The 450648-nt window shown below is 46.4% G+C and overlaps 16 protein-coding genes and 1 long non-coding RNA gene across 122 annotated transcripts; 4 read left to right on the top strand and 13 right to left on the bottom strand.

Moving 5' to 3' along the window:
* Positions 1–5457: 5457 nt before the first annotated feature.
* On the bottom strand, positions 5458–43980 carry CNTFR (ciliary neurotrophic factor receptor). 18 transcript variants are annotated; one of them, XM_077965108.1, is made up of 11 exons: positions 43822–43972; positions 34844–34954; positions 30863–31106; positions 22812–22896; positions 18528–18761; positions 11766–11883; positions 11425–11591; positions 10148–10311; positions 6736–6916; positions 6186–6354; positions 5458–6096 (listed from the first exon to the last, which is right to left on the bottom strand). In XM_077965108.1, coding segments are annotated over exons 3-11 (1347 nt in total). In that variant the 5' UTR covers positions 31091–31106; positions 34844–34954; positions 43822–43972; the 3' UTR covers positions 5458–6095.
* Positions 43981–64589: 20609 nt separating this feature from the next.
* RPP25L (ribonuclease P/MRP subunit p25 like) lies at positions 64590–66193 on the bottom strand. Of its 2 annotated transcripts, none has more exons than XM_015117361.3 (2): positions 65894–66193; positions 64590–65424 (listed from the first exon to the last, which is right to left on the bottom strand). In XM_015117361.3, exon 2 carries the CDS (start codon positions 65386–65388, stop codon positions 64897–64899), a length of 492 nt encoding a protein of 163 aa, XP_014972847.1. In that variant the 5' UTR covers positions 65389–65424; positions 65894–66193; the 3' UTR covers positions 64590–64896. The 2 variants fall into 2 exon arrangements, with proteins under 2 accessions (XP_014972847.1, NP_001248676.1); NM_001261747.2 differs by having other exon boundaries at positions 64619–65424; positions 66142–66171.
* A 1415-nt stretch (positions 66194–67608) lies between these two features.
* Positions 67609–74579, bottom strand: DCTN3 (dynactin subunit 3). 5 transcript variants are annotated; one of them, XM_015117359.3, is made up of 7 exons: positions 74453–74579; positions 72755–72839; positions 71964–72050; positions 70107–70190; positions 68780–68838; positions 68107–68263; positions 67609–67936 (listed from the first exon to the last, which is right to left on the bottom strand). In XM_015117359.3, exons 1-6 carry the CDS (start codon positions 74546–74548, stop codon positions 68144–68146), a joined length of 531 nt encoding a protein of 176 aa, XP_014972845.1. In that variant the 5' UTR covers positions 74549–74579; the 3' UTR covers positions 67609–67936; positions 68107–68143. The 5 variants fall into 5 exon arrangements, with proteins under 5 accessions (XP_014972845.1, XP_077821225.1, XP_077821226.1 ...); NM_001265650.1 differs by having other exon boundaries at positions 67625–67936; positions 68107–68166; positions 74453–74574; XM_077965099.1 differs by lacking the exon at positions 68107–68263 and having other exon boundaries at positions 67609–67966.
* Positions 74580–75131: 552 nt separating this feature from the next.
* ARID3C (AT-rich interaction domain 3C) lies at positions 75132–85304 on the bottom strand. Its single transcript, XM_001096190.4, has 9 exons — positions 84875–85304; positions 83024–83325; positions 81803–82189; positions 79862–79934; positions 77942–78125; positions 77502–77791; positions 76431–76613; positions 76104–76193; positions 75132–75642 (listed from the first exon to the last, which is right to left on the bottom strand). Exons 1-9 carry the CDS (start codon positions 85086–85088, stop codon positions 75542–75544), a joined length of 1824 nt encoding a protein of 607 aa, XP_001096190.3. The 5' UTR covers positions 85089–85304; the 3' UTR covers positions 75132–75541.
* A 3739-nt stretch (positions 85305–89043) lies between these two features.
* Positions 89044–91766, bottom strand: SIGMAR1 (sigma non-opioid intracellular receptor 1). 9 transcript variants are annotated; one of them, XR_013404588.1, is made up of 4 exons: positions 91526–91766; positions 91186–91399; positions 90977–91091; positions 89044–90165 (listed from the first exon to the last, which is right to left on the bottom strand). XR_013404588.1 is itself a non-coding variant. In XM_077965084.1 (4 exons), exons 1-4 carry the CDS (start codon positions 91674–91676, stop codon positions 90154–90156), a joined length of 483 nt encoding a protein of 160 aa, XP_077821210.1. In that variant the 5' UTR covers positions 91677–91766; the 3' UTR covers positions 89044–90153.
* Positions 91767–99507: 7741 nt separating this feature from the next.
* GALT (galactose-1-phosphate uridylyltransferase) lies at positions 99508–104428 on the top strand. Of its 6 annotated transcripts, none has more exons than XM_077965937.1 (11): positions 99508–99618; positions 99915–100084; positions 100318–100393; positions 100483–100531; positions 100657–100786; positions 100940–100996; positions 101159–101281; positions 101589–101721; positions 101825–101908; positions 102234–102388; positions 104253–104428. In XM_077965937.1, the coding sequence occupies exons 1-11, from the start codon at positions 99537–99539 to the stop codon at positions 104298–104300; spliced, it is 1107 nt and encodes a 368-aa protein (XP_077822063.1). In that variant the 5' UTR covers positions 99508–99536; the 3' UTR covers positions 104301–104428. The 6 variants fall into 6 exon arrangements, with proteins under 6 accessions (XP_077822063.1, XP_028690927.1, XP_014973013.1 ...); XM_028835094.2 differs by lacking the exon at positions 104253–104428 and adding an exon at positions 103205–103426; XM_015117527.3 differs by lacking the exon at positions 104253–104428 and adding an exon at positions 103205–103426 and having other exon boundaries at positions 99508–99696.
* On the top strand, positions 103967–114736 carry IL11RA (interleukin 11 receptor subunit alpha). Of its 27 annotated transcripts, none has more exons than XM_077965901.1 (13): positions 103969–104056; positions 108049–108148; positions 108436–108496; positions 109573–109742; positions 109869–109983; positions 110137–110169; positions 110255–110421; positions 111367–111530; positions 112611–112752; positions 113126–113245; positions 113356–113452; positions 113706–113788; positions 114327–114736. In XM_077965901.1, the coding sequence occupies exons 2-13, from the start codon at positions 108049–108051 to the stop codon at positions 114341–114343; spliced, it is 1269 nt and encodes a 422-aa protein (XP_077822027.1). In that variant the 5' UTR covers positions 103969–104056; the 3' UTR covers positions 114344–114736. The 27 variants fall into 27 exon arrangements, with proteins under 27 accessions (XP_077822012.1, XP_077822027.1, XP_077822025.1 ...); XM_077965899.1 differs by having other exon boundaries at positions 111367–111542; XM_077965903.1 differs by lacking the exon at positions 103969–104056 and adding an exon at positions 104253–104428.
* CCL27 (C-C motif chemokine ligand 27) lies at positions 114734–117593 on the bottom strand. 2 transcript variants are annotated; one of them, XM_077964973.1, is made up of 4 exons: positions 116325–117593; positions 115385–115672; positions 115104–115236; positions 114734–114917 (listed from the first exon to the last, which is right to left on the bottom strand). In XM_077964973.1, the coding sequence occupies exons 2-4, from the start codon at positions 115452–115454 to the stop codon at positions 114782–114784; spliced, it is 339 nt and encodes a 112-aa protein (XP_077821099.1). In that variant the 5' UTR covers positions 115455–115672; positions 116325–117593; the 3' UTR covers positions 114734–114781.
* A 19-nt stretch (positions 117594–117612) lies between these two features.
* Positions 117613–118872, bottom strand: LOC699778 (uncharacterized). Its single transcript, XM_077965955.1, has 4 exons — positions 118805–118872; positions 118440–118507; positions 118145–118204; positions 117613–118021 (listed from the first exon to the last, which is right to left on the bottom strand). The coding sequence occupies exons 2-4, from the start codon at positions 118484–118486 to the stop codon at positions 117865–117867; spliced, it is 264 nt and encodes an 87-aa protein (XP_077822081.1). The 5' UTR covers positions 118487–118507; positions 118805–118872; the 3' UTR covers positions 117613–117864.
* PHF24 (PHD finger protein 24) lies at positions 118434–411645 on the top strand. 30 transcript variants are annotated; one of them, XM_077965917.1, is made up of 14 exons: positions 118434–118594; positions 121896–122203; positions 127850–127957; positions 128331–128526; positions 134594–135001; positions 135868–136017; positions 330548–330623; positions 400056–400437; positions 401159–401344; positions 405004–405082; positions 405388–405593; positions 405936–406096; positions 406397–406492; positions 406812–411645. In XM_077965917.1, the coding sequence occupies exons 7-14, from the start codon at positions 330613–330615 to the stop codon at positions 406906–406908; spliced, it is 1218 nt and encodes a 405-aa protein (XP_077822043.1). In that variant the 5' UTR covers positions 118434–118594; positions 121896–122203; positions 127850–127957; positions 128331–128526; positions 134594–135001; positions 135868–136017; positions 330548–330612; the 3' UTR covers positions 406909–411645. The 30 variants fall into 30 exon arrangements, 28 of the variants coding, with proteins under 28 accessions (XP_077822043.1, XP_077822051.1, XP_077822046.1 ...); XR_013404750.1 differs by lacking the exons at positions 121896–122203; positions 127850–127957; positions 128331–128526; positions 134594–135001 and adding an exon at positions 370708–370826 and having other exon boundaries at positions 406397–406551; positions 406732–407530; XM_077965925.1 differs by lacking the exons at positions 121896–122203; positions 127850–127957; positions 128331–128526; positions 134594–135001 and adding an exon at positions 370708–370826.
* CCL19 (C-C motif chemokine ligand 19) lies at positions 143779–145088 on the bottom strand. The gene is made up of 4 exons (NM_001032959.1): positions 145040–145088; positions 144169–144301; positions 143889–143982; positions 143779–143799 (listed from the first exon to the last, which is right to left on the bottom strand). Exons 1-4 carry the CDS (start codon positions 145086–145088, stop codon positions 143779–143781), a joined length of 297 nt encoding a protein of 98 aa, NP_001028131.1.
* Positions 169298–169963, bottom strand: CCL21 (C-C motif chemokine ligand 21). Its single transcript, NM_001032855.1, has 4 exons — positions 169897–169963; positions 169674–169794; positions 169405–169578; positions 169298–169331 (listed from the first exon to the last, which is right to left on the bottom strand). The coding sequence occupies exons 1-4, from the start codon at positions 169961–169963 to the stop codon at positions 169298–169300; spliced, it is 396 nt and encodes a 131-aa protein (NP_001028027.1).
* SPATA31F1 (SPATA31 subfamily F member 1) lies at positions 182962–258308 on the bottom strand. 2 transcript variants are annotated; one of them, XM_001092661.5, is made up of 4 exons: positions 189177–189424; positions 188508–188553; positions 187921–187981; positions 182962–186892 (listed from the first exon to the last, which is right to left on the bottom strand). In XM_001092661.5, the coding sequence occupies exons 1-4, from the start codon at positions 189318–189320 to the stop codon at positions 183142–183144; spliced, it is 4002 nt and encodes a 1333-aa protein (XP_001092661.4). In that variant the 5' UTR covers positions 189321–189424; the 3' UTR covers positions 182962–183141. The 2 variants fall into 2 exon arrangements, with proteins under 2 accessions (XP_001092661.4, XP_077821937.1); XM_077965811.1 differs by lacking the exons at positions 188508–188553; positions 189177–189424 and adding an exon at positions 258085–258308.
* Positions 280543–286747, bottom strand: LOC699468 (protein SPATA31F1-like). Its single transcript, XM_001092547.5, has 4 exons — positions 286604–286747; positions 285910–285955; positions 285314–285374; positions 280543–284299 (listed from the first exon to the last, which is right to left on the bottom strand). Exons 1-4 carry the CDS (start codon positions 286745–286747, stop codon positions 280543–280545), a joined length of 4008 nt encoding a protein of 1335 aa, XP_001092547.2.
* On the bottom strand, positions 329366–337118 carry FAM205C (family with sequence similarity 205 member C). Of its 3 annotated transcripts, none has more exons than XM_001087499.5 (5): positions 336878–337118; positions 336341–336386; positions 335743–335803; positions 333956–334449; positions 329366–330604 (listed from the first exon to the last, which is right to left on the bottom strand). In XM_001087499.5, exons 1-5 carry the CDS (start codon positions 337019–337021, stop codon positions 330318–330320), a joined length of 1032 nt encoding a protein of 343 aa, XP_001087499.3. In that variant the 5' UTR covers positions 337022–337118; the 3' UTR covers positions 329366–330317. The 3 variants fall into 3 exon arrangements, with proteins under 3 accessions (XP_001087499.3, XP_014973006.1, XP_077822068.1); XM_015117520.3 differs by having other exon boundaries at positions 330033–330604; positions 334343–334449; XM_077965942.1 differs by having other exon boundaries at positions 330033–330601; positions 334343–334449.
* LOC114672767 (uncharacterized) lies at positions 396762–426445 on the bottom strand. The gene is made up of 5 exons (XR_013404756.1): positions 426321–426445; positions 423991–424147; positions 422172–422307; positions 420576–420651; positions 396762–397441 (listed from the first exon to the last, which is right to left on the bottom strand). It is a non-coding gene; the product is annotated as an uncharacterized LOC114672767 (long non-coding RNA).
* On the top strand, positions 419095–427765 carry DNAJB5 (DnaJ heat shock protein family (Hsp40) member B5). Of its 12 annotated transcripts, none has more exons than XM_015117514.3 (5): positions 419095–419181; positions 420026–420167; positions 422545–422789; positions 425603–426204; positions 426363–427765. In XM_015117514.3, the coding sequence occupies exons 2-5, from the start codon at positions 420100–420102 to the stop codon at positions 426594–426596; spliced, it is 1149 nt and encodes a 382-aa protein (XP_014973000.2). In that variant the 5' UTR covers positions 419095–419181; positions 420026–420099; the 3' UTR covers positions 426597–427765. The 12 variants fall into 12 exon arrangements, with proteins under 12 accessions (XP_014973000.2, XP_077822037.1, XP_014972999.2 ...); XM_077965911.1 differs by having other exon boundaries at positions 422545–422833; positions 425571–426204; XM_015117513.3 differs by having other exon boundaries at positions 420023–420167.
* The last annotated feature ends 22883 nt before the right edge of the window (positions 427766–450648 follow it).

Genomic DNA, 450648 nt, shown 5'->3' with positions numbered 1-450648 from the left:
TCAACCACTCTGTTGGTTATGGTTTAGGGTGACACTTTTTAACCCTCAGAACTCTGTAGATATTGTCTTCACTTGTCAAATGCTACCTTGGAGAAGTCTGAGACCAGACTGAATATTCCCCCTCGTAAATAAATGACTTGCTTCTTCTGTCTAGGTGCCTTAAGTATTCTTACTTTAGCCCTAAAGTTTGGTAACTAAATCAATGTGTCTTTTTTCTTTTTTAGAGGGAAGGGTCTCACTATGTTGCCCAGGCTGGCCTCAAACTCCTGGGCTCAACTGATCCTCCTGCCTGAGTCTCCCAAAGTGGTGGCATTACAGGTGTGAGCCACCTCACCCAGCCAAATCAATGTGTCTTCATGTCAATTATTCTGTGTCAACTTTTCTGGTATACAGTACGCCCCTTTCGATCTGAATATTCAGTTCTTTCATTTCAGGGGATTCTGTGATGGTGTTTCTTTGTCTCATTAACTCAGAGGTCCCCACCTTGCTTTGTCCATACCTCTCCCCTTGGACTGCCCTCTCTGGCATCTCCAGCCCCCAGCACTTTCAAGTTCCTGGGATGAGACAAGGGCCCATAGAATTAGGTCTCAGCACACAGTGGGTTTCAGTCCAAGGAAGAGAGGGAATGAGCAGGAAGCATTTCATGGAGACAGAGTTAGAGGGAACTCAGATGCTTCTCAGGAGGGCATCTGGGCACAAGCACAGCATGAACCAAAGCATGGATGTAGGAGAGGATGGGAACAATTACTGGGGAACAGGAGGAGTCCAGCTGGAGGAGTGCCAGCTGGAGAAGCAGGGGAGAGGCTGGAGCAGTGGGGCAGGCAGGGTCCAGGCAGGGGCTGCCTTTGTTGTAAACAAAGCACCTAGCTCTTGGGTCTGGAATCTCAGGGATACTAATGGTGGGCGGGGCAGGTGCAGCAGGGAAGCCTGGTTCCCGTTTCTCCTCCCCATCCTCAGCCCCTCCCAGAGACCTTCCTCTGAGTGCTTCTCTCCCAGTGCCCCCTTGTCCTGGTAATGCCCAAGGTGTTCCTGCTGTTGTCCTGACAGCTGCAGGTAAAGCCTCAGCCTTGGCCACACCAGGCACACGCCATCACACACGAATGTAGCAGAGATGCATCCCTGGTCACCTAGCCACACTAAAACAAACATGGTACACAGCTGCATACCATCACTGCCATGTGCATGTGATGGCACAGTAACACATGCTGTTGCGGGCATACTTTGCACACAGCCCCACAGTCTGGCTCCTTCTCTGGGTCGGTTGCTTCTAAATTTCCTGAGAACCTGTCCTGCCCCCTGGTGGCCATTCCCCAAGCCACTGCCCCTCTGGAAGGACCCCTTCTACCTCCTTGCCTTCTGGCCTAGAGCAGGGTCTTCCCTCAAACTGCAACTGTGAGACCAGGCCCCTCAGACATCCTCCACACCAGTCTCCCCCATCAGACATCCTCCAGACCACCCTCCCACCTCAGACGTCCTTCAGACCAGCCTCCCCCCTCAGACTGGTGCTGTCAGGCAAGGCCTTCTCAAACAGGGTGATCGACGTCCCAGTTTGCCTGGGACTGAGGGGTTTCCTGAGACTTGAGATACTCAGTGCTAAAACTGGGAAAGTTCAGGCAGACTAGAATTAGTTGGCGATTCTAGTCTTCGGATCCGTGTGCCTTCAGCTCGGTCTCCCCTCAGACTGGACCCATCAGACCAGGCCCTTTCAGACACCCCTGGGTCAGCCTACCCCTCAGGCTGGGCCTTTCAAACGAAAGCTCTTTTGATGCGTTCCCAGACAAGCCCTGGCTCAGGCTCACCCTGTCGCATGCGCCCTCTCAGACCCACTCACCCTCAGATTGGCTTCCCCATCAGAGTGGCACTGTCAGGTCCCTTCCAGCCTCTCCCCAAACTGGCTCCATCCGACGCCCTTCCTCAGACCTCCTTCCTCTCCCCCTCCTCTGAGAAGAGGCAAGGTGGAGAGATTACATCCCAATCACTCCTGCCCCGAGGACCTTAGCCCTCCATCTCCAGGCAGGCATTGCCTTCCCAGCGTCTGGCCACTCTGGGCTGTGGGCCTCAGGACCTGAAGACAGGCAGGTGCAGGATGCAGGACTGGGACTGGAGCCGGGGATTCTGTTCTCTCCACGTGAGAATGAACTTTCTCGGGTGAGCTCACAGGCTCCAGGGAGTTCTCAGGGCCCGAGGCTGCCCAGGAAGGATTCCTGCCTGATGTCGCCCTCTTTCCTGGCTGGCTGCTGGGAACGCACACCAGACGTGGGATGTCTGTGCTGAGAGCTGCCAGCCTAGGAGCAGGAATGAAGGGTAGGCGGGTGGCCGAGAGGGGGCAGCAGAAGCCAGGACAGTCCCTGGTGCAGGCCGGAGAGGAGCGGCGGCCACAGGCTGGGGTCTGGATAGGTATGGGAACACAGAGGGAGGCAAAAAAAAGAAGGACTGACAGAGTCAGGGAAGAGGGAGACAGAGGTGGAGACACGGATAGAGATATATACAGAGAGACACAGAGATGGGGATGGAGACACATGAGACAGAGTGAGAGGGAGAAGGCAGAAAAAGGGAAGACGGACAAGGAAGAAGAGATGCGAAGACAAGCATGGAGAGGGATAGATATAGAGACAAGGAGGGAAGAAGAGACAGGAGAAGAGACACAAGATGGAGACATAGAGAGAGACAGGGATGGAACAGAAACATACAGAAAGAAACGCAGATAGGAAACAGGACAAAGACAGATTCAGAGATAGGAATGCGACAGGAGACAAATATAGGCTGGGTGCAGTGGCTCATGCCTGTAATCCCAGCACTTTGGGAGGCCAAGGCAGGCAGATCACCTGAGGTCAGGAGTTTGACACCAGTCTGGCCAACATGGCAAAACCCCGTCTCTACTAAAAATACAAAAATTAGCCAGGCATTGTGGTGGGCACCTGTAAACCCAGCTACCCAGGAGGTTGAGGCAGGAGAATCGCTTGAATCCGGGAAGTGGAAGTTGCAGTGAGCCTAGATCGCACCGTTGCACTCCAGCCTTGGTGAGAGTGAGACTCCGTCTCAAAAAAAAAAAAAAAAAAAAAAGAAGAGACAAACATAGAAATGAAAATGGGTTCAGCAAGAAGAGAGGGGCGGGGGTGCACAGAGGCAGGTCTAGAGTTGTAAGAATGGAGTAGAGCCACACTGGAAGAGAGATCAAGTGGGCAGGGGGCTGATAGGCCAGGACACAGAGCGGGGCCCAGCCACAGTGTATCGTGGGGGCGCAAAGAGAAGTAGGGGGCTGGAAGGCTGGGACCCTGTGCAATGCACCTGAGGTCTGGGATCCCAGCCTCCCCTTTCCCCCATGCCTCAGGGTTGTTTTAATTCTCCAGATTCTGTTTTAGCTCCAAGAGCTGATGTCTGCAATTATGCCTGGCTCCCCAGAACCACCGTGGGAACTAGATGTGGAGGGACAGTACTAGAGAGAGGTGACAGTCAGCAACTGAGACCCTCCAAGGCGAACAGCCTCTGTGAGGCCAAGGGCCCAGGACCCACAAGGAGGGTGACCACCCGCAGGCCCAGGGCAGTTGTCTAGTCAGAGGCAATGATGCTGCCCCTCCAGCCACCCTGGGCTTGAGGCAGAGCAGGGTCTCTCTCTTAGAGCTGGGGGAAGAGATAGAGGCCCCAGTCCTCCCCTCCATTGGCCTCTGAGGCTCTGGCAGGCCCCCTCCCCTACTTCTGCCCCCTCCTCCCGAGGCCCCACATAATTACTTTCCCATGTTGCTAATGGAGGCCAGATTGCTGATGCCCAAGCTCTGGGTGGGCGGTGGGTAGGTCAGGGCTGACCAGGGCTCTCAAGGCAGAAAGGCAGCTCAGGCCAGAGACTCCTCACTTCATCCCACCCACCCCAAAGATGAAGGGTGGAAGTTCTGACACATCCCAGGAATGTTCTGGGGGAGACTGTTGGTGACCCCGTTACCTCTACTCATGCTGGAGCCTAGGTTCAGGCTGAGCCACACCTCACAGGGACCAGACCCCCAGGCAGAACTCGGGGTTCAGGGTACAGAGCAGGTCCACAGCCACCTCTCAGGATGTCCATCCTGGGAGCCTCTTCCTGTGAATGAAGAGCCTTGCATTTCCATAGCTGGGCGTGTTCAGCTTGAAAAGCCACAGGCTTCACCTTGATGCCAGGCCTTTGCTTTCATGGGTCTCCCACCTAGAACACCCCTCTCTCTTCTAACCTGGAGAAGAGACGGCCACTTTACTCTGGAGCCCCTCACCAGGCCTCACCTCTGGGACTATGTCTTGTCCAGGCCGGACTCATCAGTGCTTGAGGCACTGTCAATCCCCTTCCCAGGGCATGTTCCCGGGGGGCCTGGATCCCAGGAAGGGGTATCCATTGCTGGAGCCTAGTCTGAGGGGAAAGGTTTGAACTGGGAGAAAGTGTGTGATGGCATCAGGGTGGCTGGTGGCTCTGTGCACACATCTGTGCACAGGTGGGTGTGGGTATGGACCTGACTTTGACTCCACCCCCCTCTTCTTACTCCAGGCACCCAGAGCAAGGCCAAAACCTGGCTCCCCAGGTCAGAGCTCCGGCCTCTCCTTTTACCCCTGCCCCCAGGTCACAGGGCCTGCCTACTTGGCCCCAGCCCTGGACATTCCCAGCTGAGAATGCCTGCTTACGCTCAGTAAGGCGGCTTCTATAAGTGGGGTCTGGACTAAGCAGGCCTGGGACAGCCAAGTGTCCTCCTCTGAGGAGAAGTCAGAGGGACCCCGGAGCCCCAGTTTGGGGACTGAAAGGGTGTGGGCAGGATCTGAGGTTGGACCAAAGACTGACCATCCTATAAAGCCAAAGCCCCACCCTCTCCAGCTCCACAGAGTCCTGACTATAACCCAGCCCTGGGAGTAAGCCTTGTACTCTGTCATTCCAGTTCTGAAGCCCAGGTCCTGTCCCTGGTCATACTCCAAGCAACCTCCTCCTTCAGGCAGCCGCCCTGCCTGCCCAGGCCCAGGACACTCTGTGCTCTGAGCCCTTGTGGCCTGGCTGAGCCCTAGGCCTGACCTTCTGGCACTCCTGGACTGTCTCTTGGATGGCAGGGATCAGGCACACCCCCTGGCCCCAAGGATGAAGCCTGCCCCTCCCCTTCTGCCATCTCTAGCCCTGTGCACTGGGCTCAGGCCTGGGCACTCATGGAAGGCAGTTCTAGAGGTGACCCTTGAAAGGCTTCTGCCCCAGCCAAGACTTGGGCAGCCTCCAGGACTGACTGGATACCCTATGGGATCCCTCATTTCCCGCAGTTTTTCCCTGGCTGCAACCCTGTGCTCCAGGGAAGCCCTACCCGCCAAGAAGTAGACAACACTGTTACCAGATACACTGGCCTGAAAGCTGAACGCCTCTCCCCACCTTCCCCAACCACAATTTCTTTCCTCCACCAGCCCTGGAAGGGGCAGGGTCCTTAGAAGAGGGGTACCCTCCCAAAGCGGATCTGTTCCAAGGACTCATGAAATGGTGACGTTTAATGAGAACCCCCCACCCCCCCACCCTGTATATACATCTATAAAAAATTCAAATACAGCAAGTTACCATTGAGTCAGACTAGAAGGGACTGACAGGGCATTAAATACTGTGGGATAGGAGCAGGGTCAGGGGAGGGGTGTACAAAACAGGGCAGAGGGGAGGGGACTGAAAAGTGTGGGTGCTGGGGGGAGGGGGATGGCTGGGCCCCCCCAGCATCAGGAGCTTATAATCTGACGGTGGCAACAGAGACCCTGGGATAGACAGGAGGCTGGGGCAGGAGGAGAAATCGGATGTGAGAGGCTCCCCTCACGTCCCCCAAGGGCTCCTGGGAGTCGCTGGCATTGGAGGGTCCAGCCCAAGGGGCCAGGGTGAGGGGGTCTTTGGTGGGTGGGTTAGCTGCATAGCCCACCTCCCACGAGGGAGGAAGGAGGGCCAGCTTGGTGCAGCAGGGCTGGGGGGCGGCAGGCCCGGGCCCGCCGGGGGTCTCCACAAATTGTGTCTGAAGAGAATGCAAAAGGTCCTCCTGCCCGTGTGCAAAATAGAAACCGGGGTCTGCAGGCTCAGCTCCGGCCTCTTGCTCCTCTGCAGGTGCTCTGCATGTCCTCATGGGGTGCCCGGCTCTGCAGAGACAGGCAGGGGCCTGTCAGGGAGGGGGCTGCAGTGTGGGTTCCCTCAGGCTCCCTCTGCCACCCAGCCTCACTCAACCTACCAGATCATGAGACTGCTGGCAGTGGTGGCAGCGGCAGCCAGGGCCAGAGTGACAGGGACGCTGACCAAGAAGGGTGCCGAGGGTCCCCCGCCGCTGCCCAGCTCCCCAGGGTCACAGATCTTCGTGGTAGGTGGGGGTGCCAGGGAGCTGGTGGTGCTGGTCGTGGTCTCTGGGGAACATGGGGGAAACTCAGGGCAAGGCCAGGGCTGGGGTCCCATCCAGATCTGGGGGCTCATGAGACATACCGTTCTGCTTCCTGCATCAGACTGGTACTGCCTCCCCCATCAGGCAGCCCTGCCTCCCCCATCAGGCAGATCCTGCTTCCCAAGGCTCACAGATAACCCCTCCACCCAATGACCCCTACCAAGGATGTCCAGATAGCAAGGACCAGGAATGGCAGGGGTTGGACAGACAGGCAGAAGTGTGGCTGCCACAGAGTGTGGCTACCCCGGGAGCAGAGGCTGGAGGCAGCAGGGTAGAACCAGGCCACAGGTTCTACCACAGGCCTCCAGGACAGCAGAGCCAGGAGGGAGGGCAGGAGCAAGCTCACCCGCAGCCTGGGCCTCTGTAGTGAGGTGTCGCGGTTCCTCAGTCCAGGGCGTAGCATGGGCAGCCACGCTCCAGTCACTCCATGTCCCAATTTCATTGTCCTTGGCTGCCACTTGGATAATGTACTCCTTCCCGGCGTAGGCATCTGTGATGGTGTGTGCTGTGCCATCAGACAGCTCCACCTGCAGCCAGACCATGGGGTGGGGGTAAGGACACACCTGGGGGCCAGGATTGTGAGGTCCCTCCAGAGGAAGTGAGCATGCCTCTGGGGAGAGGCGAGTGAAGTGCTCTGGGGACAGTGAGGACTTCCCTGGAGGAGAAGGAGGACATGGAGAATATTCTTGCCAGAGATTGGGGACATCTTAGGGAGGAGACCCCACGGGAGAGCAGTTGTCCCTGAAGGAGAGTAATGACATCTTCAAGGAGACCAGAAACACCCCAGGGGATAATAAGGAGGTCTTTGCCCTGTGCCTACGACTCTGCTGTTGCCCCTGCTCTCTCACAGTCCCCAGCCTGGCTGAATCCTGACCACAGTCCCAGCCTGGAGGTGGCAAGGGCAGGGGGTGAAAGGAGATGGTAGTGCCACCCTCTTCTCCCACCAGGAAGCCACTGAGGGGAGGTTCCACACACTGACTGGAGCTAGGCTGCCTGAGTTTCAAATTTGGCCCCATCCCTTAGTAGTGAGGTGACCAAGTTACTTAACATCCTCACGCCTTGCCATCCTCATCTGTAAAACGGCATTCATGAGAGTATCCATCTCTTAGGGTTACAACGAGGACCAAGGCATGAGGACAGCATCAAACGCACTTCAGCCAGCGCTGTCATTACCATGGCTTCTGGTCAGAGCCCGGGTTCCCAGATGCCTAAGGCACCTACCAGCCTGGCCCCAGCTGAGCCTCCCCTCAGGAAGGCCTCAGTGTGGTTATCACCCTGCTGGGGCAGAAAGGGGTGGAGGACAGCCCCTGGGGCTGCAGGGCACAGAACAGCTGCTCCATTTCCTCCTGGAGGCATCGCGACCCCACTCCTGCCCCGCTGGCCCCATCCTGCTGGTCTCCCCCAACCCTCCAGGCCAGGCTGCCTGTCCGGCGCCCCTTCCAGGCCCAGGCTGGGCTCTGGTTCATCTCAGCGGCACCCGCTGCCTCATTAAGCCGCCTCGTAAACAGGGGCAGCCGGCGGGGGCGGAGGAGGGGGCCGCTCTGGGCCACGTCTGGCTTCAGGGCTTTTTTGGTCCCTGTTCCAATCTTCCCCCAGAAAACTGGGGTCTGGGCTATCTGACCTGACAGGCTGTGAGCGCATGCACACATGCATGTATGTGTGTCTGGGCATGTGCTCAGCCTGTGGCCCTGATAACGGTGGTAAAGGTCAGGGTCATGGTGAGACACCTTTTAGGCCCAGACCCTGGGCTCAGTAAATCCTAATCTCAGCCCTGGAAGATTGGAGGGTCCCAAAGACCCTCTTCTCCTGGAGCCAGGGTCCCAGTTCTACCTCTGGTACCCCAGTCCCTTTCTGCTCGGCTCCTTCAGCTCTGTCTCCCTCCTGCCAGGATTAGACCGCAGACCTCCATGTCAGTCTCTCCCCACAGGGAGGGAGCCACAGGGAACAGATCAAATTGCCGCTTCATTGTGGGCTCATGGTGGGCACCATACCTCTGGGAATGTGGCCCCCAGGAGGTCAGTGCTCTCCTGGGGACCACATATCCTAGACCAGGATCCTTCTTGCGAGGTTATCAGTGATCCCTTCATCCTTCCTCTCAAGAAAAAGGCTTCTCAACTGGCAGGAACTCCCTAGTCACTGACATTGGCCTCCCCTGGGAGTCCTCCATGGTCTGCTGGAGCAGATGCCCGACACGCCTTCCAAGCCTCCCTGTCCACTTAGGGCCAGGGCAGGAGCTGCAGGGAACCCATGCTGGGTCCCCGTACTTGCCTCTCTCTTGTCCATGCTGAGACAGCCCCTGCCCAGGGCCCATTCTTTTGCAATTCCTGGTCTGGATTTTCCTCCTGAAAATCCAGGTGATGTTTTTCTCTGTTCTGCCCTTCTTGCCCCCTCCCAGTCATACACCTGCCTCTCCCCAAGGTCAAGGATTGGGGAGAATAGACTCTGTTCAGAGCAAAACTTCAGATGAAAAGAACCATAAATCTAACCAGCCCCAGTGCCACTGAGACACAGAATGGGGCTAGGATGAGCTACAGGCCATGCGTATTCTCACCATGGAGCCTGCACACTTTGCTCTTCCCACCTCAGTGTGGGGGTCAGTTTTGCGCACGGTCTTGGCATGTTAGTTGCATACACGTATGGCGTATGATTCCTGCTGGGAGCCGCGCGTGTGTGCATGTTCCCGTGTGTGTGGTGGGCAGTGTGCCAGGTCCACTGCAAGGCGTGTGCGCCGCGACGCGCGGGGCTGCTGCCTGTAGCTCGTTAGCGGGGGAGGGGGGGCTTGTGAAACTAGACCCTGGTTATTAGCAATGCATTAGGCGCGGGCAGCTGGCCAGGCGGGAGGGACTCCGGACTCTGTCAGGGAACATGTGAGTGCATGAGCAGGCTTTGTGGGGGACAGGCACCCAGGAATCGAATTACACGCTTTAAAGGCCAGACAGGATAGGGGCACGAGGAGCTGGAGTTGGAGCCTGGTAGATGAGGTGGGGGTACAAGTTGACCCCCAGGAACCAGCCTGGGTTGTCCCATGGAGCACCCTCCCAACCCCAGTCCTAGCCTACAGGCCTCATGGGCCACACAGAGTGCCCACAACCCTATGGGCCCAGGGTGCTCAAAGCAAGAGAACTCCAAGTCTGCCTCAAACCTCTGGCTGTTCCCCAGAGCTCTCTATTGTAGCTTGATCCAGACCATAGTCCGACCCCATACTGACTCTTGTCCACTGCTTGGTTCCCAGCCAGGCTACCTTCCAACTCATAGCCTCAAGCTGACCCCTAAGCTGGGTCTGACTTTGGAGTCCTGATGCCAGTCAGGGCCTAAACTCGCACCCTGGACCAGGCTTGATCCCACTGCCTGATCCTGACCCCTTGGGGCCAGCACAGGCCCAGAGCCTGGGCCAGAGTATAAAGAGGGAGATGTCTTTGAGGGCTGAAAGAGGGAGATGTCTGGTCAGGCTGAGGTAAGGAAAGGGAGCCTTGCCTGTCCTGCCCGCTATCTCCCTTCCTGCATTTCTCTCCACTACCCGGGGGAGCCACAAAAAGACATATGTGTTCCCAGTGCACTAACAGGGGTCACTGGGAACCCCTAAGGACACCTGCCTCAGCTCCATCCATTCTCCCAGGCCCACCTGGTCCCTTTTCCCCACAGAGAGCCTGACTCATCAGGTCTCACACTGGAGCTGCTGCCACGTGGGATATGGGTGCCACTCACTCCACATGATTCTAACTCAGGCACCCAGGATCTTGACAGGGCAGGGCACTCACATGCTGCCACTGGTCCAGGATGAGGGGTCGGTAGCGCAGAAAGAACTTGAGAGGAAAAGACTCAGGGTCAGGCCAGGTCGAGGGGATCTGCCATGTCACCTCCAGCCGGCGAGGGTTGCTGGGCACTGGCCGGGCTACCACATTTTCTGGAGGATCAGGCTTCACTGTTCAGGAGACATAGCTTCATTACTACACTCATCTCTGGCAACAACCCACTTTGTCAACTCCAGCCACCATGTTGACCCTCTCATATTGCCAACCATTGTCATCAATATCATAGTCACCATGCCTCTTCTCTATTGTCAATTCTGGTAGCTACCGTAGAAAACTATCTCATTACTTCCAAGTCTGACATCCCCATCATCACCAATGGCTGTCACTACAGTCACTGTCACCAACTCTTCATATCAACATCCCAAATTTCATCTCATCATCCCATCATCCCAACTCTATCCTCATACTGACCTGCATCCCAGTAACTAAGCCAATACGATGCCTCCATAGTTACCACTGTCACCCCCACTGTCACCTGGATTACCCCCTCCTACCCCAGCATCACACACTCCCCCAAGCCTGGTTTTTCACTTCAACTTTTCCAGTTCCAAACTAAGACCTGGGTCAAGAGTAAAAGAGTCCACAGGTGTTGCAGATCTGGAGGTAGGCTGGGGATCTGATGGGAGTGCCTAAGGGCCCAGCTTATGTAGAAATACTCTGGCTAGGGATCCAGTCATGGGGTCTGGGGAGAAGACAGGGGCAGGCAGAAGATCTGGCTGGGGCGGAGGAATAGCAGGCAGAAAGCCTGCCTGGAATAGGGCAGGGGCAGGTAGAGGGACTAGCTGGGATGGGGGCGTCAGGGGGAGGACGGTATCTGTCCCAGTCCTGTCTCCTGTTCTGACACCTCATTCATCACAGGCCGTAAGGAAGCCATTAGAGTTGGGCGGGGGTGGAGGCTGCAGCTGCACAAGGGTCTGGCCCAGCCTGCCCCCGCTTCCCCCTGCTGCATGTTCTGGGAGCCAGAAAAATGATCAGAAGAGCTGCTGTACAAGTCTCTCAGCCCTTCAGGTAAAGGACATTCACTTACACATTCACAGGTATATATGTCATGCATATATGTGCACATATATGCGCACTGCACATACTTGTGCAGAGGCATGTACATGCCATGTATACATATGCATGCATGTGGACATCCCCACCAATGTTCATGTGCCTCTGGCACATATCCACTTACATTCCCACTGGAGTAGGCAGCAGGTTCCCCCAACCACCACACTTACCAATGGTGAACTCGTCAAAGGTGATAGCTGTGGCATTGTGGCCCAGGGCATTGCTGACACTTATGGAGACCTTGTACTTGATGGTGGAGAACAGGTGCATGTAGCGAATGTGGCAGCGGTTTTTGAGGGCTGGGTCCTTCTCACAGACCATAATTTTGGAGCCATGCCTGGGGAGAGGTGAGGCCCAGGTACTGTTACCAACATCAAGGGTCAGATGGGGTAGAGGTTGAGGGAAGGTCAAGCCCAAGGCAGGGCTGGGGTATGGACGGAGGGCATGGTGGTGGGATGGGGGAGAGGTCAGAGGTCAGGGCTGGACCCGGGTCACAGGCACAGCTACTCACAGCACAGTCACATTGAAGGTGTTGGGAATGTAGGTGGGGGTGGGCAGATGCCAGCTGCAGTAGAAGCCCTTGGGGTAAGTGTTGGAGCGGCAGCTGAGCACAGGCTCCCGCGGCGGCACTGGGGGTGAGGATAGTATGGTCAGGGCATTCTTGGAGCTCCCAGTCCCCTGCACTGTATGGGGACAGGTGGGCCCCAGAGCCCCAGCTCTCCCCCCTCAACCCATCATCGATGCCAAAGTTGTGGGGGGGAGGCTGTCAGCGAGGGTCTGAGGCTTCCCAGGCCACAGAGAGCCAGATGTTTAATTAAAGAAAAACAAGGGCTGTGCGGACAGGGAACCCCCCCTCCACCTGCTCAATGGAGGCAGGAACCGTGGGGATCAGGGGGCTGCGGGCCTCAACTCATCAATCACAGGCTGGAGGTGATGTCTGGGGGAATCGGCCCCAGCCCCACACCTCCTGCCACTTTGTGTCCACTCCCAGAGGAAGACTGTGCTGCGGAGACGAGGGGAGTCTTGAATGGGTCCTCCGACTGCTGGAGTATCGGGTGCACTTCCTGGAGAAGAGACACCCCAGACTTCCCTCAGTAGAGATGGAGACACAAGGACAGGCCTGGTGGCTACACATGAATGGCACTGGGCAGCTGTTTGTATGCATATCTGTGTTTGTAGATGTCTGCATGCAGGGGTATATATGCTACATACATGTCTCTATGTGACATGAATGAGTGACCAAGGATCCATAGGAGCAGCTATGTGGATGTGTGTGAATCTGCGTGTCTGTGTGATTGTGTGTACAAGTGCCTGTTGAAAGGAAGCTGCTGTTCCCTTTGTGTGTACCTCATCCCAGTGCCAGCCCCCAGCATCTTCATCGCAGACCCTTTAAGAAGCCCTTTACATGGTAAGCAGCTGCCCTCACTCTGGAATAGGAAGGCCCAGAGAGGGATAGGGACCTCTTAAGGTCAGACAGTAAGCCAGAGCTGGGACTAAACCCCAGGACAGGGGTAACCCTATATACACACACTTGGGAAGTCCTTTCTGCAGTCTAGCCCGCACTCTTTTTTGCTGCCGTGAGCACTTAGCCCAGCTGTCCCACCCTCAGGCATTGGGTAAGGCGTGAGGACAGGCGGCTCAGGTTCCTGGAAGGAGGCAGCTTATGTGATCTGACCCAAGCAAGGAATGTCCGTCTGCGGCTCCAGGGACACTGACACCTCCCTCCTGTGCCTCCCCCCTCCTCCGCCCCCGGCCTGACAGGTGGACAGGAAATGGGAGGGGGGCAGCTCAATAAGCCAGGGACAGTGAAGGGGAGTGCATGTCTATGCTTGTAGAGTGGCCATGGTGACACAGGGGAACAGTGGGCTTCCATCCACAGTGTGCACGTGACTGTGAGTGACTCTGTGTGATTGCATGTGCGTGTCTAGTATGTGTGATGCTGGGAGGGGCCTGGGGCAGAACCCCCAGGATCCAGATCTCGCTTTGCAGCAGAAGAGATGAGGGGACAGAGAGGCATCAGGAGAACTCCAGGTGGAGGGGGCAATGCTGTGGGCGGAGGCAGCTCCATTCCCCAGGCCTGTCGGGGAAAGCAGGGCCCAGTTGAGACCCCACAGGGCCAACCTGCGTTCTGCCCTCCACTGTCCTCCTCCCTTGGGAAGCCTTCCAGGCCCTGTGTCCATCTCGTGTCATTCCATGTTCATCCTGTGTGCCTTTAGTGTCTCTTCCCTGTCTGCCCACGGGTGCAGAACTCTGCCTGGGGGTGGGGTGGGGGGCGGCCAAGGACACAGGAAGTGCCTTCTGGGGGCCTGTTGGCCAGGCCAGAGTTGGCAGGCACCCCAGGAGGAAAGGACATTCCGAGGTCGGCCGAGAAGCCTCCACTCCCCGCTCCTGCCACCGCCCCCCTTACCCCCAGGAAGGGGAAGGGCGCTGGGGGTGGGGTGGGGATCGGAGCCTGCAGAGTCAGCTCCCTGCTGCCCGGGACTCCTCGGAGGGCAGAGCGGGCCACAGCACTGGACTCACAGGCCCCCACCCCCGGCCGGCCTCCCCACTGACCAGGCTCCTCCACTCCCCAACTGTCCTCCCCCCTCAGACCAGCCTCCCCTTCCAACCTCCCCCTCACGCCAGTTCCTCTCCCTGACTGGGAAGGTCACGGTGGGGTGGGGGTTGGGGGGCCGACTGGGGGCTTTGTCTGTCATCTGGCTACTCCTGCCTGGCCCTGGGCCCTGAGCAGGGAAGGGCTTGGGTTTCCTGACAGGGACCAGGTTTCTCAGAGGGAAAAGGAGGAAAGAAAAACAAAAGGAAGAAAAGGAGTGACTTGCTGCAGCTGGAGCCCAGCTGAGGGGCCGGGTGGGTGGAGGTGGGGGTGCTGTGAGATTGTAGGACAGTGTGGGATCAGGATGCCTGTTGTGAGTGTGTTGTGAGTTGGAGGAAAAGCTGTTTTTAAGAAGCTGTGATTGCAAGGCTGTGTGTAACTGTGAGAGGCTCCGTGTGTGTGACTGTGAGGACTCTGGGCAGTTGTGTAACTGTATGATGGGAGGCTGTGTGGGACTGGATGACTGTGTTTGCACATGACTCAGGGTGAGGCTGTTCAATTTTGAGACCGTCCCTATGTGCAAGGCTGTGTGGCCAAGGTACTCTGTAAGAGTGCCTGCAAATGTGCCATTGTGTCTCAACACAGAGACAGCTAGAGCTCATACATGAGGCAGCGCATATGTGATGGAGCAAAGTGAGGCTGAATGTATTTTGCAAACTGTGCGTGTGGAAGGTGCCCAGAATTCCCAGCATGTTCACACGTATGAACTGAACACCGTGTGAGTGCATGTTAGAGTGTGTGAGCAAACGCTCCTATGCACACAGGTCACAGTATCAGGCTCTGGGCATACAGGGCATCTGGGTTGCCCCTTGGGGGTCTCTTGAGATACCCAAGTGACTGTGTCAGCCTGTGGCAGGGTGTCGCTAGGTCCCATGCGGGGCCGTGTGCGCGTGTGCATGCGTGCGTGTGCCCCCGCTGGCCCAGGGTTTGTTTGTTTTCCTCCTAATTGACTTGTTTTTCCATGTCCAGCCCACCAAACCGCATGTTTTTCCTCTCATCTCGCCAGCCCGCCTGGGCTGGAGCCCCCGGCACGCATGAGGCCTGCCCGCCGGCCCAGAGAGGAGGAGGGGCAAGCTGCCCACACCCCAGGCCAGACCCGATCAGGCAGGGTGGGGCAGGGTGACCCTTCCACTCCAGCCCTACCCACGCCCCACCCGCATGCTGCCTCCTGCCTGGCATTCGAGGCTCAGGCCTGGTTCAACCTTATCTCGTGGCATCCCTTGAGGCATTCCAACTTCTGGACTCCCAAATGCCCCGCCGACCTCCCACTTGTGATTTCTCCCCAGACATTTTCTTTGACCATAGCCTTCTCCCCACTCTTTCCTTTCCAGCCAAACAGGGCTACAGGGAAAGGAGTGCTGAACCAGGGGATCCAGAGCTTCCATCCTAACCAATCAAATAAAAGTTTTAAAAAACTGGACAAAGAACTGTCCATTTAAAAATCATTTTAATCTCTGGTTTGTTTTAGTTTAAGATCAGAATGATACAGAATCAGCAGTGTCTTGTAAATAAAATGATGCTACTGAAAGGAACACTGTGATCCTGCTTCCTAATGTGGGGGGTCGTTCCGTCATCCTAGGGAGGAGAGGAGTCCTTAGGGCTCTGCTCGTGAGGATCCACTTGAGAGCAAGAAGGCAGATCAGGAGAAAGCAGTTCAGGGATTAGCCTGGTTAAGGAGACTTCCAACAGAATACTGTTAAGACCAAGTTCCCTTGTAAATAGAGACATAAAAATTGCACATGTTTAGGATAAATATTAAATAATTTTTGGTTTGAATGACCCACAAATCAGGGGTAACTCTGTCCTGTTCTCTGATAGCTGGCAGGAAGGATAATTTGATATTGAGTGTTGCCAAAGCCAGTCTCTTGTTACTAATATAAAGTGACTGAGACAATAATGATTAATATCCCCTGTTCCTCTGACCAGGTCTTTAGAAGGAAATAATGCAATGAGAGATAAGTACCTGAAACTAATGCTACAGCCAACTCATGGCCAGCCTTCCTCTGGCAGCAGGGCCTGGAGGGCAGCGAGCACTCTATATAAAAGGTCTGGGCCCTGGTTACAACAGGGCAGCTATGGGCATGTCCTGTGGGTATAGACTACGGACATTACTTCAAGACCTAATTCTCCTCCAACGACCTCTCAAAGAAGATCATATCATCAGCAACAGGGGTCCAGGGCCACCAAGGCCCAGCCATCACAGCTAGCCTTGTCCATCCTGAGGACTTCTGGGACCCAAACTGAGAAGACAGGGATGTGGGTGACCAGTGCCAAGCTGGGTTCATCCTTTTTCCACAGCACTCAGTAAATGGCCCTTTTCCCTCTGTAAGGGCCTGGGGCTAGACTGAGTGCTCCACTTCTGATGGACCCCATAGTGGGCCAAGGAGAATTATTAGGCTGGTCCTGCATTTCTCAAGCTGGCCAACAGGGGTCACTCCACCCGTGGCTTGCAACTAAAATGTTGGGTTTTGACTGCCATCTCTTCAGTTTAGACACATTAAAGAATAACCAAAAAAAGGCCTTCCCATGGGGAAAGGTACATTCCCACCAAAATACATTTTCACACCTCTTTAAGCCCCACAGGTGGGTCAGTGTTTTTGTGGAAGACCCTGAACAACCCTTCAGCCTAACATTTTGCATGGTGGTCTATGCTAGTCTTCTGACAACAAGGCAAGTGTCTGCTCCCAGATCCCTTAAACATCTCTTAGGTAGCTTCTAGGGAATTAGGAGATGATTTTTGGGCAGTGGGGTGAACCATACCCAAATAAAATGAGGCCAGAGGAGCTTGAATCATTGGCTCATGAGAAAAGAAATGAAGAAATGGAACTATGTTCAGAGTATTCACTCTGTTGGTGGGTACCTGTAGCTGGGATCTGGATGCCTGCCCACCTCACCCTCAGCAATGGTGATGGCCTTGTCATTCTGACTTCTCCAGATCCCTCTTCCAAATCACACTCACCTGGTCTTCCCTCTACCTTCTTGCTGGCTCCTTCTTATTTCTTTTTGTGGCTCATTTCCCTCCATCGACCTCTTTACATGCTGATGGTCTTTAGGGCTCAGTTCTGGGTCCTCTTCTCTCTTCACTCCACGATCTCTCCCTTGGCCATCTCACCCCCTCCCATGGCCTTAATGCTGACAACCCCCCACAAATATCCATCTCCAGCAGAGGCCTCTCCCCAAATCCCAGACGCTCAGACCCACTGGTTTCCAGCCATCTCAACTGCCGGCTGTCCTCCAAGGATACCACTGAACAGGTCTGCAGCAGATGTCTAGGGAGCCACAGATCCCTTGCCCATACTATTAATACTTCTCACTCTCAAATTCTGCAGTTATTCGCCTAAGAGCCTTCTCTTGCTTTGCCTGCTGGGACATCAGGTCAAAAGTGCTGGGGAATCAAAGCGCCTCCCTCCCACCCCAGGTGAATCTCTCAACCACTGATGGGCAGGAGCTAGTACATACACATCCCAGCTCCCTTACCCTCAAGCAGGGCAACTCAGGTGCATGTTCTGCATCTGCACCTTCAGTGGTTAATGTCAGTCGCCAAGAGGCAATGTCTGGATAACTTACTCTTTATTGACTAACTTAACTTCCTTTTTATGTGTTACCTTCCCATTCCTTTATGGTATTTCCCTCACCTGCCAAATAAACTACTTGCATAAGAATTCTCATCTTGGGATCTGATTCTAGGGAAACCCAAACTAAGACACTGTTCAAACAGCACACATTATCTCTTCCTTCTGTTTTCTTCCTGTTGCAGTCATGAATCCCTCCAGCTGTCTTGACTCCTCTCACCCTCTACTCTCCTGTCCTTCCCACCTCCAATCCATCACCAATTCCTGGAGGTCCAACTGCCCCTTCTCAGCTTCCCCAGCTCCATGCCCTGGTTCCAGGTCCTCATCCTCTCTCCTGCATCCAGTAACAGCCTCCTTCATACCTTGGTTTTTCTCCATCCAACCTGCCTCCCTCCACTCAGAGTGATCTTTTAGGAACATGACCCAGAAATTGTCACTGCCCAGCTTCCAGGATCATGATCTGCCCCCCTGTCCCTTCCTTCAGCTCTCTCTTCACATAGACACCAGCCCAAGTGGCCTTTATGTGCCCTCCCAGCTGCTAAGGCCTACAGTCACACCCAGCTCTCTGCCAGAAATGATGTTTCAATGCGTCTTCTAAATCACTATTCGCTTCCCAAGTCTCCATTCGTTTCCCACTCCAGGATGCCTTCCTCCTTCCCTGGGGCCTCCTGGAGCGCCTTGCCTATACCTGTATAACTACATATCCCAATTCCCTCCCTGAGGCCCTCTGACCAGCCCTTGTGGGAGCAGACACAGTGAGGCTCCTCCAGCTCAGATCCGTGACCTGAGGGTCTCTCCCCACTCATGTCCCAGGTAAGCCATGCCTTACCAGCTCTCTGCCCACATTGTCAGAGGGAAGAGGGTTTTAGGATACCTAAGACCTCCACGGGGGTGGGATCATGGGCAAACTGTCTAGGGGTCTGGACTCAGTGGGCAAGACTGGACTAAGAGGCCAGAAGAGTGGGCCAGGACAGAATCAGAGGGCAAGGGTCAGGCTGCAGCTCTCCCCTCTCCGTCTCCCCCTAACAGGAAGGGGACTTGATCTGGGCTAGGAGTCTGGGTCTCAAGGAAGGAGGGAGGCTGAATGAGGGGTGGGGGCAACACTTACAGCCCACATGCAGCAGGACTTGGTGGCGCAGGTGCCAGGAGTCACGGTGGAAGCAGGCGTACAGGCCACTGTGGCCCAGTTCCAGGCCACGGAGCACCAGCTGAGAGCCGTTGAGCAGGTCAGGGGCCAGGTCTGTCCCATTTACCCGCCACGTCACTGCTGCATCCCAGTTTGCTGTCCCACATGGCAGTGTCACGTCAGAGCCCAGGCGCTCGTACTGCACATGGGGTGCCTCTGTGGGGGGCGGGGACAGAGGCCAAAAGTCACAGGTCAAGGCCTGCCCAGCACTCCCAGGTGAATGTGCTCAGACAAGAGCCTGTGAGGATGTATGACTGAGGACGAGAGGCTCAGTGTCTGACTGTGTGAGTGTCTTGGGGAGATGGAGAGTGTTCAAGTGTGCAAGTGTGTGGGTATATGAGTGTCTCCAAATGTATGCGTGTGCATGTACAGGGGCTAGGTGTATGACTGGGCAATCTTCTGTGTGTGTGTGTTTGCATGTGACAGAGTTTGCATAATGCTGAGAGGGGTCAGTTCTCAGAGAAAACCCAGTTCCTCTCCAGTGCCTGGGTTTTTTAAAGTTTCCTGACCCCCATGACCCTGATCTCTTGCCACCCACAGGCTCAGCCCAGTCACTGACGTCCATTACCCAGGCAAGCTGGCACTGAGGGGCCCCACTCCTGGACTCCATTTTCTGTCTCCCTATTTCTCTTCCCCACCCCATCTTTGTCTCTTTCTGTCCTGTCTCTATCCCCACCTCCCCCATCTCTCTTCCTGTCTCTCTCCTTTTCCTCCGTCTGCCCAGCCTGCCATCCCACAACAACCTGCCCCTCAGCCATCCAGGGCTCAGGTGGCAGCAGGAGAAGGGAGAATGGGCAGCAGGGAACCCTAGGGAACTCCTAGCAGATGTCAAGTTCACAAGGCAGGAACTACTTAGGGCAGGTTGGGGTCTTGAGGGGTGCGGTGCTGCTGGGATGAAGCGAGCACTCTGACCATTCATCTCCTGCCCCCAGGAGCAGCCTGTCAGAGCCAAAATCAAACCCCAGCCCTGGCTTCAGCAACCCAGGCGTGATGAACGGAGCCCAGGAGACTGGAAATGGAAGGGTGGAGGCAAGCACCTGTCGACAGGCAGTGCGAAGTGAGGGAAGCGAGCAGGGCAGAGAGGCAGATTTAAGATGCAGGCACATAGAGACAGGGAGATGGGAATCTCAAGACACCCCCTTCTCATTCTACCCTGAGCCTGAGGGACAGACATTTTCCAGGTCTTGGCCAGATCTGTGGAGTGAAGGTGGGAGAGGAGAAGGGAAGGGGGAGGGGGTAGCAGTTTGGTGGGGGCTGCGGGATCCCTTGTTAACACTCGCTTACATCTCCCCTCCAGAGAGTCACCCTGCTGAGCTGGGGAATTTTCAGAGGCAATTCCTGTTAACGAGCCAATTAAGTTGGGCCAGTGGCCTCTTAATTAGACTTGTTAACACCACCAAGACTGCAGGGGTGTAGGGATCCCCCTTGGACCCACTGGCCACCCCCTCCCCCCATTGCAGCCCCCTCCTCAGCACTGCTTTTCTCTGCGCTGGAACATCTGTCCTGGTTTGCTGCCTCTGTTGTCCTCGCTGTGCCAGGGTCTCTCTGTGACTCTGGGTCTCTCTCCCTCGCTGCCTGTCTCTATCCTGCCCCTCTCTGAGCCTCTCTGTCCCTGTCAGAGGAGAAGGAAGCAGAAAACCCAGCCAGCCCTGACCACTCGTCTGTGGAGCCTGGGACCAGCCGAACAGAGGATGAACGGGCGGAAGGGCGGTGGCTAGGGGCCTTGGAGGCCACAGCTGTGAGGCTGGACCAGACACTAAACAGGGGCCTCCCCCTGACCAGAGGCCCAGTGTCCAAGACTCCGGCCACCAAGCCCCCCCAACAGTCCACCAGCTCCAGTCACTGAGCCCCCCTCCAGCCTCCCTTCCAAAAACCTAGAGCTTCCAGGAAACATGCCAAGCCCCTCTCTCTGCACCCCCTAGCAGAGACTTTGCATCCAGCTGCCTGAGGAGGAGGCTGAAAACTGACCTTTGGGAAGGAGGTGTGGCCATCATGGTCCCAGCAGCAACACATCAACACTGACCAGGCAGTTCAATGCTAACATGGACCCAGTGTGGCCCTTAATCCTGGGGAGCAGGTACAGTCACCACACAAGGACACAGCAACCCAACATCACATTATACAATGGCTATGGGATAACACCTCCCCACCATACCTCGTCTGCTCCACAAAAAAAGTAGAAACACAACCTGACAGTAATGACAAACTGATGATGTAAGGGCAGGGCAGGATGAAAAAATGACAACACAATGGCAGAAGACAACGATAGGCCACAATAGAGAGGTGGAGGGGCAACAGGACATAACAAGCACACAGTGTCACAACCACTACAATAACACAACAATGGCAATACACACAGCCATGCAACTGCTCCAAAGATGGCAGTGATTTAATCTTTTGTCTCTGGACAGCTCTGCTCCCGCCCCGTGGGTGCCCCTACTGATGTGCTGTCCATTTCAGAAATTAAATCAAGCAGCAGGGGGAGGATGGGGTTCTTGGCCCTGACGCGGTGACAAATGCTCCAAAGGAATCAGCTGTGAAAAGGTTGTTAGAAGCCAGGATGAGAGACAGAGACAGGATGAGGTCATGGACATGGAGAACACAGAGGGACAGAGCTGACGGCTCCCTCACACCTGCACACACAGCCTCACAGGGGGACCACATGCCAGAAACAGTCCCCCCAGGCATCCTAAAGCAACCTCACTTTGCCACATACACAGGAACAAGGGCAGTCACCCCTAAAGAAGAAGGACATGCAGGACAGTCATCCACAAGGCCACAGTCACAAGTTCACAGTCACACAGGGACACTGTCTCACTTCAGGGATGGTGACACCTGATACGAGATCACACGTACACATACAAGAAGGGCACCATCACCCGGAGGCACAGCAGTTCCCCCCGGGAACACAGGGAGACAGTTTAATACAAACACACGAAGAGAGATAGAGAGATACAATTACATGTGGAGTACAGTCTCAAACGCAAGGATACAGCCCACAAAGGGCATGCAGACAGGCAATGTGACACAGACAGACAGTGTCACACGTGAGGAACAGCCCACAAGAATACAGCCACACAGAAATGCACTCAAACAGGGACACGCTCTCACCCTCACAAGAACACAATCTCACACTCTCAGACAGGTGGCCTTATGTCCAGGACCATGGGGGCACAAGGTAGAGACCACTGGCAGGCCCTAGAGACGCCCAGTCAATGCCCCTGGGGGTGGCCAGGATCTCTCTGGGTCTCACTGTTGATCTCATAAAGAAGAGGCCATAGAAGCCTCGACTCACTACTCACAGCCTTGAGGGTGGCAGAGCCCAGCCACCAGGGTCTGCTCCATGCCTAGTTCCTGGAGAGGCCTTCACCCTCTCTGCTTTTACCCAACCCGACTGACACAGAGTATGAGGTGGGAATCATGCAGGCAGGGAGCTTAGGGAGCCTTGTTCGAGGTGAGTTTTGAGTTCAGACCCTCAGCTGATGTTGCTGTTTGAGGTGCTGCCTCAAGTGCAGCAGAAGGGCAGGAGGTCACGTTAAGAGGGCCCCTGTTTCTCCCCGCAGGGACACGGTTCCTTGTCCTGTGGGCTGTGGGCAGGCCTTGCCCCTCACTGGAGAAATAGGTAGAGGGAGGGCAGGGAGGTTGCCAATGGCTGAGCCCTGAGCTCTCCCCCGTGTGGCCATCCCAGCTGACTAACCTGTCCCTTCCTTAGTGCACTAGCTCTCTCCTGCATGTTACCCTGTCCCCTCATCTTGTTCTCAGTCAGTCCACCTTCTCTGTCCCTATCCTCCCTCTGGGATGAAGCTGAGGGTAGAAGGTAACCTGCAGTCTTGCCCACTGTCTCCAATCAGTGCCTCCAACTGCACCCCCACAAATCTCTGAGAGATCCCCTTTCACCCAGATACAATACACAGGTCCTGCCCCAGCCTCCCCTACCAATTCCCATCCCACCTGCCTGTACCCTATGCCACCCTAGTAAGAAGACAGATCACCTCAAGCCAGAGACACTGTCAGCATTCGACCACCCAGGTGTGACTGTGGAGGACTGTGCATATCAGTGTCACATGACTCCATGTCCCTCTGGGTGGTCATGTGTGACAATGCCAGTGTGTGACTCTTGAGTGCTGTCAGGATGCAGGAATGCCAGTGAGGGTTCATGTCCAGCTCTGAGACGGGAGTCAGCAGGCGGCTCCCGTGAGCACTCACCCTGTGGACTGTGTCTCTGGGTGTAGACAACTGCAGCGGCAGCAGCAAGCACAGCACAGCAGGCCCACGGGACAGGAGCAGCCATCTGTTGGGAGAAACCAGGGTGGGGGAGGAGACAGCATCAGCCCAGGCAGGACTGTCCTGGGGAGCCCCTCCTGTTCTTAGGCAAGACTGGGAAATCCCAGCCCTAGGGCAAGGGCATCTTGACCCCAAAATGCCCTTCTTAATAGGGCTCAAGATCTTCTTTCAGGCAATAGAAAGCAACATTATTGGCATCTGTAGGCAAAGGTTTGCTAAGATGGTAGAAGGCAACCTATGGTGGTTTGCTGTTCGATAAGACTGCTGGCTACACAGCGTTGTCAACCGCAAATGAGTTCTAGAATATTGGTAATGCCAGGGCCATTTTTCTAAAAAAAAAATAAATAAATAACTTTACTGGTGAGGTTAGCTAATTTGCTATAAACATCATAAACTGAAAGGGTAATGTTTTAATTTAATTGGAGGTCTATACTTCTCCAGATTGCTTTGAATGGAAGCCCCCTGTTGTGTTCCTGGGGAGATAGCCTGAAACCTGGATGCTCCAGAGCCGCTCAGATCCGTCATCTGTCCCCAACACCCCTGCGGCGAGCCTTGCCACTGGGCCCTGGGAAGCTCAGAGCAGTCGAGTCAGGGTAGCGGGACATGACCCAGGTCAGATGTGACTTTTCCGTAATTGTACACCAATGCTCAAGAGAAAATGAAAGATTTTAATATGTAAGTCCTTGTCAAGGACCCTGGCCCACCCTTGACCCCAGCCATGTGCCCCTAGGAGCCTGGGAACCCAGCCCAGTAGGTGTGCATCAGCGTCCACATGCACCCATGCAAGTACACAGGATGCACTCAGGACATGGCCCCAGAAGCCAGATGGATCTAGTGCCTCCCAACCTGATGTCCTGCTTCCTGAGATGAGTCCAACTATTCTCTTCCCCTCCCCCAGCACACATCTACACTTGATGGCAGGGAAATAATTATTTCCTGCAGAATGGGCCACAAATGTAACAACCGCCCCCCGCCCCACCTTCAGTCGAGGAGAGAGAACTATCAACCACACAGAAGCAAAGATCCAGAGAAACACTGAGGGATGCTACCAGACACTCAACCAGGGCCACCCTCTGATTCCAGCCAGCCACACAGCAAAGATGCTGGCCAGGGACACTGCCCCAAACCACCAGACAGGACCCCAAAGAAACAGCTCCACACATAGTGGAAGATACACCAGAGTCTGTTAGAAGGACCATCAGACAAAGCCAAAGAGACAGGTAGATGAAACCAGATAGCCAGCCAAAGAGGTGGTCAGAGAACAATGACTCAATCAAAGGACCCGCCAGAAACACTGGAAAGGACTCAGCTAGACCCAGGCAAACACAGTGCCGAAGGACAGGCAAGGAGCATAGGCAGTGAAGCTGTCGGCGACAAAGCCAGAGAGCTAAGACACTGTCAGAAACAGTGCCAGAGAAACCGTCTGACACACAAGCAGAGAAATACCAGAGAAACTGATAGACACAAACAGGCATACACCCAGAAAAACAGCTCAAGAAAAGAGCCAGAGCCACAGCCAGATGCTCAGTCAGGAAGTATCCACACCACTCCAAACACTGCCAGAGACACTGTCAGACACACAGTCAGACACACTGCCAGAGACACCGTTAGAAAGATGGCCAGAGAAACAGCCAGACACACAGCCAGAGAAACTGACAGAGACGCAGTGCCAGATACACCCCAAGAAAGTGCCAGAGACTCAGCTCCAGACGGTGTAGACATAGCATAGCAGAGACAAATGTGGGTATCAGCCTGAAGCAGCTGTGGAGAGTTTGGAGAGCAACAGACTTCCTGGGGCTTCCTGTGGGAGAGGGCTCCTGCCTGCCTTTTGCTACCCTTGACCTTCTCCAGGGAAGTCCCCTCCTCTGAGCCTGCTTTTCCTTTCCTCCCTGTCACAGCCACAGGTGCCCTGACTGCCCCTCCCTGGCACAGCAAATCTTCCTGTGTCCCAAGTGGCCCCAGCTACTCTCTGCACATCAGTGACTCCTGGAGCCTTAGCTACCATCTGGCCTGGCTCCTTCTGACCCTCAGCCCCTCCGCACTCTTCAGCTACTCCTCAGGCCTAGGAGGTTAAGACAATGGCCAAAGTTACAGTCAGCAAGCGGTGGAGCCAGGAAAAGAACCCAGGACTGCCTGAATTCAGAGGTGGTGTGAGAGAGAGAAAAAGAGACCAGCAGCCAGAGGCCTACCTGGTTCCCTGACCTCAGCCCTGGCCAGTCGCCCTCAGACCTTCCCCCACTGCCTCTGCCATCTGTCCATGTCTTTCTCCTCACAGCCAGGAAGATCCTCCGCCTTGGTCCCAGGCCCACTGCCCACCACATGGGAGCAGGAACCAGGGCATGGGCAGGCAGAAGAGCAGGCAGAGCGGCTGAGGTTAGATCCAAGGATGGGAGTGTTCAGTGAGAGGAGGAACGGATGGCCTCTACTCCCAGCTCCCTCCTGGTCCACACAAGCACACACTCCCACGTGCATGCGTGCACACGCACACACACTCACACACACACACTCAGGCCCCCGCAGGGGGAGGGGTGGCTTCTTCATCAAAGTCGCCTCCATCAGCCCGATGAGTTACTGTAAGGGCCGGGCCCTGGGCCAACAGGGCTGCAGCCACGGGAGACGGGCGCTGCTGAGAGTGAGTGCTGCAGAGTGGGGGTGGGGTGCCAAGACAGACACTGCAGGGTTGGGGGCACCCAGAAAAGGGAGAGACTCAGGGAGGGGAAACAAGAGGCAGGGAGAGAGAAGGAGCTCTGAGTGGAGACCCAGAGGGACAAGGAGAGGCTGAGATAGGAGAGACGCAGGGGGAAAGATGGGGCACATAGGAGATGGGCAGAGACTCAAGGGCAGAGCGACAGATCCAGAGAGAAGGGAGGAGACCCCTGGGAGGGGTCTCTGCCCACCCTAGAGCATCTCCGTGGCCTGCCCAGCTCCTCTAGCACAAAGGAGGATGGGATGGTGGTCAATGTTATGTGAGGCAAGAGCAGGGCCCTCCTGGAGGCTGGAAGGATTCTTTCTGGGGATCCAGGACCCCAGCCCCTAGGGGACAAGGGTGAAACCCCATCCATGCCCCTGCCCTGCAGATCCAGAAAGCCCCAGGCCAGTGTCACTTCCCCCTTTCCTCAGACTCCCAACTGGGCCCACTGCCCAGGTCGGAGGTTGAGGCCAGAGGCATCCAGGACACACCTCCATCCTGCCTTGGCTCATTCCAGGCCACCCATCCCAGGGTAAAGAGCATCTTTCCTGAGAATTTTCCAAGTCCACACCCTATGGCTCTGGGATAGATCTGCAGGATGAATCCCATAGAGCCCCAGATAAGGGCTATGCAAACTGGCCCAGGCTTCCTATCAGCCCCTTGAAGAGGTCAGCCCCAGAATGAGGAGGGAACAGAGGGGGTACCCCGTAAGCAAGAAAGGAGCCCAGCACCCAGAAGCCCCTGAATCCCTTGTCAGCACAAGGGTCCCTGCACCTATCCCAGCAAAGAACCCGAGTGTCATCATTACTCCCACACAGGTAACACATTAAGAGTCAAATTCTGGGGTCCCAACTTACTGCCATTGTCCTGCTGTGGCATAAAGACACCATTACACAATGATAACAACGCCCATTGAAAATGACACAGTTGTACCATTGACAATGACACACAGGGATGTTGACAGTCACCACAATGACAATAATGCAGTGAGTGACAGTCACATACATTGACACCAACACACAGGGCAATGATACCAGTTGACAATGACACAGTCACAGTGACAGTAGCCTCAGAATCAAAGATGCAATGAGACTCCGTCACATAGAGTAACACTGACGGTGACATCAACACAGTGACACAGCGATGTTGATGGACTCAGTAACAGTCTCACAGAATGATACTAGTCCACAGTAATACTGGCACCCCTGGAGTCTGACAGCCGCCATCAGTAACACTGACAGACACTATGACAGGCTCCAGGTCAGGAACCTCTATTACCCAGTTTAAGAATCTGGCTTAGGACCCAAGACCCAAGAACTGTCTTGCCAGTCCCAGCAATGTTCCAGTTGCCCTGTGCCCCTCCCCTCACCCCATGCCTAGCTCAGGGTAGAACCTGGGGAAAGGAGGTGAGTTTTGGAAAGCCTCTATTTATCCCTGCAGAATCACAGACAGCAGTTTAGATTGTAGAAGGCCAACCCTGGGGAAGTCCTGCCACCATCAGGTCAGGGTGGGGGATAATGAGCACCACTAACTGCGTTTCAGCTATAATTGTGTGTGCGTGTTGATCTGTAATAGTGTGTTATGAACTTCAGGGTTTGGGTTGCTGTGGGCATGCTGAGGGTCAGGTAGGCTCAGTCTTGCCTGGACAATGAACGATCAGGGAGGCCTCAAAACAAGTGACCTCAAAGCAAGGTTATTGTTCCATCTCTGAGGCAGGGAATTGAAATCCAGAGAAGGTCACCAGATGGACTCCCTCCATTGCCAGGGATCAGGGTGGGTTCAGAACATCCATCTGATAAGGGCATCTGGCCCAGCAAAGAGCGGAGGGGACTCCCCACAGCTTCCAGTCCCCTGACTCCCATAGCCCAGACTCCAGAATCCCACAGTGAGGGGAAAAGGCACCTTTTATCCTGGGGCCTCATCTCCTTCACCTCTCCCCACAGCAGCCTAGAGGACCTATCTCAGGAATGAGGCAAGAACACAGGACACAGCATGGACTCACTGATTCAAACGCCTGGGGACTCTAGAAGCCTCAGACCTGCAGAGGAATTACGTTGGAGCGGAGAAAGAGAGATACATAGACTTGGAGAAGGAAATGAGAGACAGAGCGGGGGCAAAGACAGGGACAAGGACATGGTAGGCAGGGAGGAACAGTACTGGCTGAGGGAGAGCCTGGAAGAGACAGTCAGGGCAGGCGGGAAGCTCCAGGATGGGGAGGAGGGGCTGAGGCTGGGAGGCCCCCAGATCCCACCAGGCCTAGGCAGCCTGGACAGCGTGGGCGGTGGGGGCGGGGGCAGAGGCCTGAGCGGCCCAGAGGCTTGGGGGGTGGGGGGACCAGGCCGAGGAGGGAGGCCTGGCCCCTGGCAGCTGGCCCAGCAAGCCCCCAGCCAGGGAGGGGCGGGCCTAGGTCAGGGGCCAGCTTGTGGGCTGGGGCTAGCTGGCCATAGGCGGGCAGGCTCCCACTCCCTATGGTGTTTCTCCCTCCTGTCTCTGAATCTCTGGTCTCTAGCCCCTTCTCTTTTCCCTCCTCTCTGAATCCAGACCTGCCTCTCCTCTCAGCTCTCTCAGAGACCCCACCCCAAGTGGCATAGGGCTCCAAGCTGTGCCTGGGTTCAGGATTCAAGATTTACCTCCTCCTGGGCTACCATGTCCCCACCCACACCAGGGGCAAGCCTCAGTCCTCAGGGGAAAGGACCCTACCCAAGCTTAGGCCCCGTCCTCCTCCTTAGAAGGGGGCAGGATAAGCCAAGCACCAGTAGGAGGGGGCCAGGAGGGAGGCAGGGGGAGCGGTCTCCCAGCTCTCAACGCTGGCTGAGGCTGTGGAAAAGGAGGCGGCCCAATTGAGTGAGTTGGGGGGGTGGGTATCCGCACCTGCTGTTGTGACCTCCACAGCCGGAGATGGAGGCCTGGGGGGGACAAGATTCCGATGGATTTTGGCAGTGGCCTGGACTCTGAGTGCTCAAAACCCCCACTCCCAGCCTTTTGCACCATAGGGACCCTGAGATCAGCATGTGCGTGCCCTGCCGCACGTGTGTGCGGGCGTGTTGTTGGGGGAGCCTGGGGCCCTCCCATGATGGGCCTGGCTGGGCAGATGGGAAGGCATCCTGGGGAGATGGGAATCTGTCACCAGCCTGTGCCCACATGTGAAGGCCCACTTGGAGCCCTGCGTGCTGCCTGGTGACCTGGGCATGGGCTCGTATATGCACATACATGCAGGCCTGTGCTTAAGTAGCCCTTTAGATGCAGAAGGCCTGGGCTTTTACCCTCAGAAGTCATCTGGTCCAGCCCCCTTCCTCTTGAATGGAGAAGAGGAAGGGGCAGATAAGTTCATATTCTCCCTTTGGATACATAGGCTCTGGAGAGCTTCACAGAACCTGAGGCACTGGTGCCAAATCCCCCAGCCCCCAACCCCAGTCCAGTCTCTTCTGGATTCCACAAGAATCAGGAGGCCCCCTCCACCCAGGAAAGGCACACACTCCAGTCAGGTTAAGTCTGTGGGGAGCGGAGTGCTGCTCTTCTTGGAGGGACAGAATGCTGCAGCATGTTAGACAGCTGGAAGAACTCCATGAAAGGCAGGGGATGGGCAGAGCAATAGGGTTGACTAAGACTTCCCTTAGCAGGGGGGATGGGGTAGGGAAAGGCCCGAAGTGGATGCCAGGGACAGGAAGGAGGCTGCAAGGCAGGGCCCCCCATGGAGACAAGGATGGATAGAATGGCTTTCCAGAGTTGGAGACTGGGACAAAGACCTATTTGCCTCAGCATCTCCTACCACACCCACCCCTGGACCCATCACTGCTATAGTACAGACACACCCTTGAATCCATACACAGAGGTCCAGGCATGCAAACTCACACACACACACACACACACACACACACACACACACACACACACACACACACACACACTGGGGGGTGGGGGCAGCAGTGCATGTGATGCATTGGCTTGTAACAAAAAAAACCTGAAGCTAGTCATTCTGACAGAGCCAGAGTTGGGTGGGGGGAAAAGAAGCTTCGAATGTCTTCTGTGTTCTGTTCTCTCTGCCCCCTAACATGCACGTGCACCATGCACGCTACTTCTGAGGAGCCTTCTGGTCTGCTGGGCAAGACCAAGCCATCCTTCCTCCCCTTTCCTCCCCTCCTCACAGTGAGGAAGCCAGAGCAATCTGTTCCTGATGGGTAAACACAGGCGTGAGTACGCGCACACACATGCTCACACACACACCAGCCACTCAGGCCACACAGCGCCCAGTGCTCACTTCATCCTAAGATAGAGCACACACTTGGGTTCTCATTACACCCGGCAGAGCTCTCAAAGCCCCTGCCTCCTCAGACACACAGGACCAGAGCTTCACGGACACACTCAGGCAGCCTTTTGCAGACACTGGCATTCAGAGCCTACCATTGTGGCCACACATCAGGGCCTCCCACATGGATACCCACTCCCACAGCCCCGTACATGCTGGTGTGCGTGCACACACACATTACAGTCACACTCACACACACAGACTCCCTCACACAGCCATGGTCTCACATATGGATACCATCACACACTCCAAACAGTCAACCTTCCACACAGACACCATTGTACACCTCCAGAAGCTCAGGGCCCCCAGTCGCCCTTGGCCCCTCACGCCCCGACACCAGCAATGGGAAACACCCACATACACACCCTGAACAGCCACACTGTGCCAGGACCTCAGGCTGCCTAGTTGTGCCTGAGGGGAGGGAGAGAAAGCCTAGGGTGGCCTAGGGCAGGAAAGAAAAGGAAAGGAAATACTTTGTTGGTCCCTAAATAGACGATTATTCCCCAGGCAGCTCCTTCTTCCCCAAACCCTGCTTTCAACAGCATTAGGGGATGAAGGGAGATCCTCTCCATATAGGAGAGGTGAAGGAAGTACCTCGGGGAGACAGATGTTGGCACTGGAATCGGCAAGAGCCAGAAAGGCCCAGAAACCAGCCAACTCCCCATGCCCTTGCTGCCTCCCCTCATGACCCTCTCTTTGCCACGATGAGGATCAGCAGCAGCTCTCAGCCTAGCTATCTGCTGTGTGATCCCAAGGCCTCTTCAAAACCTCTATATGCCCATAACTGTCTAGCGGGCACCCAGATGTCTGGCCTGGCTGCAGAAGGGGCAGGAGAGGGGAAGGAGATGGGACCTCCACTCCAGCCCCCCAGCCCCCACCAAAGCCCTGGCATCACTGGCAACCCACAGAGAGGTAGGGCAGATGCCCAGCATGGGGGGGGGGCAGCAGGCAGAGCGAGCGGGTGCTCCTCTAACTAACCACTGAGGAGGAGAGTCCTAAGGTGTCCTTGGACCCTGCAGCCCCGCCCCCATCACTGGAGGAGTAGACGCGGAGTCGCTGTCCAGGCAGAATGGAATCCAGGCTGTGCTGGCCAGGCCCCAGCCCAGGAAAGATCGGCAATGCTGCGGATATCCTTGCCACTTGCCACTCCAGGTGTAGCTGGGGCCCTGATGCCTCCATCCTAAAAGGAGCCTGACTTGACTCCATGGAAGCCAGGCAGGACCTAAAGAAACCAGGCAGGGGTAATGCCATAAAGCCAGGTGATAGGGACTTCAGGGAAGCGGGCAGTGGGGACAAAAGAAACCAGGCAGCAGGGTGTAAGGAAACCAGGTGACAGGGCCCCAAAGAAGGTAGGTGGTGGGAGCCAAATGAAACCAGGCAGTGGGGACTAAAGTTAGCTAGGAGGTGCAGACAAATGAAGCCAGGCTTTGGGGATCAAATCAAACCAGGCAAGAGGCCCACAGGATGTGAGAAAAGAAAGATATCAAGAGCTCATCCCCTCTGTCTAGATGTCACCCCCACACCCTGGGCCTCTCTCTCTATAGCCCCCCTTCCACTCAGGCGGTGGTCCCCTCCCCCAGGCCGATGGACACAGCCAGAGCCCCCTCCCCTCTCAGAGGCCTGGTCCGATTGCAGCCAATGGGCCCCGGCCCCATCCCTGGGACCTCAGGAAGTCCCAGTCCCTCCCACCGGCTGCAGAGGCAGGGGGGCTGGGGGGAGAGAAAGAGAAGAGAAGAGAGACAGCTTGGCAGGGGGAGCGCGCGGAGCAGCCGCGGGGGGCGGGGGCCGAGAAAGGAGCGGGAAGCGCCGAGGCGGGCTGGGCGGGCTGGCGGGTGGGCGCGGGGCGGGGGCGTCGCTGCGGTGGGGGTGACAAGTCCTCCGGCCCTGCGGCCACTGACCTGGGTCCCCACGCAGGCGCCCCGTCGGTGCCTCCGGCGCTCCGTGGGTCCGCCTGCCCGCCTGCGGGCATCGGGTCTGCGGGGCTGGGGCCCGGGCAGCCGCAACGACCCGGGAGGCAGGAGCAGCCCCCACAGCGGTCCCGGCGGGCGGGTGGGCGAGGGGCCGGGCCACGCGGTGAGCGACGAGGGCCGAGCCCCGAGTGAGCGACCAGGCAAGCGGGCCGGGAGGAGGGGAGGAAGGAGCGCGCTGCAAGCGAACGAGCAAGCGAGCTAGCGGAGGGAGAGTGAGGGACGGCATGCAGTGAGGTCATCCTTTGAATCTAATTGAGTCAGGAGGAGATGTGGCACTTGATGCTGGGGGAGGGGAGGCAGAAGGGACCCTCCCCGCTCCGGTCCAGGCCCCACTCCACACCCAGGGGCGGCCGGGGCCTCCCTTCCCCGGCCAAGGAGAAGTTGCCGCAGGCCAACTCGGGCAGACCACTGCCGGTCTCAGGGCTGACCTCTGCAGCCTGGGGCTATCAGCAAGCGGTGAGAGATGTGGGACCCGGCCCCAGCTCCGGGCTACCTTCCTCCTCCCGGGGTGACCGCTCCCTCCCAAGGCCCAGCTCACTTTCCCGCATTTTTTAGGGCACGGGAGGTTCCCAGCTTACCCCCAGGTCCTATTCCAGGTCCTAGTCCTGCCCTCTGAGGATAAAGCAGGAACTTCAGCCAGCCTTCCAAGTTGCTTACTTTAGAAGTATGGGGCCCCAACTCTATTCCCCAAGTTACTTCCAGTGCTGGGAATTTGGGGGAATCTGGAAACTGAACCCCAGGCTCACCATCCTGCCCTCTGGGAATGACAGTGCAATGCCACCCGTGCTCCAGTGACCTTCTGTATTTGGGATGAGGACCCCACATCCCCCTTCAGGAGGGGCAGGAGCAGGGCAACTCCTAGGGTCTCCAGGGAGGGACCAGGCTGCCCAGAGGGTGAGGGGCAGGTTGGTCGCTAGACCCTGGGCTTGTCAGGTGTGCACACCCGTACATATACACATGAGCACACGCACACGTGCACACGCACATGGGGTCGGGGGCACCAGACAGCTCGGGATGCTCACATCAAGGGCCGTACACCCCTCCCTTCGCCCCCGTGGGGGAGGGGTGATAAATATTTAAGGGGCTTTTAGCTCAAAAGGGGCTGGAATGGGGGAGGGAGGGGGATCCACGCTGCCTGATTAATGGGGTTACGGGCTTGGATCAATCCCTCCGCCCGCCGCTCCCTCCTCCCCCTCCTCCCTCCCTCTGCCTAATGCGCTTTATCAGGAGACGCTTTTCTGACTTGGCAGCGTCGGGCGTTTTAAATAGACCCATTTAGAGCTGGGGTTGGGGGAGAAGGAGGGGGTGGAGAGACAGAGATTGAGACAGGCTGGGAGACAGAGACAAATCAGGAAAGAGAGATGGGCCCTAGAAGAGAGAGACTGGGAGAGGAGAGACAGAAGGAAATGCAGAGATACCATCGAGATAAGACACTGAGGGTGAGGCTCCCACGGAGGCTGAGATGGAGAGAGAGAGGGTGATGGAGAGAGAAAGGGTGAAGGGAGGCCAAAGGAAGCTGGGGGCCTGAGGAGCAGAAACAAACAAAAAGAGAGACAGGGAGGAAAGGAACCATGGGCAGCGGGGAGAAACCCAGAGAGAGGCTCTCCACAAGGGCTGAGTGCTAGCCTGGGAGACAGCAGATACTCTTTATTTCCGAAAACAGTTTTTCATCCACTTTGTTAAATTAAAAAGCTGTTTTTAAAATGGTGCTGGAGGTGCTGGCTGGGGGAGGGTGAACAGAACTGCCAAGTCCTCCCTCTCTGGCCTCCTCCTCCTCCTTGGCCCCCACAGAAGCTGCCTCAGCCTGAGCCCCTGGGGTGTTCTCCAGCTCCCCTGCTCGCTGAGGCAATCCTCTGAGATCCCCAGGAAGAGGGTCAGGGCATCTGAGCTACTGTTCACTGGCAGGAAGTCCCTCCTGCTGTCTGGTTTCAGTTCTTCTTGCTGCAGGGAGCCCATTCTTTCCCCGACCACTATCCTTCTCTTCTCCAGCTCCCATCCCGGTTCCCTAAGGTGTTCCCAGTTTGCAGAGGATTATGTGCCCTCGCGGCCCAGTAGCCCACTTTCCATGTAAGCCATCAGACTCCTCCCAAGGTACCCCCCATAAATATTATCTTTTATTCTGTACATCCATCTCCTAGCCCCATCCTACTCTGAACTATCAGATGCATACCCCATGTCACTGGGTCCTCTGGGAACAGTGGGGTGAAAAGCTTAACTCCCTACAGCCTTCTCAGGCCTCCCTTCCTCTTCTCCTGGGCCCCAGCTCCATCTTAAGCCCCTTTTATGTGTCAGCCTGGGGTACCCCCACTCCATCCTCAACAACACCCTGGTCCTAGTTGTGAAGGGTTAGTCCCCCCTCAGCCCCCAGCCAGGAAAATGGCCAGTCTGTTTGGGAGCTGAGATGAAAAGCCCGGTCGGCCTTTGTGGGCCTCTGGCGGGTTTTGGACAATAGGCCCTTCCGTTCCGCTCCAGTGCCTTGATTCCTTGGATGCCCCCACCCCCAAGCTGCCAATCCAGGGGCCTTGCCTGGCCTGAATGAGAGACAGGGAGAGTCAGGCTCGGCCCCACAGCTGGCCTCAGAAGATTCTGGACTTTCTGACCTCCCATCCCATCTTTTTAAAGCCTACCTGCTCCTCCAATCAAGCCAGAGAGATGTTTGGAGGGGCAGAGAGGAAACCTGAGGACACTGAAACAGAAACATACTCCCATATCTGGGACTCAGCTCCCCCTTAGTATAGAACCCAGTTTCCTAACCTGGTGTTGCCCTTGCCTGTGTGACAATAGATAAGTCTCTTCCCTTTCTAGGCCTATTATGAGAGCATGAAAAGCCTCAGCCAGGCTGAGCCCAAAACCTCTGGAAAAAGAAAGGACAGGGAAGAAAGGAAGGAATCTCAGGTCCTCCTCCACTCATGTCCCCTAGACGTACAGCCCCACTACACCTGCCTGATTCCCTGAGACTGACCTACCCCACCTGGGCCCCGGCACCTACCTCTTCACCACTGGCCAAACACCAAGCACATCAATGTCCTCCTCCTCCTCCAGACCAACTCTTCAGGACTTCCAAAACCAAGGGGGCAAGATGAGGTGACAAGGCTAGAGTCTAGAAGGGCAAAGGGCATAAATCAGAGGTCACAGAGGAGCCACAGGCCTTAGTCCAACTCAGAGGCCATTCCATACTCACAGCCCCACTGTGAGAAGGGGAGACTGAGTCAGGCAGCAGCTAAAATCTGGAAGAAGAAAAGTTGAGAGTAATACAGACCCCTTCTAGCACCCCTTGCTGACTTCAGGTTCTGAACCACAGGCACAAAGGTTACCAGAAGGCAGTGGCCTGATACAACACAGAGATACACACCCGCAGACAATCCACAATTCCCATACAATCAGTTCACAGACACACAGGCACCTCCATATCACATGCATCCTCACATGCACAATCCTAGAGTCACAGGGTCACAGGCATGGTGTAAATAACCACCATTATAACACCCCCTTCCTTATCACCACTATGATTTATTGAGCATCTATTATATGCCAGGAACTGTGTTTGGCACTTTATATGCATTATCTTACTTAATCTTCATGATTTCTCCATGAGGTAGGTTTTATTGTTCTTCCCATTTGATAGCCAAGGAGACTCAGCTTCAAGGAGGTCTTGCCCTATACCACAGAGCTGATCAGTTCCAGAGCCTAGATTTGAGTCTATATCTAATTCCAAAACCTTGCTGCTATATCAACTTGCCTGTGCAGATCTCTCACCCACCTGCACAATGCCTTTCCCAATAATAATAGCAGGTATCACTTGTTCAGGGTCCTTGGTTACCTAGACACTGTGATAAGTACTTAATTTACATTTTGGTGCTGAATCATCGAAACAAGCTTCAAGGCCGGGCGTGGTGGCTCACCCCTGTAATCTCAGCACTTTGGGAGGCTGAAGCAGGTGGATCACCTGAGCTTAGGAGTTCGAGACTAGCCTGGGCAACATAGTGAAACTCCATCTCTACCAAAAATACAAAAAATTAGCCAGGCATGGTGGCACGTGCCTGTGGTTCCAGCTACTCCTGAGGCTGAGGTGGGAGGATCGCTTGAGCCTGGGAGGTGAAGGTTGCACTGAGCCAAGATTGAGCCACTGCACTCCAGCCTGGGTGATCAAGTGAAACCCTATCTCAAAAAAAAAAAAAAAAAAGCTTTGGAGGTAATACTGTTTCTGTTTTACAGATTCTGAAACTGAGGAGAAGCAGCTTGGCCAAAGTCACACAACTGGTAGTTGATAAAGGAGCTGGCCTTGAACTCAGGGATATCTTGAAAGCCACTGTTGCTTCTATGGACTCCAGCCATTCAAAAGACCCCTCACCTTCTATAAGACCTCAGGAGATCCTCGGGGTCCAACTGCTCCCCTGAAAACAGGTCCCAGATATATCTGCCAAAGGTATGATTAGGTGCCTAAACACATACCATGAGAAAGGGATTCCATGTCTTCCAATCCTGCCCAGAGATGCAGAGACATCACCAACCAGGGAGAGATAGCCAGAAACTAAAATAAGGTATTAGAGACAGGCTGGTTGATAGTGACAGATACAGCCACACCAAGACAGGCCCAAAGGGAGGGAGATTGAGGGGAAGCCAGAGACAGAGAGGGACACATTAGGCCAAAGAATGAAAGAGATAGCTGGAAAAGGAGACAATAGGAGTAGAGGAGGGTGCAGGCTGACATGAAAAAACACGGACAGATACACTCCAGTATGCAGACAGACACATATAGACCCATCTGACCTTCACAAGAAACAGACTGTGAAAGCAAGCAAGGCTCAGGCTGTGTGTGGCGTGCGTGTGTGTGTGTGTGTGTGTGTGTTGTGGGGGGAGCATGCAGAGTCTGTATTGCTACGTACATTACACCAGCTGCTTCCAGCAATTTCATCTGATTAATAATAAATGCCCCATAATTACAGCTGCTCCCCTAGCCCTTCTTCCTGTTTTTTGTCAGCTGCTGCCAGGCCAGCCCCCAATAGACCCTATGGTCCCCTCCATCCTCACCTGCTGTCCTCTAGGAGGCTGAGAGAATGTGAGCTGGTAGAGGAGGCCAGACTCCCAATTTAAGGAGGGATACCCATCTCCCTATCTTGGATTAATGCCCTTTGCTTCCAAGCAAAAAGTCATCTTACTTAGGTCTCATTCAGAACTCTTCTACTGCATAGGTATAACTTGTGACCCCTAATATGGCCTAGGGGCCCACATCTGGGATGCAGAGAGATGAAATCCCCTTGCCCACTCTTTATTACTCGCTGGCCAAGACTCCATCCACAAACTTTACCTAGCCTCAGAACCCTGTAGGCTCAGAGGAGGAAGGGACCAGGACAGGGGCCCTCACCCCATCATTCCAATCCCAGACAGCCCGAATCTTTGCCCACTTGTATACCCTAGAGCTCTGGACACTAGGTGGCTCCGCCTGCCCATTCCTGAGTACCCCCCCAACTCCACCCCCACAGGTCCAGCTCCCTCCAGGCCTCCCACCCAAGCTCTCCAAGGCAGCTCTATCAGAATCAGCTGCGGGGTTGTGCCGATCTGTTTCTAATCGTTGGGGCCTGGTTCACGCTTGCCCCCACCCCCCAATATTGATTCCATTATTTGGAAAGTCACTGACGTCAGGGGCCTGGATGGGTGCCAAAACCGCCTTCTCTCCTGGCCTGGGCCAGGGCCCAGCCCCCCATCCCGCAATTTCACGGAGGGGCCCAGAAGGGTCAGCTCATGGGCCAACGTCACATGGCATCTTCCCTCTGACTCTGGGCTCCTCTTGCCTTTTTGGGACCACTGTGGAGCTCCCTTCTGGATAGAGGGGCTATGCAAAGGCCTGGGATTTAGAAGTTGGGGGAGGCTATAAAAGGGAGTCTTAAGACCCTCATTGGGACTCTGGCTGCAAGGAGGGGCTCTGAAGAGGTAAGGAGGAGGGCAGTAGCTCAGAAAAGGGTAGTTGGGAATACTTTGTGTTTTTTGCCACACTCTTATTTTGGAACATCCTGAAGCTGGTCTTGAAATGAATCCTACAGACTACTTGGTTTTCATTTCTGATATCAGATATATCTCCAGACTCTCTTAGAAGGAAATTCTCTGCAGTGTAGGATAACAGATTACCCTAAATTTTGCCATAATTTGACTAACTGGCACCAGTAATTTTATAAATCTTTGCTCCACATAAAACAAAGGCTCTCTCTGTCGTGCATCTCTCACCTGTGCTGCCTCAGGTTCCCCATATTCACACACTCTCCCAGTCTTTCCTGGTGCTGGGTGTGTTTCTTCCTCTCTGTCTCTATCTGACCAAGATGCAGCCACTGCCACACTGGCCCACGCCAGCAACTCCTGGGCTCTGGCTGGACAGAGTATTTTTAGGATCCGAACCCCGTGTTCTCAGACAGGCATTAATAACCAATACAGACAGTCTGTGGTGCCCACAACAGCTACACAGCCTCAGAGCTCAGCCTTGGAAGGTCAGAGATGGGGTCCATTCCCTCAGTTAGAGGGTCCCTGAGGGAATGGACCCCATCTCTTCTTGTCCAAGAAACCCACACCCAGAGAGGGTAAGGGGCATGTTCACCACCACATAGGGAAAAAAGGACCTTACCTTCTGCAAAATCCTGAGGCTGGGAAGGAGCAGGGTGACCTCTGACCTCTGTCACAGAATCAGAGTGATTACCCTGCCCCAGCCTCCTCTGGTCCAGGCCTTTCCAAGGAAGGGGCCTATCCTCTGCACTCCTTCCCTGAGTGAAGGAAAGTCCTTCCTCTAGTCTAGCCTGCAAACCAGTCTTCCTTTGAGCCAAACAGGGGTGTAGGACAGGGGATGCTGGGTCTCAAACCACAAATCTCAGGAGCTTCCTTCTCCCCACGATCTGTCCCACTCAGTGATTCATGCTTCAACATTTATTGAGCACTTATTCCCTGCCAGGCACTGTACAGGGAGTCAGGCACATGGTCCTGCCCACAGGGAGCATTCGGTCCAATGAGAAAGAAAAAGATGTATTACTGTTCACACAAGAATGCCTTCCTATGGTGTACAAGGTTTGTGCCAAGAGCAGGCAGGTACAGGGTGAGCAAGGTAGACCCAGTCCTTGAGTCACACAGACCTCACAAGCAATTACTATGCAACCTTGGTGAGTGCCATGTGGGGAAAGTACAGGTAGGCTATATGGTGGGGCACACTGACTGCCCTGGGTCTGGAGAAACCTGTCCTCCTACAGGCTAAGGACTCTTCAGTTTGCTCCTAAACTCAAGACGGGCCCTCAAGCTGAATACAAGTCACTACCATAGTTTAATTTCAGTTCCTGCTACTGTAGCTCTAGTCCCAGCTTTTGGGAGCTGGCTGCCCACAGCAGCAGGGTCTAACTCTTCTTCAACATCTGCTCCAGCTCCTCCTCCCACCCCTTGACCCACAGAGTGCCTAGCTCTGGTGACCTCCAACCAGGCACAGCTCTGTGCTTTGGGACTCTCTTTGCCCTCTGCAGAGGTAAAAGGGATTGACGACCTCAGTGCTCTCCATCCCCAAGGACCACTTGCCTTCCCAGCCCCTCCCCACAGGAAGCCGAGAGCCCTTGTGGGTTTGGTCACTCAGGGCCACAGGAGTTTACAAAGCTGAGGTCTCCCCCACTACCCCCACCCAGTGGTGGGTCTAGAGGAGGGGTCAGTTCTCACTTCTCAGGCTCCTTGCTCTCTAGGACCCCCGAAACCAAGCACACATGGTCCCCCCCAACCCATCTGCATTTCAAAGAAAATCCACTCCATATGTTTCCTATTCATTTACACTTCAACTCGCCATGGGGGGGCACAGAGCAGGGATGCCTTGCCTCTAAGCCCCCCACCCCCATAGGGGGGCTGGAGAGCATGTGTCCCCTTCAGGACAGGGCGCAGTTACAGCCCAGCCGTCTCAGTATTGGGAGGGACCGCAGGGCCATGTCCCTACTGTGTGGGCTCCCATGGGGGAAGACAGCATATCTCAGGCAGCCCCACCCACTAATGTCCATAGCAGCAGAGCACGCAAAGTCCAGGGCAGGGTCTCCAGGGGAGTTGGAGTCCCAGGGCTGGCTGCAACCTAGGCCCCCCAGGGCTACTGCTCTTTTGGGGAACAGAGTGGGGAAGCCCAGGCATGCCCTGGAGCCAGGATAAGGGCTCAACAGGCAATCCCAGAGACACTGTGGGACACACACAACATAACATGGTCCCTACCCCTCCCCAGCCAGGGCAAAGAAGAGAAGAGAGCGTGGGATCCCGGATCCCGTCTCTTCCTCCAGCTACCTTCTCCTCATAGATTTGAGGCTGTTATCTCTCCTACAATCACAGATTCAATACCCTGGAGCAGTCGCAGGAGCCAAGATCTGCTCCCTCCAATCTTCACACCCCTCCCATCCTAAGAATGATTGAGATGTGTGTGTATGGGGTGGGGAAGATGTCTTGGGAGGACAGGAGTCTTATTTCCCCCACCTGGCCTTCTCTACTACAGAAGGGATGTCCAAAACTATTCAAGGGGGATGGGTGTGCATTGACATGGCACACAGAGGAATCTAAGAGTTCACTTCACTCCTGTACCAACGATCCACTCAGATTTTCCTGCCAAGTGCCTAGTCTCCTTATGGAAGGAAAGCAGGGAAATCTGACTGGGTTAGCCTTTACCACCACTCCCCTCCATTAGCCCACAACCCATGTGAGGGATGTGACCAAATGTGTATCCTCTCTCCTCCTCACCTTTGGAGAGGACAGATCCTGTAGCAGTCTCTGTTCCTCACCTCAAGTGCCCCAATACTCACCACAAACCAAAGGAAAGCATGGGCATATCTGACCATGAGTCCTAAGTTCCACTGGAATTGTGAATGGCACAATCTCAGTGTGGATCTGAATGTGAGCCCAGGATGAAAGTGTGAGTTTAAGTGTCACAGTCTAATGTCCCATCTAAGTGTGAACTCCAAGATGCAAGTATGGGTTTGAGTATGAGCCCAGGTCTCAGCACGCATCAGACTGTAAACCCCAGCGGGTCTGAATGTGAGCTCCAGGACTGAAGTGTGAGCCTGTGAGTCTCAGGATTCCTGCACAAGTCAGCATAAGCATTAGAGTTCTAGTGTAAGTCTGAGTGTGAGACCCTGGTCGTAAGGGCTTCTGAGCATGAGCTAAGGTAACTCATGGAGTCTGAGTGTGAGCACTGGTATCCCTTTTTAAGTCTGAGTGTGAGCCCCAAAGTGCCCTTGTAAGTCTAAGTGTGAACATCAGAATCCTAGTGTGAGTCTGAATGTGAGTTCTGAGATCCCAATAGGAATCTCAGTGAGTCACAGGATTTCACGTGAGTCTGATGGAGTCACCAAGATCCTGGCATGAGTCTCTGTGTGAGCCCTAGGTTACCCACGGAGGTCTGACCCCCAAAGTCCCCATATGAATCTAAGTGTGAACCCAAAGGTCCTAGTGTGAATCTGAGTAAGCTCCAGGGTCCCCGTGTGAGTCAGTGTGATCCCCAGCTTGGAAGTGTGAATCTGACTATGAACCCCAGTGTCCTCAGTGAGTCCTTGAGTTCAAATGTGAGCCCCATGTTCCCCATGCGAGTCTGACTGCAACTCGGAGTCCCAGAATGTAGGAGTGTATATGTAACACTAGTTGTTCTGCCTGTAATACTTGGTGAATTTGTGTCTGTGTCACTGACACAGTGTCACTGACACGTGAATTGTGTCTTCATGTGAGCCCCAGTGTGAGCCCGAGGACCCCAGTGAGATTCTGGGTGTGAGCTCTAGGTCTCAATGTAGATCTAAGCTAAAGGATAAGACCGTGAATCTAAGCATGAGCCTACACTCCCAGTGTGGGTCCCAGTGTGAGCAGAGTTCCAATGTGAGTCTACATGGAAACTCCAGGACTGAAGTGTATCCCTGGATATGAGCCCCACAATGTAAGTGTGAGTCCATATGAATGTAAACCCCTAGACCCTAGAAGGAGTTGAAGTGTCCCAGTGTGCATCTGAGTATGAATTCCAGAGCCCCCAGAAGTCCTGTGCATGACCTTTAAACTCCTAGTCTTTGTGTAGGCTCATGGTCTCCGTTGGAGTATCAGCCCTGACAGTGTGAACCTCAGCTCCATCTCACCAATGCTGACCAGGAGCCCCTAGCACCAGCTGAGAGGATTTGTGTGGGTTGTGACAGTGGAGACAGGGGGGCATAGTTTGAGACACCTAGGCCCTTCTAGCCCCCAAGTCATTGCTAGCCCTACATCCCTAGGAATATGCAATGGTTCAAGTCCCATTCCCACATGTGTAATGACACACCATCACACCCAGAGTTACATATACAAAAATACACCTGGTGTTGCAGACTCCTCGGACACACAGCAATTACAGATGCACAGACACACCCAGCATTTCAGACTCACCACCTCAGTGATCACAGCCACACAAACACACCCAGTGACACAGACACAAATTCACCAAGTATTACAGGCAGAACAACTAGTGTAACAGATACACTCCTACAGCGGCATGCAGACACACACCCAGTGTTGCAGACAAGCTGCCAGGCACACAGACACACACAGACGCTTCTCAAAGAGACAGACTAGACGTAAAGAGAAAGAAAATCCTGAATTTTCAACAAGGCGTGAAATAGTCCTGCCCGCCTGAAGCTACTGGAGGGGGGAGGGGGACAAGGGAGCCAGCGAGCTAACGGTGGAGGAGAGGCTCGGGAGAGAAGAGGAGCCGAGAGGGAGAGCTGTCCGTCTGGTGACCTCCCCACGGCCCAGCCCCCACGCACGCGGAGATACACTACTCGGAGCAACACAGGGACACCCAGGCTGGCTCACACTGAGCCGCACTGGAGGAGACACACACGAGCAGACTCACAAAGAGACACTTGGGGATACACCATAGGCAGACTCACACAAGCCAGGAAGACTTACAAAGAGACACACTGGAGGAGACCCACTACATGGAGATACATCCAGGCGGACTCAAGAGAAAATCATGAGGAGGCCGACCGACACACACAGACACATGCATACACACACACGCGCGCGCGCGCGGATTCACACGGACACACATGCACTGGCAGACGCGCAACCGTCCGTTCGTATCCCCGGGCGCTCTGAAGTCCAGATTTCTGCCCGAGAAAGAAGCCACCTTTGGGCATGCAGAGGCCACTACGAACCCCCGAAGCCCAGGAATTTTTCCAGACCCCGCGTGTGCAGCTGAGGGGTGGGGAGAACAGGGACACTAGGACAAACCGCCGGAGCCACCTCCCTCTAGTCGACAGTCCGGCCCCACCACCACCACCACGCCCAACCCCCGGAGCGCCCGGACGTGGGGGTTCGCTTCTCCAGCGCCCCCGCCCCCGAGTTTGCAGGCAAAGTTTCTCGTGAACTTTCCGGTCGCCCTCGGCCGTAGGCCCACGGGTGTCCCCTCACTCTTCCCGCGCGCACGGTCTGTCGGTCAGTCCGGGCTCTGAGGGTCTGGCCGCGCGCACTCCGCCGCAGGGTACTCACCGCGCCCTCGGGCTACCCAGGCTTCGCGCTGCGCCTTCCGACCGCCCCCGGCAGCGAGCGAGGCAGGGAGCGCGAAGCTACCACCGCCCGCCGGATCCCACCGCCGAGCCTCGCGCCGCGCCGGCTGGAGCCGCCGCCTCCGCTGCCGCCGCCGCCCGCTCTGCACCGGCTCTTCAGCGCTCGGCGGCTTTAACCCCCCCATCCTCCTCCCTCCCTCGCGGGCTCCCTCCCTCCTTCCCTCGCCCATGTGACCGCGGGCGCCCGCTCGGCCGCGCGCGCCCTCGCTCCCCTCCCCCTCTTGCCTTGTCTCTCCGCGGCCGCGCGCCACGACCCCTCCCCGCCACGGGCCCCGCGCGCCCCCGCCTTGGCACGCTCTCGCTCCTGGCACACGCGGCCCGCTCGCCCTGCGCGGGCCTGTGAGCCCCCACTCCCACTCGCCCGGCACTGGCACGCGCTCTGGCCCCCCGCTGGCATACTCGCCCGCACTGGCACGCGTGGCCCCCTCGCGTTCACCCTTTCTCGGGCGCGCCCTCCAGACGGCTGTGGTCCCCGTGCTTCACGCGCAGCCCCGGCCGCGGGTCTCGCAAACGCGCGCGCGCGCACACACACACCCACTCCGCCCGCTCCCCTAGGGCGGCTGGGCGCGCACCCACCCCCGGGATCGCTCCTTCACACTCACTCTCCCTCTCAGTCTTGGCCAGGTCTCTCCTGCGCACACTCCCGCACGTTCAGGCCCTGACGGCCTTGCACCGACTCCCTGGCACACCCCGGGCCAACTCTCGGGGTCCTCCCTCCGGCGTCGCCGTGAGAGGAACGCGAGCCAGAACCCCCAACCCCCACTTTGGGCAGAAGAAGCCAGCCGGCTCCGCCCCTCCCCTATTACTACTGCCCCCCGCAACGACTCCCCTCCCGGTCACCCCCTCGCGCGGGGGAAAAGGGCTTCCTTGACCGGGGACGGACCCAGCCGGGAGCCCAGGCCCATGCTTCCCATGTCTCCTATGACACCAACACCACTACTAGCATGTTCCTCGTGCTCCGAGGACACACAACCGGGGGAGAAGCCTCCACTGGAATGAAGGGGTAGGGAGGGTGCACCCTCAATGCCGGGCACAGGCACACCCCTCGATAGGAGGCTTACTCCTTTCGCAGCCTGGGCCTCTGAGGGGCCGGGGTGTTCACTGCACTCGCCCCTGGGCCTCCGGTCTGGCTGCAACATAGGAGAGTAAGGTTAGACAACCTGACCAACTTCTGAGGCCACGTGAGAGCGCAATGGAGTGGCAATGGCAGAGGCGGAGACCGAGAAGGCCACCCTCGTCTCCACCCCTTGGATTTTTCACCTGACCCTTGACCCATAATCCTGGGCCCTGCCCCTCCGGGGAGCTGCTCTAGGGCTGAGGGCGAGGAGAAGGGAGGGAAATGTCTCGCTCTTTCCTCACATCCTACCCCAGTAGGCTGCCTAGAACGCCCGGGCCCTTTCCCAACAAATGCCTCAGGGACTCCCACTGCAGAGGAAAATCCTTCTTCCCGCCACGGCCTGGGCTTTTCACTTTCACTTCCGTGGCCACAGAATCCCCTCTCTACAACTGGCAGGGGTCGGCATGGGCTGGAGCTCAGAGACGGCCAGCTAGGACTTCAGGACACACAGCAAACTAGCTGCGCCCCGCTGAGGGCCAGCGCACAGCCGCCCACCCAAGGTGTCCTATCCTCGGGCTCTCCGGGCCGCCGGCCTCCTGCTTCCCGGGCCGCAGACCAGGATTAGACTGAGGACGCGGGGAAGGAAGGGGGCGGTGCGACGGGATCTTGAGAGGAGCAGGACTTGCCCCTGCCCCTGCGGCGAAGCTCTAGGCCCTGGCAAGGTTCGGTACACCGGGGGCCGCTCCTCCCCAGGGGGCTGACCGGACTGGGCGCTCTAATCCAACAGGGGAGGGGCGAATGGGGTGAAAATTGGCGAGTGGTTTGGGGAACGGACTTGACCTCCAGATGCTCCGGTGTCCCTGGCTCAGCCTCTTTCTGCCAGGTTGGGAGCAGTCGGGAATTCTGTCCCAGTCCAACGTCCCCCTCGTCCCCCTCGGCCCTCGGGGACGCAGAGGCTGCAGTATGCAGAGCCGCAGTCCACGGCTGCGGGGACAAGATCCGCACTGGGCGTCCGGAGTCCTGGAAGTGGACGTGTGGGTGTCAGAGGATAAAGGAAGAGACGCACGTCGGACCTCTGTCCAGGCGTCAGGCCGGTCAGCAGCTCCTCCCGGCGCGGGACCCAGCGGCCTCGAGCGCTTCCCCGGGGCCGAAGCGACACCTGGCGGACGGTGCGGGACGTGCGTTCCCCTCTGGCTCCTGCTCCGCGCTGAGGCCTGGGCCACCTACTGAACACCGGGTGCTACCACCTCTCCACACCGCCGCCACCCGGCTCACAACCAATTTTCCTCCCCCCGGAGCTGGGTCAACAGACTAGTCGTGGTTTCCGCTCCTGCCGCCTCTGATGCCCTACCTAGCCAGTAGCCTTTGAGCTTGTAAGCCTCAGTGCTGAACCCTCCCCACCGCCTTGGGAGCAAAGTTGAGTTTCTTAGGTGGGGCTTCAAAGCCCTGCAGGATCTGGCCCTGCCTCCTCTCCAGCTTTATTAAGCGCCCCTATTCCCGGCCTCCCCAGCTCTGCGCCAGCCCCCTTCTGTGTCATGTCACTTATGCTTAAGCCAAACCCCACTTCACTGACATCCTCTCCCCAACCCCACCTCCAAAAATTCACTGCCTTCCCAATCTTCACTATCTACCTTGCCCATGATGCAGTGGCTGGAAGTAATACCCCCAGGCCAGATGCCTTGTGCCCTGCACCTGATGGGGATCTCACATTTGGGCCTGGGGAAATTAGGGGAAGTTCCTGAGAGGCCTGGGGAAATTAGGGGAAGTTCCTGGTTGACTTGCAGTTCCTGGAGTTCTCTACCATGAAAGGGGCTCTATGGCCAGGATTTCTGACACCACCCTCCACCCTGGCAGGTGACCTAAACTTGGACCCCCCCACACACACACCAAGGGGTCAATTGTGCCATCCCAAGCGTTTGGGCAAGCAAAGTCCCTTCTTCATTCTTACTGACATGTCCCCAAGGAAGGAGAGCTCCTTCCCCATCTCCTATGGAGGATCTACGTTTCCAGTGCTCCTTTAGGAAACAGTGCTGGTTTCTAACGTGCTATGCCATCAGAAAGTTTCTGCCTGGAGCGCACACCTGGCTCTCCAAAGTTAAAAACACACACACTCTCACACACAGGCTCTCTGTATTACAAATGCCAAATACATGGTCACATAAAGTCACACACCCAATCTCAAACAGTAAAAGGTGTATACTCAACTTCACTATGGTACACTGAGAGTCACGGTCCCCAGCTTAGACTAGGAACTAGAGATCCCAAAAGAGTAGGAGAGTCCCTGAGTCACACACACCATACCCACACGTAGACACAGTTACACAGCCATGAACTCAGTCACACTGAGTGTCACACAGGCACACACAGAGTCACACACGCTCTCAATCACACTGGGGTTTGGCGGGTTGGGGCGGGCTCCAGGAGGCAGTTATGTAAACGCCCTCAATCCCCCCCTCTCGCTCCCCTTCACCCCGCCTGCTTCCTCACACAGTGCCAGCGCCCGGGGCGGCTTGGCCGGGACCCGGGAACAGCTCGGCCTCGCGGAGGCTCCAGGCGCCGAGAAACCCGATCCCACACAGCCCCGGGCTGAGCCAGGGAGGGGGGCCCAAAACCCCCCCACTCAAGGTCCAGCCCAGGCCCCTAGGGACGACTTACCCCTGCATCCAGAGACACCTCCCAGCACCCTCCTGAGATAGTACCTGGGGCCCACTCACAACATCCCCATCCTGCACACCCCCTTTTGGAATCCTATCATCTGGATGGCTGCCTATGTGCCCTGACCCTTCCAACCTCTGGCACCAGAAAGGGCAAAGATTCTCTAAAGGTAGAGAATGAGGGAAACTAAGTATTCAACCTTGAATTACCCCCAGTTCCTGGAACTATCTCCTCTTCCCTTCTCACCAGGGCCCTCTAAATCTGCTCTGATAGAGAGGGGCTTTCATTCCTGTCCAGGTCCCCCTCAGATTTGCTGCCTATCGATTCCAATATATTCTGTCAGAATTCTAAATTATTCAGGTCCAAGTCTCCCCTCCCTCCCTTTGATATCCTTTCTTCCTCCTCCACTGGAAGTTCTAACTCCAGTCTAATCCCAGTTCCTCCTGCTTGCTAAAAAATTTTGAGAGTAACCTGAGGAGTCAGGAACAAAATCACCAAAAGGCAGAAAGATTAAGGCTCAGGAAACCCCTGGAAGTCAGGAGTCTAAGAAGAGGTGAGACAATGTCTGTTGTACACCCCCCAACATAACCCCCACCTCATTCTGCAGCCTAGTCTCAATTTTTCACAATAGCTTTTGAGTGTCTGCTTGGGCTGCCCAGGCCCAGGCAGAAAGGGAATTTCCCCCTATGTTCTCTGTTAATGAACAAAACATTTCATGTTGAAATTCCTCCTCTGCCCCCAGCCCAGTGTCTCCAGGGCCCCGCAGCCTGACCAAGCAGGGACACCATTCGGAGGGGGGTAACAGAGTAGAGGGAAGCCCCCAGGGGAAGCATAATTTACACTAGGGGGCATCTTTTTAAAAAATAAATAATTAGGGTGACTTTTTTTTCACTTTTGGCTAAAATTATCCACTCCTGTGGCAGCTTCCCAGAAAGGGCGGCGGGAGGGCGGCCGGAGCTGTCCCGAGGCCCAGGACATGGCCCCCCTCCCCTGGGCGAGGAGCCTTCCTCAAGTTGTTTTCCTGGTTTCTTCCTCTTGGATGTTTTTTGATTATTAATCACATTTTCCATCCTCAGTCTCAGACCAGACCCCCTCCCCCCAGGGTCAGGGCTGGACAGAGGGAGGAGGAGCGGGCTCCGGGAAGATGACTTGGGGACAAGATGGGCAGTGACCCCTGGCCCTGGCTGACCCGAAGGACGCTGTCAGTGGCATGTCACAGATCATACCCTCACCATCCTGGCACACAGTAGGTGGCATCCTTAATCAATACAAGTGAAGTAAATGAATGAACAGGTGTCTAGTTTTCATAGCACCCAGCTGGCACTGAAAAATAAAGTCCCTAGTGCTGGTCCCCTTGTGCTGCAGACAGAGAAACAGCCCAGAGAAAGAGAGTCACTTGCTTAGAGTCACACAGCAAGTTAGCGCCTTGGCCAGAGCAGGACCTCAAGAATGCTGATGGCTCCCCGCTTCCTCAGTCAGTCAATAAATATATATTGAGCACCTACAATATACCAGGCATTGATCTAAGTAGTGAACCAGACAAAAATCTCTGCCCCTGCAAGGACATAGAGCAACTAGAACTCCATACAATGCTAGTGCATGATAAGTTGGTACGACCACTTTGAAACACTGTGTGACACTATCTACTAAAGCTGTGCATATATTTATTCTATGGCCTAGCAAGTCTGTTCCTAGATATATACCCAAGAGGAATGATCAAATATGTTTACCAAGAATGCTCATAGCAGCTTTACTCATGATAGCCCCAAACTGGAAACAATACAAATAGATAAACAGATCGTGATGTAAGTACAGCAATGGAAAACAACCAACTACAGCTACATACAACAATGTGGATAAATCTCACAGACAAAATGTTGAGCAAAGAGGAAAAAAGACACAAAGAGTACATAATGAATGATTTCATCTATATAAAGCTCAAGAATAGGCAAAACTAATTTATGGTGACAGAAATCAGAATTGTAGTTACTGTTGTTGGAGGAGAGTGGTACAAGTGTACAGTTGTCCCTTGATATCTGTGGGGGATTAGTTCCAGGACCCCCTGAGGATACCAGCTCTGAGGATGCTTAAGTCCCTTATATAATAAATGGCATAATATTTGCATATGATCTAAGCACATCCCCATATCCACTTTAAATCAGCTCTAGATTGCTTGTAATATCTAATACAATGTAACTGTTATGAAAATAGTTGTTATACTATTTTTGTTTTTATTTGTATTGTTTTTTATTGTTGTATTTCTATTTTTATTTTTATTTTTTCCTAATGTCCTGGTTGGTTGAATCAGAGGATGCAGAACTCACAGATATGGAGGGCCAACAGTACACATGCACTAAAACTGTATACTGTAGGCCAGGTGCAGTGGCTCATGCCTGTAATCCCAGCACTTTGGGAGGACGAGGCAGGCGGATCATGAGGTCAGGAGATCGAGACCATCCTGGCTAACACGGTGAAACCCCATCTCTACTAAAAAAAAAAAAAAAAAAAAAAAAAACAGCCAGCTGTACTGGTGGGTGCCTGTAGTCCCACTTACTCAGGAGGCTGAGGCAGGAGAATGGTGTGAACCTGGGAGGCAGAGCTTGCAGTGAGCCAAGATCACGCCACTGCACTCCAGCCTGGGTGACACAGCCAGACTCCGTCTCAAAACAACAACAACAACAACAAAAAAAAAACTGTGTACTGTATATATTTGTTCATGCAAAAGTCCCAAGTCTAGTTCCCCAGCCCCCTCAGGCAAGAGGTGTCAGCCTAAATGACACCTAAGAGAGGTCTATACTAGGCCCCTTTGTCCTCTCTCACAGTGCCATCCTCTTCTTCCTTATAGTAGTTAGTTTGATGTCTAATTATCTAGTTACTTCTGTGGTGCATGTGAGCTCCAATGAGGGCAGCCCCGTGGCCTCCACCTCTAGTCACGTAGAGTTGGGTCTGGCATAGAACAGGTGCACTCAACGTTTGAAATAGATTTAAATAAATGTTGACTGAATGAATGATGCAAGCAAGTAAGTAGAACAACCTTGACCTGTGAGAAGTAAACTGAAGCTCCAGGGCACAGGGGTGGGAGCCTAGATGAATGGGTTGCAGCCTTGAGGGATGGGAAAGAGGTTTAGTGACCAGTGAGGTGGCAGAGACCGGAAGGCAGGCTGAGGCAACCTGAGTGGCTCAGACACCACAACCTGAAATGCCTTTGGGGCCAAGGCTGTCGAAGTATAGAAGGGCGTAAAGTAAGTCAGGAATATAAACACATTGGAGTTTTAGCAAGACCGTTGAGACTGCTGGGTAGAGGGTGGTGAGGATGGTGGAGGCTGGAGGTGGGCAGCCACAGAGAGGTATTTGCAGTGACCCATAAGAAAGAGATATCCAGCCTGACGTGGGGCAAGGAGAGGGAGGATAGGGTTTGGGAAAGGGGCAGGACATCAGATTCATCTGCTTCATCTGCTCCCATGACCCCCAGAGGATCTCCCATGTCACCTTATATACAGAGAACGGGCTCCCTGTACACTTAGTCCTGTGTCTGCTCTCCAAAGCACCCTCGCCCTGGGTGATCCCAAAGTTTGGGCTAAGCGAGGAAAGAGAAGCAGGTGGGGAGAGAGGGAGCAGAGTATCCAGAAGAGGGACAGGGAGTGGCAGTGGGAGGTGGGGGCAGGGATAGGAAAAATGGAAAAACTTGGAGTCAGGGGACTGTGTATCAAAGGTGGGAGCATGGGCATACATTTGCAAATTCACAGATACAATTTTTCATTTTGCAAAAATTTGCATGAACAAATTCCCTGCTCAGAAGCACAAAGTCCCTTCATGCTTCCCCACCCCAGTGGGCTCTGATCCTACCTACCCACCATTCCTCATGGAGGAGACAAAGGATTGTCCTCCCTAGTACCGACCCAGAGTTGACATTGCTCTCTGCTGCTATAGAACTGGCTCCCAGATAACAGCTGGGATTTCCAGGAAGGCCTGAGGACCATGTGTCCCTAAGATTGGATCCCTCCCTTCGCCTCCCATGGCTCTATTTCCCGCCAGCCTGTGATTCCTTGAAGTAGGGGAGAGGGAAGAAAAAAGGCCCCAACTTTCCCCCAGAAACTCAACTGTGGTGATTGCGAAGGCAGATAAAAGTCAGAGATTTGGAAACTGAATGCCAGCGTTAACATGTCTGAGGGAAACAGACAGAGGCAGAGGGAGACTCCAAGAGAAAAAACTGAAATAAATTCAGTTATCAGACATTTATTAATGCCTACTGTGTGCCAGGCCTAGAGGGAACATTGTGTACAAAACTACAGATGACTCCCATGTTTTTGGCTTGAAAGACTGGGAGATGATGGTACCATTCACCGAGCTGGGGACAGAGAAGGGACTTGACATGTTCAGTTGGAGGGTCTGTGGTGTGACAGCTAGGTATGTAGCCCCTGTTCAACAGTTCCCAGCATCCTTTATGCCCGGCATGTGCTGGAGGCTTGGGCATTTAGAGTTTCAGACTAACCTGAGCATTATGATGGTGCTAGGGGATGATGAGATAGATCAGAGAACAGGGAACGGGTGTGATAAGAAAGGAAGAGGAGAGGAAGATTGAGGTTAAAACTCTGGGAACCCATGATTAAAAGAGAGGAAAGGGGTGGTGATGCACACCTGTAATCACAGCACTTTGAGAGGCTGAGGCTGGTGGATTACCTTGAGCCTGGGAGTCTGAGACCAACCAGGGCAACATACTGAGACCCTGTCTCTACAAAAAATACAAAAATTAACTGAGTGTGGTAGTACACACCTGTAGTCCCAGCTACTCAGGAGGTTGAGGTGGCAGGATCACTTGAGCCCAGGAAGTAGAGGCTGATATGACCCATGATTGTGCCATTGCACTCCAGCCTGGGCAACAGACTGAGACTGTGTCTCAACAACAATAACAAAATTGGGGGCAGGGGGAGCAATAAAAATAAATAAATAAAACAAAAATAAATCAATAAAAATAAAAATAAAGGGCCAGGCGCGATGGCTCACCCCTGTAATCCCAGCACTTTGGGAGGCTGAGGTGGATGGATCACCTGAGGCCGGGAGTTGGAGACCAGCCTGTCCAATATGGTGAAATGCCATCTCTACTAAAAATACAAAAATTAACCAGGTGTGGTGGTGGGTTCCTGTAATGCCAGCTATTTGGGAAGCTAAGGCAGGGGAATCGCTTGAACCTGGGAGGCAGATTTGCAGGGAGCAAAGATTGCACCACTGCACTCCAGCCTGAGTGACAGAGTAAGACTCTGCCTCAAAAAAACTAAAATAAATAAAATAAAATAAAAATAAAACAGGAAAGATGAGGGACTTCCAGAAGACAGGGACGGTATAGTGGCCCTAGAGATAGAAGAATCAGGATTGCATGAGGCCAGAAAGCAGCCTGGGAGGACTAAGGAAGAACTCAGGTCTTTAGCAGCTGGGAGTGGGGTGGGGCCAAGGGGACAAAGCTAGGGGTATGGAACAGGCTGGTGTAGACTCCTCCACAGGGGCCTGTGAGTAGAGTGTAGACCCCTCCTTCCCCAGCCTTCCTGCTGTTCCCTGGAGCCCTGCTTGGGTTGGGGTCCTCTCTCAGCCAGGCAGAAGAATCAAAAAGCTCCTCCCAGGCCCCTAGACTTCCATCCCTGAGCCCCTGGTTTTTGGTCTTCCCAAGGGAGTTCTGAGCCTTCCTCAGGCTCAGGAGCATGCAGTGGTTGGGGAACCCTGGGGACCCTGGGGGTAATTGAAACCAGGGCTAAGACATTAGAAACCATAACGCTGACTCCGCGGCTCCCTCAGGATAGCTCCTGGTTTTCTTCTCACCCCAATCCTCCCTGCCGTTGACAGCTCAGCTCTCCCAGGCCCCCAGCAGCTGGACTGCTGAGCCTCCTCCTCAAACCAACTAGAAGGGGCCTCCAACCAGAAGGCACCCAAAACCAGCCCTCTGGGACCTCTTCTCTGTGCTCAGAAAAGCTTACTGTATACCAGGCTAACCTCTTCATATTGAGGCATTCCAAATTCTAGTCTTAACAATCCCTTTTTGCAGAACCTAGCAGGTTGAAGTTAGACAATGGGAACAATTTTTCAACAGTGAAAAAGAAAGGGAGGAGGTAGATGTGGGGCAGGAGTGCCCGTCAACTAGCACGTGCTCAATAAATATGTGGAGAAAAATAGATCTCAAAGCCTGAACCCCACCAGAGGGAGGTGTTGGCTGGCCAGATCTATAGCAGGGGCAGTACAGGCTACACACCAGGGTAGCAGGAAGTGAGAAGGTCAGATAAGGAATTCTGTGGCCTGGAATCTCTCTCCTTGCTTGGATGTCTCTCTTTCTCTATGTCGCAGTCCTTGTCTCTTGCCAAAAGGACCAGAAGCTGCACTTTTGTAAGACTGATGGGAAGGCCCTCCCCCTGCACACCTGTCCGGAGATTTCAGGATTCCCAGATTCCCCGAGTGCTGGTGTGGAGATTTGAGCCTGCCTCTGTCTCTATGTCTATCTCTCTCTCTGGCTTTTCAGTTAGAGACAGAGGGGTTCAAATACGTACTCTACTACCTACTGGCTTTGTGGCCTTGAAAAGTGACTTAATGTCTCAATTACCTCAGAAGTAAAATGGGATCATAACAGTGCCTATTTCCTAGGACTGTGGTGAAGATTAAGTTAAATGAGATAATCCAGTCAAGTGCTTAGCGCTAGCCCTGGCAGGTGCTAAAGCCCCCTTCATCTGCTGACTTTGGCTTCCTCCCAGTCGATGTCTATGTCTCCTCTGTCACGGCCTTTCTCCCCATCTCTCTATCAACATCATCCTCTGTCTCTGTCTTTTACTGTCTTTCTGTTGATCTCTTTGGCTCTCCCTGTATCTGGCCCTGCCTGCATGACCCTGCTCCAACCCTCTGGCACAAGTGGCCTAGGTGAGGTAGGGTAGGGGTGTCCAGGAAGATAAATTCAAATATGGCATTCATGGCAGCAGGGTCATGCCTGAGCCTGAACATAGGTGAACCACAATCGTTGGGGTGAGTACTTCTGTCTATGGACTGGGCAGGAGAGCTGGGGGCTCACTCTGGCAGCCCTCTTGGAGGAGGTGGGGCTTGTCCTGACTGCTGTAGCTGCCCCCACACCTGGACCCAGGCCAGATCCCTATAACTAGTGCCTGCCTGGAGGTGAGGCAACCTGCCCAAAGGCCAGAACTGAAAGGGGTAGCCCTCTACCTCCACACAGGGTTACTTACCCGCCCTCAAAACATTCTGGCCCACCCTTATCCCAAGTTCTGCTCTGAGCCTCCCATACCCCATCCCAAACCCTGTATGGAAGCACATTGCCTCCATAGATCTAGTTTCTCTTGTCTCTGGCTCCCCCTATGTCTGTCTCTATCTCTGTGTCTCTGTCTTCTCAATCTCAATCTATGACTTTGGCAACTGCATAAGCCTTGCACCCCTAAGCTAAGACCACCAGGGATAGGAAACTGCAGGGGTCGAAGAGTCTGTGTTCTTCACCTGGTCCAAAAAGCTCCTTCTTGGTGGTGGTGGTGGTGGGGCGAACACAAGAAATCCAGATGTCATTTCCATGTCACTGTGGACCTGTGAAGGCAGAGGGCATGGAGTAGGATAGGTGCTCATCAAATATAAACCAAATGAAGGAGGGACAAACAGAGGACTCCAAACAAAGAACTGAATGGCTGAGGCTGTAGCAGGCAGGAACATGGAGAGACTATGGAAAGGCTGCTGCTCAACTTTGTGGTTCAGCAAGGAGTCTTCTTTGGGGGTCAGGATTGGTCTCAACTAGCCCTAGATGCCACCACACGTGGGCCCTGGCCAGCCCCTTCACATCAACTCTTGGGCAGAGGGCCAGATGGGTGGGCCACTAAGACTCCCCCCTCACTTCCCTACTCCCAAGACATCATTGCCTCAAGGTGCCCACCAGCTTCAAGCAGAGTGCTAGGAATACAGAGCCAGAGAGGGAGAAACTCTGGGCAGGGGCACACGACAGGCAGAAGCTGAGGCAGGAGTCTGGTGTCCTGGTAGCCAGCCTGGGCCTGTCATGAGGATCCTACGCCAGTACTGTGATGGGGGCCAGACCCGAAACAGGATTTTATGTGGGGAGAGAAGCCAGGAATCCGCGAACATGTGGGCAGCTGGGCAAGGGGCAGAACGTTCCATCAGGTAAGGACAGAATGTGCAACTTCTTGTCCTTCTCATTAGATAAAGACAAGCATTGAGACCAAAGGTTCAGAGAGATAGAATCAGAGCAAAAGAGAGAAGAGAGAGCCTGGGAGAGAGACTGAGAAAGAGAAACTCTCAGAGACACAATCAGGCACAAAAACAAAGATGCAGAGAAAGAGATGTGAGTCAGAGACACAGACAGGGAAATGCAGAAAGGAGAGCCATGAAATTAAAGACACAGAGACCAAGATAGGGAGGGATATGAAATCAGAGAGAAACTGTCTCAGTCACAGAGCAATAATGTGCAGACAGACTCAGACAGAGAAACACAGAGACAGGGAGAAAAAAAACAATTGAGAGAGAGACAGAGAGATGGAAAAGAGAGAGAGAGGAGGACAGCGACAGCAAGGTCAAGAGAGGCAGAGAGATGGACAGAGGACAAGGCAGAAGGAAGCAAAGACAGGGTGAGGCAAAGAAAGAGATCAAAACATTAGGAGTGGGAAAAGTGGGCGAGGGACAGAGGAGTTTCCTGGCCTCAGTCTCTCTAGCCTGGTCTCCCCAGGGTGTTGGGCTCCTACTTTGCTATTCTCTGGTTTCCATAGCAACAGGGAGGGCAGAGCCAAAATTGCATACACATTTACATCCTTTCTATTTGAATAATTCAACAGGTTTCTGTGCATATTCATGAGATAATGAATGAAGGTGACTCTCAATCCCTGCTCAAAACCTGGCTATGGTATCTCATGCTTTGTAGTATATGGTATGGCTCTGAGCCTGGTTTTGTAGGCCTTGACCTCTCCCTGCCAGACCCTGCTAACAATGCCAGCCCCTGCTCCCCAAACCTCTTTTGCATTTTCCTACCTCTAGGCCTTTCCTCAGGTTATGCTCCTCTGCCTGCAGCGGATGCCCTTCCCTCAGCATCAGTCCTGCCAGTGGCCTCTGGTAAGGAGTAGCAGGAGATGACAGGGGTGAGCAGTGCTCGTCTTGGCTCCCTGGTGGAGGCGATCCTTCAGTCACATTCGTAACTGAGGGTGCTTGAAAGGATCACACTGAGAGAGGCTGGGGTGTAGGCTGAGCTGGAGTCTAACAAATCTACCAACATAGAGGAACCTAGAACACAGTGGCCTCCATATGGAAACTGACAAAGACCACGGTTCCAGCTAGAATAATCAGAGTTGCTGAGATAGCACCAAAAGGAGTCTCAGGAACAGAGGGGCTGAGTGGTTCAGATGGTGGGGGAGAGAGTTCCTAGGGCCAAGAACCCTTTTAAAGTGCCAGGAATTGAATGGCCTTGTGGGATGGGAGGAGCTTCTTCAGGGCCTGCTCTGCTTATAATTTCGGCCTCACTGACTCCCCGCTGGATCCCTACAGCAGCTTTCTCACTGCTCTTCCTGCCCTGTACCCCCAATCCACTCTCCACATTGTAGCCAGAGTTCTCTTTCTAAACACAATCTGATATTCCGCAGAGCTCCCACCTTGAAGCCTTCAGTGATGTTCCACCTCCCTCAAGATAGAGTCCAAGCACCTTTGGCCAGGCTTGCAGGCCTCCCTGTCTGACCCCCACTCACCTATGAGCCTCATGCCTTACTCTCTGCCTTGAACTTCATGCTCCAGTGATCATCTCTATGCTGCTTCTATGCCTTGGCTTATCCCTTCCCTTCACCTGGAATGTCATGCCCACGTCTCTCCTAAGCTATCCAAGATTCCACACAGGTATCACCTTCTCTTCTTTAAATCTTTGTGTGTCTCTAAAGGTTGGAATACGGGCTCTGTCTGAACTCATGCAGCAGTAAACTTGCCTAATCTGTGTACTTGTCACACCATAGGGAAACTTTTTTTTTTTTTTTTTAAATGGAGTCTCACTCTGTTACCCAGGCTGGAGTACAATGGCTGGATCTTGGCTCACTGCAACCTCTGCCTCCCCTGTTCAAGCCATTCTCCTGCCTCAGCCTCCCAAGTAGCTGAGATTACAGGCGTGCACCATCACGACTGGCTAATTTTTTTTTTTTTTTTTTGAGATGGAGTCTTGCTCTGTAGCTCAGGCTGGAATGCCGTGGAGCGATCTCGGCTCACTGCAAGCTCCGCCTCCTGGGTTCACGCCATTCTCCTGCCTCAGCCTCCCGAGTAGCTGGGACTACAGGCGCCCGCCACCACGCCTGGCTAATTTTTTGTATTTTTAATAGAGACGGGGTTTCACCGTGTTAGCCAGGATGGTCTCGATCTCCTGACCTCACGATCTGCCCGCCTCGGCCCCCTAAAGTGCTGAGATTACAGGCGTGAGCCACCACGCCCGGCCTCGACCGGCTAATTTTTGTATTTTTAGTAGAGACAGGGTTTCACCATGTTGGCCAGGCTGGTCTCTAACTCCTGACCTCAAATGATCCGCCGGCCTCAGCCTCCCAAAGTGCTGGGACCACAGGCGTGAGCCACCGCACCCAGCCTCCACAGGGAAATTACATATGTGGCTATAGCCCTCGTGGGGTTGGAGGTTCCGAGCCCAGTGATTATATTTGTCATATTGTGGATGATCATCAGCTGTTTGTTGAATAACTGAGGGGTCACTGAGCCCATTAAAGATCAAATTTCAAGTCTCTCTGTTTGGGGACTCTTGAGGCCCTCTGCACAGACTCTGGAAAGGAATGGGCCATCCCTTTGCAAATGCTGCCACCTTGTGGCCAAAGCCAGAAGTGAGTGTAGCCAGAACATCACCTATCAATGTGAGAGCTGGACTAGACTAGTATTACAGTAAGGAGTGGGGAGGTAGGCCCCAAGGGAGTGCTCAGAGGCCAGCACCAGTGTCCTTTGAACATTCTTGATGAGTTCCAAGCAGACAGAATGACAAGAACAAAGGCTCAGAGGCAGAAAATCTTGTCACTTGGGAAGTGGTCAGAGCTTGGTGAGGGTCCAAGAGGACCAGGCCAAAGATGGACTAAGCCATGGGCAGGTGCCAAACAAAGGGGTCCTTTAAAACCACCTAGTGGGCTGGACGCAGTGGCTCAGGCCTGTAATCCCAGCACTTTGCGAGGCTGAGGCAGGCAGATCACCTGAGGTCGGGAGTTCGAGACCAGCCTGACCAACATGGAGAAACCCTGTCTCTACTAAAAATACAAAATTACCCAGGTGTGGTGGTACACGCCTGTAATCCCAGCTACTCAGAGGCTGAGGCAGGAGAATCACTTGAACCTGGGAGGCAGAGGTTGCAGTGAGCCGAGATCACACCATTGCACTCCAGCCTGGGTGACAAGAGCAAAACTCCATTTCCAAAAAGAAAAAAAAAGGAAAAAAACCCACAAACACCTAGTGAATGTAGTGAATGAACCTGTATCCTGTCCTCTAATCTTGGCATGGAGGCTAAGGGAATAGAGGAATTACAAGGTCAGATCTGAGTATGGCCCCATATTGGGGTGGGGGGTGCTCAATATTCATTCATTTACTCACTAAATATTTATTGAGCACCTACTATGTGCCAAGTGATGTTCAAGATCCTTAGGTTACATAAAGGAATGAAACAAAGATTCGTGCCCTTTTGGAGCTTACATTCTCATCAGGAAAAGACAATAAATGAAAATATTATTTTAAAGACGTAAATATCATAGAGGTTAAAAAAAACTGGGGTGGGGGAAAGGCAGCATAAGGAAGATTGAAAGTGCTGGACTGCAATTTTAAATGAAGTGGCCAGAGTAGGCCTCATGAAGGTGACATTTTAGCAAAGACTTAAAGGAGGGAGGCAGATAACCATGCAAGTACAGGGGGAAGAGCATTCTAAACAAAGGAAATAGCCAGTGGCTTGGTTTGGGGGAGAGGTCTGAGGGGACTGAAGCACAGAGATCAATATGGGAACTGCCGAGCGATAATGAATGGCACAAACGAACAGAGGCTTTGGGGATGGAGACCTAGAAGGCAAAACGGGCAGAACTTAGTGCCTGCTTGGATATGGGAGGCACACAACTCCTCCAGGCATATTGTTTTCTGATGTCCCCATTCCAAGGGAACAAACACAAAGTGGCTAGACATGCCACCTCTAAGACAGGTAGTGAGAATGAGCAACACATTCCATCCTGGATGACTCCATTGCCCACCAGAATGCTCCACCTTACCTTTCCCAGCCTCAACTCACCAGCTCATCTTCCATGTCTCTTCCTCCAGACCCTCCAGCCATCCACTCTCATGCCCACAAATCCTATCAGCTCCAAAAACCCTCAACCCTATTAATACCTTCCCATCCTTTAGCTGTGGTTACGGGTTAAATTGTGCCCTCCACTCCCACCGCCCCCCCACCAAAACCATATATTGATATCTTCATCCCCAGTACCTCAGAATGTGACTTTATTTAGAAATAGGGCCTTTAGGCTGGGCGTGGTGGCTCACGCCTGTAATTCCAGCACTTTGGGAGGCGGAGGCAGGCCGATCACGAGGTCAGGAGATCGAGACCATCCTGGCTAACATGGTGAAACTCCATCTCTACTAAAAATACAAAAAATCAGCCGGGCGTGGTGGCAGGTGACTGTAGTCCCAGCTACTCAGGAGGCTGAGGCAGGAGAATGGTGTGAACCCAGGAGGCGGAGCTTGCAGTGAGCTGAGATTGCGCCACTGCAGTCCAGCCTGGGCAACAGGGCCACATTCTGTCAAGAAAGAAGAGAGAGAGAGAGACAGAGAGAGAGAGAGAGAGAAAGAGAGAGAGAGAGAGAGAGAGAGAGAGAGAGAGAGAGATTGAGAAATAGAGCCTTTATAGAGATAGTCAAATTAAAATGAGGTCATTGGGGTGGGCCCTTATCCAATGTAAGTGGTGTCCTTACAAAACGAAGAAATTTGGATACAAAGACACACAAAAAGGGAAGATGGGGTGGAGACACAGGGAAAATGCCACATGAAGATTGGCATGATGCACCTGTAAGTCAAGCATGCCAAAGGATGCTTGCAAATCACCAGGACGAGGCAAGAAAGGATTCCCCCACAGATTTCAGAGGGAGTGTGGCCCTGCCAACAACTTGATTTCAGACTTCCAGCTCCAGAACTGTGAGACAATAAATTCTGTTGTTCTAAGCCCCCCAGTTTGTGGCACTTTGTTACGGCAGCCTAGGATACAAACCATACAGCTACAACGTTCCTGTCCTAGGATAGTCCATCTCACTCCACCCCATCTTCATGGGGATCTCCAGGCCACTGACTCCTGTCCCCTTTCCCTCACTTCCCTCCTGGCCCAGTTTGGATGCCTCGGTCCTTCACTACATGTACTCTCTTGCTAGTCTCCTCATGCATTTTCCATCATTCCTACCTGTCTTAAAGTCAGTCTGGAAGAATGTAACTGTGCTTTTTCTGAGTCCTCACCTATCCTGTGGGTGCTGCTAGAGCTCACACACCCTGACCAATGACCCTACAAGTTCATGGTCAAAAGCCTACACTGGGCTTTTAGCCCTGCCTGGTCATCCTCCTGTACCTCTCCTAGTCATCTCTCCCAACTGCAACAACTATCTCACACATCCTTCCCTCTAGCTTGCTCGCCCCACTCTCAGCTATGGAGTTGGACTCCTGCTTTGAGGAGATAGAGGCCTTCTGAACTCCCTCATGTCCCATCTTCACCTCTAGACCTATCTGCATACATATCTGTCCCCTCAACTCCATCCCTCCTGTTACAGGAAGTCATCCCTCCTCTTCGCTTGGGAGGCCCTTACCTCCATGCTTCTGGATCCCATTCACTTTTACCTGCTCAGGAACCTCATGCTGTGAGTTATCCACAATCTCCTGCATCCTTCATTTCTTTCCCTACTGGCTTCTTCCGTCTATCAGCCTATAAACATGCTCAAGTCCCTGCTAGTATATTAAAAACTACAACAACCATAATAACAACAAAAACAAAACCCAACACTCTCCTCTCCTGCTGTCTATCACCCCTTTCTACCCATTCACAATCCAATTTCTTGAAAGAGCTGTCTCTACTTCCTTACCTTTTGTGCCAAGACATGACCTTATGGTGGCAGAAGCCACACTGCAGTGAATTAAGGAGAAAGTGGACAGAACTAGACACAACTCTTGTGCTCTCTTGTAAAGTTGATCAGCCTTTCTGACTCCAAAGGGCTCATGTCTCTGGTCCCCTCCCTGCCATTCCTCCTGCAGGCCCCAGCTGGGCCCTGTAGAGACCAAAGAGGGAGAGAAAATGCCCCTCCTGGGACTCCAGAGCTCGCAATGCCACCTTCAGCACAGATCACCATGATTATTCCATGTGATTCCTCCACCTTGGCCATCAGCAGATGGGATGAGATCATCAGCCAGAGGTCAATAGTCTGCAAGGTAGCCTGGCCTCAAAGCTCCGGAGATCCAATGCTACTCACAGAACTGCTGATGGCAGAAGACACACAAGTGAAGATGTTCAGAGAAAAAGCAGTATGCAGAAGCGGAGAGGGAACAAAATCCCTGAATTAGCTGAGAGGAGAATGGGGGAAGTCAGTCAGTTGCTGGCAGCAAGACACCTGAGTCACTGCCACTACAGCCATAATTCCCTTTAGGAGTGTATGAGATGCTTCATGACCCTGTGCATTTGAGAGATCTGGCTCGGCAGCCACTGAGGTTTTCTCTCCTAATCTCCTCTGAATCCTCATCACGTACCCCTTCCCCAGTGTCCTCCACATCACTCAGAGCTAACCTATCTTTGAAAGCAAAGGATGCAGTATTTAAAGTTTTGACCACTGCCTGCTGGCCCTGTGGTCACCTCACCCCTCCTCTAAGCCCTTATCAAGGCCTTCAGTCCTCCGATTCTCTCTCCCTCTCAATCCCTCCTGCCTGGTCTCAGCTAAGTGCAACATCCTTACATTGCTAGGCCCATTCTACTACACATTCTACTACAATGTGAGCCCAGAAGAACCCCAACCTTCTGCTTTCCTGACTGGACACCCAGGCTGCTGGACACATTGGAGAAAATCTCAAGATCCATGGGAGATCCAACCGATTCAATTCTTCAGAGTTCACTACTGCCCATAATCCTGCTCTAGTTCCCGCAGCACCCCCTGCTACTAATGCAACCTTCACTTCTCTTCTCATGCCCCTGACCCTGAGAGTTTAAGGCCAAGGTGAAGCAGAAAAGGAGCAGCAAAGGGAAAAAAGGCAAGGATGAGACCTGGAGAGATATGTGGGATTGAGGTGGGGGTTTTTTGTTTTGTTTTTCTTTCTGTTTTGAGACGGAGTCTCGCTCTGTCACCCAGGCTGGAGTGTAGTGGCGCAATCTCGGCTCACTGCAAGCTCCGCCTCCAGGGTTCACGCCATTCTCCCGCCTCAGCCTCCCGAGTAGCTGGGACTACAAGCGCCCACCACCACGCCTGGCTAATTTTTTATATTTTTAGTAGAGACGGGGTTTCACTGTCTTAGCCAGGATGGTCTCGATCTCCTGACCTGGTGATCCGCCTGCCTTGGCCTCCCAAAGTGCTAGGATTACAGGCATGAGCCACCGTGTCCGGCCTTTTTTGTTTTGTTTGCGGAGTCTTGCTCTGTTGCCCAGGCTGGAGTGCAGTGGTGCAATCTCACCGGCTCACTGCAACCTCTGCCTCCTGGGTTCAAGCGATTCTCCTGCCTCAGTCTCCCAAGTAGCTGGGATAACAGGCGCCCACCACCAGGTCTGGCTAATTTTTTTTGTATTTTTAGTAGAGATAGGGTTTCACCATGTTGGTCGGGGTGGTCTCGAACTCCTGACCTTGTTATCTGTCCACTGCAGCCTCCCATAGTGCTGGAATTACAGGCGTGAGCCACCGCGCCCAGTCTTGTTTTTTTTTTTTTTTTTTAAAGATGGAGTCTCACTCTATTGCCCAGGCTGGAGTGCAATGGCATGATCTCGGCTCACTGCAACCTCTGCCTCCCGGGTTCAAGCGATTCTCCTGCCTCAGCCTCCCAAGTAGCTGGGATTACAGGTGCATGCCACCATGCCCAGCTAATTTTTGTATTTTAGTAGGGAGGGGGTTTCACCATGCTGGCGAGGCTGGTCTCGAACTCCTGACCTCATGATCCACCCTCCTTGGCCTCCCAAAGTGCTGGGATTACAGGGGTGAGCCACCATGCCAGGCCTATTTTGTCTTTTCAAGACGGAGTCTTGCTCTGTCACTCAGGCGGGAGTGCAGTGGTGCAATCCCAGCTCACTGCAACCTCCGCCTCCTGGGTTCAAGCTATTCTCCTGCCTCAGCCTCCCAGGTAACTGGGATTACAGGCACGCACCACCATGCCCAGCTAATTTTTTGTATTTTAAGTAGAGATGGGGTTTCACCAAGTTGACCAGGCTGGTCTTGGCCTCCCAAAGTGCTGGGACTACAGGTGTGAGCCACTGCGCCCAGCCTATTTTCTGTTTTTGAGACAGGGTCTCACTCTGTCATCCAGGCCAAAGTGCAGTAGCACAATCATGGCTCACTGCAGCCTCAACCTCCCGGGCTCAAGCGATCCTCTCACCTCAGCCTCCCAAGTAGCTGGGACTAAAGGTGCCTAGCTAATTTTTAGATGTTTTTGTAGAGACAGGGTCTCACTACTATGTTGCCCAGGCTGGTCCCCAACTCCTGGGATCAAGCAATCCTCCTGCCTCAGCCTCCCAAAGTGCTGGGATTACAGGCATCAGCCACTGTGCCCAACCCAAAGATATGTTTCTAAGACAGGAAAAAGCATGTTTGCAAACTAGTGGAGTTGAGGATAAATGTTTATACAGATAGGTCTGTAGGTGAAGATGGAACATGAGGGAGTTCGGAAGGCCTCTATCTCTTTAAAGCAGGAATCCAGCTCCATAGCTGAGACTGGGACAAGGAAGCTGGAGGGAAGGAGGTGTGAAACAGTTGTTGCATTTGGGATAGGTAAATCATTAATAACGATAATAGCAATTAACAATAGCACTATGTGCCAAGGTGATATCTAAATGTCATATATGTATATTTCCTTATTTAATCTCATAACAACCCTATGTGATAAGCACTATTGTATTCCTGTTTTATGGATAAGACCACTAAGACACAGAGCAGTAACTTGCTAGTAAGTGGCAGACCAGAATTGAAACGCAGGCAGACTGGTACCAGAGTCCATGCTCACAACCACTATACTATACTGTAAGTTGCAGATGGAGAGAAATGTCTGACCTGGCAGTGTTCCTAAACCAGGCCAAAGCAGGATTAAATAACTACCCAGGGAATTAGATATATTTAGTACTGACTGAGGCTTCTTGTCCACACTAGATTCTCCCAGGAACATCCTGAGCCTACTCTTCCTCTGTCTTCACCGGATCAGCTCCCAGGGGGTAAGGCTAGGGACTCCCATTTCTCTAATCCCACTCCACATAGCAGGCTGAGTAGAGGCTCATCAAATAGGTAGAAACTTTATTTCCTAAATCCCTCCCTGGACCTCTTTCAGAAGGCAGTTCAGATGCATTGTAGGTAGAAGGCAGAGTAAGCCCTTATTGAGCAACGCGAAACTTGGCAGAGGCCCCACACCTGTCACTCTTCACAGCAGTCCCTTCCCACATGCTAGAGGGAAGGGAAAGCATGACAGGGAAGTCCACTTCTGTGGACTCAAACCTTGATGGGGATTTGCACAGTCACAGGGCTTCTCAGAAAAGGCACAAGCATCCCAGACATTCAGGCCTGGAGAACAGGCTGGCTCAGCAGGTCTTCACGATCGGGTGTCTCGAGCCCTTCTTCGGGAACGAGGGCCACAGCTGGAGCTGGGCATGGAACCCAGGCCAGGGGGTGCCCCTGGGGGTTGGTAGCCACACTCATTGGGGTCCAGGGGGTCCCGGCTGAGCAGTACCCACACTGCAGGCACATGGCGGCGCACTGTGAGGGGGTCTAGCCCTGTGTCAGGTGAGGCTGGGACCCAGCTGTCCTCAGTCTGCAGGAAACGTAGCTTCGTGAGCTGGTGCAGGCCTGGGACCCTCCGCTTGACAATCTCAGCGCAGCTGACAGCCTTTCCTGCAGCCCTGCCAGAACCTGAGAACACCACATGCCGTGCACTGCCGCCCTCCAACCGACCCAGAGCCAGTCCCAGAAGGTTGCGAATTTTGCTGCCATCTCGGACCCGCATCTCAAGGGTATCAGGAGGTAGCTGGGGCATTGGGGAAGGCGCTGGGAGCTCTACAGAGCCAGCTTTCCGGTAGTGCTCCATCCTGCTTGCTGTCTTGAATGTGACTCTCGCTGCCCACTGCAGGGAAGCATCAGATGAGTGCTAAGCAATATGCCCCAAGTCACTGTCCACCATCCCCTATCTCCATTCAGGATATGGCCCTGCTCCCCGTTCCAGACTTCCCAGAAACAGGATCATGTCCCCTCGTCCTTAGCATCTTGTGACAAGGGCCATGCCTGCCGCCGTCCGGGAAAGGGCTGTACCCCATACACTCCGTTCCTCTACAAGGGCCATAACACCCCCACCTCCAATCCTGGAGTCCCAGAGACACGACCAAACTCCCCAAACACTGAGCTCTTTGGGATAGTGCCAGGCCCCCTCATCCCAAACTCTCCCGGACTGGGGCCTAGCCCCCCTTATCCTGGACTCCTTGGAACAGGGCCTGGAACCCTCACCCCAGATTAATACCAATAGAGAGCGCTCCTCCCAAGGACAGGGACAAGGCCCTTAGCCCCAGGACCCCCGGGAAACAGCCAAGAACTCTTACCCAGTGCTGCCCCCAAACAGAACTGAGCCCCTCTCCCAGAGATTACCAGGGTCGATCCATATCAACCCAGGTCACTCAGAAACGGGGGCAGAGGCTCGACTCGGAGGGCTGCTCAGGCTATTCCAAGACAGCCTTGGCCGTTTCCATAGCCACGGTCGCTTCCAGGGTCCTGCCGGCCGCTGCAGCCAAGCAGCAGGCGTCCTCCCACCCTCCGAGTATCCCTCTGCCCGCCCGGTTCCGGCTCTCACCGAATCCGCCTCACGCACGATCCGGAGCCAAGATGGCGCACGGGCCCGGAGTGCGCTAAGGCCGCGGGGCCGCGCACGCCCCGAGGGGGCGGGGCATGAGGGGCGGGGCATGAGGGACTGGACCGTAGGCATCTCCGCCCCGGAAACCCGCCGGCCAGGGCGCCCCGGACCAGTCCCAGTGGATGTGGGAAAACGAGCGCAGCCTCCGCTGTTACGCCCGGAAGGAGGCAGGGTAGTTCCCTGCCGTAGAAAGGAGCGGCCGTCAGGGAACTCCTGCATCTTAAGGAGGGGGATCTGGACTTTAGAAGATGGGAGGACTGGTGTTAGCTGTTGAGCAAAGCGGGAGCAGTGGGTTTCACCGTGGGTGCGAACAAAGGCGTCAGTTTGGAGTGGCTGCTGTTGCACGGGCAAGAGCCTTAGTTACCGACTTCTGAACTTCGACCTCATCCTGTGGGCGCTGGCAGACCACGGGGGTTCTCCAGGGGCCAGTCGAACCAGATCTTGTGAAGGGAGCCCAGGAGGGAGTGATGGGGAAATCGGGCCGCAGCCCCTGACGACACCTGCCACGGAGTCTGGGGGCTGAGGGGGCGGGGGTGCCCACGGAGCCTAGTATGGTGCCTGGCGTATGACCGGCGCTCAAATATTTGTTAAATGATTTGTTACATTAATGAACCAGAGAAATCGTAGTGGGAATGGAAAAAAGATTAAGTTGGGAGATACTAGTAGGTAGGTTCAGTGACGAGCTGGCCACTGTTTGGACAGAGAAGTAGGAAATTCCGAGCTAGGATGACTCCCAGATTTCAGAGCGGTTTGGACACGCTGAATTTGAGGTGCCGGAGAGGTCGCACAGGCTGGGCGGCCAGCGGGCCGTTGGAAAAAGGGTCTGGAGCAAGAGCACTCCCTGAGACCACAAGGGGGCAGCAAACATTTGGTGGAGTACGGTGCCAATCTGTTTCTCAACATGCTTGCCGCAGCGCCCCTACTTCCCCAATTCTCCTCCCCAGGACCAAAACTTCCTGCATCCAAACTTCTTAGGCTGCCCTTCTCGGCTAGTGGTAGCAGGTAGCCTCCCAAGAGAGAAATTTAAAGGCCTTTGCACATGCTGCTCCCTTGGCTCTGAAAGTCCCTGGATATCACTCACCAGGTCCCTTCAGTCCCTTTTTTCTTCTGTGTCCACCTGATAGGACCGCCCTTTTCCTGTACTGTCTATCCTGCTAGCCTGTGCAGGGCAGGGATTAGGTGAGCCCTATCTACTCCCATCATCTGATATTTGGGGGTCTCTTCTTGGTAAATATGGGATAAACGAATATCCTATTCACACAATCAAATGAGAGCCTTCATCTTCAGAGCTCTACACCTGTCAGAAAGCCAAACCAGGATGAGTTTAGTTCCCAGTCCAACGATTAGGCAGGCTGCCACTTCTGCCCCCCACCACCCCCATCCTAGACCAAGAAGCTAGCACACTCCTCCAGTCATCTCTATGGTTTATTGTCACTGGAATAAGAACACTGATGGGGGGGAGGGTGGGTGTTGCAAACTACAAACCTCAGGTCACCTGACCTCCAACTTTAGAGCTCCACCTGAGTAGAGAGGTGGGCCTTGAATCCAATAAATACAAAGCTTCCTCTGCCTTGTAACAAAGACAGGTTGGCATAGGGCCCTGGAGCCTGACTGCCCAGGCCCACCTTGGGATGGGGAGCAGCTGTCATTCCTCTGCTGGCTTCACTTGCTTGGCGGCCTCTAGCTGGCAAAGTAGCTCATCCCACTGCACAAATTGCTTGGATAGAAGCATTGTCTGGTTGTAGGTCAAGGTGAGAATAGGAGTCTGAGTGAGGAAGTGCATGGAAAGTGGGGAACAGGCAAACATAGGTGGGTGGGATAGAATGAGAGAACGCTAGAGGTGGAACAAAAGGACAGGGCTTAGGGACAGCACCCATTAGGGTCCTAGTTGAGCAGAAAGGATACAGTCTTGTTGTATTCCTCCAGGAGAGCCTTGGACTCCTCAGTGATCTCCACACACTGGTCCTGTAGGGCCAAAGTGTAGCACAGAAAGGAGCCTGGCAAAGCCCACATCTTCCACTAAACTTCCTGCCTTATCAGGGACTCCCACTCCCCATGGAGCCTAAAAAAAGATGATGCTTAACCCCAAAGCCAAAGGAGCAAATGGCTATGGGAGCACTTGCAGGCTCCAGGATGGGTGCCCTAACAGCAGTCCAAAGGCTGATGGGAAAGGGAGTGGCCATACATTAAGTAAACATTCCCCCTAGTATATGTCTCCTCTTCTTCTGTCCTTATTTCTGAACTCTCTTTGAACTTTACACTAGGGCCTGGGAATAGTGAAAAAAGAGCTCCTCTACCCACAGTCAAGGACATACAATCCCCAGGAATTCTTGGGTACCTCCCAGCCTCAACCTTATAGTGTCTCAGTAAAGTCCTGCTCTGGGAGGCAGAAGGTTTGGACATGAACCTAGGCAAGTCCCTTTACCTCCCTGGGGCACATGCAAGATAAAGGATAAACCTCAAAGTTTCTTCTGAGCTTACAACAGAAGGGCCTGAAGCTGCTTCCCCAGGTGGCATGAGTGGGGATGAGGTGCTGTGCCACCTCTATCTTCCCTTCTAGTCCTCTCCCCTCCCATACCTGCTGCTGAATGTGGATCTGGGCCAAGTGCTGCAGGCGGGCGGCATGCTCAGGAACGGCTGTAAAACACAACGCACACTGCTGGATGATGCTTGTGCCCTCCCCCGGGACTGCTCAATAGTCTATTAGGTCTTTGGCAGGATTAGAGTATTGAGTGGAGAGGCTAAACAAACGCCAGACTTCATTGACTGCTGCAGCTGGAGGTGGCAGTGGGGGCTCCCTGCCCACTCCAGTCTTACTCCAGGACCCATAGGGAAGGGGAAGATACATGTCCTAAGGAGAAGACAAAACCTTGGGGTTCCCAGTGTTGCTCCCTACCACCACCCCAGTGCTATAAGCAGGACCAGGTAAAGAGAGCTTTGGCTATCATAGGACCTGTCCCTTTGCTCTCAGCCCAGTGGGGCCAGGTCTGCCTGGTCTAGGGAACAGGGAGCCTGAAGATGGATGCCAGGTCCCTAAGCTGGAATCCAACAGCCCGAGGGTTGGCCACCATGCTGGGCTCAAAGCTTAAGGCTGTCAGATATTTAGCAGGCAGCTGATCAGGAGTAGGGAGGGGGAGCTGGGAAAAATACCTCCAGAGACAGACAAGATGGATATCTGGATTCAATTAAAGCCACTGTCTGCTTGTCAAAGTCCAGGCCCAGGGACTGTCTCAGCAGTGCAGCAAAAAGAATTCACATACATTCACGGACCTGGCAGAGACTCTCATAGTAAAATCTGGGTTCTGCAGCACCTTGAAGGAGAGATGCTTGGGGGTAGGTAGATGGTAGAAGGAATTCTCAGAGCTGGGGACTGCTAGAACTTAGGCTAGTGTTCTCAGGCCCAAATTGTCTGAGGTCCTAAAACTGGGCTCTCTACCCTGGTAATTTTAATTCATGGATGTGGCAAGTACCTCAGGGTGAGGATAAAGATAAGGAACAGGCAGGCACAGTAGCTTACACCTATAATCCCAGCACTCTGGGAAGCCGAGGCGGTGGATCACATGGAGCCAGGAGTTTGAGACTAGCCTGGCCAACATGGTGAAACCCCATCTCTACTAAAAATAGCTGGGTGTGGTGGCACACACCTGTAATCCTAGCTACTTGGGAGGCTGAGGTGGGAGGTTTGTTTGAACCGGGAGGCAGAGGTGGCAGTGAGTCAAGATCATGCCACTGCACTCCAGCCTGGGTGACAGAGTAAGACTCTGTCCAAAAAAAAAAGAAAAAGAAAAAAAGATAAGGAACAGACCCAACCCGAATCCACATAACCTGAAACACAGGAAAGTCCTGCCCATCCATCCACCTACCTCCCCAACCAGAGTAGGGAAGCTACAACCCCAGAGAGATACCTTTGATGTGAGCACTGTCCAGCATGGGCACCAAGGCATTCACCTGCTCCAGGAGTGCAACCTGGGAGAGGATAAACTGCTCCTCTAAAGCAAAAATGGACAAGATAGTTGCAGTGAAGCAAACATTGCTACTCAGCCCATGTAAGGGCCTGAGGACCTGGCAAGGGAGATGGCTAGGCCCTAGAGCTTTGGACAGTGACTCTGTCCACTACCCCCTTCTCTAGGTGCACGTTTCCATCCTGCCCCCAACTCTCCTGGATGCCTCAGGTCTGACCCATCTGAGCCTAAGGAGCCTCTCAATTTCTCCAAATCCTACCTTTCTCCAAGGTTTAACTTTAAGGCCTCTTTTTCTAGCCTCCTATCAACAAACTCAGGGAGCACCTCTTACGCCACAGGATAGAAAGTACTTCAGACTTGGATCCCCACACCCAAGGGTCCCTGGGAAGGTCTAAAAGAGGAGATATTGGCAGACTATGCCAGGCAGGTTCTGCTCAGGGGCTCTCAGAGGCATAGACAATTATATGCTGGAGGATTGCTGGGACAGTAATGGAAGAGTCCAGTGAGGAAAGCAGGATCTGGGCTAGGCCCTATATGCACAGGGGATTTTAATGCACTGAAATCCACAGAGTGGGAAGGTTATTCAAGAGAGATGACTGTTATGTGCAAATGCTTAGAGGCAGGAATGCTTGTCAATTAGTAGATGAGAAAGAATTCCATTAGCTGAACTGGAGCAGGGAGAGCACAGGAAACAGAGTTGGATGGGAAGGTAGACCCGGCAGACTGAAAGGTTGTGAATGGCAGACTATGGAATTAGGAATTTATCCTAACAAGGCAGAAGACACTGAGGTTCCAAAGTAGGCCAAGTGACATGCTGGAAACATGTTTTTGTGAAGGTGAGACTGAACCACATGCAGGAAGGGAAAGATTAGGGTCGACAGTATGATTTAGGAGACTGTGCAACCATTCATGTGCAAGTGGATGTACAATTCCTGAGGCAGTGCCACAGGGAGGGATGGAGAGGCTGGACTCAAGAGTCAGTGCAGGAGAATATCTAAACTTGGTGCTTGAGCCATGGCAATTGATCAAGAGCCCTTTGGGAACTCTGACGGCCCTTTTAGCAGGAGTGGCCCATCCTTACCCAGTCCTCAGTGCTGCATTGCACTGATCAGTCTCCTGGGAGACTGATCTCCCATCTGGGTTATAAGCTCAGGTCCCTGAAGCAGAGACCCTGTCTCCCCTAGCTCTGGCTGTACACACGAGGGCAGGGACTTTCTGGTTCACCAGTGTATGCCTCCTCACCTAGGAAAAAACCTGGATCAGAGTAGATGATCATTATACATCTTTTGGATGAATAACAAAGCTCAGAAAACCCTAGCTTATAGAATGGCTGACTGATTAGCAGACATTGCCAAGGCAATAGTTCCTGCCTAGAACTCTGAAACTGCAGAGCTTTCTCACATGAAAGAAAGATGTTGAAACTCATGCCAGTACTCTCTCTTTTCTTTAATGGCAATGCTCTCTGCCCCTATCCTTTCCTAGAAGCTCCTCTGTCTAGTAAGCAGAAGTGAGGAAGGTTCTGAAGGAAAATCCAAGAGGCAGGCTATTGATAGAACATTGGACTAGCTCCCACTATGGCTGGCACCATGGCCTGCAGCTGGCCCAGAGGTATACTGTACTCAATGTCTACTAGAGGATCCACTGGATCCTCAACCCAGAACCAGGCCACAATTCCAGAGAGCAGCATCCAGGGGTTGTATCCATCAGAAGACTGGATGGGGAGGCCATCTCTGTGCCTCCCCATGACCTCCCCAATGACCCATATCCTCAGATGCATGTACACATGTAGTCCAGCATTACCTGCTAAGATGAATTGCAGCTTAGAAGCATCAGGTATGGCAATGCGGTCGATGTACTCCGGATCCAGGTACTTGATCAGATCTTCAACTAGAAAAGTAGCGAGATGGGAAATGGAATAGGGTTGGGCAGTAGAACACTGCCTTATGAAGGATGTTTGACAAGTGGTCAGCCTTGAGGAGAGCCTTCAATGAGGAGCTGATACCCAACAGTGCTGCTTGAGCAGGGCTCCACCAGGCTCCTTATCCCCACTTCCCTATCTCTCCACTCTCTTCTCTTGAGGTCTCTTCTGACATCAAGCTTCAGAGCTGAAAACACAATTGCCACCACCACTCTGGGCCCTCAGCATTCTCACTGACCTATCCTTATCAAGGGTAGAAGGCCTCTTTTCTCCTAGATGTCAACAAGACAAGCCAGAGCTTTGTCTAATTTCTAGTTACTAAGCAGGTTACTAGCTCTGACATAACCAGGCTCTCAGTGTCTAATTTGTTTCCTGCCTCTTAACTTTGCCTGGGAAATCCCATACCCTTTCTACCCTCCTTCACCAAGAGAAGCTTTCAGGTAGAGCTCTTACCTCATAACTAAGGACACTGTCATGGGCTTGAAGTTTAGCCACAAGGTAGAAAAGCACACCCCAATTTACCAATCGAATTGGGTGCAGGTAAATGTCCTCATAATCTTTCTATCCCCAAAGGGCTATTCCAGTGACTTAATGAACTGAAAGGCTAGGGCCAGGTCCCAGGAAGCCTAGGGATGGGATGTCAGGCAGGCAGGCACATCATGGAAGCACTTACTCTTTTTGTAGAGAATCTTCACCCTCTCCCTCTTGCTGGCAATGTTCCCCAAAGCCACCTGCACCTTGACCAGGCCGTCAGCCACCTGTAAGGGAAGTGGTGGTTAATTCCAAGATATACTACCTGGCTCAAGGCTTGGAAGAGCTAAATAACCCTCATTCTCCTAGACTGTCAAACCTGAATCCCAGTAATCTAGGTTGGCCTCCCTTCTCTAACATTAAAAGAGATGCAGCCCCACCTTCCAGGTATCCTCAAAGTGGAGACAGAGAATCATGTACTCCTTGGGGAGTTTCAAGTCTGATGGGGAAGATAATGAACTATTTTAGAGTCTATGGAATATATAGTATACACAATATATTTTCTGGTTCCTAAGCCCTGGGTTTGGGCATGAGAAATGCAAGCATCCTCATTCAAGCCTTCATGACCTCTAGATTGGCTGGCCTACTTCTAGCCCTATCCCCTCCACATCAAATTTAGTGTGAGGGATGGAAGAGTCCAAACAACTGGGATCCCAATGATGGTACAATCACTGACTTAGAGAATACAGAAGAGAATCAGGTTAGGGGAGAAAAAGAGTACAGTTAAGAGCATACAGATTGAGTTTGAGATGACTATTGGATAACCAAGTGGAAAAATCCAGTAGACAACTGGACATGAAAGTCTGGTTCTCAGAACAGAAATCTGGACCAGAGATATACATTTGAGACATATTGACATGTAAATAGTAATTGACACCATGGAAGCAAGTAAGCCTACCTAACGTTTAGGGGTAGAATGTAAAGAATCCCAATATTAAAGGGTCAAATAGAGGAGGAGACTAAGGAAGTGACTGCACTCACCCAGTTTTTAGAGTAGAGGATGAGGAATGCCAGGGAGGAGGCAAATAACACTGAGAAGCAGTAGTTAAGAGGTAGAAGGAAAACCAGGAGGGTCAGTGTCATTGATTCCAAAGGAAGAGAATGTTTGAGAAGTTAGTTCTGAAATGGGAGCACAGTCTGCGAGTGACAACTAATTCCTCATTTAGTGTACAAACAGACATCATTACCTTGGACGCACTTAGCTCCAGGACATGCCTGACACGCAATTAGAAGTTCTTCAGTAAAAGGTCTTCCCGTAGTAGAAAGGTGAGGAGAGAGCACCTGAGCTTCGTAGTTGTCAAAATTCTGTCACTGGTATAAAGCAGTGCTAGTCCACATCTGAACACCCAGTACCCAATCTCTTCCCTTCCTAATCCTGGTCCTTTCAGACCTCACCTCTCACCCTTCAGAGCTTTCCTTATCCACCTCTGCTCTGCCTCCTCATGGGTCCCATGGACCTCTTCCTGCACAATTCATTTAGCAATTAATTACGCAGGGCTCCATGACGGGACTTCCTATCGTGGACTTCAGCTTTTATTGAAACTCTCATTAGTCAGCTTCTCGAGTGTGTCAGGTCTCCCCAACTACAGCCCGCGAGGGCAAGGGTGGAGTCTCAGCCACAGTAGGTACTGAGCCCACTCTCAGGCTGGCTTAACCACCCGCCGTGCCCCCTATGACAATGGACCCCGAGGGTCCAATCAGCTCTGGGAGGTTCCAGACCTTTGTTATTTCAAAGGCCGGGCTGCGGAGAACAGGACAGGAGCGGTTGCATCCCGAGGGCCGGGACAGTGGACCGCTCTTGCTCTGTTCCAGAAAGGGACCACCGGACCAGACTACTCACCTTCCGCGAGCCGCGCGCCCCGCCCGGCCCGTACACCCAGCGTTCCAGCTCTTCCACTCGGGCCTGCAGCCGCTGCACGTCAGTCAGACCCGCCATCTCCACTAACGACCCACTTCAGCCGGGAAACGGCCAGAGGGTGGGACGTCCGTCCAAATAGGAAGGCTAGCCAATCCGAGTGCACGAGCAGACCTTTATGCAGGAAGTGACGTCATGATTCAGCCCTTCAGTACCCGAATTTACTGCTTGGAGCTGTGAAAAGCTGATTACCTTGGCAACGGCTCTGTACCAGCCCTCCCCGGCTTCCAGCGCCTGGTTGTCAAGACAACCTTTGCTTTTCGGGTGCCAAAGAGCTTTCCCCACGCCATTCCCTGAGTTTGCACGTGTTCCAGGGTAGGTCCATTCCCATAGATACATCATTAGAAGGCTCCGTGAGTTACCATAAACTTTTGGAGTCTTCTAAAGTTCAGTTGATTAAGTAACTTGCCCAAGGTCACCCAGCACTATAGGGACAGAAATGGGGCTTGAACTCAGGTTGTCTGATTCAAGAGACGGAGCTCTTCTATTCTCACGGAACTTTGCTATTCTGCCTTCCCCTCTGAAAGGCCCTGGCCCAAGGCAGCCCATGTTCCACATCATTCCTCCCCACCTCCCATACCCAAACAAGAAAGGAGGCATCAGAGAGGGAGGGATCGCAGCTTTATTGTCTAGATGTGACCTGAGGGATGTCTCTTTCACAGTACCCCAACCCAACCTTTCACTTGGCTCCTGAAGAGAAGCAAGGCTGACTCAAAGGGGTAGGGTTCTAGAGATGACATTGACAGAGGGGACACATGAGGAGATGATAGTGGTTACTGGAGGAAGAACACTTTAGTAGATGCTGCTGGAATTGGCCGGGGAGGAGGTGCCCTCCCTTTACAGTGAGGTAGGTGTAACATCAAAAGAAACTTTGGTTTTAAGTCTACATGGCATGGGAGGTATGGTCCCCTCCCAGGGCTGGGTCCCAGAGTGGGCAGCCGGAAAGAATCAAAGCAGAGGGACTCCTCCCCACTCAGCAATGGGGCTGGGACTCTTAGTTTCAAGTAGGACCTCTTAGGGGAAGGTGCTGGAAGGGGGCCCTGTAGAGGGTGGGGGTGCAGGGTTGGTTGGACCCTGGGAAGCTGGCACAGGCTGGCGGCGGGCAAAGAGGACACCTGGCAAAGGGGTGAGGAGATGGTAGAGGGCAAAAACAAGCAGGAGGGGGTAGGATATGGAAACAGAAGAGGGGAACAAAAGTAAGTGTTCTGGTTGCTAGAACACTACACACGTACCCCTGCCACAAACCAATGAGGACAAGCTCCTTGGGTCAGTAAGAGACTCCATTGCTAATGTAGATACCCTCAAACAGGTAAACAATAATATTTATGCTGATACATAGGCCCATGACAAGGCAGACATCCCCTGGTACTCAAGCCAGAGAGGTCATGCCTTGGATCCCATGCCATGTAGGCACCCCCTTTAACCCATGCCAGTCTAGCAATCCCCTGAACCCCACGTTACCCATGCAAGCTTAGATATCCCTGAACTTCATGCTAGTAGAGGAAGTCTAAAATCCCCATGCCAGCCTAAATACCCCTGACCCCATGCCAGTGTAGACAGCCTGCAGTACCCATACCAGTGTAGACCACCCCGTTGATCTCTAGGGCCATGTTGATACTGCTGATGCCACTGCCTGCCAGATTAAGAGGCCCATCCAGCCGCTCTTCTGTCCAGGAGGGGGCAGAGGAATCACATTTTGGAGAATCAGACTTCAGACTTATTAATAGAATTTCCCCCCTCCATCCCTGTAGACAGCCCCCATTCCACTTCAGCCCCACACATATACTCACACAATTGTCTATAAAGGAATCTGTCTGCCCCCTCTCTAACACCTATCAGGTGATGGGTCAATCCTCCCTCAGTGTACAGTCCCGAAGCCCCCTCACAACAAACCCCTCCTCACCCCTCAGGGGAACCTTGCCACGGGGCAGGAAACTGGGGGGCATGCCAGGTCGAGGTGGGTCCATGGGCCCCATCAGCACAGCTCTCTTTTCTGGGGGCTCCTCTGGTGCCAGTTTCTCCCGTGTAGGTCCCAATGCCAGGCCCACAGGCAGTGCCAGGCGAGGGGTTGGAATTCCACTCTCCTCTGGAAGAACAGGTTATTCAGCTCCCCTGGCCAAACCAACCCATCTCTGCATTTGGTTCTCCCCCAGGCCTGGGACCAAAAGAGGTAACTCAAGCTCATGTACCAATCTCTCATCCTTCATTCCATCTATCTTCCCATCCAGAGCCTCAGTCTGGAAGCGCTGAAGCTTTTCTCTAGAGCCCAAAGGATCAATGTACATGTCTAGAGAATTTGGGGGTTGTTTTCGACTGTTGGTTATTAAATAATCCAGGTCACAAGAGGCACAAACTATATGCAAATAGGAGCACTGGGTAGACAGGTGTGGAATGGAGCTGCTGTGATTAAAAGACCTTTTCCTGGCTGGGCGCGGTGGCTAAGCCTGTAATCCCAACACTTTGGGAGGCCGAGGCGAGCGGATCACGTGGTCAGGAGATCGAGACCATCCTGGCTAACATGGTGAAACCCCATCTCTACTAAAAATACAAAGAAAAAAAAAAAATTAGCCGGGCGTGGTGGCGGGCGCCTGTAGTCCCAGCTACTCGGGAGGCTGAGGCAGGAGAATCGTTTGAACCCGGGAGGCGGAGGTTGCGGTGAGCTGAGATCGCGCCACTGCAGCCACTGCACTCCAGCCTGGGCGACGGAACGAGACGCCGTCTCAAAAAAAAAAAAAAAAAAAAAAAAAAGGACCTTTTCCTGAACTTCGGCCCCCACACCTCAGTAACCCATACCCCAAAGCGCTCATTTGACCGCAAACCTCAGGACCCCTAAACCTTTGTGACCCCCAAACTTCAGAGGCCCGTCAGACCTTACTGCTCCCAGACCTCAGTCCCCACATTTTAATGGTTGCTATATCTTAGCGCCCACCTAAACCTCAGAGACCCTTAAACCTCCACCATTCTCCCCTCGCACCTTTCTTAATAGGGCTTGGACTCAACTGAGCGCATGCGTGCGCTGGCAGGCCGGAGGCGGAACCCTGGGCGGGGCCGGGGCTGGAAGGGGTCGCCCGAGGGGCGGGGCCGGCACCCAAGGCAGGGCCCAGAGCGCCCCGAGGCGGCGGCCCTGCCAAGCCAAAGAGTGGAGTAGCGGTGTAAGCCTGGCGACGGCCTTCGCGCCGATTGCTGTCTATGGCGGCCTGGAGCTCCCCTGGGGAGCTGAGCGCTCGAGTCTCGCACTCGTACGGGTACAAGTACTTCATGTACCTAGGGGCGGACAGTGGGCGGTGAGTGTGTGGGAGTGTCTGGGCCCAGCTGGTCAAGTCCCACACCCGGACGCCCGCCCGGGGACCCTCCCCTCCCCGCCCCAGCCCGACCCTGTGCCCACTTCCCTTCCGCTAGCGCCCCTGGCCTCACTGGGTGCGTAGAGTGAAGGCGGCCGAGGTGATGGTGGTGGGTAGGCTGAGGCCGCGCGTGACTTCCCGCCACACTTTGCGGTTGATGACTTCCACCAGGCCGCCCTTGGCGGTCACCAGACGAAACAGAGCGTACAGGTCCAGCACCTGCTTCGCCATGATGGGCACGCGGTTCACTGGCGTCCCTGGTGGGGAGCGGGCTGCAGTCAGGACACTGAGACTAAGACCCTGTCTACAGCATCCCCGGGGACTGATACGGGGCGGGAGCCCCGGGGAGGGCGGGAAAGAGGGAGACTTGGGCAGAGCCCACGGAACCCCAGGGCCTCTATTTTAGCAGGAAGGACAGGAGGCTAGCACAGGGGTGGGCAAAGTTCTGTAAAAGGCCAGATGGCTAAATGATCTCTGTCACAACTACTCAACGCTCTCATTGTAGCCTAAAGGCGGCCATAGAGAATACCTAAAGGAATGGATGCGGCTGTGTTCCAATAATATAGACTCTGAAATTCGAATTTCACCAGTCTGGAGATGTTATTCATCTTTTAATTTTGTCCCCCAACTATTTAAATAAGTAAAAACCATTCTTATCTTGCAGGCAGCTGGGTTTGGCCTGCAAACTTTAGTTTGCTGTCCCCTGGGGTAGACCGCAGGAAGCACTTCCGGACAGTGCTGAAGAGCCGGCCTCCCCTAAGCAGCAGCCCCCGGGTGGCTGCCCAAGGCTGGGGGATGACGGGCGGGAGAAGAATCAGCTCCCGCCTCGGCCCGCCGACTCCGCAGCCCGCGCCGCCCCCGCCGGCCAGTCCTGACAAAGGGGCCTGTCTGCGCTGAGCGATGGGCCCCAGTTAATTCCTTACCGATCCCGTCCCCTTCCGCCGCGCCTTTGGACCCGAACAATTAGCTGCGGCCTGATTAATGGGGGAAAATTATCGGCCCCGCGGGACCCCCTCCCCCTGCAACTGGAGCGGTGGGAGGCAGGGACCGAAGGGAGGCAGAGCTAGTGGGGAGGGGCGGGCAGGCGATGCTGAGATCGGTTCACACCCGCTACCCCAGTGGAGGGGAGGCCTCGAGGAAGGGCCAGAGAGGGGACACTGGAACCAGAATGGGCCTCCCTGGGAACCAAAAGGACTTAGGGCCCTACTGAGGGTCCCAGGGAAGCAAGGGACCCGAAACGGGTGCTGGGGCTAGGGCGAGGGCCGGGGGCGGGAGGTGGGCCAGCAGCTGCACTAAAAGGGGGGGGGGCGGACAGTGCAGCCAGTTAATTAGCGGCTTATCAGGTTGCGCTCTGAGTGAGTTAATTAGCTTTGTAGAGAGAGATAATGAGTCAGTGTTCCGTCCCATGAATCTGGGGAGAAGCTGAAGTGATGGACTGCCACCCACCCTGATGCCCTCCTAGACCCTTCTTGCGTTCTCCTCCAGCTCTGACATTCCTGGAAAGGAATTTCTCCTCCTGCACAGCCTCAACTCACATAGTGCACAGCCTCAACTCACATAGTCCCCAGCCCGCCCCTTGGGAAGTCCTTCCTCCAGTCTAATCCTAGTCCTTCCTGCTGTAGAGCACATGAGGTGCAACCTGCCTTAATCAAGGGAAAACAGGGAAGACATGACTGAAGGAAGGACCCTTGACAGAGAACCAAGGTATTTTCAGCCCTCTGATTCTGGGACCCTCCCACCCCAGGCCAGCCTCCCATCAGTTCCCCCTCCCACCCTCCCAATTGATCCCACACTCATTAACCTGCCAGTGGGCTGGCCGCTAATTAATCCTGGGGTGGAGGAGGGGGGCAGGGTCAGAGGTTAAAGACGCTATTGAGGGCCCAAAGGACAGGTGCTGCCAAGCTCAGGCCTCTGCAGGGAGAACCCAACCGGGTTTCCTCAAACGTGGTAAGGGGGCAATTCCAGGGCCCTTCCCCCACGTCATGCCACTCACCCCTCTTTTGCATGAAGCTAAACAGGTCATCCAGAAATTCCTTCCTCTTGGGGTCTGCATCGAGCTCATACAGCTGGGGAAGGATTGGGGTCATTCTACAGCTCTGCTGACCCCCCTCCCTCCCTAGACCCCAATTCAGGTTGTACCCTGAACAAGGGTCCCTAGCTGAAGGAGTCAGTAGGATCTCAATGTGGACTCCCTGGCATTAGCATTAGGCTCTCTCCGCCTAGGGGCAGGCAGGGGTGCCTTTTCTAGTACATACAGAGACTGGTACTGGTAGTGGTGCCCTAGGCCGTTCAAACCACCCATCTAGGGAGTAAGGGAAGAGAGGAACAGGATGGAGCTTGGAGGCTCAGCCTGCCCTCTGGGGCCCAGTCTTCCCCCACCCTCATGGGAAATTTAGAGTCCCAGGAAGGAAGCTAGGCTGGGGTTGTATTCCAGACTGAGGAGACAAACATATATCTGATGCTCTGATTCATTCATGCAAGGACTTCATGCTGTTCACATCCCTGTATGCCAGGGCTGGGGGTGAGTGAATGGCAGAGACGCTTCTAACCCACCCCTCAGGCAGGGTGATGCTCAGAAGCTTCTGGGTTGACACCCAGTGCCCTTCAGCTCATCTTCTGGTCTGATTTCCTTTCAGAGGCAGTTACCCTACCTACTACGGAAGCTGCTAGAGAGGCAGTGGCCCTGTGGGGTCAGAGTTTGAAGGATCCACAGACCAGCTCAACTCTTCCTGGTAATCTGGAGTCCCACCTCCTGTATCAACTCCCGAATACCAGCCAAGGGAACCAACCCTAGAGTCACTGACCCAGAGTAACAGTCCCTGAGTAACACCTATAGATAATATTCCGTCACATCATCCCCATAAGAATCCTCAGAATAAAAAACAAACAAAATACCCATGAGTAATAAGCCCCAGATCCACCTTTAGAGCCACATTCCCACAAAAACTGAGCCCTAAGTCTTAGATGGATACCCACAAATAATACATACACTCTCCAAGTAATAACCCCTAGAATTATACCTAGGAGAAACAGTCTCTAGAGCCATATATCCAGAACAGAGCCCTGAGTAACACTCAGTTTTACACCAATGCCAGAATACTACTCACAGATTAACACTTTTTGAATATACCCAGACCAACATCCTACAAGTTAACACCACCAGAATGGCACACCTGGAGTCACAGCCCTGTGTAACACCTTTGTAGTGACAGCCTTGAGTAGTGTCCTTAGAATAACACCCAGAGGGGTTCTCCAGGGAGAAAGAACCTCAGATTAAGGCCCTGTGAATGAAGTCTTGTCATTCTGAGTTGCAGAGGAGCCCTATAGTCATACTGCGGCTGTAGTGGCTATCACAGGCTGGGAACTATCATCCATGGAACTCAGGCCAGGGAGAAGATTTGCATGGGGCTGGGGTTAGGGGGATGTGACAGGAAAGAAAGGAGAGGTGTATCAACCTGCCAAGGGAGTGATAACCTCCATTCTGCTTCTGAAGACAGAGGAAGCAACTGGGACACCCCCACTGGTCCCTGGAATATGACCTTGTGACTTGATGTGTGAGAAGGTAGGTAGGGTGGTAAGTAGGAATCCCCAGCCCCCAGACTGCCTTCCCTACACCTGGCTGGGCATGGTGGCTCATGCCTGTAATCTCAGCACTTTGGGAAGCCGAGGTGGGAGGATCACTTGAGCTCAAGAGTTCAAGACCAGCCTGGGCAATACAAGGAGACCCTGTCTTTACAAAAGAAATTTAAAAAAATTAGCCAGGCATCTGTCTTTCCCTCCCTGTCACTATCCTCCAATCTTCCCTCTGTCTTTCTCTAGGTCTCCGTGTCTCTGTGTCTCTTTTCATCTTGCAGAGACTGCTATCACCTGGCTCTGCTTTCGCCAGAAGAGGGAGATAGGGGAGAGGGCCGGACATCGAGGGCGTAGGTCCTACCTGCTTGAATTGTTCCTCGTAGGTCCACTCGTGGGGATGGAGTCCAGGGGGCTGGCTAGAAGGTGAGCTGGGGCCCTGGGCCCCTGGATGGTTCTCCTCAGCTGCCTCCTCCTCTGCCCTGGCTTCCTCCCCCTCCTCCTCATCTTCGGCATCTTCCTCTTCCTCAGTCCCAACCTCCCCCAAGGCCCCCTCAGGGGCCTGTAGGGTCCGGTGGTCAGGCAGGGGAGGCCCCGGTGGCAGCAGCGAGCGTGAAGGGGCCAATGGCCCCACCCCCTGGGCCAGCCGAGCTGCCTGCTGCTTCTGCAGGGCCTCCATGACAGCTTCCAGGCGCAGTCCCCCAGCTGAGGGGGGCCCTGGTACCAGGCGGGACCCCGAGGAAAGGGCCGCCTGTAGGGGAGGGAATTATGGGTGCTGGGCCCTGCTGCCCCCATAGCCCCCAACACAGGGGGAGGTGGTCATGGATTCAGGGAAGTGCAGGAGTCACAAGGAAAGAGGCAGAAAGATGGCTTTCCCAGAGGTGAACAGAAACAGGACCAGACCCCGGGAATCAGAAATGGCCATTGACTGAGGACTGGAAGAGTGAGCAGATCAGAGAGGGTGACAGGGACCAAGAGACATCGGGAAATGGTGAAGGGAGGGAGAGAGAAAGAAAAGGAGAAGGGGGGATGTCCGACAGAGACAATGACAGGAAGATGTGAAAATAGAGATGGAACAGGGTGACAGGAGAGAAAGAAGTGGGGTGACACAGAGACTGAGAGGGACCAAGATGCAGAGAGGCAGAAATATCAGGCAGAGACAGGGTAGAGAGACAGAGATGGAGAGAGAGAGAATATTGGGTAGAGAGACAGGGAGGGTAAGAGAGGTAGAGGAGCAAGAGATAAAAGACCTAAGTGACAGGTAACTCAGAGACGGACAGAAACGGAGAGACAGAGGCGGAGATAGACAAATAGTGAGGCAGGTGTTGAGAGACAGGGAAAGACCAAGACAGCAGGAAGCAGACAGAAAAGAGAAATTAGAAAGAGATAGTGAAATAGAGAGAGACCGACTGAGACAGGACGGGGAAAACAGCCGGAGAGAGGGGCAGAGGACAGGGACCAAGGAGTCGCCGGGATGGAGGGCGGTGGGGCAGAGCCTGGGACGGGCACGGGACCGGATGGGCAGGAGGTGGCGGAGTCGCGACGCCCCGCTCTCTCGCTCCGGGGGCCCCGCGGCCGCACTCACCTGCCTGGCGTGGCCCGCTGCCCCCGGCGTCTCCACGGCGCTGCCTTTGCTCTGCCCGCCTCCCTGGCGGCCCTGGCCTCGGCTGGGTCCCCGCGGTGCGCTCCCGCCGCCCTGCGCTCCTCTGGCCGCTGTGCGCTCACTCGCCGCGCTGCTTGCGGGGGCCGCGGGGGCGGGACCCGAGCCGGACAGGGCGGGCGGGGCGCATGGGGAGAGGCCCCTGTGGGCTCTGCCGCTCTCAGCCACCCAACAGGTGTCTCCCACCTTCCTTCCAGCCAGCTTCGGGGGCAGGGGGCGCTGGAGAGCTGCAGGGGAATCGTGCGAAAGTGAGGGCTCCACCGCCACCGGACTCTGGACCAGAGCCCCGCCCAGCCTCACAAGTCGTGCCCCGACACCCACACTCAGCACTGGGCTTCCACACACAAACAGCCGCGTCCACACACCAACGCACCTTGTCACAAGTTCAGGCGCACAGCTGCCCAGTCTCACATGTTCGGTGACATGGTCACCACAGTGCCAACGGCCTGGGCAGGCTGCGATCAGGAGGGGAATCCCTCTGCAAGATGCTTGGGTGTGCGTGGAGGGTCTGGTCAGAATAGAAGCTTCTCCCCTTGCCTTGACCACCCCTGCCCTGCCCACGCGCTGTCCCCAACTGCAGCATGCTGCGGTTTTGCACACATGCATGCACACGGTGGTGGACCCCCAAGGATGCACTTACACACACTCAGAGGTCTTTAAGCTGACTGCACAACTCAATGCATGCAGATACACAGCCACACACAGGTTTTGTCTCTTTTGACATTCTATTAGGGACATTTTCTTTTCTTTTTCTTTTTTTTTTGAGACAGAGTGTTACTCTGTCACCCAGGCTGGAGTGCAGTGGCGCAATCTGGGCTCACTGCAGCCTCTGCCTCCCAGGTTCAAGTGATTCTCCTGCCTCGGCCTCCTGAATAGCTGGGATTAGCTGGGATTACAGGCACCCAACACCAGGCCCGGCTAATTTTTCTCTTTTTAGTAGAGATGGGGTTTCACCATTTTGGCTAGGCTGGTCTTGAACTCCTGACCTCAAGTGATCCACCCACCTCAGCCACCCAAAGTGCTGGGAATACAGGCGTGAGCTACCGTGCTCAGCCTGTATTATGAAAATTTTGAAACACAGACAAGTGAATAGTGTAATGAACCTCTGGTACTCATCATAGGTTTGTTTCAACAGTGAACAGCACTTCGCCCATGTTCACACACATTCTCCACCCATGTGTGCCTGACTCCCACATGTGTATCTCCAGACCCCCTCAGCCCACTGCTTTACGCCCTCCCCCAAACTATTCCCAAGATGCTGAAATGCCGTTCCTTATTTGGGGGTTCTGAGTGGCAGGCTTCTCAGAATTTCTGCTCTGAACAGCCTGAACCCCACTCCTCCCAGGCATCCTCATACTTCCTATTTCTTCCTGTGCCCAAGGGGACCACCTACCAAAGCGAGGTGAGGTGATGCCAAGTGTGTAAGTGAACAGCAGGTGTCTGTAGGGGTGACACCTGCATAGGTATGAAACTGTGGCACCAGGGACTGTCTTCTGACCTCACACCCAGAAGGCAGGAATCCTGACGCGACCTTTGTGTCCTCCCTCCTCCCTTGTCCTCCCCCAATCAGTCCACTTCTCTCAGCCTCAGCTTGCTCTGGCTCAAACCACCAGCTCTTCTGACCAGGATCCCATGGTGGGTGCCTCCTCCTTGCTCTCCCTGCCTCCAGCCACCACCCTTCTCTGCACCCTTCTATGCGCAGCTCCTACTGCAGCACTAAGTCCTGGTTCCCTATGGCCCATTCCTGGCCATGCTGAGGCTCAGCCCCATTCATACCTTTGGCTGCCCCAGTGTCCTCCACCTCAGATTTCAGACCTCTGAGCCCATCAGAACCCCCCAGCCTCCAGAAGCTCCTGTCGGTACTGATGCCTCCTCCCCCGTGGCTTTGTTTGGTGTGAGTATCCTGGGGCAGAGCCAAGCCTCCTCCTCTGCCCAACCCTCCCTGATGCTGGGAGGGGAGAATCAGTGAATGTGCCAGGCAGACAGACATGCCCCGGAAGTCTACTGGAAGACTGGAGAGCAGAGGGTAGCGATCCACAGAACCCTTGTGCCCTACTTGCTCCCTTTCCCCCACCACAGCTTCCCCTGGCTGTTCAGAGAAGGTGCATGGACAAAGGTAGGTGGTCAGAGTCTTCCTGGAAAGGTAGGAATTGGCTTGGGGAAATTCCAGTTCTGAGTGTTTGGAGAGTGCTTTGTAGGGTTTGGGTTGACGGGCAAGGGACTGGGCAGTCACTCCCACAGCTCCCAAATCAATCAAGCGAAGTTAATCCACTTTTGGGGTCTGGGCCAGGAGGGCTACAACTGGGAAGGGCTGAGGGGAAGGAATATGCTTGACTGGGACTTGGTTTATCTCTCTTCATCTGTGAAAAGGAAAGGCTGCCTCTCACACCCACAGTCTGGTCCTATACCTCACAGAGACAGAGACAGACCTAGACCTTCAGAGACCCATGCTTCATTCATCCAACACATATTTATTATTATTATTATTTTTTTTTGCCAGGCACTGTTGGACACAGGAGCAAATAAAACAAAGTCCTTATTATAATGGTACAATTCTAAGTGGGGGAAATATACAGTGTGTCAGATAGTGATAAGCACCATGCAGAAAAATGTAGCTGCGTTGGGGGGAACAGAAGGGGCGCATTAGTTACCTATTGCTGTGTGACAAATCACCCCATAATTTAGCAGCTTAAAACAAAAAACATTTATTTTCTCACAATTCTGTGGGTCTGGATGGTTCTGACTCATTATCCTCTAAGGTTCTGTAGTAAAAAGGTTGGCCAGGGCTGCAGTCATCTGAAGGTTTGACTGGGACTGGAGGATCTACTTCCAAGATGGCTCACTTGCATGGCCCTTGGCAGGGGGCCTGTTTCCCTGCAATGTGGGCCTCTCCATAGGATTGGTTGTATGTCCTCTCAACATGGCAGTTGGTTTCCCCCAGAATGATCCAAGAGAGACTCTTTAGGCAGCAATGCTTTTTATGGCCTAGTCCTAGAAGTCACACACTGTTATGTCTGCCACATTATTTGTGAAAGTACATAATTGAGTCTAGCCCACTCAAGGGGAAGGAATTTAGGCTTCACCTCTTGAAGGACAGAGCATCAAAAATTTTGTGAAGGTATTTAAAATCACCATGCAAGAGATAATATTATGTAAGTGTTGAAGAACTCAGTGAGCAGGAATTGAAGGAGGGGAGGAAGAGAGCTATGGCTATGTGGATACCTTGGGACGAGCACTGCGGTCAGAATAGCAGGTGCAAATATCCTGGGACAGAATTTTGCTTGATGTGTTGGAAGAAAAGCAAGGAGGCCACTGGGTCGGAATAGGGGGACTGAAGGGGTGAGCAGTTGGAATGTCTGATCAGAGGAAACATGGGCCTTGGAGTAGGCCCTTGTAAGGAGTGAAAGGACAGAATGAGATGGAAAGCCATTGGATATGTCTCGGCAGAGAGTGAAAGTCTGACTGGCTGCTGCAAGGAGAACCCTCCACACAGGATGCATGTGTGATCAGTTAAGGGACCATTGCAATAGTCTATAGGCAACAGATGATGGTGTCTTAGACCAGGGTGGGGGCAGTGAAGGTGAGAAGACACGGTTAGAGTCTGGATATATTCTGCAGACAAAAACAGTATTTGATGATGGATCGCATCTGGGACGTGAAACAGACGTGTCCAAAATGACTCTGGGCAGCTGGGTAAATGTAGGTGCCCTTAATTCAGAGAGTAAAGACTACAAGATGGTGGTGGTGTGGGGTTGGGAAAGAATTTGGTTTGCTTTGGATATCTCAAATCTGAGATACCTATTAGACAGTCAAGTGGAGATGTTGAGTAGAGATGAAGGCAGTAAGATTTCCAACTCCGGTGCTCAGGAAAGAGATTGAGGCTGAGACAGAAATTTAGAAGTCAAGATATATAGATGGTAAAGTCACAGAATCACCTGGGAAGGGGTGTAAACAGAGAAGAGGTTTGAGGACTAAGCCCAAGAAAGTCAGAGAATGAGGAGATAGGAATCCAGTAGCTGGGTGCAGTGGCTCACACCTGTAATCCCAGCACTTTGTAAGGCCAAGCAGGCAGATCACTTGAAGTCAGGAGTTTGAGACCAGCCTGGCCAATGTGGTGAAACTCTGTCTCTACTAAAAAAAAAAAAAAAAAAAAAAAAAAAAAAAAAAAATCCAGAAAAGAGTAGTGTCCCAGAAGCTAAGAGTGCCTTCAGAGTGATTACCTGTGTCAAATGAAAGCTGAGAATTATGAAATGACCAACAGATTTAGCAGCAGAGATTAGGAGGGGCCTGGGAGCCTAGCCCTTTGTGGACGTTTGGGAGGAATGACAGGGCAAGCTGGGTCATCCCTGACATGTGGACTCTGGGCCTAGAGGCAGAGCTGGGTTACAGAGTAGGAATCCCCCAAGGAGGCATGGCTTTGCAACCTGGGGTCAATGGAGAGGAGCCAGCCAGAGCCTACTATGCCTGACACGGTGGTAATGGGGGTGAAGAGTCCGGGTCAGGATGGCCAACTTACCTGGACTCCACATTCAGTTGTTGTTTCTAAATGCAGTTATACATATAGTCTTTCAGATTTGTGTTCATTAAAATCTTAAAATATCTAATTTTTATAACCATGTTTCTTCCATTTTTAAAACACCAGGAATCCTGAGAAGCAGGAGTGATCTATGCCTTACCCTCAGAACAGGGCCAGGATGAGGGTGAGGCATACTTGGTGTGTAGGATGCAGAAGTTAAGGCAAGAGCAGGGTCTCTGGGAATGAATGCACTTTAGGCACCTCTCTTGCCTTACCTGAATCCTGGCCCTACCTACCTCACATACTGCCAGGTAGTGTGCCTGCCTTTCACTGTGGGAGCCTCCACACTAGTGGTGGGTCCTGAAGAAGGTAGACCATAGACTGGAGGAACTCCTGTTCTGGGTGGGGGCAGACACCACGCTGGGAGCCCTGAAAAAAAGCCGAGAACAACTATGCCTTTAAGCTAAAAAGTGGATGCACACTGCCACCCTGTGGCCATCCAGGGGAAGATTCTTAGGACTGTTCCCAGGATCCCACCGGCAGAGGTAAGGCCAAGACACACTCCAGGCCACCCTGCCCTGAATTTCTCAAATTGTGGCATTCACAGCTGTGTTGGAGAGAATCATTGAACAGGCTGATCTCTGGCAATGGAGCTCAATAGTCTGAGCTACTGACTCAAAGAGTGTCTTAGGTGATTCTAAGGCACACTCAAGTATATAGTCCCTACTAGTCAAAAGCCACTGTCTTGTGAGGCACAGTGGCTTGTTTCTGTTATCCCAGTTACTCTGGAGACTAAGGGAAGATCACTTGAGGCCAGGAGCTGGAGATCAGCTGGGGCAACATAGCTAGACCCCGTCTCTAAAAAAAATTAAAAAAGCTAACCAGGCATGGTGGCATTTGCCTATAGTCCCAGCTACTCATAAGGTTAAGGCAGGAAGATTGTTTGGGACCACGAGTTCAAGGCTGCAGGGAGCTATGATCATGTCGCTGTGCCACTCTCCAGCCTGGGCAACAGAGGAGACCCCATCTCTTAAAAAAAAAAAAAAAAGGCCGGGCGCGGTGGCTCACGCCTGTAATCCCAGCACTTTGGGAGGCCGAGGCGGGCGGATCACAAGGTCAGGAGATCGAGACCACGGTGAAACCCCGTCTCTACTAAAAATACAAAAAATTAGCCGGGCGCGGTTGTGGGCGCCTGTAGTCCCAGCTACTCGGGAGGCTGAGGCAGGAGAATGGCGTGAACCCGGGAGGCGGAGCTTGCAGTGAGCCGAGATCGCGCCACTGCACTCCAGCCTGGGCGACAGAGCGAGACTCCGTCTCAAAAAAAAAAAAAAAAAAAAAAAAAAACCATGAATCACACAGCAAGAGAGAGATCTTCCTGAGGTCCCCAGGAGTCAGAGGCTTTTTCCGGCTGCTCAGACACACAAAAAGATGGAACAGATCAACAAATCTTTATTAACAGAAACAGAAAGATGGACAGAGAATGCAGCAGGGGCTGTCTGAAAACTGTGATGTGTGTGTGTGTGTTGTGTGTGTGTAAAAGGCCTTCTCCAGGCCAGGAAGGCCCCCTTGGAATCAGGCCCACCTGCCTAGATCCCCTCCTCAGTGGCGGGTCCTGGGCTGAAACCAGCTTCTGCATCATATCCCCAAAGGAAGAATGGGGGCCTTTCTGGAATGGAAGATGCTGACTTCAAGCATTCTTCACATTACTCTGGTTCCCCAGGTGAGCTTGGTTGCCGAAGGGGTTGGGGACAAGCCACAGGGGCACTTGCATAGCAGGGGAGTAGAATGGGGATAAGGCATATGGTGAGGACAGGGGAGAAGGGGAAGGGCATCATAGCTGCAGGTGAAGGGGGCCTCCAAAAGGCAGCTCCTCTTCCCCCTCATCCCCTCAAATTGCTGCTGGGTTGAGGAGTCAGACTGAGGCAGTATAATACCCTCCCCCATCCTTAACTCCAGAACCCCAGTTTGGTGGGGAGGGGGTGGGAAGCTGTGGAGCTCTGGAAAGGCCTGAGTTAGTGAGTCAAGCTTGTGATGTGTGTGTTTGAACACAACTGGCTCCCTTGGTATACCAGGGGCTCCCTATCCAGATGGGTATGAGTGCATGGTCCTACTGTACACACAGGTCTCAGTATCTATATGTGTCTCATTAGTTCCCATGGTTCTCTGTGTTTGGATACATAAGCATGGATATCCCTGCTCATACAGCAGGAACTCGGGATCTGCATGGTGTATGTCCCTGTCTGTAAACATGGGCTCCAGCAAGTGGATATGTGCGGGCCTGCCCGCTCCTGTCCATCCACAGGTCTTCCTTCAGGCCTGGCTGGTCAAGGATCCTGGCCGAAGAGGTAGGTGGTGAGCTCAAGCCGGAGGCCCCGAGCATAGGAGCGAAGAGTATAGAAGAGGGTGAGGAAGTCCTGGGTGCTGAAGACAGTGTCGGCCAGCGCGAAGGCCAGGGTGGATGGGATGACACCCCGGCCGTACTCCACCATCCATGTGTTTGGCCCCCACTCCACAGCTGTTGCCTCACCAGGCCCATGCACTACCGTCTCCCCTGGGGGACAGGGAGCACCCAAGTGAAGAGCCAGCTCTGCCTTGCCCTTCCATGGCTGCTGCTTTCCTGGCCCATGGACTAACTAGGGGTGGGGAATGGAGAGGGAGCTTCAGAAAAACAAAAGGCCCTACCTCACTGGGCTGGCCCATGCGGCTACTCCTAAATGTTCTGTGGCATCATCTGACCCATGTCCTCTCTTGGGGGAAGCCATAGACGGCTACCTTGCTTGGCCATGGGCCCACTGTATGGAAGTCTGCACTCCCAAGCCTCACTCGAAACAAGCAGAAATTTAGCTAAACCTGGGCTGGGCTTGTAGCTAGGAAAGGGGTAGTTCCAGGACTTGTGAGGCTTTATCTGAAAAGTGTAGCTGTTCAACCACCATGCCTGCGATGCATACACCCAACTTCAAATGTACTGGGAAGTCCAATGCTCTATTTCTTAAGCAAATTGTTGCACTATTAAAAAAAAAAGATAACTGTCTGTATTGTCTTTTGGAGTATTGAGAGCATTTCTGATTACCCACTGTCTCCCCAACAGTTGTTGGAATATTGTCTGGGCAAAATTGTGCCTGGGCAGATAAAAATCAGACATGTTTAACAGGAAGTTGTTATGTTTTGTTTCCCCTTGACAGAGGAAAGCAAGAGTCCCTCAGCTCTGCCCCAACCAATCACCTGTGGCTTATGGGAGGGTGGAGGAAGGGAACCATGAGGAGGGCCCCCCAACACACTCCTTTTCCATGCCATGCTCCCCGCAATTGTGGGCACCCCCCACGTGAAGGCACCCACTTCTCTGACAGAGCCTTCTTACCCACCTGGGTAGAAGACCTCACTTTTGGTGGTGCCCTCTCTCCACTGGTGGAAGGTGCCAGAGATGATGGTATCCGAGATCTCAGCCCAGTAGCGCCCTGAGTGACAATCGCATGGACACTATCAGGGTATTCGCGCCATCGCACGGCCCAGCCAAACATCAGACAGGAGGGCATGGGCCTCTCTACAACCCCAGCCTCCCAATCCGGCCCACCGCTAGCACTGACCCGAGTGGCCGCGGGAGCCTAGGGCGGTGCCGAAGAGCAGCACATACTCGGACAGCGAGGCGTGCAGAAGGCACATGGCGCCCATCCAGCCACCCGCATTCACGAACACCCACTGCAGCTCCTCGTCGGGCAGCACGTGGCCTGGGTGCAGCCGCCGCAGCTCCACGATCAGCCGAGAGAAGGCCAGCTCGTGGTCCAGCCCTGGCGGAGGCAGAGGGGCGGCGGAGTCAGGGCCGGCACCGGTCCTGGGTCCGGGGATGGCGCCTTCGGAACCCTAGGCTCCGCTCCCGGGCCGGCCGCTCCCCTCCCCGCCCTCTGCCCGCTCACCAGCGTACTGCCGCGCCAACTGCGCTATCTCTTCGCGCTGGAAGACGAAGCTCTGCGTACCCAGCCAGAGCCAGACGACCTGGGTCAGCACCGCTGCGACAGCCAGGAGCAGCGCGGCCCACGCCCACCGCCGGCCCACGGCCCACTGCATCCCGGCGGGCGGCCTAGCACGGCGCAACGCAGGAGCGAGCCGGGGTCTGAGGCTTTGCACTCACCGCCTCGGAGCCCGCCGGCTGCCCACGAAGCGCTCCCCCGCCACCGCCGTGGTACGGTTCGCCCTGACCAATAGGAGCGGCCAGTCACCTTGGCACCGCCCCTTCGGTCGAACCATTTCTTCGGGGGGGAGCACGGAAGAGTGGGGCGGTGCCGTGCAAGGGCGGTGAGGGGGCGGGGCTAAGTCGCCCAGCTGCAGATGGCAGGGTCTTCAGGCGAGGTCTGACCTAGCGCCACTCTACAAACGGATGGGGTGGGGGTAGTGAGACCCAGAATGGACTGGCTCGCCCGAGCTCACTGGCTGGTTGAAGCAGACGAACCCGGAAGTGGAGCCTTCTGGGACTCAACGATTGTTAGGGCCCTCCTTTACCAGGACTGAAGGGGAGGGGAGGCAGTTCAAGCTGGGAGCCCTAGGGTGGGCATTCCAGAGGCAGTGACACCTGAACTGTGTCTTTAAGAGCGCGCAGAGGGGGCACGCCAGTTCGCAGGGACCGGCCCCTAGAGCAAAGGCCCCCGAGGAGAGACAGCTTGGGGTCTTCAGGGGCCTACAATTCCTTCTCTGTTATGCAGCACAAAATGTGAGAGGAGGCCTTGTAAACCAGCTGAGGGGTATCAGCAGGGGAGGAAGGGGATTAGATTTTGCCACCGAGTGGCACAGGACTGCCGAGTGGAGGGGAGCAAGATGAGTCAGGGAGACCATGACCATGGGCCAGGTAAGAGGGAAGGTCTCTGTCAGTGGAGATGGAAGAAAGAAATGAGCTTAACAACTCTGGAAATGAAGTTGGTAGGGCTTGATCTCTTCTTCCTGGAATACTCTTTCCCCCTTTACCCTATCCCCACTTTCCCCTTATTTGGCTAACATCCTTTGCATGTCTAGTGGGCAGTTGAGCATCCAGGTCTGGAAGCTCAGCTCCAGTCTGGAGGTAGAGCTGGGAGTTGTCATTCATTCAGATATTTTGTTGGCACTTGTATGTGCCAAGTTCTGTAGTGACCATTAGGGATATGGGTAGAAACAATGGTCCCACTCCCCAGCTTAGGGATCTCACTGGAGAGTCTACAGAAAACCTCTAAGAATTGATAAAATCTCACAGGGAGAGATAATAGAGTAAGATAAGGCTAAAGACAGAGCCCTGGAGATCACCAAAAGCAAAGGGTAGGCAGAGGAAGAAGAAAGCAAAAAGGAAAAGAAACAAAAGAGAAAAGAGGCAGCATTGTGCAGTGATTAAGAAATAAACTCGAGCTGGACTGCCTGAGTTCAAAGCCTGGCTCCTGCTACCTACTAGTTGTCTGATCTTGGGCAGGTTACTTAAAATCTCTGTAACTTAGTTTTCTTACCGGTAAAATTGAATGGACAAAAGTACCTACCTCATAGTACATATCTTCATTTTGATGAGATTAGATGTGTTAATATTTGTAAAGCAGTTAGTGCCCCACATGGTGAGCATTTTACGTGATGGTTATATATATAAAACACAAAGGAACTGGAAAAGAGTACCCTCATACATTTTTGACCTTAAAGAAGGAAACTGAGGCTGGGCGAAGTGGTTCATACTTGTAATCCCAATGCTTTGGGAGGCTGAGGCAGACGGAACACTTGAGTCCAGGTATTCGAGACCAGCCTGGGCAACATGGTGAAACCCCATCTCTGCAAAAAGTACAAAAATTAGTCAGGAGTAGGTGCGCACACTTGTAGTCCCAGCTACTCAGGAGGCTGAAGTGCGAGGATCGCTTGAACCTGGGAAGTGGAGGTTGCAGTGAGCCAACAGAGCAATACCCTGCCTCAAAAAAAAAAAAAAAAAAAAAAAAAAAAAAGGGCTGGCCGCAGTGGCATATGCCTGTAATCCCAGCACTTTGGGAGGCTAAGGCGGGCAGCCAGATTTCCTGAGCTTAGAAGTTCGAAACTACCCTGGGCAACATGGTGAAACCTTGTCTCTACTAAAATACAAAAAATTAGCCGGGCGTGGTGGCAGGTGCCTGTAGTCCCAGCTACTCAGGAGGCTGAAGCAGGAGAATCGCTTGAACCCAGAAGGTGGAGGTTGCAATGAGCCAAGATCATGCCACTATACTCCAGCCTGGGCAACAGAGGGAGACCCTGTCTCCAGAAAGAAAAAGGGGCCCGGCACAGTGGCTCACGCCTGTAATCCCAACACTTTGGGAGGCCGAGGCAGGTGGATCACCTGAGGTCGGGGGTTTGAGACCAGCCTGACCAACATGGAGAAACCCTGTCTCTACTAAAAATACAAAATTAGCTGGGCATATGGTGGCATATGCTGGTAATCCCAGCTACTCGGGAGGCTGAGGCAGGAGAATCACTTGAACACAGGAGGTGGAGGTTGTGGTGAGCCAAGATCGCACCATTGCACTCCAACCTGGGTGTGAAAGAGCGAAACTCCGTCTCAAACAAAACAGTCTGGGCGCAGTGGCTCACGCCTGTAATCCCAGCCCTTTGGGAGGCCGAGGCAGGCGGATCACGAGGTCAGGAGTTCGAGACCAGCCTGACCAACATGGTGAAACCCCATCTCTACTAAAAAATACAAAAATTAGCCAAGCATGGTGGCGCGTGCCACTCACTTGGCCCAGATACTCGGGAGGCTGAGGCAGGAGAATCGTTTGAACCCAGGAGGTGGAGGTTGCAGTGAGCAGAGATTGTGCCATTGCATTCCTGCCTGGGCAACAGAGTGAGACTCTGTCTCAAAAGAGAAAAACAAACAAACAAAAACAACAGTGAGGAAAAAAAGAAAAAGCTGAGGCAAAATTAATATAGAGAGTTTATTTGGGCCAAGGTAGAGAGCAACTGCTCGGGACACACTTCCAGGTTGCCTTGGGGAGTGTTGATACAAGCATTTTTTATTTTTATTTTATAAGTGGTTTTTATTTTTATTTTTTATTTTCTTGGAGATGGATTCTTACTCTGTTGCCTAGGCTGGAGTGCAGTGGTGCGATCTTGGCTCACTGCAACCCCCGCCTCCCATGTTCAAGCTATCCTCCTCCTTCAGCCTCCCGAGTAGCTGGGACCACAGGTGTGCGTCACCGTGCGTGGCTAATTTTTGTATTTTTAGTGGAGACAGGTTTTTGCCATGTTGAGGCTGGTCTCTAACTCCTGACCTCAGGTGACCCACCCTCCTTGGCTTCCCAAAGTGTGGGATTACAGGTATGAGCCACTGTGCCCGGTCACTTTATTTTAACCTAATTCTTTTTTTTTTTTTTTTTTTGGGGACGGAGTCTCCACTGTTGCCCAGGCTGGAGTGCAGTGGCACAATCTCAGCTCACTGCAACCTCCGCCTCCCGGTTCAAGCAATTCTCCTGCCTCAGCCTCCCGAGTAGCTGGAACTACAGGCGCCCGCCACCACATCCAGCTAATTTTTTTGTATTTTTAGTAGAGACAGGGTTTCACCAGGTTGGCCAGGCTGGTCTTGAACTCCTGACCTCGTGATTCGCCCACCTCAACCTCCCAAATTGCTGGGATTACAGGCGTGAGCCACTGCGCCAGGCCCATGCTGTCACATTTTAATGCCTCTCTGGGCCTGATAATTAAAAGGGGCTGGCATTTCTCAGATAAAAAGTTTCTTTACTTTCTCAAGAGTGATGGAATGGGCCAAGCGCGGTGGCTCACGCCTGTAATCCCAGCCCTTTGGGAGGCTGAGGTGGCCGGATCACCTGAGGTTGGCAGTTCAAAACCAGCCTGACCAACATGGAGAAACCCCATCTGTACTAAAAACACAAAATTAGCCAGGCGTGGTGGCGCATACCTATAATCCCAGCTACTTGCGAGGCTGAGGCCAGAGAATTGCTTGAACCTGGGAGGCGGAGGTTGCAGTGAGCTGAGATCATGCCATTGCACTCCAGCCTGGGCAACGAGAGCGAAACTCCGTCTGAAAAAAAAAAAGAAAGTAATGGAATGAAGGGTTAACACAGTGAAGTATAATTGAGAGATTGAATAATATGATGGGAAATGATAATTAGACTTCTCAGTAGGGGTATGTGGCAGAGACAATGCTATACATTCACAAATCCATTTCCTCTTGCTCTTGGACCGCTAGATTAGATTCCACAGTCTACTCTGGGTCATGTGATTGCATTCTGGCCAATGAAATATAGATAGAAATAGAAATGATGTATGACATTTCCAGGGCTGGCTCCTAAAGTCTCCTCTGAAATTCTGTTTTTTTTTTTTTTTTTTCTCTCTCTCTCTCTTTTTAAGAGACGGGATTGTGCTATGTCACTCCCAGACTGGTATCAAACTCTTGGGCTCAAGTGATCTCCTACCTTGGCTTCCCAAGTAGCTGGGGGACTACAGGCACATACTACCATGCCCAGCTTGAAGTTCTTTACATTTTCTTTCTTCCCTCATCTACTACTGTAGTTATAGAGGATCTCTAGTGGAGTATTCTGAGACCCTAGGAAATGGCATAGCTACTAGATGGATGGCACCTGGATCCCTAAATCCTGCTTGGAACAGGCCTCCCTGTTATCCCCAGAATTGACTGTAGTGCTAAGCCATTGAGTTTTGGGAGTGTTTGTTACAGCAACTAAGATTACTTACCCTGACAAATATAGGGCAAAAGATGCGTTACAATATACCATGCAGCTAAGAGTAGAGGCCAGGAAGATGGCCTATGTTTTTAAGAAACTTAGCAGGCTGGGCATGGTGGCTCATGCCTGTAATCCCAGTTATTTGGGAGGCAGAGGCAGGCAGATCACCTGAGGTCAGGAGTTTGAGACCAGCCTGGCCAACATGATGAAACCCTGTCTCTACTACAAATACAAAAATTAGCCGGGTGTGGTGGTGCATGCCTGTAATCCCAGCTACTGGGGAGGCTGAGGCAGGAGAATCACTTGAATCCAGGAGGCGGTGAGCCTAGATTGCACCACTGTACTCTAGCCTGGGTGACAGAGTGAGACTCCATCTAAAAAAAAAAAAAAAGAAATAAAGAAACTTGGGAGAGAAATTAAGGATAAAGAAGGGATTATCTAGAGGAGAATGAAGGATTGAGGGAACATACTTTTGTATTGGTTCTGGCTTCTGTGGCATTTCTGACTGGACAACTCACTAAGAACCCTGAGCAGCAGGGATTAGCCCCCAAATTTGGTCTCTGCTCCCCATTCCAGGAACAGCTTTCTGGGATCATCTGGGCCTACAGCTCCCCTATCTGGTCTTTCAGAAAGCTTTTCCAGGTGTAGTGGCTTACACCTGTAATCCCAGCACTCTGGGAAGGTCGAGATGGGCAGATTACCTGAGGTCAGGTGTTCAAGACCAGCCTGGCCAACATGGGGAAATCCTGTCTCTAAAAAATACAAAAATTAGCTGAGTATGATGGTGGGTGCCTGTAATCCCAGCTACTCAGGAGGCTGAGGCAGGAGGATCACTTGAACCTGGGAGGCAGAGGTTGCGGTGAACCAAGATTAAGCCACTGCATTCCAGCCTGGGCAACAGAGTGAAACTCCGTCTCAAAAAAAAAAAAAAAAAAAGAAAGAAAAGAAAAAAAAAACACTTAAAAATTATAGAAATGGTCAACCAGCAGCCCTCAGAGGTGCTCTGTCTATGGAGTAGCCATTTTTTTATTCCTTCACTTTCCTAATAAACTTGCTTTGACTTCACACTATGGACCCACCTTGAATTCTTTCTTGCATGAGATCCAAGAATCCTCTCTTGGGGTCTGGATTGGGATCCCTTTACTGTAACAACACCTCTGGGATCTGGGAGGGAGGGAGCTGGGTAGGCCCCATCTTAGTCATTCTCCTCTTCCTCCAAAAAATGACCTTGGGGAGTCATAGAGGAGAGTTATGGAGATGCTCCTGAAAGATGTTCCTGATGGGGGTCAGGATTTAGTTAGCATGATTCAGGGTGTGGCACTGAAGCACTAGTGTTCTTGGGAAAATGGAGCTGTCTACAAACTCTAGTCACTCAAATATAACTGAGAGAACAGAAAAGCAGATCTCCTGTTCCTGTCTCACCTCTTTGGGTAATATGAACAGCCAGTGGGACAGGTAAAACCCCCATTTCTCAGTCCCCAGCTCCCTGTCTCCTACAGTCTGAGGACCTTAGGGCAGAGATCAAGTAAATGACCCATGACCTAGTTTTTGCAGCTCAATTGCAAAACACCTAGCTTGCTTTGGCCTGGACGGGGGGAAGGGACGTCCCTGCTATGGCTCAACTTCTGTCACTGGGTTTCTGTCCTACATTCCACTGAAGTCTCAGAGGCATCTCACAGCACTGGGAAGATTCTTGGAAACTCGCATTCAAATCTCAGCTTGGCCACTAATTCTCTGGGTGACCTTGAGTCCTCTGGTCCCCACTGTGAAATGGGGAAGAGGTTTAGACAATATTTAGATGGCTCTTTAAAAGTACCAGGGGGCCAGTCGTTTAGGAGGCTGAGGCGGGAGGATCACTTGAAGTCAGGAGTTCAAGACCAGCCTGGCCAACATGTGAAACCCCATCTCTACTAAAAATACAAAAATTAGCCGGGTGTGGTGGCATGAACCTGTAATCCCAGCTACTCGGGAGACTGAGGCAGGAGAATTGCTTGAACCCAGGAGGTGGAGGCTGCAGTGAGCCAAGATCACACCACTGCACTCCAGCCTGGGTGGCAAAGTGAGACTCTGTCTCAAAGGAAAAAAAAAAAAAAGTACCGGGGGGGAATTCATTTGAATTTTATCCTAGTGTTAGCCAATTGGTCCGATCCAAGGAAAATTTAGAAAAGGGAAGGGGATGTGTAAAGGAAACACTAGGCCCCACCTAGATGATGGCTGGAGCTTCTGATAGTCCTGTACTCCCCACATTTTCAGATTTCTTTTTTTTTTTTTTTTTTTTTTTTAGACAAGGTCTCGCTCTGTTGCCAGGCTGGAGTTCAGTGGCGCGATCTCGGCTCACTGCAACCTCTGCCTCCCGGGTTCAAGTGATTCTTCTGCCTCAGCCTCCTGAGTAGCTGGGACTACAGGTGTGCGCCACCACGCCCAGCTTTTTTTTTTTTTTTTTTTTTTTTTTACTAGAGACGGGATTTCACCATATTGGCCAGGATGGTCTCAATCTCTTGACCTCGTGATCCGCCCGCCTTGGTCTCCCAAAGTGTTGGGATTACAGGCGTGAGCCACCGAGCTCGGCCATTTGTAGATTTTTTATAGCTCTTTTACCCCTCCCACTTCTTGTGCTGTCTTGGTGTGTGTAGGAGAGAGAGAGAGGAAGAAGCAGAGCAAGGGTGAGAGAAAGAAAGGCAATATGGTTACTCAGCCCTTTTTCCGAAATCTGTTTTTGCTTTTAGGGATAGGATATGGATATAGTACTCCACACAGCCCCACCAAGTTTGCCTCTCCTCCACTACAGCCACTGAGCAGGTGACTGAGGCACTGTTGATCCAGGGTCATATCCTTACTCGCCCTAGAATGTAAGCTCAGGCAGGGCAGAGGCCATGCCTGACTTGCGCAGCCCAATGCTTCACACAGCCTAGGTGTCTAGCACATGGTAGATGCTCGGTAAATATTTGCTGAATGAAAGATCAAATGAATGATTGCAGCAAGCGTCTTGTAGGCGTCCTGGAGCCCAAGGATTCTGCAGTAGGCAGCTTTCACAGAGGTTCTTCCAGTGCAGTGGCTCCAGCTCTGGGTGGAGTGGGATCATCAATGTCGGCCCCCAGGGTTCACAGCTGTTCTGAACCCCGCCCCCAGGTGGCAGGGCAGCCGTCAGTCACGTGCTGGCGGCTGGCCAATCATCGGGGGCGGCGCGGGGAGGGGCGGTGTAGACGGAGAAAGTGAAGGGTGAGGCACTTCCCTGTAGATTTTCCAGCGGATCCCCGGTGGCCTCATGTCGCGCAGCGGAACGGATCCTGAGCAGCGCCAGCAGGCGTCAGAGGCGGACGCCGCAGCAGCAACCTTCCGGGCAAGCGGTAACTGCACCGCGGCAGGGACTCCCTGGGGCGCGGAGCCGAGCCCTCCCCTTTAGGAAGCTCTCGCCCCCACCTAAGGTTGGAACGCTCATCCCGAGCCAGACCGACAAGGCATACAGTCGCCTGTGTACGAGCTGCAGGCCAATTGGCGTTGGGAAGGTCCAATCCTGGGCCTCTAGCTCCTGAGCGGGACGGGGCGGAGAGGACGCTTCCGAGCTTGGGCCTGCTGGTGGGTGAGACCCAGGAGAGAGGGAGCTAGAGAGCTCTGAGGACTGATCTTAACTGTCTGCCCCTAGACCATCAGCATATACGCTACAACCCGCTGCAGGATGAGTGGGTGCTGGTGTCAGCTCACCGCATGAAGCGGCCCTGGCAGGGTCAAGTGGAGCCCCAGCTTCTGAAGACAGTGCCCCGCCATGACCCCCTCAACCCTCTGTGTCCCGGGGCCACCCGAGCCAATGGAGAGGTAAGCCTGTAGAGCCCTGCATCTGCAGGCTGGGCCACAGGGAGTAGTTCCCTCTTAGAGCTGTCCTCCACCCACAGGGGTAGTGAACCTCCTTCTGGGTCATATCCCACCAAGCTTTTTGGTCCCCTAGAGTGGGCCTTGCCTACTCACTTGTAGCCTGTCCAGTCTTTGAAGCCCATCAGGTAACTGGTGGTATGGGGCAGTGAGTGCTTCTAGCCCATCCTTGTCAGTAGGTGAATCCCCACTACGATAGCACCTTCCTGTTTGACAACGACTTCCCAGCTCTGCAGCCTGATGCCCCCAGTCCAGGTAACCTGGCTCCAACTGCTGTTGGGGAGGAGGGTGGCTAGACCTCTTGAGGGACTTCTGCTGCAGAGAGTCATACTCCTTTACCTCAGGACCCAGTGATCATCCCCTTTTCCAAGCAAAGGCTGCACGAGGAGTCTGGTAACTATGGATTTCCCCTTACAACTTTCAAACCAGGGTTGGAGACTCAGCATTGGGGCTGGGCCCTGCCCATAGCAGAGCCAAGCCCTACCTCTCAGTTATCTTTACCCCCCCCCACCACCCAGTAAGGTCATGTGCTTCCACCCCTGGTCGGATGTAACGCTGCCACTCATGTCGGTCCCTGAGATCCGGGCTGTTGTTGATGCATGGGCCTCAGTCACAGAGGAGCTGGGTGCCCAGTACCCTTGGGTGCAGGTTTGTGAGGTCGCCCCTTCCCCTGGATGGGCAGGGAGGGGGTGATGAAGCTTTGGTTCTGGGGAGTAACATTTCTGTTTCCACAGGATGTGGTCAGGAGGGAGCTGACTTGGTGTCTTTTGGGTAACAAAGCTCCCTATCCCTATCTGACAGATCTTTGAAAACAAAGGTGCCATGATGGGCTGTTCCAACCCCCATCCCCACTGCCAGGTAAGGGTGTCAGGGGCTCCAGTGGGTTTCTTGGCTGAGTCTGAGCCAGCACTGTGGACACAGGAACTGGATTAATGGATAAGACAAAGGAAATATGCCAGTGATGTGGAGGCTTGGAAGTAAAGGACCTGTCTGTTCTTCTCTGCTTTTGCCCCTTGACAGGTGTGGGCCAGCAGTTTCCTGCCAGATATTGCCCAGCGTGAGGAGCGATCTCAGCAGACCTATAAGAGTCAGCACGGAGAGCCCCTGCTAATGGAGTATAGCCGCCAGGAGCTACTCAGGAAGGTGGGAGAGAGCCAAGCCCTGTGTTCCCAAGGAGTCCCTAACTTTCTTACCCCACGAGAGGGGTGTGTAAAGGAGAAAGCTAGAGGGGAACTAGTAGAGAGAGAGACTTGCTAGGAGGCCTTAGCAATAATCCAGTAATCTAAATGAAAGATGATGGTGATTTAGACTCGGGTGGTTAGTGGTGGAGGTGGTGAGAAGGCATCAGATTCTGGGCACATTCTTTTCTTCTGCTTCCCCTGCCTATTTGCTGACCCCACCCCAGCTCTTATGTCATCTTGATGACTTCCTATCCATTCTGCCTGCCTAGGAACGTCTGGTCCTAACCAGTGAGCACTGGTTAGTACTGGTCCCCTTCTGGGCAACATGGCCCTACCAGACACTGCTGCTGCCCCGTCGGCATGTGCAGCGGCTACCTGAGCTGACCCCTGCTGAGCGTGATGGTCAGTCTCCCAAGTAGGATCCTGGGGCTAGGCACTGGATGGGGGTTGCTCCCAGTAGGGTCAGCATCTGGACCCCAGGCTGAGAGTCAGGCTCTGATTCCAGATCTAGCCTCCATCATGAAGAAGCTCTTGACCAAGTACGACAACCTCTTTGAGACGTCCTTTCCCTACTCCATGGGCTGGCATGGTGAGGCTTTTCAAGTACCTATATCTAGCCCCAACACTATTTCTGGGCCTGGGGCCCAGCCCAGTGAACTGCAACCCCAAAGGAGCAAGCCTTGAAACAGTTGCTGGGGGATGTGGCAAGAGCAGAGATGCTGGGACTGAGGGTGGAGCAGCAAACTTGGTGAAAATATGTCTCCAATATGCTTTCTAATCTCCTGCCAGCTATTCTCAGGCAGGGATCCTGGGAGATGTAGTTTTCAGACACCTGGCTGGGTTTGGGGGTAGGGGCTAAGCTGGATAACTGAAAAAGGGCTCTCTCTCCCCATTATCTCTCTTCTTTCTGTCAGGGGCTCCCACAGGATCCGAGGCCGGGGCCAACTGGGACCACTGGCAGCTGCACGCTCATTACTACCCTCCGCTCCTGCGCTCTGCCACTGTCCGGAAATTCATGGTTGGCTACGAAATGCTTGCTCAGGCTCAGAGGGACCTCACCCCTGAGCAGGTCAGGACTCAGAGCAGTCTGGCTTCTCCAGACTCTCACATGCAGTATGTGCAGGCACCTGATACTTCTGTTGCCCTTGTGCTCCAATCATTGCACAAGGCAGAAAACAGCTCTGGCAGGGAAGGCACTGCCAAAGTTAGGAGCCCTAGGGCCTGGAAGGAGAGTATGGTCCTCAGATCTCCTTTCTCTCCTGCTTCCTCCAGGGATCCCAACAGTCATGACCCTGATAGTTCCCATAACCACCTGGGCATTCCTTGGGACTCAGGAGCTGCTCAACTCTTTCATCCCCTGGAGGCTCCAGCAGTCCTTATCACCAGCCTCACAATTCCACAGGCCCACCCCCAGTGGGCCTGTGGCATTCATATTTCATATTCATATTTCAAACCACAATATCCAGCAAAGTATCTTCTGAGCACCCAGAACTCCATACCATTGGCCAGGTGTGGTGGCTCACGCCTTAATCCCAGCACTTTGGGAGGTCAAGATGGGAGGATTGCTTGAGCCCAGAAGTTCAAGACTAGCCTGGGAAACATAGGAAGACCTTGTCTCTACAAAAAAAAATTTAAAAAGTTAGCCAGGTGTGGTGGCATATACCTGTGGTCCCAGATACTTGGGAGGCTGAGATAGGATCACTTGGGCCCAGGAGTTTGAGGCTGCAGTGAGCTATGATCATGGCATGATGGCATTCCAGCCTGGATAACAGAGCGAGACCTTGTCTCAAAAAAAAGAAAAAGAAAAAGAAGAAAAGAAGTCCATACCACCATTCTTGGCAGCCCAGCCCTTATCCTCCTTAATTGCTCCCTGTCCCTTTTCCAGGCTGCGGAGAGACTAAGGGCACTTCCTGATGTTCATTACAGCCTGGGGCAGAAGGACAGGGAGACAGCAACCATCGCCTGACCATGCCGACCACAGGGCCTTGAGTCCTTTTTTTTTTTTTTTTTCCAACAGTCTTGCTGAATTAAGCAGAAAGGGCCTTGAATCCTGGCCTGGAATTTGGGCAGATATAGCATTAATAAAACTGTGCATCTCAAACTTTAATCACATACTCTAGTATCAGAGGAGTGTGAACCTCAGAGATACAGGGTTAAAAGCTAAAGGCATAGCTCTGGCTACAACTTTTCTTTGTTTACAAATGTGTAAAATCTTGATGCAAAAATTCCACCCAAATTTCTGAACAAAATTAATATTCAGTATTACATCTAGCCTATAGATTCTCTTACTCTTGGTGTAATGACAGTATCCCAGTTTAGGAAACTGTTTTAAAATCTTGTCTCTTGGTTGTGGCTGAGGCTTTGGGAAGGCCAGAGCCCCCTTTGCCACCACACCTAGGGTGTCAGCTCCAAGCCTGGGCCTGAGGGTTTGACGGGGAGCGGGTGAGCTAGATCCTGATCCCAGTGGTCAGTGGCCAGATCCTGGGCTGCCGGCCAGAACCCTGGCTTTGTGAGTGGCTGCAGCTTGGCTCTGCTCCAGCCCACAGTGGCTAAAGGGGCGGGTAGAGAGCATGTAGGGAGCGTGTACGTGGCTTTGTGTCCTTGGCTCCTCCAGACTCTCACATGTGCGGGCACCATATACTTCTGCTGCCCTTGTGCCCCAATCATTGCACAAACAGAAACAGCTCTGACAGGGAAGGGACTGCTAGAGTCAGGAACCCCAGGGCCTGGAAGGAAGGTATGGCTCTCAGAGTGACCTGGGGTCTATTCTGTCCCCTCTGGACCTGTTTCCCTGGCAATGCTGTGGGAACAACAGTCTATGCAACACAGCAGACCTGATGCCACCTGGGGTCCTCCAAATTTTAAGGTGAAGGCAGGGATTGTGAATGATGCAGGGATGGCCAGAATGGTTTTTGCCTTCATTCTTTTCCCAGGGGAACCAAGCCTGTGGGTGGGGAAATCACACTAAGGCTGGACAGTGACTGAATCCTGCCCAGGAGAACCTTGGCTGCCTGCCTTCCAGACCAGGGTCTTTCTTCCCTGAGATCCTGAAGGGGAAGTACCTGGAACTTGGGCGTGTTGCTCCGGTCTGGAAGATCTGATAGACACAGTATGCACACATTTCCCTCGAGCTTCCCGTGACTGGGGAGTAGATGAGAGCCCTGGGTGGGTGGCTGGTTTCTTGAGGTATACATATACCCGACACACCTTACATCTCTGATTTGGCTGCATTTTGGAATCATCTGGGAAGTTTTAAACAATACTGATGTCTAGGTCCAACCTCCAGAGATTATGATTTAATTGGTATGGGGTGGGGTTTTGCAGTTTTCAAACCACAATATCCAGCAAACTTTGAGAACCACTGCCCTACACAGCCCTCCTTCTTCCTTATCTGGAGTCAGGGGCACCTTCAGCTTCTCCAATCACCTGGCCAGTGGCTCTTGTTTCCAGTCCTGCTGTTCCAGGGTGGATAGGCCTTCAGGCGGAGACCCAGGAATCCAGCTCCAGACTCTGTCCCCGGCAGCCTCTTCAGTCCGGGACGGGACAGGAAGTGTCCGGCGGAGGTGGGGGTGGAGGTGATTGGCAGTTGGAGTCTCCAATGGGCCAGGAGCCCCCCTATTTCACTCCTCTCCTTCCATTGGCGTCTGGGCGGAGCCGCCCCCACTGCGGGGGCCCAGGGCGGGAGGGAGTAGAGGCCGGGGCAGAGGGCGAGGGCAGAGGGCGCTGGCGGCAGCGGCCGCGGAAGGTGAGGCCTGGTGTAGACGCCAAAGTCTTGTCACGAGTGGGCGGGGCAGGGTGATGTATGATCTGAAAGGCCGAGAGTGACTGACGACTGTCAGTGTGTGTGTGCCTGTGAGTCTGTGTCTGTGTGACAGTATCATTGTGTGCGATTCTGAGTGTCACTTGGTGCAGCTGTCAGCTAATGTGACTGCGTGTGTCAGTGTGCATGGAGCTGGGGCTGCATGTGGCTGTGCAAGTGTGGGATTATGTGTGTATCTGTCAATGCACATTTTTGGTGGGACTGGGTTGTGTGTTTTTGTGAGAGGGACTGTGACCACATTAGGGAATGTGTTTTGGGAAGGTCTCTGTGGGGTTTGAGACCATGTCTGCCAGCATGAGAGTGGGTGGCTGGCTTTGTGTGTGCCAATGTGTGACTTCAGCAGTAGCAGAGCAAAAGTGAGGTTTGTGACTATGTGTGTGTGCTGGGTCCTAACTTAAACCGTGTGGGAGTACAGCTGTATTCATGTATTGGGGGACCTACTTCAAGAGCCCATGGGACTGACCTTTCTCTTAAGTGTCCAGCATGGACGGACACACCCACAACACACGTGGCTTCCCCTCCTTCTTCCTCTGCTCAAGAATCCCCAGCATCAGGTCTACTGCTCCTTACTTTCTGTTTCCCTGCTTGACTCAGTTTCCCTTACATGCCGTTTTCTCTCCCTGTTGCTGTCTTACTAGGGATATCTCTGCGTGTTTCTTCATAGCTTTGTTCCCCTGGTCTCTGTGTGGGTGCATTTCCAGTTTTGCCTGTCCTGTCTCTTTGTTTCTCCCTGTGCCCCTATGCCTGCCTTCCCTGCTGATCTTGATCTCTTTGGCTAGTTGGGGGCCTGTAACAGTGATGAGATGCAGGTCTGCCACTGCTAAGAGCTCCCTGAGAGAGGGGGCTTAGACCATGATGAGGAGTTGCTTTTAGGCGGTGCTGTGAGCCCTGGTAGGGGGCTGTGTATGTGTGTGACTGCGTGAGTTTATGAATATGTGTAAGTGTATCTGAGTCTGAGGCTGTGTGGCTGTGCCTGTGTGACTGTGAGTGACCGCATGTGAGAGTGTGTAAGTCTGAGGGTAACTGTGGGTCTTGTGTATCTGGCACCAAGGGACCAAAGGCATTTCCTGGTGCTGGGGCCCAAAGAGTGGAGGGGGAGGTGAGAAATGGCTGGAACTTCCAGGGGAGGGGGAACTGCACTCTTTGGCCTCTCCTTATATCCCCCAACTTGGGGCCTCCTTTCCCCTGGAAGCACAGCCAGCTGTGCCCTAAGGAAACATTTGGTGAGGAGTGAAAAGAGGAGGAGTTTATATCTGATTTTTCATTTGATTGTGTCCACGTGTGTTCAAAGGCATGCCCTTTTGTTAACTGTGCGTCATGAGTCCATGTGTGAATGTGACTATGTCTGGCTGTGTGAAAACACAGGGCATCTCTCACTGACAGGGACATAAGTATTAGCCACCCTCCTTTCCCTCTTGCTGGCCTTGGCTGTGTCTGTGGCTTCCTTTCCAGACTTGGGGGAGGCCTCTTCCCTTCACAGGGCCTTGGGTGGGAGGGAAGGAGGGAGGAGGCAGAAGCGGGGAGGGGGCCTGGCTAGGGGCGGCGGAGCTCCAGGGCTTAGAGGGGGCGGGGCAGGGAAGGGGAAGGAGGGGATGGCTTTGGGGTCCCAGAACTGAGTGGAGTAGGAGACGGGGGCTGTAGCTGGTGAGAAGTCCTGGAGGCCATGGACACTCTGCCGCTGGGATCACCGAGGTAGGGTGGGGCTAAGCAGGGTAAGTGTGGCTGGGTGGCCAGGGGTGAGCCAACTGGACACACTCAGACAGACACACAGACACATGGAGGCCCTGCTCTGCTCTACTACTCCTGAAGGGTCCGTGCTCTTCCTTTTCTGGTCTTGTACCCAGAACCTTTTCCCTGCCTGCCCCTTCGTTCTCCATCCACTTCACCACTGCCTTCCTCCTTCTGCTCCCCCTCGTCCAGAATCTCTCTCTCCTAGCATCCCCCACCTGCAATATAGACACACTGTTAGCTTTTTGAGTTTCCGCCGACCTCAATCCAGTCTTTCCAACACTTCCCACACTGCCCCATCACCTCCTAGTCCTGATCTCTGAGTATCTCTTGGTGCTGTGGCCCCCATGCCTGTTCCTGCAGGCTCCCAGTTCCTCTCAGCCTCCCATCCCCTTCCCTCCCCTCCCCTTCCCTCCCCTCCCCTCCCCTCCCCGCCACCCTGTCTCCATCTCCATCTGCTGGCTCCTCACCCACCCCCAGCCTCTGGCAGCAGCCAGGGCATCTGGATCTGCTTAACTACACAGCCCCAGCCTGCACCCTAGCCCCATCCAGCTTCACAGACTGGAGACCAACGAAGTGTCAGAGCCAGGCCCAGCTGAGTGGCCCAAGTAGCCAGAGCAAGGAGCCAGGTTCAGGCGAGAAGCCTGGCAGCCAGAGCAGGGGTAGGCCTCAGGGTGAGAGTGCCAGATGGGCTCAGATCCATGATGACAGCCTTCCCCCAGGGTGATAAGGTCTGCCCAGGTTAATCAGCGGTGGTGATAAGCCCTGGACCAGGTGGGGGTAAATACCAGAATTCCCAACAGCTGGACTGGAGGGGTTAATGGGAGTGGCTGAGCTGGTGCCAGTGCTTGGTGCCAGGGGTGGGCGCCAAGGGCGGTGGAGGGGGAGTTGCTGGCACAGTCTGTTGCCTCCGGCTTTTGTTCTGGGCCCTAAGCCCAGGACTGAGATGGAGGGTGTGAGGGGGTGTGTGTGTCCGTGTGTGTGTGTGTGCGCACATGCAAAGCACTGGGTATACGGTGGGAAAGGGGACCTCAGATCAGTTCCTCCAGTGATTTCTAACAGCCTTACCCCACTTGATGCATCAGTTTTTCTCTAGGAAGGCTCAGTTTTGGAGAGGAAGAGCCAGGCTTTAGCCTCCCTTCTCAGGGGTCGGGGATTTCTGACTCTACCTCTCCCCACAGATGAGCAGCGGCTGCTCAGGGCTGAGCAGGGTCCTGGTGGCCGTGGCTACAGCCCTGGTGTCTGCCTCCTCCTCCTGCCCCCAGGCCTGGGGCCCCCCAGGTGAGAAGAACCCTGCTCTACAACCCCCCAACTCTGACTTGTGACTTGCCACCCTCACTGTGGCCCCTTCCCATGCCTAACTTGTGACACCACCGCTGCCCCTGTCATCCAACCTAGGTCCCCTCTCTACCCTGTTCTCTGACCTCTGTCTCCAGATTATAACATGATGCTTTGATCCAGTGAGCCCCCCACCACCCAGGTTTTAACAGTCTGCTTCTTATCTGCCATTCTCACAAAGTGGGGAGGGGGGTAAAGGAAGAGCCTCACCTCAGAAGTGCCCTCCACAGGGGTCCAGTATGGGCAGCCCGGCAGGTCCGTGAAGCTGTGTTGTCCTGGAGTGACTGCTGGGTAAGTGCCCCCAGCCTGTTGGTCTGACACTCATGACCCTTTCTTGACTTTGCCTAGTCCTCATGTCCCACTCCTCCCATCCTTGCCTGCTCTGTCCGTAATCCTCACCTCTCTTATCTGTCCTAACCCTCTAACCATCCTTATTCAACAGAAAATTCAGCTGGTATGTTTTGAGCACCTGCCAAGTGCCAGGTCTATTCTAGGCTCTGGGATACAGCAGTGCTAATGCCAGGCAAGGTGCCTGCCTTCACGGAGCTTACATCTTAGTGGGGAAGACAATAAGCAAAGGAGAATCTTGCCAGATAGTAATACCTGCAGGGCAGAAAAGCCAAAGAGAGGGATGTTGAAGAGGACAACTGAGTGGTTACCTTATTTATTTATTTATTTTTTTGAGACAGTCTCACTCTGTTGCCCAGGCTGGAGTGCAGTGGTGCAATCTGGGCTCACTGCAACCTCTGCCTCCTGGATTCAAGTGATTCTCCTGCCTCAGCCTCCCAAGTAGCTGGGATTGCAGGCACGCACCACCAGGTCCTGCTAATTTTTTTGTATTTTTAGTAGACACGGGATTTCACCATGTTGGTCAGGCTTCGAACTCCTGATTTAAAGTAATCCACCCGCCTCAGCCTTGCAAAGTGCTGGATTACAGGCGTGAGCCACCGCGCCTGGCCTGTGGTTACTTTTTAATTGGTAGTTAGAAAACGTCTCTCTGAGGAGGTGATGTTGAAGCTGATTTCTGAAGGTCAGGAAGGAGGCAGCCGTGCGCACATTAAGGTATAAGTGCTCCTGACAGAGGGAACAGCTAGTGCAAAATGCCCTGAGGTGGGAATGAGCTCAATACTCGCAAGGAATAGAAAGAAGACCAATGTAGCTGGAGTTTTCAGTGGGTGAGGGGGAGACAGAGAGGAGCTGAAGAAGGAAAGGAAGGCAAGGGCTGGCTCACAAGGGGCTTTGAAAGCCAGTAAAAGGAATTTGGGTTCTATTGCAAATGCAGTTAGAAGCCAATGGAGAGCTGTGGCATGGTCTGACTTACGCTTGACATCTTGTCTTTGTCCATTGTCACCTCATCTTACTTCCAGGGACCCAGTGTCCTGGTTTCGGGACGGGGAGCCAAGGCTGCTCCAGGGACCTGACTCTGGGCTAGGGCATGAACTGGTCCTGACCCAGGCAGACAGCACTGATGAGGGCACCTACATCTGCCAGACGCTGGATGGTGCACTTGGGGGCACAGTGACCCTGCAGCTGGGCTGTGAGTTGGGGAGGGTGGCAGTGATGACACAAGAGGATCCTGAGGGAGTATGGGACCTGAATAAGCCCTCTGGGACCAGGAGGACCTGAGGACTGCTCAGTCTCCAGGTGTACCCTCTGCCTCTAGACCCTCCAGCCCGCCCTGTTGTCTCCTGCCAAGCAGCTGACTATGAGAACTTCTCTTGCACTTGGAGTCCCAGCCAGATCAGCGGTTTACCCACCCGCTACCTCACCTCCTACAGGTGTGTGCGTGATCGGGTGTGGATGCCTACACATTTGGGTATGCTGGCACAACATGGGTGTGGGAAGCAGGGAGGTAGGTTCTGAGGAAAGCCTCAGAGAGGGCAAAAGGCCCTCTTTTCCTTCATGACTTCAGACGGCCCCCTCCCCACCAGGAAGAAGACAGTTCTAGGAGCTGATAGCCAGAGGTAGGACATGAGGGAGCATGTGGGGGCTCCAGCTGGGTCCCACAGTAGGCATTTTCAGAGCCCAAGACCATGTCCTCCCTTCTAGGAGGAGTCCATCCACAGGGCCCTGGCCATGCCCACAGGATCCCTTAGGTGCTGCCCGCTGTGTTGTCCACGGGGCTGAGTTCTGGAGCCAGTACCGGATTAATGTGACTGAGGTGAACCCACTGGGCGCCAGCACACGCCTGCTGGATGTGAGCTTGCAGAGCATCTGTGAGTACCCACCCCTAGACCTCCCCCAGACCCCCATCACAGAGACCCCAAATGGACTCAGATCTCTCCACTCCCAGAGATCCCAAACAGTTTCCTCCCAACATAGACGCCATTTCACACACAGAAGGCCCTGTGGAGCCTGAGAAGGCAAAGGGATCAGAGCCCAGGAGGCATGGTTATTTCAGCACACACTCTAGAGGCCGCTACTGCTACCCACACTGCCTGACTGGCTGCCTAGCCGCAGAGCAGGCCCTGCTCTGGGCCCTGTACTGAATGCAGCCATATGTCATGTCCTGCCTTGCTAGCCCCTCCTTCCTTGACCTGTGCATGGGAGTGGGACACTAAAACTCTAGCTGGAATTTGGGCCAATTCATCTTCCTTAGATGAAAATAAGAATTGCTCTTTTATTCACTCAACAAGCATTTCAAAAGCCCACCCACAGATCTCAGGTGGTTTCTTTTTTTCTTTTTCTTCCTTTTTTTGTTGATATAGGGTCTTTGTGCCCAGCCTGGATGAAGTTCAGTGGCGTGATCTTGGCTCACTGCAGCCTCCAACTCCTGGGCTCAAGCTATCCCCTTACCTCAACCTCCCAAGTAGCTGGGATTACAGGCATGTGCCACCATGTCTGGCTAATTTTTAAAATTTTTTGTGGAGACAGGGTTTTGCTATGTTGCCCACACTGGTCTCAAACTCCTGGCATCAAGTGAACCTCTCACCTTGGCCTTCGAAAGTGCTGGGATTACAGGCATGAGCCACCACACCCGGCCTCAGCCCATTTCATAATACAGATGACCGGTCTGAGTCTAATGAATGATCAAGTTTAAGATTTCCCCTCCCCTCTCAGGAGTGTCTGGCTAAGGCTCCTTTAAACACACACTTTGGAAAGTGGTAGGGAAGTGACAGGGACCCATAGCCTACCCTGACTTTGTGTCTTGACGCCCTTAGTGCGCCCTGACCCACCCCAGGGCCTGCGGGTAGAGTCGGTACCAGGTTTCCCCCGACGCCTGCGAGCCAGCTGGACATACCCTGCCTCCTGGCCGCGCCAGCCCCATTTCCTGCTCAAGTTCCGTTTGCAGTACCGTCCGGCACAGCATCCAGCCTGGTCCACGGTGAGGCCTGGAGTGCGTCCCAACCCGCGGCTGTGGGTCCTATCTCTGATTTCATGATCCTGGGTGTTCTGTGTAGCTTCCCAGCGCTGGCAGGTCACTGAAGACCCAACACTTCCCTGTGGGCCAGGCTTTGTACTGGGTGCTGGGTTGCAGTGGTGACTGACAGATGGAGTGTCTGTCCTGTGGGGCTATAACTAAGATGTGAAGCCCATCTGTGGGAAGATAGCAATGGCTTTAAAAAAAAAAATCACTCTTTTTTTTTTTTTTGAGAAGGAGTCTCGCTCTGTCACCCAGGCTGGAGTGCAGTGGCATGATCTCGGCTCACTGCAACCTCCGCTTCCTGGGTTTAAGCAATTCTCCTGCCTCAGCCTCCTGAGTAACTGGGACTACAGGTGCCTGCCACCATGCCTGGCTAATTTTTGTATTTTTAGTAGAGACGGGGTTTCACCATATTGGCCAGGCTGGTCTCAAACTCATGACCTCATGATCCGCCCACCTCGGCCTCCCAAAGTGCTGGGATTACAGGTGTGAGACATGGTGCCCAGCCTAAAAATAACTCTTAGGAAAAGGAGTGCCTTACCTAGAGGCACGTCTCCTACAAACACTCATATCCCCAGCTGAGGATAGCAGTGAATTAGAATCTCAGGAGATGTTAAAGGTTGGCTGGTATCAGGACTGGGGAGCAGCAGCATCAGATAATAACTAATATTTACTTAGTGCTGCCTTCCTGTGGGGTTCCTGGCTACACTTTTTGCATACATTGTTTTGTTTAGGTATATTCACCTCTATTTTACAAATGAAGAAACTGAGTCACAGAGAGGCCCAAAGGGTCATTCAATATGTGGTTCACCAAAGATTTGAACCCAGGCTGCCTGATGCCACAGCCTCTCTAAGTAATCACTACTGCTGTCTTACAAACACTAGGTGTAGACTCAGCCCCACCAGACACCCAACATGAGACCTGGACAGCTCTACTAGGCTTTAGGATGAGACTGGGAGCAAGGGGTGCTCTTTGCAGAAGGTGGCTGGGAAGGCCCTGCACTTACAAGCTGGGTAACAATGAGTCATGTTTACCCCCAGGTGGAGCCAGCTGGACTGGAGGAGATGATCACAGATGCTGTGGCTGGGCTGCCCCATGCCGTACGAGTCAGTGCCCGGGACTTTCTGGATGCTGGCACCTGGAGCACCTGGAGCCCGGAGGCCTGGGGAACTCCGAGCACTGGTGAGAGACAAAGCCAAAGAAAAGGGCAGAGGTCCCACCCCAAAGCATCTATCAGCTGAACCAATTCCAAAAGACAGCCAGGTGACATATGCCCTGCCCATGCAGGCACCGCAGTTACTGTCCCAGACTTCATTCTTGTTTGCCTACAGCCCTGTCTTAGCTTAAGTCCTTCCCCTTGGCCTCCACCCCTGCAGTTACAGGCTCCACTTCTACAAGCTTGGAGCTTGCGATGCTCCCTAGGAACTGGCCATGCCCTATCAGGCTCCTCCTCCTAGGAGGGTTGACTTCCAATCTAGGCCTTGGCCTTGAGCGCAGGACGTGACCCCCATCCCCACCAGTGGATGGACACTTATTGTGTCTTGCCTTCCCTTAGGGACCGTACCAAAGGAGGTACCAGCTTGGGGCCAGCTACACATGCAGCCAGAGGTGGAGCCTCAGGTGGACAGCCCTGCTCCTCCAAGCCCCTCCCTCCAACCACACCCTCGGCTACTTGGTGAGCTTGGGCAGATGGGCAAGAGTTGTAAAGGAGTGAAAACCCCAGAGAAAAGGGGACACCAAGCTTGGTCAGCCTTGCTCTCAGTAACATGTGGCCCTCCCTCTTAGATCACAGGGACTCTGTGGAGCAGGTAGCTGTGCTGGCGTCTTTGGGAATCCTTTCTTTCCTGGGACTGATGGCTGGAGCCCTGGCACTGGGGCTCTGGTAAGTGACTGCCATCGGTCCCTCAGCCTCTGATCCTCACAAATGCTCTGATGTCCATAGACCACATTCATCTCCACCCTTCATGACTGCCCACTGAACCTGTCTGATTCTGGAACTACCTCCCCACACCTCCATCCCCCATGCCCCACTTGATTTTAACTGATTCCTCTCCTGACCCTTTACTAATAAACCCTTTGGAGGAGACTGAGATACCCCACATTGTTGGAGAGACAGCTACCTTTCTATGCCCCAGGCTGAGGATGAGACGGGGCGGGAAGGATGGATCCCCAAAGCCTGGGTTCTTGGCCCCAATGATTCCAGTGGACAGGCGTCCAGGTGAGTAGGACATCCAGGAGATTTGTACTTGGATATGTGTGCCCCTATTTTGAGTGTCCAGATTAAAAGCTGGCTGCCCTAGTCATTTTTAAAATGCTGGGAATCCAAGTTGGGTCTCCTCATTTTAATGATGTCTAGGCTGAGGGCTAGGCCTTTCATTCTTGAGTCCCTGGGCTAAGAAGTGGGTCACTTCCCCTTTTCTCAGGGTACCGAGGAAGGACCCCAGATGGACTCCCCTCCAGGGTATTAGTATTAATACTCCTCCAGGGTATTATACTCAGAGCTGGATATTCATCCTTTTTTTTCCAGGTGTCTTGGATCAGTGCTGGGTCCCCTCCCTCATTCCTAATGTGCCTGGGCCCACAGCTAGGTCCACTCCCTTATCTTCAGCGTGTTGAAGAGCCTCCCTCAGAGCTGGGCTCCTCTACTCATCTTCAGAATGTTAAGCTTAGAACTGAGTCACCTCCTTCATTCTCAGGGTGTCTGGGCCAAGATCCAGTCCTACTGTCTTTCCTGATTTGCCTCCTGCTTCTTTTAGGAGCTCCAAACCTATAGAGGACCCAGGAGGGCTTCGGCAGAGTCCACCTATAATTCTGTCTTGCTGGTGTGGATGGATGGACAGTAGATCCCTATGGTTGGGTCTCAGCTGGAAGTTCTGTTTGGAGCCCATTTCTGTGAGACCCTGTATTTCAAATTTGCCAGCTGAAAGGTGCCTGTACCTCTGATTTCACCCCAGAGTTGGAGTTCTGCTCGAGGAATGTGTGTAATGTGTACATCTGTGTCCATGTGTGACCATGTGTCTGTGAGGCAGGGAACATATATTCTCTGCATGCATGTATGTAGGTGCCTGGGGAGTGTGTGTGGGTCCTTGGCTCTTGGCCTTTCCCCTTGCAGGGGTTGCGCAGTTGTGAATAAAGAGAATAAGGAAGTTCTTGGAGATTGTACTTAGAGATTATTGTCCAATGCTGCTTTATTATTTGGCTATTGGGGGCTTCAGCCCATTTTCCTTAGCATCCTAAAATTCAGGTTGGGCAGAGTCCCGTGGAGCTTTCTCTCTTGGTGCTCAAACCACTGTGACAGGCTGGGGTTCTGGGGGTGGATGCAGATGCTGCGTTGAGCCAGGTGAAGCCTGGGTAGAGAAAGGTACAAAGCTATGGCCATAGCTTGGGGATGAGATTAGGGTCCAGGGGTTAGGAGCAAGGACCAGATGAAAACCTGAGTTGGCATCAGAATTAGCAGTTAGGGCTGGGGTTGGGATCAGCATTAGGGGTTGGGACTGAGGTCAGAGTCAGGGGTATCAGGGGTGGGAGCTCACACGAAAGCCTGGAGATGACAGTCCCCATCAGCCTCCTGCAGTTCCACCCGGATGACCTTCCTCAGTAGCTTGTCTGAGAGTGGCTTTCGGTAGAGCTGAGTACAGCAGGCAGTGCTGGGTGGCAGTAGGAATGCTAGAGGGCAACAGGGCCATGTGTTCAGAGGGATCCTGACCAAGAACCTCTCTGCCAGACAGCTGGAGGTTAGGTTGGATTTCCTGGTTCTTTTCAACTTCATCCCATTCACCCAGACCCCCAGCTTTCTATACCCCCAAGTACTCACCTGCTGTAGGGTCTGGGCTCAGGAGCAATGACAGGAGCAGGAGACTGCAGAAGGTTGAGGGCCCCTTCATGTTTACTCAGCCTAGACTCTTCCTTCTCTCTCTCTCCTCCTCCCCTACCTTTTATCTGGGTGCCTTTTACCTGGGGCACTAGGTGAGTCAGAGGTGGTTGGAGATGTATTGTGTATCCTGTGACGTTCCTGGGCCCTAATTCTTGGTCTGTTGCCACAGATTCCTTCCTCATCTAGGACAGCCATTTCCCATGTGTTCCTAAGCTCTGGGCAGTGAAGCTGAGGGAAGGATTAGTGTGTGATGTAGGGACTGATAGAACAGTGAGTAAGGGCAGTCAAGCATCCACAGCAACCTCTAATGATAGACATTCACACTCAAATATGCATAGCCACACATTCGAAGTCACTCCTCAATCACTCGATCAACCTCACAAAGTCATACTCGTGATCAGACAACCATAGACAAAATTATATAGCCCCAGTTATACTCAAAGTCCCAATCCCACCCAGTTGTGTTTTCACAGTCATCCAATCACAAGCAAATTCACACTAGCACACACAGATTCTGATAGGGGAGTTCTGGGTGGGGTGGGAGCAGAGGGCAGGCGAGCACCAGCTTGCCTTCATCTTCTCCTCCCCACTTCCTGGCCTGACCTGACTGTCTTATCAGGAGAAACTGATGGGAATGCGTTCCTAGAGCAGGCTCTTCTGGCTGAGGATGGGTCTTGGCTGAGGCCAGCCACATTCAGAGAAGCTGGGGGAAGGCCCTTTTTGGTAATATTGAGGGTGCTTTGGAGATGCTGAGGTGTGGCAGCTTTCCCCAGGATGATGAGACAAGGAGGAAAGGTGGGGTAGATAAGGAGGGAAGATAAAAGCTCTTTGGTGCTAGGTTACTGTTGTCAAAACAGGTAAAAGGCCCAATGAATCTTACCTTCCTGTTTTTGTCTAGTCCTGTTCCAGGAATGCCAACCTCTTGCCAGCAGGGGCCTAGGGTCTCCAGATCCAGTCCCTGACTTGTTGAAGACATCAGACTCAAGTACTCAATTACATCTTTGTTCTACTCAAATTCCAGCCCTTTCCTGGGCCTGGAGGAACATCCCCCCTCCCTACCCAGATTCAGTCACACCCTTATGTCCAACTCCTATACCCCCCTGCATCCCACCCTCCAGCTATAGCCACTTCTCTCCTAATCCCATACCCAGCTGTTCTTTACCCCCTTCCTCAATGTAAAGCTCCTATTCATCTTTATCCAGTCCTTTCCAGGAAGCTGGGAACTGCCTAGGGTGGGGGTATGCTGCCAAGTTCAGTGCCCCTGGCTCCTTGAAGAATTTCCCACTCCTGGTCCAGGGATCTCAATCTGCAAGTCCTGCTCTATATTTGAAACATAAACTAAGTCATAAAGCAGTAATCCAGCCCTTATCTTGTTGCAGTCATCTGTTGTAGGGTCAGCCACTCTCTATGGAGTAGGCTTTCTCTTGGGATAGGGCTTAGGCCTTTCTCTTGCACTCCGAGGCTTGGGTGTAGCCACTGAGGAAATCCCAAGGAAATCTCCCAGGTTCCTCGGTCTTATCAAAGACCTTCTCCATCAGTTGGCTGTGCGATACATACTTTCTGGTCTTTCCTGGACTTGTTGGTCCAGAGGCCTTCGGAAGGCAGAAAGCAAATGCTTCTGGGTGTGCACCCACCTCTCCCCTTTAAGACCAAGTCTTCTCCCTAGCCAAAATCTGCAGTAGCAGGGGTAGCTGCAGGCTGAAAGCTTTGGCCCCAGCCAGAAACTGGGCTGTCTCTTTCTTTAACTTAATCTTGTGGTGCCCTTTCTGGTGCTGGGTCCAGTCCCTAACTGAAGGTAGGCCCACATAGCAGCCTCTGATTCTCATCACTTGAGTTAGTGGGTCCCAGACTGATTGGGTGACAGAAGGGGGCGGCAGAGAGCAGTGGCCCTTGGACTCTCCTAGGGAGGGAGCAAGAACTGCTAGGTAGGCTGATGCCAAGGATCTCTAAACTTGGGATCAGACTGGAGGAGCCAAAAGTTGGGGTATGAACTGTAGGAAAGGTCACCAACCCAAGTCCCTCCTCTGTGGCAGGCAGCTTCTAGGAATCTCCCCCTCTTCTCATTTACAGCCTGCATCCTACACCTCTGTTTAAAATGTTTTGAGATACACTCCCAGCAGAGAAGATTCTTCAGACAGTTGGCAAAGTCCTGGCTCGGAGGAAGGGAGTAACAGGCAGGATTATTTAGTTCTCTTCATATAGGCTATTCACAGTATGGGTTTTTGGGGCATGGGGTTGGGGGAGACAGTCATTGATAGTAACAGGAGGCCTGACACTGATGAGGGGCTTTGACGTGGAAGGGCACCCTTTTAGGGAGGGACGCCCTGTCAGTACGGAACAGAGCCAGTGTGGGGAGGGGCGCTCGGCTCGAATGGCGACAGCGGCGGCAGAGTCAGGAGGTCAGTACGGTGGGCTTCGGTTTAAATCTTTAATGCACTGGCTGGCTGGGCAGCGGCGGTGGGGCTGCGGCGGGGGAGGCTACGACCCGAGCGCTGGGGAGCAGGGCCCAGGCCGCTGGACAGACAGCTCATCAGGCCTCGCAGAGGCTCCAGCTTCTGCTCCCCGGGGTGCGCCGAGCTGTGGGGCGACCCGACACTGGCATGAGGCGGGGCGGGAGCTACCGGAATCCCCCCGATGGGTCCTCAGAGACTGAGTCTCGTCCATGCCCGGGGCTGGCCCGCGGTATCGCAGCCCCCTCACCTCCGCTCCCTCCGCCACATGCGCAGCCAGGGGAAAAAGTAGAAACAGCCCCAGTAGATCCTGCAGAGAGAGGGCAGAGGCGGGCGGGGCGGGGCGGGGCGGAGCTGACCCCACAGACTCCGCCCCACGGCGCCTCGCCCTCGAGGAAGGCTCCGCCCCGCCCCTAAAATCGGCACCCTTCGCAGCCCACGCCCCTCGGAGGCTCGCCCCGCCCACCCCTCGCCCCCGCAGAACTCCACCCTCCCCCACCCCGGAGCCGCCTGGTTCCTCCTCCGCAGAACCCGCCTCCACTCACTCCTCCTCCGCCTCCAGCGCCACTTCGTATCTCCTCATTCCCGACATGTCCTGGGCTCCGAACGTCTCCTGGGGAGCGGCATGATTCAATCAGGGATTCCCTAGCCCCAGGTCCCCTTCTCCGTCATGCTCAGGACGAGGCTGCCCAGTTCTCAGGTAATCTGAGGCCGATGCCCCCAGGAAGCCTCAGTTGCCACCACGGGACAGGGTGGGCTTGGAGATTTGGGAGGCACTGGAAGTTAAGGGGTGAGGAGGCCGGTCATCTCCGGGGCCTGGGGCATTTAGGGGGCCAGGGCGAGAGGTTTGGCGGTCATGGGGCTGGGAGATTTGGGGCCCTGGGTGAGGATTTTCAGGGGCTGGGGTCACCTGGAGGGGGGGCTGAGAGGGGTCAGCGCAGCCTAAACTCCCGCCCTCCCTGGCTCCACCCCGGAAACGGACCGTTACCATTACGTCACAGGGATGCCGTCGCGCACTAGATTTGCCTGTCCCCCGGAAGGGGTGGGGTCTGCATGTCTTCCAGAGGAGGCGAAGTCGAAACGTCATCTTAGGGGGTGAGGCCAGGGGCGGAGTTGGTTGTTTAAGATGCGGGCAAAGGACCCTCTTTTACAGGTGTGGAGTCAGGTTTTGGAGCTACACCTTGGGAGGCCGAGGCTTCTGCACCAGGCAGCAAGAAAAGTTTTCCCAATCCCCACGTCTCCTCTACCCGTCCCTGACTTCTGCCCTGCCAAGTGCCTCTCTTGCCTGCCGAGAGAGGTCTTGTATGACCCTGGGCTGAGGAGGAATAGGTCCTCAGAGAGAGTCCAGTCTAGAAAAGGCCAGGCTACGGAAATACCTGGTTGAGTGGCCTCAGCTAAGCCACTGAATGTCCAGAGGGTCATTGCCCTTCCTCTCTGGCCTGAGACCTATCTTCCTGTGATATGTTTTTTTCCCTACAGTCAATCAACAGATATTTGCTGAATGACCATCTGTGTGTCAGGCACTGTGCTGGGCATGAGAATGTAGTAGTAAAGAAGACAGGTGACCGGGCGCGGTGGCTCACGCCTTTAATCCCAGCACTTTGGGAGGCCGAAGTGGGTGGATCACAAGGTCAGGAGTTCAAGACCTGCCTGCCAAGATGGTGAAACCCTGTTTCTACTAAAAATACAAAAATTAGCTGGGCGTGGTGGCAGGCATCTGTAATCCCAGCTACTTGGGAGGCTGAGGCAGAGAATTGCTTGAACCTGGGAGGTGGAGGTTGCAGTGAGTTGAGAGCATGCCACTGCATTCCAGCGTGGGCCACAGAGCGAGACTCTGTCTCAAAAAAAACCAAAAAAATGGCCGGGCGCGGTGGCTCCAGCCTGTAATCCCAGCACTTTGGGAGGCCGAGGCGGGCGGATCACAAGGTCAGGAGATCGAGACCACAGTGAAACCCCGTCTCTACTAAAAATACAAAAAATTAGCCGGGCGCGGTGGCGGGCGCCTGTAGTCCTAGCTACTCAGGAGGCTGAGGCAGGAGAATGGCGTGAACCCGGGAGGCAGAGCTTGCAGTGAGCCGAGATCGCGCCACTGCACTCCAGCCTGGACAACAGCGTGAGACTCCGTCTCAAAAAAAAAAAAAAAACAAAACCAAAAAAACAAAAAAACCCCACAAACAACAAACAAGACAGGCACCACCTCTGCCCTCTGAGAGGTAGGGGTAGAGCTGGGAGGATCAAAAGAGAATAGTCAGATTCTTACAATAAATGGGGCAGACTGGCGGGAAGAAGTAGAAGGTGCCGAGAAAGGGCAATTAACCCAGTGTGGGAGGTTGGAAATAGCTGCCCCAGACCTCTAACATCCCAGCCAAGGCCTGATACTGAGCCATAGTTGGTTTGAGTAAGGGGAAAGACAGTCTTGGGGCTAGGCCGACTGTATAGGAGGGAGTGACCAGAAATAAGTGGGGTGAAAGTTTCCTCTGGTTGAAATGTGAGGAATGGATACCTGTCTTCTCTCACCCATCTCGCCCTCTTTCTCCCTCTCATACTTGACTTCCCTTACCTGAGCCACATACAGATAGCAAGACAGACAGATTCATAGGTGCTAGGTGGTTTTATTGGAAGCACTGCAGTCTGGGAGTTGTGAATCTGTGCTTTTCACAACGTTCACCCTTTCACTCACATTCACACTCACGTTCACTCCAGGCCTGGCTGGGTCAGGTCTGGTGCCGAGGAACTAGAGGCCTGGTCTTCTCTTCTGGTCCTTTGTTTCCCAGGCCAGGGCTCTCTCTGGCACTCCCATGGCCTAACTGCTGTGGCTCTTGCTCTGGGAAAGGAAGGAGAGAAAGGGCCATGGGCTGTAATCTTAGATGGGGCTCAGAGGGGGCAGACAGGACTGGGGAGGGCCAGACTTGCCTTGGCAGAGGTCTTCTGCAGTCTCCAGATGGTACAATACATCCAGGGCTGGTCTGGAGGTTGCCTCTCAGTGTGGTGAATTTGGAGTCAGAGAGAATGGAGCCATAGAACTCATCTTCCTGAAAGGCCCTGGTGTGAGGGGCAGATGCTGGGGACCACATCTGGGAACCTGTTTTAGGGGATTCCTTGTGGGAGGGATTGGGCAAGGAGAAGTGAAGGAAGTAAGATGGTGAATGGAGACCTGGATGATGGAGGAAGTGATTGGGAGGGGAGGAGACTGGACATTCTCCACCCCAACTCATAGGACAAAGTGCCCTGCAGCCATCCCTGAAGAGGAGGTAGCAGAAGGCACCAAAAATGTCCCCAGGAATTGGGTGTTGATTTGGTAAGAGGCAGAGTCCTCAGAATTGTTGGTATCACCCAGAGCTAGGGAGTGAGTATTAGCTTTAGGGCTTAAGATGGGAAGGCCATAGCCCTGACTGGAACTTGGGATATCTGTGTCCAGAGCTTTAGTGTTGCTCTCTATTCCACCCACATGCACTGTTCTCTTCTTCCTCTGGGAAGAGCAGGCTAGAGAGACAGAGCCTATAAAGAGAAGAGCAGCCAGATGGCTCCAGGACCCATCCAGGCACTGATACATACAGGAACAGCTGGGGTACAGGCACATCTATATCACACAGGTGCACACAAAGGCATACCCACACCACACAGGCACACACATAGACTGCAAAGGAATACACACAATGCACAGGTATACCCATGTCACACAGGATGTACAGTCATCACAAGGGCACATCCATTTGGCATATGTACAGTCTCAGGTTCATACTTGGACCTGGATGTTGACGTTGTGAAAGGAGAATGAATCTCAGGACCCCCAAATCATTAAGCCAAGGGGAAAGTCAAGCTAGGAATTGTGTCAGGCAAACCTGCCTCTCATTTTATTCCTAAGAGAGATAACTACAAAGATAAAAAAAAAACTACTTACCTCCCTCACAATTGGTCCACAGGGAAATTCCTTGTGGGCCTCAAGATCTTTACCTTAAGACGGTTGTGTTGAATTTCACCCTGACAATGTAAACTGATAGCTTATCTTCACAGGTGCAGTACAATGGCCAGATCGCAAAGTCATCCCTCTGCTCACCTGAGACAAATGCATATCTAATTGCTTCTTCTGCCCTATTGTTTATGCAAAAATGCAGATTCACTGAGCCAGACTAAGGCATCAGTGTGACTATTCCTTTACTCCCCACTCCATGTAAATTGTGTAGTCAGTGAAAGATTGATCAAAGACCCAAAAGAATGCAGCCTTTTGTCTCTTATCTACCTATGACCTGGAAGCCACCACTTCGAGTTGTCCCGCCTTTCCAGACTGAACCAGTGTAACATCTTACAGGTATTGATTGATGTCTCATGTCTCCGCAAAATGTATAAAATCAAGCTGTGCCTCGACCACCTTTAGCACGTGTTGTCAGAACCTCCTGAGGCTGTGTCATCTCATGAGTGTGTGCTCAACCTTGGCAAAATAAACTGTCTAAATTGATTGAGACCTGTCTCAGATACTTTTGGGTTCACAACATGAACTCAGCTTCCTTTACAGACCCCGTGAGACCTGCGTGTTGATCCCTGCTATGCCCCTCACCTTACCGTTTAACCCCTGCCCCATTTTACTCACTCCTGGCAAGAAAACCAGTATGCCGAGAAGAGGAGTGGTGCCACACAGGAGGCCATGGAGGATGAGCAGAGATGGACAATTGAGTAGAGTCCCTGAGAGCAGCAAGAGGCCTGCTTGTGTGGAGTCTGTGTGACTGTGTGAGGTTGGATGGGAAGAGCAAGCAGGAGAGGGATCATGATCATGAGGGCAAGGGAGTCCTTGGAAGACTGAGGGTCAGTGAGTGTGTGTGGATCTGCAGGGGGCTGTGGCTGTCTCCTGTTTATGGCCCCCTAAAACTTTCATTTTCTACGTTCAGAAACTTCCTCCCCTTCTGGTGTGTAATAAAGAATTTGACTGGCCTTTGTCCCTGGCTCCTGAGAGGGAGACTAAACCTGTGGAATTTCCCAAGTAATAGTGTCTTTGTTACTCATGAGCCCTTTGGAACTCACCTGGGTTTATGCTAAGAGATGAGATGACTCAGGTTAGAGGTTGGTCACCATAAAGACCAACCATGTGATTAGAGGGTTGGGCTTTGGGCCAGGCTGACCTCTGGGGTGGAAGTGGGCGCTGGAGATTGAATTCAGGTATGTGGCCAGTAATTCAGTTATGCTGTTGTAAGAAAATCTCAATAAAAACTCCGGACACCAAAACTCATAAAACTTTCTGGTTGGACCGGGCGCTGTGGCTCAAGCCTGTAATCCCTGCACTCTGGGAGGCCGAGACGGGTGGATCACTAGGTTGGGAGATCGAGACCATCCTGGCTAACACAGTGAAACCCCATCTCTACTAAAAAATACAAAAAACTAGCCGGGTGAGGTGGCGGGCGCCTGTAGTCCCACCTACTCGGGAGGCTGAGGCAGGAGAATGATGTAAACCCGGGAGGCGGAGCTTGCGTTGAGCTGAGATCCGGCCACTGTGCTCCAGCCTGGACAACAGAGCGAGACTCCGTCTCAAAAAAAACTTTCTGGTTGATGAACACTTTGATGTGCCAGGAGGGTGATGCACCTTATGTCTCCACAGGGAGAAACCACTGAGAAAAGCTCTGCATTTGAGACCCTCCTAGGCTTCATCCTGTGTGTCTTTTCATTTGGCTGTTTCTGATTTACACCCTTAATAAACTAAACACAGCACTTTCCTGAGTTCTGTGAGTCATTCTAGCAAATTATCAAAACTGACAGGGGTTTTGGGAACCTCCCAGACTTGTAGCCAGTTGGCCAGAAATGTGGGTGGCTGGGAGACCCTACTTGTGGCTGGTATCTAAATTGGGGACAGTCTTGTTGGGGACCTTTCTCTTAAACCTGTGGAGTCTGGTGCTAACTCTCCGTGGCTAGTGTCAGAAGTGAATTGCAGTCCATGAGTTGATAGCAGAATACCTTCCCACTGAATATCTCCCCATCGTTTCTCTCTCCCTTTTTGTGGAGGAAACTTTTCTCTTTCACAACTCTCCTTAGTAGACTGCACCTGGTTTTCACTTTTTGGCTTTAGCTCTGAGAATCTCAGCAATAAGCAGTTTGGACAAGGGTAGGAGAGTTTGCACTATTACCGTTAAGGGAAGATTTGCAAGGTTTGTGATGTTGCTCCTTTGGAGGCATTTGAGCCATCGGTCTCAAGGCTGGGAGTCAGGGTTTGGTTCAAGATTAGGGTCAGAGGTAGGAATGTGTCTCTTCCCTAGGTTCCTCACTGCCAGCTCTTCTCTGTAGTACTAAGACACCTGGGGGTAGGAGGAGTGGGAAAGATGGGACATAGCCACCTCCTAGATTCCCTGAGGACAATCACAGGAGCAGGGTAAGGATGAGAAGGTCCCCTCCCAGATTCTCCAGATCTCCCTAGGCCCATCACAGTGCCTACATATCCACCATCTGAGATCTATTCCTCCTTTGCAAAGTGAAGCTAAAGGGAACATTCTTTGGAAGCAGGTTCAGCTCCCCTATTTCTCATCTCTGGCCTCTAGGACTTCACTCTCCTGGCCCAGCCAGCACTGTCCCTCTCCCTTATTGACCCATTTTCCTGTGCTCCAGAGCTGAGTTAAAATAGCTGGAGGACAACTTGGCCTAGAACACCCCCATTCTCTACTGTAGCTTCCCTATCCTGGAAATTGAGAGGGAGTTTTGAGGAGAGGGTCTGGTCAGCTCACAGAGTAACAGGGAAACGAAGCAGCCTCACTGTGTACAATTTGTCTGAGTCCAGTGGGAGAACATATCCAACAAGTTATATGAAATGGATTTATTACTTACAGGTAGGCAGCAAGGGAAACAGAGCCCCAGGATTAATTGTGAGGCAGCCCCGAGGCTCAGGAAAGCTGCCCAGGGCAGATGAAGTTTCATCTGCCTATGCTCCACTTGCACTGCAGCCAAGGACTCCGGAAAGCAGCCTGCCTTGGGTTTTATACCCTAGGGCAATGTGACTTCCTAGGCTAAAACATTGAAGGATATTCTGTTTCTGGGGTGGGACTAGAACAGAGCCTGTTCTTTATCTGTTTCTGTCACCTCTTCCTTATCTCAAGATTTTGCATTCCAGGTGAGAAAGGGAGGAGAACTGGGTCAGTGTATAGTCACCCAGAGAACTGTTCTGCCAGACCCAAGAGATAGACCTTTCAGAAGACACTATTGTGGAGTACTATTCTGTTTCCCATTCCAGATCTAGAGTATATAATAGAGCAGATTTAATTGCCTGTATTTTTCTGCCCCATCCATCCATCCATCCATCATCCATCCATCCATCCATCCATCCATCCATCCATCCATCCATCCATCCATCCATGTGTCTATATGTCCACTCGTCTTTGTCTCTCCATCAGCCAATTGTTCCTTCTTTCACCTATTTTTTCATATGTTCATCGTCACCTGTTCGTCTGTATGTTCAACCATTATTCATTTATTAATGTTTCCCTTCATTTATTTGTCTCTCAGTTATGGTAGTAATTAACATTCATTGATACTTAACTGCCAGGCACCATGCTAAATGCTTTAAATTGATTGTCTCATGACAAATCTATGAAGTAGATTTCTATGGGCTGTTTTTGTTCATGCAGACCACTTTTCTGCTTTTCCATAACCCTTTTTGTGGTTCCTGTAGGAAACTTGTTTCCCACTTAACATGGTCTTGGTGGAGCTGTCAGCTACAGTGCTCTGATCAGAGTACCCTATTTCCTGGCCACTGTGATAGACTGAAGAACTGAGTATGTGTCACAAGTACAGATAACCAGAGTTTTCTATGAGATTTGATGTTTGGATGCCAGGAGAAAGAGGGTCTCTTTTAGATCAATCAATATAAAAATGTAGGCTTGAGGCTTCTAGTGGCCGTATTTCTTGCTACTAGAAGAGCACCTGTATCTTAGACCATTTTCTGTTGCTTAAAGCAGAATACCTAAATCTGGCTAATTTATAAAGAAAATAATTTATTTCTTACAGTTATAGAGGCTGAGAAGTCCAAGAGGGTACTTGGACTCTCTTGGACATACCTGGTGAGATCCTTCTTACTGGTGGGGACTTTCTGCAGGGTACTAAGGTATGGCACAGAGCATCACATGGTGAGGGGGCTGAGCATCCTAGCCCAAGTCCCTCTTAGGAAGTCCTTAGTCCCACACCCATGATAACCCATTAATCCATTTATCAAGGCAGAGCCCTCATGACCCAATCACTCCTTAAAGGCCCCACCTTTCAATATTGCCACATTGGGGATTAAATTTCTTTTATTTTTAATTTGTTATATATTTTTAAGAGACAAAGTCTCATTCTGTCACCCAGGCTGGAGTGCAGTGGCATGATCGTGGCTCACTGCAGCCTTGAACTCCTGGTCTCAGCCAGTTTTCCTGCCTCAGCCTCCCAAGTAGCTGAGACTACAGCTACAGGTGTGCACCACCATGCCCAGCCAGGGTTTAAATTTCAACATGAGTTTTGGAGGGGGCAAATATTCAAACCATAGCAACTTTGGGAGGCCAAGGCGGGTGGATCACCTGAGGTCAGAAGTTTGACACCAGCCTAGCCAACCTAGTGAAACCCTGTCTCTACTAAAAATACAAAAATCAGCCAGTCATGGTGGCACGCACCTGCAGTCCCAGCTACTTGAGAGGATGAGGCAGGAGAATCACTCAAACCTGGGAGGGGAAGGTTGCAGTGAGCGGAGGTCGTGACACTGCACTCCAGTCTGGCAACAGAGTGAGACAAAAAAGATTAGAGAGGTATCAAGGTAAGAGAGGGAGATAACATTTGAACCCCTGGATCCAACCAGGGTTGCAGATAATCTCCTTAATGAGAATTTTTTTTTTTTTTTAAGATGGAGTCTCGCTCTGTTGCCTAGTCTAGAGTGCAGTGGTGCGATCTGGGCTCACTGCGACCTCTGCCTCTTGGGCTCAAGTGATTCTTTTACCTCAGCCTCCTCAGCCTCCTAGCCAGGCTGGGCGCCACAGCCTGGCTAATTTTTGTAGATACGGAATTTCACCATGTTGCCCAGGCAGGTCTCAAAGTCCTGAGGTTAAGCAAGCCACCTGCCTCAGCCTCCCAAAGTGCTGGGATTACAGGTGTGAGCCACTGCACCTGGCCTCATACCTAGTTTTGATATAACAAATTTAACTTTTTGCCTAAGCTGCTTTGAATTGGGTTTTTGCCATTTGCAACCAAAAAAGCCCTCAGTAAAAATGACTGTATTATTCTATTTTACAGATGGGGAAACTAAGACCCAGAAAGGTTAATTTTCCCAAGATTTCCCAGTTTATATCAAGCAGAACGCTGGTATTTGGAGCAAAATTCTGCTTTATTACCTATATGTGTCCATCTGCCCATCCATCCATCCATCCATCCATCCATCCATCCATCCATCCCATCCATTTATTTCTCTGACCATCTTTCAATGCCAAGACACTGAAGACAATTAGTATTGTTTCACTTGCCAACTTCAATTCTGAAGCTGAGTCTGCATCAGGGATTGGTAAACTTTCTGTAAATGTCCAGATAGTAAATATTTAAGATTCTGTGGGCCATACAGTCTTTGTAGTAACTACTCAGCTTTGCTGTTGTAGCACAAAAGCAGCCATAGATATATTTAAAGGAATAAGCATGGGTGTATTCCAATAAAACTCGATTTACAGAAACAGGTGGCAGGCTGCATTTGGCCCATGGGCCATAGTTTGCCAATGCTAGTCTGGATCAATGGGGAAGACATATTATGTTCTATTGCTGGGAACATGAACAGGGAGTGCCCTTGTGTTTGTACTGTGATTATATGCTTAAACGATTGTAGTGTGTCCTTGGTGTATGTGAATGATTGACTGTGTGATTGATTATGTGTCTATGTACGTATGTGTGTGGGTAGAGATGTGTAGGTGGGTAAGAGTTTCGGCAATTATGTATTTGTGTATGATGTTTTTGTTGTTTTTGTTTTTTGAGACAGGGTCTCGCTCTGTCACTCAGGCTGGAATGCAGTGGTGTGATCTCGGCTCACTGTAACCACCACTGGGCTCAAGCTATTCTCCCACCTCCCAAGTAGCTGGGACTACAGGTGCGTGCCGCCACACCCCACTAATTTTTTGCATTTTTAGTAGAGATGGGGTTTCACCATGTTGCCCAGACTGGTCTCAAACACCTGGGCTCAAGTGATCCGCCCGCCTTGGCCTTCCGCAGTGCTGGGAGTACAGGTGTGAGCCACTGTGCCCGGTGGGTTTGTTTTCTGACTGCTTTTTCAATCCATCTCTTTGTGGGTCTCAATCTGCAGGGCCTGCAGGGGGTGTCCAGTGCCCAGGGAAAAGGGGCTCCTGGCCTGGACTCTCAACCTCATTGGGCCTGCAGAGGGCGTCTAGCATACAGGGAAAATGGAGTGTGTGGCCTGTAGAAGTGGGGATCTGGCCTAAGTGAGCTGTCATGTCTTGTTCCAGAAAGGGGCTGGAAATGAGCAAGAAACCAAATTACTCAACTTCTGAAAGTCCCTGATCCTGGGAAGGGGTCGGCTTCACTTCCTATCCTTCTGCAAATCCTCTATCCATGTCTGGAGGGTCTCAGTCCAGCTGGAGGGGCAGAGCTTGGCTCTGCAGTCCCAGAGCGTGGGTGGAACATTGCACAGAACTTCTGGAGGTAATGGGATATCAGGATGGGGGGAAGTCTTGAGCAATAGCATACACCCCTTCCCTGCCTCCTACCCCCTGGAGCTTGAAATAACGCCACTGCCAGGGTTTCCTCAATACTTCTCTCCTCTATTCCCTGCAATTTGGGCCACTCTGAACCTCAGAGTGCCTGGGCCTGGGCTGAGCTTGCTTGGGAGAAGCTCAGGAAACAAGGGCCCCTGGATGCAAAGCGGAGGGTGACCTCTGCTACGTGGTTGGAGATGGGGAACTCTGGGGTGTCAGAGGGAGGTAGGGAGGGGAGGCTGCCTGAAGGAGGGAGCTTTGCAAATAGAACCTCAAGGATGGGTGGGAATGGAGAAAGGACATTCCAGGTAGAATGCACAGCAAGCACAAAGGCTCAGAGGAGGGACATAAGAGTTTGTGATTAATCCCAATGTAGGTGGGGCAGGGAAAGGGCTAGTGGTGGGAGAGGCTATATATGTGTGGGAGGTGGAGTGGGGGAGTTATTTCTGGTCATATATAATTTTGAAAAATTCCTGAGGAAGGAGCCATGGGGATGGCCTAGCCCAGATGCTGCAGCTGCCCTTGGGAAGGAGGCTGAAGTCAGGGCTGGGCTGTAGTAGCAGGGATGAAGAAGTGGCACAGATACCAGAGACATTAAAGAGGTAGAAGTTGGGCTTGGCACAGTGGCACACTCCTGTATTCCTAGCACTTTGGGAGGCCAAGGCAGGTGGATCACTTGAGCCCAGGAGTTCAAGACTAGCCTAGGCACAATGGGGAAACCACATCTCTACAAAAAATACAAAACTTTGCTGGGCATGGTGGTAGGTGCCTGTAGTCCCAGCTTCTCAGGAGGCTGAGGTGGAGGATCTCTTGAGCCTGGGAAGTGGAGGCTGAAGTGAGCTGTGATTATGTTACTGCATAATCTGGGCAACAGAATGAGACCCTGGAAGAGCCAGGGATGGTGTACAGATCTACTTCTGCATTCCAGGCTGCAGAGCCAACTGCCTATTTGGGATTTCCTTGGCTTTCTTACAGATACTGCACTGGTCTGTTTTTGCATTGCTATAAAGAAATACCTGAATCTGGGTAATTTATAAGAAAAAAGATTTAGTTGGCTCACAGTTCTGCAAGCAATACAGGAAGCATAACACTGGCATTTGCTTCTGAGGAGGCCTCAGGAAGCTTATAATTATGGCAGAAGGGGAAGGGGGAGCAGGCATCTCATATGGCAGGGGCAGGAGCAAGACAGAAAAAACAGAGGGAGGTGCCACACGCTCTTAAACAGTCAGATCACATGAGAATTCACTCATTTTCAGGAGGATAGCACCAAGGAGGTGGTGCTAAGCCATCCATGAGAAATCCATTCCCATGATCCAGTCACCTCCTGCCAGGCCCCATTTCCAATACTGGGGATAACAATTCAACATGAGATTTGGGCAGGGACACATTTCCAAATTATGTCAGATACCTTATTCCAAAACCGAACTCCTGATTCTCAACACCTCTCTCTTAGCTTGTCTTCTCACCAGTTATCCATCTCAGAAAAGGAAGCTGCCGTCCCTCCAGGGGCTCAGACCTGAAGCCTGGTATCATCTCTGGTTTTTCCCTTGCCCTTATGCTTCAAATATAATCCATCAGCTCAGCCCCTCATTCTACTTATAAGTCCGTATCGGATTCCTCCTCTTCTCTATTCCAACTGCCACCACCTAGGTTAGGCCAGCATCATCTCTTTCCTAGACTGCTGGAAAAGCCCTTTGACTTCTCCATTCTTCTTTGTACAATTCATTTTTCCAGACTGCTGATAGGGTCTTTGTAAACTGTTAATGAGATCATGTTACTTCTCAGCTTAAATCTTTCATAGCACTTATAGAACAAAATCCTCACTCCTTCCTGTGACCTGCAAAGACTTGGATCCTATGACTCCAACCTCCCTGTCCTACCTCTTCTTATGCCGTCTCCTCCTCGTCCATTGTCCTCTGGCCACGCTGGTCGTTCATTCTTGAATGGCTGGCTTCTTATCTTTTAGGTGTCCTGGTGGTTAATACTGAGTGTCAATTTGACTGGATTGAAGGATACAAAGTATTGATCCTGGGTGTGTCTTTGAGGGTGTTGCCAAAGGAGATTAACATTTGAGTCAGTGGGCTGGGAAAGGCAAACCCACCCTTAATGTGAGTGGGCACAATCTAATCAGCTGCCGGCAATATATGCAGGCAGAAAAATGTGAAAAGAGAGACAGGCCTAGCCTCCCAGCCTTCATCTTTCTCCCGTGCTGGATGCTTCCTGCCCTCGAACGTCAGATTCCAAGTTCTTCAGTTTTGGAACTTGGACTGGCCCTCCTTGCTCCTCAGCCTGCAGATGGCCTATTGTGGGACCCTGTGACTGTGTGAGTTGATACTTAATAAACTCCCCTCCTTTATTTTTATTTTTTATTTATTTATTTTTTTTTTTGAGACGGAGTCTCGCGCTGTCACCCAGGCTGGAGTGCAGTGGCCGGATCTCAGCTCACTGCAAGCTCCGCCTCCCGGGTTCATGCCATTCTCCTGCCTCCGCCTCCCGAGTAGCTGGGACTACAGGCGTCCGCCACCTCGGCCGGCTAGTTTTTTGTATTTTTTAGTAGAGACGGGGTTTCACCGTGTTAACCAGGATGGTCTCGATCTCCTGACCTCGTGATCCGCCCGTCTCGGCCTCCCAAAGTGCTGGGATTACAGGCTTGAGCCACCGCGCCCGGCAACTCCCCTCCTTTATATATTTCCTTCCTTCCTTCCTCCCTCCCTCCCTTCCTTCCTTCGTTTTTTTTGGAACGAAGTTTCGCTATTGTTGCCCAGGCTGGAGCACAAGGGCATGATCTCGGCTCACTGCAACCTCTACCTCCCAGGTTCAAGCGATTCTCCTGCCTCAGCCTCCTGAGTAGCTGGGGTTACAGGTGCCCGCCACCATGCCAGCTAATTTTTGTATATTTAGTAGAGACGGGGTTTCACCATGTTGACCAGACTGGTCTTGAACTTCTGACCTCAGGTGATCCACCCCCCTCGGCCTCCCAAAGTGCTGGGATTACAGGCGTGAGCCACCACGCCTGGCTCGCTCGCCCCTTCCTTCCCTCCTTCCTTCCTTCCCTCCCTCCCTCCCTCCCTCCTTCCTTCCTTCCTTCCTTCCTTCCTTCCTTCCTTCCTTCCTTCCTTCCTTCTTTGAGACGGAGTCTTGCTCTGTCACTCAGGCCGGAGTGCAATGATGCGATCTCCACTCACTGCAACCTTTGCCTCCCGGGTTCAAGCCATTCTTCTGCCTCAGCCTCCTGAGTCACTGGGACTACAGGCGTGGGCTACCACGCCCGGCTAATTTTTGTATATTTAGTAGAGACGGGGTTTCACCATGTTGGCCAGTTGGTCTCAAACTCCTGACCTCAGGTGATCTGCCCGCCTTGGCCTCCCAAAGTGCTGGGATTACAGGCCTGAGCCATCACACCTGGCCCCTTTAGATACATCTATTCCATTAGTTCTGTCCCTTTAGAGTTTAAACTACCACCTGACAGTTGTTAGCTTAAATATTGTCTCCTCAAAGAGGCCTTCCGTAGGCACCCTATTTAAAACATGTCAGCGCCATCTCATCCTGTTTTTATCTTTCTTAACCCCTTTTATTGTATCTTTCATATACGCACCCAATTTGAAATTGTTTTATTTCTATATTGTAACAGACCTTTGTTGTTATTTTTGACCCACCAGCATTTGAACCCCCTTCCTGCATAAAAGCCCAACAGGCCAGATACTCACATTCCCAGCCTCCCTTGCATCTAAGAAAGTCCAGTCAATCTGGATGTACTTTCTCAGGGCTGTGAATCAGGTGCTAGTGATGCAAAGAAGTAAGGACCATGGGGAATCCATTTTGGTGGTGGCACTAGAATTGGTGGCAGTGCCATTGTCTGTCACTCGGCCCTTTGACTCAGCAGATCCAGTGGTGTTTGAGGTTTCTATGACCAATTGCCATGCAGTATGAAGCCCAAGAGCAGATTGCTCACATTTCCAGCATGCTTGCCCCTGGGTCATAGTCACCTTTCTCTCAGTCTGCACCTGCAGCCTTATGGAGAGTTCTTGATGACTGTTGACTCATAAGCCAATTTTTCAGCTGGGTATATATGATTCTGCACAATTTTCTGGAACTAGTTTAGAGTGGATCACTATAGCATTAAGGCCCCATTCAGGGTGATCCTGAAAGACAGTGGAAATAAAATTTTTCCAGTGAGCAGAACATCTTATTTTCTACTTTTCCTGAAAGAGGAGTGGTTCCTTGAGTTGGAAGCTGAGACCACCATCTGGCTTGGGCTTCTCATGCCACAGGGTGAATGAGGAGCTACCACATTGGTAGGGGGAGTTGATTCTGACTATTCAGGGGAAATTGGCTGTAGCTACATGATGAATTCATGGAGGGGTGTAAAGACACCCACGTAATTTCAGGGCACCTCCTGATGATGCCTTGGTTAAATTCAGTGGTCAAAGTTAATGGAAGACCACTGTAATCTTAATCAGGCAGGACCACCAAGGGCTAGTGTCCCTTGGATGTGAAGGTTCAGATATTTTGAGGGAATAGAATATCAACCAGTGAGGGCTGGCTGGAGGTTAAGAGACCTTCAAATGAGTCACAGGGGAAGTGTGGTATAGAATTCTGATTCCTGCCCCGTGATGTGCATGCCCTGTGCAATCTCTTCACCTTGAAGTGATGAAGTGATGCCCTTGACCCCCTGACTTGTGAATATGACAGGATATAACTTGAGTGATTAAGTTTGTATGTGGCAAAGATGAAGGGCTTTTGCCGATGGAATGAATTTTCCTAATTAGTTGACTCTGAGTTTGTTAAAAGGGAGATCACCGTTGGTGGGCCTGGCCTAACCAGGTAAACCTTTAGAAAAATGTCTGGGGTAAGAGACAAGAAGCAATAGCAAGCTGGGTGCAGTGGCTCATGCCTATAATCCTAGCACTTTGGGAGACCAAGGCAGGAGGATCATGAGGTCAGGAGATCGAGTCCATCCCAGCCAACATGGTGAAACCCCGTATCTACTAAAAATACAAAAATTAGCTGGGTGTGGTGGTGTGTGCCTGTAATTCCAGCTATTCGGGAGGCTGAGGCATGAGAATCGCTTGAACCCAGGAGGCAGAGGTTGCAGTGAGCCAAGATCACGGCACTGCCCTCCAGCCTGGCAACACAGCGAGAGTCCATCTCAAAAAACTTCCATATTGTGGAAAGGACGATGTGTTAGTGAACAACAGGCAGTTCTAGGAGCTGGGAGCCTCAGTCCTATAAGCACAACTACCAAAAATAGCAGTGCGTTTGGAAGAGGGCTCTGAGCCTCAGATGAGATTGCAGTGCTGGATGACACCTTGAGTTCATTTCTTTTATATTTTTAATTTTTATTTTTGCTTGACAGTCTGGATATGTTTGTATGACACCTTGAGTTCAGCCTCGTGAGGCCACGGTCAGAGGACCCAGTCAACCTAGACCTACACTTCTGGCTCACAGAAGCTGTGAGATAATACATTTGAGTTATTTTAAGCTGCTAAATTTGTGGTGATTTATTTTACAGCAATAGGAAATCAATACAAGGCTGGGTGCAGTGGTTCATGCCTGTAATCTCAGCACTTTGGGAGGACAAGGCAGGCAGATCACCTGAGGTCAGGAGTTCGAGACCAGCCTGGCCAACATGGTAAAACCCCGTCTCTACTAAAAATACAAAAATTAGCCGAGCATGGTGGCAGGTGCCTGTAGTCCCAGCTACTCGGGAGGCTGAGGCAGAAGAATCACTTGAATCTGGGAGGCAGAGGTTGCAGTGAGCCGAGATGATGCCATTGCACTCCAGCTTGGGTGACCGAGGGAGACCTGTCTCAAAAAATAAAAAAAAAAAAATAAAATAAGAAAACCAATACAAGAAGAGAATAATATATGTCAGCTAAGTCCCAGAACCAGTTGCAGAACTACTGACTGTAACTTTTATCCATATTCCCTTCCTTGTGAAATGTGTCTATTTTTCTGTTCTTTAACTGACTCCTCTTTTCTTTCATCCTCCTTTATTGCATTCTTGAATATAGGTTGTTGTGGTGGTATTACTACTACTCAGCAAGATTCTGGTTTTACTTCTCATCTTGGGAGTTACCACCTCGAAGTTAGGCATGGCTGTGTGACCCACTTTGGCCAATGAAATGTGAACAGAAATGGCATATGTCACTTGTGGACAAAAACATTTAAGCAAGAATTTCCCTTGTTGTCTTCCTTAACTGGAGCGACCATGGAAGCCTGTGTTGAGATGAAGAAGCACGGCAAAAGATCAAAACACTTGAAAACTTGAGCTGCCACATGGACTACAGCTGTGCTGGAGACTTGCCTGGACCCACAGCAGGCTTGGCACGCATGGGGAATAGAATTTTGTTGCATTATGCTCCTCAGATTAGGATGTCATTTGTTATTACAGCATTACCTAGCCTACTCTGACCAATCAGGTGTGTTGGTGGTAGTTACCAGGTGTTAGAAAATAGAGACATAAGATTACAATACAACTAGAGGAGGAAAACATGTCACCCCAATATCTTGGATTTAGAATTGGATGTTGCTATGGAATGAGTTGTGTCCCCCGCAAATTCCTGTGTTAAGTCCCAACCCTAAATGTGACTGTATCTGAAGGTGGGGTCTTTAGGAGGTAATTAAGGTTAAATGAGGCCAGGTGTGGTGGCTCATGCCTGTAATCCCAGCACTTTGGGAGACCAAGGTGGGTGGATCACCTGAGGTCAGGAGTTCGAGACAAGCTTGGCCAAACTGGTGAAACCCTGTCTCTACTAAAAATACAAAAATCAGCTGGGTGTGATGTTGTGTGCCTGTAGTCTCAGCTACTTGGGAGGCTGAGGCAGGAGAATTGCTTGAACTTAGGAGACAGAGGTTGCATTGAGCCAAGATTGTGCCACTGCACTGTAGCCTGGGTGACAGAGTGAGACTCCATCTCAAAAAATAAGAAGAAGAAAAAAAGGTTAAGTAAGATCATAATCCGATAGGAGTATAGCCTTAGAAGAAGAGAAAAGGACCTCTCTTTGTCTCTCTGTGTCACACAGTAAGAAGGCGGCTGGCTGGTTGCAAGCCACAAACAAAGCCCTCACCAGAAAGTGACTATCTTGGCACTTTTTTTTTTTTTTTTTGAGGCAGGGTCTTGCTTGTTGCCCAGGATAGAGTGCAGTGTCATGATCACGGCTCACTGCAGCCTCGACCTCCCAGGCTTGAGAGATCCTCCCAGCTCAGCTTCCCAAGAAGCTGGGACTACAGGCACCTGCCACCACACCCAGCTAATTATTTCTTTCTCTTTTTTGTTTTTTTGTAGAGCCATTGCCCAGGCTGGTCTCAAATTCCTGGGCTGAAATGATCCTACTGCTTTGGCCTCCCACAGTGCAGGGATTACAGTCATGAGCCACTGCCACTGTGCCTGGCCCATCTTGGCACTTTTGATGGTGGACTTCTAACCTTCAGAATGGTGAGAAAATAAATTTCTGTTGTTTAAGCTCCACAGTCTATGGTACTTTGTTATGACAACCTGAACTGACTAAGATGGATGTGATAATTTCTAAGGCTCTGAGTCGTCTGTCTTTGGGGAGGGGTGAATTTTTTTTGGCTGCATAAACAAAGGTGATATTATGTTAGGTGATACCCTTAATTTTCTAAGAAATCTAGGGTTTGGGAAGAAAGATGTATGTTGATCTTGGATAGCCATAGTGTGAACTATAGAGATATTTATTATTATATTCATTGCCCACAAAGTTAGCCCCTTTCTGTGTTTGAGAAATTTCCTATTATATTACTCTTGGCTACTGGTAGACTTTGCTTTCCATCATAGAATCCCCAAAGGTCACATATTAATTTTCCCAGCCCCCTCTGCACTAGGACTTGGACACATGACCTAGGCTTTGCTAATCATAATCACCTTCCAACGACTGTGAATAGGAAACTAGTAGCGATGTGAAGGAGTGGGGTTATTAGAGAATCTATTTCTGGTGGTGGTAGGAGGGGTGGTGAAATCTCTTTTACAGGAGCAGCTGTAGCTATGATTCCAGAGGTGGCATCTGGCAGGCTGACCACCTAACACTGGTGAGGCTTGGGGCAATAGTAAAAGTGGAGGGCCGCTATCTAAATATTTAAAAGGTAAAAATCAAGCTAACAAGTTGTCAAATGAAAGATGTGTCTGTCTTCCTTACCTTGAAAAATATGCTTGCTTGCTTTCTTCTTTTTTTTTTTGAGACAGTTTTGCTCTGTTGCCCAGGCTGGAGTATAATGACACGATCTCAGCTCACTGCAACCTTTGCCTCCCGGGTTCAAGAGATTCTCTTGCCTCAGCCTCCCAAGTAGCTGGGATTACAGGCATGCACTACCATGCCTGGCTAATTTTTGTATTTTTAGTAGAGAAAGGGTTTTTCCACATTGGCCTAGCTGGTCTCGAACTCCTGACTTCAGGTGATCCACCCGCCTTGGCCTCCCAAAGTGTTGGGATTACAGGCGTGAGCCACCATACCTGGCCAAAAAATATACTTTCAAAACAACTTGGAGGCTAGGTTTAAGTTGAGACTTCTTGAACTCCTTGGAGTTCCATGATGGAATGAGGTGGTAAGGGGAGAACCCGTCACTAGCCCTCCACTTGTCCCTCTCCTCTTCTTATCCACAGTTCTATCCTGCACCATGAAGGGTCTCATGTGCCTGGGTGTAAACACTCCAGCTCCGAACATACAAGCTCTTTCTACATTCCCTGCAAATAGCTACTTCTTGGCTCCCCTCTGGACCTGGTAGTGTGTATATCAGTGATACAGTCTATCCTAGGAAGAACAGATCTGAGGAAGAGGCCCATATGGATATTGGAAGCTACTTGGGGGCATTTGGGCAGGAAATTCTGTTTTTCAGTTCCTGAAATGTGGTCTAGAAGAAAAGAATGAGTTCTGGGTGGGTGCTCCCTTGATTCTGTGGACTTTTTTTCCCTGTGTCCAGAGATATGATTAGAGGAGGGCCAGATTAGGGTCATCTAAAACATAGAATGTAGGGCAAGAGCCCCAGTTGTCTCGACATAAGCGTTGTCTTGGCCACTTGGCATCCCCTTTTGGTGGTGCAACCATGCTGTCTTGGAGGCCTATCTGGACCATCTGTACTGTACTGTATGCTCTGGGAGTGGTTCTGGCTGCCTAGGCTCACTTATTCTTGCTATTTTCTGCATCTTCCCAAGGTCTTTTTAAATAAACTCCTTTTCTGTTGGAATCAGCCAGTGAGTTTCAGTGGCTTGCAAGTAAGAATCCTGATCAACACTTTTGTTTATTTGCCTTCTGTTTTTGGAGGAGAGGGGGAAGCTTCATGAAGACCAAGACCATATCTATCTTGTTCACTATTGTATCACCAGCACCTAGAATAGTGCCTGGAATGAATAAGTGTTCTGGGTTGCAGACAGTGATGAGACATCTCTTTAGACATGAGGGGTTTTCCCAGGGCTGGAACCCTATATGATGGCAGTGCTGAAACTCCTGGGGGCCCTACACTAACATTCAGAGCGATACTCTGGCACTCAGTGCTGCCATACAGGAACCATTTACATAGACTACAGAGAGGATGGTGCCCCCTGGAGCTGTGCAGTGCTGCTGTGCTGCCTGACAGGTTTAAGTGTTTCTGACAGTGGTAGGGTTTCCTGAGAGGAATGGTGGCTTGATAGTAATGGGGAGACCTTGACATTAATGGGAGTCCTGTCAGCAATGAGGACATCATAGATATTGGGACATCCTGTCAGGGATGGGGGTTCCTAAACTGATGAGCACTTTACAGTGTTGAGGCCCTGACAGAAGGGCTGGCTTCCTCTTGGGAGAGGACCCTTGAAATGATGGTTTGACAGGAATGAGGTCGATGTGGTGATTGGGGTTTGGATGGTGTTAGGCTCAGATTTCCAGGGACCGGGATTCTGAGATCAAAAGCCCTAGGAGATCTGGTTGTCCCAGAATAGTAGTGTTCCCGCGGCTGGGGTGAAAGCTTTCCCACCTCTGCCAAGTTGGAACTGAGGGCGGCTCTTATCTTCTGCATCCCACTGGAGCCACGGGGAAGACCCAAAGGCCCTAGAAGTAGGGTGGGGAGGCCTGATTCCCTCATCTACCCTGATCCTTAGAGGTTCTGTCCTCGCTCTTTTCTTCCAACCCTGCCCTTCCTGCCCCTGGCCCCTTGGGAGATGAAAGTGCTCCTCAGAAATGGGTCTTTTGAGAGTTGATGCTGCCCTGCTGCCCTCAGATGCTTTGCTCTTCAGAGGTCCTCTGCCACCTGCCGATCAGACGCCAGGCCCCACTCCTTTCCAGGAGCTCTGCCTGTCAGAGGGTTTCTTATCCTGCCTCTACCCCTACCCTCCAGATCCCCAGCACTGTCCCTACATTCCTCATTTCCTTTCAATATCACCAGGTCCTGGCATCTGATACTCCCCTGGGAATAGGAGTAGGGTGGGCATTGCTGTAGCCCAATCCCCTTCTCTACTCCTCTGCCATTGGGAAAACTGAGGCCTGAGTAAAATCCCTCTTTGAGGCTTGGGGGAAGCTGATACCCCTTCTACTGCAGAGGCACAGGAGGTTGGAAGCCCTCTAGGGTATGTGTCTTTGTGTCTGGGTTCAAGTGCGGGGACCCTACCTGTGGCCACCAGCTTCCTCTCTTGTTTATTTCCCCAGCTTTTTCTAGCAAGCTGAGCTTTTCTACCCCCACTAGACTTCCCAACCCCCAGCCCTCAGTCCAAGTGCTGCCCATCAGGCAGGCTTAGACTGCAATCCCAGCTTTGCCACTCACCAGCTGAGTTGACTTGGGAGGTAATTCTCCTCTCTGTGCTTCAAATTCCTTATACATAGAATGGTACTGATACCTCATGGGATCGTTTGAGGGTGCCATGATGTAATGCCAAGAAAGGACTCAGCTTGGAGACTTGCACATGGCCAGCACACAGAAGTAGCGACGTTCCCTATTTCCATGGGCCACTTTTCCACTTCTGGCCCTGCTATACTGTTCTCCATTTGTAATTAGGAGATAGGTCAACTCGGAGAAGTGGTATGTGTAGTAGTTCAGAGTAGATATTCCGGAGCCAAACTGCCCAGACAGGAACCCCAGCTCTGCCTTTTTTCTAGTTGTCCAGCCTGGGCAGGTGACTTAACTTCTGTACCTCAGTTTTCTCAGCTGCAACATAAGAATGGTAATAGCACTTAAAGCAGTGCCCAGTACCTGGTAAGCATTAGTGGTGAATTAGCTAATACTCAGAGCCATGTCCTTCCATGTGGACAAAGTCTCAGGGGTCACCTAGGAAGTTATCTGACCAGAGAAATGCCTGCTAATTCCTACAGAGGGGCACTTGGAGGAAATTTCCCAATTAGGAGTCCTGAGCCTTCACAAAACTGTTATTTCTAAGATTTTCTGGTGGTTTCTGAGTTTCCCGTAGCCTAGAAGGAGGGGGTGACATGGAGCTTGCCTGCCGAGAAGCTGAATATGAGATGATCAAAACATGATCAAAACCGTATGAAGCTGGCTCTGAACAAACACTCAACCACACAGCAGAGATAGCCCCAGCTGTCTTGAGAACTGGATGTGCTCCTGGTGGGGGGCGGGGCATGGTGGGAAAAGGCCATGTTCAGTTCCATTTTTGTTAATCATATGTGTATTGGGGCTTATTTTGTACCAGACCCTGTCAGAGCAATGTTGGCAATGGAGTTGGATGAGGCCCAACCTTTCCCTCGGGAGCTCTCTCAACAAATAGAAAAGGGAGCTTTTCATCATCCAAAGGCTAAGAGAAACCTGAGCAGAGGTGTCAGATACTTTTAGGAAGATATTGGCTACTGAGATATTGGCCTTTATGATGGGAGGTATCACCCAGCTGCAGGCCTTGAACCTGTAACAGATGCCATGTGCCCTAGAGAGGAAGGTGTCTATCTAGAGGCAGGCAACAAGGCCTCCACATCCTAACTGGGGAGCTAGGAGTCCACACCATTCCTCAGAGGGCTGGCAATCTCTAGTGGGCTCCTAGCCCACCAGAACTCTGGATAAATGAAGATGCAACAATCATCAGTGACTCACCATGAAGCAGAAAGCAGATGTTGATTAAATGGAGTCCCAGGGCTGAGAATGTTAGAGTGGGGCAGGATGCTCAGTTGCTCCAGTTGCTCAGATTGCTGAGCTTATGTACCTGGCAGGGAGATAAGACCCAGTGTCCAGGATGGGTTGATATGGTTGGGGGGTGGGAAAAAGAGGAAGGCAAAAAGCTAGGATGGAAAGCACTGGCTATAGAAGGGGTGGGGAGGGTTGCATGCCAGCTCCCCTAGGGCTCTGGTGTCCACCCCCTCAGATTTCCTCCAAATTCTTCATTTCCCAGGCTTCCAGGGTCAATTGAATCCAAGGCACTTCACTAGCTCCTAGACTATTTTCTCTGTTTCTGAGCCTCAGTTCTCCTTTGATCTCAGAAGGTGGCCCCAGGGAGTGTTTTCTGGATGTGCAAGACTTTGTGGGGTATTTATGCAAATGCTGGCGGTTTAGTATAAGAACTAAAGAATCAGGAGCCAAGTTGTTGTTTGGAAGGAGTCTCGAAAATCAAGCTTCTCTCTCCCATCTGACAAATGGGGAAACTGGGTCTTGGGGTGCAGAATGGAAAAGGAACTTGCCCAGAGTCGCACAATGAGTGGGGCAGAGACAGGATCATGGGACTCTGGCCCAGGCAGTGAATTCAGGATTTGCTCTGTACCTCCTGGCAGCAGTGTCATGGAGGTAGTATCCAGGGGCCCCTGTCCTGGTAGCATCTTCTTCAAGGCTCCTACTCTCACCTGCCCTGCTCTGTCTGTGTGTTCCTCCAATAGTCCAGAGAGATCACTTTTGTTGCTTCTGTGGCAGACTGACTTCCTGTAAATGTCACTGGCACTGAGAGGGTTTTCAGGCAATATGCTCCCCCCACCCCCGCCATGTGCATTTGTCCTCTGAGACACCAGCCTGCTGGGATGCGGGGCATGGGATCCACAGCTGGGAGACGTAGAACGCCATGGCTGGCTGGCTCGGTGGATGGATGAAAGAATGGCTGGGTGGGAAGTGGGTGAGTGGATGGTTGGATGGATGGAGGTCTGATGAATGCAGAAACAGCTGAATGAATGGATGCATGGATGCATGATCCCAGTGATTCTAAGACCTGGGATACCCAAGGTTTTGAGCACTTGCATCTGGGAGCAGAGGAGAGGAAGAGGATGTCATGCTGTCAGTGAGGAAGGGCTGCCACAACTCCCTCAACATTTCTCCCTTTTCTTTTTTTTTTTTGAGACGGAGTCTCGCTCTGTCACTCAGGCTGGAGTGCAGTGGCTGGATCTCAGCTCACTGCAAGCTCCGCCTCCCGGGTTTACGCCATTCTCCTGCCTCAGCCTCCCAAGTCGCTGGGACTACAGGCGCCCGCCACCTCGCACGGTTAGTTTTTTGTACTTTTTAGTAGAGACAGGGTTTCACCGTGTTAGCCAGGATGGTCTTGATCTCTTGACCTCGTGATCCGCCCGTCTCGGCCTCCCAAAGTGCTGGGATTACAGGCTTGAGCCACCGCGCCCAGCCCATTTCTCCCTTTTCAAGGCCTGCCCAGGCCTGGTTTTGTTGCTGGCTGAGGTATACCTGATATGACGACGGCCTCTCTTCCCAGGCAAGGGTGCTCAATCTGGCCGCCTTGCTCTCATCTGACCCCAGTGGCACAGACTTGTCACTCCCAGCTGGAGAGGGCCTTAGAGAACACCATCTGGAGGCCAGCCTGCTTCCCCAGGGGACTTCTCAAGTACGAGGCCCTCACTCTGTACAGAGAAGCCCTGTGGGATGCTCCAAGAGTCACACGGCTCTCATCTCCCAGAGCTGAGATTCCTTTCTGGTCTCATCTGGGGAGATGTCTCTCGTCTCAGTGTTGCCTTTGAGCCCTGGAGCCCATGTAGACTGTAGGGGTGGTGGTAGGGCTCCTCTATGCGGAATCTCTTGTGTTTCCCTGGCTACTCCTTCTTCCACCCCGTGGGCCTCTCTCCTGTCTCTGACCTCTGACTTCCAGATCTGTCTGTCAGTGTCCCTGAGAGGCATGGCCCCAGGATTGTAAAGATGGGGCTGGACCTTGCTCAGTTTGGCTGAGAGAGGAAGGCTGGCCTGGAAGTCAGATTCTGTATGGACAGAATGGACAGATGGGCCCTCAGCCCTGGCTTCTGAGTCTTTCCTCACATATTTATTCATTCACTAAACAAATATTTATTGAGGGACTGCCTTGAGCCAAGCAGCATGCTGGACACCAGAAAAACAGTGGAACCCAAAAGAGATGTGATCCCAGTCCAAGAACATGGACAAATTTGGACAAACCAGCAAATATAAGTCAGTATGATGAATGCTGTGAGGGGCTACTACAGGAGGCTACCTAACCCAGCCTGGGGTCAGGGAAGGCTCCCTGGATGAAGAGGCATCTGGACCCAGATGGGAAGCCAGGTGGGCAGAGGAGAGAGAAGAGTGTGCCAGACCAAGGGAAGGGCGTGGGTGGCTGGGTATTTTCCCCCTAGGCAGTAGAGCTGGGTCCTTTGCCCCACTCCACCTCCCCCAGCCATGAGAGCTGATTCCCCACAACTCCCTTCCCCTGAGTGACACTGGATCCCTCAGACACCTGGATGCTTGAACACCTGGTTTGGAGAGCAAAGACTGGGAGGCATGAGACACTGGCTCACTCAGGGAACTGATCCAAGCTTAGTGTTGCTGAACTATGGAAAGCAATGAGGCTGATCCTGAGAGCAGCAGGTTGTTAAGTGAAGGTGAGCGAGGAGATCCCTTAGGCCACAGAAGAGAAAATAGATATTGCCATTCTACCTCCCCCTTCCTATTCCTGTCCTCCTGGCTAGACAGCAAACAGACAGCAGACAGATCTATGGTTGCCAGGTGGCTTTTTTTTTTTTTTTTCTTTAAGGCTAGTCAAGCAGTGGGAGTGGAGAAGGAAGAAAGAAATCTGTAACTGGTTGTGATCAATTAGTTGTAAACACCAGGTGGTTTTATTGGTAGCATTGCAGTCTGGGGGTGGAGCAGCTTTACTCTGACCACGCTCACCCTCTTGCTCACACTCACACGCACACACACCCCAGGCCCTGTCCTGGCTGGTCAGGTCTGGTGCAGAGGAGCTGGAGGCCTGGTGCTTCCTTCTGGTCCTCAGTTCCCCAGATTAGGTAATAATTCACAACGCTTCACTCGGACTCCAGGCTCCCTCTGGTGCTGTCATGGGTTAACTGCTGCGGCGCTTCATCTAGAGGAGGCAGGAAAGGAAGGGTCACAGGCTGGAATCTTAGACAGGAGCTCAGAGAGAGGATACAGGGCCAGGGAGACCAGGCTTGCCTTGGTTGAGGTCCTCTGCAGTCTCTGGATGATGCGTTCTACCCAGGACTGGTCTGGGGGTGCACAGAGCTGGCGGCCCCTCAGTGTGGTGAACCTGGGGTGAGAGGTCAGAGAGAATGGAGCCCCAGAATCCAGCGTATCTGGGGACCATGTCTGGGAACCTGTTTCAGGGATTTCCTTGAAGGGGTTGGGCTTGGCATGGAGAAGGGGAATAAGAAGGTGGGAGTCTCAGCAGGGGCTAAAAAGGGAGATGAGGCTAGACACCCTCCCCACCACTCACACCACAGCAGGCACCCTGCAGCCATCCTTGATGAGAAGGTAGCGGAAATTCCTCACGATGTACCCGGGGATGGGTTTCTGGGTCACAGACAGGCAGCAGTCTTCAGCATCATTGGTGCCACTCAGAGTTGGGGCTGGGATGGGGAAAGAAGGTGACAGGACACAGGGCCCTTGAGGGTGGCGTGGCCATGGCCCTAGCTCGGATTAAGGACACCTCTGTGTGTGTATGTGTGTGTGTGTGTTTGTGTGTGTGTGATGGGGTAGGGGAGGAGTTAGACCTGGTATTTAACCAGCATGCACCAATATGGCTCTGGCTCTGCTGGTTGCTAAACATATTGTCATACTTCTAAACTGTTTTGCAAATAACCACTGCCCTGAGCCCCACAAATGACTTCCTGCTGCCCTGATCACCCCAACCTCTCTCCCAAGACAATCCAGCAAGTAAAGAGTTAATGCAAGTCACAGTGTGGCAGGGGTGTGGGGTGGGGTAGGCTGGTGTTAGGAGCCTTATTAATTGCTAAATTTTTGAATATCAGCCTTGGCTTGGTGTCTGCCATTCTCCCTACCTTAAGCAAATCTCCTTCTGCCTGGGAAACGGAGGCAGCAGGAAATAGAGCTTGCAGAGACAGCCACAGCCATAGGCCCCAGGATGTACTAAGAGACACACCCGCATTGGAATTCAGGGGCACAGGGATACCCACACTAACAGGCACACATGCAGGGACCCGCCAGGCTCACCGAAACATGCAGACCTAAGCATTCGCCTGAACTCACCATGTCCCTTACGTCCAGTGCCAAGCAATCTGAGATCTAGACATTACCCACTGCCAGCCCCTCACTGCCCCTGACCCTGACTCTTCCTTCAGCCTTACCTGGGGAGGTCCAGAGAACCAGCAGGCTGAGGGCCAGTAGCAGGGCCATGGAGGGTGAACAGAGGCAGGCCAATGGTGAATATGTAAGTGCCAGCTGTCTTGGTGTGTGCAGGATCTGTGCGAGGCTGCAGGGCGACTGGGATGCAGGGGTGAAATGCAAGGTATGAATGATGTGAGGCTGGGAATGTGAGTCCTGCAGCTGACTCCTATTTATGGCCAGAGCTTCACTTTCTCTGCCTGAAATTCCCCTTCATGTCCCATTCTGTGATTCCCCTGTTACCTCCCTCTTTCTGGCAGAATCTCACTCTGCCCCTCCTTCTTCCCCACTGCGGTTGCCCTTTCCTTCTGCTTTCCTTGGCTCCTGCTCTGAGAACTTAAGTCTGCAGTCTGGCCCAGTAAAGGGGGTTGTGCACTGTTTCTCCAGAGAAAGGGATTGCTCTGTCATCCCATCAGTGGCATTTGCATCATCAGTCATGGAGCTGGGGTTCAGAAGTGATGGTCAAAGGTGGGGCTCCCTTCCTTAGGTTTATCCCTTGTCCTCACTGGTGCTTCTTTCTTGGGAGGCTGATGGTGAAGAAGGCTCCCTGGCACCCTCAGGACAACCATGAGAGCCTGGGGTGGCCTCCAAGGTCCCACCATATGGGAACCAGTCCTTCTCTTGGGGCAAGCAGAGCTGAAAGGCCAGGTACCTTGGGAAGAGACCCAGGACCCCCATCCCACATCTCTGGCCTCTGGGGCTCAGCAAGCCCTCCGTTTCCTCTGTTTACCATTTTCCTATGTCCAACACCTGGGTCAAAGGAACAGCTGGAGGGAGACTGGCTTGGAATAGGCCCCTTCATTTTCCCCCTTTTCTCAGTCCTGGGAACCAAGAGGGGATTTCTAAGGAGAGGGGCTGGCCAGCTCATATTCAGACAAATCTTAAAATTTCAAGGAATCGGCTGATGGAGGAGGGGACAAGTGACTTCCCCCTTATGAGAAAGGTCAGAAGAGAAGGCCTCGAAAGAGAAACTAAATATGAAACGCCCGTTCACCCTTCATCACCCAAGTCCTAGACCCTCTCTTGGATGCGGAGAGGGAGGGGGAACATTTCCCTCTTAAATTTCTGACTTAGCTTCTTTCCATTCATTAATCATAATAATAGTAATGGTATTTTTTGATTGTTTGCTATGTGCTAGGCTCTATGTCAAGGACTTTACCACTATTACCTTGCTTAACTTTCCCAAAACAATATAATTGATGTAGTTTTTCTTATTTTCGCGTTATTATTCTTATTTTACCCATAAGGAACATGAGGCTCAGAGCACAAAGCCACACAGCTAGTAAGTACTGGAGCATGATTTGGACCCAGGTGTGCTCTAGGGTTTACACTCTTTACCTTCACCCCACACCACCTGTCTGCCACTTGGTCATGGCACAGCACGGGTAGTACACGGTGCAGAGGAGGGAGACTCTGCAGACAGAGTGCCTAGCTTGGGATTCAGATTCCACCACTTACTAACTGCGACAAGATGAAAATTCTCCAGTTTCTGTGTCTTAGTGTCCTTATTTGTAAAATGGGAATGGTAGATCTACATCTCAGGATTAAATGAGGTACCCTGAATAAAGCCCTTAAAAGCCCTTAGCTTAGAGGCTGATGCACAATAAGTTCTGTTAGCCATTGTTCTTCTTTTGTCCTTTCTTTTTTTTTTTGGGACAGAGTCTCCCTCTGTCACCCAGGCTAGAGTGCAGTGGCGTGATCTTGGCTCACTGCAAGCTCTGCCTCCCGGGTTCACGCCATTCTCCTGCCTCAGCCTCCTGAGTAGCTGGGATTATAGGCACCTACCACCACGCCCGGCTAATTTTTGTATTTTTAGTAGTGGTGAGGTTTCACCATATTGGCTAGGCTGGTTTCGAACTCCTGACCTCAAATGATCTGCTCGCCTCTGCTTCCCAAACTGTTGGGATTACAGGCGTGAGCCACCATGGCTTTCATTAATTCATCCATCCATCCCTCTTTCCATTGATCTATCCATTCCGCTGTCCATGGTGGTTCTGGTTATTCTGTTTGACCCAATCTATCCATTTTCCACTCTTCATGGCCCTGCTCTGCTCCCTGGAAGGCTGACCTCTGCAGATAGCATTACTCAGGGTCTCCTGCTCTCTGGCTTCTGTTTGGGGCTGGCCCATGCGAAGCAGCAACAGGAGATCAGTGGTGGAAGGAGAGAGGCTGGGGTATTAATTCCCCAAATCTTTCATCTTGTTGCAGTTCTGGCAGTGAATAATTTCCCTTGTGGCAGTTGTTCTCAAAGAGTAGCCTTTGGGCAGCAGCAGCAGCATCACTTGGGAGCTTGTTAGAAACATGAATTCTTAGATTTTACTTCCCACTTACCACATCTGAGACTGAGGATGGGGTCCAGCAAACTGCATTTTCACACACCCTCCAGGTGACTCTGATACATGCTAAAGTTTGAGATCCAAACAAGCCTCAGAGATACCATCAAATGTATACCTCATCCCAGGAGTCTTAGGAGGAGAATAGAGAGAATAGGGCATTAAAAAAATTGAAGAAATAATGACAAAACATCTGAAATCTGATGAAAAGTATGAATATACATATCCAAGAAGTTCACTGTGCCCAGCCTGCTATGTTATTGTTTATCAGAGATCTTTGTTTCTTTGTGTGGCTGTAAGTTATTATTTTTTGTTCTTTTGTTTCATTCTGAAGGTCTCCCTTTAGCATTTCTTTGTTTGTTTGTTTTTTGTTTTTTATTTCTCCCTTTAGCTTTTCTTATGGGCAGGTCTACTATTAATGAACTTCATAAGTTTTGTTTATCTGGAACAGGAGTTTGAGACCAACCTGGCCAACATGGTGAAACTCCATTTCAACTCCTGACTCCTCAGCTACTCAGGAGGCTGACGCAGGAGAATCCCAAGGCTCACATTGACCTCCCAAAGTGGTCTACAGATTGAGGCCCACTGGTCTAGAGTGATCCTTTTGGGTTGCCTCCCTTCCACGGGTCTATCTCTATTCTTTTTTTTTTTGACACAGAGTCTCAATATGTCACCCAGGCTGGAGTGCAGTGGCACAATCTCAGCTCACTGCAGCCTCTGCCTCCCACGTTCAAGCAATTCTCCTGCCTCAGCCACCTGAGTAGCTGGGATTATAGGGACCTGCCACCACGCCCGGCTAATTTTTTTTGTATTTTTAGTGGAGACGGGGTTTCATCATGTTGGGCAGGCTGGTCTTGAACTCCTGACCTCAGGTGATCCACCCGCCTTGGCCTCCCAAAGTGCAGGGATTACAGGTGTGAGCCACCGTGCCTGGCCTAATTTTTGTATTTTTAATAAAGATGAGGTTTCACCATGTTGGCTGGTCTCGTCTCAAATTTCTGACCTCAGGTGATCCACTCACCTCAGCCTCCCAAAGTGCTGGCATGACAGGCTTTGGAAACACTGTTCCCTCCTCTTGCCCCTTCAAGCCTTTGTATGGTAATGGCTTCTCCCCATTGCTAGACCCCAACAGCTTATCATCCCATGTTGGTTCCTTAATATTGACCCAATCTCTTAAATTGTCCTTTTATTAAAATCTTTCCAATTAAATTTTTTTGAGTGTATGTGATATTGTGAAATATATATCTGGTCTTCATCTTCCTTTTCTGACATATAGCTCCTGAAATCCTTGGAATCTTGGGATAGATTGTGTCTTTTGTATGCTAATGAGATAACTGGTGGCTGGAGGCCTCTAGACAGCCTCTGGATAGGAGCTGGTCAGCAGAAGAACCAGCCACATGGTTAGAGAGTTGGAACATTCTCTAACATTCTCTAGTGGTGGGGAGTCCCACCCACTCCCCACTTCTGGGTAGGGGAAGAGGGGTTGAAGCTTGAGTTGATAAACCAATGGCTGATGATGTAATCAATCATACCTATGTACTGATACTTCCATTAAAAACCCGAAAGGATTAAGTTGGTGTAGGGGCTTCTGGATAGCTGAAAACATGGAGGTTCTGGAGGAGGGTGCCCAGAGAGGGCATGGAAGGTCCACACCTTTTTTTTTTTCCCATACCTCACTCTATGCATCCCTTTCATCTGGCTGTTTATCTGTCCTTTCTAATATCCTTTATAATAAATGGGTAAGCGTAAGTAAATGTTTCCCTGACTTCTGTAAGCCGCTCTAGCAAATTATTGAACCCCAGGTGGGTTGTGGAAACCCCTATTTATAGCGGGTCACTCAGAAGCATAGGCCAAAATCTGTGCTTGCAATTGGTATCTGAAGTAGGGGGGCAGTCTTGTGGAACTGAACCCTCAACTTGTGGGATCTGATGCTACCTCCAGGTAAGTGATGTCAGAATTGAATTGAATTAGAGGACACCCATCTGGTGTCCACTGAGGAACTGTCTGCCAGAGAATTTCTCGGCGGGGAGAAAAATCCCACACACTTATGAATAACCAGAGGTCACAGAAGTATTGAGTGGTGAGAGGGAGTAGAGAGTAGGGAAACATGGTTTTCCCTGTATCCTTGGAGTGTGCTATGTTTCCTGCCAGGGTTCTCACTGATATAATTGGTAGTACCAGGACATAGATTCCCAAAATGCAATTCTAGGATTGGCTTGCCCTTGATGAGGGCATGGATAGTCTCTGTGCTTGGAAAAAGAGGACACAAGTAATCTGGAGCATGTAGAAGCATCACAGTCACTTAGACTATCACTCGTGAGGCATGGATGAAACGTTGGAAGTTAAGACATTAGGAGATAAAGTACCTGAGGCACTTACTTACTATGGCCACAAATGATGATTGTAAATGGTGATTACTATATTGTTACTATAGTACTATAGTACTATATTGTTACTATAGTACTATATTGAGGCCAGAACCTCACTGGCCATTTCTGATTGTGCTAGTAAAATTCCAATACAAAAGATAAGGTTAGGCCAGGCACAGTGGCTCACGCCTGTAATCCCAACATTCTGGGAGGCTGAGGGGGGCAGATCACTTGAGGTCAGGAGTTTGAGACCAGCTTGACCAACATGGCGAAACCCTGTCTCTACTAAAAATAGAAAAATTAGCCAGGCATGCTGGTGGGCGCCTGTAATCCCAGCTACTCGGGAGGCTGAGGCAGGAGAATTGCTTTAACCTGGGAGACAGAAGTTGCGGCGTGCAGAGATCATGCCATTGCACTCCAACCTGGCAACAGAGCGAGACTCTATATAAAAAAAAAAAAGGTTAGACCATGAACTTCTAACTCAAATGGAAGTCTTAAGGAATGTTTATTATATGTGGCCACATGACAGATATGGCTGAGGATCAGATCCAAGACCCAAGTGTCTTGGATTGATGTCTGAGTGATGATGCCCTTATGCTAGAATAAAGGCACTGTTGGGAAGGCATAGGACTCTGAAACTTGGAATGGTGACATTTGAGCAGAGATGAACAAAGCTGAGAACTCTGGACCTTCAAATCCCCCTGAATCTTCCTTGGTGGCAGAAAATAATTCCCCCTTCCCCTGTAAACCATGAAGGATCCAACCTTCCCTTCCATTAGATAATAACTCTCTGTCAAAGGGCATGCCTTTTCTCCTCAGGACCCACCCTGACCAGACCTCAGAGTCTCCAGGCCCATATTTCGAGTTCAATCCTAACATTGTTTAGACAGGAAAGTACAGGATGTGCTCCAAGAGCAAGAGTGTAGGTGCTGGGAAATTTGCAGGAACTTGTCAACTTGTCCTGGGAGAATCCCAGGAACCAGTGAGGACAAATTTATTGATATAGGTGTCCTCATGCACAATTTGGGTATCATTGTGTTAATATTAGCTGAGCACCTGGGAGTTGTGTTACTATTCTGTTGGGTTGATTCCTGGAAGCCTGGATTTGACAGTGGCCTGTGATCAGTGAGGTTGAGGTGCTAGAACCTCGCTGGCCTGCTGTAGAACACAGCTCCTCAAACTTTAATGTGTGCATGATTCACCTGGGAGAATCTTATTAAATTGTAGATTCTATTCAGTAGGTCTGGAGTGAAGCCCAGGATGTTTCATGTTTCACATTTACAATTTTGTTTTGTTTTTATTTTTGAGACGGAGTCTGCTCTGTCGCCCAGGCTGGAGTGCAATGGCACCATCTCGGCTCACTGCAACCTCCACCTCCTGGGTTCAAGCTATTCTCTTGCCTCAGCCTCCCAAGTAGCTGGGATTACAGGCGCACGCCATCACACCCGGCTAACTTTTGTATTTTTAGTAGAGATGGGGTTTCATCATGTTGTCCAGGCTGGTCTCGAACTCCTGACGTCAGATGATCCACCCAGCTTGGCCTCCCAAAGTGCTGGGATTACAGGCCTGAGCCACCACACCTGGCCTTCATGTTTCACAAACTTTTAAATGATGCTGATGCTGTGGTCCTTGGACTATACTTTGAATAGTAAAGTAGAGGAAGAGGTTCAAAGGTTAGAAATGAATGTTGAAGTTACCTGTTTTGTACACCTCCAAAGGGCCCAGAAAGATACTTTCTTCTTCAAGGCAGCAAGAACACATTACTGAGGGGAACGTCAACTCTTTGAAAAGCACTGTGTGACTTCTTTAATAGGCTAGAAATGAGGTTGTGAGATGCTCTCTTGGGACTGGGTAGCCTTATTTCAAGGTGAATGATGGAATTCTTGCGTGGTAGAGGACAGGTGTTACCACCTAACCATGAGTGATAAGGTGAGTGAAATTACTATGAAATCTGTAGAGATGAGTGGTAATCATGTGCTTTGCCCCATAGGAATATATGGTGGTAGCTAATTAATCATGGTGTTCCTAGTAATGAAATGGACAGTTTACTAATGTTCTACTTGACCCATACAAGTGGAAAAATTCCAGACCTGGTAAGCAGAAACTTGATTTTCAAGTTATATTAAGGATTTACAGTCTTACCCAGTTCCTAAACTTAGGCCGGTTTCCCAGAACTGAATCCTCTTGATTGGGTGGGGGGCTGGGAGATCCTGGATCTCTTTCACAGGCGGATTCTATAAATCTTCCTCCTAGTCAGTGTTTTTCAAATATGGTGAAATTTCTACGCTATGGAGATGGGGACGAGCTGAAAAAGTCATCTAGGGCATGATGTTAAAGAGCACTTTGGGTTTTAGAGGCAATATATACTGTATTTATATGTACTACGGCAAAATGTTGACTGGATATTGCATAAAGGCTCATAAAGATGACAGGTTTTTTTTTTTTTTTTTTTTTTTTGAGATGGAGTTTCACTCTTGTTTGTCCAGGCTGGAGTGCAATCATGCAATCTTGGCTCCTGGGTTCAAGTGATTCTCCTGCCTCAGCCTCCCGAGTAGCTAGGACTACGGGCATGCACCACCACACCTGGCTAATTTTGTTTTTTTAGTAGAGATAGGGTTTCTCCATGTTGGTTAGGCTGGTCTTGAACTTCTGACCTCAGGTGATCCACCTGCCTCGGTCTCCCAAAGTGCTGAGATTACAGGCATGAGCCACCATGCCGAGCTGAAGCTGATAGTTTTGAATGAGGTCCAGGCTCCAGGGAAGGTTGCACTGCTGCTCTGGCTGAATGACCCACAAATCCAGTGAATTTCATGTTGTCTGTGGCAGATAAAGATGTGCTGTAGAAGCGCTAGTAGGAGAGTTAAAGCAAAGAACCTTAGTGTAGTGGAGTAAGGCCATGCTTCTTCTGCTAACAGTTCTTTTCTATTTGAAAAGCAGCTTTTGATAGGCCTTGGGGCCCTGGTCTCAAACTCAGATTATAGTTCATCCAGTGACAATGTGACCTAAGGGTGCTATCTAAGCAAATCACATAGTTGGATGTGCACAGCAGCATTCATTATGAAATGAATTGTATATATAAGACCAGACCTTAGAAGTTTCAGAAGGTATGAATAAAAGCATGGCCAGATGGCTCAGACTCCTACTTGTGTTGTTTTCTGCTTCTTCCTCTCATCACACTTACAGCTTCATGGAGATGTTCTCTACAAACAGTTAACAGAGGGTCTGTAAGGTATGCTGGCATTAGCTGGAAGAGACAGCTGATTACAGCCCCATGCAGGGATGGTCCTGAAATACAGTGGTTAAGGGAAGTCCTCTCAGTGTGCAGAATTTGGGGCAGTACATTTAGTGTACACTTTGCCTAGAAGAAGAGATGATCTGAGGTTTGGGGCTATACTAATTCACGTGCAGTGACTGCCTACAACAACCCTACTCTCACCTCTGTAAGTGGTCCCTTCACTAAATTCTTTTCCATTAACCTTTTTTGAGCATGGCATTTGTTTCCTGCCAAGATCCTAAATGACACAATCATATAGTGCAAAGCTGGCAGAGATGTTTCAATTCAATGTCAATACCATCTGCCTGGAGCGCCTGTTGGGAAAGACCCCGAGAATCAGCAGGAAGGGGTGAAATAATTAAATAACAATAAACAAGGCATTTGTTACACATTCATTCAATAAATATTTATTGAGGGCCTCCTATGTGCCAGACACCATTCTTGGCACTGAGATACAGCAGTAAGTACAACAGATACGTGTTCCTGCTCTTGCAGAGTTGTTATACTAATGAAAGAGACAGACAATAAGCAAACTAGAAAAATCTATACTATCTCAGATGGCAATAAGTGCTATGCAGAAAAATAAAGAAGGCAAGAGGGATAGGGAGTATTGAGGGAGCGTGTTGTTTTAAATAAGGCAGTCAGGAAAACCTTTACCAACATTTGAGCAGAGAGCTGACCTGAAGAAGGTGAGGGAGAAATCCTTGCAGAGGTCTAGGTGAAGATGTTCTAGGTAGAGGAAAGAGCAAGGGCAAAGAGGCAAGAGTGTATTTGAGGAATAGCAAGGAGGCTAAAAGGGGAGGGTGGTAGGAGATATACAGTCAGATAATAACAGGGGCCAGATAGCACAGGGTTTTGTAGGCCATTGTTATATTCTGCTGAGTGAGATGGGGAGCTATTGGAAGGTATTGAACAAGTGTGACATGGTCTGACATAAACTCTCTCTAGCTGTTGAATGGAGAGTAGACCAAACTGGTGCAAGAATGGAAGCACGGAGACCAGTGTGGAGGCTGTTGCAACAATCCAGGGAGGAGATGATGGTGTGTGGAGTTGGTGAGAAGTGCTCAGATTCTGGAAACAAAGTAGAGCCAACAGCCTTTGCGGAGGGGTTCAGCATAAGATATGAGAGAAAGAAAAGGAGAGAATACTGCAAGGTTTTTGACTTGAGAAACTTGGATAGAATTTTAGTTAACAAGATGAGGATGATTGAAGAGGAGTGGGTTTGTGGGGAGATCAGGACCCTGGTATAGACTTAAGTTGAAACTGCATGTTGGGCATATTAATGGAAATGTTAAGTAGGTAGCTCGGATGAGCCTGGAGTTCAGGGAAGAGATGCTAGCCGAAGACACACCTTTGGGAGTAAATGGATGGTATTTAAGGGTATAAGACAATGAGGTCACCAAGAGAGTGAGTGTAGATAGAAGAGGTCCAAGTTCTAAGTCCTGGACCTCACCAACATGAACGGATCAGGAAGAGAAAGAGGAATCAGGGAAGGAGGTGGCAAGGTGTTACGAAGGTACCCACTATCATGGCAAAAAGGGAAAGGACACAGGCCCGGTGGGTGAAGGGTTTAAGGCACCTACCCACAGCTGTTGGTTTAGATAATCCAATGGGGGTGGGGGACTGGAGGTCAGGGAGGTGTTCGAAACAGTTTCTGACCACAGATACAGAGGCATCAACGCTACGTGCTTTGCCTTGTTCACCCTCTTCCCAGCCAAGTCGTCTTTACAGGGTTCTTGGTTCAGCCTGAGCCCTGGCAATCTTGTTCCAGCTCAGGGCAGATCAACTCACTCAGCCCAGCCTAGCCTCATCCTCTTCCAAGGAGCCTGCCCAACTTTTGTGCTCCCAGGTCTGGCCAAATCCCTGCCCCAGAGGTAGGAGATCCTGAATGCGAGTGTACTAGCCATTGGGGCAGGAGAGTCAACCAAGTCCGTTGGGGAGGGGGGTCGGGGTGGGTGAATGATTGTAGGGAGAGGACCCTGAGTAGATGGTTAGTGTACGTCGCATGCATGAATGTGTGTATCCCGAGCTGTGTCTGTGGGGCTGTGCGCGACTGGGGCATGTGTGCGGACGTGTGTCCGCGGCGGTGAGCATGCCCATGCATCTCCCCAGCTGGGCCTGCAGGGGGCGCCCCGAGCCTGGGAAGGGAGGCTCTGGAGCCGGGCGCTGCTGCGGCAGGAGGTGGACGCATGCTACTGTGACCCCGCGAGCTCCTCAGAGAGGCTGCGGTGCGCGGGCGTCCGAAGTCCCTGGGCCTGGAACAGCCTCTGGCGCCCTCCCGGCTCCCTGGCCCCGCCCTCCCTGGGGTCCCCACGCTCGGGCCGGGCGTATGGAAGGAAGGCTCGGGTTGTGGGTGGTGCCCGCGCCGCCTGTGACCTGGGCCGACAGTTATCACGGGCCAGGACACCCCCCCGTCCCGCCAAATCCCCGCCACCCAGGCCCCTGAGCCCCGGGGGTCTTCTACGGGGCCGTCCCAGCCCGGTAGCCGTGGGAAGGCCCGTGTTTGTCGGCGAATATGAAGCATTTATCTTTCTCTCCCACGCCCCAAATATTCCCCATTTACCCAGAGCCCGAGGTGCCCAATGTTGAAGTCTTGAAATAATTAGTTTGGCTTAAAGGCTGAAGGAAGGTTCACATCACCTCTGGCACTTCCCTCGCACCCGATAGATATCTTACACCACTCATTACGGGGCCAACGCTAAGAAAGGTTTCCTTATTCCACGGAAATGTGTTGAGATGCTAACCGTGTGCGAGGCGCGAAGCTGGGGCTGGAGGATGAAGGGTTACAGCCTGACATGGGCGGGAAAGGAACTTGTCTTGCTCATAAGTGGACACAGGGAAACGCGCAACCTTTGGCCTAGAATGAGACACATGTAAGAACAAATCGTAAAAATAGTTGAAAACAAATTGGTCCTAGAAAGATGAAGGAAATGAGAATAGAAAATTCAACCCCCTCGCCTGTTTTCCTTTAACAGACAGAGGGCTGCTGCCTCCTGGTGGTCGAGCAGGGTAGTGAGCGTCTCCCAGCAGGCGAAGGCTCACACAGCGCAGGGGATATTCCGAGCAGAAGCTGGCGCTGGCTGCTTAGGCCTTAACAAGTGGTGTTCAGTTATTCTCTTAATATTGGATTGAAATTTATTATTATCACAACCCATGATTCTAAAGCAAAAGTCTCAAAGAGTATGGTAACAGAGTTTCTCTGGGGTGTTTTAGTTTGCTGCCAATTGAGAAATGGTTGTCTTGAAGAAAATGGAGCTTTCAGTTTCTTGACATAGGAATAGACGTAGGTCACCAAGGTCACAAGGTCATACAATTCCCCTTAAAGTAGGCACTACTAGAAGAATTACAAATATAGCCCTGGCGCAGTGGCTCATGCCTGTAATCCCAGCACTTTGGGAGGATGAGGCTGGAGGACCCCTTGAGGCCAAGAGTTGGAGGCTGCAGTGAGCTACTATTGCACCACTGCACTCCAGCCTGGGTAACAGAGCAAGACCCTGTCTCAAAAAAAGAATTACAAATATAGGCGTTAGGAAAAAAGAGAGCTGACATTTTCAGCATCCATAAAAATGGTAATCCAGCCCAAGACTAATGGCAAAGCATAGAAACGTTGATGACTTTAACAAAACAGCATTATTTTGTCCCCAAATACAAGGAGAAGTAATGCCTGGATGTGAGAAAGAAAAAGAACTTCATGAAGGATACGAGCTGAAGCTTAAGACATATTTCACAGGTAAGTGATTACAGCTGGGAAACAAATTAATGTGACCTTTCATAGACAACAAGTGACAGACCCTGCCCTTCTGACTCTCACTAGGTCATATGGCATGGTAGAGGATACCTAGTGTGTAGTTCTGGTAGCCCATAATTTTAAATTTTTTTTTTTTTTTTGAGACAGAGTCTTGCTCTGTTGCCCAGGCTGGAGCACAATGGTGTGACCTCAGCTCACTGCAACCTCCTGAGTTCAAGCAATTCTCCTGCCTTAGCCTCCTGAATAGCTGGGATTACAGACACCCACCGCCATGCCTGGTTAATTTCTGTATTTTTAGTAGAGAGGGGGTTTCACCATGTTGGCCAGGCGGGTCTTGAACACCTGACCTCAGGTGATCTACCCGCCTCGGCCTCCCTAAGTGCTGGGATTACAGGCATGAGCCACTGCCCCCAGCCCGTAATTTTTAATTTTTAAAGGAAAGGTATCAAAAGAAAGAACCCGGCAGTTGTTGGTAATCACAGCCCTCTAAAAGGATATGATTAATGAGTAGGAACTGTGGCCAGCCAAAGTGTGACCCAAGTATCATGAAGAGAGGGGTTCTTAAGAAACCTAGTTGCTTACTCTAAAAAAGTTTTTTGTAGGCTACTTTGCCTATGGAGTAGCCATTCTTTTATTCCTCTACTTTCTTAATAAACTTGCTTTCACTTAAAAAAAAAGTTTCTTGTAATAAAATGTAGAGACGGGGTCTTGCCATGTTGTTCAGTCTGGTCTCAAACTCTTCGGCTCAAGCCATTCTCCTCCCTCTGCCTCCCAAAGTGCTGAGATTACAGGTGTGTGCCACCACTACTGGCTAGCTGCTTACTTTGGAATTGGTTTCAGGTTTATAGGACTAACTGAGGCTTGTTTGTTTTTCACTGCAGCCTCAAACTCCTGGATTCAACAGATCCTCCCACCTCAACCTCTCAAAGTGCTGGGATTACAGGCATGAGCCGTGGCTCCTGGCCTAAAGATGTATTAGCTCTATTTTTTTAAAATTTGTTTTTATTATTATACTTTAAGCTCTAGGGTACGTGTGCACAACATGCAGGCTTGTTACATGTGTATACATGTGCCATGTTGGTGTGCTGCACCCATTAAATCATCATTTACATTAGGTATATCTCCTAATGCTATCCCTCCCCCCTCCCCGCTCCTCACAATAGGCCCTGGTGTGTGATGTTCCCCTTTTTGTGTCCAAGTGATCTCATTGTTCAGTTCCCACCTATGAGTGAGAACATGCAGTGTTTGGTTTTCTGTTCTTGTGATAGTTTGCTGAGAATGATGGTTTCCAGCTGCATCCATGTCCCTACAAAGGACACGAATTCATCCTTTTTTATGGCTGCATGGTATTCCATGGTGTATATGTGCCACATTTTCTTAATCCAGTCTGTCACTGATGGACATTTGGGTTGATTCCAAGTCTTTGCTATTGTGAATAGTGCTGCAATAAACATACGTGTGCATGTGTCTTTATAGCAGCATGATTTATAATCCTTTGAGCATATACCTAGTAATGGAATGGCTGGGTCAAGTGGTATTTCTAGTTCTAGATCCTTGAGGAATCGCCACACTGTTTTCCCCAATGGTTGAACTAATTTACAGTCCCACCAACAGTGTAAAAGTGTTCCTATTTCTCCACATCCTCTCCAGCACCTGTTGTTTCCTGATTTTTTAATGATTGCCATTCTAACTGGTGTGAGATGGTATCTCATTGTGGTTTCGATTTGCATTTCTCTGATGGCGAGTGATGATGAGCATTTTTTCATGTGTCTGTTGGCTGTATGAATGTCTTCTTTTGAGAAGTGTCTGTTCATATCCTTTGCCCACTTTTTGATGGGGTTGTTTGTTTTCTTCTTGTAAAGTTGTTTGTTTTCTTCTTGTAAAGTTGTTTGGGTTCTTTGTAGGTTCTGGGTATTAGCCCTTTGTCAAATGAGTAGATTGCAAAAATTTTCTCCCATTCTGTAGGTTGCCTGTTCACTCTGATTGTAGTTTCTTTTGCTGTGCAGAAGCTCTTTAGTTTAATTAGATCCCATTTGTCAATTTTGGCTTTTGTTGCCGTTGCTTTTGGTGTTTTAGACATGAAGTCCTTGCCCATGCCTATGTCCTAAATGGTATTACCTAGGTTTTCTTCTAGGGTTTTTTATGGTTTTAGGTCTAACATTTAAGTCTGTAATCCATCTTGAATTAATTTTCATATAAGGAGTAAGGAAAGGATCCAGTTTCAACTTTCTACTTATGGCTAGCCAATTTTCCCAGCACCATTTATTACATAGGGAATCGTTTCCCCATTTTCTTGTTTTTGTCAGGTTTGTCAAAGATCAGATGGCTGTAGATGTGTGGTATTATTTCTGAGGGCTGTTCCATTGGTCTATATCTCTGTTTTGGTACCAGTACCATGCTGTTTTGGTTACTGTAGCCTTGTAGTATAGTTTGAAGTCAGGTAGCATGATGCCTCCAGCTTTGTTCTTTTGGCTTAGGATTGTCTTGGCAATGCGGGCTCTTTTTCAGTTCCATATGAACTTTAAAGCAGTTTTTTCCAATTCTGTGAAGAAAGACGTTGGTAGCTTAATGGGGATGGCATTGAATCTATAAATTACCTTGGGCAGTATGGCCATTTTCACAATATTGATTCTTCCTATCCATGAGCATGGTACGTTCTTCCATTTGTTTGTGTCCTCTTTTATTTCACTGAGCAGTGGTTTGTAGTTCTCCTTGAAGAGGTCCTTTACATCCCTTGTAAGTTGGATTCCTAGGTATTTTATTCTCTTTGAAGCTATTGTGAATAGGAGTTCATTCATGATTTGGCTCTCTGTTTGTCTGTTACTGGTGTGTAAGAATGCTTGTGATTTTTGCACATTGATTTTGTATCCTGAGACTTTGCTGAAGTTGCTTATCAGCTTAAGGAGATTTTGGGCTGAGATGATGGGGTTTTCTAAATATACAATCATGTTATCTGCAAACAGGGACAATTTGACTTCTTCTTTTCCTAACTGAATACCCTTTATTTCTTTCTCTTGCCTGATTGCCCTAGCCAGAACTTCCAATACTATCTTGAATAGTAGTGATGAGAGAGGGCATCCCTGTCTTGTGCCAGTTTTCAAAGAGAATGCTTCCAGTTTTTGCCCATTCAGTATGATATCGGCTGTGAGTTTGTCATAAATAGCTCTTATTATTTTGAGATACGTTCCATCAATACCGAATTTATTGAGCATTTTTAGCATGAAGGGCTGTTGAATTTTGTCAAAGGCCTTTTCTACATCTATTGAGACAATCATGTGGTTTTTGTCTTTGGTTCTGTTTATATGCTGGATTATGTTTATTGATTTACGTATGTTGAACCAGCCTTGCATCCCAGGGATGAAGCCCACTTGATCATGGTGGATAAGTTTTTTGATGTGCTGCTGGATTCGGTTTGCCAGTATGTTATTGAGGATTTTTGCATCAATGTTCATCAGGGATATTGGTCTAAAATTCTCTTTTTTTATTATGTCTCTGCCAGTCTTTGGTATTAGGATGATGTTGACCTCATGAAATGAGTTAGGGAGGATTCCTTTCTTTTCTATTGATTGGAATAGTTTCAGAAGGAATGGTACCAGCTCCTCCTTGTACTTCTGGTAGAATTCAGCTGTGAATCCGTCTGGTCCTGGACTTCTTTTGGTTGGTAGGCTATTAATTATTGCCTCAATTTCGGAGCCTGCTATTGGTCTATTCAGGGATTCAACTTCTTCCTGGTTTAGTCTTGGGAGAGTGTAAGCGTCCAGGAAATTATCCATTTCTTCTAGGTTTTCTAGTTTATTTGCATAGAGGTGTTTCAGTATGCTCTGATGGTAGTTTGTATTTCTCTGGGGTCGGTGGTGATATCCCCTTTATCATTTTTTTATTGCCTCTACTTGATTCTTCTCTCTTTTCTTCTTTATTAGTCTTGCTAGTGGTCTATCAATTTTGTTGATCTTTTCATAAAACCAACTCCTGGATTCATTGATTTTTTGGAGGGTTTTTTGTGTCTCCATTTCCTTCAGTTCTGCTCTGATCTTATTTATTGCCTTCTGCTAGCTTTTGAATGTGTTTGCCCTTGCTTCTCTAGTTCTTTTAATTGTGATGTTAGGGTGTCAATTTTAGATCTTTCCTGCTTTCTCTTGTGGGCATTTAGTACTATAAATTTCCCTCTACACACTGCTTTAGATGTGTCCCACAGATTCTGGTATGTTGTATCTTTGTTCTCATTGGTTTCAAAGAACATCTTTATTTCTGCCTTCATTTCGTTATGTACCCAGTAGTCATTCAGGAGCAGGTTGTTCAGTTTCCATGTAGTTGAGCGGTTTTGAGTGAGTTTCTTAACCTTAAGTTCTAGTTTTATTGCACTGTGGTCTGAGAGACAGTTTGTTATAATTTCTGTTTTTTTACATTTGCTGAGGAGTGCTTTACTTCCAACTATGTGGTCAATTTTGGAGTAAGTGTGATGTGGTGCTGAGAAGAATGTATATTCTGTTGATTTGGGGTGGAGAGTTCTGTAGATGTCTATTAGGACTGCTTGGTGCAGAGTTGAGTTCAATTCCTGGATATCCTTGTTAACTTTCTGTCTCGTTGATCTGTCTAATGTTGACAGTGGGGTGTTAAAGTCTTCCATTATTATTGTATGGGAGTCTAAGTCTCTTTGTAAGTCTCTAAAGACTTGCTTTATGAATCTGGGTGCTCCTGTATTGGGTGCATATATATTTAGGATAGTTAGCTCTTCCTGATGATTTGATCCCTTTACCATTATGTAATGGCCTTCTTTGTCTCTTTTGATCTTTGATGGTTTAAAGTCTGTTTTATCAGAGACTAGGATTGCAACCCCTGCTTTTTTTGTTTTCATTTGCTTGGTAGATCTTCCTCCATCCCTTTATTTTGAGCCTGTGTGTGTCTCTGCATGTGAGATGAGTCTCCTGAATACAGCAAACTGATGGGTCTTGACTCTTTATCCAATTTGCCAGTCTGTGTCTTTTAATTGGACCATTTAGTCCATTTACATTTAAGGTTAATATTATTATGTGTGAACTTGAACCTGTCATTATGATATTACCTGATTATTTTGCTCATTAGTTGATGCAGTTTCTTCCTAGCATCGATGGACTTTACATTTTGGCATGTTTTTGCAGTGGCTGGTACCAGTTGTTCCTTTCCACGTTTAGTGCTTCCTTCAGGATCTCTTGTAGGGCAGGCCTGGTGGTGACAAAATCTCGAAGCATTTGCTTGTCTGTAAAGGATTTTATTTCTCCTTCACTTATGAAACTTAGTTTGACTGGATATGAAATTCTGGGTTAAAAATTCTTTTCTTTAAGAATGTTGAATATTGGCCCCCACTCTCTTCTGGCTTGTAGAGTTTCTGCCGAGAGATCTGCTGTTAGTCTGATGGGCTTCCCTTTGTGGGTAACCCGACCTTTCTCTCTGGCTGCCCTTAGCATTTTTTCCTTCATTTCAACTTTGGTGAATCTGAAAATTATGTGTCTTGGAGTTGCTCTTCTCGAGGAGTATCTTTGTGGCATTCTCTGTATTTCCCAAATTTGAATATTGGCCTGCCTTACTAGGTTGGGGGAGTTCTCCTGGATGATATCATGCAGAGTGTTTTCCAACTTGGTTCCATTTTCCTCATCACTTTCAGGCACACCAATCAGACATAGATTTGGTCTTTTCACATAATTCCATATTTCTTGGAGGTTTTGTTCATTTCTTTTTACTCTTTTTTCTCTACACTTCTCTTCTCACTTCATTTCATTCATTTGATCTTCAATCACTGATACTCTTTCTTCCAGTTGATCGAGTCAGTTACTGAAGCTTGTGCATTTGTCATGTAGTTCTTGTGTCATGGTTTTCATCTCTATCAATTCTTTTAAGGTCTTCTCTGCATTGATTATTCTAGTTATCCATTCATCCATTCTTTTTTCAAGGTTTTTAGTTTCTTTGCACTGGTTATGTAGTTCCTCCTTTAGCTCTGAGAAGTTTGATTGACTGAAGGCTTCTTCTCTCAACTCGTCAAAGTCATTCTCCGTCCAGCTTTGTTCCATTGCTGGTGGTGAGCTGCGTTCCTTTGGAGGGGGATATGCGCTCTGATTTTTTGAATTTCCAGCTTTTCTGCACTGCTTTTTCCCCATCTTTGTGGTTTTATCTGCCTTTGGTCTTTGATGATGGTGACGTACTGATGGGGGTTTTGGTGTGGGTCTCCTTTCTGTTTGTTAGTTTTCCTTCTAACAGTCAGGACCCTCAGCTGCAGGTCTGTTGGAGTTTGCTTGAGGTTCACTCCAGACCCTGTTTGCCTGGGTATCAGCAGCGGAGGCTGCAGAAGATAGAATATTGCTGAACAGCAAGTGTTGCTGTCTGATTCTTGCTCTGGAAGCTTCATCTCAGGGGTGTACCCAGCTGTGTGAGGTGTGAGGTGTCGGTCTGCACCTAGTGGGGGATATCTCCCAGTTAGGCTACTCAGGGGTCAGGGACCCACTTGAGCAGGCAGTCTGTCCGTTCTCAGATCTCAACCTCTGTGCTGGGAGAACCACTGCTCTCTTCAAAGCTGTCAGACAGGGACTTTTATATCTGCAGAGGTTTCTGCTGCTTTTTGTTTAGCTATGCCCTGTCCCTAGGGGTGGAGTCTACAGAGGCAAGCAGGTCTCCTTGAGCTGCAGTGGGCTCCACCCAATTCAAGCTCCCCGGTGGCTTTGTTTACCTACTTAAGCCTCAGCAATGGCAGGTGCCACTCCACCAGACTCACTGTTGCCTTGCAGTTAGATCTCAGACTGCTGTGCTAGCAATGAGGGAGGCTCTGTGGGCATGGGACCCTCCGGGCCAGGTGTGGGATATAATCTCCTGGGGTGCCATTTGCTAAGACCCTTGGTAAAGCGCAGTATTAGGGTGGGAGTTGCCCGATTTTCCAGGTGTTGTGTGTTTCAATTTCCCTTGGCTAGGAAAAGGAATTCCCTTCCCCCTTGTGCTTCCCAGGTGAGGCGATGCCTCGCCCTGCTTCAGCTCTTGCTGGTCAGGCTGCACCCATGGACCAGCATTGACTGTCCGACACGCCCCAGTGAGATGAACCCGGTACCTCAGTTGAAAATGCAAAAATCACCCATCTTCTGTGTTGCTCACGCTGGGAGCTGGAGGCTGGAGCTGTTCCTATTCAGCCATCTTGGGTGTCCCCCGATGTACTTTTAATTTTTTGTTTTTTTAAAGATGGGGTATTGCTGTGTCACCCAGGCTGCAGTGGTGTGATCATAGCTCACTGCAACCTCAAACTCCTGGGTAATCAAGTGATCCTCCCACCTCAGCCTCCAAGTCGCTAGGACAATAGGCATGTGCCACCATGCCTGGCTAATTTTTTCTTTTCTTTTTCTTTTTTTGTAGAGACAGGGTCTTGCTTCACTGCCCAGGCTGGTCTCAAACTCCTGACTTCAAGCCATCTGCCCACCTTAGCCTTCCAAAGTGCTGGGATTATAGGCATGAACTGCCATGCCCAGCTAGCTCTAATGCTTTACTAGTCCCACCTATCCTCTATATTTGTATCAAAGAAGCCCTTAAAATATTGACAAGGAAGGAGTGAACTGAGAGAAGCAGGAGGAGATTCTGAGGCAACACTGACAAGTAGGAGTCAGCCCATTATTTCATTAGTGTGTGTGTATGTTATCATTTCATGGAAGAGATAGTGGTGAAATTATTTAAAAACACGGTATGGCCAGGCACAGTGGCTCATGCCTATAATCCCAGCACTTTGGGAGGCCAAGGTGGGAGGATCCCTTGAGCTCAGGAGTTTTAAGACCAACGTGGGCAACACAGCGAGACCTCATCTCTACAAAAAATGAACAAAATTAGCTGGGCATGGTGGTGTGTGCCTGTAGTCCTATCTACTCAGGAGGCTGAGGTGGGAGGATTGCTTGAGCCCAGGAGGTTGAGGCTGCAGTGAGCTGAGATTGCGCCACTCAGTTCAGCCTGGGTGACAGAGCAAGACCCTATCTCAAAAAAGGAGCAAATAAAAACAGCAAAAATACAAGGTATTAATAATTTTCTGGATGACACTGAGGAGGACTCATTGTTAGAAAATAGTGATAACTCACTTTTAAAGCAATAAAGTGCTTCTATGGTTCTGTGATGAAGAAAAGTCAGGATTCCAGGGATTACAATGAGTTTTCATGCTTAAGGAATGAAGATTTTGTAGATTTTAGAGATAATTCATCTTTAGGATTTTTTGTCTTTTTACATTTCTAGTAGAAGTCATTAATTGTTTCCCTGTTGGACATTGGCATATGAATATTCAGTAAATATGAATTTTTACTGTATTCATAAGTCATTAGAAATCCTTCATATTTATAATTTTATTTTATGCTTTGTATCTATTTTTATTGAAATATTTACGTGTCTCAGCAGTAGGCTTTTGGAAAGTTACCTTTATCTCCTCTCCCATTTGGGCCCTTGTGGGTTTATGATTTTATTTTGTGTTTTAAATTAATTTATTTACTTTGAGACAGGGTCTCTCACTTTTTAGCCCAGGCTACATGGCTCCCAGGCTCAAGTGGTCCTCCTACCTCAGCCTTCTGAGTAGCTGGGACCACAGGTGCACACCACCACACCAGCTACTTTTTTGATTTTTTGTACAGATGAGGTCTCACTGTGTTGCCCAGGTTGGTCTCAAACTCCTGAGCTGAAGTGACCATCTCAGCCTCCCAAAGTGTTGGGATTACAGGTGTAAGCCACCGTGCCTGGCCTTGGTTTATGCCTTTACATGCATACATGCACCAAAAAAATTTACTGTAGTTTTAGTCGGGGCTCAGCGAGAAGTGAAAATAAAGTCATGTAATTAATTTTCCATCCCTACCCTGAACTCCCACTTGTTTTAAAATTTAATGGTGTTGATCTTTGATGATTTATGTTTTATGGTTTTATGTCTTGTTTAAGAAACTCTTTTTGGCCAAGCAGAGTGGCTCATGCCTGTAATCCCAGCACTTTGGGAGGCTGAGGCAGATGGATCGCTTGAGCTCAGGAGTTCAAGACCAGCTTGGGCAACACAGTGAGACCCGGTCTCCATTTCATTTAAAAAAAAAGTTATTTTATACCTCGAAGTTATAAACACATTCACCTATATTTTCTTCTATGTATATCTTAAACATGATGTTTTGAATCCATCTCATATGATGAAGAATTTGAAAGGTAATGTCAAGATAGAGGTATTTTAAAAAGGGAAGGGCATTAGAACCTTTAAGAAAAACAAAAAGCTGAGTGACAAAGGAAAAGTGATCTACTTTGGTCTGCAGAGAACATTTATATAGTCAAAATAATGTAATATGTGATAATACATATTATGTAATAGTAATCCACAATAATATAAACTGTAATTATGATCTAAATGTGATAATATAATCATGATCTAAATATCATGGTATGACTATATTTAGAGGATGCAGTGACAGGAGAGTTGGCAAGAGAGTTAAATCTTCACTTTTTATAGTAGGAAGTCATCTGGTAATGTTTAAAATAGGTAAATCAAGAAACAGAGGTATAGGCAAAGTACTTAGACATATGGCACTGAGAAATAGCCTAAGAGTTAAAATTGTAGGAAATGATGTTCAGAATAAACCTTTTGGTACTTTTGGATGTATTTTTTAACTGTGAGTGTGTATTATGTGTTGTTTTTTGAGTTATGCATCAAGAGAATAAGAAAGAAAAGAGAAAGAACAGGACAATGTTGTCAAAGATGAAGGCAGACAAGGAGAGTGGCCACTCATGATCTGATGGAATAAATAATGTATTGCATGCCTCTCAGAGCAGGGCTTGAGGCAAATACCAGGCATGCAGGTGTGGCAGGAGAATTTAGTGAAATAGGGAATTTTGTTTTTGTCTGCCTTTTTCTTTTCACTATAGAGTAGGCAAGAGTTTTGGCAGGGCTGGGAGTGATGTCCTGATGTCAAAGTGAGCCTGATGTCAAAGGCTTTTTGTAAATGTCTTAAACCAGGGGAAAATGCCAGGCATAGAGGCTCACACCTGTAATCCCAGCAACTTGGAGCCTGAGGCAGGAGGATCCCTTGAGCCCAGGAGTTTGAGGTTACAGTGAGCTATGATCCTACCTTTGCACTCCAGCCTGGACCACAGAGCAAGCCTCATGTCTTAAAAAAAAAAAAAAAAAAAAAGAAAGTAAACTTGGGGAAGAGGTTATGCCCTGGAGGGGCTGAGGAGAGGGAGATAATTCTTTAGGACTGCAAAGGGATTAGTGTGTACATCCAGCCAGAGTGGGCACTGGGCTCTAATTTCTGGCTGTGATGGGGCAAGTGACAGGACTGTTGAGTAGATGGCTTCAGGGGGTATCTGGGGAGGCCAAGTCCAAGCCCAGAGGCTGTCATATCTGAATTCTTATGTCTCAAATGTGGAGTCTAGGACTTGAAGAAATATACCTGCTGGACCCACAGGGGTCAGAACACTTATTGGTGAGAATGATGTCCAATTATGAGATGGCGTGGGAGGTAGGTAGGAGGCCTCCCGTGGGCCTTGAGGTTTCCGTGACCTTTGCATAACCCTTGGCAGATGGGATCCCCCAAGAGTGCCTGGTGTTGAATTTCTCATCAGCACTCTAATGCAGTAGCTTGTAGTAGGAATTAAGTTCATTTAAGGAACATATCAAAATGTAGTATTTCTTGCATATCTGAGTTTATAGATTAATTTAACACCTGCTGCCCTAGGACAGGTAGGGGAGAGGCCCTGTCTTCACCTGCTGCAAGAGGAGCAGACAAGCCAATACTTGCAGATGTTAGGATAGGTGGTAAGTGCTGTGGCATACTCAGGTGCCTACAAAAGGAAAAAGTGACGGAGCAGCCACTTCTAGCTTCTGAAGTTCCTACCTTTCTTCTTCTTTTTCTTCTTTTTTTTTTTCCTGAGACAGAGTCTTGCTCTTGTCACCCAGACTGGAGTGCAATGGCATATCTCAGCTCACTGCAAGCTCTGCCTCCCAGGTTCAAGTATTTCTCCTGACTCAGCCTCCCGAGTAGCCGAGATTACAGGTGCCTGCCACAATGCCCAGCTAATTTTTGTACTTTTAGTAGAGACGGGGTTTCACCATGTTGGCCAGGCTGGTCTCGAACTCCTGACCTTGTGATCTGCCTGCCTTGGCCTCCCAAAGTGCTGGGATTACAGGCATGAGCCACTGTGCCCAGTCTCGAGGTTCCTACCTTTCTCGCCCTTCCCCAGGATCTGTTCCCTTCTTTCTCACATTGCCCGGCCCAATCTGATGGCCTCTTCTCTCCCTGCCTGGAAGTGAGTGGGGATATAGAAGGGTCTTCACTCTGGGGAGGAAGAGGTAAAGGAGAGCCATCTGGGGCCTTCCAGGAGAGGAGACTGATTCACACCTGAATCCTGGGGTTCTGAAAACCTGATCCAGGAGACTTATTCCTTGACTTCAAGGGGTTTAAGGGACTAAAGTAGTCTGGATCTCAGCCAGGAAAGAAAGGAGGGGAGAAAAAGGGAGGAGGTTTTTCCATCTGGAAGGAGGCTGAGCAAGTCCAGGGGCCCAGATAGAAACAGAAAGAGAGCACAACAGCCCCATTAAACAAAGAGGAGAGGTCGAGGCCCGAGCTTCACTGAATAGGGCTGAAGCAAGTCCCCTTGGGTCTTTGCCTTCCATGGGCTCTCTCAGGGCTGGAACTGTGCTAGGGTAGGTTTAAATATAACTTGTGTTTGTCTGTGTTATAGATGGGCCCAAGCCACAGCTTCCCTCCTAGGGACCCTTCCAAAGAACTACTTGGAGGGTCTTATTGACTAGTTCCCAGGGAAAGGAGAGGAAGTCTCTGAGATAGCTGGGAAAAGGTCTGAAGGTCATGGAAAAGATCTGAAGGTCACTCCTGGAGTTAGTGCTGAACAGATTCAGGGTCTCAGAGGCCTGCAGAGCTGTTGGGGATGTGTGCTCCATGTCCACCATCTCTCCATTGGCAGGATTCCTCAGAAGACCGGGTCCTACCCTGTCCATCAACCTCCATTTAACTGCCTAGGGGTGTGGGCACCCGAGAGGCAAGGAAACTCTTGGGGTAGATGGGAATATAGCATGTGTGACCCCACCTTGTAGGGGCTTTGGCATCCCGGTGGACATAAACACATGGGAACAGGTACTTGGGTGGGAGGCCGGAACAGCTTTTTATTCAGTTAGGTATAAGTCATATTTACAAGGAAGAGGTGGGGTACACTGGGGAGCAGTATCAGGTCCAGGGTCCTGGTGATTCTCCTTCGAGGGGACAGTCCTGCTGCCTCCTCTCATGCTCCCTGGGAGATTCTCCCTCCTCGGCCTCTCTGCGCCTGGCCTGGTGTGGGCAGCTCAGCCATGCAGGGTAGAGCTGGGAATGCAGATGGGGTGGTTAAAGCAGGAGAAAGAGTGTGGTAATGCCAGCATGGGGTGGCTGCTCCAGGGCCCCTGAGCATAGCCTCCTTCTTGCCTTTTGGGTTCAGGCTTCAAGCCCTGGTGAGGCTGGTGGGGTCTCCAGGGCTCCAGGCTGCTCACTGGGCTATGGCCCTTTAGGGGTCTGTGACTGCTCAGTCCTGTGAGGGCAGAAGAGAGGTGTGAGGGGCTGACTGAGGCTCCCCTTTACCCACGTCCCTTCAGATTCCTCACCTCTTGCAGCCCTTTCCCTTTTTGCCATTCTTGGGGACCCCCCTGTCCTTCCTGCAACCCTGGACTGGTTTCCGTGGGGTTGGTGTCTTGTCCAGATGCTGCATCAGCTGCTGCACCCAGAGCTCCTTTGGGTCTGCACATAGCTCTGCCTGAGAGCGCTTTCGGGGCAAGAACCTGCGGGTGGGGGGGCTAGTAAGCCTTCTTAGTCTTGCCCACCATGCCCTCCCACCCCGTCACCAGCCTGTACCGACCCCTTTGTGTCCACTCACAGGATAGCTGGGATGGAGCAGCCTAAGCTTGGTTCCTGCTTCCGGTAGCTGCGGACAACCTTGGCGGGAATCTTCCTTTGGCTGTACTTGAGGCAGCAGTCCTGAGCCCCTCCATCACTGCCTGCAGGGTGGGATTCACAGGGAGCCAGGGGCTGCTTGCAAGCTCCTACCCTGGCCTCTTCGTCCCCTTAGCCCCATCCAAGGCCCCTCCCTGCCTTGGTACCTTGGGTCCCGGGGATGCCAAAGGCCAGAACCAGGATAAGGAGGCTCAGAGCCAGTGACTGAGCCATGTCTGTGGTAAAGGGTGAGTAAGAGGCCAGAGCTGAGGGTGAGGTGGGCAGCTGCAAGTTGGGGGTCTGTGCGTGGGCTGGGATTGGCCTGCTATTTATATAGCCAGGCACTTTCACTTCCCTTCCCTTATCCCCACTCCTTTTCCTTCCTGAAAGCTGGATCTGCTGGCACCCAGCCCCACTTATCTCAAACTAAATGGACTGTCCTCAGTTGCCAAATTTTATGTCCTCATCAGTTGAGTATGTCGGGCCTGAGCCTTCCTTCTATTTCCAGCTACTGCTTTCATGCAGGCCTCACCACCTCTCTCCTGGTACACCATGACTGTCTCCTCACTACGCTCCAGGATCCATACCCTTCCCCTCCTTCCAGCAAATCTGATTATTAAATTGTAAGAGTTCTTTTTTTTTTTTTTGAGACAGGGTCTAACTCTGTCACCCAGGCTGGAGTGTAGTGGTGTGATCTTGGCTCACTGAAATCTCCGCCTCCTGGGCTCAAGTGATCCTCCCACCTCAACCTCCCCAGGAGCTGGGACTACAGGCAAACACCACTGCGCCTGGCTGATTTTTCTATTTTTTGTAGAGACGAGGTTTCACTATGTCTAGCCCAGGCTAGTCTCGAACTCCTGGGCTCAAACGATCTGCCTGCCTTAGCCTCTTGAGGAGCTGGGACCACAGGCACATGCCACCACGTCCGGCTACTGTTTTAATTTTTAATTTTTATTTTTTCCATAGATGAGGTCTTGCTATGTTGCCCAGTCTGGTCTTGAACTCCTGGGCTCAAGCGATCCTCCTGCCTTGGCCTCCCAAAGTGCTGGAATTATAGGTATGAGTGACTGCACCTGGTCTGTAGCATAACCATTTTGATTCCCCTTTGCTTTCCTCTTCTATATATTTTGTAGTTATTTTCCTAATGGATACCTTGGTGATTATAATTAACATTCTAAGCTGATAACAACCTAGTTTGAATAATACTAACTTAGTTTCAATAGTGTATAAACACTTTGCCCCTATACATTTTGTGTTATTGTCACACATCTTTATACATTGTGTTCCCATTGACATAGATTTATAATTATTGTTTAATGCATTTGCCTTTTAAATTATATAGAAAAAAATGGAGCTACAAACTAAAAATACAATACTAGCTTTTATCTTTTTTTTTTTTTTTGACGCAGGGTCTGGCTTTGTCACCCAGGCTAGAGTGCTGTAGCACAATCTCAGCTCACAGCAGCCTCAACCTCCTGGGCTAAAGTGATCTTTCCACCTCGCCTCCTGAGTAGTGGGCCACCATGCCTGGCTAATTTTTGTATTTTTTGTAGACACAAGGTCTCACTATGTTGCCCAGGCTAGTCTCAAACACCTGACCTCAAGTGATCCACCCACCTTGGCCTCCCAAAGTAATGGGATTACAAGTGTGAACCACCATATCTGGCTATGTTGTTACTTTTTGTTTGTTTGTTTGTTTTGTTTTTTGTTTTTTGAGACACGGTCTCACTTTTTTGCCCAGGCTGGAGTGCAGTGGTGTGATCTTGGCTCACTGCAACCACCACCCTCCGGGTTCAAGCCATTCTCCTGCCTCAGCCTCCTGAGTAGCTGGGATTATGGGCACCTGCCACCACATCCAGCTAATTTTTCTGTTTTTTGTAGAGATGGGGTTTCACCATATTGGCCAGGCTGGTCTCAAACTCCTGACCTCAAGTGATCCGCTCACCTTGGCCTCTCAAAGTGCTGGGATTACAGGCATGAGCCACTGCGCCCGGCCTGCTGTGTGGTTATGTTTATCAGAGATCTTTGTTTCTTTGTGTGGCTGTGAGTTATTATTTTTTATCCTTTTGTTTCATTCTGAAGGTCTCCCTTTAGCATTTCTTTCTTTGTTTTTGTGTTTTTTCTTTCTCCCTTTAGCTTTTCTTGTGGGCAGGTCTACTATTAATGAACTTCCTAAGTTTTGTTTATCTGGAAATGTCTTATTTCTCCTTAATTCTTGCAGGATAGTTTTGCTGGATATATAGAATTCTTTTTTGACTCTTTTTTTTTTTTTTTGTCTTAAGTCTTTAAATATATCCCCCATTGTCTTTTGGCCTTCCATGGTTTCTGAAATCAGCTGGTAATCTTATTGAGAATCTCTTGTACATAATGAGTTACTTCTCTCTTGCTGCTTTTAAAATCATCCCTTTGACTTTGGGTTTCAACAATTTGACTATAATTTGTCTTGGTATGGATCTCTGAGTTTATCCTTCTTAGAGTTTGTGAACTTCTTGGGTAGGTATATTCATGCTTTTCATCAGATTTCAGATGTTTTGTCATTATTTCTTCAATTTTTTTTTTTTTTTGTTGTTGTTGTTTTTTTTTTGTTTTTGTTTTTTGAGACGGAGTCTCGCTCTGTCGCCCAGGCTGGAGTGCAGTGGCGCGATCTCGGCTCACTGCAAGCTCCGCCTCCTGGGTTTACGCCATTCTCCTGCCTTAGCCTCCTGAGTAGCTGGGACTACAGGCGCCCGCCACTGTGCCCGGCTAATTTTTTGTATTTTTAGTAGAGACGGGGTTTCACCGTGGTCTCGATCTCCTGACCTTGTGATCCGCCCGCCTCGGCCTCCCAAAGTGCTGGGATTACAGGCGTGAGCCACCGCGCCCGGCCTCTTCAATTTTTTTAATGCCCTGTTCTTTCTATTCTCCTCCTGAGACTCCTTTGATGAGGTACATTTGATGGTATCCCTGAGGCTTGTTTATGTTTCTTCTCATGCTTGATAATTGTAATTGTCTTATCATCAAGAATACTGATCCTTTTTTTTTTCCTGCTTAAATCTGTTGTTGATTGCCCCTAGTGAATTGTACATTTCAGTTATTGTATTTTTGCCTCCAGAATTTCTGCTTGAGTCATTTTTTCTTTTTACTAATTTCCATCTCTTTATTGATAGTTTCATTTTGTTCATACACCATTTTTCAGATTTCCCTTAACTCTTTGCCCATGGTTTCCTTCAGCTCTTTGAGCACATTTAAGACAGTTTTTTTTTTGTTTTCCAAAAGGGCCATTACTTCCCAATTTAATTGGAGATCATAATAAAACAAGCAACAAAACAGTATTTGAGATTTCAGCCCCTCACCCTTATCATCAAGCCTCCCATCATCAATATTTATTGAGCATTTACAGTAAGACAGCTAAAGTCTTCATCTTCTATGTCCAGTATCTGGGCTTCCTCAGGGATAGTCTCTGTCAAATTCCTTTCTCCCTGTGAATGGGCCATACTTTCCTGTTTCTTTGTATTAGTAATTTTTTGTTGATAACTGGGCATTCTGAGTATTATAGTGTGGTATCTCTGGAAATTCAATTTTTTCACTCCTTAGGGGTTGCTGATATATACTTGTTGAGAACTGTGCCATCAATTTGTGGTGAGTTTTTCAAACCACTTTTTGCAAAGTGTGTATTCTTTGTTTTGTGGGGTTACTGAAGTTTCTGTTTATGACCTGGCAAAGGGTTCTCTTCCTTCCCCGCAAAAAGGTTCTGTCCCTTTAAATCTTCTGATATATGTGGCTCGGGAAGATGCTGCAGCCCAAGAGGGCTGAAACCAAGCAAGCCTGTCCCTTAGGGAACCAGAATACAAACTCAAATGCAAAACCCCTCATTTTTGGAGGACAGGGTTCCCCCTGTCCACTCGGTGACCACCCAGCCACTTCGGGAATGTGGGCTGCTATCCCCACTGTGTTGGTTGGTAGCTAGTGCATACATTATGCTCTCTTCTGAAAGATCAGCAACCTCTCCCTTCATCAAGCACCACCCTCCCCGGTTTGTTATATGTGTCCAATCAGGCTCCAGACTTCTGAAAGAGTCAATTCCAATTGCTCTTTCCACCTCAATGGTTGCTTTTGTGGAGGGACCAACCCCTGTAACTTCTTACTCTGCCATTTTGTATGATGTTGTTTCTGTAGTTTAATTTTTGACATTTTAAAATCTTTTATCCATTTGGAGTTTATTGTGGTATATGATATATGAGGATTATTGGGTCATAACTTAGAATCTATGTTTAAAACTGGATTTGTACCTTAGAGTTGTAATCCTCATGTCAGAGCTGGAGAATCCATCTGGTTTCCAGAGTGCTAAACCCAGCAGCAAGCTCCTTACATCTTGTTTTTTGAAGAATGGCTTATGACAGGATAGGGAAACCGTAAGAAGAGGAGGAGATGAGTGTCAGGAGAGATGTAGTCAGGACAGTGATGGCCAGAGACAGAAATACTGAGTTGCTCTTGGGAAAGGATGGGATGCAGAGGGCAAGGGGTTGAAGATGGAGGTACTGTTGGGAGGGGGATAAAGAAGTGGTGTTTCATTCCAAGGTCCACAGAGTAGAGAGGCTGGAATTTGGTGGCCTAGAGGAGAGATAATTGAGCTCTTGAGTCTGAGGTTTTCAGACTCAAGAGACCTTAAGGCTGAGACCTTAAGCAGGGCAGGGAGTGACTCTGTTGGCAAGAAGCTGGCGTTCCTGGAACAAGACTAGGCAAAAACAAGGAGATAAGATTTCTTGGATCTTTTACCTGGTCTAGTGGCAGATCCTGGCACCAGAAAGTTTTAAATTCCCAGCTCCCTGGTTTCCCCACCTGCCTACATGGAAGTGACTAAGAAAGTGAGCAGCCTATCTCTGAAGAATTCTCAGACAGATAGAATAGCATGGGCTTGAGAGGTGGGCATGTAGATAATTCTGAAGTCATATTATATTAGTTTGTTTCCAAACTTGGCTGCACTTCAGAATCACCTGGGCAACTTGTTAAAAACACAGAATTAGAAGCAACACACCAGACTGCCTTAAATAGAATCTCAGAATAGAGCCAAAGAATGTGTATTTTTACAAAGTTCTGCAGGTAATCCTAAGCATTTGGTGGGGTGGGTCTGGGAGAGCCACTTGGGCTTATTCTGCTCCCATCTCACACTCTAGATTGACACAGAGCCAGTGAAAGGGAACAAAGTTGGTCTGAGGAAAGGAAAGCTGAAGTGATGCCCCCTACCTCCCCTGGAGGAGGAGACTTTCTGGCCTGGCACAGATTATAGAAAAAAAGGGAGATGGCAGGGAAGAGGAGGGGGCTGTACCTTTTTCTTTCCTAAAAGTTCAGGCTTGCTCTTTCTCCAAGATACCTGCCTGTCTCCCTTACCCTTATTCGTGTCATCAAAGAAGCTTCTTGTTGTGTCAGATGGTGTGCATAGCCCCCTAGGTCCCAGCCCTGCCTGGTCTTCCTAGATGCAGGAATCTAGGTTGATTAGGCATCAACCCTAAGCCCCTACCTGTGAACTTGAGCCCACAGTGGTAGAGCAGTCTCAGGGAGATGTTCCATCCTGGAGATACTGAGGTCTGTCTGCTTGGTCCTGGAGCTTAGAATCAAGGTTAGGAGCCGTAAGGGAAATGAAAGAAGAAGTAGGGGCTTTTCTGGAGGTAGAAACCTGGCTGAACAAAATCCAGGGCAGAAAACAGCTGCCCTGAGAGTGAGGACGGGATAGCGAGCCCCTACCCTGCCTCCAGTCTGTGAGTGGACCTGGTGACGGGGGTGGTGAGAGGGAGGCACTGAAGCAGGGTAGAAGAGAGTGAGGAGCTCGGATGATGAGAGAGCCATTACCCTTTTCTGGGACCCCAAGCCTTCCGAGCCATTCCTCTGCCCTCAGCTGCTGGTCTGGGCTCATTGTACCCCACAGCCCCACTTAAACTCTAAGCTGGGTTTGGGGAATTTGGAGCCTGCAGCTTTGACCCAAGCTTCTCTCAGTCCTCAGACCAGGCTGGATGCAGAGCCTGGGGAAGGGGACACAAAGACTCAGATGGCAGCACATCCGCGATATGGGTCTCCACCTACAGTTCCAGTCCTCTGGGTGAAGATATTGGCTTGGTGAGCTCCTGAGAGAACCTGGGTACTGTGTGACAACCTCTGGGGTGGCCTAGGTGCAGAGGAATGCTTCACTGGCACCTGGGGTGAAGGATAAGGGAGGTACACATGGCTGACTTCAGCCCTACCTGTGATGATGAATTCAGCTCTAACACACTCTATCACCAGACTGAGATCCTGGAAGCGGGAGAGGAACTGTGCTTATTCACACCTACCTCAGCAGGCCCATTACCTCTCTAGGACAGGCACCTGGAGTAGACATCCTAGGTGTGGGTGTTGCAAGAGTCTGGAAATCCCCTGATTGGAAAGGGCCACATTCCCTTCAGTCTCAGGCCCGTTTGCTCTTGCCTGGTGGGGTTTCCAGGGCAGCAGATGCTCCCAGCTTGGCAGGCAAGAGCCAGGGAGGGGTATGGCGGGAATTTCAGCTCAAGGGCTAGGCAAGTCCTGGAATAGGATTGGGGTGGGCTGGGGCCCATGGGCCTGTATATCCAACAAGGGTCAAAGGGTCTGGGTGCGTTGCTGCTCCTGGGTTCCCAGGGGAGCATTGACCCCTCTGGAAATAAGATGCCCTGTGGACTGTGCAGCTGTTACTGAAGGAGCTTCTCAGTTTCTGGGAGTCATAAGTGTTCAAAATGTGTGTGTCTAGTGTAGTTGCATGCATTCATCAATGTGTAGCTCTACCAAGGGTTAGGGTTAGAGTTAGTATTATGCTTAGAACAGCATTGATGTTGTGGTTCCAAATTGGATAGGGCTGGAATCATGGTGATGTTAAAGTAGGGTTTGGAATTGGGTTTGTGGTTCCTGTTGATAGAAATAGGTGTGTCTTAGATGAGGATTGTGTTAGGGTTGGAGTAGAGCACTGTTTGCATTTAGGATTTGGATTAAGAGTGAGGAGATCTTAACCTAAATCCTAAATGATCTTAATCCAAGGAGATAAATTTTGTGTTGGAGGTTGCTTTTAAGCTTTCTCTCTCTCCTTTTTTGTTTGTTTTGTTTTATTTTGTTTTGTTTTGTTGAGACAGGGTCTCACTCTGTCACCCAGGCTGGAGTGCAGTGGTGCAGTCTCAGTTCACAGCAACCTCCGCTTCCCAGACTCAAGCTATTCTCCAGCCTCAGCCTCCTAAGTAGCTGGGACTTTTGATGTGGCTCACATCAAAAAGCCACCATGCCCAGCTATTTTATTTTATTTTATTTTATTTTTGTACATCTTTTGTAGAAAGGGGGTTTCACCATATTGCCCAGGCTGGTCTCGAATCTGGAGCTCAAAGCGATCTGCCCACCTCAGCCTTCCAAAGTACTGGGATTCCAGGCACGAGTCACTGCACCCAGCCTGGTTGTAAGCTTTCAAGCTAGTCTGGAGAGGGACTTAGGCTTCTGCATAACGTGTGGTATTGATCTGATATAGATGACAAGTTGTTGGCTGTTTTCCAGGACCTCTACAGTTGAGGGGTACAGAGTGGCCCCTGCAACTATGATCCAACTAGGGGAGGGAGGCATTCAGCTCCTGGGGAGAGGGCAGATCAGTTTTCTATCTCAAACTTATTTGGCCATGTAAACATTTTTGGATCACACCCACCAGCATTTTCTGTCTGGGTACAGTTAATCCCAGAGTCTTACTTGAAAAACTATAGTTTAGAGTTTTCTTTGGGAATGGGGTTGGAGTTGGGTTTAGAGCTATGGTCAATAAGGTTGAGATTGTGGTTAACATGAAGTTTAGGCTAGAGCTACATATGAGATCATGTCTTCTGTAAGGGTTTTCTAACTGAAGAACCAGGACCTGGTTCTCCACGGTTTCCCGAGGATAACCTGGACTACGTGTGTCTACCTGGTTTGTTCTTCCCTTGTGTTTGCTATGTCAAAGAGTCTGAGAGTCAGGACCCTTCAAGGATGGCACCAGCAGTAAATTGGGGGTCCTCGGGGTGATGGGTGTGTAGGTAAAGGATGAGGCTGCTGAAGAGGGCAGTGGACTCTCTTCCTGACCCTGACATTCTTTAAGAGCACACAGCCACATTGTTGAGACCAGGGGTATGCACGTGAATCCAAAACTATCCTATTAAAGGACAAGCAATGGGACAGAAATGACAAACTAGAGTTTAAAGGAGAGATGAGCCTGGTGTGAGGTAGCCTAGAGGATTTATGGAGGAGACGGGCTTTGCAGGATGGATTTGGACTGCATTTGTGCCTGTGGGTCTGTGAGATGGGTTCTGTGTGCAAACCTGTCTTTGTGTCTGCATGTGTGTTTGTGCCTGTGTCTGCTCGGGCATGTCTGACGCAGGGTGTTCATGAGTCCATGTGTTTGTCTTCCTTGACATGTTTGTCCTTACTCTGAACTAGTTTCTGAGTGGCACGGTTGACTTATGTCTTTTTCCGTATGTACCTGTGTGGTGAGATGTCTGTGTCCATGTGTCTTTGACTGTGTGTTTGTGATTCTTCCCTGGCCCCTTACTGTATCTTCCACCTCCCCTGACATACTCCAGCTGCTAGCACTATTTACCGCAAGGGGGGCTTCCCTTCCCGCCGTCTGAATTCCCATGGGTCAGTCTGCCTGCCCAGGGACCTGCCCCTGTGGCCTCTGTAGTAGGCCTGACCTTGGAAGTGACACATTCTGGAAATCCCCTAATATGCTACTTGCCTAGCCACTAGCTGAGTGTTTATAGTGGAGGAGAGGGACAAGGCAGGAAAGGGGGGCAGTTGGCAGCACCCACCCCTCCTTCTGGAAACCGATCTCACTGGCCCCTTCCCAGGCCCCCCTCTCCCTCCCCATGCTTTCCCAGGGTCCTGGCCTCACTGTCTTCGGGCATGAGAATGCACAGACCTCTGCAAGCCTGGTCAGCCCTGTGAGGCATCTGGTCTTTGTGTCCCCAAGCACTTTACATGCCTGCATTGTGCTTACCTCTCATATTCCCACCTGAACTCAAGAAAGTCCTTTCTTCTCTTCTGTCCCTGCAGTGGACACAGGGGCTATTCTGGCCCTTCCATCTGTGGCAGGCCTGGCCTAGATCATGGGCTCCAGAGGCCAGACAGAGCATTCAGCCCTGGTTGGCTGGTTAAGCAGCAGAGGCCCAGTCATTTCCCACATGGTACAGGAAGCAGTGTTTCTGTGGAGTCTATTCCTGTGTTCACCCTGTGTTCCTTGCCCTCCCTGCCTGGGCTGCAGTGAGCAGGTACAGAAGTGAAGCAGCCACGGTCCCTTCCCTCAACAACTCAGCGTTGAACAAAAGTGATGTGGTGGAGCAGCCACCCTCCTCCTGGTGGTAGGTTTCCTGAAATTCTCTCTAGCCATTTCTGAAGTGCCCTTCTGGAAAGCCCAAGAGAAGAGCTCTAGAAGGTCGGGGCCATTCACCATTCACCAAAGACCTCAAGCAAGCACTGATGTATTCCTAGCATGTACCCCCAAATCTGAAGTAGTAATTTTTTTTTTCTTTTTTGAGACAGAGTCTGCCTCCATGACCCAGGCTGGAGTGTAGTGGCATGATCTTGATCTCAGGGCACTGCAACCTCTGCCTCCTGGGTTCAAGTGATTTTCCTCCTTCAGCCTCCTGGGTAGCTGGGATTACAGGCACACACTACCATGCCCAACTAATTTTTGTATTTTTAATAGAGATGGGGGTTTCACCACATTGGCCAGGTTGGTCTTGAACTTCTGACCTTGAGTGATCCACCCGCCTCGGCCTCCCAAAGTGCTGGGATTATAGGTGCGAGCCACTGCGCCTGGCCTGAAGTGGTAAATTCTTGAGTTTGTACTCTACATGTGAATTTTGCTTCTTGCCTCTCTTCACCCTGGGGAAGATAGAAGGTGGGGTTGTGCTGGGGTTATGGGATGGGATGAGCAAAGCTTCATCCGCCATCAGCATCCTGCATGAATCATAGGCTCTGACCCTGACTTTGCTTAGCTCTCGACTTTGCTGAGAACTCAGAATCCTGAAGGTATCAGTTCCAGCTCATCTTTGCTCCCAGTTCTATGTCATGGGACTTCAGTTAGCAGCATGAGCCCATGCTGGCCTCAGGCAGGCGGGAGCCTGTAGGGAACCATGGGAGGGACCTGATCCACCCTAAACCAGGATGTGTGCATGCTAACCCCTGGCTTCCTACCTGATGCTGCTGTGACCCTCCTGAGTCCATTCCCTTCATTCTGGGCCTCCCTCTATTCTAGCTGTGTGGCTGCCTGCGCTTCTCCCACCAGGGAAGGAGGATGTGCCTGTCACAAGACCTCCTTTGATCTTTGGGGATGCTTTAGAAAAACACCTTTTGAATGTTGGTTCAGCAGGCTTGGACCTTGTGCTTCTCTGCCCTGGGGACCATGTATAGGCTAGGCCCCCATCCCTTAGGCACAGAATCAGCATTCAGAGCAGGGACACATCCATGCTTCTTTCTATCCTGGCTTTTCTGTATCCAAGCAGTGGACACATTGTGCTAAATGCTGGGGTCCTGTCAGAGGAAACAAGTCCTGCCATCACCTCCTCCTAGTGATGAGATGGTGAGTGATCCTGGGTTTCCTTAGGAACCAGGGGCATCCCAGTGTCCCTCAAAACATGTCATAAAGAAGTCACAGAACTTCCTGCCTTTTTCCCAGCTCTTGGCTCCTCTGTGGTAGGTCAGAAGGGGAATGCAGAGGTGCCAGCTCCTAAGGGATAATAGCTATCCAAAATCTATGTCCCTTCCATCTTCTCAGGGCAGCTTCTTTGTCTTCCTGCTTCCCTGTCCTCTCCTCCCACCCATATAACCTCCCTGGTTCCTCACCTCACTGAGCACTAGGATGCCACCCCTGCCCTGTTTTTCCATCTCCAGCCTCAAGCTCTTGCACAGGCTCCATGCATTTAGAGCTTTCTCTGTGATCTCTCCTGCTGGTGCAGTCTTCCAAGAGCACCTGCTGCACAGATATCAGCAGCAGCTTTGACCACTTTTTCACCCACCTATGTACTCACAACCAACTGCTTGGGAACTTGGGACCTAACAGAAACTTTCCACGGTAACTTCCAGAATCTTTCTCCACCTCCAGCTTTCCAGCTTTGGTTCTCCATATGGTTCCCCCTTCCCACAGACATGGTCCCTTCCCAGCTCCTCACTCATCCCTCTGGGTCTTTGCCCACACTCCCTTATATGTGGAGGAATCCTTTCTTCTAATCCATGAAGTCCTCCCTCATTAACTCCACCTTCTCTCTACCACCAGTGAAGTTCTGTATTTTTAGCTAAAGTCAGCCTGTCAACTTGGGGACTTGGGGACTGAAGCCAGGACCCTCCCTAAGGAACATCCAATTCCTTCACTTCTGCACCACAACATTGTTCCAGCAGTTCTCCCCTTGAGCTCCCGTGTCGTTAATTTATCCATCTCAACTGGATGTTTTCCATTAACATCCACCATGCTACATCTCCAGTCTTTTTGGAAAAGCCATTTTGGGTTCTAATGCCTCATATTTCTGTATCTTTATTTGAACAGACCTCCTTGAGGAGTTTATATTACCCTTTCTGACACTAATTGCTGTCTTTCCATTTTCTCCCTCCTCCTCCCTCTCTCTCTCTTTTTGAGATGGAGTTTTGGTCTTGTCACCCAGGCTGGAATGCAATGGCACAATCTGGGTTCACTGCAACCTCTGCCTCCTGGGTTGAAGTGATTCTCCTGCCTCAGCCTCCTGAGTAGCTGGGATTACAGGTGCACACCACCATGCCCAGATAATTTTTGTATTTTTAGTAGAGACAGAGTTTCACCGTGTTGGCCAGGCTGATCTCGAACTCCTGACCTCAGGTGATCCACCTACCTCAGCCTCCCAAAGTGCCGGGATTACAGGTGTGAGCCACCGCGCCCAGCCATCCACTCTCTCTTGAATCCACTCCAGTCACACCTTCATCTCCATCATTCACCTGAGGCTGCTCCTCTTAAGGTCATGAATGATCTCTGTGTGGCTAAATCTAACACTCCTCATCTTAGTTGGCTGACTGGCAACTTTTCATGCAGTTGATCTCTCCTTGAAAAACTTTCTTGTTTGGCTTCTAGTATTACACACTCATCTTGTTTTCCTTCCATTTGACTGGCTACTGCTTGTCAGTTTCCTCTGTTTACTAGTCCCTCCTTTACTTTCCAGTTTCTTAACATAGAAGAGTCTCAGGGCCTACTCGTTAGATGTCTCCATTTACACTTAGTTGTTTGGTGTGTTATCCAGTTGCATGGTTTTCTCTATCTCTCTCTCTGTGTATTATCTGAAGCCAGGACCTGCCCTGAGGACCATCAGGCTTCTGTGTTGAGGATAAACTGTTGGTCGAATGGACTCAGGATGAAATGGGGAGATTAGTTATGATGCTACTGGAGTGATGGTAGCAGTAGAGAGGGTGAGAAGTGGGCATTTTCTCGATGCATGCTTGAAGGTAGAGATATAGGATTTACTGTGGGTTAGCAAAACAATCAAGGATAACACCATTGTTTTTGCCCTAAATAACTGGAAAGATGGAGCTACCATTCACTGAGGTGAGAATTGTGAATAGAGTGGGTTTGGTATGCATGATTGAGTGGTGGTGAAGGGCAGAAAACCAGTTTGTTTATTTTTGTATCGTTTGAGATGAATATTGGACTTTCAAGTTTATAATTTGACTGGACAATTTGGGAGTAATAGACTGTCGACCCCATGGGATCATGAGCTCCACTGGGTCAAGGCCTGTGTCATGTTCGTGGTTGTGTTTTGCATAGTTCTTGGCATGTAATAAGCCCTCAAATATTTAATTGTTGAAAACAAGATGCTTCTCAAAGTAATTTTTATTGTGGATTCCTCCTCACCAGCTGATTACTTCCTCTTGTGGCACTACCACACACCTCATAGCCCCATTACAATGATCAATGCTTTGTCTGTCTCCACAACCCTGACTTTGGATTCAACTAATATAAGGTCTTACTATGCATTCACTACTCTCCTAGGCCCTGGAATTATGGGACAGTGGAAAATATTCTGGTGGGATGGATGGTAAATGTTCAGAAATCAAGCATGACCTTTAGCTTCAGTGCACTCTAGATAAGGGCTTTTCTTCTTTGATGTGGAATGGTGACTCATCTGAAACGTAAGTTAAAGCTCCTTCCCTAGACAGGAAGGACTTTTTAGCCTCCCTCACACCTTCCCTTAATACAATACAGCGGAGACAAGAAGCAGACAGACAACGTATTGCTGAGAAATATAGAGTGTATTTCTGGTGGCACCCTGCCCCACCTGCACATTTATGGAAATGACAATACTGGTCCTCTGGAGGGCTGCAGCAGCTGGGGAGCCTATAAACTCTTTTTCATGGCTCTGCGTGTTCTCCTTGAGCAGACCAATGTTTCTATCTCAAATGGGGGTCAGGAGCTAGGGTGGGTACCCTGGTTTGGTGGCACAAGCCTCTCGAGGACAGTGACGAGGGCAGTGGCGGGGGTGGCCCGGGGCTGAGGCAGAGCCAGCTTGTCTGGAGTGTAGCCAGAGCTTATTGTCTAGAGACTGGGGACCATCCAAGAAGGCTGGGCCCACCAGCTTCTCAGAAGGACAAGATTGGGCCTTGGAGTACCCTGTTGGCTTCTCTGTCTTACTTCTCCCCACAGGGCTCTTGGCTGGAGCCAGGCTCTTTACAACATTTTCTTTTCTGGTTTTGGCCACTTTTGCAGCTGAGAACATGGAGTCCTCATGCCCTTTGCCTTTTGTCTTGGGGTTAATACGCTGCAGAAAAGATTTAATTTTATTTCTCAAGCTAGACTCTGGAAGGCTGGGCTTCTTTTGTGCATGGGCTGGCATCACCTGCCCATGTAAAACCTGGCCTTGCAAAGTTTGGCCCTGCAAGGGCTTACACTGAGTTGGTTGGCTCAGGAAAGGCTGACTCTGTGAAGCCCGGGGTACCACAGTCTGGGCATTCTCAGGAATTGTCGCTGATTCAAGGATGACATTTAGCTCGGTTTGATTGTCTTGTAGGTCATTGTCAGATTCTTTCTCCCCAGGGAATCGTGGAGGTAGCTGTGGGAGCTTAAGCTGAGGGTGATGCTGGGAGCTGTGTTGACAGGGATCAGCGAGATGAAAGCTACGGCTCCATCTCCAGAAGCCTCGGGGTGTCTGGTTTGGAAGCATCCCTGCTGGCCTCTGGTCTTCAGCAGGGCATCTTTCTTCTCTGGTTGAGGAGTGCCCAAACCCCTCATCCCCTTCTCTATGGTCCCTGGCTGCTTTGGTTTCCTCTGGGTCCTCTCTCTTTCCTGCTAGCATGGGGACATGGGCTGGGTCCTTGCTCTTGTCAGGGCTTTGGGGCTCAGGGCCCCAGGGTTCCTCCGTGCTGGGCTTGTTCACACTGGCCTCCACCCGAACACAAAGCATGTGGGTCTCTGTCATGTCCCCACTGGGTTGTGAGATCTTGGAGACCCAGTGGGCAGAACCATGGGGTACTGCTTTGGAACTAGATTGCTTTTGGTTCTGCTGCACTGCCTTCAAGTCATTGGCCAGCTGTTCCTTAAGGTGAACCCATTCTGGATTAGGGGCAGGAAGAGTGTCTGGTGGGATGGGCAGTTCTTGGAGCAATGCCTCCCCTTGGTGGTTTAGATTTTCAAGAGACTTCTGTGTGGATATATTCTCTGGTGCTGCAGCAGTTTGTTCCCTGGACTCCCTTGCCTTAATGGGAATTCCCCATTGTATCTCTAGGGCCTTTTTTCTCAGGTGGAAGTTTAGTTTGGTCAAGATATGTGTCTGGAGTGAGTGGGGGCTAGCAGGTTGTGTCTGGCTTTCTAGAGGCAGCGTCTCCGTTGTTCCTTTTACCGGCACTACAGACTGGAATTCTTTTGCAACGTCTGTACAAGTCTCATTGTTGCCTTGAGGGCACGGCCCAAGGCTTATACACTGTTCTTCAAATGAAACCATCTGAGTCAGAGGCTCTGCTGGGATTTCCACAGGCGCAGGCACCATCTCTGTGATGACAGATTGGCTAGTGACTGCCGGGGCCAGGGCCCTGGAGAGCGCCACATAATACAGAGCAGGGAGACCCGACAGGAAGGCCAGATACTTGTGCCGTAAAGTTGTCTCCAGTTTCTCAATGGCTTCCACGGACAAGACTCGGAGCAGCTTAGGGTGTTGAGTGACAGTACCTGGTAAGAACTGTTGCTGCTGATCAAGGGTCGTTGGCATCCAGGGCATAACTTTGTGATGTAGGTCTGGGTCACTTGCTGCCTGCAGTTCCAGGACCTGGCTTTCGGGAATGCAGGGTAAAGGAGCCACTGCCAGGACCCCAGGAATTCTGCAGTCCCTGGACCTATGTACACAGGCAGGGATCTTGCCCTGGTGGATCTGTCCACATTTGGAGTCCATGTGGTTCTGCAATATTGCCTTGGCCTGGGTTAACAAGTGTGGCATGGGGATGGACACTGGGGCCACAGTGGGTGACAGCACATCACAAGCCCCGTTGGCTTCTAGGGCTACAGGCTGGGGGATGCTCACATTGGCTAGGGCTGTGCTGCTGTAGGACACAGTCTGTTGGTTAGTGGAGGTAAGGAGCAAATGGATGGACTGCTGGATCTTCTGAGGCAGGCCCCAGCGATGGTGAATCAACTGTTTCTGGATGTGGAATTCCAGCAGCTTCCGGGCATGCTCCGGGAAGAAGAGTAGCTCCCTGGTGAGCACTGAGATGGACTTCCCTGGCTGGGAAGTTGTCATGGTCTCAGGAGACTGAGCTTTGCAACAGGGCTCATGCTGCATGAAGCACTGGGTGTGCTGAGACCTCTGGAGGGCAGCTGGCCAGCCCCACTGAAGCTGGAGTTGCCTCTGTAGCAGGTGCCACTCCAAGGCTTCACACTCGGCCAGAGTTAGAAATGGGACATTGATCTGAGCTTGTTGATGGTCAGATGGAGACACCCAATTTGGGGAAAGTGGGGAAGAGTGTGGGGCTGACTGGGGTGAAGTTTTAGGGAGCAGTTGGGGGAAGGAGAGCTTGTTGAAGAGAAAAGGATCCTTCATGGGGGGCTTGGGCACTTTTCCATTCTTGGGGAGGCCTTGAGATCCCATGAAAGTGGCAACCAGGGACTCACTGTGCAGAGAAGGGAGCCCACAGAATAGCTGGCTGTATTTCTGCTGGAGATCACTCCCTGAGTCATTATCTTGTCCCCCAGACAGTGAATGGGGGCTACTTAGAGCTTTAAAGGCTGGAGAGGGCAAGGCTAGAGCCATAGGGTTTGGGCTTTGCTGACAGTGGTGTCTTTGTTCTGGGTTCATAGTGGACCATTCAGAAACCCAGAAGGTCTGGATGGGCTGGCCAGCCACACATGAACACCAGGTCTGGAGGGAAATGGTCTCAAATCCACGAAGAGAGACCTGAGAAATATTATTCAGGTTGAAAGAAACTGGCTGGTCATTTCCAGATTGGTAATACAATGGTGGATTTGGCATTAGCTGCCTCAGGGACTCCTCCACTCGTCTGGGGAGCCCCCACCTCTGGAAATGCACCCATTTTTTAACATGTACCTCAAGAAGCCTCAGCACTTCAGGACTGAGAAATGGCAGGTGGGCAGGGAGGACCATATGCAAGGCCATCGGATGCGTCGGGTTCAGGGTTTCTGGGTTCGGAGACAGCAAGGAGTCCTGGGAATTCAAGTGATGCTGGCCTTGGTTTCCCTGGACAAGGCTGGGGTTGCTTTGCATCATCTCCTGGTTCAGTGGAGCCCTTGGCTCCTCAAATCTTAAAGAAGCCATCGTGTTTGGGCCTCGGAGCACATCTGGCACTTGAAATTCCTGCCCTAGCTGGAGGTGATCAGCCCAGTAATCTTGTATGCCATCTGCATACGTTGACTGGGCAGCTGACTGGGTTAAAGATTTTTGATCCGTTAATTGTGACAGTGTTGGAGTTACAGATGCCAGTGCAAGCTCTCTGGTGTGCCAGGAACGAAACTCCAGACACTCATCCAAAGACATACTAGACATAGACAGCATCTCTAGGCAAGAGGAGCCCTGCAATGGCCCTGATAAAGTCAGGGAGATCTGGTTGTTCTCACCCGCCAGCAATTGCTGAATCTCGAGAGCCACAGAATTGCAGATTTGGCAGCAGGGATCTGCACACAGGATTCGCCGCACACTTCCCTCCGGAGGAAGCCAGCCCTGGCTGGGAAGGGAAACAGCAAAATTAACAATGGAGTGACATCTGCCTTCTTGGAAGAGTGTGGGCTAGAGTTGGCACTCTCCTTTCCCAGTCCTGAAAATCCTGGGGCCTATACCATCTTCTTGTCTACCTCTCTACTTTCCTTTCTAAGAAAATGCCATTTGGCAAGCTGTGGTGGGCTGGGCTGATGGTCTGGAGCTTGTTGGGCAAGCCTTCAGACAACCCATGGGAGGGCATGGCCCTCAGAGAGGGCTGGGAGCTGGAGTCATTTCTCTGTTGACCTTGTTGAAAAGCTGAACTAGGAGAATGGAGCCAGGCGGTTAGCTGATGGGGCATCACCAGGAACATCACCAGTTAGAACCCAGACCAGTCTCATTTGAGGCTAAGAAATCCAAAGCCTGTATTCAGTACTTCCAAGCTGTGGGAAATGAGGTCCTTGTGGGACTTCTGCATTCTGGGGTATTTGGTACCCCTAATGTTATACCCAGCATCTCTCAGGAACCAGTCCTGTTCTCTGGAGCTCTTAAGGAGAGGATAAAATAATAGACTCCTGTCTAAGGAGTGTCCCAAGTACTGGCCTCACTAAAGACAGAACCAGAGCAGGTCATGTCAGCAGAGTCTAGCCAGTGTCAGGTATTTTCCCTTGAAAGGGTATAGCTTTATTCCCTTGAAAGAGTATAAAGAGAATAAGGCAAGGATGACTTCCTTTTTCAAAACCCATTCTCTTAGCTGGGTAACTTATCTCATGGCTGAGTGCACCTCATGTAGTATGTTTTATGAATTATGCACTAGTAAAATCCTGAATTGTAGAACTGCTGTTACCCTAGCACAGAGCTGAACTGGGCAGCTCATCCCTCCTGAGACGTGATCCACACTCTTTCCTGGCAACCCTCTCAACCAGTGTCCCTGCTTCCACTGTGTATGTCTCCCTCCCAGCCATTATCCTTCTCCTTAGTCCTGCCCCAGGCCAAATCAAGAAATCATCATAGGCCAGGCTGGTTGTTGATAGAGTGCAAAGAGCAATAGATCACCTTTTAATGATGGAGAGCAGCTTCTGTGGCTTCTCAGCTTCTTCCTGGGAACGTCTCCTAACTGAGGAACGAGGAGACAGTGTTACATGGCATGGGATAATTTCATAGGCATCCTATAGGAAGCTGAATAGTAAGGCCTTTGACTCTCACCAAGAAAAGACTACCATCCTGAAAAGTCAGTACTCTAAGGCATGTCTGAGTACAGCATCACTATAACACAATGTCCCATATCTAATTTCATTTGATTTTTACAACCACAATGTGAATGAGGCAGGATTGTCAGTGTTTTGCTCATTTTGTGGATAAGAATGAGAGATGAAATGACTTCCACAGGGTCATAAAACTAGTAAGTTATACAATTAAGAACATCTGCTCTACTTTCTTAATTCTTCATTTCCAGGGCATTGAGGTACAGGATTTTGGAACATTCTCGAGTTATGATTTCCCACCCATGGAAGTTTCAGTCTGGGGAATTGGAGTCTTCAGTGGCAGAGCACCTGGCTCTTGGCTCCAGGGATCATAAAGGGACAGGATTGATGGGAAACACCCACAGTGGAAGGGAGTCAGAGGAGAGATTGGAACTTTACCTGTTGATGCTGCACCTCTAGCTCTTTGCCTGACTTTTTGGTGACACTTAAAAGACAAAAACATTAGAATGTGAAGCTGGGACACCATTTTCTTTCTCATGTCCAAAATGAGACAAAACTTACATACATTTTCCACTCCCTTTCAATATATCTATCTATTTTATATACTCTCCTGGATTTCCTTTGCCTATTCCACCTTTTTACCCCATTTTCCTTCTCTGCTTATTTCTGATTCACTTGGAGGCTTTTCCAATTTCTCTATCTCCCATCTGATTCCCAGAGAAGTACTGCTGGATGCTGAGGATGACACAGGAGGAAAAGCAGAATAGAAGAAAGGGTAAATGGTTCTAACAATAAAAGAACTTCTGCTTATGAAGCCTGCCAACCAGAAAAATTCCCCGTATTCAGAGATCTTCTGAGATCCAGCAAAATAGACTCCATATTATCTAGTTCTCAACCCAAGCCAAATACAGAGGTTCTTGGCTTTTCAATCAGAGTATGTTGCGGGAAGGGCCTGGTAAGGAATTATAGTCTCTGAGAAGAAAAGTATTACACAAAGGTAACTGAAAGTACGCTATAAAAATTGTGGGGTGGGGATTGTAAGGGGGGATGCTAAGAACTTATAAGCTTCTTATCTGAGGCTTAATTCAGTTGGGATCATAGCCCTACCCGGCAGCAGCTCCTTTTAGGTTCCGAACTCAATTCATGGTGGCTCCTTTTCACTTGCCAGATGATTAGAATAATGATGAAGATGGAGCCATAGGTGTATAAGGGATATCCAACATCCCACAGAACAAAAGTAGGACTCAACATGGTCTAAACCTCATTAGCATGAGATCAGCCATCCCTATATCTGGGCATTCAGAGTTCTGGTGCCTAATGACTCCCAGTGCTAGGCCTTGTCATGTCCACCTCACAGAGGATGGAACTAGGACTGCATCACAAAGCCCTCCTGTTTCATAAGGCACATGTAGTAGGGAAGCTCATGTGGTGATTCAGTCTGTAGATGAGGGTGTTTTGAGCCTAGCACCGAAGGTGCCACAAGCAGTGTCTATTTCCTAGTCCGTCTTCACTCTCTACTCCCTATACCAGCCTGATGGCTCAGCTCTCTCCTTCACAACTGTATGGTCACCTATCCTCAGAGAACTGAGTGCTTTGGCACAGGGGGTACCTTATGAGAAGGGGTGGTTAGGCCAGAGGAACCTCCACTAACTCTCCCACTTGTTTTGGAAATATACCTGAGAAAACACATGAATTTAGGGAGGGTGGAGTCTGGTTATGGCTTGGAAATGAAGATCTTTGATGTTTCAGGCAATGGGTGATTAGTAACAGAGGAGCAGGAAGGGGACCATGGCTGATGTGGTAGGGTAGTAGGGAGAGGCCAAAGTGGTCGTATGTATCTGGTCTGTGTGGTCTGAAGCTTGCAGATGACTGAATTGTAGAACTGCTGTTACCCTAGCACATTGGGAGAGATTGTAAATGCTATCTTCCATGGAGGCACGTTCATGCTGAGGGAGATGAACGCTGGCAGAGATGGGTTAGCGGCCACTTCTGACTGTGGGTCACAAGTGACTAGTTGCTGTTCACGGTTGGATGTATGCCGTTTGCCTGAGGAGGTCTTTTTCGTTGTTGTTTATTTTTCTCAAATCTGGATTTCATAAATTTTTAGGCAGGGCATGTGTTTTCCAATTCCGCTTCAGGGCCCATTACTTTCATAGCCAGACTATTGATTTACCTGCTTAGCTTTTGTAGATATTGTGATATGCCTCCAATACCTCAGTATTCCCAGTATTCCTGAATTTCCTTGAGCGAGTCTTGCTCTGGTAATGGTGGTCTCAGGCCAAGAAACCTTTGGTCTCGAAATCTCTGAAGAGGCTATTTGGTCCTTCCTCAGTATTCAGCCCACCCAGCAGATGTGGTAAGCACCCAATATGTGCTTAGCCCTAAGCTGGGGAGTGTTGAGAATACAAAGACATTTGAGCTTGGCTTTCTGCTCTCAAGATACTTAAAAATGTAGTTCAAAGACAAGACTAATTCATACAAAGCAAGAGCCAACAATCAGTACAAGTAGACTTTTATACTCATTTATAAGGCTCGGGCCACAAACATTCCATTTCAGAAAAGAGAAATCATAGTGAGGATCATGGCCATCAGAGAGGGCTCCTGGGTAGTTGAAGTTAAGTTTAACATTGCAGGCTGTGGGTAAAAAGACTCTTCCTGGTGGGAGAAAAACTTACCGGCTCATGCTGAAACTAGGGAATGGGCCATAGAATTCATTTGGCAATAAGAAATGCAGTGTATCTCTAGCAGAACGCAGAAGGGTGGACTGGAGAGCAATTGTGGGAAAGATTGGAGGATCAGGGATAGAGGCCTCTTGATGGAGGGAGGGCCTTTGTATCTATTTTATTTCAATCCCTAAGACTTTTTTTTTTTTTAAAGTAAGCATACTTATACATGGCACAAAATTTAAAAGGCAGAAGAGGTGTACAGCTGTGTCTTTCTCATCCTTATCTCCTCCTATTTTTCTTCATCATGTGTCTCTCTTTTAAAAAATGTTTTTATTTTTATGGGTACATAGTAAGTGTATATATTTATGGGGTACATGAGATATTTTGATACAGGCATACAATGCATAATAATCACATCAGAGTAAATGGGGTAGCCCTCACCTCAAGCATTTAACGTTTCTTGTGTTACAAACATTCCAATTACACTTATAGTTATTTGAAAATGTATAATAATTATTGTTGACTGTAACCACCCTGTTGTGCTATCAAATACTAGGTCCTATTTATTCTATCTAACTTTGTTTGTGTACATTAACCATTTGCATACATTTTTATATACATTAACCATTTGCCCTTCTCCCACCCAAACCCCCAAACCCCACCCCACTACCTTTCCCAGCCTCTGGTAACCATCATTCTATTCTCTATCTCCATGAGTTCACTTGTTTTAATTTTTAGCGCCCACAAATGAATGAGAACATGCCAAATTATTTTGCCATGCCTGGCTTATTTCACTTAACATAATGTTCTTCAGTTCCATCCATGTTGTTGCAAATGACAGGATCTCAGTCTTTTTTTATGGCTGAATAGCACTGCATTGTGTATGTGTACCACATTTTCTTTATCCATTCATCTGTTGATGAACATTTAGTTTGCTTCCAAATCTTGGCTATTGTGTAAACATAGGAGTGCAGATATCTCTTCAACATACTGATTTCCTTTCTTTTGGTTATATGCCTAGCAGTGTATTGCTGGATCATATAGTAGTTGTATTTTTAGTTTTGTTTTTCTTTTTTTAAGACAGGTTTTTGCTTTGTTACCCAGGCTGGAGTGCAGTGGTGTGATCATGGCTCACTGGAGACTCAGCCTCCTCAACTCAAGCAATCCTCCTGCCTCAGCCTCCCAGGTAGCTGGGACCACAGAAATGCACCACCATAGTCAGCTAATTTTTGGATTTTTTTTTTTTTTTTTTTGTAGAGATGAGGTCTCACTTTATTGCCTGGGTTGGTCTTGAACTCTTAGGCTCAGGTGATCCTCCCACCTCAGCTTCCTAAAGTGTTGGGATTACAGGCATGAGCCTATTTTTAGTTTTTTTTTTTGGGGGGGAACCTCCATACTGTTCTCCATAGTAGCTGTACTAATTTACATTCCCACCAACAGTGTACAAGGGTTCTCTTTTTTTCCACATCCTTGCCAGCATTCATTATTGCCTGTCTTTTGGATAAAAATCATTTTAACTAGGGTGAGATGATATCTCAGTGTAGTTTTGATTTGCATTTCTCTGATGATCACTGACGTTGAGCACCTTTTCATAGACCTGTTTGCAATTTGCATGTCTTCTGTTGAGAAATATCTTTTCAGATCTTTTGCCCATTTTTCAATAGGATTATTAGATTTTTTTTCCTAATGAGTTGTTTGAGCTCCTTATATGTTCTAGTTATTAATTCCTTGTCCAGATGAATAGTTTGTAAGTTCCAGATGAATAGTTTGTAAGTATATTTTCTCCCATTCTGGGGTTGTCTCTTCACTTTGTTGATTTCCTTTGCTGTGCAGAAGGTTTTTAACTTGACATGATCCCATTTGTCCATTTTTGCTGCTTTGGCTGTCTGTGCTTACGGGGTATTACTCCACAAAGAAATCTTTGCCCCCCAAACTAATTTCCTGGAGAGTTTCCTCAATACTCATGTATCTTTCAGAATTAATTTAGCCTGGGAAGCATAAATAAATTGATATATTTTCTTCATAAATAGAAACATGCTAGATACTGTTTTCCCTTTTCTTGTTTTACTATTAATTATTATGAATATATCTCCTGTATATAATTTTCTTTAAGGTTTGTACAGTCTTCTTTGGTAAAACTATAACATAACTTATTTTCAATCCTATATCCATGGATATTTCTTTAAAGTTTTTTTGTTCTGCCAAATAACACTGACATGAACCTCATGTGTATAAGTTCTTGTACACTGGTGTGAGTATATAACTAGGAGAAATTCCTAAGAGTTGAATCAATGGGTCAAAGGGTGTGTATATTTTAAATGTTGATATTGCATAATTGCCTATCAATTGTATGAATTGGCAATCTCACCAAAACTCTGTAAGGGTGCCTGTCTTCCTATGCTTGTTGACTCAATATTATCAAATTTTTTATCTTTGTCGATATGAGAAGTGAAAAATTGTATTTTATATATTTATAAATTTGTTTGAAGCTACAATAATCACCTTTTTGTTTCTTTTCTGTGAAATATCTTTTCCTATTCTTAGCTCACAGATTATTGGGCAAAAATCACTTGTGGATGTATAAGTGTTTTTTAATATTAAGAAATTAACTATATATGTATCAGAAATACTTTTTCTCAGTTTGTCATTTGATATTTATGATGAATTTTTGCCACACATAAATTTTTGGATTTTATGTAGTTGAATTTATTAGTCTTTTATTTTATGGTTTCTGTGGGTCTTTTTTTTTTTTTTTTTTTGAGTCAGAGTCTCACTCTGTTGCTACGCTGGATTTCAGTGGTGCCATTATGGCTCATTGCAACCTTGATCTCTTGGGCTCAAGCGATCTTCCCATCTCAGCCTCTCTAGTAGCTGGGATCACAGGCACGTGCCACCATACCTGGCTAATTTTTATTTTGTAGAGATGGGGGTCTCCTGTGTTACCCAGGATAGTTTTTAGCCCCTAGTCTCAAGCTATCCTCCTGCCTCAGCCGTCCAAAGTGCTGCTATTACAGGCATGTACTACTGTGCCCGACCATGGCTTCTGTGTTTTAAGTCACACTAAGAAAGGTTTATCCCTTCCTGAAGTTATAAAAAAGTTCTAATTCTTCAGGTACTCATGGTTTCATTATTTTTGATAAATGAATGAAGTTAGAATCTGTGTTAGTTAAGAATTACATTGAAGTACATCTAACAGAGATTTAACTACAAAGCAGGGTTTCTCGGGCTTCTGGATTCCTGAGAAAGGAAAGTTGGAAGTAGCATTACTTTCACTCTTACAACAAAAGAAATCACACATACAAGAAGAAAAGAAATCACAAGACACTCTGCAAATTCACAACTGTTCTTGAATTTGTCAGCAAGATGAAGTTCTAGGTCAACCCAATTAACCTTAATCTAAGGACAGACATCTTGACGGAGATGTGGCACATGTGCACTTGCTTATTTGGAGCCGACTCCCCCACTCCCCTCCCATCGAGCTTGTAAGAATCCAGATAAAAGTTTTAATGAATTGCTAAAGGCCAACTGTAGCCCAGCATGAGAATACAGAAATGCTGGGACTTACAAGTACAGGGAGAATTCACACTCGCAGGGTCCTTTCCACGAACCTTGCTGTGTATTCACAAGAAAGACTGGGGTAGTGTGAGAGTCCTGAAAAAATATACCTCGTGGTACAGGCCTGGGGAAAAGAAAGAGCAGCTGCTGAGGGGAAAGGCACCAAGCCCTTCCCAGATTCTTCCTTATGGAAACAAAAGGGCAGTAAGTCCTGTCGTTAGGCCATAAATCACGTATAGATGAAGACCCATTGCAGCTGGAAAAAGGGTCTGTAGGCCCTAGACCATCAGAAGTATTCCAGCTGGGGGTGGCATAGGATCAGGGAGAAGGCCCTGCCCTGAGACTCAGGGGCACAGTGCCTGTCTAAAACTGAAGCTGAATCAGAAAAACAGGATCTCCCCACCCTGACCAACCAGGCTAATAAGCATTAAGTAACAACTGCAGTCTACTGCTGAAATAGCATCAAGAGCATGGAGGATGACACTGAGCAAACCTCTGGCAAACCAGCCTCAACCATAAACACAAAGTAATATTAGAGAAACCTGGAGCCTGTTATGCACTGACAGTAACATAGCAAGAACAAAAACCAAACACAGCTCAGCTCCCTACTAGACTCACATACTAAAGTCCTAGCAGAAGGAAAGGGGTGATGATTTTCAGGTATAAAAACGATTTAACTCAGTCTTTACTCCCTTACAATAGATGTCCAGCTTTCTCTCTCTTTCTTTCTTTCTCTCTCTCTCTGTCTCTTTCTTTCTTTCTTTCTCTCTCTTTCTTTCTTTCTTTCTTTCTTTCTTTCTTTCTTTCTTTCTTTCTTTCTTTCTTTTCCTTCCTTCCTTCCTTTCTTTCCTTCCTTCCTTCCTTCCTTCCTTCCTTCCTTCCTTCCTTCCTTCCTTCCTTCCTTCCTTTCTTTCTTTCTTTCTTTCTTTCTTTCTTTCTTTCTTTCTTTCTTTCTTTCTTTCTTTCTTTCTTTCTTTCTCTCTTTCTCTTTCTTTCTTTCTTTCTTTCTTTCTTTCTTTCTTTCTTTCTTTCTTTCTTTCTTTCTTTCTCTCTCTCTCTCTCTCTCTCTCTCTCTCTCTCTCTTTCTTTCTTTCTTTCTTTCTTTCTCTTTCTTTCTTTTCTTTCTTTCTTTCTTTTTGAGATGGAGTCTCACTTGGTTGCCAGGGCTGAAGTGCAATGGTGTGATCTCAGCTCACTGCAACCTCCACCTCCTGGGTTCAAGCAATTCTCCTGCCTCAGCCTCCCAAGTAGCTGGGATTACAGGTGCCTGCCACCATGCCCAGCTAATTTTTTTGTATTTTTAGTAGAGATGGGATTTCACCACATTGGCCAGGCTGGTCTCGAACTCCTGACCTCGTGATTCACCCGCCTCGGCCTCCCAAAGTGCCAGAATTACAAGCATGAGCCACCACGCCCTGCCCAGATGTCCAGTTTTCAACAAAATATTAGTACAAGGCATATGAAGAAGTAAGAGAAAATCACCACACTATAAAGCGACAAAGCAGGCTAGGCGCTGTGGCTCACGCCTGAAATCCCAGCACCTTGGGAGGCCTTGGCCAGTGGATAATGAGGTCAGGAGTTCAAGACCAGCCTGACCAAGATGGTGAAACCCCGTCTCTACTAAAAATACAAAAATTAGCTGGGCGCAGTGGCAGATGCCTGTAATCCCAGCTACTCAGGAGACTGAGACAGGAGAATCCCTTGAACCCGGGGGCAGAGGTTGCAGTGAGCTGAGATTGTGCCACTGCAGTCCAGCCTGGGTGATGGAGTAAGAGACTCCCTCTCAAAAAAAAAAAAAAAAAAAAAAAAAGAGATAAAGCAATTAATATAACCAGACTTAGATATATGATACATATATTGGAATTATCAGAAAGAGAAACTTAAGGAACTATATTTAATATGTTAAAGGATCTGGTGGAAATGGTAGACAGCCTTCCTGATCAGATAGGTAATTTCATCAGAGAGATGGCAACTCTAAGAAAGAATAAAATGGAAATTCTGGAAGTAGGAAACATGGTTACATAGATAAAGGTTGCTTTTGTCAGGCTCACCAGTAGTAGTTTTTTTCCTCCACGGTAGAGGAAAAATTAAGTGAACCTGAAGATAATTCCATAGAAATTATCCAACATGAAACAGAAAGAAAAAAGTGAAAAAAGCAAAACAATACCAGAACAGAGCATTCAAGAGCTGTTGCACAATATTAAACAATCACACGTATATGCAATTGACATCCCAGGAGAAAAGAAAGATGATGGAACAGAAGAAATATTTGAAGAAGTAATGGCCAAGGGTTTTTCAAAAAAAAAAAAAGAAAAACAACTTTTTTTTGAGACAGGGTCTCATTCTCACCCAGACTGGAGTGCAGTGGCACGATGATGGTTCACTGTAGCCTCGACCTCTCAGCCTCAAGAGACCCTCCCATCTTAGCATTCTGAGTAGCTGGGACTATAGGCACGCACCATCTCACCCAGTTAATTTTTTATTTTTTGTAGAGATAGGGGTTTCCCTATGTTGCCCAGGCTGGTCTTGAATTCCTGGGCTCAAGTGATCCTCCCACCTTGGCCTCCCAAAGTTGGGATTACAGTCATAAGCCACCATGCCTGTCTGAAATTTTCAAAATTAATGATAAATACCAAGCTGAAAATCCAAGAAGCTTAGAGAATACTAACCAGGATGAACATTGAAGAACAGACCTAGACATATGTTATTTGAACTGCTGAGAAAGGAAGACAAAGATGCTAAAGGTGGTGTGAGAAAAAAGGAAACATTATATAAAGAGTAACAAAGATAAGAATTACAGTAGACTTCTGATCAAATCTGTATAAGTTAGAAGACAGTGGAGTGGCCTCTTTAATGCACTGGAAGAAAAATGTGTCAGCATGGAATTCTGTACCACGCAAATGATATATTTCAAAAATGAGAGAGAAATAAATATGTTTTTCAGACCGCTAGGGTTTCTCTTCTTCATAAAACTCTTCTTCAAAAAGTTGGCTGCCAATCATTGATCCTAGCTAACTGAACCTGTATTTTTTTTTTTTTTGAGACGGAGTCTCCTTCTGTTGCCCAGGCTGGAGTGCAGTGGCGCGATCTTGGCTCACTACAAGCTCCACCTCCTGGGTTCACGCCATTCTCCTGCCTCAGCCTCCAGAGTAGCTGGGACTACAGGCGCCCGCCACCACGCCCGGCTAATTTTGTTTTTGTGTTTTTAGTAGAGACGGGGTTTCATCTTGTTAGCCAGGATGGTCTCAATCTCCTGACCTCGTGATCTGTCCACCTCTGCCTCCCAAAGTGTTGGGATTACAGGCATGAGTTACCGTGCCCTGTATTTTAAAAATTAAGGTAAAATTTACATGTCATAAATTCACCATTTAACTATTTTAAAGTGTGTAATTCAGTAGGTTTTAGTACATTCACAACATTGTGCAATCATCACCACTAATTCTAGAACATTTTCATCACTCTCAAAGAGAAACCCTGTACCTATTAGGCATTCAACTACTATTCTACCCTCCCCATAGTCCCTAGCAACCATGATTCTGCTTTGTGTCTCTATGGAATTTCCTATTCTGAACATTTCATGTAAATGGAATCATAGAATATGTGACCTTTTGCACCTGACTTCTTTCACTTAACACAACGTTTTTAAGGTTCACCCGTGTTATGGAACCTATTACTACTTTATTTCTTTTTATGGCTGAAGAATAATCAATTATATGGACATACCACATTTTGTTTCTCCATTCATCATTTGATTGACATTTGGGTTATTTCCAGTTTTTGGCTACTATGAATAATGCTGCTATGAACATTTGTATACAAGGTTTTGTTCCTGTTTTCAGTTCTCTTGGGTATATACATAGGAGTAGAATTGCTGGGTCATGTGGTAATTCTATGTTTAACTTTTTGAGGACCCATCAAACTGTTTTCAATAGTAACTGCACCATTTTACATTTTCACCAACAATGTATGATGAACCCTAATTTTTAGTTAGAGCTGCAGAACCCTGAGTACACTGCAATTCCCAGTTCCTCAGGATGAATTGTGATTTCTAAAAGCCAATTGAGGCATATTATATTTTCCAAAAATGGCCACGATATTTATAGTCCGACATGCTTTTACTGTAATTTGTCACTTCATCATCATGAGATGGTCTGTTTCCTCTCCTCTTGACACTGAACAGATCTTTGTGACTCATTTAACAAATAGAAGATAGTGTAAGCATTGCTGTGTCATAAAAGGCAATATGACTTTTGTCTAGCTTTTTTTTTTTTTCCCTCAGGACATGTGCCCTTGAATCCCTGAGTATCCATGCAGGAAGTCCAGAAGATTATGCAGAGAGACTACATAGAAATATAGTGAGATGTTCAAGGACCCCCAGTTGTTACAGCCTCAGCTATTTATCTTCTCAACCCAGGCATCAGATATGTGAATGAGTGAGTCTTCAGATGGTCCAGCACCAGCATATGACCACCACTGTGGCCAGATCCCAAACAAGACTGCCTAGCTGATCCCAGTCAGTCCCACAAACAATGAGAGATAATAATATCGTAATTGTTTTTTAAGCCACTCACTTGGGGGTGATTTATTAATCAACAATTGATATCAAAGCAATTGGTCCCCTTTGTCAGATTCCCAATTTTTAGACTTCTTTTTTTTCAATTGAGAGAAAGTCTCACTCTGTTGCCCAGGCTGGAGTGCAGTGGCGTAATCTCAGCTCCCTGTAATCTCTGCCTCCCGAGTTGAAGCAATTCTCCTGCCTCAACCTCGCGAGTAGGCACATGCCACCACACTCGGTTAATTTTTTGTATTTTTAGTAGAGATGGGGTTTCACTGTGTTAGCCAGGATGGTCTTGATCTCCTGACCTCATGATCCGCCAGCTTCGGCCTCCCAAAGTGCTGGGATTACAGGCGTGAGCCACCACACCCTGCCTAGACTTCTTTACATATAAGGATGGACATGGGACCCAGTTCTGACTAAGAATATACAGGGAAATTTTCTGGGAGGACTTCTGGAGAGGAGTTTCTTTCTAATATAAGAGATGGGATATAGGAGAACTTGCTTACAGCTCCCCAGCTTATGCTCCCTTGCTTCCTGACCTTGAATGGGAAGTATGGACGTCATGCTTATACCTAGATCAGCCATTTATGGTCCTGAGGTGATAGGCCAGAGGTTAAAACATCAGCATCTGAGGATGACGGAGAACAATGGACAGTGTTAGGATGTTCGATGACATTAATCTCTAAAGGAATCCTGGAACCTCCTGAGTTTGAGTACTATTCCTGAGCCAGAACACTTCTATTTCCTCTACCTACTTTTCATTTTCATGTACCATGATTCTGGGTTATAGCTGTTTCCTACTTTCATTCAAGGTGCAGTTTTCTATTTTTCTTGTTGTTTTGAGGTGATTTTCTAGAGAAGGAGTAAGAAACCTATTTATTCGTTATCTTGAAACTGATCAACTTTATTCATAGTAAGAAAGTTCAAGTTAAAACAAAATAAGACCTCATTTTCATTTCAGGTTGACAAAAATAATGTTTGATTATACAATATGTTAGGAGAGGTATGGAAAAGAGATGCTCATATAATGCTGATTAGAACATAAAGTGGAACAAACGTTTGGAGTGCCATTTTATAGAAATGTGAAATGCACATAGCTTTTGATCCCGCAGTTCCCCTTCTGGGAATTTATCTAATAGATAAACTCATATATTTGCACAAAGACATATGAAAGGGTATTCACTGCATCATTATTTAGAATAGCAAAGCAGTGGAAACAACTTAAACATGAGGATCGTTAAATAAATTATTATATATCCATACAATGGAATATTATGCTACCATTAAAAAGGATGAGGTAGATACATATGGTCTCGTATGTAAGCGAAACAAGCGTATATAGTGTCCTGTCTCTCTTTCTCACTCTCTTTTTTTTTTTTTGGTGATGGAGTTCCACTCTTGTTGCCCAGACTGGAGTGCAATGGTGTGATCTCAGCTCACTGCAACTTTTGCCTCCCAGGTTCAAACAATTCTCCTGCTTCAGCCTCCCGAGTAGCTGGAATTACGGATTTGTGCCACCATGCCCGGTTAATTTTTGTATTATTAGTAGAGACGGGGTTTCACCATGTTGGCCAGGCTGGTCTTGAACACCTGACCTTAGGTGATCCACCTGCCTTGGCTTCCCAAAGTGTTGGCATTACAGGCATAAGCCACTGTACCTGGCCTGTGTCCTCTCATTTTTGTAAAAAAAGTTTAGAAACACACACACACACACACACACACACACACACACACACACACATATATAAAATTAAGGGCTATCTTAAAGGCTGGCTACTAGACAGGCAGATGAGTTTTCTATTTTCCACCTCTAACAGATTGTTACAAGGCAGTATTTCTTTTCTTTTCTTTCTTTCTTTTTCTTCTTCTTCTTCTTTTTTTTTTTTTTTGAGACGGAGTTTCACTCTTGTTGCCCAGGCTGGAGTGCAATGGTATGATCTTGGCTCACCGCAACCTCCGCCTCCCGGGTTCAAGTGATTGTCCTGCCTCAGCCTCCAGAGTTGCTGGGATTATAGGCATGTGCCACTATGCCTGGCTAATTTTGTATTTTTAGTAGAGATGGGGCTTCTCCATGTTGGTCAGTCTAGCCTTGAACTCCTGACCTCAGGTGGTCCACCTGCCTCGGCCTCCCAAAGTACTGGGATTACAGGCGTGAGCCACCTCATCCGGCCTGGCAGTATTTATTGCCTGTCCAGTGATGTTCTGCATGGCCAAGTGACGGCTGGGCTGACTGTTTAATGTACCACCTTCTATTTGCTTTCCATCCTTTCCTGTCTCATGTCCCTTTTCCTTGACTGTCGCTATGAAGAATTAGTACTTAAGCTTTACCTGGGCTCTGTTTTCTAGGCAGCTGGAACTAAGACAAACAGTGTGGCTTAAGTATTTCATCACACTAGTTTTAAATGGGGGGGAGGGGACAGAACAGGAAGTGCTCTCGAGATACGCAATTCTCAGTGTGTTCCCTATCAATGTACTTGTTGAGGAAACTCTTGAAAGTACTGAGAGAATGGAAGTCATAGTATAAAAGATCTGCCAGTGAGCACTGAACCTTTGGAGATTCCCTTTCCATTTAATTTGTTTCTCTTCAAAATCACAATTGAAATGCCCAAGAGAATATAAAAATAGAACATCTGTATCTGTATTAGAAGGACACTTATATTTTGTGAAATATCAGCAAGATATAGTGCAAATATGCCCAGACTGAAGGGAATATTAATCAGCTTTTAATTTCAGGAATGTAGAAGAAAAATTCACTTGGAAAATAAGTAGATTAAAGTCTCCCAAGGAGGTCCCCTCACAGACTCAAGTTCAGAGGAGCAGAGCTGGGAGTGAGAGTGGGCTGTGGGATAGTATGGGGAGGGGACCAATGACCTTGGACTCTGACCATGGCCCAGTCTTGGAGCAGCTCTCTGCTTGCTCACTCTCAGCATTTCCTCAGAGTAGATACCTCTGGGCACTACTACAGTACCATTGCTGCAGGCCCCCAACAAAGAACTGTGCCTCAGTTAACGTACGACCGTCACACCATCACAGAGAAAAACAACTGCCACCTACCTCACCAAATGCGGTATGCCTACTCTTTTTTAAAATTTTTATTTATATATTTATTTATTTATTTATTTATTTATTTTTATAGAGACAGGGTCTCCCTGTGTTGCCCAGGCTGGTCTCAAACTCCTGGGCTCAAGATATCCTCCTGCCTTGGCCTCCCAAAATGCTGGGATGACAGGTGTGAGCCACCATGCCTTGCTTCTTTTGTTTTTTTTTTTAAACAGGGTGAAAAATTATGCACTTTATTTATACAACTTTGCATTAAACACTTGCATTTTAAAATAGTCACACTTTAACATGACAATTACCTATAATAAAGTCATGCTTCATGAAAATGTAGTATAGTTCAGGTATTGAACTGCCTGTTTTTGTAAATAAAGTTTTATCGGAACACAGTCATGCCCATTTATTGATGTATTGTCTGTGGCTGCTTTCTCACTACAATGGCAGAGTCGGGTATTTGGAACAGATGCCTGCCATTCTAAAATATTTACTATCTCACAATGTGACTTGCAACAACACTGTAGTTAAAAGCAGCCTGTGATAAATAGTTTCTGTAACAGTATATTCTCTCACTTGTACATTTTCCCCAAGCCCTAGTACAAGCATGCGCTATAGGCTCAAAGACCTTTCATCTCTAGATATAAATGCTGTATAAAGGCTTTTCCTTTATAAAAAATCATGTCTTTTAGAAACATTTTAATCCTATCCTACCTGATCCATGGTGTTACAATTTGACAAAGTAGTAAACTCTATAACACCTTTAGGTGAGGACCAGTTTTCCACTGAAGGGGGACACAATTTAATACAGAATGAGAAAAATTGGACTTCAAACACAGAAAGGGTTAACCCCTCTAGAGAGCCTTCTTCCATTTCAGGGGATTATTTACAACCATAGTAAACCCTTAAGTTCATATTCACTTCTCCAGATAACTGCAGAAAGGACTATTTTAGGCTATTTATTTCTAATTCACCTACATCTATCTCTTGGAAATATGAGGACCAATAATTGTTTTAACTACATGGGATTTGGGGAAGAACTCATGATATTAGCCATCATTATAATTTCAGGGAGCATGCCTCTAGTATCCTAGGAGTATCGCTTTTATATTTACAGCTCTTCTTGAGTTTGTGCAAAAAATTTACATTACCATGTGGGTCCTGTATAGGTGTCTAATAACCAGTACCATCTTCTCCTTTTGGAGATGGTTGGTCCCTTTCCCACCCTTTCCCTATGTCTTAGTCTGTTTTTGCTGTTGTAACAGAATACTTGAGACTGGATAATTTATAATGAACAGAGATTTATTCAGTTCACAGTTCTGGAGGTTGGGAAGCCCAAGCACATGACACTGGGATCTGGTGAGTCGTCCCATGGTGGAAGGCAGAAGGCAGAAGTGAGTGCATGAGACAAAAGGAGGCACTAGGGGCTGAAATCACTTTATAACAATTTACTCTCATGATAACTAACCTGCTCCTGTGATAATGGCATTAATCTTTTCATGAGGGCTCTGCTCTCATGACCTAATTACCTTTTATTAGGCCTCATCTCTTAATACCTTTGCACTGCAGATCAGGTTTCCAACACATGAACTTTGGGAGGCACATTCAAACCATAACACCCTATTTCTCCCAAGCAATTGTAATTCCAAGCTGGCAAAAGTACTCAAGATTAGGGGCTGAACATTACAATGGACCATGGTTGGTGGTCAGTGGGGAACAAAGCTCGACAGGACATGTGATATCAATGGCTTCACTGGAGAATAAATAGGCTCGGAATTTTGAAGAACCAATAAACTGCTTATATGTTAAGAGTGAGAAAGATGTAATGCACAAAATCATAGAGCTGTAAGTTCAAATTTGGGGTAAAAGCTATAACAAAATTGGCTGGCTTATGGCCAACCACAAAGTAGGTTGCAAACTGGCGCGGTGCTACATACTCAGAAGGTTCCTAGTAATTGCTTTCTGATGTGGAGGTGAATCACCAGTTTTCTCCAGAACAGTGGTTTTCAACCTTGTTCATTTGTCACTAAATATTGTGCCAAGACATTTTAATGTTTTACATGATGAAAGAATAAAGGCAACTTAAATTTATCTCTATAATATGCTACTTTTACTTTCATTCTACAGCGCTTTGCTGAGGGAGAGAAAGGGGTAGAGTTACAGCACATATGCTGGAAATTGTGCACTAGGTAACACTGGGCACTTGAATATCATTTGCCAAATGTATCAGGGTGTAAAAAAGGTTGGGAACTGCTGCTCTAAAGAATAGGTCTTGCCAAAATCAGGTAATCTTTAGTACAGAAACATTTCAAGTGGATGGAGGCAGAGATATCACTGGTCATGACTTGGCAAGATTAAAAAAAAAAAAAATTCAGGTCCGTGACATACTCATTAATCATCTGCTCCACCAGCCAGACAGGGGTTGAACAGGAAGCCAGGGGTTAGTTACAGCTTGACAGAAATATTTTAGCACAGAATCAGAAGAGACAATGTCATTTCCTAACTAGAAGGCTTGGACAGAAGCTGCTATCCTTGCTGGGATGGATGCTAAAGGAGTGCAGGGGTGTACTGAGTACACAGGACCAGAGGAGGGATTACAGCAAGGAGCAGCCAGCTGGCAGACTATCCTCCATGACTCAGAGCAGAGAGGTCAGGAAGGAGCTGAAGTAGGCTGACTACCAAGTCCCCACAGCTGGAGTATTATTAATTCTGATCAGCCTCCCGATTCTTGCTTCTCCATACTGGCTTCTTGGATCCACAGCTATACTGGCCAAGCTTGGTGAGCCAAGGTCAAGAGAACCAATAGAATGAGCTACTCAGTTTTCCATCTATCAGCCAGCTTCACTTTTTAGGCTAGCTGCTTCACTGGAGTGTGAGAAGTAGCTGTAGGTACTCTCTTAGGAGAATGAAAGAAGCGGTGGGGAAAGAATTTACTAGCTTTTCAAGAAGAAATGATATTTACAATAAGAGGTAGGTAGGTAAAATACTGATGAGAATAATGTTAAAGGAAAAAAACCAGCATGTGAAATTATTTGAGCACTAAGAATATATAACCATGTAAAAATGTGTCCATGAGAAAAAAGACCAGAAATACCCCATACTGATAGCATTATTTATTATGGGGGGTAAAGTTGTGAATATATTGTTCCATTTTCCATTCAGAATTCTGAAAATGGAAAAGTATACCAACAACTTTACCCCCTAACAAATAATGAAGATGCACTGTACTTCTATAGTTTAAAAAAGCATTTCAAAAGTAAACAATTAGGGCGCTTTCAATCCAATGATAGATTAAGTTGATTCAGACCATTTCTCCTGCCAAGAACAACTAGAAAATAGTGACAAAATATTTTAAAATAATATTTAAAGGCACTGTAAAACCTCAACAAAAGTTTGATAAAACTATCAAAGATTACTTTAAAAACTTTGGTAAAACTACCAAAGCACTGAGGAATTATGGGGTCAAGATTCAAGTGAGAGGGAAAGCTTACTGAAGGGAGCCTCATGTTTGGGGCTGTTCTTCCTCTTAAGGTCAATGACAAGGGCTAACAGGCTGAAAAACTGAGCAGAACATTTGAGAGATTTATGGGTTAAAGGGAACAAAACTTGGAATTTGCTTGATAAGAAGGAGGAGTTCTGGTAAAAACCACAGGCTTTTGGTCAACCCCTGAAGAGATGTACCATAGAAGTAAGTATGAACTGGAAATAGACAAACCCTCACATGGATTGAATCTACTGCAAATCCTCCCAGTCTCTGATTGAACTATGGTGATCTGGGATTGCCAGTGCCTCTAGCTTAGCTACCAGCCATGAGATACCAAAGCCTGACAACTATAGTAAGAGAAAGGAAAAGTACAAGCTAATCTCATTTGTGAACATAGATATTAGCAACCCAAACAAAAGATTACCAAACTAAATCCAGTGATATATAAAAACAGCAATACACTACAACTGAATTGGGTTTATTTCAGGAGTACAAGGCAAGTGTAAGATTGAAAAAGCAATCAATGCAATTCACATTAAGAGAATTAGGAATAAAAATTATATGATCATATTGATAGATGTAGAAAAATATTTTGATAATATTACACATTCATTCATTAGGAAAACTTCTCTCAAACAAGGAATGGATGAAATCTGATAAAGAATATTTACTAAGCAAACATTAAAAACTGTGAGTCAGTCTCCTTTCCTTGATTAATAAAGCAATTTGGCAGCTTGGGAGGCATGCCCTGCTCCCTGAGACCTGAATTATGTAAGTAATAAACCTTTTTATACCCTCTTATTGTGTGTGGCATCATCAGTCTTGATATTCAAACCAAATTTTGGGTGTGGGCTCATCCTGTTGCTTTAGGATGGTCAAATCATAAAGCTTCTAGAATATAACATAGAAGACTATCTTCATTACCTTGATTTTAGGAAAAATTTCTTAAAAAGGACACAAAAAGCACTAACCATAAAGAAAGATTGACACATTGGACTACATTAAAATCAATATCTTTTATTTATCAAAAGACACCTTTAAGAGAGTATAAAGGTAAGTTACAGAAGAGGAAAAATATATATACAAAATATTTAGCCAACAAGGCAGTTGCATCAGAACATATAAAATTCTGCAGGACATAGTGGCCCACATCTATAATCCCAGCACTTTGGGAGACTGTGGGTTGAGGGGGTGGGGGTGGTTTGAGGCCAGCAGTTCAAGACCAGCCTGGGCAACACAGCAAGACCCTGTCTCTACAAAAAAATTTAAAAGTTAGCAGGGCATAGTGGCCTGTGCCTATAGTCTTAACCACTTGGGAGGCTGAAGTGGATGGATTGCTTGAGCCCAGGAACTCAAGGCTGCAGTGAGCTATGATTACACCACTGCACTCCAGCCTGGGTGATAGAGCAAGACCTTGTCTCGTAAAAAGAAAAAAAAGTTCTACAAATCAACAAGAAACAGACAGATAACCCAGGTGATTGGATCATGGGGGCAGATTTCTCATGAATGGTTTAGTGTCATCCCCTTGGTACTTTCCTCACAATAGTGAGTGAGTTCACATGAGATCAGGTCTGACCCAGCACAGCCCCAGTTGTGGTGGCCACAGGCTTGCTTGTTTCACCGCACCTCCAGCCTCAGATGACTCAGCACAGAGAGACTCTGTTTGGGAGAAAGTAAGGGAAGAGAACAAGAGTTTCTGCCTGGTAATCTAGATAATTGTCCTGGATCTTAGCCAAGACCACCAACGTGGTAACTCTATGCGTTTGCAAGAACCACAGCATTACTGGGCTTGGGGTGCCCCTTAATGCAGATATGGCTACAGTGATCAAAAACATAGTATCACAACACCCAAATCCCTTTGGATAATTAGAAAGTCTTCCCAAGAAGGATGGGTATGGACAAGCCCAAACTGGGAAGACTACAATAAATACTTAACTCTTCAATACCTAATGCACTGGTGAACATTCACAACCATCAAGACTGTCCAGGAAAACATGACCTCACCAAATGAATGAAATAAGGCACCAGGGACCAATCCCAGAGAGACAGAAGTATGTGACTTTTCAGACAGAGATTTCAAAATAGCTGTTTTGAGGAAACTCAAAGAAATTCAACATAACACAGAGAAAAAATTCAGAATTCTATCATATAAATGTAACAAAGAAATTGGCATAATTAAAAAGAATCAAGTAGAAATTCTCAAGATGAAAAATGCAATTGACATACTGAGGAATGCATCTGTCTCTTAATTGCAGAATTGATCAAGCAGAAGAAAGAATCAGTGAGCTTAAAAACAGACTACTTAGTGCTCGCTTCAGCAGCACATATACTAAAATAAAAACAGGCTACTTAAAAATACATAGCCAGGGAGACAAAAGAAAAAAGAATAAAAAACAAGGAAGCATGCCTACAAGGTCTAGAAAACAGCTTCAAAAGGGCAAATCTAAGGGTTATTGGTCTGAAAGAGGTGATAGAGAGATACATATAGAAGTTTCTTCAAAGGAATAATAACAAAGAACTCCCCAAACCTAGAGAAAGGTATCAATATTCAAGTACAAGAAGGTTATAGAATACCAAGCAGATTTAACCCAAAGAAGACCACCTCAAGGCATTTAATAATCAAAGGTGGGAGGATTGCTTGAGGTCAGGAGTTCAAGACCAGCCTGGGCAACACAGCGAGACCCTGTCTCAATTCTTTTTTTTTTCCTGTTCTGTTCTCCTGTTATTCATTCTTTTTTTTTTTTTAAATTTTGCTTCAAGTTCTGGGATACATGTGCAGAACGTGCAGGTTTGTTACATAGGTATACACGTGCCATGATGGTTTGCTGCACCTATCAACCTGTTATCTAGGTGTTAAGCCCCACATGCATTAGGTATTTGTCCTAATGCTGTCCCTCCCCTTGCCCACCATTCCCTGGTGTCTCAATTTTTAAAATAAAAAGGAAAGCATCCTAAAACACCAAGAGAAAAGAAACAACATACAATGGAGCCCCAATATGTCTGGCAGCAGACTTTTCAGTGGGAACCTTACAGGGTAGGAGAGAGTAATATGACATATTTGAAGTGCTGAAGGAAAAAAACTTTTACCCTAGGATAGTATATCTAGCAAAAATATCCTTCACGCATGAAGGAGACTTAAACACTTTCCCAGGCAAACAAAAGCTGAGGAATTTCATCAATACCAGACCTGTCCTACAAGAAATGCTTCAGTCTAAAAGAAAAGAACATTAATGAACAGTAAGAACTCATCCGAAAGTACAAAACTCACTGGTAATTGTAACTACGTAGAAAAACACAGATGAAACAAGCAAAAATAATAACTCCAACAACTTTTCAAGACATAGTACAATAAGAAATAGAAACAACAACAAAGTTAAAAAGCAGGGTATTGGTGGATCACTTGAGGCCAAGAGTTTGAGACCAGACTGGCCATCATGGTGAAACCCTGTCTCAACTAAAAATACAAAATTTGGCTGGCTGGTGCATGCCTGTAGTCCTAGCTACAGTGTGGGACTACAGTGGTGTGGCATGATAATTGCTTGAACCCAGGAGGCAGGGGTTGCAGTGAGCCAAGACCATGCCACTGCACTCCAGTCTAGGTGACAGAGCAAGACTCCGTCTCAAAAATAAATAAATAAATAAATAAATAAATAAATAAATAAATAAGTGGGGATATGAAGTTAAAATGTAGAGTTATTTTATGAGTTTTCCCCTTGTTTGTTTGAAATGTAAAAAATACATAAGATCAATGAAATAAAAAGTTGCCTTTTTCATAAGATAAACAAAATTGGCAAACCTTTAGCCAGACTAAGAAAAAAGACAGAAGGCTCACATAAAAATCAGAGATGAAAAAGGAGACATTTCAACCAACACCGCAGAAATTCAAAGAATCATTAGAGGCTACTATGAGTAACTATATGCCAATAAATTGGAAAACCTAGGAGAAATGGATAAATTCCTAGACACAAACAACTTACTGACACTGAACCATGAAGAAATCCAAAACCTGAACAGACCAGTAACAAGTAATGACATCAAAGCCATAATAAAAAGTCTCCCAGCAAAGAAAAACCCAGGACCTGATAGCTTCACTGCTGAATTTTACCAAACATTTAAAGAACTAATACCAATCCTACTCAAACTATTCTGAAAAGTAGAGGAGGTGGGAATACTTCCAAAGTTATTCTACAGGTCATTTGCTCATTTTTAATTGGATTGTTGTTGTTTGCTGTTGAGATCCTTGTATGTTGTTTTTAATTTTAATCATTATTACTAATATTTTAATTTTATTATTTTAAGAGTCAGGGTCTTTCTCTGTTGCCCAGGCTGGAGTGTGGTGGTGCAATCATAGCTCACTTTAACCTTGAACTCCTGGACTCAAGCAATCTTCCTTTCTCAGCTGCCCAATAGCAGCTGGGATTGCAGGTGTGTGCCATTGTGCTCAGCCTGTATAATCTGGATATAAATCACCTGTTAGATGAACAGTTTGTTAATATTTTTACCCATTCCGTTGGTTATCTATTCACTCTGTTGATTATTTCCTTGCTGTGCAGTAGCTTTTCAGTTTGGTATAATCTCATTTGTTTATTTTTGCTGTTGTTGCCTGTGTTCTTGAGGTCTTATTCATAAAACGTATTCCCAGACCAATGTCCTGAAGCATTTCTCTTATGTTTTCTTCTGGTAGTTTTAAAGTTTTGGATTTTACACTTCACCCTGTAATTAATTTTGAGTTGATCTTTTTCTCTTTTTCTTTCTCGAAGTTTCACTCTTGTTGCCCAGGCTGGAGTTCAATGGCACCATCTCGGCTCACTGGAACCTCTGCCTCCTGGGTTCAAGTGATTCTTGTGCCTCAGCCTCCTGAGTAGCTGGGACTGTAGCAGTGTGCCACCATGCCTGGCTAATTTTGTATTTTTAGTAGAGACGGGGTTTTGCCATGTTGGTCAGGCTGGTCTCGAACTCACGACCTCAGGTGATCCACCTACCTCAGTCTCCCAAAGTGCTGGGATTACAGGTGTGAGCCACCGTGCCTCGCCCGATTTTTCTATATGGTGAGTATTCATTCTTCTGCATATGGATATTCAGTTTTGCTACTTAAGAAGAGAGTGTTTTCCCCGCAGTGTATGTTCCTGGTGCCTTTGCTGAAAATCAGTTGGCTGTAAATTCATGGATTTATTTCTTGGTTCTCTATTCTGTTCCATTGGTCTATGTGTCACCTTTATGATAGTGCCATGCTGTTTTGGCTACTAGAGCTTTGTAGTATATTTTGAAGTCAAGTAGTGTGATGCCTCCAGCTTTGTTCTTTTTACTCAGGATTGATTTGGCTATTCAAGGTCTTCTATGGTTGCATATAAATTTTAAGATTTGTTTTCTATTTTTGTGAAGAATGTCATTGGTATTTTCATACAGATTGTATTGAATCTGTAGATCACTCTGGGTACTATGGTCATTTTAAGAATATTAATTCATCCAATCCATGAGCATGGAATGTCTTCTTATTTGTTTTTATCCTCTTCAGTTTTCTTCATCAGTGTTTTTCTTTTTTTTCTTTTTCTTTTTTATTTGAGATGGATTCTTGCTCTGTCACCCAGGCTGGAGTGCAGTGGTGTGATCTTGGCTCACTGCAAACTCTGCTTCCCAGGTTCAAGCTATTCTCCTGCCTCAGCCTCCTGAGTAGCTGGGATTATGGGCTCCCGCCACTGCACCTGGGTAATTTTTGCATTTTTAGTAGAGACGGGGTTTCACCATCTTGGCCAGGCTGGTCTCGAACTCCTGACCTCATGATCCACCCACCTCGGCCTCCCAAAGTGCTGGGATTACAGGTGTGAGCCACTGCACCCTGCCCATCAGTGTTTTTCATAGATTTCTTTGCAGAGATCCTACACCTCCTTGGTTAAATTTATTTCTGTTTTTGTTTTTTTTTTTAACTTTTGTAAATGGGATAGCTTTCCTGATTTCTTTTTCAGCTAGTTTGTTGTTCACATACAGAAATGCTACTGATTTTGTATGTTGATTTTGTATCCTGCAACTTTGCTGAATGTGTTTATCATCTCTAAGATTTTGGGGGGATATAGTTTGGGGTTTTCTATGTATAATATGCCACGTGCAAACAGGGATAATCTCCTTTAGAGATTTCATATTTCCTTGCTTTTTCATGTTTGATTTGTCCCTATGTTGATTTCTATGAATCTGGTGGAACAGTCACCATTTCCCATTTTATGGGTTAGATTTCACAGGGAAAGGCTTATTCATATGGATGGGTCTTGGGGTGTTGGTTTGGTGAAGTGCATTGGCTTTGGTTCTAGGTGGATGCAAAAATGTAGTCTCTATATAGTTTCGTCAGTTGTAATCCATGCTAGTGATGTTTGCATGTGTCTAAGTGGCCTAGGCTGTAATAGTTTATGGCAGTGGTGGTGCGCCTTTGCTGGGGGTAGACTTGCTGGGCTGTTTCTCAGGTTAGTGGTGCATATATATGCACATGGTGCATTGGCCAGTTTGGGGTCTGGCTTGCTGGGGTTAGGGCCATAGGGCTATTACTCTGGTTAAGAGAACATGTGTGGTTGCTCAGTCTGCCTTGGGATGTACCTGGCAGGGGTGGTCCATGGGTTATTTCTCAGGACTGGGACATAGCCATATGGCTTCTTAGCTGGTTTTGGTGTGTGTGTGCCGAGGGCAGCCCACAGGGCTGTTTCTCAGGTCCAAGATGACATCGCAAGTCTGCTTGGCTGGTTTGGGGATATGTTTGCTGAGAGTCTCCCATGGGGCTATTCATCAGGCCGGGAGTATAGACACAAGGCTGCTTAGCTGGCCTGGGTGTATCTTTGCCAAGAGTGGCCCTGCAGGAATGTTTCTCAGACCTTTATAGCAGGCATGGAGCCTTGGGCAGGCCAGGGTAATGGACATGGGGCCTGTTTCTCAGGCCCTGGGTGTGGACGTGTAGCTACTCCACCACAACCATCAGTTGTTTGGTGGTTTGGGGACCTCTCCTGCTTGGGGCAGGACACACAGTGGCTTGGCTAGCTTAAGGGCGGGTTCACCAGCTTAGGAGTGGGTTTGCCCTGGGTGAACTGGCAGACTGTTCCGCTAGCTGGAAGTATACGCAACAGGGGTTGCTTTCCCTGCTGTGCAGGGCCGAAATCACAGCTGATCCTGGGCCCAGGTTCCATGCACCTGGGATTACTGCATTCAGCAACCCTTGTGGGCTTGGCATAATGAAGATGGAGCGACAGTGCTAGGGAGGTGCAGTGGCTACTGGTCCCCAGAGCAGGGTACACTTCAGAGGTGGCTTTTGTCTCAGGCTGGCACCATGCTGCAGCAGCTTTGCTCACAGGGGATTGGTGGGGGATAGGCAGTACACACCTTGCTCTTCTAATGCAGGGCAATGTAGCTGTGTGAATATTAGGCAGCTCTCTATACTGGGCTCAGGACTTGTGAGGACTGTGGGATTCTCCTGCAGTAAGGACTGTGGGTGTTTGCAGTGGCAGTGGGCACTGGTGAGGATCTTCTGCTTACCTTTTCCCCACAAAGGGAAGTCCTACCTGATTCTAGGCCAATCCAAACTGGGCGAGGGAGGTGGGGCTTCAGAGGCTGGGTGCTCCTTACTGCTCCCATCACCACAGGCGCATCTCCACTCCCCCACTGCACTCCACCGCTCTCCCCTCAATACTGTAGTCAAATCTTAGCTGTTTATTCATTGCCTTGTTCCTTTTTGTAGTGGAGACAAATGCCAGGTGTTTCTAATCAGCCATCTTGCTGCTATCACTGAGCTGCCCTGTATGTATTATTAGGCCTCAAACGTGCTGCCTTGATATCTTAGAACCTTAAAGGACTCCAAAGGCCTAACCATGAGTTCACCAGCTCTGCCCAGATATGTTCACCACCCCGTGGGAAAGGGTCCCCACTCACTGGTTTCTCTATCAGCTGGATCAGCTGTACCCAACCCACAGAATTATTCAAACAAGCCATTCACATCTTCCCTAAGGCACCAACACCTCATCATGTTGTTGTTATAAAACCTGCCTCCTATGGCCCCTGTTTTTTCACTCTACTGAGTGCAACCCCATGCGGCCCTGCATAGTGTGCAGAGTCCTCCTTCTGTGAGCGGTGAATGTACATGTGTCTAGAAAATGCTGTTAATCTCTTCTGTCCAGTGTTGGGTGTAGGGTGTTCAGCCATCCCCAGAATCCTAGAGTGGGACCCTCTTCCTTGCCAATAAGTTGAAAAAGAGGTGAGCAGAACACCACATTACCTATCCAAACAGCTCCGGCTCCCTGCAGCTGCTGCCGCCCTCTATGTGGCTGTAACAGTTCTATCACCTATTAGCCTGACCTCTTGCCCCCAGCAGAATCACCATGTTCTGCAAATCCTGCACCTGCTCCTGCCGGTGCACTACTTACCTCACAGATAACCCACAGCCACTGCCCTCCCACCAAGCCATTAAAACCATCTGCTGCAAACTCCTCTCCAGCAACTCGCTTGGCCTTTGCTCCTCTGCCTCAGAGCTCAGCCAAGGGCTGAGCCAAAAATAGTGTCATGCCTTTTTGCAGATTATTTATTTACTGGTTTGGGACTCACTGATGAAGAGTGCTTGTGCGGACAGGACAGTGGGATCAGTGTCTTCCTAAACAAGGGCACATTCATGTAACGAACACAGCTAAGCCTGGCATTTCTCATGATGTGGGCATGGATCATCACATTTGCCCTTCCTGCCTCGTGGTTGAGAGCGAATAGCAAACAAGGGAGATGAAGTACATGAAAAGCCTCTGTGGATGCTGGAGGGCTGCACAACTATCAAGGATTCTTCTTCATTTGTTTCTAGAAAACTTGCTTTAAGCCAGACCCTGCTTTCATTATAATGCTGCAGAGCCACAATGATTGCAATAGAATTTCTTCAAGGAACTGTTCATGGCTACCAGTTCATACGTACCATGGGTCCTATCGCCTTGTAAAGAAAAAGGTGACTGACATGCCACTGATGTGATACTTGTCCCTCCACACAAGCCTTACGAAAGAGCTTCGCTGTGTCTCATACTCAGAAAATACTAGTGAACATCAAATATACCAAGGTGCCGGGGACAGAGATGCGTAGTTGCTGCCACTCAGCGGCAATACTTTTATAGATGAGCACCTTTGTTAATGCCCAAGAGCTAGAATTTCCAAGGAGTTGGGCAGGAAGCCCCAGAGCAGTGTCAGGCAGCAAAACCACCGGAGCTCACAAAGCCGGTTACCGCCCGGTGCAGAAGCGCGGCGAGTAGCGGTAGACCGCAGCCAGAGACACTAGAGGGCAGCACGCCCCCACCCAATACTCCTAGTCCTGCGACGTCTCGGCCCCGCCAGGAGTCCTGGGCCGAACGCGGTGGCTCACACCTGAAATCCCAACACTTTGTGAGGCTGAGGTGGGAGAATTGATTCAGCCCAGAAGGTCAAGACCAGCCTGGGCAACATGGCGAAAACTGGTCTTTACAAAAATTACAAAAGTTAGCCGGGTGTGGTGGCGAGGGCCTGTAGTCCCAGCTACGTGGGAGGCTGAGGTGGGAGGATCGCTTCAGCCCAGGAGGTGGAGGCTACACTGAGCCATGATCGCGCCACTGCACTGCAGCCTGAGTGACAGAGCGAAACTCTGTGTCAAAAAAAAAAAAAAAGAGAAGGTAATCTGCTCCAGTGGTTCTCAATCCTGTCCTTACATCAGAATCACTGGGAGGTTTGTTAAAAACAGGACTAGCTTTAGAATATGTGGTGCTTGTAAAATGAAAATGTAGGCCCTTTGTTCAAAAAGAAGGGAAAAAAATGCCATTAAGAGTATTAAAATATAATTCTTTTCCCTTTTTATTTTGGTCTCTCTCCTCTTTCAACTTCTGGTGTTTTTTATTTGTTATTTAACGTTGTTCTAAATAAAGGAAAATTAAAACTTTAAATAATTGGCATGAATTTTACTGTTCATCTTTATATTGCACAATGTTAGTTTTCAATGTAAATATCAGAGTACTTAACTTTCATGCGGGATCACCAACACTACAGAATTCATATTCTGGATCTGTGCACATCTACTGACACTATGGAAGTCAGTGGCTTCCATAGTATGCTTATCTTGTACTCACTTTGAGTCTTGCTGAACTCAGACATGGGTCCACCAGAATTCTGTGTTTATAGGGCATTGCAAATGCTATATATGAATCGCGACAGACATATTGCATGTATCTCCTCTGCTCATGCGCATACTACATTATTTTACTGGACATGGCTTACAAATGACAAGTTCAAAGGCAAAATTAGACTCTGCATTCCCAGAGCTTGTTCTCTTTCTGAGGTTATGGGCAACTGGAAACTCATTCAGGGATATTGTAGGGCTATCCCATGCAAGCTGTTTAAGAAGCTTGAATCTGGATCCTGCCAAAACCACAGACTACAGCTCAAATATAGGCCTCAGCAAGACCAGAGTCCTTCTTTCCTGGGAAGTTACAGCAAAGGGCACCTTATGCTATTCTGGGGTGTACACAACTAGCATGGTAGTTGAGTAGTTTCTTTGGAATTAGACCTAGATTCGAATCTTACTTTTACTGCTTTCTTTGTGACCTTGGGCAATTTTTTTTCCCTTTCTGCATTTCAGACTTTTAAAAAAATCTGTAAAATGGAGCCAATAGTAATATAAACTTCAAAGCATGTTTGTAGGATTAAATGGGATGTTGTAAATTAAGTCTGGCACTTTACCTGGCATAAGTTGGTGGCTATAATAGAAGAAAAGTTATGACAAAACACAAACCTAAGGGACACCCTCACTAAAGACTTCTGGCCCCGCTACCTGCTTATCTTGCTCTTCATTGTCTTTGTTTGGTAGAGAGTGGAGGAAGCAACACAACTGGAGAACAGGAAGAAATTGAAAGCTTTAAAAATGGTAAAATGAAAATAAAACTGTCATTGGAAGGTGGTATGACTGCATTCCTGAAAAATCCAAGGTAATCAGCTAAAATTTACTACTACTAGTAGGTGGAGAGAGAGAGCGCGCACGCGAGAGAGGGAATTCAGTCAGGTAGCAGAACACAAAAATTAATATGCAGAAATAAAAAACTTTTGTATATACAAATGACAATTAGAAGACATATTGGAGGAGAAAATCCCCTTTACAATAGCAACACAAGGAATAAATACCCAGAAACAAAATATGTAAAATCTTTTTGAGAAAAAAGGTAAATCATTTTCAAATATGTAAATACAATTCTTTTTTTGGAGACAGAATCTTGCTCTGTCACCCAGGTTGGAGTACAGTGGCGCAGTCTTGGCTCACTGCAACTTCGCCTTCCGGGTTCAAGTTATTTTTCTGCCTCAGCCTCCCTAGTAGCTGGGATTACAGGCGCCCACCACCATGCCTGGCTAATTTTTGTATTTTTAGTAGAGATAGGGTTTCACCATGTTGGCCAGGCTGGTCTTGAACTCCTGACCTCAGGTGATACGCCTGCCTCGGCCTCCCAAAGTGCTGGGATTACAGGCGTGAGCCACCATGCCTGGCCATAAATGCAATCTTGAACAAATAGATATACCATATTCTAAGGGATAGAAAGACTCAACAATTCTTCCCGAGGTAATTTATATGCTAATGCGATCCCAACAAAAATGCCAATAGATTTCTCTGGTTAGAGGGTCCAATTAGACAAGCTGATTCTAAATTTATGGTTGAAAGTAAGCAAAAATATCCAGGAAAACTCTTAAAAGAAAGAACTATGATAGCACTGAGATTAGTGCTGTCAGTTAATAAGAGACTATATAATAGTCTTAATAATTAAAGTGGTAGGGTAGTTATACATGAAGAGACTGACAGACAAACACAGCAGAACAAAATGTCCAGGAATAGAGCATGTATATATTAGTATATGAGAGAGGTAGCATCTCAAATCAGTAGAATAAGCATGCATATTTTGAATAAATGGTTTTAGGACAACTGGCTAGCCTTCTTGAAAAAGATAGGCAAATTCATAGTTTGTATCATATACTTGGGTTAAATTCAATTAATAGAAGATTTAATTTGAAAAAATCATATATAAGCAGTGCATACATGAAAATACTAGAAGAATACATAGAATGATTCTTTTAGAACCTTATTGAGAGGAAAGACTTTCTAGTTAAGACAATGAAACCATAAAATAAAGGATTAATTTATTCTGCTACGTAGTATAAATATAGTGTATTCTGCATAGTATAACATACCATAAGCAAAGCCAAAAGAAAACTACAACCTGAAAAAGTTGCAAACCTTATTAGACAAAACACTGATTTGCCTTATATGTAAAGAGTACCCAATGACCCAACAGAAAGCTTGGCAACCTACATAAACAGTCCACAGAAAAAGAAATACTAATGACCCCTAAAGACATGAAAAGATGGTCAAACTTATAAAATAGATGCAAATTAAAATCACACCTTTTTTCTCACAGCAGGTTGACAAAATTCAAAAGTTTCACGGCACACTCTTTTGGCAAGATGAGGAGATACTGCAATCTCACACTTTGTTGGTGAGAGTGCAAAATGGTACAGTTCCTTTGGAGAACAATTTTAGAAGAATTTATTATAAATTTCAAATACATTTTCCTTTTGACCCAATAATCCCAATTCTGATAATTATTCTCACATTTAAGTCTGTCTTGACAACAGTTTTTCAGAGGACCTGAACTAACACATACCCTTTGTGTGTGAGAGGTGGAAAAAATAAGAATATATTCATATTTGCCTATATTTATACAAAAAAACCCAGAAAGATATAGGAGAAAAGAAGTTAGGGGAAGCAATATAAGTGGGGTGGTGGTATGGGTTAGGTGGAAAAAGGGAAGAGGGCAACACTTTGGAAACCATGTGAGTGTATTACCTATGCAAAATAATATTAAAGGCTCTGAAGGTAACTCTTGGAGAAAGATTTTTAAAATTTACTGTGGCCAGGCATGGTGGCTCACGCCTGTAATCCCAGCACTCTGGGAGGCTGAGGTGGGTGGATCATTTGAGGTCAGGAGTTCGAGACTGGCCTCACCAATATGGTGAAAACCCGTCTCTACTAAAAATACAAAATTAGCCAAGCGCGGTGGCTCACGCGTGTAATCCCAGGTACTCAGGAGGCTGAGTAAGGAGAATCACTTGAATCCAGGAGGCAGAGGTTGCAGTGAGCCGAGATTGCTCCATTGCACTCCAGCCTGGGCGACAAGAGCAAAACTTCGTCTCAAATTAAATAAATAAATAAATAAATAAAATCTATTGTGAAATACAGTCATGTGTCACTTAGTGACAGGGATACATTCTGACAAATGAGTCACTGGACAATTTCATTGTTGTGCCAGCATCACAGACTATATTTACACAAACCTAGACGGTATAGCCTACTACATGCTGAAGCTATATATTGTGTAGTCTATTGCTGCTAGGCTATAAATCTATACAGCATGTCACTGTACTGAATACTGTAGGCAGTTGTAATGAAATGGTAAGTACTTGTATGCCTAAACATAGAAAAGGTACAGAAAAAAATACAGTTTAATCTTACGAGACCACCATTGTGTATGCAGTCCATCATTAACCAAAAAGTTATTATGTGGTACATGACTATAATTATAGACTCATGGAAAATTACAAAGATAGTACAGAGAGGATATATATGCCCTTTGCTTGGGTTTTCCCCAATGGTTGCATTTTATATAACTATAGTAAAATAGTCAGAACCAGGAAACTTACATTTATATAATGTATGTGATAGTTTTATGCCATTTTATTACATGTGTAGATGTGTGTAACCACCACTGCTATCAAGGTATAGAACTATTCCATCATTAAAAATAATCAGGAGAAAGATTTTGATTGTACACGCTAGAGAGAAAGCTGACAGCTGTGGTGTTAGGAATTTAGGTCTGAACCAGGGCTCAAACCCAGAATGATTTGTTTTAAAGAAAACATTTTGTGGTGCATTTCTCCAATGGTAAGGTTGCGCAGGCTTCAGTCAAATAGATCAATAACATGTCTCTGTCCCCATCCTCATTTTGAGATTGGCTGAGACATGCTAGGATTTAAGATTAAAAGCTGCATTTTATTATGGAAATTCATCAAGGTAATAACCATTAAATAACACCAGGTGCTGAATATTAAGAAAGCTAATTTGAAAGCTGATTCTTAATTCTGAACGTTAAATCAGCCTTACAAAGGTTTCAGCTCAGGTTTCAGCTGAGGTTTCAGCTCAGATTTTCAGTATCTTTATACCATAAGAACCAGTTATAAAGAATTAAATTAAACTCCCCAGGTTATAGTGAATTAAATTAAACTCCCCAAGAGACTGATTCCAGGATCAGTCAACAATGCATAAGAGCTTTGCTGATGGGAATGTGAATTGTAAAAACTCTTCTGGAGGGAAATTTCCTTAGAGATATCAAAGGCTTTAAAATATGCCAATTTTTAGACTCAATAATTTCACTTTTTGAAATTTTTCCTAAGGAAATAATTGTGTGTATAAAAATTGATTACCTAGTACGTTCATCAAATGATTTAAGGGAGGAAAACTGGAAACAACCTAAGTGACTGATTTGAACCCAAAAGGCTGAGGACTTGCAGAGCGGAAGGTCGGACAAAAACCTTTTATACAGTAATAGTTAGCTATGTGTATTCATACAAGATATATAAAAAATAAATGATTAAAGAAGAATGACTAAAAATGATTAAAGAATGATAAAAAAGTAGGTAAATAAGTAGGAAAATAAAATGGAAAATATTCTTTCTATGCATAAATATACATTTAATCTCAAAATTCTATTTAAAATTACACATTAAAAAGGAATCCTCACTGAACTAAATTTAGTAAGTGGGTGATGGAGTGTGGAGCCAGGTTTCTTACTACTGGAGTGGGAACTTACAGATGAGCAGGGGAGGAGGCTAGCATGATCCATGTAGTAGTGGATTACAGTTGGCAATACCAGTATGACCTCATGTTTAGCTTAATATAGATAAATATGGTTACAAATAGAAATAGGTAGAAATATTTACAAATATGTGTATATATACTGGTCAGTATATGTACTGATTTCTTTGCTCTATCAGCTGAGAGGGTCTAAAAGACCAGGAGCACCAGTAGCAATGAGCATATCCAGCTCCCAGAGTTTTGTTTTTTGTTTTTGTTTTTGTTGTTTTTGAGATGGAATTTTGCTCTTGTGGCCCAGGCTGGAGTGCAATGTGCAATCTCAGCTCACTGCAACCTTCGCCTTGTGGGTTCAAGTGATTCTCCTGCCTCAGCCTCCCGAGTAGCTGGGATTACAGGCATGAGCCACCACGCCCAGCTAGTTTTGTATTTTAGTAGAGACGGGGTTTCTCCATGTTGGTCAGGCTGGTCTCGAACTCCCAACCTCAGGTGATCCACCTATCTCGGCCTCCCAAAGTGCTGGGATTACAGGCGTGAGCCACTGTGCCTGGCCCAGAGTTTGGGTTTTAATACCATCCTCCAGTAAAAGGAAGCAGGGCTTCTTAAAGAAATGGCTGCTTTAGGACTGGGTCAAAAAACATGCAAGATGAGCTTGAAGCATCTTCTAGTGCCAGAAGGAAACAAGTGCTAAGAAAAAAAAAAATGGTGGAGATGCCAAAGGAATACAGAAGTCAACTGCGAGAGTTCCCAATGACTAAGCCTGAAATAATTTGAGAAACAAAATAAATAAAGCCATGTTGGATTACAATCCAAAGGATAAAACAAATATCACAAGTCTACACTGAAATAAATGATTGAATAAACAAATAAATGGGGAGAATAAATAAGTAAATGGGAGAGAAGAGTATGTACCCTTGATATGATATCATGAAAATGGCACTTTAGATTTGTAGTATTTCTCCCCAGAACCCATAACCCCAGTCTATGAGGAAAACATCAAACAAATTCCAGTAGAGAAGCCTCCTACAAAATATTTGCCCAATATTTCTCAAAACTGTCAAGGTCATAAAAAACAAGGAACATCTGAAAAACTGTCACAGGCAAGAGGAACCCCAGGATTTATGACAACTAAATGTGATATGGGGTCCTGGATGGGATCCAGGGATGGAAAAGAGACATTGGGTAAAAACTAAGGAAATCTGAGTAAAATGTGGACCTAATGAATAATGACATATCAATATCAGTGTATTAATGGCAGCAAATGTACTATACTAATGTAAGATGTCATCAACAGGTGACTACATGCAAAAATGCAGCTGGACCTTTACCTTATACTATATACAGAAATTAACTCAAAATGAGTCAGAGACCTAAATGTAGAGCTAAATAAGACACTTGGCAGAAAACATCAGGGAAAAACTTCATGACATTGGATTTGGCAATGATTTCTTGGCTATGACACCAAAAGCACAGATGATACCAAAAGATAAAGATGTAACTTGAACTTCATCAAAATTTAAAACTTTTGTGCATCGAAAGACACTATCAACAGAGTGAAAAGTCAACCCACAGAATGGGATAAAATATTTGCAAATCATATATCTGATGAGGGATTGCTATCCAGAATATATGAAGAACTCCTACAACACTGCAACAACAAAAAAACACAAACAATCCAATGTGAACATGGGAAAAAGACTTGAGAAGGCATTTCTTTCAAGAAGATATAGAAATAAGTCAAACCAGCCAAGTGAGGTGGCTCACACCTGTAATCCCAGTACTTTGGGAGGCTGAGGCATGTGGATCGCCTGAGGTCAGGAGTTGGAGACCAGCCTGGCCAACATGGTGAAATCCTGTCTCCACTAAGAATACAAAAAAATTATCTGGGAGCAGTGGCGGGTGCCTGCAATCCCAGCTACCCGGGAGGCTGAGACAGGAGAATCGCTTGAACCTGGGAAGCAGAGGTTGCAGTGAGCAGAGATCTTGCCACTGCACTCCAGTCTAGGTGACAAGAGCGAGACTCCGTCACACACACACACACACACACACACACACACACACACACACACACACAAAGCCAAACCACGCTGAAAGAAGTTTGATATCAGGAATTAATAGGGAAATTATGCAAATCCAAACCACAGTGATTTGCACTTCACACCCACTAGGATGGCTAATAATAATAATAATAATTGTTGGTGAGGATGTGGAGAAATTGGAACCCTGGTGTACTGCTTCTGGAAATGTAAAATGTTACAGTTGTTGGGGGAAACACTATGGTAGTTCCTCAAAAAATTAAAGAATTACCATGTGATCCAGCAATTCTACTTTTGGGCATATACCAAGAATAACTGAAAATGGGGACTTGAAGAGATATTTGTACACCTATTTGTAGCAGTATTATTTACAATAACCAAAAGGTGGAAACAATCCAAATGTTCTTCAGCAGATGAAGAGATAAACAATATATATACATAAAAAAGAATATTATATTCAGCCTTAAAGAGGGATGAAATTCCAATTCATGCTACAACACGGATGAACCTTGAAGATGTTATATACTAAGTGATATAAGGACACAAAAGGATGGATATTATATGATTCCACTTATATAAGGTACCTAGAATAGTCAAATTCATAGAGACAGAAAGAATACTTGTTAGCAGGGACTGGAAAAAGGGAGTAATGGAGAGCAATTGTTTAATGTGTACAGAGGTCCAGGTTGGGATAATGAAAATTTCTGGATATGGATGGTGGTGATGGTTGTAAAACAGTGGGAATGTACTTAATGCCAGTGAACTGTACACTCAACAATGATTAAAATGGCAAATTTTATGTTTGGTATATTTTACTACAATAAAAACATATATACAAATACATGGAAACTGTACTATCTTCTCATTTTTTCAGTAAATCTAAAAATAAAGTCTATTTAAAAAAAAATTAATCCTTGTTTCCCAAAGGGTTAAACATAGTTACCACAGGACTCAGCAATTCCATTCCTAGATATTTGCCCAAGAGAAATGAAAACATACGTCCACACAAAAATTTGTACACAAATGCTGATGACAGCATTATTTATAATAGCCTCCAAATGAAACCAATCTAAATGCCCAGCACTGAATATCCATTCATTGTTGTATATCATATATTGAAATATTATTTGGCGATAAAAAGGAATGAAGTAGTTATATATGTTGCCACATGGATGAACCTTGAAAAGATGCTAAATAAAAAGAGCCAGTCAGAGAAGACCACATACTGTATGATTCCACTTATATAAAACGTCCAGAATAGGCAAATCTGTGGGATAGAAAATAGATTAGTGGCTGCCAGAGGCTGAGGTGTTTGAAGGAAATTTTTAGGAGTGATTGCCAATGGGCATTGGTGGGGTTTCTCTTAGAGGAAAGAAAATATTCTAAAATAATTTTGGTGATGGTTGCAAAATTCTGAACATACTAAAAATCATGGAATTTTATATTTTAACTGTACTCTTAAAACTTTCTTTTAGGATGGAAATTCCACAACTGGAGGAGTAATCCAAGATTATATGCCACTGTTTCTACCCAGAACCTTGCTCTGGAACCCCAATAATTTATAAATTTAGCTGTTTTACGGTGTCCCATATGTCATGAAGGCTTTGCTCATTCTATTATATTCTTTTATTTATCTGACTGGATTATTTCAAAATACTTATCTTCAAGTTTTGAGATTCTTTCTTTGTTTGACCCAGTCTATTGTTAAGGTGTTTGAATGTATTTTGCATTTCATTAAATAAATTCTTGAGTTCCAGAATTTTTGTTGATTCTTGTTAATATTTATCTCTTCAGTAAATTTCTCATTCATATCCTGAATTGTTTTCGGATTTCTCTGTGTTGTTTTTCAGAATTCTCTTGTATCTCACTGAGCTTCATCTAAATCAATAATTTGAATTATTTTTCTGAGATCTTGTGAATTTGTTTTTAATCATGATCTGTTGCTGGTGAATTATTGAATTCCTTTGGAGGTGTAATATTTCCTTGTTTTTTTATGTTTCCTACGTCCTTACACTGATGTCTGCACAATTGGGATAACACAATTGGTCCCTCTTCCAATTATTTGAATTTACTTTCATAGGGGAGGACTTTTTCCTGAAGATGTATCTACGGTGTTGGTTTGATTCTGCATGCAGTAGCATAGTCTTTGTAGGATTTATTTGGCTGTAAATAGCATCAGTGGTATCTGTAATTTCCTCAGTGGCTTAGGATGCAGTTATGAGAGGAGGCAGTGAAGATTTTCTGGGATGGGGATGCCAGGTAGGGCAGTATTTGGCCCCCATTGGTGGCAACAGTGGCTGTGTCTGTTCTTGGGCCCCAGGGTGGTATATGCTTGTACTGGTTTTAGAGGGTCCTGGTGGGCTGATTCTTGGGCCTCTATGTGTCTTACTCAGATGCCAGTAGTGGCAGCAGTAGGCTGGGTAGGTGGGGAGGTTCTCAGGACCCTGGGAAGCCAGCATGGTGAGGGTGATGGCAGTGGCGGGATGACTCTCTGGGCCCTGATTGGTGTGTACTGGCATTGGTAGTGAATGTGATGGTCTGGGCAGGCCAGTCTCTAGGCCCACAGGTAGCCTGCGAGGAATGTTCAAGTGCCAATGGTGGTGGATTGGGCTGGGAGATCCCTTAGCCCCCAGACTGTGGCTAGGGTGAGGGCAGTGAAGTTTGGTAATGGCCACACTGATGCCCTACCGCTAGGGAGGGTGGTGCTGCCCTCAGTGATGGCAGCCTAGGCCAGTGGGTAGAAAATGTGCATGCCTCTCACATTTCAATTCTGGTGGTACTTGTGCCTCAGCCCTTGCTGTAGTAGTAAAGTAGTGCTTTGCTCATGTCTCAGCCCCAATGGAAGTACCTCAGCCCTCAGCCTGGGATGTGGTAGCCCATGGTAGCTTGTGCCTAATTCCTGGGGACAGAAGCCCATGCTTCTCTCATGCCTCGGCCCCGGCACTTCTGGGCTCCAGGACAGTGTACTGGCAATTTTCTGTAGCTGCTTAGGTCTCAGGGAGCATGGGGGACCCAGTGTGAGCTCCCTCCCTGGAGCAGTGTCATTTCACAATCTCCTGACAGCTTCCTACTTTAGTTTTAGGGCCCACAAGGGTAATTGAACTCTCCAGTGGCTAGGATTGCAGAAGTCCGTGGTGGTAATGTGGCTTGCTGAAGGTCTCTCACTTATCCTTTCCCCACATTGGCTTCTAGCTAATTCTAGCCAAGCAGGCTGCCATGCTTTGTTTTTCTTCCTTGCTTTGGGTATTACCTGTCACTTTTCTATTGGATTCCAGTGTTCTCTCTTGGATGATCTATTCAAAGTGTGATTATCTACTCACTATTTTGGTTCTTCTTAGTGGATAAGGTGAGTGTGAAATGTCTCTCATCAGCCACAGTAAGGAGGAACAGAAGAATAAGAAAGACATGAGACATGTATAAAACAAAAAGCAAAATGGCAGACATAAATCTAACCATATCAATAATAACATAACAAGTAAATGGATTAAATAATTCAATCAAAAGGCAGAAATTGTCAGATTGGGTTACAAAAATGAGATCCTACCTTATCATGTCTAAGGGAGATGTATTATAGACAAAGATACAAATAGGTTGAAATAAAAGGATAGAATAATGTATACCATGCAACTAGCAACCATAGGAGAGCTAGAGTGGGTTATACTGGTCACAGACAAAATAGACTTTAAGACAAAAATGCCATTAGGTATAATGGACATTTTTATAATGATAAAAGGGTAAATCCCTCAGGAAGATGTAACACATATAAATGTATGAGTGCTTTTACAGAGTCCCAAAATACATGAAGAAAAACCTTACAGAACTGAAGGGAAAAATAGACATTTCAACAATAACTGTTAAAGACTCACCTACTTCAGATAATGGATAGAAAAGCTAGAGATAAAATTAACAAGGATACAGAAGACATGAACAACATTATAAATCAACTAGACCTAAGAGACCCCTGCAAAATGCCCCACCCCACAGCGGCAGAACGCACATCCTTTCTCGGTGCACACGGAACAGTCTCCAGGAGAGACCATTTGCTAGGTCATAAAAAAGGACTCAATACATTAAAATGATCAAAATCACACAAGATATATTCTCTGACTACAATGGAATGACATTAGAAATCAGTATCAGAAGGAAATTTGGAAAATTCACAAACATGTAGAGATTAAACAACATACTGCTAAATAAACAGTGAGTTAAAGTAAAATCATAAGGGAAATTACAAAATACTTTGAGGTAAAGATAACTACCAAAACATATGGAATGCAGCAAAAGCAGTGCTGAAAGGGAGTTATAGTGATAAACATCTATATTACAAGAGAAATAAGATCTCAAATCCATAATTTTCCACCCTGTGAAACTGGAAAAAGAAGAGCAAACTAAATTCAAGGAAAGCAGAAGGAAAAATAATAAAGATTAGAGCAGCAAGAAATGACAGAGAAAATAAAATAATAGAGAAAAATCAACAAACTCAAAACTTGGTTTTTTGAAATGATTAAATTAGTAATTAAAAAGCTTCCTGCGAAGAAAATCTGCTGTGTTTTCTTTAACTTTCCTATGTGTTTCTATGTTGAGGATCAGAAGACTTAACATTGTTAAGACGGCAATGCTCCCTATATTAGTCTACATATTCAACACAATCCTTATCAAAATTTCAGTTGAATTTGTTGGAGGAATTGACAGGCTAGTCCTAAAATTTAGATGGAATTTTAAGAGACCCCCTAATGGCCAAAACAATATTGAAAAAGAAAAACAAAGTTGGAGGAATCACATTTCACAATTTCAACACTTACTACAATTCTACAGAAATCAAAATATTGTTTTACTGGCATAGTAGACATATAGAAAAATAGGATAGAATTGAGAGCCCACAACTAAACTCTCACATATATGGTCAATTGTTTTGTTTTGTTTTGAGGTGGAGTTTCACTCTTGTCGCCCAGGCTGGAGTGCAATGGCACAATCTTGGCTCACTGCAATCTTTACCTCCTGGGTTCAAGCGATTCTCCTGCCTCAGCCTCCTGAGTAGCTGGGATTACAGGTGCCTGCCACCACGCCTGGCTAATTTTTGTATTTTTAGTGGAGGTAGGGTTTCACCATGTTGGTCAGGCTGGTCTCTCGAACTCCTGACCTCAGGTGATCCACCTGCCTCAGCCTCCCAAGGTGCTGAGATTACAGGCATGAGCCACTGTGCCCAGCTGGTCAGCTGATTTTTGATGAGGGCCCCAAGACCACTCAAGGACAGTCTTTCAACAAATAGTTCTGGGAAAACCGGATCTCCATATGCAAAAGAATGAAGCTGGACCCTTAACTTACATGCTGTTCAAAAAGTAATTCAAACTGTATCAAAAACCTAAATTTAAAAGCTAAAACTATAAAACTCTTAGAAGAAAACATGGGGAGAAATCTTCATAGCCTTAGATTTGGCAAAAGCAGTGTAGTATTTAAGAAACTATTGCCAGCTAGGCACAGTGGCTTATGCTTATAATCCCAACACTTTCGAAGGCTGAAGTGGGCAGATTGCTTGAACCCAGGAGTTCAAAACCAGCCTGGGCAACATGGCGAAGCCCCTTCTCTACAAAATACAAAAATTAACCAGGTGTGGTTTTCTTTTCTTTTCTTTTCTTTTCTTTTCTTTTCTTTTCTTTTCTTTTCTTTTCTTTTCTTTTCTTTTCTTTCTCTCCTATCCTCTCCTCTCCTCTTCTCTTCTTTTTTTTTCTTTCTTTCTTTTTTTTTTTTGAGACAGAGTCTTCCTCTGTTGCCCAGGCTGGAGTGCAGTGGCGTTTTCATAGCTCACTACAGCCTTGACCTCCTGGGCTTAAGTGATCTTCCCGCCTCAGCTTCCCAAGTACGGGAGCACACCACCACACCGGTTAATTTTTGTATTTTGTAGAGAAGGGATTTCGCCATGTTGCCCAGGCTGGTTTTGAATTCCTGGGCTCAAGCAATCTGCCCACTTCAGCCTCCCAAAGTGTTGGGATTATAAGTATGAGTCACTGCACCTAGCCGGCAATAGTTTCTTAAATATTACAACAAAAGCACAAGAAACGAAGAAAATTAGGTAAATTTGATGTTATAGAAATTATAACATTTTGTGCATCAAAGGACACCATCAAGGGAGTGAAAATCATTTGACAAAAGCCCAGCATTCAGAACATATAAATAAATCCTACAGCTCAACTACAATGGCAAAATAAACCCCAACTTTTAAAATGGGCAAAGGATTTGAATAGACATTTTTCCAAAGAAGATATACAAATGGCCAGCAAGCACATGAAAAGATGCTCAACATCACCATTAGTCATTAGGGAGATGCAAATCAAAACCACAATAAGGTACCCCTTTCACAGTGAGATACCACTATCACATCTACTAGAATGTCTATAATAAAACAAAATGACAGAAAATAACAATTATTAATGAGGATGTGGAGAAACTAGAACCTTTGCACATTGCCAGTGGGAATGTAAAATAATGCTGCTACCGCTGTGTAAAGCAGTTTGGCAATTTTTCTAAAAGTTAAATATTGAATTACTATATTCCACTCCTAGATAAATACCCAAACTAACCGAAAACAGGAATTCAAACAGATATTTGTGCATAAATGTTTATAACAGCATAATTCAGCAATAACCAGAAGATGGAAACACCCCAAGGTCCATTAACAGGTGAATAAGTAAACAACATGTGGGATATAGATACAATAAAATATTATTCAATCATAAAAAATGAAGTTCTGAACTTGAAAACATTACACTAAATGAAATAAGTCAAACACAAAGGACAAATATTATATGATTTCATTTGAATGAGGTACCTATAACAGGCAAATTCATAGAGACAGAAAGTAGAATAGATAAACTAATGGTTTGGAGGCAAGGAATGTGGGGAATTATTGCTTAAAGGAAACAGTTTTTGTTGGGTTGGTGAAAAAGTCTTGGAAATAGATAATGTGATGGTTGTATAACATTGTGAATGTAACTAACGTTATTGAATTATACACTTAAAATGGCTATAATGGTACATTTTATGTTATCTATTATCACCACAACTTAAAATAATGAATAATACAGCAAAACCCCTTGAATTGTCCACTTTAAATGGCTGAAATTATGGTATGTGGATTATATCTCAATAAGCCCGTTAGAAAAAAAAAAAAAACATTGTAGGAGGTAGTTGGGAAATCTGTTAGTTAGTTCAACCCCATCCTTTTCTGTAGGGGGAGAAAGCAGCCACAATGCATGTGCCAGTGAATTCCACTCTTGCAATCAATAGGTTGGTAAGTACAGCAGTTATCTGCAAAACTCTGTATTTTTTTCTACTATTAATGTGACATTTCCCAGGAACAGGAAGAACAGAATGGCTGAAATTACATTCATTGTCCCCATATGGGAGAGAAGAACCTCCTGAAATCAGGGGTTCTAGGCAAAATGTCCAAATCTTCACCTCATAATGGGACATGAGCTAGCTCTGGAATGTCAGATTCTTTCCTGAAGAAGGAGGAATGATGAAAACTGAAGGAGTAAATGAAGTCCTTGAACTTACACGAGAGCTGGGTTACAAAACTCACTGAAGTGCTCAGTGGATAATTATTAGTGGAGATCACAGAGGCAGTTAGCAAATCAGTGGAGGGTCACAGGTCAGAGGCCTGAAAAACGAGACCAAGACTCAGTGATTTTGGTAGAGGAGGGACAGGGGAGGATTTCTCAGTAATTTCCTATAATAATAACCACTTGTGGTTTGTTTTCTGGTAGAGACACAACTCTCAACAATTCATTAGTTCACTCCATCCACAGCTCCTCTATTTTCTAGCAGTTTTTCCTCCTTCATCCCACCAAATCCCATACCTCCCTTATGAAAAGTTGAGGATTATTTCTTGGACTGATTCAAGATCACAGAGATATTTGAATGCCATGTGGCTAAAAATACAGATCCAATCTGCCTTCCAGTCCAATGACTCGTCCTGTCGCTAGAGGTAGAGAGCAAGAGCATGAAGTAGAAGTACTAGACTTCCAACAGCAATATAGACTACTCCAATCCCTGAGCAGAGCTAAGGATCTGGTTTAGAGCGGCATTATGAATTCATGGGAAGTAGCTCTTCTTCCATGTTTGGAAGAACTTCCCAAACATGCCAAGTCTTATGCAAAACTAACTCGAGAAAGCTCCACATCCAACCTACTGTTTGATTGGGAGAGGCCTAAATAGCAGTGGTAGGGTTTGGGGATGGGGTAGGATGAGGGATGGATCCCTGCTCCAAACCTGTACCTTTAAGCTCGTCTGACTTATCCAAGCACCAGGTATCAGAAAAGCCTCACATACTTGAACTCTAATCCCAGTAAACATTCATCTAAGCCCTTCCTAATTTAGCTGCCAACTATGTTCAACTAGGTTGCATTTTGTTTCTGACCTGTTTCTGACCTGTTTTTTTTCTTATTTGTACCGTTGCTCCAGCCTTCAGAACTCCCAGTTGATCCTCATTTTTCAGCTTGACTTTCAGCTTTGCTTAAGAATTCTGCTTAAACTCACTTTGGATCTTCCTGCTGCTTGCTGCCCCATCCCAGTTCAGTCCTTAGAACTTAAATCCTAACAGTGATATACTTGGCTGATGCTTCAACCAGGACCACCAGGTTTGGTCATAAGCATGAAAGGAAGCAAGTTACACTGCTCCATCTTATCCACATGGATTTCATGAAAGGGCCTAATAACTTATTAAATCCATCCTCCCTTCTCTGGACTTTTAATATTGAGAACTGAAACCATCTACTCCTACACAGCTCACTATCTATATTAACATGACTGTAATTTCAATTGTCTTCACATCCCAAGACTTTGTACTCCTAGCTTCGAAATGACCACTTTTCTTTTTTCACCAATCCTAATATTCTATCATAGCCCTTACCCTATCCTAATTAAGCCCTTTCTATTGCCCTCATACCTGCTCTGACAGACCTGCCTTAAACTAGACTTCAAAATCTGAATAAATCAGATCTTGTTCTTCCTCCTCCAAGAAACTATCACATTACGTCTCCCATATCACTGTAAGAAATAAAATAATCTTTTTCTTACCAATAAGTTGTTCTGGTAATATTTAGAGACTTCGAATTTGATCAGTTTCCTGATATTATTTCCTACAGATTCCAGAAAATGTAATACTGCATTGGGAGGCAGTGACTTAAAAACCTCAAGGTTCCCTTATAAAGAATATCAAATAAAGTGAAAAGTAGTTTCTGGAATACAACCTGAACTCCAGTTTAAGTTTTTAATTGATATATAATATTACCTTACCCGTTCTAGCCCATTTGTAATTTTTAGCCATCATTAAAACTTTTCTTAGACCAGTGAAACTCTCCATCTACTTGCTGAAATTTCTACCCTATATTTTTTAGCACAGACTTTGAGATAGTTTTTGAACACTGCCTCGAAGAAGCCAGCAGCTAGTGGGTTTGACAGCTATTTCCTCTGTGCTCGAGTCAGTGCCAGGGCAGCTTCTGTAGGTAATCTCCCTGCATGGCTGGCTGGCAATATCATTTTGATATAAGATATTCTCTAAGGAAGAGTTTCCATAAATAGGCTTGCTGCTAGAGCTGGTGGAGGCGTCTTGCCTAGTAATTAAGTTTTCTTGTACAAGGAGTTATATGGTTTTTGTATGTGCACAAGTGAAAGTGCAGAAGACACGCGTGGGCAGGTATGCATCCGACTTGTTAGTGATGTTCTCAACTAGGAGTTCATGCTTCAGGGAGAAGGAAATGACTGCTTATTCTACCATTTCAGAATTTGCATAATATATCTGGGGAAAATATTTTTAAATATACTATGACCTTTTTATCTTGTAAGGAGTGAAGGAAATCCTTATCCTATTCCAATTTGAATAATGTTTGGCCTCAAATGCTACCATAAGATGGTATGGTAGGTGCAGGGAGATAGCACTGTTAACACATAGTTCACATGCATAGTCTGAAAGTGTCTGTTTTCTGACCTTTAATTTTCCATGACCAGGACAGTGTTATACACAGCTATTCCTTAACATAAACTTATCTGATGACTTCCGCTATCCTGCTTTTGTGCTCCAGATCTTTAACAGGTGGCAAAGAAGACAAATACGATGAGACCAAATGAATGCTTTCCAACTTTTCAGTGATTATTAAGTGCAAATATCCTCCTCGTAAGACATAGTATTTTCTTAGTTTCAAGATAGTGAAAGGATTAAGACCAATTTTGTAGAAATATCAGAATACTAGAAATTGAATTACACTAAGAATCGTTTATATGGAGTCAACCAGTTTTTTAAAAATGTGGTCTTCTGTAAAATTTAGCTAAAATGTTTCAGCTGTTCCACAAGTGTTTGGTTTTAATTTAATTTTGAAATGTGTTTTAGCTTTTAAAAATGTGAATACACAGCAGCACACAAACTTAAATGTGTCCTCTACTATCTTAGTCTGCTTGCCTTCCTGTAACAAAATACCACAGACTGGGTAATTTATAAATAATAGAGATTTATTTCTTACAGTTCTGAAGGCTGGGAAGTCTAAAATCAAGGTGCTGGCAGGTTTAGTGTCTGTTTTGTGGTGTTTGTTGTTTGCCATTCTTTCTGCATCCAAGATGGCGTCTTGCTGTGTGCTCCAGAAGGGACAAATGCTGTATCCTCACATAGGGGAAGGCAGATGAATAAAAAGAGACAAACTCTCTCTGAAGCCTCTTCCATAAGGACATTAATCCGTTCATGAGGGCAGAGCCTTCATGACTTTATCACTTCCCAAAGGGTCCAAAACTCTTAATACCTCCATAACATGGATTGAGTTTCAACACATGAATTTTGGAGGGGAACCATTCAAACCATAGCATCTACCAATTTTTTAAAAACACATTTTAGACTACCAAAGTATTAATTTTTGTACAACCTAGAATATATCTTCTCCTCTGAAGTCTCCGAGTAACTGAAGAATAACCTAGGAATGCAAAACTGTAAGGGAATAAATTTGTGTTTTTCTAAGCCACTAAGTTTGTGGTAATTTGTTTCAATAGGTATAGGAAATAATATACACCCCCGTATCAAATATGGAGCTTCTAGGCTTATAGTCTGCCACCAAGTTCAGGTCACCATCTTCCCTACCTGAAGATTTTTGTTGCATCCTTCCACCTTTATACTTTAGCCTTTAATAAAATGTGCTTCCCTTTACTTTGTCTTCCTTTCTGGAGAGGGTTTCCTTTTATCATATGTTTCTTTCTAAAGAGACATTCATCATTCCTATTTCCTGGGTCTACATTGGTGGAATGGTTGCAGGGGAACATAATTAGATATTGGAAACATAATTGTGTATGAGATATCAAGGAAAAATACAGATCTGTATAGTGTTACAATATTAAAATTATTAGCTTAATTTCTGTCCTCACACAAGATGTGAGCTCTAAGAATTCTGGGATTCCCACACTTATTTTCTTTTTCTTTTTTTTTTTTTTTTTTTTTTGAGACGGAGTCTCGCTCTGTAGCCCAGGCTGGAGTGCAGTGGCCGGCTCCAACCTCTAGCACAGGGCATGCTATCCAATACATACGTGCTAAAAAGTCAAGGAATAAGATGATCAAACCAATGGGTGATGAATGATTGGCACTGGGGTCCTTTGGAGGACTTTGAGCAGACGATTGAAGCTGAATAAGATTTGCAGGTTATTAAATGTCTTCAAGCTGTCACAGTCACCATAAGGAGAGGTCTGTATTATCCAAAATAATATTTATTAAATTAATTATCAAGTACACATCCTACAGAGGGAGAATTCTCTACTATAAATATTCAAATCCATGAACAGTCTCCTGAGAAGAGGTAAGGAAGCTTCACAAAGTTTAAACTGCCCTCACTCCCCCAGCTATATATATCCCCTCTTTTTCTTCTCCAGGACACTGGGGCCCTTTAGTCAGCTGAACTAGCTAGCCATGGGGACTCTTTCAGAGCATTTCAGCTGAGATTTGTATAGCCAGCCCACTCTGCTGTGATATTTGCATTTCATACTAAATTGGTCTATAACATTATAAATTTCACACTCCTACATTTCTGTTATAACATCATAATCATAAAAATGACATTTTGGTCTTCTCTTTTGCAAGTGAAATGAATATTTCCACAAATAAATAGAGAAGAAAAATTGTTGGTCATCTTCCTAAAATGTTGAGGGCTTGATGCAAGCCTGAGGTTTAATTTCTCAGTGTCTGGGAGGAGCCACTGGTTTGTGCAGGTTTCTCAGGGTACCTAAGAGCTGCTGAGACTCATGCCTCAGGTCTCTTGGATCAGGGAATAACGCAGTTGACTCCCTTTTTGGTAAAATAGAGGGAACCTGAGATCAGACACACCATTTGGTGTTTTATCTCCTGAAACGGTTTACCGTCTCTTGTTCCCTACCCTTACAGGATTTCCAACAGAAGGCCAGACTGCTGAAGCCTCTTCACTGAATGAGGCACCCAGAATCCTGTGGGCCTAGTGTGTTAAATAAAGACAGTGCAGGACTTTGTGGCCAGTGTTCACCTCCAGAGCAAAATCAAGAGATACGTCAGGAAAGGGGCTGGAAGGAAGCAAAGGAGATTCAAATGCATTTTCACAAAAATCAGAGACATTTACACCTGGTATTTATGAAGATTTCTAGTAATGGTATGATAGTTATTCTTATCTTATGGAATTTAGCCATCAGGGAACTTATGTTTGAGCAGGCCAAAGAAAATAATAAACTTTTCAAACAGGATCAGGGACATGGAGAGGAGCTGGCATCTTTAAAGACTGTGTTGGCATCTTAAAAATTTTTTAATTTTTAAAATTAAAAAAAAGATTCATAAACCTGTTCAGTGTCAGAAGGGTGAGAACTAGATTGGGAAACTGCATCCCAATTTGAGATGTATCTAGGCAAGAAGCCAGCCTGGGAAGATATTGGTGGAAGCTGGAAACGAGAGCAAGAAGCCAAACCCTGACTATAGAACATAAAATTAACCTTTTCAGGGTTATCTTGAAAGGACTAAGGTTTCCATCTCATTCCATCCTAAGAGAAAGAAAAGTGTAAGTCTTTATGTTATGAAGGCAGGGGCAGCTATTTCTTCAGACATTGATTGAGGCTATAGAAAAACCAGTGATCTGCTCTACCCCAGACCAACTGAATTGAACATCTGCAAGAAGGGGCCCAGAAATATGATTTAATGTGTGATTCTCAGGCATGCAATAGGGTGGGTTGAGAAGTATTTGCCTTAGTCATGTGCCTTATCCTCTCCTTTCATTTACTCCTCAACCCACTCTTCCAGAAGCAATGGCTGTCATCAGGTTCAAAAATGACCTCTGTGCCAAGCAATCCAGTAAGAATTTTCCCCCTTGGTAATGTTCCATCTGTTTTCAATTTCCTCCCTTAGTTTAGATAATTTCTTTGTTTTCTGTAAAATTATATATACTTATTACAAAAATTAATAATGGAATAGAGACTTGAATAATGTAAAAAGGAAACCACCCCAAATCCCATCACTCAGAAGCAACTGTTTTGTTTTGTTTTGTTTTGTTTTTTTGAGACAGGGTCTCCCTCTGTTGTCCAGGCTGGAGTGCAGTGGTATGATCATGGCTCATTGCAGCCTTGGTTTCCCAAGCTCAAGCAATCCTCCTGCCGCAGCCTCCTGAGTAGCTGGGACTACAGGTGTGCACCACTGAGCCTGGCTAATTTTTTATTTTTATTTTTAGTAGAGACAAAGTCTTGCTATGTTGCCCAGTCTGGTCTAGAATGCCTAAGCTCAAGTGATCCTTCCGTCTCAGCCTCCCAAGGTGCTGGGATTATAGGTGTGAGTCACTGCACCCAGCCAGCAGTAACTGTTTTTACCATTTGCCAAATCCATGACTTTCAAACAAAATTGGGCACAGGGGCCTGGAGAAGTACAGAGACCTTTCACAATAGAACTCCCTGTCCTCTCCTACACAGGAAGGGAAAACCTCCCTCTGAGCTCCAGTAATGCTGGTGAAATACCAGCTTTATGAATTGTCTTCTTTTCAAGGATACTGGGATTTGTTCTTAAAAAGGCCAAGACACCAAATACACATGGCCATTGTATTTACTGATAGCAAAATAAGCCAACATCCAAGCACCCACACAAGCTTCTCCTACCACTAGCTTCAGTTAGTATAGTTTAGCAGTGTGCTCCCATTGTTAGAGTAGGCAGACAGCCAGACATGAGCGGGAGGGTGAGCCGCTGAGGAAAGGGAGCTCTAGAAAATCTCACACCTCAGAGACTACCCCAAACATGCATACTAGGTATGAGCGGAGAAGAGGGGAAATAGCTATGCAGAAAGGAACACCCTGAAATGCTCCCTTAAGATGCCCAGTAATCGCTCACTCTGCAGTTAACCTGTCAGAATGTAGCTAGCTACATGCTGATAAGGAGGGGAAGAGAGCAAGGGAAAAAGGTCCTAGGAGCTACACAGGTGCATTAAGTATAGATCTGACTACTCTACAACCTTTCTGAGTTGGCAGTATGAGTAATGCAAGTGGAATTCATATCCAACACTGGGGCCATGCACACAGACCAACTAACAGTAAGGGAGGCTCCCACAGGCCTGGATGGGAGCTAGGTGAGGATAATGGCAGGGACTTAAGGCAGAAATGGAAAAACTAGATAGAAAAAAAAGGCAGAGACTTAAGACAGAGGTGGGAACTTCAAAATCTGATACTGTGAAAACCCCATGCAGAACTCTTGGGGCTGCGGCTGCTGGCTCATTCTCTGTCAGCAGCCCCCTTTGCCTCATCTTTCAGACTGTACTATCTCTCCAGATATACTCTCAGCTCCCTATTTTCCTTCAATACATTCTCCTTTTTGGCTAAATTGTCTCTTGGCTGATTCTTTCTTCCAAAGGACTGAGGACTCTGCATTTCCCTGTAACACCATCATGTAAACACTGGGGCTAATGCCCCATCCCTTTAACACAAGCAATAGAGGGAGGAGCTACAGAAGCCCATCTTGGCTGGGTTTTGATATTTAAGGCAGAGAATCTTGAAGTTGATGTGGGCCAGGGTCAGGAGTTTGGTCTTCAGGCTGGAGGAACTCATAGGACGGTATGAGTTCCTAGGGCATGGAACTCCTATGTGGAGAGACTGTAGGAAAATAATGACTCTGTTATTGCATGCTGGGTTTCTTATGTGTGAAGTAAACAAAATCAAATGAAACTGTCAAGCTAAATAACAGAAAGAAGCTCTTTGAAAGAAAATGTCTATTTGGGAATCGGGCACTGCAATAGGCATATGCGTGCCATAGTAAACTATGTGTATATTCAGGGAGGTAATGAAAGACAAGGATTTTGCTGTTTGTTTTTGTTTTTGTTTGGTTTTGTGATAGACAGGGTCTCGCTCTACAGCCCAGGCTGGAGTACAGTGGTACCATCATAGCTCACTGCAGCCTCAAACTCCTGGGCTCAAGTGATCCTCCAACCTCAGCCTCCTGAATAGCTGGGACTACAGGCATGTGCCACCGTGCCTGGCTAATTTTAATTTTTTTTTTGTAGAGACAGGGTCTCACTATATTGCCCAGGCTGGTCTCAAGCTCCTAGCCTCAAGTGATCTTCCACCTTCACCTCCCAAAGCACTGGAATTACAGGTGTGAGCCACTGCATCCAGCAAGACAAGAGTTTTTAAAGAAAAAATCAGGAGGATTACATAATTGTTTTGGGATAATTATCCTTGGCTGGAAAGATCAATAACAAGGGTGATGCCAGTCTGAGTTTGGACAGGCAGTTATTAGGCAGATGTCCTCACAGAGCATTTCTTGTGTAAGGTTTGGATGGCCTTTGTACAGGCTGCAGTTTCTGCAGAATCTTTTGTGACCGTTTTTGTCATCAGGCATTTATGCAAGAAAGCTTTCTCTTCATAGCCTTCTCTGGCTCTATTTGTTAGAGTGTTTTTTTGTTTTGTTTTGTTTTGTTTTACACAATTGACTCCATTTTGATTCTGACAACTTTCACAAAACAATGCATATAAGTATTTAGCAATGTAAGACACATAGTAAGAGATGATTAAATGTAGCCATCATGACAACCAACATATTTACTTTCTACCAGAGGCTGCTCTGGGTGTTGGAGACATGGCAATGAACAAAACAAAATCACTGCCTTCCTAGATCTTACATTTTAGTAAATGGAGACAGACAATAAACAAGTAAACATAGCACTATATAATATGTCAGACTCTGATAAAAATATAAAATAGAGTAAGCAAAGAATGAAGAGATGCTGTTTAAGGAGTGGTCAGGGAAGGTCCGTCTGAGGAGGTGATATTTCAGCAGAGACCTAAGTGGAGTGAGGGAGAGAGCAATGCCAATACCTTGGGTGAAAGAAGAGCAGAGTCTATAGCAATTGCAAAGGCCCCAAGAGGGGCAGGAATAGCAAGCAGGCCAGTGTGACTGGACTGATAATGTCGTCAAGAAAGGAGAAAACTGTAGGAGATGATTTTGGAGTTCCTTAGGGCTAGATAATGTAGGGGCTTGTAGGCCAAGTTTAAACTTTGGCTTGACTTTGAATTTCATTCTAAGTACGATGTAAAACTACTAGACGGTTGAGCGAGGATGTAACATGATCATACGTAGGTTTTAAAAGAACCATCCTGAATGCTCTTTGAGAACTGACTATAGGAGTAGGAGTAAAAGCAGGACAATCAGTGCATAGATTCATGAAAGCAATTGCAGAAGGCTTGGACTAAGGTGTTTGCAAGTAGTCGGCAAGAAGTGACAAGCTGAGAGAATTCACTGATGGAATAGAACTGGGGTATAAAGAAAAGAGGATCAACAATGGCACCAGGGATTTTGGCCTGAGTAACTGGGTAAAAGGAGATGCCATTTACTGAGATGGGGGACACTGCAGAGGAGCAGAAGCATTCAGTTTTAGAGATGTTAAATTTGAGATATCTAGCTGACATCCAAATGGAAATACTGATTAAGTAGTTGCATATATTACTATTGAATACAAAGCAGAGTCTGGGTCTGAAGGTAAAATTTCAAGTTATCAGAATATAATAGTATTTAAAGTCATGGGAATAGATCAGATCATGTAGGGTGTGAATATAGATTAAAAAAAAAAAAAAAAAAAGAAAAGAGGACAGTGGCCAGAGCCCTGGGCACTCCAACATTCAGAGATCTGAAAGATGAGAAGGAGCAGTTGATAGAGAAAAAAAATCAGGATATATGGTGCCTCAGAAGCCTGGTTAAGAATGTTTTTAAGGAAACAGTGACTGATCAACTACGTTAATGCTGCTCAGAGCATGTAAGATGTAGACTGAATTGAATGTTGGATTTTATAACCTGAATGCCATTTGGTGGGCCACCCAAGAGCATTCTAAGTGGAATGGTAGGAATCAATATCTTTGAGTTCAAGACAGAATGGGAAGAGAGACAAGGGAGACAGGTAGCATAGTTAAGAGTTTTGCTCTTTCTAAAGATAGATAGAGCCACACACTAAGAGGGACTGTAGAATAAAGGAAGCACTTTTGTGTTCTTTATTTAAGAAGGCATTTTGCAGAATGTTTGTGTGCTGAGGGAATATTGGAATGATCCAGTAGAAATTAGGATGACGAGGAGATTATTTTCAGTTAAATAATGATATGACATATCATTGAAGGTACATCCCTATTGACAGGGAGTAGTATCTCAGCAGCAAGATAAACTGATTTCCTGGGTGAAACATCTAGGACAAAATAGAAACTTCAAACAGAACCAAGAAGGTAAACTACCAGGCCCCACTATGAAAGTGTGGTTATGTTCAGATGATTACCACTTCATGGAGGCAGACTGAGCACTAGGAAGAACTGGGGCAAGGTTGCCCAGGGATGGGAAGGACCCTGCAAGATCTTTAAAAGAATCTCTGGGCTGGGCACAGTGGCTCATGCCTGTAATCCCAGCACTTTGGGAGGCCAAAGCGGGCGGATCACCTGAGGTCGGGAGTTTGAGACCATCCTGACCAACATGGAGAAACCCCATCTCTACTAAAAATACAAAAATTAGCCGGGCGTGGTGGTGCATGCCTGTAATCCCAGCTACTCAGGAAGGCTGAGGCAGGAGAATCGCTTGAACTCGGGAGGCGGAGGTTGTGGAGAGCCCAGATTGCGTCATTGCACTCCAGCCTGGGCAACAAAAGCGAAACTCCGTCTCAAAAACAAAAAAAAAAGAATCTGTGACTTGCAAGCCATACTTTTTACATTCATTTTACTTTCTGTGTTTATTTCCCATTTGTTTTTTCAGAATACTTGCTAATGTCTTATCCAGATATTCTAACCTTATCCAGCCGTGCTTTGGAAAATCTAGCAAGAGCCCTATGTCCATATGAGCATCAGAATGTTAAAGGGGCATCAATTTCCCCAGGAGGTGGAAATTGTAGTCAGGGAAGGTGAATACTTGGCATGAAAATAGTGAGTGGACCACAAATTCCAGGCAGTCCTTGCTGCTTATTCAAGTATGAATATTAAAGGATCTGAATTTTATTTAATTAGGAAGAGTATAATGTCCTTATAAAATCATAAAATATTTTTATCATAGTTCTAAAAAAATCGTAAAAATATTATAATTTGAAAAACCATAAAGTTTTTATTATATAATTATTATGAAATCATGGGTATACTACCATATTATCTCTATCATAGAACAAAACTCAAAAATTTCAAGATTTAACTCTGGAAGAAGATTTTCCAAGCAGGAAGGGGAAGCTTGCCGAAGCAACCCCTACACTCTTCCAAGGTTATCCTATCCTTTGGAACTTCCTTACCTCAAGAACCATTGTCAACTCCATGGATACAATTTCTTTCTTTCACACTGTGTCAAAATATAACTAAAAACTCCTTGTGCCTATGTAGAGCAGAAATAAAATGGACTATTCAAAAGCCTTTTCAAAAGAGGTTTTACTTTTGGGTAAAATGAATTAAGCACATCTCATCCAGCCCTTTCCAATGAATGAAGCTGAAAAACCTGGATAGAAAACATAGAAGCCTCTGAAAAATAAACAGTAGCAGGTGTATTGGAGAAGAAGACCCAAGTTCAATAGACCACCGAACCAGTGGTGATGTTATGATTTTTTCCCCTTTAATCTCTGACCTGAACTCAAACCAGCCTGCAATCTAGAAGTGAGTGTTACAACAGACAGAGAGAACTTCAGCAGAAGCCTTCAATTCTGGCTTAAAGAGAGGGAAAGGGGTCTTCTAACACTCAGATAAAGTGTGAAAATCACCTGTGTTTCTTTTATTCTCTTGCTTCTCCTCTGTTTCTTTTTTTTAAGTGTCCCAGCCCCCAAGCAATGATTTTGGAAGAGGCAGCAAGTGGAATTTTCTACTATAATCAGAGGAGCTGAGGTCCCTAGAGGGTGGGGTGAACCCCTGTTATTTTTTTTCTCTCTGCCCTCCTGCTGCTTGGTTCTGGTGGTATCATGGGAAGTGGTCCATAGAGTGGGATAAATAAAGCCCTGGCTTTCTCACTCCAGGACAGAAAAAGAGGAGTCCCAGGAAAATATAAAGATTGGGGAGATTGCAGAGGGGGAGGAGCTTGGGAAAGCAACTCCTCAAAGTCATTCATATACTCATGGGCTCATCTCCAAAGTGCACATGCATTGATCGACCATAAACAGCATATACAATCTCTGAAATTTAAACTATGGAATAGGCCACTGCCCAAATCTCATACTGAGCACTTGGTGGTGCACATGCAAGAAAAATCTGAGTAGCACTGCAAAGGTTTTTAAAAACTGAACTGACATGGAAACACAATTCACAGAAGGCTAGTTGGAACTTGTAGTCTGAATCCACCTGGTTCTATTGTCTGCTAACATTAAAACATTGACATTATCTATAGGATTTAAACAAAATCCAAAGTCCCGTAAAATGATACTCAAAATGTCTGGGATACAATCCAAAGTTATTCAACATGTGAAACCAGGAAAAGCTCAACTTGCACAGAAAAATACAATAAACAGATAATAATGCTGAGATAAGATAGAAATTGAAATTATCTGAGAGAGAATTAAGGCAGCTATTATAAAAATGTTCCAACAGTAAGTGTGAACACTGGAAACAAGTAAGAATAGAACATTTCAGCAGAGAAATAGAGGATATACAGAAGAACCAAATAAAAAATTTCAAGCCAAAAAATGTGATAACCAAAATTTAAAAACTCACTGACTTGGCTCTAGAGCACAATAAAGAAAGCAGTGAAAAATGTCAGTGAACTTGAAGACATATCAACGTATATTATTCAATTTAGACAACACAGAATATAAAGATTTTTTTTTTAAAGAATAGAGCCTCAGGGACATATGGGGCAGTACCAAAATGTCTAACATGCATACCATTGAAGTCACATAAGGAGAAGACAAAGAGAGATGGTGTATAAAAATACTTCAAGAAAAAATGCCCCAAAACTTCTCAAGTTTGGTGAAAAATACAAAGATACAATTTCAAGAAGCTCAATGGACCCCAAATGGAATAAATACAAAGAAATTTATGCCCAGACACATAATAACTAAATGTTGAAAAATAAAGACAAAGAAGAAATTGTGAAAGAAACTAGGAAAAAACCAACACATTCGTATAGGGTGACAAGATTTCAATGATTGCAGTTTCTCATCAGAAACCATGGATTTCTTGAGCCTCACTTGAGGAGGCTGAGGCTACAAAGAGCTGTGATCATGCCACTGCACTCCAGCCTGGGCAACAGAACAAGACCCTATCTTTGAAAAAGAGAGAGAGAGAGTGAAACTATGGACACCAGAAGAAAATGAAATGACACCTTTAAAATGCTGAAAGAAAAAATATTGCCAACGCAGAATTTTTTTTTTTTTTTTTTTGAGATGGAGTCTCGCTCTGCCGCCCAGGCTGGAGTGCAGTGGCCGGATCTCAGCTCACTGCAAGCTCCGCCTCCCGGGTTCACGCCATTCTCCTGCCTCAGCCTCCCGAGTAGCTGGGACTACAGGCGCCCGCCACCGCGCCCGGCTAGTTTTTTGTATTTTTTAGTAGAGATGGGGTTTCACCGTGTTAGCCAGGATGGTCTCGATCTCCTGACCTCGTGATCCGCCCGTCTCGGCCTCCCAAAGTGCTAGGATTACAGGCTTGAGCCACCGCGCCCGGCCAACCAACCCAGAATTCTATAACTAGTGAAAATATTCTTCAGAATTTCTTTAGATAATTGTAAATGAAAGCAATTATCTGAGAAGAATAAAAAGGAAGACTAAGAGAATTAATTGCTAGCAGACCTAGTCTACAATAATTGATTAAAAGAGAAATGAAAACAGAAGGAAACTTAAAACATTAGGAATGAAGAAAAAACAACAGAAATGGTAAAATTCTGTGGAAATATAGATTTTTGCCCTATTGAGTTGTTCGAAATGTTTGACTATTAAAAGTAAAACCTATGACAAAACAATTTTTAAAAAGAAGTTGGAGGAATCTTATTACCCAATGTCATGACTTACTATAAAACTACATTAATTAGGATAGTGTGATGTAGACAAGGTTGGCCAAAAGCAGTGGCTCACACCTGTAATCCCAGCACTTTGGGAGTCCAAGGTGGGAGAATCATCTGAGCCCAGGAGTTAGAGATCAGCCTTGGCAACAAGACAAAATCCTATCTCTACAAAAAATAAGAAAAAGTATCCAGGCATGGTGGTACATGCCTGTAGTCCTAGCTACCTGCTTGGGAGGCTGAGATGTAATGATCACTTGAGCCCAGGAGGTTGAGGCTGCAGTGATCCGTGATCGTGTCACTGCATTCCAGGCTGGGTGGCAGTGAGACCCTGAAAACAAAAAGAAAGAAAAACAAAATAAAGACAGACATAATGGAACAAAGTAAAGACTCTAGAAATAGACCTACACAAATAAAGCCATTCAGTATTTGACAAAAGTACAAAATAAACTCGATGAAGAAAGGATTTTTTTCCATCAAATAGTGTCGATCATCCATATACATGTGGTCATCCATATGCAAAGGAGTGAACCTTAACCTAAACTTCACACTTTATAACATTAAAAATTAACTTAAAATGGGTCATAAATCTAAGCATAAAATATAAAACTATAAAACTTTCAGGAGAAAGCCTAAGAGAAAATATTTGTGACCAAGGATTAGGAAATAATTCTTAGACATGATACTAAAAGAATGGTCCATAAGAAAAAATAATTGAATTTCATCAAAATAAAATTTTTTTCATTGCAAAAGACATTGTTTAAAAAAAAAAAAAACAAGATATAGACTGGGAAAATTAGTCGCAAATCAAACATCCAACAAAGGACCTACATTAAAAAAACTTCCAAAACTCAACATGAAGAAAATAAATGAACCAATTTAAAAGATGCCCAAAAGCTCAAAAAGACACTTCACCAAAGATGATGTAAGGTTGGCAAATAAGAACAAGATGTAGAAGATCATGCACCGTTTGGAAAATTCAAATTAGAAAGCACTGACCATATCAAGTACTAGCAAGAAAGCAGAGCAACTGGAACTCTCATACATTGCTACCAGGAATGCAAGATAGTACAGCCACTCTGTAAAATAGTTTGGCAGTTTCTTATAAAGTTAAACACGTAGTTTCCAGAATATGACCCATCAACCCCACTCCTAGGTATTTATACTAGAGAAAAGAGAACTTATGTTCACACAGAAACTTATTATATGCCAATGCTCATAGCAGCTCCATTCATGTTTGCCAAAAATGGAAACAACCCAAATGTCATTCAATGAACAGATGAATAAACAAATGTCCATTCAATGAATGTGTGATAGACCTATGCAACAGAATAAACTCAGCAATTAAAAGGATACACCCAACAATTTCAATAAATCTCAAAGGCCTTATGCTGAGTGAAACAAGTCAGCCTCAAAAGGTATTGAAACAGGAAAGGTCCCCTTGTCTATCTTGCAGGGCAAGCGATGGGGGTGTGGCTTGCTTCTTCGGTGCCCAGCTGCTTAAACCTCTAGGGGAGCATATAAATGGGCAGGCTGTGGGGCTCTGACCCCACGGCCGTGTCTAGGGGTGAATGTTTACAGATCCTGAAGCCCCAGTGGGTATGTGTTACAGAGTGCTCTTTTAGTTTTGCCATCTATAGGTGGCTTGTGTTAACCAGCTCAGTTAGACCCTATACCTTGTCACAAAGACAGAGGGCTTTCTGTATCCTGGGTTCTTGCCTTGGTGTACCAGAAGAATTGGATCACACCTGGGCTTGGAAAATGAGTGCAAGCTTTTATTGAGGGAGGTAGCTCTCAGCAGATGGAGGAAGCCAGAAGGGGATGGCTTGGGAAGGTCCTCCCCCAGAGTCAGGCAACTCAGTGGACTGCGCTCTCCTCCAACTGCCCAGGCCAAACTCTGCCTTTTTCCACTAGTCGATGTCCTGTGGTGTGCTGGTCTCTGTTGTGTGCCAGCGTCTATTGTGTGCCCTTCTGCCGGTGTGCTCCCCTCAATGGCTTCTCGACATCTAGCTGCTCAGGTCTTTTTCTGATGATCTGCTCCTCTTGATGTCCAGCAGCTTGTGTGTCTGCCTGCTAGGGTCTCGGGGGGGTTATGTAGGCACAGGATGGGAGTGCGGCAGGCCAGGGTGGTCGTGGGAAATGAAACATTTGGGCAGGAAAATAAAAATGCTTGTCTTCACTTAGGTCCGTGGGGATGGAGCCCTAACCAGGGACCATGCTCTCCTCTACCCAGCACTTCCCTTCCCACATTCAGTATCATTTAAAGGGACCACGCTCTTCCTTTCCCAGCGCTTCCCTTTCGTATCAGTATGATATTGTATCATTCCATTTATGTGACATTTTTGAAACAACCAAACTATAATTGTAGATAACATATCAGTGATTGTCAAGGATTAGGGGGTAGAGAAAAGGTGTGACCACAAAGAGTTAGCATGGGGGAGATCTTTGAGGTGATGGAACTGGTCTGTATCCTGATTTTGTTGGTGGTTATAAAAATCTACATATGTTAAAGTTCTCAGAACTGTACACATGAAAAAGAGTCAATGTTTCTGTATGTTAATATAAGTCATAATTTTCTTTTAAATTTTGGATTCAGGGGGTACATGTGTAGGTTTGTTACAAGAGTACATTGTGTGATGCTGAGGTTTGGGCTTCTATTGATCCCATCACCCAAATAGTGAATATAGTACCTAATAGGAAGTTTTCCAGCCCTTGCCCCTCTCCCTCCCTCCCTCTTTTTGGAGTCCTTAGTATCTATTGTTCCCATCTTTGTCTGTGTGTACTCAATGTTTAGCACCCACTTACAAGTGAAAACATATATTATTTAGTTTTGTGTTTCTACATTAATTTGCTTAGGATAATGGACTCCAGCTGCATCCACGTTGCTGCAAAGGACAAGATTTTGTTCTTTTTTATGACTGCAGAGTATTCCATGGTGCATATGTATGATATTTTATTTATCCACTCCACCACTAATGGGCACCTAGGTTGAGTCCATGTCTTCATTATTGTGAATTGTGCTATGATGAACATGCAAGTGCAGGTGTCTTTTTGGTAGAACAATTCATTTTCCTGTGGGCATATACCCAGTAATGGGATTGCTGGGTCAAATGGTAGTTCTATTTTTAGTTGAGAACTCTCCAAACTTCTTTTCACAGTAGTTGAACTAATTTACATTCCCACCAACAGTGTATAAGTGTTCCCTCTTCTCCACGGCCTTGCCAACATCTGTCATTTTTGACTTTTTAACAATAGCCATTCTGACTGGTATGAGATGGTATCTCATTGTGGTTTAGATTTATATTTCACTAATGATTAGTGGTGTTGAGCGTTTCTTCATGTTTGTTGGCTACCTCTATATCTTCTTTTGAGAAGAGTCTGTATGTCCATTGCCCATTTTTTAATGGGGTTATTTGATTTTTCTTGTTGATGTGTTTAATTAAGTTCCTTATAGATTCTGGATATTAGTCCTTTGTAAGACACACTTTTTTTAAAAAGCCTTTCCAACAGATTAAAAGATTAAGTGAAAACGAAGCAGGCATATAGAATCTGAAGAAGCAAACAGAGAAGACTTACAGAAGGGAAAAAATAGGAATAGTCTGGGCACTTGGGCTTTGACATAATCCTGTATTTAAATCCTAGCGCTGCCATTAAACCATATAACATTGGGCAAGAATCTTCATCTCACTGAACCATAGTTTCTGAATCTGTAAAATGGATAAATTAATGTTTTTGTCATAGGGTTATTTTGAGGATGAAATGAAATAATGTATATAAATACTTAATGATAGCACATAGCAAGAAGTTCATGTATTTGTTATTATACACAATAGCTGATTCCTGCCTTGCCTAAATGTGAGAAAATTATCTAATTGTCTTACTACTTAGAGGCTACCTTCTGCATACTTTGATATCTTTCTGGTCCAGACCAATTGACACATTCCCTTTTTTGCTGTTCACTCAGGGTTCTAATTTCTAGTCTAGAAGATATCTTTTTCCCAGGTGATTTTTCCCTAGGTGATTGACACTATTCTTTGTGCAAGATTTAATTTTCCACCTCTTATATAGAAACATGAAATTGCCCTTTTATAGACTTATAGGCACGATCATATCCTGATACAATAAGAGTCACTATATCATATGGAATGATACATACAGGACTTCTATGTGGGGAATAGAATATATATTCTCCATATTTGATAATATGGAGAAGTACCACAGATTTTTTAAAAGTAGTGACATTATCATTATTAGATGATGAAGATGGTGGTTTAAGAAGTTTCATTTAGTGGGAGCTAAATAATATGTACATATGGATACAGAATGTGGAATGATAGACAACAGAGACTTGGAAGGATGGGGGAGTGGGAGAGAGTGGAAGATGAGAAATTACTCAATGGATACAATGTACATTATCTGGGTGATAGTTACTCTAAAAGACCTGATTTCACCACTATGCAATATATCCAAGTAACACAATTACACTTGTACCTCATAATTTTATACAAATTAAAAAAAAGAAATTTCAACTAGTTACAGAATTCAGAGGAACTGGTCTTACAGAGACAAGGCAAGGAGACTAATTTTGCGTTTATCAGCACAAGATGGTGTCAGGTAATGAAGATCTGACTAAGGTGATGGCATTTATAATGATCAGAAAGAAGATGAGGAACATTTAGAATGCAAAAAAATCATAGGAATTTATTAACTTGTTCTAATAGCTGAGAGAGAAAAATGAAACAGGGAAAACTAAGCTTTCAGGAGGTGTCACACCACCTGACTTCAAATTATACCATAAGGCTACAGTAACCAAAACAGCATGGTACTGGTACCAAAACTGATATATAGACAAATGGCACAGAACAGAGACCTCAGAAATAACACCACACATCTACAACCATCTGATCTTCGACAAACCTGACAAAAACAAGCAATGGGGAGAGGATTCCCTATTTAATAAATGGTGCTGGGAAAACTGGCTAGCCATATGCAGAAAACAGAAACTGGACCCCTTCCTTACACCTTAAACAAAAATTAACTCAAGATGGATTAAAGACTTGCATGTAAAACCCAAAACCATAAAAACCCTAGAAGAAAACGTAGGCAATACCATTCAGGACCTAGGCATGGGCAAAGGCTTCATGACTAAAAAGCAATTGCAACAAAAGCCAAAATTGACAAATGGGATCTAATTAAAGAACTTCCATACAGCAAAAGAAACTAGCATCAAAGTGAACAGACAACCTACAGAATGGGAGAAAATGTTTGCAATCTACCCATCTGACAAAGGTCTAATATCCACAATCTATAAGGAACTTGAACAAATTTGCAGGGAAAAAAAAAGTCAAAAAGTGGGCAAAGGATATGAGCAGACACTTCTTAAAAGAAGACATTTATGCAGCTAACAAACATGAAAAAAAGCTCGTCATCATTGGTCATTAAAGAAATGCAAATCCACAATGAGATACCATCTCACACCAGTCAGAATGGCGATCATTAAAAAGTCAGGAAACAACAGATGCTGGCGAGGCTGTGGAGAAACAGGAATGCTTTTACACTGTTAGTTCAACCATTGTGGAAGACAGTGTGGTGATTCCTCAAGGATCTAGAACCAGAAATACCATTTGTCCCAGCAATCCCATTACTGGGTATATACCCAAAGGATTATAAATCATTCTACTATAAAAACACATGCACAGGTATGTTTATTGCAGCACTGTTTACAATAGGAAAGACTTGGAACCAACCCAAATGCCCCTCAGTGATAGACTGGATGAAGAAAATAGGGTACATATACACCACGGAATACTATGCAGCCGTTAAAAAGAATGAGATCCTTTGGGAGGCCGAGGTGGATGGATTATGAGGTCAGGAGATTGAGACCATCCTGGCTAACATGGTGAAACCCCGTCTCTACTAAAAATACAAAAAACTAGCCAGGCGTGGTGGCGGGCATCTGTAGTCCCAGCTACTCGGGAGGCTGAGTCAGGAGAATGGTGTGAACCTGGGAGGCAGAGCTTGCAGTGAGCCGAGACCACGCCACTGCACTCCAGCCTGAGCAACAGGGCGAGACTCTGTCAAAAAAAAAAAAAAAAAAAAAAAGAATGAGATCATGTCCTTTGCAGGGACATGGATGAAGCTGGAAGCCATCATTCTCAGCAAACTAACACCAGAACAGAAAACCAAACACTGCGTGTTTTCACTCATAAGTGGGAGTTGAACAATGAGAACACATGGACACAGGGAGGGGAACAACACGCAGTGGGGCATGTTGGGGGTGAGGGGCAAGGAGAGGGAGAGCATTTGGACGAATACCTAATGCCTGCAGGGCTTAAAACCTAGATGATGGGTTGATAGGTGCAGCAAACCATCACGGCACATGTATACCTATGTAAAAAACCTGCACATTCTGCACATGTATCCCGGAACTTAAATAAAATAAAATAAAATAAGAATGGTCCAGTAGAGAGAGTAGAATTGGTATCCAGTTTTTTTTTTTTTTTGTTTCTTCCTTTCAATCTGCCCATCAATTCCTTGACTCTCTTCTACTCACAGCAACACTCTCCTCTGGAGAGGTTCCCCTGCTCCACTCCATGTAGTTCTCATTCAGCTGCCAATTATAGCGCCCCACTTCCTAACACAAGGTGGGCGTGAGACCCAGACCTAGCCAATTGTAGAGTCTCATCCCTCTGGCCACAGTGGTCGTTCCAGTAATGGGCACATGACCCAGGTCATTCCAATCACCAACTTTCCCTTCGCTTTTTTTTTTTTTTTTTTCTGTCATAGGATCTTTATTTTACACATTTGCATCACAGCAAGGTAATCCATCCCATGCATTATCCTGATTTGAACCCCCATCCATTATGTTTCTGTTAATACTCAGTGACTGTCAGTGTTTAAAGAAATTTGAAAACTCTTTCTGCATCCTAATCTAACCTGAAAAGCAAAACGATATTTATAAATTTGCGACCCCTTACCAAATGAAACTTACTTCTGGATTAGGTATGTCTGACTTTGTTGTGAGGTCACATGATTAGACAACGCCAGTTTACAATCTGAAAAGGCTGCTCAAGTAGTCAAGAAACTCCCTATGTGGACAGGATTTTCAGATCCTTTCCATTGTAGTATCTTAAATGCTAAGAAGGCTTAACCTCTAACCCTCCTATCTGATCTGGCTGCCCACTACAAAACCTCAAACCTTACTGTCCTGGGGGTGAGTTTTACTTTGACCTTTACTGACTTCATCTAGAAATTCTCCTTCCCAAATGGGTTTTGAGACTTCCTGCCGTTAGACTTGCAGCCATTAGAATTCTAATAGACCCTGATTAAACATGAACAAATCCTTGCTCCCTCACCTACTTGTGCCACTCTCTCAGTGTGCTTTCTTTAAACCATATCTGAGGGGATATGTATGCCCCATGCCCTAGCAATGAGCCATCTAAATACATTTTCTATTTTTCTAGCATAAACCATGCAGAAAGGACACAGATACTGCTCCAGACTGCGAGGCCCCTGGGGAATTTGGAGTAGGTTCAGCTTGCCAATCAAGAATCACGTTCCAGGTGGTGACCCAGTATTAGCATCAACTCAGGTGGATGTCTTTTAAAGACTCCCTTCCTAAAACAGACTAGGGAAAATTAAAGAGCAATTGTTTTGGAATATTTAATAGTTCTAAATTAATACCTTTTTGATGTATCTTGAGCTATCAAGTCAATGTCTAACTTCTTTATCAGGGAAGCCATTAATTTGCTGAATTCTAAAAAGAAAAAAAAAGCAGCCGCCCACAGACATCCTGGACTCAACACATTCTAAATCTGTTCAAAGGCCAGGGTTAGGTCAGAGAAAAGCAAAGGGGTGAGGCATGACTGTGAAAACAGGAGTGTAAGAGGTGACCAGGATCTGTTTCCTTTAAAATTCAGTACCTTGGCAGCGTGAAGAATAAATGGTTCTGCTATTCTTCTGGGTGTATGCAGCAGGGCTAACAACCTCATCAGACTGTTAGTATTCTAAGAGCCTTCCTTGAAGGAAATGTTATATGATGGGAGAGATGGCCAGAATGCTATTCCCAACTGGAATAGGCATGTTTTTCACTCTTCCTATGTCCATAAGGACTGGCTTCTTGCAGACAACCCTTTTACATGTTAAAACAAGGCACACATTTTAGTCTTGAGGAAGAACACTAAATATAGGCCTTAGCAATAATATGCAGCATTAGTATGTGCTGTCTTGATAAAATTCTCCTAAGCTTAAAAAATACATTTTTCACATTAGCTGCTGGAAGAAATTTCTAAGATTTTTCATACAGATGCTAAGAAAGAGATGTTTTCTCTTTTCACTGGGGCTGCTAAACTGGTATGACATAATTCTGAAATGGTCTCCAGCTAGATTCTTAGTCTCCCAGCTTGTCAAAACCCAAGCTTGGTGGGAGCAAAAGGGGCCACAGAGAGACCCAAGGTTGTAAAGAAATGACATTTTTAACGATTTGAACTCAGCTCCACCCCTTGACTTCCCAATTTTCTGTTATATGAATCAATAAATTCCTTTATCCTCTCAAATTTGTTTGAATTGGATTTCTGTCATGAAAGAGAGTTCAGGAATCTGAAGACAGAATTGATTTGATGAGTAAGTTTGAGGTGATGCGAGGAAGGAGTGAGTCAGTGGCAGAATAAAAAAGTCTGTTTTTGCAAGCAAACACATTGTCACATATAATATATAATATATAAAGTTCTTATATACCACCCCTGCTATGTCACTGGGGATATAGGCTTAAGGGCAGTATTATATAATGAACACCGAGTAATGTTTGTGAAATTAGAATTTCAGCATTAAACGATTTTGTAATCTTGGGCAATATAAATGTCAACTATTAATATAACTTGAATATTTACTTTATTCAAGGCATTAGACTAAGTGTTTTATCTACATTATTTTATAAAATCCTCATTTCATAGATGAGAAGACTAAGACTCAGAGATATTAAGAAACCACCCCCAAGGACACATATCTACTAATTGCAATTTTGGGGTATGAATGTAGATCTCTCTGGCTCCAGAATCCACGCTTGAAAAATATTTATTGAGCTATAATATACAGACTATAGCATGCATACCAAATCCACCCACATAAAGTAGACAATTCAATGGTTTCTGGTATATTCAGATATGTGCAACCAACATTAGAGTTTTAGAACATTCTCATCACCTCAAAAAAGAAACACTGTACCTTTTATCTACCACATCTCTTTCCTCCCAGTTCTTAGGTAACCAGTAATCCACTTTCTGCCTCTATAGCTTTTTCTATTCTGGACTTTCATATAAATGGAATCATATAGTATACTATCTATTATGATTGGTTTCTTTCACTTAGCATAATGTTTTCAAGGTTCAGTGTAGCATGTAGCAGTATTTCATTCTTTTTAATGGCTGAATAATATTCCATTGTATGGTTATACCATATTTTGTTTATCCATTTATTTGCTGATGAACATTTGGGTTGTTTCCATCTTTTGGCTATTATAAATAACGCTGCCATGAACATTCATGTAAAAGTTTTTGTGTGGACATGTGTTTTCATTTCTATTGGGAATATACTTAGGAGTGAAATTGCTGGGTCATATGGCAACTGTTTAACCTTTTGAGGAGCTGCCAAACTGTTTTCCAAAGCAACTGCACCATTTTACATTCTCATCAGCAATGTATGAGGGTTCTATTTCTCCAAATCCTCCTCAACACTTGTCGTTATCTGACTTTTTGATTCTAGCCATCCTAGTGAGTATGAAGTGGTAACTCGTTGTGGTTTTGATTTGCATTTCTCTGATGACTAATGATGTTGAGCATCTTTTCATGTGCTTATTGGCTATTTGTGTAACTTATTTTTGAGAAATGTCTATTGAGATCCTTCGTCCACTTTAAAATCTAGTTATTTATCTTTCTGTTACTGAATTATAAGAGTTCTTTTTGAATTTCAAATACAAGTCCCTTATCAGATATATGATTTGCAAATACTTGCTTCCATTTTTGAGTTGCCTCTTCACTCTCTTGATAGTGTCCTTTGATGAGCAAGTTTTTATTTAATTTCAATAAAGTCCAATTTATCTATTTTTTCTTTTGTTGCCTGTGCTTTTGGTGTCATATCCAAGAAGTCATGGCCAAGTCCAACATTATGAATGCTTTCCCTTATGTTGTCTTCTAAGAGTTTTATAGTTTTAGCTTTTTGTTCAAGTCTTAGATACAACTTTGTGTATGGTGTGAGCTAAGGGTCCAAATTCATCCATTTGTATGTGGATACAAAAGAAAACAGTTGGCCAGGCATTGTTTGTTGAATGTATTTTCATTGTTGTTGTATTTTCTCATCGACCGATCTTGGTAGCCTTGTTGAATAGTTGTCCATAGATGTATGGGCTTATTTTTGTACTCTTAACTCTATTTCATTGATGTATATATCTATCCCTGTGCCAGTACCACACTGACTTAATTACTGTTGCTTCGTAGTAAGTTTTGAAATTGGGAAGTGTGAGTCCTCTTACTTTTTTTTTTTTTCCAAGATTTCTTGGGCTATTCAGGGTCTCTTGCAATTCTATATTGAATTCTATATTGAATCTATATGAATTTTAGAATCATCTATCACTTTCTAAAACAATGTCAGCTGGGATTCTGGGAGGCATTGTTTCGAATCTATAGATCAATGTGGGGAATATTGTTATCTTAATGATGTCTTCCAATCCACGAAAATGGGGTTTAAAAAATCTTTACTTAGCTCTTCTTTAATTTCTTTCAACAATGGTTTGTAGTTTTCAGAGTAAACGTTTATTGTTGTTGTAGTTGTTTTGGGTTTTCTTGTGTGTGCTTTTTTTGAGACAGAATCTCGCTCTGTCACCCAGGTTGGAGTGCAGTGGCACAATCTCGGCTCACTGAGACCTCCACCTCCTGGGTTCAAGCAATTCTCCTACCTCAGCCTCCTGAGTAGCCAGGATTACAGGTGCCTGCCACTATGCCCAGCTAATTTTTGTATTTTTAGTAGAGACAGGGTTTCACCATATTGGCCAGGCTGGTCTTGAACTACTGACCTCAAGTGATCCACCCGTCTCAGCCTCCCAAAGTGCTGGGATTACAGGCATGAGCCTCCACGCCTGGCCCAGATTATAAGTTTTGCAAAACTTATTCCTAAGTATTTTATTGTTTTGATGCTATTAGTAATGGAATTGTTTAAAATTCCAGTTTTGTATTGTTCATTCAAGTACATCGAAATAAAATTAAGTTTGTATATTGATCTTGTAGTTTGCAGCCTTGCTGAACTTATTTATTAGTTCTAACAGGTTAAGTGGATTCCTTAGTATTTTCTATATACAAGATCATATCATCTGCAGATAGTTTTATTTTTCCTTTCTCATTTGGATGTTTTTTACTTCATTTTATTGCCTTACAGCCCTGACTAGAACCTCCAATACAATGTTGAGTATAAGTGGTGAGAGTGGACATACTTGTTTTATTCCTGATCTTAGCAAGAAAGCATTCAGTCTTTTACCATTAAGTATGATGCTACTATTGAGTTTTTAATAGATGCCCTTTATCAGATTAAGGAAATTTCATTCTATTCCTAGTTTGTTGAGCATTTTTATTATAAAGGGGGTATTCCCTGGTTGATCTTAAGCCATGCTAGAAGAGTATCAGAGAGTCTCTACCAATGAGATTGCTCCTCTCACTAAGTCAACAGCCCCCCACCTATTCTCTCTGCTAGTGGCAGTGTGAGTAAGGTAGGGATGCAGTAAACATTGAAAGAGCTCACTCAAGGAATGCAGTGATTATGGCCTAAAAAAAATTTCAAAGCCATGGTTGGAAGGCATGTTGTTCTATATTTATATATATATTATAAAATCCCAAAGGGTATATTTAACAATTCAGAAAACAAGTGATCATTTCACATTTGACTATATCCTCTGCATAAGACTTGAATTTGTGGTCATGATTAATGAAATTCAGTAATAACCACTGGGAGAGTCTTAAGAAGTCAGTATTCACAGGTGGCAAGATGATTTAATTAGTGCTAAATAAATGATAGGAAGCTATAAAGACAAGAAGATCTATATTGTCTTGATACAAACAGGTTCTGAAGAGTGACAATAGCATCATTACTTTCTGTTATGTGGGAGATGTGAAATTAACCAGAATTGGTGCATCTGATAATAAAGACAGAAAGAGATGGTACTTAGACTTGAACAAGAACAGTGCCTAGACACCACCAAGAAGCTTTATGTGCACTGACATAGCAGTAAACAAATATGTAAGTACCATTTCCTTAGACATTATCTCAAATCTTCATTAATAAAACATTACACTTCACATGAGCCCATGGATTTTGCAGTAGATACTTTAATCAAATTGTTTACATACTTAAGAACCTTGCAAAAAAATATCTGGGATCCTGCCACACTTTAAAGGTGGTCCTGGAGGCAGTACAGTCAACCTGATTTGGAGTAAGGGCTCTGGATTCAGAATACGTAGATTCCACATATTAGTTATGTGATCTTAGGGAGGTTGTTTAATCTTTCTGTACCTCAGTTTCTACAGCTGTATAATGAAAATAATAAAAGTATAGTACTTCATAGTTGTGTGAAGTTTAAATGACTTAATATATGTATGTACAGTGTTTAGTATCTAGCATTTTGTGTCTAAAAGTGATAGCAAGCTGGGTGGGTGGCTCATGCCTGTAATCCCAGCTACTCCAGAGGCTGAGGGAGGAGGATTGCCTGAGCCCAGGAATTTGAGACAATAGTGAGCTATGATCACACCACTGTACTCCAGCCTGGGTAACAGAGAGAGACCCCATCCCCCCCCCCAAAAAATAGCAAAATACAGTATTGCCTTAGTCCATTTTGTGCTGCTATGACAAAATACCACAGACTAGGTAATTTATAATGAACAGAAATTAATTTCTTACAGTTCTGGAGGCTGGGAAGTCCAAGATCAAGGCACCAACAGTTTGGTGTCTGGTGAGGACCTGGTCTCTACTTCCAAGGTGGTGCCTTGAGCACTGCATCTTCCAGAGTGAGGGAATGCTGTTTTTCACATGCAGAGGAGCAGAAGAGTCAAGAGAGTAAATGACTCTTGAAAGCCCTTTTTAAAAGGCATTAAACTAACCCAAAAGGGCAGAGCCCTCATGGGCAAATCACCTCTTAAAGGTCCACCTCTATATACTATTACAATGGCAATTAAATTTCAAGGAGTTTTGGAGGGAACAAACATTTAAGCCATAGTAAATACTATATTTACCTCCCTTATAGTCCTTATTGGTAAGTTTCATGACCTTGAGGACAAAATGAGTTCTTGTTTGTATCCCCCACAAGATGAGATGAATTGATTTTTACGGTATAGAAACTGAATTTATCTGGAAACAGGTATGCCAAATGTACATAAACTATAAATATATAAATAAAATAATTTAAATAAGGTCCTCAGCATTTCATTTGTACTTCTTCAGTTATTTCTTTATAATTAGCTATCAGTGGTTTAATTATTTTTCATATTCTTTGTGTTGCCCTCACTTTCTTCGAAGCACCTGGTTTGGTGTGTAATGCACATTAAAGCCTTCAGAACAGCTGGCTGTTTGAATAGTCTAAGGGATGAGGTTGCTGCAGCAAAAAGTGGGTTACACGACAGCCCAGCTTTCCTGCTGGAGATGGGAGACCAATACTCTCAGGAAACAGTGCACAGTCAGAGTTGGGTCATTTGGACATTCCGGAGGCCAGTAGAGTACTGCAGAGAGTGTCCGAATGCCAGTGTCGTGAGCCCGGAGGCCTAGGGTGGGCAGCGTGGCGAGAGAGCACGAGGGCCAAAGTCGCTGGAAGAGTCATTCTCACCCTTAACGGGCAGGAGCGCAACAAAGTGTTAGCGGCCTCGGCCCTGCGCCCCGTCCAGGCGGACGCTGTCCTTGCTGCAGTCGGCCGGCGGGTTCAGTCGCCGCAACGCAGTCCAGGGCGCTCCTAGGGGGCGCCAACTGGCGCCAACCTGGGCCTACGGCTCACGCGAGCCCATGGAACCCCACTCCCGCGTCCCCCCACACTAAGCACGCCGGCGCCCCTAGCTGATTCGAGAGGCCAGTACCTCGAGGCGCGGGAGGGCGGGGCGGAAAGCAGCGCGCGCCCACCTGCCGGCCAAGAAAGCCTCGCGTGGGCGCACGCGCCGCCGCCGTCCACGCTTCAACCCGCCAGCTCAGCCAGCGCTGCATGCTGCCGGCCCTCAACCCAGCAAGCCGGCCCTCGAGCTCTGCTGGGCAGCGTAGGGCCGGCAGTATAGAGTCCGCTGGCCCCGGACGGCCCTGGTAAGTGGTGACGGGGGCGGCGGGGACCCAACCGTTACCTGAGGGGCGGGTTTGCGGCCGTGGACAGTCCTTCGGGGACTCTGAAGTGCTTGCGTGGGAGCTGCCTCCAAGGTGGCCCTCGTGTCACTGGATGAACCCCGAGTGACAGCTGCCTCTATTAGGAGAAGGCCCTGAGGTGCTGCAGGGAACCGCCCCCATGAAGGTCCGCTGTGGGAATGGACTCCCAGGGTGCTCTCTGGATTTGCTGCCATGGGGAGCCCCCGTGTGGAGAGCACTGGCCCTTAGGGAGCCCTTCCGTGTCACTGTGGGAGAAGGCACAAGGGTGGTCTCTGGAGCTAGCTCAATGGAAGACCACCTGGGAACATAGGGGAGCTGCAGGAACCTCGTGATGGTGGAGTCCCCAGAGGACCCCCTAGAAAAGGAGGACCTGAAACTGTGCCCTTGAACTGTCAGAAGCAACCTCTGACTAGGGAGGGGAGATCCTGCCATGGGATCCATGAGTGACTTCCCACGGCTCCAAGGACTTTGGCGTTAATCTCCCTATAGGCCTCCATGTGCCCTCACTTGTCTTCTACCACCGCGGCCCAGAGGTGGAGGCCTTGTAGGGTCTCTTTCCATTCCCCTCTTTCCCTATTCGGATTTTTCTTCTCCATGGTAGCCCAGTTGCTCCATGCCGCATTTTAGTGGAGGTAGAAACTGCTGCAAGAGCACAGGGCCCCAAGCGGGGCATGAGGACCAGTGAGGCCTCTCAAGCAAAGATAGGAGATTTGAGCCCCTGGGTTTGACCGTCTAGAAGGAAGCAGTAAGATCAGGTGGAATAACAGACTTTGGCAGGTCTTGGAGTGAAAGACCTTTGAAGGAAAGAATAAAGGATGTATAGGATTTTTGAGCACCAGTGCGCTCGGCACTGTACTAGGTATGTTTAAACATCTCATATAACTCTTAAAACAGCTTTGTGAAATTATCTTCCTCTAAAATGAGATTTAGAAAGATTAAGGAATTTGACCAAGGTTACAAAGATTAAACTCATGAAATCTATTTTTCACAGATTTTATTTGGGAAGAAATGTAAAGGAGAGGAAGAAGCAAGAATGTACTCTTGGTTAAGTTTAAGAGCTACTATGGTTTGAATGTGCCTCCCAAAGTTCATGTGTTGGAAACATAATTCTCAATGCAACCATGTTGAGAGGTGGGGCCTAATAGGTGATTAGGTCTTGAGAGCTCTGCCCTCATAAATTAATTAACATTATCTCTGGAATGGGTAAGTCATGGCAGGGGGTTTGTTATAAAAGCGAGTTTCTTGCCCTTCCACCTTCTGCCATGAAATGATGCCACATGAAGGCCTTCACTGAAAGTGAAACCTCAATCTTGGGCTTCCCAGCCTCCAGAGATGTAAGATATAAATCTCTTGTTCTGTTATAGCAGCACAAAATAGACTAAGGCAAATCAAAAATAATAAATCTCTTAGAAGGAAACAGGAGAAAATATTTATCGCCTTGGATTTGGCAATAATTTCTTAGATTTTGACACCAAAAGCATGAGTAACAAAAGAAAAAACATAAAATATCAATATTTTTAAAATTCTATGCATAAAAGAGTACCATAAAGAAAGCAAAAAGACAACCCACGGAATAGGAGAAAATAGTTGCAAATCATACATCTGATAAAGGGATTAATATCCAGTATATATAAAGAACCCTACAACTCAACAAGAAAGAAACTTTATTTAGAAATGGGAAAAGGACGTGAATAGACATTTCTCCAGAGAAGATATACAAATGACCAATAAGCACATTTAAAACATGCTCAACGTCATTGGTCATTAGGAAAATGCAAATCAGAACTACAGTGAAGCTGGATGCAGTGGCATGTGCCTGTAATCCCAGCTACTTGGGGGGAGCTGAGGCAGGAGGATTGCTTGAGCCTAGGATTTTGAGATCAGCCTGGGCAACACAGGAGACCCAGCCCCAATTAAAACACACACACACACACACACACACACACACACACACACACACAATGAGATGTTTCTTCACACCCAGTAGGATGGCTATTTTAAAAAAAGGAAACAATGTGTGGTGAGGATGTGGAGAAATTGGAACCCTGGTGCTTTGCTGGTGGATATGTAAAATGGTGCAGCTGCTGTGGAAAACATTTCGTGGTTCTTCAGAAAGTTGAATCTCTATATGACCTGGCAATTCTGCTATATACTGATGTGTATATTTAAGAGAAATGAGATGTGGTATGGAAACCATCTAAAGTCCAAAATTTAGTAGCTCTTCCCTGATGTCAGAGAAATCACCTATATTTATTGTATTGGTTACATACCATCATCCCTGCTAAACCCAACTCACCATTCAGGTTCTATCTTTGAGGAAGCAGAGTGGATATGATGAGCTTGTGACTCCATAGTTTCTAGAAACAAGTTATGAAGATTTGGTTTCCTCAGCCCTCTCTGGCCCACTTTGACCTAGAGAAAGGGTGCTGATGCTGTGATCTCAAATAAACCCTTTGCTTTCCCCAGTCATCTTTACAGCATTTATTCAATGATTCGTGAACGCTTGCACTTTGTAAAGTGGTGGAAACTATCCCAATTGTTCCTTCCTCCTGAGATCAAAGAAAATTGAGACTTGCTTTTTCTATCTGTGAAACCCACTGATTTTTAGTGTTTCCTTGCTTCCATTTTCAGAAGTTTCTTTTGCTTTAGTATTGCCTGCCCCATCCCCAACCTGAATTTTCCTCAAGATCACTGTTACATTTTTAAAGCCTTTTATAAAAATCTGCCACTCCCATATAAGAAGCCAGTGAAAGCACATAAAGATACTTTACACTTAACATGCAGGATGAGGTGGTTCTTTCCTGCTTAGGGCTTCAGATTCTCCACAGCTTTGTAAATTTCTTTAGAGGATGAGCTGAGGGAGATGATCTCCCTAGATGCCTTTTTCTTCCCCATTTCTTCCCTAGCTCATGCTATGGAGCAGTCATATCTTCCTCCTACCTCTGCTTGCCTTTATAAATAGTCTCACTGCACTTTAAGCAGGTGCTCTTCAAATTCCATGCTACCCACATATGCATTGCTACCTGACAAACACTTCTCTTTCAATCATGGCTACAGCATTATATTGGTTTTCTATTATTATGTAACAAATGACCCCAAATGTGGTATCTTAAAACAACATACAACTTGTTATCTCACAGTTTCTGTGGGTCAGAAGTCCAGCTTGGTCCTTGCTTGTTGTCTCATAGGCTGCAGTTAAGGTGTTGTCTGGGCAGCATTCTCATTTGGAGGCTTGACTGGGAAAGAATCTTCTCCCAAGTTCACTCAGATTGTTGGCAGAATTCATTTCTCTGCAGTTTTAGGATTGAAGACCTTGGCTTCTTGCTGGATGTCAACTGGAGATTACTCTCAGTATCTAAAGTCCACCTGCAGTTCTTTGCCATGTGAGCTTTTCCAATATGGCCACTTCATTAAGCCAGAGCAAGTGTGCTAGAAGATGAAGTTATATAATGCAGTGTCATCATGGGAGTGACTTCTGCTCACCTTTGCCATGTTCTGTTAATTAGAATCAAGTCACATATCCACCCAGAGACTCAAGAAGATGGGATTACACAAAGCATGAACACCAGGAGGTGGGAATCATAAGGGGCCATCTTAGAGACTATCCCCACCAACAATAGCAAGAAGAAGTTTAAGTTCACCATTTACTCTCATTTCTTTCATGCCATTCAGCCAGATAGGTCTATTCTATTTTCTTGTCCCATTGTTGTTTAGCACCACCTTTGATTTTGTCCAGAAGTTTTTTCCATACCCTTCTCAAGTTACCACAGATTCTTTGACATTCATATTGTTCCTGTGATTACGTTTTCTATCTCTCTTTTCTTCCTTAATAAGGAAACAGGAAACCTCAATTCCACCTACCAGCTAAAGAAGTAATCATTTAGCATAATTTGTGGGGGTCTTTGTTAATTGATTTCCTTTTTAACCGAAGTGTCTTTCCTAGGACTTCTGTCAGCACAAGGAAAGCCAGTTTTTTTGTTTTGTTTTGTTTTTTCTCACTAGCCATTTATTTTTACCTATCACTAATCTCCGTTGAGAGAGGCAACTTGTCCTAGGCCATGCTAGGGATGCCGAGAATGCAAGGTTCTGACTGTTTCTTATCTGTTTCTCAGCGTTATATTTGCAATGAGCAACTTTTAGGGTTAAGGTAACGTCTACTCGTGAACAAAGATCAGGCTTGTTTCTTCTTACTGTAAAAGCAGTGAGTCCTCAAAGCTCAGTGTTTCTCTACTGTAATGCAGCCCACTGCATGTGCAGGCATCTATCATAGATGCTGTGCCAATCCCATGGGACTTGGGAGACAAGGGGAACTGATGCAAAAAAAAAAAAACAAAAAAAAAACATGGTGAAGCTTTTGTTGTGGCTGTACTGTGACTAATAAAGTCCTTTATCTCTGACTTGGGAGTCTTGCATCTTCTGCCAGCATTCACGAAACAGTAGTAGGATAGTTTGTTAACTTGTAAATAAAATCGCAGACCCTGTACTTTCTTTCTTTCTTTTTTTTTTCTTTTCACCCAGGCTGGAGTACAGTGGCGCGTTATCGGCTCACTGCAACCTCTGCCTCCCAGGTTCAAGTGATTATCCTACTTCAGCCTCCTGAGTAGCTGGGATTATAGGTGCCCACCACCATGGCCAGCTAATTTTTGTACTTTTAATAGAGACGGAGTTTTGCCATGTTGGCCAGGCTGGTCTTGAACTCCCAACCTCAGGTGATCTGCCCGCCCAAAGTGCTGGGATTACAGGCTTGAGTCACCGCACTTGGCACAATTCTTGACAATCACTACCATTTGTTTTTCTACAAGCTAAAGCTGATTTTGTTAATTTCTCAAGCACTGCAGGTGCATATCTTGAATACTGGAGTAACATCTCTTTTAATCAAAGTGTCCTGTAATATAAGTTTGATACTCATCTCAGTTAAGCATCAAGGGTGTTAGCCTAATTGGTTGCTTCCCCACAATTTTCTCCCAAAACTAAAGCTATGTCACTTTAAAAATAACTTGGTTAATCTGTGTTGTTTTTATTTGGATTTAGACTTTGTTTTCCTTTGATAATAATTTTTTTTTTTTTTTGAGACGGAGTCTCGCTCTGTCACCCGGGCTGAAGTGCAGTGGCACTATCTCAGCTCACAGCAAGCTCCACCTCCCAGGTTCATGCCATTCTCCTGCCTCAGCCTCCCAAGTAGCTGGGACTACAGGTATCCACCACCACACCTGGCTGATTTTTTGTATGTTTAGTAAAGACGGGGTTTCACCATGTTAATCAGGATGGTCTCAATCTCCTGACCTCGTGATCCGCCCACCTTGGCCTCCCAAAGTGCTGGGTTTACAGGCGTGAGCCACCGTGCCCGGCCCCCTTCCTTTAATAATTCTGCTCAGTGGATTTCTGCCCTCACAGATCCTGTGGTCAGGGCTGGAAAACAATTTGGGGTTTCTGTGTGTATTTGTTTGTTTTAAATATGCATAGCCTTGATATTCCTCCAGTGAGCAGGCTGCAAAAAAGTGAATTTAGTATGTTTCCATACTAATTTGAAGACTTCCAGGTCTACAAATCAATATTTTAAGACTTTTTAGCCTATGCCCTCTTTCTGATGAATATAGCAGTCTCATTGATGCTTCTCCTCCTAAATTCTGATGCTCCTCAGGGGACAGGTTTGCTCCACTATTTGATGAACTAGAGCTGTCTGCATATTCCTAGGAACCAGATAGCTAAGATGTTGAGTTTTGCCTTTCATAGTCTGCATGATATAAAAAATGAGGGGGTTTAAATGTTTTTTCAAATATAAATATTATAACTGTTAAACCTTTGCAATTCACTCATTTCTCTATCTTCCCACTGGAACTTCTGAATACACCATCCTGTGCTGAAAATACAGCTGATCCAATTTGCAAATGGAATCAGTGATTAATCACTGTGTTCCCCCTGGATTAAAGCAGTATCGTTTTCTTTTCTTATTCATAGCATGAATATATTACAATTTATTAAATAATTCATTTTTTTGAGGTTGTTCTACCTACTTATCAATATAAGCAGTGCTGCAATAAACATTCTTTTCACATATCCCCACAGATCAAAGAGGATCAGTGTCAGTCCATTTAGGCTGCTATAACAAAATGCCACAAATCAGACAGCTTATAAACAATAGACATGTATTTCTTATAGTGTAGGAAGCTAGGAATTCCAAGATCAAGATGCTGGCAGATTTGATATCTGGTGAGGGCCTGCTTTTTGGTTTATAGATAGTGCCTTTTTGCTGTGTCTTCGCATGGTGAAAGGGGTGAGGCAGTTCTCTGGGGACTCTTTTATAAGGGCACCAATCCCATTCACGAGGGCAGAGCCTCCCAAAGTCCCCACCTCCTAATACCATCACATTGGTTATTAGGTTTCAATATAATGAATTTTGGAGAGACACATTCAGACCATAGCAATAAATTTCTTGTATGGAGTAGACTTTTCTTCTTCAGTCAAAGTCGTATTAGTAGCTATCCATCTCTAGACCTCCCAACCACACAGACTCTCAGGACAAGTTTGAGCAATTTGTTTTTGTACCACTCCAGTCAAAGGCAAAACTTACCTTATACCTCACATGTTGCCCTTGTCTCTTAGAGGTGACCATTTTTAAATCAAAAGAAAAAGTGGTAGTTCTTTAATTAAAACTTTAAAATGATCCTCAGGTTGTGTATAGATCCAGTAATAGATCATGAAATCATTTTAGAAAGTCACTATTAGGATTGTTTTAATCAACTAGGACAGATAATATTTTTATGTTGAGAACACTCTGAATATTTTCTTCTAGCTATTTTGAAATATAAATTATTTTTAACTAAGTGATTTTAATTATATTTCCTCAATGACTAATAATGCAGAGGCTCTTTGTATGTTTGACTGTTTCTTTTTATCATTTGTATTATTAATTTTCTTTTTAGAGATAGGGTCTTACTTTGTTTCCCAGGCTGGAGTGTAGTGGCACAGTCATAGGTCACTGCAGCCTCAAACTCCTGGGGTCAAGCCATCTTCCTATCCCAGTTGCCCAAGTAGCTGGGACTACAGGTGCACATCACTGTGCCCAGCTAATTTTTTTTTTTACTTTTTGTAGAGACAGAGTCTCACTGTGTTGCCCAGGCTGGTCTCAAATTCTTGGCCTCAAGCGATCCTCCTGCCTTCACCTCCCAAAGTCCTGGGAACAATCTCTTATATCTTCTTTTTGTGGGGGTTGTTTGTTTTTTTTATTGCTGAATGAGTTTTGAGAGGTCTTTATTCTAGATACAAGTCCTTTATCAGACATGTGATTTGCAAATATTTTCTGCCAGAGTGTGGCTTGTCCTTTCATTCTCTCAACCATATCTTTTAAGGAACAGAAGTTCTTAATTCTGATGAAGTAGAATTTATCAATTTTTTTTAATGGATCATTTTGGTATTGGACTAGTAATTTTGTGTATGGTAGAAGATATAGGATTGAAGTTCTTTTTAAAAGTGAAAATATGCAATTGTTCTAGTACTATCTATTGAAGACTATTGTTGAAAATCAATTGGCCATATATGTAGGAATCTATTTTTGAAATCTCTGTTGTTTCATAGATCTGTTTTTCAGTCTTTATTCCAATACCACACTGGTGCTATTCTAAATGATACTTAAATTTTTTTTCAAATTATTCATTGATAATACATAGATATATGACTGATTATTGCATATTTACTTTATATTCTGTGACCTTACTAAACTCACTAGTTCTGCTGTCTTTTTATCTGTGAGATTGTCTACAGAGACAATAATGTTGCTTGTGAATAGGGACACTATTTGTTTCTTTGCAATCTGTGTATCTCTTATTTCTTTATCATGTTTTATTGCATTGGCTAACTTGAGTATTATGTTGAAAATGAGTGGTGAAAGTGGGCTTCTTTGCATTGTTCCTGCTAGTAGGGAAAAGTATTCAGTCTTTTACCACTGAATATGATATTAGCTGTAGGACTTCTGCAGATGCCCTTTATCATGTTGAGGAAGTTCCCATCTATCCTAGTTTTTCGAGTGTTTTTGTCATGAACAGTCTTGGATTTTGTCAAATGTATTTTCTGCATCTAATGAGTTGATCATATTGTTTTTTCTTCTTTAACCTATTGATATTGCAGATTACATTAACTGATTTACAAATGTTTAACCAGCCTTGCATTCCCTATGGCATACCCCCACTTAGTCATGAAAATTTATATTTTTTTATATAGTTTGATTTGTTCGCTAATTTTTTCTTAAGAAGTAAATAAGAAGTTAGTGTCTTTGATTATGAAGAGTACTTGCTATACTTTTCTTGAAATTTGCCTCTTTTAGCATTAAAACAGCACTCACTTTGCCCAGGCACACTGGCTCATTTCTGTAATCTCAGCACTTTGGGAGGCTGAGGCAGGAGGATCACTGGAAGCCAGGAGTTCAAGATCAGCCTGTAAGACCCCATCTCTCTCTATGTATATTTTAAATAGTGCTCACCTCAGAATGAGGTGGCAAGTACTACCTCGTCTTCAGTTTTATGGAAGAGTTTGTGGAGATTTGGTGGGCAGTATTCTTCCTTCAGTGTTTAATAGAATACCAGTAAGACCATCTGGGTCTAAAATTTTCTTCGTGTGAAAGCTTTTAATGACAGTTTCAAGTTTTGTATTAGATATAGGCTATTCAGGTTATCTGTTTCTTCTGGAGTGATATTTTATAGTTTATATCTTTTAATTAAATTATATTTAATCTGTTAAATTTGTTGGCATAAAGTTATTCATAATATTCCTTTTCTCATTGTAATACCTGTAGACTGTTTTATAGTACTCCTCAATTCCTGATATTGGTAATTTGTGTCTTCTCTCTTTTTTACTGGGTCAATCTGACTAGAGTTTTATCATTTGTTCTCAAAGAATCAGTTTCTGATTTCATTAAGATTCTATATTGTTTTTCTGTTTTCTATAGTATTGATTTCTGCTATCTTTATTGTTTCCTTCTGCTTTCTTTGTGTTTAATTGACTTTGCTTTTCCTAGTTTATTAAGGTGGAATCTTAATTTATTTGAGTTTTTTATTTTTCTAATATCAGTATTTATTGCTATAAATTTCCCTTTAAATTTGTATTTATAAAATGTGTTTATAAATTTAACTGCTTTAGCTGCATACCACAATTTTTGATACATTACATATTCAATTTCCATTAGTTCAAAATATTTTTAATTTTCCTTTTGAGTGTTTCCTTTATCCATGAGATATTTAGAAGTATGTTATTTAGTTTCCAGATATTTGAGGATTTTCCAGATATCTTTCTGCCACTGATTTCTAACTTCTATTGTATTTAGAGAACATACTCTGTATAATGGAAAACTTCTAAATTTATTCAGTCTTATCTTATGGCCCAGAATGTGGTATATCATGCTTACTGTTCTTTGTGTTTTTGAAAAGAGTGTGTACTTTGCTGTTGTTGGATGAAATCATCTACAAATGTTAATTAGTTCAAGTTGCTTGCAAGTATTGTTCAAATCTTCTGTAAGCTACTGATCTGTATATTTATTTTCCCAATTATTGTGAAAGGGGCTGGAAATCTTCAATTATAATTGTGGATTCATCCTTGCAATTCTATCAGGTTTTGTTTCCTGTACTTTGATGCTGTGCTACCAGATGCTTAAACATTAGGATTTTTATATCCTTTTGATGAGTTGAATCTGTTACCATTCTGAAATGATCCTTAATCTGGTAGTATTCCTTGCTATAAAATCTATTTTGACTAATATTAATATAGCCACTCCAGCTTTCTTCTGAATAATATTAGCATTATATATATATAAAATATATATAAATGTATATATTATATATATCCACACATAACATTTTAAACTTACTTGTGTCTTTATATTTAAAATGGGTTTCTTTTTTAAAAAAACTTTTAGGTTAAGGGGTACATGTGCAGGATTGTTATATAGGTAAATTGTGTGAACACAGGAGTTTGTTGTGCAGAGTATTTCATTACCCAGATAATAAATGTAGTACTGATAGGTAGTTTTTCGATCCTCACCCTCCTTCCACCCTCTACCCTCAAGTAGGCCCCAGTATCTGTTGTTTTCTTCTTTGTGTCCATGTGTACTCAATGTTTAGCTTCCCACTTGTAAGTGAGAACATGTGGTGTTTGGTTTTCTGTTCCTGTGTTCATTTGCTGAGAATAACGGCTTCCAGCTCCTCCATGTCCCTGCAAAGGACACGATCTCATTCTTTTTTATGACTATGTAGTATTCCATGACATATATGTACCACATTTTCTTTATCCAGTCTGTCATTGATGGGTATTTAGGTTGATTCCATGTCTTTGCTATTGTGAATAGTGCTGTGATTAATATTTGTGTGCATGTGTCTTTATGGTAGAATGATTTATATTCCTTTGGGTATATACCCAATAACAGGATTTCTGGGTTGAATGGTACTTCTGTTTTAAGTTCCATGAGAAATTTCCAAACTGCTTTCCACATGGCTCAACTAATTTACATTTCTATCAGCAGTGTATAAGTATTCCCTTTTCTCCACAATCTTGCAGCATCTATTATTTTTTGACTTTTTAATAATAGCCATTCCGACTGGTGTGAGAGTGAATCTCATTGTGGTTTGATTTGCATTTCTCTAATGATGAGTGCTGTTGGGCATATTTTCATATGTTTGCTGGACACTCATATGTCTTCTTTTGAAAAGTGTCTGTTCAAGTCATTTGCCCATAAAGTGGGCTTCTTGACGGCAGCATATAGTTGGGTCTTACTTAAAAAAAATATCCTGTATCACAAGCTTTGCCTCTTATTAGGATTTTTAGAACATTTACATTTAAAGTAATTAATGATACGATTGTGTTTAAATCTACCATCTTGCCATTTACCATTTGTCTGTATGTTCTTTGCTTCCTTTTTCTTTTTATGATTTAAAACATTTTCTTTCTTTCTGCTTTGTTATTACCCATCTTTTTGGTTTATGACGTTTATTTCTGCAGTGGTTGTTTTAGGGCATATACTTCTTTAACTTATCTTTGTGATGATTTTATAATATGTCAATTTGGAGGAGTTGAACTGCATTTCTCAGGGTTCCCTTTCTTTTATGTTTATGGTTATAATGTGTCACAGGACGGATCCTTAGAGGGGCTTGGAAAGCAGAAGTGAGGTAGCAGCTATTTTGTAGTATGTGTACATGTCTCCTATTTGCTGGCTCAACTTGCTGGTGGGTGGCAGTGGGTGGGTCTGCAAGTGCCCCACCTTTCCCTGGTCCTCCATCAGGCTCTCTAACACCTGAGCTGAGTGCCTGTGTTTAGCTCCCTGCTGAAGAGTCTTGATCTCTGCAGGACACTCACACCACTAAGATCAGTGACAGCAGAACTGACATGGATTTTGGTCCATCCTCATGAGACCCAGCTCATTCTTGATTGGTCCTTCCTAGTCTTATCTCTCATTTTATATCCACCTTTACTCCTGATTCCCACCTTATGGATTTCAATCTCTGGTATCAAAGGTAAAGACAGTAGCTATCTAAGATTGCTTAACCAGCTCTCACACTTACATAAGGCCAAATCCCTTCAATAACCCATATTCATATATACTTAAACTTTTATTTGTATGAAGTATCTCCTAGTGGTTGTGCTTCCTTAATTGAATTCTGACTGATACAATCTTCAAGTAATATTATTCCACTTATAGCCTAAAAACATTACCGTTTCTTTTCTACTTGTGTATCTCCTGGCATTTGTGCTATTGTCATTCATTTTATATCTCTATTTTTTCTAAACCTAACCTGACATTATCATTATTTTTCATGTAATTATTTTAAAAATCCATGATCTTTTAGAGTGACTAAAAATTAAGAAAAGAGATCTTATATACTGACATAGTTATCATTTCTGCTCTTCATTTCTTGGTGTATATCCAGATTACTGTATGGTGATATTTGCCTTCTGCCTGAAGGACTTTCTATAAAGTTTCTTTTGGCTGGGTGCAGTGGCTCACGCCTGTAATCCCAGCACTTTGGGAGGCCGAGACGGGTGGATCATGAGGTCAGGAGATCGAGACCATCCTGGCTAACACGGTGAAACCCCGTCTCTACTAAAAAATACAAAAAACTAGCCGGGCGAGGTGGCGGGCTCCTGTAGTCCCAGCTACTCGGGAGGCTGAGGCAGGAGAATGGCGTAAACCCGGGAGGCGGAGCTTGCAGTGAGCCGAGATCTGGCCACTGCACTCCAGCCTGGGTGACAGAGCGAGACTCCGTCTCAAAAAAACAAAAACAAAAACAAAAAAATTAGCCGGGCGTGGTGGCGGGCGCAATGGTGGGCGCCTGTAGTCCCAGCTACTCAGGAGGCTGAGGCAGGAGAATGGCCTAAACCCGGGAGGTGGAGCTTGCAGTGAGCCAAGATCGCACCACTGCACTCCAGCCTGGGCGACAGAACGAGACTCCGCCTCAAAACAAAACAAAACAAAACAAAAAAAAAAGGTTATTTTCATAAAGTTCTGTTGATGATGAATTGTTTCAGCTATAGTATCTCTGAAAAAGTCTTTTATTTCACCTTTGTCTTTTTAAAATAGAGATAAAATTCACATGCTATAACATTTGTATTTTAAAGTTCATAATTCGTTGGTTTTTAGAATATTCAGTTATGAAACTATCATGACTAATTCCAGAGCATCCTCATACCTCCAAAAAGAGATTCCATACCCATTAGCAGTCATTTCTCATTCTGTACTTCCAAGAAAGGCAGGGTGTCATGAGCTTACTGTGTATATGTAGTAGGGTTGTTATGTGCATGATTCCAGAATAATATGTTACAATGGATGACAGTTTCCAAAACTTCGAGGCCCATCAGAATCACTTGTGGACCTTGTTTAAAAAATAGAATTAGAGGCATTACATCAGTTCCTAAATAGGATATCATCAGAGTATAGCCAAAGAATCTTTATTTTTACCAGGTTGTCCAGGATTCTGCTGTGCAGGTAGCCTAGCATTTGGTGAGGTGTAGCCAGAAGAGCCATGTGGATCTATTCTGCTCCTCATTCGTACTTCATATGGACACAGACCCGGTAGAAAGCAAAAAAAGATTGTCCGAAGAAGCTGGGGTGGTGTTCACCTAGGAAAGGGACTTTCCAGCCTGGTACTGCCTCTGAGAAAGCTAGGGGGAACATGGCAGGGAAGAGGAAGGGGCTGTGCTTCTTCCTCTCCTAAAATCACAGGTTCTCTGTCTCACTCAAAACATCCTGTTATCCCTTTGGCCTTGGTCATGCCATCCAGGAGGCCACTTGTTAGTATCAGATGGTGTCCACAGCACCTTCAGGTCCCATCCTTGCCTACCTTTTCTAGATTCAGGAAGCTCTTTCTAGTATAGACTCTAAGCCCCTACCTGTGGCCTAGAGCCTTCAGTGGTTGAGCAGCCTCAGAGAGATGTTCCATCCTGGAGATGTTGGGGCCTCCATGCTTGGTCCTGTGGCTTAGAAACAAAGTTAGGAGCCCTGAAGGAAAGGAAGGAAGCTTTGCTGGAGGTGGAAACCTTGCTGGACGAAAAACTAGGTCGGAAAACAGCTGCCCTGAGAACAAGAATGGGATAGTGAGTCTCTGCCCACACTCTGGTCTGTGGGTGAACCTGGAAGCTTGAGAGGGAGGCACTGAGGTAGCCTAGAAGAGAGTGAGCCATACATGACTTCAGCCCTACCTGTGATGATGAATTCAGATTTAACACTCTGTCACCAGACTGAGATCCTGGAAGAGGAACTGTGCTTATTCACATCTACCTCAGCCACAGTGTTAGCAGGCCCACTACCTCTCTAGGACAGGCACCTCAGCCAGTTCTGGAGTCGACATCCTAGGTTTGGGTGTTGCAAGAGTCTGGAAATCCCCACATTGGAAAGGACCACATTCCCTTCAGCCTCAGGGCCTGTTTGCTCTTGCCTGGTAGAGTTTCCAGGTCAGCAGATGCTCCCAGCTTGGCAGGTAAGAGCCACAGATGGGTATGGTGGGAATTTCAGCTCAAGGGCTGGGCTAGTTCCGCAACAGAATTTGGAGTGGGCTGGGCCCTATAGGCCTGTATATCCAACAAGGGTCACAGGGTCTGGGAGTGTGGCTGCTCCTGGGTTGCCAGGGGAGCATTGAGTCTTCCAGGAACAAGATGCCCCATGGACTGTGCAGCTGTTATTGAAAGAGCTCCTTAGCTCCTGGGGGTATATAGGACACATATGTGTGTGCCTAGCATAGATGTATGTATTCCTCAATGTGTAGCTACCTAGGGTTATAGTTAGAGTTAGAATTATGCTTAGAACAGCATTGATGTTATGGTTCCAGTTTGGAGTGAGGTAGTGGTAAGGATAGGGTGGGAATCATGGTGATGTTAAAGTAGGGTTTGGAACTGGGTTTGTGATTCCTGTTGATAGAACTTGGTGTATCTTAGATAAGGAAGGTGTTAGGGTTGGAGTAAGGCACTGCTGGCATTTAGAATTTAGCCAAGGCGATAAATTTCGTGTTGGAGGCTGATTTTAAGCTTTCAAGATAGTGTGGAGAGGGATTCAGGCTTATGCGTAACCTGTGGTGTTAATCTTGTATAGATGACAGGTTGTTTGCTGTTTCTGGGCCCTCCACAGTTCATGGGTACAGAGTGGTCACTATGGCCATGGTCCAGCTAGGGGAGGTAGGCATTAAGCTGCTGGGGAGAGAGCACATCAGTTTTCTATCTCAAACTTATTTGGCCATGCAAACATTTTGGATCACAGTGACTAGCATTACCTGTCTGAGGTACAGTTGTTCCTTCTTATTTGAAAAACTATGGTTTAAAGGTTTCTTTAGGAATGGGGTTAGAGTTGGGTTTAGAGGTATGGTCGATAGGGGTGGAATTGTGGTTAACATAAAGTTTAGGCTAGAGCTACATATGAGATCATGTCTTGTGTAAGGGTTTTGTAACTGGGGAACCAGGACCTGATTCTTCATGGTTTCCTGATGATAACCTGGACTAAGTGTCTGCCTGGTTTGTTCTTTCCTTGTGTCTGTTAACTCAAAGAGTCTGAGAGTCAGGACCCTGCAAGGATGGAGCCAAAAGTAAATTGGGGGCCCTCGGGGTGATGGGTGTGTAGGCGAAGGATGAGGCTGCTGAAGAGGGCAGTGGACTCTCTTCCTGACCCTGATATTCTTTAAGAGAACACAGCCACATTGTTGAGACCAGGGGTATGCACGTGAATCCAAAGCTATCTTATTAAAGACAAGCAATGGGACAGAAATGACAAACCAGAGTTTAAAGGAGAGATGAGCCTGGTCTGAGGTAGCCTAGAGGATTTATGGAAGAGAGGGGCTTTGCAGGATGGATTTGGACTGCATTTGTGTCTGTGGGTCTGTAAGATGGGCTGTCTGTTGTGTGCAAAACTGTCTTTGTGTCTCTGTGTTTGTGCCTGTGTTTGCTCGAGCATGTCTCATGCAGGGTGTTCATGAATCCGTGAACACTCAAGGACTCACGAACACCCAAATCCAAGTTCATGAGTCCAAGAACACCCAAGTCATGTCCAAGGAAGACGTAAGTGTGTCTTTCTTGACATGTCTGTGCTTACTCTGAACTCTTAGGTTGGTGCAAAAGTAATTGTGGTTTTTGCCATTATGGCAAAACCATATGTGTCATTCTGCCCTGGCCCCACACTGTATCTTTCCCCTCTCCCCTGACACACCCCTGACACACACTTGCTGCTAGCACAATTTACTGCAAGGGGGGCTTCCCTTCCCCCCGTCTGGATTCCCATGGATCAGTCTGCCTGCCCAGGGACGTGCCCCTGTGGCCTTTGTATTAGGCCTGACCTTGGAATTGACACACTCTGGAAATTCCCTAGTATGCTGCTTGCCTGGCCATGGACCAGGCAAGAACACGAGAGAAGTTTATAGTGGAGGAGAGGGACAAGTCAGGAAAGGGGGGCAGTTGGCAGCACCCACCCCTCCTTCTGGAAACCGATCTCACTGGCCCCTTCCCAGGCCCCCCTCTCCCTTCCCATGCTTTCCCAGGGTCCTGGCCTCACTGTCTTCGGGCATGAGAATGCACAGACCTCTGCAAGCCTGGTCAGCCCTGTGAGGCATCTGCTCCTTTGTGTCCCCAAGCACTTTACATGCCTGCATTGTGCTTACCTCTCATATTCCCACCTGAGCTCAAGGAAGTCCTCCCTTCTCTTCTGTCTCTGCAGTGGACACAGAGGCCATTCTGGCCCTTCCATCTATGACAGGCCTGGCCTAGACCATGGGCTCCAGCGGCCAGGTAGAGCATTCGGCCCTGGTTGGCTGGTTAAGCAGCAGAGGCCCAGCCACCTTCTACGTGGTGCAGGAAGCAGTGTCTCCATGGAGTCTATTCCTGTGTTTATCCTGTATCCCTTGCCTTCCCTGCCTGGGCTGCAGTGAGCAGGTACAGAAGTGAAGCAGCCACGGTCCCTGCCCTCAACAACCCAGCGTTGAACAAAAATGGTGTTGTGGAGAAGCCACCCTCCTCCCATTGCTGGTGGTTGGTTTCCTGAAATTCCCTCTAGCCAATTCTGAAGTGCCCTTCTGGAAAGCCCAAGAGAAGAGCTCTAGAAGGTCAGGGCCATTCACCATGACATGATGTTACCTGAGTGTGCCAAAGGTGAACCCAAAGATCCTAGGCAATCACTGATGTATTCCTAGCATCTACCCCCAAATCTGAAGTAGTAAATTCTTGAGTTTATACCCTTCATGTGACTTTTGCTTCTTGCCTCTCTTCACCCTGGGGAAGATAGAACATGGATTTGTGCAGGGATTATGGGATGAGCAAGGCTTCACCCACCATCAGCATTCCACGTAAGTCATAGGCTATGACCTCGATTTCTCTTAGCTCTTGACTTTGCCAAGAACTCAGAATCCTGAAGCTATCAGTTTCAGCTCATTTCTCTGCCCCTGGGACTTCTGTCAGCAGCATGAGCCCATGCTGGCCTCAAGCAGGTAGGAGCCTGCAGGGAACCATGGAAAGGACCCGCTCCACCCTAAACCAGGATGTGTGCATGCTAACCCCTGGCTCCCTACCTGATGCTGCTGTGACCCTCCTGAGTCAATTCACTTTGTTCTGGGCCTCCCTCTATTCTCCTAGCTGTGTGGCTGCCTGCCCCGCTCCCACCAGGGAGGGAGGATGTGCCTGTCACAAGACCTCCTTTGCTCTTTGGGGATGCTTTAGAAAAACACCTGTTGAATGTTAGTTCAGCAGGCCTGAACCTTGTGCTTCTCCGTCCTGGAGACCATCCATGGGCTGGGCCCCCATCCCTTAGGCACAGAATCAGCATTGAGAGCAGGGACACGTGCATGTTTCTTCCCATCCTGGATCTTCTGTATTCAAGCAGTGGACACATTGTGCTAAATGCTGGGGTCCTATCAGAGGAAGCAAGTCCTGCCACCACCTCCTCCTGATGATGAGATGGTGAGTGATCCTGGGTTTCCTTAGGAACCAGGAACATCCCACTGTCCCTCAAAACATGTCATAAAGAAGTCACAGTACTTCTCGCCTTTTGTCTAGCTCTTGGCTCCTCTGTGGTAGGTCAGAAGGGGAATGCGGAAGTGCCATCTCCTGAGGGATAATAGCTGTCCAAAATCTATGTCCCTTCCATCTTCTCAGGGCAGCCTATTTGTCTTCCTGCTTCCCTGTCCTCTCCTCCCACCCATATAACCCCCTTGATCCCTCATCTCACTGAGCACTGGGAAGACACCTTTGCCCTATTTCTCCATTTCCAGCCCCATGCCCTTGCTCAGCCTCCATGCATTTAGAGCTTTTTCTGTGATCTCTCTTGCTGGTACGGTCTTCCAAGAGCACCTGCTGCACAGATATCATCAGCAACTTTTAACCACCTTTCCCCGCCCACCTACCACTCACACTGCCACCAACTGCTTGGGCCCTAATAAAAACTTTCCATAGTAACTTCCAGAATCGCTCTCTACCTCCTGCTTTCTAGCTTTGGCTCTGCATGCCATTCCCCCTTCCCACAGCCACACCCCCTTCCCAGCTCCTCACTCGTACCTCTGGGTCTGTGCCCATGCTCTCTTATATGTAAAAGAAACCTTTTTCTTCCCTCATCCACAGAGTCCCCTCTCATTAACAATGCCTTCTATCTACCACCAGTGTCTGTACTTTTAGCCAAAGCCAGCCCCTTGACTTGGGAATTCATTTCTATTCTGTGTCCTCTACAACAGGGCATTGCTCCAGTAGCTCTTCCCTCTTTTCCTCATCAGTTTATCCCTCTCAACTGAATCTTTCCCATCAACATCCAACATGCTATGTATCTCATATTTTTCAAAAACTCTTTCTGAATCCCATGTTCTCTTTCTGCTAGTTCCTCTTTTTTCTGCACCTCTCTGGAACAAACCTCCTTGAATACATGATTATACTTGCTATCACCAATTGCTCTCCTTCCATTGTATCTTGAATCCACTCCTGTCACACCTTCATCACTCATCTAATTCTATTTTTCTTAATGTCGCACAGGATCTCTATATTTTTAAATAGAATGCTGTTCATCTTACTTGACTAGTTGGCAACTGGTTATGCAATTGATCACTTTCTCTTTGAAATACTTTCCTCTCTTTGCTTTCAGTACACCACACTCTTCTGTTTTTCTTCCTACCTCACTGGCTACTGCTTCTTTGTTCCTCTACTTACTGGTTCCTCCTTTTATTCCCAGTTAACTTTAGAGTGTCCTAGCCCAGTCTTTTTTTTTTTTTTTTTTTTTTTTTTTTTTTTTTTTTTTGAGACGGAGTCTCGCTCTGTCGCCCAGGCTGGAGTGCAGTGGCCGGATCTCAGCTCACTGCAAGCTCCGCCTCCCGGGTTCACGCCATTCTCCTGCCTCAGCCTCCCGAGTAGCTGGACTACAGGCGCCCACCACCTCGCCCGGCTAGTTTTTTGTATTTTTTTAGTAGAGACGGGGTTTCACCGTGTTAGCCAGGATGGTCTCGATCTCCCGACCTCGTGATCCGCCCGTCTCGGCCTCCCAAAGTGCTGGGATTACAGGCTTGAGCCACCGCGCCCGGCCCCTAGCCCAGTCTTTAGATCTCTCCATTTACACTTAGTTCCATGGTGATGTTATCCAGTTGCATGGTTTTATCTATATCTATATCTATGTCTGTATCTATATCTATATCTATATCTATATCCATCTGTCTGTTATCTGCAACCAGGACCCTCCCTGAGGACCATCAGGCTTGCTTCTATGTTGAAGATAGACTGTTGGGGATATGGTGTCAGCATAAAAGGGAGACCTTATGAAGTGACTGCAGTAATGGTAGCAGTAGAGAGGGTGAGAAGTGGTCATGTTCTGGATGGATTTTTGAAGTAAAGACAACAGGATTTACTGATGGAACAGATGTGGACTGTTAGGGAAAAAAATTCAAGAATGACACTATTGTTTTTGTCCTGAATTACTGGAAAGATGGAATTGTCCTTAACTAATGTGAGAAATACCATGATTGGAGCAGATTTGGTGTGTGTAAATGGATGATGGTGGTGGATGGGCAGGGAATCAAGAGTTCATTTTTGTATAGGTTGAGATGAAAATTTGATATCCAAATATATATGTTGATTAGGCAATTTGAACCTATGAGACTATCTACCTCATGAGATGATGAGCTCCTCTGGGGCAAGGCTTGTGTCTTGTTTGTTGTGTTTGGCATAGTACTTGGCACATAGTAAGTACTCCAATATTTTGATGGTTGAATGTGAGATGTTTTTCAAAGTAATTTTTATTGTGACCTTCTGGGATCCTCCTGACCAGCTAATTACTTCCTCCTGTGGCACAACCTCACACCTTATAGCACTCGTCACAAAGATATAACGCTTTCTCTGCCTCCCCAGCACAGAGTTGGATTCAACTAATATAAGATATTACTATGCATTAGCTACTTTCTTAGGCCCTGGGGTAATGAGGCATATTTTAACCATTCAGGCAAGTTAAGGATGAGAAACTAACTACAAGGAAAGTCAGTAAAAATAGAGGAAAGGGGGCTAACTTGAGAGTCATCCAGATTAGAACCCAGTGACTGTCTTGATGTATGAACTGAGCAAAAAAGTGAATGTATAGTGATAACATTCCCTGACTTTGGAAATCAATTTGGTGAGGTAGAGGTTTTGAATTAATTTGCATTGTCTTTGTAACAAGATAGAGTTTTGTGTCAGTTGTTGAATATATAGTTTGGAGCTCAGGGGAAAGACTGGGTCAGAAATGTGGCTTTGAGAATCACCAGTACATTAACAGTAATTGAGGTTTGGGGTATGGATGTACAATTATCCCCCTTTTCCAGATAAAGAAACTGGGGCTCAGAAATGTTAAGTAACTCGTCAAATATCTGAGCTAGAATTCTAAACTTCATTTTTCCCCACATTCCATTCTTGTGACTTTGACCTTAAAATCTGCATTCTCCCCACAGGGTCAGACATTTGTCCTAAAAGTTACAAAAACACTTGCTCAAGAATTTTGTAATATTTTCTTTGTGCTGTTTTATTGCCCTTTGTTCATGTTTATTATTTTGCCCTAAAATCATTCTTTGGTCACTTCAGCCAGAAATTTCCTTCCAGAGGGAAGGGGGTGACCCAAATCTTTTACTCATGTTTAACCTATTGAGTGGAGCAAGCACAACCTTGAGCTAGTCTGTTCTGCCTTGGCTCCTTAAGAGGTCAGGGGTTCCAGGGAGACTAGTGCCTACCTTAACCCAAGTAACTGGAGAAGGAAGGACAAGGTCCCTTTAGGTCTCCTTAGAGGGTCCAGGGAATATGAGTATGATGGCCCTTATTAAGAGGCTTGATGTGTGGCCAGGATTACCAAAGCTGCCTTTGGTGGTGGATCACTCACCCAGTGATGGTGCTGAGATCAGGGTGGGAGGCTCAACTGAAAAGGTAGCAGGAAAGAACTCTAGGAATGTCTTGGTATGGCAAGCTACACTGAGAGACCTCCCAAAGCAGGTCTGTAGGAGGGACTTTGTTTAATCTGTGTGTGAGGGAGAATGTGAATAGGATCATTTGGAGGGGCTTACATTTCTTAGCAGCTCCTTACAGATCTCAGCTTGCCACTCAACCTCCCTCTTGGACTTCTTCATTTCATTCCAAAGGTTTCAGAGAATTCCACATAATATTTCAATTAATAATAACTATGTATTTCCCTGAATAGCAAAATATTGGACATTCCTAGAGGGAGGCAAAAGGGCCAGAGTCCCATCACCTCAGTTATGAGCAGCTGATCTCGTTGTTAGACTCGTGTGTGGCATTAAATTCTAGATTTGTGGTCACTTTCTGTGTTAACTTTCCAAAAGCCTTCTCTTCTTTTGACAGCCAAAGTGATTGACTTTGGTGTTTTCAGAAATGCAGTGGCACACAATGAAGAGATGTAGAAGGGTGAGCCATCCTTGGCCGGAAAAAGTGTAGGAGTCAACCCCTGCGGGAAAGGCACCAGGTGGATCCTGGGTGGGGCTTCAGCTGACTGGGTGCCCACTGTTAGTTACTGTGAAGGTAAAGTCAAAGAGCAAGGATCATGGCAAGGAGGGTGGTAGAGAAGGACTCTAGGCACAGGTGGTATAGAAACAGTAGGGCTGGGTATAAGCTGCTGGCAGTAACTTGACAGGCTCACATGTGTTTAGAAAATCTCTTATATTTGTGGTTCTTTCCCAGAAACTTCAGTGCTCAAGTCCCTGCCCTTCATCCCACTAAGGGCAAGCAGAACCAAGCTCAGTGATCCCTCCCCAAAGCACTTGGGCCTTGGGTTTGCCTCCTGGCTCTAGGCTCATTTTAGCACCAAGCAAACTGTCTTTTCTCCATTCTTATGCCCTGGTCAGGCATGAGAATCAGCTTTTGTCACAGGTACTCAGACCTCCAACTACATGCCCCTGCTCCCTACCAAACCCTGGGCCTGTGGGACAAGCCCTTCTCCATTTTCTACTGTGATCTCATTCCAAGAGGCTTCCATTTCATGCAACTGAGAGGCAGTGGAGGTAGTAAACAGGCAGCAGGATTACAGCCGGCTCCAAGATGGCTTTTCTAAAAAGATCTTCCCAGTAAAAACAGGGAGAAGTCAGAGGAGAGTCTGTCATCTGGATCTGACATCTGTCATATTAGATATTGTGTTTTGATAAACACAAAAGCATCTCCTCAAGGAGGGAATACTGTGGCACCCCTCTAAAATGAACCATCTGAATGGTGGGTTAAAGCTCCTTCCGTAGACAGGAAGGTCTTTTTACCCTCCCTCACACCTTCCCTTAACACAATACAGTGGAGGTAAGGAGCAGACAGGCAACGTATTGCTGAGAAATAGAGAGTGTATTTCTGGTGGCACCCTGCCCCACCAGCATATTTATGGAAATGACGATACTGGTCCTCTGGAGGGCTGCAGCAGCTGGGGAGCCTATAAACTCTTTTTCATGGCTCTGTGTGTTCTCCTTGAGCAGACCAATGTTTCTATCTGAACTGAGGGTCAGGAGCTAGGGTGGGTGCCCTGGTTGGGGGGCACAAGCCTCTCGAGGACAGTGATGAGGGCAGTGGCAGAGGTGTCCCAGGGCTGAGGCAGAGCCAGCTTGTCTGGAGTGTAGCCACGGCTTGTTGTCTAGGGACTGGGGACCATCCAAGAAAGCTGGGCCCACCAGCTTCTCAGCAGAACAAGATTGGGCCTTGGAGTACCCTGTCAGCTTCTCTGTCTTACTTCTTCCCACAGCGCTCTTGGCTGGAGCCAGGCTGTTTGCAACATTTTCTTTTCTGGTTTTGGCCACCTTCGCAGCAGCTGAGAACATGGAGTCCTCATGCCCTTTGCCTTTTGTCTTAGGGTTAATACGCTGCAGAAAAGATTTAATTTTATTTCTCAAGCTAGACTCTGGAAGGCTGGGCTTCTTTTGTGTATGGGCTGGCATCACCTGCCCATGCAAAACCTGGCCTTGCAAAGTTTGGCCCAGAAAAGGCTTACCCTGAGTTGGTTGGCTCAGGAAAGTCTGACTCTGTGAAGCCTGGGGCACCACAGTCTGGGCATTCTCAGGAATTGTCACTGGTTCAAGGATGACATTTAGCTTGGTTTGACTGTCTTGCAGGTCATTCTCAGACTCTTTACCCCCAGGGAATCGTGGAGGTAGCTGTGGGAGCTTAAGCTGAGGGTGATGCTGGGAGCTGTGTTGACAGGGATCAGCAAGATGAAAGCTACGGCTCCATCGCCAGAAGCCTCGGGGTGTCTGGTTTGGAAGCATCCGTGCTGGCCTCTGGTCTTCAGCAGGGCATCTTTCTCCTCTGGTTGAGGAGTGCCCAAACCCCTCATCCCCTTCTCCATGGTCCCTGGCTGCTTTGGTTTCCTCTGGGTCCTCTCTCTTTCCTGCTAGCATGGGCACACGAGCTGGGTCCTTGCTCTTGCCAGGGCTTTGAGGCTCAGGGCCCCAGGGTTCCTCCATGCTGGGCTTGTTCACACTGGCCTCCACCCGAATACAAAGCATGTGGGCCTCTGTCATGTCCCCACTGGGTTGTGAAATCCTGGAGACCCAGTGGGCAGAACCATGGGGTACTGCTTTGGAACTAGATTGCTTTTGGTTCTGCTGCACTGCCTTCAAGTCATTGGCCAGCTGTTCTTTAAGGTGAACCCATTCTGGATTAGGGGCAGGAAGAGTGTCTGGTGGGATGGGCAGTTCTTGGAGCAATGCCTCTCCTTGGTGGTTTAGACTTTCAAGAGACTTCTGTGTGGATATGTTCTCTGGTGCTGCAGCAGTTTGTTCCCTGGACTCCCTTGCCTTAATGGGAATTCCCCATTGTATCTCTAGGACCTTTTTTCTCAGGTGGAAGTTTAGTTTGGTCAAGATATGTGTCTGGAGTGAGTGGGGGCTAGCAGGTTGTGTCTGGCTTTCTAGAGGCAGCGTCTCCATTGTTCCTTTTACCGGCACTACAGACTGGAATTCTTTTGCAACGTCTGTACAACTCTCATTGTTGCCTTGAGGGCATGGCCCAAGGCTTATACACTGTTCTTCAAATGAAACCATCTGAGTCAGAGGCTCTGCTGGGATTTCCACAGGCTCAGGCACCATCTCTGTGATGACAGATTGGCTAGTGACTGCCGGGGCCAGGGCCCTGGAGAGCGCCACATAATACAGAGCAGGGAGACCCGACAGGAAGGCCAGATACTTGTGCCGTAAAGTTGTCTCCAGTTTCTCAATGGCTTCCACGGACAAGACTCGGAGCAGCTTAGGGTGTTGAGTGACAGTACCTGGTAAGAGCTGTTGCTGCTGATCAAGGGCCGTTGGCATCCAGGGCATAACTTTGTGATGTAGGTCTGGGTCACTTGCTGCCTGCAGTTCCAGGAGCTGGTTTTCTGGAATGCAGGGTAAAGGAGCCACTGCCAGGACCCCAGGAATTCTGCAGTCCCTGGACCTATGTACACAGGCAGGGATCTTGCCCTGGTGGATCTGTCCACATTTGGAGTCCATGTGGTTCTGCAATATTACCTTGGCCTGGGTTAACAAGTGTGGCATGGGGATGGACACTGGGGCCACAGTGGGTGACAGCACATCACAAGCCCCGTTGGCCTCTAGGGCTACAGGCTGGGGGATGCTCACATTGGCTAGGGCTGTGCTGCTGTAGGACACAGTCTGTTGGTTAGTGGAGGTAAGGAGCAAATGGATGGACTGCTGGATCTTCTGAGGCAGGCCCCAGCGATGGTGAATCAGCTGTTTCTGGATGTGGAATTCCAGCAGCTTCCGGGCATGCTCCGGGAAGAAGAGTAGCTCCCTGGTGAGCACTGAGATGGACTTCCCTGGCTGGGAAGTTGTCATGGTCTCAGGAGACTGAGCTTTGGCACAGGGCTCATGCTGCATGAGGCACTGGGTGTGCTGAGACCTCTGGAGGGCAGCTGGCCAGCCCCACTGAAGCTGGAGTTGCCTCTGTAGCAGGTGCCACTCCAAGGCTTCATACTCGGCCAGAGTCAGAAATGGGACATTGATCTGAGCTTGTTGATGGTCAGATGGAGACACCCAATTTGGGGAAAGTAGGGAAGAGCGTGGGGCTGACTGGGGTGGAGTTTTAGGAAGCAGTTGAGGGAAGGAGAGCTTGTTGAAGAGAAAAGGATCCTTCAAAGGGGGCTTGGGCACATTTTCATTCTTGGGGAGGCCTTGAGATCCCATGAAAGTGGCAACCAGGGACTCACTGTGCAGAGAAGGGAGCCCACTGAATAGTTGGCTGTATTTCTGCGGGAGATCACTCCCTGAGTCATTATCTTGTCCCCCAGACAGTAGATGGGGGTCATGTAGGGCTTTAAGGGCTGGAGAGGGCAAGGCTAGAGCCATAGGGTTTGGGCTTTGCTGACAGTGGTGTCTTTGTTCTGGGTTCATAGTGGACCATTCAGAAACCCAGAAGGTCTGGATGGGCTGGCCAGCCACACATGAACACCAGGTCTGGAGGGAAATGGTCTCAAATCTATGAAGAGAGACCTGAGAAATATTCAGGTTGAAAGAAACTGGCTGGTCATTTCCAGATTGGTAATACAATGGTGGGTTTGGCATAAGCTGCCTCAGGGACTCCTCCACACGTCTTGGGAGCCCCCACCTCTGGAAATGCATCCATTTTTTAACATGTACCTCAAGAAGCCTCAGCACTTCAGGACTGAGAAATGGCGGGTGGGCAGGAAGGACCATATGCAAGGCCATCGGATGCGTCGGGTTCAGGGTTTCTGGGTTCAGGGACAGTAAGGAGACCTGGGAATTCAAGTGATGCTGGCCTTGGTTCCCCTGGACAAAGCTGGGGTTGCTCTGCATCATCTCCTCCTGGTTCAGTGGAACCCTTGGCTCCTCAAGCCTTGAAGAAGCTGTGGTGTTTGGGCCTGTGAGCACATCTGGCACTTGAAATTCCTGCCCTAGCTGGAGGTGATCAGCCCAGTAATCTTGTATGCCATCTGCATACGTTGACTGGGCAGCTGACTGGGTTAAAGATTCCTCATCTGTTAATTGTGACAGTGTTGGGGTTACAGATGCCAGTGAAAGTTCTCTGGTGTTTCTAGAACGGAGCTCTAGACTCTGCTCAAAGGATACACTAGACACAGACAAGATCTCTAGGCAAGAAGAGACTTGTGATGGGCTCCTCGATAAAGTTGGGGAGATCTGGTCGTTCTCACCCACCAGCAATTGCTGAATCTCCAGAGCCATGGCACTGCAAATTTGGCAACAAGGATCTGTACATAGGATTCGCCGCACACTTCCCTCCGGAGGAAGCCAGCCCAGGCTGGAAAGGGAAACATGGCAAACATTAATGATGGAGTGACATCTACCTTCTTGGAAGAGTGTGGGCTAGGGTTGGCGTTGCCCTTCCCTAGTCCCACAAGTCTAGAAGCCTATACCTCCTTCATGTCTACTCCTCTACTTTTCTTCTTAAGAAAATGGCATTTGGTAAGGTATGGTGGGCTCGGGGTTAGGGCTTGTTGGACAAGGCCTCAGAAAACTCACAGAAGGGCACGGCCCTCAGAGAAGACTGGGAGCTGAGTTCTGTGTTGGCCTTGTTGAGAAGCTGAACTAGGAGAAAGGAACCGAGCATGTGGAAGAGTCAGTTGGTTAGTTTATGGGGCATAACCAGGAATATCACAAGGCAGAACTGTCTTGCAGTCTCATTTGAGGCTAAGAAACCCAAAGCCTAGTTTTCAGTACATCTAAACTGTGGAAAATGAGGTTTATGTGGTACTTGTGCATTCTGGGGACTATGAGATATCCCTGATGATGTACCCAACATCTCCTGGGAATCAATCTTTTTCTCTAGAAATCTTAAGAGGATAAGATGATAGGCTCCTGTCTTAGGGCTGTGTCAGGAACTGGACTCCCTGAATATAGAACTAAAGGAGGTAATATCATCAGGGTTCATCTTGCTCAGCTGAGTCTGCGCATGTAAGGGTGTAGCTGTAAAGAGAATACGACATGGGTGACTTCCTCATGCAAAATCCATTCTCTTGATTGGATAACGTATCTCAGAACTGAGTAGAACCCCATATAATGTCTTTTATGAATAATGTACTAGTAAAATCCTGAATTTCAGAATTACTGTGACCCTATCCCAAATCAGTATTGGATGACTCTTTCCTCCTGAGATGATTATGCCTTTACAACCCTCTCAACTAGTGAACCAGCCTCCACTGTGTATGTCTCCCTCCCAGCCATTTTTCCATCTCCTCAGTCCTGCCCCAGGCTAAATGAAAAAATCACCACAGGCCAGGCTGGTGTTTAGAGACTGCAAACAGCAATAGATCACCTTTTCATGACAGAGAGCAGCTCTTGTGGCTTCTCAGCTTCTTCCTGAGAAAGTCTCCTAGCTGAGGAACCAGAAGACAATGTTATAGTAGACAGTGGCATGGTAGAGTTTTCAGAGTAGCTATAGGAGGTTGTAGGCCTTTGACTCTCAGCAAGAAGACACTGAGAACCCTAATTATAAATGCTTTAAGGCCTTTCTGTGCACAGTGTAATGAATCATGACTTGATGACTTGTTCTCCTGTGCCCATTTTTCTTTGACCTTAACAACCATACTGTGAGTGAGAGAATCATCAGATGCCCATGTTATGGCAAAAAAGACTGACAGATGAAGTGACTTCCACAGGTTTTAAAATTAGTAAATGACACAGCTAAGGACATCTGCACTATTTCCTCAGTTCTTTATTCCCAAAGGAATAATGTAGAGACTTTTGGAATGTTTCCGAGGTAAGATTTCCCACCCATGGAAGTTTCAGTCTGGGGAACTGGAGCCTTCAGTGGCAGAGCACCTGGCTCTTGGCTCCAGGGGTCATAGAGGGACAGGATTCATGGGAAACACCCACAGTGGAAGGGAGTCAGAGGAGAGATTGGGACTTTACCTGTTGATGCTGCATCTCTAGCTCTTTGCCTGACTTTTTGGTGACGCTTAAAAGACAAAAACATTAGAATGTGAAGCTGGGACGCCATTTTCTTTCTCATGTCCAAAATGAGACTTACATATATTTTCCACTCCCTTTCTGTATATCTATCTATGTTTTATACACTCTCCTGGATTTTCTTTGCCTATTCCACCTTTTTACCCCATTTTCCCTCTCTGCTTATTTCTGATTCACCTGGAGGCTTTTCCATATTCTATACCTCCCATCTGATTCCCAGATAAGTCCTGCTGGATGCTGAGGATGAAGCAAGAGAAAGGATGGTACAGATCAAAGAGTGTGTGGTTCTAATACCCAAAGACTTCAGTTTATAAACACCTTAAAGGGCCACCAACCAAAAAAATCTCCCATATTGTGAGGTCTTCTGAGATCCAGTGAGATAGATCCCATATCATCTAGGTCTCTATTCAAGTCAAATGGAAAGCTTCTTGGCTTTTCAATTAGAGTATGGTTCAGGGAAGACCTGGTAAGGAATTACTTTTAGGATCTGAGGAGGAAAAGACTATAAAAGTAACTAAAGGTATGGCATAAAACTTGGGGGAGAGGGGCAGTGGGGTCAATAAGGAAGGACTCTGGAGCGTAAAAGCATATTATCTGAGGCTTAATTAGTTCAGTTGGAATCATAGTGTTGCCCTACCCAGCAGCAGCTCCTTTTAGCTTCCAAGTTCAATTCATGGTGGCTCCTTTTCACTTGCCAGATGATTAGAATAATGATGAAGATGGAGCCATAGGTGTATAAGGGATATCCAACATCCCACAGAACAAAAGTAGGACTCAACATGGTCTAAACCTCATTAGCATGAGATCAGCCATCCCTATATCTGGGCATTCAGAGTTCTGGTACCTAATGACTTCCAGTGCTAGGCCTTGTCATGTCCACCTCACAGAGGATGGAACTAGGACTGCATCACAAAGCCCTCCCGTTTCATAAGGCACATGTAGTAGGGAAGCTCATGTGGTGATTCAGTCTGTAGATGAGGGTGTTTTGAGCCTGGGACTGAAGGTGCCACAGGCAGTGTCTATTTCCTAGTCCGTCTTCACTCTCCACTCCCTATACCAGCCTGATGGCTCAGCTCTCTCCTTCACAACTGTATGGTCACCTGTCCTCAGAAAACTGAGTGCTTTGGCATAGGGGGCACCTTATGAGAAGGGGTGGTTAGGCCAGAGGAACCTCCACTAACTCTCCCACTTGTTTTGGAAATATACCTGAGAAGCACACATGAATTTAGGGAGGGTGGAGTCTGGTTATGGCTTGGAAATGGAGATCTTTGGTGTTTCAGGCAATGGGTGATTGGTAACAGAGGTGCAGGAAGGGGATCACGGCTTATGTGGTAGGGTGGTAGGGAGAGGCCAAGGTGGAGAGAGATTGTAAACGCTGCAATCTTTTGGAAGCACATTAATGTGGCTCACTTCTGGAGTTCTGTCCAAAGCATGGTTTTCTAGAGCTGCCTCTGTCCTTGTTACAGCATTCTGCCTGCTCAGGGAGATGAATGCCTGTAGGGATGGATTAGTAGCCATTTCTGGCTTTGGGTCACAAACTGGTTGCTGCTTATGGTCAGATCTGTTCATCTCTGGATGTATTCTGTTTGCTTGTAGGATTTTTATTGTTTGCTTGAGTTGGATTCTGGAAACTTTTAAAGCAGGGCAGATGTTTTCCACTTTTGCCTCAGGACCCATCACTCCTATACTCTGCCCATTAATTTATACATTTATGTTACCTGCTTAACCTCCATGAATATTGCAATACTTCCCTAACAGCCATTGATTTCTGAATATCCTTAGAAGATGTTGCCTTGGTGAGAATGGTTACAGCCAAAAGTGGAGAAAAAAATTCTTGGGCTCAAAATCTTTGAACATTCATCCAGTATCCCATCCTTTACCCCACTGGCATGGTAAGCCTTCAGTATGCTCATTCCTAAGCTGGGTGATGTCAAGGGTACAAGGACTTTGAGTCATGTTGGCTTTCTCCTTTCAAGACACTTAAAAATCTAGTTTCAAAAGACAAATTTACATGAATCAAGAGCCAATGACTTATTTCAAATAATTTGATATATTATTGAGGTTCAGGTCTCAACCTTTCAAGGGAGAGAATGCATGGAGGGGATCATTTTGGTCAGAGAGGGTTCCTGGGGAGATTAATTTTGGAGTTTTGTCTAAAAGTACAGGTTATAGGGAAAAGGACTGTTCCAGGTGGGAGAGAAAATTCCTAACAAATGCAGAACCCCAAGGAATGTGCCAGAGTTCATTTGATACTAAAAACTGCAGTCTATCTTTAGCAGAGGTGCAGATGAATGGATTGGAAAGCAATTGTGAGAAAGATTGGAGGAGCAGGGATGAGGCCTCCTTGATGGAAGGCCTTTGCATTTATTTTATTTTAGTCACTTAGATTAATTGATTTTTTAAAGTAAGCATACATATAAATGGTATAAACTTCAAAAGATAGAAGAAGGTATAACATACTCTCTCCTCATCCTTGTCTCTCATCTCTAATTTTTATTTTATTCCCTCAGTCAATCACTTGTATCAGGTTCTTGTGTATCTTTCCAGACTAGTCTAGCATAAATTAAAAATTGAATTTTAATGTTTTATTCACAAAGGGAAGCATAGTATAGATACTTTTCTCTCTTATTTCCCTCTTCCTCCTCCTTCTTATTCTCCTCCTCCTTCTTATTCTCCTCCTCCTCCTTCTTCCTGTCCCTCCCTCCCTCCCTTCCTCCCTCCATTCCTTCCTTCCTTCCTCTCCTCCTCCTCTCTCTCCTTCTTCTTCTTTCTTCTTCTTTCTTCTTACAAGGTCACCCAGGTTGGAGCACAGTGACACAATCATAGCTCCCTGCAGCCTCTAACTCCTGGGTTCAACGGTTCCTCTTGCCTCAGCCTCCCAAGTCCCACCTGAACCCCCCCAAATGCTAGGATTACAGTCTTATTTCATTTACTAAAATAAATATATCTTGAACATATCATTTTCTTTAATGTCTTTTTTTTTTTTTTTTTTGAGACAGAGTCTGGCTCTGTCATCCAGGCGGGAGTGCAGTGGCCGGATCTCAGCTCACTGCAAGCTCTGCCTCCCAGGTTTACGCCATTCTCCTGCCTCAGCCTCCCGAGTAGCTGGGACTACAGGCGCCCGCCACCTCACCTGGCTAGTTTTTTGTATTTTTTTAGTAGAGACGGGGTTTCACCATGTTAGCCAGGATGGTCTTGATCTCCTGACCTCGTGATTCGCCCGTCTCGGCCTCCCAAAGTGCTGGGATTACAGGCTTGAGCCACCGCGCCCGGCCTCTTTAATGTCTTTAATATTTTCCTTGATATGGCTGAAACACAGTTCATCTTCAATGCCATATTCATGAATATTTTGTATAATTTTGCTCTAAAAATGCTGACATAAACCTTATATAATATAAATCTTTGCATAAATATATAGGTATATATGTAGGAAAAATTCCTTCTAGTGAAATTGCTGGATCAAAGGGTGTGTGCATTTTCAATGTATATATTGCCTAATTGCCCTCCAATTGTAGAAATTCACACTTCTAAAAAATGTTTTAAGAGTGCCTGTCTTCCATGTAGATGAATACATCAGTTTCCACCTTTTTGCTGTCGTGAATAATGTTCCAGTGAATGTTGGTGTATAAGTATCTGTTCAAATCCTTATTTTCAGTTCTTTTGAGTATATATCATAGTTTCATTTTTGTTGCTTAAATTTTTCATTTGTCTAGAACTTAGTAATTAAAAACACTTTTCTGAGATATGATTAATGTACAATAAGCTACACATATTTAAAGTGAACAATTTAGGCTGGGCATGGTGGCTCACACCTGTAATCCCAGCAGTTTGGGAGGCCGAAGCGGGTGGATCACCTGAAGTCAGGAGTTTAAGACTAGCCTGTCAAACATGGTGAAACCCTGTCTCTACTAAAAATACAAAAATTTAGCCAGGAGTGGTGGCAGGCGCCTATCATCCCAGCTACTCCGGAGGCTGAGGCAGGAAAATCGCTTGAACTGGTTGGTGGAGGTTGCTGTGAGCCAAGATCACACCACTGCTCTCCGATCTGGGCGACAAGAGTGAGACTCCGTTTCAAAAAACAAACAATTTGTGAACAATTTGATAAAATTTCACATTTGTATATACTTGTGAAACCATTATCACAGTCAAGATTACCACATCCTCAGAACTTTCTTTATGCCCCTTTGTAATTGTTTTTCCCTACTCCTTTCATTTCCTCTCTCTTCCAAACCATTGATCTATTTTCCATCACTATAGTTTAGTTTGCATTTTTCTAGAGTTTTATATAAACGTAATCATGCAGTATGTATCCATTTATGTCTGGCTTCCTGCACTCAGCCCAATTATTTGAATATATTCATGTTGCTTTGTATATTATTAGTTCATTCCTTTTTATTGCAGAGTAGATTCCATTGTATGTATATATAACAATTTGTTTAACCATTCAGTAGTTGATAGACATTTGAGTTATTACCAGTTTGTTGCTACTAGAAATAATGCTGCTGTGAACATTCATGTACCAGTCTTTATAAGGACACGTATTCCCGTTTTTCTTGGGTAAATACCCAGGAGTAGAATGACTGGATCGTATGATAGCTGTATGCTATGGTTTGAATGTATGTGTCCCTCCAAATGTCATAGATTGAAACCTAATTACCAAGTTGATGGTATTAGAAGTTGGAGCTTTTGGGGAGGTGATTAGGGCATGAAAGCTCTGCCCTTATGAATGGGATTAATGACTTTATAAATAAGATGTGAAGGAGCTGTTTGCCTCTCCCACCATATGAAGACACAGCATTTGTCAAATCTGGAGGATGCAGCAACCAGGTTCCATCTTGGAAGCAGAGATTGGGCCCTCATCAGACACAGAACCTGCCAGCACCTCGATCTTGTACATCCAGCCTCAAGAACTGTGAGAGATAAATTTCTGTTCTTTATAAGTTACCCAATCTGTGGTATTTGTTATAACAGCATGAATGGATTAAAACTGTGTGTGTTTAATTTTTTAAAATTTCCAAACTGTTTTCCAAGATGGTTGTACTATTTTCATTCCTGCCAGCAGTGTATGAGAGTTTGTTTTCCTATATCTTTGTCAACCCTTGGTATAATCCTTTTTAATTTTAGCCATTCTATTATGTATGTAATGGTATCTCCTTGTGGTTTTAATCTGTGTTTCTCTAATTAATAATGATGTTGAGCATTTTTTCATGCACTATGTGTCATCCATTTTTTATGGTGAAGCTCTGTACATTTTTCCTATTTTGTTAATTTTTAGAAAACAATTAAAAAGCAATTACCAAAAAGTGGTAAAGGATACATTACTTGTCTAGAAATCCATAAATGTTGGATTATTGCCATCCTTATTAGTAAACTGATTCCAAAAGAATGAGACTAATATTCTGATGGCTTTTAGGAGTCTAGCACCACATTATGAGCTCTAAAATATTAATGTAAAAATATTAGATTGCCAAACAACTTTGAACCTTACAGTTTGTTGCATGAAAACATTATTAATGTGGCTTATAAAATACTACTGTATGAACAATGCAAATCTTTTGGAAAGTGTGCATCTCACAAAAATAAAAATTATAACAAGTTAAAAAATCAAGTGACCATATATGTATAGGCCTAGTTCTGAACTCTATTCTGTTCCATTGATCTATTTGTCTATGTTGATATCAGTGACATTGTCTTGATTACTGTAGTTTTATACTAAGTCTTGAAGTCAGGTGGAATAAATAATCTTTTTCAGAGCTATTTTGGCTATTATAGTTCATTAATCTTAGAATAAGTTTTTCAATTTCTGTAGTGGGATTTTAATTGGCATTGTGTTGAATGTTGTTTTATTTGTTTATTGCTGCATAACAAATTATCACAAAATTTAGTGATTCAAAATAACATACATTTATTATCTCACCATGCTTGGCTAATTTTTTTATTTAATTTTTTAATTTTTTTTTTTTTTAGAGACAGGATCTCACTACATTGCCCAGGCTGGTCTTTAACTCTTGGCCTTGAACAATCCTCCTGCCTCAGCCTCTCAAAGTGTTGGGATTACAGGTGTGAACCACCATGCCAGATCAATATCAGTTCTTAAATATTTGGTAGAATTCTGTAGTGAAGCTATTAGGTCCTGTACTTTTTTTTTTTTAATGGGAGATTTTTTTATTACTGTTTCAATCTCCATATTTACTGTTGGTCTGTTCAGATTTCCAATTTCTTCCTGATTCCTTCTTGGTAGATTGTATGTTCTTGGACTTTATCCGTTTCTTCTAAGTTATTTAATTTGTTGGTGAATAATTATTCGTAGTAGGCTCTTATGATCATTTGTATTTCTGTGGTATCAATTATAATGTCTCCTCTTTCATTCTGAGTTTATTTATTTGAGTTTTCTCTCTTTTTTTCTTTTTTTTTTTTTGAGATGGAGTCTCGCTCTGTCGCCCAAGCTGGAGTGCAGTGGCCGGATCCCAGCTCACTGCAAGCTCTGCCGCCCGAGTTTACACCATTCTCCTGCCTCAGCCTCCCGAGTAGCTGGGACTACAGGTGCCTGCCACCTCGCCCGGCTAGTTTTTTTGTATTTTTTAGTAGAGACAGGGTTTCACCGTGTTAGCCAGGATGGTCTTGATCTCCTGACCTCGTGATCCGCCCGTCTCGGCCTCCCAAAGTGCTGGGATTACAGGCTTGAGCCACCGCGCCCGGCCTTCTCTCTTTTTTTCTTAATGTAACTAAAGATTTGTCAATTTTGTTTCTTTTCAAAAAACCAACTCTTCCTTTTATTCATATTTTTTCTTGTTTTTCTAGTCTCTATTTCATTTATTTAACCTCTAATCTTTATTTCTTCCCTTTCACTAACTTCGGGCTTAGTTTGTTCTACTTTTTCTATTTCCTTGAGGTGCAACATTAGGCTGTTTGAGACCTTTCTTCTTTTTTGATGTAGGCGTTTATTGCTATAACCTTACCTCTTAGAATTGTTTTTGCTACATCTCATAAGTTTTGATATTGTGTTTCCTCTTTCATTTGTCTCAAGATATTTTCTAATTTCCCTTATGATTTCTTTGATCCATTGGTTATTCAGGAGCATGTTGTTTAATTTCCAGGTATTTGTGAATTTTTCTAAATTCTTCCTGTTAACAAGTTCTAGTTTTATACCATTGAGGTTGGAAAAGATACTTGACATTATTTCAGTCTTCTTAAATTTGTTATTTGTGGCCTAACATATTATCTATACTGAATAATGTTCCATGTGTGCTTGAGAGAAATGTGCATTCAGCTGCTGTTGGATGAAATGTTCTGTAAATGTCTGTTAGGTCCATTTGGTCCAAAGCATAGTTTAAGTCCAATGTTTCCTTATTGATTTTCTATCTGGATGATCTGCCCAATTGCTGAAAGTGGGGTGTGAAGTCCCCTACTGTTATTTAACTAGTCTCGTTTTTCCCTTTAGACCTATTGATATTTGCTTTATATATTTAGGTGCTCCAATACTGGGTGCATATATACTATATTTACAATTATTATGTCCTCTTGATGAATTGACCTCTCTATCATTATATAATGACCTTCTTTGAGTTAGGAAGGAGTCCCTCCTTTTCAATTTTTTGGAATAGTTTCAATAGAAATAGCACCAGCTCTTCTTTGTACCTCTGATAGGATTCAGCTGTAAATCTGTCTGGTCCTGAGCTTTTGTGGTTGCTAGGCTGTTTATTACTGCCTCAATTTTAGAACTTGTCATTGGTCTTTTTAGGGATTCAGTTTCCTCCTGATTTAGTTTTGGGAGGGTGTTTGTGTCCAGGAATTTATCCATTTCTTCTAGATCTTCTAGTTTGTGTGCATAAAGGTGTTTATAGTATTATCTGATGTTTGTTTGTATTTCTGTGGGGTCAGTGGTGATATCCCCCTTATCATTTCTGATTGTGTCTATTTGGTTCTTCTCTCTTTTCTTCTTTATTAGTCTAGCTAGCAGTCTATCTAACTTATTTATTTTTTTTTTTTTTCAAAAAAATCAGCTTCTGGATTCGTTGATTTTTTGAAGGGTTTTTTTTTTTTTTTGGAGACGGAGTCTTGCTGTGTCGCTCAGGCTGGAGTGCAGTGGCCGGATCTCAGCTCACTGCAAGCTCCGCCTCCCAGGTTTACACTGTTCTCCTGCCTCAGCCTCCCAAGTAGCTGGGACTACAGGCACCCACCACCTCGCCCAGCTAGTTTTTTGTATTTTTTAGTAGAGATGGGGTTTCACCATGTTAGCCAGGATGGTCTCGATCTTCTGACCTTGTGATCTGCCCATCTCGGCCTCCCAAAGTGCTGGGATTACAGACTCGAGCCACTGTGCCCGGCCCTTGAAGGGTTTTTTGTGTCTCTCTCTCCTTCAGTTCTTCTCTGATCTTGGTTACTTCTTGTCTTCTGCTAGCTTTGGGGTTTGTTTGCTGTTGGTTCTCTAGTTGTTTTAGTTGTGATGCTAGGTTGTTGATTTGAGATCTTTCTAGCTTTTTGATGTGGACATTTAGTGCTATAAATTTCCCTCTTAACATTGCTTTAACTCTGTCCCAGAGATTCTGGTACATTGTCTCTTTGTTCTCAGCAGTTTCAAAAATAACTTCTTGATTTCTGCCTTAATTTCATTATTTATCTGGGAATCATTTAGGAGCAGGTTGTTCAATTTCCATGTAGTTGTGTGACTTTGAGTTTCTTAATCTTGAGTTCTAATTTTATTATGCTGTAGTATGAGAGACTGTTTGTTATTATGTCAGTTATTTTTCATTTGCTGAGAAGTATTTACTTCCAATTATGTTTTCAATTTTAGAGTAGGTGCCATGTGGCAATGAGAAGAATATATATCTTATCATTTTTGGGTAATGAGTTCTGTAGATATCGATCAGGTCCACTTTATCCAAAGCTGAGTTCAGGTCCTGAATATCTTTGTTAATTTTCTGTCTTGATGATCTGTCTAATATTGTCAGTGGGATGTTAAAGTCTCCCACTATTTTTGTGTGGGAGTCTAAGTCTCTTTGAAGGTCTCTAAGAACTTGTTTTATGAATCCAAGTGCTCCTGTATTAGTGTATATATATTTAGGATTAGTTAGTTCTTCTTGTTGAATTGAATGCTTTACCATATGTAATACCCATCTCTGTCTTTTTTGATCTTTGTTGGTTTAAAGTCTATTTTGTCAGAAAGTAGGATTATGACCCCTGCTTTTTTCTGTTTTCCATTTGCTTGGTAAAATTTCCTCCATCCTTTTGTTTTGAGCCTATGTGTGTCTTTGCACATTAGATGGGTCTCTTGAAGACAGCATACCAATGGGGCTTGGCTCTTTATCCAGCTTGCCATTCTGTATCTTTTAATTGGGGCATTTAACCCATTTACATTTAAGATTAACATTGTTATGTATAAATTTGATCCTGTCATCATGATGCTAGCTAGTTATCTTACAGATGTGTTTATGTGGTTGCTTAATAGTTTCACTGATCTGTGTACTTCAGTGTACTTTTTTAGTGGCTGGTAACAGTTTTTCCTTTCCATATGTAGTGCTTGTTTCAAGAGCTCTTGCAAGGCAGCCCTGGTGGTGACGAATTCCCTTAGCATTTGCTTGTCCTGAAAAGGATCTTATGAAGCTTAGTTTGGCTGGATATTAAATTCTGGGTTAGAAACTGTTTTATTCAAGAATGTTGAATATTGGCCCCCAATCTCTTCTGGCTTATAGTGTTTCCACTGAGAGATCCACTGTTAGCCTGATGGACTTCCCTTTGTAGGTGACCTGGCCTTTCCTTCTGGCTGCTCTTAGTATTTTTTCTTTCATTTCATCCCTGGAGAATCTGATGATTATGTGTCTTGGGGTTGACCTTCTCATGGAGTATCTTACTGGGGTTCTCTGGACTTCCTGAATTTGAATGTTGGCCTGTCTTGCTAAGTTGGGGAAGTTCTCCTGGATGATATCCTGAAGCATGTTTTCTGACTTGGTTTCCTTCTCCTTGTCTCTTTCAGGTACCCTAATCAGTCATAGGTTCAGTCTTTTTACATAATCCTATATTTCTCAGAGGTTTTGTACATTCCTTTTCATTCTTTTTATCTGTTCTTGTCTGCCTATCTTATTTCAGAAAGATAGTCTTCAAGCTCTGAGATTCTTTCCTCTGCTTGATCTGTTCTGCTATTGATATTTGTGATTGCATTATGAAGTTCTTGTGTGTGTGTTTTAGCTCTATCAGGTCAGCTATGTTTCTCTCTAAGCTGGATATTCTGGTTATCAGTTCCTGTATTGTTTTATCATGATTCTTAGCTTTTTTGCATTGGGTTGGACCATGCTTCTTTAGCTTAGTGAAGTTCATCATTACCCACCTTTTAAAGCCTACTTCTGTCATTTCAGCCTTCTCAGCTTCAGCCTAGTTCTGTGCCCTTACTGGGGAGGTGTTGTGATCATTTGGAGAAGAGGCACTCTAACTTTTTGAGTTTTCAGTATTTTTGTGTTGATTCTTTCTCATCTTTGTGGGCTTATCTACCTTTAATCTTTGAGTCTGCTGACCTTTAACTGGGATTTTTGTGGGGTCTTTTTGTTGATGTTATTATTGTTATTGCTTTCTGTTTGTTTTTCTTTTAACAGTCAGGCCACTCTTCCATAGGGCTGCTACAGTTTGCTGGGTATGCACTCTAGACCCTAGCTGCCTTAGTCTCTCCTGCACCTACAGTTATTACCAGTTAAGGATGCAAAACAGCAAAGATGGCAGCCTGATCCTTCTTCTAGGAGCTCCATCCCAGGGGGGCACCAACCTAATGCCAGCCAGAATGCTCCTGTGGCAGGTTTCTGGAAACCCCTGTTGGGAGGTCTCACCCAGTCAGGAGGAATGGGATCAGGGACCTGCTTAAAGAAGCAGTCTGGCTGCCCCTTGGCAGAGCAGGTATGCTGCACTGACTGCCTGGACTCCCCAGAGCCAGCAGGCTGGAAAGAATAAATTAGCTGAACCACAAAGACAGTGGCTGCCCCTGCCGCTGGGGACTCTATCCCAGGGAGAGATCAGAGTTCTGTCCATATAACCCTGGCTGGAGTTGCTAAAATTTCTGCAGGAAGGCCCCGCCCAGTGGGAAGGGAAGGATCAGGGTCCCACTTAACAAAAAAGACTGGCCACAATCAGGTATAGCAGCTGTGTTGCATTGTGAGGAACTGCTCCCCATCCCTGGTGTCAGCAGGCTAGGACAGCTGTCTCAAACCACAGAGATGGTGGCCACCCCTCCCCCTAGGAACTTGGTCCATCTCAGGCTATCTCCAGCGTGCTGCCACTGGCCAGTTGGAATTCCAAGCCAGTAGGTCTTAACTTGTGAGGTGACATGGGAGTGGGGCTGGTGGGATAACACCACTTGACTCTTTGGATTCAGCCCCATTCCTAGGAAAGTGAACGGATGGATCTCCTGTCTTGTTGGAATTCCTGAGTTGGAGTATGCAGAATTCCTGGGTCTCCCTGTATGCCCAAGCACTCTGCTGAGGCTCCATCCGGCTCTGTGCTTCAGACCCAAGGCCTTGATGGTGTAAGTTCACAAGGGGATCTCCTGGTTCCTGGGTTTCAAAGATTAGTGGGAACAGCATGGTTTCCCAGGCAGGGTCACACAATCACTCACTGCCTCCCTTGGCTGAGGGGTGGTGGGTTCTGCTGGCTCCATGCCACTCCTGGGTGGGTTGCCATGCCACCGTTTTTCCTCACTATCTGTGGGTTGAGCTGCCTGCCTAGTCAGTCCCAATGTGAGAACCTGGGTACCTCAGTTGAAAGTGCAGAATTCACTAGCCATTTTCACTGCTCTTTTTGAGAGCCATAGATGTAGCTGCTTCTAATTGGCCTTCTTTACCCCATCCCCCTGACTGTATATTTTCAAGTAAACTGTCTTTGAGTTCATATGTTCTTCCTTCTGCTTAGTCAGTTCTGCTGTTGATGCTTCCTATTGCATTTTTCATTTCATTCATCCTATTTTTTAGTGTCAGAATTTCCATTTGATTTTTAAAAAATCATTTCAGTCTCTGTTAAATTTCTAACTTTGGTTATTTATTTTTCTGGTTCTGTTGAATTGTTTCTCTGTTTTTTTTTTTTTTTTTGACATTTGTTGAACTTCCTTAAAAAACAATTATTTTAAAGTATTTTGTCAGATAGTTCATAAATCTCTATTTCTTTTTAAATTATTTATTTATTTAGTTTTCTTTTTTTCCCATTTCATAAGAAGCTGATTCCATTTCTCTAGAGTCAGTTACTGGGGCTTTATTTTGTTTATTTGGTGTTGTCATTTTTCCCTAATTGCTTTTGATTCTCATGGCCATGCATTGGTATCTGTACATTTGAAGAAGAAAAGATAAATTTCAGTCTTTGCTGACTGGCTTTGTCTGAGAAATCCCTTCATCAATCAGCCCATTTAGAGATTCTGGGTAGGTTATGTGGCATAGTCCACAGGCAAGCTTGTTTGGGGAGTTCTTGGGCAGGCTGGCTTGGTGCCTGAGGGCAGGTCTGGCACCTGGGTCCATAGGGTATGTCCTGGAGCCTGCGTTCATGGGGGCTGGCTCAATGCTGGGGTCAGTAGGGATGAGCCTAGACCCTGGGTCTACTAGAGCAGACCTGGACCCTAGATCTGCTGGAGCATGTGGCTGCAGGGGCCTGCCAAGAGGGTGAGGATGTAAGAACCATCCAAACACTAGGCAGGCCTGAAGCCTATGTCTATTGGTGCCAGCCTGGTGCCTGAGTCCAAGGGTGCTGACTTGGCACTGGGGCAGGCATGAAGCCTGGGGCTGTATGGACCAACCTGACTCTGGGTTGCTTTGGAATCTTTTAGTTCTTTGTATTTCTGTATAACTCGTTGAGCATATTTTAAGACAATCTTTTAAAGTCTTTGTCTAGTAAGTATAATTCCTGTGATTTTTAAAGGATAGTTTCTATTTATTTTCTTCCTTTACATGGGTGGTGCTTTCATGTTTCCTTGTATGCCTAGTGACTTGTTGTTGTTGTGGTTGAAAATCGAACATTTGAAAATTCAGCTACCTCTCTTACATTCTGCAGACTGACTCTGTGTCAGGGAAGTTCTTTAGTAATTAGGTAAGCATGATCTACTTAGTTTAAAGTAAAAGGGATTGGCTCAGAGGAAAAGTTGAAGGTTTTCTAAGGTCTTTTCTGAGCACACATCTTGCCTGGGCCTGGGTACCTTTTTCAATTCCTGGTTTACAGAGCTGTTTTTTAATGTCTTGATCTCTCAAAAAAGTCTCATACAGCTACTCCTTGGGGCATTTTATGGTTTACTTTATATATTTTCCCATAATCTCTTGCCCTGAGGGTCTGCAGTCCTCTTGAAGTTTTCATGAATGGCACTTGCCACTTCTCTCCACCTGAAGCCTGAGATAGGTGACTCGGAGACCAGTCCTTCAGGCATCCCCTAAACATCCCCTAGAATGCTACAAATTAGGTTGCTCTGTTCCTTTTAGTTTGAGAGGGGGAATTGAAAACAGGGCTGCCACTTCCTCCAGACCAAGACTGCCATACTGAAGAAGTGGTCAGGCAAGGGCAAGTAAACGTGTCATGAAATTTTCTACTGTTTTGAATATGGCTTTTTCTCTTTTGGACATTTGCTTGTTTTTTCTAGACCTTTGACTGTTTTCTAGATCTCCTATAAGGTTATGATATTTGTCAGTTTCTGGTTATTTTTGATGCTTCTGTGGAGGAAAAGGGCTTGGAGCTTCCTAGTCTACCATTTTTCCCTATAAATATTCATGTACTTTGTTTTCCAAATATGACTCAGTTGCTTGGAAATAGTTTGATTTTTTCAAGTAATCCTTACAAGCTTTATTAGGCAGACCCATCACCACTTAGGATTAATTTTTACTCACTACTAAGGTAAGGCCTTTGTTGCTACTTTACCCAGTGTCCTATTTATTATGATATTTTCTACGCTTGCTGTTGACATAGGCACTCTGCCTGCCTCTATGCATGATATCTGGGTATTATACCCTTATATTTTTCAAGTGTTTTTTTTAAATCCCACCTCAGATATTTTTCTCCCATGCATACATCAACCAGTCATCTGCTGAATACCAGAGGGGAGCTCTTCAAATCTCAAGAGTTCTCTTTGTGTCCATCCCTCTGTTCTCAGGTACTCTGCCCTGCAAATTCTTGCTGCCTAACTCTTCTGTGACTTGCAGCTCCATCTTCTCAACTCATGGAGACTGCAAGATTTTGAGTTTCCCCTCCTTGCACCACAGCCTAGAAACTGTGTAGGCTGTAAGCTGATATTACTGTAGAGCACACCTCACTGGTTTCCCATCTCTCAGTGATCACTGTCATGTATTGATTGATGTCTAATGTCTTAAGAGTCAGTGTAATTTTTTAGTTATTTCAGAGTAGAGTATATATGGGCCCTCTTGCTCCATCTTGACTGCAAGTGGGAGTCTTAGATTCTGAGTTGTAAAATTGTTTTCCTATAGTTCTTGCATGATTTTAATTAGGGTTTATTCCTATATATTTTATTTTTGCTATTTTTACTTTTAATGGCAAAAACTGCAATTACTTTTGTACCAACCTAATAAATGCTGTTTGAACCTATGTATAACCTCTTAACCAGGATTAAAACTTTTATTTATTTTCCTCTGTTGTCATCATATGAACATAATAGTTTTTATATCCTTCCTTCTATTTTTATCTCTCTTGTTTTTCTTATCTAATTTTATTGGTTAATACAAGAGTTCACGTGCTCTTGACTTTAGATATTGATGAGTTTTATAATGAGACCTTTAAAAGTGTGTGTGTGCGCATGCACTCATGTATGTATAATCATGTTAAGGATTCTATTTTATATTCAATTTCTATAAAGAATACATGTTGCATCCACTTTGGATAATAATGGGGTAACTGAGCCACATTAGCCCTTCTGTTGTAAAGAACTATAAAACTGGGCAAAGTACATGCACAAACTGTTTGGACAACAAGCAACAATGGACTATGATCTCTTTACACAGGAGAAACACATGAGAAATGCTTCACAATTTCTCCCTGGGGGCATCTTGTAGACTACGTGCAGAGAGGTAGGGGGCCCAAACAGAGCACAGTTACATAGCCAAGCTTAGGAGGCAAAGATCAGCATTTCTGGCTGTTGAAGTAGGTAGAGTTTTCAGAGAAGATTACCTGAGAGAAGGCAGCTGTGCAGAAAAAAATATCACCGGGAATATGCATAGTGTGCCTATTAAGTCTCTGGCCAAATGGTAACAGAATGAGACCCTGTAAGGTTTGGCTCAGGTCACTTGCTGGAGAGCTGTGAACTGAATGGAATTTCTGGAGGTTTCACAGTGCTGCTAGAGTTAGGAAGTCCAAGTGGTCAAAATGGAAATACCTCATTGAACCCTATGGACACGCAATTAGCCTTTCAGAAAGGCCACACTATAGGGTAGGGCTACTTTAGACCTAGATAAGGGCCACTTTAGTCCCACCTTTACAAAGGTTAGAAAAATCCTTGAAAAGGATCAAGCTGATCTGCCAGTAAATTGTCTGCCAGAGCAAATTTCAATATTTTTTAAACAAGAGGCTGAAACACAGGAGGTATAAGATTATCATAGAACTTCTGTGCCATAAAGTCTAGAAGTACTCAAAGAATCATGAAGACATATCAAAAGGATACAGCAGTCATCGCAAAGAGGCCACCACTGATCAAGTTGGGGACAATTTGAGCATATAAATAAATAATGATAATAATGTATATAACCCATGAAATAAAATAAGAATTAATTAGTCTATACTAATATAAATAGGTATGGGAGAAGGAAAAGTTCTTTCTTACAGAAGAATGACAGTTTATAAATATAGAAGGAATTATGACATTGGAAAATTTATAATGGTTGCTAAAACTAGTAGGTGAAAGTTTGATGAGGAACAGGATATTTTCATTGCCTCAGAGTATTTTCCCATAGGTTAAGGCATCACTTTAACCAAATCTAACATCATCAATACTAGAACAAATCAAACCATATGCCTCCTGTCTTAGACTATTCTGGCTGCTATAACAAAATACAAACAAAACATTTATTTCTTGCAGTTCTGGAGGCTGGGAAGTTCAAGATCCGGGTGCCAGCATGATGGTGTTCTGGTAAGGGGCCTCTTCCAGGTTGCATACTGCCAACTTCTTGCTGTGTCCTCACATGGTGGAAGGGGCAAGACAGCTGACACCCATGCAGGAGGCCCTAGCCAGAGGGAAATCACCCATCCCAGTAGTGAGAATCTGAGTTCCAGCAAGCCTTACCACCACAGGCTTAAGTGTTCTAGGGCCCTAAAAAGGTGGCCTAGACCACAGGAACTGCAACTCCTAAGCAAATTCTATTGCTGAACTAGGCTCAGAGCCAGTGGACTTGAGGGGCATGTAACCTACTGAGACACCAGCCAGGACATCTAAGGGAGTGCTTTCACCACCCCTCCACAACCCCAGGCACCACGGCTTGTGGCTCCAAAAGAGATCCCTTCCTTCCACTTGAGAGGAGAGAGAAAAGAGGACTTTGTCTTGCAGTTTGGTGACCAGCTCAACCACGGTAACATAGGGCACCAGTCAGAGTTCTGAGGCCCCCATCCCAAGCCCTAGTTCCCGGACAACATTTTTAGACACAGCCTGGCCCAGAAGGGAACCTGCTCCCTTGAAGGGAAGGACCTAGTCCTGGCAGGACCCATAACCTGCTAACTAAATAGCCTTTGGGCCTTGAATAACCAGCAGCAATACCCAGGTAGTATGCTGTGGGTCTTGGGTGAGACAGACTTGCTGGCTTCCGGTGAGACTTAGCACATTCCCAGGTGTGGTGGCTATGGGGGAAAGCACTTTCTGCTTGAGAAAAGTAGAAGAAAAAGTAAAGGGGACTTTGTCTTGCATCTTATGTACCAGCTTGGCCACAGGGGGATAGAGCACCAGGCAGGTGCTTGGGGTCCCCAATTTCAGGCCTTGGTTCTTGGATGGCATTTCTGGACCTGCCCTGGGCCAGAAGGGAGCCCACTGCCCTAGACCAGACAGCATTCATCACAAGCTGACTGAAGAGTCCTTTGGCCATAAGTGAACATCAGCAATAGCCTGGGAGTGTGGTGGCCATGGGGTGAGGTTCCTCTGCTTGTGGAAAGGGGGAGGAAGAGTGGGATGGACTTTTTCTTGTGGTTTGGGTGCCTGCTCAGCCACAGTAGAATAGAGCACCAGGTAGATTTCTAAGGTTCCCAACTCCAGGCTCTGGCTCCCAGACAGTATCTCTAGACTCACTGGGGGCTTGAAGGAACTTGACACCCTGAAGGGAAGGACACAAGCCTGACTGGCTTTAGCATCTGCTGATTGTAGAGCCCTAGGGGCTTGGGCAAACGTAGGCAGCATTCACGTAATGGTTAGAGCGAGCCTTGGGCAAGACCCAGTGCCATGCTGGCTTCAGGTCTGACCCAGCATAGTCCTAGTGGTGGTGGCCACAGGGGTGCTTGTGTCACCCCACCCCCAGCCGGCTCATCGGGGGGAGAGAGAGAGAGAGAGAGAGGCAGGCTCCATTTATTTGGGAGGAAGTAAGGGAAGAGAACAAGAGTCTCTGCCTGGTAATCCAGAGAATTCTTCTGGGTCTTATTCAAGATTACCAAGGTGATACTTCTACAGGTCTGCAAGAAGCACAGCATTACCGGGCATGGGATGCCCCCTAATGCAGATAGTGCTTAGATCACAACACTCAAGTTCTTTTGAAGCACTGCAAAGCCTTCCCAAGGAGGACAGGTACCAACAAACCCAGACTGCAGAGACTACAATAAATACCTAACCTTTTAATAGCCAGACACCAACAAACATCCACAAGCATCAGTGCCATCCAGGAAAACATGACCTCACCAAACAACCTAAATAAGGCACCAGGGACCAATCCTGGAGAAAAAGATATGTGATCTTTCAGGCAGAGAATTCAAAATAGCTGTTTTGAGGAAACTCAAATAAATTCAAGATAATACAGAGAAGGAATTCAGAGTTTTACCAGAGAAATTTAACAAAGCAATCGAAATAATTAAAAAGAATCAAGCAGAAACTCTGGAGTTGAAAAATACAGCTGACATACTGAAGAATACATCAGAGTGTTCTAATATCAGAATTGATGAAGCAGAAGAAAGAATTAGTGAGCTTGAAGGCAGGCTGTTTGAAAATACACAGAGAATACAAAAGAAAAAAGAATAAAAAGCAATAAAGCACACCTACAGGATCCAGAAAATATCCTCAGAAGGGCAAATCTGCCGGGCGCGGTGGCTCACGCCTGTAATCCCAGCACTTTGGGAGGCCGAGGCGGGCGGATCACAAGGTCAGGAGATCGAAACCACAGTGAAACCCCGTCTCTATTAAAAATACAAAAAATTAGCCAGGCACGGTAGCGGGTGCCTGTAGTCCCAGCTACTCAGGAGGCTGAGGCAGGAGAATGGCGTGAACCCGAGAAGCGGAGCTTGCAGCGAGCCGAGATCGTGCCACTGCACTCCAGCCTGGGCGACAGAGCGAGACTCCATCTCAAAAAAAAAAAAAAGAAGGGCAAATCTGAGTTATTAGCCTTAAAGAAGAGGTAGAGAAAGAGATAGGGGTGGGAGGTTTATTCAAAGGGATAATAACAGAGAAATTTGCAAACCTAGAGAAGGATATCAATATCCAAGTACGAGAAGGTCATAGAACACAAGCACATTTAACCCAAAGAAGACTTCCTCAAGGCTTGTAATGAACTCCCAAGGGTCAAGGATAAAGGAAAGATTCTAAAAGCAGAAAGAGAAAAGAAACAAATAACATACAATGGAGCACCAATACATCTGGCAGCAAACTTTTCAGTAGAAACTAGATGTACCATATGACCCAGCCATCCCATTACTGGGTATATACCCAAAGGATTATAAATTATGCTGCTATAAAGACACATGCACACGTATGTTTATTGCAGCACTATTCACAATAGCAAAGACTTGGAATCAACCCAAAGGTCCATCAGTGACAGATTGGATTAAGAAAATGTGGCACATATACACCATGGAATACTATGCAGCCATCAAAAAGGATGAGTTTGCGTCCTTTGTAGGGACATGGATGCAGCTGGAAACCATCATTCTTAGCAAACTATCACAAGAACAGAAAACCAAACACCGCATGTTCTCACTCATAGGTGGGAACTGAACAATGAGATCACTTGGACTCAGGAAGGGGAACATCACACACAGGCGCCTATCATGGGGAGGGGGGAGGGGGGAGGGATTGCATTGGGAGTTATACCTGATGTAAATGATGAGTTGATGGGTGCAGCACACCAACATGGCACAAGTATACATATGTAACAAACCTGCACGTTATGCACATGTACCCTACAACTTAAAGTATAATAATAATAAATAAATAAATAAATAAAAAATAAAAAATGAAAAAAAAAAAAAAAAAAGAAACTTTACAGACCAGGAGAAAATGGCATGACATAAAGTGCTGAAGGAAAAAAAGCTTTTACCCTAGAATAGCATATCTGGTGAAAATATCCTTCAAAGATGAAGGAGAAATAAAGACTCCCAGACAAATAAAAGCTGAGGGATTTCATTAACACCAGACCTGTCCTACAAGAAGTGCTAAAGGGAGTACCTCAATCAGAAAGCAAAGGACATTAATGAGCAATAAGAAATCATCAAAAGGTACAAAACTCACCAGTAATAATAAACACACTGAAAAATATTACAACTCTGTACCTGTGGTGTGGAAACTACCATTAAGTAGAAAGACTAAAAGATGAACGAATCAAAAAAATAATAACTACAACTTTCCAAAACATAGACAGTATAATATATAAATACAAACAACAAAAAGTTAAAAAGCAAAGAGATAGGCCGGATGCAGTGACTCACGCCTGTAATCCCAGCACTTTGGGAGGCCGAGGCAGGTGGACCATGAGGTCAAGAGATCGAGACCATCCTGGTTAACCAACATGGTGAAACCCTGTCTCTACTAAAAATACAAAAATTAGGGCATAGTGATGCATGCCTGTAGTCCCAGCTACTCAGGAGGCTAAGGCAGGAGAATCACTTGAACCCGGGAGGCAGAGGTTACAGTGAGCTGAGGTGGTACCACGGCACTCCAGCCCAGGCTACAGAGCGAGACTCTATCTCAAAAAAAAAAAAAAAAAAGCAGTTGAGGTGTACAGTTTTTATTAGTTTTTTTTTTTTTTTTGGCTTGTTTGTGCAAACAGTGTTAAGTTGTTATCAGCTTAAAATGATGGGTTATAAGATAGTATTTGAAAACTTCATGGGACTGGGTATGGTGGCTCATGCCTGCAATCCCAGTACTTCGGGGAGGCTGAGGTGGGCGGATCACCTGAGGTCAGGAGTTTGAGACTACCCTGGCCAACATGGCAAAACCCTGCTTCCACTAAAAATACAAAAATTAGCTAGGTGTGGTGGGGGGCACCTGTAATCCCAGCCACTCGGGAGGCTGAAACAGGAGAATCACTTAAATCCAGGAGGCAGAGGTTGCAGTGAGCTAGGATTGCACCACTGCACTCCAGCCTGAGTAACAAAGCAAGACTCTGTCTCAAAAATAAATAAATAAATAAAATAAAAATTAAAAAATAAAAAATAAATGAAAGCTTCATGGTAGTAACCTCAAATCAAAAAACATACAATGGATACACAAAAAGTAAAGTTTTAGCATAGCTTAACTGGGTCCTTTGCTTCACAGTCTCTCACAAGCCAAAATCAAGGTATCAACCCGGGGTCTGTGGTTTCATCTGAGGTTTCAACTGGGGAAGGTTCCACTTCCAAGCTCACTCAGTGATTGTTGGCAAGATTCAGTTCCTCATGCTCTTTTGGACTGAGAACTTCAGTTCCTCACTGGTTGTTTGACACAGGTCACCTTTAGTTCCTGGCCACGTGGGCGTCTCCAGTGTAGCTACTTCATAAAAGCATAAGCGCAAAGAAGGCAATAGAAAGTCAGCTAGCAAGTCACAAGTAATAATCTTTTGTAACTTACTCATGGAAGGTGACACACCTCAGTGTTGCCCTATTCGATTGGTCAAAGACAAGTTACTTAAGGGAAGGAATTATACAATGTCATGAATGTCAGGAGGTGGGGCTGCCACCCTGTCCTCAGAATATCCAGTTCTCTGGGTCAGATTATTTTTAATTCCTGAAATCCAAATATATTTCCTTCTAAACAAATACTTTAAGCATACTATTTCCAACCAACTCTTTGGAATAATGATAATTCTTATGTGAAAGCAGAGTTCCTTGCCTGTTTCTACCCAGCACTAAGGCAAGTTTCACACCATTCAAGCCACAGTGGGGTCCCTGTAGAGCTGTGTGCCTACCTTTCTGTGTGCTTTTTCCCTCCTCCTGGAATAATTTTTCTTTATCCATTACAGAAACTCTTACTCATCTTTCAAGATATAGCTCATGAAACACCTGTCAAGGTGGTCAACAATTGACTCCTGGAAGCATGTGTCTGAAAGATTGTCTGAGAACCTCAGGGAAAGCCACATACCTTACATAAAAGGTGACCAACCACAAGGGTATGAAAAGCCAACAGAACTAGGGCCTATAAAAAAAATTGCAGAATGCACAGCAGTGACCCTGAGCTCAGTGCACATCTGGATGGCATCAACCCTGATAAGACTAACCAAAGCCATAAAAAAAGAGTGTCCTTTTACCTCCTTCCTGATACTGCTGCTCATTGAGGAAATCCAGCCCAGTGGTCTGCCTATTTTCCAGGGACTTGCTTTTGCTTTAGAAATCCAGTACCTCACTGCAGGGCTCTTGGAGCCTGTTGATAGCCAGCCTAGCCAGTCACCTGACAGTAACTTACATGCTATTTTTAGTTTCCATCTCTGTAGACCAACTGTCCCTCCATTCACCACGTTTATCCAGCACAGCAGCACTAGCCTCAGTCATCCCAGGAAAGCATGGCCATCCTAAATTAACAGAACAATTTTGGGTTTTTCTTTTTTTTTTTTTTTTTTGAGACGGAGTCTTGCTGTGTCACCCAGGCTGGAGTGCAGTGGCCGGATCTCAGCTCACTGCAAGCTCCTCCTCTCGGGTTCACACCATTCTCCTGCCTCAGCCTCCCGAGTAGCTGGGACTACAGGCACCCGCCACTTCGCCCGGCTAGTTTTTTGTATTTTTTAGTAGAGACGGGGTTTCACTGTGTTAGCCAGGATGGTCTCGATCTCCTGACCTCGTGATCCGCCCGTCTCGGCCTCCCAAAGTGCTAGGATTACAGGCTTGAGCCACCGCGCCCGGCATTTTGGGTTTTTCAAGTACTGAAACTGAGTCCTCCTGGCCTCAGCTCTAGACTATGAGGCATGAGGAAAGTCCTGCTGCTGTATAATATTTACTGAAAGCTCGAAAAGCTCAATATACATGAGAACAAAATTATGGCATAATCTTCAGCCTCTGGGGATCTGGGCTGAGTCTTCATTTAAAGCCACGGTGCTGACTTCCCACAGAAGCAGAGCAACAGTTGAAGAACATCACACCATCAGTGACTGGCTGGTGGGATTGTACTTAGGAAGCAAAGTTTTTCAGCAAACTGGAGAGGCACTCCCTGTTCTCTGCACTAGGTCCCTGATGAGCAGATTCAGTCGCCATTTAATGCAATTATTATACCCCATGTATCACCATCCACTTATTTGCTTCTTTTATAAACATTTGCTGAGTGTAGCCTGTGCAGTTGAGGTGACTATGTTTTCTTGGACAAACAGAGGTAATAGAGAGAGGTGGGGAGGTATCAGGTACACCCCTTCAGGGTCTACAAACATGAAAGCTAAAAATAGCCTGTAGGCTACTGCCAGGTGACAATGGCTGAGTAGGAACAGCCTTCAAGAGCACTGTAGTAAGGCACTGGATTTCTAAAGCAACAGCCAGTCACAGGAGAACAATCAGACCCCTTGGGGCTTGAATTCCGTCAAAGACCACAGAGGATAGGAACTCCTTTTGATGGTTTTGGTTAAAAGTCTCAGGATTGATACTGATGTGAACAGTGAGCTCAGAATTTGTGCTATGCATTCTGTACTTTTTACAGACCCTGGTTCTGTTGGTTTTCCATACCCTTGAGGCTGGCCAACTTCTTTGTTAGGTATGTGGCTTTTCATAAGGCTCTCAAACAATTCTTCAGGCACATGTCTTCAGAAACCAATTGTCAACCACTCTGAAAATTTTCACCTTTATGTGTAGATACTCTTGCTAAATTTCTCCAGCTTAGACCCAAGACAGAGGATATGCGTTTTCAAAGCTTCCTACTTATGCCCTGCCACAAGTCTAAAGGACACAACATAAATGCAGGGGACTGTTGATTTTGGTAGTGATGGTCTCTCTTTTCTAATCATTGTGGTTGTGGAAACTGGTTAAATTCCAAAATTTTGTAGCTCTCCTCTGTGATCAGAAAAATCACCCATACTTAGCGTATGGGTTACCTGTTCTCATCCTTGCAAGCCCTGACTCACAGTTCAGGCTGTACTTTTGGGGAAGCAGAGTGGGTGTGATGAGCTGAAGGCTTTGTAGTTCCTGGAATTGAGTTTTGAAGATTTGGTCTGATCAATCTTTCTGGCCCAATTTGAGAAAAAGAAAGAATCCTGACACCATTATCTCAAACATTTTACATTGTCCAGTCGTCTTTGTAACATTCATTCAACAAAGATATATAGAACACATGCTCTGTGGAAGGCAGTGAGAACTATCTCAATTTGTTTTCCTCTGTCCTGTTATCTAGGAGAAACTGGGACTTCATTTTCTACCTATTGAACCGTCTGTGGTTGCTTCCACCCATTCTCCCTTTCAGAGGTTTCTTTTATTTGTTTTTGCCTAATGAAGCTCTCTCCCTTTTAACAGGAAATCACTGTCATATACTTTTGAGTCTTCCAAAAAGTTGTCACCCCCATGTCAAGAATCAAATGAAAGCAAAGGCTCATCTTTTATATTTGCATTTAACAAAGCAGTATGAGAGAACTCTGGTTGCAGCTGATTAGGAGGCTGCTCATCAGACTTTTGCAGCTCGTTATCCTTATAGAGAAAAGTAAAGGAGGGAGGTTCCCTAAATGCCTTCTTATTTCTTCTTTTCCTTCTTTTTTTTTTTCCTTCAACTTTAAGTTCCGGAGTACATGTGCATGTTTGTTACATAGGTAAATGTGCGCCACAGTGGTTTGCTGCACAGATCAACCCATCACCTAGACATTAAGCCCAGCATCCATTAGCTATTCTTCCTGATGTTCTTCCTCTACCAGCCCTCCATGACAGGCCCTAGTGTGTGTTGTTCCCCACCATGTGTCCATGTGTTATCATTCAGCTCCCATTTATAAGTGAGAACATGCAGTGTTTGCTTTTCTGTTCCTGCGTTCGTTTGCTGAGGATAACGGCTTCCAGCTCCATCCATGTCCCTGCAAAGGACATGATCTCATTCCTTTTTATGGTTGCATAGTATTCTGTGGTAGATATGTGCAAAATTTTCTTTATCCAGTCTGCCATTGATGGGCATTTGGGTTGATTCTATGTCTTTGGTATTCTGAATAGTGCTGCAGTGAACATATGAGTGCATGTGTCGTTATAATAGAATGATTTATATTCCTTTGGGTATGTACCCAGTAATGGGATTGCTGGGTCAGATGGTATTTCTGCTTCTAGATCTTTGAGGAGTGACCACGCTGTCTTCCATAATGGTTGAACTAATTTACACTCCCATCAACAGTGTAAAAGCATTCCTTTTTCTCCACAACCTGGCAAGCATCTATTGTTTCTTGACTTTTTAATGATTGCCATTCTGACTGACGTGAGATGTTACCTCCTTGTAGTTTTGATTTGCGTTTCTCTAATGATTAGTGATGTTGAGCTTTTTTTCATGTTTCTTGGCCATATGAATGTCTTCTCCTTCTGCTGCAGAACAGCTCCTTCTGCCTCCCACTTTACCCTTACAAATAAGCAAGTTCTCTGCAGAGAAATGTGTGTGTTTTGTATACACACACACATATACACACACTGCCTGCATATATCTTACTGCCTTACAGATACATCTAGAGAGGTTTTTGCTTGTTTTATTTTGTTTTGTTTTTGGCTGCAACAGTACCAAGGAAAGATTCAGGCTATAATCTGCCTTCATTTTCTTTTTTTCATATAGCCAGATGACCCTAATCTACCTTCTTATCCCACTTTTTGAGGTTCTTTTTGAGTCCTCACCACAAATTATCTGACTTTTTATCCTTGTTAGGAGGCAGAAATTCCCAGTTTTCAACTAAAAAAGTAATCATTAGGCATAATTTGTGGCACCTTTGTCATTTCATTTCTTTACAATTTCTTTTTCCTAGAACTTCCTCCAGCACAAGGGAGGCCAGTCTTTCTCATCAGGTATTTGTTTTTGTTGGTTTTTTAAATTAATAAGCTTTATTTTTTAGAGCAGTTTTAGGTTCACAGTAAAATTAAGTGGAAGGTACAAAAAGTTTGCATATGCCCCCACCCCAGCAAAACCTTCCCCACTATCAACATCCTGCACTATAGTCCTAAACTTGTTTCCACTGAAGAACCTACATTGACACATCATTATCACCCAAAGTCTGTCTTTTACATTAGAGTTCACTCTTGGGGGAGTGTGCATTCTATGGGTTTTGAAAAGTATATTGTATGGTATTACTACATAAATGTATAAAGTATATATGTATATTTTGGTAAGTATAAATTGACCCTTGTTAGTATCATGTAGAATAGTTTCACTGTCCAGAAAAAAAATTCTCTGTGCTCTACCTATTCATTCATCCCTCCCCCTAACCTTTGGCAACTACTTACCCTTTTATTGTCTCCATAGTTTTACCCTTTTCCAGAATGTCATATAATTGGTATCATACAGTATGTAGCCTTTTCAGATTAATTTCTTTCACTTAGTAGCATGTATTTAAGGTTCTTCCATGTCTTTCTTTTCTTTTTTTTTTTTTTTTTGGAGACAGGGTCTCATGCCACCCAGGCTAAAGTGCAGTGGTACAATCATGGCTCACTGCAGGCTTGACCTCCTGGACTCAAGCAGTCCTCTCAGCTCAGCCTCCTAAGTAACTGGGACCAAGGGTGTGCACCACTATTCACAATGGCAAAGACATGGAATCAACCCAAAGACCACCTTCCATGTCTGTTCATGGCTTCAAACCTCGTTTATTTTTAATGCTAAGTAATATTGCATTGTGTGGACATACTAAAGTTTATTCATCTATAGAAAGACATCTTGGTTGCTTCCAAGTTTTGGAAATCATGAGTAAAGCTGTTATAAACATCCATGTGGTTTTTGCGTGGCTATAAGTTTTCAGTTCATTTGGGTAAATACAAAGAAACTCACTTGCTGGATCATATGGCAAGAATATATTTAGGTTTATAAGAAATTACCAACCTGTTTTCCAAAATGGTTGTAACATTTTCCCACCAGCAATGAACGAGAGTGCCTGTTGCTTCCACATCCTTGCCAGCATTTGCTATTGTCAGTGTTTTGGATTTTGGCCTTTTTTTTTTTTTTTCAAGACGGAGTCTCGCTCTGTCGCCCAGGCTGGAGTGCAGTGGTGCATTCTCAGCTCACTGCAAGCTCCGCCTCCCGGGTTTAGGCCATTCTCCTGCCTCAGCCTCCTGAGTAGCTGGGACTAATAGGCGCTCGCCACCTCGCCTGGCTAGTTTTTTTTTTTTTTTTTTTTTTTTAGTAGAGACTGGGTTTCACCATGTTAGCCAGGATGGTCTCTATCTCCTGACATCGTGATCCGCCCGTCTCGGCCTCCCAAAGTGCTGGGATTACAGGCTTGAGCTACCACGCCCGGCCAATTTTGGCCATTTTAATAGCTATGTAGTCATGTCTTGTTGTTTTAATTTGCAATTCCTTAATGACATATGGTGTGGAACAGCTTTTCACATGCTTACTTGCCATCTGTATACCTTCTTTAGTGAGGTGTCCAAGTCTTTTGCCCATTTTAAAATTCAGTTCTTATTTTATTATTGTTGAGTTTTAAGAGTGCTTTATATACTTTAGATAGCAGTCCTTTATCAGATGTGTATTTTGCAAATTTTTTTTCGTATGTGGTGTGTCTTCTCATTCTCTTGACATTGTCTTTCAGAGAGAAGACATTTTTCATTTTAATGACGTCCAGCTTATCAATTATTTCTTTCACAGATCGTGACTTTGATGTTATACCTAAAAAGTCATCATCATACCCAAGGTCAATTAGGTTTTCTCCTATGTTATCTTTTGGGATTTTTTAGATTTCCGTTTTATGTTTAGTTCTATGATCCATCTTGAATTAATTTTTGTAAAGGATGTAAGGTCTGTGTCTAGATTCATTTTTGCATATTGATATGCAGTTGTTCCAGCACCATTTTCTCCTTTGTCAAAGATCAGTTATATTTCTGTGGATCTGTTTCTGGGCTCTCTATTCTGTTCCATTGATTTATGTGTTTTTTACCATGACCACACTGTCTTGATTACTGTGGCCTTATAATAAGTCTTGAAGTTGAGTAGTATCAGTCCTCCAACTTTGGTCTTCTCCTTCCATGTTGAGAGAGTCTTTTACCTCTCCATATAAACGTTAGAAACGATTTGTAAATATTCATAAAATAACTTGCTGGAATTTTTATTGGGATTGCATCAAAGCTGTAGATCAAGTTGTGAAGAAATGAGATCTTGACAGTATTGTCTTCCTCTTCATGAATTTTGAATATCTTTCAATTTATTTAGTTCTTCCTTGATATCTTTCATCAGGGTTTTGCATATGTATATATTTATTTGTTTTCCTCATAGAGATCTGGTACATAGTTTGTTAGGTTTATACCTATGTATTTATTTTTTCCTTTTGAGTGCCAATGTAAACAGCAATGTATTTTTAACTTCGACTTCCGTTTGTTCGTTGCTGGCACATAGAAAACAATTGGCATTGTAGATTAACTTTGTTTCTTGAAACCTTGTTACAATTGCTTATCAGTTCCAGAAGATTTTTCTGTCTATCCTTGCTAATGTTCTACATAGATGCTTATGTCATCTGTGAACAAAGACCGTTTGATTTTTTTTCCTTCCCAATCTGTATACCTTTTATTTCCTTTTTGTGTCTTACTGCATTAGCTAGGACTCCTTAGGCACTTGCTTTTATCCATCACTATATTAGCCTGTTCTCATGCTGCTGATAAAGACATACCCAAGACTGGGTAATTTATAAAGGAAAGAGGTTTAATTGGCTCACAGTTCCACATGGCTGGGGAGGGGTCTCACTCATGGTGAAAGGCAAGGAGGAACAAAGCCACATCTTACATGGTGGTAGGCAAGAGAGAATGAGAGCCAAGCAAAAGGGGAATTTTTTTAAATAAAACCACCAGATCTCATGAGACTTATTCCCTACCACCAGAACAATGTAAGGGAAACCGCCCCCGTGATTCAATTATCTCTCACCAGCTCCCTCCCACAACATGTGGGAATTGTGGGAGCTACGATTCAAGATGAGATGTGGGTGGGGACACACCCAAACTGTATCAATCACTAACCACTATCACTTGTTTCTCTAAAAGTTAGCGCTGAATTTGTTTATTTCTCAAATACCCCGTGCACACATCTTAGATATTTGGCCACATTCACTTTTAATCAAAGTGGCTTTTGTATATAGGTTTGATCCTTTCCTCCCTTAAGCTTTAAAGGTTTTAGCCTCATTCATGAAGCCTAAATCTGTTGTGTTCTCAGTTTACTCTGAGAATAAAAGACAAGTCCATTCAAAATGACTTACAGCCAGGTGTGATGGTACACACCTGTAGTCCCAGCTACTCAGGAGACTAAGGTGGGAGGATCGACTGAACCTGAGAGTTTGAGTCCAGCCTGGGCAACATGGTAAGAGCCTGTCTTTAAAGACTTGAGATCTTGTTTGACTTTTGATGTTTTCTTTTTAACGGTTCTGTTAGTACGTTTTCTGCCTTTACAAGCATAAGGAAGCCTAGAAAATTGAGCCTTCTCAGATAAAAGGAACAGGAGTGTTCTTAGAGCTGATGGTCATGGTTGGAAAGTATTGAGTTTTTGTGGGAAGAGTGGGAAAAGTAGCGTTTGTTTGTTTTAATGGTGAATATCAGCTTTAGTCTTCATTATAATTCCTCCCAAACTCCTCCAAACTCCCAAAACCATAGCAATTAAATCATTAAAAACTGAGATTGCTTAATAGTGATTCTTGTTATCCTTACAGAGAATGATGGTTTATAGCAGGACTACAGTGTGTCAGGAGATGCCCATGGTTAGTTTGCCGATATACTCTTAGTGAGTCATTTACTTGTAGAGTAACCCTCTTACTTGGCTGTCCTTTGTCTAATAACTATTTTTATATTATCTGAAAAAAGGCAATAAGAACCACATGCATACCATTGATTTTCCCCCAAGGAGTAACTCTTGAAAAAGTGAATTTAGCGTATTTCTACCTGGTCTTCAAACAAATGTTTCTCAACTATTTAAAACATGAAAGTCTTATGACTGCTCCCTAAAACTTCTGATACAACTTCTGGGAAGGGGCACACCCTAATTATTTAAAGCACTAGTGTCTTCTGTGTATCCTTAAGAACTAAGAAGGTAATGTAAAGCTCTGCTGTTTTGTAGTCTATGTTACAAAGTGAGAAAAAAGTAACAGCTTTTAATGTTTGTTTTTCAAACATAAAGATGTATGTTATAATGGATATGCTTTTTCAATCCACTCATTTCTCACCTCTTTCTGGAATTTCTTATATGTACCCCACTGCCTGCCCAGGATCTAACCAATTCACCATTTGATATTTGTTGCCCCAGACTTTTTATTCCTGTTGGATTGACTCTGTTTTTTTCTATTTTTTTATAGCATGAGTATATCACAAGTTATTTAGTAATTCCCCTATTAAAGTTGTTTCTACCTCTTAATCACTATAAACAATGCTCCAACAAACATTAATTTAGATATGCCTGCAGGTCAGAAAGGATCAGCCTCTCACATAGTACAGGGTCTTATCCAGTTAAAGTTATGTTAGTAGTGTCCGTTTTCACTAGACCTTTCAATCACACAGACTCTTCTTAAATTATTATTATTGTTTTTTTAAATTTTTGTGGGTACATAGTAGGTGTATATATTTAAGGGGTACTTGAGATGTTTTCATACAGGCATGCAATATGAAATAAGCACATCATGGAGAATAGGGCATCCATCCCCTCAAGCATTTATCCTTTGAGTTACAAACAATCCAATTATTAACACATTTTTCAAGTTATTCTAAAATATACAATTATTACTGATTATAGTCACCTTATTGTGCTATCAAATAGTAGGTCTTATTAATTAATTCTATCTTTTTGAACCCATGAACCATCTTCACCTTCCTCTCAAACTCTACCCCGTTCTCAGCCTCTGGTAACCATCCTACTCTATGTCTGTGAGTTCAATTGATTTGATTTTTAGATTCCACAAAAAAGTGAGAACATACCATCACACACTCTTAAGCTTGAGAATTCTGTTCTTGTGTCACTCCAGTGAAGGATAAAGCTTACCTATACTCCACAAAATTCTTCTTGTCTCTTAGAGGTAACCGTCTTTAAACAAAATGACAAAAGTGTATTTCTTTAATAAAAAATGTAAAATGATCCTAAGGCAGTATTTTTCAAACTGCAGGTCCAGGCCCATTATTGTCACAAAATCATTTTAGAGAATCACCTTTAGAGTTTTTTTATTGAAACAGGATAGAAAATATTAGGGAGCATCACATGTAATAAAAGTAGGATAGTTTCACAAAACTTTGAATTCAGTTACAGATCTATAAACATATTTATAAAAATAGATGTACAGGGTTATTTCATAAACTATATTTCTTACTGTGGGTCACAGTCACTACATAGTCACAGTGAAAAAAATTGAAAAACATAATGTGAAAGATTTCTGAGGAAAGCACTGGAGCCTTGACAATATAATCGGTCATGTGGAATGTATGCAGTGAAGAATTGTGTTCAGTTTTGCATTCTTCCACCAGGTGTGTCTGTTCCTCTCAGTTGGGGACATGCTTCTTCACCTAACCATAGAGCACATCTGGCGCTCATGAGTCATGTGGGCAGTGTCTGGGGCCTATTGACCCAGCCTCTCATTTCAAGAACCTCCTAGGTCAATAGCCTAAGCAAAAGCTCTTTTCTCTCTCTCTCTCTCTCTCTCTCTCTCTCTCTCTCTCTCTCTCTGTCTCACATACGTACGTGCGCGCACACACACACACACACACACTCACTCACACACTCACACACTCCTTCCAAGTCCCTAGCTGGATATTCCAGTTAGGTCCATGGACTTTTAAAAAGAATTTGAAAGAAAGCATGAGCATTCCAGATGTTTATGACAGAAAGGGATCTCTGTGACTCTCGGATCCAATACACTTACCATACAACCTAGAATTAAGCTCCTTTGTGTTTACCCAAATAAATTGAAAACCTATATCCACACAAAAACCTGCACATGGATGTTTATCTCAGCTTTATTCGTGATTGCCAAAACTTGGAAGCAACCGAGATGTCCTTTAGTAGATGAACAGATAAACTGTGGTATATCCATACAATGGACTGTGACTCAGCATTAGAAAGAAATGAGGTGTCACACCATGAAAAGACATGGAAGAACCTAAGTACATATTACTAAGTGAAGAAGTCAATCTGAAAAGGTTACATACTGCATGGTTCCAAATATATGACATTCTGGAAAGGGCAAAACTATGGAGACAGTAAAAAGATCCATAGTCAACAACAAAAAACTCAAAAGACCCAATTCAAAAATGGGCAATGTGTTCAAATAGATGGTCTCTGAAGAAGATACACAGATGGCAATAAGCACATGAAAAGATGCTCAACATCATTACTCATTAGAGAAATGCAAATCAAAACCACAATTGTACACCATACCACTTAGAATGACTATTATATATAAAAAGAAAGAAAGAAAGAAAGAAAGAAAGAAAGAAAGAAAGAAAGTGTTCTCTAGGATGAAAGGAAATTGAAACCCTGGTGCATTGCTGGTGGAAATGTAAAACGGTACAGCCATTTAAGGAAAACAGTTTGTCAATTCCTCTATTAATTACCATAATGATTCAGCAATTTTACTCCTGGGTATATACCCAAAGGAAAACAAAGCAGGGACTCAGATATTTCCACACCAATGTTCATAGTAGCATTATTCACAATAGCCAAAAGGTGGAAACAAAGATGAAATGGATAAACAAAATGTGGTATATATATACAATGGAATATTATTTAGCCATAAAAAGGAACAAAATTCTGACATGTGGCCAGGCATGGTGGCTCACGTGTGTGATCTCAGTACTTTGGGAGGCCAAGACAGGCAGATCACCTGAGGTCAGGAGTTCAAGACCAGCCTGGCCAACATGACGAAACCCTGTCTCTACTGAAAATACAAAAATTGGCTGGGTGTGGTGGCACGCACCTATAATCCCAGCTACTCGGGAGGCTGAGGCAGGAGAATCTCTTGAACCTGGGAGGTGGAGGTTGCAGTGAGCCAAGATCACACCACTGCACTCCAGCCTGAGCAACAGAGCCAGATTCCATCTCAAAAAAAAAAAAAAAAAAAAAAAAAATTCTGACATGTCCAACGTGGATAAACCTTGAAAACATTACACTAAGTGAAATAAGCCAGACACAAAAGGACAAATATTGTATGATTTTGCTTATATGAGATACTTAGAATAGGCAAATTCTCAGAGACAGAAAGTGGAATAGAGGTTACCAGGGTCTCAGGGTTCAGGGGAGGGATGAGGGAGTTATTGTTTAGTAGGTACAGAGTTTCTGTTTGGTATGATGAAAAAGTGTTTGAAATAGATAGTGGTGATGGTCACACAACATTGTGAATGTACTTAATGCCACCAAATTCTACACTTAAAAATGGCTAAAATGGTATGCTTTGTGTTATATATGTCTTTACCATAATTTTTTTTAATGATCAGTGATTACCAGAGATTTGGGGGAAGGGAGAGAGGGATTGAATAGGTAGAGCACAGGGGATTTTTAAAATATACTTTAAGTTCTGGGGTACATGTGCAGAATGTGCAGTTTTGTTACATAGGTATACACGTGCAACAGTGGTTTGCTGCACCCATCAACCCATTACCTACATTAGGTATTTCTCCTAATGCTATCCTTCCCCTAGCCCCCCACTCCCCGACAGGCCCCAATGTGTGGTGTTCCACTCCCTGAAGCACAGAGGGTTTTAGGCCAGTAAAATTATTCAGTATGATACTGTAATGGTTGACACATGTCATTATACATTGGTCAAAACCCACAGCATGTATAACACAAAAAGTGAACCCTAATGTAAATGACAGTCTTTAATTAATAATAATGTATCAATATTGGCTCCTCAATTGTAACAAATGTATTACAGTAGTGCAACATGTTAATAATAAGGGAAAGTGTGTAGGTGGGCCAGTGGCAGGAAGGGAATATATAGGAATTCTCCATACTCCACTCAATTTTTCTGCAAACCTAAAACTGCTGTAAGGAATAAATTTTTTAGGGTTCTGGTTCCAAGATGGCTGAATAGGAACAGCTCCAGTCTACAGCTCCCAGCATGAGCAATGCAGAAGACAGGTGATTTCTGCATTTCCATCTGAGGTACTGGGTTCATCTCACTAGGGCTTGTCGGACATTGAGTGTAGCCCATGGAGTGTGAGCCAAAGCAGGGTGGGGCATTGCCTCACCCGGGAAGCACAAGGGGTTGGGGAATTCCCTTTCCTAGCCAAGGGAAGCTGTGACAGATGGTAGCTGGAAAATCGGGACACTCTCACCCTAATACTGCACTTTTCCAATGGTTTTAGCAAACAGCACACCAGGAGATTATATCCCGCGCCTGGCTCAGAGAGTCCCACGCCCATGGAGCCTCACTCACTGCTAGCACAGCAGTCTGAGATCGAACTGCAAGGCAGCAGCGAGGCTGGGGGAGGGGTCTCCACCATTGCTGAGGCTTGAGTAGGTAAGCAAAGTGGCCGGGAAGCTCAAACTGGGTAGAGCCCACCACAGCTCAAGGAGGCCTGCCTGCCTCTGTAGACTCTACCTCTGGGGGCAGGGCATAGCTGAATAAAAGGCAGCAGAAATTTCTGCAGACTTAAACATCCCTGTCTGACAGCTTTGAAGAGAGTAGTCGTTCTCCAAGCACAGAGTTTGAGATCTGAGAACGGACAGACTGCCTCCTCCAGTGGGTCCCTGACCTCTGAGTAGCCTAACTGGGAGACATCTCCCACTAGGGGCCGACTGACACCTCATGCAGCTGGGTGCCCCTCTGAGACGAAGCTTCTGGAGGGAGGATTAGGCAGCAACATTTGCCATTCTGCAATATTTGCTGTTCTGCACCCTCCGCTGGTGATACCCAGGCAAACAGGGTCTGGAGTGGACCTCCAGCAAACTCCAGCAGACCTGCAGCTGAGGGTCCTGACTGTTAGAAGGAAAACTAACAAACAGAAAGGACATCCACGCCAAAACCACATCTCTACATCACCATCATCAAAGACCAAATGTAGATTAAACCACAAAGATGGGGAGAAACCAGAGCAGAAAAGCTGAAAATTCTAAAAATCAGAGCGCCTCTTCTCCTCCAAAGGAAGGCAGCTCCTCACCAGCAACAGAACAAAGCTGGACAGAGAATGACTTTGATGAGTTGAGAGAAGAAGGCTTCAGATGATAGGTAATAAACTTCTCTGAGCTGAAGGAGGATGTTCGAACCCATTGCAAAGAAGCTAAAAACCTTGAAAAAAGATTAGATGAATGGCTAACTAGAATAAACAGCATAGAGAAGACCTTAAATGATCTGATGGAGCTGAAAACCATGGCATGGGAACTACATGATGCATGCACAAGCTTCAGTAGCTGATTCGATCAAGGAAGAAAGAGTATCAGTGATTGATGATCAAATGAATGAAATGAAGCAGTAAGAGAAGTTTAGAGAAAAAAGTAAAAAGAAATGAACAAAGCCTCCGAGAAATATGGGACTTTGTGAAAAGACCAAATCTACGTCTGATTGATGTACCTGAAAGTGACAGGAAGAATGGAACAAAGTTGGAAAACACTCTTCAGGATATTATCCAGGAGAACTTCCCCAACCTAGTAAGGGAGGCCAACATTCAAATTCAGGAAATACAGAGAATGCCACAAAGATACTTCTCGAGAAGAGCAACTCCAAGAGACATAATTGTCAGATTCACCAAAGTTGAAATGAAGGAAAAAATATTAAGGGCAGCCAGAGAGAAAGGTCGGGTTACCCACAAAGGGAAGCCTATCAGACTAACAGCAGATCTCTCAGAAGAAACTCTACAAGCCAGAAGAGAGTGGGGGCCAATATTCAACATTCTTAAAGAATTTTCAACCTAGAATTTCATATCCAGCCAAACTAAGCTTCATAAGTGAAGGAGAAATAAAATCCTTTACAGACAAGCAAATGCTGAGAGATTTTGTCACCACCAGGCCTGCCTTGCAAGAGCTTTTGAAGGAAGCACTAAACATGGAAAGGAACAACCAGTACCAGCCACTGCAAAAACATGCCAAATTGTAAAGACCATCAATGATAGGAAGAAACTGCATCAACTAATGAGCAAAATAACTAGCTAACATCATAATGACAGGATCAAATTCACATGTAACAATATTAACCTTAAATGTAAATAGGCTAAATGCTCCAGTTAAAAGACACACACTGGCAAATTGGATAAAGAATCAAGACCCATCAGTGTGCTGTACTCAGGAGACCTATCTCACATGCAGAGATGCACATAGGTTCAAAATAAAGGGATGGAGGAAGATCTACTAAGCAAATGGAAAACACAAAAAAGCAGGGGTTGCAATCCTAGTCTCTGATAAAACAGACTTTAAACCAACAAAGATCAAAAGAGACAAAGAAGGCCATTACATAATGGTAAAAGGATCAGTTCAACAATACAAGAGCTAACTATCCTAAATATATATGCACCCAGTACAGGAGCACCCAGATTCATAAAGCAAGTCCTTAGAGACCTACAAAGAGACTTAGACTCCTACACAATAATAATGGGAGACTTTAACACCCCACTGTCAACATTAGACAGATCAACGAGACAGAAAGTTAACAAGGATATCCAGGAATTGAACTCAACTCTGCACCAAGCAGTCCTAATAGACATCTACAGAACTCTCCACCCCAAGTCAACAGAATATACATTCTTCTCAGCACCACATCACACTTATTCCAAAATTGACCACATAGTTGGAAGTAAAGCACTCCTCAGCAAATGTAAAAGAACAGAAATTATAACAAACTGTCTCTCAGACCACGGTGCAATCAAACTAGAACTCAGGACTAAGAAACTCACTCAAAACCGCTCAACTACATGGAAACTGAGCAACCTGCTCCTGAATGACTACTGCATACATAACGAAATGAAGACAGAAATAAAGATGCTCTTTGAAACCAATGAGAACAAAGACCCAACATACCAGAATCTGGGGAACACATTTAAAGCAGTGTGTAGAGGGAAATTTATAGCATTAAATGCCCATAAGAAAAAGCAGGAAAGATCTATAATTGACACCCTAACATCACAATTAAAAGAACTAGAGAGGCGAGGGCAAACACATTCAAAATCTAGCAGAAGTCAAGAAATAACTAAGATCAGAGCAGAACTAAAGGAGATAGAGACACAAAAAGCCCTTCAAAAAAGTAGTGAATCCAGGAGCTGGTTTTTTTTTAAAAGATCAACAAAATTGATAGACCACTAACAAGACTAATAAAGAAGAAAAAAGAGAAGAATCAAACAGATGCAATAAAAAATAATAAAGGGGATATCACCACCGATCCCACAGAAATACAAACTACCATCAGAGAATACTATAAACACCTCTATGCAAATAAACTAGAAAATCTAGAAGAAATGGATAAATTCCTGGACACATACACCCTCCCAAGACTAAACCAGGAAGAAGTTGAATCTCTGAATAGACCAGTAACAGGCTCTGAAGTTAAGGCAATAATTAATAGCCTACTAACCAAAAAAAGTCCAGGACCAGAGGGATTCACAGCCAAATTCTACCAGAGGTACAAGGAGGAGCTGGTACCATTCCTTCTGAAACTATTCCAATCAATAGAAAAAGAGGGAATCCTCCCTAACTCATTTTATGAGGCCAGCTTCATCCCAATACCAAAGCCTGGCAGAGACACAATAAAAACAGAGAATTTTAGACCAATATCCCTGATGAACATTGATGAAAAAATACTCAGTAAAATGCTGGCAAACCAAATCCAGCAGCACATCAAAAAACTTATCCACCACGATCAAGTTGGTTTCACACCTGGAATGCAAGGCTGGTTCAACATATGCAAATCAATAAATGTAACCCATCATATAAACAGAACCAAAGACAAAAACCACATGATTATCTCAATGGATGCAGAAAAGGCCTTTGACAAAATTCAACAGCACTTCATGCTAAAAATTCTCAATAAACTAGGTATTGATGGGACATATCTCAAAATAATAGGAGCTATTTATGATAAACCCACAGCCAATATCATACTGAATGGGCAAAAACTGGAAGCATTCCCTTTGAAAACTGGCACAAGACAGGGATGCCCTCTCTCACCACTCCTATTCAACATAGTGTTGGAAGTTCTGACCAGGGCAGTCAGGCAGAAGAAAGAAATAAAGAGTATTCAATTAGGAAAAGAGGAAGTCAAATTGTCCCTGTTTGCAGATGACATGATTTTATATTTAGAAAACCCCATCATCTCAGCCCAAAATCTCCTTAAGCTGATAAGCAATTTCAGCAAAGTCTCAGGATACAAAATCAATGTGCAAAAATCACAAGCATTCCTATACACCAATAACAGACAAACAGAGAGCCAAATCATGAGTGAACTCCCATTCACAATTGCTTCAAAGAGAATAAAATACCTAGGAATCCAACTTACAAGGGATGTGAAGGACCTCTTCAAGGAGAACTACAAACCACTCCTCAACAAAATAAAAGAGGACACAAACAAATGGAAGAACATTCCATGCTCGTGGATAGGAAGAATCAATATCGTGAAAATGGCCATACTGCCCAAGGTAATTTATAGATTCAATGCCATCCCCATCAAGCTACCAGTGACTTTCTTCACAGAATTGGAAAACACTACTTTAAAGTTCATATGGAACTAAAAAAGAGCCCACATTGCCAAGACAGTCCTAAGCCAAAAGAACAAAGCTGGAGGCATCACGCTACCTGACCTCAAACCATACTGCTAGGCTACCGTAACCAAAACGGCATGGTACTGGGACCAAAGCAGAGATATACATGAATGGAACAGAACAGAGCCCTCAGAAATAATACCACACATCTACAACCATCTGATCTTTGACAAACCTGACAAAAACAAGAAATGGGGAAAGATTCCCTATTTAATAAATGGTGCTGGGAAAACTGACTAGCCATATGTAGAAAGCTGAAACTGGATCCCTTCCTTACACCTTATACAAAAATTAATTCAAGATGGGTTAAAGACTTAAATATCAGGCCTAAAACCATAAAAACCCTAGAAGAAAACCTAGACAATACCATTCAGGACATAAGCATGGGCAAGGACTTCATGTCTAAAACACCGAAACCAATGGCAACAAAAGCCAAGATAGACAAATGGGATCTAATGAAACTAAAGAGCTTCTGCATAGCAAAAGAAACTACCAGCAGAGTGAATAGGCAACCTACAGAATGGGAGAAAATTTTTACAATCTACCCATCTGACAAAGGGCTAATATCCAGAATCTACAAAGAACTTAAACAAATTTACAAGAAAAAGTCAAACAACTCCATCAAAAAGTGGATGAAGGATATGAACAGACACTTCTCAAAAGAAGACATTTATGCAGCCAACAGACACATGAAAAAATGCTCATCATCACTGGCCATCAGAGAAATGCAAATCAAAACCACAATGAGATACAATCTCACACCAGTTAGAATGGCAATCATTAAAAAGTCAGGAAACAATAGGTGCTGGAGAGGATGTGGAGAAATAGGAACACTTTTACACTGTTGGAGAAATAGGAACACTTTTACACTTTTACACTGTTGGTGGGACTGTAAACTAGTTCAACCATTGTGGACAACAGTGTGGCAATTCCTCAAGGATCTAGAACTAGAAATACCATTTGACCCAGCTATCCCATTACTGGGTACATACCTAAAGGACTATAAATCATGCTGCTATAAAGACACATGCACACGTAAGTTTATTGCAGCACTATTCACAATAGCAAAGACTTGAAACCAACCCAAATGTCCATCAGTGACAGACTGGATTAAGAAAATGTGGCACATATACACCATGGAATACTGTGCGGCCATAATAAAGAATGAGTTCATGTCCTTTGTAGGGACATGGATGAAGCTGGAAACCATCATTCTCAGCAAACTATCGCAAGGACAGAAAACCAAACACCGCATGTTCTCATTCGTAGGTGGGAATTCAACAATGAGAACACTTGGACATAGGGTGGGGAACATCACACACCAGGGCCTGTCATGGAGTGGGGGAAGAGAGGAGGGATAGCATTAGGAGATATACCTAATGTAAATGACGAGTTAATGGGTGCAGCACACCAACAGGGCACATATATACATATGTAACAAACCTGCACGTTGTGCACATGTACCCTAGAACTTAAAGTATAAAAAAAAATTTTTTTTTAAATAGGACCACAATATAAGTATTTTTATAATGGCTTTTTTTACTACTGTATTCATACAGTATTAACGTCTCTCCAGGGATTCAGCCTGGACAGGCAAGGACAAATATAGGGTGATGATGGGAAGGTTAACTAAAGGATCATGAGGCTGCTGAAAGAGGATGAGACTCAGAGCATGTGGAAATTTAGGAGCAGAGGATGTTTTCTGTCCCTCTAGACTTTTACCCCAAGCCCCATAGAGGAGAGGGACTAGTATTTGAGTGAATGAGTGGAGATAACTGAGCCCTTGTGTCTGAGGATCTCCAACAACATGGACTGTTGAGCAGAGCAAGTTTCTGCTCCTGCTCAGGGACTCCCAGTCCCTGGAGGGTGGCAAGAGGGTGGCATGACAGGACTGAACAAAGCAAGGTGGTGCTTCCACATTCACTTCTGCACTCAGCATATTCTATGACTTCCCTGCTAGGGGTGAGCAGGTACAAAAGTCAAGCAATCCTGGTGGCCAGTTGCCTGAAATTACCATAATCGAAATCTGGGGGGCATGTAGGAGCCTGTGGGGGAGCATGGGTAGGACCTGCTCCACCCACCCTAAACCAAGATGTATGCACATTAACCCCAGATTCCCACATTATGCTGCTGTGACCCTTCTGAGTCACTTTCTTTCACTCTGTGTCTTCCTCCTACATGGCTTTCTGCCCAACTCCCACTAGGCAGGCTTAACACAAAACCTCCTTTGATCTTTGGGGATGCTTTAGGCAAACACCTGTTAAGTGTTGGCTCAGTAGGCCTAGACCTTGCGCCTCCATGGCCTGGAGGCCTTGCAGGGACTGGGCCCCCATCCCTTAGGCACAGAATCATCATTCAGAGGACCGACACATCCATGCTTCTTCCTATCTGGGCTTTCTGCATCCTTTCAGAAGTGGAAACATTATGCTAAATGCTGGGGTCCTGTCTGAGGAAGAAAGTCCTGCCACCTCCTCCTTCTGATGATAGGATGATGGGTAATCCTGGATCTCCTTAGGAACCAGGGGCATCCCAACTGTCCCTCACAACATGTCATAAAGAAGTCATTTCACTTCTTGCCCTTTCTTTAGCTCTTGGCTCCTCTGTGGTAGGTTGGAAGCAGAATGCAAAAGTGCCACCCTCTGAGGGATATCAGGTGGCCAAAGCAGAGGTCCCTCCCAACTGTTCAGGGCAGCCTCTTTGTCTTTCTGCTTCCCAGTCCACTCCTCCCACTCATATAGACTCCCTGGTCCCTTACCTCACTGAGTACTAGGAAGCCACCCCTGCCCTGTTTCTCTATCTGCAGCCCCATGCTCTTGCTCAGGCTGCATGAATTTAGAGCTTTCTCTGTGATCTCTCCTGCTGGTGCAATGTTCCAAGAGCACCTGCTGCATAGATATCAGCAGTAGGCTTTGACCACCTTTCCCTGCCCACCTACACTCTCACACTGCCACCAACTGCTTGGGCCCTAATAGTAACTTTCAGAATCTCTCTCCACACCCAGCTTTCTGGCTTTGGTTCTCCATACCATTCCCCCTACCCATAGCCATAGTCCCTTCCTAGCTCCTCACTTGTCCCTCTTGGTCTGTGCCCACACTCCCTTATATGTGGAGGAATTATTTCTTCTTCTAATCCATTATATCCTCCATCACTAACTCTACTTCTCTCTACCACAGGAAAAATGTCTGCTTTTAGTAAAAGCCAGCTCCTTGATTTGGGTGCGTGCCCCCCACTTCTTCACTTCCACACAACAACGTTCTTCCAGAAATTTTCCCCTTGCTGTCTTGCTTATCCCTCTTGACTGGATCTTTTCTATCACCATCCAGCCATCCAACAGACTACATCTCCTGTCTTAAAAAAAAAAAAAAACAACTCATTCTGGATCCCACTCTCCCCTCCTGCACCTCTATGAAACAAAAGCCCTTGAAAGAGTTGATTTCGCTTGCTGTCACCAACTGTTCTTCTTCCATTATCTCTTGAATCCACTCCAGTCGTGTCCATTCCTCCATTACTCACCTGAGGCTATTCTCAGGGTCATTAGTGATCTCTATGTTGCTAAATCTAATGGTCAACTATAAGTCCTCATATTAATTGACTGATTGGCAACTTGTCATTCCATTGGTCACCTTCTCCTTGAAACACTTTTGTTTCTTGGCTTCCAGTATGCCGCTCTTCTAGCTTTCCTTCTGTCTTTCTGGCTGCTGTGTCTCAGTCTCCTCTGCCTACCGGTTCTTCCTCCTCTTCTCAATCTTTTAACATTAAAGAGTCCCAAAGACCAGTCCTTAGATCTCTTTCATTTAAGCAACATACATTCATCTCAAACAATACAAATGTGAACTCCTGACTCCCCTTCTCCCACCATCACCCAGTAACACCAAACCTACTCCAATGTCAGTATTTCCCACATCAATTAATGGCAACTTTGTCCTGCCAGTTGTTCAGGGCAAAAACTTTGGTGCCATCCTTGACTTTTTTTTCTCTAATTGTCCACATCCAATCTATCAGTAAATCCTATTGTCTACCTTCAAAATGAACCCAGCGTCTAAATGCCTGTGATCTCCTCTGCTGCTGTAATTACTGAAGTAACCTTAAAACTAAATCTCCCTGCTTCTACTCTAATCTATACCCCCAATGCTCTATTTTTAGCACCATGACCTAAGTGATCCTTTTAAGATATAAATCAGATCTAAGCAGACCCCCTAATAGCTCCCCAATTTACTCAAAGTAAGAGCTAGCTTCCTTGCTGGCTTCCTACCAGGCCTTATACCATGTGGCCTCTTACCACTCTGGAGTCCTCCTCTACCACTTTCTCCCTTTATTCCTTTATTACTCTGCTTTAGGTTCACTGGCTTCCTTGTTCCTTCTGACAGACTGGGCAATCGCCAACCTCCAGGCATCTGCATTAGCTATAATTTCTGGCCAGAATGCTCTTCCTCATTTACCCACGTGACTTACTCTCTTATCACCCTCAAGTCCTTGCTGACATGTTAATTTCCTAGTGAGTCCTGCCCTGAGCTCCTTATTTAAAACTATACCCCCATTCAAGTCTTCTCTAATCCCATTACCCTGATTTTTTACATATATCTGGTCACCTTCTATATACTATGTTTTAAATTTATACTTCTTTTCTCTTCCTCCTAGGCATGCTCCCATCGTAAGCTCCTTGAGAGAGCAGATTTTTTTCCCTCTTATGTTCACTGCTGTATTCCCGGTGCCTATAAAAGTGCCTGGCATATAATAGGTGCTCAATATTTATTGAAGGAATGAAGAATGGGTGAATGAATGCCATTCATTCTCCAGCTTGGCAACCTCATTCTGATCCCTTAAACATTTTACTGTGTGTTTTTTAAAATTATTATACAGGGGTTTCTCCAGTGAGTCACTATTCTCTGACATGGCATGCTGTTGTTTGACACCATGCCTCTGTTCGTGTTGTTCTCTCAGGCTGGGGAAGCCTCTCTACTCCCTACCTCCTTCCCAACTAACGCCTGCTCATCCTTTGGAACTCAACCTACATATCATCTCTTCTAGGAAACTTTCCATGAACATCCCCCAAAACTAGATTAAGTACCCTCCTATGTACTTTCATCTTATTGCTTCTAATGACTTTTTATATGACTGTGTATCCCAGAGTTCATGAGCTTTATGAGACAAGGCCTGTGTATTGTTCACTGTTGTCTCTGTAGTGCCTGGCACAGTGCCCGACACACAGCAAGTACTTGAATATTTGAATTATTGAATGCAAGACTCAGCCCAAAGTTGTTTTTATTTTGACCCTTTTAGGGATCTCTTCATCAACTAGTCTTCATTCTAGGCAGCATTCATTCCATGCAAATGAAAGGCAATGGAGGTTGGAACAGGCAGCAGGACTAGAGTGGGCTCTCAGGTGGGTTACCCTTAAAGATCTCAATAACAACAGGGAAAAGACAGGGAGATTCTATCATCTGGTTTTGACATCTGTCATATTAGCTGTGTGCTTCTGCTAAACATTCCTAAAGGAAGGTGCACCATGGCACTCTAAAGGACCTTCCCTGCAGGTTGTGAGCATATACTGTATAGAAGTCATCAATGAATTTTGCCTGTGGGCCAAAAATGCATTAGATTCCTGGCCACTGTTTCTTATACTATCGTCATGTCCACGTTGATCCTCTGAACCCAACACACCATGGGACAATAGAATTCAAGCCTGACCTTCACCGTCAATGCACCTAAAACAAGGGCCTTTCTTCTCTGTTCAAGTCCCTTTATCCACATTCTGTGGTGGGACTGGGAGGAGTCATGTGGAATGCTGACCCATCTGAAATAAAATGTGATTTAAGCTTCTATACCACATAAGAAATACTTTTTAGGTCCTTTACTCTTTCTCTGACTATCATATACTACACTGAAAATGAGGAGGCACAAACAGGTGGCTCTTTGCTTAAAGGTACAAAGTATATTTGGAGAATGCCCTGCTTCACCTGCATGTTAATGGAAATGGCAATGAAAGCCTTTTTCAGGGGGATGCAGAGGTTCAGGAACCTATGAACTCCTTTTTCTTGTAATGGGTATTCTTGCATAAACCAGTGCCTTCTGCTGAGGTGAGTTGAGACCTGGGATAGATTTCCTGGTTGAGTGGCACAAGTCATTTGAGGACAGAGTTTGGAACATTTGTAGGAGTGGCACAGGACCCAGGATTGGCTGGACTGAAGGGAGTGTTGCTAGAGCAGATTATTTAGGCACTGGGGGGCATCAGAGAAGATCAGGCCTTCCTCCTCAGTAGAAGGAGGCTGAGCCTCAGGGTCCTCTGTTGTCTTCTCTGTTGTAGCTCCCCACACATGATATTTGGTGACAGTTGGACTCTTCTCAACGTTTTTTGTCCTGTCTTGGGTTACTGTCTCAGCCTTAGAAAGGAGAATGGATTCCTCATGCCTTCGATCTTTCATTTCAGGGTTAATCCAGTGCAGAAACAGCTTCATCTTGTTATCCAAGCCAACTTCTGGAGCTTCTGGAAGGATGATGCTCTTGTGAGTATGGACTCCCCTTACCAGACCCTGCAACTCTTATTCCTAGAAAGTGTGACCCTGCAAATTTTGACCCTGCAAATGTTGCCCTGTAAAACATGGCCCTGAACCATTTGACCCTGAAAACTTTGAATCTGAAAAAAATTTACCCCTTCAAATACTGTACTTGCAAAATTTCGGCCCAGCAATTAATGGCCCAGTAAATTGGCCCTTTAAGCTCTGGGCACTCCAGGTTTGGCATTCTCAGAAATCCTTGTTTGGATGAGGTTATTCAGCTTACTCTAACAGCTTTGCAAATTATTCTTATCTGGTCTTTTGCCCCAAGTAATCCTGGAGGATGCTCTTGGAACTCAAGGTTAGGGAGAAGCTGGTGAAGGAGCAATAGCCAGTACTGAGAGGATGGAAATGGGACTCCGCAGATCCAGACAGATCCTTGCTAGTCCCTGCCCAAGGCAACCATCTTAGCTAGACTAAAGTTTTACCTGAGAAAGATCCTGGAGATATATTTGGGAAATTGTGAGCTCTGGAGTTCTGCTTAGATGTGCCCCGTTCGCCCCTGAACCTCGGCAGAAAGGGTGCTCTGTCTGGCTGGGGAGAGCTCCAATGCTGTCCAGATACCCCCTTCTCTGTGATTCCCAGCTGCTTTGAACATCATCGAATGTCACTGGGTTGTCTGTTTTTTCTGCCGAAGTAGGGACTTGTCCTCACTTTTGCAAAGACCTGGTCTAAGAGGTTCAGGGCCCTCCAGGCTGGGTTGTTGACTCCAGCCTCCAGCTGAACAGAAAGTACCTGGGCCTCTGTCGTGCCCCCACTGGGTGTGAGATCCCAGAATCCCAGTAGGCATGGGGTACTGCTCAGGAACTTGATCACCTGTAGCTCTGCTGCACTGTCTTTGGTTCAACTGCAAGCTGTTCTTTCAGGCCAACCCATTCTGGATCTGGGGCACATGGGATGCCTGGTGGGATATGGAGTTTCTGGAGCAATGTTTTCCCTTGGTTTAGCAACATTTAGACTCCTAAAGGATCCCTGAGTGGAGATTCTTTGGGATGGTCAAAATTTGTTCCCTGAATTCTCTTGTCTTTATGGGACTTCCCAAATGTATCTCGAGGAATTTATTTTTCAGGTAAAAATTTAGTTTGGCCAAGATGGGTGCCTTGAGTGATTAGGGCCTGTGAGGATCTGTCTGCCTCTCTAGCAGTACCATCTCCATCAGCTTGTATTTTAGCCCAGAACACTTGTACATTATCTACACAAGCCTCATTGGTGTTTTGAAAGCATGGCCCAGGACTTACACATTGCTGTTTGGATGAGACTGAGTCAGAGGCTCTGATGGGCTCAATCTGTGATTGTGGATTCATGAGTGAGTGCCTGGGCCACAGCCCTGGAAAGAGCCACATAATAGCGAGCAGGCAGCCCTGACAGAAAGGCCAAAATTTGTCTCAAGTTTCTCAGTGGCTTCCTGGTACAGGGTCTGAGCAGCTCAGGATCATCAGTAACAGCATCTGGTAAGGCCTGTTGCTGCTGGTCAAGGGCTGTCAATATTCAGAGTGTCCCTTCCTGATCTGTGTAGGGGCTGATATGTGTCACTTCCAGGTCCAGGTGTTTGCTTTTCAGAGGACAGGGGCACCAAGTTGCTGCCCAGGCCCTTGGAATACTGCAAGGTGTATTCCAGTGACTTGTAGTCCCAACAATGGCAGATGTGGGCAGGGACAATGCCCTAGCATATCTTCCCATATTTGTAATCTATGTGGCTCTGCAACATGACCTTGGCCTGAGGAAACAATTGCAGACTGGCCCTCCTGCTACAGTGGATTAGAGCAGGCCACTATTCCCACTGGCCTCTGGTGCTGCATGTTGGGAAGACCCACATAGGTCAGGGTTGTGCTGCTCCAGGGCAGGGATTATTGGTCATCAGGTCACAGGAGGAACTGGATAGACTGCTGGATCTTTTGGATCAGGTCCCAGCAATGGCAAATCAACCCTCTGTTTCAATTGCTCCTGGAAGTAGAATTCCAGCAGCCTCTGGGCATGGTCTAGGAGAATGCTACCTCCATCTTGAGGACTAAAATGGACTTCACCAATCAAAGAGGGTCCTGGATCTAGTGGGAAAGGCTGCAACATGTCTCAGGGCTTACATTGTATTATTTCCTGGATCTACAGAGATTTCTGGACAACAGCTGGCAAACTCCACTGAAGCTGGAGCTGCCTCTACAGCAGGTGCCACTGCAAGGCTTTCACTTAGCCTAAGTCAGATACAGGACATTGATCTGGGTTTGTCCATGGTCAGATGGAGAATGTGGGGGAAAAGATGGGGAAGGACGGGGGATTTTAATTAGTACAGAGGTGAAGGAGAAATCATTGAAGAGAAAAGGCCAAGGGCTCCCCTGTTTTGGAGATCTCTAAAGGCAGACCAGGGATCTCTAAAGGCAGACAGTAATGTGCAGAAAAGAGAAACCACAGTAAGGTAGCTACAGGTGTGGTACACTGAGGCCTCAGTGCATCCCCCAGGCAATGGACAGAGGCCACTTAGAAGCTGAAAGAGGGGAGAGGGTGGAGCTAGAGCCATGGGGGTTGGGATTTGTTCACAGTAATTTTCTGCTCTGAGGCCATGGTGGATCCTTCAAAAACCCTGAAAGTTTAGGTGGACCAGCTAACCTCCCATGAAACCCAGAGTCAAGGAGATGGAAGCTCATCTGTTCAACAGAAGCCTTAGAGATAGCGTTCAGGGTGAAAGAAATGACTGTTTGTCTGTTTTCCATCCTTTGGAAAATTAGAAGTGCTGTGGTATAAGCTGCCACAGGAACTCCTCCACAGATCTTGGGAGACCTCAAATGTGGGAATATGTGAAACAATATCCTTTTCTTTTTTTTCTTTTTTCTTTTTTTTTTTTTTTTTTTTTTTGAGGCGGAGTCTCGCTCTGTCACCCAGGCTGGAGTGTAGTGGCACGATCTCGACTCACTGCAAGCTCCGCCTCCCGGGTTCACGCCATTCTCCTGCCTCAGCCTCCCGAGTAGCTGGAACTACAGGCACCCACCACCACGCCCGGCTAATTTCTTTTTGTATATTTAGTAGAGATGGGGTTTCACTGTGTTAGCGAGAATGGTCTCAATCTCCTGACCTCGTGATCTGCCCTCCTCGGCCTCCCAAAGTGCTGGCATTACAGGCATGAGCCACCGTGCCCGGCCAATAATATCCTTGTACTTGGAGATTCCTCAGGACTTTTTGGACATTGCAATAGCAATTGAAAGGAATGTAGGGTCATAAGGTGTTGTTTTAGGTTTGGGAGCTCTGGGTTCAGGGAAAGAAAGGGAATCTAGTATTCAAGGGCTGCTGACCTTGGTTCTCCAGGACAAATTTGGAGTTGTTTTTCTTCCTCTCCTGCTGGCTCAGAGGAATTCCAGGCTTCTCAAAGTTTGAAGACAGAGATCCCATGACCTGGGACACAGCTGGGACTTGCGATCTCTGTCCTCGCTGAAAGTGATCAGCCCAGGAATCTTGGACGCTGTCTGCACCAGCTGACTGGGCAGCTGACTGGGTTAAAGATTTCTGATCCATTAATTGTGACAGTGTTGGAGTTACAGATGCCAGTGAAAGCTCTTTGGATTTCTGGGAACCCGGATCCTGACTATGCTCAAAAGACACATTAGACGTAGACAAAGCCTCTAGGCCAGAGGAGCCCTGTGATGGCCCCTGTGAAGTCAGGGAGATCTGGTTGTTCTCACCCGCCAGCAATTGCTGAATCTCCAGAGCCATAACATTGCAAATTTGGCAGCAGGGATCTGCACACAGAATTCGCCGCACACTTCCTTCCTGAGGAAGCCAGCCCTGGCTGGGAAGAGAAACATGACAAACATTAATGATGGAGTGACCTCTGCCTTCTCGGAAAAGTGTGGGCCAGGGTTGGCATTGTCCTTTCCCAGTCCTGAAAATCCTGGGGCCTACACTCTCTTGGTGTCTACCTCTCTGCTTTTCTTTCTAAGAAAATGCCATTTGGAGGCCGGACACAGTGGCTTACGCCTGTAATCCTAGCACTTTGGGAGGCTGAGGCAGGTGGATCACCTGAGGTCAGGAGTTCAAGATCAGCCTGGTCAGCATGGTGAAACCCCATCTCTACTAAAAATACAAAAATTAGCCAGGCATGGTGGCGCTACTACTACTAGTAGCAGGTGGCTCCCTGCTACTCGGGAGGCGGAGGTAGGAGAATCGCTTGAACCCAGGAGACAGAGCTTGCAGTGAGCTGAGATTGTGCCATTGTACTCCAGCCTGGGCAACAACAGTGAAACTCTGTCTCAGAAAAAAGAAAAAAGAAAATAAAAAGAAAAAGCCATTTGGCAAGGTGGGCTGAGCTGATAGTCTGGAGCTTGTTGGGCAAGGCTTCAGACAACCATGGAATGGCATGGCCCTCAGAGAAGGCTGGGAGCTGCGGTCAGTTCTCTGTTGACCGTGTTGAAAAGCTGAACTGGGAGAATGGAGCCAAGTGGTTAGCTGATGGGGCATCACCAATTAGAACATGGATCAGTCTCATTTGAGGCTAAGAAACCCAAAGCCTGGTATTTGGGCTTGAAGTTCATGTAGAACCTCTGCGTTCTGAGGGCTATTTGGTATCCCTGCTGATATACCCAACATCTTTTGGGACTCAATCCTGTTCTCTAGAAATCTTAAGAAATGGTTAAGATGATAGGCTGCCATCTGAGGGCTATCTCCCTACTGACAGAGCCAGTGGAGGTAATGTCAGCAGAGTCCAGTTAGCCTCAGAGGAGAGAGAATAAAGAATAAGACAGAGATGACTTCTTTACGCAAAATCCATTCCTCTTGACTGAATAGCTTGTCTCGTGGCTGAATGCAACCCCGTGTAGAGTCTTTTATGAATTATACACTAGTACCAGCCTGAATTCTAGAACTACTGTGACCCTAGCCCAAAGCAGAATTGGGTGACCTTCCCTCCTGAGCTGTCTGGCCCAGCCCCCGTGACCTGGCAACTCTATCAACTAGCGAACCAGCCTCCACTGTGTATGTCTCCTTCCCATCCATTATCCCTCTTCTCATCTCTACCCCAAGCCAAGCTGAGAAATGATCACAAACCAGACTAGCAGCTGGGAGACTGCAAAGAACAAGAGATTACCTTTTCATGAGAAAGAGCAGCTTCCTCAACTTCTTGGCTTCTTCCTGGGAAGTTCTCCTAGCTGAGGAAACAGAAGATAGTGTTATGTGGAACTGGAGAGGATTCAGGAACATCCTATAAGAAGTTGAAGGCCTTTTAATGAGAGGATACTGAAAACCCCAAGAGTCAGAACACTAAGTCACATCTGTGTACAACTTAACCATTTACAATGTGTTGTTCTGTACCTCATATCATTTGTTCTTCACCATCACACTGGGAGTGAGGAAGGATCATCACATGCCCATTTTATGGAGAACAAGACTGAGAGTTGAAGTGAGTCCCACAGGTTTGTAAAACTAGTAAATGACAGAGTTGAGGACTTATGCCCTACTTCTTCATTCTTTATTCTCAGGAGGATAAGATAGAGAATTTTTTTAATGTCCCTAGGCTCTGATTTTCCACCCAAGGAAGTCTTCCATGAGAAATTGTCCCTGAGGGGGTACTAGAGTCTGCAGTGGTTAGAGCACCTGGCTCTTAGCACCAGGGGTCATACAGGGTCAGGATCCATGGGAACCTCACCCACAGTAGAAGCGAATCAGAGGAGAGACTGGGCCTTTACCTGTTGATGTTCTATTTCCAGACTTTTGTTGGACTCTTCGGTGACACTTAAAGACAAAAACATTAGAATGTAAAGCTGCTACACCACTTTTTCCCATATCTAAAATGAAACAAAACTCATAAACATTTCCCAGTCTTTTTCTGTGTTCCAATTTTATATACTCTTCTTTCCTTTCTGTATTCTTTTTCACCCCAAGAGTTTCCTTGTTTGCTTATTTCTGACTCCCTTTCAGGCTCTTCCATACTCCATGCCTCCCGCCCTCATTCCTTTCATAAGTTCTGTGGGGACTTTAGGATGAGATGGGAGGAAAAGTGGAATAGATTAAAGGATGGGTGGGTCTAGAAGCCAAAGGAGTTCAGCCGTCAAATGGCCCTAAATAGCCGCCAACCAGAATAATCACCCGAATTGGGAGCTCTTCTGGTGTCCAGTGAGGAAATCCCCTTAAAAAAGCAAGGGCTAACAGGAACAAGAGAAAGCTGGGGGATAAAATCTTGTTTGAGGCACATCAATTTAGCCATGGTCATAGTGTTTCCCTACCCGGCAACAGCTCCTGTTAGGTCCCAACCTTAATTTTTGGCGGCTCTTTTTCACTTGCCAAATAATTAATGCAATAATGCAGATGGATCCATAGGTGTATAAGGGATATCCAACATCCCACAAAACAAAGGTAGGGCTCAACATGATCTAAACCTCACTAGCCATCCTTCTCCCTAGTCTTTCACTGTCTTGGAACCTAATACCTCCAGATTCTACACCTCATCATTTCTGCCTCACAGAAGAGGGATCCAAACCATCAGACCGCATCACAAAGCCCTCCTGTTCCACAAGGCAGGGATAGCATCACAGACCTTTATCTGTTTTTAGAGAGGCTTACTGTGGTGATTCAATGTTCAGATGAGGGTGTCTGGTGCTCTGTATGGGCTATAGAGCCTGGGGCAAAAGATACCAAGGTCATGGGCAGCATGTACCTTTTCATGTTCACTCTACTCTCTATACCCTTATGGCTCAGCTCTCTCCTTTACTACAACGGCCTGACACCTATCCCTATAAAACCGAGTCTATACACACTACATGCCTTATGAGAGAGACTGGATAGATCAGAGGAACTCCATGAACTACATCGTCTGTACTGGGAAGATAACAACAACAACAACAACAAATACAGAGGATAGGGCAGGCATCATATTGTTAAATCTTGGAAACCAATTTTTAATGTCACCAGCAATGATATATGGTCAGTACAGAGAGGTCTGGAAAGAGGGCAGTGTATGACGTGTCAAGGAAAGGACAAAGCTGTTGTTCTTTTAAATAACTTTCTGAGAGTTAAAGAAGGACTCCTCCAAATCTGTGTGGTCCAGCCTGAGATGGGTGAGCAGAGATTGTAAGCACTACCTTTCAAGGAGGCAAACGAATGATGCTCACTTCTGGAGCTCTGTACAAGGCTTGATTTTCCAGAATTGCCTCTACAGATTTCATAGCATCTAGCCTATTCATGGAGGTGAGTTATTGGCAAAACTTTCGATTAAGGTCAACAAACTTGTGGCTCTTTGGTTGAATCCACTATGGTCAGAATGTTTGCCTGAAAGAGTGTTTTATGAAAATCTGAATTTGAATAACTTTAGGCAGAGCAAGATTTTCCCTCATTCAACCCTAGGATCTACCTCTCCTATGCCCACTGATTCTCACATTAATGTTAACTTCATGACCCCGATCGATATTATGGCATGTCCCGAACACCCTAGGATTTCTGAGTTTCCTTGAGAAGTTCTTGCCCTGATAAGAGTGGCTGGTCTTAGGCTCAAAATCTCTGAAAAGGGGCTGGGTACGGTGGCTCATGCCTGTAATCCCAGCACTTTGGGAAGCTGAGGCAGGTGGATAACCTGGGGTCAGGAGTTCAAGACCAGCCTGGCCAACATGGTGAAACCCTGTCTCTACTAAAAATACAAAAAATTAGCCAGGCGTAGTGGTGGGCACGTGTAATCCCAGCTACTCAGGAGGCTGAAGCAGGAGAATCACTTGAACCCAGAAGGCACAAATTGCAGTGAGCCGAGATCACACCACTGCACTCCAACCTGGGTGACAGAATGAGACTCTGCCTCAAAAACAAACAAACAAAATCTCTGAAAAAGGTATTTGATCCTTCCTCCAGCATTCGTTCCTCTACCAGACAGGAATAGTGAGCACTCAGTACGTGCTTAACCCTAAGTTGGGCAGTGTCAAGAGTACAAAGACATTTGGGTTGTGTTACATACCTGCTTTCAAGATTCTTAAATATCTAGTTTCAAAGACAAGGCATTCACAAGAAGCAAAAGCCAACCTTTTGCTGGCGAAGGGGCTGGAGAAGGGGGAAATCAAGTGTTATTGTTTAATGGGTACAGAAGTTTCTGTTTGGGGTGATGAATACAACCATCTTATTCATAAGCGAATGCCCTTAATGGCACTGAATTGTACACTTAAAAATAACTAAAATGGTAAATTTTATGTTCAGCATATCTTACCATAACTTAAAAACAACCAAAAAATTCATTAGCACAAGGGTTTCTTTTTGAACTAGCTATAAGGAAAAATATTCTGAAAATGATTTGACAAACAAATGGATTAGTGAACATTTTTCTCTCTCTTTTTTTTTTTTTTTAATTTCCACAGGTTATTAGGGAACAGGTGGTGTTTGGTTACATGAGTAAGTTCTTTAGTGATTTGTGAGATTTTGGTGCACCCATCACCTGAGCAGTGTACACTGTACCCTATTTGTAGTCTTTTATCCCTCACCCTCTCCCACTCCTCCTCCCAAGTCCCCAAAGTTCATTGTATCATTCTTATGCCTTTGCGTCCTCATAGCTCCAACATATCAGTGAGAATATATGATGTTTAGTTTTCCATTTCTGAGTTACCTCACTTAAAATAATAGTCTCCAATCTCATCCAGGTCACTGTAAATGCCATTAATTCATTCCTTTTTATGGCTGAGTAGTATTCCATCTCATATATATATACACCACAGTTTCTTTATCCACTCCTTAACTGATAGGCATTTGGGTTGGTTCCACGTTTTTGCAATTGCAAATTGTGCTGCTGTAAACATGCGTGTGCAAGTATCTTTTTCGAATGACTTATTTTCCTCTGAGTAGATACCCAGTGGTGGGATTGCTGGATCAAATGGTAGTTCTACTTTTAGTTCTTTAAGGAATATTCACACTCTTTTCCATAGTGGCTGTCCTAGTTTGCACTCCCACCAGCAGTGCAAAAGTGTTCCCTGATTACCACTTCCATGCCGACATCTACTGTTTTTTGATTTTTTGATTATGGCCATTCTTGCAAGAGTAAGGTGGTATCACATTGCAGTTTTGATTTGCATTACTGAACATTTTTCTTAAATGTCCTTCTTATACCTACAAAAGGAAAATAGATCTTCATATTAAGGATAATTTAAGAAGAGCCCTGCCTGAAAATTGGACAAATTTGAGCTATTTCACCATCTGCCCTGAACTTGCAAATTCCATAATGCAGGAATGAGAAGACTTTTTCAACCAAAGAGCACTGAATGAAAGATTAACAAAAATCAATTAAAAGGCAGTTTGAGTCAGCTTTTTAGTAGCAGGTTATCAACATACCTGCAAAGTAGCCTGGATCCTTCATTACTTTTATTACTCCTACTTAACCAGCTGCTGCCACCCTCTATGCGGCTGTAACAGTTTTATCACCCATTAGCCTGACCTCTTGCCCCCAGCAGCATCACCACATTCTGCAAATCCTGCACCTGCTCCTGCCGGTGCACTACTTACCTCACAGATAACCCGCAGCCTCTGCCCTCTGACCAAGACATTAAAACTGTCTACTGAACACTCTGCTCCAGCAATTCTCCTGGCCCTTGCTCCTCTGTCTCAGAGCTGAGGAATTAGAGCCAAGGGCTGAGCCAAAAATGGTCTCATGCCTTTTTGCAGATTAGGCCTTTAGCATAGGTTTTTTTACTGGTTTGGGGCTCATCGACAAGGGTGCTTGTGCGGACAGGACAGTGGGATCAGTGTCTTCCTAAACAAGGGCACATTCATGTAATGAACACAGCTAAGCCTGGCATTTCTCACGATGTGGGCATGGATCATCACATTTGCCCTTCCTGCCTTGTGGTTGAGAGCGAACAGCAAACAAGGGAGATGAAGTACATGAAAAGCCTCTGTGGATGCTGGAGGGCTGCACAACTATCAAGGATTCTTCTTCATTTGTTTCTAGAAAACTTGCTTTAAGCCAGACCCTGCTTTCATTATAATGCTGCAAAGCCACAATGATTGCAATAGAATTTCTTCAAGGAACTGTTCATGGCTACCAGTTCATACGTACCATGGGTCCTATCGCCTTGTAAAGAAAAATGTGACTGACATGCCACTGATGTGAGACTTGTCCCTCCACACAAACCTTACGAAAGAGCTTCGCTGTGTCTCATACTCAGAAAATACTAGTAAACATCAAATATACCAAGGTGCCGGGGACAGAGATGCATAGTTGCTGCGACTCAGCGGCAACGCTTTTATAGATGAGCACCTTTGTTAATGCCCAAGAGCTAGAATTTCCAGGGAGTTGGGCAGGAAGCCTCAGAGCGGTGTCAGGCAGCAGAACCACCAGCACTCACACAGCGGATTACTACCCAATGCGGAAGTGTGGGGAGTAACGGTAGATGGCAGCCAGAGACACTAGAGGGCAGCACATGCCCACCCAATACACCTAGTCCTGTGACATCTCTACCCTGAGAGGAACTTTCAAAGGTTTTCTTCTCCAGCCGGCTCTCAATCCCAGCCTTACATCAGAATCACTCGGGAGCTTGTTAAAAATATAGATTTCCTTGGCCGGGCGCGGTGGCTCAAGCCTGTAATCCCAGCACTTTGGGAGGCCGAGACGGGCGGATCACGAGGTCAGGATATCGAGACCATCCTGGCTAACATCCTGAAACCCCGTCTCTACTGAAAATACGAAAAACTAGCCGGGCTAGGTGGCGGGCGCCTGTAGTCCCAGCTACTCGGGAGGCTGAGGCAGGAGAATGGCGTAAACCCGGGAGGCGGAGCTTGCAGTGAGCTGCGATACGGTCACTGCACTGCAGCCTGGGCGACAGAGCGAGACTCAGTCTCAAAAACAACAACAACAACAACAACAAAAATATAGATTTCCTGGTTTCACTCCAGACTAATGAATCGGAATCTCTATGTGCAGGGTCCAGCAACCTGTATATTAAATAAGTATCAAAAATAACCCTTAAGCAAGAAGGCACTGAGCTATGGATTTGTATTTGAGACTCTGAAGAAACTATGTCCCTCCCCTCACACTCAAAATTTGATTGAATTTCAGAGACATTGACTCCACTTATGGACACCATGGGGAACTCAAGGAGCCTGGTTAAGAAATTTGAATACAATTTATGCCAAGGAAAACACCATCACTCAGAGGTGGGAGCCTCAGCAAGGCCAGGGTCCTTCATGTTTTAAAAAGTCATAGGAACTTTGGGAAAAAAGAGAGCAGACCAATGACCAACATTGAGAATGAGAGAGGTGACTCACCAAAATTCCAAAGATATTTAAAGGACAATCAATTAATGTGAAGGCCAAGCACAGTGGCTCATGCCTGTAATCCCAGCACTTTGGGAGGCTAAGGTGGGTGGATCACTTGAGTTCAAGAGTTTGAGACCAGCCTGGGCAACATGGCAAAACTCCATCTCTACAAAAACTACAAAAATTGGCTGGGCATGGTGATGTGCACCTGTAGTCTCAGCTACTCAGGAGGCTGAGGTGGGAGGATCGCTTTTTGCCTGAGAGGTGGAGGTTGCAGCGAGCTGAGATCTCACCACTGCACTTCAGTCTAGGTGACAGAGTAAGACCCTGTCTCAATAACGATAATAATGTGAAAATTTTAATGTCTATAAATTGACAACAAAAAAATTGACAACTTTAATGTCTATAAATTGACAACTGCTATGGTTTGAATGTGTTCCTTCCAAACTTTATGTGTTGGGAGCTTAATCTCCAGTGTAACAGTGTTGGGACAGGGGGACTTTTGGGAGGTGTTTTAGCTCATGAGAACAGAGTGGATTTATGCCACTATAAAAAGGGTTTGCAGGAGTGGGTTCTCTCTCTTCTGCTTTTCTGCCCTTCTTCCACGTGAGGACACAGCAAGGAAGCCCTCATCAAGTGCTGGTACCTTTCCACCCTCCAGAACTGTGTGAGAATAAATTCTGCCTTTATAAATTACCCAATCTGTGCTATTCTGTAATAACAGCACAAAATGGACTAAGACTGGACAAATTACTTGAAAGACACAAACTATCAAAACTTACTCAAGAAGAAATAGATAACTTGAATGGCCTTACATCCGTTTAGAGAAATTGCATTTGTAGTTTAAATCTTGTCTCAAAAAAATTCTTGTCAGGGAAACTCTATTTATTTATGTCCATATTTCTTCACTAGTGAATTCTAACAAATATTTGAGGAAGAAATAATACCAATTCTACATAAATTCTTTCAAAAATTTAAAAAGAAGAGAATACTTCTCAATTCATTGTTTGAGGCCAGGATTGCCTTGATACCAAATCCAAAGACATTACAAGAATTGAAAATTAGAGACCAACATTTTTCATGAACATGAATGTAAAGTTCTTAACATTTTAGCAAATCAAATTCAGCAACATATAATTGGTAGGAAATACAGAGGGCAAACAAACATGATAGACCACAGGGATGCAATTGGCAGAATCAGGACTATGGACAAAGGATCTAGTTTCTTCCACAAAAAAATTATAAGGAGAAAAGTTAAAGCAATGGAGCAGAATCTATGTATTAAAAGAACATTAAGAGACATTTCAACTACTTGAAGTTTGTGGGCTGTGTTTGTATTCTGATTCCAACAAATTATAGAAAATAAAAACAGGGGGTGGAGCGTGGTGACTGGCCAGGTGTGGTGGCTTATGCCTATAATCCCAGCACTTTGGGAGGCTGAGGTGGATAGATCACATGATGTCAGGAGTTTGAGAAAATAAAAATAAATTTATAAGCCAATCAAGGGAATTTAAGCACTGATAGGGTATTTGATGATATGAGGAAACTATTATGAACTTTCTAGGTTTAATAATGGTAGCTCTGTCATTTTAAAAGCTTGTATATGTTTAGATGCATTCTGAAATATTTAATGGTATAACTCTCTGATATCTGGAATTTATTTCAAAATGAGGAGGTAAATAGTGTGGGGGTATAGAAGAAACAAGATTGTTAAAAAATATTAATTTGAAGTTGGGTGACAGGTGCGTGGAGGTATGTTATTTGAAATTTTCCCTAGTAAAAAGATAATTAAAAACAGAATCTTCCAAAAAGTGTTTTAAAATACCTTACTAATAAAGTGAAAACTCAGAAGACAGAGTCATGTATAAATAAATAAACATGTAGAAATGCTTTTGATTTAATAATATACACATGAAGATCTTATAATCAAAATGATTAAATTTTATTTATACCTTGAAAATATTACTATGATTGCAAAAATGAATTTATATTCTTATTCTTATATAAAATGTATTATCCTGTTAAATATTACTGATAGTTACTACTCAACCAAACAGAATAATTACATTTCCATCTGCCTCAATAATGCATCTAAAAGAAACTCCTATAAAAATGAAATTTTAGACTGGGCATGATGGTTCATGCTGTAATCCCAACACTTTGGGAGGCTGAGGCAGGAGGACAACTTGAGCCCAGGAGTTCAAGACCAGCCTGGGCAACATAGTAGGACCCCATCTCTACAAAAAATTATAAAATTAGCCAGACGTGGTGGCATGCATCTGTAGTCCCAGCTACGCAACTCAGGAGGCTGAGGTGGGAAGATCTTTTGAGCCTGGGAGGTCAAGGCTTCAGTGAACCATGATCACACCATTGCATTCCAGCCTGGATGACAGAGTAAGACCCTGTCTCAAAAAAATAAAAATAAATAAGTGAAATGAAATTTTAGTCATGATTTCAAAAACGTGTTCAGTAGCTGCATCTTTTTCACCATTTGAAATGTTTCTAAATGTTCTGAAATTTAATTCCTGTCTATGACAGATTTCAATTAAGAAAAAGAAATGAGCTTTCTTGCAGAGGGGAGGTAGTTAATAGGGTGTCAGCAACTCTCTGTGGATGATATTATGAAAAGTCCTCATATAATAGGTGAGTTTGGCCATCTCTGGCGATGAGCTGACCTAGACAATGAACTATAAATAAAAGTCAAAGAATTCAGGAACACAGGGAAGAAAGGGGAATTAACCCTGACTGAGCAGCATTACCCAGTGCCGGCCTGTACACACATCACCTCATTCAGTGCTTACCACCGGCCAGACCCAGGTATTTTATCTCATGTTATACAAGAGGAAACTGAATCACCAAGAAGTAAAGTAACTAGCCCATCACAGCAACTTAGAGATGATAAAAAGGTTGATTCTAAATTCCACTAAGGGCCTTGCTACCTCCATTTCATTCAAGTTAAGAGGGTATAAATATTCAGAATGATTATAAATAAGCTGTTTGAAATTGTAGACTATTCACATATCCATTAGTTTTTTAAAAGAAGGACAGTAATAAAAGAAATTTTAAAATAGGAGCCCGAGCAGCCAAGGCAGGAGGACACTTGAGGCTAGGAGTTAAAGACCAGCCTGGGCAATACAGCAAGACCCCATCTCTACAAAAAAATAAAAAATTAGCTGGGCATGGTGGCATGCTCCTGTAGCCCTAGCTACTCAGGAGGCTGAGGCAGGAGAATCACTTGAGCCCAAGAGGTTGAAGCTGCAGCAAGCTGTGATTGTGCCACTGCATTCCAGCCCAAGCTACAGAGCTAAATCCTATTTCAAAAATGAAATGAAATAAAGTAAATTTTTAAAAAACAGGAGCCAAAGAGCAAGGCTGGATCCAAAGGTCTTCCAGTGTCATCCAGGTATACACCTAGTTCCTGTCATCAGTTGTGTCCCCCAACTGCAGGAAAGGCACCAGGCTGTCACAGCCCAGTGACACTAGCACCTGAGATTGTTCCACTCACAGCCCTTTTGGCAGTAAAGCCATTTTCACAATACTGATTCAACTCATTCATGAGATTTATGTGTTTCCATTTGTTTGTGTCATGTATGATTTCTTTCAGCAGTGTTCTGTTGTAGCAGGACGAGCCGCAGACAAAACTCCTCAGACACCAAGTTAAAGAAGGAAGGGGTTTATTCGGCCAGGGACATCGGCAAGACTCCTGTCTCAAGAGCCGAGCTCCCCGAGTGGGCAATTCCTGTCTCTTTTAAGGGTTCACAACTCTAAGGGGGTGCGTGTGAGAGGGTCATGATTGATTGAGCAAGCAGGGGGTATGTGACTGGGGGCTGCATGCACCAGTAATTAGATCAGAACAAAACAAGATAGGGATTTTCACAGTGCATTTCTATACAATGTCTCTAATCTGTAGATAACATAACCAATTAGGTCAGGGGTCAATCTTTAACTACCAGACTCAGGGTGTGGCACCGGACTGTCTGCCTGTGGATTTCATTTCTGCCTTTTAGTTTTTACTTCTTCTTTCTTTGGAGGCAGAAATTGGGCATAAGACGATATGAGGGGTGGTCTCCTCCATTACTGTAGTTTTCCTTGTAGAGGTCTTTTGACTCCTTGGTTAGGTATATTCCTAAGTATTTTATTTTTATTTTTTTGCAGCTATTGTAAGAGGGGTTGAGTTCTTGATTTCATTCTCTGCTTGGTCACTTTTGGTGTATAGAAGAGCTACTGATTTGTGTACATTAATCTTGTATCCAGAAGCTATGCCGAATTCTTTTATCAATTCTAGGAGCTTTCTGGAGGAGTCTTTAGGGTTTTTAAGGTAGACGATCATATCATCAGCAAACAGTGAAGGGTTTTCAAGGTAGACGACCATATTGTCAGCAGACAGTGACAGTTTGACTTCCTCTTCACCAATTTGGATGCCCTTTATTTCTTTCTCTTGTCTGATTGCTCTGGCTAGGACTTCCAGTTGAAACTAGGCCTCATAAAACTTAAAAAATTAACACCAGATGGCCATGGATAGCCCCCCAATGTTCCCGGAACTCAAACAGAAAAACAATTCCAGGAATGTACATCAGGGGGTCCAGCCCTAAACAGTTCTAGGAAAGTATCGCATGAGGTCCAGCCCTAAACCATTCCAGGAAAGAAACCCATAAGGTCAAGCCCCGACCAATCAGAACCAGACACCTTGCTCAGGCCATAGCCAGACCCAATCATCTTGCGCCTTAAGCTTTGTTTGAACTTCGCGCCAAAAGCTGTGTTTGAACTTGTGTTTGCCTATATAAACAGCCTGTAATAAGCGTTCGGGGTCCCAGGGGCCAACTTAGAGCTTGGGACCCTAGTGTGCTAGCAATAAATAACTCTCTGCTGTGAATCTCGTGTCGGTGATCCTTCACGGCGACCCCTGCCCAGGAGGGAATCGAGAGTTCGGTTCCAACACAGTACTATGTTGAAGAGGAGTGGTGAGAGTGGGCATCCTTGTCTTGTTCCAGTTCTCAGAGGGAATGCTTTCAACCTTTCCCCATTCAGTATTATTTTGGCTGTGGGTTTGTCATGGATGGCTTTTATTACATTAAGGTAAGTCCCTTGTATGCCGATTTTGCTGAGAGTTTTAATCATAAAGGGATGCTGGATTTTGTCGAATGTTTTTTCTGCATCTATTGAGATGATCATGTGATTTTTGTTTTTAATTCTGTTTATGTGGTGTATCACATTTATTGACTTGCATATATTAAACCATCCCTGCATCCCGGGTATGAAACTCACTTGAGCATGGTGGATTATCTTTTTGATATGTTGTTGGATTCAGTTAGCTAGTATTTTGCTAAGGATTTTAGCATCTATATTCATCAAGGATATCGGTCTGTAGTTTTCTTTTTTGGTTACGTCCTTTCCTGGTTTTGGTCTTAGAGTGATGCCGGCTTCATAGAATCAATTAGGAGAGGGTTCCTTCTTTCTCTGTCTTGTGGAATAGGGTCAAAAGGATTGGTACCAATTCTTTGAATGTCTGGTAGAATTCAGCTGTGAATCCGTCTGGTCCTGGACTTTTTTTTGTTGGTAATTTTTAAATTACCATTTCAATCTCACTGCTTGTCAGTGGCCTGTTCAGGGTATCTAATTCTTCCTGATTTAAGCTAGGAGGGTTGTATTTTTCCAGGAATTTATCCATCTCTTTTAGGTTTTCTAGTTTATGCACTCACAGGCCTGACTGGATTAGAGTCATCAGACACTTCTGAGTAGCCTAGAACTTGCAATGTAAATAGACCTAGAAGGAGAGAATGCCCTGACTAGCAGGTGGGAGTAGGCCAGGTTCCTTGGAGTTACATTTCTCACTATACATTAGTAAATTAGCATTCTGATTTATGCTTCAGTCTCTTTTTAGTTTAATTACAGTGGATCCATCCCAAAGAAACCACTTGGCTCAGAGAACCTTGACAAAATGGAGCCTTTCTGTCTATAAAGCTGAATGCTGGCTCCTGATTCTCTCTGATCCCCCTCATTAGTCTCCACCCTCCTGACCAGCTGCAGAGGCAGGGAAGGCAATCCTAAACACCAGACTGCAGTCATGACTTTCACGCGCGTCCATGTGAAGGGACCACCAATCAGACTTTGTGTGAGCAATAAAGCTTTTTAATCATCGGGGTGCAGGCGGGCTGAGTCCGAAAAGAGAGTCAGCGAAGGGAGATAGGGGTGGGGCATTTTATAGGATTTGAGTGGGTAGTGGAGAATTATAATCAAAGGGGGTTTTTCTCTTACGGGCAGGGGCGGGGGTCACAAGGTGGGGGAGGTTTTGAGCCAGGAGAAGGAATTTCACAAGGTTAATCGCTCAGATAAGGTGGGGCAGGAACAAATCACAATGGTGGAATGTCATCAGTTAAGGCAGGAACTGGCCATTTTCACTGCTTTTGTGATTCTTCACTTGCTTCAGGCCATCTGGACGTACATATATATATATGTACGTCATATATATCCCTCATTTTTCATCTAAGCCACCTTCCTCTCCTGTGCTTTAGTTTTCTACCCATCAGCTGAAAGTGGTGTCCATTAAAACCTATTTGTTGAATAAAACATTGTAGGGGATATAAAAGTATGTAGAAGTGAATTCTGATAACTTAAAAGTTACATGTGTTCAGCATAGTGGGAAATAATAGGTATCTATACAATAATACGATTTCTGAGAGTGTGTGGTATATAATCTCCTTATAAATATTATATAAAGTTGCTATATAAATCTCCCCTAAAGGGGAAATTATTTTTGGCTGAAGTGATCTGGGAAAGCTTCATGTAGAAGATGGCATTCAAGCTGGTGCTTGAAGCTGAGAGAGGATTTTAATATGTGAAGTTGGAAGAAGGAATGATCCAAAATGCAGGAATCAACATGCATAAACTGCTGGTGTCTCTGTATAATGATAACATGCAGAAATAACAGGATTCCTGAAATATTTATTTTACTCTGACTACATTTTATTTTGTATATATTTGATCTTAATTAACTGAGTTTTAGATTTTATTTTGTCTTCGTGTGGAAACTGGGGTTGTGGATATCTCCTCATGGGTGTGTTTCTCTGTGTCACGTGGACATGAACTGTGGAGATGGGTCTTCAGAACCTGACCATATGTGTTTCTAGGTATAAACGTCTGTGTGGGTGCATTTCTCTACACAGATTTTTTGGTCTTTGTGGGTGTGTGCACATGCAGTCCTGAGGGTTGAGAAGGAAAGAGAGGAAGGATTAGAGGGGAGAAACAGGGAGGGGGGAAGGAAGTGAGAAGTTGTTGAGGGTGTTGGGGCTGTTAGTGGAAAAAATAGACTCTGTAAAATATTTTAAAAAGGCTTATTCTGAGTCAATATGAGTGACCATGGCCTGGGTAACACAGTCTCAAGGGGTCCTGAGAAAGTGTGCCTGCCTCAGTTGGATTACAATTTGGTTTTATACGTTTTAGGGAGGCAGAAGTTATAGGCAAGGTCATAAATCAATACTTGAAGGGTATACATTGGTTCAGCCCAAAAAGTCTGGATGTCTTGTAGCAGATCTTACAGGTTATAATGGATTGAGAGATTCTTGAATTTACAAGTGGTTAAAGGTGTCAGGCCTCTGAGCCCAAGCTAAGCCATCATATCCCCTGTGACCTGCACATATACATCCAGATGGCCTAAAGTAACTGAAGAATGACAAAAAAAGTGAAAATGGCCTGTTCCTGCCTTCACTGATGACAGTACCTTGTGAAATTCCTTCTAGCTCATCCTGGCTCAAAAGCTCCCCCACTGAGCACCTTGTGACCCCCCCCATCCCTGCCCGCTAGAGAACAATACCCCTTTGACTGTAATTTTCCTTTACCTACCCAAATCCTATAAAACAGCCCCACCCCTATCTGCCTTCACTGACTCTCTTTTCAGACAGCCTGCCTGCACCCAGGTGAAATAAACAGCCATGTTGCTCACACAAAGCCTGTTCCGGGGTCTCTTCACACAGATGCGTTTTGTCTAAAAATTTGGAGTCAGCAGAAAGGAATCTTAATTTAAGGAATCTTAAGTTTCATTGTGCTTTGACATGGTGCTTCCTTCCTGATGCTTTGACATGGTGAGGTCTTAAAAGCTGCCTTAGAATCCAGATGAATCGCTTGGACCCAGGAGGCAGAGTTTGCAGTGAGCCGAGATCACGCCACTGCGCTCTAGCCTGGGCGACAGAGAGCCAGAGATCACGCCACTGCGCTCTAGCCTGGGTGACAGAGTGAGACTCCATCTCAAAAAAAAAAAAAAAAAGAAGCTGCCTCAGAATCAAGATCCCAACCCTAACCCCTACCTTTGTCTTATTCCCCCTACTCAAACTGCAGAGAGGGACTCTCTTGGAATTTCCTTATCTAAACAAGTAACTTTGTTTCCAAAAGAAATGCAATGCAATTGTCTGAAATCCCCTCCCTAGAGATTCAAATAACCAGGAGAGGTCAACCACTGGAGAAGAGAAGAAATTGGGTGTCATCACCACACCCAGACACACTTTTTTAAAAGAGAAGATTCTTGCGCTGTTGCCCAGGCTAGAGTGCAGTGGTGTGATTATAGCTCACTGCAGGTGAGCACCACCCCACCCCTCTAATTTTTATTTTATTTTCATAGAGACAGGTTGTCTACTATATTGCCCAGGCTGGTCCCAAACTCCTGGCCTCAAGGGATCCTCCCTCCTTGGCCTCCCAAAGGGCTAGGACTACAGGTGTGAGCCACCTTTCTGGCCCAGATTTTTCATCTGTTCTTCTGAGGGTAGCCCCAAGAGATCACCCGTGGAACTTTATCTGCATTGGACAACCTTTGTTCCTGTGTAGCTCTACCTCTCACCTTCCCTTAACGTAGGCCTCCCAACTCCTGGGTCCATTCATTCTCCCTAATGACTTACTGCCCCTCAAAGGAATTGTTGACATTCCTCATCTCCTACTGTCCATGAAAAAGGATATGTAAGTTTCTGTACCACACTGGGTTATTCAGTAATAATCACTCTGATTATTAATAATCCCCTCCCTCATGCACATTAATAAATTTGTATGCCTTTTCACCTATTAATCTGCTTTTTGTCAGTTGATTTTCATAACCTTCTAAAGGTGAAGGGACGTTTCCCCTTTGCCACCTACAAGGGGAACCTCTGCTCTGAAGACAAAGTGTGGTTTCATATAGTTAATATTTTACATAGTTGATAATTGATTGTCCCATAGATCACAGACGTTCCTTTCCTATAATACAACATTTATCAGTAAAAGGCTAGTGTTTCAAAATGTCATCTTTTCTTTCATCCATTGCACTCTATCTCTTTTCATTGGTACAGTCTTTCATCCAGTCTAATCCTCTTTTTGGATTGTCTTTGTTTAGTTTTTTTCCTCTTTTTCTTATCCTTCCAGTTTGATTTCTTTCTTTGCTATAGTTGTTTTTTTGTTTTTGTGTATGTGTTTATTTGTTGTTTTTTTCCCCCAAGATAGGATCTTGCTCTGTCACCCAGGCTGAAGTGCAGTGGCACGATCTCAGCTCACTGCAACCTCTGCCTCCCAGGTTCAAGCAATTCTCCTGCCTCAGCCTCCCAAGTAGCTGGGATTACAGGCGCCCATTACCACACCCAGCTAATTTTTGTATTTTTAGTAGAGATGGGGCTTCATCATGTTGTTCAGGCTGGTCTCGAACCCCCGACCTCATGATCTGCCCGCCTCAGCCTCCCAAAGTGCTGGGATTACAGGCGTGAGCCACCGCACCAGGCCTCTTCACAGTAGTTTTCACCTTCTGTAAGTTTTCTCTTCTAACTTATGGAACTAATAACATATCCCAGAAACAAATGTTTTGTAATTGAGGAAGGGGCGTTTCTTGTTATAAGGATATTTTAGGCTCCATTTTAGGCTTTTGTCTTCACTGCCACTGCCATAGACAATTCATTCATTGATCCCACAAATTTAAATTGGGCACCTTTGTTTATGTGAAAGGCATTGTTCTAGTTAAGACAGAAACAGAAAAAAAAATCCTTCAGGGAGATTTCATTCTAGTGGAAGGAGAGACAAAGCAAACAAATAGGAAAATATGTAGTGTGTTAGATGGTGATAAGTGCAATGGAGAAAAATAAAGAAGAGACCGAGTCAGGAGTATAAACAAGATTTGTAATTTTAAATAGGTGGCAAGGGGAGGTCTGAGAAGATGACATTGGAGCAAAGACCAGTAGGAGATGAGGGAGCAAATCATGCATGTCTCTGGGAAAAGGGAACAGGAAACATCTATAGGGAGAAGACAGGTAAAGATCCAATAAGACAGTCCCTCAAGCCGGTACACAAGCGGTTGAGAACTTCAGAAAGCCTCCATAGTATAGTGTCCTTAGACAGACTTTGTCTCAGGTCAACACTTCAAATCCTTATAAGGACTTCTTTCTCAATCTTATTTTATCTTACCTCATCCTTTTTTTCTTTTTTTTGAGACTGAGTCTTGCATCGTCGCCCGGGCTGGAGGGCAGTGGCGCGATCTCGGCCCACTCCAACCTCTACCTCCCAGGTTCAAGCAATTCTCCTGCTTCAGCCTCCCGAGTTGCTGGGATTACAGGCACCTGCCACCATACCCGATTAATTATTTGTATTTTTAGTAGAGACGGGGTTTCACCGTGTTGGTAAGGCTGGTCTGGAATTCCTGACCTTGTGATCCGCCCACCTCGGCCTCCCAAAGTGCTGGGATTACAGGTGTGAGCCACCACGCCCGGCCCTCTTTTTTTTCTTTTTTAAGAGATGGGGTCTCACTATGTTGACTAGGCTGTCCTCAAACTCCTACGCTCAAGCTTCCTAAACAGCTGGGACTGCAAGAGCACACCGCTATACTTGGCTCTTCTCTTATCTTTGTGTCTTTGGGGACTAATTTGTTTAGTTTTGTCTGCCCAACTTCGGAGGTTTAGTCAGCTGTCATCAGTGACAGCCTGGCCTTTGGCCAAGCTCTGGACAAGTACCATCTTATGGACCATTGACATTTCACGTGTTCTGCCTCATCCCAAACTGAGCCTCATCTAGGCCAAATGCTCAATTCCTGTGTGGTTTCTCACTATAACATTAACTTGTATGCCCCTCTGTCTGTTTTTTACCAGGGACAGTTTGCAATTGCACCAAACACTTTGGCGAACTGTTTACAGAGACAACTTTGTTCCTTTGAGAGGTACCTTAGAACATAAAGAGAAGAAATCCTTTTAAGGAGGTTTTTCATCTTGCCTGATTTATGTGGAGTGATTGTTTTGTTTCATGTAGAAGACACCCCTCCTTCATTTCTGTACTTCAGGAGTTAATAAATGCTGGCTTTATTGTACCACTTATAAAATTGTGGAAGGTCAGAGCTACTGTTTCAACCAGGTATAATAACTCTCTGTTGTATATCTATATGTGAAAATGGATTTCCTGCATCTAAGCTTTCTCTCCTCTCCTTGAAGAAGGAATATAATTAGCCTTCTACAATATTCATATATGTCTGAAGCCAGTTTTGTCTCTTCTTTTTTTTACTCACCACTATACTGATGAGGATCTCCTCTGTTTTGTTCTGTTCCTTTCCCTCCTTTTTCCCCCTCTCGGAAAACATTAAAAATTAACTTAGAAATAAAAGTCATTCTGTTATCATGTGTACACTCTAGGAATAACTAGTCCAGATAAGCAGCCAAAAATGTCTAAAAGATCTTGAAAATTGCTAAGAGAGTAGATTTTAAGTGTTCTCTCTACATACATACAAAATAAGTATGTGAGGTAATACAAATGTTACTAGCTGAAATTAGCCATTTCATAATGTATATTTGAAAACAACATACATGATAAACATATATAATTTTTATTTGTCAATTAAAATATGTAAGTAAATGTTTTTAAAGTCTAAAATATTTATTAAACTATTAGGGTTTCTTTTTGTGAACACTTAAAAGCGTATTTACATAGTAGTCTATGTTACTAAGTTATGAGATAAAAAGAAATAGATTTAAAGACTAAGAGCTTTTGTTATGATTCAGTCTCTAACTTTTAGTTTACCCTATAGAAAGTAATGTCTTATTTATCTTTAGATATACATGACTTGTATCTTGTCTTCTTTTTTTTTCAATTGAGACAGTCTCACTCTGCCACCCAGGCCGGAGTGCAGTGGCAGGATCATAGCTTACTGCAGCCTCCATCTCCCGGGCTCAAGCAATCCTCCTGCCTCAGCTTCCCAAATAGCTGGGACTATAGACACACACCATCACACCTGACTAATTTTTTTTTTATTTTTAGTAAAGACGAGATCTCATTATGTTGCTCAAACTGGTCTTGAACTCCTGAATTCAACTGATCCTCCCACCTTGGCCTCCAAGAGTGCTGGGATTACAGGCATCAGCCACCATGCCCCGCCTATTTTGTCTAATTACTATTCTTGATTTTGCCTATCCAAAAGTCATATTTTAAAAAGAACTGTAAAGGTGTCTTTTATGAATAAACTACATTTATAGGGTTTTCTTTTCTTTCTTTCTTTCTTTTTTTTTTTTTTTTGAGACAGAGTCTCTCTTTGTTGCCTAGGCTAGAGTGCAGTGGCATGATGTTGGCTCACTGCAACCTCCGCCTCCCAGGTTCAAGCAGTTCTCTGCCTCAGCCTCCCAAGTAGCTGGGACTACAGGTGCCCACCACCACGCCTGGCTAATTTTTTGTATTTTTAATAGAGGCAGGGTTTCACCATCTTGGCTGGTCTTGAACTCCTGACATCATGATCCACCCACCTCAGCCTCCCAAAGTGCTGGGATTACAGGTGCGAGCCACAGTGCCTGGCCTATGGGGTTTTCTAAAATGGCCATTAAGTACCATAGAGATTTGCTCCTTCAACCCATAAAAGGAAGGACAATAGAACTAATTAGTTTTGTCTAGAATTTTTCCAAATTTCAGTTAATTCAAGCCTGCTATGTGAACTCTTTTGTTTATCAAATTTAAGATTAAAAAAAAACTGTCCAGCCCATGTCTAGCCAAGTTGCAGCCTATCTCCCCCACTGATTGTAACAAAAATTCTGGAAAAATACAAGAAACAACTATGTAAGAACTCTGAGAAGTAGAAGCAGCAGTTGGCTGTGAAGGAAGTCAAAGCCTGAAGAACAATCCAAATGGAGGCAGTGAGTTTCCTGGATTGTTTTCTTCCTTTACCTACCAATTTCGATCCAAAGGCAACCTGAGTTGGGGACCTATGTGACAGGAACGGATAGCAAAAACTGAGAAAATCCCATTTTTCATGGCCATAGGTCTGGAAAAGATGGACTAAGCAAGCTCGAGAGTGTAGGGAGAATCCTTGATTTTATTTTTCTCTTTTCGTCCTTTCCAAACCATGCCCAAGACCAGCCCTGGTCATACAGCTGAGCTGTCACGTTGGCAGTGGTACAGAAACCCAGAACCCCGCGAGAAAACCTGTTCCTCTGGAAGGAGGAAATGGGGGGAAAAAATGCCCCGAGGTAGGAAGAGTGTATGTGGGTGGATGGAAGAGTTCCTGTTATTTTTCTATCTTTCTTTTCTCTAACTGTCTTGTCCTGAGTGTAGACCCAATCACACAGAACTGTATGATTATGGTGGCCACAACTCTAGGGGAAATCCCAACTCTCTACGAAAGGACTGGTAAAAAGGGGCTCCTGAGAAACAAAGAATGTATTGAAAATCCAGCAGAGGAGAGGGGGATAAGGGATCCCCAGCTTCCATGTGCATTGTCACAAGTCCATACTCACCCCTAAGCCGTGTATGTTCAGAACACATGAAAAACCGCATAGCAAAAGCTTTGAGGACTGAACTGCCGTATAGCCCATCCCCTATGTCCCAGACTAACCTCTAAGAAGTGCATGCAAAGAGCAGACCCAAACAGCATAGCAAATACTTTGAAAACTGAAGTCTTTGGAACTGCTCCCCACAGAAAGTGACAGAACTTTCCATCCAAACCTAACAGTTAGGTTAACTCCCTGCTAAAATTTTCTCAGGCCAGGACACAGCTACATAACTGCTTGACTGGCCTGGGGGTGTTTCTGTAGTGGGTGTCCCACTGGGCTGTTTTGTAGGTCTGAGATATAAGCACAGGGCTGTTTGGTTGGCCTGCAGGTATGCCCACAAGAGGTGGCCTGTGGGGCTGTTTTTGGTGCCTGAGACATGGATGCACACCTGCTTTGTTGGCGTAGGAGACAGGTCTTCTGGGGGTAAGCACTGGGTTGTTGCTTATGCTCATGACAGCTTCATGGCTGCTCAGTTGACCTGGGGTTACTTCTGCTGGAGATGGCCCACAGGGCTGTTTCTTAGGCCTGGTGTGCAGGCACATGGCTTCTTAGCCAGCCCAGGGCATGTTCACTAGTGATGGCCCACAGAGCTGTTTCTCAAGTCCTGGATGTGGGCTCTTGGCTGCTTGGCTGGCTTGGGGTCGTGCCTACCAGGGGCAGCCTGCAGGAGTATTTCCCAGGTCTTTATGGGAAATGCAGGGCCATTAGGCAGGCCAGGGGCATGTCTGCAGAGGCAAGGGTGCTGTGGGGTTGTTTCTCACGTCCTGAGCATGGGAGCATAGCCACTGCACTGGCCTGGGGGCATATTAGCTACTAGGAGGCTCAGGGGCCTCTCTCTCTTGTGGGAGGGTGTAGGGTAGTTTGGCCAGCTCAAGGCAAGTTGGCCCTGGGCAGGACTGGCAGACTGTTCCTCTGGCTGGAAGTGCAGTAAGCAGGGGTTTGTTTTCTTGCTGTGCAGGACCAGAGTCAGAGCTGATCCTAGGCCCAGGCTCTGTGCAGCTGACGGATGGCATTCAGCCAACCGTGTGGTGTGGGCTTGGCCTAATGAGGATGGAGCACCCCAGTGCTGGAGATATGCAGTGGCTACAGGCCCCCAGAACAGGGTGTGCTTCAGAGTTTGCTCTTTTCTCAAGATGGCATTATGCTGCAGCAGCTTGGCCCACAGGGAGTGGGATGGGGGGAATGGGGAGTGCACACCTTGCTCTCCTGATCTGGAGCAGTATAGCTGCATGAATTCCCAGCAGCTCTTCAAACTGGGCTTAGGGCTTGGGAAGACTGTAGGATTCTTCTGTAATAAGGACTGTAGGTTTTTGCAGTGGCAGTGGGGGCTGGTGGAGATCTTGGGCTTACCTTTTCCCGGGAATAAGAAGTCTCTCCTGACTCTGGGCACATCCAATCCAGGCGGGGGAGACAGGGCTATAGAGGCCCAGTGCCTCCTCGCTGCCCTCCTGGATTTCTAATCACCACAGGTGCATCTCCACTCCCCCACCACTCTCCACCACTCTCCCTTCCACGCTGCAGTCAAACCTCAGTCTGTTTATTCGTTGTGTTGGGCCTTTCTTGTGGGATAGATGAATACCAGGCGTCTTTCGCCAGCCATCTTGCTGACGTCACTTACTATTGAAGGATTTTAAGCAGAGGTGTGACTTCATGAAACTTATGTTTTAAAACATTAATGAGTTGGAAGCTGGGGGGCAGGTGGGGATGGTTAATGGATACAGAAAAATAGTTAGAAAGAATTAATAAGATCTACTTTTTCGACCTGCCTGGCCAACGTGGTGAAACCCTGCCTCTACTAAAAATACAAAAATTAGCCGGGCATGGTGGAGAGCACCTGTAATCCCAGCTACTTGGGAGGCTGAGGCAGGAGAATCCCTTGAACCTGGGAGGTAAAGGTTGCAGTGAGCTGAGATCGCGCCATTGCACTCCAGCCTGGGCAACAAGAGTGAGACTCTGTCTCAAAAAAAAAAGATCTACCCTTTGATGTCACAACAGGGTGACTATAGCCATAATTGTACATTTTAAAATAACTGAAAGAGTATTATTGGATTGTTTGTAACACAAAGGATAACTGCTTAAGGGATGGATACCCCATTCTCCATGATGTGATTATTATGCATTGCATACCTGTATCAAAACATCTCATGAACCCCATAAATATATACGCCTATATACCCACAAAAATTAAAAAATTTTTTAAAACCCACTAATGAGTCAACAAAGTTCATGCTTCTGCTTTCTGGCAAAAAAGACTCTCCTGAGCTAAACCTTTCCTATCAAACCAGTCTTTTTTTCATTCTTCTCCATCTTTTCATGTGTGATAGTCTCTTCCTGATAAGCATTAATTCAAAGTTCAGCCCTTATAGAAGTGTTCTTCCCCTCTCCCTTCTCCTGTGGGAGCACAGTGTCTGTATAAGGGAAAGTTTACTACTCTTCCCTGGGTACAGCTGGTCTATGTGTTGGCATTTTCTGCTGGACTCCAATTGAGCTGTCTCAACCAACTTATCTCTAATCCATCCCTGTCCATTAACTTCTGTCCTAGAATCCACTTGGGATGGACAAACACTACCACCAGAACTCTGGAAGCACCAAACTTCATTACTGCTCTCATCTCAGTAGCCCAGGAGTCCCTTGGTCTTGCAGCCCTCTTGGTACCCTGGGGCTACACAGGAACTTTTGAATCACTTCTAGATATAGACCACTCAGAACCCAGCATGATTTCAGCGGTGCTCCCTAGACACTTGCCTTCACAGATGCTGTACTATCGCCCACTCTTCCCTCCCCCATCTCCATGTCAAACATAGAGCTTCTCTGAGGCTTGTACCCTGCCACCAAGATCAAAGGATCTCAGGTCACCCTTCTCCCTATCTGAATATTTCTATTGCATCATCCCACCTCCATACTCCCACTCTCAATGAAAAGTGCTTATTTTTATTTCACCTCCTCTGGAGGGAGTTTCCCCTTTATCATATGCTCCTTTTTTTAGGTGGGGACCATTCTGATGGAATGGTGGCAGGGGAATATGATTGGATTTTTTTTTAATGATTTGGATTAGGGTGTCTGTGAAAAAAATCCACATCAATCTATTATCAAACTGTTATCTCCATTTAAATTATTTGCTTATGGTCTGTCTCAACTAGAAGAACAAACTCTACAAGGGTGGGACTCCCTTTTCTGTTTTCTTTACTGCTGTATCTCCAGCACCTAGCACAGGGTCTATTACTCAATAAATATTTGTGGGGAAAAAAAACGAAGGGATGAGATGAGCAAACCCATGAATGATGAGTGATTTATTCTATTAGTACTGGGATCTGCTGAAGAATTTTGAGCAGAGGATTAAAGTAATCAGATTTGCAGGTAATCAAATATCATTAAGCTGTGACAGTCACCATAAGCAGCAATCTGTATTGTTCCCCCCCGCCCCCGAATAGCCCCCCATGTAACAGCTATTAGCTCTCAAGCAGGCACACTGTGGTGGGAGAATTCACTGCTGCAAATATTCAGATTCGTGAACAGCCTCCTGAGAAGAGCTGAAGAGAGATCACAAACCTAAAACGGCCTCCCCTGACTCTTCATCTTCTTTTTTCCCCTCTCTTTCTCCCTAACACTGTGGCCCTTTAGTCCCCTGAAGAAGCTATACATTGTAACCCTTTCAGAGAATTTCAGCTGAGATCTGGATACCCAGCCCACTCTGCTATTATATTTGCATTTCAAGCTTAATTTGTCTATAACATTACAACTTTTATACTCCTACATTTCTGCTGTTATAATCATAAAGAATACTATTTTGGGGTTTCTCTTTTGCAAGTGAAATTAGCATTTCCACGTAAAATAGAGAAGAAAAATTGTTGATTATCTCACTAAAATCCAAGCCTGAAGTTTAATTTCTCAGTGTCTGGGAGGAGCCACTGGTTTGTGCAGGTGTCTCAGTGTACTTAAGTGCTGCCGAGACTCATGCTTCGGGTCTCTTGTGTCAGGGGATAACCTGGTTGACTCTTCCTTTGGTAAAAAAGAAGGAACCTGAGATAAGACATCCCATTTGGGTGTGTCTGAAAGGATTTATCTCCTGAAATGGTTTACCATCTCTTGTTCCTTACCTTTACGGGATTTCTGACACAAGGGTAGAGTGCAGAAGCCTCTTCACTGAAGGAGGCACCCAGAATCCTATGGGCCTAGTGTGCTAAATAAAGACAGTGCAGGACTTTGTGACCAGTGCTCACCTCCAGAGCAGAATCAAGGGATATGTCAGGAAAGGGGCTGGAGGGAAGCGAAGGAGCCCCAAATGCATTTTCACAAAGATCAGGGACATTTACTCCTGGTATTTATGAAGATTTCTAGTAATGGTATGACTATTCTTCTTATCTTATGGAATCTTGCCATTAGGGAACTGATGTTTTAGAAGAACAAAAAAGCTAACAAACTTCTCAGATAGGGTCAGGGATGTGGAGAGGAACTAGCCCAGATTACCTTTTCAACATCTTTCAATATTATAACTCCAATTCTGATGTTAAAAAGCTAAATATTGTTCATAACCTTGTTTCAGTATCTGAAGGGGGAGGAATAAATTGGGAAACTGCATCCCAGTTTGCAACATATGTAGGTGATATGGTTTGGATTTGTGTCCCCGCCCAAATCTCATGTCGAATTGTAATCCCCAGTTGGAAGTGGGGCCTCGTGGGAGATGATTGGATCATGGGGCGAAGTTCTTTTTTTTTTTTTTTTTTTTTTTTTTGAGACGGAGTCTTGCTCTATCACCCAGGCTGGAGTGCAGTGGCCGGATCTCAGCTCACTGCAAGCTCCGCCTCCCGGGTTTACGCCATTCTCCTGCCTCAGCCTCCCGAGTAGCTGGGACTACAGGCGCCCGCCACCTCGCCCAGCTAGTTTTTTTGTATTTTTTAGTAGAGACGGGGTTTCACCGTGTTAGCCGGGATGGTCTCTCCATCTCCTGACCTCGTGATCCGCCCGTCTGGGCCTCCCAAAGTGCTGGGATTACAGGCTTGAGCCACCGCGCCCGGCCATGGGCGAAGTTCTCATGAATGGGTTAGCACCATCCCTTCAGTGCTGTTCTCCTGATGGTGAGTGAGTCTTCATGACATGTGGTTGTTTAAAAGTGTGTGGCACCATAAGAATGGTATAATGAGGCCTGGCATGGTGGCTCATGCGTGTAATCCCAGCTCTTTGGGAGGCCGAGGCGGGCGGATCACGAGGTCAGCAGATCCGGGCCATCCTGGCTAACATGGTGAAACCCCATCTCTACTAAAAATACAAAAAATTAGCCTGGCGTGATGGCTGGCGCCTGTAGTCCCAGCTAATCAGAAGGCTGAGGCAGGAGAATGGCGTGAACCCGGGAGGCGGAGCTTGCAGTGAGCCAAGATGGCACCACTGCGCTCCAGCCTGGGGAACAGAGCGAGACTCTGTCTCAAAAAAAAAAAAAAAAAGGTATATTGAACTTTACTCAGGGAAGGGTCGGAGGGGATTGAGGGATAAAAGACTACATATGAGGTACAGTGTACACTGCTCAGGTGATGGATGCACCAAAATTTCAGAAATCATCACTAAAGAGCTCATCCATGTAACCAAAAACCACCCGTACTCCAAAAACTATTGAAATACAATAAAAAATAAATAAAAAATTGAGAAGTGTGTGGCCCCTCCCCCTTCTGTCCTGGGCCTCCTGCGCCAAGTGCCTGCTTCTGCTTTGCCTTCCACCATGACAAAGCTCCCTGAGGCCTCACCGGAAACAGAAGCCACCATGCTTCCTGTACAGCCTGCAGAACTGTGAGCCAATTAAACCTCTTTTCTTTATAAACTACCCAGCCTCAAGGTATTTCTTTATGGCAATGTGAGAATGGACTAACACACTAGTCAAGAAGTCAACCTGGGAAGATACTGGTGGAAGCGGGGAAAGAGGGCAAGAGGCTAAATCCTGAGCCTATAGAATGTGAAATTAACTTGTTTCACGGTTATATTGAAGAGACTTGGGCTTCCATCATAAGCCTGAAAGAAAGAGAAGTGTAAGCCCTTATGGTGTGGGGTAAGGAGTGACTACTTTCCCATGAAATCACGGGAGGGTGAGAACACAACAGTGAGAACCTAGGGCTCCTCTCTATCTCCAGAAACTTCTCTCTAGTCTTCAGGCACCTGGCATCTCCTAGGAGCTTAATCCTGCTTCTGTCTATCATCTGTACCTGCTTTTTTCAACATAGCCAATATTCCCCTGGGCTAAGGGAGTTCAGAATGCTGTTTGCAACCCCAACCCATGCCCAAATGTTAGGAAACTGAGCCCATTTTTTTCCCATGCTGAAACAGCAAGAGCTCCAGGGATGTGGTAAGAGATTCAAGCATGGAAAAGGGGGTTGAACTTTGAGGTCTTCTAGCCCAGAGGTTCTGCAGAGGGCAAATGGGCACACTCGCAGTAGGTGTCTTTCTCTAGGATCCTACTGTATGACCAGGGGAAAGAATGTCATAATTACCTCTTAGTTACTTTAACTATGCTCTCGCTAGCCTCACCTAACCACTGTTGAATATCCCATGTACTAGGTACCTGGCACAAAATAGATCCTCAGTAAATGTGTGCTGAATAAACTATATTAAAAATGTGCCAAGGCAATTTTAAATGAATAAAATTAGTAATGAAATTAGGGATAATTTTTCTATTTTTCCAAATTTCAGTATACTGTTACTACCTATATAATAGTCTTCTCCTTAAATATTTTACAATTAATAAGTATATTCTTAAAAATATATATATATAAGTATATACTTAGGTAATTTTATATAAAATTAATAGTTTATAAATATATTTTACCTATCACTATAAAAATACTATTTTATATAAAAATTCAGAAAAATTTTCTCCACATATTTTCTAAATATACTGCAATCACTGAATCACTGCTTCTCTCTTCTCTATCACAACCTAACTCCCACTAGAATGTAAGCCCCTCCACCATGATAACATGAGTCCCCTCCCCACAATATAAGCTTCATGAGAGCAGGAACTCATTTTCTTCTTTTTTTAAAGAGACAGGGTCTTGATATGTTGCCCAGGCTGGCCTCAAACTCCTCGGCTTAAGGGATCCTCCTGCCTCAGCCTCCTGAGTATGTACTACATGCATGCCACCATGCCCTGCTAACAAACTCCTTTTATGTTCACCACTATTTCCTTAGCTCCAAGAACAATGCCTGATAAGTAGTAGTTACCAATAAATATTGCTGAACAAGTGAATAAACATGTATGCATCTTTATTCAAAGTCAGAAACACTAAAGCAATCAAGTAGAGGCAATGAGAATAAATATATTACAGATTTTCTTATGATATTAATAATGGCTAATATTTATCAAGCATTTATTAAGTAAATAAGCTGGCACTATGCTAAGCACCGGCCACATAAAAATTCTATGATATAGACTCACTCTATTATTAATTTTATTTCAAAAAACCTGGAGGAGGCTGGGCATAGTGGCTTGCACCTGTAATCCCAGCACTTTGGGAGGCTGAGGCGGGCAGATCATGAGGTCAGGAGATCGAGATCATCCTGGCTAACACAGTGAAACCCCATCTCTACTAAAAATACAAAAAAAATTAGCCGGGCGTGGTGGCAGGTGCCTGCAGTCCCAGCTAATCGGGAGGCTGAGGCAGGAGAATGGCATCAACCTGGGAGGCTGAGCTTGCGCTGAGATCGCACCACTGCACTCCAGCCTGGGCAACAGAGCGAGATGCTGTCTCAAAACAAACAAACAAAAAGCCTGGAGGAAACTGAAGTTAGAGAGTTTATTAATTTTTTTTTTTTTTTGAGACAGAGTCTTGCTCTGTCACCCAGGCTGGAGTGCAGTGGCGTGATCTTGGCTCACTACAACCTCTGCCTCCCAGGTTCAAGCAATTCTCCTGTCTCAGCCTCGTAAGTAGCTGGGATCACAGGCAGGTGCCACCACAGCTGGCTAATTTTTGTACTTTTAGTAGAGACGGGGTTTCACTGTGTTAGCCATGCTTGTCTCAAATTCCTGACCTCAAGTGATCCACCCGCCTCAGCCTGAGATTATTATTGTTATTAGGTCCTTCCAGACGATATATTTTTTAATTTAGCAAAGCACTGAACCATCTTCACGAGTTATTCTTCATAATAAAATTACAGAGTAAGACAACGTCCAAGTTCTCATTATATAGATTCTCAAAATCACACTGGGAGTAAGAGAGTTGCAATGGGGATTTTGATTCCACAATTTCAGTGTGTGGCCACAGCCACTCAGATTCTTTCCCACATGTAGTAACATTGCTCATGTCACAAGGCTATGGTGAGGGAGAGTTAATAAGTAATTACAAAATTCTTTGTAAATACAGAGTGCCGTACAAATGCAAAACATCTACAACAACAGTAATTAGTTCTAATCACTATCTCTATTCTGTGTGCAGCTGTCTCTCAAAATTCATTTTGGGAGTTTAATCACCCCATCGCAATAAATAAAGTAACCTCCCTCTTCCTCTGACCCTGCTGAGAGCTGTCCCTCGTTCCTCCCAGCTGCTGAACATGCCTCCTGTGTACCCCCAGCCCACCCCTCCTACTCTCAGCAAAGGCTGAATTCTGACATTAATTGGAAATAAAACAGGACCTCCTGAGCCTTAAGCTTTTCAAAATCCCTGACTCTCAAACAAAATTGGGCACAAGGGCTGGAGAAGTATACAGACCTTTCAAAATAGGATTCTGCCCTTCCCTTACACAGGAAGGGAACTTTTCCTTCCTTGGAGCTCCAGTAATGCTCGGGTAGCTATGGTGAAATACCAGGTTGACAAATTATCATTTATTTAGCAATGTAAGGCACATAATGGGTGCTGAATAATGTAGTAGTCATGTCAAAGATCAATTCAACATTTATATACTGTCTACAGCTTCTAGAGTAGTTGCAACAGAAACCATATGGCTCACGAAACCAAAAATATTATCTGGCCTTCTACAGAAGCAATTTACTCTCTGACCTTTTGTAGCAGTAGTTTGCCGACCCCTGAATGGATGTGAATATAGATAAAGGAAAGGACTGAGCCCTGAGTCAACATTTAGAGATGAGAAATATAAGAAAAACAGGTCATGACACAGGCAGAAAACTAGAGGAATGTGGCGTCCCCAAAGCAAGTGAAGATTGTTTACTAAGGTAAGAGGGAATGATCAACTATGTTAATGTTACCTGGAGGACATTTAAGATGTGGATTGAGAACTGAATGCTGGATTTAATAACTTGAAGGCCATTGGGGACCTTTATAAGACCATTGTCAGTGGAATGGTAGGAATGAAAGTCTAATTGATGTGGTAGGTTCAAGAGAGAATGGAGCCAGGCGCAGTGGCTCATGTCTGTAATCCCAGCACCCCAGCACTTTGGGAGGCTGAGGCAGGCAGATCACCTTAGGTCAGGAGTTCGAGACCAGCCTGGCCAACATGGTGAAACCTCATCTCAACTAAAAATACAAAAATTAGCCGGGCATGGTGGCACATGCCTGTAGTCCCAGCTATTTGGAAGGTTGAGGCAGGAGAATTGCTTGAACTCGGGAGGCAGAGGTTGCAGTGAGCCAAGATTGTGCCACTGCACTCCAGCCTGGGGGGACAGAGCGAGACTTCATCTGGAAAAAAAAAAAAGAAAAGAAAAGAGAATGAGAAGAGAGGTGGTGGTGGAGACAGCTACATAGGAAAGAGCTTCACTAGAATGGATAACAGAGAAAAGAGCCATAAATTAAAAAGGGTTGTGAAGTAAAGGAGTGTATTTTGTGGTGGGGGGGAGTGTGTGTGTGTGTGTGTGTGTGTGTGTGTGTGTGTGTCAACAGTATCTCACAACATATTTGTGTGCTGAAAATTATCCAGTACAGATAAGAATGATGATGACAATGAAGACAGATGAGGACAAAGAGGAGGAAAAAGAGGAGAAGAGGTTAAATTAGGACACAGATACACTGGAAGCTGCAGCCCTACTGGTAAGGGATAGAGTTTCAGCAGTGGGGTGAAGTGATTCCTGTGTCAAGTATCTAGGGTGAATAAGAGTCCTCAAAAAAGAAATGAAAATCACAACAACAAGGCAGAAAGCTGTCTGGCCTCGCTTGATGTAAAAGGTAATGGTTTTCACCTAATGGAGGTCAGAAGGGAAGAACCAGGCTAGCCCTGTGCAGAGATGGAAAGGATCATGAAGATTCTGAAAATAAAGCTCTGACTTGCAAGTCATGTTGCCTGAAATAGATTCATGGTTTTCTAGATTAGTTTCCCTTTTGTTATCCTTTACTAACGTCTCAATCAGATATTCCATATTTTTATAGAGAATCTAACGAAAGCGCTGTGTCCCCGTGAGAATCAGAATGTTGAAGGAACAGTGTTTTCTTGAGGCCAATGCGGTGACGGAAACTGATTAGGAAAAGATGGATGAATTCCACAGGCACAGAGCCTGGGCCACAAAGTGGAGACAGCCCTTGATTTTCATTCTAGTGTGTTAACCTTAGAAATTTTGTGTTTTGTTTAATGAAGAAGAGGAAACCTTACAAAATCATAGAGGATTTTGCCTGAAGAAGGCACATGTTCTAGCATACGGTCTCTTATAAAACAAAACTTTGAACTTTCAAGGTTTAACTCTTCCAGGACACTCCCCAGGCAGTGAGGGGGAGTTCAGCAAAGCAGCCTCAACTCTGTTCCCCGAGTTTCTCCTTTCCCTGTTACCTCAAGAACTGAGGCCCACACTAGGAATACAAAGTTCTTTCTTTCACGTTATGTTACAAATGTAGTCAAAAACTCCTCTTGCCTTTGCAGGGCAGAGACAGACTATTCAAAAGCCTTTCGGGGAGAGTAAGGGAAAATAAAGCAAACAGAAACTGCAGAGGCAGAAAAACAGGAAATTGAGACCTAGGCATATGGTTTTATAGCCAGGATTATCTGGATTTAAATCATAGCTCTGACACTTACTGGCTGTATAACCCTGTGCAAGTTACTCAACTTCTCTGAAGCATAGTTTCCTCGTCTATAAAATGTGTTAAAAAAGCCGTGAGCCTGTTGCTGCGCGCGGTGGCTCACGCCTATAATCCCAGCACTTTGAGAGGCCAAGGCGGGTGGATCACGAGGTCAGGAGATCGAGACCATCCTGGCTAATGCGGTGAAACACCATCTCTACTAAAAAAAAAAAAAAAAAAAAATTAGCCGGGCGTGGGTGGTGGGTGCCTGTAGTCCCAGCTACTCGGGAGGCTGAGGCAGAAGAATGGCATGAACCCGGGAGGCAGAGCGTGCAATGAGCCGAGATTGCGCCCCTGCACTCCAGCCTGGGCAACAGAGAGAGACTCCATCTAAAAAAAAAAAAAAAAAAAAAAGCCATGAGCCTGATTTATTTTTTTAAAATAATATAAAATTGGCCGGGTGCAGTGCCTTATGCCTGTAATCCCCGCACTTTGGGAGGCCATAGCAGGTGGATCACCTGAGGTCAGGAGTTCGAGACCAGCCTGACCAACATGGAGAAACCCCATCTCTACTAAAAATACAAAATTAGCCGGGCGTGGTGGCGCATGCCTGTAATCCCAGCTACTTGGCAGGTTGAGGCAGAGAATCTCTTGAACCCAGGAGGCGGAGGTTGCGGTGAACCAAGATCGTGCCATTGCACTCTAGCCTGGGCAACAAGAGTGAAACTCCATCTCAAATAATAATAAAATAATGGGTAAATTTATACCTACTTGTGTTAGTTTAGGTCCTCCAAGAAGTAGATGCCACGATCAGCGTAGACTTGCAGGATATTGGGGGAAATGCCTGCAAAAGGTAATTGGGAAGAAGCAGGAGGATGCTGAGAGAGCTGTCAGAGAGAGATGCACACCTGACCCCTGAGAAGGAGAGAAGGAAAGAAGAAAGGCTGGATAGGCCAGGCCTTAGGCTGCCACGTAGAATCCTCAGGCCAGAGTTGTCTGTCAGAGGAGTCCTATGTTTCACAAGAATGGACCTGCCATAATATCCCTGCCATGTGCCATCACTGGCTGGAAGCAGACCATGGGAAGCATGGCCTCAGAGCAAATGCAGTGATGTGTTTAGAACACAGCATCTGGGGACACCAGTCAATTGTATTCCCTACAGTAGGAGATTGGAGAGGCACATTCTCATGGTCCCACACATCTCCTTCTACTCAGGGGACTGAGGAGCAGCTCCTCTATGGTTCCCACAGACCCTTCTTCCTAAAGGTAAACACGAGGGCCAGGTTAGTGGAACATCACTACTGCTGATATCAGGCCTACAATTGGTACTCATACTCTCCTTTCTCCGTTCTAAATTCCCCTCACCGTTGAGGTGGGGTGTGACAGAGCAAGAGCACCGTCATCTCAGACAAACACTGCCACTTTAAGTTCCAGCTCCCTTTCTAGCCTCATACATTTCAAGGAAATCACTTCTCTTCTGACTACAAGCAGCCAGAAAGAACAGACAGTAAAACACAGATAAGACAGCTCAGGCACAGAGGGAGGTGGGGGGAAAGTCTTTTGGGTAACTGCCAAACTTCACCCTCATACAATGGGCCCCAGTAAAACAGTGGACCTGAATAAGCACATTCCTTTCACTGCACTAAGATAGGGAAGCTAAAAGCAGACTTGGAGGGCATGCCTGCAGCTGCAGAAAGATGTATGGGAACAGACACACAACTCTCCCTCCCAGATAAGCACAACAAAGAGACACAGAAGCAGTCCAAGCCTTTGATAAACTCTCCCACCCTGAACCCCGTAAGGGAGTGTGCCTCTGACCTAACTTGGCTAGAATGCTCCTCTCAGGTTTGTTTTCTCTATTAAAAAAAACAAACAAACAAAAACAAAACAAAACAAAAAACCTGTCTTGACTGGTAAGCTAACTTTCGTGTTTCTTTCCTTTCTTTAATTCTTACAGGGTGTAGTGGTTCACACCTATAATCCCAATACATAGGGAGACTGAGGCAGGAAGATCGCTTGAGGCCAGGAGTTTTAAGACCAGCCCCAGCAACATAGTAAGACTCCATCTCTCCGAAAAAATAAAATAAGTTCCCTCTTTGTTATCTATAACCTTGACAGGTCTTGATGGCTTACCTGCCACCAAGGTGTGACCCAACCTTCACTCCTGAAGAGTCTGGTAATCATGCCGTTGATAATCACATCCTTCTCAAGTTGGAGTTGTGTATGTGTCCATTTGAGAGGGCAAGGGAATACCAGGAGGTGCCCAACTATGTCACTTAGATTTCACACATATTCCCTTCCTGTTCCCACTATGTAAAAGCAGCCTTTCCTCCTTCTGCTGATCATGGTTAATCAACTCTGCCAATATGATGACTCCTTTTCTCTCAGACTGGTTCCTAAACACGAGGAGCCTGAAATGCCTTGGTGGAAGGCATAGCTTATAGTTCAGTGGGACTCTTGACTGTATCTTTTGGCAAGAGTGCACCTTCTTTGGAGACCAGGACACCTCCAATTTTGCAGAGCTCAGAGTTGCATGGATGTGAAATACAAAATTCTCCAGTGGGTCATTAGGAGTAAGGGTAAGTGGGGTTACTCCTGCTTGCACCTTTGGTTCCCAGACGCATGTATTCTTCCTACTGGGGACCTAGCACAATATAAAGGTCTCTGTCTATATACTGCATCCTAAAGGATGGTGCCCCATCCTTTCAGAATGTTGCCACCAAGCTGGCACTTTAGCTGTGTCTTTAAATGGCTGTTCTAGCATTTTCTGAGATCATCTGCCCCTGGATGATGCTATATGTGATGTGGCCATTAGACAATGTGATCACAGGTCAACTCCACACTTCCTTCACTGGGAAGTGGATCTCATGTCTGGACGCTAATGCTGTGTGGGATTGTATGCTTGTGGATCAGGCATTCCATGAGCCCCTGAATAGTGCTGGCTAAGGCACGAAAGGTAGCAAAGACCAACCCATACCCAGAATAAGTCACTTGTCTTTCTAAGGAGGAACCACTGGCCCTTTGTCTTAGGCTGTTCAGGCTGCTATAACAAAATATCATAAAATGGGTACCTTATAAATAACAGAAATATATTTCTCACAGTTCTGGAGGCTGGGAAGACCAAGATCAAGGCACTGGCTGATTCAATGTCTGGTGAGGACCCTCTTTTTCCATAGACAGATGTCTTCTCACTGTAACCTTACATGGTGGACCCCTTCCACCATGCTCCCTGCCAAACAAGCTCCCTTGGGCCTCTTTTTATAAGGACATTAATCCCATCCATTAGGGTTCTATCCTCATGATCTAATCACTTCCCAAAGGCTTCACCTATTAATACCATCACCTTGGGGGTTAGGATTTCAACATTTTGAAGGGACACCAACAGTCAGACCATAGCACCCTTCCAATATGAGAGATGCCCAATGTAGTTGACTTGTCACTAAGTGGCTGGTTGGTCTCCTCAAGGAATAGTGCCACATCAAGGGCACACCATTGGTCTCTATTGCTGATAGCTTAAACATTCAGGAGCAGCAGTGGCCGGAGTTCCAGGGTCTGCATTGTGATTCCTTCTTGGGAGCTTAACACAACTTTCATACCGCATCTTTTCCTATCACTAATATTTCCAACACCATAGGGTCCTCCAAATCCTATTGGCAGGACAGCTCGCACCACAGCCGAAACCTACTGCAGAGCCCTTTTCTTTTCCAGGTCCCATTCAAAGCTGGCAGCCTTCCATGTTGGGACAGAGCATGTTCCTAGGTGTAGAATGTGTTGCTTCCAGATCCCAAAGAAGTCTACTGGCACTGTACTTCCATCTTTATGGTAGGGGATACATGAGGTGCAATTTTGGAAAGATATGCCCACAAACTTCTAATGATCCCTAAGAATTTCACTGAAGTTGTAGGTTCCTAAATCTTTGTAAGGTGTCTCCCACCCTCTAGAGCACACCAGCATGCTATCAATGAAATGGATTAGTGTGATGGTTCTGCAAGATACACAGGTGGTCCAGATCTCATCAAACTATATTATGACAGAGGACAGGAGCGTTAACATAACCCTGAGGGCAAATTGTAAATGCGTATTTCTGGCCATCCCATATGAATACAAACCTTTTCTGATCCTCTTTACTGACTGGAATTGAAAAGAATGCCTTTGTCAATGAGTTCATGTCCTTTGCAGGGACATGGATGAAGCTGGAAACCATCATTCTGAGCAAACTATCACAAGGACAGAAAACCAAACACGGCATGTTCTCACTCATAGGTGGGAATTGAACAGTGAGAACACTTGGACACAAGGTGGGGAACATCACACACGGGGGAGGCCTGTCATGGGATGGGGGGCAGGGGGAGGGATAGCATTAGCTGAAATACCTAATGTAAATGATGAGTTAATGAACGCAGCAAACCAACATGGCACATGTATACCTGTGTAACAAAGTTGCACGTTGTGTACTTGTACCCTAGAACTTAAAGTATAATAATTTTTTTAAAAAAAGAAAAAGAAAAGAATGCCTTTGTCAGTTCACTGGCCATATACCATGTACCTGAAGACTCATCAATCTGCTATAGCAATTAACCTATATCTGGCACAGTAGCTATGATTGAGACTACTGCTTGTTTAAGCCTGCAGCAGCCTTCAGTCATTCCGCAGGATCCACCCAGGGATGTGATACTGTTTTTTGTTTGTTTTTTTGTTTGTTTGTTCTCTAAGTCTGCTTGCTAGGGAAGACATTGTTTGTTTACTATCTTGGCCAAGGTTTCTACTTGGCCTTTCTCACTATTATGTCTTTTACCTCACAGGCTAAGAACCCAATATGAGGGTTACTCTAACATCCAAGTATACCAGTGCAGTCAGGAACAGGAAAAAATGACCACTGGGTGCATCCACAAACTAAGCAGGTCCACTCTGAGCCAGATTTTAGCCAGGACTTCATTTGTTAACTGGTCTCTGTAGACCTCCTATTCTATTAGAACCATGAGGATGTTTTGGGGCTCCAAGTATCAATATCAACTCAGACTGTGTGTCCAGTCATCCTCAAAATGTCTAGGTATTTTCCCTTCCTTGGTTTACAATCACCCAAGTAAACAGCCCCAAGTTCTTTTCAGGAAAAAAACTAGGGGATTCATCACAGTATATATTGGCTCTGGTGTTGCTACCTATTTTTCTCCCAGAGAATTCGTGCCCTATTACCATCTCTACAACTCCCTCAAGCTCAAGCTCCTTGGCTGTTCCTCAGACCTTGAAGGTTGTTACAATTATTGTAGCCTCTATTACATCGAAACTCATTAGTCCCATGGATATCAATGAGCCCAGCTCCATAACCACCTCCTACTATCAGCCCCTGAACTGCAGAGGGTAGCCACCACTGTGGTGCTAGTGCTGCTTTCAGAAGTGTTTTCCTGATGGCCTGGGTGAACTATATGTCTTCTAAGCTCTGCCATAAGACATAATCAACTGGTATGTTTTGTAGCCTGCATAATATAGCTATTCTTGCTTGCTCACTTTCCTCAGCCTCTTTATTTCTTCTACCATCTGTCAGAATAGCTAAAGCATTTCTACTTCACTCAACATTGGCCATCACTTTCTTCAAGTCTCTAAGAACCACCCTATTCCCTAGGGTTCTTGCCAGGGTGTTAAATCCTGTGTTCCAAAAAACTGTTCACAATCAAAGCATGATGTAGGCTGATAAAAAGAAAAAAAAATGTTCACAAGTCATTATCTAGTCTTACATTCTAGCCTGCTTGATGAAGCACCCTCAAAATACAATCCCAGGTATATCACCTAGCTTCTGCCAATATGTGATAGCTAATTCTTTTCGTTCCTTCAGTGTGTAACATTTTGTCTCCCTTATCAGATCTATCACTTCCTGGCCAGGTTGTGCTGGTATTTAACCCTAAGTTTTTGGCCTAGCAGCCAGGAGAAGAGGTAGAGGCCCTGGGAGGGCCAGCTGTTGCCTTATGAGAGAAAGGACTCTGCAACATCTATCAATACACAAGTACCAGCTCTTACTAGAGAAGAGTAGACCACTTCTGCAAAGTCTTAGTGTTCAGAGGGTCTTTAGAGCCAACATCCTCAAAAGCATTCATCCAGATGTCTGTATGCTGTATGCCAGGGTCTCAAGTTTTTCCAACCAGGCCATGACTGTAGCATAATAGACCTGCCTTGCCTGCTTATTTAAATGTCTCTGGATTAGCCAGGCATGGTGGCACATGCCTGTAATCCCAAATATTTGGGAAACTGAGGTGGGAGGATTGCTTGAGTCCAGGAGTTTGAGACTACAGTATGCTATGATTTTGGCTGTGGATAGCCACTGCACTCCAGCCTGGGAAACATAATGAGAACTTGTCTCTTTAAAAAAAAAAAAAAAGAAAGAAAGAAAGAAAAAAAAAAGAGAGAAAGAGAGAAATCTAAAAAATCAAAAATAAAATAAATTCTCTGGACCTCTTAACTGTTAATGGTCCTCTGATTCTCATTATCCCTCTGCAGAGCATCAATTCAGCTTAGTAGTAGCCAGCCAACTCCACCATCTTTATATGCACTGTTCCCCCCATGTCTTCCAAGTGACAGAATCATTGTGCCAGCAAAGGCAATCTTTTCAATCAGAGAGTTTTCCCAGGTAACTTCTAGTGAAATCTTTAGCACCTGCACCACCACTGCATGCCAGGGACTATCCATCCTCCACGTACCACCCAAGAGGGAGTAATCTCTGGTTACCAGACAATGGGTGAATTATACCCAGAACTCCATCTTTTACCTATTTTCTTGCACCATGTGTGTTGGTTAGGTCATCAAATGGGAAGATGTCAAGATGAAATTAGATACACAAGAGCTTTGGAGGGGGTGAGGGAGGGTGAGTTCCTGTGAGGGAAAATAAAGGGAATCAGAGAAGCTAGGAGGGCTATCAGAACATGACACAGGTCTGAGTCCTGTGTATGTGAGACAGAAAGAAAGAAGGTTAGTTGGGAACAGCCTTACACTGCTGCTGTATGAACATCCTTTCCAAAACCCATGTTGAATTTAATTGCCATTGAGATGGTATTAGGAGGTGGGATCTTTAAGAGGTCTGCCCTCATGAATAGACTAATTCTGTTATCTTGGGAGTGGATTAGCTATCATAGGAGTGGGTTCTTGATAAAACGATGTTTGGTCCCTACCCTTCCTCTCTCTGTCTACTGTACTCACTTGCCCTTCCACCATGTTATGACACAGCACAAAGGCCCTTGCTTGATGCCAGTGCCATGCTCTTAAACTTCCCAATCTCCAGAATCATGAGCTAAATAAACTTATTTTCTTTATAAATTACCCAGTCTGTGGTATTTTGTTACAGCAGCAGAAAATAGACTAAAACAACTGCCATGCTGTTTTAAGAAAATTTCAGCAAGGCCAATGGGAGTTCCTCAAGCCAAAGTAGCCTGTCAAAGGAGTCCTACATCTTGTCAGAATAGGCCCGCCTTAGTACCCTGCTGCAATCACTTGCTGGCTGAGAACAGTCTATGGGAACTGTGGCCTTAGTGCAGATGCTGTTGATTCAGAGTGCAGCAGCGAGGGTTGCCAATACTATGCTCTGCAGTAGGAGATAGGAAAGGCACATTTTTTATGGTCACCACAACACCTTGCAGGATTATTTGGAGGATTAAATAAAATAATATAATTTATGTAAAATGTTTAACTATACTTAACACATAGCAGGCACTTAATACATGCATTCTATTAGTTGTTGGTGTTATTATTAATGGTAGGTGGTTCCTAACTGCCTCACTGAGAAAACAATATCTTGTCTATTTAGAAGCTACCTCGTTAACATCTTGACACCTTCATGGTCAAGTCTGATAGAAATAGATTCTTTCTATTCTGTCCAACAAGAGTTTCAACTTCTGGCATATAAGACAGGGTTTTTTTCTAAGTGATTGACATATTTCTCTTGTAAGATTCCATACCCACTTCCAAACCCATTCGAAGATGTGACTTTGCTGTGTTACAGGTTTATAGGCACAATTTTAGATTAATCTAATTAAAGCCAATATATTATAGATCGAGATTTCTAGTTCTACATGGGGTGATTATTTGACAATATGTGAAAGTACCTTACAAAGTGTACAAAAATTAGATATATGCTGACATAATTTTTATGATAATGATGATGAAGTTGGTGTTTTAAGAAGTTGCATACAGCTACAGACTGCCCAGAGATTGGTCTTATAAAGAGAAGGCAGGAAGGACAATTTGGAATTTATTGACACAAGCAGGTGCAAAGTCACAAAGATCCAGACCAGGGTGATGAAATTTGGGAGAAGATGAGAAACACTTAAAAGGAAAAATCATCAGAAATGTGTAATTAATTTGCTCTGATGAATAAGAAAGGGTAATGAAACAAAAAGAAATCAAAAGTTCCCAGGTCCTAAGAAAAAAGGGTGGTTCAGTTGAGAGGGTAGAATGGACATCTGTTTTTCAAATCTGCCCATCAATTCTTTTCTCCTCTTCTTCTACCAACAGCGACCCTCTCCTTTAGAGAACTTTCCCAACTCTACTCCATTTGGTTGTCATTCAACTGCCAATTATAGTACCGTACTTCCTTGTCACGGGGGAGCTTGAGACTCGGACCTAGCCAATTGTAGAGTCCCATCCTTCTGGCCACAGTTGTTGTCCCAGTAATGGGCATATGACAAGTCATTTCAACAAGTGACCTTCCTTTAAATTTTATTTATAGCTATGTGCTGCAGAAATGATGTTTTGGTCAATGGTGGACAAAATATACAATAATGGTCCCATAAAATTATAATGAAGCTGAAAAATTCCTATCACTTAGTGACACTATAGCCATTGTAAGTCACAGCGCAACACATTAATCACATGTTGGTGGTGATGCTGGGGTAAACAAACCCACTGTGCTGCCAGTTATATAAAAGTATAGCACATACAATTATATATAGTACATAATACTTGCTAGTGATAATAAATGACTGTGTTACTGGTTTATGTATATAAATGCTGACATACTTTTTATCTTTATTTTAAAGTGTACTCTTTCTACTTATTAAAAAAAAAAAAAAAGTTGACTGTAAGACAGCCTCAGGGAGGTCCTTCAGGAAGTATTCCAGAAGAAGGCATTGTTGTCATAGGTGATGACAGCTCCAGGCCTATTATTGCCTCTGAAGGCCTTCCAGTGAGACAAGATATGAAGGTGGAAGGCAGTGATATTAATGATCCTGTCTCTGTGTAGGCCTAGGCTAATGCGTGTGTGTTCGTGTCTTCATTTTTAAGAAAAAAGTTTGAAAAGTTAAATAAAAATGTTAAAAATAGGAAAAAGTTGTTTGGGCGCGGTGGCTCACGCCTGTAATCCCAACACTTTAGGAGGCCAAGGTGGGCAGATCACGAGGTCAGGAGATCGAGACCATCCTGGCTAACACAGTGAAACCCCGTCTCTACTAAAAAATACAAAAAAAAAAAATAGCCGGGCGCGGTGGTGGGCGCCTGTAGTCCCAGCTACCCGGGAGGCTGAGGCAGGAGAATGGCCTGAACCCAGGAGGCGGAGCTTGCAGTGAGCCGAGATTGCGCCACTGCACTCCAGCCTGGGCGACAGAGCAAGACTCCCTCTCAAAAAAAAAAAAAAAAGAGGAAAAAGTTTATAGAGTAAGGATATAAGGAAAGAAAACATTTTTGTACAGCTGTACAATGTGTGTTTCAAGCTAAATGTTATTACAAGAGTAAAGAAGCTTTTTAAAAATTGAAAAGTGTATACAATTTAAAAGTTACAGTAAGCTAAGGTTAATTTATTTTTGAAGAAAGAAAAAAATTAAAAATGTAGTATAGCCTAAGTGTACAGTGTTTATAAAGTCTACAGTCATGTGCAGTAATTTCCTAGGCCTTCACATTCACTCACCACCCACTCACTGACACCCAGAGCAATTTCCAGTCCTGCAAGCTCCATTCATGGTAAGTGCCCTATACAGGTGGACCACTTTTTATCTCTTATACCATATTTTCATTGTACCTTTTCTATGGTTAGATAGGTTTAGATACACAAATACTTGCCATTGTGCTACAAATGCCTGCAGTATTCAGTACACTAACATGATATACAGGTTTAAGCCTAGGAGCAATAGGCTATATACATAGCCTAGGTGTGTAGTGGGCTATTCCACCTAGGTTTGTGTAAGTACACTTTATGATGTTTGCACAATGATGAAATTACCTAAGAACACATTTCTCAGAACCTATCCCCATGTTAAGCAACACACAACTGTATTTCACAGTCTGAAAAAATCCAAACTCTCAAGCATTTCAGATAAGGGATACTCAACTTGTATAGATAGATTAAAAGTTAAAATATGAGAAAATACATAGCATGGCAACTCAAAGCTAGACTGACTATATTAACATTAGACAAAGTAGACTTCAGAACAAGAACTATTACCAGAAGTAAAGAGCCACATTATATAATGATAAGAAGGCTGATTCCCAAAGGTAGCATCACAATCCAAAGGTATATGCACATAATAACAGATGCTAAAGCATAAACTAGCATTACTAAAAGTCATATCCACAAATATACTGGAACATTTAAACACTCCTCTCTCTCTAATCAATAGAACAAGTATATAGAAAATCAGTAAGGATACAGAAGACCTGAATGACACTATCAACCCATTTGACGTAATTGCCTAATTTAAAGAGCACTCCATCCAACAAAATTATTTTCAAGTGCACGTGGAATATTCACAAAAGTAAACCATATTTCTAGGTAATAAATAGAGAAATGCAAATCAAAACCACAATGAGATACCATCTCACGCCAGTTAGAATGGTGATCATTAAAAAGTCTGGAAACAACAGATGCTGGCGAGGATGCAGAGAAACAGGAATGCTTTTACACTGTTGGTGGGAGTGTAAATTAGTTCAGCCATTGTGGAAGATAGTGTGCCGATTCCTCAAGGATCTAGAACCAGAAATACCCATTGGACCCAGGAATCCCATTACTGGGTATATACCCAAAGGATTATAAATCGTTCTACTATAAAGACACATGCAGATATATGTTTATTGCAGCACTATTTACAATAGCAAAGACTTGGAACCAACCCAAATGCCCATCAGTGATAGACTGGATAAAGAAAATGTGGCACAAACACACCACAGAATAGTATGCAGCCATAAAAAGGAATGAGTTCATGTCCTTTGCAGGGACATGGATGAAGCTGGAAATCATCATCCTCAGCAAACTAACACAGGAACAGAAAACCAAACACCTCATGTTCTCACTCATAAGTGGGAGCTGAACAGTGATAACACATGGACACAAGGAGGAGAACATCACACACCAGGGCCTGTTGGGGGCGGGGGAAAGGGGAGGGAGAGCATTAGGACAAATACCTAATGCAGGCGGAGCTTAAAACCTAGATGACGGGTTGATAGGCGCAGCAAACCATCATGGCACGTGTATACCTATGTAACAAACCTGCAAGTTCAGCACATGTATCCCAGAAGTTAGAGTAAAAAAAAAAAAAAGAAAGAAATCATAAGCCAGTTGTGGTTAAAGATAATAACCCCATGAAAAATAAAATTTATATAATTATATTTAAAAAAGAATTGACTGGTGACGGGTGGATCACTTGAAGTCAGGAGTTCGAGACCAGCTTGGCCACATGGTGAAACCCTGTCTCTACTAAAAATACAAAAATTAGCTGGGCATGGGGGTGCACTGCTGTAGTCCCAGCTACTCAGGAGGCTAAGGCAGGGGAATCGCTTAAACCTAGGAGGCGGAGGTTGCAGTAAGCAGAGATCACGCCATTGCACTTCCTCCAGCCTGGGCAACAGAGGAGACTCTGTCTCAAAAAAGAATTGAAATCATACAGAGTATGTTCTTGGACCACAATGGAATAAAATAGAAATTAATGACAGAGAAATATCTGTGAAAAACCTAAAATACTTGGAAACTAAACAAGACACCACTAAATAGCCCATGTGTTAGAGAATAAGTCTCCAGGGAAACATGAAAATATTTTTAATTTAGTGAAATTTAAATATATTAAAATTTGGGAATGTTTATATCAATAAAGAAGAATATTATCAAATTAGATAGTGGTGATGATTGCACAACACTGTGAATGTATTAAAAACCACTGAGGCCGGGCACGGTGGCTCAAGCCTGTAATCCCAGCACTTTGGGAGGCCGAGGCGGGCGGATCACGAGGTCAGGAGATCGAGACCATCCTGGCTAACACAGTGAAACCCCGTCTCTACTAAAAAATACAAAAAACTAGCCGGGCGAGGTGATGGGCGCCTGTAGTCCCAGCTACTCGGGAGGCTAAGGCAGGAGAATGGCGTAAACACGGGAGGCAGAGCTTGCAGTGAGCTGAGATCCGGCCACTGCACCCCAGCCTGGGTGACAGAGCAAGACTCCATCTCAAAAAACAAAAACAAACAAACAAAAAACCCCACTGAATTGTACCTTTTAAAAAAGTGAATTTTATAACATGTGAATTATATTTCGATTTTAAAAAAGAAAAGAAGAAAGATCTTGGGACCAAAAGGCTAAGCTTCCACCTTAAACTAAAAACAGGGAAGGGCAAACAAAACCCAAAGCAAACATAAGGAGGAAAATTAAAAAGGTAAAGTAGAGTTTAATAAAATTATCAGCAGAAAATCAATAGAGAAAATCAATTAAAACACAAAAGCTGATTCTTTGAAAAGACCAATAAAATTGACAAACTTCTAGCCAGACTAAGAAAAAAAGAAAAACACACAAATTACCAATATCTGGAATGAAATAAGGGATATTCATGAATGCAATAAGGTCTGTAGGACAGATATTAAAGGGATAATGAGGAAACATTATGAACAATTACATGCCTATTATATTAGTTTTATATTGTTCCTTAACAAATTACCACAAACATAGTACAATACACTTATAATCTCACACTTTCTGTGGGTCAAGAGTTCATGCATGGCTTACCCGGGTGCTATGTTTAGGGTCTCATAAGGCTGCAACTAAGGTTTTGGCTGGCCTGTATTCTCATATGGGGGTTTGACTAGTGGGTAGGCGGAATAATGGTCTCTCAAAGATGTCAATGTCCCAATCCTCAGGACTTGAGAATATGTTATAGTACAAGGGGATCATATGGCAAAAGGGTCTTTGCAGATATGATTAAGTTAAGGATCTTGAAATGGGAAGGTTATTTTGGATTATATGGTGGGCTCAATATAATCATAAGTGTCTTTATAAGAGAAAGAGATAGGCAAGAGATTCAAAGAACGAGATGTAACAATAGAAGTCAGAGTGATGTAATGTGAGAAAGATTCAACCATCTACTGCTGGCTTTGAAGACAGAGGAAGGGGCCACAAACCAAATTATACAGGTGGCCTCTAGAAGCTGGAAAAGACAAGAAATGGGTTCTTCCCAAGAGCCTCCAGAAGGAATAGAGCCCTGCTGATGCCTTGATTTTATCCCCCATAGGACTCATTTTGAACTTCAGACCCCTAGAATTGTGACATAATAAATCTGTGACATTTTAAGCCACTAAGTTTGTGATAATTTGTTACAGCAGCAATAGGAAGTTAATATAACTGAGGAATATTCCACTTCAAAGCTCACTCAGATTGTTTCCAGAATCTATTTTGTTGTGTCTGTAAGACTGAAGGCTCTGGATTCTTGCTGGCTATTGGCTGGAGGCCACCCTTAGCTCCTTGAGACTTTCTTAACCTAACAAAGAGCTTCTACAACAAAACTTAAAACCAACATCATATTTAATGTTGAAAAACTAAATGCTTTCCCCCTAAGATTGGATGTCTGCTTTCACCACTCCTATTCAACATCATGCTAGAAATCCCAGACAGTGCAATAAAGAAAAACAAATAAATAAAAAGCATAGAGATTGGCAAGCAATAATTAAAACAGTCTCTATTCACAGAGAACACAAATGTCTACATGAAAAATCCCAAATAATCTACACAAAAGCTCCTAGAACGAATATGTGAGTTTAGCAAGGTCACAGGATACAAGGGCAAAACAAAAATCAAGTATACGTCTATATACTAGCAATTTGGACAAACTATAAAAACTGCACAAACGATGTGCAGGATCTATATACAGAAAATTACAAAACACCAATAAAAGAAATCATAGGAGACCTAACTAAATGGGGAGATATGCCATATTCATGGATTTTAAGAGTCAACATTAAGATGACAGTTTTTTCCCAAACTAAAGATTTAGCACAGTGCCAATTAAAATGCCAGCAGGATTTTTTCATGCAAATCAAAAAACTAATTCTAAATTTTATATCCAAAGGCAAAGGAACTAGAATACCCAAAATTATTTCAAAAAAGAAAAACAAAGAGGACTCACACTACTTGATTTTAAGACTTACTAAAAAGCTATACTAATGAAGATGACAATGTAGTATGGGCAAGAGGACAGAGACATAGATCAACACAGCAGAAGAGAGAGTCCAGGAATAGACCTACACAAAAATTGCCAATTTATTTTTTAACAGCTTTATTGAAGTAGAATTGCCACACAAATAACTACACATATTTAATGTATACTCTTTGATGAATTTGGACATATGCAAATACCTGTGATCAAGGCCAACTGATATCCAAAAAAGGCATAGAGGCCACTCAACGAAGAAAGTCTTTTCAACAAAGGGTGCTAAAACAACTGGACATCCATATACAAAATCAGGAATTTCCATCTATACCTCATACATTACACAAAAATTAATTAAAAATAGATCATAAACCTAAGTGTAAATAATAAAAGTATAAACTTCATTTCTTCTGTAAAAGATAGGACAAAATCTTTTGTGATCATGGGTTGGGCAAAGAGTTCTTAGATATGACACTGAGGGCACAACCCATAAAAGACAAGATTGATAAACTGGACTTCATCAAATTAAAAACTTTGCTCTGCAAAAGACCCTGTCAAGAGAATGAAAGGACAAACTACAGATTGGAAGTAAATTTTTGTAAAATACATAGTTCACTGCAGCCTCGAACTCCTGAGCTCAGGCAACCCTCCACCTCGGTCTCCTGAGTAGCTAGGCATGTGCCACCAAGCCTGGCTAATTTTTCTTTTTTATCTTTTATTGTAGAGACAGGGGTCTTGCTATATTGACCAGTCTGGTCGCAAACTCTTGGCCTCAAGTGATCCTCCGATCTTGGCCTCCCAAAGCACTGGGATTACAGATGTGAGTCACCGCATCCAGCCTTATACTCAGGATTTTTAAGTGCCAATCCTAATAACAAAGAAGCCCAGGGCTTGTGTTTCTTTGGTAGAACAGGTATTAAGGGATTGTTACAGTGAAGATACAAGCTCTGATTAGATGTCAACACCATTTTAGTATTGTTTACTGCACCAGGAAATTCCAACTTAGTACGAGATTCTTCATCAACAGTTTGGTGACTCTATTTCAACCCTATCACTGCACTCCAGCCTGGGCGACAGAGCGAGACTCCGTCTCAAAAAAAAAAAAAAAAAAAAAAAAAGATCTCTTTAGGCTAGGTGTGGTGGTTCACACCTGTAATCTCAGTGCTTTGAGAAGATCAATTGAGGCCAGGAGTTTGAGATCAGCCTGGGCACCAGTGAGACCCCTATCTCTACAAAATATATATATATATATATATATATTTTTTTTTTTTTTTTTTTTAAATAGCCAGGCATGATGTCTACTCGAGAGCCTGAGGTGAGAGGATAACTTGAGCCTGGGAGGTCAAGGCTGCAGTGAGCTGTGATTGTGCCTCTGCACTCCAGCCTGGACAACAGAGCAAGACCCTGTCTCTTAAAACAAACAATGACAACAACAAAAACCCTTTGGTTGTAAGCAATGGAAACCCACAGGCTGGCTGAAGCATTCAAAGGGATGGAAGAGATGGGCACAGTGTCTCACATCTGTAATCCCGGCACTTAGGGAGGCAGAGGCAGGAGGATAGCATGAGCCCAGTAGTTTGAGACCTGCCTGGGCAACATAGCAAGACTCCCTTCTCAAAAAACAAACACACATACACACACACACACACACACATAAAGGGATGGAAGGATCAGAAGAACCAAGGCGTAGGAAGAGCAGGGACCCACAGCAGCAGTGGGTAGGTCTTCACTTCAGGACACACTGTCACTAATGTACGCACCACAGTTCTCAGACTCTTTGCTTCTCTGTTTTGAGTTTCAGGTTCCTGAGTGAGTATAATTGCACCAACTTTAGTTGGCTGTCTACCTCTGGATCAATTAGCGGCAGCCAAGGGATGAATGCCCTAAATCTGAGAAGGCCACTGGGGCTTTGTCCTTGTGCACTGAAGCCATTCACAACAAAGGGGGAATTGTGTGCTAGGCAGTGGCCCCAAGAGATGTGTATTGTAAGCAAAAAGGTTGCACAGATTCTCTTCTACATGAGCTCACCATCAGGATATGAGGACAACACAGAGTTTGGTGTCATTCTGATTTCCCCCCACAGTCTCTTTAATACCCCAACAGGTTTTTGTCTAAGGCCTAAGAGAAATTAGTCTCATCTTCATGTTTATACTTTTACAATTTGTTTAAACTACAAACAAAATATCATACACACTCTCATTCAGTCCTTTACCTAAAAGATAATAATTCTAAATGCTTAAGGACCACCTAAGGTGGTCCTTAAGATGTTACTACTCTGCTCAAAAACTTACAAGAAAAAAAAACATATAGTGCATGGCACTCCAGCCTGGGTGACAGAGCAAGATCCTGTCTCAGAAAGCAAAAACAAAAACTTACAGAGGCTCTCTATTACCTACCATATTAAAACATCTAAGAATTTAGTTACTTATCAAATAGCCTTTCCTTCCTTTCCCAGCTCCTTTTTTATTAAACATTAGTTGAGCATACAATATTCTCTTTTTTAAGTATTATTTTTTAGCATAATTTTACACAACACCACAGCTTCGCTGCTGGAAGTGAAAGATTGTTTCTTGCTATGTTGCTCAGGCTGGTCTCAAACTCCTAGGCTCAAGTGACCCTCTCACCTCGCTCTCATAAAGTGCAAGGATTACAGGTGTGAGCCATCATACCCAGCCAGAATAATATTCTCTATTTTCTAGACATTAACATGGTGGTAACTGTATTTGTCAATCTTATAAGCCCAAAAACTTATGGTCATAAATATCTGAACTCAGACCACCCCAGAATATTTTTGGCATATGTTTGCCATAGCCAAAGAATATGCAAAAAAAAAAAAAAAAAAAAAGTTGAAAACAGTCCCTGCCTCATAAAGACAGTTAAAAGTGGTACAGGCTAGGGCCAGGCACAGTGGCTCATGCCTGCAATCCCAACACTTTGGGAAGTCAAGGTAGGGGGATCATCTGAGGTCAGGAGTTCAAGACCAGCCTGGCCAACATGGCGAAACCCCGTCTCTACTAAAAATACAAAAATTAGCCGGGTGTGGTGGCACATGCCTGTAATCCCAGCTATTCAGGAGGCTGAAGCAGGAGACTCGTTTGAACCTGGGAGGCGGAGGTTGCAGTGAGCCGCGATCAAGCCACTGCACTCCAGCCTGGGCAACAGAATGAGACTCTGTCTCAAAAAAAAAAGAGTGGTACAGGCTGCTCTCTAGAACCGTTTCACCTTGTCAGAGTCCCAGCTGCCTCCAGACCAACCTTATTCAATCCTGCCTTGCTTTTTCTTTTGCTATTCCTTTGACCTTGAAAATCTTACCTTGTGCATCATTCTGTGTCCTCCACTTGCATAAAGTAAACTACCTCCAAAAAGTTTGCACTTTCTAACCTCTCCACTCTCTGAATAAAATAGTAAAAGCTGTCTCTCCTCAACATGAGAAAAACTGCATGTAATTAAAAAATGAAATTGATAAATTTTGATATGACTTTTAATGTTTTAATATCAACAATAATTTAAATGATCATTATGCATTCCTTAACCCAAATACCTCCCTTCATGAAGTAATCTGTCTCTCCCACCTTGGAACTTCCATTGCATTTCATTCCTCTATTGCGCACAACTGATTTTCTCTTTTGTAGTATGATTATGGTTCTCTGTCAATGCTTGTCCTCTATGAGATTATAGTTCTTTGAGGGAAAGTACTGTGTCTTACTCTTATTTGCACCCTTTCTAGTTCTCAGCACAATGCCTGGCATGCTACAGATGCACAATGTACTTTTGTGTGTGTGTGTGACGGAGTTTCACTGTCGCCCAGGCTGGAATGCAGTGGTGCGATCTTGCCTCACTGCAACCTCTGCCTCCTGGGTTCAAGAGATTCTCCTGCCCCAGCCTCCTGAGTAGCTGGGAACACAGGCACATGCCACTGCACCCGGCTAATTTTTATTTTTAGTAGAGGTGGGGTTTCACTATGTTGGCCAGGCTGGTCTCGGTCTCAGGTGATTCACCTGCCTCGGCCTCCCGAAGTGCTGGGATTACAGGTGTGAGCCACTGCGCCTGGCCACGATATACATTTTTTTGAATGAAGGAAGGAATTAACCGACAGAGATTTATATGATGATGTTACAACCTCCTTTTCCATATAAGCCCATCAGACGGCCTAGAAATAAAACACTTACTAAAAACAGTTCAGAGAAGCCTATCAGTGAAACTGTTATGATGTAATTCTAAAGAAAGTTAGGGGACCCCCAGACTATATGGATAGCTCACTCTGCTTTTTAGCGCTAGTTTCACAACAAGCAAAATAACCATAGTGTCTCTTGAGAAATAAGCACTCATTTTAGAACTAATAAGTACTAAATTTAGAACTCCATATATTAATGGTTTATAGACTTTCCTTTCTCAGTGACAGTACTGAGAAATAGGAGCTTGTGGTATGAAATCAGAATACCTGGATTTCAGTCTCACCTCCATCACATATAGCCATGTGACCTTGGGCGAGTTGTTTAACCTCTCTGTGCCTCTGTTTCATCACTGGCAAAATGTTGAAACTAACAGTACACTCCCTCAAAGGGATGATGTGAAAATTAATGACAATATATTTATACCATTTAGAATAGTACCTGGCACTTTGTGTTTTAAAGTGATAGAAATATACCATACTTACCTTATATCCCCTATTGGTAAATTCCACATTAAGGGCAAAATTTCTTTTTCATATCCCACCAGGTTACCTAACACAGTATGTAATAAATACTAGACACTCAAAAAATGACGTGCATTATATTTGAGGTAAATAAATTGAATGCATAAGAAAATGAAGGTATTTTTAAAATGTAAATGCAATTAATATAAATTAAAGGGATCTCGGCATATCATTTGCATATCTTCAGATTTTCCTTATAATTAGTTGCTGGGTGTCTTATGATTTGATCTTTTTCTTGCCCTCTTCAAAGCATGTAGTTTGGTGTAATGCACATTATAGCCCTCAGAATTGCTGGCCTTCTGACAAGTTAGCTGTTTGGATAGTGTGAGGGATGAGGTTGCTGCAGCAAAAAGTGGGTTACACGACAGCACAGCCTCGCTGCTGGAGATGAAAAACCAATAATCCCAGAAAACAGCGCATAGGGTAGGCTGGGCCAGCCGAGGACTATGTGAAGGCTCCTTGGGACCCTCCGGAGGCCAGTGGGGTACTGCAAAGGTGAGTGCCCCAGTGCCAGGGTCGTGAGCCCGAAGCCCTGCGGGGACGGCTGGTAGGACCCGCTAGATGAGTCATTCTCCCCACCCCAGGCACGTGCTGGTGGCAGCATCTACCCGGACCCCGCCTTCGCCCCGGCGCTGAACGCTAGCGGTGAGCGGCCCCAGCACCCCCCGCGGCGCCCCCTCCGGGCCGCCTCCTCCGGGGGGGCACTGTCCTTGCTGCAGTCGGCCGCTGGCGCAGTCCTCGCGCCGCAGTGCCGGGCGCTCGTGGGGGGCGCCCACGGGCACCTGGGCAGTCTGCTCATCGGAGCCTACCGCCGTCCTCCAGCACTCCCACGGTGCCCCACGCCCGCGCGCCCGTCGCCGGTCACCCGTCGCCCGCGGAGCCGCGAGGGCCGCGCCTGGAGGCGCAGGAGGACTGGGCGGGGCGGGGCGCGCCCACCGTCCGGCCCAGGGCACCTCGCGCGGGTGCACGCGCAGCAGCCCCGGGGGGCGGGTGGGTGTGCTCGGGGCGCGCGCGCCGCAGCCTCCTCAGCCTGCCGCTCCGCCCGCGCCGCCTGCTGCCGGCGCTCGGCCCAGCACGCCGGCTCTCGGGCTGCCGTGGGCAGCGCGGGGCCCGCGGTGTAGAGTCCGCCGCCCCGGAGCCGCGTCCCGCACCCGGACGGTCCCGGTAAGCGGGGGCGGGGGCGGCGGGGACCGGGCCGTCACCTGAGGGGCGGGTCTGCGGCCGCGGACAGTCCTCCGGGACTCTGAGGTGCTTGTGTGGGAGCCGCTTCCAAGGTGGCCCCCGTGTCATTGGATGAACCCCGAGTGGGAGCCGCTTCCAAAGTGGCCCCCGTGTCATTGGATGAACCCCGAGTGACTGCTGCCTCTACGCCTTGGGGGAAGTCCCTGAGGTGCTGTGAGGAGCCGCCCCCATAAAGACCCCCTGTGGGAATGGACTCCCGGGGCGCTGTCTGCATTTGCTGCCATGGGGAGCCCCAGCGTGGAGGGGACTGGCCCCAGAGAGCCCTTCCGTGTCACTGTGGGAGAAGGCACAAGGGTGGTCTCTGGAGCTGGCTCAATGGAAGACCACTTGGGAACATAGGGGAGCCGCAGGAGCCTGGAGGTGGTGGAGCCCCCAAAGGGCTCCCTAGAAAAGGAGGCCCTGAGACTGTGCCCTAGAACTGTGAGAAGCAACCTCTGATTGGGGAGGGGGGATCCTGCCATGGGATCTATGAGTGACTTCCCAAGGCTCCAAGGACTTTGGCCTCGACCTCCCTGTAGAGTTCCATATGCCCTCACTTGTCTCCCCACAGCGTGGCCCAGAGGTGGGGGCCTTCTGGGGCTGCAGCCTCTTTCCATTCCCCTCTTTCCCTATTCGGATTTTTCTTCTCCATGGTAGCCCAGTTGCTCCATGCCGCATTTTAGTGGAGGTAGAAACTGCTGCGAGAGCACTGGGCCCCAAGCCGGGGAAGAGGACCAGTGAGGCCTCTCAAGCAAAGATAGATTTGAGCCCCTGGGTTTGACCGTCCAGAAGGAAGCAGTAAGATCAGGTGGAATAACAGACTTTGGCAGGTCCTGGAGGGAAAGACCTTTGAAGGAAGGAATAAAGGATGTATAGGATTGTTGAGCACCTCGGCACTATAGCGCTCGGCACTATACCAGGTATGTTTAAACATCTCATATAACTCTTACAACAGCTTTGTGAAATTATCCCCTTCTAAACACTGAGACTCAGAGGGGTTTCGCAGTTTACCCAAGGTCACAAAGCTGATGAAAAACATAGTCATAAAATGTTTTTCAAATTTTATTTGGGAAAAAGTACTAAGGAGAAGCAGAAGAAAGAATAGATATTTGTTAATAAGTTGCACTATGGTGCCTGCCAAGCATAGGGTTTTGCAGTGGTACATGCTCAGTAAATGTGATGATTAAATAAGTGGATGAGGACAGTTTAAGTGGCCATGAGATTGCTGCAGGAACTGATTTCCACAGAATCCCCAGATTTCAGGGTGTGGCTTCCTTCACTGGCAGTCCCATTTCATGATGACTTGGGGTGGCTCTGGACCTAATTGAGGCCTCTGGGTGTGGTTTTTGACAAGGCTTGCTCTGGGGATCTAGGGGAACCCTTCTGCAGATGGAGTGTCCCAAGGCCACCCTCCCTGCTACAGAATACTTGAAGGAGAGAAAGCAGAGACAGGGTCACTTTTAGGAAGCACGATCCACACTGTCCTTGTGGCCCTCTGACTACATGCACCAGTGGACAATGGTCCACAGATAGCACACAGGACACTTTTGCCCAAGAGTACCTCTGCATGAGGAGGAGGAGGGCGGGAAAGGTGCAGAGCCAAGGAAGGCTCACTGGGAGTCTGTTAGGGGGAGCGCAAAGGGTCTGCGCCAGACATAGTGTTGCCTCCTCATCTCGCCCCCTCGATGTTTTCATTCCAGCTGTATCCCAAGAGTTCAACTTTGAGCCCAAGGATGGATTCTGGTTTCTTGTCCAAAAATGGAGTGGTGAGAGGGCCAAGCAATGATATTCATTACAGAGCCATTCCGGAAAGGTTTTCCTGCTCCCCTTCCCTGTTTCTTCCACACAGTCAAACCTAGTTAAATCCTCCTTGAATAGAAGCGGCTTCCTTTGGCTTCTGGAATTACATAGTGAGAAGAGAGACCAAGCTAGTGGGAAAACAGAACAACATAGTTTACCAGTTGTTAGTTTTTTTTTTTTTTTTTAACTCAATTATGCTACCTTGTGCGCAACTCAGTGGAGTAAATTCTGACAAAGATTTATGTTGGTTAGGACCTCCCCATTGTAAAGTTGTTTATAATCCCCCTTTCAGTTCAAACCCACCTCATCTGCTTAACAGATCAAAATAAATAGGTAGGCATATTTTTAAAGAAAGTCAGAAGGACCAAACCTGAAGATATGATCTTTGTTCCAGCTCACTGATTTGTCTTTGAGATTTTATTCCTAAATTGGTCTTTTGTTGAGGGTGCTTATTATCACACCCACTCATGACCCTGGAAAAATCACTAAATGGACCCAGGCTCTCCCCTAATCTTGGACCTTGGATATCACCTTCCCTATGTCCAGCATTGGGTAAAAATTAAGGTTTCAAAAATTCTAAGAATACTGCCTAACTCTCCCTAGTCACAGCATGAGTCTGCAAATCAGATCATTCCAGAATGTGCATGAAAGATGTCACCAGGTGGCCTTAATCTTCTCAGAAATGCTCTCTCCAAAGGGAAATAAAAGGGGAGAGACTGGCTCACCCAGTTTCATTTGAGTGTGCCCAAATGTGTCTGGATTTTACTGTCTGGATTTCTCAACCTTTGATCTTTCACATATTCTCCAATCTTCTAACATTGTCTTCTTCTAACATTTGCATTCCTTTTCCTCAAACATGGATAGTAAGACCTTCCCAGGCCCATTTCCCCCACTCTGCAATTTTTTCCACTACACCTGTTCCTAAGTGGATCACATTTATGCAAATATAGTTTCCCTTCTCTTTAGCTACAGAATCTATTATCTTTTAGTCCCACATGCTTCTCTCCAGCAGTGCTGCTTGGCTTCTGCTATCTTCATGTCCCAACTTGATTTATTCATTTCTGATGGGAATATCATTATCCATTCCACCCCTCAATCTTAATGACCAAATTCTGACAGGAATTGCTTACTAGCTTTGGACCAAGAAACCAAGACCATCAGTGTCCAGCTGGAGACATGATTATTTTTCCATTAGCACATCCCCCTCCATTCTCTCCCCTTTTCCAGCAATCCCCTCAGAGACTCACTTACATTTACTAAGTGCTACTTACTTGCCAGGCACTATGCTAGATAAATATGAGTTTCTTGCCCTTGAGGAGTTCACATCGAATCAGTCTGCATTTCTCTAATAATTCACTATAAAGAGTAGGAAAAGTAAGGGGGAAACTATGGCATTACAGAATATTTACAGGAACCAATGTAGAGTATGCCTTTTCCCAAGCATCACTGAAACTCAGCTGCTGTGCTATGCCTCCTCTGGCAGCCACATTCAGCCCTCCTGCCAGTGCCCTGCCAAAATTACTTTTGCCCATTGTACTCTGAGTGTAAACTGACCACATTTTTGCCTTCCTATGATAGTAATGACAGAACCTTTTATTTAGATAGCATGTTACAGTTTATGAATCCCTTTTAGATATATGTTGGCTCTTTGGTTTTGAGAAATGCTTCATCTTACTGGGGTCCTCTCACTAAAACAGAACTGTGTGGGCTAATTGGCTCGCTCTCTTTTTGTATGTTTGTTTTTTGAGGCTTAGGAGTCTCCCAGAGGGAAAGCCCCAGTGATTCACTACAATCACCACCTACTAGCTCTTAGGTTGCGAAGGAGTTTCCTGTTGGGTCCTAAGGCCAAACAATGCACTCATTGGTCAGTGCTGGAACTTATCAGGGCAGTCCCTCTTCCCGGCCTTGGCAAATCCAATTCTCTGGGGTTTTCTTCCTCCCTGAAACTCAAATACATATTCTCTTCTAACAAATATTTTAAGCATACTATCTCAAACCAGTTTTTTGGACTGATGCTAATTCTTATGTGAAGACACATTTCCTTGCCTATTTCTATCTAGCCCCCAGGCTGGCTTCATACCATCTAAGTCATGATGGAGTCCCCATATAGCTCCATGCCTTGGCATGTGCTGTTATCTCTTCCTGGAATGCTTTTTTTTTTTTTCCTTATCCACTGATGTAACTCCTACTCATATTCAAAATTTAGCTCAAGCAACACCTTTTTTTTTTTCAGTCCTACACTTATGCCCCCTGCACACGCACATACTCACTGCATTCTCACAGGCTGAATGAGCTTCCATTTGTTCATTCTACCATCAGTTATTAAGCACCTGATTTGTGCCTGATGCATAGTAGGCTGCACTTGGCAAATGTTTGGAGAATCAGCAAATAAGTAAATGGTGATAATTAAGGTGTAATAATTGCATTACATGGGGCTGAATCTGTGTTTCAGGGAACCAGAGCAGAAAACAGGGAGTGCCTCTCCATCTTGCTGAAAAGCTCTGCTTGCTAAGTGCAATCTCACCAGCCAATCACTGATGGTATGATGTTCCTTAACTGTTGCTCTGTCTCTGTGGGAAGTCAGCACCGTGGCTTTTAATGAAGATTCAGGCCCTAAGAGGCTAAAATCATGCCATAATTTTGCTCTCATATATATTAGAACTTTGTGAGCTTTCAGTAAATGTTAAACAGCAGCAGGATGCCTTGTAGTCTTGAGCTGAGGCCAGAAAGAGTTTTTCTGTCTTTAGCCTTTCTATTCCTTGAAAACCTCAGAAAAGCCCCATGTAGTTGTGTCTGTGTCATCCTGAATAAACAGGCTGAATGGAGAGAGGTGGGGAGGTACTAGGTAGACCCTTTCAGGGTCTACAAACACGAATACTAAAATTAGTTTCTAGGATACTGCCAGGTGACAAAATGTCTGAGTAGGAACAGGCTCCAAGAGCACTGTAGTGAGACACTGGATCCCTAAAGCAACAGCCAGTCACTGGAGAAAAATCGGACCCCTTGGGGCTTGGATTTCCTCAAAGACCCACAAGAGAACTCTTTTTGATGGTTTTTTTGCTTAAAATCTTGGGGTTGATGCTGATGTTCACAGTAAGCTCAGAGTCTGTGCTATGCATTCAGCATTTTTTTTTTTTTTTCAGACCCTGGTTCTGTTGATTTTCCACAATCTTGCAGCTGGTCACCTTCTGTGTTAGGCATGTGGTTTTTCCTAAGGCTCCCAGTCCTTCGGGCACATGCTTCCAGGAGCCAATTGTTGACCGCCTTGAAATTTTTCACTTGTATGTGCAGATACTGCTCATGCTAAATTTCAAATCCAGGACAAAGGAAATATATTTTCACACTTTCTACTTGTGTCCTTAAGGCAACTGCCCTCCGTGGGCCTCACCATATCCACAGGACACAGCATAAATGCAGGGGACTGTTGACCTTGGTAATACTGGCTTCTCTTTTCTTACCATTGTGATTGTAGAAACCAGCTAAATTGCAGAATTTCTTAGCTCTCCTTTGTAGTCAGAGAAAAATTACCCTCGTGTTTTCATCCCTGCTAGCCCTGACTCAATGTCCAGGTGCCACCTCTTGGGAAATAGAGTAGATGTGATGATGTGAGCTGGTGACTGCATAGTTTCTAGAATTGAGTTTTGGAGATTTGGTCTGATTAGTCTCTCTGGCCAATTTGATAAAGAGAAAAGACACTATGATCTTAAATAAATTGTTTATCTTGCCCAGTCATCTCTGCATCATTCATTCAACAAAGATTTAAGAGGCTAAAACCCTTAATGCTTAATGGAGAGGATCAAACCTGTATTCAAAGAAGCTTTGATTAAAAGTGAGTGTCACATGCTCTGTGGAAGGCAGTAAGAACCATCTCTACTTTTCTCCCTCCTGATCTCAGTGAAGTACAGATTCCTTTACTCCGCTTGCTCAGCCCATTCTCTTTGGTTGTCTTTCGTTTTCTCCTCACTCAGAGGTTTTCTTTGCCTTGTTCCTTCCTAGGGAAGCTCTAACCTCCAGGCAGCCACTTTTACTTGCTTGTGAGCCTTTTATACAGCCTCCATTCCCATACCAAGAATCAGATTGGACCAGCTACTCAGGAGGCTGAGGCAGGAGAATCACTTGAGCCCAGGAGTTTGAGGCCAGCCTGGGTAACACAGTGAGACCCTAGAACCACCCCTGATCTGAAAACATAAATTTTAAGAAGAGAAAATCAGTAAATGTACTTTACATTTAACACGCTGCATGAGGAAACTCCTATTAGGAGTATTGCCTTTCAGGCTCTCCACAGCTCTGAATCTTTATCAAGAGTGCTGGGAAATTGAGGTTCCCCAGCTGCCTTCCCCTTCCTTATTTCTCTATCAGTTCCTGCTGCGGAGCAGCCCCTCCTCCTCTTGCTCCCACCACTTTGCCCTTATAACTAATCCCGCTGAATTCTAAGCAGGTGCTCTGCAGAAAATGGGTGTGTCTTGCAAACATTCCAAGCTGCCCACATATGTCTTACTGCCTGAGAAACACATCTAGACAGGCTTCTCTTACCCAAGACAGATTCTACTTGTTGCTCTTTTCGTTTCTTCCAGTTCATGAAGTCAGACGGCCCTCTTCCACCTTCTTGTCCCGCTGTTATTTACCATCACCTGCTCCTCTCCCGAGTTTTTTTCCAAGCCTTCCCTAGATACCACAAATTCCCTGACAGCCACATAATTCTTGGGACAATATCTTTTTGGCCTCTTTTCATCATTTTTAGGGAGGCAGAAACCCCCAGTCCCACCCATCAGTCAAAGAAGTAATCATTAGGTATAATTTGTGGGATCTTTGCAACTTGATTTCCTTTTAACTCTCTCTTTTTCCTAGGACTTCTTCCAGCACTGGAGAGGCCAGGTTTTTCTCCACAGGCATTTGTTTTTACCTGGCACCAATCACTACCACTTGTTTCTCTAAAAATTTGAGCTGATTTTGTTAAGTTCTCAAACACCCCAGGTGCACATCTTAGATATTTCAGCACACACACTTTTAATCAAAGTGTCTTTTGTATACAGTTTTGATCCTCTCCATTAAGTATTAAGAGTTTTAGACTCGCTTTTAAAGCTGAATTCTGTTGTGTCCTCACAGTTTACTGTCAATGTCAAAGCCATGTCAATTCAAAATGACTTGGTGGTCTTGTTTGGATTTTGATGGTTTACTGTGAATAGTTCTACTTTGCATTTCTGCCCTTACAGGCATAAAATGGTCTACAAGATTGAACCATCTCCGGTAAAAGGAATAGCAGTGCTCCAAGAGCCTGTGGTCAGGACGGGAAAGTGTTCATGTTTGTTTTGCTAGTAGATGTCAGCTTCAGTCTTCATAGAAATTGCTTTAAGGATAAACTCCCAAAACCATTGCAATGACATAATTGACCATGGAGATAGCTTCATAGCTATTCTTGGTATCCTTATAAAGAATAATGGTATCCTTACAGTTAATAATGGGTTATAGTGGATCTACAGTATGTTGGGAGGTGTCTGTGGTTAATTTGCTGATTCATTGTTAATGAGTAAGTTCACTTATAGAGTAACTTCCTAACTGACTGGTCTTTGTTCAATAACTTTTATTAAAACATCTGAAAAAGCCAAAAACAAATGCATACCAGTGGTTTTCCTCTAATGAATCGTTCTTGAAAATGTGAATTTAGTATGTATTTTCCCAGATCTCCAAATAAGTGTTTCTCAACTATTTTTTTCCAGTGTATGCCTTCCTTCTGATAAACATGAAAGTCTCTTGATTGTTCCCTAAAACTTCTGATATAACTTTTGGGAGGAGGCTGCCTCCAACTATTTGGAGAGTTAGTACCTGCTGTATAGCCCTAAGAACCAAGAAGATACTGTCAAACTCACTGTTTTGTAGTCTATGTCACACACACACACACACACAAAGCAGAGATGGTTTTTAGTGTTTGCTTTCCAAATATAAATATATAATTGATAAGCTCTTGAAACTCACTTATTTCTCCCCTCCTCCTGGTGTTTCTGATATATACCTCCCACCTGCTGCAGGATCCAGCCAATTCACCATTTGAGAATCATTGCTCTGGTTGTTATGTTTAAAAAATTAAATCAAGCTGGGGGCTCTGGCTGGAACCTATAATCCTAGCTACTTGGGAGGCTGAGGCAGGGAATCACTTGAGCCCCAGAGTTATCAACAAATCTGGGCAACATAGCAAGACCCTGTCTCTTTAAACACTTTTCAAAAATTAGCATGACCTGTAGTCCCAGCTATGTGAGAGGATTGCTTGAAATTTTTCAAAAATTAGCACGACCTGTAGTCCCAGCTATGTGAGAGGATTGCTTGAAATTTTTCAAAAATTAGCATGACCTGTAGTCCCAGCTATGTGAGAGGATTGCTTGAGTGCAGGAGTTCGAGACTAGCCTGTGTAATATGGCGAGACCCCCTCGCTGCTGTCTCAAAATAAATAATTAAATCATTTTTTCTCTTTTTTAATAGCATGAATATATCACAAGTTACTCAGTAATTTCCCTATTGAGGTTGTCTCCACCTTTTTTCTTTTTTAAGAGACAGGGTCTCACTGTGTTGCCCAGGTTTCAGTGCAGTGGCTATTCACAGGCACAGTCATGGCACATGACAGACCCAAACTCCTGGTCTCAAGCAATCCTCCTGCTTCAGCCTCCCGAGTAGCTGGGATTATAGCAGCAAGCCACCATGCCCGATTTGTTTCCATCTTTTTAATCATTGTAAAAAGAATGCCCCAATCAATCAATCTTTTTTTTAATGTGATGAGATCTTGCTATGTTGCCCAGGCTGGTTTTGAATTCGTGGGCCCTGCAAGCAGTTCTCCCACCTCAGCTGCCCACGTAGCTGGGATTACAGGCATGTGCCACTATGCCTGGCTAATTTTGTTTTTTACATATGCCCACAGATGAAAGAGCATCAGCCTCTTGGATACAATAGGTTTTCTTTAGTCAGAGGTGTATTAGTAGCTGTCCATCTCTGGTGGATCTTCCAACCACACAGACTCTTAAGAGAAGCTTGAATACACTGTTCATCTTGCACCACATCAGTTAAGGGCAGCACTTTCCTTATATCCTTGTCTTTTAGAGGCGTGTTCTTCAAATTGCAGATTTAAATCCATTAGTAGGTCATGAAATCATTTCAGAGAGTCACTATCAGGGTTGTTCTAATGAAATAGGATAGAAAATATCAGGGAGCATCACATGTAGTAAAAATATGATTGTTTCACAAAAAAATTTTTTTTTTTTTTTTGAGACGGAGTCTCGCTCTGTCGCCCAGGCTGGAGTGCAGTGGCCGGATCTCAGCTCACTGCAAGCTCCACCTCCCGGGTTTACACCATTCTCCTGCCTCAGCCTCCTGAGTAGCTGGGACTACAGGTGCCCGCCACCTGGCCCAGCTAGTTTTTTTGTATTTTTTAGTAGAGACGGGGTTTCACCAAGTTAGCCAGGATGATCTCGATCTCCTGACCTCGTAATCCGCCCGTCTCGGCCTCCCAAAGCGCTGGGATTACAGGCTTGAGCCACCGCGCCCGGCCTCCACAAAATTTTGACTTCAGTTGCAGATCTATAAACACATGTGTCTACAGGGTTATCACATAAAATATATTTCTTATTCTGAGCCACAGTTGAAAGTTTTGAGAAACATACCTTGGGGTTTCTGAGGAAAACATAGTGGTCTGCAAATGTAAATGCTCATAATAAAAATATGCTCAAATAAAAATATGAAGAATTATCTGTCAGTTTTGTATTTTCTCTCTTGGGGTGCCTCTCTCACTGTGAGTTGGGGAGTTGCATCCCACCCAGCCATCGAACATGCTATTGCCCATGAGGCATTTGAGCAGCATCTGGGGACTACAAGGCCCAGCCCTGTCACTTCAAGAACCCCCTGGGTCCAAAGCCTCAGCAAAAAATTTAACATATACATACTCTTCTCTCCATCCCCACCCCACCCTGGCTAGATTCCCTCGTTAGGTCATATGAACTTTTAAAAGAAGATGAAAAACAACATGAGCATTCTAAATGCTTTAGACTATATGTTCCAAATGCACTCATCAACAGACAGAGAACTAAAGCCCAAAGCAACTAACAGGTTCTGAATCACAGAACAGGGGACCCAAAACAAAAGCAAGTCGCCAAGTTGCCAACCCTAAGATTTTCTTTATTATCTAATTAAGGTACCATGTGGGAAAACTGGAAAATACAGATTACAAAAAGATTAAAAGTACATACAGTACAAAATTTAGATCATAGCATGAGCATTTTTGTAACTTGCTATTTTTGTGAATATGTTTGCATATTTTGAGTATCTTTCCCACCAATAAATATACCTCTATGTCAGTGTTTTCCATGTTGTTTAGTCTTTCATGGTAGGTACATAATTCATTTCCCTATTGTTTAATATTTGTTTCTAGCTGATGGAAAAAATGATTTCTGAATCACAATTTTTTATGGATTTATTTGGGGATTAAGATATTTTCCTTTTAATTACAATTTATTATTAGTTGTCCACTGAGGCATGAATACCCTAAATGATTTCCTGAATTTGCTCAATAAATCTTTCTTCAATAAATCTCCTGTGCCACTGCCCTTTAAGGCAGTATGAAGTATTTAAAGTCAATGTTCCTTAGTCACATACTTCAGTTTTACAAACAAATTTATAAATGGAGTCGGGGAGGTGGTTCTTTCCTCTTCTATCAATCAGTTTATAAATTCAAGAATATGAATTTCCTTGGTAGCAGTAGTGGCAAGGCAAGCACCTGAGCAGGGTAGGAGTTCACATCACTGTGGCACATACAAGCAGTGTTTCTGAAAAGAAGATGGGGCTGTCATCAGATAGTACATGTATTAAGATTTCATTTTTTAAAGCAAAAAGAATTCTCCACAATTAATTAGCTAATTGAAAAATGTTTATTAAGAATCTATTCTGTTAGATGCTTAATAGACACATTGCTAGGCAATGGAGATAAGGACTGTGTGGGATAAAACAGTCTAATGGGGAAACTGACATTGATAAGTAATCATCCTATTGAATATGTAATGACAAAGGTAAGTGCCCAGAGCAGAAGGGCATGATGCTGTGAGCACTCCGACCTGGACTGGAGTCAGCAGTGACTTCCCCGAGGAAGTGAGACTTGAGCTAAGCTCTGATAGACGAATAGGCACTAGTCAGGTGGGGAGGAATGTTCAAACTTCCTCCAAACAGAGGGAGTATAGCAAATAAAGACTGAAATAAGGCCATTATGATTGGGACACAGAGTAAAGAAAGAAGGCCAGACCTGCAGGGCCTCACAGGCCACAGTAAAGAGACTGATTTTGGGGACTTCTCCTGAAAGCTGTAGGAAGCACTGAAAGTTTTAATCAGGGGGTAACATGACACCTGAATGTCCCAGGGACATCTTTAATTCAACATGTACAAAATCTAATTTAATTATCCATCTTATTTCCAATTTCTGTAAGTGGCACTACCATTCTTCTAGTTAGTCCATTTAAAACTGCCCTCTTTTTCTGGGCGTGGTGGCTCACGCCTGTAATCCCAGCACTTTGGGAGGCTGAGGCAGGCGGATCATGACGTCAGGAGATCGAGACCATCCCGGCTAACACAGTGAAACCCCATCTCTACTAAAAATACAAAAAATTAGCCAGGCGTGGTGGTACGCGCCTGTAGTGCCAGCTACTCAGGAGGCTAAGGCAGGGGAGGCGGAGGTTGCAGAGAGCCAAGATCGTGCCACTGCACTCCAGCCTGGGCAACAGAGCAAGACTCTGTCTCAAACAAACAAAACAAAAACAAAACAAAAAGACTGCCCTCTTTCCCTTTGTCCTTCATCCAATCAATTATCAATTTATTCCTAGATTTCCCTAATTCTATTTCCATGGTAACAGATACACTCTGTCAGTATTATTCCTGCTGTCATCATTTCCGTTTAAACCCTCTACCTCTTGCCTGGACTATGATATTAATAGTAACCTTCGAATTGGCCCTACCTCTCCTCCTACCTGCTGTCACCTTTTTCCCCAAACAAACTGAGCATAACCGCCTATGCATCCTTCAGGGTCCACTTTGTCCACCAGCAGTGTGGTGGGTCTCGCCATCCTTTAGGTACTGTCAGCACTTTGACTTCTTTGGTTTCTAATATTAAGTAGCTTGAGTGGTGAGACTGTTCTCCTGTCTTCTGTTTCCTATGGTGAGCAGTTAGTGCCTTGCACATAATACTGTTCAATAAGCCTTGATTAGAATGGATTGAGAGCAAGGCTAAAATGGACTCTGCTCCACTTTACTTAGAAAAAGCATTCCCCAGCTGACTTCCACAAAGTCTCCTCAGGCTAGGAAATAGCAGACCAGCTTTGCAATGTGCCCTGTCATGCCCTCACTGTCCAATGCTGTGCTCTGGTACTGCAGAGAAGAGCAGGGATGATGTTACTTTTTAACCTGTAAAGGATATAGACCTTTCTTGAACAGTTCAGAAGAATTAAAACAGAAAATATGGGAGTGACATTAGTGCAGCCTTACCTTAGAAGTGTGAGAGGTACCTTAGAGCTTTGTAATAGGCCAGTGTCTGTAATAGATAAACAGACCCACAGAGAGGCACAGCTACTAATGAGAGGGGGCAAAGGAGTGTTTGTGTGACCTTGACCACATGGATATGGGTGGCAGAGTTCCCTTACTGACTAATTCAGGAATCCTCTAAAACTAGGAGTTTATTGACTTAAAAAGTAGGCATTTGTTGAGGATTAGCCCCAGATGGATTGTTCATGGTACTTACTGAAGGAGCTTTTCTTGTGTCAAAAGGCCTGAACTGTGTTGCTGCCAGCTTGCTTTAAGCCTTGAGTCTTCTTGCAGGGTAGAGGAGAAATTTGGATTCTGAAGTCTCCAACCATTTAGAAGTAGCAGAGGTGTAGGACCCCTGGACTAAATTGGTTTTAGGACAGGAAGGGAGACAGATATCATTTCAGGCACATAGAGTGCTTTCCAGTCTACAAAGCACTGTTAAGCCCATTTTCTTACATTATCCTTGTAACATCTCTGTGAAGTGGGCTGGGGAGATAGCCCTCATTCCATAGATGGGAAAACCAAAGTTGCAAGGCCTGTCAGAAATTGAACCAAAGTCATCCAGGCAAGTGGTAGGCCTGTGATCCCAGCTACTCAGAAGGCTGAACCAAGGGAATCACTAAAGCCCAGGAGTCCAAGAACAGCCTGGGCAACATAGTAAGACCTCATCTCTAATAAATAAGTTAATTAAATAAATACATAAATACATAAAATTTAGGAAAGAAGTAGAACCAACATCTTCTGATCCTTAACATGTGCTGTCTCCACCCCCACCATGTTCTAGAAGAGGGAGAAACTGTTTAATAGCACTTGCCACTTAGGTTGAAACTGATTGGCCTGACATCCTCAGCCATTGGCTGAACTTATGCCCCTCTGCTTTTTGTCCACAGAGCCATGGGGGTGTTGATGTCCAAGCGGCAGACAGTGGAGCAGGTGCAGAAGGTGAGTCTGGCTGTGTCTGCCTTCAAGGATGGGCTGCGGGACAGGCCTTCCATCCGACGCACAGGCGAGCTGCCAGGGTCCCGCCGTGGCACTGTAGAGGGCTCCGTCCAGGAGGTGCAGGAGGACAGAGAAGCAGAAGCAGGAACCTCGGCGGTCCAGGAAGAGAGAAGTGCGGGCCGTGCAGCCTGGGAGCGGCTCCGAGATGGGCGCGGCGTGGAGCCTGAGGAGTTTGACAGGACCAGCCGATTCACGCCCCCTGCCTTCATCCGCCCCACCCGGAAGCTGGATGATGACAAACCTCCAGAAATCTGCCTGGAGCCCAGAGAGCCTGTGAGTATCCAGTTAGGACAGGATCCTCAAGTCTTAGCGTATCAGGGAGCCTGTGAGTATCCAGTTAGGACAGGATCCTCAAGCCTTAGCGCATCAGGGAGCAGGACAGGAAGGATGGATGTGGATAAGGTGATCCTCAAAGCCAGAAAAATGGAACTGAGTCCAAAACAATCTTTGAATATCTTCTACAAGAATAAAATGTTTGTTATATCCTGGATTCATCTTTGTTAAAGGCTTGAGGCAGTGGATGATAAAGAATGATGCTCTGGCAGGTATTCTGTCGACTCTCCCCCTCTTCCCCGCTGCTATGGGTTTTCAACCATGGATAGCACTACACTCTGTAGGAGGCATTAGGAAATTTGGGAGGGAGGAGTTTGGGGAGGTCACAACACCAGGTGGCTACTGGTGTTTGGTACCAAGAAAAGCAGGGATGATAAATGCCCTGCAAAGCCTGGAACAATCTCTCACAACAGATTGTTCTTTCTAAAAGTGCCAGTAGCTCCCTGTTCATAAACATGGTCACAAAGACGTGAGCAACTGGAAGGACCTCCTGGTTCTTGTCCTCCAGAAAGAAAACCTCAACAATGGCTTCAGTTGGAGCTGTTCCTCTAGGCTAATCTGGGAAGGCTCAGCCCCATGCAGGTAGCTCTGTGCTTCGTGGCCTTGGAATCTTGCTGCCTATGCTTTCACATCCCTGTTTCCTCCTGCCATCTTTCTGCAGGTTGTCAACGATGAGATGTGTGATGTTTGCGAGGTCTGGACAGCTGAGAGCCTCTTCCCGTGCAGGGTCTGCACCAGGGTATTCCATGATGGCTGCCTGCGCCGCATGGGTTACATCCAAGGAGACAGTGCAGCGGAGGTGATGGAGATGGCCCACACAGAAACAGGCTGGAGCTGCCACTACTGTGTAAGTCTGGACTGCAGGGACAGCAGAGGACTTGGCACTTTTCCTGGAGGCCCAGTCTTAGAACATTTGATTTTAGGCAGTGACCTAAAGAATTTTCCAATGGGCTGGGCATGGTGGCTCACGCCTGTAATCCCAGCACTTTGGGAGGCCGAGACGGGAGGATCACGTGGTCAAGAGATTGAGACCATCCTGGCCAACATGGTGAAACCCCGTCTCTACTAAAAATACAAAAATTAGCTGGGCCTGGTAGCACGTGCCTGTAGTCCCAGCTACTTGAGAGGCTGAGGCAGGAGAATCACTTATACCTGGGAGGCAGAGGTTGCAGTGAGCTGAAATCGTGCCACTGCACTCCAGTCTGGTGACAGAGCAAGACTCCATCTCAAAAAAAAAAAAAGAATTTTCCAATGGTACATACAAGAGACCTAGAGCTAGGATGGGGTTTCTCAACCTCAGTACATTTTGGGCTGGTTAGTTATTTGTTTGGGGGGCCAAGTGCATTGTAGGATATTTAGCAGCACCCCTGGCCTCAATCCCCTAGATGCCAGTAGCATACATCTCAATGTGAAGGTAGCAAAATCACCCCCGGTAGAGAACCTCTGAGCTAGGAGATTGACTGGGGCCTAATTACTCAAAAGTAATTCTGCTTGGAGCAGTTCTTTCTCTAATAGTCTATAGTTGTCATTCACTGTATCCATCTGAAAACTAACCTGAGATCCTAACTAGCTTGCTTCCAGTAGGGGTAGATCCTATTACAGGAAAACTTCCTAGGCCTCAGATCCTCACTCAGCCTGCCACCTGACTCATAAGCATTGGCGTTTCCTCTTTGAAATGGTTATTACGTGAATTAAATGACAAAGCTCTATTGATTCAGAACTTCGCAGATTATATATATATGCCTTCTAACTTTTAATGAAGGACGGAGTCTAAGGTTTCCATTGAAAGCCAGATTTATAGCCATTTCTCACTACACCTGAATAGAGTTCAAGTCTTGCCTTATGCATCTGTTGTCTTGCAGATATCGTCATTGTTTATTGATTTCAGAGTGAGGAGCGCCTGCTGATCCCCCTCTTCTTCCTGCTGCTTAGACGAAAGCAGAGATGTGCCACTTTCTAACAAATAACTCTTCCTCTGTGGCTTGTTATGGAACAGTTATTTTCAGCTGCTTAAACACCTGTCCCCCTGGAGTACACTGCAGCAGACCCTGCTGTACCAGCGACCTTCTCCAGTGCCTGTCGCCCCTTCCAGATGCCAGCCTTTCATCTCAGCCACCCTGCTTTGCGATGTACTGCTGCCATAGGACTGGGGTGAAGGGGTCACCTCCCTAACCCCCAGGAACACATGCTGCCTCCCCAGCTTCCTGACACAGTCCTACCATCATTGCCACCATGCTCTACTGGGCTTTTTACAAAGCCTCCTTCCAAGTACCTCTCCTTTCTTTCCTTCCCTTCACAGCCAACGAAGCTGCTGCTTTTTTTTCTTTTTTTTCTTTTTATGAGACAGGGTCTCACGGTGTCACCTGGCTGAAGTGCAGTGGTGCGATCATAACACTGCAGCCTTGAACGCCTAGACCTAAGCAATCCTCCTGCCTCAGCTTCCTCAGTAGCTGGGACTACAGGCACAAGCCATTGCACCTGGTCCCACAGCCAAACTTCTTAAGAGAATTTCATCATCTCCTATGGTTCTTCAACCACCTATAATCTAATCTGACATCTGCATCCATCATTCTGCAGAATTGTCCCTTCCTAAGGTCACCAGTCACCTCCTAATTGTCAAGTCCACTAACCTTTCCTAAGGCATCTTCTTACTTGATCTCTCTGAAGTATTTATTACTTCTTTATTCCTCTCTCTCTCCTTTAGGATTTAGTATTTTTATGAGAATTATTGCATAAGATATGGAAATAAGAGAAAATAGAAAGTCAATAAAATCCCACCTCAGTCATGTAACCACCGTTAACATTACCTCCCACATTCTGCAGCTGTCTTTGCTTGGTATCCAGTACCCTCTTCTCTACTGATTCTCTTCCAGCCTTAGTCTCTGACCATTCTTTCTCGATGCCCTTTGTTAGTTTCTTGTCTCAGTCCTGTGTTTCTCAGGGTTCTGTTGTTTAATACTCTTCTTTGCTCACTGCGCCCTCTTTGGGTGACTTCATCTACAGCCACCATCTAAACACTAATGACTCCTATATTTGTGTGTCCAGACCTAAATTTCCCGTCTCTTGCACTTACTCACCTTGATATCTCACAAGTACTTCACACTCATCATGCCCCAAAATGAACTCATCTTTGCCCCCAAACCTGCTCTTCCTCCACTCCTTATCTCTGTGAACAGTCATACCATGCCCCAGTTACTAATCCCAGTTTATTCTCCCTCACGCCTCACATCCAGTGAGTCATCAGGTCCTGTTGATGCCGCCTATAATATCTCTGAAATCTCTCTTCCCTTCTTCATTCTCATGTCTCAGTTTAGCTGCTCATCATTTCTTGCCTGGACTGTTGCAGCAGCCCTCAACTGCTCTCCACACCTGCAGACTCTGCCCCTCTAATCCATCTTCCACACAGCAGCCAGAGATCTGACCACAGCACTCCCCACTTGAAAACCCTTTGGTGGCTCCCTTTTGCCCTCAGAATAAAGGCCTAATTTGAGGGGCTCGATAAAGGGTACTGGAGGTGCTTCATAGTAGGCCCCCTCCTTCCCTCACACACATACACACGCACACACACGTACTCCAAGCCCCAGCCACACTGAACACATCTCACAGTGTTACACACCACTGTGGCACCCAGTATATACTAGGTGCTCAGTAGGTGTTTGTTGAAAGTATGGTTTGAAAGAAAAATACAACTATTATATATTAGTTTTTAAAAAGTGTTATGGAAGAAAGAGAATGGTTTGAGTTTTTTATGAGATCCACATATGAATACTCATGAAATATCTGCTCTTGTACTTTGCTGGTATTTCAGAGGAAGAAAGTAACCTTATACTAGAAAGGATCTTTGATAGTTTAAAGACTGTATGGTTAAGTCAACAAAATAAGATATCAGTGCTCCTTTGGAATTAAAATTTCTGTGGCACCACAAAAAAACGCATTTGGCTTTAGGAGCCTTGTAATGATGGCATCTTTTAAAACCATTCTGGAGTTATTTAAAGTGATACAACCCACTTTGTATCCAAGTGGGCCAGCACCACTTGGAGCAGAGCTAGGATTAAACTTTTTTTTAACTAAAATACATTTTTAGCACAGCCTAACACAGAAGCCAAGTAGATAAAAGGGATGGAGATGGAGCCACTCTGGTTGATGGAGACAGGGATTCACAACCTGCCTACTCACTAGCCCCCTTATTCCATGCAGCAGCTTCCTAAGGCACTTCCAAGAAATCCCTAGGTTAGCTCAGAGGAGACAACCACTGTTTTAGTAAAGAGGCTCAGTGCTGGAGTCAGGATATCTGAGTTCTCGGGAAGATTCTGCCCCAGAGTAAAGACAACTCTGGCCAAGTGCCTTCCCCTCTCTGGGGCCTCACTCTCATTGATTGTGACTAGGAGGCTGGGATTAGACGATCCTGGAATTGCTTTCCAGCTGAAATTCTATTTCTAGCCTCCTTGACCCTGGCCTTTCTTACTGGCCTGTATGGCCACCGACTCAGCTCTTCCTTATTTTCAGGACAACATCAACTTGCTGCTGACTGAGGAGGAAATGTACAGCCTCACGGAGACCTTTCAGAGGTGTAAAGTCATCCCTGGTAAGGTTGGGTGGTGCTACTTGGATGGAGAGGGGCCGGGCAGATTTCTCCTTCATGCTTTCTAGGATGAACCACGAAAGGAGTGTTCCATATTTAGTGGGTAGAGGGTAAATGGGTCCTTGTTCCTGAGTTGTTAGCCAGCAGAGTCACCCATCCCCTGTCGCAGCCTGGGTAACCCTGGCCATAGGAGGCAGAGACTCAGCAAGAGCTGTGGGTGTGGGGGCCCCAAGGGTGCCCTGGAGGTGATGGAAGTGCCCTAAGGCTGAAGAAGGATGGGCATGGCCAGCACGGGGTGCCTCCCACAGATTGCTCCCTGACACTGGAGGACTTTCTGCGCTACCGTCACCAAGCAGCCAAGCGGGGGGACCGTGACAGGGCCCTGAGTGAGGAGCAAGAAGAGCAGGCGGCCCGCCAGTTTGCTGCCCTGGATCCTGAACATCGAGGCCACATAGAGTGGCCTGACTTCTTGTCCCATGAGTCCCTCCTGCTTCTGCAGCAGTTGCGTCCCCAGGTGAAGGCCAGCTGGGGCAAATGTTTCTGGGATACTGGGTGACAAGGGCCTGGGAGGCATGCTGGGCAGGTTGGGGGAGCACTGGGTCCTGCCCGAGCAGGGACCAGAATCAGGAATGGGCTCAGGTTCCATCCAGTGATGGATGATCTGCTGCCCAGGCTGAGGAAACTGTGTGAGAAAGACTGACCTGCCCTGGGCTGCACTGGAAGTGTTGGTGCCTCCAGAAAGGCTCTGGGCAGTTTCTAAGGGAGGTTGCAAAGGTGGTAATGGAGGTAGGATTCTCTATAACCTGGCAGTTTACAAGATATCTCCACCTCTAAGATCTTGTCTTTTCTTCCCCAGAACTCTCTGTTGAGGCTTCTGACAGTGAAGGAGCGGGAACGAGCCCGAGCCGCCTTCCTGGCACGGGGCAGTGGGAGCACCATCAGTGAGGCAGAGTGCCGCCGGGCCCAGCACTCTTGGTTTTACAAACAGTTCCCAGAGGCTCCTTCCTGCAGTGTCAGGTCTGCTCCTTACCAGTCCCAGTCCCCACTCAGCCTCTTCTCCTCCCTTTTCCATGCCAGTGGCCCTTCCATACCTCCCTGCTCCCCCTGCCAACAGCTGAGAGAGGAGCCTCCTGTGCATTAGGTAGAGGACGGTGATGCCTACGGGCCAGGACATAGGGCAGCCTCTACCTTCAACTCGGTGTTGCCACACGTCAGAAGAGCCTGGATGAGTGTGTCCAGAGCCTTGGGCTTACCAGAGTTTGGGAGGGGCAGGCATTTCACTATCTCACTCCTAACCATGTGTCCTCTGCCCAGCAGTATCAGCCATGTGGGTCCCATTGCAGATAGCAGCCCAGCCAGCAGCAGCAGCAAGAGTCAGGACAAGACCCTGCTGCCCACAGAGCAGGAGTCCAGGTGAGTAGGACCTCCTCACCTGGCCATTTGTACCCTCTGAATCCCCACAAAACACACAAGTAAGAGAGGGTATTACCCACTCCCACTCCAAAACAGCAAGCGCCCACGCAAGAAACCGGGCTCCAAGAGGGCACATTTGACCCAAGTCTATAGGACCAGCCAGCTGGTCTGTTGGCTTGGTAGCACAGCCAGCCATAACCAGGTCAGGCATGAGCCAAGCTTCCCTGAGTTTTGTGTAGCCCAAGCCATGCTGCCCCAGGATCAGGGCTCACGCGTCTTCAAACCAGCCTCATGACCCTGTTCTTTGCTTTCACTCCAGATTTGTGGACTGGCCTACCTTCCTGCAAGAGAATGTCCTCTACATCCTGGCTGCTCGCCCCAACAGCGCAGCCATTCACCTGAAACCCCCAGGATAGCATGGAGCAAAGAAGCTCAGTTTGAGGACAGTGACGTCCTCTCCCCTCTCTCCTTTCTCCCTTCCCCCACCAACCTCTGGCACTGAGACTCATGGGGTTGGGACACTGCCAGCGTCTTAATTTGTCACTAAGCTTTATGGCACTGAAATCACCATTCCCCTCACAACAGAGGCAGTGAATGCATTGCCACAAGGAGAAGCCTTGGGAGCTATGGCAGCATCCTCTCCTGGACCATCCCTGCCCCACATCATAGATGGGACCTGCCACCACACTTACACACACGCACACATGCTGCCCAGCTGTCCATGCCATCAGAAGCCTGGTTCTTTTTGGTTGAGAAAGGACCAAAGTCCCTTTGTGAAGCCCCTGATATAGAGGAGGAGGTCTCTACTCACCCCTTCTATAGGCCAGTTCTAATTTCCAATAGACAAATCTCCGGCCAAATGATTCTTAATAAGGGGCATGTCAGACTCGCATGCCTGCCTAGAGATCCTAGAGATCTTAACGGGCCCCACTTTCCCCACTGAAAATCCCTTCTGCGGTGAGCTGCTGTTACTAGTAGGTGTGTATTATGTACCTCGGCTGTACTGAGTTGGGAAAAGAGTTAAACATCACCACTGAAGTTCAGCCCTTTATTTATTTAAATTCCAATTCCTGGTGACAGAGAAGGCAACTAGCCTGGAGAATCCTGACTGGAAGAGGGGGAGGCAGCCCCTCCCAGGGACTCAGGATTCTAGGAACCTCTCAGTCAGGTTACCTGAGTCCAAAAGTCTTTAGCAGGGGTCGGGCGCGGTGGCTCAAGCCTGTAATCCCAGCACTTTGGGAGGCCGAGACGGGCGGATCACGAGGTCAGGAGATCGAGACCATCCTGGCGAACACGGTGAAACCCCGTCTCTACTAAAAAATACAAAAAACTAGCCGGGCGAGGTGGCGGGCGCCTGTGGTCCCAGCTATTCGGGAGGCTGAGGCAGGAGAATGGCGTGAACCCGGGAGGCGGAGCTTGCAGTGAGCTGAGATCGCGCCACTGCACTCCAGCCCGGGCGACAGAGCAAGACTCCGTCTCAAAAAAAAAAAAAAAAAAAAAAAAGTCTTTAGCAGGATAGTCAAAAATCAAGGTGAGCCTTCTTGGCCCCTGTTTTTCAGATGGTAGCTCATGGCCCAGGGCCAAGGGGACCTGAATGGAGCAAACACACCGGCGGGAGCCACAGCCTCTGTGTTAGATGCTTCACCCAAGTCACCAACCACAGAGACTGACGAGAGCACGCTCTGGAGGAAGAGAGAACGGGGCTCATGCTTCCTCACTGTTCCAGCTCAACTCACTGTAGACACCTTCCACAGCCCAAGAAAGATCTGCAGAGCCCTGAGCGGGGACTCTTTCAGCCATCCTGACAAAGAGGATAAGAGGCTGGGGCTTAAGAAGAGGCTCTGCAGAGAAGGTCCTGGGAAAGCCTTACAGAAGGAGAAATTTTCCCCTTCTCCCTGTCACTGAGACACGGCTTGAGTGGCTGCTTCTCCTCACTGCTAACCACATGTCCTTTGCCACCAGGCTAGGGCCTGGGCCTGGCATGGAAGGCCTTTTGGGGCAATCAGAGGCTGCTATAAGAGCACCAAGCCTGGCCTCCAAGCCCCAGCCCCCGCTTCCTAAGTACTTATCAAATTCAAATTCTTCAGTCTGTGTGTTATGGCTCATCTTGGCCGGCCGTGGGATCCATGTTCTAGGCTTCTGTTTCCAACCTAATGACTTAGGCATAGCCAGATCTGACTACCAAGAGTTTTTCAAAAGGGAGTGGAGCACAGTTATGCAGAAGCAAACACGTCTTCATTGCTCAAGGCCCTTGTGCTAAATCAGGTGCATACAGAAGAAAGCACACACTGCTCAGTGCTGAATGTTTTGAGGAAAGCAGGGAGCTGCAGCCAGGGGCTTCATGAGAGCCCTGTGTAGTCTCCTCCTGTAGGAATCGCCTTTAGCTGGAAGCAGGGGAGCTGCTGGGGTTGTATTATTTGGATTGAAATGAAGCAGACAGGAGATAAATCTGGGCTCAGGTGTATGGCCCACAGCTTTTAGAAATACTCTTCAGCCATCCCCCAGGATTGAGCCATAGGAGGGGCCATTATTCAGTCTAGTCAAAAAAACAAAGCACAGGACTCCTGGGCCTAAGAACTGCATCTGAAGCAGCCAGGCCTGGGGTTTTGCACTGAGATTAAAGCACATTAAGCACAGGGGCTCTTACCTACTCCCCTGGCAAATCGTCTCCTGTGCCAGTGGCCTTGGGCTGCTCAATCTCACAGGGCATTTTGAGTAGAGACAAGCTCTGGGCTTTGAGAGCTGAACAGCATTTTTCTCCTGCCTCATCAGTCACAGGGACTGGAAGTCCATCTTATTCCCTGATCCTTCACAGATCAAGGTGATGCCTACCTCTTTGGAGCTGCTGTCTCTAGCTCTCTATGGGTGAGGGAGGAGAGTCAGTGGGCCAGGTCAGGCCTGCCATATTCCAGGGCCTGGCAAAGCAGCCCCGGAGTTCTTCCACAACAGGAGCAGGCCCATTTGGGATCACCCTTCTCCCTATTCGAGAAGAGCAAACTTCCTGGGTGAGGGCCTGCTACTGAGATCCCAGGGGCCACTTCCCCCAGCAAAGAATAGAGTTCCCAGCCCACAAGAGTCCCAGGAAGCAGGAAAGCACGAAGGAGCAGCCTGCCTCTTCTCCACAGGCAGTCATCTAGCTTTTTACCAAAGGGGAAGTGCCATTGCTCCCCAAGTCCAGAGTTGCAGAAGCCCTGCCCCAACCCCCTGTCCAGAATCTCCCTTTGCAGTGTTCTAATCCCCAGAGCCCCTATGCAGTATGTATAGAGATGTTAAAAACATTCAGAAACCTAGTGAAGCCCATTTCATTTTCAACCCCTCCCGTCACTGTGACTCTGAAATTCTGCCAAGTACAAATATTAGCGACTGACTCTAATAAGGTATGAGAAAATGTTTCAGTCTTCTTGGCTACCCAAAATTGAGATCAGTGTTTCTAACCAAGGAAGGCCTGGGTTACAGACAGGCTCCTCTGAAGCCCACTTGCCCTAAGTGTTTTCACCTCGCATTCCTCTTGCCCACCTTCAGATGTGAATGAAGGGGCAGCTGGATGATGTGGCAGAGCTGCAGGGACTGAGGGTCAGCTGAGCAGTGGCCCTGGCTACGAAACCAAGTCTCCTCCTTGGCTTCCTCACCTGAGCCCAGCCTTAGCCTTCCCCCAGCAGAACACTTGAGCAGCGGCCCCTAGGGTATCCCAGGGATGGAGTAGTCCCCTCACTCTAGGTACTGATCTAACCCTCAAGTGCCCCTCTTCGTTTGAGGACAGCTGCAGTAGAAACCATGAGGACATTGCCTCTTTCTGCCCTCAGCCCAAGTACCTGGGGCTAGCAGGGCAGATACTGGCCTTTCTGGCCCTGCTTCTCCCTATGGGATGTCACCCTGACATTGCTTAAGTGGCCAAGTCTTAGGGTCCCCTTATTCCTGTCACCATTATGGAAAGCACAGAATTAAACTGCCTGGGAAGTGAACCCCAGGGTTATACCCAGGACTCATAGCCCAAAGCACAACCTCAACCATTGCAGGTTTCACAGCTTCAGTCAGAGTGGTGCCAGGAAGCCCAAAAGTTGAGAGGGAAGGTCAGCAGAAGCTGCCTGGCAGGGCCTCAGGCCAGCTAGACCCACCCCAGAGCCAAGAGAAACTTCAAGCGGGACTGAGAACTGGTGGCTGGCTCTAGTGATCCTGCAACCATGTTCCCTTCAGACCAGCAGAGTGAAGGCAGATAGATGTGTGGCCCTAAAAGGCAGAATAGTTTTGATGCCAGAACTTCAGGACATCCTGGCAGTACCTGTCACCACAGTCCCTTTTTACCCCTCCTCTATTTATAGTGAAATAAAATTCCTATTTTCTTTTTTTTTTTTTTTTAATTTTTTTTCTTTTCCTTATTTCAAGCTCTTGTCTGAAAAATTGCTACTTTCTCCTACTACTTAGTTTGAATTTGCCCAGGATATCTCTCTGGGCCCCTGGCTGCAACCCAGACAATGGCGAGATCTCCTGGAGTGGAGAATATTCACGCATCATGCCTGTTCCTGACAGCTCAGCCCTGGAGTGGGGTGGGACTGGGCATTTTCTCTGCTGTTGCTTTTCTGCTGCCACTATTTTTGGCAACCTTGGAAAGAAAACAAACAGGTTACAGAATTTCTACTAGCACTAAGGAAAAGCTTTTTCCCTCTGGGCCACATGCCCCAGTGACCCAGAGCATGGAAAGGGAGTCAGCCCTAGTCTGGGCCCGTGACTAAGAAGCCCAATCACATTCCAGTTTCTATAGCACTGGGTAGGTACAACCCACAGTTGAGAACATTGAGTTATAAGTAGCTAGGCCTTTCCATAGCCATGGTGACACAAAGGCCCTCAAGGTTAGCCTCCTGCCATCATGGGTTGTCCTGTGATCTGTCCCCCAGCCAAACCCAAGCTTGTGAGAGGGACTCGGAACACTTGAGTAACACTGGGGAATCCAACGCGCTCTGGTCCCTCATGCCTTCATGTGCTTTTCTGCGGAAGGTAACTTGAGAGTAAGCTGAGGGGAACGTCCCCAAGACCTGTCTCCCCGTCTCTACAGCTGCATGCTCCTCTGCGTGGCCCAGGCTTCACAGCACTCCAGAAGAAGCTGATGCCCTGAGGCTGGGCACAGTGGAAATCATAATAAAGCGATTGTAATGCTCTATTGGCTTCCCGTTTCTTGTTGTTTGGGGAAGCTGCCATTTCTGTGTGGTTTCCCATTGTTGACCAATCCCCGGGTCTGAGTATAAGACGGGCAGCTGCGGCTGCCAGGAAGGACGCAACATGCTGTGACTCTTTCTAGAGTTCTCCTGGCCCTGAGCTTCCCAAAAATCAAGAGATGGGTAGAGGTAGGGGCACCACACATACAGATACAGAGATACTGATATTTCTGTATCCAGCACAGATACGGAGCGGAAACAGGAGCACTGAAGTGGGGAGCCAGAGCTTTCAAAGAAATTGAGGATGAGGTCATAAGGTCTCCGAAGCTGTCTGCTATGTGTTGTCTCTGCCCTGTGCCATGCCCCAGGGCTAGTTTTAGACACTTCCAAGTTCCTCCTGAGCTAAAAGTAAGGAAACTCGTTGGCTATTTTCTCCTGGTCTGAGTGTTTCCTCCCCATTTTGACAAATTGCTTTAATGTAATATGATAGGGTTGGGAAAGTTAAGATTGGAGATGCCATTTGGAGGACTATGGGATCCTCATTCATCCTTTTTATCTGGTGAGAACAGAGCCAGTACCTATAGGTGAGAAAGCATTTCTAGGCTATGGATCAGAGGCCCATACTCTACCTCCAAAACCAGAGAAGATCCCAAGTACAAGTCATCTCTAACATTTTTTGAGCACTTACTATGCACTTGGCAGTGCTTTGCATAGAGTCACTAATCTTCACAATAACCCTATGAGATTTTTATTGCAGGTGAGAAAAATGAGGAACAGAGACCCCATGTTTCCCAAGGTTACACAACCACACAGGAAGTAGGGGAACCAGGCAGTTTGCCTTCAGAGGACATGTTCTTAGCCACTTTGTTGTGCTTCCTGTCAAAGCTTACCTCAAAGGAACCACTGCTGTGTAAGCCAGCATCTCCCCTCTCCACCCTGGGAATAGACACAGGTAACCAGGCCTGTATCCATGGCACTGATTTCTTACCACTGCACAATTCACCCCACCCACTCATGCGGCTCCCACACCTCTCCTCCCTGAAGTCTTCCCATGGGGTCCACCAGACTGAGAGCAGATTAATGACATCCCACCAGCCCTTTGTCCTTGTCTCCAGGCTCAGTAAAGCTAAGCATTGGTACAGAAAAAGAGGCATAAAGGCTGGGTATCTGTGGGCCCGAATGAATAAGGTTTCCCTGCCCTCAGTTCAGCAGTCCTGGCTGGAGCTTTAGACCCTCTGAGGACTGTTCCTCCCACCAACTGCCACTTGCTCCCAGGACTGGCCGGGGTCTTGATTCCACACAAACCTCCACTCATCCTGTCCTGCTCTGGTTCAAATGCATTTCCTCTTTCTCCCTGGGGAGAGTCATTCCTTAAAAGAATCAATGGCTGCTAAATTTGCTAAACATGGAGTAGTGCTCTCTCCAACCCCACCCTGTCTAAGGGTTTCTTGGAGGTTGACTTTGCTGAACCTCAGTTTCCTCAACTGTAAAATCTGTAGGACAGTCCCTGTCTTGTCAGCCTCCTGGGCTGGTTAACTGAGGAAAGAGTTTTGTAAGAGGAGAGAGCTTTACAGACTGTAAGGCACTGGGTAAGTAGAAAGGATTTCTGCTCCAGCTGAAAGCTGTGAGTGTATCATCTCCACCCTCCCACAGTCCCAGGCATAGCTGGATGGTGGGGTGGTGGGTACCGTGATTGCCTCTGTCCAAAGTGCTGAAGTCACAGCCAAGCCAGCTGAGGACCTTCAGTCCCTCCTTGTCCCACCTTTGAGTGAACATCAAGTACAGAGATTTCCAAGCCCAAAGAGTATCCTAAAATTGAGAATGTATTGCAAACAAATTTATTTTATTTCAAGTATCTTTGTTTAAAATGAATACAGCTCTCCATTCAAAATTATAACAAGTACAAATGAACAAGAGGTGATTTAGCAGCTCAGTGAGAAAAGAGCCTTAACTCGGTATAGGTGAACAGTATGAGGTGGCTGCCAAAAAATAAACTGGTGGGCCAGGTGTGGTGGCTCACGCCTGTAATCCCAGCACTTAGGGAGGCCGAAGCAGGTGGATCTCCTGAGGTCAGGAGTTCAAGACAAGCTTGGCCAACATGGTGAAACCCTGTCTTTACTAAAAATGCAAAAATTAGCCAGGTGTGGTGGTGCACACCTGTAGTTCCAGCTACTCAGGAGGCTGAGGCAGAAGAATTGCTTGAACCCAGGAGGCAAATGTTGCAGTGAGCCAAGATCACGCCATTGCACTCCAGCCTAGGCAACAGGGCAAGACTCTGTCTCAAAAGAAAAACAAAACAACAAACACACACACACACACACACACACACACACAAACTGACGTATTCTGAGCCTATGTGGAAAGAAGTTCAGAGTCAGAGGAGGGAGGCAGGTCGGCTCATTTGTACCCTGCACCAGCTCTCCTGGAAAAAGCTAATCATAACTGGGCACCACAAACTGAAACCCACTCAGGCGAACATGATCTTAGTGGGTAGAACTGAGAAAGGCAGGGGATGAACCCATGAAGGAATGGGTCCTGGAGAGAAGCAGATTTGAAGGATGCAGATGGTGACGTTTGGCAGATGGGCCAATGAGGTCAGTGTGGTCTCAAGGACAGGGCTAAGATGAAATGTGAACGCTATGGAGAGGCAGATTTCTGCTCAATAGGACCAAACATAACTGGTTACCAGGAAAGGCAGTGGAGCTGTATTAAGCATGTGACAGAAATGCTGATTTCGGGGTGGGGTGACTTCAGTCCTCTTGAGACCTGAGATGCCAATAAACACTTAAGCACATTCTGTGCATACCCGGTGCTAAGCCCAGGTGAGCCAGGAGGAGAAGATTCATGACTGTAAGAACCCACATAAACCCAAAGTTTTGGCATCAAAATCGAGAACTTTTAATTTTTTTAGTTCACAGGTGGGCTCTTGGGCGCTTGCCTCTAGAACCTGATGTTGCGCGCCCTCTGCTGGTTATCCCTAATATTGCGCTCTCATCCCAAGGCAGGAAATTACCCCCTCTGAACCCTTTTGGTGCTGGTCAGCCATAGGTTCAGAACACGCAGGGAGACACCAGCGAATATCACGGAGTTAGATCCCGGAGTGTTCAGTTAGTTCAGTATAGGATCAGAACTGAATCTGAAGATGAATTCAAGTATTTTTTTTTTTTTTGAGACGGAGTCTCGCTCTGTCACCCAGGCTTGAGTGCAGTGGCGCCATCTCAGCTCACTGCAAGCTCCACCTCCCGGGTTCACGCCATTCTCCTGCCTCAGCCTCCCGAGTAGCTGGGACTACAGGCGCCGCCACCTCCCCCGGCTAGTTTTTTTTTTTTTTGTATTTTTTTAGTAGAGACGGGGTTTCACCTAAACCCCGGATGGTCTCGATCTCCTGACCTCGTGATCCGCCCGTCTCGGCCTCCCCAAAGTGCTGGGATTACAGGCTTGCGCCACCGCGCCCGGCCAAATTCAAGTATTTTTAATCAAAATTAGGGCTCAGCCATGTCTAGGAGGAGGGTTTGGGCAGAGGCTGGATTTGGGGAACTGTTTCTACCAGGACAATAACCAGGTTGTGTCTCAGGCTGAGGTCAAAGTTGGGATTCAGCGTAGGACCAAAGTCTGGGCCTGGGTGTCAGCATGAAGCATGTATCAGGTGAGACGCTCAGAGTCTGATCACAGGAGAGAGGCCGTCTGCAGCCAAGGTGATGGGTCAATGTGGCATTCCTACGCCCAGGAAAAAGCATCAGGTAATGAGTACCCAGTCACTGGAGAACTCAAGAACAAACAGGGAGACTGCCCAGGGGAGAGGTATGAGGGACAGGGGACAGAAAGAGATAGTCACTCTTTTTTTTTTTTTTTTTTTTTTTTTTGAGAGGGAGTCTCGTCTCACTCTGTCAACCAGGCTGGAGTGCAGTGGCGCGATCTCGGATCACTGCAACCTCTGCCTCCTGGGTACAAGCGATTCTCTTGCCTCAGCCTCTTGAGTAGCTGAGATTACAGGTACGCGCCACAACACCTGGCTTTTTTTTTTTTTTTTTTTGTATTTTAGTAGAGATGGGGGGTAGTCACTAATTCGTAAGGCCCTCCTAACTTTAAGGATGGTGATGGCTAGGCCAAGGAGCCCCCTTTTCCTCAGTATTCTAGTATCCCATTATTCTAGTCTTGGTTTCCTGTAAAGCCCCCGCTTCTGCTCCCACACACACACTAGTACTACCACATACATATCATAGGTACAACTGGGGGAGAGAAGTGGTCCAAGGGCCAGTTCTGTCACTGCAGAGAGCTGGCAGTTGTGAGGGTAGTCTTCCTTCCCCACAGGATTCTCTGTTTCTACTGGCAACAGGGCCTGGCAGCCTCCCACACCCAGATCTTAGCAACCATGGGAACCCCTGGCAACCGCTACCATGGTGACAAGACAGGGAACTGAAAACAGGCTGGGGGCACTTCCTCTGCAGCCTTTGGGATGTGAGCAGGATAGGGGCTCCCTTCCCTATACAGTCTGGGAGGGAACATGTGCCTCTGTCTAAAACACCTCCTCACTGGCACCCACCCCCACCCCTGCCCACGGGTTCCGGTTCCCTCAGGGTGAGGAAATGAGGGACACCTAGGGTTATGACGTCTCCAAGGGGAGGGAGGGTGAGTGGGGGCGTTTGGCACTGGCATGATCGCAGATGCGTGCATACGCTGGCAGACATGGTGTCAATGTGTCAGCGGCCACATACCTCATCCACTCTTTGTCATGTAGACACATGCCCGCACAGTCATTTACTCACACATGTACACTGACTCAAAATCATATACCTACAACATATAACAGAATCAGGCACACCACCACACAAAAATAACTGCACAGATCCACTCACAAATCACATTACCAGTATCACACTATAAATAACTCCCAATCAGACTCACAGATTTACAGATGCACTCACACTCCCAGCATCTGTGAACATGTAGAGTAATGGTTAACTTGGTTGAGTTAACCAAGTTAACCATTGGTTGGGTATAAACTACATGCCCAGCTCAGAACTAAGTGCACTACCTGTGTTACCTTAATTAACCCTCTCAACAACCCCCTGAGGCACCAATCCCCATTTACAAAGGAGATGAGGTGCCAGTGTGGTGTGTAAGCTCACAAGGTGCATAGACTCCAGACCACACTGCCACGGTCCATGCCACACTGAGCACCACACACACTTGACACCCAGGACAATGGGACTGAAGGCAGGAACTGCGGACTAGGCAAACAGTGGAGTCCGTGCCACCAACACCTAAAGGCACAGTCCCGCACCCTCAAAGGTCCGAGCCTACACTTTAGAATTAGCAGGGGCCAGGTAAAGGCTGGTGACTAAACTCTCTGCCTCCGTGTTGGCACAGGGAAGGTTGGGGGAGGCAAAAGAGACAGAACTGGAATAGGAAGAAGGAGAGCCACCCACAGCCTGGGCCCCACAAGTCTGGAGGTGGGAGAGAGAGAGCCCCCAGATCTGAGGAGCCAGCAGCGGTGCAGGGCCCCTCACCCCACCTCACCCATCTCTGTGTCACACTAGTCCATCCCTCCTCCCTACCCTCCCCCTTCCTCACTCCTCCTCACCCCATCTCTGTGCCTCATCCTTTCGTTGCTCACCCTTCCTCATCCCCCACCCTGACTCCCCGCCCCTCCCCAGCCTTTCTTTCCTCTGCCCTCCTTACTCCCACCCTATCTTTCATCTGCCCCATGCCCCTGCCCTCCTCATCCCCCTCACCCCATCTCCCCATCCTCTCACCACTCCCTCTCCCTACCTACCCTCCCTCAACCCCATTTCCCCAAATTCCTCATGCTCCTCATTCCCCCACATTCATCACCCATCTCTGCTCCCCTCCTGGCCCCCAACCCCACTTCCTCTCCATCCTCCTCTCACCCCAAGTCTCTTTCTTCCTTCACACCTCATGCCCCTTTACCCTTGGGAGCCCCATAGTGACTCCTGGCACGAAGGCAGGTAGTGAAGAATCTGCAGAACTGACCCCAGGACCCTGGCCCCCTCCCTGCTCTGCTCTTGGCCCAGGTACTCAAGCCGCAGTTTCTAGCAAGACCTCATGGGTGTCCAAACTCTGTCTCTGGAAAATAGGAAAGAAAGAAGTAAAGGAGAGCTTCTGGCCTGACCCTTCCTTTATCGTCAGTCCCCCAGCACTCTTCCCCGACTTCACCCCCAAATTACTCCCTCCCCACCCCCGCTCCCTCGAGCACAGATGGGCCTGGGAGACAGTGACGTGGGCGCCAGGCACCGTGTCTGCTCGAGTGGCGGCTTCCGCCGGCGACCGCCTCCGCAGCCCCGCCTGCTCCCTGCATCGGGGACACTGGGGCTGAGATCTAATGACTTAATGGGGGGTGGGGGAGACTAGAGATTCTGAGGGTAAGGAAGGGGATCTTGGGGAGTGAGATGAAAGATTAAAGGGGAGATCTAGGATAGGAGATCGGAGGTGTAAAGAAAGAACCAAGAATAGGATAAAACGGATCACTGCGGGAAGGAAGACAGGAGATCATTGAGGGCCAAGAAGGAAAGGGCTAAAACACAGGCACTCCAGGGGGAAGCAGGATGAGAGACTGATTAGAAAGGGGACTGAAATGGGCACCGCGGGGTCGCTGAGGAGGGGCGCGAGGATGAGGGGCTGTACAGAGGGTGGGCGGGGGAGACTCCTGGAGGCGCCGGCCTGGGCAGAGCCATCCGTTTCCCTCAGGGAAGAGGTCCGGAGGGCTCTGAAACCCGGCATCCGTGAGGTCTGTTAGAGATTCCGTTAGGTCACGTCAGGCCACCGCGGGGTCAGGGTAAGGTAAAGCTAAATGAGGTCAGCTCGAGGTGGCTACACCGTTGGCTGAAAGGCGAGTAAGAAGCGCTGACCTTTTGGCCCCGGTCCAGGGACTACACCTCCCAGAGTGCACTGTTCTCTCCCCCTTGCCCCCAATGAAGAAAGAAAAGAATGCACGGCCGCACGGCCAACTGGTGGGTACAGTTTTCCTTTAAGGCTGCCTTTGACGTCGCAAGGGTTCCAGAAGGTTCTCCTGGGATTCGAGCAGTGGCCAGTACGTCCCACCTTCTCAACCCGGAGATTGGACTAATATAGTTGCCCCGGGCTCGGGTCTGAGTCTCAGGCACGAGCCAATGAAATCAAAGGCCGAGTGGCGTTGCCGCCCTCTGTCTTTTTCACCAATGGCACGACAAGATGGCAAAGAGGCGTGGTTGAGTGATCCCAGAGGGCGCCAATCAGATCCATACCAATCACTGCCTGGAATGTGTGCGCGTGTGGCCGGGTGACAGGGGCGGAGGATGGGCGGCTATCACCAGGCCGCTTGTTGAAAATTGCCCAATCACAGCAGAGGCTGAACTGAGTGACGGGAAGGCGGTTCAATGGGCGGCGCGGAGGCGGAGCCGTGGGGGCGGGCTCCCGGTCCCGCTGTCGGCGGCCGGCGGGCAGGCGACTCCTGTCCCGGGTGGAGGCGGCGGAGCCGGAGCCGGGGGAGGGGGCAGCGGCTGTCTCACGGACCACGGCGGCGCCCGCAGCTCCTCACCGGTGAGGGCGCCGAGCCAGGACTCGGGGGTCCCGGGAGCGGGGCGTCGCGAAGCCAGGGCTCCTGGTGTTGGGGGGTTGGGACACTGAGGGCCCGTAGGCTCTGCTGCCGTGGGGGTGCGGGGCCCTGGGGTCTGCAGGGTGCTCGGAGTCCTCGACCCGGGCTTGGCTGTTACAGGGGGCAGCCAGCGTCTGAGCCGGGGAGGGGAGGGGAGGGGAGGGGAGGGTCGGGTCGGACCGGACCAGATTGGGTTCTGTGGGACGGAGGCGTCTGTGAGCAGGCCAGCCAGCCAGAGCGGGTGACATCACCGACCACCCTCCCCCGCCCGAGCCCCCTCCCCTCCTCTCCTCGCCGCGCCTTTTGTCCCGGCCGAGCTCCGCTCTGCCCCGCCCATCCGCGAGGGAGGAGACTCCCGTCAGTGACTTCATTGAGTAGGTTCTTGGGGATTGGGGTCGGGTCCTCCCCAGGGAGAGGCGACAGGAGCTCACTGCCTCTCGGGCCCTCACAATCACACCTGTCATAGGTACACACGCTGCCACTCACAAACACACGCTTGCACTCCCAGCCTCACTGACACGCTGCCATACAGCCGCTCACAGCCAGCCAGACACTGCTGCACCTGAGAGCAGGTGGCCACGGGTCCTCTCCCTTCACTCTCCACACCTGGGGATCAGGTCCGGCACCTGCTGCGCCAGACAGGCCTTGCTGGGCACGCGCCTCTGAGAGTCCGAGGAGGTGGCTTCCAGAGCTGCAGCACTTCAGGCCGGCTCCGGTGGAGCGATCAGAGGTGAGGGGCTTGGCTGGGCATGTTTAAGCGCACAGTGCTCTCCTGCCCACCCCCAGCAGCACCCCCACTACAGGCCCGAGGAGCTTTCCGGAGCTTCCCACACTCCTGGGGAGAAGACTTCTTAGCCAGCTTGATGTTTAAAATTCAGCTGGAGCCCTTAAAACTTCGAGCGTGGACGCTGAATGGGTTTGTAAAGTTTCGGTAAGTCCCTCCGGAGAAGGGCACTCATACCCATACCCAGTCAAACCCTCCACACGGCCATCCCTTCCATTGCCTTCCTGCTTCCTCCACCTCATCCTCATCCCCTCCGTGACATACAGGGACCCCTCTCCTGCCTCACCTACATATTTGAATGAATTGCACCCCTTTTCATTCCTCTTATCTCAAACCCTTCAGGTATCCATTTTCCACAGACATTTCCTCCAATATTTCAACTCTCTACATTCCTCCCTTTCAACCCATCATTAACCCATTTTCCACCTCAGCCATTTCCACTTGTCACTCATCCCCCTCCATCAGTACATCATTTTCGGTATCAGCCATCTCCCCTCCCTGTACCTCAACAGTCCCCCTTGCCATTTTCTCCCCATTTTTCCTTCCTGCCTCTACCTTAACATCCTCCTCATTCTTCTCCATCAAAGGCAGTGCCATGCCATGGGGCTCCTTTGTCATTCCAACACGTGGCCTGTGGGTAGGGGGGAAGGGAAGGAGGGAGGAAAGCAGAAGTAGAAAAAGGAGGCAGATCCTGAAAGAGCTTGCCCTGTATCTGTGGAGGCAAGAGATGTATGGGCCTAGAGCAGCTAGCAGGTGGGTACCAGGGAGGAAGCTGGCCGGGTGCGGAGGTAACGCAGGGACAGAAAAAGGAGGTGGGTGGTTGGTGAACTGTTCCACTGGCCCTCTGCCTGGAAGCTGCTGTAGTTCTCTGGGGGCACCCTCTTGGTGTGCTAGGGTTCCTTCCCAGTCCCAGGGAGAAGAAGGTGTGGGTTGAGGCAGAAATGGCAGACCACCCCCAGCTCCCTCTCAGACGGCTTTTGCTGCCATTTCTGAAAATGGCTGCCCCCCCGCCCAGGGTGCTCTTTCTTCTCTGCCTCTCCCAATCCCCCCCCCCTACATCTCCCCCACAGACGTGACATGCTGGTGGGGGGTGATGGGGGAGTACCCGCCTTTGTTGAGCCTTTTCTTCGTCAGAGAAAGGTGACTCCCAGAACCATGAGTCAACCCAGCCACCTGCAGCAGAGCCTATGGGGGCAGAAGTGAGGGCCATTGTCCCTGCCCACCTAGGGCCTTGGGCACCTCCCCCTTACCCGGTTACAGCCCTCACTCCTGCCAGGACACCCTGTACACCTCCCTTCTGTGAAGCAGTCAGAGGCAGAAAGGCAGGTCTCAGCTGTGGCTGCCAGCCTAGGACATTGCTAGAAAGACTCTGGTTCTCCTGGCTTTGGCAGGGGTTGGCCAAGTCTCAGAAGGGCTGAGAATGGTTTCTGGCCATTCCCCCAGAGAGCTCTAGCTACAGGAAAGTCCCCCTTCCCCTGATATCCACCACAGACACACCGATGGAGGGAGACTAGAATGGAAGAATTTGGGTTGTGCGTTTCTCTTAAAACAAATGCTCCTGCACCCACCTTAAAAGGGACTCAGAGGAATATGGGTCTGACGCTGGGCCAGATCCTAAACTGCAGGGCGGACTGGGGCGCGGGGTGGGGCTAGGAGAGTATTAAGGAAATGGTGGTTGGTTAGTGCCCAATTGTCTCCTAACAGCTGGGGTTTAAAAAGTCCTGTCCCCAGGATGCTTTTGTTCACTCACACTGGTGCTTAGGCGGCACAACCCTCACAGTTTTGTGTGTAGACGCTGGGAAATAAGGGAACCGTTGCCCTGGTTGGGGGAAGGACAGTATCGCACCCCCTGCTAATGAGGGAGTTGGAAACAGCAGTTTCCAAAGGCTGTGAGTCACCCTGTGATCTGAGTCACACGTGAGGCTTAGCATCTTCAGGGGGTGGGGGCGGGGAGGCCTGGGGTCTCCAATGGCAGAGAGGACTCCAGACACCCATTCCCTGACTCAGTCTGGCTGGCCAGGACAGCTGGCGGAAGACCCAGGCCTGTTCCCAGTCCTGGGCCACTGCCCCAGCTGCCCTCAGCCTGGGCACCATGCCTGAGGTGTGGCGTAGGAACCACGATGCTCAGGTGACCTCACCCGTTACACTGACCTTCGCCAGCTCCTGTGTGTGGGTCGCTCAGTCCATGGTGCCACCTCACTCAGCAGGGCCTCTCAGGGGTCCTCAGACTGGCCCAAGGACCAGGGCCTCCGCCTAGCCCCAAGAGTGGGCCACAACCTTCATTTTCCTGCTGGGAAAACCCAGGAGGTGAGGACGGAATCACAGAATTCTAGAATGTCAGAGCCGGAAGAGATCATCTAGTCCAAACCTTTCATTTTACAGATGGGGGGTATACAGGCCCACAGAACAGGCATGACCTGCTGAAGGTTACCCAGGGAGTCATTTAGGGATTGCAAGATCATCAGGAACAGGGCTGGGGCAGAAGAGGAGAAGGCATCAAGTCTTGGCCCTGGGTTTCTTTCAGAAACAAGGAGACCAGTGCTGGTCCAGTGGCTGTGATGGGAAAAGATTATTACAAGATTCTTGGGATCCCATCGGGGGCTAATGAGGATGAGATCAAGAAAGCCTACCGGAAGATGGCCTTGAAGTACCACCCAGACAAGAATAAAGAACCCAATGCTGAGGAGAAGTTTAAGGAGATTGCAGAGGCCTATGATGTGCTGAGTGACCCCAAGAAACGGGGCCTGTATGACCAGTATGGGGAGGAAGGTAAGAGGGCAGCACTCTAGCCCAATCCCGGACCCCTTTGCTTGGTAGAGGTCCTGGGTGCACCAGTTTGTGTAGCAGGGAACTGGAGGCTGTGGAGGGGTGAGGGCGGCACGGGTTTCCAGCACTGCCACCCAGAGGAGACAGGAGCCCACCCACTACCCAGCTCAGCTCACCCTAGTTCTCCCCGCCTCTCTATGCTCCCTCCCTCCTTGGGTTCAGGCCTTAGAGAGGTCTGAAGCAAGAGCCAGAGGCCTTCCCCGCCCTTCTTTCCTTCCCAGCCTTATTAGTCCTGCCTGAAGTCTCTGCTGCTTCATTGGCTGATGGGGAAGGTTGGGGAGAGGGAGTGTGTGGCTCTCTGAGGACAGAGCATTTACATTCATCAGCATAAAAGTCTGGCCCTTAAGCAGCCTGGGAATTAACTACCAGAGCTCTGAGCAGAAATGGTTTTCCCCTTCTCTCCCCCAGTCCTGCCTGCTTCTGGCCAGCAGAACAGAGGTGGAGCTTTGCCTCCCAGAGGAAGTGGCAGGGATCCAAGGGTGGAAGGGGAACTGCTGCTGGCATCTTCCCCCTTCCCTGGGGTAGCTGGTGGCCATGGGGTGGGAGGCAGGAAAGGCCCAAATAAAGCCTCTGAGAGGGAGGCCCCTCCCAGCACATCCCACGGCCATGATGTAGCTGCTAATTCTGGGCCTGCCCCTCAGGGCTGCCTGCCATCCGCCAGCCACAGGCACCTGTCAGGCTATATTAAGAGACATTGTCACGCTGAGGACTCTCCTTCCTGGGAAGAACTGTCCTTCCTCCCCAACAGAATCCACGTTTCTTTCACATTCTCCTCCTCTTCACCCTCCCCATTCTATCCTCAAAACTAAATGGGCTAATCATATGTAGATAAGAAGGTTATTTTCTTCCCCTCCTCCTGGCCTTGTGTTCCATGCCCCTCTGTGCACCCTCGTCCTCCCAACTCCCTCTTCCTATTCTCCATGCTGCCGGTTCCTTCCATTCTTCCTGCCTACCTCCTAGACGTGCCAACTCCCAGATTCACCAGATACCGGCTGGCACCCCCAGTATTCTTCCAGCTAAGACATTTTTCTCTCTGGCATGGAGCAATGGGAGGGATAGGAGTGGGAAAGAGGGAAGCAGTGCAGACACCATGCCACCATGTGACCTGTCTTGGAATTGCACCCATTCCTCCATTCAGCCTCACCTTTGTTTAGAAAGAAGGCAGGAGCTGGGAGAGCTCCCCGGAGATACTTCACCCCTTCTGCCTAAGTGAAGGGGTCCAGACGCCAGGTTCTGATGCAGAACCCCATCCCAGGAGGGCCCCTGAGGATGCAGCATGGCCTTAAGGGGACCTCCATGACCTGGGGAGGGAGAAGCAGCTTAGAAATGTTGGTTATATTTCTGTCCACCCTGCCCAATCCCCAGCAGCCATCTGTTATAGAGCAGTTATACACACAGACTCCGTGTGCAGCTCCAGCAAGGGACAAGTTGCTCCCAGCTTGAAAGGGGGTAGCAGTGGAAGAACAGAAATCTCTATAGAGAGAATTACCCCTTCCCTTCATCATCGGTCCAGCCTCCCTCCCTCTCTCACCAAGCTCTGCCAGGCTGCTTACACTTGCTTGATAATCAGCCCCTCGATAGAAGGAAAGAAGAGATCCTAGGTCTTGGGGGAGGGGTGAAGAGGCAGCTGCCACAAGTCCCTGAACCGTCTGCCACTTGTCCTCTCTAGTGAAACTCAAATCTGCCCTTGTGGTTCCAGGAAATAAGAGGCTAATTTAGGCTCAGATCTCCATGATCAGTTGAAATTCTAGATAAACGGCCTCAAAGAGAAGGGTCTCTTTCCTAGCCTAGACCCCATCCATAGTCTCCATATTCCAGAGCAGTTTTCAGTGTGAACCCTCTCCCCACATCCCCCACTACCGCCAGCACCTCCTCCTCTGCAAGAAAGCTGCCTCCAGGAATCTGAGCCCCTTAGGACCCGACAGAGAGAGCAGCTAAGGTCACCACCTGCCACGTGCCAGCCCATTCATGCATTTTGGTTGCTCAACATTAGGTGTGGGATATGGAGTTCGCTGTTGTATAACTCCAGGGAGCTCCATTCCCATTGTAGTCTATGTCTGTACAATGTGTGAATGACACTCCCTAAAGTTGTGTAACACCGAGCAGAGTGTGGGAACAAAGCATTTGAAAATTTTTTCTAGAAAAATATCTCTTCATCTCCAAGCTAATGAGCTTTCCCACTTTTTAAGGCCTCCTGATTTCCCATTTGAGCAGGAGTCAGGGAAAGAGGAAATATTGCTAGAAGCAGAGTGAAAGTGGTCTTCCTCCTGGGTTGCATCCCTACCCTATTTACGACTGTTCACTTACCAGCCCCCTCTGTGGTCACATCCTGTCTGATTGCCCCTTGTCCTGTATGTCTTTGGAGATAAGCAAAGATTTGGGAACCAGGTATGACTTGTAATGTGATACCAGCTAGTCATTCAAAGCTTTTTGAGACACCTTTGGACCATGAGTATGTGGAAAAGATTACAGGACTGGAAGTCACATCCTCTAAGTCCTCTAGTCCTGGCTTTTCCACCTATTGGGTAAGCCAACCTCTTTGAATCTCAAGTTGTGCATTGTTATTAAATATATAATTAGGAATGGAAAATAATCTTGCCAGAAGCCTTTCTTACTCTATTAGCCTGGCCCTCTCTGTGGGATTTAAATGTTGCCTCTTTCTCTAGGCCTGTGAACTGGGAGCTAGAGGGCAGGGGGAAGACACTGGGGTGGGGCCAGGATGAGCCACACTGCCCCTAACTTCTCCTCCCCTCTAGGCCTGAAGACCGGCGGTGGCACATCAGGTGGCTCCAGTGGCTCCTTTCACTACACCTTTCATGGGGACCCCCATGCCACCTTTGCCTCCTTCTTTGGTGGCTCCAACCCCTTCGATATCTTCTTTGCCAGCAGCCGCTCCACTCGGCCCTTCAGTGGCTTTGACCCAGATGACATGGATGTGGATGAAGATGAGGACCCATTTGGTGCTTTCGGCCGTTTTGGCTTCAATGGGCTGAGTAGGGGTCCGAGGCGAGCGCCAGAACCACTGTACCCTCGGCGCAAGGTGCAGGATCCCCCAGTGGTGCACGAGCTGCGGGTGTCCCTGGAGGAGATCTACCATGGCTCCACCAAGCGCATGAAGATCACAAGGCGTCGCCTCAACCCTGATGGGCGAACTGTGCGCACCGAGGACAAGATCCTGCACATAGTCATCAAGCGTGGCTGGAAGGAAGGCACCAAGATCACCTTCCCCAAAGAGGGTGACGCCACACCTGACAACATCCCTGCTGACATCGTCTTTGTGCTCAAAGACAAGCCCCATGCACACTTCCGTCGAGATGGCACCAACGTGCTCTACAGTGCCCTGATCAGCCTCAAGGAGGTGGGGCCTAGTCAGGCTGTGTGTGTGTGCTGGGGAGATGGTGGGGACATTCCCCCCCTTCCTGCCAGCTGGCACATTCTTTCCCCACTCAATCTATTTCCTTCCTTCCCACTCACCTTGCCCCACCTTTTCCTCACTTTCTGCTTCGTCTTCCCCAGGCGCTGTGTGGCTGCACTGTGAACATTCCCACCATCGACGGCCGAGTGATCCCTTTGCCCTGCAATGATGTCATCAAACCAGGCACCGTGAAGAGACTCCGTGGGGAGGGCCTTCCCTTCCCCAAAGTGCCAACTCAGCGGGGAGACCTCATTGTTGAGTTCAAAGTTCGCTTCCCAGACAGATTAACACCACAGACAAGACAGATCCTTAAGCAGCACCTACCCTGTTCCTAGGCTCTGCCCCAGCCAGTCCAGAGCCTACCACAGCAATACCCCCAACACTCACTTCCACTCAATGTGCACCCAGCTTGATGTCCACTGGACACTGGCAACTTTTTTCTAAAATGCAAAAAAAAAGCCACTGGTTTTCAGGAAAATGTTCCTGTCCCTGACCCTTTCAGAGCTGGGCTGCCTGGGGGGAGTGGGAGGGAGGTGGGGAGAGCTAGCCCAGGCCAGGGGTCAATGTTCATGTCACTAGCTTTGAATCCAGTTTCCACTGCAGTGGCTGGAGAGTGACCTGAGTGCTACTTGAAGATATGTAGAGATTCCTTATCCATGCCTGTACATAGCATGTCCTTCTCCCCTCAGCTTTGCTAATACCAGTCCCCTCCCTTCCCTTTGGCTTCCTGCTGTTGGGGGCAGAAGAGAATAGAAAGGACATTGCTTTCTCAGCCCCACCCCCAGGTCCACAGTGTCTGAGGTTATGGCACACATATTCATGCACAAGAAGCACTCACCTAGAGCTGTCTGTGCCTCTCTGGGAGAGAGGAGAGGGGATAAGAAGGGAAGGTTCACAACCTGTGAACAGGACTTGAGCACGAGACACTTTTCCTCTGGAGCAGGGTGGTGAGCTCCTCAGCAGCCTCCGCAACAGCTGCCCTGCCTACACCCACAGAGCTGGAGGTTCTATCCTCCCTGCTGCTCTCAGGAGTGTTCAAGGGTGGAGGGCAGGGAATGGGGCCTGAGGTATTAAGGCTAAGAGGTTGGGGGCAGGGCCCATGTCCCAGCCTTCATTAGGAAGGGAAAGGGCTTTGGGGTCAGGTGGCAGCTATTCCCCACCAAGAGATTCAGGGTCACAGGTTTTTCCCCACACCTCTGAACTCAGGGCCTAGCCACCCCCAAACTTCCAAATCCCACTTTTGTGATATGTGAAGCTACTTATTTCTTACCCTTGGAGGCTGTGTGGGGAATTTCCAGCCCTTTCATGCCTGTGTGATCCCGCCCCACCCCCACAGTTGTATAAAGGTCATAGTGAAGGAGCTGGGGGAAGACTGCTTCAGCCAGATCCTGGGGTGGGGTCTTTAGGTTTTCTCACTTTGACAAGCCCCTGAATGTTTTTATAGTAGTTTTTTTGTATTTTTTTGTAATGACAGTATTATGTAAAAAATAAAGTATTTTAAAAATATGGCATCTGAGCAGGAGCAAAAAACCAGGGATGGGGGTGGGTGAGGAGGGCCACTGTCACCCTCCCTCCCGGGCTCTGGTCACCGTTGAGAAGCCCAAGCAGACCCTCAGTATAAGCTGAAGCTGACCCCTGCCTTCCTCTAAGCCTCCTGGGATTTCTAAAACATATGCTCCAAGCACAGCACAGACAGAAAGTACCACTCAGCTATTAGAGGAAACATCTGTTTGGGAAGGAAAAATATCCCTGCTCATGAGAGACAGAGACCATTGTCTTCAGATGCTTTAGCATGAAAACAAATAGATTTTCTCTTCTTGTCTAAACTTTCTCTGAGTCAGATAAATTTTCCTTCTAGGAGAAAATTTATCTTCTAGGAGGGGATGGAGGACTTTTTTTTTTTTTTTTTTTTTGAGACGGAGTCTTGCTCTGTCGCCCAGGCTGGAGTGCAGTGATGTGATCTTGGTTCATTGCAGCCTCCATCTCCTAGGTTCAAGCAATTCTCCTGCCTCAGGCTCCCGAGTAGCTGGGATTACAGGCATGTGCCACCACACCCGGCTAATTTTTGTATTTTTGGTAGAGATAGGGTTTCACTATGTTGCCCAGGCTGGTCTCAAACTCTTGACTTCAAGTGATCTGCCTGCCTTGGTCTCCCAAAGTGCTAGGATTACAGACATGAGCCACTGCTCCTGGCGAGGCTGAAGGACTTTCTGGCTAACTAGAAGAGACACATCCCCGAAGACAGAGCCTGGCCATTGGAGAGGGTAGCCAGAGGTACCTGGCCTCCTTGGCCCATGCTGGTGAGGCCTGGCTATGGACACAGACTCCCTGGGAAGCATTGAACACAGCTGCAAATCCTTGAATCTCACAGTTATCTGGGGATGTCTGTCCTGCCCTCTGACCTGCCCATGTCTACTGAGACAACTGGCCCTCAGGAACTGAGTGGTGGCTGCATGAGGGGGCACTTGTCCCTTTCCTGCGATCTGGGTAGAAAGGAGCCCTGTAGTTGCAGAAATGCCCATCTGCAGGCTCTGCCTAACCCTGGACGTCCTCCTGGGGCTCACTTTCCTCTGAGCATGAATCCCACATCTTCTCCAGGATCAGGCTATGACAGTCATGCCCTCCTGAGTGCCAGTGTCCCCAGTACTATCCAGACAGCACTGCCTTCAGCTGGGTCTGGCTGAAGCTGACACTAACTGGCTTTTTTCCCACAGTAAAGACACTGAACAAAAGCTCCTCATCCTTTCACCTGAGGTACTTTTGTACCTCCTTTGAAAGGAGGAAATGTGCAGAAACCAGAGGGTCTTGCTCACAAGGGTATCTGCTAATCCCCTGGCCTGAGCAGGGAGACACCCCCACCCTACATCCCCTACTCAATGCTCTCCTCCTTTGGGGCTCCTAGGGTAGCCTCTCTCCTGACTTGTGGCTAAATTCTTGTCTGGGATTTTTCCTAGGGCCTGAAGATTTGGGATTCTGGTCTGCTGGGCCAGACTGCTCCCTTTGGCCTCTGTGTGGACATAAAAGACCTGGGAAATTATCATGTCCTGCTGAGCACACTCTGGGGATAAGATTTTTTTTTTTTTTTTTTTTTTTTTTTTTAAGACAGAGTTCACTCTGGTCACCCAGGCTGGAGTGCAATGGCACGATCTTGGCTCACTGCAACCTCCGCCTCCCAGGTTCAAGCGATTCTCTGGCCTCAGCCTCCTAAGTAGCTGGGATTATAGGCGCCCACCACCACACCCGGCTAATTTTTGTATTTTTTAGTAGGCACGGGTTTTCACTATGTTGGCCAGCCTGGTCTTGAACTCCTGACCTCAGGTGATCCGCCCGCCTTGGCCTCCCAAAGTGCTGGGATTACAGATGTGAGGCACTGCGCCCGGCCAGGGATAGGATTTTGAGAGCCTAGAAGCAAGGCTATCTGCGGCAAGGAACGCTTCAATGGGAAAGTCCTAAGGCTGACTGTAACCTTACCTGCAATTTGAACCTTACCCTTCTTAGAGGCCGCATGAGGAATTTCTGCTATTGTAATGCCTGTGTAACCACCCCTAGAGACACTGAAGTGTTCACAGAGCTGTAGAAAAGTCAAGACAGTAAAAGAGCTGTGGGAGAGACTAGTTCAATCTGGTCCTGAGGAGTTGGGGTCTTTTTTCTCACATTGATAAGCCCCTGAATGTTTTTATAGTAGGTGTGTGTGTGTATGTGTGTGTGTGATTTTGTAATGATAGTACTATGACAATCATTTGCTCATCTTGTATGACAGTAATATCCTCTTTAAGGCTTGGCCATCCTGGATCTTGGGCAACCAACATTCCTGGCTGGGGAGTACTCCTTAGTCACTGGAGCCCCTTGACTACTCAGATGGGCATTTATCTCCTGGACATCTTCCCGTTGTGGCTTAGGAACTGAAGTCTCTTTGGAATTCCTACCTCCCTGGCCTCTTTGGCTCTTAAAGAAATTCCTAATCTCCGATATCCTTTTCCTAAAGAAAAAACTCCAAAAAGATGCTATGCTCTGTGGTGAGCCCCTTCTGCCTCCAGGCACTGCTCCTCCATGGCCAGAGTCTGTTGGGATACAACTCCACTCTCATCCGTTGGGTATGTCCTGCCTTTGTCTGACTCGAAGTGACTCTGGATTGCCTCTCTTGGCCCTCAAAGTCCCACTCTGACATGACTTGTCCATGGAGAGGGCAAAAGGAGCTAAAAAGTTTGTTTGCTGTCCTTGAACTAGGGTCCTCTGGACTTCCTTGCTTACAGTTGAGGAGGCAAGGACTCTCCAGGGTGGGGGCTGAATTCCTTGTGATTAGCTTATCTCCTGACCTGTCTGTTTCTTTCAAGGAGCTACGCAACCTCAATTTAGCCATCCCTGAAACATGGGTGGCTGAGGGATAAAGGTGGACTTGGGAAAGGAGCCATGATTTGGTCTCTATCACCTTAAGTTTTATGGATTCAGAGACTTTAAAGAGGTAAACTCTATCTCTGCCATGCTCAAAACCATACCACTTAGGCTTCTAGTGCCTGCGTAGCACCTGCATCAAGAAAGGAAAGCTTCCAAGAGGTATTTAGGCAGTGTTCCTGCACTGAGAGTGCCAAATTTCCAGTTTTCAAGCAGCTATAGGACTTCCCAGAAGGGAGTGATATATCACTGTCAGCAAGCCATGAACAATACACATATATAGGCCACCTGCCCAAGTGAACTTTCAGGGTGTTTTCCAGTTGCTTCCAGTCTAGGTTCTCTCTTGAATGCATTTATAAGTCGTTTCCTGACCCACTCCTTGAGTGATTCAACAAGTCATTTTTTTTGGTCTCCTCTGATGAATCAGCCCCCAAAACCCCTACTGGGTAGCTTTCTGAACGCCTTGATAGGTTACCTTTGGGACTCTTTCTCAGGCTATGCCTCAGACCCTTCCCTAGGTCATTCTGAAACTTGACGGGGGCCCCTCATATGGAAGCTTCTTAGGTGCCCAATCAATTCTTCCTTAGACTCTTGCTGCCTTGACCCATAAATACCTCGAGGGCTGTAAGAATCTATGATTGTTCCTTAGCTGAGATGTGTCTGTTATTTGCCCTGAGGCTGCATCAGCACCAAAAGCTCTTGCATCCTCTAGGCCAGGACCCACTAGTGCTACATGAGGCTCTTCCAAAAAGCTGTGCTCTAGTTGGTTCCAAATACTATTGCTTATAGGAAATTCTCTAGGAAGAATAGAAAATGGCCCATAGTCCTGGGAGGCCAGGCTGTACCGAACAAGGTTGGGAGTTGGAAGACAAAAAGCTTCCTAAGATCTCTGAATTAGAGAGAGTAAAAGCTAGAAATTTTCAACAAATGTTGAGCTTCAGTTGGGGTGAGAGACTATACCTCATTCTGGGTCCTAGGAAAGGATACCCCAGAAGCCTTAATCTGGGGTGAAGAAGAAAGTAATAGGAGCAGGAATGAGGATTGAAGGTGGGCCCAAGGTAGGTGCTGGGATGAAAGAGAGTTTGGAGCTGGGGGAGCAGTGGAGAACCTTTAGCCTGTATTTAAACCAGAAAGTGGAAGTGGGCATTAGAGATTCTACTGACTAAAACAAAGAGAGACTCCAGTGGAAAATAATCACCAGAAACCAGGACAGTAGCCACCAGGGCCTCACTGGTGAGACTCCAGGAGAGATAGCTCCATCTCCCAAGATTTTTGAATCTGGGAGCTGCTGAGGATGTGCAGCTGCTCTGGTTTGTCTTTGGTGCTCCACAGTGGTTGGGAACCTATGTTATCCTGTATGCCAGCAAGTGGCTCTAAATAGTTCCAGAAAAATATACATATATACCCCTCTAGCAAAGACTGGGAGACTCATTGGGTGAAATCATTTAATGAAACATCTGTCCAGTCTTTGGCTAAGCTAGTCAAGCAGACACTTCAGGGGCCACATACAACAACAAAAATACAGAATTTACAGAATTATTAAAGTCACTACACGAGCAAACAACAACAATGACAAATAGCAACAACAAAGCTTGGAGGGAAGGGGGAATCTAATTTCCAGAAATACCACATTATACTATTCTAAATGTCCAGTTTTCAATAACAACTATAAGACATGCAAAGAAAAAAAGAGAATGGCCTATATACACACATGAGGGGAAAAAAGCAATCAACAAAAAGTGACCCTGGGGAATCCCAAACATTAGATTTACTAAAAAGACTATAAGTCAGCTTTGAAAAAAATATTTATAGAGGCAGGGTCTCACTATGTTGCCCAGGTTGGTCTCAAACTCCTGGCTTCAAGCAATCCCCCCGCCTCAGGCTCCCAAAGTGCTAGGATTACAGGTGTGAGCCACTGTGCCTAGCTAAATCTACTATTTAAAATTTGTTTTTAAAACAATGAAGAAAAACTTTGTCTAGGCCAAGCAGTGGCTCACTCTGTAATCCTGGTGCTTTGGGAGGCTGAGGCAGGTGAATTGCTTGAGGCCAGGATTTCGAGACTGGTCTGGGTGACATGGCAAGACCCCATCTCTACAAATAGAATGAAATAATTAGCAGGGAATGGTGGTACCTGCCTGTGGTCCCAGCTACACAGGAGTCTAAGATGGGAAGATGGCGTGAGCCCAGAAGGTCGAGACTGCAATGAGCCATGAGCCATATTCACACCACTGTGCTCCAGCCTGGATGACAAAGTGAGAACCTGTTGCAAAAAAGAAAAAAAAAAAAAGACTAAAAAACTTAACAGAAGTGTGGAAATAATGGCTCACTCAATAGAACTTATCAATAAGGACGTAGAAATTACTTTTTTAAATAACCAAATAGAAACCCTAGGGTTGAAATGTATTATAACTGAAATGAAAATTTTGATAGGAGCTCAAGAGCAGAGTTGAGAAAGCAGAACAAAAATCAGTAAACTTGAAGGTAGGTCAACTGACATTATCCAATTTGAGAAACAGAAAGAAAAAAGAATGATGAAAAATGAACAAAACCTATAAAACCTGTGGAACACCCTCAAGTATAAGAACATAAAAATAAATAACAAAAGCCTGAGAAAGAGAAGAGAAAGAGAAGGCATAAATATTTAAAGAAATAATGTTTGAAAACTTCCCAAATTATATTAATCTACATACCCAAAAAGCTCGATGAGCTCCAAGCAGGATAAACAGCAAGAGATCCATACCTAAACACATCATAATCAAACTGTCAAAGACAAAGACAAAAAGAGCATCTTGAAAGAGGGAAGAGAAAAATGACTTGTCACATACAAGGGGTCCTCAATAAGATTAACAGCTGATTTGTCATCAGGAGCCATGGAGAAGGCAGGGGATGGGCATACTCAGAGTACAAGAGAAAAAAGTCTGCCTAGCAAAACTGTGTATCAAAATGGGGAGTTGGAGGAAGAATATGGAGAAAAGCACTGCCATAGGACAGCTGAGACTATGGCTGAGAAGGTGTCAGTGGACAGCATGGAGAGGTAGGCTCTCACAGCAGCTAAGGAGCTGGCCACTTAGAAGCATGAACCAAGACTGCACAAATTCTGGGAGCTGCACCTGAAGTAGATTGAAGCTTGAAAATTAAATCACCAAGAAGTTGTGGAGGACGACAAAAGACTTAAAACTACCTGCAAACTGGGAAGCTAATAAGGCTCATTTCAAATGGGAATTGCAGGAAGGAGAAAAAAAAAAGAATGTTCAGACAAAGAATATGAGAAAAGATACAGAAAGATGGGAGAGGAAAAACAAGAGGAAAAACTCCAATCTGGGATTTTTACATTATGCCACTTCCGAGTTACACTAGTATCACTGGTTGACCAAGCAGATCAAACCTGACATAGAAAGATATCAAAAACTAAGAGACAAATATGGAGAGGAGTTCTACACAACATCCAACAGCCTTCTTCATGGAACATATGTGCCTTCCACGAGGAAATTGATAGGACAGAAAAGCAAATTGAAAAATGAGACGAATATAGCTGGAGACACCCTTAGGATTATGATGCAGATATCAAGTACTAAACATTTAAAGAATTAACACCAATCCTTCTTAAACTCTTACAAAAAAATGAAGCAGAGAAAAACTTTCTAACTAATTCTATGAGGTTAGCATTACCCTGATGCCAAAGGCAAATAAAGACATCATTAGAAAAGAAAATTACAGACCAATATCCTTTATAAATATAGATGATAAAATCCTCAACAAAATATTGGCAGGTTGAACTCCACAGCAAATTAAAAGGATCATTTACCATAACCAAGTGGAATTTGTTCCAAGAATGCAGGGGTGATTAAACATAAGAAAATAAATCCATGTAATACATCATATTAATAGAATGAAGGGGAAAAACCAAATGATCATTTCAGTCGACGCAGAAAAAGTATTTAACAAAATCCAATGTTTTAATGATAAAAATTAAGAAAACTAAGAATAAAGAGACCATTTCCCAACATGATATAAAGTATTTATGAGAAACCCACAGCTAGCAGGATATCAATGATGAAATAGTGAAAGTTTTCCCCCTAAGATCAGGAACAAGAAAAGGATGCCTTGTTAGTTAGTATTGTAATGGAAGTTCTAACCAGAGCTATTCAACAAGAACAAGTAATAGAAGGCATCAACTGAGAATGGTGGCTCATGCCTGTCATACCAGCATTTGAGAGGCCAAGGTGGGAGGACTACTTGAAGCCAGGAATTCAAAACCAGCCAGGGCAAACTTTTCCTGAGGAAAAGTTTGGAACTTCTTAGAGATTGATTAAGTGGTTGTGATCAGAATGTTCATAGAAATATAGACAGTAAAGGCCACGCTGACAATGTCTCAATACAAATTAAGAACTTATTGGGAACTGGACCAAACCTTGTTAGCAGAAACAAAGAACTGGCTGCATTGCCTCCATGCTCTAGGACTCTGTAGAAGGTCAAACTTAAGAGTAATGACCTAGGGCATCTGGTGGAAGAAACTTCTAAGCAGCAAAGCCTTCAAGAAGTGGAGTGGCTGCTTTTACCAGCTTACAATCAGTTCCAGCAGGAAAAGAACGACCTATGAACCCCAAATATCTGAGACAGGTCTCAAACAATTTAGAAAGTTTAATTTGCCAAGGTTAAGGACACACCCATGACACAGCCTCAAGAGGTCCTGATGACATGTGCCCAAGGTGATTGGGGTACAGCTTGGTTTTATACATTTTAGGGAGACATGAGACATAAATTAATATGTGTAAGATATACATTGGTTCAGTCAGGAAAGGTGGGACACCTCAAAGGTGGGATGGGGGTGGGAGTGGGCTTCCAGCTTATGGGTAGATAAAAGACAGAAGGTTGCATTCTTTTGAGTCCTTGATCAGCATTTCACTGAATACACAATTTAATCTGAGCCAGGCATGGTAGCTCACACCTATAGTTCCAACACATTGGGAGGCTGAGGCGGGTGAATCACTTGAGGAGTTTGAGACCAGCCTTGGCCAACATAAAGAAACCCCGTCTCTGCTAAAAATACAGAAATTAGCCGGGCATGATGGCACATGCCTGTAGTCTCAGCTACATGGGAGGCTGAGGCAGGAGAATCACTTAAACCTGGGAGGCAGAGGTTGCAGTGAGCTGAGATTGCACCACTACACTCCAGCCTGGGTGACAGGGCGAGACTCTGACACAAAAAAAAAAAAAAAAGAAAAAAAAAATTTAGTCTGTCTCAGGGAATCTGCATTTTTACATACACAGTAGGGCACAGGAAGCAATCGGATATGCAATTGTCTCAGGTGAGCAGAGGGATGACTTCCTGTCCCACATCTGTGAAAATAAGCTATCAGTTTACATTGCCAGGGTGAAATTCAACAGAATTGTTTTAGGGTAAAGATCTTGAGGCCCACAAGAAATTTCCTTGTGGGCAAATTGTGAGGGAGGTTTTTTTTTTTTTTTTTTTTTAATCTTTGTAGCTATCTTATTTAGGAATAAAATGGGAGGCAGGTTTGCCTGACATAGTTCCCAGCTTGACTTTTCCCTTGGCTTAGTGATTTTGGAATCCGAGATTTATTTTCCTTTCACATTTCTTCCATTTCTTTTAAAAATATTTCAGAAAGAGCATTTTAGAAGAAAATGAGTCTCCAGTCTCAGGTCTTTCTGATCTCTCATAGCTAGGATGATTTATTCTAGACAGGTAGGTTTCGCATTATTAGAAAAGCTCATTTTTAGCAGGTTGTAAAATATCATGTTCTACGAAGAGAAAATAGGGAAAGAAAGAGAAAGAAAACAACAAACAAATGAAAAGATAGAGCCATTTTTCTCTGAAGTCCATACATCAGTAGGCAGGCATATAGGTTGCTGTTATTTTCTTCTGAAGCTTAAGTTGTGTAGCTTCAGTTCACAGGGTTTTAAGAAAGCACAGCATAATTTTTAGTGATTTCAAATCAGGAAAATGGAAAAAAAAAAGGAAGGAAAGAGGAAAAAAATTGAAAATATTATTTTGAATACCTGTACCCCCCCAAAAAATTTAAAATTCAGTCCAAACTATAAAATAATAAAAATTGAAAAATATTAGGCAAGACTAGAATCTAATGACAGGTGCACTATAGTTCACTTTGAAAAATAATTTTTTCTCTCTCCAGTCCCCATTTTCACTAAACACAAATCACAGGACAAATTTATGCATAAAATAAGTATTAGTCTTATATACTTGGCCTGAGTATTTGCATGAAGTAAGCAAGAATAATTATGTGCTGGCCAGGTGCGGTGGCTCACACCTGTAATCCCAGCACTTTGGGAGGCTGAAACATCTGGCTCACTTGAGGCCACAAGTTCAAGACCAGACTGGGCAACAGAGAGAAACCCCATCTCTACTAAAAATACAAAAACTAGCCAGGCATGGTGGCACATGCCTGTAGTCCAACTATTCAGGAGGCTGAGGCACGAGAATCACTTGAATCTCAGAGGCAGAGGTTGCAGTGAGCCCAGATCGTGCCACTGTACTCCAGTCTGGGCAACAGAGCAAGATTCTGTCTCAAAAAAGAAAAAATTTGCCATATAGGCTCTTTTTTTTTCAAACTGGCTTTGCTGGACCTTTATTCCATAAGAAATTTCAGATTAGACTTCAATGCCTCGAGCCTAGCCTGTGCCTGCAGATACCTGTATTAATTGGGTGAATTCCCAAGATAATTTGAGGCTCCTGGGCCTATCAGAAAATGACTTTTTTTTTTTTTTTTGAGACAAAGTCTCACTCTGTCACCCAGGCTGGAGTGAAATGGTACAATATTGGCTCACTGCGACCTCTGCCTCCCAGGTTCAAGTGATTCTCGTGCCTCACCTCCCAAATAGCTGGAATTACAGGCACATGCCACCATGCCCAGCTAATTTTTTTATTTTTAGTAGAGATGGGGTTTTGCTATGTTGGCCTGTTGGCCAACTGGTCTCAAACTTCTGACCTTAGGTGATCCACCCACCTTGGCCTCCCAAAGTGCTCGGATTACAGGCATGAGGCACCACACCTGGCCCAGAAAGTGACATGCTTTACTTACCACAGGTCAGGAAACTGTACAGGAACTGTGTGGACAAGGCATGAGGCCAGCTTTCCCAAGGGGCTTTTATGGCTCTATAAGTCAACTTTGATTCCTTAAAGCAGTTGATTTATATCTGAAAGTATGCCATTCCAATCAAAGCCTTGGTAAAATAACCAGTGTCCAATTGTATCCTATTACAAAAGAAAACATTATTATTGAACTTATGCAAATAACTAGACTGCCATAAATTAAGTATACTTGCAAATAGTTTTCAAATTCTGGAGAAATCAGGTAGAGGAATATGCTTCAGATTTTGCTCATGGGAATTTCGTTTACTCAGTTGTTAAAAGCTGTAAATCGCTCAAAGAAAAAGGGTTTTCTGGACTCAGAAACAAAAGAATTACCAATGTTTCAAACAAAGTCATAAAAAGATTATTTCAGTTTTCCATTAGTTTAGTCTGTGTAATTAACTCCAATTCTACTCAATGTTTATGAACACATTAGCTGTCTATGGGAGTCTTAGACGTTTCTCCTCTATTCTAGTGTCACAATCTCCAAAGTTATCAGAAACCTGCATTCAAAAGCACCTGTCAGAGTCATATAGCTATTTATAAAATCACCTTTTGAAAAGGATAAAAGTAGGCTGGGCGCAGTGGCTCATGTCTGTAATCCCAGCACTTTGGGAAGCTGAGGTGGGTGGATCACTTGAGGTCAGGAGTTTGAGATTAGCCTGGCCAACATGCAAAACCCCATCTTTACTAAAAATACAAAAATTAGCTGGACATGGTGGCATGCACCTGTAATCCCAGATACTTGAGAGGCTGAGGTGGGAGAATTGCTTGAATTTAGGAGGTGGAGGTTGCATTGAGTCAAGATTGCACCACTGCACTCCACCCTGGGTGACAGAGTGAGACCCTTTCTCAGAAAAAAAAAAAGGATAAAAGCAAAACAACTGTGGATGACAAAACTCTTAGAACAGTCATAGTTAGACACAATTGACAAGGAAATTTGGTTACTTCTGTGGCATGCAACAATTTTACATGATAAGCATAATTACTACTGACAACACATACTAAGACTCATCCGAATCACAGAAATCTGAAGAATGGTAAATACCATTTCATATTTGACAAAACTTCTTGTATGATTTTATTATATCAAATAAGCCAAATATGTCTTTTTTTGCACTTCAGGGGACCTAATATCAAAAAAATTAATGAGAAGCAAAGTTAGAATTTGATTTTGGAAAGTTTGTCAAATATAACACTTGATATCACAAAATAGGATAATTGTAAAATATTGTAAAATAATTCATTAATTTAGCCAAAATGATAACTCAAATATTTCAAAAAGGAAAAAACTTTTATTCTTTGAGAAAAGAGACTTACTTTCCCAAACAATATGTCCTAATAAAGATAGCATAAGAACAATTAATCTCTCAAAATTTTATAAACAGGCCAGGCATGGTGGCTCATGCCTGTAATCCCAGCACTTTGGGATGCCAAGGAGGGTGGGTCACTTGAGGTCAGGAGTTCAAGACCAGCCTGGCTAACATGGTGAAACACTGTCCCTACTAAAAATACAAAAATTACCCAGGCATGGTGGCATGTGCCTGTAGTCCCAGCTACTTGGGAGGCTGAGGCAGGAGAATTGCTTGAACCCAGGAGGTGGATGTTGCAGTGAGTTGAGATCATGCCACTGCACTCCAACCTGGGCAACAGAGCAAGACTCTATCTCAAAAACAATTATAAACAAAATCTATTAAATTTTAGTCATGTTGACCATAAGATATAATTTCCATAAACCTTTCTATAACCTGTATAACCTTTTATTAAGGAGTGTGCTAATGCTCTAAGAAAATGCTCAAAGACCAGCCATATGCTGGTTTTGCATCAGTGTGCCTTTGACATTAATGGTTAGGTTTATAGAAAAACTGAACTAATTTAGTCTCTCAACATCAGCCCTTACAATCTCATGCACCCACCTCTTCCACAATAGTCCCTGAGTCTTGGGAGGTCGAATATTTTTAATTTCTGGCCCTGTGTCTCATGAAAGTAGTTTATTTTTATTGGCATCTTCTACCAGGTCTGAAGATGAGGCTTTAACTGCTGTCAGTATTTAAGATCGAGCAGGACTTGGTGTCCTTTTTAGACCCAAGAGTCAAACCTCATAACTGAATGGCACAAAAACATGAAAAGCACATACAGAAAGTTACACAGATGCAATAACCTTAATTTAGAATGTTTTTTAATTTCAGTTTTTTCTAAGCAAACCAAAACTTAATGATATAGGAACTATTTCAATAAAACATAAAATCTGTTCGTTAGGCCAGCGCAAAGAGCTTCTGCAGTGCAATTTCTGTTCACTATGAGGAATCCATTTAGATAATCTGCAAGTCAAAACTAATGAAAATAGTACTTGAATTAGATATAGGAAGAATGTTTCCTGGGTCACAAGTAAAATTTTTCAGATTCATAGAACAATTTAAAGACAAGAGCACAGGGTACTATGTTAGAAGAAAACATTTCCGTTAGATCTTTAAGGTAAAACATTTTTAGCATCAGGCCACAACAAATAATTACAACCTGAGGGGAAAAAAACTTACAGGAGCTGAAAATGAGTTGAAGGAGAGTTATTATTTCAGGCCTTTTAAAGGGGGAGAGAAAGCTGAAAACAGCAAAATGCAATAAAAGTTGAACTTTGGGTTAAAAATATTAAAATCTCTTGTAATTTTACTAAGAGTAAATCAATACCTCAAGAAAATTTTGCTATTCTAACCAATTCTTTAGTGTTTCTTTTTTTAAATCAAAACCCAGTCTCTAGAAAAACTATATAAAAAGTTTCTCTTTAATTATAGACAACTTGATACAAATCATTTAAAACATGCTTGGAATTCCTGTTTTGTCTTAGATATCCCTCTTTGTTAAATAACCAGTCATTTTATTTCAGGACAAAATTTTATCACACAAGATTCTTTCTTACATAAAATTACTTTCCTTTTAACCTTTCTTGCCAAAAACAACTCTTTATATTTGTAACTTTCTTTATGTTGCTCATATTTACTGATTACCTTTATTTTGTTTTATAAATAACTTTTAAATAACCTTGGAATTAGACAAAAACTATTTTCCTTTAAATAAGAACACATTTCTTTTTTAAGAAAAATGTTTTCCTATAATTTTTAAAAAGGAAATGACCCAGACATTTAATGAATATTTATTATTTAACTTAATATAACTTTAGATTTTAAATTATATGGTAAGATTATTTATAAGCATTTATTCCATTACATTTACCTAATTAATTTTTTAAAATAGTTTAACCAGATTACTTATGAAAACTGTGATAGCTATCATTTAAAGTTATTTCCTTGATGACCAGCCCAGTGGCTCATGCCTGTAATCCCAGTACTTTGGGAGACTGAGGTGAGAGGATCGCTTGAGGCCAGGAGTTCGAGCCTGGCCAACATGGCAAAACACCACCTCTACTAAAAACACAAAAATGAGCTAGGCCATAGTGGTGCATGCCTGTAATCCCAGCTACTTGGGAGGCTGAGGCACAAGAATCACTTGAACCTGGGAGGCAGTGGCTGCAGTTTGCAGTGAGCTGTGATCATGCCACTGCACTCCCGCCTGGGTGAGAGAGCAAGACTGTATCACAAACAAAGAAACAAACAAACAAAAAGCAACAAAAATAAACTTATATTCTTGCTAACCATTTGTTTTTGTTTTTGTTTTTGTTTTCCTTCAACTTTTAAGTTCCGGGGTACATGTGCAGGATGTGCAGGTTTATTATGTAAGTAAACGTGTGCCATGGTGGTTTGCTGCACAGATCAACCCATCGCCTTGGTATTAAGTCCAGCATCCATTAGCTGTTCTTCCTGATGCTCTCCCTCCCACTGAGAAGCCCAAGTGTATATTGTTCCTCTCATTTGTCCATGTGTTTCCATTGTTCAGCTCCCACTTACAAGTGAGAATGTGCAGTGTTTGGTTTTCTGTTCCTGCATTAGTTTGCTGAGGATACCAGCTTCCAGCTCCATCCGTGTCCCTACAAAGGACATGATCTCATTTCTTCTTACGGCTTCATGGTATTCCATGGTGTGTATGTACCATGTTTTCTTTATCCAGTCTATCACTTATGGGCATTTGAGTTGATTCCATGTCTTTGGTATTGTGAGTAGTGCTGCAATGAACATACACATGCACATATCTTTATAACAGAATGATTTATATTCCTTTGGGTATATACCCAGTAATGGGATTTCTGGGTCAAATGGTATTTCTGCCTCTAGATCTTTGAGGAATTGCCACACTGTCTTCCACAATTTACTCTCCCACCAACAGCATAAAAGCGTTCCTTTTTCTCTGCAACCTCGACAGCATCTGTTGTTTCTGGACTTTTTAGCAATCGCCATTCTGACTGGCATGAGATAGTATCTCACTGTGGGTTTTCTAGGGGTTTTGTTTGTTTTGTGGCAGAGTCTCACTTTGTTGTCCAGGCTGGAGTGCAGTGACGCAATTTTGACCCACAGCAACCTCCACCTACTGGGCTCAAGCAATTCTCCTGCCTCAGCCTCCTGAGTAGCTGGGATTTCAGGCACACGCTACCATGCCCAGCTAATTTTTGTATTTTTGGTAGAGATGAGGTTTCACCATGTTGGCCAGGCTGGTCTCAAATTCCTGACCTCCAGTGATCTGCCCACATCGGCCCCCAAGGTACTGGGATTACAGGCATAAGCCACTGCTCCTGGCCTCATTGTGGTTTTGATTTGCATTTCTCTAATGATCCGTGATGTTGACCTTTTTTTCATATGGTTAACCATTTTTATAATCTGTGAATTTCAGGTTTTCCTAGGTAAGAAACTTAAGATTAGATAAATGGTGTTTTGTTTTGTTTACCAATAATTCAGAATTTAGCTGTTTTCATTAACTAAACAATATTAAATGCCTTATATGTCAAGTTTTACATAAACAATTCTCTTTTGGGCTACGTTCATAGCTTTACAATCTTCATGCCAAATGTTGACATCTAGCAGAGATAAATATAAAACCACTTGACAAATAAATCTAAACAATAATGTATGTTGACAATTCTGAAGCCATTTCTAATTCTACTTCACCAGTATTTTTAAAAACAGCTTATTTATTAAAGATTTACTTAAGTCGAGGCTGGGCACAGTGGCTCACGCCTGTAATCCCAGCACTTTGGGAGGTCAAGGCAGGCAGATCACAAGGTCAGGAGATCGAGACCATCCTGGCTAACACAGTGAAACCCTGTCTCTACTAAAAATACAAAAAAAATTAGCCGGGCATGGTGGTGAGCGCCTGTGGTCCCAGCTACTCGGGAGGCTGAGGCAGGAGAATGGCGTGAACCTGGGAGGTGGAGCTTGCAGTAAGCTGAGATTGCGCCACTGTACTCCAGCCTGGGGGACAGAGTGAGACTCCATCTCAAAAAAAAAATTTACTTAAGTCACATGAACTTGAAAAAGCACTTGGTTTAAAGTCTTGATTTTTTTCTAGTAAAGTATTTGATTTAAGTGCTCCTCAATTAATTAAAGCTCTTTTATATATTTTTAGTAATGAAACATCATATACATGACACATAAATATGTAGATGTATTAGACATGCAGGTAGAAGTAGATCTTACAGATTTATAAGACCTCTTTTTTCCTATTTTAGACTTCCAAATTCCTTTCTTTTTTTTCCTCTTTCTTTTTTATTTTTATTTTTTTGGCAGCAAAGAAAGAGTTTAATAATCACAGGGCTAGCCAAGTGGTAGTGAAATGGGAGGACTTTTCCTTTATCCCCCTTGCAGGGTATGCAATGTGGTTGTGGCTTGCTTCTTCAGTGCCTCCATGCTCAAACCCCCAGGGGGAGCATGCAGACAGGCAGGCTGTGGGGAGCATGGACTCCAACCCTATGACAGTGTCTAGGGTTGAGTGTTTACAGCTCCCAAAGCCCCAGTGGGCGTGTGTTACAGCGTGCTCTTTCAGCTTAGCTGTCCACAGGCCGACTTGTGTTAATCAGCCCAATTAGATCCTCAGCTTTATCACAAGGACAGAGGGCTTTCTGCATTCCCAGGGGTTCTTACCCTAGTGTACCGGAACAACTGGATCACACATGGTCTTTGTCACATGTGTCCATGTGAAGAGACCACCAAACAGGCTTTGTGTGAGCAACAAGGTTGTTTATTTCACCTGGGTGCAGGTGGGCTGAGTACGCAAAGAGAGTCAGCAAAGAGTGGTGGGATTATCATTAGTTCTTATAGGTTTGGGGATAGGTGGTGGAGTTAGGAGCAATGTTTTGCCGGCAGGAGGTGGATCTCACAAAGTACATTCTCAAGGGTGGGAAGAATTACAAAGAACCTTCTTAAGAGTGGGGGAGATTACAAAGTACATTGATCAGTTAGGGTGGGGCAGAAACAAATCACAATAGTGGAATGTCATCAGTTAAGGCTATTTTCACTTCTTTTGTGGATCTTCAGTTGTTTCCGGCCCTCTGGATGTATACATGCAGGTCACAGGGGATATGATGGCTTAGTTTGGGCTCAGAGGCCTGATATTCCTGTCTTCTTATATTAATAAGAAAAATAACATAAAATAGGGCTGAAGTGTTGGGGCAGCAAAAATTTTGGTGGGGTGGTATGGAGAGATAATGGTCGATGTTTCTCAGGGCTGCTTTGAGCGGGATTAGGGGTGCCATGGGAACCTAGAGTGGGATAGATTAAGCTAAAGGAAGATTTTGTGTTAAGGGGTGATATTGTGGGGTTGTTAAAAAGAGCATTTCTCATATAGAATGACTAGTGAGGGCCTGGATGCAGTTTTGTATGAATTGAGAAACTAAATGGAAGACACAAGGTCCGGATTAAGAGAAGGAGAAAAACAGGTATTAAATGACTAAGAATTGGGAGGACCCAGGATATCCAATTAGAGAGCGCTCAAGGGGGTTCAACATAATTACTGGCTTGGTTGGTGAGTTATTGGAGCTCTATCCTTGACAGAGTCCTCCTTTTTAAGTTGGAGGCTGAGATTGGTGGATGTTTTTTTAAAAGACTGTTAGTCCATTCTACCTTTCCTGAAGATTAAGGATGGAAAGGGGTATGAAGGTTTCACTGAATACCAAGAGCCTGAGAAACAGCTTGGGTGATTTCACCAGTAAAAGTCGGTCCGTTATCAGACTATATAGAGGTGGGAAGTCCAAACCAAGGAATTATGTCTGACAGAAGGGAAGAAATGACTGTGGTGGTCTTCTCAGACCCTGTGGGAAAGGCCTCTACACATCCAGTGAAAGTGTCTACCTAGACCAAGAGGTATTTTAGTTTTCTGACTTGGGGCATGTAAGTAGTCAATTTGCCAGTCCTTGGCAGGGGCAATTCCCCGAGCTTGATGTGTAGGGAAGGAAGGGGGCCTGAACAATCCCTGAGGAGGAATAGAATAGCTGATGGAACACTGAGAAGTGATTTCCTTGAGGACAGATTTTCACGATGGAAAAGAAATGAGAAGTTCTAAGAGGCAGGCTAGCAGCTTGTAACCTTCATGGAAGAGGCTATGAAATGACGACAGAATAGAATGGGCCTGTGAGGCTGGAAGGAGATAATTTTCCTTGGTCTAAGAACCATTTGCCTTGTGTTGGAAGAGATTGATAGGTGGAAGTTTCGGTGGGGGAGGAAGTGGGAGTGACCGATGAGAAGGAGAAAAACTGGCCGTGAGGGACAGAAGTTGGAACGCTAGCTGCTTTTTTAGCTACCTCATCAGCATAAGCATTGCCCTGAGCGATGGGATCTGATGCATTTTGATGGCTCTTGGAGACTCTAGCTTCTTTTGGAAGTAAAGTGGCCTTGAGAAGAGTTTTTATTAAGGAGGCATTAATGATGGAGGATGCTTGCATAGTGAGGAAACCTCTTTCTGCCCATATAACAGCATGGTGGTGCAGGATATGGAAGGCATATTTAGAGTCAGTATAAATATTGACATGTAGTCCCTTTGCAAGGGTGAGGGCTCGAGTTAAGGCAATGAGTTTGGCTTGCTGAGAGGTAGTGGAGGGGGGCAGAAAGTATATGCATCAGGTGTGAGGAAGAAAATAGATTTTGGAAGTTATGAGAACTGTAGAGAGTGAGTTAAGCATAGTTTGTGATTTTGAGGGCCTCTAAAAGTATTAAGGCAGCAGCAGCCACTGCACACAGACATGAGGGCTAGGCTAAAACAGTAAGGATAAGTTGTTTGGATAAAAAGGCCACAGGGTGCGGTCCTGGTCCTTGTGTAAGAATTTCGACCGCACAGCCCTGAACTTCAGTTGTGTGTAATGAAAAAGGTTGGGATGACTTAGGGAGAGCTAGTGTGGGAGCAGCTTTTAGGGCTGTTTTTTAAGGAATGGAAAGGGGAGTGGGGAAAGGATTTAGGATTTATAGGGTCAGCTAGGTTTATCTAGAACAGAATGGGCTGTGGAGGAAGGTATTGAGGATAGGAGAGTCTATGGGTTTGGCACCATGGGGTGGATAGGCAAGACAATTTGGTTGATAAGGTGCAGATCCTGAACTAACCTGTAAGACTTGTCCAGTTTTTGAACAGGTAAAATGGGGGAATTGTAAGGAGAGTTCATAGGCTTTAAAAGGCCATGCTGTAACAGGCGAGTGGTTACAGGCTTTAATCCTTTTAAAGTGTGCTGTGGGATGGGATAGTGGCATTGAGCAGGGTAAGAGTGATTAGGTTTTAATGGGATGGTAAGGGGTGCATCATCCGTCACTAAGGAGGGAGTAGAGGTGTCCTATACTTGTGGATTAAGGTGGGGAGACACGAGGAAAGGATGTGAAAGAGGCTTTGAACTGGGGGAAAAGGCAGCAATGAGGCGTGGCTGTAGCCCTGGAATAGTCAGGGAAGCAAATAATTTAGTTAAAATATCTCAGCCTAATAAGGGAGCTGGGCAGGTGGGGATAACTAAAAAGCAGTGCATTAAAGAATGTTGTCCAAGTTGGCACCAGAGTTGGGGAGTTTTAAGAGGTTTAGCAGCCTGGCCATCAATACGAACAATGGTTATGGAGGCAAGGGAAACAGGCCCTTGAAAAGAAGGTAATGTGGAGTGGGTAGCCTCCACATTGATTAAGACGGGGACGGACTTACCCTCCACTGTAAGAGTTACCCAAAGTGTCTGTGATGGTCCAGGAGGCTTCCAAGGCCATCAGGCAGCATCAGTCTTCAGTCAGTAAGCCAAGAAGATCTGGGAAGCCATCAGTCAGAGCCTTGGGCCAGTTGGACAGTCCAGTTTCCAGTGGGGTCCTGCACAGATGGGATACAGCTTAGGAGAAATCCTGGGCTGCAGGCATTCCTTGGCCCAGTGGCCAGATTTCCAGCACTTGAAGCAAGATCCAGGGGGAGGAAGTCCTGAAGGAATGCCTGACCACTGTGGCATAGGTGTTTTCAAGTATTTGTGTGCTGGAGAAATGGCTGGGGTTTCTCTTACAGATGAGGTAAGTAGTTACAGCTCTTTAATATTGTACACGTTGAAGGCAAGGTTAATTAGGTTTGAAGGCCAGAATCTACTTTTTGGAGCTTTTTCTAATGTCAGGAGTAGATTGGGTAATAAAATGCATATTGAGAATAAGATGGCCTTCCGGCCCCTCTGGGTCTAAGGCAGTAAAGCATCTAAGGGTTGCTGCTAAGTGGGTCATGAACTGGGCTGGGTTTTCATCTTTACTTTGGGTAGTTTCTTTAAGTTTGTCATAATTAACAGCTCTGTAAGCTGCCTTTTTAAGCCCTTCAACTAGGCAGGAAACCATGTAATCTCACCTAGCTATACCTGGGGAATCTGCCTGATAGTCCCATTGGGGATATTCTCAGGGAACTGCTCTAATGCCTTCCTGGAGATCTGGCTATGAAGCCAGTGGTTATCAGCGTGAGATTGGGCTAGAGAAAAAACTCTTTCCCATTCACCTGGGGAGATGGTAGAAGTTAGGTGACATTTAAGTCACTCCAGGTTAAATTGTAGGACAGAGTTAGATATCGGAATTCCTGTATATATTTACTGGGGTCTGATGAGAAAGAGCCTAAACGCTGGCTGATTTGGGAAAGGTCTGATAGAGAAAAAGGCACATGAACCCAAACTATGCCTTCAGCTCCAGCCACCTCTCTAAGAGGAAACTGTTGGCCAGGTGGGGGAGAGCTAGTGGCAGAACGAAACTGTAAAACGGACCGGGTGTGAGGAGAGGAGGTGATAAAAGGATTATAGGGTGGGGGAGCAGAAGCTGAGGAAGAATTGGGACCTGGCTCAGCCTGGCGAGGAGCAGCCTGGGGAGGAGGGGAGAGGTCAGATGGGTCTGTAGAAAAGGAGGATTCAAAGGACTCAGAGCTTGGGGTGGAGAATGAAGGAACAGACAGGAGAGAAAGAAGAAAGATTTGGGATGAGTCGCATTGGGAGCAGAGACTAGGGAGGGACCAATGTGTAAAAGAATGCCTGGATGTCAGGCACCTCAGACCATTTGCCCATTTTTCGACAAAAATTATCTAGATCTTGTAGGATAGACAAATCAAAAGTGCCATTCTCTGGCCACTTGGAACTACCGTCGAGTTTGTATTGGGGCCAAGCGGTATTGCAGAAGAAAATAAGGCGTTAAGTTTTAGGTCAGGTGTGAGTTGAAAAGGTTTTAAGTTCTTGAGAACACAGGCTAAGGGAGAAGAAGGGGGAATGGAGGGCGGAAAGTTGTCCACAGTGAAGGAGGTAAGTTTAAAGAGAAAGGTAGAGACATGGAGAAGGGGGGTGGGGAGCAGCCCTGGGCTGCAATGTGGGTGAGCAGCCAAAGCAGGCATCCCCGCAATTGACTTGCCACCAGGGGAATGTGGGTGAATGACCAAGGCAGGCATCCCCACAGTGATCAGACACCAATGGAGTGTGGGTGAATAATCAGGCAGGCGTCCCTGTAATGATTAAACACCAAGGTAAGTCTGTCTTCCCGAGTCCGTGACCAGCGCCAGAGTTTTGGGTCCACGGATAAAATGTGTCTCCTTTGTCTCTACTAGAGAGGAAAAAGAACTGGAATTGGAAAGACAGGGAGATTGAAGGGTAGTGAGAGAGGCTGGAGAAGAGAGTGAAAAGTTCGCTTACACAATTTGAAATTGGTGAGATGTTCCTTAGGCTGGCTGGTCTGAGGACCCAAGGTTGTAGGTGGATCTCTTCATGGAGTGAGGGTGAGGACAGGGGACTGGTCTCCTGAAGGAGTCCCTCTGACCTGGGTCTTCAGCACTAAATGTCTCTTGTGTCCATGTGAAGAGACCACCAAACAGGCTTTGTGTGAGCAACAAGGCTATTTCACCTGGGTGCAGGCGGGCTGAGTCCGAAAAGAGAGTCAGCAAAGGGTGGTGGGGTTATCATTAGTACTTACAGGTTTTGGGATAGGCAGTGGAGTTAGGAGCAATGTTTTGCCGGCAGTGGGTGGATCTCACAAAGTACATTCTCAAGGGTGGGGAAATTACAAAGAACCTTCTTGAGGGTGGGGGAGATTACAAATAACCTACTTAAGGGTGGGGGAGATTACAAAGTACATTGATCAGTTAGGGTGGGGAAGAAGCAAATCACAATGGTAGAATGTCATCAGTTAAGGCTATTTTCACTTCTTTTGTGGATCTTCAATTGCTTCAGGCCATCTGGATGTATACGTGCAGGTCACAGGGGGTATGATGGCTTAGCTTGGGCTCAGAGGCCTGACAATTATTATGAGGCTAGACCATGTGATGCTTTTACTGTGCACTTTTTTTTTTTAAACAAAGACATTTCTCTAAACTACACTCTTCCTTGATTTAAACATCCAAGAGTAACCTCTGTTGTAATAACTATTTTAGTCAAAAAAAAATCAGGTAACACAATACAAAAGCAAGCAGTTTAAGATCTGAGATGAGGCCAGGCGGGGTGGCTCACGCCTGTAATCCCAGCACTTTGAGAGGCTGAGGTGGGCGGATCACGAGGTCAGGAGATCGAGGCCATCCTGGCTAACACAGTGAAATTCCATCTCTACTAAAAATACAAAAAAAGTGGTGGCGGGCACCTGTAGTCCCAGCTACTCAGGAGGCTGAGGCAGGAGAATGGCGTGAACCCAGGAGGCGGAGCTTGCAGTGAGCCGAGATCGCGCCACTGCATTCCAGCCTGGGCGACAGAGCGAGACTCTGCCTCAAAAAAAAAAAAAAAAAAAGATCTGAGATGAACTTGTCTGTTTACACTCTTGGGGTTCCATAAGGAAAAACAGAGATTTCTTCCCAAAAGGGAGTCTGACACCTTCTCTGTTTTCTTTAAGGAATCCCAGGCTGTTAGAAACTATTTTAGGTTCCTTATGCAGCAGAGGGTGGCAAGAGAAAGGAGAGACAGCAGAAGTAAATGAAGAAAACAGAATTCAGTTGACTAAGAAGAAGAAAAAAAAAACCCTTTTCTCAAATAAAAAAAAAAAGAAAGAAAAAAAAAAAAAACAAAACAAGGTCCTAGGAGAGAAAAGAAAACCACAAAGGCCTTTTAAATACACACACACACACACACACACACACACACACACCCCTTGAATACTAGCTTTTAATTAAGCTGACTTTTAAACATTGAGCTCCTTTAAAAAAAAAAATTGACTGGGCGTGGTGGCTCATGCCTGTAATCCCAGCACTTTGGGAGGCTGAGGCCAGCGGATCACTTGAGGAGTTTGAGACCAGCATGGCCAACATGGTGAAACCCTGTCTCTACTAAACATACAAAAATTAGTTGGGCGTGGTGGCACATGCCTGTAATTCTAGCTACTCAGGAGGCTGAGGCAAGAGAATCACTTGAACCCAGGAGGCAGAGGTTGCAGTGAGTCAGGATCACGCCACTGCACTCCAACCTGGGTGACAGAGTGAGACTGTCTCAAAAAACAAAACAAAACAAAAAATTTACCAAGACAGTTGTAGGTAAAGAAAGGCATATTTATTAGAGAAAGTATTAAAATACG

This window comes from Macaca mulatta, chromosome 15 (genome assembly GCF_049350105.2).
Source record: "Macaca mulatta isolate MMU2019108-1 chromosome 15, T2T-MMU8v2.0, whole genome shotgun sequence".
Classification (NCBI taxonomy): domain Eukaryota; kingdom Metazoa; phylum Chordata; class Mammalia; order Primates; family Cercopithecidae; genus Macaca; species Macaca mulatta.
The sequence above is the reverse complement of the archived record's forward strand: the minus strand, read 5'-3'. Positions and strand labels throughout refer to the sequence as shown.

Excerpts from the sequence above, each read along its gene's own strand:
- DNAJB5 (XM_028835085.2), top strand. The coding sequence starts at position 419,986 with ATGTTTAAGCGCACAGTGCTCTCCTGCCCACCCCCAGCAGCACCCCCA. Across the intron at positions 420,168-422,544 it reads AATGGGTTTGTAAAGTTTCG|AAACAAGGAGACCAGTGCTG; the intron begins GTAAGTCCCTCC and ends GGTTTCTTTCAG. Across the intron at positions 422,790-425,602 it reads TGACCAGTATGGGGAGGAAG|GCCTGAAGACCGGCGGTGGC; the intron begins GTAAGAGGGCAG and ends CCTCCCCTCTAG.
- LOC699468 (XM_001092547.5), bottom strand. The coding sequence starts at position 286,747 with ATGTTGAGTCCTACTTTTGTTCTGTGGGATGTTGGATATCCCTTATAC. Across the intron at positions 285,375-285,909 it reads TAGAGATGCAGCATCAACAG|CTAGGAGACTTTCTCAGGAA; the intron begins GTAAAGTCCCAA and ends CTGGTTCCTCAG. Across the intron at positions 284,300-285,313 it reads CTGCTCTCTGTCATGAAAAG|CCTGGGCTGGCTTCCTCCGG; the intron begins GTGATCTATTGC and ends TTCCCTTTCCAG.
- PHF24 (XM_077965913.1), top strand. The coding sequence starts at position 346,819 with ATGTTGAAGAGGAGTGGTGAGAGTGGGCATCCTTGTCTTGTTCCAGTT. Across the intron at positions 346,950-400,055 it reads ATGGCTTTTATTACATTAAG|AGCCATGGGGGTGTTGATGT; the intron begins GTAAGTCCCTTG and ends TTTTGTCCACAG. Across the intron at positions 406,493-406,811 it reads CCCACAGAGCAGGAGTCCAG|ATTTGTGGACTGGCCTACCT; the intron begins GTGAGTAGGACC and ends CTTTCACTCCAG.
- CCL19 (NM_001032959.1), bottom strand. The coding sequence starts at position 145,088 with ATGGCCCTGCTACTGGCCCTCAGCCTGCTGGTTCTCTGGACCTCCCCA. Across the intron at positions 144,302-145,039 it reads GGTTCTCTGGACCTCCCCAG|CCCCAACTCTGAGTGGCACC; the intron begins GTAAGGCTGAAG and ends TCCCCATCCCAG. Across the intron at positions 143,800-143,888 it reads TGCAGAGGACCTCAACCAAG|ATGAAGCGCCGCAGCAGTTA; the intron begins GCAAGCCTGGTC and ends TGCCTCCTCTAG.
- CNTFR (XM_077965101.1), bottom strand. The coding sequence starts at position 31,135 with ATGGCATTACCCCTGCCTGGTTTCTTTAGGTCCTGCCTGGCTTCCATG. Across the intron at positions 18,762-22,811 it reads CCAGAGACACAGTCCACAGG|AGGCACCCCATGTGCAGTAC; the intron begins GTGAGTGCTCAC and ends CGCCCCCCACAG. Across the intron at positions 6,355-6,735 it reads TACAGAGGCCCAGGCTGCGG|AGACCACGACCAGCACCACC; the intron begins GTGAGCTTGCTC and ends CATGTTCCCCAG.
- SIGMAR1 (XM_077965081.1), bottom strand. The coding sequence starts at position 91,676 with ATGCAGTGGGCCGTGGGCCGGCGGTGGGCGTGGGCCGCGCTGCTCCTG. Across the intron at positions 91,400-91,585 it reads GGTCGTCTGGCTCTGGCTGG|GGCTGGACCACGAGCTGGCC; the intron begins GTACGCAGAGCT and ends TGCCTCCGCCAG. Across the intron at positions 90,166-90,976 it reads AAGTGAGGTCTTCTACCCAG|GGGAGACGGTAGTGCATGGG; the intron begins GTGGGTAAGAAG and ends CCTGTCCCCCAG.
- CCL21 (NM_001032855.1), bottom strand. The coding sequence starts at position 169,963 with ATGGCTCAGTCACTGGCTCTGAGCCTCCTTATCCTGGTTCTGGCCTTT. Across the intron at positions 169,579-169,673 it reads TGCTCCATCCCAGCTATCCT|GTTCTTGCCCCGAAAGCGCT; the intron begins GTGAGTGGACAC and ends CCCCACCCGCAG. Across the intron at positions 169,332-169,404 it reads AAGGGAAAGGGCTGCAAGAG|GACTGAGCAGTCACAGACCC; the intron begins GTGAGGAATCTG and ends CTGCCCTCACAG.
- RPP25L (XM_015117361.3), bottom strand. The coding sequence starts at position 65,388 with ATGGAGCACTACCGGAAAGCTGGCTCTGTAGAGCTCCCAGCGCCTTCC.
- DCTN3 (NM_001265650.1), bottom strand. The coding sequence starts at position 74,548 with ATGGCGGGTCTGACTGACGTGCAGCGGCTGCAGGCCCGAGTGGAAGAG. Across the intron at positions 68,839-70,106 it reads GGACAGTGCTCACATCAAAG|CCGTTCCTGAGCATGCCGCC; the intron begins GTATCTCTCTGG and ends TGTGTTTTACAG. Across the intron at positions 67,937-68,106 it reads TGGAGGAATACAACAAGACT|ACAATGCTTCTATCCAAGCA; the intron begins GTATCCTTTCTG and ends ACCTACAACCAG.
- FAM205C (XM_001087499.5), bottom strand. The coding sequence starts at position 337,021 with ATGTTGAGCCCTACCTTTGTTTTGTGGGATGTTGGATATCCCTTATAC. Across the intron at positions 335,804-336,340 it reads TGGAAATAGAACATCAACAG|CTAGGAGAACTTCCCAGGAA; the intron begins GTAAAGGCCCAG and ends CTGTTTCCTCAG. Across the intron at positions 334,450-335,742 it reads CTGCTCTTTCTCATGAAAAG|CCAGGGCTGGCTTCCTCAGG; the intron begins GTAATCTCTTGT and ends TTCTCTTCCCAG.
- LOC699778 (XM_077965955.1), bottom strand. The coding sequence starts at position 118,486 with ATGTCGGGAATGAGGAGATACGAAGTGGCGCTGGAGGCGGAGGAGGA. Across the intron at positions 118,205-118,439 it reads GCGCTGGAGGCGGAGGAGGA|GATCTACTGGGGCTGTTTCT; the intron begins GTGAGTGGAGGC and ends CTCTCTCTGCAG. Across the intron at positions 118,022-118,144 it reads ATGTGGCGGAGGGAGCGGAG|CTCGGCGCACCCCGGGGAGC; the intron begins GTGAGGGGGCTG and ends GTCGCCCCACAG.
- SPATA31F1 (XM_001092661.5), bottom strand. The coding sequence starts at position 189,320 with ATGTTGAGTCCTACTTTTGTTCTGTGGGATGTTGGATATCCCTTATAC. Across the intron at positions 188,554-189,176 it reads CTAAAAGGAGCTGCTGCCGG|TGTCACCAAAAAGTCAGGCA; the intron begins GTAGGGCTATGA and ends TTGTCTTTTAAG. Across the intron at positions 187,982-188,507 it reads TAGAGGTGCAGCATCAACAG|TTAGGAGACGTTCCCAGGAA; the intron begins GTAAAGTTCCAA and ends CTCGTTCCTCAG.
- IL11RA (XM_077965886.1), top strand. The coding sequence starts at position 108,049 with ATGAGCAGCGGCTGCTCAGGGCTGAGCAGGGTCCTGGTGGCCGTGGCT. Across the intron at positions 113,246-113,355 it reads ACCACACCCTCGGCTACTTG|ATCACAGGGACTCTGTGGAG; the intron begins GTGAGCTTGGGC and ends CCTCCCTCTTAG. Across the intron at positions 113,453-114,326 it reads GCCCTGGCACTGGGGCTCTG|GAGCTCCAAACCTATAGAGG; the intron begins GTAAGTGACTGC and ends TGCTTCTTTTAG.
- ARID3C (XM_001096190.4), bottom strand. The coding sequence starts at position 85,088 with ATGTCTGTCTGCCTGGCACATTCACTGATTCTCCCCTCCCAGCATCAG. Across the intron at positions 76,614-77,501 it reads TCCAAGCCCTATTAAGAAAG|AGGAGAGTGGAATTCCAACC; the intron begins GTGCGAGGGGAG and ends CTGTTCTTCCAG. Across the intron at positions 75,643-76,103 it reads CAACGGGGTGGTCTACACTG|GTGTCCTCTTTGCCCGCCGC; the intron begins GTATGGGTACTG and ends CCCCTTTGCCAG.
- GALT (XM_028835094.2), top strand. The coding sequence starts at position 99,537 with ATGTCGCGCAGCGGAACGGATCCTGAGCAGCGCCAGCAGGCGTCAGAG. Across the intron at positions 100,394-100,482 it reads GCCTGATGCCCCCAGTCCAG|GACCCAGTGATCATCCCCTT; the intron begins GTAACCTGGCTC and ends CCTTTACCTCAG. Across the intron at positions 100,997-101,158 it reads ACCCCCATCCCCACTGCCAG|GTGTGGGCCAGCAGTTTCCT; the intron begins GTAAGGGTGTCA and ends GCCCCTTGACAG.
- CCL27 (XM_077964973.1), bottom strand. The coding sequence starts at position 115,454 with ATGAAGGGGCCCTCAACCTTCTGCAGTCTCCTGCTCCTGTCATTGCTC. Across the intron at positions 115,237-115,384 it reads GAGCCCAGACCCTACAGCAG|CATTCCTACTGCCACCCAGC; the intron begins GTGAGTACTTGG and ends GTTGCCCTCTAG. Across the intron at positions 114,918-115,103 it reads TGTCATCTCCAGGCTTTCGT|GCTTCACCTGGCTCAACGCA; the intron begins GTGAGCTCCCAC and ends TTCTCTACCCAG.